This window comes from Symphalangus syndactylus, chromosome 18 (genome assembly GCF_028878055.3).
Source record: "Symphalangus syndactylus isolate Jambi chromosome 18, NHGRI_mSymSyn1-v2.1_pri, whole genome shotgun sequence".
In the NCBI taxonomy this organism is placed as follows: Eukaryota; Metazoa; Chordata; class Mammalia; order Primates; family Hylobatidae; genus Symphalangus; species Symphalangus syndactylus.
Genome location: NC_072440.2, coordinates 26,095,354 through 26,597,472, shown reverse-complemented (window position 1 = coordinate 26,597,472; position 502,119 = coordinate 26,095,354). Strand labels below are relative to the sequence as shown.

At 40.2% G+C, this 502,119-nt stretch overlaps 5 protein-coding genes, 1 non-coding gene and 2 pseudogenes across 20 annotated transcripts; 4 read left to right on the top strand and 4 right to left on the bottom strand.

The window, feature by feature from the left end:
* Positions 1-14,954: 14,954 nt before the first annotated feature.
* On the bottom strand, positions 14,955-15,082 carry LOC129468717 (small nucleolar RNA SNORA40). The gene has a single exon (XR_008652795.1). It is a non-coding gene; the product is annotated as a small nucleolar RNA SNORA40 (small nucleolar RNA).
* A 53,994-nt stretch (positions 15,083-69,076) lies between these two features.
* LOC129468034 (zinc finger protein 283-like) lies at positions 69,077-69,705 on the top strand (annotated as a pseudogene).
* A 355-nt stretch (positions 69,706-70,060) lies between these two features.
* On the top strand, positions 70,061-71,657 carry LOC129467438 (putative zinc finger protein 702). Its single transcript, XM_063623162.1, has 3 exons — positions 70,061-70,119; positions 70,427-70,760; positions 71,395-71,657. Exons 1-3 carry the CDS (start codon positions 70,061-70,063, stop codon positions 71,518-71,520), a joined length of 519 nt encoding a protein of 172 aa, XP_063479232.1. The 3' UTR covers positions 71,521-71,657.
* A 33-nt stretch (positions 71,658-71,690) lies between these two features.
* On the top strand, positions 71,691-72,089 carry LOC129468035 (zinc finger protein 320). The gene has a single exon (XM_055253031.2). The coding sequence runs from the start codon at positions 71,691-71,693 to the stop codon at positions 72,087-72,089; it is 399 nt and encodes a 132-aa protein (XP_055109006.2).
* A 63,438-nt stretch (positions 72,090-135,527) lies between these two features.
* On the bottom strand, positions 135,528-135,993 carry LOC129468177 (large ribosomal subunit protein uL15-like; annotated as a pseudogene).
* A 34,487-nt stretch (positions 135,994-170,480) lies between these two features.
* GCNT4 (glucosaminyl (N-acetyl) transferase 4) lies at positions 170,481-200,926 on the bottom strand. Of its 3 annotated transcripts, none has more exons than XM_063623161.1 (3): positions 200,733-200,926; positions 195,124-195,264; positions 170,481-175,420 (listed from the first exon to the last, which is right to left on the bottom strand). In XM_063623161.1, the coding sequence occupies exon 3, from the start codon at positions 175,417-175,419 to the stop codon at positions 174,058-174,060; it is 1,362 nt and encodes a 453-aa protein (XP_063479231.1). In that variant the 5' UTR covers position 175,420; positions 195,124-195,264; positions 200,733-200,926; the 3' UTR covers positions 170,481-174,057. The 3 variants fall into 3 exon arrangements, with proteins under 3 accessions (XP_063479231.1, XP_063479230.1, XP_055109207.1); XM_063623160.1 differs by lacking the exon at positions 200,733-200,926 and adding an exon at positions 199,456-200,475; XM_055253232.2 differs by lacking the exon at positions 200,733-200,926 and adding an exon at positions 199,708-200,475.
* Positions 200,927-212,467: 11,541 nt separating this feature from the next.
* ANKRD31 (ankyrin repeat domain 31) lies at positions 212,468-472,029 on the bottom strand. 11 transcript variants are annotated; one of them, XM_063623128.1, is made up of 32 exons: positions 471,542-472,029; positions 462,840-462,907; positions 456,468-456,614; positions 447,180-447,292; positions 426,712-426,766; positions 411,221-411,360; positions 384,080-384,153; positions 375,887-375,996; positions 364,533-364,573; positions 360,088-360,164; positions 353,206-353,249; positions 349,219-349,788; positions 346,900-347,180; positions 346,256-346,365; positions 342,185-342,340; positions 322,709-322,851; positions 301,576-301,720; positions 295,983-296,035; positions 293,390-294,911; positions 291,414-291,584; positions 286,377-286,514; positions 285,382-285,524; positions 261,918-262,080; positions 260,245-260,360; positions 258,165-258,252; positions 252,957-253,053; positions 249,609-250,599; positions 248,354-248,452; positions 235,227-235,367; positions 226,965-227,067; positions 222,093-222,164; positions 212,468-215,840 (listed from the first exon to the last, which is right to left on the bottom strand). In XM_063623128.1, the coding sequence occupies exons 7-32, from the start codon at positions 384,087-384,089 to the stop codon at positions 215,695-215,697; spliced, it is 5,730 nt and encodes a 1,909-aa protein (XP_063479198.1). In that variant the 5' UTR covers positions 384,090-384,153; positions 411,221-411,360; positions 426,712-426,766; positions 447,180-447,292; positions 456,468-456,614; positions 462,840-462,907; positions 471,542-472,029; the 3' UTR covers positions 212,468-215,694. The 11 variants fall into 11 exon arrangements, with proteins under 11 accessions (XP_063479198.1, XP_063479197.1, XP_063479200.1 ...); XM_063623127.1 differs by lacking the exon at positions 462,840-462,907 and adding an exon at positions 460,764-460,982 and having other exon boundaries at positions 447,180-454,579; XM_063623130.1 differs by lacking the exons at positions 447,180-447,292; positions 462,840-462,907 and adding an exon at positions 460,764-460,982.
* Positions 471,291-495,306, top strand: HMGCR (3-hydroxy-3-methylglutaryl-CoA reductase). Of its 3 annotated transcripts, none has more exons than XM_055253139.2 (20): positions 471,291-471,617; positions 477,243-477,430; positions 478,460-478,571; positions 478,851-478,938; positions 480,176-480,260; positions 481,795-481,900; positions 484,506-484,612; positions 484,722-484,838; positions 485,244-485,404; positions 485,519-485,766; positions 485,878-486,056; positions 487,732-487,926; positions 488,286-488,444; positions 488,595-488,752; positions 489,574-489,679; positions 491,889-492,059; positions 492,394-492,534; positions 492,622-492,780; positions 493,210-493,364; positions 493,512-495,306. In XM_055253139.2, exons 1-20 carry the CDS (start codon positions 471,581-471,583, stop codon positions 493,564-493,566), a joined length of 2,727 nt encoding a protein of 908 aa, XP_055109114.2. In that variant the 5' UTR covers positions 471,291-471,580; the 3' UTR covers positions 493,567-495,306. The 3 variants fall into 3 exon arrangements, with proteins under 3 accessions (XP_055109114.2, XP_055109115.1, XP_055109116.1); XM_055253140.2 differs by lacking the exon at positions 471,291-471,617 and adding an exon at positions 472,185-472,299; XM_055253141.2 differs by lacking the exons at positions 471,291-471,617; positions 488,286-488,444 and adding an exon at positions 472,217-472,299.
* The last annotated feature ends 6,813 nt before the right edge of the window (positions 495,307-502,119 follow it).

Here is a 502,119-nt window from a genome sequence, read left to right as displayed (position 1 = left end):
CGGAGTTTCGCCATGCTGCCCAGGCTGGTCCTGAACTTCTGAGCTCAAGCGATCCGCCCGCCAGGGCCTCCCAAAGTGCTGGGATTACAGGCGTGAGCCACCGCGCCAGGCCTGATTCTGTTTTCCCTACTTGCAACATGACACTATTTTTGAGAGTTTTTGGTTTTTTCTTTTTAAATCACCATTGACTTCCCTCTTTGGCTGAGATAAATTTTGCTTATCTTAGTGGGCAAAGAACAACAACTAAAAAAATGAGCCTTCATCAGATTAGTATATGCTGAAAATTGTTACCACAATATTTTGAAATATGCTTTCAGGCTTTTTTCTGAACGGTTTTTAGAGTAAAAGGATTATTGCTTTGGTTTTTGTTGTTGCAATGCTTGCTTTAATTATTACTTTGTTATTAGCAAAGGAAACATGTTAAGAGTTCGTTCTCATTGTATTTTTCCTCTATGTTTAAAGAGGAGTGGAACCATCTTAAGTAAAAGAAGCTTGCCACAACCCTGGATTTTGGAGGTTACTAATACACATGACCCAGAAAAGAGCTCTTTAGTTGCACTGGGGAAGAGGAATTCTTAATAGCTAAAATCATAACTGATGTTTTTGACAGCTAACAAATTGCCAGGCACTTTACAGACTTCTTTATGGAAATTAATTCACTTAATCCTCTTACCATCCTTCCAGGTATACACTGTTACCCCCAGTTTACCTAAGGGGAGTCTTGAGGCACACAGAGAAGCTAAGCAATTTGCCCATGGTCACACAGATAGTAATCCTAGCATGTTGGCTCAAGAGGACACTCCCTTAACTAGAATTCCATACTGCCTTAAATGTACACAAAATCCTATACCATATGGATAGATTTTTGCTTTTGAAGCCCTAAAACATACTAAATGTCCTATACTTTCAAATTTAAATAATTTCTTAGATGTAGTATTTTCCTGGACAGGAAGGAAGAGTTAAACCCTTAGTTAGAAAACTTGTAAAAACTTCCTCTGGTATATACTAAGCAAAATTTTATAATCTGTTAGTTTTTGAAAAGCACATTTTTCATTTTTACATCATTTAAGTGTAATTGCTCTCCAAGTCCTGCCCCCCAGTTCCAGGGCATAATTACAAGTTTTCGTTCTGTTTATTTAGTGCATGGAAAAGACACATTTCCTCAGAAAGATTCATCATCATCTTTGACCCTCCAATAAGACATAAATGTGTTGGGAACAGGCCCCCCCCCAAAATCTCACCATAAACTGGCCCCAATCCTGGCCATAAACAAAATCTTTGCACCACTGTGACATGTTGGTGATGGCCGTGACGCCCACGCTGGAAGGTTATGGGTTTACCAGAATGAGGGCAAGGAACACCTGGCCCACTCAGGGCGGAAAACCGCTTAAATGCGTTCTTAAACCACAAACGATAGCATGATCGACCTGTGCCTGGGCATGCTCCTGCTACAGATAACTAGCCAGAGCCCATCGCTTTATTTCAGCCCATCCCTTTGTTTCCTGTAAGGAATACTTTTAGTTAATCTATAATCTATAGAAACAATGCTTATTACTGGCTTGCTGTCAATAAATACGTGGGTAAATCCCTGTTTGAGGCTCTCAGCTCTGAAGGCTGTGAGACCCCTGATTTACCACTCCACACCTCTATATTTCTATGTGTGTGTCTTTAATTCCTCTAGTGCCCCTGGGCCAGGGTCTCCCCGACTGAGCTGGTCTCGGCATAAATGGGTAGATTTAGAATCCGTCATATGTTTTAAATACATAAAATCACAGGAAGAATTTTTTTTTTTTTTTGAGACAGAGTCTCACTCTGTTGCTCAGGCTGGAGTGCAGTGGCGTGATCTCTGCTCACTGCAGTCTCTGCCTCTTAGGTTCAAGCAATTCTCCTGCCTCAGCCTCCTGAGCAGCTGGGATTACAGGCACGCACCACTATACCCGGCTAATTTTTTGTATTTTTAGTAGAGACGGGGTTTCACCATGTTGGTCAGGCTAGTCTCGAACTGCTGACCTTCTGATCCACCCACCTCGGCCTCCCAAAGTTCTGGGATTACAAGCATGAGCCACAGGAGAACATTTTAATAACTGAAGTAGCCCAGGGATTTCTAGATTGAAACTATCAGCCAATCAGCTAACTAGTTAGCTAATAATATCAGCCATGGCAATGTAGAAAGACAATCTTCCCTGCAGGCCTAAAAGACGAAAAGGGACACCTAGCCTAGAATGCTTGATTTCTTCCTTTGGTATGTAAGAAAACACGTCACAGGAATGCTTTCAGAATTAAAAGCAGTGTTTTGACTGAGTTTTATTGGTCAAACACTACTATAACTGCAGATTTCAAATTCCTGAGTGATACTGTGCCCTGGGGGGGAAAAAGAACCTGAAGAAAAGGAAATAAGTTTGAGAAGCCCAGTTGCATTTGTTTTGCTGCTTGATTTGCTTTAATATGTGGTAGAAGGACAGAGAATTTGGTAAGTTTAGTTTGGGTTTAAAAGAAAATGTACAATTTTTCATATTATTAGTGAAAAATCACATACATATTTACATCCATGGTAGGTACTGCAAGTTGCTTAATTAATATCCATTCTCTTCTTTCTTTAGGACAAACCCAATTTTGTTCATGGTGGCAATGTGCCCCACTAAAACTGTTTCCCTCCCTCAGACTCCTCTAATAGCTGGGATAGCCATATGGTCATTTTGGCCAACGAGTTGTAAGCAGAAGATTATTAGATATGGCTTCCAAGAAAGCTTTTATTTTCTGATAACAAAGGGCGGACTCAATCAGCATATACCTTTATCTTTTGTCAAACATTTGTACTTTTTCCTTCTTCCTGTTTGGAAGGAAGACTTAGGTCTGGGAGCAGAGCAGCCATCTTGGAACCATGAGCTGATCATGAGAATGAAATCCATGTATTAATATGCTAGAGCCAAGAGATGGGAACCTGGGACAATGGTGATGTTATATGGCTGCTACACCAATTCCAGGCTGCTCACCCCAGTCTTCTCTGTTACTTACCAACAAAGACAATCCTAACTAATTCTCAAAGTTAAACACTGTCACTTTCATATACCTAGAAAAAAGGAATACTTCTAGAGTATGTTTACTATACTATATATATTTACCATCCTTTGGCCGGCTGTGGTGGCTCACGCCTGTAATCCCAGTACTTTGGGAGGCTGAGGCAGGCGGATCATTCAAGGTCAGGAGTTCAAGACCAGCCTGGCCAATATGATGAAACCCTGTCTCTACTAAAAATACAAAAATTAACTGGGCATGGTGGCAGGCACCTGTAATCCCAGCTCCTTGGGAGGCTGAGAGAGGAGAATTGCTTGAACCTGGGAGGTGGAGGTTGCAGTAAGCCGAGACTGCGCCACTGCACTCCAGCCTGGGTGACAGAGCAAGACTCAGTCTCAAAAAAAAAGAAAAAAAGAAAACCAAATACCACATATTCTCACTTACAAGTGGAAGCTAACCATTAGGTACTCATGGACATAAAAATGGCAACAATAGAAACTGGGGACTTGTGGGGGGAGAGAGAGAGGGAGCAAGGGTTGGAAAACTAACTATTGAGTACAATACTCAGTACCTGAGTGACAGAATCATTTGTACCCCATACGTCAGTATCATGCAATTTACCCACATAATGAACCTGTACATATACCCTCTGAATCTAAAATAAAATTTGAAAAAAAAACCAAATACACAGAAAAGTGTAACTAAATTTTGCATTTTTAGTTAAAACAAGTAGAAGAATCAGGATGTAGAGAGGGATTCAAAAATTAAAATATTTAGTCCATGTTTTATAGGCAGCAACCTGGCATATATATCAAAAGTAATGAAAATATGGATATAGTTCCCATAATACCACTCCTGGAAACTTACCCAAAGAAATACTTAAGAAAAAAAAGTTATGTGCATGTCACTGAATGATATGACTGAAACATTTTTTTAAAAAAAGCCAAAATGTACAAATACAAAAATGTCTAGGCTCGGTGTGGTGGCTCACACCTGTAATCCCAGCACTTTGGGAGGCCAAGGCGGGCAGATCACTTGAGGTCAGGAGTTTGAGACCATCCTGGCCAACAGGGTGAAACCCCATCTCTACTAAAAATACAAAAATTAGCTGGGTGTGGTGGCGGGCACCTGTAATCCCAGATACTCAGGAGGCTGAGGCAGGAGAATCACTTGTGCCCGGTAGGCAGAGGTTGCAGTGAGCCAAGATCACGCCACTGCACTCCAGCCTGGTCAACAGAGTGAGACTCTCAAAAAAAAAAAAGGATATTTAATAATAGATATATTGCTATTCATCAAAGAAATACAAAATTTTCACTTATATTATTGCAGACAACAGGGGGCATTTTATAAAATTACTAATAGCAACTTGCAAAGCATATTGGAACATCTATACACTGTAACAGTTTGGCAGAAGGTGGAACACCTGTCTGGATGCAATGTATCATGATCATCATTGTCATTGTTGCTGGATTTCATTTATATGCTAGACATTGTACTAAATATCATACTTAAGTTATCTTATTTAATGCCCACAGTACCTGCTTGATGTAGATACTATGATCCTCATTTAACGCATGAAGAAACTGAAGCTTACAGAAGTGAAGAAATTAATCCAAGGCTGTGGAACAGGAATTGGACTCTTCTTCTGAAATACTCTAGATTTTGGAGACTAGACTCTAGACTTAACTATACTGTTTTTCAATCAGTATATGTCTAGCTTCTAGAAAATATTTATATTAACACTGTCTCACCCAATGTTTATGCATTTATTAATTCAACACATCGTTTGAAATGTCTGTTATGCCAGGCACCATACTAGATATACTGTGATGTGATCATGTAACAATGGAACAGGCAGAGCCAACAAGAAGTTGACCTATGAAACAATGGCTTTTAGCAGAGTGTTGGGTATCAAGAAATGAAGCTGCAGAAATAGGCAGGACCTGTTATTCTTAAAAAAAATCCTGTTCAGCCATGGTAAGGAGTATGCACCCAGGCCCAAAGGTAATAGGAAGCCATTTGTATTAGTTTGTTTTCATACTGCTGATAAAGACATACGCAAGACTGGGCATTTTACAAAAGAAAGAGGTTTAATGGACCTACAGTTCCACGTGGCTGGGGAGGCCTCATAGTCATGGTGGAAGTCAAGGAGGAGCAAGTCATGTCTTACACGGATGGCAGCAGGCAAAGAGAGAGCTTGTGCAGTGAAACTCCCATTTTTAAAACCATCAGATCTCATGAGATGCATTCACTATCACGAGAACAGCACAGGAAAGACCTGCGGTGTTAATCACTAATTTAATAACTTCCCACCTGGTTTCTCCCAAAACGTGGGAATTGTGGGAGTTACAATTCAAGATGAGATTTGTGTGGGGACACAGCCAAACTATATCACCATTTAAGGAGTTTAAATTTCAGAGTGACAGGACCATATTTGCATTAGCAAAGAGATGACAGTCTGATCTAGAGGTGACAGTGAGGATGAAGAGAAGTAAATAGATTCTAGAGCTCAAAGGTAGAAAGTAGAATCAACAGAGTCTGGCAAAACAAGCAATATAATAGAGAAGGCAAGCAAGACCATCAGGTTGCTGACTTGAGCCACTGGATAAATAATGGTGTTATTTACTCAAATAGCAATCACTACAGATAAGGATTTAGGGAGTAAAATTATGAGTTCCATTTTGTCTACGTTGAGTTTTTATGTGCTTGTAAGACATCCAAGTGGGGACATCTAAAATAGTCAGATGTTCAGGACTTCAGGGGAAATATGTAGACTTAAGGTATCTAGATCAGGAGATATCAGCATAGGCATGGTAACTGAAGCCTTGGAATGAGTGAGCTTGCTTAGAGAGAATGGGGGGGAAAGTACAGGTCCAGCCAAAATCTTATAGGGACCACAGAAGATCCTGCAGGAGAAACAGCATGGTCAGAGAGACAAGGGAGAGTGTGATAGCACAGAAGCCAAGAGACAGAGGTGAGTCATCAGTGGAGTTAAATGCTCCCTTCAGAATACATCCAAAGAATTAACCAAGGGTAAGCCCAAAGACTTGCCTACAAGACTATTTCAACACTGTCTGTAATGGGAAAATATTGGTAGTGGGGAAAGGAAGGGGGAATCCAACACTAAGATAGTTGTTAAATAAATGTTGGTACATCCATACAATGGAATGTTGTGTAATCTTTAAATTACATTTCTGAAGAATATTTAATGACATGGGAAAATGTTAAGTAGAAAAAGCATCTGTTTAAAAATTATGATCCCTGGCCAGCACTTTGGGAGGTCGAGGCGGGCAGATCACAAGGTCAGGAGATCGAGACCATCCTGGCTAACACGGTGAAACCCCGTCTCTACTAAAAATACAAAAAATTAGCCGGGCGTGTTGGCGGGCGCCTGTAGTCCCAGCTACTTGGGAGGCTGAGGCAGGAGAATGGCGTGAACCCGGGAGGCGGAGCTTGCAGTGAGCCGAGATCGCGCCACTGCACTCCAGCCCGGGGGACAGAGAAAGACTCCGTCTCAAAAAAAAAAAAAATAAATAAAAAAAAATAATAAAAATTATGATCCCACTTTTGCTTTTAAAATTATGCTTAATCATACAGATATATTCACAGAATATGTAGACCATAATGATATGCAATATATAAAAATGTTAACACCAAAAGTTGGAAATGGATTAGAAAGAGGCAAGACTGGGTAGTGGAATTATTGGATGGGTGGTTTATATTTTGTTGATTATATTTTTCTCATTTTCCATGCTGAACATACAGTCCTTTTACACTAAGAAAAATCTTAATAGGTTTTTGGTTAAGAAACTTGTAACACATAACACATAATATGCAGTGATTAAATTTTTGTTTTGCTTTGTTTTGTTTTTTTGAGACAGGGTCTTATTCTGTCACCCAGGCTAGAGTGCAGTGGCACGACCACAGCCCACTGCAGCCTTGACCTCCCGGGCTCAAGCTATCCTCCCACCTCAGCCTCCTGAGCAGCTGGGACCACAGGCATGCGCCACTATGCCCAGCTAATTTTTTTTATTTTTTTGTAGAGACAGAGTCTCCCTGTGTTGCCCAGGCTAGTTTCAAACTTCTAGGCTCAAGGGATCCTCCCACCTTGGCCTCCCAAAGTGCTGGGATTACAGGTGTGAACCACCATGCCCAGCCCAGTGATCAAATATTATACTTGGAGAAACTAGGTACCAACATGGTACAATATGTGTGCTATAACTTTAAGTTATAGCAGGTTATATTACTTTATAGAAAGATGCAGGATAAGGACTTGTTAGAAGAACTGTCAAAGATAAAGCTAGGGCCAGGTGTAGTGGCTCACGCCTGTAATCCCAGAACTTTGGCCAGCCTAGGTGGGTGGATCACTGAGGTCAGGAGTTCGAGACCAGCCTGGCCAACATGGTGAAACCCCATCTCCGCTAAAAATACAAAAAATTAGCTGGGCGTGGTGTCTCACGCCTATAATCCCAACTACTCAGGAGGCTGAGGCAGGAGAATTGCTTGAACCTGGGAGGCAGATGTTGCAGTAAGCCGAGATCACACCATTGCACTCCAGCCTGGGCAACAACAGCAAAACTCCATCTCATAAATAAATAAATAAATAAATAAATAAAAGATAAAGCTGGACACTAGTTGAAGACAGCAAAGACAGATTTTATTCAGTAATTAACTGTGGTAGGGGAAACAGCTAAGTTCAACTGCGAGTTGCACAGAGGTGTCTTGGAAAATGGGGGAGTAGGGAAGAGGAGCGAGCCTGGCCCCTGTAGCGTCACAGAAGTGAAACATTACAAAAAGTGGGGATGTGAGGTAGGGTCAATATCCACGTAATTAAGCCATCTAGTTCTGCCAACTGGCATTTACCCAAGTTAGGCTTCTACCCTCCCTCAGAGTCTGGGAGACAGAGGCCTTATCCTTCTTCATAACATTCAAAGGAATGGGTTTTCAGGTCCTTGACAAAGACACTCCTGAGCTGTAGAAAATACACATCCATCTCAAAGAGACAAAGAGAGTTTTTTCAAATAAATGCTCTGAGAAAGGGATGTGAAGAGTCCATGACCAGGTGTTGCTGGAACAAATGGTAAATTCTTTTGGCAGCCTTGAGCTTTGCCAGACTGGAACTCAAGGTGGACCAGGTCATCCCAGGCACATGGCCTTAGGATGCTAAAGCAATGTCAGCGTTTTGTCAAGTCTCTTAGAGCAGGGGTTTAGATGGAGATGTTTGTGCCAAATATGCAGTTCTCAAGAGCTAAGGTATCCGTGATCAAAGGGTGGGGACAGATCCAAGACAGGCGGAGCAGGTCCTTTTCCTGCCCAGCTGGGTAAAGGCCTCTGCCCTGTTAATCATGGAATAAATGAGTCCCTGGACTTTAATGCTTGCCCAGTGCCCCCCACAGAGTTAGTTCATGGATGAAGGGACATCCTGGGAAAACATGCCATATTGTCCTTCTTCTGAGGCCTCCACACACAGCAGGGCCTCACACAAGGTCACGCACACACCAGAGAGGGCACAAGAAAAGACTGAAAACCTGCCCGGGTTCTGCATGCCAAGCCAAGTGCCCTAACTCTAGGCTTCATCACCCAGAGGAAGAGGTGCCATTTTCGAATCTGCCTGCCCAGAGGAAGTACCTTTTCTTTTTATGTATATATATATATATATATATATATATATATATATATATAATATATATATTTATTATTATTATATTTTAAGTTCTAGGGTACATGTGCACAACGTGCAGGTTTGTTACATATGTATACATGTGCCATGTTGGTGTGCTGCACCCATTAACTCGTCATTCACATTAGGTATGTCTTCTAATGCTATCCCACCCCCCTCCCCCAACCCCACAACAGGCCCCGGTGTGTGAAGTTCCCCTCAGAGGAAGTACCTTTTCTAATCAGAACAAAGTGTCCTTCTATGCTAATGTGACCCTAACTGCATTAGGTTTGACACTGGCAGGCAGATTCAAGATGATTTGGGATCATCTTTTATAGGGCCCTATAACAAGACATAATTCATTATAATTGAAAATTAATTTCAGTACATCATTTTGGTTTTTGGTGGCATAGTCTATACTTTGAGGACTTGTTAGACACTCAGTTAGTCAAAACATATGTAGTATTTATACCTGTAAGTGTTTGCTAAAGGTAGAGAGCCATTATCATCCCACCTCCCTACCTCCATTCATCCTCCTGCCCCTCCCATTCCCCCACCCCTCTACCACCAGCTTCATTTACTAATTTAGAAAAATATTGCAAAGCAGAAAGCAACAACGTTACCGCTTGGCTTTCTTTATGTCAGTTTAGTTGCCCAGTTGAGGAATTTGATTAACAGCTAAATTCTGAACTGTAGATAATGCTGGAACTAAAAATGCTTTCAAAGTAAAAATTTGCATATGGAAGCAATCGATGTTGCAATAAAAAAATATATAAAGCAAAGACTACTTTACTTCAACTTCAAAAAACAAAAATCAATCAAACAAACAAAACCTGTGAAACTGAATACTCCAACTTGACAAGGATGACTTAAAAAAAGATCAGGCAAAACATTTGAATTCTTTTATATTGGAAAGGAGCCAAAATGAGAGACAAGAACAAAGATGAACTTTCAGCTCAAACAAAGACACAACCCACTGGGAAAGGCATGTTCTGCCAAGGCTTAGAGAAGGGACTCTCTTTTTCTTCCCCCATATCAAGGCTGACACAATACACAAAGTCTCTCAATTTTTCATCCTAGCCTTGATCTGAAAATGCTACAGCAAAATGGATTAGTGCTGGGGTGGGGATGGAGTGGAACTAGGCCTTCAGTGTGGGGCAGGCTTCCTTGGGCTCTCCAGTTTTCCCTGGTTCTCAAGCTTCAGTATTAAAAATGCAGAGACCTGGGTCTTCTCTCTCACTGCCTGGGCAACACAGGGAGACCCTGTCTCTACAAAAAATAAAAAAAAAATTAGCCAGAGAGGCCGGGCGCGGTGGCTCACGCTTGTAATCCCAGCACTTTGGGAGGCCGAGGCGGGCGGATCACGAGGTCAGGAGATCGAGACCATGGTGAAACCCCGTCTCTACTAAAAATACAAAAAAAAAAAAAAAAATTAGCCGGGCATGGTGGTGCATGCCTATGGTCCCAGCTGCTCAGGAGGCCGAGGTGGGAGGTTAGCTTGAGCCCGGGAGGTCAAGGCTGCAGTGGGCTGTGATCGTGCCACTGCACTTCTAGCCTAGGTGACAGAGTAAGACCCTGTCTCAAAAAAACAAACAAAACAAACCAAAACAAAAATGTATTCACTGCATATTATGTGTTATGTGTCATAAGTTTCTTAACCAAAAACCTATTAAGATTTTTCTTAGTGTAAAAGGACTGTATGTTCAGCATGGAAAATTAGAAAAATATAACAACAAAATATAAACCACCCATCCAATAATTCCACTACCCAGTCTTGCCTCTTTCTAATCCATTTCCAACTTTTGGTGTTAACAGTTTTATATATTGCATATCATTATTGGTAGTGAGATTCCAGTCCAGGAAATCAGGAATGGGACCAAAGAATTTTAAAATAAGTAATACAGGTCTATCTTTATCAAAACTCTTCATAGCTGGTGAGAAACTGAGACAACAAAACGTAGTATGTCTATGGTGTAGAGAGAAAATGTTGATTAAATTGTTCATCAACTCTCATAGTTCGTTTGCAGATTCTTTAGAGTTTTCTATGTACAAGATCATGACACCTCAAATAGAAATTTACTTTCTCCTTTCCAATCTTGATTGCTTTTATTTCTTTTGCTTGCCTAATTGCCCTGGCTGGAACATCCAGTACAATGTTGAATAGAAATGATGAGAGAAAACATCCTTGTTTTGTTCCTGATCTTAGGGGAAAAGCTTTCAGTCTTTAATCATTAAGTATGGCATTGGATGAGGGTTTTTCACAGATGCCCTTTATTGGTTTTTGTCAAATTTTTTTTCTGTGTCAATTAAGATTATCTTGTGATTTTCTTTTACTCTGTTAATTTGGTGCCTTCCATTGATTAACTTTATTTATTTATTTTTTATTTTTTATTTTTTTTATTTTTTGAGACCAAGTCTCACTCTGTTGCCCAGGCTGGGGTGCAATGGCACGATCTCTGCCTCCCGGGTTCAAGCTATTCTCATGCCTCAGACTACCTAGTAGCTGGGACTACAGGCGTGAAGCACCATGTCCGTCTAATTTTTGTATTTTTAGTAGAGATGGCGTTTCACCATGTTTGCCAGGCTGGTCTCGAACTCCTGACCTCAGGTGATCCACCCTCCTTGGCCTCCCAAAGTACTGGGATTACAAGTGTGAGCCACCATGCCCAGCCTGATTCACTTTCATATGTTGAACAAACCTTGCATTTGTGGGATAAATTGATTGGTCATGGCATGTAATCCTTTTTATATGATGCTGGCTTTGATTTTCCAGTATTGAGGAATTTTGCACCCGTGTTCATAAGGGATACTGGTCTGTAGTTTTCTTTCCTTGTAATATCTTTGGCTTTGTTATCAGAGCAATACTGACCTCATAGAATAATTTAGGAAGTATCCCCTCTTCTATTTTTTGACAGCATTTAAGAAGGACTAGTGTTAATTCCTCTTTAAAGGTTTGGCAGAATCTAGCAGTAAAGCCATCTGTGCTTGGGCTTCCTTTGTGGGTAGTTTTGGATTACTAATTCTTTTCACTAGTTATAGGTCTACTGAAATTTTCTTGAGCCCATTTTTACAGTTTGTGTATTTTTAGGAATTTGTCTATTTCATCTCAGTTATCTAATTTGTTGGCACACTAATCATAGTATTCTCTTATATCCTTGTTATTTCTGTAAGATCAATGTAATGTCTCCTCTTCCACTCCTGATTTGAGAAATTTGAGTCTTCTTTCTTTTTGTTTTATCAGTCTATCTAAAGACTTGTCATATTTTGTTGATCTTTTCAAAGAACGAATTTTTGGCTTAGTTGACCTTCTCTATTGTTTTTCTATTATCTATTTATTTCCATTCTTTTTTTTTTTTTTTTTGAGACGGAGTCTTGCTCTGTCACCCAGGCTGGAGTGCAGTGGCGCGATCTCAGCTCACAGCAAGCTCCGCCTCCCAGGTTCACACCATTCTCCTGCCTCAGCCTCCCGAGCAGCTGGGACTACAGGCGCCCACCACCACGCCCAGCTAATTTTTTGTATTTTTAGTAGAGATGGGGTTTCACCGTGTTAGCCAGGATGGTCTCGATCTCCTGACCTTGTGATCCGCCTGCCTCGGCCTCCCAAAGTGCTGGGATTACAGGCTTGAGCCACCGTGCCCGGCCTTATTTCCATTCTTTATTTACTTCCTTCTTCATGCTTTGGATTTAGTTTGCTCTTCTTTTTCTTGTTTCTTAAGGTAAAAGGTTAGGTTACTGATCTGAGATCTTTCTTCTTTTCCAATGAAGGTGTTTACAGGTATACATTTCCCTCTGAGCACTAGTTTTGCTGCATCCTCTAAGTTTTGGTATGTTGTGTGCTTGTTTTCATTCACTTCAAAGTATTTTTGAATTGCTGTTGGGATTTCTTCTTTGATCCACTGTTTACTTAGGAACATGTTGTTTAATTTTTACAAATTTGGTAATTTGTCAAATTTTCTTATGTTATTATTTCTAATTTCATTCCATTGACAAAGACATACCTTATATAATTTTCATCTTTTAAAATTCATTGAGACTTGTTTTATGGCCTAAAATATGGTCTATCCTGGAGAATGTTCCATGTGCCCTTGAGGGAAATGTGTATTGTGCTGCTTTGCAATGGAATGTCCTATATATGTCTGTCAGGTCTGGTTGATAAACAGTATTGTTTTAGTCATCTATTTCCTCACTAATTTTCTGTCTAGTTGTTTTACTCATTATGGAAAGTGTGGTATTTAAGTTTGACTATCATTGAATTGTCCATTTCTACATTCAGTTCTGTCAGGTTTTGCTTCATGCATTTTGGGGCTCAGTTTTAGGTAATTATGCATGTATAATTGTTATATTTTCCTGATGGATTGACCCTTCTCTCATAAAAAATGCCCTGTATCTAGTAATTTTTTTGCATTAATGTCTACTTTGATCCTACTATAGCTACTGTAGTTCTCTTTTGCTGTGTGCATGGTATCGTTTTCCATCTTTTTAATTTCAACTTATTTCTTTGATGAATAACTTTTATATGCTTATTGACCACTTGAATATCCTCTTTTGTAAAGTGCCTCTTCATGTCTTTGCCCATTTTTTATTTTCATTTTTGTCTCTATCTTATTGATTTGTAGCAGTTCTTCATACGTTATAGATACAAGACCTTTGTAGAATGTACTATTGCAAATGTTTTTTTCTGCTTTGTAGAGTCTCTTTTCACTTTTTTCTTTTCTTTAATTTAAAGTTAATAATTTTTATTCAAGGAATTCCACGTTGTGATTTCTTCCACTGTCCAACAAGGTCACTTTAGATCCTCTAAAGAGCTGGAGTCAAAAGATTTATCTTCAAGTTAGCCCTTTTTAATAAAACTGATGCATATTTTAATCCAGTTGTCCTGTCAGCCCATAATTCTTTTATTTTGGCTTCTGTTATCTCCTTTTAATATGGTTATACTGATGAAGACTTCAAAATTTACCAAGAATCTTTGGGATCTAATTTCTTTTTTCTTTTTTTTTTTTTTTTGAGACGAGTCTCGCTCTGTCGCCCAGGCTGGAGTGTAGTGGCGCAATCTTGGCTCACTGCAAGCTCCGCCTCCCGGGTTCAAGCAATTCTCTGCCTCAGCCTCCCGAGTGGCTGGGATTACAGGTGCCCACCACTACGCCAGGCTAATTTTTTTGTATTTTTTTTAGTAGAGATGGGGTTTCACCATCTTGGCCAGGCTGGTCTTGAACTCCTGACCTTGTGATCCACCCACCTCGGCCTCCCAAAGTGCTGGGAGTGAGCCACCGCACCCAGCCCGGGATCTAATTTCTTTAATCAATTTACTTTAGGGTCCTTTTTACTGTAGGTGGTAGATCTGCCTGGTTCTCAATTTGATACCCCTCTATTAACATGAATGAGTTCAAATCATATTCATTCCTAAGTGATCACACTTAAGAATAGTACAGATGTGTGGAATATGCCAATACCTTTAACTCCAGACATCATCAAGATAAAAGCCTTTAAAACAAAAAGCCATCGTATGTATCAAGTCAATATGAAATTGGAATGCAAAATTAATACTGCTGAGGATTTCCCCATATCCCATGCTGTTTAACTACCTCTTCTACAGTCCTAGAATCAATTTTTTTTATTAAGAGACATGGTCTGAGCCAGGTGCGGTGGCTCAAGCCTGTAATCCCAGCACTTTGGGAGGCCGAGGCGGGTGGATCACGAGGTCAGGAGATCGAGACCATCCTGGCTAACACGGTGAAACCCTGTCTCTACTAAAAAATACAAAAAATTAGCCAGGCATGGTGGCGGGCACCTGTAGTCCCAGTTACTCGAGAGGCTGAGGCAGGAGAATGACGTGAACCCAGGAGGCGGAGCTTGCAGTGAGCCGAGATCATACCACTGCACTCCAGCCTGGGTGACAGAGTGAGACTCCATCTCAAAAAAAAAAAAAAAAAAAAAGAGACAGGGTCTGTCTTAATAAAAAAAAGCCTGTTACCCAGGCTGGAGTACAGTGGTGCCATTCAAGGCTCAGTGCAGCCTCCAACTCCCAGGCTCAATCCTCTTGCCTCAGCCTCCCCTTCCTGAGTAGCTGCAACCACAGACACATGCCCCAATACTCAGGTAATTTTTAAATTTTTGTAGAGATGATGTATTTGTTACTTTCTTGCCCAGGTTGGTCTTGAACTGCTGGCTTTAAGCTATACTCCCACCTCGGTGTGGGGATTGCAAGCTTGAGCCACTGTGCCTGGCCTGGAACCAACCTTTATGGCTATCAATACTCCCATCAGTTAACTGTCTCAGGTATAATATCCCTCCTTATATGTATCAAAACGCATACTGAACAATGAGTTCTGGGTTGCAAAAGAGGATTTATTTTTGCACTTATCCATAAGTCTTTGTCCACAAGTTAAACAAAAACATACATGTCATGCACGTCCGTGTAAAGAGACCACCAAACAGGCTTTGTGTGTGCAACAAGGCTGTTTACTCCACCCGGGTGCAGGCGGGCTGAGTCTGAAAAGATAGTCAGGGAAGGGAGATAGGGGTGGGGCTGTTTTATAGGATTTGGGTAGGTAGTGGAAAATTACAGTCAAAGGGGGTTGTTCTCTGGCGGGCTGGGGCGAGGGGGTCACAAGGTGCTCAGTGGGGGAGTATCTGAGCCAGGAGAAGGAATTTCACAAGGTAATGTCATCAGTTAAGGCAGGAACCGGCCATTTTCACTTCTTTTGTGATTCTTCAGTTACTTCAAGCCATCTGGATATATGTGCAGGTCACAGGGGATATGATGGCTTAGCTTGGGCTTAGAGGCCTGACATTCCTGTCTTCTTATATTAATAAGGAAAATAAAACAAAAGTGTTGGGGCGGCGAAAATTTTGTGGGGGTGGTATGGAGAGATAATGGGTGACATTCCTCAGGGCTGCTTCTAGCAGGATTAGGGGCGGCGTGGGAACCTAGAGTGGGAGAGATTAAGCTGAAGGAAGATTTTGTGGCAAGGGGCGATATTGTGGGGTTGTTAAAAGGAGCATTTGTCGAATAGAATGATTAGTGATAGCCTGGATGTGGTTTTGTATGAACTGAGAAACTAAACGGTAGATACAAGGTCTGAATTAAGAGAAAGAGAAAAACAGGTATTAAAGCACTAAGAATTGGGAGGACACAGGACATCCAATTAGAGAGTGCCCAAGGGGGTTCAGCGTAATTACTTGCTTCGTTGGTGAGTTTTTGGGCTCTATCCTTGACAGAGTTTTTTTTATGTTGCATACACAAGGCCAGATTGATTTAGGTGAAAACAACACTCTTCATTTAAAAATATACAGAATCCCTTTTTTTTTTTTTAGCAGTGAGTAAGTCGAGGTCTCAGCGATTTTGGAGGAAAGAGAAATGCAAAGCCAGCAATTGTTTTTTTTTTTTTCTTTTTTTGAGACAGAGTCTCGCTATCGCCCAGGCTGGAGTGCAGTGGCGCGATCTCGGCTCACTGCAGGCTCCGCCCCCCGGGGTTCACGCCATTCTCCTGCCTCAGCCTCCCGAGTAGCTGGGACTACAGGCGCCCACCACCACGCCCGGCTAATTTTTTGTATTTTTAGTAGAGACGGGGTTTCACTGTGTTAGCCAGGATGGTCTGGATCTCCTGACCTCGTGATCGGCCCGCCTCGGCCTCCCAAAGTGCTGGGATTACAGGCGTGAGCCACCGTGCCCGGCCAATTGTTTGTTAAAGAAGGATTAGAAACAGCTAGGAAAGAGTGAGTGAGATTGATAGTGTGGTGGAGACAGCTGGGGGAGGTATTGTATTTTTAGTAGAAATAGGGTTTCACCATGTTGGCCAGGTAGGTCTCAAACTCCTGACCTCAAGTGATCTGCCCACCTTGGCCTCCCAAAGTGCTGGGATTACAGGCATGAGCCACCATGCCCAGCCAAATCTTTGCTTATCTGGGGTGGTTTTTTTTTTTTTAACATAGCATTATGGGAATGACTGACTAATACGTTCGATATTGCCTACTTCTCCAAAGTGGTTGTCCTAACTTTTACTCAAATCAGCACTATGTTAACATTTCCTTTGCTTTACATCCTCCCTTTGTCAGACTGTTAAACTTTTGAGTCGGATAGATGTACAGTATCTTCTTAGTGTGGTTTGAATGTGCATTTTCATAATTACAATAAAATTGAGAATATTTTCATATGTTTATTGACCATTTGAGTTTATGTTCCTATTTATTGACTGTTGATTTCTTATATATATTCTTCCGTACGTTTGAAAGATTCAAGAACAAGTTTAAGAAAGAAAGAAAAGCAAAATGCAGAATAATAGATATAAGGACACACGTGTGTGTGTATGTGCTCATGTATATTCAATACATATATATCAATATGTGTTTTTATATGAATAGTTTATTTTTGTTTTTTAGGCAAAGTCTCACCCTGTCACCCAGGTTGGAGTGTAGGTAATTTTTATTTTTTGAGACAGAGTCTCACTCTGTCGTCCAGGCTGGAGTGAAGTGGCATGATCTCGGCTCACTGCAACCTCCACCTCCCTGGTTCAAGTGATTCTCCTGCCTCAGCCTCCCAAGTAGCTGGTACAGGCATGTGCCACCACGCCTGGTTAATTTTGTATTTTTAGTAGAGATGGAGTTTCTCCATGTTGGTCAGGCTGGTCTCAAACTCCCGGCCTCAGGTGATCCGCCCGTCTCAGCCTCCCAAAGTGCTGGGATTACAGGCATGAGCCACCGTGCCCGGCCCATAGTATATATTTTTTTAAATTAAACAATAAAGTTGAAGAATTATTAAAGGACATTTGTAGTAAACTGTAAAAGCAAACTGACAAAACTTGTAATTTGTTAAAAAAAAAAAAGGTGAAAAAGTAAAGTAAGTTTCACGCGTGTCTGTGTGAAGAGACCACCAAACAGGCTTTGTGTGAGCAACATGGCTGTTTATTTCACCTGGGTGCAGGCGGGCTGAGTCCGAAAATAGAGTCAGCAAAGGGTGGTGAATTATCATTAGTTCTTATAGGTTTTGGGATAGGCGGTGGAGTTAGGAACAATGTTTTGGGGGCAGGGGGTGGATCTCGCAAAGTACATTCTCAGGGGTAGGGAGAATTACAAAGAACCTTCTTAAGGGTGGGGGAGATTACAAAGTACCTTCTTAAGGGTGGGGGAGATTACAAAGTACATTGATCAGTTAGGGTGGGGCAGAAACAAATCACAATGGTGGAATGTCATCAGTTAAGGCTACTTTTACTTCTTTTGTGGATTTTCAGTTACTTCAGGCCATCTGGATGTATACGTGCAAGTCACAGGGGATGCGATGGCTTGGCTTGGGCTCAGAGGCCTGACAGTAAGAATAATGTTCCTGATGTGGGTGTGGGGAGATGCTTAATGTTGCTAGAATTTTGGTGGAAATGAGTAGGACCCAGAGAGTCAGCCAGATGGCCAATGAGATTGGATCTCAAGTGAACTCCTGCAAAGTCTTTGATCTCCCTGTGGTAAAGGATTAATGGCCCATGAAGCATAAGTCAATGAACTAGATCAGTAAAACTTCAACCCTGCTGCATGCTAATATTACCTGAGAAACTTCTAAAGTAAGGATCTAGGGCAGGGTGCAGTTCCACATGCCTGTAACCCCAGCACCTTGGGAGGCCAAGGCAGAAAGATTGTTTGAGCCAAGGAATTTGAGACCATCCTTGGCAACACAGTGAGACCCCCCCGTCTCCACCAGAAAAAAAAAAAAAAAAAAAAAAACTTAGCCAGGTTTGGTGGCACAAGCCTGTAGTCCCAGCATTCAGGAGCCTGAGGCAGGAAGATGGCATGACCCCAAGACTTTGAGGCTGCAGTGAGCTATGATCGCACCACTGGACTCCAGTCTGAGTGACAGAGGGATACCCTATCTCAAATAAATAAATAAATAAATAAATATCTTGGCCGGATGCCGTGGCTCACTCCTGTAATCCCAGCACTTTGGGAGGCTGAGGCAGGCATATCACCTGAGGTCAGGAGTTCAAGACCAGCCTGGTCAACATGGTGAAAGCCATCTCTACTAAAAATAAAAGAAAATTGGCCTGGTGCGGTGGCTCACGCCTGTAATCCTAGCACTTTGGGAGGCTGAGGCGGGTGGATCACCTTAGGTCAGGAGTTCAAGTACAGCATGGCCAACACGGCGAAACCCTGTCTCTATCAAAAATACAAAAATTAGCCGAGCGTGGTGGTGGGCGCCTATAATCCCAGCTACTCAGGAGGCTTAGCAGGAGAATCGCTTGAACCCAGTGTGGCAGGGCAGAGGTTGCAGTGAGCAGAGACCACGCCACTGCACTCCAGCCTGGGCGACAGATTGAGACTCCATCTTCAAAAAAAAATTAGCTGAGCGTGGTGGCAGGCGCCTATAATCTCAGCTACTCAGGAGGCTAAGTCAGGAGAATCACTTGAACCCGGGAGGCAGAGGTTGCAGTAAGCCAAGATTGCGCCATTGGCTGGGCGCGGTGGCTCACACCTGTAATCCCAGCACTTTGGGAGGCTGAGGCGGGCGAATCACGAGGTCAGGAGATCAAGACCATCCTGGCTAACATGGTGAAACCCTGTCTTTACTAAAAGTACAAAAAATTAGCCAGGTGTGGTGGCGGGCGCCTGTAGTCCCAGCTACTCCGGAGGCTGAGGCAGGAGAATGGTGTGAACCCGGGAGGCAGAGGTTGCAGTGAGCCGAGATGGTGCCACTGCACTCCAGCCTGGGCGACAGAGCGAGACTCCATCGCAAAAAAAAAAAAAAAAAGGATCGCGCCGTTGTACTCCAGCCTGGGCGATAAGAGTGAGACTCCGTTTCAGAAAAAAAGCCTAAGATGTACCTCAGAATAATTGATCCAAAAATCTTTCTGTTTTTTTGAGACAGAGTTTCACTCTTGTTGCCCAGGCTGGAGTGCATTGGCGCGATCTCGGCTCACTGTAACCTCCACCTCTCAGGTTGAAGCAATTCTGCTGCCTCAGCCTCCCGAGTAGCTGGGATTACAGGCGTGTGCCACCATGCCTGGCTAATTTTTTTTTTTTCTCCCGGAGATGGAGTCTTGCTGTGTCCCCCAGGCTGGAGTGCAGTGGCGAGATCTCAGCTCACTGCAACCTCCGCCTCTGGGTTCAAGCAATTCTCCTGCCTCAGCCTCCCGAGTAGCTGGGATTACAGGTGCCCGCCACCATGCTCAGCTAATTTTTGTATTTTTAGTAGAGATGGAGTTTCACCATGTTGGCCAGGCTGGTCTCGAACTCTTGACCTTGTGATCCTCCCGCCTCGACCTCTCAAAGTGCTGGCATTACAGGCGTGAGCCCCTGCACTCCGCCCTAATTTTGTATTTTTAGTAGAGACGGGATTTCACCATGTTGGCCAGGCTGGTCTCACACTCGTGACCTTACGTGATGCCTCGGCTTCCCAAAGAGCTGGGACTGTAGGCGTGAGCCACCACACCCGGAGTGATCCAAAATCTTAACTGAGATTTTGCAGAAGTGGTGGCTCTGGGAACAGTAAAAAAAAAAATTGTCCAGGTGATTACTATGAGGAGACAAGGTTGAAATTCCACAATATAGATGCCAATATGTAAGACATCAAACAACACTGTTTGGGAAAATAAGATTTTTTTTGGCATGCAGTTATTACGAGGTTTTTAAACTTTAAGTATAATGAAATTAGGACAAAGTTGTAGATTTCTGTTAGGTGACATCAACAGAGGGTAAAAGGAAATTATAGCTTAAAAAATATTTCTATCTCAAAATAAAGTTTTTTTGAATGACTTTCATTCAGTGATTATTTACTGAGAATCAATGACATGCAAAGCCTTGTGCTAGAGCTGTGGGATTTTTTTTAAATGGCTGAGAAACGGCTGTTACCCTCAACGTTGTTTCAGTCTAGTTAAGAGATACAAAGAATTAGAGATAAAACAGGGCAGAAAGAAATGCTAAAGTGGAAGAAACAAAGTGTATGGGAACACTGAGGAGATTAACACTGGTGAAGAGCATGGGAATGGGGAGGCTTCATGGAGAAATCAGGATTTGAACGCAGTTTGAATAATGAGCAGTATTTCAGAAGGTGGAGAAGTTGGGAAGGGGCAGAGTCCCAGTCTGGGGAACAGTAGGAGCCACTGTTGATACTTGGAGAGGTATCCATTCAATCTATCCATCTCTCTGTCTCTTGTCTGTCTATCTCTCTGTTCCTCTCTCTATATAGTGTGTATGTAAATTATATACATACATATATAATACATGTTACATATATGTATACATAAAATAAAATCTTGAGATCCCCAACTCACCACGCCAAAAGGAAAGTTAAGCTTGGGACCTGAGTCACACAAAAACTGCTTTCCTTTAGTTCACAGATAGCTGTAATTTCACATGCTTACTTTGTCTTATGTAAACTGTAGATGTGAGCACAAGTCAAATGTGTAATTGCCTTTTCCCTGACTCCTTTTTTCACATGTAAAATGCAGATTCACTGGGCGCTAAAAAAAAAAGCCTCACAAGAATATTACCTCCCCTCTGCCGCTTCTTCCCCTTTCCTCCTTCCCTTCCTGCTCACTATTTCCCCTTTAAATATTGAAGTCCTCCAAACCCTGTTTTGAGGGTTTCCTCTTCTTTTCATATCCTTTGCCCATTTTTCTATTGGGTTATTTTTATTTATCATTTTGCAAGACAAAGCACAGGACACAGATCCTACCGTGACTTGTGTTTCTTCTTCCTGGGTGTGACCTCAACCTTGACAAAATAAACCTCTAAATCAATTATTTGCCCCAGTCACTTTTTGGTTTACACATATACGTATGGGTTATATACATATGCATATGTACATGCATATACACATCACATAGGAATAAACTAAGCAATTGTTTGGGTATATAATTTCTTTTTTTTTTTTTTTTTGAGACAGAGTCTCGCTCTGTCACCCAGGCTGGAGTTCAGTGGCACAATCTCAGCTCACTGCAAGCTCCGCCTCCCGGGTTCACTCCATTCTCCTGCCTCAGCCTCTCCGAGTAGCTGGGACTACAGGTGCCCGCCACCACGCCCAGCTAATTTTTTTTTTAATATTTTTAGTAGAGACGGGGTTTCACCGTGGTCTCGATCTCCTGACCTCGTGATTCGCCCGCCTCGGCCTCCCAAAGGGCCGAGATTACAAGCCTGAGCCACCGCGCCCGGCCTTGGGTATATAATTTCATATATATTTGATATATTTATGGAGGACCTATCTAATGTCTCTAATATACTGTGTCTATTTATTTATACATTCACATATATGTTTGTATGTTGGGTGGGTGTAGGGTATGTTTACTCTTTTTTTTCCCCCTTTTTGAGACAGTCTCACTCTGTTGCCCAGGCTGGAGTGCAGTGGCTCCATTGCAGCTCACTGCAGCCTCAACCTTCCCAAGTTCAGGTGATCCTCATGCCTCAGCCTCCCAAGTTGCTGGGACTACAGGCGTGCACCACTACATCTGGCCAGTTTTGCTATTTTTTTTTTTCTTTTTTTTTTTTAGAGAGATGGGGTTTTGCCATGTTGCCCAGCCTGGTCTCAAACTCCTGAGCTCAAGTGATCGTCTCCTTCCACCTCGGCCCCCCAAAGTGCTGAAATTACATGCAAGAGCTGCATCTAGCCATGTTTACTCTCTAATGTGTGTTTTTTTATTCAAAAACTGCAGTGCTCCCTTGCCTGAAACCTTTTGCAGACTTCCCATCACTTACCAGGTGAAGTGCAAGCTCTTTGCCTGTTGCGCCAAGCCTATGTGGTCAGGGCTCTGTTTGCCTCTGTCTCCAGCCTTCTCTTGAGCCACTCTGGCCACTTTTCAGAGGGATCTACAGTGGGGGGAACGAAAGAAAGAATGCTCCTTCTGAGCACCTTCTTCCAAAGCGGAGTCCTTTCAGCAGTTGTTTTCGAGATTAATATGTCAACATGACTACTGTTACAGGGATAATGAAAAGACCTTAGAGGAAGCAGCATGAAAGCAAGACCGTGACCATGCAGAGAGGGAGCCAAAGGGCAATGCCTGCTTTATGGGCTCCCTCCCCCACTACCCAGAGACAGAGCCACCTCCTTCCAGACTGACTTCCCCATGTTTGGACTTGGCTTTGATGCTGCTGTAGTCATACTGAGAACTTTATAAACTGCCCCTAGGTCCTTGAACAAGCCCAGCTGTTTCACATCTCTGTGACTGTACTCATTTTCATCCCTCAAGCTTGAATGCCCTTACCTATCATGGTCTGGTAGTCAAACTCTAATCATCTTTCAAAACTCAGCTCTTGCAACATTGTTTTTTTCCATGTGGAGACCACAGTGAGATATTCCCCACTCAGTGATTTAGAAATAAGATTGCCACAAAATAACACAAGCAAACCATATATATCATAACTGTGATTAGCCCTCTGGAGGAGAAAACCAAGCAATTGTGTATAAATATGTAAAGAATTTAGAAATTCTCTAATTTCAAAAAGAAAAAAAGGAGAAAGTGGTGTTGGATACTCTCAAGGACAGAACATGGAAAGAACTCCAAGGTAATAAACAGAAAACCATTAATTCATTGTATTTGCCTTGATTACAGCAAGACCATGTGAAGAAAAGGGTCTGGTAAACCTAGGAAACACAGAGTTAGGGTGGGGATGGGGGTAGACAGGTACACATCATTAATTTCCACTGCTGTATATTAGCCTAGCATATGAAATCAAATATAATTTATCTTCTACTGGTAGAAATTAAGATGGTTTTCAATAGTTAGCCATAATAAACAATGCTCAATGAGCATTTCGTTCATGTCTCCTTGTGCTCATGAGCTCACATTTTCTTTCTTGAGACGGAGTTTCACTCTTGTCACCCAGGCTGAAGTACAATGGCGCCATCTCGGCTCACTGCAACCTCTAGCTCCCTGGTTCAAGCGACTGTCCTATCTCAGCCTCCCAAGTAGCTGGGATTACAGGCGCATCACCACACCCAGGTAAGTTTTGTATTTTTAGTAGGGACAGAGTTTCACCATATTGGCCAGGTTAGTCTCAAACTCCTGACCTCAGGTGATCCGTCTGCCTCGGCCTCCTAAAGTGCTGGGATTCGAGGCGTGAGCCACTGTGCCCAGCCTCATATTTTCTTTTTTTCTCTTCTTTAAAATCAAGACAGGGTCTTGCTCTGTCTCTCAGGCTGAGGTATAGTGGGGTGATCATTGGCTCACTGCAGCCTTAACCTCCTGGGCTCAAGTGATCTTCCCACCTTGGCCTCCCAAAGTGGAGATTATAAGCGTGAGCCACTGTATCTGGCCTAGCTCATATTTTCCCAGGGTATGTGTTCAGGAGTGGGATTACTGAATAATAAAGTGTGAGCCTATTCATCTTTATTAGATAAGGTCAAATTGTTCTTTAAAGTGGTTGCACCAGTTTATGCTGCCACCAACAGTGTAATAGTGTTCTTGTTACAGAAATGAAAGATGCCTGAGGAAAATCTAAGCAGAGAGGCTTTTTGTGGTTGACCTAGAGTGATGCATGAAGTAGGTATTCAGAGTAACATTTTGCATTATAGTGAGAAACAATCTGAATTTTAGTAGTAAATTGTTTTACCAATTGTACATTTATGTAGTAAATTAATAAAATGCTGCAAATTTAAAAAACAAAAACAAAAAACAAAAACAACAACAACAACAACAAAATAGCATTCTTGTTGTTCTGTATTCTTACCAACACTTGGTGTTGTCAGACTTAAATGTTTGATAATTGGATGCAATGGAAATGCTATCTCATTATTGTTCTACCTTGCATTTCTTTGGTTAGTACTGAGATTTCACATCTTTTTATATAGCTATGGCCACTTTTCCTCTTATTTTCATATCCTTTGCCCACTTTTGTACTGGGTTATTTTTATTCTATTTATTGTTTTGTGGGAATCCCATGTGTCTATGTATGTATTGTGAGAGTGTGTGTGTGTGTGTGTTTGTGTGTGTGTGTGTGTGTGTTGGGTTTATTCTCCTGGTTCATAGCTTGCTTATTCATTTAAAAAAAACCCTCTCTGTTCCTCAATTTTCTCATCTGCAAATGTGTATGTAAATTATATACATTATTAAACAATATATATAATGTCCTATAACAGTACCTAGCATATTAGAAAACACAATATAAACATTTGTTTGTATTATTATCAGCATCTTTGGATGAAGTTTCAATTATTTTTAAAGTATCTTTTAATAAATAGAGAAATTAAAATTTTAATGCCTACATTTATAAATATTTTCCTCTGTAGCTTATGCTTTTTATACCTAACACTGGCTTTTTATATTTACTCTATGCTTTGCCCATTCTCTCTCTCTCTTTTTTTTTTTTTTTTTGAGATGAAGTCTCGCTCTTTTTTCCCCAGGCTAGAGTGCAATGGCACGATCTCGGCTCACTGCAACCTCTGCCTCCCAGGTTCAAGCGATTCTCCTGCCTCAGCCTCCCGAGTAGCTGGGATTACAGGCACCTGCCACCACGCCCGGCAAATTTTTGTATTTTTAGTAGAGACAGAGTTTCACCCTGTTGGCCAGGCTGGTCTCAAACTCCTGACCTCAGGTGATCCGCTCGCCTCAACCTCCCAAAGTACTGGGATTACAGGCATGAGCCACCGCGCCCGGCCAATGCTTTGCCCATTCACAAAGTGTTTTCACTAATTGAAAACTTTCCCATCAAACACTCTAGAACCTATTATAATTGGGAGAATATGGAGAATACCTAAATCATTTCCTAAGTGTTTTAAAGGATGATGATTGCTTTTCTAGATATCATCATGAATACCAAAGCCATGCTTTTGTTCACTGAGTTTAACTCCCTAAAACAAGGGTTTTTAAAATCATGATGTCTTGTTGAACACATACTGGTGGTTCTTGTATGGTATTCAAATTTTAAATTTCTATTACTGTATGTGGTTTTTTTCTTAGAGATAGGGTCTTGCTCTGTCACCCAGACTGGAGTGCAGTGGTGCAGTTATAGCTCACAGCAGCCTCAAACTCTTTGGCTCAAGTGATCTCCCTGCCTTAGCCTTCTGCATAGGTAGGACTACAGGCACACACCATCACACTTGGCTAATTAAAAAAAAATGTTTTTATAGAGACAGGGTCTTGCTATGTTCCCCAGGCTGGGCTTGAACCCTTGGGCTCACGTGATACCCCCTGCCTTGACCTCCTGAGTATCTGGACCACCATGCCCCACCTTTTTGTTTCTGTTATTTTCTTCCCCCATTCTTTCCCAGCATTGCAAATGCCCCCATCTTTTCAAATGCTGATATTTTACATATATACCAGAATTATTCTTCTTTTACTCTTGTAAATCTTACTAGACTTCAACAAATATATAAATACTTTAACAAAGACCATGTCTGTTCAGTGAGCTGAGTTGATTTGCTGTTCTGTGAAATAAAACCTTACACATCACATTAGCTATGTATTGTAGTCATTTTGCAATGTCACTCTTAGTGATGAAAATCACTTCCAGAACCCTCAGTGGTGGATTATTTCCTTCTGTTCTATTGAAGACATTATAATACTTGTTGGGAAAATTTCATGGCTACAAAAGTGGTAGCAGTCACTATTCAGTGGAATTGTTGGCAGATACAGAGCGACCCTGTCCAAACACAGAGAGATCAAGATGGGCTATAAGCCACAAAACTTCACAGGACAACTTTGATACCTGAAATAAATGCTGTGGAAGTTCCAAAGCTCATTCCTGAAGAGAAGTCCTGCTTTGCCTAGATACCTCAGGGATTCGTCTCCAGAGCTCCAGTGGTTTCTGCTCAGCCATAAATGTTAAGAATTTTAGCTTTCATGATTAGTTGTCTACTTTGCCACCTTCTTGGGATTTACAAAGAAAAATGCTTGCATGCCAAACCCTCCTCAGATAATATATATGGAATTTTCTGTCATTCAATTTATATCAGAAATCTAGCCCAAATAATTTATATTTCAGGAAGATTACTGTATTAGTCCATTCTTGCATTGCTATAAAGAAAATCTGAGACTGGGGAATTTATAAAGAAAAGAGGTTTAATTGGCTCATGGTTCTGCAGGCTGTGCAAGAAGCATGCAGCATCTACTTCTGGAGAGGCCTCAGGGAGCTTTTACTCCTGGCAGAAGGCAAAACAAGAGCAGGCATCTTACATGGCAGAAGCAGAAGCAAAAGAGTAAAGGGGGAGGTGCTACACACTTTTAAACAACCACATCTCATAAGAACTCACTCACTGTTGCAAGGACAGTACCAAGGGAATGGTGCTAAGCCATTCATGCAAAACTCCCCCCACCATGATCCAATCACCTCCCAATAGGCCCCACCTCCAACATTGGGGATCACCTCTCCCACCAGGCCCCACCTCAGATATTGGGGATTACAATTTTTTTTTTTTTTTGAGATGGAGTCTTGCTCTGTCATCCAGGCTGGAGTGCAGTGGCGCAATCCCAGCTCACTGCAAACTCCGCCTCCTGGGTTCAAACAATTCTCCTGCCTCAGCCTCCCAAGTAGCTGAGATTACAGGTGCATGCCACCAAGCCCGGCTAATTTTTGTATTTTTAGTAGAGATGGGGGTTGGTCAGGCTGGTCTCGAACTCCCAACCTCAGGTGATCCGCCCACCTTGGCCTCCCAAAGTGCTGGGATGACAGGCGTGAGCCACCATGCCTGGCCCTCTGAAAAGAGTTTTAACGGGACTGATATATTTATTTCTTTCCAATCATGAGACCCATAAAATAGAATACATTTACCTTGTTTCCCTGGCCAGGAAGTTCATCTCCCAATTTAAATTTCAATCATAGCTTCTGTGTTAATGTTTGTCATTAGCACATGTGGGTTCTATTTTCACCTTGGTCCTGATTTTCTATTCCTATTTTCTTGTCTTGCGTTATGTCCCAGATGTCTGTCTGGGTGATCTGAGTGATCACCGGACCTGATCACTCTTCAGATATTCAGAATCACTTACTGTCTTCTCAACATCTCAATTAGGATGTCTACAAGAATCTCAAACTCAAAATGTCTAAAACTGCACCTAATTCCTCACCTAAAAACAAATGAACAAACAAAACCCAGCTCTCTTCTTCCTCTGCTTTTCCCAACTACAAAGAATGTTAATACCATCCGATAGCCCAAGTCAGAAATATTTTTTTTGAGATGAAGTCTCACTCTTGTCCCCCAGGCTGGAGTGAGTGTGATGGCGCGATCTTGGCTCACTGCAACCTTCGCCTCCCAGCTTCAAGCAATTCCCCTGCCTCAGCCTCCCAAGTAGCTGGGATTACAGGCACCTGCCACCATGCCTGGCTAATTTTTGTATTTTCAGTAGAGATGGGGTTTCGCCATGTTGGCCAGGCTGGTCTTGAACTCCTGACCTCAGGTGATCCACCCGCCTCAGCCTCCGAAAATGCTGGGATTACAGGTGTGAGCCACCACACCCAGCCAAGAATTCTTAGTCATCCTTAATCCTTCTCTTTTTCTCATGCTCTGTGTCTGTCAGGATTTGCTAAGTTATGCTGCATTAACAAACATCCCCAATTCTCAATGGCTTAACACAACAGAATTTTATTTCTCATCCTAACTACTGAGTTAGAGCAGACGCTCTGCTCCACTCTCAAACCAACTCTAGGATCCAGGATGATGGAGCAACCACAAACTATGACATTTTTGTTTACCACAAGAGTCAGAAAAGAGTTCCAAAAGGTTTCATTTTGGCAATTTGATGCTTAGCCTAGAAGTGACACATATTACCTCTGCTAGAGCTGTTAATAACTGGCTCAATCACCCAACCACAGGAGGTCAGAAAGTATAACACTACCAGGTGCTCAATAGAAAAATTAATAAGCAGCATTACTGACTACTACACTCAGGATGGACTCCCCAGAAGCAGACCCTAAGATGAAGATTCATGTGAGAGCAATATATTAGGAAGTGTTTTGAGGAAAAAACAATAAGGAATCAGGGAAGAGAGACAGGGAAGGAAGGAAGCCAAGCAAGTGTTCAATAGCAAACAAAATCCCGTAGAGGGTAAGGTAGGCTCAATCCCACAGAGCAATTCTGGAGACAGTCATACCTCAGAGCAGTCTGGATTGGGGCAAGGAAGCTGGAGACTTTAAACTTCTGTACCAGGAGTCATTTGTAGGGCCCTTGCCAGGGAGATGTAAACCCTAGGCATTTCTGGATCTCCTTGCAGATATTGGCTGTTGGAAGTGAAAACATGGCATGAAATTGGTAAAGGGATCCAAAAGCATTAAAGTGGAGCATTAATACACTTCTGTTACACAAACCCCAATCCCGTAAATCACATTATCCTACTAGCTCTATCGCCCATACATTTCCTAAATCATCCATTTTTCTCTATTCTCTACTTGTCCCTCCCTTAAGTACCCCTTGAGCCCGTCATCCTTGGTCTTCTGCCCTATTGCAATCAGGATACTGAACTGCACTTTTGATATCTCTAATCTACTCTTCACACTGTAGTCAGATTGTTCTTTCTGATCCAAGTGGCTTTTCCATGGTGATATCTCAAATTCATCATGCCTGCTTCCTATTCAGTATACAATCCCCATTATGTAGATGAGAAAACTGAGGCACAGAGAAGTTAAGTAACTTGCCAATAGTCATTCAGTTAGTAACTGGCAGAGCCAGAATATGAATCTAGTATCCATTAACCCCAAAGCCTTTCCTATTGTATTTCACTGATCCTGGACTGTGATTAATTTGCCCACTTTGTCCTGATTACTACCAGTTCTATAAGCTTCACATGTAATTTGTTTAAAACCAAATTTATCATCTTACTTACCTCCCTCACCAAATGCCTCTGCTCCTGAGATTCCAATGTCGATAATGGCCCTGCCATCCTTTGGTATTACACTTGACTCTTCCTTCTTCTTTCTCTATTGTTTGAAGTTATTTCCACAGTTATTGTACTTCTAACTCCTAATGCCCATTGCTGCAGGTAGGGCTGGCTTTATATGCCCTAAGCTGTGGTATACAGAGTACCCAACAAGTACCCACATGTGGGAGGTCCTGGAGCTGTGCCCAAAGAGGGCTCATTAGCAGTAGATAGCATTCCAACAATACTCTGCGCCAAGAAATGAGATCAGAATCCAGGGAATGAAGCCAAACTTGGCTAGTCAGTTGCCAAGCTGGAAGTTCTTGGACACGGTTATAAGCAAAGGGAAAGATGCCAGTAGAAAGGGAGAGATTGACTGATGATGAAACTGAAAGAAGCAGTAATGGATGGGGCAGGGTCCTGGGAGAGGCAATCAAAAGGATCACCATGTGTCTCCTTGGGAGAGGGCTGGTTCTGATGATTGGGGTCTTGGGGAGAGGGAGTTATCTGCATGGCCTATGCAAGGTGCTCAAAATAGTACTGAGAGGCCTTAATGAAAATATCTGTCCTCGAAGACTGAGACCGTCCTGGCCAACATGGTGAAACTCTGTCTCTACTAAAAATACAAAAAATAGCTGGATATGGTGGTGGGCGCCTGTAATCCCAGCTACTCGGGAGTCAGAGCCAGGAGAATGGCTTGAACCCAGGAGGTGGAGGTTACAGGGAGCCAAGATCATGCCACTGCACTCCAGCCTGGTGACAGAGGAAGACTGTCTCAAAAAAAAAAAAGAAAAGAAAAGGAAATATCTGTCCTCTATTCCTGGAGGCAACTATTTTGAACTAACTTAGCTTAAAAAAAAAAAAGACAAAAAAACCCTCTGACATTTAGTTTCATATTTCTAAGTAGTATACTGATATTATTTCTTGACGTATCAACTTGAAACTACTAATTTCCTATTAGGTGGATGGATCACTTTGTCTGTTATATTACTACCCTCTACTTCTCCTCCTCTTTTCCCACAGTTTAAAAAAATCTTGGATAAATCAGTAGTCCGTGTAATATGTAAATATGTAATGTCAATGTAACTATGGTTTGCTGATGATCCTATTCATTGTATATTTTATCTTGTACAAATTTTTACTTTTTCTGGAGTTAATAGTTTAAGACATTATGTATTCCATGTACCTATCTTTTTTTTTTTTTTTTTTTTTTGAGACGGAGTCTTTCTCTGTCCCCCAGGCTGGAGTGCAGTGGCGCCATCTCGGCTCACTGCAAGCTCCGCCTCCCGGGTTCACGCCATTCTCCTGCCTCAGCTTCCCGAGTAGCTGGGACTACAGGCGCCCGCCAACACGCCCGGCTAATTTTTTGTATTTTTAGTAGAGACGGGGTTTCACCGTGTTAGCCAGGATGGTCTCGATCTCCTGACCTCGTGATCCGCCCGCCTTGGCCTCCCAAAGTGCTGGGATTACAGGCTTGAGCCACCGCGCCCGGCCGACCATGTACCTATCTTTAATGTTTCCTGAAGTGGTCCAACTGCTCTGTCAATTTTTGAGGGTTTTTTTTCCTCCACCACGCTGAAGTATATTAGGTAATTGATCGTTTCCATATTTTCTTGGAGTCCTCCCTCCCACAGTGCCTTTCCCACTGCTGCAGGCTGGACTGGGTGCTGCAAAGCCCTAGTGCCCAAGCTGTCACCCTGAGATCGCCTTCTCTACCACACTGTTTCTCTTCTGTTGGGGCTCCTTTTTCTGGATCCAGTGGATTCTTTTCCTTGGTTTGGTCCACCCACATACTTGATTCATGGTTTGGCTGGGTAATTTTAAGGGCAGTACTCCACTATCTTCCACTATCCAGTTGTGTTGACAAGTCTTATGGCACTCTGCTTCTCGTTATTTTGTTATTTTAGAGATGAGAGCGCTTTCTTAGAAAATAATGGTGGTCTCGCCGGGCACGGTGGCTCATGCCTGTAATCCCAGCACTTTGGGAGGCCGAGGCAGGTGGATCACGAGGTCGGGAGATCGAGACCATCCTGGCTAACACGGTGAAACCCTGTCTCTACTAAAAACACAAAAAATTAGCCGGGCGTGGACGCGGGCGCCTGTAGTCCCAGCTAGTCGGGAGGCTGAGGCAGGATAATGGCGTGAACCCGGGAGACGGAGGTTGCAGTGAGCCGAGATGGCGCCACTGCACTCCAGCCTGGGTGACAGAGCGAAACTCTGCCTCAAAAAAAAAAAAGAAAAAGAAAAAAAAAAGAAAAGAAAATAATGGTAGTTTCAGTTGACAGTGTTCAAACTGACTGTATTATGGACCAGTGGAGCTGGGAGGGACCCTCAGTGTCCCCTAGTTTAGTACTCCTGTAATACAAAGAAGGTACCTGACATCCAGGGAAATGATGCACCTTGTGTAAAGTTGTGGTTAGGACGGGACAGAGTCAGGACTCTAAATTCTGTCCTCCGGCCATAATTCCAAAACTTTCTCCAGTATTAGGTATGTAGGCTAAAATGCTAAAAAAAGTATTTGTGTTTTTGTTTCCTTTTGTTTTACTTTTTATTATGGCAAATTTCAAACCTATACAGATATAGTTTAATGAATTCCCATGTTCTCATCACGCAGGTTCAAACATGAATACATGGCCAATTTTGTATCACTTAAACTCCTGCAGACAAGTCCTGCCCCATCCTGCTGTTTTGAATAAAATCCATCATTATATCTCACTGTAAAGAGGCCTGTTCTTTGCGAAAAAATAACCATAATATGATTGGTTGCTCTGCAGAGTTTTACAATTGCCTTTTTATTCCTGATGTCCTGAAGTATTCATGATGTTAGACACTTAGAAGGGCCTTTCAATGTGGAGAGTCTGCAACCTTCCGGGAAATTTTCTTGTATTTTGCCTTGAAAATATTTCTGTCTTTCCTTTTTTTCTTTTCTCTTTCTGTAATTCTTGATCTTCTGGACTGATCCTCTATATCCATCTCCTTTCTGTTCTGTTTTTTATTTTTTATTCTTTGGATATGGAGTCTCACTCTGTCGCCCAGGCCAGAGTGCAGTGGCATGATCTCGGCTTACTGCAACCTCCGCCTCCCAGGTTCAAGTGATTCTCCTGCCTCAGCTTACCGAGTAGCTAGGATTACATATGTGTGCAACCACACCCAGCTAATTTTTGTATTTTTAGTAGAGACGGGGCTTCACCATGCTGGCCAGGCTGGTCTCGAACTCTTGAACTCAAGCGATCTGCCCATCTCAGTCTCCCAAAGTGCTGGGATTACAGGCATGAGCCACTGCGCCCAGCCCTGTTCTGTTTCTTTATCTTTATTTTTTCCCCATTTACTGGAAGATAAATGGCTTCCCAGCTCTTTGACAAAAATATTCAATTTCAGCTTCCCTAAGTTTAAATTTCCAAGTGTTCTTTCTTGGCTTTTTTTTTTTTTTTTTTAGACTGAGTCTCACTCTGTTGCCCAGGCTGGAGTGCAGTGGTGTGATCTCAGGTCACTGCAACCTCTGCCTCCTGCGTTCAAGTGATTCTCCTGCCTCAGACTCCCGAGTAGCTGGGACTACAGGCACCCGTCACTATGCCCAGCTAATTTTTGTATTTTCAGCAGAGACAGGGTTTCACCATGATGGCCAGACTGCTTTCGAACTCCTGACCTCAGGTGATCTGCCCGCCTCGGCCTCCTAAAGTGCTGGGATTACAGGCATGAGGCACCATATCCTAGGTTTATGGATGCAAAAACTTCTGTTATTTTTCCGATGGTATTATTTACTTACAAGTTTTGTTTTCATTTGTTCTTATTTGCTTCCATCAGGTTAATTTTTCTGCTTGTTTTGTTCTCTCTCTTCATGTTGGGATTTTATCAATTTTTTTTGTTTCTAATATGCAATATGCAGCATCCAGATGCCATTTAAATATCAATATGAATTGTGACCTAAAAAATAAGAAGAAAAAAAGATACTGAATGATCAAGTTCAAAGAGGTGTAATAAGAATAATATACATGTGGGAAGAATCCTACGCAATGTCATTAAAATAACTTTTGAGCCATGCAGAAAGACAATTACAGTATCTTAAGAAAGCCACAAAGGTAACATCTAAACAAGGAGCAAACAGCAAATTATAACCTATGTGAAGTAAAGTTAAGATGAAATAGCAGATTCAAATCAGACAGAAGAAGAGCTAAGTGTGACTTCAATCCAGAGAATGTGTAAGCCCACGACCAGCCCTTTTAAGGTAGAAAGCCCTATTTATAGGGCTCATAGTGTCTCAGTAGTGATTTATGAAAAAATCAAATTCTGAGTCTCAGCTAAAAAAATCTCTCTGGTTGATGTATAACTTCAGTAGGCTGAGATAAGGACCTCAATGTGCTTAGGTATAATTGTGTTTTTTATTTTTTTAATTAAAAAAATTTATTATTATTATTTGAGATGGACTCTCACTCTGTCACCCATGCTGGAGTGCAGTGGTGTTATCTTGGCTCACTGCAAACTCCGCTTCCCAGATTCAAGCCATTCTCCTGTCTCAGCTTCCTGAGTAGCTGGGACTACCAGCACATGCCACCACGCCTGGCTAATTTTTGTATTTTTAGTAGAGACAGGGTTTCGCCATATTGGTCAGACTGGTCTTGAACTCCTGACTTCAGGTGATCCACCTATCTTGGCCTCCCAAAGTGCCGGGATTACAGGCATGAGCTACCGCGCCCGTCCAGGTATAATTGTTTTATGGATATCATTTGACTCTGGAAAAATTAGAATTTAGCATTAAAAATAAAGTATATGGCCGGGCATGGTGGCTCATACCTGTAATCCCAGCACTTTGGGAGGCTGAGGTGGGTGGATCACCTGAAGTCAGGAGTTCAAGATCAGTCTGACCAATATGGCGAAACTCTGTCTCTACTAAAAATACAAAAACTAGCCAGGCATGGTGGCACGTGCTGGTAGTCCCAGCTACTCAGGAGGCTGAGACGGGAGAACAGCTTGAATCTGGGAAGCGGAGTTTGCAGTGAGCCAAGATCACGCCACTGCACTCCAGCATGAGTGACAGAGTGAGAGTCCATCTCAAATACAAAAATACAAAAATTAGCCAGGTATGGTGGCATGTGCCTGTAATCCCAGCTACTCAGGAGGCTGAGGCAGGAGAATAGTTTGAACCCGGGAGGCAGAGATTGCAGTGAGCCAAGATCCTGCCACTGCACTCCAGCCTGGGACAGAGCTAGACTCTGTCTCGAAAAAAAAAAAAAAAGTGTATTACATCTATAATACTAATATTCTTATGTTAAGATTAAAAATACATTATTAGACTGGGTGTGGTGGCTCACGCCTGTAATCCCAGCACTTTGGGAGGCTGAGGCGGGTGGATCACGAGGTCAGGAGATCGAGACCATCCTGGTTAACACAGTGAAACCCTGTCTCTATTAAAAATACAAAAATTAGCCATGCGTGGTGGCGGGAGCCTGTAGTCCCAGCTACTCCGGAGCCTGAGGCAGGAGAATGACATGAACCTGGGAGGTGGAGCTTGCAGTGAGCCGAGATTGCGCCACTGCACTGCAGCCTGGGTGACAGGGCGAAACTCCGTCTCAAAAAAAAAAAAAAAAAATTAGTTTTTTATTGTTGTATAACTAATTACCACAAACCCAGTGGCTTCAGTGTATTATTGCATAGTTTCTGGGGATGAGGAGTCTAGGCTGGGTCTTCTGCTCAGGCCCTTATAAAGCTGTGCTCCAGGTACCGGTTGTATTTTGATCTAGAGGCTCAACTGAGGGAAAATCTACTTCCCAGCTTATTCAGATTGTTAGCAGAAATCAATTCCTTGCTGTTTTGCAGCTGAGGACCCTGGCTTTTTGCTGGCTGTTGGCTGGAGGCCTGTATCAGGTTCTAGAGGCATCCACAGGTTCCTAGAAGAGTCCCCAGTTCCTTACCACACGGGGTTCTCCAATGTGCCTGCTTATTCCATCAGGCCCACAAGGAGCATTTCACTTCTGTCTGCTGAAACAGAGTCTCATATAACATAACATAACAACATAACATAACATACATAACATACATAACATAACATAACATAACATAACATAATCACAGGAGTGACATCCCATCATCTTTTCTATATAATACAACTGATCAAGGGACTGACATCCCATCACCAGTCCTGCCAACACTCAAGGGCAGGGAGTGTGGCAAAGCATGAATACCAAGAGATGAGGAATCACGGGCACTTACCTTACAGTCTGTCTGCTAAAAAGAATGATCTGTATATGTTTGGTGCTGAAAGTCCCTGTAGTGTTTAAGAAAATTTGGCAAATTGGAGGATCTAAGAGACCAGCTTTGTGGTTCTAATTTAGAATGAATGAGTAATTGATTTAGATTTGGAATTTTGAGTTGAGTTGTAAGAGAGTTTTAACAAGTCTAGAAATTATATTGGACCATTCAAAACAACCTAAAATCCACCATACTTATATGTTTACTGTCTTACAAATATTAGAATTTCTAAGTACTTGAAAGGATAGCAGCAGCCAGTCTCCAAAGACGGCCACCATCAATGCATGTTCTTCGTGTATGTGCATTCTGCTCCTGATAACAAGAAGAGGAGTTTCCTTCTCCTCTCTCCTCTGGGCTGACCTTGTAACTGGCTCTGATCAAGAGAATGTGGCAGAAGGGACATTCTGGTCATTAAGCCCAGGCCCTGCAAGGACTGATAGCTTCTACTTTCTGCCTCTTACAATGCTCTTTCTTGGAACCTAGCTGTTATGCCATGAGAAAATAAATGATATACCTGATTGCAGAATATATAATGAACTCTTTTTATTTATTTATTTATTTATTTATTTATTTATTTATTTATTTATTTATTTTGAGACAGAATCTTGCTCTGTCACCCAAGCTAGAGTGCAGTGGTGTGATCTTGGGCTCACCGCAACCTCTGCCTCCTGGGTTCAAGTGACTCTCCTGCCTCAGTCTCGCGAGTAGCTGGAACTACAGGCCCACGACAGAATGCCCGGCTAATTTTTGTGCTTTTAGAAGAGACAGGGTTTCACCATGTTGGCCAGACTGGTCTTGAACTCCTAACCTCAAGTAATCTGTCCGCCTCCGCCTCTTAAGTGTTGGGATTACCGGCGTGAGCTACCACACTCGGCCATATAATGAATTCTTTTTTTTTGAGACGGAGTCTCGCTCTGTCGCCCAGGCTGGAGTGCAGTGGCGCAATCTCGGCTCACTGCAAGCTCCGCCTCCAGGGTTCACGCCATTCTCCTGCCTCAGCCTCTCCGAGTAGCTGGGACTACAGGCGCCCGCCACTGCTCCCGGCTAATTTTTTTGTATTTTTAGTAGAGACGGGGTTTCACCGTGGTCTCGATCTCCTGACCTCGTGATCCGCCCGCCTCGGCCTCCCAAAGTGCTGGGATTACAAGCGTGAGCCACCGCGCCCGGCCTCATGTAATGAATTCTTAGAACTCACTAACAAGAAGACAAACAACCTGGTTCAAATAAATGGGCAAATTTTTCAACAGACGTTACTAAAGAAGATATAGGAATGGATAAAAAGCATATGAAAAGATGCTTGGCCAGGCATGGTGGTGCACGTCTGTAATCCCAGCTACTCGGGAGGCTGAGGCAGAATTGCTCGAACCCAGGAGATCTCAGCTCACTGAGATCGCACCGCTGTACCCCAGCCTGGGCAACAGAGTGAGACCTCATCTAAAAAAAGAAGAAAAGAAAAGATGCTTAACATCATCAGTTATTAGGGAAATGCAAATTTGCAAATTAAAACCACAATGAGCTACCATTTCACACCTATTAGAATGGCTTTAGTTGAAAAGACAGACAATAACTAGTGTTCGTGAAGATGTAGAGAAAATGGAACCTTCCTTCGTGGCTGAGACAAAGTAAAATGTTGTAGCTACTTTGGATAACAGTTTGCCAGTTTCTTAAAAGGTTAAACATGTGTACTAAGCATGGCTTTTTATTCTGATGTTTTGACATCAGGGGCCTTACAGATCCTGTGGAGACTGCAACTCCCAGGGCTAGCCAACACCTAGAAATAGCAAACTCATCTTCCATGTGCAAACCAATGAATCCTAAGTCTATTTCCTAATTACCTCCTCAATTGAGCTCTCACACATCTTGCCACTATTCCCCTGCCCTGATCACCTCAGGGCTGGGTGCCAGATAATTACAAATATTCTCTATGCCCCAGAGTTCAGTTCAAATTGGCCAGTCCTAAACCTGCTTACCTGGCCTCACCTGTTCCTGGGGAAACCAGAATAAGGGCTCTTGCTCCCGCTGTCCCGACTGACACTGCTGCTCCCCCATGTGGCCCGGCATGGTGGAGCACACACTCTCCTGTCCTGGGAACTGTCTCAGTCTGTCTTTTCAAGAGCAGTCATCTCCTGATCTGTCGGCCTCTCCATACCTGGATAAAAATAAAATCAACATTTAAAAGCAATATGTTTACCATATGATCCAGCAATCTCATTCTTAGGTATCTACCCCAGTGAAATGAAAACATATTTCTATACAAAAATCTGTACAGGAATGTTCATAGCAGCATTATACGTAATAACTACAAAGTGGAAACCACCCACATATCCATCCAATGACGACTAGAGAAACAAAATGTGTTCTATCCATACAATGGAATACTTATTCAGAAGTGAAAGGACTGAACTATTTATAAATGCTAAAACATAGATGAACCTGAAAATAATTATGAGTGAAAGGAACCAGGCACAAAAGACCACACACTGTATGATCACTTTTATAGAAATGTTCAGAAAAGCCGGGCACGGTGGCTCACGCCTGTAATCCCAGCACTTTGGGAGGCCGAGGCAGGCGGATCACGACGTCAGGAGGTCGAGACCATCCTGGCTAACACGGTGAAACCCCGTCTCTACTAAAAATACAAAAAAATTGGCCGGGCGAGGTGGCGGGCGCCTATAGTCCCAGCTACTCGGGAGACTGAGGCAGGAGAATGGCGTGAACCCCGGGGGGCGGAGCCTGCAGTGAGCCGAGATCGCGCCACTGCACTCCAGCCTGGGTGAAAGGGCGAGACTCCTTCTCAAAAAAAAAAAAAAAAAAAAAAAAAGAAATGTTCAGAAAAGACAAATCTATGGAGAAAAAAGAGTACATTTGTGATGGCCTTGGAGCTGCAATGGGAACAGGGGTTGACTGCTAACCGGTATGATGGTTCTCTTTAGGATTATACAAATATTCATAAATATTCTGAAACTGGATTGCAATGATGAACAGTTTATAAGTTTGTTAACCATCATTGAGTTGTACACTTAAAACAGGTGAGTTTTTTTTTTTTTTAGATTTTCTTTTTAATTATACTTTAAGTTCTGGGGTACATGTGCAGAACGTGCAGGTTTGTTACATAGCTATATGTGTACCATGGTGGTTTGCTGCACCCATCAACCTGTAATCTATTTTTTTTTTTTTTTTGAGCTAGAGTCTCACTCTGCTGCCCAGGCTGGAGTGCAGTGGCACAACCTCGGCTCACTGCAACCTCCGCCTCTCAGGTTCAAGTGATCCTGCTGCCTTGGCCTCCGGAGTAGCTGGGATTACAGGCACGCACCACCACACCCAGCTAATTTTTGTATTTTTAGTAGAGACGGGGTTTCACCATATTGGTCAGGCTGGTCTGGTCTTGAACTCCTGAACTCGTGATTCACCCGCCTTGGCCTCCCAAAGTGCTGGGATTACAGGCATAAGCCACCATGCCCGGCCAACCTGTAATCTACATTAGGCATTTCTCCTAACGCTATCCACTCCCTAGCCTCTCACCCCCCAGCAGGCCCTGGTGTGTGATGCCCACCCCCGTGTCTGTGTGTTCTCATTGTTCAACTCCCACTTATGAGTGAAAACCTGTGGTGTTTGGTTGTCTGTTCCTGTTAGTTTGCTGAGAATGATGGTTTCCACCTTCATCCATGTCTCTGCAAAGGACATGAACTCATCCTTTTTTATGGCTGCATAGTATTCCATGGTGTATATGTGCCACATTTTCTTTATCCAGTCTATCACTGATAGGCATTTGGGTTGATTCCAAGTCTTTGCTATTGTGAACAGTGCCGCAATAAACATATGTGTGCATGTGTCTTTATAGTAGAATAATTTATAATCCTTTGGGTATATACTTGGTAATGGGATGGCTGGGTCAAATGGTATTTCTAGTTCTAGATCCTTGAGTAATCACCACACTGTCTTCCACAATGGTTGAACTAATTTATACTCCCACCAACAGTGTAAAAGCATTCCTATTTCTCCACATCCTCTCTAGCATCTGTTGTTTCCTGACTTTTTAATGATTGCCATTCTAACTGGAGTGAGATGGTATCTCATTGTGGTTTTGATTTGCATTTCTCTAATGACCAGTGATGATGAGGTTTTTTCATGTTTGTTGGCTGCATAAATGTCTTCTTTTGAGAAGTGTCTGTTCATATCCTTCGCCCACTTTTTGATGGGGTTGTTTGTTTTCTTCTTGTAAATTTTTATTTTTTTTTTGAGACGGAGTCTTTCTCTGTCCCCCAGGCTGGAGTGCAGTGGCACGATCTCGGCTCACTGCAAGCTCCGCCTCCTGGGTTCACACCATTCTCCTGCGTCAGCCTCCCAAATAGCTGGGACTACAGGCGCCCGTCAACACGCCTGGCTAATTTTTTGTATTTTTAGTAGAGATGGGGTTTCACCGTGTTAGCCAGGATGGTCTTGATCTCCTGACCTTGTGATCCACCTGCCTCGGCCTCCCAAAGTGCTGGGATTACAGGCTTGAGCCACCGCGCCCGGCCGTAAATTTGTTTAAGTTATTTGTAGATTCTGGATATTAGCCCTTTGTCAGATGGATAGATTGTAAAAATTTTCTCCCATTCTGTAGGTTGCCTGTTCACTCTAATGATAGTTTCTTTAGCTGTGCAGAAGCTCTTAAATTCGATCCCGTTTGTCAATTTTGGCTTTTGTTGCTATTGCTTTTGGTGTTTTAGCCATGAAGTCTTTGCCCATGCCTATGTCCTGAATGGTATTGCCCAGGTTTTCTTCTAGGATTTTCTTTTTTTTTTTTTGGAGACCAAGTTTTTGCTCTTGTTGCCCAGGCTGGAGTGCAATGGCATGATCTTGGCTCACTGCAACCTCCGCCTCCCGGGTTCAAGTGATTCTCCTGCCTCAGCCTCCTGCCTCCTGAGTAGCTGGGATTCCAGGCATGTGCCACCCTGCCTGGCTAATTTTTTTGTATTTTTAGTAGAGACGGGGTTTCTCCATGTTGGTCAGGCTGGTCTCGAACTCCCGACCTCAGGTGATCCGCCTGCCTCGGCCTCCCAAAGTGCTGGGATTACAGGCATGAGCCACCGCGCCCGGCCCCTCTTCTAGGGTTTTTATGGTTTTAGGCCTTACGCTTAAGTCTTTAATCCATCTTGAGTTAATTTTTGTATAAGATGTAAGGAAGGGATTCAGTTTCAGGTTTCTGCATATGGCTAGCCAGTTTTCCCAACACCATTTATTAAATAGGGAATCCTTTCCCTGTTGGTTGTTTCTGTCAGGTTTGTCAAAGATCAGATGGTTGTAGGTGTGTGATGCTTTCTCTGAGGCCTCTGTTCTATTCCATTGGTCTATATATCTGTTTTGGTACCAGTACCACGCTATTTTTGTTACTGTAGCCTTTTTTTTTTTTTTTTTTTGAGACAGAGTCTCGCTCTGTTGCCCAGGCTGGAGTGCAGTGGCGTGATCTCGGCTCATTGCAAGCTCCGCCTCCCAGGTTCACGCCATTCTCCTGACTCAGCCTCCAGAGTAGCTGGGACTACAGGTGCCTGCCACCACGCCCTGCTAATTTTTTTGTATTGTTAGTAGAGACACGGTTTTACCGTGTTAGTCAGGATGGTCTTGATGTTCTGACCTCGTGATCTGCCCACCTCGGCCTCCCAAAGTGCTGGGATTACAGGCGTGAGGCACCGCGCCCGGCCTTACTGTAGCCTTATAGTATAGTTTGAAGTCAGGTAGCATGATGCCTCTAGCTTTTTTCTTTTTGCTTAGGATTTCTTGGCTATGCAGGCTCTTTTTTGGTTCTATCTGAAATTTAAAGTAGTTTTCTCTAATTCTGTGAAGAAGGTCGGTGGTAGCTTGATGGGGATAGCATTGAATCTATAAATTACTTTGGCCAGTATGGCCATTTTCATGATATTGATTCTTCCTATCCATGAGCATGGAATGTTTTTCCATTTGTTTGTGTCCTCTCTTATTTCCTTGAGCAGTGGTTTGTAATTCTCCTCGAAGAGTTCCTTCACATCTTATAAGGGAAGAGTTACATCCCTTGTAAGTTGTATTCCTAGGTATTTTATTCTCTTTGTAGCAATTGTGAATGGGAGTTCACTCATAATTTGGCTCTCTGTTATTGGGGTATAGGAATTCTTGTGGTTTTTGCACATTGATTTTGTATCCTGAGACTGCTGAAGTTGCTTATCAGCTTAAGGAGATTTTGGGCTGAGATGATGGGGTTTCCTAAATACACAATCATGTCATCTGCAAACAGAGACAATTTGACTTCCTCTTTCCTAATTGAATCCCCTTTATTTCTTTCTCCTGCCTGATTGCCCTGGCCAGAACTTCCAGCACTATGTTGAATAGGAGTGGTGAGAGAGGGCTTCCCTGTCTTGTGCCAGTTTTCAAAGGGAATGATTCCAGTTTTTGCCCATTCAGTATGATATTGGCTGTGGGTTTGTCATAAATAGCTCTTATTATTTTGAGATACATTCCATCAATACCTCGTTTATTGAGAGTTTTTAGCATGAAGGGTTGTTGAATTTTATCGAAGGCCTTTTCTGCATCTATTGAGATAATCATGTGGTTTTTGTCTTTGGTTCTGTTTATATGATGGATTACGTTTATTGATTTGTGTATGTTGAACCAGCCTTGCATCCCAGGTATGAAGCCAACTTGATCGTGGTGGATAAGCTTTTTGATGTGCTGCTGGACTTGGTTTGCTAGTTTTTTTTGAAGATTTTTGCATCGATGTTCATCAGGGATATTGGCCTGAAATTTTCTTTTTTTGTTGTGTCTCTGCCAGGTTTCAGTATCAGGATGATGCTGGCCTCATAAAATGAGTTAAGGAGGAATCCCTCTTTTTGTATTGTTTGGAATAGTTTCAAAAGGAATGGTACCAGCTCCTCTTTGTACCTCTGATAGAATTCACATGGCGAATCTGTCTTGTCCTGGACTTTTTTGGGTTGGTAGGCTATTAATTACTCCCTCAATTTCAGAACTTGTTATTAGTATATTCAGGGATTCGATTTCTTCCTGGTTTAGACTTGGGAGGGTGTACGCATCCAGGAATGTATCTATTTCTTCTAGATTTTCTAGTTTATTTGTGTAGAGGTGTTTATATTATTCTCTGATGGTAGTTTGTATTTCTGTGGGATCAGTGGTGATATCCCCTTTATCATTTTTTTGTTGCATCTATTTGATTCTTCTCTCTTTTCATTAGTCTGACTGCCGAGACCAGCTCAGTCAGGGAGACCCTAACCCAGTGGCGCTAGAGGAATTAAAGACACACATACAGAAATATAGAGGTGTAAAGTGGGCAATCAGCAGTCTCACAGCCTTCAGAGCTGAGAGCCCCAAACAGAGATTTACCAATGTATTTATTAACAGCAAGCCAGTCATTAGCATTGTTTCTATAGATCTTTTTTTTTTTTTTACCGTTCTGAGTTTCTTTTATTTTTTTATTCTTATTTTTTAAAAGAAAATATATGCTTTTATTTTTCCATGATTACAAACACAACTGAATATCAAATGCACAAAGTAAGAATTATACGGGAAAAAAATCAGATACGTTCATATATATATCACCTTTTCAAGGCTATTTCCATCCAGAATAACCTTGGTTTGCCAGGGCCAATAGAAAGAAGTCACAAAATCGCCTTTAGTCAAATTTGTGTGTTTGCTTTCTTCTATAATTCCAATACCTCCACCATCAACGACTTGAGATAGCTGCCAAGGTGTCATATAATCAGTGCCAGTGTCTTCATTCATTCTACAACGAAGGCTGTCACTTCACACTTGGAAGGTTGCACAGCAGCCAGGCAGAGGCACTCCTCACATCCCAGACGGGGCGGCCGGGCAGAGGCGCTCCTCACATCCCAGATGGGGCGACCAGGCAGAGGCACTCTTCACTTCCCAGATGGGGCGGCGGCCGGGCAGAGGCGCTCCTCACTTCCCAGACGGGGCGGCCAGGCAGAGGTGCTCCTCACATCCCAGACGATAGGTGGCCGGGCAGAGGTGCTCCTCACTTCCCAGATGGGGCCGCCGGGCAGAGGCACTCCTCACATCCCAGATGATGGGTGGCCAGGCAGAGATGCTCCTCACTTCCTAGACAGGGTGGCGGCCGGGCAGAGGCTGTAATCTTAGCACTTTGGGAGGCCAAGGCAGGCAGCTGGGAGGTGGAGGTTGTAGCGAGCCGAGATCACGCCACTGCACCCCAGCCTGGGCAACATTGAGCATTGAATGAGCGAGACTCCGTCTGTAATCCCAGCACTTTGGGAGGCCGAGGCGAGCAGATCACTCAAGGTCAGGAGTTGGAGACCAGCCTGGCCAACACGACGAAACCCTGTCTCCACCAAAAATACAAAAACCAGCCAGGTGTGGTGGTGTGCGCCTGCAATCCCAGGTATTCAGCAGGCCGAGGCAGGAGAATCACATGAGCCTGAGGCAGGGAGTCTGCAGTGAGCTGAGATCATGCTGCTGCACTCCAGCCTGGGCAACAGAGGGAGACTGTCAGAAAGGAAGGAAGGAAGGGAGGAAGGAAGGAAGGAAGGAAGGAAGGAAGGAAGGAAGGTCTATAGATCTTAAATTCACTAAAAGTATCCCTTATGGGAAACAAAGGGATGGGCCGAATTAAAGGAATACGTTAGGCTAGTTAACTGCAGCAGGACCATGTCCTTAAAGCACAGATTGCTCATGCTATTGTTTGTGGCTTAAGAATGCCTTTAAGCGGTTTTCCGCTCTGGGTGGGCCAAGTATTCCTTGCCCTCATTCCAGTAAACCCACAACCTTACAGTGTGGGCGTTATGGCCATCATGAACATGTTACAGTGCTGCAGAGATTTTGTTTATGGCCAGTTTTGGGGCCAGTTTATGGCCAGATTTTCAGGGGCTTGTTCCCAACATCTGACTAGTGATCCATCTATTTTGTTGATCTTTTTGAAAAACCAGCTCCTGGATTCATTGATTTTTTGAAGGATTTTTCATGTCTCTATCTCCTTCAGTTCTGCTCTGATTTTAGTTATTTGTTGCCTTCTGCTAGCTTTTGAATGTGTCTGCTCTTGCTTCTCTAGTTCTTTTAATTGTGATGTTAGGGTGTCAATTTTAGATCTTTCCTGCTTTCTCTTGTGGGCATTTAGTGCTATAAATTTCCTTCTACAAACTGCTTCAAGTGTGTCCCAGAGATTCTGGTAAATGTGTCCCAGAGATTCTGGTACGTTGTGTCTTTGTTCTCACTGATTTCAAGAACATCTTTATTTCTGCTTTAATTTCATTACTTACCCCGTAGTCATTCAGGAGCAGGTTGTTCAATTTCCATGTAGTTGTGTGGTTTTGAGTGAGTTTCCTAATCCTGAGTTCTAATTCTATTGCACTGTGGTCTCAGAGACTGTTTGTTATGATTTCCATTCTTTTGCATTTGCTGAGGAGTGTTTTACTTCCAGTTATGTGGTTAATTTTAGAATAAGTGTGATGTGGTGCTGAGAAGAATGTATATTCTGTTGATATGGGGTGGAGAGTTCTGTAGATGTCTATTAGGTCTGCTTGGTCCAGAGCTGAGTTCAAGTCCTGGATATCTGTGTTAATTTTCTGTCTGACTGATCTGTCTAATATTGACGGTGAGGTGTTAAAATCTCCCACTATTACTGTATGGGAGTCCAAGTCTCTTTGTACGTCTCTAAGAACTTGCTTTATGAATCTGGGTGCTCCTGTATTGGGTGCACATATATTTAGGATAGTTAGCTCTTCTTGTTGTATTGATCCCTTTAGCATTATGTAATGCCCTTCTTTGTCTCTTTTGATCTTTGTTGGTTTAAAGTCTGTTTTATCAGAGACTAGGATTGTAACCTCTGCTTTTTTTGCTTTCCATTTGCTTGGTAAATATTCCTCCATCCCTTTATCTTGAGCCATGTGTGTCTTTGCATGTGAGATGGGTCTCCTGAATACAGCACACCGATGGGTCTTGACTCTTTATCCAATTTGCCAGTCTGTGTCTTTTAATTGGGGCATTTAGCCCATTTACATTTAAGGTTAATATTGTTATGTGTGAATTTGATCCTGCCATTATGATGCTAACTGGTTATTTTGCCCATTAGTTGATGCAGTTTCTTCATAGCATCGATGATCTTTACAATTTGGCATGTTTTTGCAGTGGCTGGTACCGGTTGTTCCTTTCCATGTTTAGTGCTTCCTTCAGGAGCTCTTGTGAGGCAGGCCTGGTGGTGACAAATCCCTCAGCATTTGCCTGTCTGTAAAGGATTTTATTTCTCCTTTGCTTATGAAGGTTAGTTTGGCTGGATATGAAATTCTGGATTGAAAATTGTTTTCTTTAAGAATGTTGAATATTGGCTCCCACTCTCTTCTGGCTTTGTAGGGTTTCTGAAGACAGATCCACTGTTAGTCTGATGGGCTTTCCTTTGTGGATAACCTAACCTTTCTCTCTGTCTGCCCTTAACATTTTTTCCTTCATTTCAACCTTGGTGAATCTGATGATTATTTGTCTTGGGGTTGCTCTTCTCGAGGAGTATCTTTGTGGTGTTCTCTGTATTTCCTGAATTTGAATGTTGGCCTGCTTTGCTAGGTTGGGGAAGTTCTTCTGGATAATATCCTGAAGCGTGTTTTCCAACTTGTTTCCATTCTCCTCATCACTTTCAGGTACACCAATCAAATGTATATTTGGTCTTTTCACATAGTACCATATTTCTTGGAGGCTTTGTGTGTTTCGTTTCACTCTATCTTCTCTAATCTTGTCTTCTTGCTTTATTTCATTGAGTTGATCTTCAATCTCTGATATCCTTTCTTCTGCTTGATCGATTTGGCTATTGATACTTGTGTATGCTTCACGAAGTTCTCGTGCTGTGTTTTTCAGCTCTATCGGGTCATTTATGTTCTTCTCTAAACTGGTTATTCTAGTTAGCAATTCCTCTAACCTTTTTTCAAGGTTCTTAGCTTCCTTGCATTGGGTTAGAACATGCTCCTTTAGCTTGGAGGAGTTTGTTATTACCCACCTTCTGAAGCCTACTTCTATCAATTCGTCAAACTCATTCTCCATCCAGTTTGGTTCCCTTGCTAGAAAAGACTTATGATTCTTTGGAGGAGAAGAGGTGTTCTGATATTTGGAATTTTCAGCCTTTTTGTGCTGGTTTCTCCCCATCTTTGTGGATTTATCTACCTTTGGTCTTTGATGTTGGTGACCTTCGGATGGGGTCTCTGAGTGGATGTCCTTTTTGTTGATGTTGATACTATTCCTTTTGTTAGTTTTCCTTGTAACAGTCAGGCCCCTCTGTTTCAGGTCTGCTGGAGTTTGCTGGAGGTCCTCTTCAGACCCTGTTTGCCTGGGTATCACCATTAGAGGCTGCAGAACAGCAAAGATTGCTGCCTGCTCTTTCCTTTGGAAGCTTCATCCCAGAGGGGCACCTGCCAGATGCCAGCCAGAGCTCTCCTGTATGAGGTGTCTGTAGGCCCCTATTGGGAGGTGACTCCCAGTCAGGATACATGGGAGTCAGGGACCCACTTGAGGAGGAAGTCTGTCCCTTATCAGAGCTCAAACACTGTGCTGGGAGATCCGCTGCTCTCTTCAGAGCGGTCAGGCAGGGACATTTAAGTCTGGTGAAGCTGTGCCCACAGCTGCTCCTTCCCCCAGGTGCTCTGTCCCAGGGAGATGGGAGTTTTATCTATAAGCCCCTGACTGGGGCTGCTGCCTTTTTTTCAGAGATGCCCTGTCCAGAGAGGAGGAATCTAGAGAGGCAGTCTGGCCGCAGCAGCCTTGCTGAGCTCTGGTGGGCTCCACCCAGTTCAAACTTCCCAGTGGCTTTGTTTACACTGTGAGGGTAAAGCCACCCACTCAAGTTTCAGCAATGGTGGACGCCCCTCCCCCAACCAAGCTCAAGTGTCCCAGGTTGACCTCAGACTGCTGTGCTAGCAGTGAGAATTTCAAGCCAGTGGATCTCAACCATTCAGTCCGTTGGGGTGAAACCCACCACGCCAGACCACTTGGCTCTCTGGCTTCTGCCCCCTTTCCAGGGGAGTGAATGGTTCTGTCTCACTGGCATTCCAGGTTGCACTGGGGTATGAAAAAAAAAAACTCCTGTAGCTAGCTTGGTGTCTGCTCAAATGGCCACCCAGTTTTGTGCTTGAAACCCAGGGCCCTGGTGGCATAGGCACCGGAGGGCATCTCCTGGTCTGCCAGTTGCAATGACCATGGGAAAAGCGCATTATCTGGGCCGGAGTGCACCATTCCTCCCAGTACAGTCTCTTACAGCTTCCCTTGGCTGGGGGAGGGAAATCCCCCGACCCCTTGCATTTCCCAGGTGAGGCGATGCCCCACCCTGCTTCAGCTCGCCCTCTGTGGCCTGCACCCACTGTCCAACCAGTCCCAGTGAGATGAACTGGGTACCTCAGTTGGAAATGCAGAAATCACCTGCCTTCTGTGTGGATCTCACTGGGAGATGCAGACTGGAGCTGTTCCTATTCAGTCATCTTGCCAGCAAATCAAAACAAGTGAGTTTTATGGTATGTAAATTATACCCCCAGCAAAGCTGTTTAAAAAAATAAGTAAGTCCAGAACAAAGAAGTTAGTGCCTTGCTGCTGCCCAGGGAGTAAATACAATGCTTTAGCAGAAATGTCAGGGCACTGTTCAATTTTCCTACATCTATCAGATCATGTCAGATAGAAGTTCTGAGGGACGCCCAAGAAACCATCCTGATTAGACTACACAAAGCCTGTGCAGACACAGTGAATTCTCCTTACCTTGGGGCCATCCAGCCTTAATGCTTTGTTGTACGTATGTATAGAGGAAGACGTGTGCTTCAGTGGCAAATTATAGCATACTTTTCTACATGGCAGATTCTAATTCCTTGGGAGTTATTGTACAACACTGCATCTTATAGGTAGCAGATACAAATGCAAAATGGTTTTTGTCTATAGACATGCAAATTCTGTCCTGTCCAGCAGAAGTGCAACTGACTTCTTTCCCCCACTGTGGAGGAAGTGAGTGTTGCCTGCATTTGCACATTCATTGCAATATTCCAGCTAAATAAATGTGTCTGCTCTTTAACTTTTCCTTTTTTTAAGTTTATTTTTTATTTATTTTATTTTTTTAAGACAGAGTCTCACTCTGTTGCCCAGGCTGGAGTGTAGTGGCGCAATCTCGGCTTACTGCAATCTCCACCTCCCAGGTTCACGCGATTCTCCCTCCTCAGCCTCCTGAGTAGCTAGCTGGGACTACAGGCATCCACCACCATGCCTGGCTAATTTTTGTATTTTTAGTAGAGATGGGGGTTTCACCATATTGGCCAGGCTGGTCTCTAACTCCTGACCTTGTGATCTGCCCACCTTGGCCTCCCAAAGTGCTGGGATTACAGGTGTGAGCCACTGCACCTGGCCTTTTTATTTTTTATTAGAAGAGATACGGTCTCACTATGTTGCCCAGGCTGGACTCAAACTCCTGGTCTCAAGTGATTCTCCTACTGCTGCATCCTAAAGTGCTGGGGCTACAGGTGTGAGCCACAGCATCCAGCCTGACTTCTCCTTTGAACCGATTTTAATTTTAGTATATGTGCTGCCAAAGTGAGCACATGAACCAGTTTTAATACTAGACTGATTCCCAAATTCTGAGTAAAGCAAAATCTTTGACATGTTCATTTTTTTCTGAATAATAATTTTATCTTTTTATGTAAATTATTTCTAACACATTGGTTTTTAATTTTTTTTTAAAGAGCAGTTTTAGGTTCACAGCAAAATTGAGCAAAAAAGACAGAGAGCCCCTATAACCCCCTGCAACCCCTCTTCAGCTATCCCCACTACTGACATCTGGCACCAGAGTTTTACAATTTGTTATAATTTATTAGAATTGATGTGCTTACACTGACACATCATTATTACCCAAAGTCCATTTAATGTTTTTAAATATCAGTAAGTTTTTGTCATCTTCATAAAATCTCAAGGTAACCTTTCTAGGAATCATTCTATCTATCTATGGTCTAGATTAAGTCCCCTTAATAAGCAAATTCAGCCTGCCCTTTCAGAATTCTGCCTTGACAGTGTATTTCTGCCTGGGTGTGCTGCACGTTATAATAGAATGACAATTTCCATCCACAGAGAAGACAGTGGGAATCCTTAGAGAGCCAGAGGGGAATGTACCTCTTTCAACTCTCTGTATCAAGCATGCACATATTCTTGTGCTTTATTTCATAAAAGAATTAAAATGAATTGAACTGAATCTAAGTTCACAATTCACTTGGTTGCTTGCACCAGAAGCCTGTAATCATTCTAGACTCTCTCTTTTCCTTCTCTTATATTTTCGTATTCAACACATCTCCATCAGGGACTTACTGCCCAGGTACCTAACCTGGGCAGTAAGTTCTGCACTACTAGACCCTGGAGAGAAAATAATGCATGCAGTCCTACTCATGTGGCGCTTACAACAGATAGTAGGGGATACAACAATCACATAATCACACAAAGATATCATGAAAACATACTGTGAAAGATACCCGTAGGTCTGGTTTGGTGGTTCATGCCTGTAATCCTAACACATTGGGAGGCCAAGGCGGGTAGATTGCTTGAGCCCAGGAGTTTGAGATCAGCCTAGGCATCAAGGCAAAACCCCTCTACAAAAAATACAAAAATTAGCCAGGCATGGTGGTGTGTGTCTATAGTCCCAGCTAACTGGGAGGCTGAGGTGGGAGGATTTTTTGAGCCCAGGAGGTTGAGGTTGCATTGAGCTGTGATTGTGTCGCTGTACTCCAGCCTGGGCAGCAAAGTGAGACCCTGACTCAAAAAAAAAAAGAAAAGAAAAGAAAAGAAAAAGAAACCCATGACTTAAAGCAGGGTCCCTGATTTAGGGGAGTATGGGGGGGCATCAGGGAAAGCTTCTCTAAAGAAATGACATTTGAGCTGGAACCTGAAGAATGAATGAAGGTGGACAAGGTGTGTGTGTGTGTGTGTGTGTGTGTGGGTATGTGTGGTGTATGCACAGAAGTGGTGTGGCAGTTAAGTAGATCTGACCAGAGGGCAGCTAGGGGGAAATTCTGTGAGGACGGAAACAGCATTACGGTTGCTGCAAGGTCACCATGGCTGGAGTTTGGGCAGAGAATAGAGAAGTGAGGCTGGTGAACTAGGCAGAGGTCAGTCACTGGAGGACATGTTAAGCATTTTGGTCTATTTTTTTTTTTTTTTTTGAGATGGAGTCTTGCTGTGTCTCCCAGGCTGGAGTGCAATGGCGCAATCTCAGCTCACTGCAACCTCCGCATCCCAGGTTCAAGCGATTCTCCTGCCTCAGCCTCATGAGTAACTGGGACTACAGGCACGTGCCACCATGCCTGGCTAATCTTTGTATTTTTTAGTACAGACGGGGTTTTGCCATGTTGGCCAGGCTGGTCTTGAACTCCTGACCACAGGTGATCCACCTGCCTTGGCCTCCCAAAGTGCTGGGATTACAGGCATGAGCCACACTTTGGTCTATTTTAAGAGCAAAAGGAGGCCATTAAAATATTTGTATACTTTATAAAATACTCTGAATTTGAAAAGATCATTTTATGAAGTATGGTTGGGTGATTGTGGCAGTGGAGTCTGAAAGAAATGGAGGGACACAGGAGATATTCAGAGAATAAAATAGAAAGGAGTAAGTGATGGGCTAAATGTAGGAGGAAATACTGGAGAGGGGTGAGTGAAGGTGAGTCCTAGGTTAGCAGCTTGAACCACCGGGTGGGACCTCTCACTGAAGCTGGGAACACCAGAGGAGGCTATATTCCCTCATTCCCTGTTTTAGTCTCAGCAAATCCCTCTAGCTTCTCTCATTGGGTTTGGTTCCTTGCTTGAAGGCAGTGAGTGGTCAGTCTCCTGTCCCTAGAAAATGACCAGCATACTCCCAAGACAAATAAAGATTTTTCAAAATAAAAGCCAGGAGAGAGGGCTGTCTTGTGCAACGTCTCTTTCAGGTCCAACTACACAAATACCCCTGAACAAAGACACATTAAAAACTGGCCAGCTTCTTGAAATGGGGAATGGAAAATACTGGGAGAAAGAAAAAACATTGAGTTGGAGAAATTAAGTAAGAGGACAGTGGAATTTGTAGTTCAGGAACTTAGAAGGCAAGAAAAGTCATCTCTTGATGATAATTACCAATAGGTCACATCCAATTAATCACCAAATCCTATTGATTCTGCTTCCTTAATAATTTGTGAGTTTCTTAATAATTTGTGAATGACCCTGTCACCTCTTCATGCAGTTTCACTGCATGAAGTTATACAGACAAGACAGGAAGTTTCCTGACTTCTAGCTGTGAAGACTTCATTTCCAGAGTGGGTGATCACATTCTCACAGCTTCTTTACCTGAATTTCTGTAAAACCAGTCATATCAGGATTGTGTTTGTCTGCAGGTAACAGAAAAACCCGGCCGGGCGCGGTGGCTCACGCTTGTAATCCCAGCACTTTGGGAGGCCGAGGCGGGCGGATCAGGAGGTCAGGAGATCGAGACCACGGTGAAACCCCGTCTCTACTAAAAAATACAAAAAATTAGCCGGGCGCGGTGGCGGGAGCCTGTAGTCCCAGCTACTCGGAGGCTGAGGCAGGAGAATGGCGTGAACCCGGGAGGCGGAGCTTGCAGTGAGCCGAGATTGCGCCACTGCACTCCAGCCCGGGCGACAGAGCGAGACTCTGTCTCAAAAAAAAAACAAAAACAAACAAAAAAAAAAACAAAACAGAAAAACCCAAACACAGTAGCTTAACCAAACAGAAATGAACAGTACAGAGCAGGGGGAAGCAGCTTGAAGAAGTTACCAAGGACCCAGGTACACTCCCAAAGCTGCATTCCAGGTAGGAAGATGAGGTGAGAAGGGAAGATGGTTTCTGATCAGGAAAGTAGAACATTCCTAGAAATTCCCAGTAGACTTGCACTTTTGCCAGAACTGTTGTCAGAGCTACCTTAACAGCAAGGGAACATAGGAAATATAAATACTAAGCAGTGGATTTTTTTCCAATGGTTTTTTTTTTTTTTTACTATGAGGAAGATGGGGAGAATGAACAAGGGCTAGGTCAATGACAGTATCTGCACACAAGGCCCTTCAGGATTTGGCCCCTGACTCTTTGTAAAACTATCCCCCTTCTCTGTCCTTCAGGCCCTATTGCTCCAGACATACCTGCAAGTCTCTAAATTTATGATGCTGTCACAAGTCCACACAGCTCTGCATGTTTGTTTGTTTGTTTTTTCCTGGATTGCTGTTTCTCTTTCCTTGCAAACTAGATCCTAGTTTTCTTTCAGACTTCAACAGCAGTGTAATTTCTTCTCACAAGTCTTTCTGGTCTCCTCTTCTCTTCTCCTATAGTTTCTCCAGTTTATCTCTATCTTAGGTGGCACTTCTCATGCCACTCTGATAATTGGTTTGCTGGGTCACGAGCTGCTCAAGAGTAGAGACTATATTTCACTCAATGCTACTCACAACAGTGTGAGTCATGAGGAAATGTTTTCTGAATGAATACATCCAGCCCTATGTTCAGTTTCATTAGCGGCTGCTGTGATTGGAATGTGTTCGCAAAGTCCTTGTGTTGGGAACATAATCTCCAATGCAACAGTGTTGGGAGGTGGGCCTTCCTAAGGAGTGATTAGATCTTGAGGCCTTCTGGCCTCACGGATGGATTAATGTCACCATCTCAGGAGTGGGTGAGTCATGATGAGGGTGGGTTTGTTATAAAAGTGAGTTCAGCTCTCTTGTTTGCTTGCTCTCTCTAGCACATGCTCTCTTGCACTTCCACTTCCTGCCAATGGGATGACGCAGTAAGAAGGCCCTCACCAAACGCAGCCCCTTGATCTTGGACTTCCCAGCCCTTAGAATCATGAACCAAATAAAGTTCTACTGTTTATAAATTATGCAGTTTGTGGTATTCTGTTATAGTAGTAAAAATGGACTAAGACAGTGACCTAGTCACATCCATCTTTCTCACCTTTACTTTCACACTCACTGCAAATTAGACATGAAATTAAACAGATGAGACAGGAGGGTTTTTGACTCCTCACTATGGCTTGGTGCATTGGTTTTCTAGAGCTGCCATAACAAAGTACCACAGACTGGGTGGCCTAAACAACAGAAATTCATTTTCTCATAGTTCTGGAGACTGGAAGTCCAATGTCAAAGTGTCAGCAGGGTTGGTTTCTTCTGTCTCTCTCCTTGGCTTGCAGATGACTGCCTTCTTGCTGTGTTCTCATGTGGCCTTTCTTCTGAATGCACACATCCTTGGTGTCCCCTTGTGTGTCCAGATGTCATCTTCTTATAAGGACACACGCACTTTGGATTAGGGCCCACCCACATGACCTCATCCTAATTTAATCAACTTGTTTTAATTTAGTCATCATATCTTCAGTGCAGTCCTATCCTGAGACAATGTGGGTTCGGACTCTAACATGATATTTTTGGGGGAGGGGCACAATTCAGTCCATAAAACAGTCTTCGCCATTGTGCTGATTCCCACAATGGACCCAGTGAGTGGCAGGCTCCAGTGGGAAACTCATTCCAAGTCATGGCCTTGCCCTAAAGTAGAGGAATTTGGAATTATTGCTCTTTTCTAGAGCAGATCAGTGTAAAGAGGGGCCCATGATATGTACTGAACAACCCCAACCCTTGTGGGAAGCCCCAGAGGACAGCCAGGACACTGGAGAAGGAGACATGGCAAATGCTTCACCGTTATCTTTTAAGGATCTTTGGAGTAGCTGAGAGCATCAACCTCCTTTTCTAGAGAATATTTTCCAAACCAAGAGGAAAGTAAAATTTTCTTGATTCCCCCTTCCTTTCCTAACCTTGTCTATCTGGCACTGGTGGAAATTGCAAAAGTTAATAAGGCAAACAAAACACAAAGAGGCAGAAATATAGTTTGCACCATGGATTCTTGCATAAATGAGAAGCGGGCAAAGATTGTGCCTTGTTCATTTGCAGAGACTTCGCAGCCTGTTATGAACTGAACGTTTGTGTCCCCCTACCCCCAAATTCATATATTGAAGCCCTAACCTTCAGGATTTAGAGTAACAAAGTAATTTAGGTTAAATGAGGTCTTAAGGGAGGGCTCTGATTCAATAGGATTAGTGTCTTTATAAAAAGAGACACTAAGAAGAGTTTTTTCTCTGGCTCTCTCCATTCACATACCCAGGAAAGGCCATATGAGGACATAGTGAGAAGCTGGCAGGAAGAGACCCATCACCAGAAACCAAATTGACCAGAACCTTGATCTTGGACTTCTAGCCGCAGAATGATGAGAAAATAACTTGTTACTGTTTTAGCCACCCAGCCTATGATTTTTGTTACTGGCAACCTAAGTAAAATAAGACACAGCTTTGGGATATGCTTTCTACATAGTGAGTAGTCAATGCGTGTCAAATGTGTAGATATATAATGATTTGTTTATAAAAAGGAGTTCTGTTAAAAATAACTATCTCTGAAGGTTGTGACTGTGGGTGATTTTCATTTGGTTACTTACTTTTCCATATAATCTGAACTCTTTACAGTATAGGTATATTAAACTGTAAAGTTTTTTAGAAAGCAATTTTAAAAGCCTTATATCATACATAGCTAGATGGCTTAATACTCATGACACAGTAGGATGTAGTCGTGGGTCACAGAGACAATGTTCTGGATCTTAGAGCAGCAGACACATCCCTTGTGGGCTGCACATGATGTCTCCTAACAAGGCAAACCGTCTGTTAGGGTGAATTTTCTGAAAGTCTGCTTATATATGCTAGGATGGATGTCACAGGTGTGAGCTCTGTAAGGCTGGGGACAGTGTCTGGTTTTGCTCATCATTATATTCTCAATACCTAGGACAGTGGCACATAGCAGCTAATCTTTTCTGTTAAAAGCAAATAAAAACCATCATTCAATGATTAACTATGCAGAGTAATAAAACATTCGATGAACAATCAAATGAATGACTGAAGGGTATCCCAGACATAAAGTGATTATTTCTTTTGAAATTTCAGAGTGAATATATCTGACAACAATCAAGTTACAGGAGGTCGAGGTGGGGAAATGAAGGAGGGCCTGGGTGGCGTGCAGAGGAATAAACCACTGCTTGAACCTCACTTTCTGAATTGCTGAGCTACTGTCCCTTGTTCTCTTCAGTACACTGTTGTCAATTGTTGGGAGCCCCTAAAATTCGGAATTAACGAACCTGTCTGGTTATGGAGATCCTGGCTTGTTGGGAATTAAGTTCAAGAAGGCTTAAGATTTCAATATAATTTGTGTGCTAGGGACCTCTTGTGGTAACTCTGTGTACTTTATCTTTCAGCACCTAGAAATAGACACGCATGCGTGCGCACGCACACACCACACACACACACACACACACACACACTTCAAAGTGAAAGAATTATTATTTGGAAATTTTTTAACATGTTATTTTTAACATGTTAAATGTTAAAAATGTAAAAATACAAATATTCAATAAATGTCTAAAATTTTTCAATATCTCTTGTAAAAAGATTTAGGCGGGGCGTGATGGCTATAATCCCAGTACTTAGGGAGGCCAAAGCAGGAAGATCAAGACCAGGAATTTAACACCAGCCTGGGCAACAAAGTGAGACCCTGTCTATACAAACAAACAAATGAACAAAATACAAAACAAAACTGGTGGGGTGGTGGTGGCACGCATCTGTGGTCTCAGCTGCTTTGGAGGATGAGGCAGGAGGATTGCCCAAGCCCAGGAGTTTGAGGCGGCAGTGAACTATGATCACGCCACTGTACTCCAGCCTGGGCAAAGGGGCAAGACCTCACCTCTCTCTAAAAGAAAAATAAATTTAAATTAAAGGGTGTGTTTGTGTCAAATAATTTTAAAAAGGACTAGTCCCAGCGTCAAGATGAAGAAAACAGGCATTCCTGTATGTTTGGTAGGAGTGTATATGGACACAACAATTAGTACAACCACTTTTTGGGAAAAAAATTAGGCCTTACAGTTTCTTTAAAATGTTCACATTTCCTGACCCAGTAATTCCACTTCTAGGAAATTTTCCAGTAGGAAAGACAGAAAATACAGATAGGTTTTGCATATTAGGATTTTCATCAAGTTATATAGTAGAAAAAACAAGCCAAAAAAAGAAGACAGTTCAGTAAATTATATATTCATATAAAGTGATATTACTTACTTAAAACTGTGGTTTCAAATAATACTTATTGACATGGAAGAACACTTTTTTTGAGATGGAGATTCACTCTTGTTGCCATGGCTGGAGTGCAACAGAGCCATCTCGGCTCACTGCAACCTCCGCCTCTCGGGTTCAAGTGATTCTCCTGCCTCAGCTTCCTGAGTAGCTGGAATTACAAGCGCCTGCCACCATGCCTGGCTAATTTTTTGTATTTCTAGTAGAGACGGGGTCTCACTATGTTGGCCAGGCTGGTCTCGACCTCCTGACCTCGTGATCTGCCCGCCTTGGCCTCTCAAAGTGCTAGAATTACAGGAGTGAGCTACCGCGCCTGGCCGACATGGCAGAATACTTATTATGTGAAGGGAGTAAAGCAGAACATAGATCAATTACAACTGTAATTTATATATATACATGACAGATGGAAGAAAGGAAAGAAAGAGAAGGAAGTAAGGTTGGAAGGAAGAGAGGGAAGGAAGGAGGAAAGACATGAAAGAAGAAAGAAAGATGAAGCTGGAATGCTAACAGGTATTATTTTTGTGGGGAAGTGTATGGAGCCATTTTCTATTTCCTTCCTTAAACTTCTCTGCATTTGCCAAAATTTAGACAATAAATATTCCATCAAAAAATTAAACAAGTAATACATATTCTTACTATAAAACATTAGTTTGGATTTTACATTTTTAAACTTAGAGCCATACTATTTATAGATATTGTTCTAAAACTAGCTTTTCTCATTGTATCTTTTGGAGATAGTTCTATCTCAGGCTTTACAGTTCAGACTCACTCAAATGAATATTATTTTTTTCATTCTGAGAAACTTTTAGTTGTTTTTGTTTTGTTTTAAGACAGGGTCTCACTCTGTCTCCCAGGCTGGAATGTAGTGGCAGAATCTGGGCTCACTGCAACCTCCAGCCTCCCGGGCTCAAGCAAACCTCCCACCTCACCCTCGCGAGTAGCTGGGACTACAGGCTCGAGCCACCAATGCCTGGCTAATTTTTTTATTTTTATTTTTGTAGAGACTGGGTTTTGCCATGTTGCCCAGACTGGTCTCCAACTCCTGCGCTCAAAGCAATATACCCGCCTTGGGCTCCCAAAATGCTGAGATTACAGGCATGAGCCACCACACCTGTCATTAATTTTTATTTAGAAAAAAAGATCATTATTTTAAACTCAAAATGTATTTGTTGCTATCAGTTTACTTTCGGATACATCCTTTCAGGGGAAATATCTTATTTCCACCAAAGAGGATAAGAGAAGTGTGATGAGGTCAGCCATTTCCTCTCTCACGAGAATACAAGCTTATCTCTTAGAAAAAGCTGCCCTGCTGAGGGAGAATTGGAGATGAAGGCCTGCAGGGCAGGGTGCTCATGGCCACCTTTGCCCATGATTTGGTAACCCTCGTTCAGGCTCACCTCCCTGAGGCTTGCAGGTAAGAATTCAGCAAGTAAATGAGTTCCTTAAAGGAGAAAGTTGTATAAACCTAAAGCAGCATGGTTGTAACAAAATGTACATTTTTTCTCTTTTTCAAAAGCAATCTCAAAAGCTCACATAAAATATACATTATTTAATGTATTTTCTTTTTTTTTTTTTACTTTTTTTTTTTTTTTTTGAGACGGAGTCTCGCTCTGTTGCCCAGGCTGGGGGGCAGTGGCGCGATCTCGGCTCACTGCAAACTCCACCTCCCGGGTTCACGCCATTCTCCTGCCTCAGCCTCCCAAGTAGCTGGGACTACAGGCGCCCGCCACCACACCTGGCTAATATTTTGTATTTAATGTATTTTCTGTGGAAAACTGGAAATTGGAGTCTCTTTCAAAAAATTAGTTTTTTTTTCTTTTTTTTTTTTTTTTGAGACAGAGTCTCACTCTGTTGCCTAGGCTGGAGTGCAATGGCGTGATCTCTGCTTACTGCAACCTCTGCCTCCTGGTTTCAAGTGATTCACCTGCCTCAGCCTCCTGAGTAGCTTAGCAGAGGCTCACCACCATGCCCAGCTAATTTTTGTATTTTTAGTAGAGCTGGAGTTTCACTATGTTGGTCAGGCTGGTCTTGAACTCCTGACCTCAGGTGATCTGCCCAGCTCAGCCTCCCAAAGTTCTGGGATTACAGGCGTGAGCCACTGCGCCTGGCCAAAATTAATTAGTTTTTTTTTTTAAGTGAAAACTACACACACACACACACACACACACACACACACACGGTAAAATATGAAAGCGGTCCAAAAACCACTGTTCCTCTTACCTCAGATCCCTAGGCCCCTTTTCTCTCTCTCCCGAAGAAACTGTTAGCAGTGACAGATGTACTCCACTAGCATATTATTTGCGTACAAATAGTGAGTCCAAATCCGTCTCTGACCCCCTTTACTAAAACACAAGTGGGAATGTACTATATACATACTCTCCAATGCCATGGGATTTTAACAAAATATAACGGTATATCTAGTAGACTTTAAAAAAAACACATAATGGGACTTCAGAAGAATTAAAAAAATAAGTTGGGAATATTTACATTTCTGGCAATATGATAAATATTTTGAAAACTATTTTCGGTATAAAAATATAAATGCTACATAAAATACAATTTTAAAAAACACATGTCGCTCAGTTAGTAAAAAGTGAGGGACCAGCTCTTTGGGAGGCCGAGGTGGGCAGATCGCGAGGTCAGGAGATCGAGACCGTCCTGGCTAACACGGTGAAATCCCGTCTCCACTAAAAATACAAAAAATTAGCCGGGCGCGGTGGCAGGCGCCTGTAGTCCCAGCTACTCGGGAGGCTGAGGCAGGAGAATGGCGTGAACCCGGGAGGCGGAGCTTGCAGTGAGCCGAGATTGCGCCACTGCACTCCAGCCTGGGCGACAGAGCGAGACTCTGTCTCAAAAAAAAAAAAAAAAAAGAAAGAAAAGAAAAAAAAAAGTGAGGGAAATGAAACAAGGGTAGGAGCCCAGAGAACTGTGGAGTGAGGGCATCAGCTCCTCCCTGAGCCATCTTGAGCTCCGGTTGTCTTGTTAAAATTGTGGTAAATTGGCCAGGCCCGATGGTTCACGCCTGTAATCCCAGCCCTTTGGGAAGCTGAGGCAGGAGGATCAGGAGGTCAGGAGTTTGAGACCAGCCTGACCAACATGGTGAAACCTCGTTTCTACTAAAAATACAAAAATTAACCAGGTGTGATGGCATGCACCTGTAATCCCAGCTACTCAGAAGGCTGAGGCAGGAGAATCGCTTGAATCCAGGAGGCGGAGGTTGCCGTAGGCGGAGATCACGCTACTGCACTCCAGCCTGGGTGACAGAGCGAGACTCTGTCTAAAAATAAATAAATAAATAATATAAAAAAAATTAAAAAAAATTGTGGTAAATTATACAGAACATGAGGCTTACCATTTTAACCATTGTTAAGTGTCCAATTCAGTGGCATTAAGTACATTCACCATGTTGTGTAACTATCATCACTATTTCTAAAACTTTATTTCCTGAAACAGAAACTCTGTCACCATTAAGCAATAATCCCCATCTCTCTGTCCCCACTCCGTCCCTGGAAACTACTATGCTATTTTCTTTTTCTATGAATTCACTTGTTGTAGATACCTTATAGAAGTGGAATCATACAATCCTTGCCATTTTGTCTGGCTTACTATACTTAACATAATGTTTTCTTTTCTTTTTTTTTTTCGAGACGGAGTCTCGCACTGTCGCCCAGGCTGGAGTGCGGTGGCACGATCTTCGCTCACTGCAAGCTCCGCCCCCCGGGGTTCCGCCATTCTCCTGCCTCAGCCTCCCGAGTAGCTGGGACTACAGGCGCCCGCCACCACGCCTGGCTAATTTTTTTTGTATTTTTAGTAGAGACGGGGTTTCACCGTGGTCTCCATCTCCTGACCTCGTGATCCGCCCGCCTCGGCCTCCCAAAGTGCTGGGATTACAAGCGTGAGCCACCACGCCCGGCTTAACATAATGTTTTCAAGGTTCATCCATGTTGTAGTGTGCATCACAACGTCAATCTTGATATGGCTGAACAATATTTTATTGCATGAATCTACCACATGTTGCTTATCTGTTCATCTGTCTATGGATTCTTTTGTTATTACTTAATTTTAGAGATGAGCCTTGCTCTGTTGCCCAGGCTGGAGTGCAGATCATAGCACACTGCAACCTTAGACTCCTGGGCTCAAGCAACCCCCTGTCTCAGCCTCCCAGGTGGCTGGCACTATAGGCATGAGCCACTGTGCCTGGCTCAGTAATTACTTTAATAGATTAAACATGCCAATTAAAAGACAGAGATTGGCTGAATGGATTTTTTTTAAAGGGTGGATAAAGATACTCCATGAGAACTGGCAAGTTTTTGTTGTAAAGTCTATTTAGTCTGATGTAATTATGGTTACCCTACTCTCTTTAGGTTCTTGTTTGCATGAAATATCATTTTTTACCCTTTCACTTTTAGCCTATGTGTGCCCCTCAGGTCCAAAACGATTCCGTTGTAGACAGCACACAGATCTTGTACAAAATAACTTGGAGAATGCATATATAGGTTATAATTAAAGCCCTACAATGGCTGGGTGAGGTGGCTCACGCCTGTAATCCCAGCACTTAGGGAGGCTGAGGGGGGCGGATCACCTGAAGTCAGGAGTTTGAGACCAGCCTGGCCAATATGGTGAAACCCCATCTCTACTAAAAATACAATAAAATTAGCTGGGCATGGTAGTGGGCCCCTGTAATCCCAGCTACTTGGGAGGCTGAGGCAAGAGAATCACTTGAACACAGGAGGTGGAGGCTGCAGTGAGCCAAGATTGTGCCATTGCACTCCAGCCTGGGCGACAAGAGCGAGACTCCATCTCAAAAAAACAAACAAACCAACAAAAAAACTCCTACAGTGTAAACTTTACCTACAATAAGGGTGCTTGCTTAGACAAGGATGTTCAAACACATATACACAAGAATGCTCAAAATGTATCAGCTTCAATTCTTTCAGAGTGAGCCAAAATAATTTCGGGGAAAAATTATTTTGACTAAAAATTACATAATAAAATAATGACTAATAATGACAGAAGTATTACAATCTAAGCACCATGAGGACCATGCTAGATTTTTTTTTTTTTTTTTGAGACAGGCTCTCACTTTGTTGCCCAGGCTGGAGTGCAGTAATGTGATCATGGCTCACTGCAAATTTGAACTTGTGGGCACAGGCAATTCTCCTATCTCAGCATCCCAAGTAGCTAGGATTACAGGAGTGTGCTGCTACACTCATCTAATTTTGTAATTTTTGTACAGGTGAGGTCTTTCTGTTAGCCAGGCTAGTCTCCAACTCCTGGCCTCGGCAATCCTCCCACCTCGGCCTTCCAAAGTGCTACTGGGATTCTAGGCATGAGCCACCACTCCCAGCCAAAAAATCCTTCTAATCAGAAGTTCATTTTGAGGTATTTACGTTGATGGTAGTGTTTTGTTGTCACTGAGCGCAACTTTGTCCCCAACCCTTTTTAACAGACACAAAGTAGACCTCAAGTGGCTAAGGTGGTATACTGAATTTCTACTCTTCTAAGATTTTAAAAAATAATCAAATATTTGTAAGACAGCTAGCAACCTCATGAGCAAAAAAAAAAAAAAAAAAAGAAAGATCTGAAAGCTTTGTAGGATAAATTCAGAATTCTTTTTTTCACCTCTAGATGGTGCAAGCTAAAAGTAATTTCTGTTTGTCAGGGTTTAGCTATGAGAGATGAGTCCTAATACCTTTAGGTTTACTTTTCCTGCGTAACTATATAAAAGGCATTCCTGGCCTTATTTATCACAGTTTGCTTAGTTTATTTCTGAATACACTTACTTATGACCTATAGAAGTCTTAATAAATATGGAAGATCAATTTTACTAAACGCTCCTGTCACTTTTTTTTTTTTTTTTTTTTTTTGAGATGGAGTCTGGCTCTTGCCCAGGTTGGAGGGCAGTAGTGCGATGTCGGCTCACTGCAACCTGTGCAGTAGAGACAGGGTTTCACCATGTTGGTCAGACTGATCTTGAGCTCCTAACCTCGTGATCCGCCTGCCTTGGCCTCTCAAAGTGCTGGGATTATAGGCGTGAACCACCGTGCCTGGCCCAGTCTCAGGCATTTCTAACAATGCAAGAACGGCGTAACACAGCCAGTACCTCTCATCCATGGAGTTGTCGCTGCTTTCCTGAGGGCAATGTTTGTCCTTCAGTGGCAACTTAATAACTGCTGACTGACCTTGGACTCTCTCTCAGAGCATATGGAATGCCATCAGTTCATCTTCTACATAATTCAGAGTATTACTTCTAAATGTGAAGAAGTAATGGGCCATATTTTCCACTTTGAGCATACGTTGTAAAATGATGAGATAGCTCAGAGTTTGAAATCTTAACCAACTAATGCCTACTACAAGCATTTCCCTAGGAAATTTATATCTGTATAACACTGGTCTGTAGAACAAAAATTAAGGAATAATTGATGTGATTTTGATAAGAAGCTGTTCCACAAATTCTATTTTTTGTTGTTAGCCAACTGAAATAAGGTCTTAAAAACAATATTCTGGGGACAAGCCCTAAAGACCCTCAAAGTACATTGGGATCATATTGTCTGGGCCAACCAAGACAATAATATTTATGCCATCCCAACTGAGTAAGTTTATATATGTGAACCACAGACCTGACTGAAGACAATTCCAAGAGGTTGAGCATTTTACAAAATATTTTATCTCCCTGGAATCTGAAGGTTTCAACATTTAAAAAATTTCATGTTAGATACGCAAATCAATAAATGTAATCCAGCATATAAACAGAACCAAAGACAAAAACCACATGATTATCTCAATAGATGCAGAAAAGGCCTTTGACAAAATTCAACAACACTTCATGCTAAAAACTCTCAATAAATTAGGTATTGATGGGACGTATCTCGAAATAATAAGAGCTATCTACGACAAACCCACAGCCAATATACTGAATGGGCAAAAACTGGAAGCATTCCCTCTGAAAACTGGCACAAGACAGGGATGCCCTCTCTCACCGCTCCTATTCAACATAGTGCTGGAAGTTCTGGCCAGAGCAATCAGGCAGGAGAAGGAAATAAAGGGTATTCAATTAGGAAAAGAGGAAGTCAAATTGTCCCTGTTTGCAGATGACATGATTGTATATCTAGAAAACCCCATTGTCTCAGCCCAAAATCTCCTTAAGCTGATTAGCAACTTCAGCAAAGTCTCAGGATACAAAATCAATGTACAAAAATCACAAGCATTCTTGTACACCAATAACAGACAAACGGAGAGCCAAATCATGAGTGAACTCCCATTCACAATTGCTTCAAAGAGAATCAAATACCTAGGAATCCAACTTACAAGGGGTGTGAAGGACCTCTTCAAGGAGAACTACAAACTACTGCTCAATGAAATAAAAGAGGATACAAACAAATGGAAGAACATTCCATGCTCATGGGTAGGAAGAATCAATATCGTGAAAATGGCCATACTGCCCAAGGTAATTTATAGATTCAATGCCATCCCCATCAAGCTACCAATGACTTTCTTCACAGAATTGGAAAAAAGTACTTTAAAGTTCATATGGAACCAAAAAAGAGCCTGCATCGCCAAGTCAATCCTAAGCCAAAAGAACAAAGCTGGAGGCATCACGCTACCTGACTTCAAACTATACTACAAGGCTACAGTAACCAAAACAGCATGGTACTGGTACCACAACAGAGACATAGATCAATGGAACAGAACAGAGCCCTCAGAAATGATGCCGCATATCTACAACTATCTGATCTTTGACAAACCTGACAAAAACAAGAAATGCGGAAAGGATTCCCTATTTAATAAATGGTGCTGGGAAAACTGGCTAGCCATATGTAGAAAGCTGAAACTGGATCCCTTCCTTACATCTTATACAAAAATTAATTCAAGATGGATTAAAGACTTACATGTTAGACCTAAAACCATTAAAATCCTACAAGAAAACCTAGGCAATACCATTCAGGACATAGGCGTGGGCAAGGACTTCATGTCTAAAACACCAAAAGCAATGGCAACAAAAGCCAAAATTGACAAATGGGATCTAATTAAACTAAAGAGCTTCTGCACAGCAAAAGAAACTACCATCAGAGTGAACAGGCAACCTACACAATGGGAGAAAATTTTTGCAACCTACTCATCTGACAAAGGGCTAATATCCAGAATCTACAATGAACTCAAACAAATTTACAAGAAAAAAACAAACAACCCCATCAAAAAGTGGGCAAAGGACATGAACAGACACTTCTCAAAAGAAGACATTTATGCAGGCAAAAAACACATGAAGAAATGCTCATCATCACTGGCCATCAGAGAAATGAAAATCAAAACCACAGTGAGATACCATCTCACACCAGTTAGAATGGCCATCATTAAAAAATCAGGAAACAACAGGTGCTGGAGAGGATGTGGAGAAATAGGAACACTTTTACACTGTTGGTGGGACTGTAAACTAGTTCAACCATTGTGGAAGTCAGTGTGGCGATTCCTCAGGGATCTAGAACTAGAAATACCATTTGACCCAGCCATCCCACTACTGGGTATATACCCAAAGGACTATAAATCATGCTGCTATAAAGACACATGCACACGTATGTTTATTGCGGCACTATTCACAATAGCAAAGAGTTGGAACCAACCCAAATGTCCAACAACGATAGACTGGATTAAGAAAATGTGGCACATATACACCATGGAATACCATGCAGCCATAAAAAATGATGAGTTCGTGTCCTTTGTAGGGACATGGATGAAACTGGAAAACATCATTCTCAGTAAACTATCGCAAGGACAAAAAACCAAACACCGCATGTTCTCACTCATAGGTGGGAATTGAACAATGAGAACTCATGGACACAGGAAGGGGAACATCACACACCGGGGACTGTTGTGGGGTTGGGGGAGGGGGGAGGGACAGCATTAGGAGATATACCTAATGCTAAATGATGAGTTAATGGGTGCAGGAAATCAACATGGCACATGGATACATATGTAACAAACCTGCACATTGTGCACATGTACCCTAAAACCTAAAGTATAATAAAAAAAATTCATGTTAGATACTCATATATGCCAATAAATTTGCATTTGTGTATGATTTGAACTATGAGGTTTTGAACAGATTATTTCAACAAAGCAATGTACTAGTTCTGAAATTATTCTGATTTTAAATATCATTTGCATTTCTGTAAATGGAAAATTATATAACAAATTCTAGCTTTTTTGACTATCATTAGTATTTGACTAACACTGACTCCCAAAGCCCTAAAAGAAAACAGCAGGAGTTGAAATTTCAGTTGCATTGGAGAAAATATGTACTTTGTTCCCTTAGAAATAAAGGAGAGCATGTTAGATGACCAGCCATGAAGAAGCTTGTCTCAGTATGTTTTCTTTTGAAGCTCTAAGATAAAATAAGAGCTGTGCATATTACTGGGGATGAAAACCATCATGAATAAAAATCCCACACTGAGTGTTGCTGAAATGATACCAGTGTTGGTACAGAATTATATGGACAGGATGGGGGACAGGATAGGGGGCATTCATTATCCCAGATACTTCACTTTCCATGCTCAGCAGTGTGAACATGTAAGTAAATTGTAACTTATTACTTGCAGGTCAATTGATTTCCCACTGGCACATCTCTGGATTCATTTCTATTGGGTCTCATCTTAGCCAGTTTTTACAGAGCCTCAAAATGCGTATAGCCTGAAGGAGGCCATCAGTGTCTTAATTCACAACCTGGTGTGTGTGTGTGTGTATAGAGAGAGAGAGAGAAAAAAAAAAGAGGAAGGGGAGAGAGAGAGAGACAGAGAAAGGGACAGAGAGGAAATTGTTCTCTTTCTCCTACTCCCTCAGAAGAGGGGGCATGGGGCTGCGGGAAAGGTGGGGCCCTCCAGGAGGCTAGAACCCTGCACCACCTGAGTCAGGAGGGCCGAAGTGTCTTGTCTCCTGAGGGTGTCTCTGTGTACACTACCATCATGTGTCCAGGAGGATATTCCTGTCCTAGAAGGCATTTCTCCTCCAACATTCTTTCTCCCTTGGGTAACCAAGTGAGGTGCTGAAACCCATCCTCTTAATTAACAAAGGTGCTCTGGGAGGCCTGAAGTCTCTTCAGACTGCTGGCTCAAACAGACCTGAGAGTGGCTGCATTTGTTTTTATGAAGCCCTACATGTGATCAGAGCTGCTCTGGGCAGCCCCAGACTATAGGCCTAAATAGAAAAATATCCTCTCTGTGAGCCAGGATCCACTAGCGAAATGAGCAAGAGATTTGTTTTTTCCTCTGGTGAAGGGAGGAACTCATCAAGTAGTTAATATGCACTACTTGACTTGATGCAGGGAAATACAGGAAACCATGAAATTTACATTTATATGACTTTATGAGAAAAGGCAGATAAACACTGCACTTGCATCCACTGAAATGGTTTGTGCACTGGAAGCTCTAACTCATGGAAACTACCTCTCCGACTGTCATTCCTAACATTGTGAGGCTTGAGAATTCATAAACAAAATGTGATGGCATCTTCCTGAACCACAGTACCCAAGTTGCTTTGCCATGCATACAAATTCTGGAGGAATTAGATGAAATAGAGTGTACCTTTTGCTAAAGAAGCTACAGCACGCTTCTATATGAAGCAACAAAACTTTTCCAAGTTTTGAAAGATAGACTTGTGACATCCCAGATTGGTTGTTATTATTGGTTCTATAGCAATTGTCTTCCTTCTTTGGTAGAAACATGTGGAAGATGAGATAATGTATTTAAGCCATTTGTTGATGTTTTCCAGTCTAATCACCCTTTGTTTGCTTGACAGCATTGTTGGTATGTTGGTAATATATAAACTCCATCTGTAGCTATCAAAGCTTTAGTACCTCATCCTCCCATCTGAGCTAACGGATGACATTCTTACTAACCAACAATGGCACTTTGTGGCTGGCTTGAAGTCAGATCGTTTTCCAAAGATGATGTTAGGAACATTTGTTTAGCATGTAGCATATAATCAGGAGCTATTTTTCTTAACTGTCTTTTTCTCTTGTTTGTTTTCTTTCCTTTCTGTATATTCTGTTTTGTCTTTGCCTACTTCTCTGGTTCACAAAGGGTCCCTTCAGTTATAATGTTAGAAGGCCTTCAGAGTTGTGGCTTCTTTTTCTCCTTCTTCCTTCTTCCCCTCATCCTCCTTTTCTTTCTTTCCTTCCCTTCATCCTTTCCTCCTTCCTTTTTCCTTCCTTCCTTCTTTCCTTTCCTTCCTCCCTCCCTCCCTTTCCCCCTCCCTTCCTTTTTCCTCTTCTCTTCTCTTCTCTTCTCTTCTCTTCTCTTCTCTTCTCTTCTCTTCTCTTCTCTTGTCTTGTCTTCTTTCTTGACAGGGTCTAGCTCTGTCTCCCAGGCTACAGTGCAGTGGTGCAATCATGGCTCACTGCAGCCTTGACCTCCTGGGCTCACGCAATCCTCCCACCTCAGCCTCCCCAGTAGCTGGGATTACAGGTGCATGCTACCACATCAGGCTAATATATATATATATTTTTTTAGATTTGGGATTTTGCCATGTAGCACAGGCTGATCTCACACTCCTGGGCTCAAGCAATCCTCCTGTCTTGGTCTCCCAAAGTGCTGGGATTACAGACATGAGCCATCTCACTGAGCCCAGCATCTTTCTTGATGCCAGGTTCATTGTCGTTGCTGTTTGTTTTTTGTTTGTTTCAGGGTTTAGACCTTCAACATTATATGGACATTTGCTATCAGTTTTCTTGAAGATGATGGGTTAACTGCCCAAACAACTGACACACAAAAACCCAAATCACAAGAACCAGCATAATTTATTATTATTATTTCTACTCTGAGTTTTCATCTTTAGGATTTAAGGTACTATGGTCCTACAGGAGTCAGAGCTTATTCTAAATTCCTCACTTTCAGGCTGGGTGCCGTGGCTCACACCTGTAATCCCAGCACTTTGGGAGGCCAAGGTGGGCAGGTCACTTGAGGTCAGAAGTTCAAGACCAGCCTGGCCAACATGGCGAAACCCCATCTCTGTACTAAAAATGCAAAATTTAGCTGGGCATGATGGCACATGCCTGTACTCTCAGCTACCTGAGAGGCCGAGGCACAAGAATCACTTGAACCTGAGAGGTGGAGGTTGCAGTGAGTAGAGATCGCACCACTGCGCTCCAGCCTGGGTTACAGAGTGAGACTCCATCTCAAAAAAAAAAAAAAAAAAATCCTCACTTTCTTCATTAAAAATATAAAGCATGTAAAGATTAAATTGCACCAGGAAGTGGATCCCATGGAGTGAAGATCAGACCATGGTGGATTGACTTCTAAAGACTCCTGGCATGCGAGGAAGAAACCCGGAAGGGGAAGAGGAAAGCAAAGGGGTCAGGAATGGCTCTTCCTCAGGGTCTATTGACATTCAGGGATGTGGCCATAGAATTCTCTCAGGAGGAGTGGAAATGCCAGAACCCTGCTCAGAGGACTTTTTTTTGAGACGGAGTCTTGCTCTGTCACCCAGGCTGGAGTGCAGTGGCGCAATCTTGGCTCACTGCAAGCTCCGCCTCCCGGGTACACGGCATTCTCCTGCCTCAGCCTCTCCGAGTAGCTGGGACTACAGGCGCCCGCCACCACGCCCGGCTAATTTTTTTGTATTTTTAGTAGAGATGGGGTTTCACCGTGGTCTCGATCTCCTGACCTCATGATCTGCCCGCCTCGGCCTCCCAAAGTGCTGGGATTACAAGCGTGAGCCACCGCGCCCGGTGCTCAGAGGACTTTATACAGAGATGTGATGTTGGAGAATTATAGGAACCTGATCTCCCCGGATGTCTCTCCCAAATGCATGATGAAGAAGTTGTCATCAGCAGGGTAAGGCAATACAGAAGTGTTCCACACAGGCGCATTGCAAAGACATGCAAGTCATCACACTGGAGATTTTTGCTTCCAGGAAATTGAGAAAGAAATTCATGACTTTGTGTTTCAGTGGCAAGAAGATGAAAGAAATGGCCATGAAACACCCATGACAGAAATAAAAAAGTTGACGGGTAGTACAGACTGATATGATCAAAGGCATGCTGGAAACAAGCCTATTGAAGATCAGCTTGGATCAAGCTTTCATTCCCATCTGACTGAACTGCACACATTTCAGCCTGAAAGGAAAATTGGTAATCAAGTTGGGAAGTCTGTCAATGATGCTTTCTCAGTTTCAGCATCCCAAATAATTTCCTGTAGGCCCCAAACCCATATTTCTAATAAGTATGGGAATAATTCCCTCCATTCTTCATTACTCACACAAAAACGAGAAGTACACATGAGAGAAAAATCTTTCCAATGTAATGAGAGTGGCAAAGCCTTTAATTGTAGCTCACTCTTTTTTTTTTTTAGACAGAGTCTCACTCTGTCGCCCAGGCTGGAATGCAGTGGTGCAATCTTGGCTCACTGCAAGCTCTGCCTCCCGGGTTCATGCCATTCTCCTGCCTCAGCCTCCCAAGTAGCTGGGACTACAGGCACCCCATCACCATGCCCAGCTAATTTTTTGCATTTTTAGTAGAGACAGGGTTTCACCGTGTTAGCCAGGATGGTCTCGATCTCCTGATCTCGTGATCCGCCTGCCTTGGCCTCCCAAAGTGTTGGGATTACAGGTGTGAGCCACTGCGCTCAGCCAATTGTAGCTCACTCTTAAAAAAAATCAGAAAATCCATTTAGGAGAGAAACAATATAAATATGATGTATGTGGCAAGGTCTTTAATCAGAAGCAATACCTTGCATGCCATAGATGTCACACTGGTGAGAAACCTTACAAGTGTAATGAGTGTGGCAAGACCTTCGGTCACAATTCAGCCCTCTTAGTTCACAAGGCAATTCATACTGGAGAGAAACCTTACAAGTGTAATGAATGTGGCAAGGTTTTTAATCAACAATCAAACCTTGCACATCATCATAGACTTCATACTGGAGAGAAACCTTACAAATGTGAAGAATGTGACAAAGTTTTCATTCACAAGTCACATCTTGGAAGACATAGGAGAATTCATACTGGAGAGAGACCATACAAATGTAAGGTTTGTGACAAGGCTTATTGGATGTGATTCACACCTGGCACAACATACTGTAATTCACACTGGAGAGGAACCTTACAAGTGTAATGAGTATGACAAGACCTTCGTTCAAAATTCATGTCTTGTAATGCATAAGGCCATTCATACTGGAGAGAAACGTTACAAGTGTAATGAATGTGGCAAGGTTTTTAATCACAAAATTAGCTGGGCATGGTGGCACATGCCTGCAGGGCCAGCCATTGTGGAGTCTGCAGTGGGAGGATGGCTTGAGCCTGGGAGGTCGAGGCTGCAGTGAGCTGCGATCATGCCACTGCACTCCAGTATGGGTGACGGAGCAAGATACTGTCTCAAAAAAGGAATACTTATGGTAAAGTTTGGGTAGAGGAATAATGAAATCATTGATTAATCACAAATCAAACCTTGCATGTCGTCGTAGACTTCATACTGGAGAGCAATCTTACAAATGTAATGAATGTGGCAAGGTTTTTAATAGAAAATCAAACCTTGAATGTCATCATAGACTTCATACTGGAGATAAATCTTACAAATGTAATGAATGTGGCAAGATTTTTGGCAACAATCAAACCTTGCACATCATCATAGACTTCATACTGGAGAGAAACCTTACAAATGTGAAGAATGTGACAAAGTTTTCAATTTCAAATCACCCCTCGAAATACACAGGAGAGTTCATACTGGAGAGAAACCATAGAAATGTAAGGTTTGTGACAAGAATTTTGGGTGTGATTCACACCTGGCACAACGTACTGGAATTCACACTGGAGAGGAACTGTACAAGTGTAATAAGTGTGACAAAGCCTTTAGTGGGCAGTCAACACTTACTCACCATCAAGCAATCCATGGTACAGGGAAACTTTACTAATGATTGTCACAAACTCTTCAGTAACGCTACAACCATTGCAAAACACTGGAGAATCCATAATGAGGAGAGGTCTTACAAGTGTAATAAATGTGGCAAATTTTTCAGACATCGTTCATGCCTTGCAGTTCATTGACGATCTCATACAGGAGAGAAACCTTACAAATGTGATGATTGTGGCAAGGTCTTCAGTGAAGCTTCATCTTAAGCAAAACAGGAGAATTCATACAGGAGAGAAACCTTACAAATGTGATGATTGTGACAAAGCTTTTACTTCATGTTCACATCACATTAGATATCAGAGAATCCGTAACGGACAGCAATCTTACAAATGTCATATGCGTGGCAAGGTCTTCAGTCTGAGGTCACTCCTTGCAGAATATCAGAGAATTCATTTTTGAGATAATAGTTCCAAATGCAATGAGTATAGCAAACCATTAAGGATTAATAGACATTAGAGTCAATTCAGCATTGACTTGAGTTTGAGTTGACTTAAAACATTGAGTTCAAGCATTAATTGACATTAAAGTGTTTATGTTAAGAGAACTGGGCCAGGCGCAGTGGCTCATGCCTGTAATCCCAGCACTTTGGGAGGCCAAGGTGGGTAGATAACTTGAGGTGAGGACTTTGAGACCAGCCTGGCCAACAGACGTGAGCCACTTTTCCCAGCCTGTTTTTTGTTTCTTTAACAAAAACTATAGGGATTTTTATGGGTATTGTGTTGAATCTAAATCACATTGGGCTATAAAATCATTTAACAATATTAATTTTTCCAAACAATATGGGTTGTATCTCCATATATGTTTTTAATCATTTTGATCAATGTTTGTAGATTTCAAGGTAGGAAATTCTCAGCTTTTTATGTTTATGCCTAAGTATCTCTTTAAGTTCTCTAGCAAATGGAAGTGTTTTAAAATTTTTGTTTAAGGCCGGGCGCGGTGGCTCACGCTTGTAATCCCAGCACTTTGGGAGGCCGAGGCGGGCGGATCACGAGGTCAGGAGATCGAGACCACGGTGAAACCCCATCTCTACTAAAAATACAAAAAATTAGCCGGGCGTGGTGGCGGGCGCCTGTAGTCCCAGCTACTTGGAGAGGCTGAGGCAGGAGAATGGTGTGAACCTGGGAGGTGGAGCTTGCAGTGAGCCGAGATTGTGCCACTGCACTCCAGCCTGGGCGACAGAGCGAGACTCCGTTTCAAAAAAAAAAAAAAAAAAAAAAAAAAAAAATTTTGTTTAAAATTGTTTATTGTTAATGTATGCAAATTCAACTAATTTTTGGTGCTGATAATTTATTCTGCAAACACACTGGATGTGTTTATTAGTTCCAGCAGTATTTTGGCTGACTGTGATTTTCTACACAGAATATCATGTCATCTACAAACAAATATAATTTTACTTCTTTCTTTCTGATCTGGATGAGTTTTATTTCTTTTGCTATTTAATTACTCTTGCTAGGACAGCCAGTACTTATTGAATAGAAAGGGTGAGCATTGTTGCATCATGTGAGATCCTACAGGAAAAGCATTCCATTTTCCCTGTTTGGTTATTTCTATTGTTGAGGTAAATTTCCTTCTCTATCTATTTTGTTTAGGATTTCCATGATGACTGTAAGTTGAATTTTGTGAAATGCTTTTTCCCCATCTATTGAGACGATGTGTTTTCATCTTTCATTCTCTTCAAGTGGTATATCACATTGATTTGCTTGAATATGTTGAATCATCCTTGCATCCCAGAAGTAAATGGCACTTGCATATCTACAACCCTTTTATATATCCTTTTGAACACTGTTTTCTAGTACAAGGGGTCTTCAAGAAGCTCATGGAAAAATACGTATTATGAGAAAATTGTGCATGAATTCCACCCTTTTTGCACCAAAATAAACTGGTACAAATCTGTTATAACATGTCTGAACAGGCTCTAGTTTGAGGCACTCAGAAGGATAAGATATGAGTTTGAAAAGAGACTCTATCAAAGCAATATAAATTCTGCTAAAATTGAAACAAGAGGAAACGTCAAATTTACAATGAGACCAGATGCAGTGGCTTAGGCCTGTAATCCCACCACTTTTCTTTTCTTTTCTTTTTTTTTTTTTTTGAGACGGAGTCTGGCTCTGTTGCCCAGGCTGAAGTGCAGTGACGCAATCTCGGTTCACTGCAAGCTCCACCTCCCGGGTTCATGCCATTCTCCTGCCTCAGCCTTCTGAGTAGCTGGGACTATAGGCGCCTGCCACTACGCCCGGCTAATTTTTTGCATTTTTAGTACAGACGGGGTTTCACCGTGTTAGCCAGGATGGTCTTGATCTCCTGACCTCGTGATCTGCCCGCCTCGGCCTCCCAAAGTGCTGGGATTATAGGCGTGAGCCACCGTGCCTGGCATCCCAGCACTTTCAGAGGCCGAGGCAGCTGGGTCACGTGAGCCCAAGTATTCAAGACCAGCCTGGGCAACATGGTGAAACCCCTTTCTCTACAAAGAATACAAAAATTAGCTGGGCATGGTGGCACATGCCTGTAAGGCCAGCTATTATGGAGTCTGCAGTGGGAGGATGGCTTGAGCCTGGGAGGTCGAGGCTGCAGTGAGCTGTGATCATGCCACTGCACTCCAGTATGGGTGACGGAGCAAGATACTGTCTCAAAAAAAGAATACTTATGGTAAAGTTTGGGTAGAGGAATAATGAAATCATTGATGTTTTATGAAAAGGTTATGGAGACGATGCCCAAAAGAAATCAACAGTTTGTAAATGAAGAACTCATTTTGAGTTGGGACAAGACAGTGTTGAAAGTGATGCACGGAGCGGCAGGCAGACCATCCACATCAGTTTCACTCACACAAAAAATAATCTTGTTCATACCACAGTGAAGAGGACTGACAGCTAATAGCAGAAACAATAGTCAGGAGTTTGAGAACAGGCTGGTTAACATGGTGAAATCTCGTCTTTACCAAAAATACAAAAATTAGCTGGGTTTGGTGGCGGGCACCTGTAATCCCAGCTCTTCGGAAGTCTGAGGCCGGAGAATTGCTTGAATCCAGGAGGCGCAGGTTGCAGTGAACCGAGATGGCACCATTGCACTCCAGCCTGGGCAACAAGAGCAAAACTTTGCCTCAAAAGAAAAAAAAAAGGTGTCAAGCCCCTTCTCTTTTTTTCTCCACCATCGTGGTGTGTACTTGACTGTGCTTCTCGCCAGATCTCACAAGACTTTCAGGATTAAGGGATTCATGGCCAAGAGACAAAAGCAAAATTGTTCCATTCCCCAGTGGATTCGGATGAAAACTGGTAATAAAATCAGGTACAACTCCAAAAGGAGACATTGGAGAAGAACTAAGCTGGGTCTATTAGTAATTGCACATGAGGTGGCACACATATTTATATTGTCTGAGCATCACAATCACATTACCATATCAAGCTGAAAATGTCACCATTATCTGGAGAGTTGGACATGTTTTATTGGGCATACATTTTTTCTCTCTGAATCTGTTATGAATGCATTGGTTGCCTGGGTTCAGTAATAAATATGTGAGACTTTTCATTAAAAAAATTAAAGTTAAATTGCCATGCCATTAATGGAGAAAAGGAGCATTTTAACAAAAACAGTTTCCCCCCACCCCATTTCCATTTGATGCCAATCAAAACATACCACTGGCCATTCAGTAAAAATAGTTTAATAAACCCGAAAACAAAAGCAGTGTACTTGTACACAGACATATAAATTAAAGAAAATGAAAGAATAAAGAAAGCTAAACTCTACTTGTTAGGGTATCCTGGAACCAAATTGTAGTTTTCTAACTGAGAATGTGTCTTTGTCTGTAGAACACAGTTCTAGGTTCAAGTAGCAGGTACTTGTTTTTTTTTTTGAGATGGAGTTTCATTCTTGTTGCCCAGGCTGGAGTGCAATGGCACGATCTCAGCTCACTGCAATCTCTGCCTCCTGGGTTCAAGTGATTCTCCTGCCTCAGCCTCCCGAGTAGGTGGGATTACAGGCATGCGCCACCATGCCTGGCTAGCAAGTACTCTTTTTTTAATAGATGCCTCCTTTTTTGCTGCCCAACACATCAATTGTATCTTCTCCCTCCACTTTCAGCTGTGCAGGTATCTACTTCATTGATTTGCTGCTTGTCAAATGCAGATCTGATCTGCCTGACAAACCCCATCCCTCACAATAGACTCTGGCATTTGAAGGCGTGGCTGGGACTAGGATCTGTTTCCAAAGTGGCTCACACATATGACTGGCAAGCTAGTGCTGGTTGTTAGCAGGAGGCCGCCATTCCTTACTACAAGGACCTTTCCATAGGGTTTCTTGAGAGTCTCATGAACGGCAGCTGGCTTCCCCCATTGTGAGTGATCCTGGACTCAGATTTTGATAGAGAGAAAGGAATTCCTGCTACCATAACTTTCCTAGCCTATTCCATCACCTCCACACATTCTTGCCCTTGGGAGGAAGGGGAGTTTCTGGTTGGCAAAGTTCGTGGAAGGAATTAAGTATGGTCAGTTAGCTTCCGTGGGCTTATTTTGGAGCAGGTTAATCCTCAGGAGGCAGACATTCTACTCTAATCTTTTTTTTTTTTTTTTTTTTTTTGCCAGACGAAAGGGCCCACTCTTTAGGGGAGTCTTTGACTTGTCCAGCTATGCCAGGAACTGAGTGGGCTGGGTTGAAGGTAAGCCCATGTGGCTGTAGATCTAAAGTCATGACCTCCCATCGGCATTGCCAGTGACATTTTGAACTCCACCAATATGATTCTATATCAGTTAGTTCTCAACAGTGGAAGAGCAGATGGGACCTCTTCCAACCTGAAAATTTGATGGAAGGGAATAAAATTAGATTAATTCAGCAAATAATTTGAAGAATGAAATAGGTTCCCACTGGGTAAATCTGAACATCTTCAAGGCTGAGGATATTACTGTGTTCAATTCTTTTCCTCACAGCCTAAGAAGGTACTATCAAGACTTCTTCCAGAGGAGTGTTTGGATAGGGACAGCACAGGAAATCGGGGGTGGAAGTGTAGAGAGAGAGAGTCATTTTTGTTTATCATCTTTGCCCTCAAGTTTTCTCACCTGCTTTGGTCAAATGTCTAGTGGCGGTACTAATGTGAGAAATACCAACCAGTTAAAATTTTCCTGGCAGACTTTTGACTCCAATCTCTACTTCCTGTTGTAACAACAGATCCTCAACAATGACGACGACTACTACTATGATAATAGTACTTACTATTTTTGAGCACCTACCATAAGCCCAACAGCATCCTTTGAACTTTACATACATTGTTTCTGATATAAATATCAGATACCTAAGAGGTAGATATTATTTTCATTTTACAGGTGAGGACAATAAGGCCCAGAGAGATTAAGAAACATGCTGCAGGTCACACAGAGATTGGAACACCTTTCTGTCTGACTGCAAAGCTGGTGCTCTTTTCATTCTGTCACATCTCAACTTTTCAGGGTGGAGAGGGCAGTTAAAGAAGAGGGTGTTCTTGCTTTTTGAGGCTCCTTGACTTCTCCTAGGAGGGTTTTCCAGACAACCCAGAAACTCAGGGGACATTAAGGCAGAGGATTCAATTCAGAGACCATCTTACCCTTCCAACAGCCCCATCTCTTGCCCCACTTGCTTCCCAGCCATGAAACTGTTATCACATCTAACTTGGAACTGTGCTAAGTGGCCATCTGTTCAGCCAGGAGGTGCCATTATCTTTTATGGTCCTTTAAAATGGCTGTTGCCTGAGTAATTGAAACTGCATTTGACAATGGAAAATGAGATTCTGTGTCTCTGAGGGACCATATCTACATTGCTATTTTGTCTTCCCATGGCAAAAGGAACTTGAAAGAACTCGAACGTTGAGAGGGAGGAACAGCAATTACCTTAATAGGTGTGGTAGGCAGAATGATGGCTTTCCACAGCTGTCCATGTGTTTTTCCTTGGGACCTGGGAATATGGTTCCTTACATGGCAGATGCGATTAAATTAAGAGATTTGCATTGGAGGAGATTATTTTGGATTATCTGGTGGGCCCAATATTATCGCAAGGGTCCTTAGGAGGGAAGGAAGGAGGCAGGAGAGTCAGAGAAGATGTGACCACAGCAGCAGAGGATTGCTGACTGGCGGTCATAAGCCAAGGAACGCAGGAAGCCTCTAGAAGCTGGAAAAAGCAAGGAAACAGATGCCCCCTAGACCCCCAGAAGCAACACAGCCGTGCTGACACCTTTTAGTCCGGTGAGACCCAGTCAGATTTCTGACTTCTAGAACTGTGTGTTAATCTGTATTGCTTTAAGGCACTAAATTTGTGGTAATTTGTTACAATGGCAGCAGGAAATGAATACACTAAGATACTCTCTACTCTTCCTCACTTAATTATTTATACAATTGGCCATTAAAAATCCTGGCCAGAACCTCTGCATCTGCTAGGGACCTCGCCATCTAGTCTTTTCTCGCAAAGCGAGAGGCGTCGGCGTATCACATCTGGCGTACCACGTTGTTATTGCCTCTTTTCATAATGGCCTTTTGGAGCAAACAGCTTACACAATACTGTTTCATACTGAGAAGTAAAGAAACTTTGACAGATCAACACCATTTCTGTGGAGTCAAACACTAGAGGGCTCTGCATAGCCTGTTACTTACTCTGAGATGCAATAAATACAAATCAGCAATAGTACAACCAGTAGACGGCATATGTCCATTTGCGGCTTGTGCTTCTGGAAAACAAGGCATGGCTATCACCACTAGGCAGCTCCCCGGGTTTCCCGAGTCAGCTGTTACCAACGGAACTGCTTCAATGCTATGGGAAATGAGGTGAAAAAAGTCAATGACTCCCAGTCAAGCTCCAAAGGAAATGGCACAGCTAATGCAAGTTCCTCTGAAGCTGACCCGGTATCTGTCAGTGTTGACGGTTAATGACCCTGGTTGGGGCCCCACTGGAGAGTGGGGTAAAGAGCATCTTTGTTTTCAGCTGAACACTTTAGAAACTGCCTTGTGGATTAAAGGCGTCCACTGACTAAATGCCAGCCAGCAGGATAATGATTTAATTAACCCTCCTACTGAAGCTGGTGGAAACCCAGAGCAGTCATTTCCTGGTAGAAACTCTTACCACAAAACAAATTCAATTGATTTCTGCCCACCCCTCTCATCCTCTGTGGAAATCAGAAAGAGCAAATCAGTTCGAGCTGGTTAAACCAAAGATGCCTTCCGGACGGCTTCAATTTGCCAACACTGCAGGGAGCCGGGATGAGCTGGGGTCCAATAAACCCCATGCAGCTTTGGCACACAGTGTCAGGTCACTTCTAGATTCTTACACTCCTCTGTGCTCTGGGCCATCTCCTCTATGCACACTCAGGGGAAAGTTCCCCTCATTGATTAAATGCTGCATTACCCCTTAATGAGTGTTTATGCACTGGTCACATTACTGCTAAATCAGAAATAAGGCATTCCTGCCTTAAGCACTGGAAATCATCCCAGTAACTGGCTAACACTAATCTTGTCAAGATACCAGAATTTAACATCGAATTAGTCAATCAAATTACCAGAAGGAGATAAAGTGACATTTCGGCATTTCCATTTTACTGACAGGGTTAGAAATCTATGTCCCTTACAACGTATTCCCTGAGCACCTCTGATGTGCTGGCACACTTAGAAAAAGCTAACTAATCCTATGTTAATGTGTACAATCAGGACCCGAGACCTAAATCTAGGTAGTGTCTCAGATCATTCACTGTTTGGGATTATTTGCATTACTATGATTTTGTCGCTAGGAAGATGGCAAGATGAACTTATACAAAATTTAATTCTTGGGTAGGCACCCGGCCAGATGTATCATTTAGTCTACAGACTAACTTGGTGTCAGTTTGGGTCTTCCAATAAGCAAATGCTGAGATAGAGTCAGGGTTATCGGGGAATAACACTAGTGTCTCTGTTTCATTTACTTCGGCTCTAATCTTTGTGATTTATTTTCTACTGGCAAATTTGGGTTTGGTTTGTTCTTGTTTTTCTGGTTCCTTGAGATGCAACATGAAGTTGTTAATTTTTGATCTTTCTATTTTTTTGATGTAGGCATTTAATGCTATAAAATTCCCTCTTAGCATTGTTTTTGCTGTACTCCAGAGGTTTTGGTATGTTGTGTTTCTGTTTTAATTCATTTCAAAAAAGTTTTAAATTTACATGTTAATTTATTCATTGACCCAGTGATCATTCAGGAACATGTTGTTTAATTTCTATGTATTTGTATAGTTTCAAAAATTCCTCTTGTTATTGATTTCTAGTTTTATTCTGCTGCAGTTTGAGAAGGTACTTGATATGATTTTGATTTTTAAAAATTTGTTGAGACTTGTTTTGTGGTCTAAAATACGGTCTGCCTTGGAGAATGTTCCACGTGCTGATAAGAACATATATTCTACAGTTGGTGTGCAGATTAGTCTATAACATTCTAAGTCCATTTGGTCAAAAGAACAATTAAGTCCTTTTTTTTTGTTATTTTTCAGTCTCGATGACCTGTCTAGTGCTATGACTGTGGTATTGAAGTCCTCCACTACTGTATTGCTGTCTATCTCTTTCTGTGGGTCTGCTAATATTTGTTTTATGACCCTGGGTGCTTTGGTGTTGGGCGCATATATATTTAGGATTGTTATATCCTCTTGCTGAATTCATTCCTTTATCATTATATAATGACCTTCTTTGTGTGTTTTTATTAAATTGTTTTTGATTTAAAGTGTGTGTGTGTGTGTGTGTGTGTATGTGTGTTGGGGTTTTGTTTTGTTTTGAGATAGAGTCTTGCTCCGTCACCCAGGCTGGAGTGCAGTGTTGCAATCTTGGCTCACTGCAACCTCCGCCTTCTAGGTTTAAGTGATTCTCCTGCCTCAGCTTCCCGAGGAGCTGGGATTACAGGTGCCTGCCACCATGCCCAGCTAATTTTTATGTGTTTAATAGAGACAGGGTTTCACCAAGTTGGCCAGGCTTGTCTTGAACTCCTGACCTCAAGTAATCCACCTGCCTCGGCCTCCCAAAGTGCTGGGATTACAAGTGTGAGCCACCACGCCTGGCCCCTACAGTCTGTTTTTTTTTTTTTTTTTTTTTAGACGAAGTCTTGCTTGTCACCCAGGCTAGAGTGCAGTGGCACGATCTCAGCTCACTGCAAGCTCCACCTCCCGGGTTCACGCCATTCTTCTGCCTCAGCCTCCCGAGTAGCTGGGACTACAGGTGCCCGCCACCATGCCTGGCTAATTTTTTTTGTACTTTTAGTAGAGACGGGGTTTTACTGTGTTAGCCAGCATGGTCTCGATCTCCTGATCTTGTGATCCACCTGCCTCAGCCTCCCAAATTGCTGGGATTACAGGCGTGAGCCATCACGCCCAGCTAAAGTCTGTTTTATGTGATGTAAGTATAGCTATTCCTGCTTGCTTTTGGTGTTTTTTTTTTTTTTTTTTTGACTGAGTCTTACTCTGTCACCCAGGCTGGAGTGCTCACTGCAACCTCTGTCTCCCAGGTTCAAGCAATTCTCCTGCCTAAGCCTCCTGAGTAGCAGGGATTACAGGCGCATGCCACCACTCCCAGCTAATTTTTGTAATTTAGTAGAGACGAAGTTTCACCATGTTGGTCAGGCTGGTCTCGAATTTCTGACCTCGTGATCCGCCTGCCTCAGCCTTCCAAAGGGTTGGGATTATAGGCGTGAGCCACTGTGCCCAGTCTCTGCTTGCTTTTGGTTTTAAAAAAATCTAAGAGGAAATTCTTCCTAACTCATTCTATGAGGCCAGTACCACTCAAATACCAGAACTAGACAAGGTCACAAGAAAAAAAAAAAAAAAAAAAGAAACTAAAGACCAATATCTCTGGTAAATATAGATGCAAAAATCCCCAACAAAATACTAGCAAACCAAATCCAACAGCACATCAGAAAGATAATATACCATGATCAAGTGGTTTTATACTAGCGAAGCAAGGTTGTTTCAACATATGCACATCAATAAATGTGACTCATCACATAAAGAGAAGGACAAAAACCACACACGATCATCTCAATAGATGCAGAAAAAGCATTGGCTGAAATTCCTTCATGATAAAAGCCTTCAAACTAAGCATAGAAGGAACATACCTCAAAAGAAGGCTATATATGACAAACCCAGAGCCAACATCATACTGAATGGGAAAAAGTTGAATGCATTCCCTCTAAGAGCTGCAACAAGAAAATAATGCCCACTTTCACCATTCCTATTCAACCTACTACTCAAAGCCAGAGAAATCAGGCAAGAGAAAGAAATAAAAGTCATACAAGTTAGAAAAGAGGAAGTCAAATTATTCCTGTTCATTGATGATATGATCTTATTTCTAGAAAACCCCAAAGACGTCGGGCATGGTGGCTCACGCCTGTAATCCCAGCACTTTGGGAGGCCAAGGCAGGTGGATCACAAGGTCAGGAGATCAAGACCATCCTGGCTAACACAGTGAAACCCTGTCTCTACTAAAAATACAAAAATTAGCTGGGTGTGGCAGCGTGTGCCTGTAGTCCCAGCTGCTGGGGAGGCTGAGGCAGGAGAATGGCGTGAACCTGGGAGGTGGAGCTTGCAGTGAGCCAAGATTGCACCATGGCACTCCAGCCTGGGCGAAAGAGCAAGACTCCATCTCAAAAAAAAAAAAAAAAAAAAACCCCAAAGACTCCACCAAAAAACTCTTAGATTTTATAAATAAATTCAGTAAAGTTTTATGATACAAAATCAACCTGCAAAAATCAGTAGCACTTCTATATACCAGTAATGATCAAGCTGATAACCAAATCAAGAAGGAAATGCCTTTTACAATAGCTAAAACAAAACAAAACAAAACAAACAAAACAACAACAGCAAAAAAACCACCCTAGGAATGTATTTAACCAAGGAGGTGAAATACCTCTACAAAAAAACCCACAAAACACTGAGGAAAGAAATTTTAGATGACACAAACAAATAGAGAAACCTCCCATGGAAATTCTTCCATGGATTGGAAGAATTAATATTGTTAAAATGAGTATACTGCCCAAAGCAATCTATAGATTCAATGTAATTCCAATCAAAATACTGTCATTTTTCATAAAATTAAAAAAATCCTAAGATTCATAATGAATAATAATAATAAAAAGGCCCAAATAGCCAGAGCAATCCTAAATAAAAAGAACAAAGCTGGAGGCTCACATTACCTGACCTCAAGTTATATTGCAAGGCTACAGTAACCAAACCAGCATGGTACTGGTATAAAAATAGACACATAGATCAATGGAACAAAACAGAACTAAGAAATAAAGCCATATATCTAAAGCCAAGTGATCTTTGACAAATTTTGATGAAAGAATACACTTGGGAAAGGGCAACCTTTTCATAAAATGGTGTTGGGAAAATTGGATAGCCATATACAGAAGAATGAAACGGGATCCCTATCTCTCACTATATAAAAAAGTCAATTCCAGATGGCTCAAAGGCTCATGTAAGACCTAAAACTATAAAAATACTAGAAGAAAACCTAGGGAAAATTCTTCTGGGCGTTGATCTAGGCAAAGAATTCATGACAAAGATTTCAAAAGCACAAGCAACAAAACCAAAAATAGACAAATGGGACTTAAACAAAAAACTTGTGCACAGCAAAAGAAATAATCAACAGAATGAACATACAACCTGCAGAATGAGAGAAAATATTTTCAAACTATGCATCCAACAAAGGACGAATGTCCAGAATTTACATTTACGAGATACTCAACTCAACGACAACAAAACAAATAGGCTTATTAAAAAATGGACAAAGGACATGAAAAGACATTTTTCAAAAGAAGATATACAAATGGCTAATAACATATGAAAAAATGCTCAATATCACTCATATAATTAGAGACATGCAAATTAAAACCACAATGAGATACCATGTTGAACCAGTCAGAATGTCTATTAATAAAGACAAAAACAACATATGTTAGTGAGGATGGGGAGAAAGGGGAACACTTATACACTGTTGGTAGAAATGCAAATTATTACAACCTCTATGGAAAACAATATGGAAATTTCTCAAAGAACTAAAAATTGAACTATTCAATCCAGCAATCCCACTACTGGGTATCTACACAAAAGAAAAGAAATCATTTTATCAAAAAGATACCTGAACTCATATGTTTATTGCAGCACTATTCACAATACCAAAGAGATAGAAGCAACTTAAGTGTCCATCGACAGATGATTGGATAAGGAAAATGTGGTATCTATACCCAGTGGAATACTATTCAGCTATTTAAAAAGAATGAAATAATATATTTTATTGTAATGTGGATGGAACTGAAGACCATTTTCTTAAGTGAAACAAGTCAGACAAAGACAAATGTTGCATGTTTTCACAAGTGGGAGCTAAATAATGTGTACACATGGACATAAAGTATAAAATGATAGACATTGGAGACTTAGAAGAGTGGAGGGCTGGGAGGGGGGTGGATGATGAGGAATTAGTTAATGGGTATGACGTACACTAAAAGCCCAGACTTCAACACTATGCAATATATTCATGTAGCAAAATTACACTTATACCCCTTAAATTTATACAAATAAAAAAATTAAATTAAAAATGATGCAGTAATCCAGGCAAGAAATGATGAAGACTCGGATTAGGGAGGGCATGGCGGTGGGGATAATCATATTTAGAACGTATATTTTGAAGGTAGAATTGATGGTATTTGCTGGTAGACCCAATCCAAGGTGTGGGAGAAGAAAAACATCAGAATGACACCAAGGTGGTTGGCCTATGCAGTGAGAGGTATGGTGTTGCCACTAGCTAAGAAAGAGAAGACTGCAGGAGCAGCTGGTTCAGAGGGCTATTAGAAGCTCATGCAGCTGTGGTAAATTTGAGATATGTAGGCAATAGACACAAAGGTCTGGAGTTCAAAGTAGAGTTCTGAGCTGGAAATATAAATGTTAAGAACCATTCACTTATAGCTGAAAAATTAAATTTAAAGCAGTGAGTGCAGCTGATATTACCAAGGGAGGGAGTGGACATAGATAAGAGAGGACCAAGGTCTGAACCCTGGGCTCTCCAACCTTTAGACACCAAGAGAGATAAGAAGAAATTAGCAAAAGAGATTGAGAAGAAGAATAGGGAGAAAAACAGCTAAAAGAAGCAATTATTTCAAGTGATCAACTGTGTTAAATGCTGGTGATGGGGCATGTGAAGTGAAAACTGTGAAATAACCATTGGATTAACAATGTAGAGAGATCGTTGGAGACCTTGAAAAAAGTAGCTTCAGTGAGATAGTGGGGGCGAAAACTGATTGAAGTGGGTTCTAAAGAATTTGGAAACAGTGTATATATTCTTCTTTTTTTTTATCACTCTTAGAATTGAAATATATATGCATTCATTCTAAGGAACTCGCTTGTAAGGAGGAGAAAATTAGGGCAATGTTTGGAGGGAGAAGTGAGATCAACAGAGGGTTTTAGAATATGGGAAATATGACAGCCTGTTTGTATATTGGTGAAAATTGTTCAGTCAAGAGGAAAAAATTGATAGTATAGGAGAGAGAAGGGAGAATTTCTAGTGTGAGGTCTTGAGTAAGAGGGGTGAGAAGGGATCTAGTGCGTGTGTGGAAAGGCTGAAAAGGTGTGAAGATTCAAGATGTGGAATGATTTGGAGGAATTAGGAAATGAACAGAAAAGAACCCTTCAGAATTTGCCAGTCACTATAACCCTTTTCTTGATTATTTTGGGCACATGTACTTGCCTCATACAAGCCAACTTTGATTGTCAGGCCTCCTCCAAAGTCATAATTTAGTTGGGAGGTGGGCCATGTAGCATTAGTAATTTGTGCACAGCGAGGGCAGCCATGTGACCCAAGCATGGTATTCTTTTTTTTTTTGGACATGGAGTTTCACTCTTGTTGCCCACGCTGGAGTGCAATGGCGCCATGTCAGCTCACTGCAACCTCCACCTCCTGGGTTCAAGTGATTCTTCTGCCTCAGCCTCCTGAGTAGCTGGGATTACAGGTATGTGCCACCACGCTGGGCTAATTTTTGTATTTTTAGTAGAGACGGGGTTTCTCCATGTTGATCAGGCTGGTCTTGAACTTTCGACCTAAGGTGATCCGCCCGCCTTGGCCTCCCAAATTGCTGGGATTACAGGCGTGATCCACCGTGCCCAGCCAAGCATGGTACACTTCTTCAGAACTTCTATAGCTGCCATATCACACTCTTGGCTCCTAAGTGTGTGGTCAACTCAGATCTCAAGATCACCTTCACATACGTTTAAATCTGAGAGAATAGAAATTGAACAGTTAAACATCCAGGAAAAGGGAGACAGCCCTGAAAGCTTCAGAATTAGACAAGAATACAGAGGTGAGGCACAGGAAACAGCATGATGGTGCTGAGCGCCCAGCCACAGAAAGGAGTCGCACTGGAGGGAGCTCTGGGGTAGGGATTCTAATAAGTGGAGAGATCTGCTTATTAAAAAAATTCTGTTGGGGGAGATATTCATTCACATTCTGCTTCTATTACTAAATTTCATTCAACATTTCAACCAATAAATTCAGCAGCTGGCAAAGGTGGAGCATAAGATAATTTTCACTGACTGGCTCTCTGCAGGCTCAATTAACTGCCTTCTACACCAGGACGTGAGTATGGAGAGCTTCAAATGCTTACAAGGTAACAATAGAGTGCTCAGCATTACAAGGGGGTGAGTGAAGGAAGACTTGGCACACAATGAAAGGTACCACTCTGTGCCTTTACCTATTCCTTTCTTAGGTCCACATACTTCCTCCCTTAGGAAATCTTCAAGGCAGGGTCACAAATTATATAAAGAGGATATTCTTGAAGGTTGAAAAATTAACTTGATCTAGTAATAATCCACAGGTTGTAGTCCATGCCTTTATTTATTTATTTAGAGACAGAGTCTCGCTCTGTCACACAGGCTAGAGGGCAGTGGCACGATCTTGGCTCACTGCAAACTCCACCTCCCGGGTTCAAGCAATTCTCATGCCTCAGCCTCCTGAGCAGCTGGGATTACAGGCATGTGCCACCTTGTCCGGCTAATTTTTTTATTTTTAAGAGAGATGGGGTTTCAACATTTTGGCCAGGCTGGTCTCGAACTCCTGGCCTCAAGGGATCCGCCTGCCTCGGCCTCCCAGAGTGCTGGGATTACATGCGTGAGCCACTGCACCCAGCTGATGCCTTTATTTTGACAGAATAAAAAAGAAATATACATACAATAACCAATTGCTATCTAAAAATTGAAATGGATAACAGTAAGTGGAACACAAAGTCCATATAGATTATACTTAATAAAAAATTTTACTGCCAATATACAACTAAAAATCAGCCAATTAGTCTAGATATGATAAAGAATAAAAACAAACTCAATGTATGCCTTTGAGGCTTGACAACTTTGCTGAATTATGAATCCCCCAGGGAAGACAGACATAATTTGTTACCTAAATATAAGAACTACGAGCAACAGTTTCCTATCACTTGTTGGCCAGTTGATGAATTGATTCTTGATGATTGACACTAAAAAACTGATTACATATGTGTGTATACACACCTTAAGGGAATAGAAAGATAGCTGTGAGAGGAGAAGGATGGTAAAAGAAAAAAAAAAAAACACTACACAACAGTGATGTCTTTCAAAGGCAGATAACTGAGTTCTATCTGTAAACCTCCTTTGCTTGTGAATTCATGTGTAAACACTAATCCATATCTAGTTCACTCAATTTGAGAATATTTAATAAGAAAAACTTCATTAATTAAATCACACTCGTTTTATTTTTTGGAAAAGGAAAAGATAAATGTAATTATAAACCCACAATAACAAACCATAGAAAAAGTTAAGTATCTCTCCCAAAGAATGAGAATAATTTAGGAAAAGAAACTAAAACATTAGTAGGACTCTGAGAAAGTATTTCCCAGCATTTTTACAAGCTCTAGCAGCCGCTGTAGGGGTGAAAAGGTACTAGCCATTGCCAGGGTCATGGCAGATGCTCCTACAAAAAAAGGCAGGTGAGCAAGAAAGAAGCACAGCACATTTGCTTAACAAAGTTTTATGTGACATGGTAGCTTTTTGAAATGAAGACCCAAAGATCCAAGGAAAACTGTGTAGTTTTATGTTTTTCTTTGACGAAGAATGGACAAGCATGTAGAAATGTGATTGGACAAACGACTGAATGAGAACGAACTGAGAGGGAACCCACTAAGACCTGTTTGTGCAGATTCTTCCTGGCCAATCTGTAACATTTCTTCCTTCGGGGGTCGAGGGCAAAACACCTGTCATTTGGCAGCCTTTAGGGGAGAAGGGAGAAGGTCAGACAGTAATATTTCTTGCTTTGAGGGAGAGGAGTTCTACTTTCTATGGCGAAATGAGGGAAAGTGAAGGAAGATGGGAGAAGGTCAGAGGGAATTTTTTGCTCTTCTAGGGATGGAAAAATTCCACTTCCACCCTCTTAGGGTCTGGGCTGGGTCTGAGAATTAAATTAATGTAATATAGATTAACAGGTGAAAAACATACAAATTTATTTAATACAAGTTTTACATGGCAGGGGAGCCCTCATAGATAAATGAAGACCCAAAGAGGCAGTCAGAGTGAGTTACTTATATACTGAATTGGACAAGGAATTATAAGTTGTGAAGAAGCAATTAACTTGTGTGGAGAGGCTTTAAAAGATAAGAGTTATTCTATCAAAGTCTACAGTATTCTCTTGGTTTTAACTTTTCATCCTTGAAGATAAGGATGCTGTCTTTCCTCCTAGTACAGGGAGAGTGTCTTCCACACTGGAATTTCATCTTCTGCTCTTAAGAAACAGCATGAAGGTCAAAGTGATCTTCTGGCATCTGCTGTTTTTCAGGTGTTTTTAACTTAAAAAGTCAACAAGCCAGAATATCATATTTTAACACCTTAACTTCTGAGGCCCTTCCAGCCTCCTTCAGTCCAAAGTACCCAGTATGCCAAAGTACCAAACTTTGGGGTATCATGTTCTGAGCTCTAATACCTATTAAATATAGTGATGGTCATTTTAAAACATATTATTATTTTTATTTTTTTATTTTTTGTTATTATTATACTTTAAGTTTTAGGGTACATGTGCACAATGTGCAGGTTTGTTACATATGTATCCATGTGCCATGTTGGTGTGCTGCACCGATTAACTCGTCATTTAGCATTAGGTATATCTCCTAATGCTGTCCCTCCCCCCTCCCCCCACCCCACAACAGTCCCCGGAGCGTGATGTTCCCCTTCCTGTGTCCATGTGTTCTCACTGTTCAATTCTCACCTATGAGTGAGAACATGCTGTGTTTGGTTTTTTGTCCTTGGGATAGTTTACTGAGAATGATGGTTTCCAGTTTCATCCATGTCCCTACAAACGACATGAACTCATCATTTTTTATGGCTGCATAGTATTCCATGGTGTATATGTGCCACATTTTCTTAATCCAGTCTATCGTTGTTGGACATTTGGGTTGGTTCCAACTCTTTGCTATTGTGAATAGTGCCACAATAAACATACGTGTGCATGTGTCTTTATAGCAGCATGATTTATAGTCCTTTGGGTATATACTCAGTAATGGGATGGCTGGGTCAAACGGTATTTCTAGTTGTAGATCCCTGAGGAATCGCCACACTGACTTCCACAATGGTTGAACTAGTTTACAGTCCCACCAACAGTGTAAAAGTGTTCCTATTTCTCCACATCCTCTCCAACACCTGTTGTTTCCTGACTTTTTAATGATGGCCATTCTAACTGGTGTGAGATGGTATCTCATTGTGGTTTTGACTTGCATTTCTCTGATGGCCAGTGATGATGAGCATTTCTTCATGTGTTTTTTGGCTGCATAAATGTCTTCTTTTGAGAAGTGTCTGTTCATGTCCTTCGCCCACTTTTTGATGGGGTTGTTTGTTTGTTTCTTGTAAATTTGTTTGAGTTCATTGTAGATTCTGGATATTAGCCCTTTGTCAGATGAGTAGGTTGCAAAAATTTTCTCCCATTGTGTAGGTTGCCTGTTCACTCTGATGGTAGTTTCTTTTGCTGTGCAGAAGCTCTTTAGTTTAATTAGATCCCATTTGTCAATTTTGGCTTTTGTTGCCATTGCTTTTGGTGTTTTAGACATGAAGTCCTTGCCCATGCCTATGTCCTGAATGGTATTGCCTAGCTTTTCTTCTAGGGTTTTTATGGTCTTAGGTCTAATATGTAAGTCTTTAATCCATCTTGAATTAATTTTTGTATAAGGTGTAAGGAAGGGATGCAGTTTCAGCTTTCTACATATGGCTAGCCAGTTTTCCCAGCACCATTTATTAAATAGGGAATCCTTATCCCATTGCTTGTTTTTGTCAGGTTTGTCAAAGATCAAATAGTTGTAGATATGGGGCATTATTTCTGAGGGCTCTGTTCTGTTCCATTGATCTATGTCTCTGTTTTGGTACCAGTACCATGCTGTTTTGGTTACTATAGCCTTGTAGGATAGTTTGAAGTCAGGTAGTGTGATGCTTCCAGCTTTGTTCTTTTGGCTTAGGATTGACTTGGCGACGTGGGCTCTTTTTTGGTTCCATATGAACTTTAAAGTAGTTTTTTTCTAACTCTGTGAAGAAAGTCATTGGTAGCTTGATGGGGATGGCAATGAATCTATAAATTACCTTGGGCAGTATGGCCATTTTCATGATATTGATTCTTCCAACCCATGAGCATGGAATGTTCTTCCATTTGTTTGTATCTTCTTTTATTTCATTGAGCAGTGGTTTGTAGCTCTCCTTGAAGAGGTCCTTCACGTCCCTTGTAAGTTGGATTCCTAGGTATTTGATTCTCTTTGAAGCAATTGTGAATGGGAGTTCACTCATGATTTGGCTCTCTGTTTGTCTGTGATTGGTGTACAAGAATGCTTGTGATTTTTGTACATTGATTTTGTATCCTGAGACTTTGCTGCAGTTGCTTATCAGCTTAAGGAGATTTTGGGCTGAGACGATGGGGTTTTTTAATATACAATCATGTCATCTGCAAACAGGGACAATTTGACTTCCTCTTTTCCTAATTGAATACCCTTTATTTCCTCCTCCTGCCTGATTGCCCTGGCCAGAACTTCCAATGCTATGTTGAATAGGAGTGGTGAGAGAGGGCATTCTTGTCTTGTGCCAGTTTTCAAAGGGAGTGCTTCCAGCTTTTGCCCATTCAGTATGATATTGGCTGTGGGTTTGTCATAGATAGCTCTTATTATTTTGAGATACGTCCCATCAATACCTAATTTATTGAGACTTTTTAGCATGAAGGGTTGTTGAATTTTGTCAAAGGCCTTTTCTGCATCTATTGAGATAATCATGTGGTTTTTGTCTTTGGTTCTGTTTATATGCTGGATTACATTTATTGATTTGCATATGTTGAACCAGCCTTGCATCCCAGGGATGAAGCTCACTTGATCATGGTGGATAAGCTTTTTGATGTGCCGCTGGATTCAGTTTGCCAGTATTTTATTGAGGATTTTTGCATCAATGTTCATCAAGGATATTGGTCTAAAATTCTCTTTTTTGGTTGTGTCTCTGCCAGGCTTTGGTATCAGGATGATGCTGGCCTCATAAAATGTGTTAGGGAGGATTCCCTCTTTTTATATTGATTGGAATAGTTTCAGAAGGAATGGTACCAGTTCCTCCTTGTACCTCTGGTAGAATTCGGCTGTGAATCCATGTGGTCCTGGACTCTTTTTGATTGGTAAGCTATTGATTATTGCCACAATTTCAGAGCCTGTTATTGGTCTATTCAGAGATTCAAATTCTTCTTGGTTTAGTCTTGGGAGGGTGTATTTGCTGAGGAATTTATCCATTTCTTCTAGATTTTCTAGTTTATTTGCATAGAGGTGTTTGTAGTATTCTCTGATGGTAGATTGTATTTCTGTGGGATCAGTGGTGATATCCCCTTTATCATTTTTTATTGTGTCTATTTGATTCTTCTCTTTTCTTGTTTATTAGTCTTGCTAGTGGTCTATCAATTTTGTTGATCTTTTCAAAAAACCAGCTCCTGGATTCATTAATTTTTTGAAGGGTTTTTTGTGTCTCTATTTCCTTCAGTTCTGCTCTGATTTTAGTTATTTCTTGCCTTCTGCTAGCTTTTGAATGTGTTTGCTCTTGCTTTTCTAGTTCTTTTAATTGTGATGTTAGGGTGTCAATTTTGGATCTTTCCTGCTTTCTCTTGTGGGCATTTAGTGGTATAAATTTCCCTCTACACACTGCTTTGAATGTGTCCCAGAGATTCTGGTATGTTGTGTCTTTGTTCTCGTTGGTTTCAAAGAACATCTTTATTTCTGCCTTCATTTTGTTATGTACCCAGTAGTCATTCAGGAGCAGGTTGTTCAGTTTCCATGTAGTTGAGCGGTTTTGAGTGAGTTTCTTAATCCTGAGTTCTAGTTTGATTGCACTGTGATCTGAGAGACAGTTTGTTATAATTTCTGTTCTTTTACGTTTGCTGAGGAGAGCTTTACTTCCAACTATAAGGTCAATTTTGGAATAGGTGTGGTGTGGTGCTGAAAAAAATGTATATTCTGTTGATTTGGGGTGGAGAGTTCTGTAGATGTCTATTAGGTCTGCTTGGTGCAGAGCTGAGTTCAATTCCTGGGTATCCTTGTTAACTTTCTGTCTCGTTGATCTGTCTAATGTTGACAGTGGGGTGTTAAAATCTCCCATCATTATTGTGTGGGAGTCTAAGTCTCTTTGCAGGTCACTCAGGACTTGCTTTATGAATCTGGGTGCTCCTGTATTGGGTGCATATATATTTAGGATAGTTAGCCCTTCTTGTTGAATTGATCCCTTTACCATTATGTAATGGCCTTCTTTGTCTCTTTTGATCTTTGTTGGTTTAAAGTCTATTTTATCAGAGACTAGCATTGCAACCCCTGCCTTTTTTTGCTTTCCATTTGCTTGGTAGATCTTCCTCCATCCCTTTATTTTGAGTCTATGTGTGTCTCTGCATATGAGATGGGTTTCCTGAATACAGCACACAACATATTATTTTTATACAAAAATATGTAGGTATTAGAAAATATACACTTTAAAAAATTACTTACAATTCCACTTTCCAGAAAGGATAGAATTTGCATTTTGGTGATTATATTTTCAGAATGTTTTCTATATGGTAATAGCTTTGAGGCAGAGAAAAGAAATGAAGTGGCAGAGAGGATATAAAATATTGTGATATTTTGAGAAATCCTTTGAGGAATTTTTACAGATATATATATAAATATTTGACAATTCCAAATTATTTCAAAGTAATTGACAAATCCAAAAATTTGCACAGGAAAGAGTAAGACCTGGCCGGGCACGGTGGTTCAAGCCTGTAATCCCAGCACTTTGGGAGGCCGAGGTGGGTGGATCACGAGGTCAGGAGATCGAGACCATCCTGGCTAACACGGTGAAACCCCATCTCTACTAAAAATACAAAAAATTAGCCGGGCATGTTGGCGGGCGCCTGTAGTCCCAGCTACTCGGGAGGCTGAGACAGGAGAATGGCGTGAACCCGGGAGGCAGAGCTTGCAGTGAGCCGAGATTGCGCCACTGCACTCCAGCCTGGGCGACAGAGCAAGACTCCATCTCAAAAAAAAAAAAAAAAAAAAAAAAAGAGTAAGACCTAGAAGATGATGAAAACATCACAGAGAAGGAGTGGGGGTAGATACCAGCCATGAGAGGTGATCTATTTGTAAGTCACAAAACTAATACTGTCATCTTGACTGGTATTGAAAATTCAACAAAAGAGGAGGAGGAGGTGGAGATATAAAACGAGAACTATCAGAATGTAGTTTTGAAACTTGTTTCAAGTGTGTGGGTGGGCAGTGGTCGGGGAGGGCGCTCTGGTATATCAGTGCACTCCATACTTGAGTTGAGGTTAAAAAAATGCATGATTATCACAATAGCAGATTGAAACCTTATACACTGAACCCTTGGAGAACAGAACAAAGAGGAAGTGGAGAAAGGATTCCACCACCAGGTGATAATACTCACTGGTACAAAGGGAAATAAGAGAGGGAAAAATCATTGCATTGAATCAAAACCTTATGCTCTGATGCCAAACTTACACTGCCCAGCTAATGGAAGTGGTTTGACCCATTGACCTGCAGGGTACCACATTAATACTTTAAAGACTCATCACATGTCCATCCCTTCCAGGATGCTTCTGACACTTCACTCCCTGTTCCAGCAGCAGCTGAGAGATTATGCGTCTTTTGACTGGGTTTCCATGTAACCCTGACTAAAAACTACCTTAGGCTTGAGGGGTTGGATGGGCCATCTCCCTGGGCCAAGCCTGGAGTCAGAGGTTCTTAGTTAATTCAACTGAGATTAAATTTTGCTATGTAATTAAATCACAGCAAAAACTACAATGATATGGAGGAGAGAAGACAGCCTGTGGTTTGGAACATAACCCAGTCTGCTATTAAAATGCACAGGGTGTCATAGCTAACAACAGTGTACTGTATATTTCTAAATAGCTAGAAGAGAAGAGTTGAAATGTTTCCAATACAAAGAAATGATAAATGTTTGAAGTGATGGATACCCTAATACCCTGATTTGATCATTACACATCATATGCATGTTCAAAATATTATATATGCCCCACAAATATGTACACATATTATTTATCAATAAAAAATGTACGCATAAAATGAGCAGGCCATGAGTATAATGTACTGTTCTGGACGACTTGAAGAAATACTGCCATTAAACACAAAAACACGTTTGCTAGAGTGCAAAGGTCAGGGTGAGAATGAGTCATTGAGTCCTGGAGACCTCAGGGCCATTAGCTGTAGTCAAATATCAGCCCTGCCAATCATTACTAATTGATGACCTAGGATTCTGCTCAGAGCCCCCTACTAAACGCTAGCCATGTGTCGGCCATCATGCTGCCCAAGAGAATCGTTTGGTGGATGTATTGAGAGATCTGGGTGCCTGAGCCAATGTGAGAACAAGACAGCAAAGTTCACACACGTAAGTGTAAAATTCATCACTGCACTGTAGGTGAACTCAGGTTTGGTCTTTTAAAGTCACTCATCAAAAAAGAAAAGGCAAATGCAAAGGTATTGTCTTCATAATTTTTCCTCATCACTTGAGAGCACAGGCTGGGAAAATGAGGCTCCAAAAACGCCCAAATGTGTTGTTAGTGCTACAGGGAATTTCAAAGAATAGGGTATGGATCTACCTGGAGAGATCAGATGATCAGACATGATTTAAACATCTAAAGAACAAGTCATGGCAATATAGACCTTATATTCAGGGCTTTTCACCTATATCTTCTTTCTATTAACTAGTAGTGTGCTACAGGGGAGCCCAGGGCAGCTGCCTTTTAAGCCGCAAATCTACCTGTTCTCCTTAACTTCTCTCTGGGTGGGGGCACAGAGTCTCAGTCCTCACCACACCTGCAATTCCAAGGAGTAATCTGGAATTGCAGAAGCATTCAGTTATTTCTTTCCCTTGCATCAAAAACATTCAAGTGAATCTGAGTCTAGAGAGAGGAGCACATCCTAAGTGTAAATGACTCCTTTCAAACCTTTCGGAGTCTTTCTTTTCCTTCTTCCCTCTCTCTCCTACGTTTACCCATCCTGAGCTCCTCCCTCAGGAGCACTCTCCGAAAAGGGCCTAAGATTTGCTGCTGTGTTCCAATTCTGGTCAAATCCCTATTTGGTACTTTAATGGGTTAGAGAATTTGAAAGATCAGGGGAAATCCTAAACCAGACAGAACCTAGATGTTTACAAGGGCCTCTCCCTTGGTCTTAGAGTGAAAATGACATTTATTCAATACATATTGATTGAGTCCCTGTGGTGTTGAAAAGCTTTGCATGTAGGGGATGTAAACTTTTTCTGTTTCACTGATGATTTTAGTCATATAATAACAAAATCCCCACTCCCTCTAAGACAACCTTTCTTCTCTCCTGCTTCTTGATGAAACAGTCTATTCTTGGATTAATGTCAGCTCTTTATCCAAAGCTGGGCTGACAAGCTTCAAAGACATTTTAGTAATAACCCCATTGCTGTTTCTACCACTTACTTATCACTGTGATATGAGAACACAGAACTAGGAATTTTGGGTGCTCCTAGCTCCCGCCAAGGTGAAATCTGGTTCCCGAGAGAGGAGAGTAGGCTGTCAGCTAAACTGCACAGAGCATCTTGCCTGCAAGAGCTTCTGAATGCTCTGAAAACTCTCTGGTCTTATGATGCCTCTATTCTGCAAAAGGATCATTGCTGAGGTCAAATGACTCTCTCTGTCATCACTTAGTAACTGAACAGCTACACCAGAAATAGAATCCTGCCTAGTACTCCTGTCTCTCAGGCAGGACCATAAAACACGGCAAACAGGAGGACGCAGGAAGAAGAAGTCACCCATGAAGCCCTTGCCCCTGATAAAAAACAAAAGCTCACCTGGCCTCTGCAGTCATAATAGTTCTTGCAGCTTGGAGTGTGCCGCCATCCTCCCCAAACACACCTCAACTCTGAAAGTGACCCTATGAAGGCTATGACTGCTAAGCAGCAGGCAGAATAGGTGGGTGCATTTGCTATGTTGAAGAGCAGCATTCCATGAGGATAATGTAAATTCTACCTAAGCCAAACTGCTACTGGGGGCTGGGCTCAAGTCATGTCCTCAGCTTGCAGAAAGGGGATGATGGATGCTGGCCTTGCAGTTCTCTGCACTTGCTGGATGATACATGGAGCAGTGGTGTTGGCCTCTGTGGGTGGCTGCCCAGTCGCTGGCTGGAGCAGGGGTACAAAGCAGCACAGCACAGTGTTGGCTAAGATTCTGCGGTAAGACTACCTGAGTTCCAGTCCCATTAGGTTTGCTACCATTTAGCTGTGGGAATTTACTTCACTTCTTTCTGTCTCCATTTCTTTATCTGTAAAATGCAGATGATAATAGCACCTACCCCACAGGGTCCATCGTTAGGATTAAGTGAGCTAATGTGAGTAAAGTACTCAGTACCTGGCATGTAGTAAGAACTAAACTTCACTATAATATATCACTCCATGGGCTAATAGGTCACTTTTAAAAATTACAGTTTTAGGCCGGGTGCAGTGGCTCACACCTGTAATCCTAGCACTCTGGGAGGCTGAGGCGGGTGGATCACCTGAGGTCAGAAGTTCGAAACCAGCCTGGCCAACATGGTGAAACCCCATCTCTACTAAAAATACAAAAAAATTAGCTGGACATGGTGGCATGCGCCTGTAGTCCCAGCTACTCAAGAGGCTGAGGCAGGGGAATTGCTTGAACCTGGGAGGCGGAGGTTGCAGTGAGCCAAGGTCACGCTACAGCACTCCAGCCTGGGTGACAGAGTGAGACTCCATCTCAAAAAAAGAAAAAAAAAAAAAGATGGTTATAAATAGCCATGTGCTGGTAAATGTTTAACAACTAGCTCTTTAGGAAAAAAGCTCTGACTTGTAATGTTTACTTATTTTCACGGTTTAAATATTTCCACCATGATTAATTACAAGCTACCAACGTGACAGCATTGGATGCAGAGCTGGGAGGAAGTGCTCACGGTCAGCTCCCAAGAGCCAGCATATCACTGTTATGAAGCCCAGCTGGTAAAATGAAAGATGTGAAAAAATAAGAATAAAATTTGAAATACAAAGTTATCACCATGTAAAAAAAATTGTGTGCACAGAAAAAAAATGCAAGGAAATTTACTGGATATTGACTGTAGTTGCATTAGAGGAGTGGTAGGAATGTAATTAATTCTTTAATATATATATTTTTGTTTTCCTTAAAGTGCTTACATTAATTTTATAGTGGAAAAATGAGCAGAGTTAACTACATATGTATACACACACACTTTATATTATGGAAAATTTCAAACATATGGACTAATAGTATAATTTAAGTACTCATTAGTGGCTCCAAAAATTATCAATGTTTTGCCAATCTTCTTTCATTTTAATCAAATAAAATTTCTTTCATTGTATTTATCTCAGAGACCATGTCCTTTTACCTGAAATAGCCCAATATATATTTTAAAAACGTAACTACCACATCATCATCACATTTAACAAAAATCCTAATAATTCCTCAATATCATCTGACACCTAGTCCATATTCAAGTTTCCCCAATGGAGAAAGATGGCTTTTACAGTTTGTTTCCTTGAATGAGGGTTCAAACATGGCACTGTGTTATTACTTTAAATCTTTTTTTATTCCATAATGGTTATCCTCTCTTTCTCTTTCATGCCAGCAATTTCTTGAAGAAGCCGATCATTTGTCCTGTAGAATGTCCCATGTTCCAATTTTGGCTAATTGCTTCCTTATGGTTGCTTGTTTCTCTAGTCCCCACATTTCCTGTGGCTGCTGGTTGGACTAAGAGAGTGATCCAGGCAAGAGTTTTCATGGGTGGTGCCAGATACTTCCTCCTGTGTCATATTCTGACACATTTAATGCCTGGCTGTGCCACTTTTAGTGATGCTAAGATTGCATCTAAGTGTAATACATTTAGGAACAAAATTAAATAGGGGGAAATAATTGGAACAACAGAAATGCCAGACACAGAAGAAACTGATTTCAGCAAAACATGAGACAGGGTCTTCTCTGAACTCCTTTGGCCCTCCTGAGGGCTTCACATCCCCATCCTTGGTCACTACAAAGCCTTGGAATGCCTCTACCTGGACCTGGACCTCCAATCATCCTTCGCACTGCAGCCACCAAAGTTCTAAAGTGCAAATCAGACCACTTCACCACCCTGGTTTAACTTTTCCAGTGGCTTTCTGTGGTCTGCTGGAAAAATGTAAATTTCTTTAGTTCATCACTTAAGCACCCTCATGATCTAGCCCGTGCCTACCTTCCCTACCTCCTCACCCATAATTCTCTTTCTCTCTTCCTATATATCATGCTTCTCACCAATGCTCCAACCACACTCAGCTCCATGTAGTTCTATTTTTATTTTATGTTTCATAGAGGCAGGGGTCTCACTACGTTGCCCAGGCTGGTCTCAAACTCCTTGCCTCAAACAGTCCTCCCACTGGGGCCTCCCAAACTGCTGGGATTGCAGGTGTGAGCCACCTTACCCAGCCCATGTAGCTCTCTTGATACGATGCTCCTTCACAACTCTGGGTCTTGGACTGCTTATTCCCCTGCCTAAAATGTCTTTCCTTTCGTCTGCTTGGCAGTTTTCCACCCATCCTTCAAGACTGCTTAGCCAGCCATTTTTGACCTCCCTAGTCTAGTGTGAATGCCTGTTCTCTGTTTCTTCACAGGTCCTCATGAGTACCTCAACTTATTCCATCATTCCGTCCCAGTTGGCTTTCCTGGGCTTGGCACACTGCAGGTGCCCAGTGATCATTTGTTGAACAAAAGAATTTAAAATGAAGCACTGTAGAAAGGATGAAAAAAGTGCTGGGTGAATTTGCCATTGGCTGAACAACACACCCAAAAGATTGCTAAGTGCTGAGTATGCTGAGTGACCACATCCGTACCAGAGCACCCTCACTGTCTTTATTTCTGCTCTGCTCAACATTTTCATCCCTTTAGGAGCTTGGGTTTGCTTGAATTGCAAACATAAGCAAAACCTACCTTGAGCATTTCTTGTAGGTGCCTATATTAAAGAAAAACACAATGTAAGCCCTACCAATCAGAAGCAGCCAATGAACTTATGTAACTAAACTTTCCAACAAGATAGACCGAATAAAGCAACTGCATAACTGTAACCAAGAAAATATCTTTTTTGCTTTACTTCTGTGCTTGTCCTCTAAAAGCCTCCCCATTGTGTTCTCTTGGGGGATCTCCCCAACCACCTCTGGTTTGGAACTGCCTGACTTGCAAATTGTAGTTTGCTCAACTGAACTCTTTAAAATTTCTATTCAAAATCTTGTTATTAATATTCTGCATAGGTCTTCACCTCTCTACTTGTTAGTTGGCTCTGCATATTTTGTGTTTGATTAAGTTTTGTTTTATCCACAGCATCTGGCATAAAGCTTTAGAGGATGAATGAATCTTACAGAAGCACCCAGGAGATTGTTCAGGGTGGTAGTAAAGAGGATGGACTTTGGAGCCTGGCTGCCCAGGTTCCCACCCTGGCTGCCCCTCTGACCACTGAGTAACCTTCACCACACAGATGGAAGCCCTCTGTAGCTGTTTCCTTGTCAGTAAAATGACAGTAGTCCTGGGTCTATTGTGACATTTACATGAGATCATTCATGTAAAGCTCCCAGCACAGAGGCTGGCAAATGGGAATGGCTCACTAAATGTGATTTCCTATTAGTAAGCATTTTCCTTCCTTGGGAATTTGCATTTTAACATGAACTAAGTAGGGGGCCTATTTGAAGGCAAGCCAGCATTTTGGACCTATCCCAATAATCAGTAATCTTATTTTTTTCATTCTAGCTTGACTATCACATCAATTCTGTTTATACTTGCACAAATAAAGTGGTTGGAATCCTGCCTGTCCACCAGAATGAATGACATGAATGACTTCTATTTCTGTCATTGGCTGTATTCAGCATAGCCCCTCTCATTAACTCAAAGTAAAAAAAAAAAAAAAAGCAACCAAATCATTCAGGTTCAAGGGGATGGGAACAATCCAGGGACTCAGAACAAATGTGGTTCTTCAGCAGCCCACTAATCAGCCAAGGTGGGTGAGACTCCCCAAAGGGCTGTGACTTCATAGCCAGGGGCCTCAGGCTAAAACTGTCCCTAATGGAAATCAAATAAAAATTCAGGGACTGCTTCAACAACCCAGCGCTGGACTTCAGCTGAACTGACCATTCCTCAGGGAGCAAGAACCACTTAGCAAAGAAGATAGGTGAGGTGGCCTGGATCCCCGCATCCTGAGAGCTCCAGGGAAATGGCTGGTGGAAGGAACTGAGTAGGGATCTCTCCCAAAGGCTTCTGTATCCTAGCTATGCCGTATTTGTCCCTTGAAAGTTTATCTGGGAGCTGTCGTAAACATATTGTCCCTGCTTTTTAACCCAAGGTCAAATGTCCATTTCACGTGATTACTTGTTAAAAATGCTTCAGTCTTAAATCTCACTCTTCACCAACTCCCATAGAATTGCTGGTACTAAAAAACTCGTATGATAAGCTTTCAGATATTCTAACATGTCTTCTTGCTTCCAGGTTAAGTTCCATGTACCTACCCGATTTATCGTGATCAAGGTGGTGGGGAGTTTTTGAGGATTTGGAGTCTTTCCTCTAATAATATCAGCTAACACTTACTGAGCATTTACTATATATAAATATGTTCCTGCACGATCTCATGTAATTGCAGAGGAAGTGGGGTCAGGTACCATCCGTGACCCTATTTTTTTTTTTTTTTTTGAGACGGAGTCTCGCTCTGTCACCCAGGCTGGAGTGTGCAGTGGTGCGATCTCAGCTAACTGCAAGCTCCACCTCCTGGGTTCACGCCATTCTCCTGCCTCAGCCTCCCAAGTAGCTGGGACTACAGGTGCCCACCACCATGCCAGGCTAATTTTTTTGTATTTTTAGTAGAGACGGGGTTTCACTGTGTTAACCAGGATGGTCTCGATCTCCTGACCTTGTGATCCGCCTGCCTTGGCCTCCCAAAGTGCTGGGATTACAGGCGTGAGCCACCGCGCCCAGCCCCCAACCCTATTTTCATATGGAAAACTGAGGAAGCAGAGTTAAAGTAACTTGCCCAAGGTTGTTTGAAACATTTCACACCAGGAGGGTCTGACCTGAGGGCTGAGCTTTTTTTTTTTTTTTTTTTTTTGAGACGGAGTCTTGCTCTGTCGCCCAGGCTGGAGTGCAGTGGCGCAATCTCGGCCCACTGCAAGCTCCGCCTCCTGGGTTCACGCCATTCTCCTGCCTCAGCCTCTCCGAGTACCTGGGACTACAGGCGCCCGCCACCACGCCCGGCTAATTTTTTGTATTTTTAGTAGAGACGGGGGTTCACCGTGGTCTCGATCTCCTGACCTCGTGATCCGCCTGCCCCGGCCTCCCAAAGTGCTGGGATTACAAAGGGCTGAGCTTTTAAGCTGTGATGTGGACTATTCCTTTCCTTTCACCAGTCCCGTGTTAATATGCACGCATGCGTAGGACTGAGCCAAAAACAGACCTACAAGGGTATGGAACTCAGGGTGATCACGCTCTTCCCTAGCTCTGGGAAAAAGCCTGAGGCACAACATCCCTCACCCTCACTATCATTCATTCTTGCAATCATTCATTCAACAAATATTTGTAATTGAGGACATACCATGTGCCACGTCCTCACCAAGGACACAGTGGCCATCAAAACCAGATGGGAACTCCTGCTCTTACTGGGCCTACGATTCCCATGAGACACCATCACGAGAATGTAATTTATACTCACATAAACTTACAGCTGCAACAAGAGCTATGAGGCAGGGGAAGAAGATACTGTGAGAATATGTAAAGGGGAAATTGCCTGATTAGGTCAGGGAAGTCTGTGAGTCAGTGACAGAAGAGGTGACATCTATAGAAAGAGGAGAGGGGAACGTGTAATGGGGGATAACAACGGTATGGGGGGAGGCTCTGTGACGGGAAAGGAGCATGGCACATCCTGGGACTGAAAGTAGACAAGGGCTGGAGGAGGCCCAGCCATGCTTAGGACTCGTTCTTTATGGTGAAGTTAGTGGGAAGCCTTTGAACCACCAACTTTGGACTCCATTCCTGAGCAGTTGCTCAAGACCAAACGGTGCCCCAGCAGCCACCTTCTGTGTCTGTCTGCCATCTATGGAGTTATGAAGGAGGCAGATCTTCATAGCATCAGCATCCTTGAACTGTGACTTTAGTCATGGTGATGGCCAGCTTGGGATCAGAGAGAACCAGGCCCTGGCAGCTTCCTGCTCTGTCCTGAAAGTTGACTTCCTTTGGTCTGTTGAGTCATGGCATTTCCAGGAAGATCAAATATCACAAGACAGAGATAGCAATTACACAATGTATTTGGGGCAAAGATTGCTCATACTTCTTTGCAAATAAGTCAGCTAATAAAAGTAATTTGGCTGGGTGCAATGGTTCGTGTCTGTAATTCCAGCACTTTGAGAGGCCAAGGCTGACAGATAGCTTGAGCCCAGGAGTTCAAGATCAGCCTGAGCAACAGAGCAAGACCCCCGTTTCTACAAAAAAATTGTAAAAAATTAGCCAAGTGTGACACATGCCTGTAGTCCCAGCTGCTCGGGGAGGTTGATGCAGGAGGATCACTTGAGCTGAGGAGGTTGGGGCTGCAGTAAGCCAAGATCACACCACTGCACTCCAGCCTGGGTGACAGAGCTAGACCTTGTTCCAAAAAAAAAAAAAAATAAGGAAAAGAAAAAAATGAATAATTTCAGTGTACTGAATTAACAGAATTCCATAGATTATACCCTGCTATCTCTGCCTTTTCTGCCTTATCTCACTGTAAATTATTTGCTTGAGAAATGTGTTTACGCATAGTTTTCTGGAACAAAGCTGCCCGATGGCATTCCACAAGCATAAAAAAAAATAATGATTATGGTGACTCACTTCTTGCTCTTGTTACTTAAATATTATTCACTACACTTTGCTAACAAGAAAGAGTTACTATAAAATGGCTTCTCTGCCTCACTGGATATAGTTGTCTCTTCAGTTTCAGATGCCATCTCCAGTGCTATTTAAGAGAGGTTTGCATGTGGATGTGAGAGAGATTATTTGCTTATTTATCTATTGCTTATTTATGCTTTTGTTCCAATATTTCTAGTGACCCCAACTGAGTGATTCGGATGTGAGCATGCACAGTCCCTTTACACAACGCACCTTACAGTGATGGAGAGTTGAACTCATTAACATAATTTTCAAAAGACTGACACTTTTTTTTTCAGAGTCATAAATGCTTATATTTTGAAGATGGAGATATTATCTAGAGGCTTCTAGATAATCCATTTAACTCTAAAGAAGAGAAAACAGAATAATCCTTCACTGAGGGAATTCCATTTATTGATTAAAAAGCTGATTGGAATTTGCATTTGCACAGGTAGGGGGAAATCCCAATTTGTAGTCTGTCAAGTGGGGCCAGCCCCAGGTGAAATTGGCCATCTCAGCCCATGACAAGCAAGAGAAAATGTCAGCTGGGGAGATCCTTGAGAGAAAATGTAGGGGATGGTGAATTTTATGTGTTAACTTGACTGAGCCATGGGATGCCCAGATATTTAGTCAAACAGTATTCTGAGTGTTTCTGTGAGGGTGTTTTTGAATGTCTTTAACATTTAAATCAATAGATAGTGTAAATGTGATTGTTCCCCAGATGTGATTGGGCCTCATTTAATCCACTGAAGGCCTAAATAGAACAAAAAGCTGACTCTTCCCCATTAAGAGGGAGTTCTTCCACTTGACTACCTTTGAGCTGGGGCATCATTTTTTTCCTTGCCTTTGGACTTGAACCATGAGCTCTTCCTGGGTCTTGAGCTTACTGGCCTTCAGCCTGGAACTATACCGTCAGGTCTCCTGGGTCTCCAGCTTGCTGAATGCAGATATTGGAACTTGTCAGCCTCCATAATCACATAAGTGTATCCCTTATAATTCTCGCTTTCCATACCAACACACACACACACACACACACGATATACACATCATTTTCTCCATTTAAGTATCAGTTGATGGGAGAGGAGACAAGAGGAATGGAGGTGTTCCACTTGGAAAGGCCAGGCTCTTGGTTAGGTGGGAGGTTGGAGGTCATCTGATCCAACCTCCTGCCTGAGGCAGAAGGGCTCCCTATATCATGCTGTACATGTTCAAACATGCAGTTCTTTGGCCTCGGCCTGAATACCTCAGAACAGCATTGCTGTGTGATGGTATCAAGGGCTCTGGAATCTGATGGCTTGTGTTTCACCTTGCCTAAACTTCCTACTAACCATGGCCTTGGGCACATACTTACTTGACTCATTTCTAAAATGGGATAATAATACCGCTCATCTCATGGCTTGCTAGGATGATGCCTTGAGGATACAGAAGAACATAGTCTAGTGGCCAGTATGTATTACAATAAATGTTAGCTATTATTAGTCCTGCCATTTCTAATCTAACCTTAATTTGGGATGTAAATGCCCAGATTCAGTAATTCCATGTTAGCTTTTCTTTTAAACTTGAGGGCAGCTACAGATTTGATAACCATAGCTTCTGTGTATTCTAAGGCCTTGCTATTCAAAATGTAGTCTGCAGACCAGCAGCATAGAGAGCACCTGGGACGTGTTAGAAATGCAGAGCTTTGGCTGGGCCCAGTGGCTCATGCGTTTAATCCTAGCCCTTTGGGAGGCCAAGGCAGGTGGGTCACTTGAGGTCAGGAGTTCGAGATCAGCCTGACCAACATGGTAAAACCTCTACTCTACTAAAAATACAAAAATTAGTCAGGTGTTTTGACACACACTTGTAAACCCAGCTACTTGTGTGGCTGAGGCAGGAGAATCACTTGAACTTGGGAGGCAGAGGTTGCAGTGAGCAGAGAATGCACCACTGTACTGCAGCCTGCGTAACAGAGTGAGAGTTCATATCAAAAAAAAAAGAAAAGAAATGCAGAGCTCAGGCTTCAGCCAATGATAAGTATTAATGTTTGACACAAGGCTCTGAACAAAGGTGACAAGGAACACTGGGCTAGTGATAGAGTTCTATGATAACACCCTGGAGACTCCTCCCCAGTTTAAAACACTGATTAACATTTAACTTTAGCCAACATAATAAAAAACCGATTTATGGGAGGATTCTAAATAGTAGAAAGGGTAAGACGAGGAGAGGGCAGGATCCCAGGCAGCAGTTGGAGCTCCCAGACTCTTCCAGCTCCTAGACTCTTCCATGTCACCGGCATTAGATGCCTCAACTCTGCCCATCTTCTGTGTATTCTATGCAAATTCTGATTAGCCCAATCTGGGTCAGTGTCTTCTACTCTTGGACACCTGGCCCTGACCAGGCTTGAATGCACAGCCAGGACGATGCTGAGTCAGAAGTCAGCCCAGCGTGTGTCCACTACAAAGACCATGCTTCAGAAAGATGCATAAATACAGGTTTTTTGCTCAAACAGCCTTCACAGATGTCCACTACTTGACTATGGTGGATCCTAAACAAAGTTAATACAATGTTGGGCATCTCAAACTTGCTTCAAGGAAAAAATGGAGAAGGGAGCCTGACTTAGAAAGGAGTAAGTTATTTTTGGAGAACAGTATTATTTACCCTATGAAATCACTGAAAACAACTGCTAGCGTATTTGGGGTGTGCGCTTAGCAGAGGCTTCATTTGGAAAGTTTAATAATACAGAGATCCTTTGTTTGAGGGGGTGTTAGCTTCCTTTAAAAATATAATCTTTAATGGTTTTAGGTCTAACATATAAGTCTTTAATCCATCTTGAATTAATTTTTGTATAAGGTGTAAGGAAGGGATCCAGTTGCAGCTTTCTACATATGGCTAGCCAGTTTTCCCAGCACCATTTATTAAATAGGGAATCCTTTCCCCATTTCTTGTTTTTGTCAGGTTTGTCAAAGATCAGATAGTTGTAGCTATGCAGCATCATTTCTGAGGGCTCTGTTCTGTTCCATTGATCTATGTCTCTGTTGTGGTACCAGTACCATGCTGTTTTGGTTACTGTAGCCTTGTAGTATAGTTTGAAGTCAGGTAGCGTGATGCCTCCAGCTTTGTTCTTTTGGCTTAGGATTGACTTGGCGATGCAGGCTCTTTTTTGGTTCCATATGAACTTTAAAGTACTTTTTTCCAATTCTGTGAAGAAAGTCATTGGTAGCTTGATGGGGATGGCATTGAATCTATAAATTACCTTGGGCAGTATGGCCATTTTCACGATATTGATTCTTCCTACCCATGAGCATGGAATGTTCTTCCATTTGTTTGTATCCTCTTTTATTTCATTGAGCAGTGGTTTGTAGTTCTCCTTGAAGAGGTCCTTCACATCCCTTGTAAGTTAAATCCTACAAGAAAACCTAGGCAATACCATTCAGGACATAGGCGTGGGCAAGGACTTCATGTCTAAAACACCAAAAGCAATGGCAACAAAAGCCAAAATCGACAAATGGGATCTCATTAAACTAAAGAGCTTCTGCACAGCAAAAGAAACTATCATCAGAGTGAACAGGCAACCTACAAAATGGGAGAAAATTTTTGCAACCTACTCATCTGACAAAGGGCTAATATCCAGAATCTACAATGAACTCAAACAAATTTACAAGAAAAAAACAAACAACCCCATCAAAAAGTGGGCAGAGGACATGAACAGACACTTCTCAAAAGAAGACATTTATGCAGCCAAAAAACACATGAAGAAATGCTCATCATCACTGGCCATCAGAGAAATGCAAATCAAAACCACAGTGAGATACCATCTCACACCAGTTAGAATGGCCATCATTAAAAAATCAGGAAACAACAGGTGCTGGAGAGGATGTGGAGAAATAGGAACACTTTTACACTGTTGGTGGGACTGTAAACTAGTTCAACCATTGTGGAAGTCAGTGTGGCGATTCCTCATGGATCTAGAACTAGAAATACCATTTGACCCAGCCATCCCATTACTGGGTATATACCCAAAGGACTATAAATCATGCTGCTATAAAGACACATGCACACGTATGTTTATTGCGGCACTATTCACAATAGCAAAGAGTTGGAACCAACCCAAATGTCCAACAACGATAGACTGGATTAAGAAAATGTGGCACATATACACCATGGAATACTATGCAGCCATAAAAAATGATGAGTTCGTGTCCTTTGTAGGGACATGGATGAAACTGGAAAACATCATTCTCAGTAAACTATCGCAAAGACAAAAAACCAAACACCGCATGTTCTCACTCAAAGGTGGGAATTGAACAATGAGAACTCATGGACACAGGAAGGGGAACATCACGCTCCGGGGACTGTTGTGGGGTGGGGGGAGGGGGGAGGGACAGCATTAGGAGATACACCTAATGCTAAATGACGAGTTAATGGGTGCAGGAAATCAACATGCCACATGGATACATATGTAACAAACCTGCACATTGTGCACATGTACCCTAAAACCCTAAAGTATAATAAAAAAATATATATATATAATCTTTAGAGGAACAGGTAGCTCCTGGATCTGGAAAATAAAGCCTGAATTTCCCAGAGGGCCATAGTTGCATAGTTGAGAACTGAGTTTAGAATTCGAACTATGGTCATCTGAGGGAAAAGATAAGATTATCTCATCACCTTTATCTGACCTATTGTTTAATCTTTGACAAATATATGCATGTTGATAAAATCCCAACCACCTGGAACTCAGGTCAGGGAAAAGAGAGACACGTTTTTGCTCCAAGTCAGCCACTCCATTAATAGGAATATCATAGCCACATCTTTGAAAGTAATAACCCCACTGTTCTCTGGAGTGTGTTCAGGTGGGTGTGCTGCATTCTAAAGAGGGCGTTGAAAACTGTAGGGATTCCAGGTAAAGAGCAACAGGGGAATGAAGAAAAGTTCTGGAAACCATGTTATACAAAGAACCATATGATATAGAACCAGAAACCAGGTGGCGATGTGGAAGCGACTGCAGACGTTTTCTTCTGCTCCTGAGGGCCAAACTAAGGCCATCAAGTGGAAATTATGGAGAGTAGGATTTTGGATGAATATAAACATCACTTAAAAATCTCTGAGATAGGATTTGTTATGGAGAACATGGTTTGCGATTGGGGAAAATGGCTTGATAACTCTAATTGGTGTTGGAGAGATTGCTGGAGCAGGAATGTTGTCAGACTTTATAGGATTAGAAGAGGTCAGGGAAATTCCTATCAAGAGGCAAGGAGGGGAATTTGTTGTGTTCCTGAGAGGGAAGAGTGAACAGAAAAGTAAGAGAGGGGAGAGGGAAGCTAGGAGAAGGGTCAGAGAGGATGGAAAGGGTTTGGAAAAACAGAAACTTCTCTTCATTCTTCATTCATTCATTTACCAATCTGTATTTTTGAGTATTCAGACCTCTGTGCTAGGTGCCATTGTAGCCACTGGGGATAGGACAGTGAATAAAGTAGACGAAATGCCTACCCTCAGGGTGGGGTGCACATTCTGGTGTAGAGACAGACAATACACTAACACAAATAAGTATACAACATGTCAACTCACAGTAGTGTTGTGAGGAAAAACAGAGCTGAGGAAAGCAATTGAGTGGCAGGTTGGTCAGGGAAGGTCTTTCTGAAATGATATTTAGGCAGGAAACTCGATGAGGTGAGGGGTTGAGCCTGGGAAGTATCTGTGGGGAAAGCTTTTGGGAAAAAAATATTTAGTCTGGGTGACTTGAGCAGAACTTTAACATGCTATGAAATTGTTAGGATTTGAACCAATCTTATTTAGATCTTGCAGGGGAAAGGGATTCCCACCTATATCTGATCAATAAAACTTGGAGTCTTCTCTCTAGAATGTTCTTTGGTTGGTCAGTTATTTAAGAGATAGGGTCTCCCTCTGTTACCCAGGCTGGAGCATTGGCTTGATCACAGCTCACTACATTCTGGGCCCAGGCAGTCTTCCTGCCTCAGCCTCCAGAGTAGCTGGGACTACAGGTGCATGCCACCATGCCCAGCTACTTCTTAAAATGTTTTGCAGAGATGGGGTCTTTCTATGTTGCCCAGACTGATCTCAAACTCCTGGTCTCAAGAAATCCTATGTCCTCAACCTCCCAGAGTGCTGGGATTACAGGTGTGAGCCACCCCACCTGGCCTCTATCTAGAAGGTTCTTATAGGTGTATTGAACATCTATCACCCAGAGGAGGGTTACTGTATTGGGTGGGAGGTTGAATTAAATGGTTCTTATACCTGGCTTGGTATCAGAATCACCTGGAAATTGCTTTAAAATTATAGCTTTCCAGGCCTTACTCCAGAAATTCTGCATCAGAATCTCTGGAAAATGGGGATCAAGAATCTGTACTTTAAAACGAGTTTCTCCAGTGCTTCTGATGCAATTAGAATACAGACTAGCGTTTGGAAGCCACCAAATTAGTTGACTTTTAAGGTTTCCTTCAGCTCAGGGAGTTTTTGATGGCATGAAATGCAGCTTCTCTGTGAAGTCAATTCTATCTTTCCTTTTTTTTTTTTTTTTCGATACGGAGTCTCGCTCTGTCGCCCAGGCTGGAGTGCAGCGGCGCGATCTCGGCTCACTGCAAGCTCCGCCTCCCAGGTTCACGCCATTCTCCTGTCTCAGCCTCTCCGAGTAGCTGGGACTACAGGCGCCCGCCACCACGCCCGGCTAATTTTTTGTATTTTTAGTAGAGACGGGGTTTCACTGTGGTCTTGATCTCCTGACCTCGTGATCCGCCCGCCTCGGCCTCCCAAAGTGCTGGGATTACAAGCGTGAGCCACCGCGCCCGGTGTCAATTCTATCTTTCCAATTGGAGTTTTAAAAACTTCTTTATAGCCGGGCGTGGTGGCTCACCCCTGTTATCCCAGCACTTTGGGAGGCGGAGGTGGGTGGATCACCTGAGGTCAGCAGTTCAAGACCAGTTTGGCCAACATGGTGAAACCCTGTCTTTACTAAAAATACAAAAATTACCCAGGCATGGTGGTGCATGCCTGTAGGCCCAGCTACTTGGGAGGCTGAGGCAAAAACCCGGGAGGCAGAAGTTGCAGTGGGCTGAGATTGCACTACTGCACTCCAGTCTTGGCGACAGAGCAAGACTCTATCTCAAAACAATAAATAAATAAAAAATAAGAAAAAAAACCACTTCTTTTTAGGTGTTAAACGGAACACAAGCTTGCTGTTAAAAAAAATTCAAATGATAAACAAATATAGGCTGCACATCCTAGAAATAACCATTATAAGTGTTTGGTGCATATTATTCTTGATTTTGCCCTTTGTTTGAAGGGTCTGAAATTGGAGAAAAGGAAACATGACTCTAGCATATAAAAACCTCAGCAGAAAGAGATTCAGGGATGTTTACACTGATTCATGGGGAGAATTATAGTAAGGGACAAATCTTATGATTCAGTTGTGGATTCAGCAACTCTGCAGAGGTAATGCTGAAACATTAGTTATAGCTTTATTTTCTTGCTAAGTATAATTGGATGAAGAATAAATATTGTCATGCAGCCTAGTCCATGCTACCAACCTTCCAGAGAAACACCAGCCACTTTGGTTTTCAGGGTTTACAGCCACAAAGCAGACTATTTATTTTGAGAAATGATGTATACAAGTAAACCAAAGTAGCAAGAATGTCTAAACCAAATCTTACTAATATGTGCAGTATTAGATAATCAATGAATCAGGAAGTAGTTCCCAAACTTGATTCTTAGAATTACCTTCAGAGCTTGCTGAAAATACAGATTCTCTGGAGATTCTGATTGAGTCATCTGGCAAGGGGCCTGGGAAATTGCATTTTTGCTAAACTGCCCTGTTGGTTCTGATGCTGCCTATCTAGAGTCTACCCTTTGAGGGCATTGAATTTAAAATGAGAGGCCTGAATTTCCAGGGTTCCAGTGGGGGTTCTATTTCCTAGCTGTGTAGGCTTGGCTTAGATATGTCATTGCTCTGGGCCTCAGTGGCCTCATTTGGGAAATGCATCATGAGGTTTTCGAGGCAGAAGCATGGGTAAGAGGCATGCTTTGAGAGATTAATGTGGTAGGTCTATATGGATGGGCTGAGGCCTGAGACATGGGAGAAGGAGGCTAATTAGAAGGTAGTTGCCACAGTGCAGGCAGAGCTGTGAGGATGGGGAGGAAAGGCAAGGAGGGGCCAGAGGTGAGAGGCCACACAGAGTGGGAGTCACAGGATTTGATGACTGGATATGGAGGGTGAGGAACAAGAAGGGGAAAATGGGGCTTCACACTTGGGTGACTAGGTGAATGAAGGCTTCATTTAAAGAAATCAGAAAATCCAGAAGGTTAGATGGATAAAACACTTGATTGTCCCTGTAGAGAGGTTCCTCCCTGATGGCACTGTGCTGCATTCTGGGATGTCCCCTCCTCTCCGATTTGAGAGGATAATATAAATGTCGATGACAGAGGCAGACAGCAGCTCTGGGGCCACTGACTCCTCCCATCACCTTAGGCAAATCATCTCACCTCCAGGAACTTAGTTTCCTCATTGGGAACTAAAGTGGATGGACTAGAAAACAGGGATTCTTGTGGGATCTCTGGATGACCTTCAAGAATTTCATGAATTCCCTGAAGCCGTATGCAAGATTTTCATGAGTAGGCCTATCTAAAATTTTCTATGGAGAGGGCCCAGAGCTGACATCAAATTCTTAAAGGACTCAGTGAGCCGAGAGGAGTTGATAATGATTGCAATAGATAACTTCTTTTTTTAAAAGAAAATCTTATTACGGGTGTAACCAAGTACCCCATTTTCCTAAAAATTATCTTTTACCTTTTCTCTTTTTCCCTGTGTGTTAACCTTTCACTTAACTCTCCAGAAATGCAACTATAACCTTTACCTTCTCTCCACCAGGTACTCCCTGCACTGCCAGCTTATCTAACTCTATGTTTGCTTAGAAATTCTAAGAACCAAATGTTGAACCGAACCAGGTACCCTTTAGGATTCTTCCCCACCAGAAGACAGCCTCGAGGCAACAGCTAATTTACAACATAAATTCTGTTCCAAGGGGACTCTCCCTAACCAGATTGCCAGGGGCCTATGGTCAGTCTGCTACCTAGCTCTGCCTGCGATGGTGCCAGCCAGACTACCTATTAGATAAGACATCCAATAAGTCACTTCCTTGTCTCCTCCCCTCTGTGCCATCCATGCCAGGTTCTCCTTTAAATCCTCTGCTTTCTGGCCTGAAAGTGGAAGCATACCCTTAAGGCAGGAGCCTGTAACTCTTCCCCTCAGCTAAGCTCTGGAATAAAGGCACTTTTTAGCAGACCTCAATCTTATTAATTGAACTCTGTAAGCAGCGATCAACTGGACCTGTGTTTGGTTACAGGGGAAATTTCAACTATACAAAAGAAGAGGATAAATGAGAGCTATTCAGTTATTATCCAACTCTAATACTTGACATGATCTCTTAAGTCCTTTTTAAAGTAATTTCATTGTATTCATTTATATGCTGGATTTTTTTTCATGTATCACCCCTAAGTGGGTTTTATTCTTATAAAGATAGGTGTTCAAAGAAGGAAATGGTAATATTCACAGGCCTCTATTTAAGGTATTCACTAGATGCTATCTCTTCTCTCTGTTAACTAGGTTGATGAATGTCCTTGCCTCTCTCTACAACATGTGAGCCGTTCTTTTCCCACTTATTTAATGGTATACTTACCAGGAATAAATTAAGTCTGTTTCCAAACCTGTTTGTGCCTGTTGTATCATCTTAAAATTATGTAATTTCATTAAATATGTACCTAATGTATTGAGAAAGAAGTTGGAAGTATGCAAACTTTTTAAAAAATCAACTTTATTCTTTCCGAAACGTGCTGCCTTGAATTTTCCATCCTGCCATTGGGTGATCTCTCCAGCAGATCCCATAGCATTTCCATTCAATTTCAGATCTTAATAAATGGCCCCACTTTTAGTTGTTAAAAGGTGCCATCCAGTTTAATATGAAAGCTTCGCCTTCTCCTCCAGGTTGGGCCTGACTCAGGCTCAGAATCCCACTGGGGGCCTGGTTGGCTCTTTGCTATCCCTTCATCCTACTCCTAATGCTTCCTCCCCCAGGCACTGCTGTGTCCAGATATTCAGGGATGAAAGTGGGCAGCAAAAGAGAAAAGGAACATATGTGACGAGTGACTTTATAATGTGGCACCAGTGCCCCTGAGTGGCACATGCCCTGAAGTTTGCGCTTTCTCTTGTGGGGCACTTTTGTGGGTCCTTCAGAATCCACCCGCCATCACTAACACTACATGGATCTTCCCCTTCACCATTCCTCCATTCAGGAAATGCCCCCCCTGGTTGGCTGTTGTAACTCTCCTCTCCTCTCAGTGCTTTTTTTTTTTTTTGAGATGGAGTCTCACTCTTGTTGCCCAGGCTGGAGTACAATGGTGCGATCTCAGCTCACCACAACCTCCACCTCCCAAGTTCAAGAGATTCTTCTGCCTCAGCCTCCCAAGTTGCTGGGATTACAGGCATGTGCCACCACGCCCCGCTAATTTTGTATTTTTGGTAGAGATGAGGTTTCAACATGTTGGTCAGGCTGGTCTCGAACTCCTGACCTCATGTGACCCACTGGCCTCGGCTTCCCAAAGTGCTGGGATTACAGGTGTGAGACACCACGTCCGGCCATCCCCTGAGCTCTTAAATTCTGATGAGTACATTGCCCTGGCAGGTAGATCTCTTGAACAGAGTCCTTTCAAAATGATCAAGCCCAGCTGTCTTCAGTGTCCACACTGGCCCGTGGGAAATACACATCCTTGCCCAACATTGCTGGAAGTACAATGGTGTTCTTACTGTACTACTCTCTCCTCCTCTGCAGCCAGAGGAAGCTTCTTACCTTTAAACCTTTCTAGGTACAATCCAGCTTCTAGTCCTGGTGACCTTCAACTCTAAGGATACATATTATGCTCTTCTGGCAATTCATGTAAAGATCTCCCTGACCCCAACTTCAAAGAAATTCCTTTTATCAGCCTTTTTCATTGCTCTTCCTTATCTCTTATGTGGCCTGGGAGTTGGTGGCAAGCTAAACAATGTTGGAAATTTTTGGTCATATTCCTTAGCAAGTTCTGTAAGGATAATCTGGGTCCTCTCTTCAGAATGTGTGGGTGCTTAATAAACTTTGTGCTTAGTTTGTGGGCGTCAGTCAGAATTGAGATAATGGAGGCCGGGTGCTGTGACTCATGCCTGTAATCCCAGCACTTTGGGAGGCCAAGGTGGGTGGATCACCTGAGGTCAAGAGTTTGAGACAAACCTGGCCAACACGGTGAAACCCCGTCTCTACTAAAAATACAAAAATTAGCTGGGCGTGGTCGTGGGGACCTGTAATCCCAACTACTTGGGAGGCTGATGCAGGAGAATTGCTTAAATCCGGGAGGTGGTGGTTGCAGTGAGCCGAGATCACGTCACTGCACTCCAGCCTGGATGACAGAGTGAGAATCTGTCTCAAAAAAAAAAAAAAAAAAATTGAGATAATGGAAATGTTCCATTTTAACATCCATGTTAGAAATATCACTTAATTGGGAAAAATGTGAGTGTGAAAGGGAGCTGTTTTTATGGAAGCTAATTGTTTAAAAAAGACAAAAACAAATTCAACAACAACAAAAAGACCTCATATCAAAATAATTAAAAAGATCCCATAGAATTAGGTGTAGAAGAAATAACTATAGATTTGGGGGATTGTAGAAACACCTTAAATACTCCTTAGAGTGTTTAAGATTCTCTAAGTTCCTGCTTCTCTTTAAGGAAGCTAAAATGATGTCCACTTAGAGAATGCAAGACTCCAAATAGCAGCCTCATACGCAAAGAAAGTGATGAATGAACGTACTCTGATATGTTAGAAGTTAAAAGGAATATTTAAGGTAAATATCATTAATATGTATTTTCTTGTGATTCCCTGCTTTAATTGACTTTTAAAATTATCAAACAACCACGAGTTTTAATAGAGCTAGCTAAGAAGTTTGCAGAGAATGTGGTTTTTCCTTCACTATCCATCCTTCTCTTCTTCCATGTTAACAGAGCTCCAATTTTTAGCTGGATTCTAGTCCCCCAGAATAAAAGTATTGCTTGGTCCCTTGCAACTCGGCATAACCACGTGACTAAATCCCGGTCAATGTATATATCTTGAAATATCTTTTGGCAGCTTCTGGGAATGCTCTTTAAGCAACAGCTACTACAATGTGCACTTTGCTCATTTCTTCTTTGCCTGTCTTATGCCACCTGGAATGCAGATATGACAGCTGGAGCTCTAACTACTTTTTTTTTTTTTTTTTTTTTTTGCCGTAAGGAAAAGGACTATACCTAGAAGATGGTGAAACTCTGTGTTGGAAGGAATTTGAGTCTCTGAGGGCTTCATGGAACCAAACTGCCAGAACAATATAGGAATAAATATTTGCCTTCTTTAAACTGCTTTTATTTTAGATCTTTGTGACTCAGTCAACCTAATCAAAACCAATCTAGAGGGCTTGGACCTTAGTTATTTTTTTCTGAACTGAAATGCAACCTGCCCTACATATTCTATTAAGAAACTTAAAAACAACTAATGTCTCTGTAGACTTTATCACAATCCTCAGGAGCTTTATATAGAGAGGACACCTGAATTAGAAAGAGAATCGTCCTTAGCCCTTTTACACTCAAAGATTCTACAGTGCAGTATTTTACTTGAAGAATATTCTTTTAATAAAAAATTATCAGAAAGTCAATGCCTTGCCCTGAGACAATTCTAACAAAGTCAATGAGTTGACTTAGTGTTTATGGTAACTATTTCTATGTTCTGCCATTTCATCAGGCCATATTGATTTATTTTCCCTTGTCTAACTTGAGAGGTGGCAACACATTTTCAGAGCCAGGACCAGCATGTTAACACATAGTTCCTTGACAACAGAAGTGCCACATTCCTTTAGTTCTGAGATTCCCTCAATTGAAGATACATTATTGGTTTCATAACAACTTTTTGAGAAAAAAGAAAACTATATTAAATGAACCTTTTTGTCTTAGTAAGTGTCAATAGTATATGCACACAAATACACAAATTCAAATTTTTTTCTTTTGTACTATAAACAAGGTTTGAGTTTAAATCTATTCACATTCAGTCTAAAGATTCCTTTGAATCACTTTTTGTTCCACAACACACTGGCTCCCTGATTCGCTTAACCAGTTCTTGTGCTTCTGGGGTCTTTTGCACCTGTGCTACCAGTACTATGAATGATTGATGCTATATACTTCTAAGGGAGGAGACCACCCCTCATATTGTCTTATGCCCAATTTCTGCCTCCAAAGAAAGAAAAAGTAAAAACTAAAAGGCAGAAATGAAATCCACAAGCAGACAGCCTGGTGCCACACCCTGGGCCTGGTAGTTAAAGATCAACCCCTGACCTAATTGGTTATGTTATTTATAGATTACAGACATTGTATAGAAAAGCACTGTGAAAATCCCTATCCTGTTTGTTCTAATTACTGGTGCATGCAGCCCCCAGTCACATACCCCCTGCTTGCTCAATCGATCACGACCCTCTCACGCGCACCCCCTTAGAGTTGTGAGCCCTGAAAAGGGACAGGAATTGCTCACTCAGGGAGCTCAGCTCTTGAGACAGGAGTCTCGCTGATGCCCCCAGCCGAATAAACCCCTTCCTTCTTTAACTTGGTGTCTGAGGAGTTTTGGCTGTGGCTCGTCCTGCTACACTTCTATTTAATTGTATTCCGGTAAAATTCTTTTTATCCCTGTCCCTATTTTTAGAGACAATAAAATCTTCTGGAGAAAATAAAATTGGGCTCTACAGGCCTGACTCTTGTTTTGAAAGCTAACTGATGAAATTCTGGCATATGGCTTTAAAAATGCAAAATATCATAATGAACAAAAAGAGGCTCATAAAAAGACGAAGGTGTCTCTTTCCCCTGAAGCTTCAGTGGGAGCGGATCATCTATGTCATAGATCAGTTAACAGAATCAGTATTGACAAGGAATTAGAATGTAAAACCTTGCAAGAACCTTTATTCTTGTTGTCCTGTGCAACATGAAGACTTGTATGAAGGCATATAATTGTAACAGGACCTTGAAGGCATGATTTGAATTGTAATGGGACCTTGAAGGCATGATTTGAATAAGGAATCTTGCAAGAGTCTAAAGACTTTAGAAACCTGCAAGTCTGATTGGCTGTTGTTATGGTTTGAATGTCTGTGTCCCTTGAAAATTCATATATTGAAACCTAACCATAAAATGATGGTACTAAGTGTGGGGCCTTTGGCAGGTAATTAGGTCATGGGGGCTCTCCCCTCATGAATGACATTAGTGTCCTTACGAAAGGGCTGGAGGGAGTTTGACCCTTTTTGCTCCTTCTGCCATACGAAGACACAGCAGCAGGGTGGCACCCACGAAGCACAGAGCAGGCCTCACTAGACACTGAATCTGCTGGTGTCTTGATCTTGGACTTCCCAGCCTCTAGGAACTGTGAGAAATAAATTTCTATAATTTATAAGTTACCCAGTTTAAGGTATTTTGTTATAGCAGCAGGAACAGACTGAGACAGTTGTCTTAATAATTCAGTACCTTGATACTAATGTATTGACATCTGTGTCCTTACCTGTATACTTGTAAGATTGGTGTCAAGTCAGAAAAGCATTATTAGCACTTTTCTATTGCATGCATGATAGGAATACCAAATGCTATGACTCATTTTAACAATGAGATTGAGAGTCTTACTTCTTTTACATTTATATAATAACTTCAAGGCACATTTTAAAAAATCAGGTTTCTGTACATCCTGATAAGGTTTTTTTCTTCTTTAACATATGTTGTGAGACTGAATCTGATTTCAGAAGTGCAGATATTTTCAGAAATGTAGATTTTTAAATAAATCTTAAGGAAAACTTGGCATTTAAACAAATGTAATTGTTGGCATTTTAGTTCTGTGTGTCAGTGGATATTAAATTGTCAGAGTTATGCTTCTGTAATCTTGAGGCCATTCTTAACAGGGTATAAGGCTGAGAATAAATTACACTGTGCATCCCCTTCTCCCTATCCCCTAATATTTTATTCTGGGGAAATCTGTTTAAAATAATTATCAAGAGCAACTTAAAAGGTAAATTAAAATGCAGAGTTACAAAGAGACAATAACCAGCATTCTAAATGGTGTGTGTGGAAGATACAAGAAGCCTTGATGCTTCCTGGCCATCAGTCAGGTGACCCAGGGCATAAGGAATATTCTGTGTTAACTCTATGTAGATACCTGGGGTCTTTCAGAACACCATCTGCCTTCTTCTATACCTTGTTGGCTTCTCAAATCCTTGCAAAACACTGGGCATCTGATCTCCTAAGCAGTTTTGGACCCCAAAAGATTCTTTCATTTTGCTCTGCCTGAGGGCAGTGTTTCTACCTTTATGGTTCAGCTATCTCTGTATTATTTACTTAATATTTTTATAAGGCCTTGCTCTGTTTCCTTAAATGCATTTACTTTAAAAGGACACTTAATATTATGATCTTAAATGGAAAAACTGGTGTCAGACAAAATTCCAACAAATTTAGTTATAGACTGAATTTGGCTTTTGTTTGTAATTCATGAATGGGGTGGCTTTCATTCTAAAAGAATAGAATCAGAGTCCCCCATTCCCACCGCCACCCCCACTCCGGGCAATGGCAGAATGGTGGGTTTTGCAAGGTGGGGACAAGAAAACAGAACAAGAAAAAAATGTGATTGGTCGACTTCAGGTTACTTTTTTGATAAGGGTTAAACAGAGGGAATTTCCTTATTATGCCAACTCAGGTAGACTGGAATCTCTCCTGTTTTCAGCAAATATAGGGCTGTGGGGACGTATCTATTTCCTTAAAGTTTCAGTTTGATTACGTGGCATTTAGCATGAGTGACTTCATTTTGGTTTGGACTGGTCTGTTGTGGCCTAGTGCTAGAGCTCAGCCTAAAAAATGGCCTCCTATAATTTTCGTTTAACACTAGTATCACACTATAAATGGAAGGCAACTTTAGGCCAGAGATGGGCTCACATCAGAAAAATCCAGAATTCAATCATATTTAAAACCACCAATGTCTTTTGAAAGCCTTTCTGGGCTGACAAAGTTCTGTGTGATTGGTCTCTGATACCACTCTCTCTAGAGCTTCACCCCCTACAGTGCAGGCCTATTGACCTTCTTCTAGGTCCTAGACTTGCCAAGCTCACTCTTCCTCTCTATTTGGTGTGACCAGCTTTTTCTTGTCATTCCAATCTCTGCTTAAATGTCGCCTCCTGGAGTGGTTGCTGTTGGTGTCCTGCCCAGAAGCTTAGGTATATTTACTAGCTCTATTTGACCACTCCCTTTCCCCCCAAATCCTCCATGTCACCAACGGCATACTTTACATACAGTATTTTGTTCGAAAAATATTTTCTGAATAGAGGGGAAAACAGAGATAAATGGCTGGATTGACACATTTGAAGAATTATAATAAATTGATTTGAATAATTAATTGATAAGATAGAAAACTTGTTAATTATTATCTACTAACCACAGTAGCTTTCAGAATAAAGAGAATCAGCTAAGGGAATAAAACAAAGACAGGATGATTTGGAGAGGAATTCTCAAGATTGGGCATCATAACCAGAGGTGTCCCGAGTTAGCAGAGAGCGGGAAGAACGCTCTGCACATCTGGGGACTGCCATCGGGACCACTAAAGACAAATGTATTTGCTGTTAGTTTCCATTAGACAGACTCATCAAATACTAGTTTGGTGTGCAACACAGACTGAGCCTTGAGATGACATAAAGCACGATGCCTGCATCGGGTTACCATATTTGGCAGATTGGAAAATGACTGTCAATGCCACCCAAAGGGCCAATGTGACTGTTTTAGATGATAAAACTCTCACAATCTCTGTCCCTTATAGAGTATGATTTCTGATTCCCTAGACTGATCAGAAACTTCTAGTGTCAAAGGGATGTGAATCATTTGACTGCATGTCTTCCTGTCTGCCCTCCTCCCAGCTCATTTATTGAGGTAAATGCTTAGCAGACACATTCCCACTGATAAAACTGCATGCATACTTACTCTTCACTTTCTTGTTCTTTCAGACACAAATGCACAGTCTTAATCATAATAGGAGATAAATTCCAAGAGTTACAGCAATAATCTTACTGATTTTGCTTTTCTGCTTGCTTTTTCTGAGAAGACACATTACTGTGATGCAAGGTGTGAAAGTTGCTGATGTTTACAGGAAACAAATTGGAAAAAAGATATCAGCACAGACTGAGGTACCATGTTGTAGGGAGCCTGCCACTGCTTCCCAGGCCTCCCTGCCACCAGTAGCCCATTGGTGGCCTGCCCATTTGGGGTTTTGGCTGGTACCAAATGTGCAATTGCTCACTGTATCACACTTACAGCACTTATAAAGAAACTCTGACACTGTAAGTGCCAAGGCAGGGAAGGGGAAGGAGGTGGGATTGGAGTATTTTGCTCACTTCTACATAGCCTCCACTAGCATCCCCCAAAGCTGCCTGAAATAAACATTCAATCTAAAGAAATAATATCTTATTTCTTGATATGTAAATGCAGCTGAAAAATAAGTCCCTTTCACACCTCTTTTAGCCACAAGATTGCCCCTGAACCCCTTCTGGAAAGACATTCTGAACTCAGGGACAACTTGGTACAGAATTCTTCTTCAAGACAAGACTTGTAAATTAAAGTAGTATGTTCAATATCACTATATTTACCAATATCTGTTCCTTCTCCTATCCTAGGCATATGAAAGACTGTACTTCTCAGTTTCTTTGCAGTTGGATAGGGCCATGTAACTAGTTATCATGGCCAGTGTAATGACACACATCATTTCCAGGCGAGACTGTGTGATTCTCCTAACTCTTTCTTCCCCAACTTAGGCAACCATGGAGAAGATTGTATGCTGAGATGGAAGACCCAAAGGATTGAACCAGCCTGGATATCTCAGGTACCACACAGAGGACAACTGCCCTAGAGAGTTGCCTTGACCCACAAAAGACATTGCCTGAGATGGAAATAAACTTTTATTTTGTTAAATCTTTGAGATTTGGGGCTTGTTTGTTACTGCGGCATAACTTAGCCCATTCTTACTAATATAAGAAATGCCCAATGGAGTGCCTGTCAATTCTTCTCGGATCTCATCCTACCTCTCTTCCAGCCAGATACTATCTTACAAGCTAGTCCTCTCTCCTCTAATACTCTTCCACAGCCAACCCATCTTTAGACTGTCTAGTCACCTAAACCTTAGGAGAGGTTTGGGTACAGACTTAAGAATCTTTCTCAAGCCACATTTGCCTCAGCAGTTCATTCTTCTGAGAATTTATTCAATTGTTTCATGAAACAAAGTCTCATGGAGAATTAGTCTCAGTATCCAGGGAAGAGAGAATATTTGATTTTCTTCACATAATGTATTTTTACATGACTAAATTAAAAAGTAGGTCGTTTGTCTTTACTAGGTGAAGAACTACTTTCCCCTTTTCCTGACACCTCTAAAGTTAATCTTAGGACTTGAAATGTTGGTGTAAAAATCATTGCTTTTTCCTCTACTGTAAAGTTAACACCTAAGTGCCTAGAGACTCTGCCAGTGACCCAAACTTAAACTCCAACCACTTGCACAGAATGATCCTTCTCTGGCCAGAGAAAATGCCTCCTTGGGTCTAGAAGTTAGGCTTACAGTTTTTGAACTGCTCCATCAATCTACGTGAAACTTCACACTTCTCGGCCATAACTGCTAGGAAGAATACTAGAAACAACTGGATCTTTATTTTCCCCAAACACCTCTGAGTGAACCAGGCAGAATAAATAAAGCAATGGACCCTTAGAGGTACTTTACTGAGTTGACCTTTAAAGTTAGTGGAGTAGAATTCACTTGGATTCTATGTCCACTTGCTCTTTTAACTTTAGTTAAAAGCAAATAACAGAAAATTTAAATACAGAGGCTTAAACGATTAGTAGTTTAATTGATGATTTCTTTTTGGTCTGATATTTTAGAGATTCAAAGATCTCCCTGAAGGTGAGAAGTAACTTCTAGAGGGTGTTAGAATGTTATCCCCAGCCTTCAGGACACAGAAATCCTTATTAAATATAGAAAGGTTGGAAAGCAGCCAATTGTCAGAAAAGCCTGGGTGGACTGTACCCAAGGCAAAAAGACCTAACTGGAGAGATAAGCTGGTGTTACTTTGTGAAGAGGACCTGGTTGGTTGCCTCGGTTACAGAGCTCCAGTATCCTGTATCCCCCACCCCCTCCTTCTCTAGTTCTTTTGGGATGGCAATATGTCAGTGTTAAATCACACTTAAACATAAACCAATGATGACAACACTGTTTCCTGTTTTCCCAGACTTCCTTGCAGATAAGGATGGCCAGGTAACCTCATTGTGGCCAATGAGCTATATAAGTAAGTTTGTTGGGTAACTTTTTGGAAAAGATTTTGCATTTATAATGACATGGACAAGGATGATTAGCATTAAATCTGCATTAAATGTAAATATAATGCTTAGTGATAGAGCACCCATTTTGGGATTACTAGGCCCTAAGCATGAGGGAAAGTTTCAAGAGAAGGATTAAGATGCTAGCCCACTCAGGGACTTCTGTTTCTGGCCAAAGTGAGACTAGATTTACCCTTCTGCTTGAAGTGAACATAAAAGATGACAAAATATATGAAATGACAGATTTTTTAAGACATTGGGACATCAGACAAGAAGAATAGAGATACAAAAGGGCTGGGGTATGGGGGTGGGGAAGGTGAGCCCTATGATTGCTCTGGATTACCGCCTTGAAAGAGTTTTCAGGCTGTGGAGGAGGCGGAATCCAGGCAGAGGCCAGCAGACTAAGTTGAGATGGTAGAGCCAAGCCACTGAGAACAATGCCGCTAAATCTTGCAGGCCAGAGTACCACAGAAGAGATTGCTGTGCACGGCCAGCAATCCAGAGATCTGCAGAGGGCCCTCCTTGAGCTTCAGCCAAGTACTGATCACCACATGCATGTGAGGAAACCACCTAAGACCAGGAAAGGAACCACCCAAATGGATTATGGGATGTTGCCTGACCACAATGGAATTAAAATAAAAGTTAATAACAGAAAGATCTCTGAAAAATCTCCAAATATTTGGAAACTAACTATGATCAAAGAAGTCAAAAAAGGAAAATTACAGAGTGGTTTGAACTTAAAAAAAAAGTAAGAAGAAAAAAACATAATACATTTTATGAAATGCCACTTAAACAGTGCTTAAGGGGAAAACCATAGCACTAAACATCTAAATTAGCAAAGAAGAAAAATCTTAAAATCAATGGTCTCAAATCAATGGTCTTAACATCCATCTTAAAACAAAACAAAACAAAACAACAACAAAAGGCTGGGCGTGGTGGCTCACGCCTGTAATCCCAGCACTTTCAGAGGCCAAGATGGGTGGATTGCTTGAGGCCAGGAGTTCAAGTCGAGCCTGGCCAACTTGGCAAAACTGCATCTCTAGTAAAAATACAAAAATTAGCCAGGCATGGTGGTGTGCACCTGTAATCCCAGCTACTCTGGAGGCTGAGGCAGGAGAGTTGTTTGAACCCGGGGGGTGGAGGTTGCAGTGAGCCGAGACCATGCCACTGCACTCCAGCCTGGGAGACAGAGCAAGACTCAAAAACAAAACAAAACCAAACAAAACACAGAAAAAAAGCCAATAAAACCCAAAGTCAGCAAAAGAAAGGAAATAATAAAGATCGGATTAGTGAAAGAAACCAAAATATTTTACCCCAAAATAGACTTCAACATATTTTGAAATGGCTAGTCTGAGGACGTGCAAGCAGAAGTAGCCTTGCAGAGCTATCTTTTGTGGGGGGTGATTTGCATTTGTAGAGGAAGTAAATGACAGATGCAAACAGGCTTTCTCTGAAGGCCCCTTGTCCAGATCTAGGAAATATTAATGAGAGTCTGAAACTTTCTAAAGTCTGATGGGAACATTTCCCACTGGCTACCATCTCTTCTTTGTGAGGGCTGCTATCCCTGAGGTTTCATCTGCCTAGTAAGACTGCCCTTGCTAGCCAGGGCTTTCCTCTTCTCTCTCCTGTAACCTGTCTGGCCACCATAACCTGTTTCGCCATGCTTTAAGCCCCTATTCTTTTTGTAATCTCAGGATGGTATAAAAGTGCCAACCATCTGGCCATTTGAGTTCTTATATTTGTATGACTACTGTATACGTTAATAAATCTGTATGGTTTTTCTCCCATTAATATGCCTTTTGTCAGTTGATTTTCAGTGAACCTTCAGAGGATGAAGGGGAAACTAAAACAAGAGGGAGTTTTCCCTTGGCCCCTACAGTAGAAGTCAATAAAGTAGAAAACAGAAGAAAAATAGAGAAGATCAATGAAACAAAAAAACAGCTTTTTGGAAGATCAATATAATTGAAAAATCTTATCAGGAAAAAAAAAAAAAAAGATGCTGGGCGCAGTGGCTCATGCCTGTAGCCCAGCACTTTGGGAGGCTGAGGTGGGCAGATTGCTTGAGCCCAGGAGTTCCAGACCAGCCTAGGCAACATGGCAAAACCCCATCTCTACAAAAAATACAAAAAATTAGCCAGGCATGGTGGCAAGTGCCTGTAGTCCCAGCTGCTCAGGAGGCTGAGAGGTGGGAGGATCTTTTGAGCCCAGGAGGTCAAGGTTGCAGTGAGTCGTGATCATGCCACTGCACTCCATCCTGGGTGACAGAGTGAGACCCTGTCTCAAAAACAAACAAACAAACAAACAAACAAACAAAAAAAGAGGCCAGGCGCAGTGGCTCACGCCTGTAATCCCAGCACTTTGGAAGGCCAAGGTGCGCAGATCATCTGAGATCAGGAGTTTGACACCAGCCTGGCCAACATAGTGAAACCCCATCTCTACTAAAAATACAAAAATTAGCTGGGTGTGGTGGTGTGTACCTGTAATCCCAGCTACTCGGGAGGCTAAGGCAGGAGAATCACTTGAACCTGGGAGACGGAGGTTGCAGTGAGCCGAGATCACACCACTGCACTCCAGCCTGGGCGACAGAGAAAGACTCTATTTCAAAAAAAAAAAGAAGGAAGGAAGAAGGAAGAAGGAAGAAAGGAAGGAAGGAAGGAAGGAAGGAAGGAAGGAGATATAAATTGCCAATGTCAGAAATTATACAAGTGATATCATTTCTACATGATTCTACATGTAGATTCTACAAATTTTAAAAGGATACAGATTCTACAAATATTAAAAGGATAATGGAATATTATGAACAATTGTATGCCAATAAAATTGATAGCTGAGATGAAATGGAAAAAAATACCTTGAATTATACAAATTGCCAAAGTTTACTCAGAAAGACACAGACAACCTGAATAGCCCTATATTGATTAAAGAAATTGAATTTGTCATTAAATGTGTTCCAATAAATAAAACTCAAGGTCCAGATGGCTTCACTCATAAAATCTACCAAACATTTAAGGAAGAAATAATACTAATACTATAGAATCTCTTCCTAAGAAATTGAAAATGAGGAAAATACTTCCCAACTCATTCTATGAGGCCACTATTACTCATATGAAAATTAAACCAAAATATTATAAGAAATCTATAGCCTAATGTCCCATATTAATATAGATGCAAAAATTCTAAACAGATAATAGGAATACAAAGTTGGTTAAACATTGAAAAATCTATCAATGTATTTCTCCATATAAACAAACTAAAAACCAACTCCATACGATCATCTCAATAGACGCAGAAAAAGCACTTAACAAATTCAGCATTAATCCTGATACTAACTCTTAGCAAACTGGAAATAGGAAGACTCTTCCATAACCTGATAAAAGGCGTTTACCAAAATGTAGTTAACAACATACCTAAAGATGAAAGACTGAATGCTTTCCTTCTAAGTTCAGGAACAAGACACAGATGACTACTCAACGCTTCTACTCAATATCGTCCTTGAGGTGCTAGTTAGGGCAATCAGGGAAGAAAAAGAAATACGAAGCATCCAGATTGGCAAGAAAGAAGTATAATTGTCTATTCATAGACAGCATAAACTGCAGAAAATCCAGTGGAATCTACAAAAAAAAGCTATTATAATGAATAAGTGAGTTTGGCAATGTTGTAGGATGTTTGTACAACATTAAAAAATCAATTGTATTTCTATTCACTAGCACAGAACTATCAGGTATTGACATTAAAAAATACAAATTACAATAGCATAAAATACATGAAATACCTAAGTATAAATCTAACAAAAAAACTTTAATGTCTGCATATTGCAAACATTATTGCAAGAAAATTTAAAAACATAAATGAACAGGTAAAATGTTTTCATGAATCTAAAAACTTAATATTGTTACAATGTCATTCCTCCCCAGTCTATAGATTTGATATAATCCAAACCAAAATCCCAAGAGGCTTTTTTTTGTGGAAATTGACAAGTTAATTTAAAAATTCACATTGTAACGCAAAGGACCAAGAATAGCTAGCCATCTTTAGGAAAAAAATAATGTAGGACTTACATTACTGGATTTCAAGACTTATGATAAAGCTACAATAACCAAGACAGGATAATACTGACAAAGCTAGACAAATAAATAGAACAGAGAGACCAGAAATAAACTCACACATATATTGACAACTGATCTTTCACAAAATTGCAAAAGCAATTCAGTTGAGGAAGACAGTTTTCTAAACAAACTAGATGCTAGAATGATAGATTGAACATCCATGTAGAAAAAAAACCATGAAGTCTGGTCCATACCTCACACTATCTATGAAATTTAATTCAAAATGGATCATAGATATAAATGTAAAATCTAAAACTACAAAATTCTAGAAGATATAGAAAACATTTGTAACTCTGGGTCACAAAGATTTCTTAGATATATCTCTAAAAGCATGATGCATAAAAGAAATAATTGATACGCTGAATTTCATCAAAATTAAAAACTGTGTTTTTGAAGGACACAGTCAAGAGAATGAATAGATAAGCCTCATACTGGGAGATAATATTTGCAAGTCATACATCTGGTAAAAATAATATATAACTCTCAAAACCTGATAATAGGAAAACAAACAACTCAATAAAGAAGTGGGCAAAATTTTGGACAGTCACCTTACCAAGAAAATGTACTGAAATAAGCACATAAAGAGAATCTCAACATCATTAAGGAAATGCAAATTAAAACACAATCCACTGGGCACAGTGGCTTATGCCTGTAATCCCAGCACTTTGGGAGGCAGAGGTGGGCGGATCACATGAGGTTGGCAGTTCAAGGCCAGCCTGGTCAACATGGTGAAACCCCGTCTCTACTAAAAATACAAAAATTAGCCAGGTATGATGGTGTAGGCCTGTAGTCCCAGCTACTCGGGAGGCTGAGACAGGAGCATCTCTTGAACCCGGCAGTCGGAGGTTGCAGTGAGCAGAGATCACGCCACTGCACTCCAGCCTGGGCGACAGAGCAAGATTCTGTCTCAAAACAACCCAAAACCAAACAACAACAACAACAACAAAAACAAAAATCCATGATGAGATACACTATACAACTTTTAGAATGGCTAAAAGCTTTCTTTTTTAACCACCATACCAAGTGCTGGCAAGGAGGTACAAGAACTGGAACTTTCATACACTGCTGGTAGGGAAGTAACATGGTAGAACCACACTGAAAACATTTGGGGTTTTATTAAAACAAATTCAATATTTATTTACCATACGACCCAGCCATCCTACTCCTAGATATTTACCTAAGAGGAAAGAAAATGTAGTTCATACATAGCATTTTTTTGTTTTTGTTCATTTGGAGACAGAGTCTCGCTCTGTCACCCAGGCTGGAATGACTGGCAGGATCTCGGCTCACTGCAACCTCCACCTCCCAGGTTCAAGCTGTTCTCCTGCCTCAGCCTCCTGAGTAGCTAGGACTACAGGTGCCTGCAACCACGCCCAGCTAATAATTGTATTTTTTAGCAGAGATGGGGTTTTGTCAGGTTGGTCTCAAACTCTTGACCTCATGTGATCTACCCAGCTTAGCCTCCCAAAGAGCTGAGATTACAGGCATGAACCACTGTGCACGGCCATACATAGACTTTTACACAAATGTTCTTAGTAGCTTTATTTGTAATAATCAAAAACTGGAAACAACCTAAATGCCCTTCAATAAGTGGGCAACATTTGTGGATAAACAAAACATAGTATATCCATAAATGAAATACTCTTTAGTAATAAAAAGAAAGAAACTATAGATACACACTACAACATGGATCAATCTAAAAATAATTATGCTGAGTGAAAGAAGCCAGACAGAAAAGAGTACATACTACTCTGTAGAAAATTCTAGAAAATTCGAACCAGGCTATAGTGACAGAAAGCAGGTCCATGGTCACCTGAGGAGTACAGGAAGAGACAGGAGGGAGAGATTATAAAGGGGAGCCAAGAAACTTTTGGGGGTGATAGACATGTTCACTATCTTGATTGTTGGGTTGGTTTCATGGGCATATACAAATGCCAAATTATCAAATCGCACCCTTTATGTGGCATTTATTCCATATCAAGTATACCTCTTTAAAGCTATTTTTAAAAGAAGAAAAAAAAAGATTGCTATCCCTGACATTGTTGAGCCACTTAACCAATGGACTGCCTATCTCTAAATCTTTTGATTTGATTAGGAAAAAAAAATGAAGTCATAGTAAATCAGTTTTCCTGTTACTTGCAGCGGGAAGCATAACTTACCAGTGCATCTATACAACACCTTGGCTTATATAATAAAAGTCACAGAATATTCAAGCTTGAAGAGATCTTGGGAATCAGCCATTCAAAGCCTATCCTGCCTGCCCTGCTCCACCGCTGTCCCCCCCACCTTTCCTTTACAGATAAGGAAACAGAAATTCAGAAGTGTGGAGGGAATTGCCCAGACAGACACAGCGGATCTATTAGGAGCTGCAGGATGAGAGCCGCAGCGTCCCGATACCCTGACTCCGAAAGCTGGGCTCTTTCCAGTGTACCATATCATAGTCTGCCTTTTCAATTTTTAATTTCTAAATTTTATTTCCTTAAAACAACAAAGAGAAAAAATACAGGGTGGAATTTAATGCTCACAAGTAGAATTACCTAGAGGAATCATTATATGTTTTATAAATGAGGCAATAGAGCCTTGGGGTGCAGACAAGAAAGGGATATTTTCTCTTAGTCACAAAGCCAGCATTAAACACAGGCCTCTTGAGACACTGCTTGCCCTAATGATTCTCAAATATATGACTTATTTCTAGTAGTCAACACCCGCCTTTGTGAAATAAACACTCCTCTATGTATGTGTGCCTGGAATAGCAATCCTGATGTTTCTAAGGGTATTCACATTTTAAAAGTGAAGTGTAAAAATTCAGTCATTTTGTGTTGTTTGACATTTTTTAAATGGCATGTCTTTTTTTTATAACTGAAAACTAAATTTGGTTTAGGTTAGGCTTACACATGAAGAGCTAAAAGGTTGTTTTATTTCTTAAATGTTCCCATCTTTGAGCAGAGGCCAAACAATGAAAATTCTAGCTGGGATAGAATAAGAACGTTATTATCACCAAGTCATGGGTAACTGAAATCTTCCTGGTTCCACATGCTATTAATATCCTGTGTGTCAAACAAAAGTTAGGAACTGCTAAAGAAAAGATTATTCAATGCTTCTTACTGAAGCACAGTAAGGAAGACTTTATTGAGGCCCTCGCTATAGGTACAGTGACAACTGCAATGAGGTTTTGGAGTGGGGGAGGAAGATTGAGTTCAATTGTGAATACAGCATGAGCAAGTGGAAATTTATAGCCAAGGAGGAGAGTGGGGACCAGTGGATGGAAAACTACTGAGACGGAACATCAAGGGTAAGGGGGATTCTGACTAGACAGGCCTAACAAGATTCTTGCTGAAGACAGGCCAGGGTGATCAGACCTCACCTGGGGGATGGTGGAGGATGAGGAACCTCATCAGATATCAATGGGGATCAGATATCAAGGGTGAATGTTGGGGGGGATTCTTGTGAAACTGACTTAGCTGGGCTCTTTGCTAAAACCGGATTTTCCAAGGAAGTGCGCTGATAGGTTCTAAAAGGTTTAGGAGCCTAAAATCTGGCCAAGCAAAGAATCTTTGTCAGAACACAGTGTCGACCTAAAGAAAGAAACTGAGGAAAATTAATATAGGTAGAGAGTTTATTTGGGTCAAGGGTGGGGACTGCAGACTGAGAAACTCTTCCGAGTTGCTTTGGGCAGTGCTCCAGAGAACAAAGGGCAGACATGAGTTTTTAAAGAAAAAAGGACAAATCAGGAGAGGAGGTGATTACAAATGTTGTTTTTCAGAATTTTCATTGGTTCACAGAAATAACATTCATCAGTATTGGCTATATACATTGTTAAACTATGGGGTATGAGTTATGGTGTTCAGAGTATGGCATTGCTAGGTGGTGACACTCAGTTTAGAGTCCATACAGCAGGCGGTTTCAAGAGATGATTATTCAGCTCGAGGTGGGGAAGTGCGGCATGACTGATGCCTCATTCCTATGCTTTGCTGGGCCTGATAATTTTAAAGGAACTGCATCGCTCAGATGTTTCTTGTCTTTCTCAGTCTCTCACCTGTGTGGTTATTTTACTTTGCTTTCCTAGAGGACAGCACCAACACACATACCTTACAGAACCTTACACACATACCTTACTATCCTTCCATTATAAGAAAGGTGACTCCAAATCTGAGCTCACAGGGGATGTTGGAAAGTCAAAGTGACTTGGGGAAAAGTTATTGAAATGACTACATTTTTGACAAATATGAACGAACGATAAGGAAAGATGAAAGGAATTGTAATCACTCAGCCACAGACAAGTTAAGAAGATATTCAATCTCCACCTGATATTATTTTCAAGACTTCCTGACCAAATTCTGCTGAAATTATTCACGACATTAATTACACAGTAAGAAAGACGCTGATATTTGCCTCTCTGATATCCATTCCAGCTTCTTCTTCACCAAGCAGAAACACAGTTTTGTTTAGGAGTGGCACAACCTGACAAAAATCCTCTTCCTGGCCAAACTCTAGCTAGGCCCCTCTGAGCCCTCTTCTTGGTTAGGCCTCAAACTTGGCCTATAAGAATGACAGACTCTTGGCACAAATGATTTCCACCCTTTACCCTCCATATATATGCATATATATATATTTGAGACGGGGTCTCACTCTGTCATCTAGACTGGAACACAGATGCTCAATCTCGGCTCACTGCAACCTCCGCTTCCCAGGCTCAAGTGATCCTCCAGCCTCAGCCTCAGCCTCAGCCTCCCGAGAAGCTGGGAATACAGGCATGAGCCACCACACCCAGATAATTTTCATATTTTTTTGAGAGACAGGGTTTTGCCATGTTGCCTAGTTGGTCTCAAACTCGAGCTCAAAGCAATCTGTCCACCTCAGCCTCCCAAAGTGCTGGGATTACAGGTTTGAGCCACTGCACCTGGATAACCCTCCATATATATATATATATATATATATTTTTTTTTTTTTAGACAGAGTCTCGCTCTGCCACCCAGGCTGGAGAGCAATGGCGTAATCTCGGCTCACTGCAAGCTCCGCCTCCTGGTTCACGCCATTCTCCCGCCTCAGCCTCCCAAGTAGCTGGGACTACAGGCGCCCGCCACCATGCCCGACTAATTTTGTTTCTGTATTTTTAGTAGAGATGGGGTTTCACTGTGTTAGCCAGGATAGTCTTGATCTCCTGGCTCCTGGATCACGATGGTCTCGCGATCTGCCCGCCTTGGCCTCTCAAAGTGCTGGGATTATAGGTGTGAGCCACCATGCCCAGCCCATGTATTTTTAAAAAATCTTTGACTGCAAGGATTTTACTATGTATTTTTATGTTTAATTCATAGTAGGTGCATATACTTATGCATTTACTATGGTACATAGTAGATACGTATATTATGGGGTACCTGAGATATTTTGATACAGGCATACAATGCGTAATAATCCCATTATGGAGAATGGAACATACCCTCCATATTAAGAGACTTCACCAGACGCTAGGGTTGTTTCTAGTGTCGTTAAAGTGCCCCCTTAAAGTACCTGCCTGAGCAAAGCAAAGGCTGCGAGGAGAATTCACTATTTGTTTTTAGCCAGCCCCTGAGGATAAGCCCCACCACTTTCAGAGCATTTACTATAAAGGGCTTACAATTGAGGAGCCTCTTGCCGCCCACTTTGAGATATCTAGGCATCACCTACAACTCCCGGGTGTCTTACTCAAGCATGTGAAGGTAATTCCTTTACAATGATAATCATCAGGAAGGAAGGGGCCTCTGTCTCCCAGCCTGTGTGGAATCCTAACTTCAATAAATGCCAGCTGGCAGATGCAGCTGCCTCACGGGCGTTTACACTGACCAACCCTTGTAACTTTTCACCCTAACCCTACTGAGCCCCACTCAACCCCTCCCTGCTGCCTCATTCTCCCTTTATTTTTTATTGAGACAGGGTCTCGTTTTGTTGCCCACAGCCATGTGCCACCACACCTGGCTAATTTTTTTTTTTTTTTTTTGTGACAAGGTCTCAACTCCTCCTGCCTCTACCTCCCAAAGTGCTGGGATTACAGTTGTGAGCCACAGCACCAGGCCCATTCTCCCTTTAAAATACCCACTCACTTCTGTGCAAATCAGGGTTGAGTTCAGTTCACACTGGACCCTCTTCCCTACTACAATTGTGTATTATGGGCTAAAAGCTGTCCTTACCACTTTAGTGTCCAGCCTTATTTACCTTGGATGGTGCTGAGTAAAATTATTCCCCCACCCCATTCCCTGCAGCAAAGGGTGGCCAGGGGACACTCACCTGACCACTGAGACATACGCTGAGTTTCTGGGAAGACATTTTTCTCTTGCCCTCCTGCACTCCTCCCTCACACCTTCTTTTCTGATGGCACAGGGACAGGAAGCCTGGAGATGCAGCAGCCACCTGGAAATATGAGGTCACAAGCATAAGGAAGACACAGCAGGTAGCAGACTGCCTCCTGAAATTCTACTAAGATGTTTCTCAGGCATTTCAGTCACAACATGCCCAAAAAGGAACTCTAGGTCTTTCCATTTCTACCTTTGGAATTTCCGATTTTGATAAATATTACCACCCATGTGTTGCTATTGTCAGAAACTTGGCATATATCATTGACTCACCCTTCTCCTCGCAGACTCCTTGCATTCATTTTTTAAAAAATTGCGGCACAATATATATACAATTTACCATTTCAACGATCTTATTAAATTTTTTTCTTTTTTGAGACAGGGTCTTGCTCTGTCGCTCAGGCTGGAGTGCAGTGGCACAATCTCAGCTCACTGCAACTTCTGCCTCCCAGGTTCAAGCAATTCTCCTGCCTCAGCCTCACAATCTTTTAAATTTTTATTTTGTTTTATTTTTTGTAGAGATGGGATTACAGGCGTGAGCTGCCACACTTGGCCATTTTAACCATTTTAAAGTATACAGTTCAGTGAGCTTTGACACATTTACGATGTTGTGCAAACATCACCATTATCTAGTTCTAGAATCTTTTCATCACCCCAAAAGAAAGTCCCATATTCATTAAGCAGCACTTCCTATTCCTCCCTTCCTCCAGCTCCAGGGACTAATTTGCTTTGTGTTTCTGTGGATTTGCCTATTCTGGATGTTTCATAAAAATGAAACCATATAATATGTGGCATCTGTGTCTGACTTCTTTCATTCAGGATAATGTTTGCAAGGTTCATCCATGTTGTAACATGTATCAGTACTATTCCTTTTTGTGGCCAAATAATATTCCATTTTATGGATATACCACATTTTGCTTATGCATTCATCAGTTGAAGGACATTTGGGTTGTTTCAATCTTTTAGCTATTGTGAATAATGCTGCTATGAGCATTTGTGTTTAAGTTTTTGTTTCACCATCTCTTTTAAATTTTCAGGGTTATATACTTGAGAGGAATTGCTGGGTCATATGGTAATCTGTGTTTAACTTATTGAAGAACAATCAACAATTTTCCACAGCAGCTACCTAATTTTACATTTCCACCAGCATAATATGAGGGTTCCAATTTTTCTGCATCCTCACTACACTTATTATTTTCTGGTATTGTTTTTAATTATAGTCACCCTAGTGGGCATGAAGTGGTATCTCACTGTGGTTCCACGTTGTATTTCCCTACTGACTCATGATGCTGAGCATCTTATAATGTGCTTTGTTGGCCATTGTATACATTTCTTCTTTGGAGAAAAGTTCATTCAAGTCCTTTGTCCATTTTTATTTATTTTTATTTTTTTGAGACAGGGCCTTGCTCTGTCACCCAGGCTGGAGTGTAGTGGTGTGATCATAGCTCACTGCAGCCTCAACCTCCTGGGCTCAAGCAATCCTCCTGCCTCAGTCTCCCAAGTAGCTAGGGCTACAAGTGAATGCCACCATGCCCAGCTAATTTTTAAATTTTTTGTATAGACAGGGTCTAACTCTGTTGCCTAGGCCTGTCTTGAACTCCTGGCCTCAATAATCCTCCTGCCTCAGCCTCCCAAAATGCTGGGATTGCAGGTATGAGCCACCACACCCAGCTGCACACTTTATTTTTTTTAAAAATGGCATCTCACTCTGTCACCCAGGTTGGAGTGCAGTGGCATGATCTTGGCTCACTGCAACCTCCACCTCCTGGGTTCAAGCAATTCTCTTGCCTCAGCCTCCCAAGTAGCTATGATTACAGGCGTGTGCCACCACACCTGGCTAATTTTTCTATTTTTAGTAGAGACGGGGTTTTACCATGTTGGCCAGGCTGGTCTTGAACTCCTGACCTCAAGTGATCCAACCACCTCAGCCTCCCAGGGCTGAGAATTACAGGTGTGAGCCACTGCATCCAGCTTCCACCTGCACATTTAAAATGGAATTGTTTGGTTTTTAGTTGTAAGCATCCTTTATATATTCTGGATACTAGACTGTTATCAGATGTGTGATTTGGTGAATATTTTCTCCATTCTGTGAATTGTTTTTTCAGTCCTTTGGTGCTACAGGGGCCAAGGGAAAACTTCCCCTTTGCCCTCTGAAGGTCTGCTGAAAAATCACCCGAAAAAAGGCAGATTAATAGGGGAAAATGATATGCAAACTTACTAGCCTGCATGGGAAAAAAACACAGAATGATTGCCCTACCCCACAATGGGGCACAGATAGTTACATTCCCTTCTTCTTACTGGGGAAGGGAGGCAATGAATTGTGGATAATTTTAGCAGGGATAGTAAATGATTTTTAGGGGAATTCAGTGGGCTTGAAGAACAAAGTCTGTTTGAAGGACAAACTCTGTTGAATCCACAGAGCCGACGATGGCTCTTGACAAAGGTCTGTCCTGGTGTGTTAACAGATTTCAGTTCTTCTGCGATATGAGTTCAGTTAATGAAAACCCAAGGAAGGGACCAGAGGTAATTGCTTTCTTCTTCTTCTTTTTATTTTTATTTTTATTTTTTTTTTGTAAAAAGTAGTTAGCATTTAATGAACCTCACTCCATGTGGCTTCAAGCCACCAGGACACAGGCCCCCTGTGACTTCCTTAATCTTCTCTTCAGCTCTTCTGCTGAAGAATTTGGCCTTCACGATGACAGGTTGCTTTGGGAGCTTTCCCTTTCCCAGAACTTTGTAGTAGCCCAATAGCGCCATGGCAATGATGGGAGCAGCCCCAGTGTTGTTTTTAGCAGCATTCACCCGTGTCTGCTCACTGACTGAAGTCCACAGTTTGTCAAGGTTGATAGTTGGGCAGAAGCTCTGGTTCCTCTTTAAGTGGTAATGCCTCATATTAACTTTCCTAAAGTAGCCTGGGTGGTATTTGTTGAAGCTGATCCTGTGGTGATGCGTGCCACCAGCAGCATTACTGTGGCCTCTGGGGTGCTTCTGGTGTTTCCCTATGGGGTTGTGGCTGTGGCTCATGTGGCCCCAAAGTTTCCGGGTCTTCCTCGGTCTGGATGGCATGTTGGTGGCCCAGACGAAAGAGCAATTGCTTTCTTCTTTGGTGAGTCCAGACTTTAGGCAGATTTGAGAACTTAGAGAACTTCATCCTGAGCTTAGGGAGAGACAAAAGATCGAGAGGTAAGAGGCAGGGGGAGGGTCAGAGAGCTCTTGAGGCTTCTTGCTCAGTTCAGCATGTCAAAGCGCCATACTTTGGGGTATCAGTTTCTGAACCCCAACAATGTATAAAAGTTTTTCACTTTGTTGAAGTCCATTTCATCTACTTTTTCTTCTGATGCTTGTGCTCTAAGTGTCTTACATCCATTTTTGAGTGTTTTATTCCATGCACAGAGTATAAGGATATTTTAAATACCTCAATCTGATCATGACTCCCTTGCTTAACACCTTCAATAGTTTCCCATTGTATTTAAGATAAAGTTCAAAATCCCCTCTATGGACTACAAGGCTATGCCTGATTTGGTCCCTGTCCTCCTTTTGGCCTCATTTTTCCATATTTTTCCTCACCTTCTTTGCCTTCAGTTTCTCAAGTATAACAGGCTCTCTTAAATCCCAGGACCTTGTCACTTGCCATGGTTCCTGCCTGGAGTGGTCATCCTCGCCTCTTCTGTACTTTGCTAATTCTAATTAATTCATCATTTTAAGTGTCACCTCCACGGGAAAGCCTTCCTTAACCCTCTGCTCCAAACTTATTCCCAGCTTACAAAAGGTGGAATTTTGCAAGCCGATTGTTAAACACCGCCATTATTATAAATTAAGTGGTATACATTTACAATTAAGTTATAATAAAAACAAATGCAATAAACACTCAAAACTTTTCATGTTCTGATTATTTTATTATATTCTACGTTTGTGCTTCTGAGGTCACAATGGAAATAGAATGGAACGTGTGGTGGAAATAGAACGGAGTGGCCTGCTACTGTGTGTGCATCTTGTGCTAGCTAACCCTGCTGTAGTGGCAGGAGAGCTTGACATCAGCCATGGTGGGAGTATTTGAGCAAAGACTACAAATCAGGCTGGTTTAGTGAGGCTTTTTGGAAAGCAGGGGTTAACATTCACACTGCCAGTCAGATTTCCCATTACATGCTGACAGGGCATCTTGAACTTGTCTACTGTGGTCCTTTCCATGGATGGAATCTTTCAATTTATTATCTGAAATAGTATATTTAATGTCTGTGTTTCTTATAAGAATGTGAACTCTGGGAGGGAATGGGGTGCACATTGTTCCCTACTGATATCTGTATTGCCAGCACCTAGCACAGTTCTTGGCACTTGATAAATACTTAATCATTTGTTGACAGAATGTCAATAAGGCCCAAGAAGCAAAGTCCAATGTTTTAAATATAGATGGGTTGATGGCAGGCATTCATCTTGGAAAGTATAAAGTTTTCCATTTCACTCATTGGCTACCTTGAGGGTTTAAATATTGATGATCATTTGATTATATTCAAAGCTTACCAGGTTTAAACATTTCTTTGGTGCCTTTTTAATTAGATGATAGCTAGTGATGGCCAAAGGCGATTTGACCTTGGCTATGTATTAGTTCTCCATGGCTGCCATAATAAAGTAAGCCACCCAAACTGAATAGTTGAAGACAACAGGGACACTTTCTCTCACAGCTCTGGAGGCTAAAAGTCTCAAAAATCAAGGTGTTCACATGGCCATGCTCCCTCCAAGACTCTGGATAGACTCCTCCCCTGACTCTTCCTAGCTTCTGGTGGTGGCTAGCAGTCCTTGGCATTCCTTGGCTTGCAGCCGCGTCACTCCAGTCTCCACTTCCACCTTCCCAGAGTCTCCTCTTGCATTTTCTCAACATCTTCTTATAAAGACACCAGTCATATTGGATTAAAGGTCCACACTACTCCAGCAGGACCTCATCATAATTAATTACATCTAATTACCCTATTTCCAAATAAGTTCACATGCTGAGGTACTGGGGGTTAGGATTTCAAGATTGCTTTTTGGGGGGACATAATTCAACATAACACCCTGCAAGTGACCTGTTTCATACAGTGCATGCCTGGCATATTACAACCAACTGGACCAGGCAGGTTCCAGCTCATCTATACAGCTTCATGTGATTTGTCTATAAGGCTGTTTATTTCCTCTAGCTCCAGATCTTGCCTTCGTTATGAGTGGGGAGTATCTCAGAACCCCCAAATGACCTCAAGCCCAAATATAATCATTATATTTGTTTTGTTAGAAATGAAACAACCCACAAACCATAACTGCCAGGGATTAGAACCTGGCATAAAAGCACAGAGATATACTTTTAGGCCCAGGCTGGGATACCTGAGAAGAGGGAGCGATATTTGGGACAATTCTATATAAGCATTGAAATGCCGGAAGTGATCACTCCCCTCAGGTACTTCTAGTGAAAGAGGTGGTGAAGGTAGAGCGAGGCCCAGCCCTTCTGAGTCATTTCTCCATAAAAGCAGATTATGTTTCTACATCCTTCTGGGGACACTTATTTTTAGTAAGAATTGGTATAGACAATGTTTGTCAAGCTAGAAAGATCCAGAGAAGTTACCCAAATCACTCCTTTATTCTACAAAACCCAGCAAGACCAGAGAGGGGGCCTGTCTTGCCCAGGGTCATCAGGTTAGAGAGTGACAACGCCCAGGCTAGAACCCAGGTGGTCTCCATCCTGGGTAGGTGCTTAATCCACTGCTTTGCTGTAGCTTTGCGGTGTGAAGATTATGGTTGCAACGGCCAGCATCTTTTCCCTTGGTTCAAATGTAAGGTTAAAAACCCAAGGGAAGAGTATGGAGAGTAAACCAGTATAGACACGCTTCTGATATCCAGGAAACGACATGTCCACTATGACTTCCTAATGAGAAGACAGAAAGTTACATATTCTTTTTTTTCCTGGTCAATACAACATAGTAGGATTGCTACCACTAGAAGCATTATGGGAGAACAAAACACACGAGTATTAATGAGGCAGGTTTAACTCTTACTAACAAAATACTACCATCTTTGCAATCAGTTCTACAAGCACTAGATTTGGAGTTCTACAATCCAATTTCATTTTATTTAGAGACTTAAGATTGTGAAATAGGAGCAGGAAAACCATTATCATCTGCTGTGATTGTACTCTTACATCCCAGAGACCAACACAGCTCTCATTCTGCATTCCTGCGAAGGTAACTGAGTTAAAAATGATTACCATTGTTAAAGTAAATTTGGCCTGAGAAAAGCCACCATACTGGCATACTTGAGTCCTTACATAATAACTGCAACCAAACTAAGTATGTAAATAAACTGAAAATCCAGCTTAGGAGTATGCTTTTCTAACAGATAACTGAATCTCAGCCAATCACAGCAGCCATGCTTCAGTCAGTAGCAGGCAGCCACCGGCTCGTGTTCAAATAAGGCAAGCACTGGACTGTAACCCGTCCAGTTGTTTCTGTACCTCACTTCCATTTTCTGTACATCGCATTTCTGTTTCTGTTCATAAGTATTATTTGACCACAGTATTAAACTCCATGGGAGCCCCAGTTTCTCTGAAACTGTTTCGGTGCTGAGAACTGCCTGATTCATTTTTTGCCCAATTAAACTCTACTAAATGTAATTTGTCAAATGTTTCTCTTTTAACATCATTATTAAGTACTCTGATTTTTTAAAAAGGCTCTGGAAAATTTCTGGTTAAATGTGGTAGATTAGACACTTACTTGTATCTCCACTGTCTCATGAAATCCCACTAAAGTGAGAGTAAAGGGGGAAAGAAGGCAAACCACAAGTTCTAAGGGATTGGAAATGGAGACAACTGAGAAAAAAAATCAACAGAAAAAAATATTGGGAGCTGGAAAGAGAAGAATGTGCATTGACTGATTTATCAAACCGAGGGAAACAGAACCCCAAGCCTGCAGTAGGAGAAAGCAGCAAGAAGATAACTCACTCTGCCGAACATGGCAGAACCTGGGACTCCGAAAGCAGGGGTGCGGAGAAGGGCTCCAAACAAGGCAGCTTAAATAAATGGGAGCAGCAAGGCTCCCAGATTCCCTCCTTGACCTACACAGCAGGTGATGCGCTTTCTCCAATCCTGGCAGGAGACTGGAGGTTTACTCTGTGGAGAAACCAAATCAGAGAAGACTTGGGGATCCAAGCCAGGCCTGAGACACCCTAGCGAAATTGGGTGAAAGTCTACATACCAAATGAAGAGATTTCATCCTTCTTCTCCTGCTGCACCCTCGGAACACCAGCAGCCAGGCATTTAAAAATCCATGCAGGAGATGAGGGGATTTGACTCTGGAGCCTCTGACTAGCCCAAGTTAGATCCCGACAAGTGGGTAGTTGGGTGTGGGGTGGTGTTCCACTGTGAAGAGATTGGGCCTTGCCTGACCTCTCAACAGTGGTTCTCAAACTCAGCTGCATATTAGAATCACCTGGAAAGCTTTAACATGTGCTAATGCCTTGAGATTCTGACTTAATTAGTTGAAGTACACAGCCCCAGCGTCAGGAGTTTTAAATGTTCCCCAGGTGATTCTAATGTACAACTAGGCCTGAGAAACTCTACTTTAATAAAACCTATCCCTTAACACCTTCTCGTAAGTGCCTCATTCCTGATCTTTTCAAAGAACCAACTTTTTAGTTTGATTGATTTTCTTTATTCTTTGTCCATTTTCTGTTCCATTGATTTCTGATCTTATTTCCTTTCTTCTGCTTCCTTGGGTTTAATTTGCCCTTCTTTTTCTAGTTTCTTACGGTGGAAACTTAGAACACTAATTTTTGACCTTTTTTCTTTTCTAAAAGCAGCATTTAATGCTAAAAATGATCTTAAATCACTGCTATAGCTGCATCCCACAAATGTCGTTATGTGGGGCTTTCACTTTTGTTCTGTTCAAAGTATTTCCTAATTTCTCTCATGATTTCCTTCCTTGGCTTATATTTAGAAGTATGATTGTTTAATTTCCAAGTATTTGGGGTTTTTCCAGATATCTTTCTGTTATTGGTTTTAAGATTAATTGTGTTGTGGTCAGATAATATGCTTTGTATAATTTTGATCTTTTTATGTATTAAAACTTGTTTTATGGCTCAGAATATGTTCTACTTTGGTGAATGTTTTATGTTCACTTAAAAAGAATGTGTATTCTGTTGCTGGGTGGAATGTTCTATAGTTGTCAATTAGTCAAATCAGTTGAGAGTGTTATACAAATTGCCTATATCCTGACTTTTTTTTTGCATGTTATTATTGTCATAAATTTTACTTTACAGGTATTTTAAACCCTGCAATACATCTTTTTTAAAATTTAAATAATTATATTCAAAATAAAATTTGAAATAAGAAAAAATGTCTTCTATAATTACCTACATATTTATAATTTTCAGCTTTCTTCATTCTTCCTCAGCCTCCCAAAGTTCTGGGATTACAGACATGAGCCACTATGCTTGGCCAGCATTCTTCATCGTTAAGTGTAAATCCAAATTTCCATTTGGTATCAATTTGCTTCCTCTTGAAGACCTTCCTTTAACATTGTTTTGTATTGTAGGCCTGCTGGCAATTAATTCTCTCTGCTTTTGGTTGTTTGAAAAAGCTATACAAGCAGCCAACAAACATATGAAAAAATGATCATCATCACTAATCATCAGAGAAATGAAAATCAAAACCACAATGAGATACCATCTCACACCAGTCAGAATGGCTATTATTAAAAAGTCAAAAAATAACAGATTCTGGCAAGGCTGTGGAGAAAAGGGAACACTCATACACTGTTGGTGGGAATGTAAATTAGTGCAGCCACCGTGGAAAGCAGTTTGGATATTTCTCAAAGGACTTAGAACTGCCATTTGACCCAGCAATCTCATTACTGAGTATATGCCCGAAGGAAAATAAATCATTCTACAAAAAAAAAACATGCATTCGTATGTTCATCACAGTGCTAGTCACAATAGCAAAGGCATGGCACCCACCTAGGTGCCCATCAACAGTAGAATGGATAAAGAAAACGAGGTGCATAAACACCACGGAATACTACACAGTCACAAAAAAGAACAAAACTATGTCCTTTGTGCAACATGGATGTAGCTGGAGGCCATCACCCTAAGCAAATTAACACAGGGACAGAAAACCAAATACTGCATGTTCTCACTTATAACTGGGAGCTTAACATTGGGTACGCATGGACATAAAAACGGAAACAATAGATGCTGGGGACTACTAGAGCAGGAAGGGAGGGGGATGTAGACTGAAAAACTACCTGTTGGGTACTATGGCCACTATCTGGGTTATTTTGAAGGTATCACTTCAGTGTCTTATGAATTGTATAGTTTCTATTGAGGTCTACTTAGTTTTGTTTGTTTGTTTGTTTTCCTGAGACAGAGTCTCACTTTGTCACCCAGGCTGCAGTGCAGTGGCGTGATCTCGGCTCACTGCAACCTCTGCCTCCCGGATTCAAGCAATTGTCCTCCCTCAGCCTCCCTAGAAGCTGGGATTACAGATGCGTGCCACCACAACTGGCTAATTTTTTTTTTTTTTTTGTATTTTTAGTAGAGATGGGGTTTCACCATGTTGAGCAGGCTGGTCTCGAACTGGCTGGTCTCGAACTCCTGACCTCGTGATCTGCCCACCTTGGCCTCCCAAAGTACTGGGATTACAGGTGTGAGTCACCGTGCCCAGCCGAGGTCTACTTTAATTTTTATCTTCAATTTCTAAATGTAAATTTCCCCCCTCTGGCTGCTTTTGTGATTTTCTCTTTATTATTGATTTTTGGCCATTTGTGATTTTCTTAATGTTTCTTCTACTTGCAATTGGGATTCTTGGATCTGTGTATTCATAGTTTTAATCAAATTGGGGACTTTAAAAAAAGCCATTCTTTTCTCAAATATTTACCCCGCCCCTGCCATTACATGTATGTTAGAAAGCTTGTTATTTTCACACAGTTTACTGGGGCTCTATTCAATGTTTTCTGTCTTTTTGTCTCTCTGTGTTTCATTTTAGGTAGTTTCTATTGGTATATCAACAAGTTTACGGATCTTTTCTTCTGCAGTATCTAATCAGTGAATCTTATCCAGTACACTTTTCATCTCAGATGTGGAACAAAATATATATGACTTGATTTTCTTAGAGCAGTTTTAGGTTTACAGCAATATTAAAGGGAAGGTACAGGGACTTTTCATATACTCCCAACCCCACACTTGCACAGCCTCTCCTATTATCAACATTCCCCACACAATGGTACATTTATTGCAATTGATGAACCAATATTGGCATATCATAATCACCCAAAGTCCATAGTTTATCTTGGGTTCACTCTTGGAGTTGCATCTTCTGTGGATTTGGACAAATGTATGATGTGTTCCACTATTATAGTATCATACAGTGTACTGTCATCTGTACGTGGGGGATTGATTCCAGGACTGCCTGCATATAACCAAATCCACACTTACTCCCATCCCACAGTCAGCCCTGCAGAACCCACATATATGAAAAGTTGGCAGTCCATATACTCAGGCTTTGCATCCCACAAATAGTGTATTTTCAATCTATGCATATTGTTGAAAAGAATATCCACATATATCAATCCCTCATTGTTAAAGGGCCAACTATAGTTTCACTTCCCTAAAAATCCTCTGTGCTCCACCTATTTGTCCCTTCCTCCCCACTAGCCCCTGGCAACCACTGATCTTTTTCATGTCTCCACAGTTTTGCCTTTTCCAAAATGTCATTTAGTTGGGAACACACAGTACGTAGGCTTTTCAGGTTGGCTTCTTTCACTTAGTAATATACATCTAAGATTCTCCCATGTCTTTTCATGGCTTGATAACTCATTTCTTTTTAGCACTGAATAATACTCCATTGTCTGGATATACCACAGTTGATTCATTCACACACTGCAGGACATCTTGTTTGCTTCCAGGTTTCAGCATTTGTGAATAAAGCTGCTATAAACATCCATGTGCAGTTTTTCACATGGATATACATTTTCAGCTTCTTTGGGTAGATACCAAGGAATACAATGCTGGATCATATGGTAAGAGTATTTTTAGTTTTGTAGGAAACTGCCAAACTGTCTTCTAATGTGGCTGTACCATGTTGCACTCCCACCAGCATTGTAGCAACAAGTAAGAGTTCCTGTTGCTCCACATCCTTGCCAGTGTATGGTGTTATCAGTGTTCTCGATTCTGGCCATTCTAATAGATATTTAGTGGTATCTCATTGTTTTAATTTGCATTTCCCCTTTGACAGATGACGTGGAGCATCTTTTTATATGCTTATTTTCCATCTACATGTCTTCTTTGATGTGGTGTATGTTAAGGTCGTTGGCCCATTTTTAAAATTGGGTTGTTTGTTTTCATATTGTTGAGTTCTTCGTGTATTTTGGGTAAGAGTCCATTATCAGAGGTGTCTTTTGGAAAATTTTGTCCCAGTCTGTGGTTTGTTTTCTCCTCCTCTTGACATTTTCTTTCATAGAGCAGAAGTTATTAATTTTAATGAAATCCAGCTTATCAATTATTTCTTTCATGGATCATGCCATTGGTGTTGCATCTAAGAAGTCATTGCCATAACTAAGGTTATCTCGATTTTCTCTTGTAAGTTTATATAGTTTTGTGTTTTATATTTAGATCTAGGATCATTTTTAGTTAATTTTGTAAAGAATGTAAGGTTGATGTCTAGATTAATGTTTTTGCATGTGGATGTCCAGCTGTGTCAGCACCATTTGTCGAAGAGACTGTCTTTGCTCTATTCTGTTGCCTTTTCTCATTTGCCAAAGATCAGTACACTATATTTATGTGAGTCTATTTCTGGGCTCTCTATTCTGTTCCATTTGATCTACTTGTCTATCCTTCTGCCAACACCGTAATAACTTCATTATAACTTTGTAGTAAGGTTCGAAGTCAGGTAGTGTCAGTCCTTCACCTTTGTTCATCTCTTTCAATATTGTGTTGGCTATTCTGGGTCTTTTGCACCTCTATATAAACCTTAAAATGAGTTTGTTGATATCTGCAAAATAACTTGCTACAATTTTGATTGGGATTGCATTGAACATACAGATTAACTTAGGAAGAACTGACATCTTGACAATATTGGGTCTTCCGGTACATTAATGTGGGATATCTTTTATTTAGTTCGTCTGTAAGGAATTAGTAAAATTTCTTCCTTAAATATTTGGTAGACGTCATCAGTGAATCCATCTGAGCATAGTGCTTTCCATTTTAGAAGGTTATTAATTATTGATTCAATTTCTTTAATAGATATAGGCCTATTTATACTATCTATTTCTTCTTGTGTGAGATTTGGCAGATTGTGTCTTTCAAGGAATTATTTCATTTCATCTAGGTTATCAAGTTTGTGGGCTTAGAGTTGTTCATCATATTCCTTCATTATCCGTTTGTTTGTTTCAGACAGAGTCTCACTCTGTTGCCCAGGCTGGAGTGCAATGGCATGATCTCAGCTCACTGCAACCTCCGCCTCCCAGGTTCAAGCGATTCTTATGCCTCAGCCTCCTGAGTAGCTGGGATTACAGGCATGTGCTACCACGCCAGGCTAATTTTTGTATTTTTAGTAGAAACAAGGTTTCAGCATGTTGGCTAGGCTGGTCTCGATCTCCTGACCTCAGGTGATCCACCCACCTTGGCCTCCCAAAGTGTTGGGATTACAGGCATGAGCCACTGTGCCCAGCCTAACAAATTTAAAATAACAGAATTTACACTAATGCCTGATTTCAGATCACAATGAAATTAAACTCAGAATCAGTAACATGAAATTAACTGGAAAATCCCAAAATACGTGGAAATTAAACAACACACTTCTAAATAACACGTATCAAACAAAGCTCAAGAAAAATTTTAAAATTTGTGAACTAAATGAAAATGAAGACACAACTTACGAGAATTTATGTGCTACAGAAAAAAACGGTGCTTTCAGGGAAATATATAGCATTGAATGCATATACTAGAAAAGAAGAAAGATCTAAAATCAGTAATTTAAGTTTCCACCTTAGGAAACCAGAAAAAGTAGAGTAAATTAAATCCAAAGAAATAATAAGAATTAGAGCAGAAATCAATGAAATTGAAAATAGAAAATCAATAGAGTAGATCAATTAAAATAAAAGCTGGTTCTTTGTAAAGATCAATAAACTTGATAAGCCTCTAGCCAAGCTGACTAAGAAAAAGAGAGGACATGCATTACTAACATCAGAAATGAAAGAGGGAAGGGACATCACTATAGATCCCATGGACACTGAAAGGATAATGAAGGGCTGGGTGCAGTGGCTCACGCCCGTAATCCCAGCACTCCCATATATCTGCATATCTATATATCTATATGTCCTATTAATTCTGTCCCTCTAAGAGAACCCTGACTAATACAGTGACAGAGTGAGACCCCCATCTCAAAAAAAAAATTATGAGAGTATGTTTTATGGATCAGAACATAGCCTGTCTTGGTGAATGTTCTATGTAAGCTTGAGAAGAAAGTATATCCTGCTATTGTTGGATGAAATAGTCAATTACATCTAGTTGATTAATGGCATTATAGATATATAACAGAGTTCAACTATATCTCCACTGATTTTTTTTTTTCCTTCTGGATCTGTCCATTGCTGATAGAAGGGTGTTGAAGTCTCCAGCTATGATAGTGGGTCCATCAATTTCTCCTTGCAGTTCTCAGTTTTTGCCTCATGTAGCTTAATGCTCTGTTGTTAGGTATGTATATGTCAAGGATTGTTATGTCTTCTTGAGGAGCTAACCCCTTTATCATTTTGCCCTTTTTTATCCCCAATAATTTTTCTTACTTTGAAGTCTGTTTTGTCTGAAATTAATATAGCTACTCTTTCTTTCTTTTGATTATTGTTAACATCATATACTATTTTCCATCCACTTAAATTTAGTGTGTATGTGTCCTTATATTTAAAGCAGGTTTCTTATAGATAACATAGAGTTGGCTCTTGTTTTTTTTGACCAACTTTGACAATCTCTGTCTTTTAATTGGTGTATTTAGACCACTGGTTTTCAAAGTAATTGTTGAAATATTTGAATTAATATCTACCATATTTGTTACTATTTTCTATTTGTTGCCTTTGTTCTTTTTTTGTTTTTGCCTTCTACTCTTTTTCTGCCTTTTGTGATTTTATTGTATTTTATTTATTTCCTTTATTGCTTCTTGCAGAGCAGGGCTAACTGATAGGCATGACCCATAGTGCCCAGAGTCAGTTCTTTTGTGATTTTATTTTATTATTTATTTATTTTTGAGACAGCCTCTCACTCTGTTGCCCAGGTTGGAGTGTAGTGGTGTGATCTCAGCTCACTGCAATCTCCGCCTCCTGGGTTCAAGTGATTCTCCTGTCTCAGCCTCTGGAGTAGCTGGGATTATAGGTGCATATGAACATTTCTGGCTGATATTTGTATTTTTAGTAGAGGTGAGGTTTTGCCATGTTGACCAGGCTGGACTTGAACTCCTGACCTCAAGTGATCCACCCACCTTGGCCTCCCAAAGTGCTGGGATTATAGGCGTGAGCCACTGTGCCTGGCCCTTTATGTGATTTTAATTGGACATTTATATTATTCTATTTTCTCTCCTTTTTTGGCATTTAAGTACACTTCTTTATTTACTTTTTCTAGTGGTTACCCTGGAGTTTGCAAAATGCATTTACAATGAATCCAAGTCTGCTTTCAAATAACACCACACAGGTAGCACGAGTACCTTTTAATAACAAAATATAGAATGAGCATCCCAAGTCCAAAAATCCGAAACTGGATATGCCCCAAAGTCTGAAACTTTTTGAACATTGACATGGCACTCAAAGAAATGCTCACTGGGGCACTTTGGACTTTGGATTTTCATATTTGGGATGCTGAACCAGTAAGTATAAGGCAAAAATTTCAAAATCTGAAAAAAATCTGAAATCCAAAACACTTCTGTTCTCCAGCATTTTGGATAAGGGATACTCAAACTGTAATCCTATTTCTTCCCTCCTGTCCCTTGTATCTTTGCTGTCATTCATTTTACTTACATATAAGCAAGTATATACACATAAGTCACATACATAAGAATAGCAATTGAATACATTGTTGCTATTATATTTTGAACAAACTGTTATCTGTTAGAAAGATGTAATTGAGTTTTTCTCAGTTCCTCTCCCCAATTAGATGGAACAGGATGGCTACAGTGGGCCAGAGTTGAGTGTTTCCCTTCTCCAAGGTCAGTTAGGCTCTGAAAAAACCCCAGCATATAAGGATCTGGATAAATAGTCTCCCCTGAGGGCAGGCATTGTTAAGAATAAAACGCTTTGGCATATTTCAAAATAGTTCCTTTTCCTCTCCCCTTGCCAGAATCATGAGGGAATTCTTCTCCAGTATTTACTGCCGGAACATGGTCAAGCTCCTGGATGTAAAACTCACAAAAGTGTGGCTACTTCCCTATGACTGGGTCCTCTTGGAGTTTTTAACATTCAGACTTGTCCATGCCGAGCCTCTGGAAATTCATCAATTATAGTTCAGGTTTTCCCTCCTAAAACTCGTTCCCACAGCAGTTTCTGCTCCTGAGTCTCTGCCCAGTAAGCTGTGACTCCTTCTAGTGGCCTCTGTGTCTTTCCAGCCTTGAGGACAGTGGTTTGCCCTGTGTCCTCCCCTCTCCTACAGATCCAGGAAGAGCTGCGTTTTTAGCCTGTTCAGCTTTGTACTTGTTAGGACAGAGTGGCAACGTCCAAGCTCTGTACAAGTGGAATAGAAACTGGAAGTCTCCATTTCAGATACTCTTCATCTCTAAAAATCTCCATTTGATTTTTTATTCCTTCCATTTCACTTTTTATCATGTCCATGTCCTTGGGCAAAGAAAGCACATTTATAACAGCTACTTTCACGTTCTTACATCATCGATATCAATTCTTTTCTGTTTTTAATGATGGATTTTTCATCTAGTCATAGGCCTCATGTTCCTGCTTCTTCACATGCCTCATGACTTTTGACTGAACGCCAAACATGGTGAATTTTATATTGTCGTGTGCTGAGCTTTGAATTCCTTTAAAGAGTATTGAACTTTTCCTGCCAGGCAGTTTAAGTTACTTCTAGATTAGTTTTATCCTTTTGAGGCTTTTTATCTCTTTTAAGGTAGTTCTAGAGTCTGTTACCCTAAAGCAATTTAGCTCTACTTTTAAGTCATAGCCCTCCTGGGGTCTTGGGCATTCAATAAAACCTCTCTACTCCAACTGGTGGGAACCTGAACGGTTTTCAGCCCTATGTGATATCTGAGATTTATTTGTCTCAAAGCTCCTTGCAACTGTTTTCTTCTTGGAGGTTGTTCTTGTCCAGCCTAGTAGAACTTCACCATATGCATAAACAGATTGGTCTTCAACCTAAATCTCAGAGAGTCCCCATGTAGATTTCTAGAGCTCAGTGAAATTCCTGTCTTTTAGGTATTCTGCCCTGAAAATTTTAGCCACTTTGACCTCTCCAAACTACAGTGTCTGTTTATATTTCCCCTCTGTATTAGTCTGTTTTGTATTGCTATAAAAGAATGCCTGAGACTGAGTAATTTATAAAGAAAGAGATGTATTTGGCTTAGAGTTCTGCAGACTGTATAAGAAGCATGGCACCAACATCTACTGTTTCTGGTGAGTCCTCAGGAAGCTTTTATTCTTGGCAGAAGACAAAGAGGGAGCAAATGTGTCACATGGTGAGAGAGAGAGCAAGAATGAGGGGAGAAGTTTCCAGGTTCCTTTAACCCACTAGCTCTCAGCGTGAGCTAATAGACTGAGAACTCACTCATCACCAAGGGGATGGTACCAAGCCATTCATGAAGGATCCTCCACCAATGACCCAAACAACTCCTGCTAGACCCTTCCTCCAACACTGGGGATCACATTTAAACATGGGATTTGGAGGGCACAAATATCCAAACCACATCACCCTCTGTGAACCTCATCTAGGCATTGTCTCCAGGCGGAGGCCTACACAATGGAAAGCTCACCTCACTTGCTCCCCTTTCCTCCGTGATCACAGCCCTATGCTTCCCACTGGCTTATATCCAAAAAGAGTTTCTTCTCTTTTTTCTTTCAGTTTTCTAATTGTTTATGGTGAGACGGTACTTCTGTGTCATCTTACTTTCTTATCACTGGGAGAACAAGTACCTGTCTCATTCTTTCCAGCAATGGATTACTAGATTGTGGAAGCCTCCAAAAGGAAACACAGAGACTAAAACAAAGGTAGAAAAGGAACCAAACAAAACAGATAATATGGGGAATAGAAGAAAACATTTTAAAATTTATAATTAAAATCCTCAGAGACCTAGGAGAAAACACTGCATATCTGAAAGAAGAACAGGATGTCATAATTTTCTTTTTACATGCAGAGGATAAGAATGTTTTTAAAATTTAAAATGTTAGCAGAATTTAAATCTCAATAGAAGGTATCAAATGTACAATTAAAGAAAATTTTCAGACAGTTGAACAAAAAGACAAACAGAGAAAATATAACAGAGAAAACTATTACAGGATTTGTTGACAGCCCAAATTTTCGGTTAAAAGGGTCTCTAGGAAAAGAGAATAGAAAAAAAATGAAGGGCAGAAACTATGTAAAAAGAAAAAAAATTCTCAAACTGAGGCTCAGGGGCATCTAGATTTAAAAGGACCACTGACTGCCCAGCTCAATGAATTTTAAAAAGATCTACACCAAGGTATACCATGATAAAAGTCCAAGACATCTGAGAGAAAAAGAAGACTTCGGGCCGGGTGCGGTGGCTCACGCCTGTAATCACAGCACTTTGGGAGGCCAAGGTGGGTGGATCACGAGGTCAGGAGATCGAGACCATGGTGAAACCCCGTCTCTACTAAAAATACAAAAAAAATTAGCCGGGCGCGGTGGCAGGCGCCTGTAGTCCCAGCTACTCGGGAGGCTGAGGCAGGAGAATGGCGTGAACCCAGGGGGCGGAGCTTGCAGTGAGCCAAGATTGCGCCACTGCACTCCAGCCTGGGCGACAGAGCAAGACTCTGTCTCAAAAAAAAAAAGACTTCAAAAGCATACAATGGATCAGAAATCAGAATGGCACAGCAACACAGGACACTAGAGGACCATGGCCCAATGCCCACAACCTCTAAGAGGACAATTTTCACCCGTAATTTTATACCCAGACAAACTATCAAGCAAATATGAGGATATAATGAAGACAATTTCAAACATGCAGGGTAACAAAAATTTTACCTTCTATTCCTTCTTTCTCATGAAGCAACAGGAGAATGTGCTCCATCAATCAGGCTGAAACACCCAGAGGAAGACACAGGATCCAGAAAATCAGAAACCTCTAGCAGGAGATTGTGGGAAGACCCAAAATAATGCAGAAGGGAAGCTGTGGGGTTACAGCTGTGCAGCAAGCCCAGGAACAATCAGTGTAGAATGACTCCAAGGGGATGAGTTCAGAAATAAAATAAGTAAACTGTATTTTATTGTGTTGTAAGGAGTTTTTGTTTAGCATGTCATTTAGAATTATGAAGGCAGATATAAAAAATAGTGAAAGGGGCTGAAAATAGTTCCTTCTGGGTAATGAGGAAGGCCGTGGGGAGGTGAGCATATTTTTTGCTTCAGCCGTGTGCTTTTTGAGTTTTAAACCTTTATTCATGTATTATTTTGGTCATTTTTTTTTTCTTTTTTGAGACAAGATCTGGCTTTACCACCCAGGCTGAATTGCAGTAGCGTGATCTTGGCTCACTGCAACCTCCACCTCCTGGGCTCAAGCCATCCTCTCACCTCAGCCTCCCAAGTAGCTGGGACTACAGGCATACACCACCATGCCTGGCTAAGTTTTGTATTTTTGCAGAGATGGAGTTTTACTATGTTGTTCAGGCTGGTGAACTCATGAGCTCAAGTGATCTGCCCGCCTTGGCCTCCCAAAGTGCTGGGATTACAGGTGTGAACCACCATGCCTGGCCAATACATTTCTTTAAATTAAAAGCTAAGAGCTAGAAATCTTTATTTTAAATAAATGTTTATTTTTCGTATTCCTTAAAAACAAAACAAAAATCACAAGTTTAATACTAATCCTTTGAAACATTGTACACCAAACAAAGCCACCTTACTCAGGCAGCAAGTTGGTCTAAGTTCTCTTCTGTTTGCCAGATGATTCTCAATAATTTCCGCAAACAGATTCTTCTTCAACAGATTATATGCAAGAGATAAAAGCTGGCCAGCAACTTTATGAAAATAATGTGAGCCATAGCAAAAGAGGTCCATTTTCTCAATTCGAGCCCTATGCCATAATCAGGTTCATTAGCAAACGGCACAAAAGTCATCATTTCCTGAATGGGAGCAAAAGCTTTTAGTCTCTCCTCATTACTTACAGCCTCGATTATTGTCTTGCAAATTCTCTTGAGATCAGCGGTAAGAGGCCTAGAAATCCAAGTCTGCATATACCAAAGACATTCCTTGCACAAATTCTTTCCTGCTCTCCCAAAGGACGCAAGTATAACTGTTATGTGAGGTCAGACCTCACGGGGCTTTGACTCCATGGGCACAGGTTTAGGGCCTGGTCTTTTAGCCCTGCAGATCTGCCCCATTGACAGCCTAATGTCGAGAGATGCTGGACTGCTGAAAACTGTAGTACCCTACGTGAATTTATGAGACTGTACTGGAAAGCCAATTTAGTCATTTACAGTGAGAAATATAACTGTCAAGAATGATTGGAAATTCTTGTAAGTCTGCACATTCTTTCCTTAATAGGGAAGCATAGTTGAGAAAATCTAATTACATTCAGGAGTTTGCTTAATAAAAAAGGAATGAAATGGAAGAAGAGCATCATAGAGTCCTCAGAAATATTTTAAGCAGACCATGGTAGCCTGATTAGTCACCTTCTTCCTTTAATAGCTATCAAAGATCAGCAACCTTTTTCTGTAAAGTGTTGGATATTCTGTATTTTCAGATTTTGCAAGCCATCTCTGTCAGAACTACTTAACTCTGCAGTTGCAGAGGGGCATGGGTGATATGTAAACGAGTCGGCGTGGCTGCATTCTTACTGGGCTCCCCCTGAATATCATGCAGACTACAGCTCCGTGGGGGTGACCAGATCTCTCCCCTGCACAGTCTGAAGATGACACATTCTTACTCTCAGACTCACTTTCTTCATTTCAGTAACCTTTAATAATGCCTTTAAGCTCTGAGACAAGAGAAAAATTGATCTGATTTTAGTTGTGAGTATCTGGGTTAGATAAAGGAAAATATCTTAAAGTCCATAGTTAACTGGCTTCCAAATCATACTGTATGGAAAGTTATTTGGGAGATTTTTTTTTTTTTTTTAAGACAGAGTCTCACTCTGTCACCCAGGCTGGAGTGCAGTGGTGAGATCTCGGCTCACTGCAACCTCTGCCTCCCGGGTTCAAGTGATTCTCCTGCCTCAGCCTCCCGAGTAGCTGGGACTACAGGTGCACGCTGCTATGCCCAGCTAATTTTTTGTACTTTAGTAGAGATGGGGTTTCAATGTGTTGCCCAGGCAGGTTGTGGACTCCTGAGCTCAGGCAATCCACCCAGCTCGGTCTCCCAAAGTGCTGGAATTACAGGCGTGAGCCATCGTGCCTGCCTGGGAGATTTTTTTCATAGAGGCAATGGGCATACAAATGATGAATATAAGTTCTTGTGTCTTGTTAGAGGGTAGATATTCTTCCTTCCTTCATCCTTCTTCCCTCCTTCATTTCCTTTCTTTCTTCTCTAACGGTCTCCTTCTTAAGCCTCTGAATTTCCAGTCATCATTGTTAATGTCTTATTTGTCTTTACTCTAAATGTTTTACAGACCTTTTGAGATACATTACAAGCATCTGGTATACCCAGTTTTCCTTTGAAAAGTGGTTACAGCATTTGTGATCACTGGGAGAGAAAGGTTGCCAGTGTCAAATACGCACTTGTGTTGGGCTGGGAGGTACAACTGGGTAGCTGCCTAGCAGAGATAATGTAGGCTCCATCTGTAGGGAATGCATCCTGTCCACCCTGAAGATGTCTGTGCCAACAGTTACCAAAATGCTTCCCAGACCCTGTTTCAACCCCATTAGAGGGCAAGATGCTGTTTCTATATGATAAAGTGAACTATTCTCCTTTCCCCCTAGTGTCACAGAGCCCAAAATCCAAGACAAAGCAGATTTTTAGAGGAATACCATATGGTCAGATAATTCAGGAATGGTAATTGCTCCTTTTTCTAATCCCCAGGAGTCCCCAGTATTGATTCCATAAACCTGCTTGCTTGGGATTTTATCCTGGGATTTCCCAGGATATATTTTTAAACTGCTTACTCCCTTTTACAAATTCATGTCATATTGATCCAGAGGACTGGCTTCTTACAGATACCTAGCCCCAGTGAGAGTCACAAATCTGAAGGGGATTGAGACCACTCACGTGTTCATTGATGGGCCAGGTGCTCTGAACAAATGAAGTTTATTCATTGAAAAATACATATTTTGGCCAGGCACGGTGGCTCACGTCTGTAATCCCAGCACTTTGGGAGGCTGAGGTAGGTAGATCACGAGGTCAAAAGATGAAGACCATCCTGGCCAACATGGTGAAACCTCATCTCTACTAAAAATACAAAAATTAGTTGGCCGTGGTGGCGCGAGCCTGTAGTCCCAGCTACTTGGGAGGCTGAGGCAGGAGAATTGCATGAACCCTGGAGGCAGAGCTTGCAGTGAGCCGAGATCATGCCACTGCACTCCAGCCTGGCGACAGAGTGAGACTCTGTCTCAAAAAAAAAAAAAAAAAAAAAAAAAATATATATATATATATATATATATATATATATATATATATATATATATATAATACCTGCTACATGCCAGGCATTGTTTTAAGTGGTAGGAACCCTGCTGTTAATGAAACAGCATGTTTTGCTTTAATGAAGCTTATGTTATGTGAGGTGGGGAATGAGGAATGACACAAAACAAATAAATATATAATGAGTCAAGTAGTGATACAAGCTATGAAGAAAAATACAGCAGGACAAAGCAGGTAGAGACCATTAGAAGTAGGAGGGGTTTCTAGTTAGTTAGCAGGGTGCTGGGGGAAGGCTTCTCAAATGTGGTGATACTTGAGCAGGGCCTTCAGTGTAGTGAGAGAGGAAGCCATGTGGGTACAGTGTGGATACAGGGGGAAGAGAGGCCTGCGCGGAAGAAACAGCGACCACAAAGCCCCTAAGGGCTGATCTATCTCAATTGTACCCTCAGGATTTTAATTTATGGTGGCTGAGTGACAACCTGGAGAGGTTAATGCCATTGAAAGAAGAATTTATTACTTATAGTTTCTGAGAGGAGGGGGCAGGCCAGGCCACACTGGGCCACGTGGGGAAGCAATAGGTGTGGTCAGGAGGCAGGAGCAAGGGGAAAGCATGGTTTAGAGCCTTTATTGGCATTTTTGCAAGTAAGGCAAGGCAAGGCAGGGCAGGGGAGATTGCTTAGGAATGTCTAGTTTAAGTAATGTCACTGAGCTTTGGGCTATAGGGGTTGTCTTTAGTTGTCTGGTACCTGGCTCTGGGTGATTTAAAGCAGGGGAAATCCTGGTGTGGTTTGTACAAGTTAGATAAGAAGGTGGTTCAGAGTATGGGATCTGGATCACAGGGGGAATGGAAACAACTTTGGCTATTAGTCTGACACCGTTAGACAAATACGGAATCTAAGAAAGCACAGTTAGAATGCGATCATGTAGGGCCTTCCGGATCTTGTTAAAATTCCTACTCTGTGCAAGCTGGATACGCCTGGGAGGGCAGGAATACTTTGCTCACTACCAACCACAGTGAGTAGAGTGACAGCCATGCAGGGGAGTGCCAACTGCTGGTGCTCAGTTTTTTTAAAATTCCTACCTGCTTCCTGACTTCTGTTATGCTCTATCCCCGTGGTAATTTGTACAAGTAATTATAAGTTTTATCTGACTAATTTTGGCCTCCTTTAACATGCTTTGCCTTTTAATTTATATCCTATATATGTTATTGTGCCAACAAAAATAATAGTGGGACTTGTACCAGTGAACTTTCTAGAAAAAGATGTCTGTTGATCAAGATGTCAGGAAGAACTTATTCATTTTGTTCTGTCATTAATCTTTCATTTCATGGAAGAATGTTTCATGAGATTGTTGCTTACTCACGCACAAGGACAATTTGAGGTTCTTTCTGTATACTTACAGATGCTTAAAAATTGAAGAGGCTATCTCATAGCCTAGCTGTCTTTGTCTTCATTTCTTTTCACTACAATTGAAAACTACAGCAATTACTTAATACAGGGAACTGGAACAGCAAGAACTAACGTTTGAATCATAGAAAATGAAAATGTTGTTCCCACTTGTTGCATTCTAGCTTATTTAGTCTGAAAGCTAAAATGGCAAAATAAACAATGTTTTCCAGGAGCTGTCTCAGTTCAGATGACAAGGAAATGTCAGTTGTAGATCTAGTCACAGAAAGACCAGAATTTCATTCATTCAGCAAATATTTATTGGGCATTTGCTGTATACCTGGCACACATAGGACATAATGCTGAATAAAACAAACTTTGTCCTTGCCCTCATGAAACGGAAGTCTAGTGAGGGTGACTGACATTTTAAAAAACAAAACAAAACACCTAAGTGCATATATAATTACAAATTGTGATAAGTGTCATAAAAGAAAAGCAAAGAGAGGGAAATATAATTTAGGCCGTAGAGGAGATAGCTAAGGAGATGACTTTGAAGACATGTTTTTTGAACTGAGCTCAAAAGATGAATAGGAATTTCCACTTACCTATTGTTGCATAATAAACTATCCCAAACTTAGTGGCATAAAACAATACCATTTTATTATGCTAAAACATTCTTTAGGTCAGAAATTCAATGAGGCATGGTGGAAATAGCATATCTCTGCTCTATAATGTTTAGAGTCTTAGCCAGGAAGACTTGAATGTCTAGGGGTAATGCAAACAGCTGGGGGCTGGAATCATCTCCAGGCTTCCTCACTCATATTTCAGGTGCTATAGTGGGCTAAATAGTGACTCCAAAATAATATTTTCAACTCCTTTTTTTTGAGATGGAGTTTCGCTCTTGTTGCCCAGGTTGGAGTGCAATGGTGCGATCTCGGCTCACTGCAACCTCCGCCTCCCGGGTTCAAGCAATTCTCCTGCCTCAGCCTGCAGAGTAGCTAGGATTACAGGCATGTGCCAACACACCCAGATAATTTTGTATTTTTAGTAGAGATGAGGTTTCTCCATGTTGGTCAGGCTGGTCTTGAACTCCCGACCTCAGGTGATCTGCCTGCCTTGGCCTCCCAAAGTGCTGGGATTACAGGCATGAGCCACTGTGCCCTGCTGTTCAACTCCTAATCTCTGGTACCTGTCAATGTGAAATACTTATTTGGAAAAAGGGTCTTTGTAGATGTAATCAAATTAGATTCTCAAGATCATCTTGTATTGATGGTAGGCCCTAAATCCAGTAACTGGTGTCCTTAAGAGAAAAGAGAAGGATATTTGAGTAGAGGAGAAATGTGAAGGAGAAGGCAATATGAAGACAGAGGTGGAGGTGGAGATTGAAGTAATATGTCTATAAGCCAAGTGTGGGGGAGGAAACACCTCTTCTACTCTCTTAAGTTCAGAAGCTGAGGCCTGCAAATCAAACTTGGAGAAGACAAGTTAACATGAGAAAAAAAACACAGAGTTTACTTATGTGCACAACATGCATGCATGAAGGAGAACTGAGTGATAAATAACTCAAAAGGGGTGGATAGAATTTCAGGCTTATATACCATTACCATCTAAACAAACAGCAATGGGTTTATTGAGAAGTGACAAGACAGGAAAAGGGATTTGGGCTTCTAGAGTCAGTAATTTGTGGGAAAATAAATATATGGAGGAAACTTATGGAAGATAAAGTTTGTTTGTGCAGACAGAAATCTGTCTGATGATCTGTCTCTGGTGATAATGGTTGTTCTCCTCCTGATATGGTGGCGGTGCGGGGCCAGGAGGGGCGGTGGGGGGGGGGGCAGGGCAGTGGGTCGTAACACCTTCAGAAAGGGAAATTTGTACCCTGCCTTTAGGCAGAAATAGGGAGAATAGAGAGCTCCTTTTGCATCTGTTGTGTCTCAATTGCCTTCAGCTCAAAATTATCCTTATGCCTAAGTGGCATGTTTTGGGTGGCATATTCTGATTCCCTGCATAAGGAAGGTTAAAGATTGCCAGCTACCACCAAAAGCTAGGAGGGCATGGCACCTGCTATCCCCTCCCAACACTTTGAACACACACTTCTGGCCTCCAGAACTGCAAGAGAATATGTTAAGCTACCAGGTTTGTGGTAGTTTCTATGGTAGGCCTAGGCTGGGATGCAGCAACTACATGTGATCTCCTGTGTGGCTTCAGCTGCACGCAGTGGGGTGGCTGGGTTCTGAGATGCAGCTTCCTGGGGGCAAGTGCCCCAAGAGTATGACCTTCAAGAGGCCAAGGCAGAAGCTGCAAGGCTTTGTCTTACCTAGCCTTGGAAGTCACATAATGTCACTACCACCATTCAGTCACAAGCCCACCCAGATTCAAGGAGAAGGGATAGAGACCCCATCTCTCAACTGGAGGCATGTCAAAGAATTTATGTTCATGGTTCATAGCCACCTCAAGGAGTTAGCCATTTGGGGAAAGCAGTAGAGTAGAGCCACATTAATTAATTTAAATTAATTAAAATAAAATAAAAAATCAATGCGTCAGTCACACCAGTCACATTTCAAGTACTCAGTAGTTACATCTCTGTGCTGCCATATTGGACAGCACAGACATAGAACACTTCCATCATGGCAGGCAGTTCTACTGGACAGTGCTGCCCTAGACAGAGAGAACAGCAGGGACAAAGGCTCTGAGTTAGAAAATAACTTGGCTCGTAAAAGGAACAGAAAAAAGCTGGCTTTGGCATCATCCTGGTACCAAAACCTGGCAGAGATACAACAACAAAAAACTTTAGGCCAATATTCTTGATAAACATTGATGCAAAATCCTCAACAAAATACTGGCAAACCAAATCCAGCAGCACATCAAAAATCTTATCCACCATGATCAAGTAGGCTTCATCCCCAGGATGCAAGGCTGGTTCAACATATGCAAATCAATAAATGTGGTTCATTACATAAACAGAACTAAAGATAAAAACCACAGGATTATCTCAATAGATGCAGAAAAGGCCTTTGATAAAATTCAACATCCCTTCATGTTAAAAACTTTCAATGGCCAGGTGCGGTGGCTCATGCCTGTAATCCCAGAACTTTGGGAGGCCGAGACAGGCAGATCACCTGAGGTCAGGAGTTTGAGACCAGCCTGGCCAACATGGTGAAACCCTGTCTTTACTAAAAATACAAAAATTAGCCAGGCATGGTGGCAGGCACCTGTAATCCCAGCTACTCGGGAGGCTGAGGCAGGAGAATTGCTTGAACCCGGGAGGCAGAGGTTGCAGTGAGCTGAGATCATGCCATTGCACTCCAGCCTGGGCGACAAGAGCAAGACTTCATCTCAAAAAAAATTTGTTTTTTCAATAAACTACGTATTGAAGGAACATGCCTCAGAATAATAGGTGCCATATATAACAAACCCACAGTCAATACCATACTGAATGGGCAAAAGGTAGAAGCATTACCCTTGAAAACCAGCACAAGACAAGGTTGCCCTCTCTCATCACTCCTATTCAACATAATATTGGAAGTTCTGGCCAGGGCACTCAGGCAAACAGAAATAAATAAAAGGTATTCAAATAGGAAGACAGGAACTCAAAGTATCTTTGTCTGCAGAGACATGATCCTATATCTAGAAAACCCCATTATGTCAGCCCAAAAGCTTCTTAAGCTGATAAGCAACATCAGCAAAGTCTCAGTTTAGAAAATCAACGTGCAAAAATCGCTAGCATTCCTATACACCAACAACAGGCAAACCAAGAACCAAATCACAAACGAACTCCCATTCACAACTGCCACAAAAAGAATAAAATATCTAGGAACATGGCTAACAAGGGAAGTGAAGGACCTCTTCGAGGAGAACTACAAACCACTGCTCAGAGAAATCAGACATGACACAAACAGATGGAAAAACTTTCGATGGTCATGCATAGGAAGAATCAGTATCGTTAAAATGGGCATACTGCCCAAAGCAATTTAGAGATTCAACGCTATTCCCATAAACTACCATTGCCATTCTTCACAGAATTAGGAAAAACTATTTTAAAATTCAAATGGAACCAAAAAAGAGTCCAAATAGCCAAGGCAATCCTGAGCAAAAAGAACAAAGCTGCAGGCATCATTCTACCTGACTTCAAACTACACTACAAGGCTACAGTAACCAAAATAGCATGGTACTGGTACAAAAACAGACATATAGACCAATGGGAAACAATAGAAAACCCAGAAATAAGACTGCACACCTACAACCATCTGATCTTTGACAAACCTGACAAAAACAAGCAATGGGGAAAGGATCCCCTATTTAATAAATAGTGCTGGGAGAACTGGCTGGCCATATGCAGAAAATTGAAACTGGACCCCTTCCTTACACCATATAAAAAAATCAACTCAAGATGGATTAAAGACTTAAATGTAAAACCCTAAACCATAAAAACCCTAGAAGGAAACCTAGGCAATACTATTCAGGACATAGGAACAGTCAAAAATTTCATGACAGACATCAAAATCCATTGCAACAAAAGCAAAAATTGACATATGGGATCTAATTAAACTAAAGAGCTTCTGCACAGCAAAAGAAACTATCAACAGTGTAAACACACAGCCTACAGAATGGGAGAAAATTTTTGCAATCTATTTATCTGACAAAGGTTTAATATCCAACATCTGTAAGGAACTTAAACAATTTACAAGAAAAAAACAAACAACCCCATTAAAAAGTGGACAAAGGACATGAACAGACACTTCTCAAAAGACAAACATGCAGCCAACAAACGTATGAAAAAGAGCTTCACATCACTGATCATTAGAGAAATGCAAATCAAAACCACAATGAGATGCCACCTCACACCAGTCAGAATGGTGACTATTAAAAAGTTAAAACACAACAGCTGTTGGTAAGGTTGTGGAGTAAAAAGAATGCTTTTACATTGTTGGTGGGAGTGTAAATTAGTTCAACCATTGTGGAAGCCAGTGTGGGGATTCCTCAAAGGTCAAAGAGGCAGAAATACCATTCAACCCAATATTCCCATTACTAGGTATATATCCAAAGAAATATAAATCATTCTATTATAAAGACACATGCATGTGTATGTTCATTGCAGCACTATTCACAATAGCAAAGACATGGAATCAACCTAAATGCCCATCAGTGATAGACTGGATAGAGAAAATGTGGTACATATATCATGGACTACTATGCAGTCATAAAAAGGAATGAGATTATGTCCTTTGCACAACAAGGATGGAGCTGGAGGCCATTACCCTTAGCAAACTAATGCAGGAACAGAAAACCAAATGCCGCATGTTTTCACTTATAAGTGGGAACTAAATGATGAGAACACACGGAGGTGGGGAGGGAACAATACACACTGGGGCCTAGTGGAGGGTGGGGGTTGGGTGGGTGGGAAGAGGGAGAGGGATCAGGAAGAAAAGCTAATGGATGCTGGGCTTAATACCTGTGTGATGGGAAGATCTGTGCAGTAAACCACCATGGCATACATTTACTCATGTAACAAACCTGCACATCCTGCATATTGTGTACCCCTGAACTTAAAAGTTGGAAGTTAAAAAATAAATAAAATTTCAATGTGGAATCTGAAATTATATAAAAATAAAATTTTTGTATTTTGTTAAATTACAAAAAATAAAAAAGCTGGCTTTAAGGGCACATTCTGTGGCTGTATTTTGCTGCTGTATGCCCAGTGCCTAGCATATAAGGCCCTCACGAGATACTTGTGGAATGAAAGAATGCATGCAAATGGCTCAAGTGTACCAAGTGTATCAAGCTGTGTCTCTTTAGAATTACATATATACAGGCTGGTATAGTGACTTTATAATAATCCGAAACCCAGGCTTTTAGTTGAGGTTTCCACCTCGTTATCCAAGATATTTGCTTTCCAGCCAGTAGAAAGAAAAGGGAGGAGAGCTGCCACCCTTTGTATCCAGGATGATCTCTTCTTGAAATCCTTGATTTAATTATATCTGCATGACCCTTTCCCTAACTAAGGTTATATCCACAGTTACCGGGGGTTAGCACTCGGACATCCCTTATTTTAAGAACATGTCTCAGAAAGTTGCACAAAAAACTTCTACTACATCCCATTGGCCAATACTTCTTACATGATGACACCTGCCTTGCAAGAGAGGCTGGGATATGTACTCTTTATCCTGAGATGCACATGCTCAGCTTAAAAAGGAGGGTTCTATTATGCAAGAAGGAGAGATGAGACATGAGGAGCAGTAACAATTAATCTCTGACATAGTTGTTTACACATAAACATTTCCCACTAGACTAGAGTTCCTGGAGGAGAGGGAGCCGGTCTTACTCATCCTCAATCCCCAGCACCTAGCGTGGTTGCTAGCATCTAATAACTCATCATCACTGATTGTGTGCTGAACTGCATGCTTGCTCAGATTTACAGTTGTTTTTGAATCCCAACATCTTTTTCGGATTTATTTCCTGGAAGCCACAGCTTTTTCCCCCTCCCTCTATTGGAAGCATGAAGAAATTTTTCTCCAATCTTCACCCTGAGAATTTGGTGGGGCCTCTGGAGATACAACAAAACCTGGGCTGTGTGCCCTAGAACTGGGGCATCTGGAATTTTTAACTCAATACTGCCCACAGTGAGCGTTCAGAAATTTGTCAATTTCAGTTTCAGTGCTCCTACCTGTGTGCTCCAGATGTGGGCTTCTACTCTTGGTAAGTTGGGATCCTCCTTATTTGCCTGTGTCTCCAATTTTCAGAGTGAGGTTTGTGCTGTGATTTCAATTTTCTGATAGATCTAAGAAAAGTATTGGTTTTCAGTTGGTTCAGCTTTTTTTCTTATTGAGAAGATGCTTTAGGAAGGGGGTGGATTGGCAGGGACAATAGAGAAAAGGGAGAGCAAAGGTGAGGGACAGCGAAGGGAGACAGGGCATGCAGAGGAACAAAGACCCTCCGGAGCCAGGACCTCCACTTTCCCGTGACTATGCTTCACCTTTCGCCCGCCAGGGATTCATCCGCTGGCCACCCAATTCCTGCTGCCACTAGAGCCTCCAATGGGGTGGTTTTCACTGATTATTCATTAGAATCCCCTGGGAGCTCCTACGAATCCCTGCACCTAAGCTTACCCTAATAAAAAGCAGCCTAGAGGGTTTTAATATGTAGCAGGTGCTGAGAAGCAGTGATCTAGATTCTTGTGTTTTAAAGAGGGGTGGGTCTATGGACCAGCAGCATTGACACCACCAGGGAGCTTGTTAGAAATGCAGCACCTCGGCCGGGCGCGGTGGCTCACGCTTGTAATCCCAGCACTTTAGGAGGCCGAGGCGGGCGGATCACGAGGTCAGAAGATCGACACCACAGTGAAACCCCGTCTCTACTAAAAATACAAAAAATTAGCCGGGCGTGGTGGTGGGCGCCTGCAGTCCCAGCTACTCGGAGAGGCTGAGGCAGGAGAATGGCGTGAATCCGGGAGGCGGAGCTTGCAGTGAGCCGAGATTGCGCCACTGCACTCCAGCCTGGGTGACAGAGCGAGACTCCGTCTCAAAAAAAAAGAAAAAAAAAAAAAGAAATGCAGCACCTCAGGCCCAATCCCAGAAATACCAAATCAGAACTTTCATTTTAAAAGACCCACAAGTAAGATTTCTATGCCCGTTAAAGTTTGTGAAGTGATGCCAAGATGATCTTCCTATCTCTCCAGTTATGGTTGTTCTCTGGAAGCAGACATCTCCCTGGGAACTGCTATGTGAGCCAGGTGATGACCACATGATGTAAGCAGAGAAACTCACAACTCAGCATAGATGTTGTGCCTGCTGTGAGTCACTGGGGGTAACATGTTTATTTTTTATTTTTATTTTTATTTTTTTTTTTTTGAGACGGAGTCTCACTCTGTTGCCCAGGCTGGAGTGCAGTGGTGCAATCTCGGCTCACTGCAACCTCTGCCTCCCGGGTTCAAGCGATTCTCCTGCCTCAGCCTCCTTGGTAGCTGGGACTACAGGCTTGTGCCACCACACCCTGCTAATTTTTGTAGTTTTAGTAGAGATGGGGTTTCACCATTTTGGTCAGGCTGGTCTCGAACTCCTGACCTCGTGATCCCTCCCAAAGTGCTGGGATTACAGGCGTGTGCCATCAGTAACATGTTTTAAGTGGAGAGAATTAGATCTCTGACAGGGGAAGGGGATTGAACTCTTTAGTCTGAAATACCAGTACCGAGTTCATTAGTCTGGATTGACCAGAGCAAAAAATGCTATAAATGAACATCCACCAGAGTTGGGGTTAGTTTGCAGGCTAGGGTTCAGTTTAAAAAACTTGAGTGGAAAAGCAGATAAAGCAAGAGGCAAAAGGGAATGAACATTAGGAGTAAGAGAGCGAGGGGAGGAAGACCAGAGGCCAAGCCAGATCAGGGGAAGAGGAGCACCACAGTGAGGGCTGGGGATGCAGAGGGAGGATGACGAGAGAGAGGCAGTGCAGAGGGTGGTCCTACATGCTGACTCCTCAATCCTGGCTTAATTTTATAAGCTCCTTTCCTACAAGATCTCAGTACTTTGTTGCTATAGACTGAATGTGTCTTTCCTCCCCCAAATTCGTATGTTGAAATCCTAACCCCCAATGTGCTGATAAGAGGAGATAGGGCCTTTGAGAGGCCATTAGGTCATAAGGGTAGAGCTCCCACAAATGGGATTAATGCCCTTATAAGAAGAGACACAGAAGCTTGCTCTCAATCTCTGCTCTCAGACATATGAGGATATAATGAGAAGACAGCCACCTGCAAACCAGGAAGAGAGCCCTAACCAGACACCAGATCTGCCAGCACCTTGATAAGTGCTGGCACTTATCTTCCACAAGTGTGAGAAATAAATGTTTAAGCCATCTAGCCTGTGGTATATCTGTTATAGCACCTTGAGATGACTGAGACATTTGTGGAATAAAATATTAATAGGCATTTGTCTGGCATATTAATGCTCACCAGGACCAGCGCGAAAAGCACAGGTTGAGTATAGCAATGAAGAGCTTGGACTTAGGAGCCACACAACTTAAAATTCCAATCTCAGCTCTGAGTTATTAGCTGGTGACCTCAGTCATATCTGTTGGCCTCCCCGGGACCCTTTCTCATCTCCTGGCATGATACTGGCAATTACTTCATAAAAGCAAATGCAGAAAACCTGTGAAGCAAAAAGCACAATGCCTGGAATCTGTAAGATTTTATATATGTAACATATTAATGCAATATATGTATATTTAGTAATATACACAAGGAGCTGAGACAATTCTTCTAAATGTTGTTGATTGAAGATTGTCCACCATTCCATGTTACTTGCATAGGTTCCTTTTAAGTGACGGTGCTAAATGAGAGTAAGATCACTTACAAAGTTATTTTCACCAAATTAATGTGTAGACCTTGTTTGGATCCTGATTTAAACAAATGGTGAATACAAAGACACATATGATACAGTTGGAAAACTTTGAAAATGGTTTCACTGTTAGACATTAAGGAATTATTGTTAATTTTGTTAGGTGTGCTAATGGCTTAGTGGTTATGTCAGGAAAAAAGAGTTTTTGGCAGTTAAGAGACTCATAAGGTACATGGATGTGCTTTGGTCAAGGAATAGGCCGAGGCGGACATCCGGGCCAGAGTGACTAAGCGAGTTTAGGGCACAGGTGCATATTCCACTTGCTATATAACCTGTCTGTGTAAGTTCATACTTGGCTCTGAGCCCCTATTGTCTGTAGAAGGTATAACTGCCCTGCTGATGCTGTGCACAGGGCTCAGTTTGGCATGGCACGGCACGGCACGGCACGGCACAGCTCGCATACTGCTGCCCAGAGAGAGAGTAACGCTGGGGACCCCCGTAAGGGAGAGCCGGTTGCCTTGAAGGCAGGCAGAGGGGGAGCCAGGAACCAGCTTGTGCCCAGAGGGAAAGAGTTAAGCTGCTGACCCTGTGGCTGGCCTTGCAGGCCAGGGAGTGCAGCTGCAAGCATGGGAGTGGCAGGAGCCGCAGAGCCAGAGCAGACAGGCGGACAGTGTGAGAGAGCTGCTGATGAGAGAGCTGCTGAATAAAATTACATTTCACCTGCTTACAGCGCCCCGAGTGTTCTTTCAGCTATTCGCCCATCCACCCACTTGCCTCGGACCTCAGCTGAGGCTGGAATCTAACCCCAAGCAGGACATTAGTCGTGGCCGTGGACCTGACACTATTGAAATATTAGGTCAGAACACAGAATACTGCCAATATTTGACCACTTTTGACATACAAAAACAGCAGTTTCATATGGTTCAATCTATTATTAACAAGTGAAATAATTTGATATCTAGAATTATTTAAAAATATTTCTGGGGGAAAATGGGGTGGAGGGATGGATAGATGAAATAGGATTGTCAAAATATTGACAATAGTGGGTCTGAGTGATGAGGATGTTGGGATTCATCATGCTCTTCTCTCTCTATGTTTGTGTTTGCTTGAAACTTTCCATAAGTTTTTTTTGGTATTCAACTGTGTATTATGACTACGAGGTAGTTTTTATGACCACAAGTGAACTTTAATTTAATCTTGTGTAAACACACAAAAAGGAGAGATTGAATTGGGCTGTGTAAATGAACCTAAGGGCAGGTGGAGCTGGTGTCAGCAGTGATTGATTGACTGCCTTGAACATCTCGAGGACCCCCTCTATCTCTTCCCTGTTCCTTTTGGAACATTAATTCGCTGATACAAACTTGTCCAAGTGGTGGGGTGTGGACACAGAGAGAGCTGTGCTGGACTAGCAAGCCCACATCCTTATGTTTTGTGATTAAAAAGAAAAAGGAACAAGAGGTTCTTATTCTCTGGCAGGAATTTAAAAAGTCCCAACAGCCCTGATTAGCCCCGTTTAGATCAGGCGCCCACTCCTTAGACCGATTAGTGTGGCCTTGGCTGTGAGAGGCTGTAATTGGCCCAGCTTGGGTCACCTGACCACCTCAGTAGCCAGGAGGGCTCTTTGTGCTCTGAAGATTCTGGGATGGAAGAAGGGCTGAGCAGACAGACACATTAGCCACCCTTATAAGGTTTCTGGTTCTTTGCACTAGCTATTAGATTACAAGCAGTCTGATCACAGATCATGTCTTTTTCCTTACCAGTTAATTATTTGTTTCCCCTGTTTTTATTTCAAAGTTTAAAGACTTGGTTGCAAGGCTTGTTGCAAAACAGAATCAGCATTCCCCCTTTCTTTTCCTTGGAGGTGACTAGTTGAAACTCTCTGAAGTGGTTCTTTTGGTTTTGCTTCCACAAACTGGAGTGACATCTTTCTATTCCTCTATTTGGTTTTTCAGTTACAGGCATTGTCTACCTAGTCCCATCACTGAGATGGTTTTGATGTCTTTCATACCCATCCACGCTCCCTACCCAACATACTCATCCTTTCTATCCCCTCATGTTGCCTGTAAATTATATCAGTAGCATTGTTTGGGTCAGTATTTAACACTTACACGATCCTGACTATGTAAACTGTATCTCTAACTGAGCTACACCTGCACCACTTTGTATTCTCCTTAGAGTTGATAATTTTTTTCCCACGGAAATTTTTTCTTAGCTGGGTAGAGGCCGTCTCACTAGCATACATCTTTGTTTTATAGAATTACACATAGGTCTGAACTCGAGATTTCACCCCCACCATTTCAGGTTACTCACACCCTCCAAAATTCATTTGTTTTTCGTTGTATTTTATAAAATAGTTCCAAGTATGGCAGCAATGTGATTGAAAACAATTTTAGGAGGACCTAGTTATAGAAATGCATCAACTTCGGTCATTATTTAAAAAATATAGATAGCTACCTCTTCAACAATGTAGAGAAAGCATATAAAACAGCATATAAAATATTTCTGAACTTCTAACTATAGTGTCTTAGGATCAAGAGGTATGTATGCTTATTGCAAAATTTGGTGCTTTCTAAATACTAAATCAGCCTAATGCTTGCAGTGTTGAAATAATGTTCAGGAAGGATATCCTAACAGTGGTTCTCAAAGCATAGTTAGAACAGCATCACTCTCACGAACTTGTTAGAGATGCAAATCTCCTTCCCCTTTAATGAGAAAGAGGGAAAGGCAGGGAGCAATCTGTGTTTTAGAAGGCCTCCAGCTGATTTTGATGCAGATTGGAGTTTGAAAACCAGTGTCCTAGACAAACTGTACAAGTTAGGGATCATGTCCAGCTGTTAGTAATAGAGACTTGAGATGACAGTGGCTTGAAGCACATACCAAGTTTTTTCTTCCATAAAAGAAGACTGCAGGTAGGTAGTCTTGGATGATTCAGATGTCATATTTTCAGTCTGTCGCTGCCATATAACTTCCATCCTCATGGTTTTAAAATGGTTGCTGAAATTTCAGCTATAACAAACATTCTAGGCACAGGAAAAAGCAAGAGAGGTGAGGAGAAGGCAAGCTAGGTAAATTACCTTCCAAGTACACTCTCAGATGTCCCACCCAGTGACTTAGGCTTAAAACTCATTTGCCCACCACCCCATAGCTGAAAGGGAAGCTGGAAATTAACGGCTGGTCATATTGTTGCTCAGAATAAAACCAGGGATGCCAGAAAGAATGGATAATAGAAGGAACTAGCAACTTCTACATCCTTCCTGGAATGGAGTCAGTCATCAAAGTTAAGCCTTTAAGAACATTATTCTGAAATAGCTCTTTACTACCCATGCATTAAAACACCATCTTTTATCTGCTAGAGGAAAAACTACATCCTTGTTTTAAGCAAAAGTCTTTGCTTACTTCGAGAATGCGAATAGCCATTTATCAGAATAAATGAATACAATTTCACATAAGTAGAGGCTGTAGTTATATACATCAACCAAGCATCCTGCACGGTTTCTGAGAAGTTGATTTATAACAAACATACATGAAAAACAATCAATTAAAAAATCCGTTCTCTTCAGGATTATAATTTCTCTCATGGAAATGCATCATAAGGAAGTAATTCAAGGAAAGGAGAAGCTGTATGAACAAAACTGTTCATAGCACTGTTATTTATGACAGCAAAAAAAAAAAAGTAGTTTACAATTCAAATGTCCTACAATAAAGTAGAGGCTGAGTGAATTGTGGTATGACCATTACATAGCCATAAAGACCATGTAGCAAGATGGCAGAGTGATTGTAAAAATATTGGCAGTGGGGGAAAAGTCAAAACACGTGTATGTAGATAAGAGCATTCAGAGAACTATAATGCTTTTTGTCAGGATGTTAGAATTACGAATATACGTGGTTTCTGTTTAATTTCCTTTATTGTTCTATGAGAAACAACAAAGAACAAAACAAGAAACAACAAGAACAAAAAAATAAATTTACCCAGGTTCCTGGCCATGATTTTCCCTGAGATTCTTTTCTGGCTGTTTGTCTTATGCATGATTCAACCGAGGGTGCTCCAGGAGGGCGTGCTTTGCTGCTCTGTGGGAAGGCTGTATGTAAGGCCCGAAGAAGAGTCTTCCTGTAGCTTTGGTGTGTCCACGTGGGTTGACACCCTGATCATCTGTCTCTGAAGCCATTTGTTTTGCATCATCAGATTTTTTTTCCAGTACTGACAACAAATTTGCAATCATCTATTCATTCTCTCTTGCCACAGTTTCCTCATAATCAGTTTCATGAAACTAGAAGCCAATTGTCCCAATTTAGATGTAGATTTGTAGGTGCCAACAGGAACACAAAAATATGAAACTTATGTAGGAATTAAATCAGTCCTTAATATGATGCTGTGTATAGACCTGCCTCACCACCACTGGCACCAAAAAAGAGTCCCCTGTTCCTGAAATTACTGTGGATTTGCACAGTTGTCCAGCTTGGTAAGAGCTAGAATTAACCTTAGGTTGAGTACAGTGTTTATTTTTTTAGGTTGAAGATTCCTCAAATGCTCTTATTCCTTGAGATGGATTGAGATTTGTGAGTGAAATATGCAAACCCCTGGCATATCTGCATACTAGGTAGGCTGGTGACTGTTACAGATTTAGAAATGGTGAAAGAAAAATGGCCAGGGAGCCTCTCAGTGGGTGGGGGTTGATGATAACAAATACTCAGCTCAGTAGAGCTGGGAGAACAGAGCAGAAGCTCATCAGGAATCCTCCACCAGCAAGGCCTGGGGACACTGAGGATGTCTGTGTGCTCACAACCAAGGCAGGAGTCCTTCAAAAAAAGGGAAGAATCTTGGCTGGGCGCCTTGGCTTATGCCTGTAATCCCAGCACTTTGGGAGGATCATGAGGTCAGGAGTTTGAGACCAGGCTGGGCAACACAGTGAAACCCCATCTCTACTAAAAATACAAAAAAGTTGGGCGTGGTGGCGGGCACCTGTAATCCCAGTTACTTGGGAGGCTGAGGCAGGAGAATCACTTGAACCCGGGAGGCAGAGGTTGCAGTGAGCCAAGATGGCACCACTGCACTCCAGCCTGGGCGACAGTGCAAGACTCCATCTCAAAAAAAAAAAAAAAACAAGTAGAAAGGGAAGAATATTGATTTTCCAGGAAGCGAGGGATCCGAGATAAAAAGCTCAACCTACCCTATTGAAAACTATTTCCATAAAGTAATCAAGGAAACAAGAGTATTTATCTTATTAATCTTAGAGAAGAAACCAACCTGAAGTAGGACTAAGACAGGGAAATCCTGGAAGATTCTTTGAGACTTTACCAAATTAAATGGCTTAAGTTCATGTGCCTATATTGTGTATAATACACATGCTGAATTTCTTTTACACTGAAGTGAAATTAACTCTGCTCTTTAAATAAGGGGCAAGTGCCATAAACTGAAAGAATCTTTGTGGGGCATCAGCAAAACCAGAGAAAGGAAAGCTCATAAAGTCCAAGGGTTTGGGTTTTTGGAGCACATTTTATTTTACATTACCAGAGAATCAACATCTAGTAGTAGCATAATACAAAATGAAACACCAATCTATTTAAAACTCATGTAATGGGAACTGTATTTCAAAAATGATAAGAAAACAAAACAGGAGATTTAGAGACCAGTCGATATAAATGTATAAAAAGCCCCCAAAACTCTCATTTCATCATCAATGCAAACAAAAATCATTTATAATAACATACATAACACTACACTCACATTCACAAAGTGGATTATCATTTTTATTTTCCATGAAATATGTCAAAATATATGCAAGTATATCTTCACATTCTGAAGGGCAAGATAAATCTTCAAATTTAAATATGTACATTTCACTTAAATTAACCAAAATATTAAAAATAGCAGCAACACTGGTCTTTAAATACGTCTAATATCACAAGAGATTGTTCACACAATATAGACTATTTTGGTAGCTCTTTCATTATTAATATTGTTTAATATCCACATACAGTTTAGAAACTCTAAGGTTCTGGTCTGATCTCTGAATAACTTAAAGTCTAGATTCAATAAATACAAAGAATAATTATAAAACACAGACTGCAGGACATTCTCAAGACCAGGGAGGAAATCATACCCAAAGGTTTTAGGGAAGAATCAGATATGAAGGCGTAAGGAAATCTGTAGGATTTCCAAGGCAAAAAGGTGTGATCTGACAAGCTCCCTGAAATGTTAACAGACTGAGTCCAGAGAAATGTGTGTATGTCTCGAAGGCACTTTCTCCGCTTCATCCTTCCATGTTCCCTTTGAATACGGCATTTAAGTGATGAACAACTTTGGAAATTTCCCAATAAACAGGGGATAGAATCATTTCTCACCAGGAGGCAAGACACTGGATCAGGAGATTATTTGTTTTTCAGCATTTACGTTTATTCTGATGACCAAAGGCATAAAAACCAAGATTTCAACAGGATTTTGTGTATTTCATCCTAGATGGTGGGAAAAGTATTTGTAGTCCCATTCTCAATGTAAGTCACTGTACCAACCTGTAACCCTATTGGCTTAGAAAGAAACCCCAAATGGGGTTACAGGAGTTTCCTCAGATCTGGATTTGGTTACAGAAGTTGCCCCTGTGACTGGGACCTCTTTTTATATTTCAGTAGTTTTTCAGAAAAGGTAAATGTTTAAGTCTTTCAATGAGGTTGGACCTTTGTTTGCCTTATACTACTACAGGTATCACTCTCTGACATTGAAATGTCAATAGTTTGTACCTATTTTTAAACCACTTCATATACTATTTCAATCGATTCTCACACACAAAAAAAACTTGTGTGGAAGCAAGGATAGGCATACAAGTGCTCATTTCAAAGATCTGGAAAACTGAGGTTCATAGAGACCAAAGTGACTTACCTGTCCATGGTCACACACGAGTGAGCGGGTATGGATCTTTTGCAGAACTTAGCTGTATACAGTGTTTACTTATTTTGAAGAATGGGGCTTGGTAATAGTTATTTCTGAAGAATGAAGTAATTTGAAGGGGCAAATAAAAAGGGAGAAAAATGAGTTCAAGAGAAGGGAGTGAGAAGTGGTGTCAGTTGGCAGTTAGTATTATGAACTTTAAAATGGGCAAAGTGCATTTCACATTTAGAACATAGACATTTAAAAAATATGTAATACTTAAATCTTCCAAATTGTCCTATTTTGGGCTTGATTTACTACATCTTTAAATATAATATCTGAGGCTACATCTTTACTTAATGAGGCTGCCATTGAGACATATGATGACCAAGAAATTTTTACATGAGTTCTACAATTTCCCAAGAGACTGGTGAAAATGTTATTGCCTATTCTCAGAACCACATTCTTACCCCATTTTACTTCTAGAACAATTCCATTATATATATTATATATGTATATATGTATATATTATATAACAATGTATAAGTATATATTATATATAATATATATGTAATGGAATTTTTCTATATATATATATATTTTTTACTCATTTGGTGGTTTTCTCAAGTGTGGGTTTTAGAAAATATCCTTAATGAATATTCTTGCTGTGTCCTTAGGAAAATTAGCTTTTTTCTCTGGAACTAAGCTGAGAAAAAGACTTCAAGAAACTTAGAGCTTTTATCACTTTAAATCTGGATTCCAGTTGAACAGTTGCCAGAGAAGAAAATATTTTAAATGACTATAAAAATTAATTTAGAAAGCTGTCATATTTCACACAAGCTTTTCAAGAAAGTTTAGTGACTCTTAGCTTGATAGTTCCATACAACAGAGTTATAATGATTCCATGGAAAGTATTCCATTGTAAAGAAACTTATCTAGAATGATAACTTATAAATTGAGGACTTAGGCCTAATGTTCTGGTGTGTGACACTCGGAGCTATTGGTCAGTTCTTATTTTTAATCAGTAAATGCATTTTAAAGAAACAGTTGAACTAAAAAGGAGGCCATTCATGATACTGTTTTGTAACATGATAAAAATGTTGTATAAATCCCTTCACTCCTCTTTAGGTACTACCTGTCCCAACCCATATCCTCACCCCCTTCCTTAACTTTCATATACTATAAATGCCCGCAACAGTCTTCTCAACCCTGAATTTACCAAGTAATGCACCAAAAGGCAGATTATGCTTTGGCAAGCAGGAAATTGGACTATTCTTTGAGATTTTTCTGAGGTAGTGAGTCTTTCCTCCTCTGCTCTAATGGTTAAGAAATGTCTTGGAAGCTGAGCTAAGAGACAAGTGGAGTGTTGGTCACAGTACTTAAGCACTACTCTGAAATGGGTGGTTCATATGATCGGATGATTACCACAAACTTCAAAAGCTTCTTCAGTAGAATCCTGACTATTACATGGAGAACTTAAAGATACCGAGGTTGCTATGATGAGGATAAGCTGCAGTCTCTAAAAAAGTGCCTGTCATACAGTTAGGTGCTCAATAATGTTTGATGACTGACTGAATGTTTAAGATCTCTGATTTAGCTCAGTGAGATTACAAGCAAAAACAAACATTAAAAAAACCTAGCCAACTGCAGGCTAATAACATCAAAGGCTAGATCACTTTCCCTTGTGTATGGAATTTTGGACACCTTTTAAAATATGGGAGGACTGAGTTTAAACAGTATTGGGCATAGTATAGTATTCAATTCCATACTGACTCCATTTATCAGGCACCCTCTTATTTCCATCCTGATTTTACTATCATGATGTGGTTGTGAGATTTCTATCCATAAACAACTTTTCTGAGGACAAAGTGATCCAGTTTCTCTGTTGTTCTTCAAGCTTTTCTGCCAAGCATTTAATCAAGATAGGGTCCACCTTAGAATCAAATTTATTAGCAAACCAGTGTCCATCTTTGATAAGCCACCTTAATTCTGCAGCTCCATAAATACACACACTTCGAAGGTGAGATCCAGTACAACCGGGATAGAAAAAGCCTTCATAGTAATTCCACTTGACAAGGCGGGTCTTACTCTGCAGATCAGACACATCCTGGGCTGATCTGGAAATCTCCCCAGGTATTCCTGGAACCCGAATCAAGGTAGCCCAAAAGTGCTCATCAGGAGAGTATGTGTCTTTAGACCAGGCAAAAAAGTCTTGAATGACGGAGTTGTTGAAAATATATTTAACGAATGCTTGACTTAAAACAAAATAAGCACTGCCAACAAATATCTGAATGTTATGGGGGGGTGCTTCCTTGGAGATGTTTGTCCTTATTGGTAGTTTCACATATTCATAAGGCACCCGTCTAAGTTCATGATGGTAAGTGAATCTTTCCAATTTACTGTTTGGGGGCTTCACCGTCTCCAACATATTTGCTCCATTGAGTTTTTTCAACTCTGACACTAATTCAAAATTTGACTTCAGGGGAAAATCTTGCCCACACAAGTTGATAACATATTTCCACTGGACTGAAGACTTTAGAAGGTCCGACAAGCAATTTAAATCAGCTTGGAGTCTGGAAATGTGGGCATATTCCACAGCCTCTAGTTTGGAAGCAATGAAAATATTGGAGAAGCACTTAGCTAAATTGTTCATGGCAACTTTGAAAGTATCAGGTGCCTTACGATCATAATGGATGCAGTAAATGTTGTGCTGGTTGTATATAGCATGGATAAGCCTTTCAACCATAATTGCATCTTTGTGGACAACCAAAGAATAGGCTATTGGGAAGCTTTTCTCCTCCTTTGAGACAAGCTTTTGAGCATAACCTCTTAGAGTCTGATAAATGTCACAATCACTGGTCATTGCCACAACGTCATCATCCTCCAAGTCAATGATGTCCCTTCTTCTTATTTCCAGACTCTTGCCAATTTCCAAAGGCTCCTGTTCATAGATACCCGAACAGTTAACTTCATACCTGACTTCATCCTTAACGTGAGTGTATCTGTTTCTTACAAAAGGCGAGGTACTTAGGGAGTACTCAACCAAGTAAATGTCTTTTTGCGGAAAGAGTCGTCTCACATTTAGAAGCTTTAATAAGGAGAGCAGCCATAGGGTTAAAAACAGGATGAAAACTTTCTGCTGCAGGGTATGTTTACAGTAACATTTGAATATCTTCATTCTGTAAGAGGAGAAAGAAATAATCCAGTTGGAATATTAAGAGAAAATCAGGTCAGTTTATCCAAAATCTACTGGGCGCCTACCACATACTAGGCAGAATGCTGGCCACAAAGATGAATGAAACAACGTTTTTACCCTTGAAAGAATCCAGAAATAAGGAAATGGAATTATGAAGAATGGTGGTATTTTGGGGTATTCTGTGTTAACTATACCTAATTTTGACAGATGCTGGTTTCCAAATAGAAGCAAAGGTAAACTCCTAAAATATAAATATAGTGTGTCTTATATTGTCTGCATTTCTGCTTAGCATATTTGAGGAGGGACTGCTCTGGTTTGGGCAGAGGTCTAGAGAACTGGATGTCATCAAGAGGGCATCAGAGGTGCAAAGGACTCACCTAAGGCCAAAAGGAACATTCGTCTTGATTCTACCTCCAGATCCCGATTAGATCCAGGTCTGAAGTTAAACAAGGAAAGCGCAGGGAACCCCACGTTCAGAGAGAAGGGTGGTGGGCAGACACCTAAAGGAGCTATACTAAGTACTAGAGACTGTAAAATGTATAGATAACAAAATTGGGTAAACCTGCATATTTTCCTTATTTTTTATTTTGTTAACACCCATTTCCACACAGGGATTAGCAATTTAGCCCTTAAAATAAAAAGGGCCTGATTTTTCACTGAGAGTAGTAGGTGGGGTATAAAAACTACCTTGGTGGGGGCAATTTGGCAATACCTGTCAGTTTTAAATGTACCCACCCTGAAGATCCCCTGTGTGTGCAAAGTCAAGCATAAGGAGGTTCCCTACAGTGTTTTGTATTCAGGCAAGACAGAAAATCTCTCAAACATCCTTGAACAGTGCATTGATTAAATTACATCCATGCTATAATATGTGAAAAGGCCTGAGACCAATCTGCATGTACATGCCAATGGGGAACAATCTCTAAGATATACTGTGAAATAAAAATAAGCAAAATGCAGAAGCATGTCTAGTATGCTTACATGTCTATACATACAAAGAACATACACTAGCAAACTTTTTTCTCTTTTATTTTTTTCAGACAAGGTCTTGCTGTGTCACGCAGGCCAGAGTACAGTGGTACAATCATGGCTCAATGCAGCCTTGAACTCCTGGGCTCAAGCGATCCTCCTGCCTCAGCCTCCCAAGTAGCTGGAACCACAGGTGTGTGCCACCATGCCCGGCTAATTTTTTCTTTAGTAGGGACGGAGTCTCACTATGCTGCCCAGGCTGGTCTTGAACTCCTGGTCTCAAGTGATCCTCCTACTTCAGCCTCCCAAAGTGCTGGGATTACAGGCATAAGCCACCACCCTCAGCCTATACTTTTTCTTAAAGGACCAGATAGTAAATATTTTTGGCTCTGCGGGCCATATTGTCTCAGTCATAACTACTCAACTCCACCCGTTGTGGTAGGACAGCAGCCACAGATTATATTTCAATGAGTGGGTGTGGCTGAGTTCCAATAATACTTTATTTACAAAAACAGGCAGCTGGCTGGATTCAGCCCACAGCTGTAGTGTTTCCAAAAGGATATTGTAACCACATAACACTGGTAACAGGAGTTGCTTTGCAGGGTAGAGTGGGAAAGGACTGAGGACTGCGGCCTAGGTAGGAGGAGGATTTACTTATCACTGAATATCTTTTAGTATCATTTGCATTTAAAAATGATTGTATTACTTTTTCAGATGAAAACAGGCTGACTAGGAGGAGGGTACAGATGTACTTATAGGGAGCAGCAAGAAGGGCGGCCCCGGAAGTACTAGCCCAAGGCTGCAGGACAGGAAGGCTGGCAGAGCTTCCAGGGCTACTTCAGGAGGCTCAGATACTGAGAACTGGTGGGGTCTGAGCGCCCATGTGCAATTTTCTAACATATCTCAACAAACCTTAAACGGAAGACAATCATTGTATCCAATTTCATTCAAGAGAATTGCCAAGAACTTGGAACCCAGTTTAATTTTGTAGATTTCATCTATACACACCAATTGACAAAACTCTCCCCTGGGAATGAGATCCCACCTTCCTCATTCATCTCCACTTAAACCCCCTGTTTAAAGAACCACACCTTCACCACCATGAACTGTACCGCAGAATCCTGCCTCTTCAGCCACATCTCGTCTCTCCTCTGTGAACTGCCCCAGGCTCCTATCCTCAGCTCACTTCTCTTCTCCTGCATACTTGCCCCCTATCTCTAGATTCCACCTTCCACACTGATGCCTTTCCCTATTCCAACACCTTTTCCCCTAGCCCTCACCTCTTGCCCAAGCCTCAGAGGTGAACCTCCAGTTGCTGGATGGACATCGCCACCTGATATCCCGCAGGCACTCAGCCTCCACGAGTCCAAAACTGAACTCGACATCCTCACCTCACCTGCGTCTTCTGTCTCAACATGTGGCGAGACCATCCACTCATGGCCCATGTTTGAAACTAGAGTTACCCAACTCGTCCATTTCACTCATACCCATGTCAACATATCACCTCATAAATGTGTCTCAAATCCATCCTTTCTTCTCCATCCCCACTGCCAAGTCCAGACAGCATCTTTGCTGCATCAGCACCCAGGTTAAGAGACTCCTGGTCAGGCTCATAGCCCGGGGTCTATTGACTGGTCTCAGCTTTTTGCTCCTCCAAAGCACACTGAACGGGGTCCCATCACTCAGGCTCAAGGCCAGGGTTCTTGCCAGTTGTTCTAAAGCCGTGGAAAACTGTCCCCACCCCCGACTGACACACAAGGCAACTCACTGCAACTCCAGAAGCCTGGGCACATGTGTAGAATTGGGTGTTGTGGTACAGTAGAAGACTAATCAATCCCAAATAGGGGTGTGTGTGTGTGTGTCATTGTCTTAATTCATGGTTATTAGGCATAAATAGTATGTAGCTTACAGAAATGGCTAGAATTGGAAGGGGTCTAACTCAAAGTAAATTTTGGCTATTTCTTTTCTCACTTTATTAGTCAATGGAGTCTCTAATTAACATAAGCACTTCCCCCTGACACCACAGTGGTAAAAAGAAAAGACCTCACATTCTAAACAGATTTACCAAGTCTCCCAGAGTTGTCATGTCATTTAACTATCATCTTCACACTTATATAAAAAAGACAAAGGCCAGCTGCCTGCCTTGTCACTCATTTCCAGGGCCTCTTCTGCATCCAGGCATCCTTGCCCTTCCTGAGAAGGCCTGGGGCACACATGTCCTGACTCTAGCCCGAGTTGGGAGAGTCTGAGCTGGGCAGGAGGCCATGGTTGCCTGCCCAGAGATAGGTCACAGGACATCCAGGGAAGGAAGAGGTGGGAGGCACCCAGTGAGAAGTCCTTTGGAAACTGGCTCAGGGGCCCACATCTGAGAGCCAGGAATGAGAGTGAATTTCAAAGAAAGAAGGGTAGGAAAATGGGACAGCCCAGGCACCTCACTTTCTGATATACCTTCCCGCAGAGCATCTTTAAGGGGGAGAGTTTGTCTGTCTTGGGCTCAGCCTTTGATATCCTTTGAAAGGAGCAGCCCTCTCCAATATTACCCTGTCCCAAATCAAAATAAAACCCCTTCACCTGCTTACCATGGCCAGAAATCCCTTTATTTATTTATTTATTTATTTATTTTTACTTTAAGTTCTGGGATACATGTGCAGAACGTGCAGTTTTGTTACATAGATATACACGTGCCATGGTGATTTGCTGCACCCATCAACCCATCATCTAGGTTTTAAGCCCCACATGCATTAGGTATTTGTCCTAATGCTCTCCCTCCCCTTGCCCCTCACCCCCCGATAGGCCCCGGTGTGTGATGTTCCCCTCCCTGTGTCCATGTGTTCTCACTGTTCAACTCCCATTTATGAGTGAGAACATGTGGTGTTTGGTTTTCTGTTCCTGTGTTAGTTTGCTGAGAATGATGGTTTCCAGCTTCATCCATGTTCCTGCAAAGGACATGAACTCATTCTTTTTTATGGCTGCACAGAAATACCTTTAACTGAAAAGCATTCCTTTCCCCAAAGAGGTGCGTAGGTGCAAAGCCACTTGGTATGGAATTTCTGTCAAATCCTAACAGGGGATGTTGGCCTCTTCCCAGCTGCAGTGGGCACTGATAGTGAGGGGATGCTGGCAGGAGGTTGGACAGGACCACCGGTCCCCAACCTTGGTTCAGCTGGCTTTGGCTTCCTCTGAAAAGAACATCTGCATAACACCCTTGGGCCCCTCCCATTGGACTCTACAGGGGGTACACCCCCAGAGCAGCACAGCCCCAGGGGACACAAGTTGCAGGGGGTGGAGGTGTGCTGGCAGAGGCCCCGGGCCTGGAGAAATGGGAACCAGCTCCTGAGGTCTGACCAGAGTCAGCTGGGCTAAGGCTGGCTGTCATGTTGGCCACATGGTTCCTAAGAGACCAGGCTAGCAATGTCACCTTCTGCAAACACTGCACCCAGCACTTTCCCTCTTAAAGGCTTATGGGCAGGAAGCAGGCAAGTGTTTTGCTGCCAGGAAGTGGTCTTACAATTACATTACAAATAATGCCTCACCCACAGGAGAAGCAGTATTTCCCCTTTTACCTGTCTGGGTAGACAAGGAGGTCTGACCTGTTGTGGAGTTTATTGCCACATAGGCACAAGTTCCTAGTGATGACAGAACTCAAAAAGCTGTAGCAAGGTTTCATGGCTATAACTCAGGTGAAATATGGTCTATAATAATTCAGTAAAAACCTACTCCTCACTAAAGTCCCAAAGGGATGTTGAATAAAGCATTTCCCCCAAACCATGTTCTTCTCCCCACCCATCCAGGCATGGTTGGAGCCTTCAAGGAAGCAGCAAGAACACAGAGGTGCACCCCAGCTAAGTGGACATGACCGCATTCAGGGACACCCCAGCTAAGTGGACATGACCGCATTCAGGGACACCCCAGCTAAGTGGACATGACCGCATTCAGGGACATCCCAGCTAAGTGGACATGACCGCATTCAGGGACACCCCAGCTAAGTGGACATGACCGCATTCAGGGACACCCCAGCTAAGTGGACATGACCGCATTCAGGGACACCCCAGCTAAGTGGACATGACCGCATTCAGGGACACCCCAGCTTAGTGGACATGACCGCATTCAGGGACACCCCAGCTAGGTGTGCATGACCGCATTCAGGGACATCCCAGCTAAGTGGACATGACCGCATTCAGGGACACCCCAGCTAAGTGGACATGACCGCATTCAGGGACACCCCAGCTAGGTGGGCATGACCGCATTCAGGGACACCCCAGCTAAGTGGACATGACCGCATTCAGGGACACCCCAGCTAGGTGGGCATGACCGCATTCAGGGACACCCCAGCTAAGTGGACATGACCGCATTCAGGGACACCCCAGCTAGGTGGGCATGACCGCATTCAGGGACATCCCAGCTAGGTGTGCATGACCGCATTCAGGGACACTCCAGCTAGGTGGGCATGACCGCATTCAGGGACACTCCAGCTAAGTGGACATGACCGCATTCAGGGACACTCCAGCTAAGTGGACATGACCGCATTCAGGGACATCCCAGCTAAGTGGACATGACCGCATTCAGGGACATCCCAGCTAGGTGGGCATGACCGCATTCAGGGACACTCCAGCTAGGTGGGCATGACCGCATTCAGGGACACCCCAGCTAGGTGGGCATGACCGCATTCAGGGACACCCCAGCTAGGTGGGCATGACGGCATTCAGGGACACCCCAGCTAGGTGGACATGACGGCATTCAGGGACACCCCAGCTAAGTGGGCATGACCGCATTCAGGGACACTCCAGCTAGGTGGGCATGACCGCATTCAGGGACACCCCAGCTAGGTGGGCATGACCGCATTCAGGGCTAAATGGCTACAACCATTAGCGGCTCTTCAACTAACTGTTCTTACCTTGGCAATTTAAAAACCCAGGACTGTCAAAGAAGTACGGATGCGCCCTTTCCCAGGGAAGAAAGGGGAATGGTAAATCAAGAATGGAAGGAAGGAGACTGAGGAGAAAAGGACTGAGTAAGATTGAGTTTGGGGACCAAGAATGCCCGCGCTTTTTTCAGGAACAGGTTGTGGGGCACTGGGGAGAGAGGAAGAAAGGAGCTGGGCTTCAGGATGCCACAGACCTTGGGCTTGAGTCCCTGGATGAACTCTTAGTAGCTGTAAGACTTTGATCAAACTATTTAAGCTCTCTGAAGGCCAGTTTTCTTGTTAAAAATGGGACTGGACTGCTCTAGGAAAACGTGGCCCAGATTGCGTTTTAAAGCGGCTCCATGATCCTGTTCCTCCTCACCGGGCGTGACCTCCCAACCGGGGTATCCAGCTACCCCCACGCTGGTGCTTTCTGGCTGACAGAAGATTTCAACCTCCCTGGGATGGGCAGGCCACCATCTTTGCTGCTTTGCAACTTCACTGTTGATACCTGCAGGTACTGGAAAATCCGAGATGATTAGGGACTTCATGGCTTCTTTAAAGATCCTGCCCAGACCTGTGGCTTACTGTCCTGTTTTTCAATCTACCTCCTATTTCTCCACAAATCCTCAACAAATTCACTATTTTAGAATTAGTGCCCGAAGGCCTCCATGTAATGCTCTTTGTTAATTTTATGTATATTCATCCCTCAGTATATGCAGAGGATTCATTCCAGGGACCCCGTGCATACCAAAATCTATGCACACTCAAGTCCCACAGTCAGTCCTGAGGAACTAGGTATGGGAAAAGTTGGCCCTCCATACACGTGGGATTTGCATTCTGCAAATACTACATTTTCAATTTGTATTTCCTTGAAAAAAAAAAACACCTGTGTATAATTGGACCCCCTGAAGTTCAAACCTGTGTCGTTCAAGGGCCATACTGTAATTATTAATAATGTAGAATCACTCAATAAAGAGTTGTCACTAGGTGCAGTAAGTACTCTAGACGTAATTCAATCCCCTCAAGAGATCGATGAGGTAGGTACTACTGTTATCCCTCTTTTATAAGAAAGGAAACTGTAAGGCAACTAAATAAATGCCCAAGGTTACAGTTCTAGAAAGTGCTTTAAATGGAACCTGAACCCAGAGAGTCTTGCTCCAGACTTGCACTTTTAACTCTTTATGCAATACTGTCTCTCGGAATATAAAGAAAAAAATTCTCCGTATTTCCCGCAACAGTTTTAGCACTTGACTAAATTTTCTCATTACTATGTCTTCTCTACATGTCCTAGAACAGGAACAAGAATGGATTCCAAACATGGTCGAGGAGATCTTCCACCCTGTTTAAGAGATGATTTCCATGGAGAATGAGCCTGGAGGAATGCTGGGTGAGGAATCACATTCCGTTTCTGCAGTCAGAGGCCGAGCCCGATCAATGAGCTAATGAAGAGCTTAGTCAGTTTTCCAGCTCATAGAATCAATTCCAGGAAGAGAAAGCAAGCTCATCCTGAGGGATTCTGCCATCGGTTACTCCTGTCCCGTATCCTGTCACCGATGACTTTATCAATTCATTTGTTCTTATAGTTATCTGTGACACCATTTAAGCACAGAGAATTGCTAGTTGTTTTAGAAAACTTTCTGGGCGAAATTTCTCTTCATGTGGAGAATATTCCCTCTTCAGGCCACCTAAAAGTTCTTAAACTTTGTATTATTGAATATCAGTTTGAGAAATAGGATATGAAGAGCTTATTGATTTAGAAATGTCAGGGCTTTTGCTTCTGTCTAAAGCCTTACTAAGAAGAATCATCAGTTAAGACGATCAATATAAAGACGAACTCACTAAAAAGCATCCTGATCTAGTTGAATAAGCTAACATCCTGCTACTGCAGCTCCTTGATTTCAATGAAGTCACTGATTCTCCCTTGGTGACTCGCTCATTGCCAAGCCCAGGGGATGTTCTGGAGTGAGACCACTAGGTGGGAGGATGACTCAGTTAGATGCGGTTCCTCAACACTCCCACAGCACTCCAGGAGTCATGCAGAGGAGCGGAAAGACAAGTTGCTTGCCTAGATCACCTTACATTCTTACTGTTCTAGAGGAAAGATTGCAAAAGCAAATAATAATCAGATTGTAAGCAGGTAAACATAGCAACTATGCAAAACACAAGGAGAGGTATGACTCGGTCAGAAATCCAATACAAATTGAGGACGAGCATTTCTCAAATAACAGTAAGATATGGTCTCTAAAAGGAAAAGATTTTCTATTCTCTTTTTATAAAGTAAACACTTTCAGGCCAGGCACAGTGGCTCACACCTGTAATCCCAACACTTTGGGAGGCTGAGGCAGATCAGCCTGAGTGCAGATCACCTGAGATCAGGAGTTCGAGACCAGCCTGGTCAACATGGTGAAACTCCGTCTCTACTAAAAATACAGAAAACTAGCCGGGCATGGTGGCGCACGCCTGTAATCCCAGCTACTTGGGAGGCTGAGGCAGGAGAATTGCTTGAACTTGGGAGATGCAGGTTGCAGTGAGCTGAGATCAAGCCAGTGTACTCCAGCCTGGGCAAGGCAAGATTCAGTCTCAAAAACAAAAAACAAAAAAAAACAAAAAACAGAAAAACAACATGGCACATGGATACATATGTAACAAACCTGCACATTGTGCACATGTACCCTAAAACCTAAAGTATAATAATAATAAAAACAAAAACAAAAACAAAAAAACCCAAACCACTTTCATTAAAAAAAAAAAAAAAAATCAGAAAAGTCCAAAAATGAAAATAAAGCTCACTAGGGGCCCATCACCTGGCAATAACATTTTGTAGACAGTATATCCTTCCAGACTGGTTTTAAGAAACACATTTTTTTTTTTTTGGCTTTGCTTTATAACAGGCTCACTATATAGGCACTGTCTTATCTGTTTCTTTCATTTCACAATATATTATGAACAAGTCCTAACCAAAACTGGGTCTGTAAATTATTACAGAGTAAACAAATCCTAACAGAGGTAAACATACTTTTCTACAGGAAAAAAACCATTCAAATAATAGAATTCATGTATCTAGGTCTTCTCCACCAATGCTTAATAAACCCACAGTTCCTGAAGAAGCCCAGAAGTGCAATATGAAAACTGGAAATAACTTTATAGGTGATTGAGCCCATATTTCTTCTCTAAATGTGTCTAGCGATCATTTAACCCCATCTCATTCCTGGGGTGCTGGGAATACCTTTCCTCCTTTACATTTGTGTCTTGGTTCATTCCTGCTGCTATAATGAAATATCTTAGACTGAATCATTTAGAAACAATAGGTATTTATTTCTCGCAGTTCTAGAAGCTGGGAAGTCCAAGATCAAGGCACAGATTTGGTGTCTGTTGAGGGCTGCCCTCTGCTTCCAAGATGGTGCCTTGCTGCTGTGTTCTCACATGGCAGAGGGCAGAAGGGCAAAGGGGGGGAGGGGTGAATGAGCTCCCCCAAAACATCTTTTATAAGGGCACTAGTCCTATGCCTTAGGGCTCTATCTTCATGATTTAATCACTGTCTAAAGGCCCCACTTCTTAATACTCTCACACTGGTAATTAAATTTCAACACATGAATTTTGGGGAACACATTCAGACCATAGCAATATGTGTCCATCCAACTGCTCCCTATCAAGGGATTGGACAGAGGAGGGATGCCCAACTGCCCCTATTCAGGTCCCTTATGGTGGCATTCGGTCCAGCCTGGCTCCACTCTCCACTCCATGGAGACTGCTCTGGCTAAAGTCAACAAAAGCCTTCATGTTGCCAGAGTCAGTGACACATACCTGTCCCTTCCTAATGATCAATGCTAAGAGATAGCACTATTTCCATGATCTTATTCACTGTTTTTTTTTTTTCAGACAGGGTCTTACTCTGTCACCCACGCTGGAGTGCAATGGCACAATCTCGGCTCACTGCAACCTCTGTCTCCTGGGTTCAAGCGATTCTCATCTCCTGCCTCAGCCTCCTTAGTAGCTGGGATTATAGGCACCCACCACCATGCCTGGCTAATTTTTTTGTATTCTTAGGAGAGATGGGGGGTTTCACCATGTTGGCCAGGTTGGTCTTGAACTCTTGACCTTAGGTGATCCACCTGCCTCGGCCTCCCAAAGTGCTGTGATTACAGGCGTGAGCCACTGCACCCGGCCTCTTATTGTTCTTATCTTATACTCAGTTCAATTATTCTATACTCCATTCAGTACATCTATGAGATAGGTACGATTATCATTATCCTCATCTTTCAGATTAAGAAATCAGGTCAGAAGATAAATAACTTACCTTAGTTCATATAGCTAGTATACTGGAGGAGCAAGGATTTTCAACTACGGTCCAATTTTCAACTATGGTCCAATTTCAGAGCCTAGACTACTAACCACAGCTCAAGACTGCCTTTCCGGTTTCCTGGCAGTAGTAGAACCTGTTCTACATCCAAAATGTATTTCAAATCCACCCACCTCTTTCCATTCCATGGGAACCTCTCTAATCCAAGCTAGCATCAACTCTTGCCTAGATACAAAATAACCTTACCTGGTTTCCCTTGCTTTCCTCTAATCCATTCTCTGTACTGTAGCCAAAATGATTTTTTAAACATACAAATCAGATCACTGCCCCTCCCTAATCCCACTCCCTACATCTAAAACCCTTCACTGGGATTTCACGTCATGTAGAAATAAAATAAGAAATCCTTTTCATGTCCATAATGGCCCAGACAGTTCCCATGGCTGCCTTACTCTACGAGTTCATCTTATTCTACTCTGTCTTTCTCATAAAACTCTAAGCAACACCAGCTTTCTAAGAGTTCCTAGAACATCCTAATCTCTTCCTTGCCTCAGGACCTTTGCACCTTCTGTTCCCATGTCTAGACTACTTTTCCTGGATCCTAGCATGACCAGCTGCTCTAGGAAAAGACATAGCTTTTCCTCAGGTCCTCTCTGATAACTTTTTTTTTTTTAGAGAGTCTCACACTGTTGCTCAGGCTGGAGTGCAGTGGCACAAACTCAGCTCACTGCAACCTCCGCCTCCCAGATTAACCCTTCTTAAATCTCTCTCCTATCACACTCCTTGTTTTCTTCTGAGCACTTGCTACAAGGAGTAGTTACTTTACTTGTTTATTACCTGTCTTAAGACAGAAACATAAGGTCTTTGAAGGCCGCACTCACTACTTTACCCCCAGTACTAAAGACATCCATACCTGGCACAGGGTAGTTGCTCAATGGGACAGAGTCAGAAGACCTAAGTTCTAGTCTGGGCTCTGCTACCAAAAATTCTTCAAGTGACCCTACCGTATCACTTAATCTTGGCAAGTCTTTCTTTCCCATGTGTTAAATGGGATAATGTTTTTTCTATCCCACAGTGCAACTGTGAAAGTCTTATGATGTAATGCATGTGAAAGCCATGGGGAAAAAGACAACTTTGGTATGCAAATGTCAGGTATGAGGACCTCCACAAGAGGAATGGTTTCTTGGGAAAACTGAGAAAGAGTCAATACGTTATAAGTTGGTTTTATTTTTCTAAAACAGTATGTTCATTATTCCCTTCATTCTGACATTCTAATTATTATTGGTTTTTTGCTACTTGACAGCACCCTTTTTTGTTAATATCTGGAGTATAAATTGTCCATAAAGTTTCAGAATTATGTAGACAAACACCTGTCTTGGATTTTGAGAGCTAGGTAGAAATGTAGTTAATCTTTAGAGTTGTTTTTTACCCCAGTAGGCTCGATATTTTTCAAATGATTAATTACCAAAAAATTTATTTAAAAGACAGCCAAGAGCACATGCAACCAGTTTCATGCAGAGTTATGATCGGCTAAACGTGGTCTGTAAGTTTATGTGTTGCAAAAGCTATAAGCTTTTCCTGTAAGTTCATTATCTTTTACGGGCAATTCTCCAGGTATTGCAAAAGTGCAATGACTTGTTCTTGCATCCCTGTTTGGCAAAGCCATCCCTAAGGACCATGGAACCCACAAAGCAGTACTGAGGATTCTGCAGCAATGTGAATACACAAACACACCCTCACACAGGGCCTTTGCCAGTCCTCTGTCACTCAGATCAAACATCAGTGAGACTGGCTCAGCTCAGTGAGTTGAGATGCCCTCATCTAAAGGAGCTCTGTTTGATGTTCCTGCGGAATGTATGACAATTGACAGCTTTCTCTCTAGGCCTGCAATTATGAAAGTCATCACTTCCTTAAATAAAGGACTACTTTACCTGCAAGATTTGGAGAATAGAGACCTAAAGGAAAACACTGAGAATGAAAATAATTCTATCAACCACCTCTACAGATTATAATTCTTCTAGCTAGAAACTTTACTGGGGCCTCTCACATTTGGGCAGAAATAAAGGACCTGTAAGATTACATGGGAAATGAGCAACCCACATCAGGATGTACATACCCAGGCATAGACCTCTCAAGGTCATTGGAAATCTGGGCTGTAGCAATGTAACAACAACAACAACAACAACAACAACAAGCACAGAATTCAGCCACGGTCACACCAATTGGGAAACAGTAGACTTGATTCTGGGCTTTATTTCATCTGGTCCACAGGGCAAATATCAAAAGCTGATTGTGTGTGTATCTAGCTGGGCAAAGCTACATGGCTAAAAAGTCTTTAGCAGGAAGTGTAAAGGGCCACATACAATGAAACTGAATGAAAAGTTTTTGTTTTGTAATAGATTGTGACCCTCAACAGGGAGTAAAACATTAACAGTTTTTCTCTAAAGAAAATTCTAAAAAATATCAGAAAATTCAAAAAAAATAAAAAATACTTATGCCTTCAAATTTCAGTTTGATGAAAAAGCTCACAGGAAATGTTTGCTTCTTTTTAGATATAAAGGATTATGAAAACGGGGTGAATGAATGCATTAGATCTTTGCCTCTCAAGCTTTATCAAAGAGGTTTCATTCCTTCTTGGGATCCCCGTCTTCTCTGCCCTTCTCACTTAGCTTGACACAACATAAAGCCAAACTACATTTTATGTTTCATGTTCTAAGTTAAAAATATGGGTTGACATTAAAATCCTACAAGAAAACTTAGGCAATACCATTCAGGACATAGGCGTGGGCAAGGACTTCATGTCTAAAACACCAAAAGCAATGGCAACAAAAGCCAAAATTGACAAATGGGATCTAATTAAACTAAAGAGCTTCTACACAGCAAAAGAAACTACCATCAGAGTGAACAGGCAACCTACAGAATGGGAGAAAATTTTTGCAACCTACTCATCTGACAAAGGGCTAATATCCAGAATCTACAATGAACTCAAACATATTTACAAGAAAAAACAAACAACCTCATCAAAAAGTGGGCAAAGGACATGAACAGACACTTCTCAAAAGAAGACATTCATGCAGCCAAAAAACACATGAAGAAATGCTCATCATCACTGGCCATCAGAGAAATGCAAATCAAAACCACAGTGAGATACCATCTCACACCAGTTAGAATGGCCATCATTAAAAAAGCAGGAAACAACAGGTGTTGGAGAGGATGTGGAGAAATAGGAACACTCTTACACTGTTGGTGGGACTGTAAACTAGTTCAACCATTGTGGAAGTCAGTGTGGCGATTCCTCAGGGATCTAGAACTAGAAATACCATTTGACCCAGCCATCCCATTACTGGGTATATACCCAAAGGACTATAAATCATGCTGCTATAAAGACACATGCACACGTATGTTTATTGCGGCACTATTCACAATAGCAAAGAGTTGGAACCAACCCAAATGTCCAACAACAATAGACTGGATTAAGAAAATGTGGCACGTATACACCATGGAATACTATGCAGCCATAAAAAAGGATGAGTTCATATCCTTTGTAGGGACATGGATGAAACTGGAAAACATCATTCTCAGTAAACTATCACAAGGACAAAAAACCAAACACCGCATGTTCTCACTCATAGGTGGGAATTGAACAATGAGAACTCATGGACACAGGAAGGGGAACATCACACTCTGGGGACTGTTGTGGGGTTGGGGGAGGGGGGAGGGACAGCATTAGGAGATATACCTAATGCTAAATGACGAGTTAATGGGTGCAGGAAATCAACGTGGCACATGGATACATATGTAACAAACCTGCACGTTGTGCACATGTACCCTAAAACCTAAAGTATAATAATAAAAAAATATATATGGGTTGAGAATATTTTGGCTTCTTTTTCTATAAAGTAGAAAAACTGAATTGAAAAACATGTCTGTTTTTGAAAATGTGTATTTATTGCACTAGAAAGAAAATAACTTTCTCCACCTAATATCTACACGGTATGCTTTTTTCCCCCTCAGAAATTTCTGGAAGCATTTATTTTGGTATTATAAGGCTAACTCCATATTTTTTAACTGGTCAAAATTAATTCCTCAAAGATTCCATGGCTAGCTGAAGAGGTATGGGTGACTGATTTCTAAATGTGCATTTAAAGTAGAATCTCCAGTGTCCATCGCAGAGGCAGCACAGGGATAAACAGACGTGAATCAAGGGTATTGATGTCAGAAATGGCTTGAGGCCAGACCACACTCTTCATGAATGGATTAGACACCCTGAGTTTAAAATCATCACCCTTAAAACCCTGAGTTTTAAGTCATGAGAAGAGCTTGTTTGTTTTCTGGTTCTTCCAATATGGTGGGGAGCTCAGCTGGAGACTTCAACATGCTTCTGCACTTCCACTGAAAAACAGGACTGGCAGCTCTTGGCATGACTTCATCATTTAGCTAAGATCTGTGTGTTTCTTGGCTTAAAATGTACATATTGCTCTCAGATCTTGTGTGCATATTAGACACAATAAAATTAAGACTCGGGAATTCAAAAATTAAGTTAAAAGGATGGAAGAAATAAAAATCTGCAGTGCTTGGGAAAATTCCGCCACAATAAGAATTTCAAAAGCAGAGATTTCAACCTACCGAAAGTCAAATCTAGAAATGATTCCAGAAAGCTCGCCAACTGCCATCTCCTACAAGGATCCCTTCTAGCCATAGTTTTAATTAAGTTAACAGGTCTTTCTCCATATGTAGGTTTTATTTCAGGTTAATAAAAAGTAAAAAGATTGTTTAGTTTACTAAGTGTCTAAGCCAACTTATATGTCAACTGTATACAAAGCAAAAGTGAAAACCAGACTCTTCAGATTTTCCAACAGATTATGATGTTAAAACAGTATGGTCTGGTGCCAGCATAAAGAGAGATCTGTGGGATAAAATCCAGAAACAGATCCATGGGTAAGGGTTTTATATATGGCTCTGGTAGACAGCCAGTTGCCTTCCAACATCCATCCTCTCTTCTTTACGAAGAGAACACTATATTGTTGGCGTAAGAAACACGTCTCTTGAAAAGACTTTTCTCTACCTTCTATTGTAGAGGAATAAAATATAATGTGGGATTTTGGGAAAGTTTTCCTATAGGGGACTGATTCAGGTAGGAGGTACGCCATTTTGTTCTTTCTTTTGTTCTTCTTCCACTTTTCTGCCTGGAACTCCAATATGATGGCTAGAATTGTTGCACCCACCTTGAGACCATGAGGAACAGACCAAGAGAATAGCAGAGACCTCAGCCCCCGTATCCTCAAGCCACTGAACCACCACCAGCAAACACCCACTTTGAATTCCTGTTACATGAGAAAAGTAAGCCCTTATATGCTTAAGCAACGTGCACTTTGAAAGATGACCGTAGGAAAAGGAAATGCTTAACCAACATATACATATGCATGTCCAGGAGCCAAATTAAATTTAAACCAGATTAAAGTGGCTACTTACACAACAGTACATTCCTATATATAGCCAAGTGCAAAATAATGTGTCTTAAATGATGCTGAACTTCTCATCCATCTATATTTAGAGGCAGATGGAGGCTTTAGGTAAACATCTGAAGGAAAGCAGATGCCAAGATTTACCAAATTAACTCTGATGTTGGCAAGAACTGTGCAGTCTGCTCACCATGCCTCAGTTAAGCACTCTTCAGCTGATGGCAAACTTCCTCTGTGTATGGTTTCTAGTCACAGGCAGGGTACAGGTCACATAATCCCTGAAGGTCACCTTGCAGGTGGGCTGTCTTCTTGAGAGCTTGTTATGTAACAGGGGACTTTGGAACCAGCTTTTCAACAAATAGCTATCAGTACCATGTAGATATCCACTCAACAAGTGCCATGTTGAATAGTTCTGAGCCACCCCCTGAATGTGCCCCTTTTCCCTCCCCTTGCTGCCTGACCCCATTCCTCTTCTTTCTGCCCCACACTGGACCCCCTCCATGTTACCTTCCTGCTTTACTTCTGTGTGTATCATACAGGTTTAGAATTTAAAGCCAATGGTTCTGAACTGAAGTCCTGAGTCTGCTGCTAATAATGTCATTAATCTAGTAGCCTTCCGCCTCCTCATCTGTGAAAGAGGAACAAGGGCACTGACTCACATGGTTACTGCAATGACTAAATGAGTTAATGCACTGGGCACATTTTGGCAGGAAAAAGAGCCTGGCACAGGGCTGGATGATGGTAAGGGATCAAAAGCATTTGAAGCAGCCAAGTGTCATTGACCAGTGGCCATTCTGTAAACAAGGACTGGGCTTCAGCTTCAGCATGCTACGTACACTCCCGCACCCAGACACCATCTCCAAAGGCAACAGCCACGGATTTCCGCTGGGTAGACTGGTACAGAAAACACATCAAAGGCTTCCATGCTTCTCATGGTCAAGGAAGAATCAGACAAGGGCCAACTTGTACTATTTTTACAATTTTTCTTCAGGTTTGACATTTTTTCAAAACAAAAAATTGATTTTTTAAAAAAAGAGAATCATAGGGATAATGGGGAGAGGGCAGAATGAAAGTGCTCTAAGTCTCTGCCTCCTATTAGGATTCAGGCAACACATTTTTAGTAGCACGGTTTTGAATATTTTTTAGGTCTAGTGTCATTGCTGTCTTCTTGCTATAACCTATACTTTCCAAGTATTATCTGGTTCACTTCTTTGTTATAAAAATAACTTTTCTTGTTTCTTATTTATAAATTAGTTCAGGAACATATTCTTTTTTTCTATTATGGTGGTGAAATATACATAACATTTACCACTTTAATCAATTTTAAGTGTACAGTTCAGTGGCATTAATTACATTCATATTGTTGTGCAACCATCACCACAATCCATCCACAGAACATGTTCATCTTCCCCAACTGAAATTCTATACAGATTAAACACTAACCCCACAATATCCTGCTTCTGGGCCCTGCCAACCACCATTCTACTTTCTGTCTCTACAAATTTGATTACTCTAGGCATCTATATCATAGGAATCATACAATATTTGTCCAATATTTGACTGGCCTATTTTACTTAACATGTCTTCGAGGTTCATCCATGTTGTAGTGTGTGTCAAAATTTCTTTCCTTTTTAAGACTAAATAATATTCCATTGTGTGTATACATTACATTTTGGTCATCCATTCATCTGTCAGTGGATATTTGCTTTGCTTCCACTCTTTCAGCTATTGCGAATAATTCTGCTATGAACTTGGGTGTACAAACACCTGTTTGAGTCCCTGCCTTCACTCGTTTGAGAATATCCCCTATATAAACCTTACATTCTTAGATATCCAATTTCTATCCTGGTTGCCCATCCATCCCACAAACATTTACTGTGTGCCTACCATGTACTAGGGAGGCACTGTGTTAGATTCTGGAGAGATACAACTAGAAACTGTACTGCCTGGAGGAATGCAGAGAGAAATAAACAGTGAGGTCCTAGGTGTCTGATAACACAATTCAAGAAATCCCAGTTATTTTGTCACATTTGAATTCCTTTTCTATAGAAATTCTCCAGAAAAGACAAGTCACTAGCTAGCATTTGGAAATGTTTTTTTTACATTCAGGGATTTTCTTGCCATGATGTTGAATTGACGTTCAATTCAATGAATGATGTTCAATTCAATGTTCAACATCAGTAGAAATGATGTTCTTTCTTTCTGAGGATCTCTTCTCCAGTTCTGCATCCCATTTTTCAGCTCTACAATCCTTCCATTAATGTTTTTTTCACATTGTAACTTTGCAACCTAATTCGTGTCTACCTTGTGTATCACTCCATTTCTTTCTCCTGACACATCTGCCATATGTCTCTCTGAATTTGCCAACCTCAGAGGAGGGCAGGAGGGTTGCTGGAAAGGCTAAAGGAAGAAGGAACCTGGTAGAAGGTGATGGCTGGGCAGAGTGAGCTCCTCCCTGTTCCACTGAGGTAGAATGTGGGGGTGTAGAGAAAGGACACAGCACAAATATTGCAAATGTGCTGCAGTGACACAGAGAGCAGAGGAGGAGGAAAAAAAGGAGCCTTGGCAACCACAGGAACTCTGCTAGGTGTTGTTCCTTCTGGTCCTGGGCCGAACTGTCCACCCTCTGCTACAGTCTGAACGAGCTGCTCTCTCGTGGACCGTCCGGATCTTGTAGATGACCATGAGAAATGTCAGGGCTTGCAGACTCTTTGGAAACAGGTCTAACCTACCCAGGAGCAGACAGGCTGACTGCACAAGCCCAGGCACATCCAAGAAGCAATTCTCCAAAGGGTCATCCTTGCCAGTTTTCCCCTTAATTAGGTTAGAAACCAGAAAACCCAGAAAACCAACAAGAGAAGATGGGGTTGCACAGGGGAGGGAAATGAAAAGCAATAAAAGAGCTAGAAGCACAGAGGATTCCTGGGGAAGGAGTTAAGAATAGGCCACTCCAAAACATGCCACTCTGATACTGACTTTTGAGTTAAGGGCACTTGCAAAATAGCAGGTACAAGACCACTCTACCCTTCGTGCTGTTTCTTAGAAGCAGGAGATGAAATCCTTATGTGAAATGAGAAAGTTGACAGACAGTCTACTTAACAGTCTTATCAAGGACAGAAAGTTGTGGCCGAGAAAAATTTGTACAAACTTTGTTACACAACCCGTATCTTCCTAGCTGCTTCTCCCAGTTAACTACCCTAGCCCAGGCCGCTTTTTGCCTTGCTACATTTTCATAATTTCCTACTCTTTCTCCAGTCCACTATATAAGTGTTCAATTCTCACTGCATCTCTGGGGCTTCATTTCCTTATGAGGGCTCCCCTGTCACATAAAACTTACATTAAATAAATTTGTGTGCTTTTCTCCTGTTGATATTTCTTATGTCAATTTAATTCTCAGGCCCAACTGAAAAACTGTAAGAGTGCAGAGGTAAATTTTTGCCCTCCCTACAACAGAGATTTACTTGAGACTACAGAGAACTTTATTACTACCAGGTGCTTTTTCACTTTTATTTATTTATTATTGATTTGCTTACTATGGCAAGGGAGCACACGGCATCAAAAGAGGTTTGGAGGCATTTTGGAGCATCTTGGAGGAGGAGAGCGGCTGGATTTTATTGAGATGTTGAGGCTTGGTTTAAGGCTGGAATTTCACTGTGGGTGGGGTTTGGGGGGAGGCTTGACTTGGATTGGGTAAGGATCATGATCCAACAGTTTAGGACTCCAGGTACTTTTTCATGCTCTAGAAACCATGGCTAAAAGCATTCCTACCACAAAGTTGTTCTGCCTTTTGCCTTTAAAAACAATTTTCTGCAATTATATTACCTAATTGTACTCCTTTAAGAATCATGTATGAGCAACATTTTAGGTTTTTTTTTTAATATTAAATAACCTGAATCTCTTGGTTAAATCTAGACTTTAGCACAAAACTCTTAGGTTTTAGAGCTTGGGGGAGATAAGTAAAGCAGAGAGAAATTACAAGGCACAATTTTTTGCTTCCTATTATCTTGAAGCTTCTGAATTCATCTTAATCTGACTATAAATAAACTGAAACTTACCTTTGTGTCACCTCCAAAGAAAACCCCAGGCTGATGGTATAAACAGCACAGGGAAAGGAACATCACCGTCAGTTACTGAGGAGGTGCTACAGATGGCTGTCCTGGGACAGTGACCGAGGATGCAGTTCTACAACATGGGCCCTATAAAGAGAAACCATGTGCAGGAGGACTTCAGAATAACAGTAATTTAAATGCAAACAATGATTGGACTGATGACAACTATTCCTCTGATGTTAACCCAGAAGGATTGCAAAAGATGCCAAGTTTTTGAGCCTCATTAACTGTGAGGAAGGCCTCTAACAAAGATGCTCACATTATTATTAACTCCTCAAGCAGGATATCAGCACCCAAATTGGCAAAGGACACAAAGGTGAGACTCAGCTTATACGGAAAATAACAGAAATAGGAACCAAGCAGATTACTTGGATCTAGTAAGATAAATTTTAGCAGAGAGAGGTACAAAGCTAACACGTGCAAAAAATTAACTGTATTCGTTAATTGAGAAACGTGGTTCATGGAGAAACGTGGTCTGACAGAGCATCTCTAGAGGCTAGTTCAGTGTTTTGGCTGACCATACGTTTGGCATGAGTCACAGTTTGGTTCGAGACTGTCAAAAGAAAACAAAATGCAGCAAAACAAAAACAAAACCAAAACCATCGCACTCCTGGACGGAACGCGAACCACAAAGCTGCAGATGCGAAAGCTGAATGCAGGGTGCGAATCCCTGTTTCTATGAATAGTACCACCCAAAGAGGAAAGCATTTCCACAGTTTAGACCTTGGGACTAAGGAAGGGACCACCCCACTCTGCTCTGTCTTGAGCAGACACCCTGAGAAATGAGTTCGTGTCTGGCTACATCCCTCTGCTGGATAGTAACTGATGGAAGTTAGGCAGCCCAGTGAGAAGCTAGTGACCACAAGACAGACATGGAAAGGTTAAGGCTGAAGAAGTAATGACTCAATAGATGAGTGAAAGCTGGCTCTAAATATTTAAAGAACTTATTAAAACACAAATTGCTGAGCCTCACGGGTTCCCAGGTGATGCTGATGTGGCCAGTCCTGAGGCCACACTTTGAGAACCGCTGCTCTAAGTGACAAAATTGTAGTTTGTTTTTTTAATACTCTGTAGTTCTAAGATTCCACTAAGACCCGATGGCCTATTTCTCAGTAAATCCACATTGGGAAGAATTCACTGTTTTTGAAGCCTCACACATTTGTGATTAAGATTATGTTCTTTCTAACATTTCATATCGCTTAGCATAAATTCAATCTTTCCTTTATGCCCCTTAGTGTTTCTTATTAGTTCAGCTTCATAAAGCAGACTTCTGTTTCTGCTTCATTTTCTGGCATCTTATATGGTAGACATTTTTCCTCTGGTCTTCTTCCACTTTGCCTGTATTTTTCTGTTATGTTCAGCAGATCAAACTTCATAACATATTAAGCTGTGAGCTACCTTTATCAAATGATATCTGGCTCCCCACATCTAAACTAGTAAATACTGATCCAATCCTGTCTCCAAATGCCCACACTAAGGCCACCATCCCCAGAGATCTATTAGGATGGAAACGGCTGCATTCAATTCCTGATTAATTTTCTCTTCTCTTATATACTTGAAGCTTCAGTCTTTAGATCCCACTAGGAAAATTACAAGCATATGGGAATGCATATAACTGACATGCAAAGTAATGTAAATTAATACAAAACATACATCTCTAAATTGCTTGAGAAAAGTCTGTAAGCCTCAATGTTGATGTTATTTGCTTTGCTTCACTACATTCTGGCAAGCAGTGACTGGATCCTTTTATTACAGTTAATTTTATACAGCATCGAGCACCTGACACTTGTTGACACATTAAGTGGAAGGTGCCTTGCCTTGTGAGTCAGGCAAATGGGATCCTGGCCTTAACTCTGCCATTCCTTGGCTATATGGGCTTGGACAGGTTCTCAACATTCTCTAGGTTTCAGATTCTACAACCAGAAATGATAGAAATGGCATCATGATAATAAACCCACCAGCACTAAGGTTTACTGAGCACTTTATGTGCTTGCATAATGCACACAGGCAAGCCTTACAACAGCCCACAAGGAGGTGCTGTAGAGCACGTACTCCTTAGGTTTGGTGCCATTTCAGAGACCAGGAAACTGAGACAGGAATGTCAGGAAGCTTGGGCCCGGTCCTAAGCTAGGGAGTGACAGAGTCAGACCCAGGAGCTCAGCAGTCTCACTGCGAGGCCTTGCTCTTAGCTATGCTGCATCTCTGTTGCGTGATTATCATCCATGTTTCTCCTAAACATTACATTTGTATGATCTGTGAAGTAAATCACTCACAGTCACATGTGCTTTAAAACATTGTTTCTGTAAGATGTTGACAGTTTACGTTATATGAGCTTGATATCAAAATACCATCGCAATCCAAGGGGGAGGGGATCCAGACATCCTGTGTGTTCAGCTTCTCCTTCCAACTCGCTCCATCGCATTCACATATGTCTAAGGCTCCCTCATCTTAAAGTACCTAGCCCTCTGTCCCACCTCTCACTCTGGGAGCAGCTTCCAGTCCTCAGACACCACCGCCTCGCCCCACCCCATCCACCCCAGGATTCAGACCCCACCCTTCGTACAGAGGACCACGATCTTTGGAGAGTCAACCAGCGAGTGCACTACGTGGCCACTCGGGAAGCCATTCCACTTAGGAGCCTCGAAAGCTGCCCAGACTCAATAAAACCAAACTTGTCTTTCCTCCTCCAATGTTCCCTGTTTCTGTAAATAGCAGCACCCAAGCTTAGAGGGAGTCACGCTGCACTCTCACACCCTACACAAAATTCATCTGCTCTCACACCCTACACAAAACTCAGCCCCAAGTCACTCCAGAGCCGGCCTTGAATCCGCTCACTGTGTCATCCCTACTGGCACTACCTCAGTCTCAACTGCCAGGCCTCCTGCACCCTCTGACCCAGCCCTGTCTACTTAGGGGCTCCTCAAGTCCATTCTCCACGGGGCAGCTGGAGTTTTGTTTTGCCTTTAATCCATATCTTATTTGCGTACTATCAGGTGTGAAACTGTCCTGAGGATCCACTCGCCACAACGCCCCTTGGCATCACCTGGCCGTGGCATCTGCTGGCCTCCCCAGTGCCATTCTCCATCCTCCCCTCAAGTCATACTGAACCTGTCTTTTCTTCCAACTCTCAGGCTCGACTCTCCTCTGGTCTCAGCACACACCATTCCCGGGGATGGGAATACTCCCCTTTCTCACCTCTCCCCTCCCCCATGGCTGCTTAGTTTACACAGCTCCCACTCATCCTCGAGCCCACCTTCAGTCTCCCCAGCAAGGCCTCCTGCCTCAGCACAGATGCAGTGAGCTGCAGCACATCTGCGCCTCACAGCAGCCAATGAACCTGGTTCACAGCCAGTGCTCAACACAGGTGGACTGAAAAACTCACTTCTCAGCCTTGCTTTGCTCATTTTTACTCCCACTGCTTTCTTCCCGCCTTGTAGCCTAAGAAGGAAATCCCCCGAAGCTGACTCCGTTTTACCTCTCTTATATGGTGCTGTGATAAGCCCCAGGTCACCAGGTCATGCTCAGCACCCGTGGGTCAAGGGTGAGGCCGAAACAGCACCGTCAGGTACAGGGCCCTCAACCTGCTCTCTCTCCCCCTCCCTTCCTAGAAAACAACCATAGGTCCTTCAAAGTCAGTTTGGGAAGCACCTGTATTTATGGCCTGCTTATCTTGAAGGCACTTGGCCAGGTGCCATAAAGTGCCAACTCTGATTGCCCGACTATGCCATTCACCCCTACCTACCTCTGTACAGGAGATGTGACACTTAGCAAATCAGTATAAACTTTTTCCCCCAAAGAAGAGTATAAACCTTCTCATCCCACCACCACCCCGCAGAAGGAAACCCCTTTCAGTCCCTCCAGAGAAAATTCAGCGGCCGCACAATTCCTTGACTATTGTTTCTCTCCTGATACCACAAAAAGATAAATCAACAACACATCTTAATTGGTCATTTCTCACACAAAATTGGATCCTTAGAAAGTGCAACATAGGATATGCTCTCTATAATGATTCACTTTTTCACTTTTAAAGATTTTACTTCCTTAAGAGACTATCAACAAAAGCTGTCAGAATGAACTGTTAGTTTCTAGAATGTTTTAGGCTTATTGATGCTTTAATAATGCATATAACTGACATGTAAAGTAATACAAATTAATACAAAACATACGTCTCTAAATTGCTTGAGAAAAGTCTGTAAGCCTCAATGTTGATGTTATTTGCTTTAATAGGGGCATGTTTTATGAATGCAAGATCAAAAAAGGCGACTTCTGTCTACTCACATGAGACAATTAAACGCATTATATTAGCCCCAACTCTGTTAATCTTCTGGTTTGTTGTTCTTCCATTTTTAAAGAAAAAAAAAAAGAAAAAGAAAAAAGGGAATTTTAAAAGTGCCCCAAGGCCAATATCGCCTCTCTACCTGCCCAGCAAGGGGACAATACACTGTTTCCCAGGCTACGTGACTCGGAAAACTTCCCCGTCAGGGAAAGCTGAGTCTTTAAATTTACAAAACACCCACTCGCCCCGTTTACCTAGCACCGTTTCCTACGTGAAGACTGCAAATGGACTCGAGCGTCCCGTTTCTCGGCTCGGATCCCAGAAGCTCCCGACCCGCTGTGGTAGGCACCGCCACCTCGCAGGGGGACGATCCCGGCCCGCTCTGCAGTACAAAAAACTTGACCTTAAAAAGCCCAGAAGCTGGTCTCTGAGAAGGGCGCGGCCTGGGAAGCGCGGCCCGCAGCTTCCGCCCCCAAAGAACAACTCGGAGGCCCCCTCCAGCCCCGGTTGCCCTGGCGCAGAAGCCGCGGTAGCAGTCCTGTCCTGAAGCCCAGGGGCGGGGGCTCGGGCAGCATCGCTTGTCCCCTCTGGTCCAGGGCTGCGGAGAAGCGGCAGGCGGCTCCGAAAGGCGAGCGTCAGGAAGCCGGGCTCAGTAGCTCCCCCGGGCCCCCAGCGCCCCGCAGCAGCGCGGGCCAGGCTGGGCGGCGCTGGGCTCCGAAGGGCCAGGACGGCGGGATGCCCCTGCTCCCGGCAAGGGCGCGCCCACGAGCCGCTTCTTGGCACTCGGGGAGAGTCCCGGGAAAGCCCGGCGCCGGCGCGCCCGCGACTCCAGCCTGGCGGCTCCGCTCAGCCCGCGAGCCCAGGAAGCCGGCGCCGCGGCCCGCGCCCGCTATCCAGGACACGCTCCGCGCCCGCCGCCCTTTCCCCCCGCTCGCCTCGGGGAACTTCCCCGCGTCTGGCCGGCGTCTGCTAGGCGCGCGCCGGGGTCGCCCACCCGGCCCGTGACGCTGTGTCCGCCTGCCGCGCGCTCTGGTTGGCCCCGGGGCTCCTGCAGGCGCGGAGAGAGGCCGCGGTTCAGCCCGGATCCCCGCGCACCTCCGGGAGGGCGCCCCCGCCTGCCGCCTGGAGATGGACGCGGCGCCGAAGTTTTCCCCGGCGGGAAAACGAAAGTCGTGAGGAGCAGAGGGTCGGGGCGTCCCGGCGGAGACGAGGCTGAGACCGGGTTAACATCTCCAGCCCCAGGCGACCCTCTCTCCCCCGCGTGGCCAAGCCGACTTACGAGAGGGAGCGGGGCAGCCCCGAACGCGGGGTCCGTGCGGCTGCGGAGGCCGCCCCGGCGGGGGCCGCGGGTTGCGCTCTGGACTCCCAGGCTCTCCGCGGCGGCTCGCTCTCGCCCCGCTCCTCCGTCGCCTGCTGGGTAGCCGCTCTCGCCCGGCCCGGGGTGAGAGAGCGCTGAGCGGCTCCCATTACGTGCGGCGAAAGGAGGAGCGCCTCCGCGCTCCCGCGGAGGGAGCTCCCTGCCCTGCGCTCCCAGTCCCCGCGCCGCGCTTCGGACAAAGTTCCCAGGCGCGCGCGGTGATCTCGGCTCTCCGCCGCTGCCCGGAGCGTCATCCACGTTCGGTTCCCTCCCACATTAGACAAGAAATCTGAGGTCAAGAGAGCTAAGTAACTTGCCCAAAGTCGCTCACAAAGCAAACTCACATCCGCGGCTCCTCTTTTCCCCCTGAACGCCGGGCTCTGCGGAGGCTCAGGCCCTGCAGAAATCGCCCAACCAGACAGAAGGCAGCTCGCTCTCGTGGGTGAGACGAGGAGTGTCCCAGGCAGCCGCGAGAAATATTAGCAGCAGCATGGGAAGGTGGAGCTTTTTGCCGAATAACTAGAGTGCAAAGTTGTTTTTTCAAACAGTGCCTACATGCCAAAGGCTTGCTTTTTATCCTCAAGCGAGAGTGAGGGTGGCGGCTGTGCGACGCCAATCGGGATCACCAAATAAGTGCACTGGAAAGAAAGCACACAGCTACTTAACCAATTGGCTGACATCAAGGACTTGGCCTTCCGAGCGGGTTCTTGTGAATATGCTAACTTTGTAATGCTTGCTGTTCACGCACTTCCAGGAGTCTCCCGCGAGGCTCCACGTCCTTTCGGGGCCGGGGGCTCCCTGGGCTTGCCTTTCAGGGCAGGGAGTGGCACCAGACAAGTCAATCCCCGTCGGTTTGTTCCTTTATCCCTTGCGTCAATCAGTGTTGACTGAGGGCCTGCAATGTGCATGGCTGTTGGGTGGGGAGCTGGGTAGGACCTAGGACCCAATGAGTCTCAAAGAGGGAGGGTCACATAGGTCCCCGTATGCTTTACTCTCAGAATCTGGAATCTGCCCAAAGCAGTAGAGAGACTTTGAGTCTACCCCAGCCCCCACGCCTTTTTAAAAACTCCCTGTGCTCAGAGAACAAGTGTTTTAATATTCGTTTTACAGACGTACTTTCAAGCAAATGGCCAGCTTTGCCTTCATTTCCTCCCCATGGGACCGCCTCTTTCTGGAATAATAATTTACAATTCCTGGGTCTCCCTCATTTGCACATGATGATGGCGATAGTCATGATGGTAAAAACAACTAAGGCTTCTATTGTCCACCCTGGGCACTCTTCTAAGCAATTTATGCAGATTAACTCTTTCAATCCTCACAACTTTATGAGGGAGGTGCTATTTTAATTCTGATTTTACAGATGACGAGAGGGAGGCAGGTGAGGTGAAATAACTTGCCAGTAAGTGGGTGGTCTGTCTGGTGTCCATCCTCTTAACCACTGAGGTCTCCAAGACTGGAATTCAAAGGGACCGCCAGCCATCATTAACCACAGCTTACACATCTCAAACAAGCCATGCTAGGAAATACACGCACTTCCTCCCAAAGAGGTCAATTTTATTATTTTACGTATATCATGTCATAAAGTGGATATCCATTCACTCACTTGCTCCTCTATTTCCAGCTTCCAAATCAACTATTTTGTCCTAAAGCAAACTATTTCTTAAAAACCTATTCATCATAAAGTTTGCAATTTTTGTTTTGGATTGTTTTATTCTCAGACCATGCCCAGCTGTTTCCCTCTCCTTTCTACTCACTGCCTTAAGTTACGCTCTTTTTTCTTTTCTTTTTTTTTTTTCTGAGATGGAGTCTTGCTCTGTCGCCCAGGCTGGAGTAAAGTGGTGCAATCTCGGCTCACTGCAACCTCCGCTCCTGGGTTCAATCGATTCTCCTGCCTGAACCTCCTGAGTAGCTGGGACTACAGGCGCACACCAGCACGCCCAGCTCATTTTTGTATTTTTGGTGAAGACGGGTTTCACCATATTGGCCAGGCTGGTCTCGAACTCCGGACCTCGTGATCTGCCTGCCTCGCTTCCCAAAATGCTGGGATTACAGGTGTGAGCCACTGCGCCTCGCCAGGTTACTCTCTTCCATCCCTTAAAACCTTGTTGTAATCGGCCCTGCAGCTCTTCTGAAAGTGGGTTGCCCAAAGATGGTAGTGGCCCCAGAATGGTCTCTGCCACACTGTAAGCATGCTCATTGCGCTCATCATTCCTGTTTTATTCTCCTAGGACTGCCTAACAAATACCACTGACTGCACAACTTAAAACAACAGAAATGTATTTCCTCGTAGTTCTGGAGGCTGGAAGCCTGAAATCAATGTGTTAGCAAGGCTGGGATCCCGCTGTGCCCCTTCCTAGCTTCTGGTGGTTGCTGGTAATTCCTGGCATTCCTTGGCTTCCAGCTACATCACTCCAGTCTCTGGCCTTTTCCTGTGTCTCCTCTGCAAACACATTTCCCTCTTCTTTAAGGATACCGGTCATTGGACTTAGGGCCCACCCTAATCTAGTATGACCTCATTTTAAGTTGATTACTTGGCAAAAACCCTATTTCCAAATAAGGTCACTTTCACAGGTTCCAGGTGGACATGAATTTTCAGAGAATGCTGTTTAACCCGGTGAAATCTCCAAAAGTCAGTGTTAATAAAAACATATTGCCTGAGCTAAGGATGCAAAGAGGTGTAAGTCACAGTCCCTGCCCTCCAAGAAACTCTAGTTACGGAGGTAGTCCTTGCACTGAGAACATAAAGACGAGTCACTAAGAGCCAACTAACTGGAGCCAAATGACAATCTAGGGACCAAATGGCAGCTGTACACAAGGAACTCAGCCAAAGGGGCACAGTCACTGAGGATACGGCTACAAGACTTCACTCAAAGGTGAGGGTGATTCAAACACATTTGTGAGGGAAAAATTGAAAAAGCAAAGAGAAATAAGGAGAGCTTATCAGAAACACAGCTCCAAGGGGAAGAGTGTGCCTGGCAGAATTTTACTTCTTGAGTTTCATGCAGAAATGAAAGACTGAAGGGATGCAAATACCTACCATACTGAGTATAAGAACATGGTGAATTACTTTTACTGTACTGATAGCATGCTGTAATGCCATAACAATTAGCATGCTTTAAAGTGCTCTCTTCATTGGGCACAGTGGCTCATGCCTGTAATCCCAGCACTTTGAGAGGCCGAGGTGGGAGGATCCCTTGAGGTCAGGAGTTTGAGACCAGGCTGGCCAACACGGCAAAACCCAGTCTCTAGTAAAAATACAATAATTAGCTGGAGTGGGGGCGGCACCTGTAATCCCAGCTACTTGGGAAGCTGAGGCAGGAGAATCACTTGAAACTGGGAGGTGGATGTTGCAGTGAGCTGAGATCACACCACTGCACTCCAGCCTGGGTGACAGAGTGAGACTCCTTCTTTAAAAAAAAAAAAAAAAAAGGGCTCTGTTCTTTCAGTAATTTTATTTGATCTTTATGACAATCCTGGCTGTCATCAGAGAAAGAGACATCATACTTTATAACCACGGATCCCAAGCTCAAACAGTCAAGTAACTTGCACAAGTCAAACAGCAAATCATTTGTAGAGTTGATATGAAGCATATTTGCCTAGATATTCCTCAGCTAGGACTGTCCGCAGGATGTTGGCTCGTGGGCCAGCCTTCCATTATTGATTGCATTGTTTTTGGTCCAAAGAAAGCATTTAAAGAAAAAGAGAATCCTGCAAGAAATGGAAAGTTTTTCTAAAAGCTACATGAATCTCAAACTGGAATTGTGAAAAACCTTCCCCAGACATCTGAACTGGTTTCACTAAACCTTCTGAGGATTTGCAGGTATACTGAAGTCTCCTTTAGGCCTCCAGAGACTTAATAGGATCTAGTGGGCTTCTGCAGAACTTCACTGATTATCTTAAAGAAATAAGGGTTGAATGAAACTTTGAGGGCACTCAGAACACTGAGAAGTTGAGGGGAAGCTCAGTAAAAAACAAGAAACTACATTACAGGATGGTATGCCAGCAGAAATTGACAATTAAAACTCAGCATCTGATCTCACCAATGTGTAAAGTTATACACAGACGACCAGATCTTGGCATGTTTTGAAAATTTTCTGATAAGAATCTGCAACTATGACTAGCAACGGAAAGCAAGCAGGAAGTCTAGTGTTGGGCTGAGTATCTGATGATTTAATGTGTTTCCCTGGATTTTCCTTTGCTTAGCAAGCAGGTAACTTGCTGAATCTTCTGCTGGCTGTCTTTGAAAGTATATTTAAGCTTGAAATGCTTTTGATTCTAGTGTGATTCACTGAGTCTTGGTTGTGCATAGTGCTACACTGGTTGCTATGGGAGAGTACAAAAATATAAAAGACAGTTCCTGACCAAAAGAAAATCCCATCTAATTCAGGACACATGAGACATATAGAATAAAAATTATATAAGTGTGGTCGCAATGGAATTTGTAAGCAGTTATTACTCAGTTCTCTGTTCAGATGCAACTTCTTGAAAACAGGCCCTCCTTGGCTACACTTTTTAGAACAACAGCCTGTCCTACCTCCACATCATCTGTTGGCCTTTTTCCTGCTCTGTGGTCTTTATGACACTTATTACTATCTGAAATTAAATTGTTGTTTGTTTACTCTGCTCCTAGACACACTATCTCTGAGGGCATGAGCTTTGTCTTATTCTCTGCTGTATTCCTAGCACCTGAAGAAATGTTGGGAACATATTAGGTGCTCATTAAATGGTTGTTAAATAAATGAATAAAATACATATTAACCAATTGAAAATGGACTAAGATAGCTTGGATTAATGCTCCTCACAATTGCCTGATAAGACTCATCTAGGCATTTGGAAAAAAATTTGCTGCAGGTTCTGATTCAGTAAGCCTAGAGTGAGGCTCAGGAATCTATAGTTTTAAGACATATCCCAGGTGATTCTTTTAATAGGACTGTCTGGGAAACATGCATTACTACAGTAATAGAGGGTTGGTGGGAAAGAAAAGTGAATTGATAACAGCAGGTTGCAGAGGTCAGTGGCTGCTCATTGCAATTATCTGGAGGAGATTTTAAAAATACTGATGCCCACTCCAGACCAATGAAATTAGAATCTCTTAGGTGGGGGCAGACTTGGGCAGGGTATTAAAGCCCAAGGCAGAGCCCTCATGATGTAATCACCTCTTAAGGGTTCCGCCTCTCAACACTGTTGCATTGAGGATTAAGTTTCCAATACATGAGCTTTGGGGAACACATTCAAACCCTAGTCCCTGGGACTACTGATGCTCAGACTCATTCTCAAAGATTCTGCTGTATTGGATATAAGGGAGTTGTTTTTCTGTGTGTGTGTGTGTGTGTGTGTGTGTGTGTGTGTGTGTGTGTGGCAGAGAGAAGAGAGAGAGAAAGAGGCAGCAGTGTTGCTAATTAGAGGTTTAGAAAGAAAGAGGAGAGCCTGGCCCGTATAATCTTCATAATAACAACAGCTATCATTTATTGAGCAGTCACTATGTATCAGCCACTGTGATGCCTGCTTTGCACAGAGTACCTCATTTAATCCCCCACAAAAACTGTAGGAGGGAGGCACATTGGCAGCCCCATTTACAGACATAGGATGAGACTGGGGAGGATTACAAGGTTCTATGACTAGGGATTGGTAGAGCTGGGATGTCAGCGTAGAACTTATACTCACATCCTCTGCCAAAAACATGTCTGAAGAGAATGTCAACGAGGAGAAATTCTCCGTGGTAGAGGTCACGTCCAGTCATTTTAAGCTGTTTGCTGTGCTGTGTTGTGCTATAATTCTTTCCTCTTTGCCAGCAAGCTTTAAGCAAAGCTTGTTCCACATCAGCTGGCATGAATGGTGCTGTGGGGAAAAAGGAACCAGGTGGGGTGAGGTTAGCATAAGGCAGAAGGATGGAGGAGGTGGTGACAGCACTAGAGACTGACAGCAATGCCCAGGGACCAACCTGACCGGCAGGCTGATGGAGAGTTTCATAGAAAAGCAGCCAGAGTGGGAGAATGTAATTTCTTGGGGAAAATGTAGAGAAATGGGGTAGAGGTACTAAAAGTGGGGTGTTAGTGGACTGCGAGGCTCAAGTCATCCCACAGGGCTTCTAAAGGAAAAGACAGTCCACAATTCCAGAGGGCTGGGGCCTCTCTGGGCTTGCATTACTACATATAAAGTCATTTGTGTCACAGAGCTGGGCTTTTCTAAATTTTACTATTTTTTTTATTTATCCTGGATTTTGGGTGGGGCCTAAGACACATTTTCTTAAACCTTTTCATTTCTATCATCAGCATTTCTTTTGAGGCCATTTTTACACAAAGAAAAATAGTTTTGACTTTGCTCTATTTAATCATTTCATGACAGTTACTGTGTAGGCAATAAGGAACAGAGAACAAAAAAGCTATGCTGAGATAAAGATGTGAGGTGACTGGTGGGGCTCACCCACCAGCTAGGCAACTCGCCTTACCACTTCCTTGCCTCCAGCTTTGAAGGATAACATAGAACCTCATATCTCAGCCAAACTGCCATGCGTCATGGAACTTTAAGATGTCTTGAGAACAGCCAAAAACATAAATGTTAACTGCTTTTAACTTTTAGAATACCAGTATTGACATTACAGCTTCAAATGTTTGCATCTACCATTCCTACTTTAAAGCTTAAAAAGCATCATAGCCCAAATTAAAAAAAATAGGAACTTAAAAATATGTCCAGGAATTGAGAAGTTAACCACAAATCCTGAACTAGGGGCTAAAGTCGAGGCAAGTTGATTTGACATGGCCTCAAGTTCTGTTCCTTTTATTTAGATGGCTAAAAAAAAATTAGGGACATAAGAACATTAAAATGAAGTTTAAGGAGAAATGAATCACATTTCTTGGCTTTTACATGTTAAGAAAGATGTATCCCTGGTTTCTTTAAAATAGGCGTCAACAAAATGAAATGAGAAAAAAATTGGAGAGGGACTCCAAAGAAACACATGCAGACCTGATGTGCTCTTGGCCTTCAATAGCACAGAAAATCCAAACGGACTTAAAATCCAGGCCCACTGGGCGCATGCATTCACTTAAAAGCAACAAGCTAGTTTCCAGTGCACACTGAATTTGAGAAATATCTCAAACAGAATAAGCTTTGAATAAAGCTTTTTTTTTTTTTTTTCCTGGAATGCGCTAGATTGAAAAAGAGAGAGCTTCAAGAGCAGGTACTAATGTGTTTATATTAGAACTTATCAGTGAGGCTTCTGCATTCCATTTTCTCTCAGTGAGTTTATGTTTATCTTTTTAGAGACAGGGTCTCACTCTGTCACCCATGCTGGAGCGCAGTGGTGCAATCATAGTTCACTGTAACCTCAAATTCCTAGGCTCAAATGATCCTTCTGCTTTAGCCTCCCAAAGGGTTGAAATTACAGATATGAGCCACCCAGGCTTGGCCCTCAATGAGTATTTCTGTTTGCCCTGTATGCCTTTCATTCATTCAAAGGAAGCAAAAGTTGACTTCCCCAGCATGTATAAGTGGAAGGAATCAATAGGGCTACCATTACTCAGAATGATGCTGACACTGTTTTAATAATTTAACATATATTTTGAGGTAAATACTTTTGGTTAAGCAAGAGACATACATAGTGCCTAACAGCATGAGCTCCGATGCCAGATTACCAGGTTTGAATCCCTGCTCCACCATTCAGTAGCTGCTATGTGGTCACATTACTTCATCCTGCACCTGCTACCTCATGTGCAAAATGGGGATAATAATAATCTCCTACCTTTTAGTTGTGGTGAGGATTAAATGAGTTAATACATCAAAGGTGCTTATAACAATAACTGGTATATATAAGTGTTCAATAAATATTAGCTCTTACCCCAATCTCCTCCATCCTCCCTCCCCCATTTTGTTTCTGCTTGCTCATTTGTTTTTTTAACTGGCAGAGTCTGGAATTTGTGCAGCGGACTGCTCACCTGCACATGTGCATGTACTTCTCTCAACCAATTAAGGTAACACCACTTCCCTGGCTAGAGAGGAATGGTAGGTGGTACAATTCTGGCCAATGAGACACAAGTTTCCTGGGGTTAGGGTGTGTTCAGGGAAGGTTTCTTTCCAAAATAAATGTCTTGGAAAAAACGTCGAATTCCTTATCCTAATGATGCTGTTTCTACATGTATAATGACCTGTAACAGCGCAGCCATCTTGGCACTGTGAAGGGACCAAGAAGAACGGTGAAAACAACAATGACATTGTTGAGTTGAAGACTTAATCAACCCTGAAGTTCCTGCCTCTGGATCTGTTAAATGAAATGATAAATTTTCCTTATTGCTTAAGCCATTTTGAGTAGGGTTTTCTGTCATTGTATCTGAAAACATTAACTGGTTGATATTTCTCGATCACCTACTATGTTCAAGATATTTTATAGGGAATACAAAGTGTAAAACCCTGAACCTGATCTCAATAAGTTTTTCAGATACATGAGGTAGATAAACCATAAACAGAAAACTAGTAATGTCAGCGATATGGTTTGGATCTGTGTCCCCACCCAAATCTCATGTTCAATTGTAATCCCCAGTGTTGGAGGTGGGGCCTGGTGGGAGATGATTGGATCATAGGGGTGGTTTCTAATGGTTTAGTACCATCCCCCTAATGCTGTTCTCATGATGGAGTTCTCATGAGATCTGGTTGTTTAAAAGTGTGTGGCACTTCCCCCCACTTCCTCCTGCTCCCACCACGTAAGACATGCCTGCTTACCCTTTGCCTTCTGCCATGATTATAAGTTTCCCGAGGCTTCCCCAGAAGCCAAGCAGATGGCCAGCATCATGCTTCCTGTACAGCCTGTGGAAACGTGAGCCAATTAAATCTCTTTTCTTTATAAATTACCAAGTCTCGGTTATTTGTTTATTGCAATGTGAGAACAGTCTAATATAGCCATGCAGTAAATGTTAAGTGCTTGGATTGGGATGGTCTGAGAAAGCAACACAGGTGGTCATATCTGAGGAGAGGCATCAAAGAATAAGAAAAACATAGATGGGCAGAGAGAGGAGGGAACATTCTAAGTAGGGGAAATAGTGTAAACAAATGTAGGGAAGAGTTAGGGATTAGTTTGCTAGGGTTGCCATAACAAAATACCACAAAATGGGTAGCTTAAAACAAGTTTATTTCTCATAGTTCTGGAGGTGTGAAATCCAAGGTCAAAATGTCCACATGGTTGATTTCATTCTGAGGCCTCTCTCCCTGGTTTGTAGATGGCTGCCTTTTTGTTGTGTCCTTACATGATCTTTTATCTGTGTGCATGTATCCTGGTGTTCCTTTGTGTGTCCCAATTTTTTCTTCTTATACAGATAGCAGTCAGATTGGATTAGAGCCCACCCCGATGACCTTATTATAATTTATCTTATTGTTAAAATACAGTCACAGTCTGAGGTACTAGGGGGTAGGAATTCAAAATATGAATTTTTAGGGTACACAATTCAGCCCATAACAGAGATGAAAAGGCAGTTTAAGGTCAAAGATTAGAAAGCATTGGGAGGTAAAGTTGAAAGGTTATGTTAGGGCCAGATAGTTAGGTAATCTTGAATACTGGGCCTAGATTTTACTTTTGCAGCAGCAGGGAAGCAACATAGATCTTTAAGAATAATAATCTGGCAGCAGTGTGTCACAGGTGTATAATAAGGGAAAGAGTGGGAGTATGAAAAATGGGTTAGGATTGCTGCTGCATATAGTCCAGACAGGCACTGATAAGAACTGAACTCAGGAGAGGAAGTTGAAGGGATTGAATGAAAGAGAAACTGAGAAAGAAAAGACAAGATGTATGTTTTAGTCTGTTTTCTGTTGCTATAACTGAATACCTGAGACTGGGCTATTTATAAAGAAAATAAATTTGGTTTTTATTGTTCTGGAGGCTGGGAAATCTGTGGTCTCAGGGCCACATCTGATGACAGCCTTCTTGCTGGTGGGGACTCTCTGGAGCCCTGAGGCAGTGCAGGGCATCATCACAAGGCAGGGGAGTTGACCGGAGAGAGCCAACCTGGCTTTTTATACAGACCCACTTTTGTGATAACTAACCCACTCCCATTATAACCCATTAATCCATTAACTCATGAAAAAATTAATTAATTTATTATTCATGAGGCCCGGCCCTCATGACCCAGTCACTTTTTTTTTTTTTTTTTTTTTGGAGAGGGAGCTTTGCTGTCGTCCAGGCTGGAGTGCAGTGGCATGATCTCGGCTCACTGTAAGCCCCACCTCCCGGGTTCACACCATTCTCGTGCTTCAGCCTCTCTAGTAGCTGGGACTACAGGCACCCACCACCACGCCTGGCTAATTTTTTACATTTTTAGTAGAGACGAGGTTTCACGGTGTTAGCCAGGATGGTCTCAATCTCCTGAGCTCGTGATCGGTCTGCCTCGGCGACCCAGTCACTTCTTAAAGGCTCCATCTCCCACCACTGCTACACTGGGGATTAAGTTTCAACATGAGTTTCAGAGGGAACCACCAAGCCATAGCAACGTATGTTTAGAATTTTCCAACAGTCACGCCAGTGGAAGCTGTGCGATTATAATTCAGCTTGTAAAAAAAAGAAGTATTATCATTTAGAGCTGTGAGGCCTGGAACATAGGGGCTCCAGCTTTCTAACACTGAGGACTACCTGTTTGAAAAGGAATAGGCTTCCTTTTTGGGTATGGAGTATTCCAGAGATGTTCAAAAAATCAGTTTTATAAAAAGGATAAAAGTACCATGTAGGAGATTGATTAGATATTTTTCATCTATGGTTTAGGGTCAGAAGCCTAAAGCTTTCATTTAGAACCCAGAGTAGGTAAAACATGTAGCTAACATCCTAAATTGCCCAGTCTTCTCACAGAGATAATCTAGGGTAAGGTAGTTCTCTCCAACTCTGGTTGGAGTAGACCCTTTTGTTGTTTAGTTTGGGCAATGCTCAGCACGCCCAAAGGGCAATGGATGTTATTTCAGTCACCAGTTGGTATATAAAATAGAGTGAATGGGCTTGGGAAATTAAGAATTTAATCACCAAAATGAAAACTTAGATTTACAAGATCTTTTGTATTAAAAACTTAGCATATATGACTTTCATAGATTCTAATCACTAGACAAAATGCCTGTTTTAAAAATTATTATCTTAATTTTTTTTTAATTACAAAAGACGTGTGCCTAATTTCTTTTTGAAGTTGAAAGTAAACTATAAAAGTACTCTTTCATCCTCCTCAGTCTAGCTTCCTTAGGGATAGGCACTATAAACATTTGTATCTGTAGCATTCTAGAACTTTTACTGAACATACCCCCACCTCCACCCCACACACATAGAAACACACATTTTTTGAGCTATTTATTAAAAAGTATATATTTATATATAGTATGCATATATAATATACTTTATCTACATATATACCAGTATATGTGTATATATTATGCATGTGAAGGTGTATAATTTTTCTTTAATAAACCAGTACTTGCATTAAACATTGTCCAACAATTTACATTTTATTTTTATATATAATTTAATTAGTACATATATTCTCAAATGGCTCATATTTTAATTATTTTCTTAAATAATAAAGCAAAATACAGAATAAAGTCTCATACAGATTATTTAAGAATTAGAAAAATAGGCACTCCAAGGAAATTATAGTGAAACAATACAATTTTCTGTTGGTTCTCAAATATAACAATATGTAGGGTTATTCTATCCTGAACATTTTCACTGGACTCTTGAAGGAAGAAAAATAAAATGATTTAATATGTCTTTACACTTTTATTAATAGACAAATATTTCCAGGTATATATAGTCAAAAGTAGGTCTTTTTCCTTGGTTCTCCAGCCCCGTAATTTATTTCTCCAGAGGCCACTGTTAAGCAGTTTCTTATATATTCTAAAGATGTATCTTAATGTTGTATACATTTAAAATAAGAAAATATTCAAAAAGCAACACCATATCACCACCCACCAAAATCACTGGACTTGCATGAGAGCAGGCACACATCATTTTATTGCACTTTGCAGATATTAATTTTTTTTTTTTTTACAAATTGAAGGTTTGTGGCAACCCTGCATTGAGCAAGTCTATCAGCACCAATTTTTCCAACAGCACATGCTCACTTCGTGTCTGTGTCACATGTGGGTAGTTCTCAAAATATTTCAAACTTTTTTGTTATCATTATATCTGTTATGGTAATCTGTGAGCAGTGATCTTTGATGTTATTATTATAGTTGTTTTGTTCTGACAATATTGAAGTTAGGCCAGTTAGTAACCCTATAATGGCCTAAGTACTCAAGTGCAAGAAAGAGTTGCACACCTCTCACTTTAAATCAAAAGCTAGAAATGATTAAGCTTAGTGAAGAAGGCATATTGAAAGCCGGGATATGCCTAAAGCTAGGTCTCTTGCATCAAACTGTTAGGTAAGTTGCGAATGCAAAGGAAGAGTTCCTGAAGGAAATTAAAAGTGTTACTCCAGTGAACACACAAATGATAAGAAAGCAAAGCAGCCTTATTGCTGAGATAAAGTTGGAGTTGTCTGGATAGAAAATCAAACTGGCCACAACATTCCTTTAAGCCAAAACTTAATCCAGAGCAAGGCCCTAACTCCAATTCATGAAGGCTGAGAGAGGTGAGGAAGCTGCAGAAGAAAAGTTTGAAGCTGGCAGAGGCTGGTTCATGAAGTTTAAAGAAAGAAGCTGTCTCTACAATACAAATGCAAGGTGAAGCAGCACCTGCTGATGTAGATGTCGTAGTAAATCATCCAGAAGACCTGGCTAGATTATTGATGAAGGTGGCTATGCTAAACAGATTTTCATTATAGATTAATTAGCCTTCTATTGGAAGAAGATGCCATGTAGGACTGTTAGAGCTAAAGAGGAGAAGTCAATGCCTGGTTTCAAAGCTTCAAAAGACAGGTTGACTCTTGTTAGGGACTAATGCAACTGGTGACTTTATGTTGAAACCAATTCTCATGTACCATTCTGAAAATCCTAGAGCCCTGTGCAAAATCTACTCTGCCTGTGACCTAGAATTGGAACAATAAAGCTTAGATGACAGTACATTTGTTTGTTTACAGCATGGTTTACTGAATATTTAAAGCCCACTGTTGAGATGTGCAGCTCAGAATAAAAGATTTCTTCCAAAATATTACTGGAGTACTTTTGACTTTCAAGTCTTATTATTTAAGAAATATATTTTGTAAGACTACAGCTGCCATAGACAGTGATTCCTTTGATTGATCTGGGCAAAGTAAATTGAAAACCTTCTGGAAAGAATTCACCATTCTAGATGCCATTAAGGACATCTGTGATTCATGGGAGATCAAAATATCAACCTTAACAGGAGTTTGGAAGAAGTTGATTCCAATCCTCATGGATGACTTTGAGGGGTTTAAGACTTTAGTACAGGAAGCAACTGCAAATGTGGTGGAAACAGCAAGACAACTAGAATTAGAAGTGGAGCCTGAAGATGTGACTGAATTGTTGAAATCTCATGATCAAACTTGAATGGATAAGGAGTTGCTTCTTACAAATGAGCAAAGAAAGTGGTTTCTTGAGACAAAATCTACTCCTGGTGTGGTGATGTGAACATTGCTAAAATGACAACTAAGGATTTAGAGTATTCTATAAACTTAGATGATAAAACAGCAGCAGGGTGTAAGAGGGTTGACTCCGATTTTCAAAGAAGTTTTACTGTGGGTAAAATGCTATTGAAAAGCAATGCATGCTACAGATAAATCTTTCATGAGAGAAAGAGTCTATTGATGTGGCAAATTTCATTGTTGTCTTATTTTAAGAAATTGCCACAGCTACCTCAACCTTCAGCAACCACCACCATGACTGGGCAGCAGCCATCAACATCAAGGCAAGACCCTCTACCACCAAAAAGATTACAACCTGCTGAAGGCTCAGATGCTCATATTCTTTGGTAATATTCTTAAATTAAGGTGCATACATTGATTGTTTTAAGATATGCCTTTACACACTTAATAGACTACAGTATAGTGTAAACATAACTTTTATAGAAACTGGGAAAAAAAAATCACCTGACTCCCTTTAGTTGACATTCACTTCACTGCAGTAGTCTGGAAGTAAACCTGCAGTATCTCTGAGGTATGCCTGTTATGTTTATTGCAATTTTGACTTCTATACTCAAAAGAAAGAGAAGGGATAAATAAGGCCATGGAGCCAAAAGCTTATTTGGGACCCTGCAGTAATGAAAGACAAGGAAAGAGTAACTTGGCTATCAAAGGATTAAGAGAGACCCTTGAGAAAACTGAAAAATCTCTTAAATATATCTCTTTTTTTAAAAAAAGTCTTCATGATAATGTAGCAAAAGTCAAAGGTGAAGTATGTTCTATTTTAAATGATCAGACTCCACATCAACACTTGATTCATTCTTTGTTCCAAGACTTAACACAGCTACAATCCTATCTACACTAAATTTTATGAAATTTAGACTTCCTTCATAATTTTACATTTTGATTTTGAGAAAAACTTCACAGGAAATGTTAAAGGTATTAGGACTTTAAGTTCTTAAGGGATTCGTTTAACCTGGGCCTTTTTAGGACCAATTATACATGGATTATGCTTACTTGTATCCTCATTTCCTTAGGGATCAATTGTTTTTTATACAAAGGTAGAGGTGTTGATTGAAAAGTTAGTTTTAAATTTATATTAGTAAAAAGAAAGCCAGAGAGCCAATCAATATGGTCTAGTTCAAACGTGCCTTTATTTCAATGGCAAAAAAGCATTAATCTTATATAATTGTTGAACAGTTACATACATCTTAAGAACAGTAAACATACATCTTAAATAGCAACTCATATAGTGTATGTTAAAATAGTCCCACCAGATTATACAAGATGAAATATAAATGTTTGTTGATAATTTGAACAAATACATAATAAAATACTAAGAAACCAAGGTTTTAGAGTGTTAGTTCCTCACATTCCACACAAAACTTCCAATGCTGATCCATTATGTGGCATGGGAGAAATTCTTGATCACTGATTAATAGTATTTCATTTATTTGTAGATAACGTGGGATGCTTTGCATTGACTCTCTGGAAGTTCCTGTTTAAAGAAGTATCAACAAATTAAAAACTGCCTTCTGATATTTAAGATGTAAATTTTGCTATTACAAATCCTAGAATCCAATCAAGTCTATGTGAGAGCATACATAACAGGTTTTTCTGATCAGGACCTTTTCCCTCAACCTATTTTCTGTACTCAAGACAAAGCTATGAACCAGCATTGGCTGATCTTGGGAAAGAGGGACCTGTTTGAAGTTTAAAACATCAGCAGAAAAAGGATGGTGGAAGCTTCTGAAGGTAGTTGTACAAGCTCCTCTGTGCCTCAATTTCCAATAAATGGAGAATAAAACAGTTGTATTAAGTGAGATTTTGCATGTGAAATTCTTAGCATACCTCCGGGCATATAGCAAATAATAAATACTAGATGCTATTATTATTTAGTACTAAAAAGAGTATTAGGCTGCAAGATTTCTAGTCCTGCCTCTGCCACAAACTTGGTGTGGGAACTCAAGCAAGTCATATGGCTTTTCCAGACTTCCATCTCTGAGATGTGAGAGGTGTGATGATGAAGAGGGTTCCTTTTGGCTCTGCCAGTCTAAGGGGCCAATGGTCCTAAAACTGGTTTCTGCAAGCTCCCTGACAGTCTGAGAGATATTTTTTTCTCTGAGATTGGCTATATAGCTGTACATCATTCAGCAAGTTGAATCTTATTCCACAGATAGCAATAATATGAGTGTCACCTCTGTATGGCCAACCCTTTCTTCATACTTGGCCCACATGCTTCTGGTAGAGTTGTTTTCAACCTCCTGATATGCTTAGATCTACACCAATGAGTGAACAGGTATAGATTCAGGGGTCAGAACATATCCCATTCAGAGGGAAGTGACATGCAATGAGTTTTTTTTTTTTTTTTTTGAGATGGAGTCTCACTCTGTCGCACAGGCTGGAGTGCAATGACACGACCTTGGCTCAGTGCAACCTCTGCCTCCGAGGTTCAAGTGATTCTGCTGCCTCAGCCTCCCAAGTAGTTGGGATTACAGGTGCCCACCACCACACCCAGCTAATTTTTGTATCTTTAGTAGAGATGGGGTTTTGCCATGTTGGTCAGGCTGGTCTCGAACTCCTGACCTCAGGTAATCCACCTGCCTCGGCCTCCTGAAGTGCAATGAGATTTTTATTGGGTATTTTGGCAAAGAGTCACATACAGAGTCTTCTTTTTTAGACTTGAACCTGGAAGCATGTAGCCCTGGGATGATGAGAAGAAAGGCTATTAGGATGGAGCCAAAATGAGGAAATGGAGCTGAGAAATGGAAAGCAAGAGAAACTGGTGCTCTGTCATGCTCTTTGAACCCTGAATGAAACCTGAAGATCTGTTCCTGGTCTTTCATGTAAATGAGTCAATAAAATTCCTTTTTGAGGGGTTGAGGCCGGTCTGATGTGGGTTTTAAATCATCACTTATGATCCAAAGAATTTAAACTTTTTTACACATGGTCCATATGTAAACATAGTAATTCCCTTATTAGGAGCTTTGTTTCATAGACTTCTGGAAACAAGGTATCTCATAAAAGTTAAGGAACATTTTTTTTCTTAGGAAAAACCCATAGAAATAAATCTTTACATATTAATTTAAATTCTTTTCATCAAAGTTAGCCTAGTTTCATCATTTAAACACTATTATTTAACACTAGTCTTTTCCTCTATAAGGTACTGTCCCCCACTTTAGTTATGATTTGAAAAACTTGCATCTACCATAATTTGTTTATAATTCATAATTTATTCCTCACTTTTCACTATTCAGGCATGTGCCAATACTTCTATAGGATTGATACTCAGAAGCATAATTACTGAGTTGAGGGGTCTGTAAACATTTTACATTTTAAGAGGTTCTGCCAGAGTGCCCTCCCAAGTGCATCCTTTTATACTACCACCAACAGTATTATGAGACTATGTGTGACAATACCTGTTCTTTTCTTCCACATCTTTGCACATACTGAATATTATCAGTCTTTTTAAGTTTTGCCATTCTGATGTTAGAAAAATTTGTCTACTATTTTCATGGGCATCTTCCTGATTAGTATTTAGCATAAGCATCTTTCATATACTTAGCATCCATTAAAGTTCCTAGGACTAGGAAAGTGTCTATTAAAAATTTTGTCTGGGGCTGGGCGTGGTGGATCATGCCTGTAATCCCAGTACTTTGGGAGGCCAAGATGAGTGGATCACCTGAGGTCAGGAGTTCAAGACCAACCTGGGCAACATAGTGAGACCTTGTCTCTATAAAACAAAATTTGTCTGCATTGATTTGGTCAAATATTAATCAGAGCATGGAGCTAATTAGGTCAGGAATTTAATATCCGTATATATCAAGATTCTGTTCCAAAACTGTATTCCTTAGTTCAGTGGGCACCTTCAGTGGAGCATAAATGTTTCCTTAAATCTAGTGTTCCAAGTAAAACACAGTTAAAAGCTCATGTTTTGGTAACAGCTCTGAAGTATCTATACGCTTAAATATTTAATTCAGCCACTGCTTTAGAGAACCACTGCTTATAGTTCTTATTCTATGAAGACTAAAATGAAGTTTTGAGGTAACTCATTTTTATAACTTTTCAACACATTAAATATTTTAATAATGTTTAATATTTTAATTATATTTAATATTTAATAATATTTAAAAACATATATCATTATTTAGCAACACATTGAAATGGAAGTAGCTGCAATACTTCTTATTATCACATTCCACAATGTTATATGAAACTGCCAGCAAAATCAACAAGATCATAATGCCTAATTCAAGCACAGTTTAACTGACATCTGAGAAAAGCTGTTTTTTGTTTTTTGTTTTTTGAGGTGGAGTCTCGGTCTTGTCACCCAGCCTGGAGTACAATAGTGCAATCTTGACTCACTGCAACCCCTGCCTCCCAGGTTCAAGCAATGCTCTTGCCTCAGCCTCCTAAGTAGCTGGGATTACAGGTCCCCACCACCACTCCCGGCTAATTTTTTTGTAATTTTAGTGGAGATGGGGTTTCACTATGTTGGCCAGGCTGGTCTCGAACTCCTGACCTCAGGTAGTCTGCCCACCTCGGCTTCCCAAAGTGATAGGATTACAGGTATGAGCCACCGCGCCCGGCCGAAAAACTGTTCTTAATAAAGCATAGAAGAAATGATTAGGGATAGGGCAGGAATCTTTTGACACCATGGCACCGGCAGTTCCTAGATGTGGTGCCAAAGGTGCAGAGCAGGGAGGCCTCTAGCTAAGAGGGTACGCACAAAGCCCCATCACTTTACACTTGTGTTCTCTTATAGTCTTTCCTATAAGATTAACCCTGAAATTCTACTAAAAAGAAGTTCTTGGCCGGGCGCAGTGGCTCACGCCTGTAATCCCAGCACTTTGGGAGGCCGAGGCAGGCAGATCACGAGGTCAGGAGATTGAGACCATTCCTGGCTAACACAGTGAAACCCCATCTCTACTGAAAATACAAAAAATTAGCTGGGCACGGTGGCGGGCGCCTGTAGTCCCAGCTACTTGGGAGGCCGAGGCAGGAGAATGGCATGAACCCGGGAGGCGGGAGGCGGAGATTGCAGTGAGCTGAGATAGCGCCACTGCACTCTCTGGCCTGGGCAAAAGAGCGAGACTCTGTCTCAAAAAAAAAAAAAAAAAAAAAAAAAAAAAAAAAAAAGAAATTCTTAAATGGTCTAATGTATACAAAATAACGTAGCAGAGGGCCTGGCACACGGCAGACGATCAACAAATATTTAATTTTCTTCTCTTTCCTTTCCTATTGGTAGATATATTATCTACCTTATGAGTTAGGTTAAAAGAGTGTTAATCATGATACCAGAGTGAAAAAAATATGATTAAAAAAATGAAAAAGAATCGAGAGTGGTAAATAAGAGCTGAAATAAACACCCTATGCACTGTTATCAGGTACCCATCTTTGGGTGTTCAAGGTTTAAAAAGCGCTTAACCACATAAAACAGAAGCACCTGTGGATGTTTGTGTTCTATTATGCATACTTTTACAGAGAAATGACAAAGCATAATAATAGAACTGAAATGAAGAAAACTCTGTCATTAAAGTCATTTATTTACAACAGATTATCAGTAGGACTATTTTATCAAATGGACCATTTTATTAGGAACAAAAAAAAGCCTATTTTTTTCTGGAAAAGCATGTACTATTTTCAAATGAACAAATGATGTTAGGTCCCCATGAAAGAAAATATAATTAGTAAATTATTATAATGATGGCTTGGGAAATAAAAAACTTCAGGTGATACTTTTATTCTTTTGCTTAGATGAATACAGTTAGCTTAATGTGTTTTGAGTATCTTGGTACTATGGTGACAGGAAACATAAATATATAAAATTGGTTTTCCTGATAATGAAATGTGATCTATCTTAACAGAATTAAAAAAGAAATAACTTTGTGAAAAATATGTCAATACGTCCATACCTAGTGATAACAAATAATGTAGAAATTTGGAAATGCTTATTTTTTTCCCTTCCAGTTTATAATGAAATATCAGTGAGGATTCACTCAATAACAGAAGAGGAACTATAGCCAAATAGGCAAAAAGGAGAGAGGCTTGGGAGGAAGTTTTGAAATTTCAAGGGAAAATGCCCCATAGACTCACTCCATTTTAAAACTTAAAAGGACTTATAGAGATCATGGATGGTTCAGAGGTTTCATCAAAATTTCATTTTTAAAGGTTTGTGTTTTTATGTTTAAAGTCTTTAATTAGAAAGAACACATACCGTCAAATGTGTTAGTATACCACATTTTAACACTCTGGAGTCCATCAATGCATTGACTTGAGTTACCAATTTAATTAGTTTTTGTATACAATTCAGAATAAAGCTTTTCCATCATCTCTGATTCACTGAAGAAAGTTGTAAGGTGGCAAGATTAAAAATTTTTATCATTTGTCTTCATGATTCAGGATTTTCTTGATACCACGTATCCGAAATGATATGTAAACAGATTGGATATTGAGGCTTCTGCTATTTGTTCTATTGAATGTGAACAGATATCCTCTAATTCAATAAGTTTAGGAAATACTGATTAACAAATTTAAATAGAATTCTTTATGATTTCTCATAAAGAGGGAGAGGGAGAAGAAGAATGAGAGGGAGAATTTGCTTTTAAATTTCTGACTGAGAAAATGTGAAAGGCCATCACTCTTTTTTTTTTTTTTTTGAGACAGAGTTTTGCTCTTTGCTCTTGTTGTCCAGGCTGGAGTGCAGTGCAGTGGCATGATCTCGGCTTACTGCAACCTCCGCCTCTCGGATTCAAGCAATTCTCCTGCCTCAACCTGCCGGGTAGCTGGGATTACAGCATCTGCCACCATGCCTGGCTAATTTTTTGTATTTTTAGTAGAGATGGGGTTTCATCATGTTGGCCAGGCTGGTCTTGAGCTCCTGACCACAAGTGATCCACCCGCCTTGGCCTCCCAAAGTGCTGGGATTACAAGCATGAGCCACCGCGCCCGGCCAAGGCCATCCCTCTTATATTCCACAATTAGGAACAGTAAATTCAGGTCTGGGCATGGTGGTGCATGCCTGTAATCCCAGCACTTTGTGAGGCTGAGGTGGGCAGATCACTTGAACTCAGGAGTTTGAGACCAGCCTGGGCAACATGGTGAAACCCCCTCTCTACAAAAAAAAATTAGCTGGGCATGATGGCACATGCCCGCACTCCCAGCTACTTAGGAGGCTGAGGCAGGAGGATCACTTGAGCCTGGGAGGTCGAGGATGCAATGAGCCGAGATCGTGCCACCACACTCCAGCCTGTGTGACAGAGTGAGATTCTGTCTAAAAAAAAAAAGAAAAGAAACAGTAAGTTCAGATAAAGGAGATAGTATTAACTAACCAAAACCCCATTTACTATTTGTTAAATTCTTCACCACAAATTCCATTATAGCCTACAAGATCTAGGTATGTCCACCCTTAAGACAATCAATTAAAGTAAATCCAGTTTTAAAACAGCAATTTTTAAATCACGTTCATGCTTTCATTTACTTATTCATTCCTTTATTCAATGAGCATTTATTGGAAAGGTATGGTGTGCCAAGCATTGAAGAATATAAGAAGTAAGAGTTCATAAAATTTCTCTGAAATCAAAGATCTTCTCAGTCTATCAGGAAATAAAGATGATGTAACCAGCAATTATTTATAATATGGAGTGATATGCATAATATTTGACCATCTATTTGATTTATTTGCACAATATGTAGAATCTAAACACTTATAAAAGTAAATGGAATTGAATATTTTCTTTTTTTTTTTTACCTTGTCCAAATTTTGTTTTCTCAAACATTGATTTGTTTGGTTCCTGTACTGGGTCATCTAAACAAGCAACTTCTGAAAGTGAAACAAAACGTCAGTAATAATTTTGCTGAATTAGGGGACTGCTCTGGTCAAATCAGGATGATGGTCACCCTACCAATGGGAAATATAAATAGCTCTTTCTTGACATTTTAGGCGAGATGATTTAAAAAATAAAATAATAAACTAAAAATAGCTCTTCCTAGTTCCCATTATTCCCCAAAAACAGTATTCTAAAAATTATGGTCATCAAAAAGCGTAAGAGAACAGATTATGTTTGTAACCTGAGGTAGGCTGATGAAAGCCACACAAAATTATCATTATTTTTTAGACTTTCTGGTCTCTACAGTGTCAGAGCCATGATTTCCATGATGGTATTTTGATATGCAGAAGAGGGAGAAAGATTCTCTCCTGAGTGTTTTTCTTGTAATAGGGTTAGAGAGTTTTACATTGTTCTAACTTGCCAGGTCTCTGGGTTTCTGTCAGGTACCACAAAACCAGCTACAGAAGAATTCTAATTAAGGAGATTCAAACAAAATTCCAACAGCAGCCTACAGAATGCCAGCAGGGCCCTGCCTGTAGATTCTTAGGTCCAGACCAAGGCAGCAAGAAGCTGGTTGGCACACTGCTACCTCCATGGTTCTTAAATTAACATTAAAATTTCCTTTCCTTTTTTTTTTTTTTTTTTTAAGACAGAGTTTCACTCTTGTCACCCACGCTGGGGTCCAATGGCACAATAACATAAAAAATTTCTGAAATATCTAATGGAAAGAAAAATCAGGATTTGTGAAAATAAATAACAGGAAACTGTTTATATTACAGGCAACAGAAGTAGCAGTTCAGAACCCATTTCTGATTTCATGCTCACTTAAAAGGGAGATTGTGTGCCCTCTGAGGAAGGAGATGCCTATCTAGGGTTGGAAATGCCTGCCTAGAATTAGAAAATCTGAGGAACAGATGACCTTCATTATAGAAGGAAATACTTACTGCTCTGCTTCAACTCTTAGGTTAAAAACCAGAAGAAGAACGCATTTGTTTGGTTTTGCTTCACGTGTGTGTTTGGGGTGGGTGGCGGGGAGGAGGCAGAGAGAGAGAGAGAGAGAGAGAGAGAGAGAGAGAGAAAGGGATGGAGCAATGGGGGCGGGGAGAGAGAGAGAGAGAGAGGATAGAGTACTTTAGCAATTCCAATTCCACCCTCAGGAATCAAAGTAAAGGGGTGAATATCAAGGACTGTCAAATTATTATCTGCACAAGAAATTAAATACTATTAGTCATCCAAAGTCTATAGTCAGGCTGGCTGTGTAAGAGTCACTTTAAAAAATTCAGATTACTGGGCCTTACCCCATGATTTGATTAGGTAGATTAGATAGGTAGTCAGCTTAGGAACCAAAGGCCATGAACTACTACAAGAACTCCTTTCAATTTCTTAAGCCCTTTAACTTCCCCACAGTTATTAATGTTACCTGTTTTAATGTTACCAGTTATTAATGTTGTCTGTTTCCCAAAAATGATGAAAAACACTTTTGAGGCTGTCTTCAGAAAACTGTGGAGAATGCACCCTATTAATGGAGCCAGTTTTTATGACAGAGGAGGATCCTGAGAAATTAGGGTGCAAAAGTTAGGAAAGGAATGTAGTTTGAATTATTGGGGCTTGTTATAGGAAAGGAACAGTCCCAGGGAGGCCCTGGGTAGGGACTTGGTGATAGAAACCCTGTTTAATTCTTGGCCCTGGTTATCACAGTATCATCGTTTTTTGTTTTGTACCTCCTCTCTTCTGTATTGTCCCCAAATGGTCAAAGACAGGGATACTAGGAAAAAAAAGAGGGGATGCTGTAGCAAAAGAGGGTAATATAACTGTAGTTACGGCTATTTTTCAGAAATGTGTGCTGCCTTTTTCCAGATCATTTCAAAATCTGCTGCTCACTGGTGAAGACTACATTCTCTTTAGTTTTCTCAGGCTAAAGGCTATTCCATCTGATAAAGGGTATTAGTTTACTCTAATAAGCAAAGATTTATTTTAATGCCTATTTTTAGAAAATAAATAAGACCAAATCATATCTTCAGAAAGAAAAACAACACTCATTTTTTTCCTTTTATATGACACTTAGAAATCTATCCAAAGTAAGTACAGCATAGATTCAGAGAAAGGAATTGTGAGGGATGGGGTCATTTCTTAAATTCTCCTAGAATTAACTAAGGTTAAAAATTGAGTGCTATAAAACAAACAGAAAATAACAAGTGTTGCAGAGATGCAGAAAAACTGGAACCCTTGTACATTGCTGCTGGGAATGTAAAATGATTCAGCTGCTATGGAAAACAGTTTCGCTGTGCTTCCTATATAGAATTACTATGTAATAAATATTGAGTATCCCTAGTCCAACATGCTTGGGACCAGAAGTATTTTGGATTTTAGATTTTTTCAAATTTTGGAATATTTGCATATACATGAGATATCTTGGGGATTGGCCCAAGTCTAAACATGAAATTCATATATGTTTCATATATACCTATACACAAATCCTGAAGGTAATTTGATCCAATATTTTTAATAATTTTGTACATGAAACAAAGTTTTTTTCTTTTTTTTTTTTTTTACTTTTTGACTTTTATTTTAAGCTCAGGGGTATATGTATAGGTTTGTTATACAGGTAAACTCATGTCACAGGGGTTGTTGTACAGATTATTTTGTCACCCAGGTATTAAGCCTAGTATCCATTAATTATTTTTTCTTATCCTCACCCTCCTCCCACCCTGCACTTTCTGGTAGGCTCCAGTGTCTGTTGTTCCCCTCTCTGTGTCCATGTGTTCTTACAATTTAGCTCCCATTTACAAGTGAGAACATGTGGTATTTGGTTTTCTCTTCCTGTGTTAGTTTGCTAAGGATAATGGCCTTCAGCTCCATCCATGTTCCTGCAGAGGACATGACCTTGTTCTTTTTTATTTGTCATGATATTGAACCAACATTGATGGGGGTAATTTTAGGACGTTTCATAGACATTTCCAAAATATGTCCAACCTGAAAATGACACAATCCTGGCAAGATTTTAAGGATAGGTCATGGACAGGAACTGAAGTCTCACTGCCCCTTTGTTATTATTAATTTTTTTTGCACACAAAACAATAAACATTTTCTAAAAATACATACAAACAAAAAGATGCATATCAAACATATTAGGAAGGTTGCACATGGGAAGATGGGGAATAGAAATGGGGGGTGGGAATTAAAGAAAATAAATGAGAGAGGGACTTTGTATGGATCAATGATAATAACTCAATTCTCTATTTGACAAAGAAGAAGGAGAAGGAAGAGGAAGAAAAAGAAAGTGGGATAAAGGATCAGAAAGGGAGGAAAATAGAAAAAATTAGAGTATGACTCCAGGGTAGACCTGTTTTGTTGTCACTGGGTTGGTTGGTTGGTTTGTCTGTTGTATTTTTCATATGTTTCGCCATGTTGGCCAGGCTGGTGTTGAACTCCTAGCCTCAAGTGATCAACCCGCCTCGGCCTCCCAGAGTGCTGGGACCACAAGCTTGAGCCACCACGTCCAGCCCCCACATTGTGTCTGGCCTCCGTGGTAGACCTCCCAGACGGGGCGACCGGGCAGAGGTGCTCCCCATATCCCAGATGGGGCGGCCGGGCAGAGACGCTCCTCACTTCCTAGACGGGGTGGCGGTCGGGCAGAGGCGCTCCTCACTTCCCAGACGATGGGCGGCGGGGCAGAGGTGCCCCCCACTTCCCAGTTCCCAGACGGGGGAAACAAAGTTTTGACTGTGACTTGTCACATGAGGTCAGGTGTGGAATTTTCCACTTGTACTAGTATGTCAGCACTGAAAAAATTTCAGATTCTGAGATTTCAGATTTTGGATTTTTGAATTAAGGATGTTCAACCTGTATAATAATTCTACTCCTAGGCACACACCTAAAAGAATTGAAACCAGGTGCTCAAACAAATATACATATGTCTATTCATAGCAGCACTATCTCTAATAGCCAAAAAGGGGAAAGCAGGCCAGGCCAGGCACGGTGGCTCACACCTGTAATCCCAGCACTTTGGGAGGCTGAAGCGGGCAGATCACCTGAGGTCAGGAGTTTGAGACCAGCCTGGCTAACATGGTGAAACCCCATTTCTACTAAAAATACAAAAAATTAGCCGGGCGTGGTAGTGCGCGCCTGTAATCCCAGCTACTCAGGAGGCTGAGGCAGAAGAATCACTTGAACCCAGGAGGCAGAGGTTGCAGTGAGCTGAGATCGTGCCATTGCACTCCAGCTTTGGCAACAAGGGCAGAACTCTTGTCTCAAAAAAAAAAAAAAGTCCGGGGGTAAGCACCCTAATGCCCATCAAAGGATGAGTGGACAAATTATGGTATATCCATATAATGGAATATTATTCAGCCACAAAAAGGAATGAAGTATGGATACATGCTATGATGTAAATGATCCTCAAAAACATTATACTAAGTGAAAGAAGTCAGACAAAAAAGGTCACATATATTGATTTCATTTATATGATATACTCACAATAAGTAAATCCATACAGACAGATAGCAGACTGGTGGTTTCCAGAAATTGGGAGGAGTAGAGAATGGGAAACAACTGCTGAGTGGGTACAGGGTTTATTTTGGGGTGATGAAAGTGTTTTAGAATTATATAGAGGTGGGTGGTTGCATGACATTGTGAATTTACTACATGCCACTGAATTGTTCACCTTGAAATAGTTAATTATAATGATTGTTAATTTCACATCAATGAGAAAAAAGACAAAATAAAATGAGTGCTTTTCCAGTAGGTTTTGGTGTTTTTATCCCACAACGAAGAAATGAGTATTGTTCTGTACATACCTGGAAGACAAGGTTGATATTGCTGAGGTACTGAGTTTGGTTCTGGAAGTATGGGTGCATCCTCAGAAACATACTTCAAAAGCTCCTTCCCAAGATATGTTACCTGCACATAATTAAGCACAAAATTTACAAATCATACATTCTGTAAGAAGGAAATACACCTATGTCCTGAACATTGTAATTTTTATAAGGTTTTGATTGTTGTATGTTGTGGATTAGCAAGCTTCAGTCCATGGCCAAATCCCACCTGCAACCTTCTTTTCTGTAAATAATGTTTTATTGGAAAACAGTGATGCTCATTCATTTACTTAACATCTATGGCTGCTTTCATGCTACAACATAATTGACACAGACCACACGTCCATGAAGCCCAAAATACTTACTATGTGACCTTTTACAGAAAAAAAGTGTTGACCCTTGTTGTGTGATATTAATTCACTCACCTATTCACTTATTCAACAACTATTAATCCAGCACCTGCTACTTTATAAATTTAAAATTTTAATGTTACATTAATAAAATTAAGCCATAAAAGTAATGGTACTTTTCAAGAAATCACATATTTAACTGATTAAATTAATAACATTTCAGGTCTAGACATCCATTTTTTTTGGTGGTTTGTGAACTTAGCTATATCATTATCAGTGCAAATGGTCAGAGCTTAGAAATATCTACACACAAATAGGCAGGGCTGAGGCAGAACTGGTAAATTCTGCCAGAAATGTTCTGGGCCCAAGGGTCTTTGGGTTCTTTACTCTTAGCTTTAGGAGAATCTATTAACATACCTCCAGAGGTTAGTTCACTGTGGGCAAAGCATCAAGATTCAACTTGAACATCCCTTCCTCCAGGATGCCTCCCTATAACCTCTAGTTTCAAGTAATGATCCTCCTCTAGGTTCCCAAAGCTTCTTTACTCATATTGCTGTCATGGTACTTACCTCGTATATATGAAATTACGTTTTAATACGTCTGTTTCTATTAAACCGTAAGCTCCTTGAGGACAGGGTCTATATCATATTCATTCGAATACCCTCAGCAGTTCACAGAGTGCCTGACGATACTGGATAAAAGAATGAAGTCCCGGCCTCTTTTCTTTTCTTTTAATTTTTTTTTTTTGAGAGAGTCTCACTCTGTCACCCAGGCTGGAGCACACTGGCATGATCTTGGCTCACTGCAACTTCCACCTCCTGAGTTCAAGCAATTCTCATGCCTCAGCCTCCCATGCCTCAGCCTCCTGTGCCTTAGCCTCCCTAGTAGCTGGAATTACAGGTGTGCGCCACCATGCCCGGCTAATTTTTGTATTTTTAGTAGATACAGGGTTTTGCCATGTTGGCCAGGGTGGTCTCAAACTCCTGACCTCAAATGATCCACCTGCCTCGGCCTCCCAAAGTGCTGGGATTACAGGTGCGAGCCACTGCGCCCAGCTGTGAAGTCCCAACTCTTAGGCAAGATTCTCAAATTCCCTAAGCCTCAATTTGTGTTTGTAAAAAAAGTGCCTCCAGCTTATTAAATTGTTATGAGGATTAAAAGAGATAATGCATGAAAAGCATCTGGCATACTGTCTAGCACATTCCGAGTACTCAATAAATGTTACATTGAACAGAGTGAGAAAGGTCTAGGGGATCTTAAAGGTACAGATACCCTTTGGACTCAATCCTATGACCAAACAAAGCCTGGCAATGAAAATGGAACAGACCTGGCCTACTCAATGTGTCAATCCCTTCTCACTTGCCGTAGAAAGTAGAGGAGAGGCCCCTGAATGCCGTTTGTCAGTTCTCCAAACAACTAGTTATTGGAAACAATAGATTTTGTATGTGTTATGCCCTGACAATGTCCAACACATCTCATAAATCCATCAAAGTGCAGGCACAGTATGTTCTCACCTGTATCTCAGACTTTAAAAATATTTTTATTAGTTGGTGCTGGGCAATATAAAGTGACTTACATATTCCACTGCAGGTACTTCAGACAAAGAACACAGTTTTAAGAATATCCACCAAGTTAAAAATCTATTTTCCATTAGGTAGGAGTGATTTATTGAACAGGTTAATGAATAGACCTCAGAATGAACCGACACTAGATCACTTCTAGAAAATGTGCATTTCATATTAGTGTCATGAAAAACCTCCAGTTGGCTAAAGCATAAGGGCAGTCATTACATTTGTGTATGACTCAAACTCTGAATCCTGAACTAAATCTCTCTGGATTCAAATCTAGCTCATATGCCTACTCTGACAGAGGCATGGTAGGAAGAGCTGGAGGCTAAGTTCTTAGGCTCTTGGACAACATAGCCTCCAGTGATCTCAGCAACTTCACTGTCCAAAACCCATTTTGATGAAGGGCAGCTGATAGGATGCCAGATGAGAACATGTAAGAGAGATGGAGCTTAGTGTAAGGCATGTTCGGTGAGGATATCTGTAGGTTGTTGTGTTCTTGCTTTGCTAAAAGGTAGAACTGGAGGGGTGTTTTGTCCTAAGGCCACTGATGCTTTCCCTGAAGCTCCTACAACACTCCATTATTCCTTAGAAATTAGTCTATGCTGATTCTCCAATATCATACTAGGGAAAAAGTAGGGAGTGTAGAATGTTTGTGTGTGTGTGTGTGTGTGTGTGCGTGCATGTGCATAGACACACATGCATGTTTGAGGAAAATAGATGACTCAGCCAGCCAGTATTCTGGAAATGTAGTTAATGAGCCAAGTGAAATTATTAATCAACTTTATTTTGGTAATGTCTTTGGAAGAAATAAAGTGCAGTATTGTCATTATTAATTGCCATAATAAATATTTCTCTACATCTTATGTACTAACATGCATCAAAAAAGAATGAAACATAACCTGCCTTTGCATATACTTCCCTTTTGGGACTCCATTTTATTTGAAAGTATCAGCCCATTTTTCATATGCCTTCAGAAAAACCATTTGTTGGTATTGACTAATAGAAATCTGTTCGTGGATGACCGGGCATGGTGACTCATACCTGTAACCCCAGCACTTTGGGAGGCCGATGTGGGGGGATCCCCTGAGGTCAGGAGTTTGAGACCAGCCTGGTCAACATGGTGAAACCCCGTCTCTACTAAAAATACAAAAATTAGCCGGGCATGGTGGTGCATGCCTGTAGTCCCAGATACTTGTGAGGCTGAGGCAGGAGAATCACTTGAACCTAGGAGGCAGACGCTGCAGCGAGCCGAGATCAGGCCACTGCACTCCAGCCTGGGCAAGAGAGCGAGACTCTGGCTCAAAAAGAAAAAAAAAATAAATAAAGAAAAGAAATCTGTTCATGGATGATCAAATAACTACTTTTTTTTTTGAGACGGAGTCTCACTCTGTCGCCCAGGCTGGAGTGCAGTGGCACAATCTCGGCTCACTGCAAGCTCCGCCTCCCGCGTTCACGCCATTCTCCTGCCTCAGCCTCTCTGAGTAGCTGGGACTACAGGCGCCCGCCACCACGCCTGGCTAATTTTTTTTTTTTTTTTGTATTTTTAGTAGAGACGGGGTTTCACCGTGGTCTCGATCTCCTGACCTTGTGATCCGCCCACCTCGGCCTCCCAAAGTGCTGGGATTACAAGCGTGAGCCACCACGCCCGGCCCAAATAACTACTTTTATTCCATTGCAAGTTTTAAGAAGTCAATCTTGCAAAAATTTTTGCAACCTACTCATCTGACAAAGGGCTAATATCCAGAATCTACAATGAACTCAAACAAATTTACAAGAAAAGAACAAACAACCCCATCAAAAAGTGGGCAAAGGACATGAACAGACACTTCTCAAAAGAAGACATTTATGCAGCCAAAAAACACATGAAGAAATGCTCATCATCACTGGCCATCAGAGAAATGAAAATCAAAACCACAGTGAGACACCATCTCACACCAGTTAGAATGGCCATCATTAAAAAAGCAGGAAACAACAGGTGCTGGAGAGGATGTGGAGAAATAGGAACACTTTTACACTGTTGGTGGGACTGTAAACTAGTTCAACCATTGTGGAAGTCAGTGTGGCGATTCCTCAGGGATCTAGAACTAGAAATACCATTTGACCCAGCCATCCCATTACTGGGTATATACCCAAAGGACTATAAATCATGCTGCTATAAAGACACATGCACATGTATGTTTATTGTGGCACTATTCACAATAGCAAAGAGTTGGAACCAACCCAAATGTCCAACGATAGACTGGATTAAGAAAATGTGGCACATATACACCATGGAACACTATGCAGCCATAAAAAACGATGAGTTCATGTCCTTTGTAGGGACATGGATGAAACTGGAAAACATCATTCTCAGTAAACTATCACAAGGACAAAAAACCAAACACCACATGTTCTCACTCATAGGTGGGAATTGAACAATGAGAACTCATGGACACAGGAAGGGGAACATCACACTCTGGGGACTGTTGTGGGGTTGGGGGAGGGGGGAGGGACAGCATTAGGAGATATACCTAATGCTAAATGACGAGTTAATGGGTGCAGGAAATCAACATGGCACATGGAGACATATGTAACAAACCTGCACATTGTGCACATGTACCCTAAAACCTAAAGTATAATAAAAACAAACAAACAAACAAACAAAAAAGAAGTCAATCTTACAAAGTTTCACTGCTCCAAGAGGAGTAGAAGGAGGAAAGAATAATTGCTTTTTATCTCAGGGTGGAAAAAGAGCAAAGAAACCAATAAAAAACTGTAGGTTTTCTTTTAAATTCATTGTAACACAAACTACATTGTGGCTAAGAAAATAAAAATATTTCTCAAATAAAATATTTCTTTAGGAATTCATAATATAAGACAGAAAGTAGCTTCAAAGTGCAAAAACTGCCTTGGAAGAGCTGTTTCTATGAATGATGATGCAGGTAAAGCTCACCTTCACGGTACCAACCTCCCCATTCCAGACTCTTTTTTCACACTCCCAACACTCTATGTAGCTAGAGGCAAGAGAAAGCCCTTCACATTATTTATATTTTCAGGATCCAAAACTCCTGGATATTTGTATTTTAAAAGAGGTCACATATCTAACCATCTCCTTCTTCTTTCTGCTCTAAAATGTAGCTGAGTAGAAGCTAGGTTCATAGGTTTAGGACACATTGAGAGTGTGAGTAATTGACAGAATAAGGCTGTCTGTCAAGATGAACAATTTCCATCAGTTTCTATGCTCCCACCCCAACCTTTCCATATCTTGATATTCCTAATCATGATGGTGAGAGGAGTTGTTCTTGAAAAGTATGTGTGGGGGGTGAGGGGAACCACAGAAAAAAGTGATCACCAAATCCAAAGGAGTAGAAACGGTGGAAATAAGGATGGAAATTCAGGAGGCATCCGGATGGGAAGTATGTTTGCAGAAGAGATCTGTCTAGTGTTCCTTGAAGCACTGCCTAAAACAGCAGCCTACTTTTCATCTGCAGTAATTCACTGTTGAGTATTTACAAAAATAAACCATCATTTCCATTCTTATGATTCTTATGATTTTCATCCTGCAACTGTATCACAGAAAGGCATTTTTCCTGTGGAAGTGGGCAATAGTTGCTGCACATGACTAAGGCTTTGCATACATTCATAAAGGTGGCTAGACTGTACTGTGTGCTCTTTTGAGTTCAGAGCAACCTGTTTCTAATGAAAGGAATGTGTGCCTCTCTTGTGCCTTTATACATACAGAAAAGAATGTACAGGGAATCAGAAGATCAGGTTCTAGTCCTTGTTCTGGCTGGCCTCAAGGCTAAATCAGGTCACTTAACCTCCCAAACCTTTGTTTTCACATCCATGAACAGAAATAATAGTTGATCTTCCTGCCTCATAAAGTTGTTGCGTAAAACTGCTTTATAAATCAAACAGTGCTATTCAAGCTCCACAACTGCTACGTTGGAAGGGTCTTTAGATATCACCTAGCACTACTTATTTTACACATAAGAAAGCTGAAGTTCAGAAAGGTGAAATGGCTTGACCTAGATTAATCATTCTTACTGAGGCTGCACATTAGAATTGCCTGGAATGCTTTTTCAAATATTGCCACTTGATCCCCACCTAGATATTAGATCAGAAGTTATGGGCTTAGAGTCTACTAGGCACTAGTGGTTTCTAAAGGCCCTCAAGTGATTCCAATGTGATTGAAAACCATTGCCCAGATAATATAACTTATAAAGAGTGGAACCAGGAACTAGCTTGGTCTGCTGCCTCCCACCCACAAATCACTCGGCCACACCAGAATGTTGTCCAACGGCTGGGAGGCTGCAGAAGAGAAGTCAGTGATGCCCTCTGTGAGTAAGCATCATGATTTCCTTGGCAAAGCTTTTCAGCAACTGCTTGGCTTGGAAGTTTGAGTCATCTCTGCACCTACTGGCTCTGTCACCCTGTCAGATACAGGGCAATACCTTGTTTTCTGGCATTCCTTGCCTGACCACCAACCACTCCTGGTCCCATACCACCCCTACCACTCTCAGAACTAGTCAGTAGAAATGTTCACATTTACCCATGTAGCAAAAAGCTCCTTTCCTCAAGAAATGACTGAATTCAGGAGTTACTCCAAGACAAGAAGAGGCAGAGGTTTCTGTGGTAAACTTTAAAAGACTTTAAAAGAGCCTTTTAAATATTGTAAAGAAAATCACTAGGATAATGTTTCTCAGCTTGGGGTATTTACTAGAAGTACATCAGTGCCCATAGTAATTTTTAAAACTATTTTCACTTTTTTGATAATCTAAAGAAAATAAGCCTGTTTAGATAATCTGTAGGAATATGTTATATCTGATAATTGTCCTAATTTTAGTGCCCACATTTGCATGTAGCTTCACTATCACATAGGTGCTAAACAGTATAACTCTAACTGACATGGCTATGAGAAAATGCTAGAGTCAATGAGATATGTAAATGAGGCATTAGTACAGAGTAAGGGCCAAATGATGTTACAGCCAGCTATTCAAAGGCAGGAAATAACAGTAGTTCTAATGGAGAAACAGAGTGGGCAAATGGAGTCATCACCAGGCACACTGCAGCACACGCATGTTGAGCTCAAAAGAACCTAAGCTACAGCATTCAGTATGCTATCTGTCCTGTGAGCAAAGATTCAGTTTCAGCCAAACAGTATAATCTATCATAAGTTTAAGAAACCTTGTAACAAAAAGGGATTTTCATGGGCAAGATGCTAATTACTAACATTTAGATATGAATTAAGAATCCATGGAAAGGATTGGGTAAAGGGGCTAAGACGAACTGAAAGCAGATGGCCTGGTGACTCCAGGAGTGGGAAATAAAAACAAACTTTGGGAAAAAGTCAGACAGACCATATAGCAGATAGAATCCAGAATGTGCTGATGTAAGTGAAGGAACTGAAACAGTGCTAGATACACTTGCCAACGAGGTCTAGAAGACCAGAATGCAGAGTTGGGGCACAGAGTCTGGGACACAGAATATAGACTTTAGGGGCACAAAGGGGACTGGGAGGGAGAGTGGGCAGACCTGCGTTAAACAAAAAAGAGGAGAGAAAGCTGTGCTTCCTATTACTGGTACACTGAGGTTTACTGTAATAGTTAGTAGAGGTTGAGTGTATCTTCTAGTCTTCGAAACAGTCATGGCAGATGTCTGAAGATTCAGACTTTCCTGAAGAATCATTTTAAGACTGTCCCTGAAGTCTGGAGGTGGATAAACACTAGACCTCAAGAATATCAGTCATTACTGGGCTTATAACTCAGAAGCCAGAACCGAGAGGGAGGTTACTAAGTCTAGGAGATCTAAATGAAAGTAATTCATTTTGAAAGGCTAGCAATTCATGGATAAGGACATGTTCAAACATAAAAATACATGATAATATCTGAGGGTCTTAGGCCTCTTGCCAATTTCTTTTGTATTTAGGAGATTTTGCTTTACTTCATTAGAATAATAACATGTATTAACTAAGTTACCAATACACCAATGGTTCCAAATTTTCCATACAGAATTACAAAGACCTGAAATCCCTTGGGAGATCAAATGGGAAGATTAAAGGCATTAAAAGTTCTGAGACTAGATAAGGAGTAAGAAAGGGAAGGTGCAGTCAGCTATGCAACCATGCCCATGGGGAATTCTGGCAAATAGGACTTGTGGGAGAAAGTGATGTGTTCATTCTGTGACATGCATGTAGCATGATATGCATATAGCATATACAGAATGAACACATGAATACAAAACTAGCTTGGAGATCTTTCAGATTTCCTTAAAAAATACTTTCATCATAAAAATATGTACTTTTCCATTTGAATATGAAGTTAAAGATAAACTTAAGAATGACCCACCTTACTCCAAGCATAATTCCAGGTCACATAACTGTTGCCTCCCAGAAGATCCTTCAGCCAGGTGACTGGGTTTTTATAAATCTGACCACTTTCTACCTTAAGTTTGCCATTCAATAAAATACTGGCTTTGTGGGTAGTCTCCTGAAGTGAAAAGTAAAACAAAAATTAAGGTCAAAAATAGCTGAAATATGTGAACTTTTGCTTCTGGCCATGACAAAGTAACAGGGACCAGATATACCCTAACACCTGATGTATTTTTGTATATAAATTTAATGTATCTAGAAATGGTCATAAGGGCATGTAGCAAATGATGAACCATCTAGTCAACAAAGTCTACAAAAATCGGATTAAAAAGGTGAGAGTCTATGGTATTTGAACCAAGACTGCATCCTCTCTCCCCACTCCCAGCTCTGTGAAGTAGAGACTCCACTCTAGATTGCTGTAGTCAAGACTACAGGGCTCCCTGTTACAGGGCTGTCTTCCTGGGAGGGGCATAACTTCAGCATTTCTTATCCTGCCCCCAGTTATTGTTGCTAAGGCTAAGTTGCCAGCAACTATAACCCAAGGGTGGAGGCTCCCTTCTTCTGCCCAGCTCTGAGTGGTGAGACAGAGGCTCCACCTTTGGCAAGGCACCACAGAGAATGCTGGGATCCCGATCACCCTTGCCTTGGCTTGTAAGGTGGCGGTTTTGAGAGGTGACAGCGTGCTGGCAGTCCTCACAGCCCTCGCTCGCTCTTGGTGCCTCCTCTGCCTGGGCTCCATTTTGGCGCCACTTGAGGAGCCCTTCAGACCACTGCTGCACTGTGGGAGCCCCTTTCTGGGCTGGCCAAGGCAGGAGCCAGCTCCCTCGGCTTGCGGGGAGGTGTGGAGGGAGAGGCGCCAGCGGGAACCGGGGCTGCGCGCGGCACTTGCAGGCCAGCTGGAGTTCCGGGCGGGCGTGGGCTTGGCGGGCCTCACACTTGGAGCAGCCAGCCAGCCCTGCCGGCCCCGGGCAATGAGGAGTTTGGCACCCGGGCCAGCAGCTGCGGAGGGTGTACTGGGTCCCCCAGCAGTGCTGACCCACCGGTGCTGCGCTCGATTTCTCACCGGACCTTAGCTGCCTTCCCTCAGGGCAGGGCTCAGGACCTGCAGCCTGCCATGCCTGAGCCTCCCACCCCTTCCATGGGCTCCTGTGCGGCCTGAGCCTCCCCGACGAGTGCCACCCCCTGCTCCACAGCGCCCAGTCCCATCAACCACCCAAGGGCTGAGGAGTGAGAGTGCATGGCACGGGACTGGCGGGCAGCTCCACCTGCAGCCCTGGTGTGGGATCCATTGGGTGAAGCCAGCTGGGCTCCTGAGTCTGGTGGAGATGTGGAGAACCTTTATGTCTAGCTCAGGGAATGTAAACACACCAATCAGCACCCTGTGTCTAGCTCAAGGTTTGTGGATGCACCAATCGACACTCTGTGTCTGGCTGCTCTGGTGGGGCCTTGGAGAACCTTTGTGTCCATACTCTGTATCTAACTGATCTGATGGGGAGGTGGAGAACTTTTACGTCTAGCTCAGGGATGGTAAACGCACCAATCAGCGCCCTGTCAAAACAGACCACTTGGCTCTACCAATCAGCAGGACGTGGGTGGGGCCAGATAAGAGAATAAAAGCAGGCTGCCCCAGCCAGCGGTGGCAACCCGCTCGGGTCCCCTTCCACACTGTGGAAGCTTTGTTCTTTCGCTGTTTGCAATAAATCTTGCTACTGCTCACTCTTTGGGTCCACACTGCTTTTATGAGCTGTAACACTCACCGCGAAGGTCTGCAGCTTCACTCCTGAAGCCAGCGAGACCACGAGCCCACCGGGAGGAACGAACAACTCCAGACGCGCCTCCTTAAGAACTGTAACACTCACCGTGAAGGTCTGCAGCTTCATTCCTGAGCCAGTGAGACCACGAACCCACCAGAAGGAAGAAACTCCGAACACATACGAACATCAGAGGGAACAAACTCCAGACGCGCCACCTTAAGAGCTGTAACACTCAATGTGAGGGTCCACGGCTTCATTCTTGAAGTCAGTGAGACCAAGAACCCACCAATTCTGGACACAGTTTCACATTGGGAGAGGCAAACGGAAAAGACATGAAACTACTGCCTCCCCTCTACTGAATGCTCAGCTCCTAAAGCAAGGGTATCACTTGAAAAATCACCTTTGTCTCCACCCTCAGCTCCAGGGCCATGGCTCAGGGATTCTGCCTGAGAAGAGAAGCAGGCCTTAAAACAGATAGCTCCTAATCTCGTCCTGAAGAAACTAACTTCATTTGCAACAGAGCATGAAGAACTTCAAGCTCAAGGGCACTATCAGAAATACTAGAAGTTGTGGTAAAAGGCAATTGTGAGTAGACTGGTAGATTCATTCGTGATGTAGGCTAAGCTGTAGGCAGGCAAGTTTGCAAGAGACAACTGGGAAAAGAGCTGGAAGGAGCCTTCCTAGGTTCATAATAAACTTCAAACACTGACCTTGGGAACTATCCCTTCAAAGGAGCCCACCTTTGCTTGGATTAGTCTGTAGAGCAATTTGTCCCCCTAGGACATTGTTGAAAACAATAAAACAGTCAATGGGCAATAAGTGGAGCTTAAGAGCCATGGGTGGTCAGGGAGGTCAGGGAAAGAGGTGGCCAAGGCTTTAGTCCCTGAGGCTCAACATTGGAAGTTTAGCACTGAAGTGGGGACTTCACTAAAACAGACTTCACTAAAACAATCTAGCCGGTAATTAAACAAACAAGTAAATAGCAGTAAGAAGTCCAAGAGAAGGTGGGGTAGAGTTGCTACAATGCATTGTCTAAAATGTCCAGTTCCAACAAAAAGTTATGAGACATACAAAGAAACAGCAAAGTATGGCACACACACTGGGAAAAAAAACAGACAAGAGAAGCTGCCTGTGAGAGTGACCAGACACTGGATTTAACAAAGACTTCAAAATAACCATTATAAATATGTTCACAGAACTAAAGAAAACCATAATTAAAGACATTAAGTAAGGAATGATGACAAGGTCACATCAAATAGAGAATATCAGTAAAAAAGAAAAATTTATTTAAAAAGAACCAAATAGAAGTTATGGAGTTGGAAAGTAAAATAACTGAAATAAAACATTCACCAAAGAGGCTCAACAGATTTAAACTGGTAAGAGAAAGAATTAGTAAACTTGAAGACATTGATACAGAGTATGCAAGACAAAGAAAAGAGAATAAAAATGAAAATGTCTCAGAGAAATATGGAACACCATTAAGCATACCAATATATGCATAATGAAGGAGAGGAAAAAGCAGAAAAAATATTTGAAGAAATATATGCCTAAAAACTTCCCAAACTGGCCAGGCACGGTGGCTCACACCGGTAATTCCAGCACTTAGGGAGGCTGAGAAATGTGGGTCACCTGAGGTCGGGAGTTCGAGACCAGCCTGGCCAACATGGTGAAACCCCTGTCTCTACTAAAAATACAAAAATTAGCTGGGCATGGTGGCAAGATACTGTAATCCCAGCTACTTGGGAGGCTGAGGCAGAAGAATTGCTTGAACCTGGGAGGTGGAGGTTTCAGTGAACTGAGATTGCACCACTGCACTCCAGCCTGGGCAACAAGACCAAAACTGTGTCACAACAAGAAGAAGAAAAAAAAAACTTACCAAACTTACTGAAAAGCATTAATCTACACATTCAGGAGGCTCAATGACTCAAGTAGGATAAATGCAGAGATCCACAGACACACAGTAAAAATATCAAAAGTCATAAGACAAGGAGAAAATATTAAAAGCAGCAGGAGAAAAATAACTCATCATTTACAAGGGAAACTCAAGAAGATTAACAGCTGTGTTATTATCAAACAATGGAGGCCAGAGGCAGTGGAATGACATATTCAAAGTGTACAAAGAAAAAACTATTAACTAAGAATCCTATATCTAAGAAAACAATCTTTTAAAAATGAAGGCAAAATAAAGGCATTCCCAGATAAACAAAAACTGAGAGACTGAGAAAATTGGTTGCTAAGAGATCTGCCTTACAAGAAATAATAAAGGAATTCTTCAGGTTGAAAGCCAATGACCCTATAGGCTAATATGAATCCACATGAAAAAACATACAGTACCAGTAAAGGTAATTATGTATTATAAAAGACAGTATAAATGCATATTTCTTCTCTTTTTGTCTCAACAGATTTTAAAAAGCAATTATAAAAAAAATAGATACAGAAGTTAGTGCTGGGCCTATAACTATAGAAATGTAATATATTTGCCAACAGTAGCACAAAAGAGGTAGGTGGGAGCAAAAGTTTATTGGGCTAAGGAAATGACTCCACATGATAACTAAAATCTACAAAAATAAATGTAACAATCCAGAAAGGATAAATAAGAAGGTAGGTATAACAAAAGCTATAAATATGTATTGCTTTCCTTTCTTCTATCAGCTTCTTTAAAAGTCACAAAATTTTATAAAGCAATAATTATATCAATGTATTGTTGGGTTTATAAATTTATAAACATAATACGTATAACAATAATATCATAAAAAGGAAAAGGAATAATGCGCTACCGAAATAACATTTCTATATTTTACTGGAATTAAGTTAGTATGAATCTGAAGCTGATTCTGATAAGAGAAAATGTATGTTGAGTCCTAGAGCAGCTACTGCAGGCACAACTCAAAAAATATGATGAAAAAAGTCATTAAAGAAATTAGAATTCTACATTGGAAAATATTCACCAATTGCAAAAGAAAGCAATAAAGGAAGTACAGAGGAACCAAAAGATATGAGGTATATTGAAATAAAAAATAAAATAGAACACATAAATCCAACAATATTAATAACAATATGAAATGTTAATGGATTAGACAACTTAGTCAAAAGACAGAGATTATCAGACTGGACTAAAAAAATAAGACCCAACTATATAATGCATATAGGAGACAGATTTTAGATTCAAAGAGACAAGTAAATTGAATGTAAGAGGATAGAAAAAGTATATCATATAAACCGCCACCACAAGAAAGCTAGAATGGCTATACAATATCAAACAAACTAGATCTTAAAAGAGAAATTGTTACAAGAGATGATGGGGGACATTTTATAATACTAAGAGGCTCAATGCATCCGGAAGATATAACCATTATAAACGCATATGCACTTAAAACACAAAACAGCATGAAAATACATGAAATAAAAATTAACAGAAATGAAGGGAGAAATAGCTCAACAGTAAAATACTTCAATATCCCACTTCCAATACGTATGGTAGTCCCCTCATCTGTAATTTCACTTTCCATAGTCAACAGTGGTTTGAAAATATTAAATAAAAAATTCTTGGCCGGGTATGGTGGCTCACACCTGTAATCCCAGCACTTTGGGAGGCTGAGGCGGGTGGATCACAAGGTCAACAGATTGAGACCATCCTGGCTAACACAGTGAAACCCCGTCTCTACTAAAAATACAAAAAAAAAAAAAAAAAAATTAGCCTTGGTGGCAGGTGCCTGTGGTCCCAGCTACTCGGGAGACTGAGGCAGGAGAATGGCGTGAACACAGCAGGCAGAGCTTGCAGTGAATGGAGATCATGCTACTGCACTCCAGTCTGGGCCACAGAGCGAGACTCTGTCTCAAAAAGAAAAAAAATCCTGAAATAGACAATTCACAAGTTTTAAATTGCACAATGTTCTGAGGAGTGTGATGAAATCTCACACTGTCCCACTCTATCCTGCCCAGGATGTGAATCATCTTTTGTCCAGAGTATTCACACTGCATATGCTACCTGCCCATCAGTCACTTGGTAGAAATCTAGGTTATCAGATTACAAGGCTTGGGTTCGAGTAATCTTTATTTAACTTAACAACATCCCAAAGCAAAACAGTAGTGATGCTGGCATACTGTTATAATCATTTCTTTTATTATTATTGTTAATCTGTGTCTAATTTATAAATTAAACTTTATCATGGGTATGTATATATAGAAAAAAACAGTATATACAGGGTTCGGGACTATCTGTGGTTTCAGGCTTCCCCTAGGGTTCTTGGAACATAGCTCCCGCATATAAGAGGGCACCACTATATAGACCAAACAGGCAGAAGATCAGTGAGGAAAAAGAAGACTTTAACAAGGCACTATAAACCAATTAGACTTAACAGGCATCTATAGAAAACTTCACCTAACAACAGGAAAATACATATTCTTCTCAATTGCACATGGAACATTCTCCAGGATATGAGCTAAGCCATACAATAAGCCTAAAAATTTTTAAAGAACCGAAATAATTTACATTCCCACCAACAGTGTAAAAGCATTCCTATTTCTCTGCAACCTCGCCAGCATCTGTTATTTCTTGACTTTAATAATCGTCATTCTGACTGAAATGAGATGGCATCTCATTGTGGTTTTGATTTGCATTTCTCTAATGATCAGTGATGTTGAGCTTTTTTTGGTATGTTTGTTGGCCACATGAATGTCTTCTTTTGAGAAGTGTCTGTTCGTGTCCTTTGCTCACTTTTTAATGGGATCATTTGTTTTTTTTCTTGTAGATTTAAGTTCCTTGTAGATTCTGGATATTAGACATTTGTCAGGTGGATAGATTGCAAAACTTTTCTCCCGTTCTGTAGGTTGCCTGTTCGCTCTAACGACAGCTTCTCTTGCTGTGCAGAAGCTCTTTAGTTTAATTAGATCCCATTTGTCAATTTTTGCTTTTGTTGCAATTGCTTGTGGCGATTTCATCATGAAATCTTTACCTGTGCCTATGCCCCAAGTAGTATTGCCTAGATTTTCTTCTAGGGTTTTTACATTTAAGTCTTTAATCCACCTTAAAAAAATTTTTTTTATTATACTTTAAGTTCTAGGGTACATGTGCACAATGTGCAGGTTTGTTACATATGTACACATGTGCCATGTTGGTGTGCTGCACCCACTAACTCGTCATTTACATTAGGTATATCTGCTAATGCTATCCCTCCCCCCTACCCCCACCCATGACAGGCCCCAGTGTGTGATTTTCCCCACCCTGTGTTCAAGTGTTCTCATTGTTCAGTTCCCACCTATGAGTGAGAACATGCGGTGTTTGGTTTTCTGTCCTTGCGATAATTTGCTGAGAATGATGGTATCCAGCTTCATCCATGTCCCTACAAAGGACATGAACTCATCCTTTCTTATGGCTGCACAGTATTCCATGGTATATATGTGCCACATTTTCTTAATCCAGTCTATCATTGATGGACATTTGGGTTAGTTCCAAGTCTTTGCTATTGTGAATAGTGCCACAATAAACATACATGTGCATGTGTCTTTATAGCAGCATGATTTATAATCCTTTGGGCATATACCCAGTAAATGGGATGGCTGGGTCAAATGGTATTTCTAGTTCTAGATCCTTGAGGAATCGCCACACTGTCTTCGACGATGGTTGAACTAGTTCACAGTCCCACCAACAGTGTAAAAGTGTTCCTATTTCTCCACATCCTCTCCAGCAACTGTTGTTTCCTGACTTTTTAATGATTGCCATTCTAACTGGTGTGAGATGGTATCTCATTGTGGTTTTGATTTTCATTTCTCTGATGGCCAGTGATGATGAGCAGTTTTTCATGTGTTTTTTGGCTGCATAAATGTCTTCCTTTGAGAAGTGTCTGTTCATATCCTTCACCCACCTTTTCATGGGGTTGATTTTTTCTTGTAAATTTCTTTAAGTTCTTTGTAGAGTCTGGATATTAGCCTTTTGTCAGATGGGTAGATTGTAAAAATGTTCTCCCATTCTGTAGGTTGCCTGTTCACTCTGATGGTAGTTTCTTTTCCTGTGCAGAAGCTCTTTAGTTTAATTAGATCCCATTTGTCTATTTTGGCTTTTGTTGCCATTGCTTTTGGTGTTTTAGTTATGAAGTCCTTGCCCATGCCTATGTCCTGAATGGTATTGCCTAGGTTTTCTTCTAGGGTTTTTATGGTTTTAGGTCTAACATTTAAGTCTTTAATCCATCTTGAATTAATTTTTGTATAAGGTGTAAGGAAGGGATCCAGTTTCAGCTTTCTATATATGGCTAGCCAGTTTTCCCAGCACCATTTATTAAATAGGGAATCCTTTCCCCATTTCTTGTTATTGTCAGGTTTGTCAAAGATCAGATCATTATAGATGTATGGTATTATTTCTGAGGGCTCTGTTCTGTTCCATTGGTCTATATCCCTGTGTTTTTTTTTTTTTTTTTTTTTTTGAGACGCAGTCTCGCTGTGTCACCCAGGCTGGAGTGCAGTGGCACAATCTCAGCTCACTGAAAGCTCTGCCTCCCAAGTAGCTGGGACTACAGGTGCCCACCACCATGCCCGGCTAATTTTTTTTGTATTTTTGGTAGAGATGGGGTTTCACTGTGTTAGCCAGGATGGTCTCGATCTCTTGACCTCGTGATCTGCTCATCTCGGCCTCCCAAAGTGCTGGAATTACAGGCATGAGCCACCGTGCCTGGCCTATATCTCTGTTTTGGTACCAGTACCATGCTGTTTTGGTTACTGTAGCCTTGTAGTATAGTTTGAAGTCAGGTAGCGTGATGCCTCCAGCTTTGTTCTTTTGGCTTGGGATTCACTTGGCGATGCAGGCTCTTTTTTGGTTCCATATGAACTTTAAACTAGTTTTTTCCAATTCTGTGAAGAAAGTCATTGGTAGCTTGATGGGGATGGCATTGAATCTATAAATTACCTTGCGCAGTATGGCCATTTTCACGATATTGATTCTTCCTATCCATGAGCATGGAATGTTCTTCCATTTGTTTGTGTCCTCTTTTATTTCGTTGAGCAGTGGTTTGTAGTTCTCCTTGAAGAGGCCCTTCGCATCCCTTGTAAGTTGGATTCCTAGGTATTTTATTCTCTTTGAAGCAACTGTGAATGAGAGTTCACTCATGATTTGGCTCTCTGTTTGTCTGTTATTGGTGTATAAGAATGCTTGTGATTTTTTCACATTGATTTTGTATCCTGAGACTTTGCTGAAGTTGCTTATCAGCTTAAGGAGATTTTGGGCTGAGACGATGGGGTTTTCTAGATATACAATCATGTCATCTGCAAACAGGGACAATTTGACTTCCTCTTTTCCTAATTGTATACTCTTTATTTCTTTCTCCTGCCTGATTGCCCTGGCCAGAACTTCCAACCCTATGTTGAATAGGAGTGGTGAGAGAGGGCATCCCTGTCTTGTGCCAGTTTTCAAAGGGAATGCTTCCAGTTTTGCCCATTCAGTATGATATTGGCTGTGGGTTTGTCATAAATAGCTCTTATTATTTTGAGATATGTCCCATCAATACCTAGTTTATTGAGAGTTTTTAGCATGAAGGGCTGTTGACTTTTGTCGCAGGCCTTTTCTGCATCTATTGAGATAATCATGTGGTTTTTGTCTTTGGTTCTGTTTATATGATGGATTACATTTTTTGATTTGTGAATGTTGAACCAGCCTTGCATCCCAGGGATGAAGCCCACTTGATTATGGTGGATAAGCTTTTTGATGTGCTGCTGGATTTGGTTTGCCAGTATTTTATTGAGGATTTTTGCATCGATGCTCATCAGGGATATTGGTCTGAAATTCTCTTTTTTTGTTGTGTCTCTGCCATCCTGGTATCAGGATGATGCTGGCCTCATAAAATGAGTTAGGGAGGATTCCCTCTTTTTCTACTGATTGGAATAGTTTCAGAAGGAATGGTACCAGTTCCTCCTTGTACCTCTGGTAGAATTCGGCTGTGAATCCATCAGGTCCTGGACTCTTTTTGGTTGGGAAGCTATTGATTATTGCCACAATTTCAGAGCCTGTTATTGGTCTATTCAGGGATTCAACTTCTTCCTGGTTTAGACTTGGGAGGGTGTATGTGTCCAGGAATTTATCCATTTCTTCTAGATTTTCTTGTTTATTTGCATATAGGTGTTTATAGTATTCTCTGATGGTAGTTTGTATTTCTATGGGATCAGTGGTGATATCCCCTTTATCATTTTTTATTGCGTCTATTTGACTCTTCTCTCTTTTCTTATCAGTCTTGCTGGAGGTCTATCAATTTTGTTGATCTTTTCAAAAAACCAGCTCCTGGATTCATTGATTTTTTGAATGGTTTTTTGTGTCTCTATTTCCTTCAGTTCTGCTCTGATCTTAGTTATTTCTTGACTTCTGCTAGCTTTTGAATGTGTTTGCTCTTGCTTCTTTAGTTCATTTAATTGTGATGTTAGGGTGTCCATTTTAGATCTTTCCTGCTTTCTCTTGTGGGCATTTAGTGTTATAAATTTCCCTCTACATACTGCTTTAAATGTGTCCCAGAGATTCTGGTATGTTGTGTCTTTGTTCTCACTGGTTTCCAAGAACTTCTTTATTTCTGCCTTCTTTTTGTTATGTACCCAGTAGTCATTCAGGAGCAGGTTGTTCAGTTTCCATGTAGTTGAGCGGTTTGAGTGAGTTTCTTAATCCTGAGTTCTAGTTTGATTGCACTGTGGTCTGAGAGACAGTTTGTTATAATTTCCATTCTTTTACATGTGCTGAGGAGTGCTTTACTTCCAACTATGTGGTCAATTTTGGAATAAGTGCAATGTGGTGCTGAGAAAAATTTATATTCTGTTGACTTGGGGTGGAAAGTTCTGTAGATGTCTATTAGGTCTGCTTGGTGCAGAGCTGAGTTCAATTCCTGGATATCCTTGTTAATCTTCTGTCTCGTTGATCTGTCTAATGTTGACAGTGGGGTGTTAAAGTCTCCCATTATTATTGTGTGGGAGTCTAAGTCTCTTTGTAGGTCTGTAAGGACTTGCTTTATGAATCTAGGTGCTCCTGTATTGGGTGCATATATATTTAGGATAGTGAGCTCTTCTTGTTGAATTGATCCCTTTACCATTATGTAATGGCCTTCTTTTTCTGTTTTGATCTTTGTTGGTTTAAAGTATGTTTTATCAGAGACTAAGACTGCAACCCCTGCTTTTTTCTGTTTTCCATTCGCTTGGTAGATCTTCCTCCATCCCTTTATTTTGAGCCTATGTGCGTCTCTGCACATCAGATGAGTCTCCTGAATACAGCACACTAATGGGTCTTGACTCTATCCAATTTGCCAGTCTGTGTCTTTTAATTGGAGCATTTAGCTCATTTACATTTAAGGTTAATATTGTTATGTGTGAATTTGATCCTGTCACTATGATGTTAGCTGGTTATTTTGCTCATTAGTTGATGCAGTTTCTTCCTAGCATCGACGGTCTTTACAATTTGGCATGTTTTTGCAGTGCCTGGTACCGGCTGTTCCTTTCCATGTTTAGCGCTTCCTTCAGGAGCTCTTTTAGGGCAGGCCTGGTGGTGACAAAATCTCTCAGCATTTGCTTGTCTGTAAAGGATTTTATTTCTCCTTCACTTATGAAGCTTAGTTTGGCTGGATATGAAATTCTGGGTTGAAAATTGTTTTCTTTAAGAATGTTGAATATTGGCCCCCACTCTTTTCTGGCTTGTAGAGTTTCTGCCAAGAGATCCGCTGTTAGTCTGATGGGCTTCCCTTTGTGGGTAACTCAACCTTTCTCTCTGGCTGCCCTTAACATTTTTTTCCTTCATTTCAACTTTGGTGAATCTGACAACTATGTGTCTTGGAGTTGCTCTTCTTGAGGAGTATCTTTGTGGCATTCTCTGTATTTCCTGAATTTGAATGTTGGTCTGCCTTGCTAGGTTGGGGAAGTTCTCCTGGATAATATCCTGAAGGGTGTCTTCCAACTTGGTTCCATTCTCCCTCCCGTCACTTTCAGGTACACCAATTAGATGCAGATTTGGTCTTTTCATATAGTCCCATGTTTTGGGGGGCTTTGTTCATTTCTTTTTACTCTTTTTTCTCTAAACTTCTCCTCTCACTTCATTTCATTCATTTGATCTTCAATCACTGATATCCTTTTTCCAGTTGATCGAATGGGCTACTGAAGCTTGTGCATGCGTCACGTAGTTCTCGTGCCATGGTTTTCAGCTCCATCACGTCATTTAAGGTCTTCTCTACACTGTTTATTCTAGTTATACATTCGTCTAATTTTCTTTCAAGGTTTATAGCTTCTTTGCGATGGGTTCAAACATCCTCCTTTAGCTCAGAGAAGTCTGTTATTACCGATTGTCTGAAGCCTTCTCTCAACTTGTCAAAGTCATTTTCCATCCAGCTTTGTTCCGTTGCTGTTGAGGAGCTGCATTCCTTTGGAGGAGAAGAGGTGCTCTGATTTTTAGGATTTTCAGCTTTTCTGCTCTGGTTTCTCCTCATCTTTGTGGTTTTATCTACCTTTGGTCTTTGATGATGGTGACATACAGATGGGGTTTTGGTGTGGATGTCCTTTCTGTTTGTTAGTTTTCCTTCTAACAGTCAGGACCCTGAGCTGCAGGTCTGTTTGGAGTTTGCTGGAGGTCCACTCCAGACCGTTTGCCTTGGTATCACCAGCAGAGGCTGCAGAACAGCCAATATTGCAGAACGGCAAATGTTGCTGCCTAATCCTTCCTCTGGAAGCTTTGTCTCAGAGGGGCACCCGGCAGTATGAGGTGTCAGTTGGCCCCTAATGGGAGATGCCTCCCAGTTAGGTTACTCGGGGGTCAGGGACCCACTTGAGGAAGCAGTCTGTCCGTTCTCAGATTTCAAACTCCATGCTAGAAGAACCACTACTCTCTTCAAAGCTGTCAGACAGGGACATTTAAGTCTGCAGAAGTTTCTGCTGCCTTTTGTTCAGCTATGACCTTTCCCCAGAGGTGGAGTCTACAGAGGCAGGCAGGCCTCCTTGAGCTGCGGTGGCCTCCATCCAGTTCGAGCTTCCAAGCCGCTTTGTTTACCTTCTCAAGCCTCAGCAATGGCAGACGCCACTCCCTCAGCCTTGCTGCTGCCTTGCAGTTCGATCTCAGACTGCTGCATTAGCAGTGAGTGAGGCTCTGTGGGCGTGGGACCCTCCAAGCCAGGCGCAGGATATAATCTCCTGGTGTTCCGTTTGCTAAGACCATTGGAAAAGCGCAGTATTAGGGTGGGAGTGTCCCAATTTTCCAGGTACCATCTGTCATGGCTTCCCTTGGCTAGGAAAGGGAATTCTCCGACCCCTTGCGTTTCCCTGGTGAGGCGATGCCCCACCCTGCTTCGGCTCATGCTCTGTGGGCTGCACCCACTGTCTGATAAGCCCCAGTGAGATGAACCCTTACCTCAGTTGAAAATGCAGAAATCACCCATCTTCTGAGTCGCTCACTCTGGGAGCTGTAGACTGGAGCTGTTCCTATTCGGCCATCTTGGAACCTGCAATCCTTTAATTCATCTTGAGTTAATTTTTGTATAAGGTGTAAGGAAGGGGTCCAGTTTCAATTTTCTGCATATGGCTAGCCAGTTCTCTCAGCACCATTTATTAAATAGGGAATCATTTCCCCATTGCTTGTTTTTGTCAGGTTTAAAGAAGGCATTCATATGGCCAACAAATATATGAAAAAAAGCTCAACATCACTGATCATTAGAGAAATGCAAATCAAAACCATAAGGAGATACCCTCTCATGCTAGTCAGAACAGTGATTATTAAAAAGTCAAGAGACAACTGATGCTGGTGAGGTTGCAGATAAATAGGAACACTTTTACACTGTTGGTGGGAATGTAAATTAGTTCAACCATTGTGAAAGACAGTGTGGTGATTCCTCAAAGACCTAGAACCAGAAATACCATTTGCCCCAGCAATCCTATTACTGGGCATATACCCAAAGGAATATAAATTATTCTGTTACAAAGATACATGCACATGTATGTTCACTGCAGCACTATTCACAATAGCAAAGACATGGAATCAACCCAAATGCCCATCCATGATAGACCAGATAAAGAAAATGTGGTACATATAACACTATGGAATACTATGCAGCCATAAAAAGGAACGAGATCATGTCCTCTGCAGAGACATGAATGGAGCTGGAAGCCATTATCTTCAGCAAACTAACGCAAGAACAGAAAACCAAACGCTGCATGTTCTCACTTATAAATGGGAGCTGAACAATGAGAACACGTGGACACAGGGAGGGGAACAGCGCATACTGGGGCCTGTTGGGGAGTGTGGTCGGGGGAGGGAGAGCATTAGGAAAAACAGCTAATGCATGCTGGGCTTAATACCTAGGTTATGGGTTGACAGGTGCAGCAAACCACCATGCCACTAATTTACCTATGTAACAAACCTGCACATCCTGCACATGTATCCTGGAACTTAAAAATTAAAATTAAAAAAAAAATAAATAAATGTATCAGGGCAATTCCAGAAATATGAATTCACTTGCTAAGAATACAATGGTTGTGTCCCTCCATTCAGGAAGCTCAGCAAAACCCCATTTCCCTAATCAGAGCTAAATGTCTATATTATGTGACAGCAACATTTACTCACTTATTTATAACATTTGCATGATTTTAGAGAAAAAAATATAGAATACCTGTGTTTTGAATTCCAGAATGTTATTTCCTGGGTTAATTCTTCCTAGTAATATCAAATCTTTTATCTGAATAAATTTCTTTTTAGGAGCCGTACTGTAGCTTAAAGGCTTTTTTATAGTATCTTGTTGCCCAGATCCAGAGGCAGAGGAGATCTGACTGTCATCTGCACATGGAACAACAGAAACTGATTTTTTAAGATATGGTTTCATCTGATGCACTGTTTCACTGCCTAAGACAGCAATCCCTTGATGTGCCAGGGATTCTGATGCCCCTGTAGGTGATTGCTGGGAACTTGTTTTTCTGTTTCCTCTTTTGGGAACATAATTGGAAAGGTCCTGATCACAAATAGTATTTGATGGATGGGCAGCATTTTCGGCAAGGACACTTGCAGTTTCTGAAATATTTAATTTGCCGATTACCGGGGAAGGAATATAGAATTCATGGTCTTTGTCTGTAGCTTCTGTAAGATCATTCTCTTTCTGTGAATATTCTGTTTGACCAATAAAAGCAACAGGTTGGGATGGTAATTTATTCTTCTCTGTGCCATATGAATGTCTGGATTTTGGAAAACCATCCAAGGTACAATCACTGACATTTTGTTTAGAATTCATGTCGTTTCCAGAAAATTCTCCCCTTCTCACTGCCTCTGAATTTAGACAAATGTTGGTATTTTGGCTGTAGTTCCAAGTTTCCAGAGACAATTGTGTTTCCTGCATGCTTCCAGAAACAGGAGAAAGTGAACCTGATTGGGGATGCTCTAAATTTTCCAGACTAGTGACCTCTTGGCTGTCCTTTTCACTAGAGATTTCTGATCTGGGTGGGAGCTTCCTTAAACTAAGACAAGGCAATGATGTAACATTCTTACAGTTTTGAATTTTCAGGCTTATTTTTTTCTGTTTTTTTGCCACAACTAAAAGGCTCTTCTGTCTTGCAGCTAAGTTGGCCAATTGTTCTCTCAGGGCTCCATGCTTAAATGACTCTATGGATACCCTATAGGAAGAAACGGAAAGAGAAAAAATGCAATAACAGCAGAAAACTTTTTAAAGTGGTCACTTACAGGTTATAGATGCTTTGTCTCCAAATTTTAATGACTTTAAAATACACAAAACTATACCTGTGCAATTTACTGCCTTTGATTTTTTTAATCTGACCACCTGCAGCCTGTTGACACAAAATATTTCCTTTGAGAGGAAACTGATTCCTTTATTTAAGTAAGTGTGCCCTTTTTTTAAGGAGGTGACAGTAAGGTTATCAAGATTTTATATTCATATAATTATTATCAATTGGGAGTCAACTCTAAAAGACAAAAGTTGGATCATCCATCTAAACATCTATTTAGTTGTTGGTTGGAAGGTAGCAATTGATGGCTAAGGGGAGCCATCGTTCTTTAAATTTGGGGCTTGCTTACCTGTTTATTAGTAAGTATAATTTGAAAGTTCTATTCAGGTTCTCTTAGCTTTGGAAGAACAAGATTGTTTTGTGAATAATCATACTTCAGCCAGACCTGAGAAATGTTAGTTCCCCAAGTAATTACTGTAGTTGTATTTTGAACCTGTATGAAGACACTTCCAAGTCCAGAGTGACTACCCAGGAAAGCATTATTCTGTGCGTCTTCCTCAAACTGAATTTCTCAAGACCTTGAGGACTGAGAAAGAGGAAATGGCTTTTCACATCTTCATACTTTTGTCTTTTGATTATGCCCACCAATCCCACCCTGACCTTCAGATTATTGGACACTTTGTTTTCAGTGGTTCTCAAACTTTTTGGTCTCGGGAACTATTTGTACTCTTCAAAATTATTGAGGAACCCAAACAGCTTTTGTGTATATGAATATCTATCAGTATTTACTGTTTTAGAAATTAAAACTGAGAAACTTTTTAAACAAAAGAATACACAACACATTCTGTCAGGCTTTATTGTATATCATGTAGCGTCTGAAAAATTCCACTGTACATTCATGAGAGAATGAGAGCAAGACAGCAATAACATCTTAGTATTATTATTAAAGAATAGTTTTGAATTCACAGATCCTGTGAAATGGTCTCAGGAACCCCACCGTGGGTCCCTGGACCACAGTTTAAGAGCTGCTGTTTTAAGGAAAAGCAATAATATAGATATATCTTGCCTCTCCTATCAAGGTTTAGAGCTGATACTAAACTCCCAGCAGACTGGATGTTAAAAGAAGTAGTATACATAAGTGAAAAAATCAGCAAGAAGAAGGATTCAGATTAGCAAACAACTGGTAGCATAAAATGCAAGAGAAATACATAATATCAAATTTTAAACTATGTGAAACAAGGAGTTCAGACACAAAACTTTAGATTACCCACACCAAGATGTGAAGTCTTAAAGCAATATTAATAAGAATTTACATATTGAAGCTCCAATTGATCAGGAACTTTTGAAAATTCTAGGTATAGTACACTGTTAACCACAGGACACTAAAGGAAATTCAAGCAAGCCTCTCCAAAGTCCCCTAAAATTACCCATATGTAGGTTATATAAGCTCACTGCTTTATATTGACAGGAAAACAAGGAGGAAACAGAAGGGAACTTGTGTTAGCTATTCACTAGAGAAGAAGGCAAAATGGGGATTAAAAATAAAAATAGAAAATTGATTTTTTAAAATAAGTTCAGAAAAAAATTGAATATGTAATAGACATTAAATGATTATAAGAGAAGAATATATAAGGACATGTTTAGAAAATTGAATGTGAATAAAGAATAGGGAGTGTAAATAGCTAAGCCTATTAAAAACTAATAAAAAATAATGTCCAAACAAGAAAAAAACATGTAACATTTTTTTCACAAAAAAAATGAGAAGAGGTATATAACCAATATAATCAGGATAAAACTCTTTAAGGACCTTGAGCTTTTAGAAATACAATAAAACACAAAATTAATCAACTCATCAACTGCTTAGAAGGACATTTGTAACAGCAAAAAAGAGACATTTTTTAGTGTAGAAAATTTGAGTGTGCTAAAGAAATAAATTTGTCTGTGGGATTCACAACCAGAAAGGCTTTCATAAAATTCTCCACTGTAGACAACTTTTTAAGATTTCACTGAAATGTTCTTTTTTGACTATTCCAAGGAATAATGTAGTGCGCCACTGCACTCCAGCCTGGGCGACAGAGCGAGACTCCGTCTCAAAAAAAAAAAAAGAAATATACCTTTCTGGGAAGTATAATTTTCCATGGTAGTAACAGATTAGACAACCTCATAAAGTCATTTTTTGGCCCTAAGCAATGTTTGTATTCTTAAGAAATTCTAGACAACTATTGCAGCTAAAAATGGATAAATTCAAGAAACTCAAAAGCACTCTTTTTTTTCCTTTTTCTACTCACCTGTATTTTTTAGCCAGATCATCCCTTTCTGCTTTCTGCTTGGCAAGCACATTATCCATAATCTTTTTTATCTTTAACATCTTTTCAATGTATTGTTCTAGAAACATGACAATAAAAAGTTAGCTAACTGAGGGAGAGTGAATGTCAAATTTGGTCATACGAGAATTAGCCCTTTTGTTAATTTTAAAAAGCCATTATTCCCTACGTTCTTCCCCAATATTAATGGCCCAGATATCTCAATTAAGCCTTATTTAACAATGTCAATCTATGGAAATGCCCTGAAGTATATAGATAAGAATACTGTAAAACAGTAGGCCAGCCTGAGTTCTAATCCTGCTGCCCCACTAAGTTTTGTGGGCCTGGGTATGTAACTTATATGGTTAGCTTTCTTACCTGTGAAATGAAGGTAGTAAAGGAAGATATTTTGTCTGTTAAAATTACTTCATTTTTTTAAAATACAAAAGGAATACGTTAACACTGTAAAATTTTTTCACGCCATATAAATGTTTACAAAGATGAAACGTAAGAGTATCCCTACTCACCCCACTGCTTCTTCTCTAATGTATTCAACCAAGGAGGTTACTGTTAATACTTTAGGGGTGTGTATGTTTGTAAAATTTGTGTTATATATTTATTATTTTAAATACTTACACTATATACAATTATACATTATATGCACTTAAAAATAGAATTTTTTAACTCTAAAAATAGAATCATGCTATCAGTTCGTGTTCTTTGCACTTATAATAACATTTACATTGTACTATATGATACCTAAGGTCACCTTTAGATCTTACAAACCACCATTACAATAATTACTTAAATTTTCCTGACTTTCTTCCTTTGCTTTCCAAGTAAAGGCATAATGACCTTTCTCCCAACACAGATCCACATGATTACCCATAGATGTGGGTTATGTACAAATCCAGATTCCCAAGTAGAAAACTGAAAGGGTTAAATGCATATATTTTAATTCTTTTAGGCTACTTGTTATTTCTTTCACTTTTGGCTTTCTTTCTTAAAATTTTTCCTAATTTTTTGGACCAACGCACATTTTTCCGGTTAAAGTAACTTGAGGAAATCTGTGGTAGAAAATGGCATGAGGTTCAGAGGTAGAATTCGTTTCAGAAATTCCCTCATCAAATCAGACAAATGATTTGATAAGTATTGAGTCATTGTCCTCAGAGTAGTTTCTATCGCCCTAATACTATGGCTAAAGATTAGTTTCACAATATGATGCCTATGCTAACAAAGGGGGAAAATGTGTACAATCAATAAGAATTTAGATATAACTTTGTTCAGCAGATTTGACACTGTTTATTAAAAGACATTTTAAATTATCTATGTGCCCTGTCATCCCAGCTTTTCCAACTGAACTTTAAACCATAGGTAAAAATGACATACTACAGTAACTTAAAATATTCTGTATGTTTCTATAAGAAACAACAGAAATAAATTTTACATATAATTTGGTATCACACACTTCTTTATCAAAGATGATATTAATCAATGGTATATTAAAGAGAATCTAGAATTGTCCTAATATGTGTAAGATTTTAATACTTCATTAGACATTACAAAACAATGAGGATGAGAGAAATTATTCAACAAATAGGGATGAGCAATAGGGTAGTAATATGGGGTAAACCTATTCTATCCTTATCTTAAATACAGAAAAAAAATTTCAGATGAATTATGCATTAAAATACTTAGGGAAAAATATATAAAATGTTAACAATGGCAATTTCCTGCCTCGGTTCAGTTGAAGCAGTTCAGTTGAAGCAGTTCAGTTGACAACTGACAGAAAAGTGAGTGCAAGGTCTCTTTAAGAAAAATTTTCCTGACTTTTTAATGATTGCCATTCTAACTGGTATGAGATGGTATCTCACTGTGGTTTTGATTTGCATTTCTCTGATGGCCAGTGATGAGGAGCATTTTTTCATGTGTTTTTTGGCTGCATAAATGTCTTCTTTAAAGTATAATAATAATAAAAGAAAAGAAAAATTTTCAAAGAAATGTACAAAATGGGACTCAGTACTCAGATCCCTCAGCCAGATCAAAGCTATCACAAGTGTCAGATGTGGAGGAGGGTGAGTTTGAAAAAAGATTTCTTTAGAGAGCAGTTGCTCACCTGAGTGGGCATCTGCATATTGAGCAGCAAGAGTAAGGGGTAAAGAGGCTTCTCTTCTTTACCTCAAGCCTAATAGGGTAAGTTCCTCAAAATATTATTTAGAGAACCTAACTGAACTCTAAGTTGATGTGACAATGAATTGGTATCTGGCTTCCTTCTTGAACACATAGAAATCTTGAAAAATGAGGAGCTACCACAGCAAGGCCAAAAGAAAGTTGCTGCTGAGCTGAGAAGTAATTGTCTTCCTTTCTAACAGTGGGCCTGAGGTGCAAAGATCCTGACGACTTGTTGGGAAGCCTGCGCTGTGACCCTGCCTATGAGGGCTTCCATCTGAGAGTGAGAGTCTGTGTAGGATGGTCCATCAGAAAAAAAAATAGAAGCTGAGAGAAGACTTAGAGGGCATAGAGAAAGGGCACTGTGTATTGCCCGCATTGTAGGAGTTCCAGCCTGATGGACCATAGAGAAATTTCAGAAGAGTCTTAGAAAACTGCTCTCCAGAGACTGAGTTTTAAACACCTGTCAGGGAGTGGCAGAGCCAACCACAGTCAGTAATTAGTTACCATCCAGGAGCTCTAGGGTCCCATTGCCTTACCTCTCCTTCCTTAAGGGCAGTAAGACAAAAATAAAGGCATCAAGATTATTCAATGTATTGGTTATAATATAATAAAATTAAACTACAAAAACCTGGGGGTGGTGGGGAGAAGTTCCTAATTTTAGAGGCATTCAAATAAATAGAAAGAGGCCAATGAATTTTTACTATACAGAATTTGTAATTGTATATATTTAAACAAAAACTAACACACATTGCAAAGAAAAAGATAAGTGGCTGAAACAGTATTTGCAGCAGTTATGGTAGAAAAGGGGTAAATAATTGTATTATATAAATAGGCTCCACTTGATGAATAAACAAAGAATAGAAACAGTTCTCAAAATAGGGAATAAAACTAGTGAAAAAGCACCACTGGGCCGGGTGCAGTGGCTCATGCCTGTAATCCCAGCACTTTGGGAGGTCGAGGTGGGCAGATCACAAGGTCAAGAGATCGAGACCATCCTGACCAACACGGTGAAACCCTGTCTTTACTAAAAATACAAAAATTAGCTGGGCATGGTGCATGCGCCTGTAGTCCCAGCTACTCAGGAGGCTGAGGCAGAAGAATCGCTTGAACCTGGGAGGCGGAGGTTCCAGTGAGCTGAGATCACACCATTGCACTCCAGCCTGGTGACAGAGTGAAACTCTATCTCAAAAAAAAGTACCACTAATAAGCAACATGGCAAATGAAAATATCAGGCATATTTTTCTTATTAAACTCATAAGGTTATTTAAAATGAAAATACTGATGCTACTAGCAGTGTACACAAAGACACTAATGTGTACACTGCTAGTAGCATCAGTATTTTCACTTCCAAAGTGAAAATTAGTAGTATCTATAAAATAGAATTTATCAATATAAATCAATAGATTTAAAATGCTTATATAATTTGACCCAATAGTCACAATTCTGTTAATCTTTCCTAAGAAGATAATACATCTGGAAAAAGCTACATATTGTAGAACAGCAAAAAATTGGAAATCAAATTTTCAACAAAAAGGGAAAAATTCGGGAAACTGTGGAACATTTATTAAACACTAAGAATGAAGACTATGAAAAAAATGCAAAATTACCATGTATATCATGGTCAAAACTATGTTTTTAAGAGTTTTATTGAGGTCTAAATTGCATTACTATGTTCTTAGACAAAAAAATATGTGGGGAGGGGGGCCTGGAAATAAAACAACAAAATATTGTGGTGGGACAGTAGCTAATTTTAGCATTTTTCTCTTTTTCTCAAAGTATATCTGTATGACTTTCATAATGAAAAAATTGTAAACTTGGAAAAATCATCTTGGATGCAAAAGACATTACAAATAGTAAATGAAATAAATATACTAACTGTACATTTTTGTTTGGGGGTATGAATTATTTTATATTAGTTTCCTCCAAACATAACATGTACCATGTTAGGCCAGGACGAAAAGTAGAATGTGCAAAATTTTAAAGGAGATGATTTTTTTAAAGGCTATACAAACATGAGTTAGGACAAGAGATGAACAATTATATCCTGCTATACAAAAGGTTGATGAGGTACTTTAAATTACCTTAGTTTTAGCTACTACTTTTAATTAATTTTTACATTCACAGATCTGAATTTATCAGGAACTACTTTCCACCTTATAAATCATAACTCAAAAAATACATATGCGAGTCATCAAGGGCTTGCATATATTCACTGAAGTTTGAGAAATTAAGGTTATTAGCTCAGGGATCAAAGTCTAATGTGCTATTTTGAATCTTCAGTGTTTTGAAAACAGGAAGATATCTTTGCAGTAAGACATCCACCGGTTATATATGCTCTTCTCAAAGTAGGAGGATTTGCTTACCTTGTGTCACTGCTGCACCACCTTCCACTGCACTATTTCTGATCTACTTTTAAGGGTTACCATAGCTGGGTGAAGCTGACAACCCACAGGGTAACATAATCTCATCTCTTGTCACAATCTTACATTTTCTGTCATAGGATTATCTAAACATATCACTGGTACAGCTTATCTCTGATCATAGTTCTGAATGTCTCTCAAATTACTCATGCAGCACTTTACATCTAGAAGTATTTTTTTTTTTTTTTTTTTCTGAAACGGAGTCTCGCTCTGTCACCCAGGCTAGAGTGCAGTGGTGCGATCTCGGCTCACTGCAAGCTCTGCCTCCAGGGTTCATGTCATTCTCCTGCCTCAGCCTCCTGAGTAGCTGGGACTACAGGTGCCCGCCAGCATCTAGAAGTATCTTTAACAACACAAACTACTGGTTTGCATCATGATAAAATCAGCCTTTTAGCTATCATTACAAGTCTACTTTAGACTTACTTTTTAAGTAAGTCTACTTTTAATGATATTAATAATTCCTAGCACTTTAAATCCTCTCACATAAAAATAGAAGACCACTTTTTCAGCCTTTGTGAGCTTTGAAATAAATATGTACCTTAAGAAGATGATGACCTTGGGTATCTGAAAATATCATACTTGAGTATGAGTCTATATTTACCTGCATCTTCAGGGTTTCTTATTTCAAACTCTAATAAATATTCTTGTTTTTCTTCTATATCTTGTAGAATGGCACTGAGGGTCTGATGCTGTCAGATAAAAATATTTGAAACTTCATTATAAAGGGGTAGATATGCTCTCTGATATGCCATTGACAAACACAGAGTAAATAAAATACTAAAGAAAGTGTTCCTAAAAATGCTCATTCCTCTTTATGCTCAAAATGTACTCATACATTGTATAAGCTTAACTGTATAAATGTTGCAGATTTGAACAAAAACAAACAAATATATTTTGAATTATGTAGTAGATCTCCTGGAAAATAGAATGTAAAAGTAGCAATCATAAGAAATCAATTTCTTACTGACTTCTGTTGAAACTATAGGTGTAGGCGAAAAATAAATCACATAATATTGAAAGTGCATATATATAACAAGTTCACTTTAAGGTCTTATGACTTTCATTGCACACTATTAAAATCTTATACATAATTTTAGAAATACAAAACACTATGCTCTCAAAAATTCACAAAGCGGACTTAATACCACTCCTACATGCCCTTGTCAGTACTAATCTTCCTGCCTGGAATGCTTTCAATTCACTCTGCCCTGATCCTCCTCTTTCCCTATGAGAGAGAGAATTGTGGAGTGGGCTCTAGAACCAGACTTTCAGGGTGTAAATCCTAGCTTCACCTCTTCCTATCTTGGTGACTCCAGCAAGTTACTTACCCTCTCTGTGCCTGAATTGTATAACACATTAAAATGCTACAGACAATGTCAGCACAAAGTAAGAATCCACTAAATAGTGAATATTATAATCATATAAAACCCATCTCATACAGGAAACTTCTGACTTATCCAATCTATGCTGATTTCCTTTTTCTCAGAGTTAAGAAATTCGGTGCTATGTAATTTAACACTAACATAATAATATCTTATACATTATATTTCCTCATCAGGACAATGAGATCTTGTAGACAGAAGCATGCCTTTTATATTTGTATATGTTTCAACATTGTGGGTTCATAGCTATTGCTCCATTAATGATGACTGATGGATTGACTCATATTACCTATGCTTTAATATACTCTCCATACACATTCATTTCTAAAACATGTAGGTCCTCAAAGCCTTCTGAAGTATGTTGCCCTGAAATTTTACTTTGGTGCCCACAAAAGATATTTTAAAAGCACATAATAAAATAATCTAATTATTTGGTAAAGCAATCTTACTGCTGTCATTTATTAAATGCATCAAAGTGAAATTATAAAATACAAATATAAAAAACAAGCAAAAATAAAAACAACACTAAGGTTTACCGCTTTACACAGTGAATGATTTATGGTTATAAAAGCAAACAAAAGTCCAGAATTTGTGCCCAGGCTAAGCTCTATCCACAGATTAGGATAAAGAAAACATCTTTTGGCACCAACTTTCCTTTCTGCTTTGCTCATATTGTAGATGTGCTCAGTCTTGGACACTATGAGCCAAGACTTATCCAAAACAAAGTTTCATTGAGGATGCTACCTTGGTTAAGATTTTGTGTCCAGTAAAGCTTTGTGTTTTTGTCCAACTAAGAATTTCAATCAATATGTATATCTTATTAAGTAACTGCTATGTTTTTTTTTTTCAAAAGCTACCTTTACATGATGAGTTTCGCAGCAAAGTTTATTACTATAAACCATATGGGATCGAGGGCAGCTAAACCAGGCTGCTTAATCCCCTTCTCTGTCTGGATTCCAGAATCTTTTCTACATCCTGTATCTCCTAGACACTTATGGAAGTGAGTGAAGACACATTTATGACAGTGGCAATGTCTATGGACAAGAAGTATCCAAAGAACTCTAACTAGGTATAAAGGATAGCAGCTACTCCATAGTTCTGTATTCAAAGCAGATAATTGAGAGTTAACCACACAGCATAACTTCCAGCCCATTCTGTTCACTATCTTATCTCTTATAATAAAAAATTTCAATCTTTGTATCATTAAAATGGAAAGTACTGCCATTAGCCAATAACTAACTGGCTGGCTCAAAGAATGGCATTTTCTAAGATGAACAAAGTAATTTTAACTTCACTCACCACAGAAAGGCTTTTGCTTGATCTTTCTTGGTGTGAAAGGGAAGATGAGTCAATAGTTTTGCCATCATCACAAAAACTCTGCTTATGTCTTTTAGACCGGACAGCAGGAATTTTTTCTTTAAAAAGTAAAATTAGAAAATATAATAAGAATGTGCAAAAATATAGTTTCATTTTTCAGTTTTAATGTGATGGGGATGAGGAGGATAAGTCAAGTCTACAACTATTATAATATTTTAATCAGCACTCATCATCATCATTAATTGGCTACTTATGGCTAGCATTTACTGAGCACTTGTCATGTGCTGGGTGCCAAAAACTTTCCATAAATCATCTTATTTAATCTTCATATGAACCTGTGAAGTGGGTAGTTTATTATATCAATTTTACAGAAGAGGAAAGTGAGGCTTAAGGGGTTCAAGAAGTTGCCCAATGTCACACAGCTAGAACTGAAACCAGATCTTATCTGATTCCAAAGTCCATGCTCTTAACCAATATGACTTGATTAATTGCCTCTGTAAAGTTCTCTTGGACCTTACTCCCATTCTGGAGTCCCTTTCTCTATATTATCATTGTACCCTATATTCTTCATCCTTTGGGGTACCTGATCAAGGAAACAAGAAACAGTAGATATGTGGGAATATATCTATCACTTTATAATAGATCTATCAACAACTCCAAATGCAAGACTTCCCTGATAAGCTGAGCTAATCTAAATCACGGGAACTTTCAGGTATAGCTGTGAAGAGGGACAGTGAAATGGCTGGGCCTCTAAGAAAGACCCTGACCCTATGGACTTACTATATGGAAGCAGGCAATGAAAAGAGGAACTTTCTATCACTCTTGACTTTGACCTATCCATGATCTAGCCCACTGGTGAAATATAACACAATGAATATCCTTAGCTCTGACCAATTATATCAGTAATTCTTCCTTGGAAATCAACAGTTGGTAAGGATGTTGGTAGGCTAGGGGAGAAGTGTGTGACACAATTGCTCTCCCCAGCATTCTCCCTCATGGGGAGAATAACATTCCTGAGTATCTTCTTCTATGAGTCAAGGTTTGAGCATGAGGGAAAAGGAAGAACAATTCCCTCTCCTCAATACTTAATAAAATATAAAGTATTGCTAAAATGGTTCATAAAATTTTGCCTGATTGTACATTCCCCTGAAATATTCTTTTCATTGTAATATATATTATGCATATACAAGTAGATTTCCTTTAACAAATTAATATGCTAGAATACTAGATTCTTTAAAAGTTGGCATGAATCCAATTGATGTATGAATCATTACAAATTTTGAAGTAATGGAATCTTACTTGCAAAAATTTCAGTATAATGTCACCCTTTTCCAGCTCTACTACAACTAAACTGATCTGCCTGGCTTCAATTACATCTCTAACTCAAACCCAATGTTAGGGACATTAATGTTTGCTTGATGAGTGCTATAGGTTTCATTTCAACATGTAACTCCAATCCAGTAGGATCATATGATCTATAAATTAAACCAAATTTTAAATGCCAATTTCTAAAAATAAATAATGGCTTTTGAAGAGTTTAATAAACATAGGACACATCTATCCAAGTTATGAAACAATTTACACAACAAATCAGAAGATTTTCCTAAGCAGAGATATATCTCTATATAAAATAGCAGCAATATTGATATACATACCATTGACTATAGCATCACTCTCATCTCTATTAACAGTCTCAATAGCACCATAAGATCTTAGTAATTCTTTCATTTTTTCATCATCTGCTTCATCCAAAGCACTCTTCTGTTTTTGATCTTTTTGATTAGGGTTTGCTCCATTTTGTAGTAGAATCTCAGCTGCCTACAAAGTATTTTTTCAAAGTTATCTCTACAGACACCAAAGATGAATAATTTCTGTTTTCATCACAAACACCACTGCCAAGCATTAAAAGCTATCAAAAGAACGTTTTCAAACTAAGGTCAAGAAAATTTTTTATTAAAATTGATGCGGCAATTGCAAACTAATCCAATTTGAACTGATCAGTCCTCACAAGAGAACCAAACACAAAGACATGAAAGTACAATATGCTGCCTTCATTGCAGTAAGAAGTAGGCATAGGGAGGTTCAGTTCTAGATCAGTACTGCCCAGTAGAATTTTCTGTGATAATAAAATGTTCTGGCCGGGCGCAGTGGCTCACGCTTGTAATCCCAGCACTTTGGGAGGCCAAGGCGGGCGGATCACGAGATCAGGAGATCGAGACCATGGTGAAACCCCGTCTCTACTAAAAATACAAAAAATTAGCCGGGCGTGGTGGCAGGCGCCTGTAGTCCCAGCTACTCGGAGAGGCTGAGGCAGGAGAATGGCGTGAACCTGGGAGGCAGAGGTTGCAGTGAGCCGAGATCGTGCCACTGCACTCCAGCCTAGGGGACAGAGCGAGACTCCGTCTCAAAAAAAAAAAAAAAAAAAAAAAAATGTTCTATATCTGCTCTGTCCAATAAGGTAACCACTAGTCACACGTGGCTTTTGAGCATTTGAAATGTGGCTAATGTGACTGAAGAAATCAATTTTTTATTTAACTAATTTAAATTTAAATAGCAAAAGTACCTAGTAGCTACCATATTGGGCAGCACAGATCTAGATGTTGTGCAGATTAAGCCATTTGCATCTTAATGTGGAATTTCTGAAACCCAGAAGGATTTAATCTATCTCTCTAACACAGCCTCTTGTCTTTCCCCAAGCTGCTGGAGGATAGGGTAGAAAAGTGGGCTAAGAGTTGCTTCAGGGCTATATTACAAAAAACATTATAAATTGTGATTAGACATAGTTGAATAACATTCTATTTGGACAATATTTTATGTACTCTACTTGTTCAGGACGTTTTATGAACTAGCCTAGAAACCTAATACCCATTTTAATATTCTCCATACAGAAATAAGTGTCCTAAATAGCAAACTTAAAAAAAAATAATTTCAACTTCTATTTTAGATTCAAATGATATATGTGCAGGTTTACTACATGGGTATATTGCATGATGCTGAGGTTTGGGGTATGAATCATCCCATCACCCAGGTAGTAAGCATAGTACTCAACAGTGAGTTTTTCAGCTCTTGCCCTCCTCCCTCTCTCTCCCATCTCATAGTCTCAGTATCTACTGTTCACATCTTTATGATGATGTGTACCCAATGTTTAGCTTGTGCTTATAAGTGAGAACATGTGGAATTTGATTTTTCTGTTCCTGCATTAATTCACTCAGAATAATGGCCTCCAGCTGCATCCATGTTGCTGCAAAGGACATGATTTTGTTTTTGTTTATGGCTGCATAGTATTCCATGGTATATGTGTACCACATCTTATTTATCCAATTCACCAATGATGGTCACCTTGGGTGATTTAATGTCTTTGCTATTGTGAATAGTGCTGCAATTAACACACAAGTGTATGTGTCTTTTTGGTAGAACAATTTGTTTTCCTTTGGGTACATACCCAGTAATGGAATTGCTAGGTTGAATGGTAGTCCCAAGTTCTCTGAGAAATCTCCAAACTGTTTTCCACAGTAGTTGAACTAATTTACATTCTTACCAACAGTGTATAAGTATTCTCTTTTCTTCACAACCTTACCAGCATCTGTTATTTTCTGATCTTTAAATAATAGCCATTTTGACTGGTGTGAGATGATATCTCATTCTGGCTTTGATTTGTACTTCTCTGATGACTAGTGATACTGAACATTTTTTTCATATGTTTGTTGGCCACTTGTACACTAAATGACAAACTTCACAGAATATTAAAGATAGAGGGAAACTTAGAAACCCCATCATTTTCGCTAAAAGGAAACTAAGGTCAAAGAGGATGTGATATTTTGGGAGAAAAAAATATCTAATACAAATAAGGTTGCTCTGAGTAACTCTTAAATTGTGTGTTAAAAATAAATTTATAATTGACCAAAGCAAAGAATGGTTACTAACCAGATTATGGTATAAGTCAGCCAGGAACAGTGGTTTATGCCTGTAATCCCAGCACTTTGGGAGGCTGAGGAAGGAAATTGCTTGAGCCCAGGAGTTCGAGACCAGCCTGTGCAACACAGTGAGACCTCTTCTCTATAAAAAAGTAAAAAATTAGCTGGGTGTGGTGGCACACACTTCTAGTCTCAGCTACTTGAGAGGTTGAGGCTGGAGGATCACTTGACCCTGGGAGGTTGAGGCTTCAGTGAGCTGTGATAGTGCCACTGTACCTTGTCTCAAAAAAAAAAATTATAAGTCAATTAGTGAAAAACAATGATCCCACTTGCAAGAGGCAAGCAAGTAACTTACCACTGAAAAACTTTCTAGTTAGGAAAAAATGGTCAGGATTTTGTTAAAATGGAGACATACTATATGCCAGTGGATAAAGTATGTTTTTAATCTTTCTGCTTATGTCCAAGGATAAAGAGGCAGATAAATTTAGGAGCAAATGGGCCAGTAGAAATTATTAAGGATAACCTCTTAGTTTTTCTACTAGTCTAGAGGTAGCATAGCATAAAGAAAAAACTGAACCAAATCACAAAGACGCAGAAGAAAAAAAATGAAGAAACAAAGAATCCATAAAACAACTAGTGATAACAACATGATGGGAAGAAAACCTCATGTATCAATATTAACCTTGAACATAAGTGAATTGAATGCTCCACTTAAAAAATATAGATAGGCAGAATGGATTTTTAAAATGAACCAACTATATGCTGCCTGCAAGAAACTCACTTTACTGGTAAAGACACATAGACAAAAGATAAAGGGTGCAGTGGCTCACGCCTGTAATCCCAGCACTTTGGGAGACCGAGACCGGTGGATCATGAGGTCAGGAGTTTGAGACCAGCTTGACCAACATGGTAAAACCCCGTCTCTACTAAAAATACAAAAATTAGCTGAGTGTGGTGGCATGCGCCTGTAATCCCAGCTACTCAGGAGGCTGATGCAGGAGAATCACTTGAACTCGGGAGGCAGAGGTTGCAGTGAGCTGAGATTGCGTCACTACACTCCAGCCTGGTGACAGAGTGAGACTCTGTATCAAAAAAAAAAAAAAAAGATAAAGGGGTGGAAAATGATATCTAATGATAAAGGGTAATATCAATTCAACAAAAGGATATAATAATATTAAATACATATGTACTCAACACTGGAGCACCCAGATTCATAAAACAAATGTTACTAAACCTAAAGAAAGATACAGATAGCAATACAGTAATACTGTGGCACTTGAACACCCCAGTCACAGCACTAGACAGATCACTGAGACAGAAAATCAAGAAAGAAACACAGGAGTTAAATTGAACTTTAGACCAAATGGACCTAACAGACACTTACAGAACATTCTAGCCAACATCGCAGAATGTACATTCTTCTCATCAGCACATGAAACATTCTCCCAAATAGACCATATGTTAGGCCACAAAACTAGCCTCAATAAAAATTGAAAAAAATTGAAATCACATCAAGTATTTTCTCAGAACACAAGGGAATAAAACTAGAAATCAATATCAAGAGGAATTCTCAAAACTATACAAATACATGAAATTAAACAACACACTCCTAGATAATTTTTGGTTCAATGACAAAATTAAGAAAGAATTAAAATAATTTTTGAAACAAATGAAAATGGAGTCAGAATATACCAAAACCTCTGGGATATAGCCAAAACAGTGCTAAGAGGGAGATTTATAGCATCAAATGCCTATATCAAAAGAATAGAAAGATTACAAATTAACACCCTAACATCATACCTCAAGGAACTAGAAAAACAAGAAAAAACCAAACCCAAAGCTAGCAGAAGAAAAGAAATAACAAAGATTAGAGTAGAACTAAATGATATGGAGACCAAACCAAACAAAACAAAACAAAAACAAAGGATCACTGAATTGAAAAGTCAGTTCTTTGAAAAGATAAACAAGTTGATAAATTGCTATCTAGACTAACCAAGAAGAAAGAATATCTAAATAAACATAATGAGAAATGAAGAAGACATTGTAACTGATAGCACAGAGATACAAAAGATCATCAGACTCTACCATATACTCACAAACTAGGATACCTAGAGGAAATGGATAAATTCCTGGAAACATAAAACCTCGAAAGACTGAACCATGAAGAACTAGATATCCTGAACAGACCACTAAAAAAAATCCTCCCAACAAAAAAAAAGCCTAGGTCAGGATGAACTCACAGTAAATTCTATCAAACATACAAAAAAGAACTGGTACCAATTTTACTGAAACTGTTCCAAAAAAAACTGAGCAGGAGAGAATCCTCCCTAGCTCATGCCATGAAGCCAGTATCACCCTGACACCAAAGTCTGACAAGAACACAAACAAACAAACAAAAACTACAGACCAATATCCCTGATGAAGATAGATGCAAAAATCCTCAACAAAATACTAGCAAACTGAATCCACCAGCACATCAAAAAGATATCACACCATGACCAAATGGGTTGTATTCCAGGGATGCAAGGATGGCTCAACATATACAAACCAATAAATGTGATTTATTACATAAACACAATTAAAGACAAAAATTACATAATCATTTCAATAGATGTGGAAAAAGCATTTGATAAAATTGAACATCCTCTCATGATAAAAACTCTCAACAAACTAGGCATTGTAGAAAAAAAAACCTCAAAATAATAAAGGCCATATGCAACAAACTTATGGCCAATATCATATTGAATTGGGAAACGCTGAAAACAATTCCCCTAAGAACTAGAATAAGACAAGAATGCCCACTTACACCACTCCTGTTCAACTTAGTACTGGAAGTCCTAGCCAGAGCAATCAGGCAAAAGAAAGAAAGAAGAGGCATCCAAGTTGGAAAAGAGGAAGTCAGAAATAATTTATTTCTGTTCACTGACAATATGCTTTTAAACCTAGAAAACCCTAAAGACTCCTCAAAAAATTCTTAGGTTTGATAATTGAATTCAGTAAGCACTAATATTTCAGAATACAAAATCAGTATTCAAAAATGAGTGTCATTTCTATACACCAATAATAATCAAGCTGAAAACCAAATCAAGAAGGCAATCCCATTTACAATAGGTACAAAAAATAAAATAAAATACCTAGGAATATAGTTAACCAAGGAGGTGAAAGAAGGAAAACTACAACACGGATGAAAGAAATTGCAGGTGACATAAACTAATGGAAAAACACTTCATGTTCATGAATCAGAAGAATTAAAATAATTAAAATGAGAATACTTCGAAAACAATATACAGATTCAATGCAATTCCTATCAAAATGCCAGCAACGTTTTTCACAGAATGAGAAAAAAACCATCCTAAAATTCATATGGAACCAAAAAACAGTCTGAATAGCAGAAGCAATCCTAAGCAAATAGAACAAAGCTAGACAGAGCACATTACCTGAATTCAAATTATACTGCAAGGTTATAATAATCAAAAAGCATGGTACTAGCATAAAACAGACACATAGATCAATGTAAAAGAATAAAATAATAGAGAACCCAAAAATAAAGCCACATATCTATAGCTAACTGATCTTTGACAATGCTGACAAGAACATACACTGGGAAAAAGATATCTTTTTCAATAAATAGTGTTGGGAAAATTGGACTGCCACATGTAGAAGAATGTCTCTAATTATATAAAAAAATCAAATATAGACAAATCAAAGACTTAAATTTGTGATCTGAAACTATAAAAATTCTATAACAAAACCTAGGGAAAACTCTTCTTGACATTTGTCTAGGCAAAGAATTCATAAGACCTTGAAACCATAAGCAACGAAAACAAAAACAGACATATGAAACTATATTAAACTAAAAAGCTTCTGCATGGCAAAGGAAATAATAAAAAAAGTGAGCAGACAACCTGCAGATTGGGGGAAAATATTTGCAAACTATGAATCCAACAAGGACTAATATCCAGAATTTACAAGGAACTCAAACAACTCAACAACAATAACAAAACAACAAATAGCCCCATTAAAAAAACTGGCAAAGGACATGAATAGACATTTCTTAAAAGAAGACCCACGAATGACCAACAAGCATATGAAAAAATGCTCAACATCATTAATCATCAGAGAAACGTTAAAGCCACAATGAAATATCATCTTATGCCAATAGAATGCCTATTATTAAAAAGACAAAAAACAACAGATGTTGATGAGTATGTGGAGAAAAGGGAATGCTTATACACTGTTGGTGGGAATGCAAATTAGTACAACCTCTATGGAAAACAGTATGTAGATTTCCCAAAGAACTAAAAGTAGAACTGCCATCGAATCCAGCAATCTCACTAGTGGATATATACCTACAGGAAAAGTAATCATCATATTAAAAAGATACTTGTACTCAAATGTTCACTATAACACTATTCACAATAGCAAAGACATGGAGTCAACCTTAGTGCCCACCAGTGGATGACTGGATAAATAAAATGTGGTAAATAACACACACACACACGTGCACGTGCACGTGCGCGCACACACACACACACACACACACAAAATGGAATACTATTCAGCCATAAAAAAGAATGGGATCATGTCTTCTGCAGCAACATGGATGGAACTGGAGGCCATCCATGTTGTTAAGTGAAAACAATTCAGGAACAAGTCAAATACTGGATGTTCTCACTTATAAGTAAGAGCCAAATAATGTGTACACATGGACAGAGTGTGGAATAATAGTCACTGGAGACTCAGAAGGGTAGGGGGTGGGAGGGGGTTGAGGGATGAGAAATTAATTAATGAGTGCAATGTACACTATTTGAGTGATGGTCACACTAAAAGCCCAGAATTTATCCCTGCTCAATATATCCATTTAACAAAACTGCACTTGCACCCTTTAAATTTATACAAATATATTAAAAAAGAAAAATATCCTTGTTTTAAAGCCAAGCACAAAACTCACTCCTGGTACTTACTAGCTACATCCTTGGCCAAGTTACTTATCATCTCTAACTTCATTTTTATTATCTATGAGAATTAAATAGTGAGCCTTTGTAAAATGTCTGGCACATAGTAGTCACCTAATAAAACTATCTCCATAATACCCTGCTTTCTTTTAGAGAGTGAAAAGACAGCAGATAATGGCATGTGAAAAAGTATTCTGCAAAGACTTTTGAGAAAATCTGCATTTGTACACCTTAGCGAAGTCTGAGTAAAGGTATGAAAAGATAAAATATTTTATTTTTCTATTTATTTAGATTTTATTAAGATTTTATTTATCTGTTTTTAAAAGATGGGGTCAGAAGCTACCTCAATCCAGTAGTTTCTAAGCCTGATTGATCAGTAAGATCACTTGTTGAATTCTTTTAAAACACAGATTCCCGAGACCATCCCGAGATTAATTTAGCAAACTGGAGATGTAGGCCTTAATCTGCAGAAATTTATTTCAAACATTATATGGAGGAGACAGAAAGTGAATGTCAGAGAAGTAAACTTCTAGAGTCTTAAAAACATATGCTGTATTAATAATGACTGTTCTGCCAATGTGTTAAGATGAGGCCTTCTCTAGGCCTCGACTTTAATATACAAAAAAAGATTCACTTAATGTATTAATTTGGAGAACACAGAGAACTCAGCTCAGAGAGAATGGGACCCTGAATAGTGTTTTTCAGTAACAGTCATCCACAGGAAAAGTCTAAACAGCAACAGGGTAACAAGGCACTAAACAGGAAAAGCTAAAGCTAAAGTTGGGAGGGAGCTCCAGGTAACACGATGGAGTGGGCCTGAGGGCCAAAGAGATTGGCAAAGATTATGTGACCAAGAAATAGGCCTTTTACCTGCTAAAAAAAAAATCAGCCTTAGTGAAGTGATCACGACTACCATGATGACTTAGAGACATTCTACCATCACAAAAAATCCTTTCTGCCCCTCTGCAGTCAATCACTTACCAAGACTCTTTGGTCTCTGGGAACCAATGATCTGCCTCTATTGCTTTACATTTTGCTTTTTGTAGAATTTCATATGAATGAGCTCAGAATGCAGTTTTTGTGTCTGGTCTCTTTGACTTAGCATGATGATTTTGAGATTCACTCATATTGTTGTGTATATCAACAGTTTGTTTCTCACCTGTAATCTCAGCACTTTGGGAGGCCAAGGCGGGTGGATCACCTGAGGTCAGGAGTTCGAGACCAGCCTGGCCAACATGCTGAAACCCCGTCTCTACTAAAAATACAAAAATTAGCTGGGCATGGTGGTGCATGCCTGTAATCCCAGCTACTTGGGAGGCTGAAGCAGGAGAATTGCTTGAACCCGGGAGGCACAGGTTGCAGTGACCAGAGAACATGACACTGCACCCCAATATGGGTGACAAAACAAGACTCCATCTCAAAAAAAAAAAGTTTGTTCCTTTTAACAACTTATTCATTTACCAGCTGATAGACATTTGGGGTCCCTTCCAGTTAGAGGCTATTATGAATAAAGCTGCTATCCACATTCTAGTACAAGTCTTTGTGTGGACAAAAAGCTTTCATTTTTCTTAGGTAAATAAACACCAAGGGGTGGTCCAATACTTTGTAAATATGTAATATGTTTCAGGTAATAAAAATTGCCAAATTGTTTTTCCAAGTGTACCATTTGGCATGAAAGGGGTAGAAAATCTATTTAATGAAATAATAGCTGAAAAGTTCCCAAGTCTGGCAAAAGATTTAGACATCCAGACACAGGAAGCTCAGCAATCCCCAAATAGAGACAAGTTTTAATTTTACATATGATGAAAATTAAGGGTTCATTTAAAAAAATGGAAATCCAAGGATTTCAATTCCATTTGCTGAAAGAGTATACTTTCTCTACTGAATTGCCTTTGCACCACTGTTAAAAATCAACTAATTGGGAGGCTGAGGTGGGCAGATCAACTGAGGTCAGGAGTTCGAGACCAGCCTGGCCAAAATGATGAAACCCCATCTCTACTAAAACTACAAAAAAATTAGTTGGGTGTGGTGGTGTGTGCCTGTGGTCCCAGCTACTCAGGAGGCTGAGGCAGGAGAATCACCTGAACCCAGGAGGCAGAGGTTGCAGGAGGCAGAGATTGCGCCACTGTACTCCAGCCTGGGTGGCAAAGTGAGACTCCATCTCAAAAAAAAAAAAAAAAAAAAATCAACTGAACACATATATGAGGGTCTATTTCTCAATGCTTTTATTTTGTTCAATTGTTCTATAAGTAAAACTCAGTGCTCCTGAACTGGAGATGATTTTTGTCCCCTAGGATAAATTCAGGAATGTCTAGAGACATTTTTTGGTTGTCACAACTAGAGGATATGGGTGCTTCTGGCATCTAGTGAGTAGAGGTCAGAGAAGCTATGAGACATCCTATAAGTACAGGACAGCACTCTTTAAGAAAGAAATATCCAGCCCCAAATGTCATTTATGTCAAGGTTCAGAAATCCTAATCTAACTTATGCTAGTAACATACTGTCTTGATTACTATAGCTATGGAATACATATCTACACACTATAGGTAATATAAATCCTCCAATATTATTCTTTTTCAAATTTGTATCAGCTATTTTAAGCTATTTTGATTTCCATATCAATTTTAGAATCAGCCTAACAATTGCTACAAAAATTCCTGTTAAGACTATTGTATTTGTACTGAATCTATAGATCAATTTGGGTGGAAATGACATATGAAAAATACTGAGTCTTCTAAGCCATGAACACAATATATCACTTCATTTATTTAGGTCTTCTTTAATTACTCTCAGCAATGTTTTGAGGTATCCAGTGTAAGGGTGTAAAGGTCTTGGACATATTTTGTAACATTTATCCCCAATTATTTAATATTTTGATATAATGATAAATGGTATTTTTAAATTTTCAACTTCCAATTGTTCATTGCTGGTATAGACAAATACAATTGAGTCCTTGTTAGATTCACTTATTAATTCTAGTAAATTATTTTATCATGTCATATGAAATAGCAGTTTTTCATTGTCATATTATATGAAACAAAGACAGCTTTACTTTTTACTTTCCAAATACATGTGCGTCTTTTATTTATTTTTCTTCCATTACTGCACTGGCTAGAAACTTCAGCACAATATTGATTAGAAGTGGTGAGAGCACTGCATGTTCTCATTCATAAGTGGGAGTTGAACAATGAAAACACATGGACACAGGGAGGGGAACATCACACACTGGGGCCTGTCAGGGGGTGGGGGACTAGGGGAAGGATAGCATTAGGAGAAATACCTAATGTAGATGATGGGTTTATGGATGCAGCAAACCACCATGGCACGTGTATACCTATGTAACAAACCTGCACATTCTGCACATGTATCCCAAAAGTATAATAAAAATAAAAAAGAAGTGAGAGCAACATCTTTGTTATGTTCTTGGTATTAGGGAAAAAAATTCCGCCTTTTACCACTAAGTATGATGTAATCTGTAGGTTTTTTGAAGGTGCTGTCTATCAGATTGAGGAAGGATATGTCTATTCTTGGTTTACTGAACTTTTCTTCTTTTAATCATGAATGAGTGCTAACTTTTTTGAAGTGCCTTCTCTGCATGTATTGAAATAAAGTAGTTTTTCATTTTTAATCTGTTAATTTGGTAAACCACACTGATTTTGAAATAATAAACTAATCTTATGTTCTGGGACAAACTCCATTTGGTCATGTAATATTTGTATGTATATATTACTGGATTCGACATGCTAATATTTTAAGGATTTTTGCATCTGTGTCCTTAAAGGATATTGGTCTGTAGTTTTGGGTTTCTGTAATGCCTTTGGCTCGTTTTGGTATAAAAATAATACTAGCCTTATAAAATCACTTGGGAAGTACATCCTTTTTACTTTTCTGGAAGAGTTTGTGTACGGCTCATTTGTTTCTTCCTCAATTATTGGTAAAATTTATCGGTGAAACTACCTGCACCTGGAATTTCCTTTTTGAAAAGGTTTTTAAACCACCAACTCATTTTCTTTCACATATATAGGGTTATAAAGGGCTATTTTTTTTCTTTGTGGGTAAGCTTTGGTAGGTGCATTCAAGGAATTTGTCCATTTCATTTGTTAAATTTATTGGCATAAGGTTGTAACAATAATCCCTTTCTAACCTTTTATTTTCTGTATGATCTATAGCAATGTCCCCTAATTCTTGATATTGGTAATCTGTGTCTTCTTTTGGTCTTGTTTAAAATCTGGCTAAAGGTTTATAAATTTTATTCGTCTTTTCAAAGAATAACTTTTGCATTTGTTAATTTTCTCCATTGTCTGTTTTATATTTCATTGATTTCTGTTATCTCTACTTATTTTGCTCCTTTTTCGTTTTTCAAGCTTTGTAAGGTCAAACCCGAAGTCACTGAATTTATATTTTTTTCTAACATAAGCACCGAAGTTTTAAATTTCCATATAAATACTAGTTTCATTAAATCCCATAAATTTTGATATATTAATTCAGTTCAAAATACTTTCTAATTCCTCTTGTGATTTCTTCTGTGACCCATGAGTTACTCAGACGTATACAGTTTAATTTCTAAATATGTGGGGATTTTCTAGAAATCTTTTGGTTACTGATTAGTCATTGCATTTCATTTTGGTGAAAGAACATACTTTGTATGACTTCATGTATCTTGAATTTATTAAAACTTGTTTTATGGTCCAACATGTGGTCTATATTGGCGAATGTTCTGTAAGCTCTTGAAAAGAATGGATTTTCTGCTATTGTTGTTGGCATCTTCAATAAATGTCAAGTAGGTAACATGGTTGATAATGTTGTTCAGGGCTTCTATATCCTGGGTGTATACTTCACAAATCATTTATTAAAAGAATTACAGTCTCCAACTTAATTGTGAATTTGTTTATTTTCATTTCAATTCTATTTATTCATGTATTTGAAATTTGTTTTTCTGTGCACACACTTTTAGAATTGTTATGTCTTTCTGGCGAACTGTCCCCTTTATAATTATGAAATATGACTCTTTATCCCTGGCAATATTACTTGCTTTAAATTCTACTTTGTCTTATGTTGCTGTATTTGTCTGTTTTCACACTGCTATAAAGAACTGTGCAAAACTGGTAATTTATAAAGGAAAGACGTTTAATTCACTCACAGTTCAGCAGGGCTGGAGAGCCTCAGGAAACTTACGATTATGGCAGAAAGCAAAGGCGAAGCAAGGCACCTTCTTCACAAAGCAGCGGAAGGAGAATGAGCACAGGAAGAACTACCAAACACTTATAAAACCATTGGATCTAATGAGAACCCACTCACTATCATGAGAACAGCATGGAGGAAACTGCCCCCATGATCCAATTACCTCCGACTGGTCTCTCCCTTGACATGCGGGGATTATGGGGATTATAGAGCATTATAATTCAAGATGAGATTTGGGTAGGGACACAAAGCCTAAGCATATCAGTTACCAAAGCCACTCTTTCTTTTGATTATTGTTTGCATAGCACGTTTTTCCATAAACTTACTTAATTTACTTATAACTTATCTGTGCATATGCACAGAAAGAGAGAGAAGAGAGAGACAAAGACAGAGAGAGAGAAAGAGAGAAAGAGAAGGAGAGAGGGAGAGAGGTTTGTTTTTTTTTCTTTTTAGAGACAGGGTCTCACTATGTCGCCCAGGCTGGTCTTGAACTATTGGGCTCAAATGATCCTCCCATCTCAGACTTTTGAAATATTGGGATTACAGGTGTGAGACACCATGCCTGGCTATGTGCCTTTTGTTTAAAGTGAGTTTCTTGTATGCCACATTTAATTGAGTATTCCTTCTTTATCCAATGTATCTCTGCTTTTTAATTTGAGCGTTTAGGTCATTTACATTTAAAATGATTATCAGTAAGGCTAGGTTTAAATCTACCAGGTTGATTTTTGTTTTTAATAGTCTCATTTGTCTTTTTGTTACACCTAGCTGGTATCTGCTACAGAACTGATTGCTTGCTTGGAGTGTAGAGAGAAACTCCCACACATGTGGTCTCAGAAGTCTTCTGTGTTGACTGTTGTTATTGAGAGACTAGGAAAAAACATAGTTTGAGTTCACATTTTTTCCACTCACAATCTTCCTTGACATCATGATGCAAAAATCAACTGTGAGATAAAGGATGTCCTATGTGCTGTCATACAACTTTGCCAGAAAAATTAGGCCAATAAAACAAACTTTATTCAGTTTATTGCTATTCTAGAAATTAGCACACATTTCAATTAGAACCTAAATATAACACTGTTTAGAAAAGAGTTAACATACAAGAGTTGGCCATTAGTTGGCACCTGTGAACTTGGATTGTAAACAGTATACTACACTGATAGAAAACGTTGCCTGATAAGGGTAGCTCATTGTGCTTAAACTGTCTACACAAGCGATGTGGTTTATGCTTCTGGGAGTTTGGGATTTTGGTATGTGCTAGGCAAAGGGTGCCTACAATAAAATCTTGAGCACTGAGTCTCTAATGAGCTTCCCTAGGTGGAACCATAACATATATGTTGCTACATTTTCACTGCTGGGGGAAGATTAAGCCCTGTGTGGCTCTTCATGATGAAGACAGCATAAGAAAACCTTCAAATTGATACCTCCAGGTTCTACCTGTGTCTTTTTCTCTTACAATCTGGATGTGTATCCTTACTACAGTGCTGTAATAAATCTCAGCCATGAGTACAAACACAATAAGTTCTGTAAGTCCTTCTAACAAGTCTCCAAAGGTAGGGGTGAAGCTGGTGACCTGCAACACAAATACTATAAGAAAATTAACTTTCTTTTTGTTTTATGTGGCATTCCTCAGAATAATGTCGAAAAACCTGATTTTCCCACTATGAAACTTTGATCGTTATTTAAGTGGTTTCACTTTATTTTATTTATTTTTTTATTTTTTTGAGATGGAGTCTGGCTCTGTTGCCCAGGCTGGAGTGCAGTGGCACGATCTTGGCTCACCGCAAGCTCCGCCTCCCAGGTTCAGCCATTCTCCTGCCTCAGCCTCCCAAGTAGCTGAGACTATAGGCACCTGCCATCATTCCTAGCTAATTTTTTTTTTTTTTTTTGGTATTTTTAGTAGAGTCGGGGTTTCACTGTGTTAGCCAGGATGATCTCGATCTCCTGACCTCGTGATCTGCCTGCCTCAGCCTCCCAAAGTACTGGGATTACAGGCGTGAGCCACCGTGCCTGGTAAGTGGTCTTTTCCCTCTACAAAAAACCAGCAGGTTCATCACTTTAATAATTCTGTTTCCTTTCTTCCATTTTGTGACCATATGATCTTGATAATTTGTCTATTCTTTTTAAATTTAAATACTGTAAAGGCCAAAGGGCTTCTAACATAGTTTGGCTTTGAGTCCCCACTCACATCTCATGTTGCATTGTAATCCCCAGTGTTGGAGGTGGGGTCTGGTGGGAGGTGATTGGATCACGAGGGTGGTTTCTAATGGTTTAGCCCCATCCCCCTAGTGCCGTCTCTTAATAGAGTTCTCACAAGATCTGGTGGTTTAAAAGTGTGTAGCATCACCCCCTTCCCTCTCTGTCTCCTGCTCCACCATGTGAATAAGTGCCTACTACCCTTCACCTTCCGCCAGGATTTTAAGTTTCTTGAGGTCTCCTCAAGTCATGCTTCCTGTATAGCTTGCAGAATTGTGAGTCAATTAAACCTTTTTTCTTCATAAAGTACCCAGCCTCAGGTAGTTTTTTATAGCAATGCAAGAACAAACTAATACAGCTTCTTTTAGCCAAAAGAAGCCACATTGGACATTAGCCCACCCACTCTGGTATATTCTTAATCATTAATTCACATCTCTTAGCAGATCATAAATTCAGTAATAACATCCTCCACATGGCTATGTGTAGGCTGAAAATAGCAAGAATATCCTTTCACAAAATTAAATTAAAAAGTTACCAGGCTCTTAAAATATCTAGAGATAGATAAATAGGTATCAATGAGGGATCCAAGGAATTTTTTATATTGTTTTTGATGGTTTCCTTAACTATTTTTTCAAACCAATAATTATTACTGAAGAGGTTCCAAGATGGCTGAATAGGAACAGCTCCAGTCTACAGCTCCCAGTGTGAGCAACGCAGAAGATGGTTGATTTCTGCATTTCCAACAGAGGTACCGGGTTCATCTCACTGGGGCTTGTCAGACAGTGGGTGCAGCCCACAGATGCCCAGCCGAAGCAGGGCAGGGCATCACCTCACCCGGGAAGCACAAGGGGTCAGGGAATTCCCTTTCCTAGCCAAGGGAAGCCATGACAGATGGTACCTGGAAAATCGGGACACTCCCACCCTAACACTGAGCTTTTCCAATGGTCGTAGTGTGTCCAGAATTGGTGGGTTCTTGGTCTCTCTGACTTCAAGAATGAAGCCGTGGACCCTCGTGGTGAGTGTTACAGTTCTTAAAGATGGTGTGTCCAGAGTTTTTTCCTTCTGATGTTTGGACATGTCCAGAGTTTCTTCCTACTGGTGGGTTCTTGGTCTCGCTGACCTCAGGAGTGAAACTGCAGACCTTTGCAGTGAGTGTTACAGCTCTTAAAGGTGGCATGTCTGGAGTTGTTTGTTCCTCCTGGTGGGTTCATGGTCTCGCTGGCTTCAGGAGTGAAGCTGCAGACCTTCACCGTGAGTGTTACAGCTCACAAAGGTAGTGCAGACCCAAAGAGTGAGCAGCAGCAAGATTTATTGCAAAGAGCGAGAGAACAAAGCTTCCACAGTGTGGAAAGGGACCTGAGTGGGCTGCCACTGCTGGCTCCAGTGGCCTCCTTTTATTCCCTTATCTGGTCCCACCCAAATCCTACTGATTGGTCCATTTTAAAGGGAGCTGATTGGTTCATTTTACAGAGAGCTGATCAGTCCGTTTTACAGAGAGCTGATTGGTCTGTTTTGACAGAGAGCTGACTGGTGCATTTACAAACCTTTAGCTAGACATAGAGCACTGATTGGTGCATTTACAATCCTTTAGCTAGACACAAAAGTTCTCCAAGTCCCCACCAGATTATCTAGACACAGAGTGCTGATTGGTGCATTTACAAATCTTTAACTAGACAGAGTGCTGATTGGTGCATTTACAAACCTTTAGCTAGACACAGAGTGCTGATTGGTGTGTTTACAAACCTTTAGCTAGACAGAAAAGTTCTCCAGGTTCCCACCCAATTAGCTAGACACAGAGTGCTGATCAGTGCGTTTACAAACCTTTAGCTAGACACAAAAGTTCTCCAGGTCCCCACCCAATTAGCTAGACACAGAGTGCTGATTGGTGCGTTTACAATCCTTTAGCTAGACAGAAAAGCTCTCCAAGTCCCCACCCATTCCAGAAGCCCAGCCGGCTTCATCTCTCACTGGCACTCGCCATGGGACTTTGCGGCACCTAGCCTGGGCACTCCGGTAGCCCAGAGGGAGCACATACCAGACAACCAAGAGGAAAAGAGGGGAAGTGAAAAAGAGATGGAGACCGGCCATCTTGGCCAATGACCCCACGAAGAGGGAACGGTGGTCCATGCATGAGACCCAGACTCCTATCAAGCCCAGCAGGCACTGGCTGGCTGCACCGAGTGCAGGGTCTGCCAAGCCCATGCCCACCCAGAACTCACACCGGCCCACGAGCACCGTGCACAGCCCCAGCTCCCACCCGCGCCTCTCCCTCCACACCTCCCCATGAGCAGAGGGAGTGGGCTCCATGCTAGGCCAACCCCAGAAAGGGGCCCCCACAGTGCAGCGGCAGGCTGAAGGGCCCCTGGAGCATGGCCAGAGTGGATACTGAGGCCGAGGAGGCACCAAGAGTGAGCGAGGGCTGCTAGCATGTTATCACCTCTCATTAGCAAACGGCACACCAGGAGATTATATCCTGCGCCTGGGTCAGAGGATCCCACGCCCAGAGTCTCACTCATTGCTAGCACAGCAGTCTGACATCAAACTGCAAGGTGGCAGCAAGGCTGGGGGAGGGGCGTCCACCATTGCTGAGGCTTCAGAAGGTAAACAAAGTGGCTGGGAAGCTCAAAATGGGTGGAGCCCACCGCAGCTCAAGGAAGGCTGCCTAACTCTGTAGACTCCACCTCTGGGGGCAAGGAATAGCTAAACAAACGACAGCAGAAACTTCTGCAGACTTAAACGTCCTTGTCTGACAGCTTTGAAGAGAGTAGTGGTTCTCCCAGCATGGAGTTTGAGATCTGAGAATGGACAGACTGCCTCCTCACGTGGGTCCCTGACCCCCAAGCAGCGTAACTGGGAGGCAGCTCCTATAAGGGGCCGACTGACACCTCATACTGCCGGGTGCCCCTCTGTGATGAAGCTTCCAGAGGAAGGATCAGGCAGCAACATTTGCCATTCTGCAATATTGGCTGTTCTGCAGCCTCCGCTGGTGATACCCAGGCAAACAGGGTCTGGAGTGGACCTCCAGCAAACTCCAAACAGACCTGCACCTGAGGGTCCTGACTGTTAGAAGGAAAGCTAACAAACAGAAAGGACATCCACACCAAAACCCCATCTGTATGTCACCATCATCAAAGACTAAAGGTAGATAAAACCACAAAGATGGGGAGAAACCAGAGCAGAAAAGCTGAAAATTCTAAAAATCAGAGCGCCTCTTCTCCTCCAAAGGAATGCAGCTCCTCGCCAGCAATAGAGCAAAGATGGACAGAGAATGACTTTGACAAGTTGAGGGAAGAAGGCCTCAGATGATCGGTAATAACAAACTTCTCTGAGCTAAAGGAGGATGTTTGAACCCATCACAAAGAAGCTAAAAACCTTGAAAGAAGATTAGATGAATGGCTAACTAGAATAAACAGCATAGAGAAGAAGACCTTAAATAACCTGACGGAGCTGAAAACCATGGCACGAGAACTACATGACATATGCACAAGCTTCAGTAGCCCATTCGATAAACTGGAAAAAGGGTATCAGTGATTGAAGATCAAATGAATGAAAGGAAGTGAGAAGTTTACAGAAAAAAGAGTAAAAAGAAACGAACAAAGCCTCCAGGAAACATGGGACTATGTGAAAAGACCAAATCTACATCTGATCAGTGTACCTGAAAGTGACGGGAGAATGGAACCAAGTTGGAAAACACTCTTCAGGATATTATCCAGGAGAACTTCCCCAACCTAGCAAGGCAGACCAACATTCAAATTCAGGAAATACAGAGAATGCCACAAAGATACTCCTCAAGAAGAGCAACTCCAAGACACATAATTGTCAGATTCGCCAAAGTTGAAATGAAGGAAAAAATGTTAAGGGAAGCCAGAGAGAAAGTCAAGTTACCCACAAAGGGAAGCCCATCAGACTAATAGCAGATCTCTTGGCAGAAACTCTACAAGCCAGAATAGAGTGGGGGCCGATTTTCAACATTCTTAAAGAAAAGAATTTTCAACCCAGAATTTCATATCCAGCCAAACTAAGCTTCATAAGTGAAGGAGAAATAAAATCTTTTACAGACAAGCAAATGCTGAGAGATTTTGTCACCACCAGGCCTGCCCTAAAAGAGCTCCTGAAGGAAGCACTAAACATGGAAAGGAACAACCGGTACCAGCCACTGCAAAAACATGCCAAATTGTAAAGACCGTCAATGCTAGGAAGAAACTGCATCAACTAACGAGCAAAATAACCAGCTAACATCATAATGACAGGATCAAATTCACACATAACAATATTAACCTTAAATGTAAATGAGCTAAATGCTCCAATTAAAAGACACAGATTGGCAAATTGGATAGAGTCAAGACCCATCAGTGTGCTGTATTCAGGAAACCCATCTCACGTGCAGAGACACACATAGGCTCAAAATAAAAGGATGGAGGAAGATCTACCAAGCAAATGGAAAACAAAAAAAAAAGGAATAACTGCAATTCTAGTCTCTGATAAAACAGACTTTAAACCAACAAAGATCAAAAGAGACAAAGAAGGCCATTACATAATGGTAAGGGGATCAATTCAACAAGAAGAGCTAACTATCCTAAATATACATGCACCCAATACAGGAGCACCCAGATTCATAAAGCAAGTCCTTACAGACCTACAAAGAGACTTAGACTCCCACACAATAATAATGGGAGACTTTAACACTCCACTGTCAACATTAGACAGATCAATGAGACAGAAAGTTAACAAGGATATACAGGAATTAAACTCAGCTCTACATCAAGTGGACCTAATAGACATCTACAGAACTCTCCACCCCAAATCAACAGAATATACATTCTTCTCAGCACCAGATCGCACTTATCCCAAAATTGACCACATAGTTGGAAGTAAAGCACTCCTCAGCAAGTATAAAAGAACAGAAATTATAACAAACTGCCTCTCAGACCACAGTGCAATCAAACTAGAACTCAGGATTAAGAAACTCACTCAAAACTACTCAGCTACATGGAAACTGAACAACCTGCTCCTGAATGACTACTGAGTACATAACAAAATGAAGGCAGAAATAAAGAAGTTCTTGGAAACCAATGAGAACAAAGACACAACATACCAGAATCTCTGGGACATATTTAAATCAGTGTGTAGAGGGAAATTTATAGCACTAAATGCCCACAAGAGAAAGCAGGAAAGATCCAAAATTGACACCCTAACATCACAATTAAAAGAACTAGAGAAGCAAGAGCAAACACATTCAAAAGGTAGCAGAAGGCAAGAAATAACTAAGATCAGAGAAGAACTGAAGGAGACAGAGATACAAAAAACCCTTCAAAATATTAATGAATCCAGGAGCTGGTTTTTTGAAAAGATCAACAAAATTGATATAATAATAGCAAAACTAATAAAGAAGAAAAGAGAGAAGAATACTGATCTCACAGAAATACAAACTACCATCAGAGAATACTATAAACACTTCTGCGCAAATAAACTAGAAAATCTAGTAGAAACGGATAAATTCCTGGACACATACACCCTCCCAAGACTAAACCAGGAAGAAGTTGAATCTCTGAATAGACCAATAACAGGCTCTGAAATTGAGGCAATAATTAATAGCCTACCCACCAAAAAAAGTCCAGGACCAGACAGATTCACAGCCGAATTCTACCAGAGGTACAAAGAAGAGCTGGTACCATTCCTTCTGAAACTATTCCAATCAATAGAAAAAGAGGGAATCCTCCCTAACTCATTTTATGAGGCCAGCATCATCCTAATACCAAAGCCTGTTGTGTCTCTACACAACAAAAAAACAGAATTTTAGACCAATATCCCTGATGAACACCGATGCAAAATCCTCAATAAAATACGAATCCAGCAGCACATCAAAAAGTTATCCACCACGATCAAGTGGGCTTCATCCCTGGGATGCAAGTCTGGTTCAACATACGCAAATCAATAAATGTAATCCAACATATAAACAGAACCAAAGACAAAAACCCCATGATTATCTCAATAGATGCAGAAAAGGCCTGCGACAAAAGTCAACAGCCCTTCATGCTAAAAACTCTCAATAAACTAGGTATTGATGGGACATATCTCAAAATAACAAGAGCTATTTATGACAAACGCACAGCCAATATCATACTGAATGGGCAAAAACCGGAAGTATTCCCTTTGAAAACTGGCACAAGAAAGGGATGCCCTCTCTCACCACTCCTATTCAACATAGGGTTGGAAGTTCTGGCCAGGGCAATCAGGCAGGAGAAAGAAATAAAGGGTATTCAATGAGGAAAAGAGGAAGTCAGATTGTCCCTGTTTGCAGATGACATGATTGTATATATAGAAAACCCATCGTCTCAGCCCAAAATCTCCTTAAGCCGATAAGCAACTTCAGCAAAGGCTCAGGATACAAAATCAATGTGAAAAAATCACAAGCATTCCTATACACCAATAACAGACAGAGAGCCAAATCATGAGTGAACTCCCATTCACAATTGCTTCAAAGAGAATAAAATACCTAGGAATCCAACTTACAAGGGATGCGAAGGGCCTCTTCAAGGAGAACTACAAACCACTGCTCAACAAAATAAAAGAGGACACAAACAAATGGAAGAATATTCCATGCTCATCGATCCAAGGTATTTTATAGATTCAATGCCATCCCCATCAAGCTACCAATGACTTTCTTCACAGAATTGGAAAAAACTACTTTAAAGTTCATATGGAACCAAGAAAGAGCCTGCATAGCCAAGACAATCCTAAGCCAAAAGAACAAAGCTGGAGGCATCATGCTACCTGACTTCAAACTATACTACAAGGCTATAGTAACTAAAACAGCATGGTACTGGTACCAAAACATATACATAGACCAATGGAACAGAACAGAGCCCTCAGAAATAATACCAAACATCTACAACCATCTGATCTTTGACAAACCTGACAAAAACAAGAAATGGGGAAAGGATTCCCTATTTAGTAAATGGTGCTGGGAAAACTGTCTAGCCATATATAGAAAGCTGAAACTGGATCCCTTCCTTACACCTTATACAAAAATTAATTCAAGATGGATTAAAGATTTAAATGTAGACCTAAAACCATAAAAACCCCAGAAGAAAACCTAGGCAATACCATTCAGGACATAGGCATGGGCAAGGGCTTCATGACTAAATCACCAAAAGCAATGGCAACAAAAGCCAAAATTGACAAACGGGATCTAATTAAACTAAAGAGCTACTGCACAGCAAAGGAAACTACCATCAGAGTGAACAGGCAACCTACAGAATGGGAGAAAACTTTTACAATCTACCTATCTGACAAAGGGCTAATATCCAGACTCAAAAGAACTTAAACAAATTTACAAGAAAAAATCAAACAACCCCATCAAAAAGTGGGTGAAGGATATGAACAGACACTTCTCAAAAGAAGACATCTATGCAGCCAACAGACACATGAAAAAAAGCTCATCATCACTGGCCATCAGAGAAATGAAAATCAAAACCACAATGAGATACCATCTCACACCAGTTAAAATGGCGATCATTAAAAAGTCAGGAAACAACAGGTGCTGGAGAGGATGTGGAGAAACAGGAACACTTTTACACTGTTGGTGGGACTGTAAACTAGTTCAACCATCATGGAAGACAGTGTGGCGATTCCTCAAGGATCTAGAACTAGAAATACCATTTGACCCAGCCATCCCATTACTGGGTATATGCCCAAAGGATTATAAATCATGCTGCTATAAAGACACATGCACACATATGTTTATTGTGGCACTATTCACAATAGCAAAGACTTGGAACCAACCCAAATGTCCATCAATGATAGACTGGATTAAGAAAATGTGGCACATATACACCATGGAATACTATGCAGCCATAAAAAGACGAGTTCATGTCCTTTGCGGGTACATGGATGAATCTGGAAACCATCATTCTGAGCAAACTATCACAAGGACAGAAACCCAAACACTGCATGTTCTCACTCATAGGTGGGAACTGAACAATGAGAACACTTGGACACAGGGTGGGGAACATCACACACTGGGGCCTGTCATGGAGTGGGGTTAGGGGGGAGGGATAGCATTAGGAGATATACCTAATGTAAATGATGAGTTAATGGGTGCAGCACACCAACATGGCACATGTATACATATGTAACAAACCTGCACGTTGTGCACATGTACCCTAGAACTTAAAGTATAAGAATAAAAAAAGTAGATACTTTAATTAAAAATATTTTATTGTAAAACAAATAGTAACAACAGAAAAAATTATTACTGAAGTCTATATTGCCTATGGATAACAGTAAGGGTTTTCTCCTACGCTTTGTCAAACAGAAAGATGAGTGTAAACATCTGAAGAATCTTAAGGTCGAGATTTGAAAGTCAGTGTCATTGAAATAATGACCCTCGTAATCTTTTCTTATGATATTTTTACAATGGCTGCTTGATAAAGAAAAACAAAGGAGAAAAAGATACAACAAACACCCTGAAAACAAATGATTCATGTTTTTACCCCTAACCCACTGAGAAATTTTGAGTTAAAAAAATCTAGCTGTCACATGTATCATCACTATAATTAGACTCTTCTGTGAACAACAGCAAATTATCTTAGACAATTAAAAATATAATGTATTAGATTTATGGGTTGTGTTTACTTTTACTCTCTTCTGACTTGCATGTATTTTGTAATGAAGAAATAATGGAAAAATGATTAAGATACACAGATTTTCTAATCCATATATATTATTGTATCTTCATTTGTAATTTGAAGCAGGTTTTTAAAAAATCACTTGTTTTACAGAATCATTTTGGTTCTCAGTTTAAAATATCTTCATTTTCTTCATTCATTTTCCTAAGAAAAAGTAGTAAGATCTTAATGTGATGTGCACTGTACCTTTAAATGATTGTTTGCAACAGCATCATGTAAGGGCAGAATTCCATCTATATTTTCACAATTAACCTTAGCACCAGCTTTTAATAACTCTACAATTATATCAATAGATCCTTCATTAGATGCCTCATGAAGTGGTGTCCAACCTAAAAAAAGAAAAAGAAAAAAAGAACCCTGCTTCGTGCAAATCAATACTCATGTAATATCTGTATTACTAAGGTTTTGTTGCATTAATGCAATATCCATATTGATTCATATGTATATACTAAGTATTGAACAAGAAATAATACTAAAAACTATGGACTTAAAATTTATGTTTCATTTTTGAAAACCAACTGGTCTCATCACAAATATTTGTTGATATAAGTGCCAAAGCAAAAGACTCACAGAATGCAAAACATAATGAGAGTAAATACTACTCATTCTGATTTATTTCAACTCAGATATTAAAACGTCTGACTTTCCTATGTGTATCTTTGCATTGCCACATTTCTCTTTAAAATGAACCCTGGTTTAATTAACCTTTGAGTTTTTCCCTGTGGAATTCTTCAGAGAAGATTCTTTTGTGCTTAAGCAAAACGTTAGGTAAATTTTTCATAGTTTTAGAATAAATATAAAGAAAGAGAGAAAAAAGGAACAGTATAAAAGGAGGAGAAAAGAGAAGAAGGGATAGGAGAATGAGAAAATTCTGCATTCTCACCAAAGTTACAGGACAAACTTGAGGCTTCCAAGGAAAAGGCCTAACTCCCTTTACTCCCCATTCTGTCTACCCTCTCTGATGCTCCCAAATGGATGTTAAAAACTGTTTCAAAGGAAAAAGGTCTTTTAACAATGATAAATCTTAGTATTCAACTAAACGCTAATATAATATAAAAAAGATTGTTCAAAGTTATCACTTACATATCAGCCAGGAACAAATTGGAGGGGGCAGGAGGTATTGAAATGTGTAGTTCAGTGAGTTCGAATTATAAAGGTAATTAAATTAAAAGGATCCAAACCTGCATTATCGTTTAGATTCACATCTGCTCCAGATTCTATCAGGGCTTTCACTAGGGACAGATTTCCTCTTCTGGCAGCTAAATGAAGCTGGCTTTCCCCTCTGGCATTCCTCTTGTTGATCCCACCTGTTTTCATTCCTGTAAATTTGCCAAACAAGAGGTTTATTTTCTGCCAAATGCTGATTGTTATAAAAGATCTTAGAAAATACATAACAACTTCCTCAAAATACCACACTACACAGAAACATATATCAATTAATGTTATCATTGCTGTTATTGTTTTAATATATAATTTGTGAAAAAATAATAAGCATCTAAGCACGTTACTTTGTATTCATTCTAGCAGTTGATTAATTACTCTATCAAACACTTGATTAAAACAAATTAACTTGCTTCAGTTCTATCTACACTCATCTAATTCTCAGTAGCCCTTTAACAATGAATAGTATTTTTCTTAAGATAACTGAGATATTATAAAAAATCATCTTTCTACAGACATTCTGTATCTCAGTGGGTGTATTCCTGATCACATAGGTGCCAAGTAACAAACTATGTCCTATGGTTTTCTATTTTTCTTTCACAAAATGTGCTGTACAATATCATTAACCAAAGGTTTTGTTTTTTAAATCTCTTCCTTGCAATACAAGTTAGACAGACTTAAGTTGGAATTAAAAGTAATGAACTGATCATGTTTTCCCCCTATTTCCTGCCAAAACCATGCTAAAATGACAGTAAAAGAAATTTTAAAGTACCATATAAAATAATAAAAGAGGAAACAATAAAGGACAAAGACTTCAACAAATTTGGGGGGATTAGAAAGTCAATGATGGAGAAGGGTGAACTGGCTTGGCAGAATGGGGAATGCTCCAACACAAGTGCCTGCAAAGGGAATTGTAGAGAGAGAGCCAATCTGAACTCACACACTCCACACTTGGGGAAATGAGGCACTATGGAAGGCAGGTGTGTGGAACGGTGGGGGTGGGGGCTGGGCAGTTGGTTAATATCTTTTATATAAGATCTTTTACATAGAAAAGTTGGGACTCCAAGTTTCCTTCCCCAACCCTCAACTGACTAGCAACCACTCCTCTTATTGCAGATCTCCAACCCAAAGCCAGGAACCTGAAGGTTTGTTTTCTATAGAAACCGCATCAGGGCCAAGCGCAGTGGCTATGTCTGTAATCCCAGCATTCTACTAAAAATACAAAAATTAGCCGGGCATGGTGGTGGATGCCTGTAATCACAGCTACCCTGGAGACTGAGGGAGGAGAATCACTAGAACCCAGGAGGTGGAGGTTTCCCTGAGCCAAGATTGCACCACTGCACTCCAGCCTGGGCAACAGAGATACACTCCATCTCAAAAAAAAAAAAAAAAAAGAAAAAGAAAAAGAAAGAAAGAAAGAAAGAAAGAAAGAAAGAAAGAAAGAAAGAAAGAAAGAAAACTGCATTAGAGAAGCTTCAGACTGAGATGCAAAGCAAAATAAAGGGATAGGGTGATGAAACAGAAAATATTAGTTAAATCAGTGGTATCCGCACCATGGAGGAAACTTGTTAGAAATGCAAATTCCCCAGTCCACTCCAAACTTACTTTGGAGGACAGACTAAAATGGCTCCTAATGATCCTCACCATCTGGTATTTATGACTTTGTGTACTCTTCTTCTCTTGAATAGCTGGCTTCTAACCAATAGAATATTTCCACATTGAGGGAATTTCATTTAACTGATTAGGTTAAAAGAGATTGTAACATTTTCTGTCCTGCTAGCAGACTTGCTGTATTGCCTTCAGCTTGTATGCTTTGATGATGCAAGTAGCCATGTTGGAGAAGCCCACCCAGCAAGAAACTGAGGATGGCCACCAGCCAATCACCAGTGAGGAACTGAGGCCCTCAGCCAACCATCCTCAAGAAATTGAATTCTGCCAACAATCACATGAGCCTGAAAGTGTATCCTTCCCTAGCAGAGCCTTCAGATGAGACCCCAGTCCTGGCCAACACTTTGCTGCCTATGAACAATTCTGTTAGAGGTCCCAACAAAGCCATGCCTGATTCCTGACCTACAGAAAGAATGAGATAATAAGTGTGTAATAGAGACAACTAACACACCTACTGAATCAGATTCTTTGAGGGTAGCGCCCAGCAATCTGTGTTTTAACAAGCTTTTCAGGTAATTCTGATGCAAACTAAGGTTTGAGAATCACTGCATTAAACTTTGGGACAATCTTCTTGCTCTACTTCCTAAATGTCATCAACCATGCATATGGTTTCAGGGCAAGAGATAAAAAGATTAGAGAACTGTTCTCTAAAAAATGGATTCTTGGGTTATATGAATCACAGGGAAGAATGAGTCTCATATATCTTTTCCACTGGCAGCCAGACAAAAACATATTGCTCTTTAGAGATTAGCAATCCAAAATTCTTTACTGGAAGAATTAAAAACTTATGTGTGTGTGTGTGTCTGTGTGTGTGTGTGTGTGTGTGTATATATATGAGAGAGAGAGAATATATTTGAAAATTATATCTAAGATTGCAGGCCTGCAGACCGCAAGTTTGAATAGAAAAACCTCTCCCAGCTGGGCACAGTGCCTCACACTTGTAATCCTTGCACTTTGGGAGGCTGAGGCAGGAGGAGTTTGAGACTAGCCTGGGCAACATAGGGAGATGACATTTCTTAAAAAAATTTAAAAATTAGCGGGGTGTGGTGGCATGTAGTCCCAGTTACTGAGGGATGCTGGGGTGGGAGAATCATGTGAGCCTGGGAGGTCAAGGCTGCAGCGAACTGTGATTGTGCCACTGCTCTCTAGCCTGGGTGACAGACAAGACCCTGTCTCAAACAACAACAACAACAACAAACTCTCCCAATAATTCTTACTGTGGATGGTATAAATTCTTGTTCCTGGTGTGTTTGTAGCAAAGAAGGTAGCCATGTAATATATATTTTGGAGCAAAAACTCAAAAACTTCTCAATGTTACTAACATAAGTTTGTACAGCATTTGACTAAAAATGTAAAATAACAAAATCTGACAGAAATTCAAAAGGAAACAAATAGTACTCATCCTAAACGTCTTCAAAAACTCCACTGTAGTTTGGAATCTGATGTTACTATTAATAAGTATAATGCTATTAAATACTTAGATTTCTCTCCATTATGTGACCAGTTTTTTCTTCTCGGAAGCTTTCAGGATCTTTATTCTTGTTCTGAAATTTCAGTGAGGTGCCTTGTTCACTGTACTAGACACTAAGTGGTACTTTCAATATGGAAATGCTTATCTCATTTCTTGTATTCTTTCTTTAATGATTTCTTCTACTGTTCACTTGTTGTTCTCCCTGGATTTCCTGGAGTGATCTTTAATTTTCTTATCTTTTCTCTCCTATTTTCAGCTTTTTCTTTTTTTGTCCTTAGTAGACTTGTAAAGGTTTGCCTTGTAACCCTGCTGTACATATCTATATATTATCTATTTATTTAAATTTCTGTTTTCAACAACTAAAAGCTCTGTATTGTTCTCTTATTGTTCCCTCTTTTCTATACCTTTTTGGAAAAAATATTAGATGTTTCTTGATTCTTGTATAGTTTCTGTTTCTTCTGGGTTCCTTTGGTCTGCTTAGTTTACTTTGATATCTTTCATATTGGTGTTTTCTGCAAATACTTGTTGATCCTTGACTATCTGTTCATTCATATTTTAGTGAGGAAAACTAAAATCCTAATTGGACATCTCTGGAGGGTGAGGGGAATGTGGCAGAACTCTGGAGGGTGAGGGGAATGTGGCATAGTTGAATTCACTGTTGGGTGATCAGCAGGAGGTAAGCCTGCCATTGTTTTAGTGAATCCCAGATGTCACTATCTAAAATTCTTACCTCTGGAGCAGTTCAATTCTCTGCTCAAGTGGCTTACAGTCTGGTGGAATAACAGACATGTTAAAAATTACATTTAAATGTGATTAAGTGCTGCTAGAGAGGTGTGAAGTTTCCTGCGGTAGCTGTAACAAATTACCACAAACTGGGTGACTTAAAACAACAGAATGTATTCTCTCATAATTTGGAAACCAGAAATAAATATCAAAGTGTCAACGGGGCTGTACTCCCTCTGGAAGCTTTAGGAGAGAATCTTTCTGTGCCTCTTCTAGCTTCTGATGGCTGTCAGCACTCCTTGGCTTCCTTGGCTGTGGCTACATTCCTCCTTTGCCTTCATCTCATCATTTCTTCTGTGTGTTTCAAATCTCCCTGTGTTTCTCTTATAAGGACACCGTAATTAGATTTAGGGCCCACCTGGATAATCCAGGATGGTCTCCTTATCTTAGGGTTCTTAACTTAATCACATATGCAAAGAAGGTAATAGGCATGTTTTTACTATATAAGGTAATAGCGACAAACTACAGGGATTGGGACAGGGCATGTTTTGGCGGGGCCAGCATTCAACCCACTATAGGAGGTATGTATAAGAAGGATTTCAGTTTACATGAGAGGGGGAAAATGAAAGAATGTTCATAGAGAATGCCTAATTCAGTGTCCTTCCTACCTCTTAACAGACAGTATGTAAATCAACATTCAGTGAATAATGTTTAACCTGAAGTGGTCCAGCCTATTGTTTATGACAGAACTATCTCCAAGAACTATCAAAGGATGCTTAGCTTGTCCATACTGTGAAACACGCACAGTTCACTCATCTGACACAACACAAACTAATGGCTATGTTTCTTTAATTTCCCTTATGTTAAAAGGGCTGAATGGAAGTATCTAAAGAATCTGACACATTTCACGCCTCCTGTCTCTACTGAATATTCTTGCTGTGTCTGCAGTTTACCTTATCTCCTCTAATATAATAAACTAGAAGTCATGGACAGAAATATGACATGAATATATTTACAGATTATTGGATTCTCAAGTGGTGCCTTAACAACAAATATCATTGAAATAGTCATATAAGTCAGTGAATAACTACAAAAAGAAACAATATATCTGAAAGTTTAGAAATTCCTTGAAGTAGAGTGAATTGCTGGGCTTGATTTTGTAAACTTTAACCTATACAATTATAGGAATACAAACCTAGGTTGCAGGTAGTTTTTAAGAAACTTTGTCTTTTTCTGAAATTCTGAACTGTTTTGTGTTCTTGGCTATTAGTAGGCATGTGAATTTCTGACTCTGTTTTTTCTTTTATCTCCTCACAATTTCTTATAGTTATTTCATCTCCACTGATGTTATTAGTTAATTCCTCATCTGAAACAAACATTTTACAATATCAGTGTTGTTGTTCTCCTACCTGGTTATACAATTAGAAAATAAAATTTCTGATTTTTTGAAGTTTCTGTTCCACACTAGACTGTTTAAGGAAATGGAAGCTTTTAAAAATGTTTTTATGTAACAGACAAAAAGTTTGCTGGTTGCAGCTCTGATAGGAATATAGTAGATAGTTGAAATGAATAGACCTAACAATTTCCTGCTATCAAAATGTTGTTAGGTTTCCTGATGCTAATTAAAAAGCAACAGAAAGAGTGATAGAAATACTGTTTATTCAATCAATGGGGAAAGGATTCCCTATTTAATAAATGGTGTTGGGAAAACAGGCTAGCCATATGCAGAAAACTGAAACTGGACCCTTTCCTTACCCTTAGGGGACAAAAATTAACTCAAGATGGATTAAAGACTTAAACATAAGACCTAAAACCATAAAAACCCTAGAAGAAAACCTAGGTAATACCATTCAGGACATAGGCATGGGCAAGGACTTCATGAATAAAACACCAAAAGCAATGGCAACAAAAGCCAAAATTGATAAATGGGATCTAATTAAACTAAAGAGCTTCTGCACAGCAAAAGAAACTATCATCAGAGTGAACAGGCAACCTATGGAATGGAAGAAAATTTTTGTGATCTATCCATCTGACAAAGGGCTAATATCCAGAATTTACAACGAATAAATTTACAAGAAAAAAACAAACAACCCCATCAAAAAGTGGGCAAATGATATGAACAGATGCTTCTCAAAAGAAGACATTTATGTGGCCAAAAAACATGAAAAAAAGCTCATCATCACTGGTCATGAGAGAAATGCAAATCAAAGCCACAATGAGATACCATCTCAAGCCAGTTAGAATGGCGATCATTAAAAAGTCATGAAACAACAGATGCTGGAGAGGATGTGGAGAAATAGGAATGCCTTTACACTGTTGGTGGGAGTGTAAATTAGTTCAACCATTGTGGAAGACAGTACAGTGATTCCTCCAAGGATCTAGAACCAGAAATACCATTTGACCCAGCAATCCCATTACTGGGTATATACCCAAAGGCTTATAAATCATTCTACTATAAAGACACATATACATGTATGTTTATTGTGACACTGTTCACAATACCAAAGACCTGAAACCAACCTAAATGCCCACCAATGATAGACTGGATAAAAAAATGTGGCACATATACACCATGGAATACTATGCAGCCATAAAAAGGGATGAGTTCATGTCCTTTTCAGGGACATGAATGAAGCTGGAAACCATCATTCTCAGCAAGCTAACACAGGAACAGAAAACCAGACACTACATGTTCTCACTCATAAGTGGGAATTGAACAAGGAGAACAGATGCAGAGGGGAACATCACACACCAGGGCCTGTCATGGGGTGGGGGGGCTACTGGAGGGATAGCATTAGGAGAAATACCTAATGTAGATGATGGGTTGATGGGTGCAGCAAACCACCATGGCACGTATATACCTATGTAACAAATCTGCACGTTCTATACATGTATCCCAGAACTTAAAGTATAATAATAATTATAAAAAAAAACTACTGTTTATTACCATCAGTCAATATCAGCTTAGCAATCATCTTTGATAACATCATTTTGACTTTCAAAGTAATCACTATTACTTAACTACTAGGTTTAGTGGCATCTCAAAATATGGCCCACATATCCTCATTCTTCTTAGTTTGGCCATCGGTTGAATACAATTCAGTTGGAAATTTCTATAAAAATAAGTAAATCTATAGGAAATATGTACAGATTAAGCAATATTACTAATACCTGGTTTGTGAGAAATTTCCTTCTTTTCTCTTTGACTAAGTTGCGAGATGTCGGCCAGTTCTTTACTCATATTGTTTGTGGAACGAGAATCTGTATCATGTATAGTCTCACTTTCTAGATGGTTTTGTCTTCTTTTTTCAACTTTAGTTGTTTCTATTACTTGAGAATGAACAACTATGGATAAAGGCTCATTTGAATAAATTATTTTTTGGTCTCTGTCAACGTAATTCCTTTCAGTGTCACAATTCTTTGCCACCTTTTCCACGATATGTGTATCTGTTTGATTCGTTAAAAAAGTTGGTACTCTGGGAATATAATCCTGTGGCTTTTTGAATAGCTCCACATGATTAGTCAACTTTGAAACCTCATGTGTCGAAAGTGTTATCATACAAGCCAGGGAATTTTGCTCAGGACTGCCATGTGAGTGATCAAAAGAAGGTCCAAATATGCATTGTTCATAATTTGCAACATGTTCAGAAGTAACTGCATTATCTGAATGAGAAAAATTAACAGCTTCCTGTTCTGGAAGCGTGGTTAGGCTGACTGCTTTTAACTCATTTTCCTGTGAAAGATGATCTTCAGAAAGTAAAAACTGTTGAAAACCCATTTCTTTTTCATTTGTTAAATTCTCCTTAAAATTATAGTGTTTTTTGCCACCTGTAGAACACAACACCTTTTTAGATGTTATAGCCTTCTCAGAGGTAGAGCAATCATCATCACCATCATCATTATCAGAATTTCCCTTTACAAAGGATAGGAAAGAATTTTCCCATTTGTTAAATCTCTCATCTTTTGGGACCAAGTTACTGTTTTCATGAGATTTATAAAGTACATGGTGTTGTTCCTGGAGAGTGTGAGGCTGCTTATCTGTAGTAACAACTGGTAACTTGATTTCTTTATGTAATGAAAGTCCTGGGAAAGAAATAGCTTCAGTTTGGTCAACAGATTCTAATTCCAAGCATTGAACTTCTTGACTATCTGACAAATCCAGGTTCTGGATGTGTATCTCTTTGGAAACTGAACAAGCCTCAGTACTGTTATCTAATCCATTTTTCAGGCTTGACAGAGTTAAGCTAGAAGGTTCACACGATTCTTCCGGAAGGTCATTAAGGGTTTCTGGAATATGCTGCTGATAGGTAACCAAACCGTTTATTCTCCTGGAAGGAGAGACAGCTAGTGTCTTTCTTGGGTTACAGTCTACATCATCTACTTGTGTCCTTTTATGTTGTGTTTTTCTTCTTCCTATACCTTTTGGCACGTTTGTGTTGGGATCTTTGACGTTATGGAGATTGCCCTTTCTGAGTCCTGTAGAGTATATCTGGTTAAGAGTTGATTGTTTATGCTTGGATTTACCAAATTTTGTGTTTTTGGGATCTTTTTGGTAATATTCATATACCTCTTCTTTATTTATAAATAAACTCTCTTTGCTTCCTTTATTGACTTTTACATGTTCCAGCTTCTGTCTGTTGGAATTTTCATTGCAAACATGCCAAATGTGACTTTTAGAACTGAACTTTGGTTTCTATAGAAAAAAATATATATTTAGCTTTAATTTTCAGCAGTAGTACTATATCAATTCAATCTGGATTATTGATAAATCAGCCATTATTTGATTGAAATTATTATTTTCTAATTCAATCTAACCACAGATCCTGCTGGGATATAGCCAACCTGATATTTCAGAAATGTAGACTAATAGAAGAAAGGCAAATGTAATAGATTTAGGCTCAGTATGTATACTAATCTTTATTTTCTACTGTAGATTTTAATTCCTTCTTGCCAGTATTTTAGCACTACTAATCTTATTAAACATAATAAAAAATTTTAATCTACTTAATTTTTATAGGCTTTTAAATTAATCAGATCAAAGTTTCCTTTACAAGGAAACTCTGTGTTGGTGTACATCTTTTGTGTCTAGTGGATTGGTGCTATTCCTTTGAGCTGTAAACAGCAAGAGAAAATCAAAGAAAGCAGATTCCAGTAGTCAGACTCTAAACTTTACAAGAAGCTTTACACAAATGCTTTAGAAACACTCTCCTCTCCCAATTGTTACATAGGTGGAGCTAGAATTAGGGGTTTCTTCTTCTAGTATCTGGGAGAACTATGGGATGGAAGCAGAAAAATTGACTTAAAAACAGCAAGACAGATATGCTCTTCAACTGGTCTGTATGAAAAAATTATTACGGGCTGCTAAGATTAAAACAGGAACACAGCTTCCTCTCCTTCACCACAACTCAAGTACCAGATGAAGAGTAACTGGCCACGATGTAAAGTTTGAAGGGATGGGCTAATACCTTTCACTCCTTCCTGTACTGTGCTTAGGCCACAGGAAATTAGACATGGTTGATAAACCTTAAGCTCCATAAAGAGGAGGAAGAAGGAAATGGTTACCAATATATTAGCGTGCCCAGATATGCTACAAACTAACAGCCCAGAACCCTCTGATTCTCATGCAATTATTCTAGTATCTTAAAAGCAAATGTGAAGTCACTATTACTAAAGCTTCAGCAGTCTTTCTCTTCCCTTTGACAATCTGTAAAACAACCAGAAGTTACATCCCTATAAAAATGTTTATTACTAAACATAGATATACCTTGTGTTGGTACACATCGTCTGTGTCTAGTGGGTCAATGCTACTCCTTTGAGCTGTAAACAAAAAGAGAAAATCAATGAAAACAGCTTCTAGTGTTTACACTTTAGACTTCTAAAACCCACCAGTCCTTTGCCACGAGAAAACCAAGTGGAATAAGTGAAATTATGCAAACATTTTATATTAAAATTGGCACATATAACATTCCTATAAGTTCCATATTAGAAATCAAATACTATCTTAAGAGAGCTAAAACATTTCTATAGGGAAAGCAAAACAGATCTAACAAAATAATTAATACTAAAGATTGGCACTAAACTCAGTATTTATTTTCCCCACAGATATATCCAGATATGACCTCTTTATTCAATAGATTATGTAACTGTGTACAAGCTACTTTTATAAAGTGAAAAATTATTTTATAATTAATTAGATTATCATCTCCTAATATGACTGTTTAATAAGGTCCTAATTGAATGCTGCATTCTCTTCAAAGCAAAACATACACAGATGGAAAAGGCCAATCATCTTGTGAATGCACAGGGGGAAAAAGATTATTTTTAAAAAGCCTAAGTTGATAATAAAAGGAATGTATTTTAGTGTCTCTTCATAGCCTCCTTTACATACTGAAAGTAGAATTAAAGTTAACTATATATGCATTTGGCTACAGAAGATAAAAACCTAGGAACAATGGCTTACACACAGGAAATATTCAAAGAATATTTGGCAGAGGAAGGAATAAATGAATGAACATCTTGTATGTGATACATAACACAAATTTCCCTAAATATAAGATAGAAATGTAAAATATTTTAATGAGGATGTAATTCGAAAACAGAGCAATTTAATTTATTTCTTGGGGATAACTTTCATGATAGCAATCAAATTATGAGCTGCATACTGAAGTCTGACATTGATTCATTCACATTATACAGGTGAAAAAGTCAAACATAATGTCCTTTTACCAAGCAAAAAGGTGCTATTCCTTTGGAGCACCGTCTCTGGGGACTCACTCCAGAGTTTCAGTCTTGATTCTCATCTGTTTACCAGCTGGCTGACCTTGGGCAAATTTCTTAATGTCTCTGCCTCCATAAAATGCCCATAAATGAAAGCCAGTAATAGTTTCAGCCTTATAGAATGGTGAAGATTAAATTATATAATCCATTTAAAGTGTTTACATGAATCCTAGGTATAGAGAAAGTGCTCCATTATTATTGTTATTATTATTTTCTAAGAGCAAAAGGACACTATGCCTTTTCCAAACCTTTGATCTTAAATAAAAGAGTAAAAAAATCATATTTTCCAGAAACCACCCTGCAAGGGACCTGGTTCCTAAGAGAATCTGGAAGGAAGAACAGGGCTTTATTTTCTCTCAGTTTTAAGACTTTACATTCCCTAATACAACCAACTTAATACCCAGGTATAAATTCTGAGGTGGTGATATTTGGTGATATAGCTATATTATTTTCCCTCTGCCACTCTGAGTTCCCACAATGTACCGGGTACTGTATTGAGATATTTACACATATTAACTTCAGTCCTCACATTAACAATCCCACAGGTATACAGGTAGATGCACAGATATTATAAACCCAAGTTTACAGATAAGAAAATTAGGAATGTTAATTTACCCTATAAGCTTTACAGCCTATGAGGCTATAAAGTTAGGACAGAACCCTTGTCCTACATCAAAGTAGATATATTTTACTTTAAGCTAGAAAAGCAGCAAATATATTTTATATGAGGAAAGTTCTTTATTCATCATTTCCATACTTGAAAGCTCTTCATCTGAACTTAAAAATGAATACTCTGTTTTTATTTCTTTATTTAAGTGAAATAATATTCTCTATTTACATACAAATCTTCTTTACTTAAGTAACCTAATTTTGAATTCATATTGAAAAGTAGGCTGATAATTAATCATGGAATTTGAAAGTTCAAACTTAAGAAATATTCAAACCATCTGGTGAAGCATGATAATGCAACCCATCTTCGTAAATTCTCTCACAAAGGAAGAGTGGGAGCTTAGTCCTATGGAGAAATGTTTGGGATTCCTTTACATGAAAGAAACTTCACTGGGTAGGAATAGATTAAAGTAGCCACTGGTGAACAGGGGATTCCGGATTTGGAGAAAGGACTAGAATGCTGTAGGAAGCATTCCCAGAAGAGCAAAACAATGCATGTCGTAATTATTTAAAATAGAGAAGTCAAGCAGTTAAGCAGATTATCAAAGCAATAATTTAAAAATATACTTTTGCCTCCAACTGAATTTTATTTGCAATTTTCCATGTAGTTTAAAATGTTAACACGATTGTTTTAATAATTTATCTTAATGTGCTTTTATAGACCTGGCTTCAACAAGTTACTGTCTGTCTCACTTCTCATGCAATTTGGCTACTTGGAAGGAAGTTTTTTGCTCTAATGAACCACTAATTAATTACCTCCTGGTAGCCTTCAATTATCAATGAAGTTTTCTCTTCACTATAAAAGTAGAATATTTTGATCCAGGACTTAGTTCTTAGTCAATAGCATTCAGACAACTGCATTTCTTGATCAAGTATATGATTTATAAAATAAGTGTCCATAAAATAATAAAATAGATCCACTAACCCTAAAGAAAAACTAGTTTCATGACTGGTTGTTAGATTGCTCAACTGCACCTGATTTTCAATAACAGACACACCCAACAATAATTGGAAGAACTGTTTTATAATAAATAGAACCCAGCTGGGAAGGAGATTGATATGGTTTGGCTGTGTCCCCATCCAAATTTTATCTTGAATTGTATCTCCCATAATCCCCATGTGTCATGGGAGGAACCCAGCGGGAAGTAATTGAATCATGGGGGTAGGTTTTTCTCATGCTGTTCTCCTGATAGTGAGTAAGTCTCACAACATCTGATGGTTTTATAAAGGGCTGTTCCCCTGCACTTCTCCTTGCTGCTGCCATGTGAAGAAGGACGTGTTTGCTTCCCCTTCCGCCATGATTGTAAGTTTCCTTAGGCCTCCCTAGTCCTGCAGAACTGTGAGTCAATTGAACCTCTTTCCTTTATAAATTACCCAGTCTCAGGTATGTCTTTATTAGCAGCATGAGAACAAACTAATACAGAGATGTACTTTAAATTTCATTTAAAACCATTTAGATCAGGAAAAGATCTTTTCTAATAGACTTATCAAAGGGTTTGTGTTGACACTTAATAATTAACCAAGATAGATATGTAATATCTGTCCTGTTATCCTCCTGGACATGAAGGAGCCTGGGTTATGTGTCTTTTTTATGTACTCTCATAGGGCCTGAGCATTCTTTTATCACATTCTTCATCGTAATTGCTTGCTATCCCTGTTTCTTATTCATTTTGTATTATTAGGCTCTGGCACTATTTAGTGTTTGATATATAGCAACCCTGATAGAACAAATGAATGAATGAATGACTCTCCACAGAAAATAAATTCCAGTGGAGGTGGTTAGAGAGGATCTGTTGTTTTGCCTGCCCAGCACATAACCTCATAGGCAGCTCTCTGAAGAGAGATACCATTGGTTCCTGCTTCCTAGATCCCTGGAGCTGCTTTTATTCTTGACCTTTCCAAGGTCTGGATCTTCAGCTTTTCCTTTAATTCTTGAGTTGTTCTGTCAAGAAACTCCCTTTTCAGCCTTAAGTTGATTACTTGCCACCAAAGAACTTTGAATTTATATTTGTATCAAAGAAGTGACAACAGCCACAGCTGTATTATTCGTCCCCAGGAAGACACAGAGCTTTAGCAGAGGATAGGTTTCCACTGCGAGCCTAAGTTTTGTTCTATTAAGGGAGAACTACAGGACATGTAGGGAGGCCCACTCACTTCATGGTGAGAAGGATTTTCAGATTAAATTTTCCTGCGCATGAAGGGGGAATTGCAAAGGTAGAAGCCTTTGTTGTTAAGATAATAATATATAAAAGCCTTTGGGAGGAAATATCTGTTGGGGAAATTTTTTATTAAAATACAGTTTAATAAATGGGAATGAAGCACATATAGATCTCTTGAATGGAAAGAATTTGTTTTTGTTTTTGTTTCAGAGGACTGACAATATTTATTCAATAAACATTTGCTGAATGCCTACTATGTACAAGACACTTTAATATTAATCAGTAGACAAAACAAAGATCTTTTCCTTCATGGAGCTTAGATTCTGGAGGAAAAAGACAGAAAATAAAAAATAAGTCAATTTTCTAATGCGTTAGGTAATAAGTGCTATGGGGAATGTCTAAGCAGAGCAGGGTTAGAGGGAATGGAGTGAGTATAATGATTCTAAAAATATATCCATATATATTAAGAGGTGGAGCTTAATTCTGCTACCTTTGAGTGTGGGCCAAACTTAGTGACTCACTTCTAACAAACAGAATATGGCAAAAGTGATGACATATCACTTTTAAGATTAGGTTATGAAAAGACTGGCTTTTGTCTAAGGTACATTCTCTTCCTCTTAGGTAACCTGCTCTGAGATAACTGCCAGGTTGTCAGCAGCCTTATGGAGAAGCTAATGTGGCAAGTAGATAAAGCCTTCAGCCAACAACCAGCAATGATCTGAGTCCTGCCAACAATCATTTGTGAGTTTGAAAGTGGATCTTCCTGTCCTAGTTGCAACTTGAGATGACTATAACCTGTGACTCTCATCTAGAACCACTCAGTTAAACTGCTCCCAGAATCCTGAGCCTCTGAAGCTGTGTGAGATAAAACATTTTTTTGTTTTAAGCTGCTAAGTATTAGGATTCATTGTTACATACTGATAGATAACTAATACAGTGAGGGTAAGAAGGGGGCAGTTGCAGTATTAAGTAGGGTGGTCTAGGCCTCGTTGAGAAGGTGACATTTGAATTAGGACTTGGGGAGGCATATCTGAGGAAAAGCAAGGAGGCCAGCATTACTGAAGTTGAGTAATGGTGGTAGAAAGTACTGGTAAAAGGGGTTAACTAGTAGGGTGGTCAGCTGATAACAGGAACTTCTAGGCTATTGTAAGGATACTGGCTTTTCTTCTAGATTACAGGGAAAGCCATTGCAGAGTTCTGAGCAGATGAATGTAGAGTTGTTACCAAAAAATCTAACAAATGTATTAGAGAGTATAAAGAGTATGTCATATATTTAAATTATGTTTACATAGTTTTTTATTGAAAACTATAGATCAAGTTATTTTGTTGTTCAATTTAATAGAGCAGCGGATGAGAAGGAAAAAGTATAGCCATAAGAAAATATTCTTAGGGAATGAATATAAATAAACCTGGCCATTTTCACTGAAAAGGATATAACCAAATTTAATTTATATCATATCATGTTATTTAGTCAAAGGATTTTAGGGAAAAGAAACAAATTTATAAAAGGTTTCTTAACTGTTTGCAATGTACAACCTGCAGAAAAGTATTACCTTTCTTTTTTCTTTTAGAGTCCTATGTGCATTTGCAAACAAGTCAGTGTGATTTATTAAAAGGATGAAGGAAAGACATTATTGGATGGATTTTCTCAACACTCATAAGAAAAATAAATTTAATTTCTTTAATTCTAAATTAAATTTCTGTAACTTTACTGACGTGACAAATAGCTATTACAGGGCAGTTTCATCTTACCTGATGTAAGGCATTTTTGATGTTTAGGGATATATCTCTCAAGGAGACGCTTCATACATAAATCCTTGGCCTCATCCAAAGCACATTTTCCATCATCATTTCTAAATAATGGATCAGCTCCATTCAGAAGAAGTAACTCTGCCACCTAAAAAAAGGTTGCTTATGTAAGGGAACCCAGATTGAGGGTATATTACTGTGAACGTGTGCTAGCAGACAACTCTAAGTAACATCAAATATCTCTTTCGAAAACACAGTTTGGATTTATCTATAAATCCTTGTCCAATAAAAAAAGAATTATTGTAGTTGCTTCTGAATTTTAATTTGTTGATACATGAGTTTCTTCTCATTAAAAAAGACTAAAGGAAGAATGAAAGGGAGAAAGAGAAAAAGAAAGAAGGAGGGAAGAGAAGAAAGGGAGAAGGAGGTAAGGGGGATGGAAGGTGGGAAAGCAGGCAGGCAGAAAGGCAGGACGCAAGAAAGGCTGAGGTAGAAACATCAGTGGCTCAGCTGCTAGTGAAATGAAATTAGCAAATACACCAAGAATTAGAACTGGGTTCTGTAGTAGTAAATATAATTTTAACAGTTTCCAGGAGATAATTACATCTTCCGTTTATACCTGTGCTGCTGCTGCTCCTCCTCAGACTCAGTGAAAAACCGGTCAATCGATTACTGCTGTTACTACTTCTCAAACAACCTCCTCTATGCAGATCTCCCCGAGCTCCCCCAATGCCTCACCATCCACTGCTGCCCAGAGAAAAATGACTTCTCCTTCTTTTCACACACATATTACTGCCCAATATACTCCACATTATACTTATTTCTTTCATATCAATCTCTCCTAGTATACTTTTTTCTAACTTTCTTGAGGGTGGGACTGTTTTTTCTAAAATAATTTATTATTTTTCAACAGGAAATTAATGAATATGGTTCAAAATACAGAAGGCTCAGACGAAAATACAGTGCAAAATAAGTTTCCCTCCTCTACCCCTGTACTATTATTTTTTCCTGAGTCAGCCATGGTTAATTTATTTGGAATTTTCCAGCAATAGTCTAGTCCAATAGGTATGTATGTATGTATGTATACATAATATGTATGTATACATATTTTCTTACACAAATGGTCATATATTATATACACTCTGTATTTTGCCTTCTTTCCCCCACCCTCCTAACAAGTCCTTGGAAACTGTTCCATATCAGTGTAGACTACACTTCCTCATTCTTTTCAGTAGCTACGTAATAGTTTACTATATGAACGTACTATAATTTATTCACCAGTACCCTATTAGTGAATGTTTAAGTTGCTTCAAAGCTTTTACTACAGATATATGTCTTCATATTTCCAGAGACTATCTTAGTATCTTACGTGAAGTAAATACTAAAAAGTATTGTTTAGTAAAAGAATGAATGTAGGGCAGAAAGGATATGGTGAGTAGGCTTTAAGTAACATTATACTAAAAGAAGCCTAAATTTCCATGTTAATGTATGGAATGAGAGGAAGCATATAAATTTCTATCCAGTGTATGTACCTAAAAATTAAAAGTGTATATATATTTCCTTTTATAAGAAAGCATCCCAGCCTACTAAAGTAGTTTGAATCTTTCTCTCTTACCTTTGATATTATCTAGTTTGTGCCACTCACAAACACAACAGGTACACTTTCTTCATCTTCCTATAATAAAATGATTATCACAAATTTACATTATGTCAGTCTTTTTTTTTTTTTTTTGAGACAGAGTCTCGCTCTGTTGCCCGGGCTGGAGTGCAGTGGTATGATCTTAGCTCGCTGCAACCTCTGCCTCCAGGGTTCAATCAATTCTTGTGCCTCAGCCTCCCAGGTGGCTGGGAAAAGGTGTGCATCACCAAGCCTGGCTAATTTTTATATTTTTAGTAGAGACGGGGTTTCGCCTTGTTGGCCAGGCTGGTCTTGAACTTCTAACCTCAAGAGATCCACTCGCCTCGGCCTCCCAAAGTGTTGAGATTACAGGTGTGAGCCACTGCGCCTGGCCACTGTGCCAGGCTTTTAAAGAAGATATATATCTCTCTTTTGAGATAATAACTAGGTGGTCTCAGGTATACCACATCGCTTTTGAAACTACTTTTTAATCATTTTGTACTCTGAGATGGGTGTGTATGCATGTGTGCATGTCCTTCTGGTGTATTAATGTTAATTCATGTTTAAAATCATAAAAGCAATATTTGCACATTGCAAAAAAAGTTAAAAATTACAGAAAGGTATTAAGTGGAAAGTCAAAGTTCCTCCGCACTTATTGTGGTAGGCTGAAAATGCCCCCTCATCCACCCTCACCAAAAGATATCCATGTCTTCATCTCTAGAACTTGTAAATGTCAACTTTATTTGGAAAAAAGACCTTTGCAAATATGATTAAGTTAAGGATTTTGAGATTAGGGGCTTATCTTCAATTATCTCAGTGATGCAGCCAAAATCAAGGAAGGCTGGCAGCCACTAGAAGCTGAAAGAGGCAAGTAACAGATTATCCTCTACAGCCTCTGGAAGGAGTCAAGCCCCAATGATACCTTGATTTTAGCCCAGTGATTCTGATTTTGGACTTCTAGTCTCTAGAGCTGTGAGAGAATAAATTTCTGTTGCTTTAAGCCACCCAGTTTGTGTTGGGTTATAGCTGTCATAGGAAACCTATACAGATTTGGGTACCAGAAAGCGGGGTGCTATTGTAACAAATACCTAAAAATGTAGAAGTGCTTTGGAACTGGAAAGCCTGAATTGTCTTGAACAGACATCTGGTAGAAATGTGGATGTTAAAGATCCTACCAGGGAGGGCTCAGGAGGAGCACATTAGAGAGAACCTGAATCATCTTAGATAATGCATATATCATCATGAACAGAATGTTGGTGAAAAAATGAGCATTAAAGGCATTATTGGCAAGGGCTCAGAAGGAAATATAGAACAAGTTTTTAGAAGCTGGAGGAAAGGTGTTCCTTGCTATATAGTACCAGAAAGCCTAGATTTGTCCTGCAAGTTGTGTGAAAGCAGAACTTGTAAGTACTAAACTTAGAGGTTTAGCTGAGGTGATTTCCAAGTTAAGCACTGAGAGTGCAACTTGGTTTCTTCTTGGGGATTATAGTAAAATGTGAGGAGAAAAAGATAAATTGAAGAAAGAACTGTTAGGCAAAAAGGAACCAGAACTTGATGATTTGGGAAATTCTGTCCATCAAGATTGGAAAAGATGGTAAAACTTGCAGATTCCTGTAAGAAAAGTGTGCTTTGTAGAGAAGGCCAAGGGCATAGCTGGAAAACCTTTGTTAATGCTGAAGAGAGTAGGAATGTGACTCGTGGACCCATTCAACCATCTTAGCAGAAGCCAGAAATATAGGTGAGCCTGTGGAAATATCTGTGAAAGATCCTGTTGTCTAATGGCATGAATCCCTGATCTATGAAAGACCCTGTTGTCTAATAGCATGAATCCTTGTGACACACATAGTAAACTCACAAGGTTTTTTGAAAATGCTCTGTCTGCAGAAATGCTGCATCTTAGACTGAAAGAGACAGAACGAAATGAAGAACTGCCAAGATTTTAGAGACAGTAAATAGGTTAATGAAATTACTCACCTGCAAATGTATGCTACCCTTCAAAAGAAAAGATAACACCAAGAACAGAGAGTTAGCAATGAGTGAAGAATAACAGATGGCTGTGATATAATAGAGGCAGACTAGTCAGAAGCTTAGGAGATTAGTGAATAGATAGTCAAAGACAGCCTGGCTAAAACCATAGTCCATCATGGTGGCCCAGAAGAATGTTGTGTATATCTAAGGCAATGTCCTTTGAGGAGATGCTAGAGAAGAAACTTCTGAGTTACTGGTCCCTGGCTAAATGTAGGCCAAACTCAAAACTCCCTGAAGAATGAACATAGTCTATAAGCCACACCAGATCCAACACTAAAATGTAAAAATCTGGAGGGAGCCAAGATGGCAGAATAGGAACAGCTCCAGTCTACAGCTCCCAGCGTGAGCGACGCAGAAGACGGGTGATTTCTGCATTTCCATCTGAGGTACCGGGTTCATCTCACTAGGGAGTGCCAGACAGTGGACTCAGGACAGTGGGTGCAGCACACCATGCATTAGGCGAAGCAGGGCGAGGCATTGCCTCACTTGGGAAGCACAAGGGGTCAGGGAGTTCCCTTTCCTAGTCAAAGAAAGGGGTGACAGACAGCACCTGGAAAATCAGTTCACTCCCACCCTAATACTGCGCTTTTCCGAAGGGCTTAAAAAACGGCACAACAGGAGATTACATCCCGCACCTCGCTCGGAGGGTCCTACGCCCACGGAGTCTTGCTGATTGCTAGCACAGCAGTCTGGGATCAAACTGCAAGGTGGCAGCGAGGCTGGGGGAGGGGCGCCTGCCATTGCCCAGGCTTGCTCAGGTAAACAAAGCAGCCAAGAAGCTCAAACTGGGTGGAGCCCACCACAGCTCAAGGAGGCCTGCCTGCCTCTGTAGGCTCCACCTCTGGGGGCAGGGCATAGACAAACAAAAAGATAGCAGTAACCTCTGCAGACTTAAATGTCCCCGTCTGACAGCTTTGAAGAGAGTAGTGATTCTCCCAGCACGCAGCTGGAGATCTGAGATCGGGCAGACTGCCTCCTCAAGTGGGTTCCTGACCCCTGACCCCTGACCCCCGAGCAGCCTAACTGGGAGGCACCCCCAAGTAGGGGCAGACTGACACCTCACACGGCCAGGTACTCCACTGAGACAAAATTTCCAGAGGAACGATTAGGCAGCAGCATTCGCGGTTCACGAAAATCTGCTGTTCTGCAACCTCCGCTGCTGATACCCAGGCAAACAGGGTCTGGAGTGGACCTCTAGCAAACTCCAACAGACCTGCAGCTGAGGGTCCCGTCTGTTACAAGGAAAACTAACAAACAGAAAGGACATCCACACCAAAAACCCATCTGTACATCACCATCATCAAAGACTAAAAGTAGATAAAACCACAAAGATGGGGAAAAAACACAGCAGAAAAACTGGAAATTCTAAAAAGCAGAGTGCCTCTCCTCCTCCAAAGGAATGCAGTTCCTCACCAGCAATGGAACAAAGCTGGACGGAGAATGACTTTGATGAGTTGAGAGAAGAAGGCTTCAGACGATCAAACTACTCCGAGCTACAGGAGGAAATTCAAACTAAAGGCAAAGAAGTTAAAAACTTTGAAAAAAATTTAGACGAATGTATAACTAGAATAACCAATACAGAGAAGTGCTTAAAGGAGCTGATGGAGCTGAAAGCCAAGGCTCGAGAACTACGTGAAGAATGCAGAAGCCTCAGGAGCCGATGCGATCAACTGGAAGAAATGGTATCAGTGATGGAAGATGAAATGAATGAAATGAAGCAAGAAGGGAAGTTTAGAGAAAAAAGAATAAAAAGAAACGAACAAAGCCTCCAGGAAATATGGGACTATGTGAAAAGACCAAATCTACGTCTGATTGGTGTACCGGAAAGTGACAGGGAGAAAGGAACCAAGTTGGAAAACACTCTGCAGGATATTATCCAGGAGAACTTCCCCAATCTAGCAAGGCAGGCCAACATTCAGATTCAGGAAATACAGAGAACGCCAAAAACATACTCCTCGAGAAGAGCAACTCCAACACACATAATTGTCAGATTCACCGAAGTTGAAATGAAGGAAAAAGAACAGCTAGAGAGAAAGGTCAGGTTACCTATCAGACTAACAGCGGATCTCTCGACAGAAACTCTGTAAGCCACAAGAGAGTGGGGGCCTATATTCAACATTCTTAAAGAAAAGAATTTTCAACCCAGAATTTCATATCCAGCCAAACTAAGCTTCATAAGTGAAGGAGAAATAAAATACTTTACAGACAAGCAAATGCTGAGAGATTTTGTCATCACCGGGCCTGCCCTAAAAGAGCTCCTGAAGGAAGCACTAAACATGCAAAGGAACAACCGGTACCAGCTACTGCAAAAACATGCCATATTGTAAAGATCATCGAGGCTAGGAAGAAACTGCATCAACTAATGAGCAAAATAACCAGCTAACATCATAATAACAGGATCAAATTCACACATAACAATATTAACTTTAAATGTAAATGGACTAAATGCTCCAATTCAAAGACACAGATTGGCAAATTGGATAGAGTCAAGATCCATCAGTGTGCTGTATTCAGGAAACCCATCTCACGTGCAGAGACACACATAGGCTCAAAATAAAAGGATGGAGGAAGATCTACCAAGCAAATGGAAAACAAAAAAAAGGCAGAGGCTGCAATCCTAGTCTCTGACAAAACAGACTTTAAACCAACAAAGATCAAAAGAGACAAAGAAGGCCATTACATAATGGTAAAGGGATCAATTCAACAAGAAGAGCTAACTATCCTAAATATATATGCACCCAATACAGGAGCATCCAGATTCATAAAGCAAGTCCTTACAGACCTACAAAGAGACTTAGACTCCCACACAATAATAATGGGAGATTTTAACACCCCACTGTCAACATTAGACAGATCAATGAGACAGAAGGTTAACAAGGATACCCAGGAATTGAACTCAGCTCTGCACCAAGCGGACCTAATAGACATCTACAGAACTCCCCACCCCAAATCAAGAGAATACACATTTTTTTCCACACCACACCACACCTATTCCAAAATTGACCACATAGTTGGAAGTAAAGCTCTCCTCAGCAAATGTAAAAGAACAGAAATTATAACAAACTGTCTCTCAGATCACAGTGCAATCAAACCAAAACTCAGGATTAAGAAACTCACTCAAAACTGCTCAACTACATGGAAACTGAACAACCTGCTCCTGAATGACTATTGGGTACATAACAAAATGAAGGCAGAAATAAAGATGTTCTTTGAAACCAATGAGAACAAAGACACAACATACTAGAATCTCTGGGACACATTCAAAGCAGTATGTAGAGGGAAATTTATACCACTAAATGCCCACAAGAGAAAGCAGGAAAGATCCAAAATTGACACCCTAACATCACAATTAAAAGAACTAGAAAAGCAAGAGCAAACACATTCAAAAGCTAGCAGAAGGCAAGAAATAACTAAAATCAGAGCAGAACTGAAGGAAATAGAGACACAAAAAACCCTTCAAAAAATTAATGAATCCAGGAACTGGTTTTTTGAAAAGATCAACAAAATTGATAGACTACTAGCAAGACTAATAAAGAAGAAAAGAGAGAAGAATCAAACAGATGCAATAAAAAATGATAAAGGGGATATCACCACCAATCCCACAGAAATACAAACTACCATCAGAGAATATTACAAACATCTCTATGCAAATAAACTAGAAAATCTAGAAGAAATGGATAAATTCCTCGACACATACACCCTCCCAAGACTAAACCAGGAAGAAGTTGAATCTCTGAATAGACCAATAACAGGCTCTGAAATTGTGGCAATAATCAATAGCTTACCAACCAAAAAGAGTCCGGGACCACATGGATTCACCGCTGAATTCTACCAGAGGTACAAGGAGGAACTGGTACCATTCCTTCTGAAACTATTCCAATCAACAGAAAAAGAGGGAATCCTCCCTAACTCATTTTATGAGGCCAGCATCATCCTGATACCAAAGCCTGGCAGAGACACAACCAAAAAAGAAAATTTTAGACCAATATCCTTGATGAACATTGATGCAAAAATCCTCAATAAAATACTGGCAAACCGAATCCAGCGGCACATCAAAAAGCTTATCCACCATGATCAAGTGGGCTTCATCCCTGGGATGCAAGGCTGGTTCAACATACACAAATCAATAAATGTAATCCAGCATATAAACAGAACCAAAGACAAAAACCACATGATTATCTCAATAGATGCAGAAAAGGCCTTTGACAAAATTCAGCAACCCTTCATGCTAAAAACTCTCAATAAATTAGGTATTGATGGGACGTATCTCAAAATAATAAGAGCTATCTATGACAAACCCACAGCCAATATCATACTGAATGGGCAAAAACTGGAAGCATTCCCTTTGAAAACTGGCACAAGACAGGGATGCCCTCTCTCACCACTCCTATTCAACATAGTGTTGGAAGTTCTGGCCAGGGCAATCAGGCAGGAGAAGGAAATAAAGGGTATTCAATTAGGAAAAGAGGAAGTCAAATTGTCCCTGTTTGCAGATGACATGAGTATATATCTAGAAAACCCCATCATCTCAGCCCAAAATCTCCTTAAGCTGATAAGCAACTTCAGCAAAGTCTCAGGATATAAAATCAATGTACAAAAATCACAAGCATTCTTATACACCAATAACAGACAAACAGAGAGCCAAATCATGAGTGAACTCCCATTCACAATTGCTTCAAAGAGAATCAAATACCTAGGAATCCAACTTATATGGAACATGAAGGACCTCTTCAAGGAGAACTACAAACCACTGCTCAATGAAATAAAAGAAGATACAAACAAATGGAAGAACATTCCATGCTCATGGGTTGGAAGAACCAATATCGTGAAAATGGCCATACTGCCCAAGGTAATTTATAGATTCAGTGCCATCCCCATCAAGCTACCAATGACTTTCTTCACAGAATTGGAAAAAACTACTTTAAAGTTCATATGGAAACAAAAAAGAGCCTGCATCGCCAAGTGAATCCTAAGCCGAAAGAACAAAGCTGGATGCATCACGCTACCTGACTTCAAACTATACAAGGCTACAGTAACCAAAACAGCATGGTACTGGTACTAAAACAGAGATATAGATCAATGGAACAGAACAGAGCCCTCAGAAATAACGCCGCATATCTACAACTATCTGATCTTTGACAAACCTGACAAAAACAAGTAATGGGGAAAGGATTCCCTATTTAATAAATGGTGCTGGGAAAACCAGCTAGCCATATGTAGAAACCTGAAACTGGATCCCTTCCTTACACCTTATACAAAAATTAATTCAAGATGGATTAAAGACTTACATGTTAGACCTAAAACCACAAAAACCCTAGAAGAAAACCTAGGCAATACCATTCAGGACATAGGCATGGGCAAGGACTTCATGTCTAAAACACCAAAAGCAATGGCAACAAAAGCCAAAATTGACAAATGGGATCTAATTAAACTAAAGAGCTTCTGCACAGCAAAAGAAACTACCATCAGAGTGAACAGGCAACCTACAAAATGGGAGAAAATTTTTGCAACCTACTCATCTGACAAAGGGCTAATACCCAGAATCTACAATGAACTCAAACAAATTTACAAGAAAAAAACAAACAACCCCATCAAAAAGTGGGCAAAGGACATGAACAGACACTTCTCAAAAGAAGACATTTATGCAGCCAAAAAACACATGAAAAAATGCTCATCATCACTGGCCATCAGAGAAATGCAAATCAAAACCACAATGAGATACCATCTCACACCAGTTAGAATGGCCATCCTTAAAAAGTCAGGAAACAACAGGTGCTGGAGAGGATGCAGAGAAACAGGAACACTTTTACACTGTTGGTGGGACTGTAAACTAGTTCAACCATTGTGGAAGTCAGTGTGGCGATTCCTCGGGGATCTAGAACTAGAAATACCATTTGACCCAGCCATCCCATTACTGGGTATATACCCAGAGGACTATAAATCATGCTGCTATAAAGACACATGCACGTTTGTTTATTGTGGCACTATTCACAATAGCAAAGACTTGGAACCAACCCAAATGTCCAACAACGATAGACTGGATTAAGAAAATGTGGCACATATACACCACGGAATACTATGCAGCCAAAAAAAATGATGAGTTCATGTCCTTTGTAGGGACATGGATGAAACTGGAAATCATCATTCTCAGTAAACTATCGCAAGGACAAAAAAACCAAACACCGCATGTTCTCACTCATAGGTGGAATTGAACAGTGAGAACACATGGACACAGGAAGGGGAACATCACACACCGGAGACTGTTGTGGGGTGGGGGGAGGGGGGAGGGATAGCATTAGGAGAGATACCTAATGCTAAATGAGTTAATGGGTTCAGCACACCAACATGGCGCATGTATACATATGTAACAAACCTGCACCTTGTGCACATGTACCCTAGAACTTAAAATATAATAATAATAAAATAAAATAAATAAAATAAAAAATAAAAATAAAAAAATACAATGTAAAAATCTTTCTCATTCAGGAAGGTTAAACACAATCTCTAACCAATCAGTAATTGACCACTAAATGGTCTTGAACCAAGGGTATTCTCTTGGAAACCAGGATAAAGGCAAAAACAAGAAAAAAAAATTTTGCAAATAGGGTCATAAGACTGCACACTGTGAGGGAAATAGACTTCACAACTTATCAAACAAAGAAGCAACCCAAGTTGGGCATGTGGGTTGGGGGGACTCAGCATCCAGAGTTGCTATAATACATTATCTTAAATGTCCAGTTTTGGCCGGATGTAGTGGCTCATGCCTGTCCCAGTGCTTTGGGAGGCCAAGGCAGGAAGATGACTTGAGGCCAGCAGTTCTAAACCAGCCTAGGTAACACAAGCAAGATTCCATCTCTACAAAAAATAGAAGTAAAAATAATTTTTTAAAAAGCTGGGTGTAGTGGTGCATGCCTATTGTCCCAACCACTCAGGAAGCTGAGGCAGGAGGATCACCTGTGCCCAAAAATTGGAGGCTGCAGTGAATTATGATCACATCACTGCACTCCAGCCTGGGTGACAGAGTGAGATTCTGTCTCAAAAGAGAGAGAAACAGTGAGAAGGACATAAAGAGAGACATGAAAAGAAACACTAAAGTATGACCCATACACAGGATAAAAAGCAGCCACAGCAACTGCTTTGAGAGGGCCTATATGTGCAGAAAAACACTCTAAAACAGCTATTATAAATACGTTCAAAGAGCTGATGAAAGCCATATTTAAAGAATTAAGAAAAAATATGGTGATAATTTATAAAATCCAGAATATTAATAAACAGAAAGTTTTAAAAAAATCAAATGGAAATTCTGGACTTCAAAAGTATAATAACTGAAAAGTAAAATTCACCAGAGGCCTCAACAGAAAGTTTAAGCTGACAGATAAAAAGAATCACTGAATTTGGAGAGAGAGATTAATAAGATTACACAATCAGAAGAACAGATTTTTAAAATGAAGAAAAATGAATAGAACATCAGAGAAATATGGGGCACCATTAAGCACAACAACATACACATTACAGGAGTTCCAGAAAGACAGGAGAGAGAAAAAGCAGCAGAAAAAAATATTCAAAGAAATAATAGCTGAAAACTTCCCAAATTAGATGCAAAGCATTAATGCACACATCTAAGAAGCATAACATACTCCAAAAAAGATAAACACAAAGGGATATATATCTAGACATAATCAAAATCAAAATGTTAAAAGTCAAAGATAAAATCATGAAAGCAGCAAAGGAAAAAGAACTCATCATTTAGATAAGAACCCCAATAAAATTAGCATCTCACTTATTAGAAACAATGAGGTCCAGAGACATTGGGATAAGAAAGTCAAAATGCTGAAAGGAAAAAAAACTGCCAAGCAAGAATCTTATATCTAGCAAAACTATAAATAAAGGCAAAATAAAGATATTCACAGATTTAAAAAAAGCTGATAGAATTTATTGGTAGAAGACCTGCTTTAAAGGAAATACTAAAGGTAACTGGGCTGAAAGCAAGTGACAATAACTCAAATCCACATGAAAAAGCACATGAGTAATGGTAATTATACAGATAATTATGGGAGATAATATGATTGTATATTTATTTTCCTTTATTCCCTTAACTGATTTAAAAAGCAATGGCATAAAACAATATGATATTGTATTATAAGGCCTATAACATTTATACATGTAATATTACTTGACAATAATACCACAAAAGAGGCAGATCAGAATAAAGCTGAATTGGAGTAAAACAATGATACCAGTTGGTAACTTGAATCTACAGGAAAACACGCACAGAACCAGAAATGTAAAATAGGAAGCTTAATAAAATAAACTCTATAAATAAATATTTGCTCTTCTTATCTCAGCTTCTTTAAGAGACATAAGACCATATAAAGTAATATTTGTAACAATGTATTGTATTTATAAAATATACAAACATAATATGTATAACAGTAATAAAACAAAAATAGGGAAAAATAATTCTGTTATGCAGAAACAATGTTTCTATATCTCACTGGAAAAAGGTTAGCATACGAATGAAGTCAGTTCTGATAACTTAAGATGTACATTGTAAGCTCTAGAGCAACCACTAAGGGCATAGCTCAAAAATATACTAAAAAAATCATTAAAGGAATTAAATTGTTACACCAGAAAATATTCACTTAATGTAAAAAAAAAGCAGTATAGGTGGGGAAAACACAAAAAGATGAGATAGACTGAAAACAAAAAGGGAAATCGCAAGTTTAAATCCAACCATATCAATAACAACATTAAATATGAATGGATTAAACAACCTAATTAAAAGGCAGAGATGGTAAGATGTGATTCTTTTTAAAAATATACTATCTGAGACATACATTAGATTCAAAGATAACAAACAAGATGAAAGTAAAAGGATGGAAAAAGACATACCATGCAAATGGCAAAAGAGACCTGGAGTGGTGGTCTGGTTTGGCTCTGTGTCCCCACTCAAATCTCATCTTGAATTGTACTACCATAATTCCCACATGTTGTGGGAGGGACCCAGTGGGAGATAATTGAATCATGGGGGTGGTTTCTCTATGAACAGTGTTCTCATGGTAATGAATACGTCTCATGAGATTTGATGGTTTAATAACGGGAAATCTATTTCTCTTGGCTCTCATTCTCTCTCTTGCTGCTGCCATGTAAGAAGTGCCTTTCCCCTTATGCCATGATTGTGAAGCCTCCCTAGCCACATGGAACTATAAGTCCATTAAACCTCTTTCTTCTGTAAATTGCCCAGTCTCGGGTATGTCTTTATCAGCAGTGTAAAAACAAACTAAAACAGTAAATTGGTACCAGTAGAGTGGAATGCTGCTGAAAAGATACCTGAAAATGTGGAAGCAACTTTGGAACTGGCTAACAGGCAGAGGTTGGAACAGTTTGGAGGGCTCAGAAGAAGACAGGAAAATGTGGGAAAGTTTGGAACTCCCTAGAGACTTGTTGAATGGCTTTGACCAAAATGCTGATAATGATATGGACAATGAAATCCAGGCTGCAGTGGTCTCAGATGGAGATGAGGACCTTGTTGGTAAGTGGAGCAAAGGTGATTTGTTGTTTTAGCAAAGAGACTGGCAGCATTTTGCCCCTGCCCTAGAGATTTGTGGAACTTTGAACTTGAGAGAGATTATTTAGGGTGTCTGGTGGAAGACATTTCTAAGCAGCAAAGCATTCAAGAGGTGACTTGGGTGCTGTTAAAGGCATTCAGTTTTATACGGGAAGCAGAGCATAAAAGTTTGGAAAATTTGCAGCCTGACAATGCAATAGAAAAGAAAATCCCATTTTCTGAGGAGAAATTCAAGTCAGCTGCAGAAACTTGCATAAGTAATGAACAGCTGAATGTTAATCCCCAAGACAATAGAGAAAATGTCCCCAGGGCATGACAGAGATTTTTCACAGCAGCCCCTCCCATCACAGGCCCAGAGGTCTAGGAGGAAAAAATGGTTTCATGGGCCAGGGCCAGGGTCCCAATGCTGTGTACAGCCTAGGGACTTGATGCCCTGCATCCCAGCTGCCTCAGCCATGGCTGAAAGGGACCTATGTAGAGCTTGGGCTGTGGCTTCAGAGGGTTCAAGCCCCTAACCTTGGCAGCTTCCATGTGGTGTTGAGCCTGCAAGTACACAGAAGTCAAGAATGGGGTTTGGGAACCTCTGCCTAGATTTCAGAAGATGTATGGAAATGCCTGGATGCTCAGGCAAAAGTTTGCTGCAAGGGCAGGGCCCTCATGGAGAACCTCTGCTAGGGCAGTGCTGAAGGGAAACATGGGCTTGGAGCCCCCACAGAGAGTCCTTACTGGGGCACTACCTAGTGGAGCTGTGAGAAGAGGGCCACTGTCTTCCAGACCCCAGAATTGTAGATACACTGACAGTTTGCACCATGCACCTAGAAAAGCCAGAGATACTCAACACTAGCCCATGAAGGCAGCCAGGACAGAGACTGTACTCTGCAAAGCCACAAGGGCGGAGCTGCCCAAGACCATGGGAACCCACCACCTGTATCAGCGTGACCTGGATATGAGACATGGAGTCAAAGGAGATCATTTTGGAGCTTTAATATTTGACTGCCCTGCTGGATTTCAGACTTGCATAGGGCCTGTAGCCCCTTCATTTTGGCCAATTTCTCTCATTTGGAATGGTTGTATTTACCCAATGCCTGTACCCCCATTGTATCTACAAGGTAACTAACTTGCTTTTGATTTTACAGGCTCATAGGTGGAAGGGACTTGCCTTGTCTCAGATGAGACTTTGGACTGTGGACTTTTGAGTTAATGCTGAAATGGGTTAAGACTTTGGCGGACTATTGGGAAGGCATCATTGGTCTTGAAATATGAGGACATGAGATTTGGGAGGGGTCAGGGGTGGAATTATATGGTTTAGCTCCGTGTGCCCAGCCAAATCTCCTCTTGAGTTGTACTCCCATAATTCCCATGTGTTGTGGGAGGGACCTGGTGGGAGATAATTGGATCATGGGAGAAGTTTCTCCCATACTGTTCTCATGTTATGTTTTAATGAAAAATCTACTTAGATACCACAGCCCAGGTGCTAGGTATGCTCATTGCTATTGGATGTTATTGCTTTTAGGTATTTTCAGTGAAATATATCCTTTTAGAAAGGAAAAAAAAATCTTGAGTTCATACTGATATTTTCATTTCAGACTTCATTGTATAGATTTATGCTTGACTTTGGTTCTCTACCTACCTGTATGTCTTTTTTTAAGCTAAACATTTGTTTCTTGATACAGCAACTGAATTACCTATTTCTTTTTTTTTTTTTTTTTTTGAGACGGAGTCTCGCTCTCTCACCCAGGCTGGAGTGCAGTGGCGCGATCTCGGCTCACTGCAAGCTCCGCCTCCCGGGTTCACGCCATTCTCCTGCCTCAGCCTCTCCGAGTAGCTGGGACTACAGGTGCCCGCCACCACGCCCGGCTAATTTTCTGTATTTTTAGTAGAGACGGGGTTTCACCGTGGTCTCGATCTCCTGACCTCGTGATCCACCCGCCTCGGCCTCCCAAAGTGCTGGGATTACAAGCATGAGCCACCGCGCCCGGCCTGAATTACCTATTTCTTTATCATCTAATATACTTATAATATTACTATTAATGCCAGTATTACTATTAACAATGAAACTACTAATGATGTTTATTTTGGTAGTTCTTTTTCTTAGAGTATATTCCATTAGGGATGAAGAGAAAGAATACTGTCTTTTGAAGTACAAGTTAAATATTCTTTATTTGAAATGCTTGGGACTAGCACTATTTAGAATTTTGGATTTTGGAATATTTGCACTACCCTATGGGTATGATGCAGGCCTTTTTGACACTTTCAATAATATATTTATACCACAGAGAAGAAAATAAGCAAAAAATCCACAGTGAGTAATGCACATAGGTCTTGGCCCCATGTGGGGCAACGTGGGGAACCTGGTGTTGGTGTGTCTGGTCTGAACGTGTGCTACTTTATTACCCTTTGTGGATGTGCTTGCATGAGGGAATCTGGGCATGTCCAGAAAAGCTGAATTGCAGCTGAAGGGAGCTAAGAGGGTCTTTTTCTCTTAGGGTGACTGAATAAATTGTATGTTGTGTGCCAGTGTGTTGACTGCAATCATTACATGAAATGAGGTGTGAAATTTTTTACTCCTGGCATCATGTCAACACTCAAAGTTTTGGATTTCTGATTTTTCGGTTAGGGATGCTCAATCTGGACTTGAAAGAATTTTATTCTCTCTCCTACTAACTTCTTATGTAAGAAAGTCAGCTGATTCTAGAGGGAGAAAAGTACTTGAATCAATAGTACGATCAAAGGTGAAAATCCATGGGCAAGCTTTAAGTAGAAGTGTATTTCCTTAAGGAGCCTACTGTTTAAGCTAAATAAGTGATGATTGTGATGCTAGCCACTTACTGAAATTTCTCTTCTTGTTCCAGTTAAGAACCCCTGGTTAAATATGTCTATAAATTTAACATTCCTACCTCCAAAGGTAGAGCCTGATTTCCCTCCTCAAGAGTGCAGGCTGGAGTTTTAGTGGCTTGCTTTTAACAAATAGTATATGGCAGAAATGACAGTATGTGACTTCTAAGGCTAGGTTAAAAAGTATTGTGGCTTCCTCCTTGTTCTCAATCTTGATTCATTAACCCTGGGGGATGCCAGTTGTCATACTGTGAGGACATTCAAGCAGCTCTATGGAGGGGTCCATGTGGCAATGAACATGGCTCCTGCCTACAGCTATGTCAGTGAGCCACCTTAGAAACAGATCTTGCAGCCCCAAACTTTTAGTTGATTGTGTTCCCAGTCAACATCTTGACTACAACCTCATGAGAGACCCTTAGACAGAACCAACTCACCTACGCCACTCTGAAATTCCTGACTCACAGATACTGCAATATAAATGTTTACTATTATTTTAAGTTTTGTGGTAATTTGTTAGGTAGCAACAGATAACTAATACAGAACCTAAATGTAGGTTTAAAGTAGGTGGACACCCACTGAAAGTCATTTATTACTCTTTGGTGAGGAGAGAGCTTTTTAAAGGTAGAGAGTACATAAGCAGGCGTCAAAATTCCAAGTATTGGGCTACAGAGGAATTGGTAAGTGTAGATAGTTGGTGAACGGACTGCCAAAGTATTAGTTACTGCCAAAGTAATGCATTCACTCCCTTGGGATCACCAACTGGATTTCCAGAAGAGTGAGGCTCTAGCTTCTGCCTTTTCTCTTCCTCCATACCTTTTTCTCACACTCCTTGATCCTGAATTTGACACAAAACCTCCAGAGATAAACACCACAGCTCTTATAGCAACCTCCTTATAAAACTATTTTTCCTGAAAGAAACCAATGCATTCTGTATTTTCTTTGCTGAACAAAATGTAAATATCCAGGCATAAATTCTTTATGTTTTGCTTGTATATGGCTTGTATATGAATTATAGATTTAATTGTATCTACCATTGCTTTCAATTTCCCTAGCTAGCCTTAAATTCCCAATATAAAATAGTTTGAAAGGTAGAATTTTTAGATTAATGTGTCTTAATAATTTTTAAGGGATTTGACTTGTGTTGTCCCTGTGATATGTATGGCATTTTTCTCTCCAAGACATTTTATAGCTTTTACAATTAGATTGTGTCCTTTGTTGTGATTCAATGTCTTATGCTTTCAGAGTTGTAATTTTTTGTACCCACTTCCATGGTATGGACCATGTGATCACAAAGATTTAAAGTCCAAATATTCCAAAGTCCAAAAAAAATTCAAAATCCTAAACACTGCTAGTCCCAAGCATTGCAAATAAAGAATATTCAACTTGTACTTCAAAAGACAGTATTCTGACTCTTCATCCCTAATGGCATATACTTTAAGAAAAAGAACTACCAAAATAAACATCATTAGTAGTTTCACTGTTAATAGTAATACTGGCATTGTTAATAGTAATATTGTAAGTATGTTAGATGATAAAGAAATAATTCAATTACTGTATTAAGAAACAAATGTTTAGCTTAAAAAAAGACATACGAGTAGGTAGAGAATGAAAGTTAAGCATAAATCTATGCTATGAAGTCTGAAATGAAAATATCAGTATAAACTCATGATTTTTTTTCCTTTCTAAAAGGATATAGTTCACTGAAAATGCCTAAAAGCAATAACATCCAATAGCAATGAGCATACCTTGCACCCAGACTGTGGTCTCTAAGTAGATTTTCCATTAAAACATAACAATTTACAGAAAGTATGTGAAGAAATAAGCTAAACAATACCACAAAGATAAAATGAGCCAAAACCAACAAGTAAGCCACTTTTTTCAACAAATAGGAGACATAAAAACCCTAAAATACAGAAAGGACTGTTGTAGATTAAAACACATTTAAGATACATAACAAATACATATGATGTATGAAGCTTGATGTATTCTAATTCAAATTAAAACTTTCTATAAAAACACATATTTTAGATAACCTCAGAAATTTGAATATAGACTGGATGTTAAATGGTATAAAGAAACTTAACTTTTATTAGGTGAAATGATATTGCGAGTATGAAAAACTTTTTCTTATCTGTTAGAGGTGTGGGCTCAAGTATTTATGAGTAAAATAGTATGATGTCTGGGATTTCTTTAAAATACTCCAATAACAAAATCAGTTCATGTTCTAGCCAAACAGTCCAGAGTTCTACCACATAATATAATGTATAATCAATTTTCACAAGAGAGTTTACTGAAAGGCCAGGCGTGGCATCTCATGCCTGTAATCCCAGCACTTTGGGAGGCCGAGGCGGGTGGATCACTTGAGGCCAGGAGTTCGAGACCAGCTTGGTCAAACTGGTGAAACCCCATCTCTACTAAAAATACAAAAACTTAGCTGGGCATGGTGATACATGCCTGTAATCCCAGCTACTCAAGAGGCTGAGGAACAAGAAGCGCTTGAGCCCAGGAGGCAGAGGTGGCAGTGAACCGAGATCACGCCACTACACTCCAGCCTGGGTGATAGGTGGAGACTCTTGTCTAAAACAAAAACAAAAACAAAAACAAAAAAGAGTTCACTGTAGACACACATAAAATGAACAATCACCATGTCTGAGGCCTATTTTTTCAATATATGTGAATCCCCAAATCAATGCCAACAAACTGCTTCAACTCAACATCCCATACACTCACAGATTACAGGATACCTCAACTAAAAACTTTGTTAAAGTTTTGATAGCTTATTTCAATGCCATTGCCTTCACCTACTAACAAAGTAAACCTAATAAAAGAGAAATAAAGGTTAGTCTGGCATGACTTGTTCTTAGTGATGCCTATGATTCCCAAAGAGCACTACATTCTTGCCTATGTCTTCCAACCATATATTTAATAACTTGTTGCACATTTTCTAAGGAACAACATTGAGCTGGTCATTTGTAATTCTCAAATTCCAACTTTTCCACTCTTTAAAAAATGTATTTATTAACAGTTTTATTAAGATGTAATTCAATGCCACACAGTCTATGTATTTAAAGAATATAATTCATTGTTTTTTAGTATATTAAAAGGGTTGTACAACCATCACCACAATCTAATTTTGGAACATTTTCATTCCCCCTAAAAGAAACCCTTTAACCATTAGTTGTCACTCACCATTCCCCACCCTCTAGACCCCCCATCTCTAATCTATCTGCATAGATTTGACTATTACGGATATTTCAAATTAATGGAATCTTAAGATGTGGATTTTTTTTTACTGCTTTTTCACTTTTAGAAAATAGGATATTATCTTTTAGTATCTCTCCAATATAACAATTAAGACCTGTAAGATAATATATTCTAGTTCCTTCAACGTTCCAGAATGCCTAAAGAAGCTCACACTCCTCAGGTAGTAGGATAAGCATTGGGTTCCCAAGGCTTCCCTGTTTGACATCTTTACTCCTGTGACACCAAAGGCATTTGAGCAATCCAATACCCAGGGCCTAGGCCATTTCTTTGATCATCTTTGCCTCACATCACACCAACTACTGGTTTCAGCTTTTAATTTTCATGACTGTTCTCTAGACTTCCACTCCTGTCTTATCATTCTCTTCTTCTCTCACCACTAGTCAGGATATGCCATGGTGCCAAGAGCATATGAACCACAGGCAGATTGCAGGATGACAAGAGGGAATGCAGTAAGTGGGGAAACTGGATTCTGGGAATAGAGGCCTGTGTCTTTGGTTCCTTTAACATCATTGAAGGAACCAGAGATTATTTCATATATGCAAAGGCCAAATAGGAGATAGCCAATGCTAGACTGTGAGGCAGAAATGGATTGGAGCCAAGTTCGAAGTGGGGCAAAGGAACAAATAGGAAAGAAAAGAAGAAAAATTAAAATGCTCAGGGCTCACTTTACTCAAAGGAAGAAAAGACTCTTGATCAATATAGGTCAGCTCTGGGAAGTGAGGGAGCAAATGGGGTTAGACAGAAGAAGTGCTTTGGCATGAAGTTTCTCTACTTCTGACAAAGGATTCACACTGTCACATGTCCAAGCCTGCATTCTTCTGGCCATTAAACTGGATCCTGGGAAGAATTCTCTCCTCCTAGTCCTCTAAACTATATGCAAAAATGACCACCCATCACCAAGATATACAATATCAAACAAGCAAACAAACAATGAAAAACAAACAACAAAGAAAACTGCCTAAACCCTTCTGAAGTACTGTTTCATACTATGAAGGAATATGCCCTGTCTATTCCCATGGCTCCCAGCAGCCTTCTCCACCTCTGCCTGTGTTAGGCATTTCTTCTGGAAATAGGCAGAAGAAATCTTCTTGATCCCAGATGGTTAATACCCTTTCCCATCCTAGAAGTTTTTAAACCCAGAGGCAACTTCCAATAACTGAAATGAATAACAAGATATCTTCAGCAAGTGCCTCAGCCCTGCAATGTTGTTCCGGGGCCAGAAAAAATGCGTAGTAAGCTAAAATAAATATGGTTTCTGAGATAAACCATGTATACTAGAATTCATAATCTTAACGTTACCATTTATTGCAGTTACTATTAACCAACTGGTATGCAATTATAGTAGTCTGATATTTTAACCTGCAGTACGGCTCTGCTGATATATCCTGGCTGATCATTAAGCTGAACTGATCAGAAACATTATCCTGCCTTAGGCCAATTATGAAAGTGACACCAGACTCCATAAAGCTGTAAACCTCCTATCAGGACTGGACATAACTGCATAACACTCTATAAGAAGGAAACATTCTTCTAAACCCTATAAAGCACCATATTAAAGGAGTTTTAAAGGAGAACAAGTTGAAAAAAATACTATGTAACCAAAAAGCTCTGTATGGTTATTAAAAGTAACATGTAAAATGACACCTATCATATTACACACAACAAACTCATCACACAGTAAAATTTCATTATAAATTCTAAGTATTCATTAGCAGAATGAAATTAAACTAAAATTTCTGTATGTTTTTCTATTGTGTGGTCCCAGAGATATTTAATACTTGCAAAATATATTATTTGTTCTGCAAATAAAAGCATCACAGTACCTTATAATGTCCATTCATCACTGCATCATGTAGGGGAGTAATCTGGTACATTCCTTTAATATTTACATCTGCTCCACCTTTTAATAGTTCGCTTGCTGTCTGATAAAATCCTCCTACACTAGCTTCATGAAGTGCTGTCCAACCTATCATACAAAAAGATATGGCATTTGTTTATATTTGGCATCTTAATAACGTTTTGTGCTTGCCCTTAAAAAACAACTTTGATTCTAAGTTGTTTCTTTAAAAATATTTTGATTATATGAGTCAAGATAGTATCACCTGAAAGCACACTGTATTATTTGGTAGGTTCAATAAACCTGAAGGACAAATCAAACTCCTACCCCTCAACTCTGCTGTGCAAAAATGTGAAAAGAAACAAAATATTTGAAAGTAATCCTGACCTCTCCAAATAAATAGGCTGTGCAGGAGTCATTATCAACTCCAAGAGAATGTTGGTTGCAGGCTGCTTTTCTGCAGAGATGAGGAGAGAAGAGCTTTATTTCTAGTTCAAGGTACTTCCATTAAAGTATCCAGCTGGCTGGACTACATATCACTTGGTTCAAAAGGATATATTCATTTTTTCTCCTTCTTTACAAAAAGCTATTTATAGTAGTTTAACAAATCACAAACTGCTCCAAGAAAACCAGTCATACAGGCAAATATTCTTTTTCATTGTTGGCCAAAGACAATGGTATAAGTTATAGATATTTATTAAATTCCAATAAATCATATTACAGATGTAAGAAAACTTTAAAGTTGCATGTCAAAAGAGAATTTCACTAGCTCTTCTCAGAACACTCATTATAAAACAGGGATTACGAATCTCAGCTTATGTTTCTTAGTTGTTATGAGTATCACAGAATGTTTACCAGCATCCTTGGCCTCAACCCACCAGATGATAGTAGAAACTCCTATCCTAGTTCTAACAACTAAACATGTTTCCAGAAACTGCCAAAAGTCCCCTAGGGAAGGGGTGGGAGCAAAAGCACTCCAGTTGAGAACCACTGCCTCAGGGAAGGAGTTTCTCCTATAGTATTAATTACTAAGTTTTGAGGAAGAAATGAAGAGACCCCAAAATGGTAAATATATAGTTAATAAGGTTTTTTCCCTATAAATTTCCTTAAAATGAATATGGCTTATTTAAAGCAAAAGTTATAACATTTATAATGTCTGTAGATATGATACATATGATAGCTATAGTACAACGGATATGGGGAAATAAATGGACTATATGTATTCAATGTCCTCATATTTCATATGAAGTATTATAATATTAACTCTAAGATGACTGTGAAACATTAGAGGTGTACACTGAATCCCTAGAGTAACTATGAAAAAATACTGCAAAGACAAAGAAAGAAACAAAAAACAGATTAAGCACATAGAAAACAATTAGTAAAATGGCAGACTAAATCCAACCATTTATGTTAAATGTAAACTGACTAATCATGCTAATTTTCAATTAAAAGTAAGACTGTCAGAATGAATAAAAAAAGCAAAACTTTCTGCTGTTTACAAGAAACATAGTTTATTTTTGTTCCAACTTTTCTTTTAGGTTAAGGTTGTACATGTGCAGATTTTTTAAATGGGTAAATTGTGTGTCACTGAGGTTTGGTGTACAAATGATCCCATCACCCAGGTAGTGTGCATAGTACCCAATAGACAGTTTTTCAACCCATGCCCCACTCCCTTCCTCCTCCCATAACTAGTCCCCAGTGTCTACTGTTCCCATCTTAAGAAACATGCTTTAAATATAAAGACACAGATAGGTTGAAAATAAAAGGATAGACAAAAGATACAGTAAAAGGATAGAAAAAGATATAGTAAATAAGCAGTAAACAAAAGAAGGCTAGATGTCTATATTAATATTATATATAGTAGAGTTCAAGATAAAGTATATTACCAAGCAATAAAGACAGACATTTCATGATGATGAAAGTTAATTTATCACAAGACATGACAATCACAACTTTATGTATCTAATAACAGAGCTTCAAAATATAAGGAGCAAAAACCACCAGAATCAAAGAAAGAAACAGACAATTCCACAATCACATTTATGAGGATTTTAACATCTCTCTAAAAAAAATAGATCAATGAGACATAAAATCAATAAAGATATAGAAGAGCTGAACAACATTATCAACACCTTTACCTAGCTGAAATTTATAAAACATTACATCCAACTAAAGAATAAACATTCAAGTGCACCTGGGATATTCAACAAAGGAGATAATATATTATGCAACAATCATTTCTCAATAAATGTAAAAAGATCAAAGTCATGTAAAATGTATCCTTCATGTTCTTTTTAGTCAAATTAGAAATCAATAACAGAAAGTTATCCAGAGAATCCCCAAACATTTTAAAATTAAACAATTTCTAATATAATCACTGGATCAAAGAAGAAAGCATAGGAGAAGTTAAAAATATTTCAAACTGAATTACAATGAAAATAAAACATATAAAAATCTCTGAGATGCAACTACTAAAGTAGTTCTTAAAGGTAAATTAAAGCTTAAAATGCTTATATTAGGGAAAAAGGTACAAAATCAGTGACCTCATTTTCTACCTTATTAAAGCTAAAAGAACAAAGATAACCAAAATAAGTAGAAGGCAGAAAAAGAGGAGAAATCAATAAAGTATAAAACAAATAACAAAGACAACTAAAAAAGCCATAAATCGATTCTTGAAAAAAATCAATAAAATTGAATAATACAACTAAAAAAAAACCACAACCTACCAAAACAGACATAAGATGGAACACAAAATCTGAATAGTCTATACCTATTAATGAATTTATTATCAAAACTCTCCTACAAATAAAACTATAGGCCCAGATGGTTTCACTCCTAATTCTGTCAAACATTTAAGAAAGAAAAAAAAAAAACCTCAATGTTAGACAAACTAATTCAGAAAACAGAAGAGGTGAGAAGACTTCTTAACTTATGAGGCCGGCATAACCCTGATACCAAAACCAAAGGCATGATAAAAATATTATAAACCGATAATTATAAATCTATAAAGATAGATTTTTAAAAATCCTTAACAAAATATTAGCAAATCTTGATTAAAAGGATCCAGAAAAAAGCATTATCCACCCCCAAAAAAATCACGGACAAAAGAATTATCCCTCCCCCAAAATTATAGGCCAATGTTACTCATGAACATAGATGCAAAAACCTTTATTATAGCACATCGAATCCAGAGATATATAAAAAGAATGATACATCATGACCAGATACAGTTTATTCTAAGAATGTAAGGTTGGTTTAACATTTGAAAATCAATTAAGCTAATTAACCACATTAGTGAAATAAGAGAGAAAAATTACATGGCCATATCAATAGATGTATGAAAAGTACATGAGAAAAGTTAGCATCTACTTGATTTAAAAAAAAAAAAACTCTGCAAATTAAGAATAGGCTCCTCGATAGAGACACAAAGAAACCTTAAAAAAATATGAATCCAGGAACTGGTTTTTTGAGAAGATCAATAAAATTGATAGACCACTAGCAAGACTGATAAGAAAAGAGAGAAGAATCAAATAGATGCAATAAAAAATGATAAAGGGGATATCACCACCGATCGCACAGAAATAGAAACTACCATTAGAGAATACTACAAACACCTCTATGCAAATAAACTAGAAAATCTAGAAGAAATGGATAAATTCCTCGACACATACACCCTCCCAAGACTAAACCAGGAAGAAGTTGAATCTCTGAATAAACCAATAACAGGCTCTGAAACTGAGCAATAATTAATGGCCTACCAACCAAAAAAAGTCCAGGACCAGACGGATTCACAGCTGAATTCTACCAGAGGTACAACGAGGAGCTGGTACCATTCCTTCTAAAACTATTCCAATCAATAGAAAAAGAAGGAATCCTCCCTAACTCATTTTATGAGGCCAGCATCATCCTGATACCAAAACTGGCAGAGACACAACAAAAAAAAGAGAATTTTAGACCAATATCCCTGATGAACATTGATGCAAAAATCCTCAATAAAATACTGTCAAACCGAATCCAGCAGCGCATCAAAAAGCTTATCCACCATGATTAAGTCGGCTTCATCCCTGGGATGCAAAGCTGGTTCAACATATGCAAATCAATAAACGTAATCCATCACATAAACAGAACCAATGACCAAAACCGCATGATTATCTCAATAGACGCAGAAAAGGCCTTCAACAAAATTCAACAGCCCTTCATGCCAAAAACTCTCAATAAACTAGGTATTGATGGGACGTATCTCAAAATAATAAGAGCTATTTATTACAAACCCACAGCCAATATCATACTGAATGGGCAAAAACTGGAAGCATTCCCTTTGTAAACCAGCACAAGATAAGGATACCCTCTCTCACAACTCCTTATCAGTGTAGTGTTGGAAATCCTGGCCAGGGCAATCACGCAAGAGAAAGAAATAAAGGGGATTCAATTAGGAAAAAAGGAGGTCAAATTGTCCCTGTTGCAGATGACATCATCGTATATTTAGAAAACCCCATTGTCTCAGCCCAAAATCTCTTTAAGCTGATAAGTAACTTCAGCAAAGTCTCAGGATACAAAATCAATGTGCAAAAATCAAAAGCATTCCTATACACCAATAATAGACAGAGAGCAAACTCACAAGTGAACTCCCATTCACAATTGATACAAAGAGAATAAAATACCTAGGAATCCAACTTACAAGGGATATGAAGGACCTCTTCAAGGAGAACTGTAAACCACTGCTCAACGAAATAAGAGGAGACAAACAAATGGAAGAATATTCCATGCTCATGGATACGAAGAATCAATATGATGAAAATGGCCATACTGCCCAAGGTAATTTATAGACTCAATGCCATCCCCATCAAGCTACCAATGACTTTCTTCACAGAATTGGAAAAAACTACTTTAAAGTTCATATGGAGCCAAAAAATAGCCCACAGAGCCAAGACAATCCTAAGCAAAAAGAACAAAGCTGGAGGCATCATGCTACCGGACTTCAAACTATACTACAAGGCTACAGTAATCAAAACAGCATGGTACTGGTACCAAAACAGATATATAGACCCACAGAACAGAACAGAGACCTCAGAAATAATAGCACACATCTACCACCATCTGATCTTTGACAAACCTGACAAAAACAAGAAATGGGGAAAGGATTCCCTATTTAGTAAATGGTGCTGGGAAAACTGGCTAGCCATATATAGAAAGCTGAAACTGGATCCCTTCCTTACACCTTATACAAAAATTAATTCAAGATGGATTAAAGACTTAAATGTTAGACCTAAAACCATAGAAACCCTAGAAGAAAACCTAGGCAATACCATTCAGGACATAGGCATTGGCAAAACTTCATGACGACAACACCAAAAGCAATGGCAACAAAAGCCAAAATAGAAAAATGGATCTAATTAAACTAAAGAGCTTCTGCACACGAAAAGAAACTACCATCAGAGTGAACAGTGAACAGGCAACCTACAGAATGGGAGAACATTTTTGCACTCTACCCATCTGACAAAGGGCTAATATCCAGAATCTACAAGGAACTTAAACAAATTTACAAGAAAAAAAACCCCAACAAAAAGTGGGTGAAGGATATGAAGAGACACTTCTCAAAAGAAGATATTTATGCAGCCAACAGACACATGAAAACATGCTCATCATCACTGGTCATCAGAGAAATGCAAATCAAAATCACAATGAGATACCATCTCATGCCAGTTAGAATCACGATCATTAAAAAGTCAGGAAACAACAGATGCTGGAGACGATGTGGAGAAACAGGAACGCTTTTACACTGTTGGTGGAGTGTAAAGTAGTTCAACCATTTTGCAGGACAGTGTGGCGATTCCTCAAGGATCTAGAACTAGAAATACCATTTGACCCAGCCATCCCATTACTGGGTATATACCCAAAGGATTATAAATCATGCTACTATAAAGACACATGCACATGTGTTTATTGTGGCACTATTCACAACAGCAAAGACTTGGAACTAACCCAAATGCCCATCAATGATAGACTGGATTAAGAAAATATGGCACATATACACCATGAAATACTACGCAGCCATAATAAAGGATGAGTTCATGTCCTTTGCAGGGACATGAATGAAGGTGGAAACCATCACTCTGAGCAAACTATCACAAGGACAGAAAACCAAACACCACATGTTCTCACTCATAGATGGGAATTGAACAATGAGAACACTTGAACACAAGGCAGGGAACTTCACCCACTGGGGCCTGTCCGGTCAAGGGGGTGCCTGGGGGAGGGATAGCATTAGAAGAAATATCTAATGTAAATGACAAGTCAATGGGTGCAGCACACCAACATGGCATATGTATACCTATGTAACAAACCTACACGTTGTGCACATGTACCCTAGAACTTAAAGTATATAAAAAAAAGAATAGACTCATCAATCTGATAAAGAGCATATATAAAAACCTATAGTTGAGGGAGGAGCCAAGATGGCCAAATAGGAACAGCTCCACTCTACAGCTCCCAGCGTGAGCAACGCAGAAGATGGGTGATTTCTGCATTTCCATCTGAGATACTGGGTTCATCTCACTAGGGAGTGCCAGACAGTGGGCGCAGGACAGTGGGTGCAGTGCACCACGCATGAGCTGAAGCAGGGCGAGGCATTGCCTCACTCGGGAAGCACAAGGGGTCAGGGAGTTCCCTTTCCTAGTCAAACAAAGGGGTGACAGACGGCACCTGGAAAATCAGGTCACTCCTGGAAAATCAGGTCACTCCCACCCTAATACTACTCTTTCCGATGGGCTTAAAAAACGGCACACCAGGAGATTATATCCCGCACCTCGCTGGGAGGGTCCTATGCCCACAGAGTCTTGCTGATTGCTAGCACAGCAGTCTGAGATCAAACTGCAAGGTGGCAGCGAGGCTGGGGGAGGGGCGCTCACCATTGCCCAGGCTTGCTTAGGTAAACAAAGCAGCCAAGAAGCTCGAACTGGGTGGAGCACACCACAGCTCAAAGAGGCCAGCCTGCCTCTGTAGGCTCCACCTCTGGGGGCAGGGCACAGACAAACAAAAAGCAGTAACCTCTGCAGACTTAAATGTCCCTGTCTGACAGCTTTGAAGAGAGTAGTGCTTCTCCCAGCATGCACCTGGAGATCTGAGATCGGGCAGACTGCCTCCTCAAGTGGGTTCCTGACCCCTGACCCCTGACCCCCAAGCAGCCTAACTGGGAGGCACCCCCAAGTAGGGGCAGACTGACACCTCACACGGCTGGGTACTCCCCTGAGATGAAACTTCCAGAGGAACAATTAGGCAGCAGCATTCGTGGTTCATGAAAATCTGCTGTTCTGCAGCCTCCGCTGCTGATACCCAGGCAAGCAGGGTCTGGAGTGGACCTCTAGCAAACACCAACAGACCTGCAGCTGAGGGTCCTGTCTGTTAGAAGGATAACTAACAAACAGAAAGGACATCCACACCAAAAACCCATCTGTGCATCACCATCATCAAAGACCAAAAGTAGATAAAACCACAAAGATGGGGAAAAAACAGAGCAGAAAAACTGGAAATTCTAAAAAGCAGAGTGCCTCTCCTCCTCCAAAGGAATGCAGTTCCTCACCAGCAATGGAACAAAGCTGGACGGAGAATGAGTTTGACGAGTTGAGAGACGATCAAACTACTCTGAGCTACAGGAGGAAATTCAAAGGCAAAGAAGTTAAAAACTTTGAAAAAAATTTAGACAAATGTATAACTAGAATAACCAATACAGAGAAGTGCTTAAAGGAGCTGATGGAGCTGAAAGCCAAGGCTCGAGAACTACGTGAAGAATGCAGAAGCCTCAGGAGCCGATGCGATCAACTGGAAGAAAGGGTACAGTGATGGAAGATGAAATGAATGAAATGAAGCGAGAAGGGAAGTTTAGAGAAAAAAGAATAAAAAGAAACGAACAAAGCCTCCAGGAAATATGGGACTATGTGAAAGACCAAATCTACGTCTGATTGGTGTACCAGAAAGTGACGGGGAGAATGGAGCCAAGTTGGAAAACACTCTTCAGGATATTATCCAGGAGAACTTCCCCAATCTAGCAAGGCAGGCCAACACTCAGATTCAGGAAATACAGAGAATGCCACAAAGATACTCCTGAAGAAGAGCAACTCCAAGATACATAATTGTCAGATTCACCAAAGTTGAAATGAAGGAAAAAATGTTAAGAGTAGTCAGAGAGAAAGGTCGGGTTACCCACAAACGGAAGCCCATCAGACTAATAGTAGATCTCTCGGCAGAAACTCTACAAGCCAGAAGAGAGAGGGGGCCAATATTCAACATTCTTAAAGAAAAGAATTTTCAACCCAGAATTTCATATCCAGCCAAACTAAGCTTCATAAGTGAAGGAGAAATAAAATCCTTTACAGACAAGCAAATGCTGAGAGATTTTGTCACCACCAGGCCTGCCCTAAAAGAGCTCCTGAAGGAAGCATTAAACATGGAAAGGAACAAACAGTACCAGCCACTGCAAAATCATGCCAAATTGTAAAGATCATCGAGGCTAGGAAGAAACTGCATCAACTAATGAGCAAAATAACCAGCTAAAATCATAATGACAGGATCAAATTCACACATAACAATATTAACTTTAAATGTAAATGGACTAAATGCTCCAATTAAAAGACACAGACTGGCAAATTGGATAAAGAGTCAAGACCTATCAGTGTGCTGTATTCAGGAAACCCATCTCACGTGCAGAGACACACATAGGCTCAAAATAAAAGGATGGAGGAAGATCTACCAAGCAAATGGAAAACAAAAAAACTCAGGGGTTGCAATCCTAGTCTCTGATAAAACAGACTTTAAACCAAGAAAGATCAAAAGAGACAAAGAAGGCCATTACATAATGGTAAAGGGATCAATTCAACAAGAAGAGCTAACTATCCTAAATATATATGCACCCAATACAGGAGCATCCAGATTCATAAAGCAAGTCTTTACAGACCTACAAAGAGACTTAGACTCCCACACAATAATAATGGGAGATTTTAACACCCCACTGTCAACATTAGACAGATCAACGAGACAGAAGGTTAACAAGGATACCCAGGAATTGAACTCAGCTCTGCACCAAGCGGACCTAATAGACATCTACAGAACTCCCCACCCCAAATCAAGAGAATACACATTTTTTTCCGCACCACACCACACCTATTCCAAAATTGACCACATAGTTGGAAGTAAAGCTCTCCTCAGCAAATGTAAAAGAACAGAAATTATAACAAACTGTCTCTCAGATCACAGTGCAATCAAACCAGAACTCAGGATTAAGAAACTCACTCAAAACCTCTCAACTACATGGAAACTGAACAACCTGCTCCTGAATGCTCACTGGGTACATAATAAAATGAAGGCAGAAATAAAGATGTTCTTTGAAACCAATGAGAACAAAGACACAACATACTAGAATCTCTGGGACACATTCAAAGCAGTGTGTAGAGGGAAATTTATACCACTAAATGCCCACAAGAGAAAGCAGGAGAGATCCAAAATTGACACCCTAACATCACAATTAAAAGAACTAGAAAAGCAAGAGCAAACACATTCAAAAGCTAGCAGAAGGCAAGAAATAACTAAAATCAGAGCAGAACTGAAGGAAATAGAGACACAAAAAACCCTTCAAACAATTAATGAATCCAGGAACTGGTTTTTTGAAAAGATCAACAAAATTGATAGACTACTAGCAAGACTAATAAAGAAGAAGAGAGAGAAGAATCAAATAGACGCAATAAAAAATGCTAAAAGGGGATATCACCACCAATCCCACAGAAATACAAACTACCATCAGAGAATACTACAAACATCTCTACGCAAATAAACTAGAAAATCTAGAAGAAATGGATAAATTCCTCGACACATACACCCTCCCAAGACTAAACCAGGAAGCAGTTGAATCTCTGAATAGACCAATAACAGGCTCTGAAATTGTGGCAATAATCAATAGCTTACCAACCAAAAAGAGTCCGGGACCACATGGATTCACCGCTGAATTCTACCAGAGGTACAAGGAGGAACTGGTACCTTTCCTTCTGAAACTATTCCAATCAATAGAAAAAGAGAGAATCCTCCCTAACTCATTTTATGAGGCCAGCATCATCCTGATACCAAAGCCTGGCAGAGACACAACCAAAAAAGAAAATTTTAGACCAATATCCTTGATGAACATTGATGCAAAAATCCTCAATAAAATACTGGCAAACCGAATCCAGCGGCACATCAAAAAGCTTATCCACCATGATCAAGTGGGCTTCATCCCTGGGATGCAAGGCTGGTTCAACATACACAAATCAATAAATGTAATCCAGCATATAAACAGAACCAAAGACAAAAACCACATGATTATCTCAATAGATGCAGAAAAGGCCTTTGACAAAATTCAACAACCCTTCATGCTAAAAACTCTCAATAAATTAGGTATTGATGGGATGTATCTCAAAATAATAACAGCTATCTATGACAAACCCACAGCCAATATCATACTGAATGGGCAAAAACTGGAAGCATTCCCGTTGAAAACTGGCACAAGACAGGGATGCCCTCTCTCACCACACCTATTCAACATAGTGTTGGAAGTTCTGGCCAGGGCAATCAGGCAGGAGAAGGAAATAAAGGGTATTCAATTAGGAAAAGAGGAAGTCAAATTGTCCCTGTCTGCAGATGACATGAGTATATATCTAGAAAACCCCATCGTCTCAGCCCAAAATCTCCTTAAGCTGATAAGCAACTTGAGCAAAGTCTCAGTATACAAAATCAATGTACAAAAATCACAAGCATTCTTATACACGAATAACAGACAAACAGAGAGCCAAATCATGAGTGAACTCCCATTCACAATTGCTTCAAAGAGAATCAAATACCTAGGAATCCAACTTATATGGGACGTGAAGGACCTCTTCAAGGAGAACTACAAACCACTGCTCAATGAAATAAAAGAAGATACAAACAAATGGAAGAACATTCCATGCTCATGGGTTGGAAGAATCAATATCGTGAAAATGGCCATACTGCCCAAGGTAATTTATAGATTCAATGCCATCCCCATCAAGCTACCAATGACTTTCTTCACAGAATTGGAAAAAACTACTTTAAAGTTCATATGGAACCAAAAAAGAGCCTGCATCACTAAGTGAATCCTAAGCCGAAAGAACAAGGCTGGAGGCATCACGCTACCTGACTCCAAACTATACTACAAGGCTACAGTAACCAAAACAGCATGGTACTGGTACCAAAACAGAGATATAGATCAATGGAACAGAACAGAGCCCTCAGAAATAACGCCGCATATCTACAACTATCTGATCTTTGACCAACCTGACAAAAACAAGTAATGGGGAAAGGATTCCCTATTTAATAAATGGTGCTGGGAAAACCAGCTAGCCATATGTAGAAACCTGAAACTGGATCCCTTCCTTACACCTTATACAAAAATTAATTCAAGATGGATTAAAGACTTACATGTTAGACCTAAAACCATAAAAACCCTAGAAGAAAACTTAGGCATTACCATTCAGGACATAGGCATGGGCAAGGATTTCACATCTACAACACCAAAAGCAATGGCAACAAAAGCCAAAATCGAGAAATGGGATCTCATTAAACTAAAGAGCTTCTGCACAGCAAAAGAAACTACCATCAGAGTGAACTACAGAGTGATCTACAAAATGGGAGAAAATTTTCACAACCTACTCATCTGAGAAAGGGCTAATACCCAGAATCTACAATGAACTCAAACAAATTTACAAGAAAAAAACAAACAATCCCATCAAAAAGTAGGCAAAGGACATGAACAGACACTTCTCAAAAGAAGACATTTATGCAGCCAAAAAATATATGAAAAAATGCTCATCATCACTGGCCATCAGAGAAATGCAAATCAAAACCACAATGAGATACCATCTCACACCAGTTAGAATGGCCATCCTTAAAAAGTCAGGAAACAACAGGTGCTAGAGAGGATGCAGAGAAACAGGAACATTTTTACACTGTTGGTGGGACTGTAAACTAGTTCAACCATTGTGGAAGTCAGTGTGGCGATTCCTTGGGGATCTACAACTAGAAATACCATTTGACCCAGCCATCCCATTACTGGGTATATACCCAAAGGACTATAAATCATGCTCCTATAAAGACACATGCACACGTATGTTTATTGCAACACTATTCACAATAGCAAAAACTTGGAACCAACCCAAATGTCCAACAACGATAGACTGGATTAAGAAAATGTGGCACATATACACCATGGAATACTATGCAGCCATAAAAAATGATGAGTTCATGTCCTTTGTAGGGACATGGATGAAACTGGAAATCATCATTCTCAGTAAACTATCGCAAGGACAAAAAACCAAACACCGCATGTTCTCACTCATAGGTGGGAACTGAACAATGAGAACACATGGACACAGGAAGGGGAACATCACACTCTGGGGACTGTTGTGGGGTTGGGGGAGGGGGGAGGGATAGCATTAGGAGAGATACCTAATGCTAAATGATGAGTTAATGGGTGCAGCACACCAACATGGCACATGTATACATATGTAACAAACCTGCACATTGTGCATATGTACGCTAAAACTTAAAGTATAATAATAATAAAATTAAAAAAAGAAGAAAAAAACACCTATAGTTAAAATCATGTTCAATTGTGAAATGTGCTGAAACATTGAAAGAGGCAAAAACTAATATACAGTGAAAAATATCAGAACAGTAGTGACGTCTTGAGAGCGAAGAATGACTGACAGGCATGAGGGAACTTTCTGGGATAGTGTATCTGTCAACATTCATCAAATGGCACATTTAAGATTTGTAGTTCGTTATATGAAAATGTTACCTCAGAAAACACACACACACACACACACACCGACACACACACCCACCCACCCCTGTACTCTAATAATATTCATGCTGGGGTGTTTAGTGATAAAACACACTGTTGTCTATAATTTCTTTGAAATGCATCAAAATAAAGATGGATTGATGGACGGACAGAGAGATTTCAAGATAGATATGTATCTGATAAAATAAATATGTAGAATCTAGATATTAGGTATATGGATAAATAGGTCACGTGAACTTTTTGAATATTTTAAAACTACCTATTTTTAAAATGTATATACAAAAATGATTTCTCCCAAATATTGTTTCTTATAGAAGGTATGAATTCATTGCTGTTTAGATTCTAGAACCTGTGAAACTTTGCTTACCAATATGTACACTGGTTAACTTGATTATCTATCACAGGTCCCAGTTAGATGGGATGAAAAATTAAGTATCAGAAACTCAAAAGTCATTAACTTTGGAATGCAGATGATGATTTTCCTCCTAGAAAACTTCCTTTCCTTGTCTAGATTTTGCTCAAACTAGAATAAAAATTAGTTTCCTAAAGAAGACGAAAATGGGCCAGGAGAGGTGGCTTACGCCTATAATCCCAGCACTTTGTGAGGCTGAGAAAGGCAGATCACCTGAAGTCAGGAATTCAAGACCAGCCTGGCCAACATGGTAAAACCCCATCTCTACTAAAAATACAAAAATTAGCCAGGTATGGTGGCAAGCGCCTGTAATCCTAGCTATTCGGGAGGCTGAGGCAGGAGAATCTCTTGAACCTGGGAGGTAAAGGTTTCAGTGAGCCGAGATAGCGCCATTGCACTCCAGCCTGCATGACAAGAGTGAGAGTCCAACTCAAAAAAAAAAAAAAAAAAGCCTAAAATGTCTACTATAGAAATGAGAAAATAACCACAACCAAATATTACTTTTCTCCTTAAGCCCCAAATGACTGAAAGATAAGGTAAATATAAAAGCAAACATATGGCTTCCAAGGAAAAGCCAGTATCCTATTTTAAAGTTACTGAAGAAAATTCCCAAAGAAAACAAGATACAAGTGTGAGTGATCCAAAGTCAATGATGGGGCAGGGGGAGGAGGTGCTTAAAAATGAATCCCCAATATCCCTGATGAACACAGGGGCAAAATCTTCAACAAAATACCAGCAAACTGAATTCAACAGTACATTAAAAAGATTATTCACTATGATCAATTGGGATTCATCCCAGGGATACAAGAGTGATTTAATATGCACAAACCAATAAATGTGATATATCACATTAACAGAAAGAAAGCCAAAAACCATATGATCATTTCAAAAGATGCAGAGACAGCATTTGACAGAATTCAACATCCCTTCATGATAAAAATTCTCAACAAATTAGGTACAGCAGGTATGTACGTCAACACAATAAATCCCATATATGGGCTTTATTTTCACCCATAGCTAACTTCATATGAAACAGGGAAAAGTTGAAAGTTTTTCCTTTAAGATCTGGAAAAAGAAAAGGATGGCCACTTTCACCACTTCTAGTTAGTATTGTACTGGAAATCCTAGTGAGAGAAATTAGGCAAAAGAAAAAAATAAAAGGGGTCCAAATGAGAAAGGAGGAAGTCAAATTGTCCCTGGTTGTGGATGATATGTTCTTATATAAAGAAAGCCCTAAAGACTTCACTAAAAAACTGTAAGAACTAATAAAGTCAGTAAACTTTCAGGTTACAAAATCAACACACAGAAAGTAGTGTTTCTATATGCTAAATAGTGAGCTATACAAAAAAAGAATGCAACAAAACAAACCTACTTATTATAGCTACCAAAAAATAAAATACTTAGGAATAAATTTAACCAAGGAGGTGAAAGATCTCTACACTGAAAACTATAAAACATTGATGAAACAGATTGAAGAAGACACATATAAATGTAAGTGTATCCCATGTTCATGGATTGGAATAATTAATTCTGTCACAATAATCTACAGATTCAATATGATCTATAGATTCAATGCAATCTCTATCAAAATACCAATGACATTCATCACAGGAATAAAAAAAACCCTAAAATTCGTGTAGAACCACAAAAGACCCCCAAACAGCAAAAGCAACCTTGAGCAAAAAATTTTCAGAAAACAAAGCTAGAGGCATCATATTACCTTACTTAGCTCTACTAATGAAAAGAGTATCATATTGACATAAAAATAGACACACAGACCAATATAACAGAATACAAAGCCCAGACATAAAACCATGCATCTACAGCCAACTGCTTTTCAACAAAGGTTCCAAAAATACACACTGGGGAAGAAACAGTCTCTTCAATAAATGGTGCTGGAAAAATTGGATATCCACATGCAGAAGAATAAAACTGGTTCCTTATTTTCAACACATACAAAATTCAACTCAAAGTGGACTAAAAACTTAAATGTAAATACTGAAACTGAAACTACTAGAAGAAAACATAGGAAAAATGTTTCATGACACTGGGCAATAATTTTTTGGACAAGACCTTAAAAGCACAAGCAACAAAATAAAAAAAAACAGACAAATGAGATTACATCAAACTAAAAACCTTCTGCACAGCAAACAATCAACAGAGTCAAGAGACAACCTACAGAATGGGAGAAAATATTTGCAAACCATGCATCTGACAAGGGGTTAATACGCAGAATATATAAGAAACTCAAACAACTCAATAGCCAAAAAAATAATAATAATTCCATTTAAAAATGAGCAAAAGACCAACACGTATACAAAAAAAGTGCTCAACATCACTGACTACCAGGGAAAAGCAAATCACAACCACAATGATGTATTACCTCATTCCAGTCAGAATGGCTATTATTAAAAAGACAAAAGATAAGTGTTGATGAGGATGTGGAGAAAAGAGAACCTTTACGCTTTTGGTGGGAATGTAAATTAGTACAGCCATTATGAAAAACAATATGGAGATTCCTCAAAAAATTAAAAATAGAACTACCATAACCAGCAATCCTACTACTTGGTATATACCCAAAGGAAATGAAATCAGTATGTCAAATATATATCTAAATTCCCATGCTCACTGTAGCACTATTCACAATAGCCAAGATATGGACTCAACCTAAGTGTCCATCAACAGAAGAATGGATAAAGCAAATGTGGTGTGTGTATACAATGGAATACTACTCAGCCATAAAAAAAGAATAAAATTATTTCATTTGCAACAACATGGAAGAACCTGGGGGACATCATGTTAAGTGAAATAAGCTAGACACAGGAAGACACATACTGCATGTTCTTACTCATATGCAGAATCTAAAAAGTTGATCCTAAGAAACAGTGAATAGAATAGTGGTTACTACAGACTCAGGAGAGTGGTGGGAGGGGAAAAATCAGGAAGAGACGGTCAATGGGTACAAAGTTGCCATTAGAAATGACGAATAGCCAGGCGCAGCGGCTCACGCCTGTAATCCCAGAACTTTGGGAGGCTGAGGCAGGTGGATCACAAGGTCAGGAGATCGAGACCATCCTGGCCAACATGGTGAAACCCTGTCTCTACTAAAAATACAAAAATTAGCTGGGCATGGTGGCGGGCGCCTGTAATCCCAGCTACTCAGGTGGCTGAGGAAGGAGAATCACTTGAATCTGGGATGTGGAGCTTGCAGTGAGCCAAGATCACGCCACTGCACTCTAGCCTGGCAACAAAGTGAGACTCCATCTCACACACACACACACACAAAAGAAAGAAATGCAGAATAAGTGATGGTGTCCTATTGAACAGTTGGGTGACTACAGTCAGCAAAGAAGTATTGCATGTCTCGAAATAGTTAGAAAAGGGGATTTTTAAATGTTCCTAACATAAAGAAATGATACATGTTTAAGGTGTTGGATATGCTAATTACTCTGATTTGATCATTACACAACATATACATGTATTAAAAAATCACATTGTTCTCCATAAATATGTATAATAATTATGTATGTTTATAATATACTATATATAATACATATAATTATAGTTATTTGTTATATAATAATTATGTATCAATTAAAAGTAAAAAATGGTGTCCAATTCCAGAAAAAACAATGACTGCTACCTGAAGTGAGACTTAAAAAAGGATGACTCAGTAGGGATGAATTATCAGTTTCAGAGTTGAAAGAAGTTCCCAGTGTCAATAAAGCCAGAAGGCGCTTTATTCTGCAGAGAAAGCCACTGAAGACCATAGAAATCGCTACAGATTAAAGAAAGAAATCAAATGTAACAGAGAATTTTCCTTCCCCTAAGGATTGTGCCTTCTGCATTGTAAAACTACCCCTCCAAAATAAAGATGGAACACATTCTACGACAGATCTTTTATTACCTCCCAAATCTGCAGGTTGGGAGATCCCCAAAAAAACTTATTTAAAAAAAGAAATTGGAGGAAATCTCTTTAAAAAAATGAATATAGTTATAAATTTCCTTCAAAGAGAATATAACACATTTTTAAAAAAGATTTACCATTACAATAAAATTTGTTATATGCTGTAGTGTAGCCATTGTTAACACTCACAGAAGTATAAAGTGCACTCCTTTCTACATTACATAGTCCTGAACAGTTTTGTCTCTCATATTTTATGTTATCGATTTCTTGCTTTGTTATTGACTTAAACTTCAGGCTATCATTAATACCCTGGTCTGGGCCAACCTTTCTTTTTCAGTTCTAATGTGTTACAGGTATAGGAATCAGAAAGAGTTCTGCATAAAATAAAGCTCAAGGCATTGATCTCAGAGGTTTTTGGCAAAAATTTAAAATGTGATCTATTTTGAGTATTCAGAGTTTTTTTAGCCTACTTCATGGCTGTCACCTTTGCTTTTGGAAAAAGAATTACTGCTCTTTCTGAGCTCCCTGCAATTTGTTTTTTAATCACAGACAAAAATATCATAAAATGCAAATGAGGACTTATAAAATTCAAAATGTTACATATAAAAGACCACTGGTCCACTATTACATTTTGTTCATTTCTCACAGGGCAGTGGGCCTTTTTTAAAATTGTACCACAAAATAAGTATACTTAAATCTTCCTACTAGAGATTATTAATCTTTTTGTTTTCACAGCATCTGGTACATAGAAGGCATACTGTAAACGCTCACTACATTGAACTAACATGTTAAAGGTCATATAGCTGAGAGAGTGAGTGTGTGTGTGTGTGTGTGTGTGTGTATATGAGACAGAGTGTGTGTGTGTGTGTTTTGGGAGGCAAAATGATGGTTGCATTTTAAACAAACATTGCAGGTGATTCTGTTGTGTGTGTGTGTGTGTGTGTGTGTGTGTGTTTTGGGAGGTGAAATGATGGTTGCATTTTAAACAAACATTGCAGGTGATTCTATTGAAAATGGAAACACTGTGGAAACACTGTTCTCTGTAATTTTGTGGGATGTGGTAGCCAGAAATAAAGATAGAGCTAAGATGCAAAGTAAGAAGGAAAAGTAGAGAACAAGTGAGTTCAAAATGCATGAAAATACGATAGGGATAAAGAATTCATGAAGGTCACAGAAGTATCCGGGACAATGAGGAAAAGGTATATATGAACTGGCTGAAGACAAGAAGGAAACAGCCACTGAGAATGTTAACACTGGCACATTTAAAAAAAAGGCTAATACAAAGAAACATGTTAAGAGAGGCTTGGGAAATCCATAAAGTCAAAATTGGCTGCATATAGGACTACTCTTGAACTCAATGGGCAGACAAAGAATACCAACAGAAAGAACCACATATCTCTTGAAATCAAGAGAGTAAGTGCTGTGGCTGGCAAATAAGGATCCAAGGTTGAGGGTTATAACAGGGCTATAACCTGGGTATAACATTTAAAATAATATCCTGTTAAAATCCTGATTGTAGTGTAAACCCAGGCTTTGCTAAGGTAAAGTACTGGAGGTGCACTTGAAATCACTTGCTTGTCCATGGATTTTACTGTGCCATCTCTGTGCACCATAAGACTCTTTGCAATGTTTCTAAACTGAGCAAGTTTAGAAACAACATGAAAAGTATGGACACCCAAAAGCACCATCCAGGCTGTCCAAGTATTGTTCAGTGTATTAAATACTTAAGTACCTTTAAGGAATCACTCTTCCCTAGCACAACATGTCACATTCTACCCACAGGGAACATTGTACCAGTGACCCAGCCTTGCAGAAATACTGCTCTTTCTGAGCTCCCTGTTCCAACCTCTGTACTTCTTACTGTATTCTTTCCATTTCCCTGGCCACTGCTCCTGCTGTACATCTACCAGTTCATCATGAATTTTCCCCTATAGCTCAGTGCACCATCAGCTTCTTCCAGTGTTTGACATCATTTCTCCTTCATTCAAGGCTGAGTCTCATAGTAACAATGACCATGCAAAGCCAGCCCCAGGTACCTTCTGGATGCCACTGCACATAACCCACCTGGCATAATCTTTGAAGGAGAAACATAATGCTCTTCTCCTGCCACCCAGTCTTCTCACCTTGCCCTCTTCGCTGAAAGATAATGGTGATGAGCTACTTAAAGAGGAAAATGACCTGAAAGCCTTCTGTTTGGAACTTACCTTAGGCTCACTTTGCTATACTTTTCTAAGAGCGATTCAGCTGAAACTACAAACCACTCTTAAGATAACTGCGGGTGGTAATCCTAACTTACCAGCATAACTTGGCTGATTAACATTTCCACCTTTTCTTATACAATGATGAACAAGATCAGCATCATCGTGCAGAGCAGCCTTATATACTAAGTTCTCTCCAAAAATGTTTCTCCGGTTAATGCTACCAAGAGATATTTTGTTCACCTTCATTTTTTCTGAAATGAGGGAATGAACAAAAGAAAAAAATCATTATTTGAATATCAGAAGGAACAAAGATTACAAACCACAGATTTCAAACTACAAACTTCACGAACATAGGTAACAGGATTAACTCAGTCAATAGTCTAGAAGTGAAGTATATTATATTATGAGAATATTCATGTATTAACCCAACTATAATATTATCTACATACAAAAAGGAAAAAGAGACAAATGTCACTAGTTTTAAAATATTTGAAGTAAACTATAAAACAGTGTATGTTGATTGAAAACCCATGAAAGGTGCATATATGAAAAGACTAACAGATAATCTTCTTAAAAGTTCTGGTGAAAAGGATTATTTAAACCTAGAATAATATATTATCAAATTTAATAAAATGTTATATTACCAAATGTCTTATAAAACCATGAGGGGAAAATCTCAGAGGCATATAAGAAACAAAAACTAATCCCAGTGAGACTGGAAAAGGGAATGCGAAATTCTCTTTGCTAAAAATAAATTAATGAAATTAAGCAGAGAACCATAGCCTTGATCTTTGCAATTGTTTTTATTTACTAAGCCAGAAATGCACAATTAAAATACTTTTCCAGAAAATGTATATCAAGTATCAATTCTCCACTGTGCCTCCTAAAATACTGAAGCTCCTCATTTACATGTTCCAAATCCTGTCAATTTGGAGGGCAATACTCATTTGGATTTTCTGAATTTCAGAATAGCTTGATGATAGCTTTTCCAATTTTTATCTAGCTATCCTGCCCCATCCTAAAACCTTACAAAGGTAACTGAGTACTGCAGCAGCTTTCTTAATGGACTGCATATCAACTGCCTTGCTGTTTGACTCCCTTGATTCAGTCCCACTGTATAACAAACCAAACTGCTGAACTTTGAGTCTACCTTCTTGTATACCAGACTACAAAGCATTCTTTTCCCACTAGACAAATTGCATGCTTACCATAATCAGAGCAGTCTTTACTTCCAAATCTGCCTGTGCCAGTTGTACTTGTTATATTATAATTATGTAATTTTCTGATCTTAGGGGGAAAGCATTTAGTCTTTCACAATTAAGTATAAAGCTGTATGATTTCTGTAGATGTCCATTGTCAGGCTGAATTCCTAGTTTGCTGAGAATTTTCACCAGGAACAGATGTGTTAGATGTTGTCAAATGTTTTCTATGCATTTATTGAGATGATCATATGGTTTCTCTTTCTTAGCTTGTTAATATAATGAATTACAGCTATTGGTCTTCAAGTGTAAAACCAATCTTGAACTCCTAGGATAAACACCACTTGGTCATGATGTATTATATAATGTTGGATTTGATATGCTCAAGTTTTGTTTAGAATTTTTTTTTTTTTTTTTTGAGACAGGGTCTTGCTCTCCATATTCTTCTCCAGGGTATTGCCCAGGATGGAGTGCAGTGGTGCAGTCATGGCTCATTGCAGCCTCAACTTCCCAGGTTCAGGTAATTCTCCCACCTCAGCCTCCTGAGTAGCTGGGACTACAGGTGCACACCACCATGCCCAGCTAATTTTTTGCGTTTTTCGTAGAGACAGGGTTTCGCCATGTTGCTTAAGCTGATCTCAAGCTTCTGGGCTCAAGCGATCCACTCACTTCAGCCTCCCAAAGTACTGCGACTCTAGGCATGAGCCACTGCACGTGGCCTGTTTAGAATTTTTGCATCTATATTCATGAAGGATACTTAGTCTAATTTTCTGTTCTTATAATGTCTTTGATTTTGGTATCAGTTTAATGATGACCTTATTAAAATGAGTTGAGAAGTGTTTCCTCATCTTTAATTTTTTGGAAAAATTGTGTGGTGAACTGGTATTATTTCCCCCTTATATATTTTGTAGAATTCACCTCCGAAGGTGTTACAGACTGAATGGTGTCCTCCCAAAACTCAAACTTGAAGTCCTAGACCAATAGGACTGGATTGAGGTGCTTATATGTGTGTGTGTGTGTGCGTACTTTTTTTTCTGTGAACTGCTTGTTCATGTTCCTTATCTATTCATGCTCTTTTTACTTTTTTCCCCCAGTTTAAAAATTTTTAATTAATTATTGTTATTATTATTATCTGACATGTAAAAAGGGATACTTATTTAATGTATACAATTCAGTATACTTGGGGACAAGTATATACCCATGAAACCATCACCACCATTAAGGCCATGACATATATGATGCTAATATTTCTTAGCTATTTGATATTTGATTCTTCTTTAAGGTATATTTCTATACCATTTTTTTACATGTATGTAGTTAATTTTATCATTCTTTTAAAGGTATGTAGTTAATTTTATGATTTTAAACTCAGAAACCAAAAGGATTTAAAAAGACTTTTTCTACACCAAGGTTACAGCAAGATTCACCTACGTTTTCTTCAACAACTTTTATTTTTCATTTAAATCTTTGATCAATCTGAAATCAAAGTTAGTGTAAGGAATGTTATGGAAATCCAGTTTTGTTTGTGTTTTCCACTGCTTATTGCTTAGTCTTTCTTTTCACCACAATTTGAGATGCCATCTATATTACATATCTGTCCCATATCTCACTGTAGCTGGCTTCTACATCTAAACTCTCTGTTCTGTTTCACTGATTTATCTGTCTATTCCTGCTCTAGTGTCAAATGACTTTAATTTCTGTAGCTTTCTAATATGCTCTCATATTATGGAGAAAAGGTCCTGCCACTCTAACTTTTTGCTTTTATTTTTCAGAATTTTCTTGGCTAGTCTTTCATATTTACTTTTCTAGGTGATATTTAGTATTACTTTGAAATTTTCTCACAGCTACTCTCTATCCCTGTAAAAGCAATACAAAATAAAACAAAAAAATTAGCAAATAAATAAAAATCTGTTTTTGATGAGGTCTCATGCATTTCTAGAATAATTTAGGGAAAACGTTCTTACAATGCTGAATCTTTCTAGTCAAGAACAAGGTTCTTCTTTCCATTTATTTAAGTATTTTTTACATCCCTCAGTAGAATTTTTAAACTCTCTTCTTATGATACATTTCTTATTAGTTATAAAAGTATATTCTTTTTGTAACAATTATAAATGAGATAATCTTTTACACTTTCTAACAAGTTATACATACATATATGTGAAAGGCATTAATTGTTGACTCTAGCTTATCGCATTTTAAAACCTTTTTCTTTTGAAATAATTTCAGACTTACAGAAAAGTTGTAAAAATAGAGCAAAAGACTCACCCCTTGTTAACAATTTGCCATTGACTTTAAACCATTCTTTCTTCCAGATACGTATGCATCCAGACACATGTATACATAAAAAGTAACTTTTATACAACATGCCCTTTTACTCACTAATACTTTAATGTATATTTCTAAGGACAAAGATGTATGCTTATATCGCTGCAGTATTATTATCAGATTCAGAAAACTTACCTCTGATACAATATTATTTTTTCATCTACAACCCATATTTCAGTTTTGCCAATTGTTCTACTATCTATTATTTTTTAAACAATGTTTCTAGATTCTCTTATTGCTTCTGAGAGTTTTTTCGTTCAATCTTTTGGATGTTATAGGAACACAGAAATAAGATCTAAGAATAATAACAGTTGTGCCTTGACCTTTCCTTTATTCCTCCCGATATGCTTTTTCATAGCCATATGCTAGGTTAGTCACACATGTAAATTTAAAAAGAGGTCTGTAACTACTCTTTCCAAAGCAGAACTATAGAAAAAAGTACTAACCTATGAGTCAGAAGTTCAGGATCAATTCTCAATTATGCTACTAATGAGCTGTATGATTCTGGCAAAGGCCTTACCCTATCTGAAATTCAGTTTCCTCATCAGTAAAATTAGAAAGTTGAGAAAGATAATTTCTGAATCCTTTCTACCAATTCTGTTTCTGTAAAAGAAATAGAAAAATACTCAAAATATGCATCACCTTTTTTTCCTGAAAATTGTTCATTTTTCCTGATCTGTTTTCCATTCTTGAACCTGGCTGAATGCATATTCTTCTCTTTACCATCAATCATTAAAGCCGGATCCTGCATTCTTGAAAAACAACGTATTTTTTAAATGGCTATAATGGTTTTTACAAACATTCACAGAGAATTATACCAATTTTTGAATACAATATTAAAACTCCAGGGTATTTTACTGAGCTGTTCTCAAGTGGCGTGGCAGTTTTAAATATGTAGATGGTTCCTACAGATAATTCTGCAGCAGGCATGCCAGTCATCACAGCTTCTAGCCCTCTCTTTGCGCTACCTGTGGGTTTCTCTTCCTTAGGATTAGTCATCTACAAGTGTGAGTATTCTGAATCTCTTGCTCTTCACTCCCCAAGTTGGCATGCCACTATCCACTCTATTCATCCTCTAGAGAAAAAGATGCAGGCTCTTTGCAAGGAAAAAGCCTTGCTCTGTGGTATGGCACTGATAGAAAACTGCAAAATAAAAAAAGCAGTAATATAAAAAATGAAGCTTTTTCCCCTGTGTTAACTGTATACTGACCCTGATGTCCCCAAGCATATAATTATCTATAAGTGTATAGCACACCTGGAGAAAAAGACATAATTTCATTGCATACCTGAAATTCTGAGCTGAAGAGTTATTATTTGTTAGGTCCTCACAGCCAAGGATTTTTGGTAAAATCTTTTCTGGCATCTTATACATGTGATCTGAGTACTTTGCATCTCTGCTTACTTTCAGTTTTTCTAGTCTGGATGATCTCCTCAACACACAGGCAGTTTCCTGATCAGAGCTATTTGTCACTGAATTTGAATTTCTCTTATTACTTAGTGGTTCACAAGAAGTGATATTTTGATGAGCCAAAGTTTGCAATCCAGATGGATTTGGGTCTTGCGGAGTCTGCAAATATGTAAATACATCCACAAAAATTACAACACTGCAAAAAAATTAAAACTATAAGAAGTTAAATTTTGTCTTGACCTTTGATTAAATTAAAATGCCTATTATAGGATCCAAGTACAAGAATTCATAGACATATGTGGACATAATGAAAGATTTTATAATAATTAATGTAATAAAGGACAATGCAGACTTAAAAGCTTAAGAGCTTAAGTAAAAATGATTTTGATCAATATTTATCTTGAAAATTCAAGGGCAAATCTACGGTCACTCTAGGAGTTTTAATTTTGCAAGATATTGGGAATGTAGAATGATGAGAGATCTACAAAAACATTAGAAATGTCACACTAAGCTAGATCAATGGACTATTCAGCCTACGGTTTTATTATCTGACAGCAGCAGTAAGTGATATTTTGTGGAACAAGATAGTACATAACCTCCATTACGTTGACTTTAAAAGGTTAACAGTGTATCAGGAATTGTTCTTTCCCTTAATAATTCATTATAGATTTAACTTCCATGAACATATATATTCTTTATATGTATCATCTAAACCTTTCTTCAGCTTACTTACACGTCGGTCTTGCAAAGCTTCTCAAGGTAACAAGCTCCATATTTTTATTACAGCTGAGTAAATGAGTATATTATTTGATCTGTTCTAAGTAAGTCTCCTTTCTACTTAAGAGGGTTTATTTTTTCTTTCCTTTTGAAGACTTGCTAAATTCATATTCACTGTATTAATACCAATCATAATTTCCTACACTTTATTCATATTCCCTCTTTTCATATTAGAACATTGCAATGTTTAATCTTCATGCGCTATCTCCATAATTAGTTTCTCTTTTTCTGGTTTTTAAAAAATCCTATGTCAGTTTTGAGATTTGTTAAGCAGAACTTCATGTAGTATTATTCCAGGTACGTATGCTGCAGCACGAGCTCAGCATTTTGTTACATAAATCTTCACAAGGATGTTCACAGAAACATTTTGGTAATCGGAAGATAAAAAGAAAAGAAAGAAAACAATCCAAATGACCATCACTAGTGAATTGATTAAATAAATTACAGTATATTCACACAGTGGAATACTATTCAGCAAATTAAAAGATTGAAGTAGTGCTACATTTGCTGACATTGAAAGATAAACAAAATATATTATTACATTTAAAAAATAAGTTAGAAGGCATTATATATAATATAATCCCATTAGTATAAAATGAACTAATATAGAATATGATGGAAATAATTGGAGAGAGATACACCAAACTGTTAACAGTGATTATCTCTAAAGAGTGAAACTGTGGAGGATATTTGTTACTATATTATTATATAATTCTGTAAGGTTTAAAATTTGTTTTAGAATGAGAATGCATTATTATTATAATCAGGGAAAAACAATAAAGATTATTTTTAAAAACAAAGAAACTGTCAATATGACAAAGGGACTTTGTGAGTGATAGGCCACTACAGGGCCTCCAGGCATAATACTACAAGAATTCTAAACCCGAAGAGCTATGCCACCTGACAGTATTCTCATAGAAGGCAAAATTCTGCTTAAGCTAGGCATATTTTTTCCCTCCCCTGGCATCCCAACTGCATATATTCTATGTCAAAATGTAAATTAATGTGGGGTATTCCATCAGTACTCTGCACCCAGGTAAATATAGTGATTTTCTAAGCTAACAGAGAAAATTTTAGTAAAGAATTCTTTCCTTCCTACATATAAGCAATCTAATGATATGTCTTCTCAGGCCTGTTGGGAAGAAATCTTTCTATTTCAACTTCCTAACACCTCGAAAACTCTATCCTAGAAACTTCTAAAAAGATCACTCTATGCTTCCAAGTCACAAAGTATCTTCTGGGTGTTGATATTTGGGTAGATTTGATTTTAACACAATGAAAACTTGTTGAAGTTTAAAAGGCAAAATCATAGACTCATATTTTCAGCTACTTGCTCCACTGAAAGATGCTTGTCCTATAGCTCAGCTAACTTGGAACCATGTTCAAATGGTGGAGTAGAACAAAGAAATTCAAAATTCACCTCTGCTATTTGTGTACAATCTTCATTGGTCTGAGACGTATTGAACTCTGCTTCTAAACATTCATTTCTAGCAATGAGACTGCTACCTCCCTCTTTTCTGTGACAGATAGTTTCCACCTTGGCTTCCGACAATGTGTTCAGGGCTTCCAATAACTCAGCTGGCAATGCATCATCCTTTGCATTTTCTAGTAAATCTCTATGACATGCTGACCAGGCATTCAAAGGTATTGATATGCAACTAAGAGAGTCACTCAATGGGTTCATCAATTCTTTACGATCAAAATCACTTGCTAATTCAAACAATTTTTCCTCCTGGGTGCTTTCTGGTGATGTAAGTAACCTTTCTAAGGCAGACACAAAGGTTTCAAGAGAGCTTTCTTCATCCTTAGTTTCTTCAGAATTCATGGTCAATGTGACTTCCTTTCTAGGCTCAAAAAATGTATTTGGTGCTGCTAAGATCTTCTCTGGCTCTATTAATGATGTCTCCTTTACAGCAACTGTATCAGATACTGTAATAGCAGTGCCTGAGAGAAGGCTAACTTCAGGAGAATCTCTGCCTTCACTTAGTTCCTGTGTATTACAAATAGAAATTACATCATTACAGCATATATAATATTTAAAACGAAAACTTTATAGTTTTATAGTTTATCTTGTCTGTAAGCTGCCCTCAAAATTTATCATCAACTTTCCTTCCCTTCCATAAATAAAGGGAATACTCTTTATTGCTTTCCTATACCAAATCACTAATTACTGAAAACATGGTTAAACATTTAATAATAGACCAAGAGCATAATTGGCTGGACCATAATTACGGATGGCAAATTATTCATCTAAGTTTAAATTATCTGTGCTAACAGAAGAAGCAGAGATGGCATGGATAGTTAAATTAACAGATGATCTCAAAGCTTCATAGCCATTAATGGTTTTAAAATTCTTTCTTGCCAAAATGTCCTATTTGATTTATAAAAATTATTAACTAGGAATAAAATTTCACCTTCTTTTTATTCCCCCACCTTTGTAGGAATAAGTAAATGTGGAGTAAAGAGGCCAAAGGACAAGAGGTCAGAGGGAAAAGGTGGAGAAATGAGGGTACAGTTATGTATAAATATTACAAGTCCTAGCTGTAAATGAATAGCTCTGAGTTGTGGTTATTTTAAGCAAAAAAACCCACAAAACTTAACATTTCTAAATGACTATTATTTCTCTAAGACATCACCTTAATAGGTTATACCTGCTCTCACAATGTTTCTTCTTTTCTTTTCTTTTTTTTTTTTTTTTGAGATGAGGTCTCACTCTGTCACCCAGGCTGGAGTGCAGTGGCGCCACCTGAGCTCACTGCAACCTCCGCCTCCAGGGTTCAAGTGATTCTCCTGCCTCAGCCTCTTGAGTAGCTGGGATTACAGGAGCCTGCCACTATGCCCTGCTAATTTTTTGTACTTTTAGGAGAGACAGGGTTTCACCGTGTTGGTCCAGCTGGTCTCAATCTCCTGACCTCAGGCGATCTGCCCGCTTCGACCTCCCAAAGTACAGGGATTACAGGCATGAGCCACTGTGCCAGGCCTCACAATGTTTCTAATACTCAAAATATTGTTAGAATCCCTCTTTTGAAATTGCTTTCAGAATGAGTTTATAAGCCATTCAAGAAAATAATGTGCTTTAAAGGCACTGAAAAATTTTCGAACACTAAATACTTTTTATCGGCCTTAAATAACAGAATGGGTTTCAATGACTGGTTTTTTCCAAAAATCAAATCCACCATACCTTTGACAGGATGTGCTGTAATTTGTAAGCCTTCTAATATTCTAATCTGGTATGAGTGAGAGAAGCAAAACCACTTTATTCTTCCTCCTGTCCTTTTCTACCTGCCACTGTACTTTGTATATATTAATAGCGCATAGCACTTAAGAAAACATATTTATTTATTAGTAATGCTAACTATAATTTTCTCAGAAAGATAAAAGGAATATGCAAGAAACTCAAGAACCAGATCCTACTCACTTTCTAAGTCTCAGTTCCATGCCTCTCCACTATTTGAAGTCCCCGCACCAGGTATAATAAAGTATATACATTGGGCTCTGTCTTAAAGCAATTTATTTCTAACTTAAGATTCAAGACATAAATATCTAGGACATTAAATAGAATACAAATAATGTCATAGAACACTTATGAAATCAAATGAATGGCATAAACTAGTGTATATCAAGCAGTTCCATTTATAACCACAGAACCAGCCCAAACTGGCCGTACTTTGTTGGTAACAGAATGTCAAGTCATCTTGCAGGTATAACAGAGCCAAAACTGCAAGTCATGTAACGCAGCCAGAACCTTGAACCAAGAAGACTGAAAAATGACTCCCCCTCCTCCTGAACCAAAAAGACTGAGAAATGACTGGAACCTGACCACTGGTACTCTTTCTGAAGCAACAGGTCTGCTGGCCAGAAAGATTTGGTATTAAAATCTGCCTAAATATACCTTACTGTAAATGGTCAAATTCGAAGCCTTCTAATCAGACTCTGCCAAGCCAACATTCCTAAGTCCTTTCCCTTACCTTCTGCCCCGTTAAACCTGTTCCAGACCCCAAATAGAGGACACAAATTTGAGCTGCCTCTCCTGTCTCCTTGCTGGCCTGTCTCACAATAAAGCCTTTTTTCCCCTCAAAAGCCAAGTGCCACAGCACTGGCTTCTATGCACATCAGGCAGCAGATCCATTTGTTTGATAACATAAAAAGCCTAGTGTCTTGCAAAAATGAGTTTTCTGGGGAAGAAAAAAGTGGAGGCAGTGGAGGGCTTTCATGATTCTTTGAAAAATACTTGGTGGAGCAAAGTTAAACAAGTTACTTTGCGACAGGACTTTCCAAATCATGTGCACTGGGGAACTTTAGGACACAGTGTTCTCCAAATATTTTTGTTCAAAAAAATCCTTCTCCTCAGAAGATCTATTAATATTATAGAGTACAAGTGATTTAGAAAAATGATATAGTCAGTAAATAATGAATGCTAGAGAGGGAATAATTACTTTGGTCAAGATCGCCAGAATTATCTGAAATAGATCCACAGAAGAACAGGTACTTGAGCCAGAAATTAAAGATTTGTGAAGGAGTGAAAGAATGGAGGAACACACACTTACTAGGCACCAACTAGGTGCCAGACACCAGGAACCATCATTGCTCAGTCCTCACAATACCTGTAAAACAGCTATCGCTGTCTCTATCTTACAGATATAAACAGTTATCCTTGGAACCTAGACCTATCTGGTTTCCAAATTTTATGTTATTTCCCATCTTCTGGCTCCTGATTTGAGCAAAAGCATGAAGGCAGGGAAGTGTAAGGTGTGGCTGAGATAAAGTAAGCTACAGGGACAACCTGGGAGAGATGCCAAGACCCAGGGTCTACAAAAAAATTAAAAGAAAAAAATTAGCTGGTTGTGGCAGTATGGGCCTGTAGTCCCAGCTACTGGGGAAGCTGAGGTGAGAGGATCTCTTGAGCCCAGGAATTCAAGGTGGCAGTGAGTTATGATCTCACAACTGTACTCCAGCCTGGGCAACAAAGTGAGACTTTATCTCACTGGGGAGGTCTTTGATTGCCTAGTATCCCTGAGGAAAGCGTTGAGTTCATTGTAAGCAGAGCCAGTCTTATAGTCCTCTGATTCTCCATAGCACCAAGCACAAAGCAAATCCAAAGCAGGAAGGAACTTTGCTACATTATCTCAGAAACTAGTTTGATAACAAGTTATGTATTTCTACTCTAGATAAAAAGTAAGAGACTTACAGTACTGGATAAGAGACACAGATCAAGAAAACACTTTCATTAGCAATAAGGAAGAATAAATATGAAAGAGGTGATTAGACAACAATAGATTTCTATCTACCAAAATGGTTTAGTAGATGAGGGTGAGGGTCTAAATGAGCTTGATACTTTAATCGACATAATTTTTTAAAAAATCTAAACTCACAATCTACATAGTTAATTTCTGTTATACAGACCAACCTTTTCTATGTGTGGCAAAACTTCAGGACTTTCAGCCTCAGGCCCTAGAAAAGAACAATGCGTTTTCATTCCAGTTTTATGGAAGCACTAAAAACATACCTTCTCAGTTGACATTTCATAATCATATAACTGAAACTCCCTCAGTCAAGTGACACATCATATATTTTATGAATATTAATATTACATAAATTTATTAGTATAAAAATATTATTTTGGAAATGAAATTATAAAATTCTTGCATTTCTTAAAAAATATTTTATATAGCTCCAAAAAAATTGTAACTATTTGGAATTATTTCAGCTAAAAACCAAGAACTCTATTTTGGCTGAATTATACTAAGTACAGCATTTATAACTACATAAGAAAAAGACTATCTACTTTCTCAGTGTCATTATCTCTTCCACTACAGGTACTTAGAGCTTAAATGAACTCATGCTGTCTGGAGTTAGGCATGAAAAGAAATGCCCCTTATAGGGGCCAAAAGGACAGAGGGTCATCCTAGACAGTATGGAGGATTGCTGCATTGCCTCTGTGACTGCAAATTCACTATCTACTCTCACCCTGCCCCCTCTCAGCCAAGCTGGCAAACAGCAATTCACATCCAAGTTAGGTTAAAGGAGGATCTGGAAAAAAGATAGTTCTCCTCCGTTGTTCCTTTTTCTTTCTTTCTTTCTTTCTTTCTTTCTTTCTTTCTTTCTTTCTTTCTTTCTTTCTTTCTTTCTTTCTTTTTCTTTCTTTCTTTTCCTTCCTTCCTCCCTCCCTCCCTCCCTCCCTCCCTCCCTCCTTTCTTTCTTTCTTTCTTTCTTTCTTTCTTTCTTTCTTTCTTTCTTTCTTTCTTTCTTTCTTTCTTTCTTTCTTTTTTCTTTTGAGATGGAGTCTCGCTCTGCAGCCCAAGCTGGAGTGCAGTGGCACAATCTTGGCTCACTGCAACCTCCGCCTCTGAGTTCAAGTGATTCTCCTGCCTCAGCCTTTTGAGTAGCTGGGATTACAGGCATGCACCACCATGCCCAGCTAATTTTTGTATTTTTAGTAGAGGCAGGGTTTCACCATGTTGGCCAGGCTGGTCTCAAACCCCTGACCTCAAGTGATCCACTTGCCTTGGCGTCCCGAAGTGCTGGGATTACAGGTGTGAGGCACCACTCCCAGCCCATTTACTTTCATCATCAAGACCCAAGTATTCTGGCCAGGCACGGTGGCTCACGCCTGTAATCCCAGCACTTTGGGAAGCCAAGGTGGGCAGATCACTTGAGGTCAGGAGTTTGAGACCAGCCTGGCCAACAAGGTGAAATCCCATCTCTACTAAAAATACAAAAATTAGCCAGCATGGTGGCACACACCTGTAATCCAGCTACTCGGGAGGCTGAGGCACGAGAATTGCTTGAACCTGGGAGGCAGAAGTTGCAGTGAGCCGAGATTGCACCACTGCACTCTCGCCTGGGCAATAGAGCAAGACTTTGCCTCAAAAAAAAAAAAAGAAAAGAAAAAAAGACCCAAATATTCTGACACACTTGAGTAGGAATTCAGAACTCACTGGAATTTCAAGCATATATCTGAGTCATTCTTTTGGTTTCTTTTGATTAGGTAATGTCTACATAGCTAAAGTAAAAGGAAGTAATTATCTACTGAACCTCAAAATGCATTCTCATAAGCAAGACAGGTTTTTCAGGGGGAAAAAGAAGCATAAGTATTCTTGCTGAGCTTCACATCCTAAAAGATAATAATAAACCTGTTTTTTTCCCTCATGTCACCTTTGCAATTTAATGATAAAACGCTATGAAAATCAGTTAGGAGAGCTAAAATCATGGCATATTACTTGCTCACAGCATGATAAGCAAAAAGTCATAAGAATAAATAATTTCTTATCCTTGGTTTAGAATTATTCCTGTCAACAAGTGACAACATATTTCATTGTGTGTATCTTACTTAACATTTTGTATCTCTACTTGCTTAAAATTTTAATACCAATGAAAGAAACATTTTAAAATAATAGATACATCTTCAACTATCTTTGCAAGAAGAGGTTTTTCTAAACAAAATTTCAGATATTTGGGGGATTAGAATTCAAAAACAGAAAAAGAGATTTCACTTTTCTTCCTTCTCTGAATCATAAAGAAACAACTCTCATAGACATTTTCTCCCATGTTGTCTTTAACAACTTCATCTTCAAAACTATAAAGCAAAAAAAAATAAAATTCTAAGGCTCCCAATCATCTGAATGGACCCCTCTTGGCCATGGGCATTCCAAAGTTGGTTCAGGCCTTGAAGGGAAGAAAGGGTCACACATGCCTCATTACACCCTCCCCCTTTTGGAACTGAGGAAAAGCCATCCAGCGTTAACATCAATACAGACCTTAAGTCTGTTAAAAAAAACCTTTTATAATCTGCTCTGTCTGAACCCTGCTACCTGCAAGCTTCATCTGCATGATAAAACTTTGGTCTCTACAACCCCTTATCATAACCCAGAGATTCCTTTCTATTGATTCCAGGTCTTTAGATAATAACTCTTTCAACCAATTGCCAATCAGAAAATCTTTGAATCCACCTATAAACTGGAAGCCCCCCGCCCCCACCTTGCTTCTGGTTTGTCCCACCTTTCCAGACCAAATCAATGTACTTAATCTTACACATATTGATTGATGTCTCACGTCTCCCTAAAATGTATAAAACTAGGCTGTGCCCTGACCACCTTGGGCGCATGTTCTCAGAGTCTCCTGACGGCTGTGTCACAGGCCATGGTCACTCATATTTGGCTCAGAATAAATCTCTTCAAATGTTTTACAGAGTTTGACTCTTTTCGTTGACAAAATGATCATTCTTTTATGCCAACAGTTACTATTTTAAAAACTTAATAAAATATTTTACAGTAATTTGATTACCATATTAAAAACAAACACATTTAGAAGGAATTATCTTTTCTAACTACAAATTTTACTTTAAAGTTTTACAAATACATAAAGAACTCTTGAATTTTTGTCTATCCTTTAATAAATCATTAAAAGAATTTTCAAATTTTCTACTTTCACTTTAGAGAGGCAAAATGTAATGGTATACATGAGAAATAATTCTAAAGCATCAAATTCAAAGAAAATGGCCAGAGAAGCCTGGTTTAACTTATATACAAAATTTAACTTATACACAGGTGTTTTAAGGCCAAAGCTATTACATTTGCTTAGGATAGTTTGCTTATCTTTATCTTTCTAGGATTTGATTAGAATTTACCCTTTGAATTGGGACAGAGGTCTGTATTAGAACACAGTCAACTATAAAAGCTAACAATTTAATAATTTACTTGTACGTGATTTAACCTATAGTCTGAAATTATAATAAAACGAGCTTCTTGTTCTGAATACTCTGAAAGGAGTAAGGCAAGAGAGAGCTGCAATGAAGTGCCAGAATAGAAGAGAACTACCAATTCTAAGGATCTCTAGTCACAGCAGCTTTAGGGCAGCAAGAAACACACAAAGCAATAATCCTGGTGCATGTGGCACTATTTTTTATTTTTTAGAGATGGGGGTCTTGCTTTGTCACTCAGGCTGTAATGCAGTGGCACAATCATAGCCCATTGCCACTTCAAATTCCTGGGCCCAAGGGATCCTCCCGACTCAGCCTCCCTAGTAGCTGGGACTATAGGCATGCACTACGTCACCTGGCCATGTGGCACTTTTAAAAGAACAGCCTAAGAGACTTGTGACTCAGAAGTTCGAGGAGAGTGGTGACAACAGTGCACAGATGCCAATGGCATCACAAGGCATTAATGGCTGGCACTCAGGAGGCCAAATGGGCAGGAGGTTGGAGTTATGGGAATATAGGACATAGTGGAACCCTGTTTTAAAATAAATACTAGAATTGGGTATGAGAAAAATAAAAATAAATTTTTGTGTAAATATTGATGACACCTGTTATAGTCAAAACCCAAAGGAGAGGCTGGGCACAGTGGCTTACACCTGTAATCCCAGCATTTTGGGAGACCCAGGTGGGTGTATCACATGAGGTCACGAGTTTAAGACTAGCCTAGCCAACATGGTGAAACCCTGTCTGTAATAAAAATACAAAAATTAGCCAGGCCTGGTGGCACGTGCCTGTAATCCCAGCTACTCAGGAGGCTGAGACAGGAGAATTGCTTGAACCCGGGAGGCGGAGGTTGCAGTGAATGGAGATTGCGCCACTGCACTCCAGCCTGGGTGAAAGAGAGAAGCTCCATCTCAAAAAAAAAAAAAAAAAAAAAAAGAAAAGAAAATACCCAAAGAAGAAAAAGGAATGTCCAGGGCATGATGTTATCCATGACACCTCTGTCTCAAATTGTTCAATACATCCTCACACACACACACACAAAAGACTTCAACCTCTAAGATGACATCATTATAGCTTTATAAACACGACTTTTTGTTTAATCTATAACTACATCTTGTAAAAAGTGCTAAATAAGTTTTTACTAAATTTGGAGATTATGTTTGGCATAGTCTGAATTATATTAGGCCATTTGATATTTATTAAACTTTTTTAAAATCACAAAGTCTTTTATATTTAAAGAGGAACATTAATTACCACTTGTACTTACATTTGTTTAATGGTCAATTTATTAAACTTCTATATCTAAGACATGAAAACTTGAAAATTACTATTTAACATTTAAACATTGATAAGAAACTTAAATTTCCTTAAACAATTTAAACTAAAAATTTGAAATAATTTTTTATCATTTCAAATATATAAAAGACTACTGCTCTTAAACTAATTCTAAAATAACAGTATCATTGTTGTAATTCATTCTTCTTTATTTCTATACTTGTTCTTATACCTTTTTAAGATTAAAGTAATACTTACTCTGATACCTTCCCAGCGTTACAGATTACCTGATTTTTTTGTTAGGGTATGGGATTATTTCTCTCAAGATTATTCCAACCTGACCAGCCAATTATCTGGATTTACTTATAAATAAATACCTTAAACTTCACAAAGGTTATTTTTTGTAATCTAATGTTTTGTCCCAGAATGCTTTAAGTTTTACTTGGTTGGTGTTACAAAAGCTTTTGTCTTGTCATTTATTATGTACTGATATGTTACGTAGTGTTATTAGAAACTTATTCCTGCCATTTAGTATCTTATCATGATAGGCAGGGCCATCTAAGGCTTTTATTTACTAAGAGATAAGGATCTAGTCTCTGCAGAAAAGTCTCCTTAATTGGATATCAGGTTAATTTGTCATCTGGGGACACAGACCCCACTTTATACATTTTATGTGTCACTGCTGGTACTGTGTGGTGGGCCTTCCTTTCCTTGGTACAATTCTTACTTTTTCCAGGACTGCTTGACTCTTTCCCTACTTAAACAGTGATAAACAAAAATATCCTATGTTTTATAAATAGATATGTATTTAATTAAAAAAAAACAAAATGCACAGATACTAACAGGCCCCCATTTCTTAGTCATTGAAACTTTCTTTTTTGAGATAGGGTCTCATGCTCACCCGCGCTGGAAACATGGCTCATGCAGTCTCAACCTCCTGGGCTCAAGCTATCCTCCCGCCTCAGTGCAGCTGAGACTATAGGCATGCACCACCATAACTGGATAATTTTGTATGTGTGTAGCAATGGGGGTCTTGCTGTGTTTCCCAGGCTGGTCTCGAACTCTTAGGCTCAAGCAATCATCCTGGCTCAGCCTCCCAAAGTGCTGGGATTACAGGTGCGAGCCACCACATCCAGCCCATTCTTAAACATCCTGCTATAGTTGTTTTTCTTTTTGTACTGAGACAATCTTTTGTACACTCTTAACATTTTTTTGAGTATCATTATGAACTCATGGTCTTTTCACAAACTTATTTCCATGAACTCTAAATTACTGGGTTTTTATCCCTACTTAATTTATCAGTTTGGCCAGTTTATCACAGTTTGGCCACAGCACCACTGAGCTAACCATGTATCCTCCAGCACTGGCCCCAGACATCCTTGAAAGCATCCTTGCTTTTCAGTAATAATTGTATGTTCAGGCTCATCCTGATATTGTCATACTCCAAAATGGATCAGCTACCCTTTAAGAATCCCTGGTTTATTTAGCATTCACACCCTTAGCACCCATATACCTGGTATATAGTAGGATTAATAAGTATTTGTTAAAAGAATAAACAATATTAGAGACCAAACTCTAGACAGTAAAAGTACACGTAAGAGCTGGTGGTGGGCAGAAGTGTTACTGCTTTGTTGTTGTAGCAACAGAGCAAGAGAAGACAGAGCTTTTTAAATTTATCTTTCCAAAATGTTACCATGTCCTTGTATCCTTTTCTTATAATACTAGGTATCATTGAACACTACAAATCTTTACTACACTGTGACACAATATACCTGACATTCACTCTGGAGGAATCATTGGTAGACACTGCAAAGAGATAGACAGCTATCCTCTAATACAGCTCAAACCAAGGCAAAACTGGCCTGTGTGACTGCCAGTCAAGAAAGACATGAAATTCTTATTAAAAATCTTATGAACATAGGAAACAAACTTTGTTTTCAAATTTCAGCCCCCAAATCACATTTTGAGTGGCAGATACTAATGGCATCTGAGCTGCTACTCCCATAGGTACCTCTATGAAGCATGATCCAAGTCAATAGCAACACTGATTTCATATTTACAAACGTATAGTAAGCCAGGCTTAGTAGAGCATGCCTCTAGTCCCAACTACTTGGGAGGCTAAGGCAGGATAATTTGCCTGAGCCCAGGAGGTCAAAGCTAATCTGAGCAACATAGAAAGACCACATCTCTACCAAAAAAAAAATATATATATATATAGTTGACCAGCCTAGTTGTAAATAAATGCATATCTAACTAAGTCTTCTATTTTTAGGCAAAGACTAATTTCCTTTATATGACTCTACCATGAAAACATACCTTCAATATTTTGGTGGTTCAATGAAAGTCCAGACTGGCGAAACGACCCAATGAACATTGAACAATTTTTTCTAGTCCTAAAAAATCAATTAATAAAAATAAATTTTAAAATGAAAGAAAAAAGTGTTTCTCATTCAAATACAATTTAATTTTTCTTTTTCACTTAAAGGGCTTTACAAATAGGATAATTTTTTTGCTATATCATTTCAATTATTTTTACAATTATTACCAATTTGTTAACATTTTTGTTTCAAGTAACTGCAAAAATGAAGGAGAAAGCTGAAAAAATAATAAATGACCTGAGGAGTATATACAAGCTAAACTACATTTAGGTCTAAAGGTGACTTTGGAGGTGACTGTTTGCCAAAAAGGGGTAGGAAGGTCAGGGAGAAAATGGTCCTGAAATATGTAGTTTTTCTATCTACATCATCAAACACACTGATAGTTTGTCATTACAGTTTTAGATGTAAGTGAGAGTCATTAATGATAAATTTCTCCAGGCATTACTTATCATTCTTGTATTTCACAGCAGGCAAATAAAAGGTAGGGAATACCGAAGGTAAGAAGTTAAAAGCAAAATAAGGGTCATGCCTAATCTGCAATTTTCATCATCTGCCCTGTGATAATTAAAAGCTGATTAAAGAAAGGCAATCAGCTAACTATATTTTTTCTCAGCCTAATTTACTGCATAAATGTAATCAAGATACCTTCCTTTAAAAAAAAAATGCCTCTCATTTCAGCTGTTTTAAGAGCAGTTTTTAATGCAGCAGGCACAGCTACTGGAGTCCTATGCAAGAATAATAAATTAAGCATTCTCTCCTATCCAAAAACAGAAGTGATCAATATAAGCTGTCTTCAAATAAAAATGAAAACATTCATGTAGAATGATAATTTTTGAAGCAAATAGAAAAGAATGCTGATTTTTTTTCCTAAAGTGTGATTCTTTAAGAACAAGCTGAAAACAAAATAAAACCATAGTTTGAGTTAACAGAATTTTTTCCCTTAATTGCAAGAGTATTTAAGACATAGTCTGAAAATAGAGGAAAGCTTCATCTAAATTATTACAAATAGTTATTTATGTTAGGTAAGACTACAAACAACCTAAATGTCCAGTAGTAGAGGAACAATTAAATGAATTATAGTAAAGTCAGTAATACAATAAAGTATTATAAGGTCATCAAAATTCACATTTTTAAAAACATTATGACATAAGAAAATAACTTTGATAAACTATTACTTAAAATTTAAAAACAGGATACAAAACTATCTGCAAGATGATCCCAATTTTGTAGAAAGTATGAACAAAAACAAAAATATAAATAAAGCCTAAAGTAAAATGTACCAAAATGTTAACAAATGGTTCTCTAGGCAGAGAGAATATGGATGCTGTATTAGTCTTCCTTAGTCTTTTCTTTTTTCTATTTCTTTAAATGAACTTATAATGTTGGTAGCTGGGGCAAAAGGGTTATTTTACAACAATAGCAGTTTTCAAACTTTTTGATCTTCAGACTTCTTCATACTCTTAAAAATTATTGGTGTCTTATACTTATTTATATCTACATATTAGAAACTAAAATGAAGAACAAAATTAAATATGTATAAATTTTTAAATGACAGCAATAATCCAGGAACATATTAATATATTTTTATGAAAAATTATCTTTTCCAAAATGAAAAAAATTAGGGAGAAAAGTTGCAATTTTTGACATTTTAAAACATCTCTTTAACCTGTGGCTTAATGAAAGATGACTATCATCCTATATCTGCTACTGCATTCAATCTATTGCCATATATAATTTTATTTGAAGTATATAACAAAAATCTGGCTTCACACAGATATGGAGTTGGAAAAGGGAGGAGTATTTTAATAGCCTTTTTGCATAATTGTGAATATTGCTTGGGTACAGAAAATAATACCCCAAAATATGACACTATGGCAAGCTGAGTACTCTGAATTAAAGAAAATTGAAAGGCCTGAGAAATAAGCTTCAGAACCAAGGTCTCCATCTGACCTTCCCCCTCACTCCCACCCCATTTCTCTGATCTTTTTTTTCTTGAAGCACCTGAAGGGACTCTCTCCAGAATTTCCTTATCTGACTAAGAAAGCTTCTTGAAAAAACAAAATAAAATGGTCTTAAAATCCCCTCCCTAGGAATCTCATTAAACAACCAGGAAAGATTAACTATCAGAGAAAAGACTAAAAGTCTCTAAGGCCAGGACAGGACACCACGTCCAGACAAATTCTTTATCTATTCTTCTGACAGCAGCTCCAAGAGACTACCCAAGACTTTATCTGCCTAAGACAACCTTTGTTCAGAGTGAAGTTCTGTCTCTCATCTTGCCATCAATTCCCCCAAAACTTAGAGGAACTTGTCCCAGGCCATTGTTTTTTGGGCGTATTCATTTCCCCTGAAAATCATTTACTGCTATATCCTCCATCTCCTCTTCCCCTATGAAGAATGGTATATAAACATCTGGACCTCACTGGGTTATTGGGTAACCACACTCCTGTGATTTTCCCCCATGTACATTAAATAAACTTTATACGCATTTTTATTCTATAAATCTTTCTTTTGTCTGTTCATTTTCAGCAAACCTTCACTGAGGGTAGACGACGCTTTCCCCCTCTACCCCTAAAATATTCTTTTTCAATATTACAGCAAAATTATTTAATCAACAATACTTTCCTAAAAGGAAATGTAGGAAACTCAAACAAAATTAATGAACTTTTTGCATTCTATTACATTAAAACCCATAGTTTATCTTGCACTTTTGAATGGGTCTTTTACCTTTACATGATTTTGTAACATCATGCATTGGTCTTTTAGAAAATACTTATGCACTGAGTTATGTACATTTTCCTAATGTTGACACATTTCATTATAAAATATCAAAAAATCACCTCTCAAGTTAAAAAAAAAGGTGAAACCAGTTTTCTTCCAATGCTTACAACTCAAACAAGTGCACAGGCATTTTACTCAAGATAAACACCATGGCTGCACACGGTGGCTCATGCCTGTAATCCCAGCACTTTGGGAGGCCCAGGCAGGTGGATCACTTGAGGCCAGGAGTTCAAGACCAGCGTGGCCAACATGGCAAAACCCTGTCTCTACTAAAAATACAAAAATTAGCCAGACAAGGTGGCACACACCTGTAGTCCCAGCTACTTGGGAGGCTGAGGCACAAGAATTGCTTGAATCTGGCAGACAGAGGTTGCAGTGACCCGAGATCGCACCACTGCGCTCCAGCCTGGATGACAGAGTGAGACTCTGGTTCAAAAAAAAAGATTAATATCACATATCAGTATGCACAGAAATGCTTTAAGCATACTTTCTATTTCATCACACAGAATATTAAAAATATATATACTTAAAGGTGGAGACTTACTAAAATTAATAATTTTCCTGCCTCATCAAACACAAATTGTGTTAAGTGAAACTGGCTTCTTTTTATTTTTGTAACGGAGAGCACATATCAGTGAAAAAACACAATGACTACTAGTATTCTTTGGTGCCACTGCCTTGGTTCCTATTAAGACTCCAGCATTTTACCCACCATTACTTTAGCACTATTGTGCAAATGTAAATACCATGAAATAGGCAACTAATGTGTTAGTATTATTATGAAAATAGTTTTGACCTCACAGACCCTTTAAAAGAATCTCATGGACTCCCAAAGTGTTCACAGACCATACTTTGAGAATCACTGTTTTAAAAGAACTGAAAGGATAGTTTCTTTCCTTCCTTCCTTCCTTGCTTCCTTCCTTCCTTCCTGCTTTTCTGCTTTCCTGCTTTCTTGCTTTCTTTCTCGCTTTCGAGACAGAGTCTTACTCTGTTGCCCAGGCTGGAGTGCAGTGGCATGATCTCAGCTCACTGCAACCTCCACTTCCCAGGCTCAAGCAATTCTCATGCCTCAGCCTCCTGAATAGCTGGGATTACAGACGCCCACCAACACGCCAGGCTAATTTTGTATTTTTTATTAGAGATGGAGTTTCACCATATTGGCCAGGCTGGTCTCGAACCCCTGACCTCAGGTGATCTGCCTGCCTCAGCCTCCCAGAATGCTAGGATTACAGGCGTGAGCCACCACGCCCAGCCGAGTTTCTTAAGGTATAATAAGTGTATGAAGTCTAATTTCAATAAGTTTTACAAAGCCTTCATGCCATGCTTTTATTTATTTGCATCCCCTTCATAAATTTGCACCTTCAAGCTATGCTTTAAATTCGCTTTTAAAATAATAGACAACAAAGTTAATCTGATTCAATGCCTTTTATGAAATAAAACTTATCTAGAATGTACATAAAATAACATATTTTTGCTACAAAATGGGCAATTATTCAAAAATATACAATAATTCTAGAACTCTTAAAAATGAATATTCATCTTAGATGTGCAAAATGACAAAAATACCTACAACATAATGAAGCCAAAAATTAGTATACTTACTGTAACAGAGCTTGATTTCGTTCTGTTTCATCTTGAGACTGCTAGGAAAAAAAAAAGTTTTTTCTAACTGATAAGTGTTAATTCAATGCAACAAGCTAAAAAAATTAACATTTAAAGTAATTTTTGTGTTATTCTTTCTTAGCTTCTTTTTATTGTGGTAAAATACACATAAAATTTACTATCTATTTACTATCTGTATATTTTTAAGTGTACAGTTCTCTGGCATTAAGTATACTCACACTGTTATACAACCAAGACCACCATGCACTTCCAGAACTTTTTCATTTTCCCAAACTGAAACTCCATGCTCATTAAACACTAACTCCCCACTCCCCTCTCCACAACCCATGGCAGCCACCATTCTGCTTTCTGTCTTTATTGATTTACTACTCTAGAAACATCATATAAGAGATATAAAATTTTAATCGTTCTGTGACTAGCTTATTTCACTTAGTATTCAAGGTTTATCTATGTTGTGGCATGTATCTGCATTTTCTTCCATTTTAAGACTGAATAATATTCTACTGTATGTATGTACCACATTTGGTTTATTCATCTATTGATGGACACTTGCAGCGCTTCCACCTTTTTTGGCTACTGAGAATAATGCTGCCATGAACATGTGTGTACAAATATATCTATTCAAGTCCCTGCTTTCACTTCTTCGGCATATACAATCAGAAGTGAAATTGCTAAATCATTAAGGTGATTCTGTGTTTAACTTTTTTAAGGAATAGCCATACCATTTTCCACAGCAGTTGCATCATTTTACATTCCCATCTGCTATGTACAAGGGTTCCAATTTCTCTACATTCTTGCCAACACTTGTTATTTTGGGTTTTTTTTTTTTAAAATAATAGTCATCATAATGAGTGTAAAGTGGTATTTCATTGTGATTTTGATTTGCATTTCCCTAATGATTAGTGATACTGACCATCTGTTAATTGGCCATTTTTATATCTTCTTTGGTGAAATGTCTATTTGAGCCCTTTACACGTTTTTTAATTCAGTTGTTTTTTTTTCTGCTGTGGAGTTGTAAGAACTCTTTATATATTCTGTAAACCACACATCATTTGCAAATATTTTCTCCCATTCCATAAGATGCTTTTATACTCTGTTGATGGTATCCTTTGATGCTCAAATGTTTTTAATTTTCATGTAATCTAACTTATCTATTTTTTCTTGTTGCCTGTGCTTTTGGTGTGATAACTAAGAAATCATTGCCAAATCCACTGTCATGATACTCTTCTCCAACGTTTTCTTCTAAGAGTTTTATAGTTTTGGCCCTTCTGTCTTTATTATAACTCCTTTCCACACAAAAAAAGTAGAACTTAAGTGAAGAGAAAGAGAAGTGTTCTTTTTTTTATTCCTAGTTTTTTCCTCTTCATTAATATGTGATGATCCTGAACAGCCATTCTTGTCCAGTTCTGAGTTTTAGTATTTCCCCTAAGGACCAGAAATTATATGACCTCTGTGTTACAGTGTTAAATACTAAACTGAGCAGGGCACAGTGGGTCACACCTGTAATCCTAGCACTTTGGGAGGTCAACGTGGGCAGACAGCTTGAGCCCAGGAGTTGGAGACCAGCCTAGGAAACATGGTAAAACCCAGTTTCTTCAAAAAAAAAACAAACAAACAAAAAAAAAAAAAATTAGCCAGGCATGGTTGCCCATGCCTATAGTTCCAACTACCTAGGAGGCTGAGGTGGGAGGGTCACCTGAACCCAGGGAGGTTGAGGCTGCAGTGAGCTGTGATTGCACCACTGCACCCCAGCCTGGGTGACAGAGACCCCATCTCAAAACTGATTCTGCCTAATTCTTAATTCACATCAGAAAACATGAAGTTGTTGTGTCCCTTTCAAAAAAGATAAAATACACTGATAATATGCTTCCATCTTAAGAGTTCACAACCTACTGGCTTTTGTCACTTTAAAAGGAATCTTTACCTTTAATATGTTGTCAGCATCTAAGAGCTTTAGAAAAAGACTTCTCTTTAGGGGCCCTTTATGTTTGTTTCTATGATCAGTTATAAAGCTCTCTGAAAATAAAGCCATTAGGCTGAACTTGCAAGCATTTTCATGATTACACTAATACAATACAGAACTAATGCCACTGAATACAAGTGGGGGCTGGAGATGTTAATTCGTTAATTTAACAATATGCAAATCATATCAAAAAATACAAATAAACCAATGTGATAACCTCAACCTTCTCCAATTAATGCTTAGTATTATGTACTGATAATGCATCCCTAAACACCCCAAAGTTACATTAGTTTCACACGTATATACTTCCCAAGCAGGCTTTACAGAGCTAAGAGGCCAGAGATAAGAAATGTCGAGAGACAAACCCAGAAACTCCCAAGAATTAATTAAACAGGGTATACTTACACACTTACAAGATATTTCTGTGTCTCTGCAAAGTAATTTTTCAAATATTTGTAATATTCACTTCATTTATCTTACTAAAGGACCAGTGACTTTTTCTGCTGAGGACTAATTATTCACTTGACTCTACCTACATAAGGTTCTACACTGAACTCCGGGGCTCAAGCTATCTGCCCATGTTGGCCTCTAGAAGTGCAAAAGGTAAATGCAAAAGGTAAGAAAGCAAGTAGGAAGGAAGGTTGCTCCTGACAGCCGAATTTTTTCCTCCTCTATGGACAGAACTACCAACCAAGAGCTAATGCCATTGAATACAAGTAGGGGTGGAGCTGTTAATTTGTTAATGAACAAATGCAAGAATACATGTCAATCAATTTTTTCATAAGAAACACAAATTGCCATCTATCTTTTTAATACATGTGACTGAACCTTCCCCTGTCTTTACCCCACTGCATTTTGACAAGGCCATTAAACTGTAGAGTTTTCTTGTTTTGTTTTGTTTTGGAGCTAGGATGTGAGAGGTAAGAGAGGTTAATTGTGTTAATTTAGAGGATCTAGAAAAGAAGCAAATCTATTTCTATATCCTCAACCAAAAAAGCAATCTCTTGCTATCTGAGAACATTCTCTTCCACTGATTCATGGATAACTGGCAGTGGAGTGGAATAAGTCTGGCTTGCCGGATCAGCCCAACCAATCCTGGCTCTCCATGACACACTGAATGTCTTACACAAACTACCTTCACATTTGGTAGACCAGAATAGTAGTTACTGGTATTCAATAAGTGTTTGAAGTACCTGGATGAATTGCTAACAACATTTGCTTAAGATATCTTTCTTTCAGAGTGAGGTACCCAAACTTGGTCATGTATATAGATATTTAAAAATATTTCCAAATATCCATACAATTGCCTTTTAGAGGGTTCCCTCTGGACATATGGTACCATCTGTGTACTGCTTCAGTATTCTTAAATGTTGACATCCACTCACTAGGATCTAAACACAACTTAAAAACACAGTGATTTAACCACTGAATGAGAATTGTCTTTACTCCAGCTAAGTTAGGTGCTAAAGCCCCATTTTCATCCTACTTCTTCCCAGAAATATTCCTAAGTCATTGCAACTTCTGAACAGAGACAGCAATTTTAGGAAGCAAGTCAGGATGAATTAAAGAGCCAGGAAAAGTATACCATGGGCAGTAGTGATCAGCTCAGTAGAGTCAGGGGTACCTAACTTTAGAAAAATCACATTGTATTTGAGTAGCCCAGCAATTTATTACTCAGTGAGGCAGCTAGTAAGAGAGAATGCTACCTGCCCACTGGGGCTTTAAAAGACCATGCAGTGCATAATCTCTCCATGAGCTCTGGCCTTGCCAGCCCTGATCCTTCTTCTATTACACACTCATCAAACAAGCCTGTGGTTATTTATTTCCCCTTCAAGGTTTCCTTTAATGCTCATTTTAACTGATTCTCTCTCTGAATCTGGATAAAGGTGGAAGACAGAGGCTGCAAAAGGGAAAAGGAAAGTGAGATTCAAGTTGTATTCACAACTCTCAGATAAATAGTTCTGAGGTAGAAGAAGCAGCCTACTGGTAATAATTGCACAATTCAATTAATCATTACTGCCTGTCAACAAGTATCTTCTAGATGACCAAAAACTGACTATGAGACCAGTGATGCCCACTGTATTAGTCAGGATCCTCCAGAGAAGCAGAACCAATGGGATGTGTACATATGTAAAAAGAGTTTTATTATAAGGAATTGGCTCCCACAATTATGGAAACTAGCAAGTGCAAATACGCAGTGTGAACTGTCAGGCTCGAGACACAGCCAGCCAACTGTATAGTTCCAGTCTAAAGGTGAACAGGCAGGGAACCAGAACAGGCAATAGTACAGATGAAGTTTAAAGGCCAGCAGGAAATCATCTGGGAGAGCTAATGGTGCTGATAAAATCTAAAGACAGTCTGCTACAGAATTCTCTCTTGTGGGGAGAGGCAGGTCTTTTTGTTCTACTCAGGTCTTCCAACTGATTAGATGAGGCCTACCCACATGATGGAGGGCAGTCTGCTTTACTCACGTCCACTGACTTTAATGTTAATTTCATTCAAAAACACTCACAGAAATATCCAGAATAATGTTTGACCAACTATCTGAACATTCTGTGACCCAGCCAAGTTGACACATAAAATGAATCATCATGCCCCCCTAATTTTGACATACCCATGTCTCCATTATCTCTCCAGGCATATCACTAAACTCTCCAAACAAACCAAAATCTATTCATGTAACGTTTTAAAACTGCTTGCCATATAGCATACATGTAAAGAACTAGAAAAGGAATTTTATAAGACCCAACAAAAATGAGGAGTATGAAATATTTTTTAAGATTGCTGCCTACATTTAAAAAAATTAATATGACATACATCAAATCAAAGATCTTCTATTTCTTCATTGTCTGTTCTTATTTAAAATAGCTCATCATTTCTAAAATAGTATTCTTCAAAGTTGAAATGTCGATATTGGTATCTGTGAATCTGGGAAGAATTTATTTAGAAACCTGTTTCATAATTATTTAGAATTTACTTAGAAATCTAATTCCAGTTGCAAAACAACAAATTAAAAAAACACTCTGAGAAAGTGCCTTTTCAGGTATCTCAATTTCTTTATCTGATAAAATCAGTTTCTCTCATATAGTTAAATTTCAAAAGGTTTATTTTCATAGGATAAAACAATGAAAGAAGCAACATTTATCAATTTAGAAAATAGCATTAATTAAAATTTGCTACAGATGTGCACATACTGGGATTACATTGCCTTTTACTGTAGGCAAAAGTAGGATATAAAAGAATGTTAAAGGAGGTATCTATTCTTCCAATGAAAGTTTTTTAAAAAGAAACAAATATCCAATACTTCACTTATCCTTCTTAATCTAGTTTTACAAGCCCATACTCAGCAGATGGCTAGTTTACTATCTGATGATAAAGTTTTGAAGAATGTTAACTCTTCAAGTCCTCTAAGGCAATTGTTCCAAGCTGACTGAATATTAGAAGTTAATTGGAAGACTTTTGAAAACTGAACATTCCCAGGTTCCACCCACGTATGGGTCTGAGAACCCATATATTTAAAAAGCTACCCAAATGGGTCTGATAATCATACTTTTTAAACCATGTTCTGAGGTACAATACAGTTGCTGGTACAACAATCACATAGCAAATGTTTCCGAAGTAAATTGAAAGAAAAATAATTATTACCTCCTATTTCACAATTACTGAAGCCAGAGGAAATAAATATTATTTTTTCTGAACTCAGAAGTTACAAAATTAATTTTTAAATGAGTTATTAGAAGCCAAATATAGATCTCTCAATTTCAAGGAAAGATATTTGGTGTTAAATGTTTTGCTTTTTATCAGAGATCATTTATTTGATACACTTTCCTAAGTATGATATTAAGTAGACCTTCACATTAACTTTTGGGAAATGCTGTCAGTTTCTGCTACTAAAATGTATGTATCTTTCCTTCCATTCCTTATCTCTGGTTAGCTAACTTATTTATGCCAAGGTGCTAACAGAATCATCCCTTATTTTTCCCCATGACATTTGCTTTAAAAAAAAAATTGAGATTTTTCTCTTTGATGTAGGTGTTCAGTGCTATAAATCTCTTTCTTAACACTCCTTAGCTGTGCCCCAGAGATTCTGGTATGTTGTGTCTTTGCTCTCATTAATTTCAAAGAACGTCTTGATTTCTGCCTTAATTTCATTATTTACCCAAAAGTCATTCAGGAGAAAGTTGTTTAATTTCTGTGTAATTGTACGGTTTTGAGCAATTTTCTTGGCCTTGACTTCTATTTTTATTGCGCTGTGGTCCAAGAGTGTGGTTGGTATGATTTCAGTTTTTTGAGTTTGATGAAAATTGTTTCACGTCTGATTGCAGGGTCAATTTTAGAGTATGTGCCATGTGGCAATGAAAAGAATGTATATTCTGTTGTCTTCGGGTAGAGAGTTCTGTAGATGTCTACTAGGTCCATTTGGTCAAGTGTTGAGTTCAGGTCTTGAATCTCTTTGTAAATTTTCTGCCTCAATGATCTGTCTAATACTGTTGGTGTGGTGTTGAAGTCTCCTAGTATTATTGTGTGGGAGTCCAAGTCTCTTCTTAGGTCTCTAAGAACTTGCTTTATGAATATGGGTGCACCTGAGTTGGGTGCCTACAGATTTAGGACAGTTAGGTCTTCTTGTTGAATGGAACCCTTTACCATTATGTAATGCCCTTCTTTTTCTTGCTATGGACTAGGGAAGGGAATGTCCCTCTTTGTCTTTTTTGATCTTTGTTGCTTAAAGACTGTTTTGTCTGAAATTAGGATTGCATCACTTGCTTTTTTCTGTTTTCTATTTGCTTGGTGGATTTTTCTCCAACTTTTTATTTTGAGCCTATGGGTATCACTGTATGTGAGATGGGTCTCTTGAAGACAGCATACCTCTGGGTCTTACCTCTTTATCCAGCTTGCCACTCTGTGCCTTTTAATGGGGACATTTAGTTCATTTATATTCAAGGTTAGTATTGATATGTGTGGATTTGATCCTGTCATGTTGTTAGCTGGTCTTTATGCAGATTTGTTTGTGTGGTTGCTTTATACTGTCACTAGTCTGTGTACTTAAGTGTGTTTTTGTAGTGGCTGGTAACAATCTTTCCTTTCCATATTTAGTGCTTCTTTTAGGAGCTCTTGTAAGGAAATTCTGGTGGTAATGAATTCCCTGAGCATTTGCTTGTCTCAAAAGGATCTTATTTCTCAAATTAACAACTAAACATCACAACTAGAAGAACTGGAGAGGTAAGAGTAAAGCAACCTCAAAGCTGGTAGAAGACAAGAAATATCCAAAAATCAGAGCTGAACTGAAGGAGACAGAGACATGAAAACCATACAAAAGATCAACAAATCCAGAAGTTGGTTCTTTGGAAAAAATTAATAGGACAGATAGAATTCTAGGTAGACTAATAAAGAAGAAAAGAGAGAAGATCCAAGTAAACAATTAGAAATGGCAAAGGAGATGCTACCACTGACCCCACAGAAATGCAAACAGCCATCAGAGACAACTATGGACACCTCTATGCACATAAATCTAAAATTCCAGAAGAAATGGATAAATTCCTGGACATATACATCCTTCCAAAACTGAATCAGGAAGAAATTGAATACTTAAACAGACCAATAATGAGCTCTGAAATTAAATCAGTAATAAACAGCCTACCAACTAGGAAAAGCCCAGGACCAGAGAGATTCACAGCTGAATTATAACAGATGTACAAAGAGCTGGTGCCATTCCCACTGAAGTTATTACAAAAAATTGAGGAGGAGAGACTCATCCCCAACTCATTCTAGGAGGCTAGCATAATCCTAATACTAAAACCTGTCAGAGCCACAACAAAAAAAAGAAAACTTCAGACCAATATCCTTGATGAACATATATGCTCATCAAAATCCTCAACAAAATACTAACAAACTAAATGCGAATTAGCACAACAAAAAGCTAATTCACCAGGATCGAGTAGGCCTTATCTCTGGAATGCTTCAACATATTCAAATCAATAAATGTGATTCATCACATAAACAGAAATAAAAGACAAAAACCACATGATTATCCCAACAGATGCAGAAAAGGCTTTCAATCAAATTCAAATCCCTTCATGTTAAAAACCCTCATAACCTAGGTATTGAAGGAACAAACTCCAAAATAATAAGAGCCACCTATGACAAAGACACAGCCACCACCAAACATCATACTGAATGGGCAAAACTTGGAAGCATTCCCCTTGAAAACCAGAACAAAATAAGGATGCCTTCTCTCACCACTCCTATTCAACATAATATTGGAAGTCCTGGCCACAGCAGTCAGGTAAGAGAAAGAAATAAAAGGCATCCAAATAAAAAGAGAGGAAGTCAAACTATCCCTGTTTGCAGATGACATGCTTCTATATCTAGAAAACCCCATAGTCTCTGCTCCGTGAGCTGATAAGCAACTTCAGCAAAGTTTCAGAACACAAAATTGATGTACAAAAATCAGTAGCATTCCTATACACCAAGAGCAGCCAAACTGACAGCCAAAAGTAACACAATCCCATTCACAATTGCCAAAACTACAACACCAAAAACAAACAAACAAGCAAACAAACAAAAACACTAGGAATCCAGCTAACTAGGGAGGTGAAAGATCTCTACAATGAGAATTATAAAACACTGCTCAAAGAAACCATAGGTGACACAAATAGAAGAACATTCCATACTCATGAATAGGAAGACTCAATATCGTTAAAATGAGCATATCAACCAAAGCAATTTACAGATTCAATGCTATGACATCCTTCACAGAACCAGAAAAAACTATTCTAAAATTCATATGGAACCAGAAAAGAGCCCGAATAGCCAAGGCAATCCTGAACGAAAGAAAAAGCTGGAGGAATCACATTGCCTGTCTTCAAACTGTACAAAGCTACAGTAACCAAATCAGCATGGTACTGGTACAAAAATAGACACATAAACCAATGGAACAGAACAGAATGCCCAGAAATATAGCTACACACCTATGACCATCTGATCTTTGGCAAAGCTGACAAAAACGAGCAATGGGGAAAGAACTCCTTATTCAATAAAAGGTGCTGGGATAACTGGCTAGCTATATACAGAAGGTTGAAGCTGGACCTCTTTCTTATACCATATATAAAAATCAACTCAAGATGGATTAAAGATCTAAATATAAAACTTAAAACTATACAAACCCTGGAAGATAACCTAGGAAATACCATTTTGGACATGGGAACTGGCAAAGATTTGATGATGAAAATTCCAAAAGCAATCCCAAGAAAAACAAAAACTGACAAATGGGACCTAATTAAACCAAACAGCTTCTGCACAGCAAAAGAAACTATTAACAGAGTAAACAGGCAACCTACAGAATGGTAGAAAACATTCAACAGGCAACCTATGGAATGGAGAAAATGTTTGCAAATTATACATCTGAAAAAGGTCTAATACACAGAATCTACAAGGAACTTACACAAATGTACAAGCAAAAAACAACTCCATTAAAAAGTGGGCAATGGCCAGGCACGGTGGCTCACACCTGTAATTCTAGCACTTTGGAGGCCAAGGCGGGTGGATCACCTGAGGTCGAAAGTTTGAGACCAGCCTAACCAATACGGAGAATCCCTGTCTCTACTAAAAATACAAAAAAATTAGCCGAGCATGGTGGTGCATGCCTGTAATTCCAGCTACTCGGGAGGCTGAGGCAGGAGAATCGCTTGAACCTGGGAGGCAGACACTGTGGTGAGCTGAGATCATGCCATTGCATGCCAGACTGGACAACGAGAGCAAAACTCCATCTCAAAAAAAAAAAAAAAAAGTGGGCAAAAGACATGAACAGACACTTTACACAAGAAGACATATACGTGGCCAACAAGCATACAAAAAAATGCTCAATGTCACTAATCATTCAGGAAATGCAAATCAATGAGATACCAGCTCACACCAGTCAAAATGGCTATTAAAATTTAAAGAATAACAGGCCAGCTGCAGTGGCTAATGCTTGTAATCCCAGCACTTTGGGAGGTCAAAGTGGGCAGATCACTTGCAGTCAGGTGTTTGAGACCCGCCTGGCCAACATGGCAAAACCCTGTCTCCACTAAAAATACAATTACCCAGGCATGGTGGCACGTGATGGAATACTACGCAGCCATAAAGAAGAATGAGATCATGTCCTTTGCAGCAACATGGATGGAACTGGAGGCCATTATCCTTAGCAAACTAATGCAGAAACAGAAAACCAAATAACGCATGTTCTCACTTACAGGTAGGAGCTAAATCATGAGAACATGTGGACAGAAGGAGGGGAAAAACAGATACTGGAGCTTACTTCAGGGAGAATGACGGGAGAAGGAAAAGGTTCAGAAAAAAAAACTGTGGGGTACTATGCTTAGTACCCAGGTGATAATAATCCGTACACCAAAAAAATTGATTCTCAGAAATCTACATGCAGTTTGAAATGACATAAAGTCAAAATCATATTTTAAAAGACAAAAAAGTAAAAATTCTTTGTGTGTATGTGCATGCACACACACATACATACATTCACACACATAAGACAACAGAAGTGTCTTTTCAGTGGCCTATATCTCAAATTATACCATACAGGCTATATCTTCTTCACAAGTTTAAGAAGAATCTCTAATATAAAATGGAGATGAAAATCATAATTATTACATCCTATTTTAACCTCTGTTCCTCTCATGTCTGCATCTCTACCAAAGGGTGAAAAACATAAGAGGTGTAAGAGTGGACAAAAGAAAACACAGTTCACTTTTGAACAACACAGGCTTGAACTGTGTAGGTTCACTTATACATGAAATTTTTTCAACCCCTGCCGCCCCTGGGAAAGCAAAACCAACCCCTCCTCTTTTTCTCTTTTTCTTCCCCAGTCTACTCAATGTGAAGACAATAGGATGAAGATCTTTATGATGACCTACTTGCACTTAATGAATAGTAAATATGTTTTCTTTTCTTTATGATCTTCTTAACATTTTCTTTTCTCTATCTTACTGTGTTGTAACAATATAGTATATAATACATATAAAAGAATATGTATTGACTATCAATAAGGCTTCCAGTCAACAGTAGGCTATAAATAGTTAAGTTTTGGGAGAGTCAAAAGTTGCATGTGGATTTTTCACTGCACAGAGGGTCAGCATCCCTAACGCCCAAATTGTTCAAGGATCAACTGTATTTTAAATTCTCCCTTCTAAAACAATTGTTTTCATCAAAGTTGCAACAAAGAAATAGAATGACTGGTTAAGAAAGAGGTAAAAATTAATAAGAAAAGAGGAAAGCAGCAAAATAATAGACAAAAAGAATTATCATTAGTAATTTGCCACTCTGAGTGATAGCATTTCCAATTTTTAATGAGTATGTATTCAATCAACACACTACACACCTGTAATATTGTATCCTCGCTAAGAATAGGCATCATCTTATTTTTATTCATTTGCTCTTGCAGATCCTCTCTGAGCTTAAATCCAAGTTGAATCTCAGGAGAAGGCATGCCTAGAATGAAACATAATCATAAATCATTTGCAACAGTTTTATTGCTCTGCTTTGACAATGGCCCATGAACTTTATGGGCATGCAAAATGTTATCAAGAATCATCTAGTATATCATAATTTCTTTTTTTATTTCTTCTAAAAAAAAACGGGATATATGTGCAGAACGTGCAGGTTTGTTACATAGGTATACGTGTGCCATGGTGGTTTGCTGCACCTATTGATGTGTCCTCTAAGTTCCCTCCCCTCACCCCCCAACTCCCAACAGGCCCTGGTGTGTGTTGTTCCCCTCTCTGTGTCCATGTGTTCTCAACATTCAGCTCCCGCTTATGAGTGAGAACATGCAGCGTTTGGTTTTCTGTTCCTCTGTTAGTTTGTTGAGTATGATGGCTTCCAGCTTCATCCATGTCCCTGCAAAGGACATGATCTCATTCCTTTTAGTGGCTGCACAGTATTTCATGGTGTGTATGTACCATACTTTCTTTATCCAGTCTATCATTGATGGGCATTTGGGTTGGTTCCATGTCTTTGCTATTGTAAATAGTGCTGCAGTAAACATACATGTGCATGTGTCTTTATAGTAGAATGATTTATAATCCTTTGGGTTTATACCCAGTAATGGGATTGCTGGGTCAAATGGTATTTCTAGTTCTAGATACTTGAGGAATCCCTGTACTGTCTTCCACAATGGTTGAACTAATTTACATTCCCACCAACAGTGTAAAAGCATTCCTATTTCTTCACAGCCTTGACAGCATCTATTGTTTCCTGACTTTTTAATAATCACCATTCTGACAGGCATGAGATGGTATCTCCTTGTGGTTTTAATTTGCATTTCTCTGATGATCAGTGATGTTGAGCTTTTTTTCATATGTTTGTAGCATATCATAATTTCTTAACTGCCACTTTTATGTGTAATATTTTTTAATTATTAAGAGGAAATACATATACTACACTGAATGAAATAATACTTGATATTTATTTGTCTCAGGATGAATAAAGGCAATCAATATGCATAGAAAGTACACGGACTTAAACACCACTAGAATAACTTAAAAATTCCTTTTTAAATTCATTTTAGATCGTTTTTTGAAACTCATAATACTAGTACATAATCCAAAAGAGCCACAGTTTTTGTTTCCAAAATGGCAAACTGAGCCCATATTTTTTAACCTTCCAAGTTCATAGAAAGATATGCAAAGAAATTACTAGATTTTTGGTTTTTGAAAATCTGAAGCAATAATGGAAAGGAAAGGAATATAGAAATATACCCCCTATAGATCAAAAGATGGGAATGGATTCAAGGAAACCCAAACAGTAGTAAACAGCTTGTTATAGACTGAATGTCTGTGCACACCCGCCCCAGCCAAATTCATATGCTGATGCCCTAACCGCCAATGCGATGATATTAGAAGGTAAGATCTTTGAGAGGTAGTTGGGTTTAGATGAGGTATTGAGGGTGAAGCCCTCATAATCCCTCCTGAGATTAATATCCTTATAAAAAGAGAGAGAAAAACCAGAGCTCTCTCTCCCTGAACACAAAGAGGAGGTCATGTGAGCACACAGCAATGTAGCAGCCATCTGCACAATCCAGGAAGAGGGTCCTTACCCGAACCAAATCTGCCAGCACCTTGATTTTGGATTTCTCATCCTCCAGAACTGTGAAAAATAAATGTCTGTAGATCAAACCATCCAGTCTATAGTATTTTGTTATAGCAGCCCAAACTGACTAAGACACAGCTTATCACACAACACAGGAAAAGGAAGAGATGCCTCAGAAATAACTATATATATATACACACATTTCTTCCATTAGAATTCCAGAAAACCACCCAGTTCACAGAAAATCCCACTAACAAAAGTTGGAAGAAGGTAAATTGGAAGAACACATGATTAAACTGTCATACTGCATTGAGCTTGCTGTTTGTACCAAAGAAACTTAGGATGAATGCTGTGGCCAATTATGCTGTATAACAGGATATCTTCCCTACCATATATAGAAATATATTATACTAAAGCTAAGGATGATAAAATAATGTAGTGATGAAATAGTCACAGAAATAGTCAAATAGGTCAATGAAACAAAACAATGAGTAGAAAATGGACATACATACACATATATATGGAAATTTAATATATGACAATGGTATTTTAAACCGGGGCAACAAGATGGATTATTCAATAAATAATATTGGGAAAATTGGTTAACCATTTCAAAAAAATAAAGTTTGAGCCCTACCTTTCCCATATGCCAAAATATTCCAAGCATTGAAAATATAAAAGCTATAAATATAATCAATAGAAATAAAGATTAAAAATGTATCTTTATGGTTTTGAGGTCACTGAAGTATTTCTAAGTCTGACAGAGAAAGAAGAAACCCTAAAAGAGAAGACCAACAGCTTTTACTACACAAAAATTTAAAATTTCTTCACTGCAAAATATATCATGAATAATATTAAAAGATAACCAGAAAACTGGGTAAAACTATTCACAATATATATGACAAAGATTTGCTATCTTTAATATATAAAATGCTCTTACAAATCAATAATAAAATGAAAATAATTTGGAGACAGATGCAGGCAATTCACACACAAAAAAATTATTGATTATCAATATTAAAATAGGCCTAACACTGGTATTCCTTGAAAATGCAAACTAAATCAGATACTTTTTATTTGACATAGACTGAGTTATTTCCTGCGTTGGTTATAGGGAGAAGGAGACATCTTTTTAGGGGGACATATATGACAAGAGCTGAGCACAAAGTTTTAGAGCACAAAGTTATTCTAAGGAAAAAATCAGAAAAGCAGGCAAAAGTATAAGTATTAATATATTCATATTTTGTAATAGTATTGAAAAACATTAAATATCACTAATTCATTAAATAAGGTACATTCATACAATGGAATAATACATAGCAATGTAAAAGGATGAGATAGACTCCAACATGGACCTAGTATCTCTTTTGTATACCAGCAGCTGGAGAAACTCCGATGATCGCCATGGTCAACAAAATCCCCAAGGACTTTTTGTTGACCAACGAGTCAATACTGAGAACAATGACCATATTAATTTGAAAATAGTAGGCAGGATGGTCATACAGTACAGTTTAGGATTAGGAGTCATACACCACTTAGTAAACTAATGAAAGCCTATTGTGAATGACAGGGTTTGTCAATGAGACAGATCAGATTCCAATTTGACAGGCAACCAATAACACAAACACAAATGGTGGATGAAGATACAACTGATGTATTCCAAGAACAGATAGGAGGTGTCTACTTAAAAGAAAATCTAAGACTCTGACATGTGGTTTCATGTGAGACCCAGCACATTGACAGCTGTGGTGGCTATGGTGAGAAAGGTGCAGAAGGCCTTCTGCTTGAGAAAGGTAGAGGGAAAAGTAAAGGGGACTTTGTCTTACACTTTAGGTGTGAGTTCAGCCACAGTGGGTAGAGCACCAGGCAGGCTTTTGGGATCACTGATTCAAGAAGGCCTTGAACAGCATTTCTGGACCTGCCCTGGGCCAGAGGGGAGCCCACTGCTCTGAAGGGTGGGTTCCAGACCTGACAGCATTCACCACAAGCTGACTGAAGAGCCCTAGGGCATTAAGTGAACACTGGCAGTAACCTGGCAGTATTCCTCTTGGGCCTATGGTGGTGATGGCCATGGGGTGAGGCTCTCCTACCTACGGAAAGGGGAAGGAAGAGTGGGAAGGAGTGTGTCTCATGGTTTGAGTGCCAGCTCAGCCACAGTAGAATAGAATACCAGGTAAATTTCTAAGGTTTTTGATTCCCATCTCTGGCTCCCAGACAGCATCTCCAGACCTGCCCGAGGATTTGGGGAGCTCACTGCACTGAAGGGAAGGACACAAGCCTGGCTGGTTTTGCTACCTGCTGATTGTAGAGCTGTAGTGAATATAGGTGGTAGCCAGGTAATGGCTACAGCAAGCCTTGGGCAAGACTCAGTATGGTGCTGCGTTCAGGTCTGACCCAGTGGTGGTGGCTACAGGGGTACTCCAGGTCTGTCCCAGTGGTGGTAGCCACAGGAGTACTTTAGGTCTGTCCCAGTGGTGGACAGTATTACCCTGATACCACAGAATGGGAGAAAATATTTGCAAACTATCCATGTGACAAGGAATTAATAACCAGAATACCTAAGGAGCTCAAACAACTCTATAGGAAAAAAATATAATAATCGGATTTTAAAATGGGTAAAAGATCTGAACACACATGTCTCAAAAGAAGACATACAAATGGCAAGCAGATACGTGAAATGGTACTCAACATCATGGATCATCAGAGATATACAAATCAAAACTACAATGAAATATCATCTCACTCCAGTTACAAATGGCCTTTATGCAAACAACAGGCAATAACAAATGCTGGTGAAAATGTGGAGAAAAGTGAACCATCATACACTGTTGGTGGGAATGTAAATTAGTACAATCACTGTGGGGAATACTTTGGCAATCCCTCACAAAAACAGAAATACAGCTACCATAAAATTCAGCAATCCCAATCCTAGGTATTTGGGATTTTCCTTTCCAAAAGAAAGAAAATCGGTATATCAAAGAGATATCTGCACTCCCACTTTTTTTTAGCACTATTCACAATAACCAAGATTTGCAAGCAACCTAAGTGTCCATCAACAGATGAATGCATAAAGGAAATGTGATATATATACACAGTGGAGTACTATTCAGCCATGAAAAAGAATGAGATTCTGTCATTTGCAACATGGATGGAACTGCAAGTCATAAGTGAAATAAGCCAGGAACAAAAATACAAACTTCACATGTTCTCATTTATTTGTGGGAGCCAAAATCACAACAAATGAAATGAACTCATGGAGATAAGGAGTAGAAGGATGGTTACCAGAGACTGGGAAAAATATTGCGGGCTGAGAAGGATGTAGGGATGGTTAATGGGTACAAAAAATTAGAAAGAATGAATAAGACCTACTGTTTGCTAGCACAACAGAGTACAGTCAAAATTAATTAATTGTACATTGTAAAATAATAAAATATAATTGGATTGTTTGAAACATAAAGGATAAATGCCTAAAGTGATAGATATCCCATTTACCCTGATGTGATTATCACGCCTAAATATCTCATATACCCCATAAATATATACACCTACTATGTACCCACAAATTTAAAAATTAAAAATTAAAAAAAGAAAGAAAACCTGCTACTTGACTCCATAACTCCATTTTTACAGACCAGAAATACATTCTCAACTAGAAAACAATTTCATTCTACCATATCCTAATATAGTATAGTTTTCTTTATTCTTTCATTTTCCTTTCTCTATTCCTTTACTGCAGAGGTCCCCAATCCCTGGACCACGGACCGGTACCCATCTGTGGCCTGTTATGAACCAGGCTGCACCGCAGAAGGTAAGCAGCACGCAAGCCAGCATTATCACCTGAGCTCCACCTCCTGTCAGATCAGCAACAGCATCAGATTCTCATAGGAGTGCGAACCCTACTGTTAACTGCACATGTGAGGGATCTAGGTTGCTCACTCCTTATAAGACTCTAATGCCTGATGACCAGAGATGAAACAGTTTCATCCTGAAACCATACCCCCAACCGCCACCCTGGGAAAAATTATCTTCCATGAAGCTGGTCCCTGGTGCCAAAAAGGTTGGGGACTGCTACTTTACTGCACATAAAGTAACTAGTGTATGTACACAAACATATTGCATTCTTTTGTTTTACTATATGGCCAGTGAAAGGTTTTGATTGACATCAAATGAAGTTGGGAAGGAAAAAAACCCTAGTTCTGTGAAAATACCCACTTTCTCCATTAGTAGCATGCTCACTCAGCTCTTACCTTTATAATTCAGTAAGTTATTTTGCTCTATTTTAACACAAAAAATAACAACATAAAAATCCCTGCATGCTTTGACTGGAGAATTTTAATGTTTTTCATTTATCTTTGCAAAACCAAGGACAATTTTATAACTTTTTTTGTACGTAGCTGTTGAATGTAGAACAATCTGTCATTTAGTAGAAATAATGAGTCTAAAAAATGATTGCTAGATAGTTTTCCTTGTGAATCATGGATCTTGTGCTTAAATAAACTTCTTTAACATGAAAGTAAATAAACAAAAGTTTGAAGTAAATAAATATAGACAAGGAAAAAATATAGAGTATGATACCAATTATGAAAAACGATATTTATAGTGGCATACAAAAGATTAGAAGGATATACAAATACTAAAGACTGGCAATCATTGGGAGTAGAATTATAGGGAAGAGTAAGGAACATGACCTTTCATTTTCTACATGATATAATTTTATATTTTAATATTTTTAATAACTAGCGACATAGTAAAGATTTATCCATTTGGAAAATAAAATAAAAAAACTTGGTTGGATATTGAAACAGACCTCTAACTCCTTTCTAGTGGTACTTTATATATCATTAAGAAGGCATCCTGGAGATCAATATTACACACTGTCCCTTCCAATTACATGTGAGAAAATTCACTCCAAGATGAAACTGTAACTTCCTACTTAGGTATCAGGTGAGATGATGTACAGTGAAAAGACTGTGAGCCATAAATACACAAAAGTTAGAAAACCTTCGTGGGTGTTTAGGAATTTTTTTTTCTATTTCACACTTATTTCCAGACATCCTCCACAAAAAGATTTTTTTAAAGGCTCACAGGAAGAAATCATAAAGAGAAACAACCTATCATTTAAGCAACTACTGCAGAATTGGTCTTTCTGAACAGTGACTATTAGTGATAGATTTTTCTAGAAATGTTTAAATGAACCTAGAAGCGGCCTCAGGAAGTTTGGTGAATTGGTAGAAGAAAGGCACGTTTACAGTGCATATTTACTAAGGATATGTGTGCCCTAATTTTAATCTAGAAAAATAAGACTGGTTATTAAAAAGTATTATTTACTTTTACAAATAGATAGGTTCTAGGGCTAGGCTAGAGATTTGGAAGAGGAAAAAGGCTATATGGGTGACACTTCAATACCTCCGTTGCCCTTTCCAGGAATCTTAAGCATCTTCTGGAAGCTATGATCCCCAGTGCTGTCCCTAGTCTAACAGACCCTAATAAACTAAGTCTGTGTAAAATTAAGGGACAAGACTAACGATGAAAAGAGAAGTTAATGAAATGGTGATCAGCAGGTCCTTGAATAACTTCATGTCAACATTGATTTTAAAAAATCAACTCACGCCTGTAATCCCAGCACTTTGGAAGGCTGAGGTGGGCGGCTCATGAGGTCAGGAGTTCGAGACCAGCCTGGCCAATATGGTGAAACCCCGTCTCTACTAAAAATACAAAATTCAGCCGGGTGTGGTGGTGCGTGCACATAGTCCCAGCTACTCCCGAGGCTGAGGCAGAAGAATCGCTTGAACCGGGGAGGCGGAGGTTGCAGTGAGCTGAGACTGTGCCACTGCACTTCAGCCTGGGCGACAGAGCGAGACTCCGTCTCAAAAAAAAAAAAAAAATACATCAATTCCCAGCAAGGGCCACTGTCTGTAGAATTTGTATGTTCTCCCCATGTTTCAATGGGTTTCCTGCAGGTACTCCAGTTTCCTCCCACATCCCAAAGATGTGCCTGTTAGGTTCACTGGCAAGTCTAAATGGCCCCAATACAAGTGCGTGTGTGTGTGTCTGTGTGTGTGTGTGTGCGCGTGCAAACATTCTTCAATGGACTGGCCTCCAGTCCGGGGTTGGTTCCTGCCTTGAGCTCTGAGCTGCCAGGATAGGCTTCGGTCATATTCAACCCTGAAGTGGAATAACTGGGTTAACAATTGTGTTACTTGTTTGTATTAATCTTTCTTAAATGTATGTATAGCTCACATTTATTTCAATGTTTACTATCAGAAGTGTTTTGGTGTTTGTTTAGAAGTTCAGTGATGTTCTTGTGACCAGAAATATGCTATAGAAACTTAACTGTTATTTATATCAATTAGCTTATGGTAAAATTGGTTTCCTTATAATTCATTTTGCTTAAAGTCTCAGTTTCCAAGAACCTATCAATGACATTAAATGAGAACTTACTGGGAAACTAAAGGGACTACTTAATGAAAAGAATCATTCTCACCTTTGCACATTCCTCTTGTATCAGGATGCAGACTGAACTCAGATTTAAGAGATGTGTCTTGATCAAACAGCAACCTTTCAAATACCAAAAGGGAAGGCAGAAGTTGTTAATGTGTCTTAAACAAAGACTAACATTTTAACCATCATTTTTATTATACCAAAACTTGCTAAAATTCTTAGTTATACCACTATTAATCTTTCTATTTCAAAGTGTTATTTCAGAAATGTACATTTTGATTGAAAACACATCCATGATGTAAAATAAAGACTCATCATGTTAATTTTACAAATATTCTGTTATTATTTTTTAATATTTGGGGGTAAGGGACAAATATCACTGTCCCTAGTCTAATAAACCTTAATAACTTCTTGAAGAGATAAAATGAGATCATTTGAGGGACCAGTGCTGGTGGGTTTTTTCCCTTCACATTTCTCTATACCAGAGAACTTGAAATTAATATCCCAGGATATCTGAGTATATATTTTCATAGTATGCACTGACAGAATTCCTTTATTTATTTATTTATTTTGAGAGACAGTCTCTCTCTGTTACCCAAGCTGTAGTGTAGTGGCATGAACTCGGCTCACTTCAAACTCTGGGCTCAAGAGATCCTCCTGCCTCAGCCTCCCAAGTAGCTGGGACTACAGGTGTGCACCACCATGCCTGGCTATTTTTTTAATTTTTTTTTTTTTTTTTTTTTTTTTAGAGCCAGGGTTTATCATGTTGCCCAGGCTGGTCTTGAACTCCTGAGCTTAAATGATCCTGCCTTGACCTCCCAAAGTGCTGAGATTACAGGAATGAGCCACCACTTCTGGCCCAGAATTCCTTTAATTTTTGGATTTACTTCTTACTATGTTCAAGGGAACATCATGATAACAAAGAGAGAAGACACACAGTCCTTGCCCCTAAGAAGCTCCAAATCTAGTAAGAGATACAGAGTTATGAAAATACGCATGATATGCCATGAGTATGCTATTAGGCAAACTAAAATATTTATCTTTTCTATTTAAATGGGCAGAAAATGGACAAAAGACTTGAACAGACATTTCTGCAAAGAGGAGATACAAATAGCCAACAAGTACATGAAAAGATGTTCATCATCAGTAATCATAGGGGAAATGCAAATCAAAACCACGAGATACCACTTCATACTCATTAGGATGGCTGTTTATGAAAAATGAAAAATTAAGCCAGGTACTGTCACTCACGCTTGTAATCCCAGCTACTCAGGAGGCTGAAGCAAGAAGATGGCTTGAGGCCAGTTCAAGGCTGCAGTAAGATATGATCAGGCCATTGCACTCCAGCCTAAGTGACAAAGTCAGACACTCAAAAAAAAAAAAAAAAACACACACACACACACACACCCAAAACTTTCTAATGCTTCTCAGCATCAGAAAAATTGGCAATGAAAAGGACTCCAATCCTCAACTTTTCTATTATAACGCACCCTCTGTGAGAGTGAGTACAGGCTCCTGCTATAAGAAGAAAAGCATTTTCTTGGCTCTTTTCTACTGACCATTACTAAGGATTAAAAATTCATTATTAGAATATGAATTATACCATAGCTATAGTGCATTTTTCCAAGAAGTAAACCATCTATCAATGTTCCTCCAAAAAGTAAAATTATCTATTAATGACCCTAAAAGGGTAAGTTTACCTCTTAAAATGTTGTGAGGTTTTTTGTTTGTTTTTTTCTTTTCAGACACAGTCACTCTGTCACCCAGGCTGGAATGAAGTGGCACCATCTCAGCTCACTACAACCTTCACCGCCCAGGTTCAAGTGATCCTCCTGCCTCAGCCTCCCGAGTAGCTGAGATTATAAGTGCCTGCCATCAGGCCCAGCTAATTCTTGTATTTTTAGTAGAAACAGGGTTTTACCATGTTGGCCAGGCTAGTCTCGAACTCCTGACCTTCAGGTCTCGACCTCCCAAAATGCTGGGATTACAGCTGTGAGCCACTGCACCCAACCAAATTTTGTGAGTTTTTTTTTTTTTAATTTAAAAATAACACAAAAGGCGTAATGAAGAATTTTGGGGGATAATGACACTATTCTATATCTTGAGTGTGATAGTTACACAATTATGTTCATCAAAACTCAGAACCATACACTCAAAAAGGTGAACTTTATGTAAATTCCTCCTTGAAGAGTGACAGAATATGCCACCCCAAAATAAGCCACTATGACATATGGATTACTCTGAGCTAAAGGCAACTTGAAAAACAGCAGATGCTTCCCTTTTTCTTCTTGAAAACAGGAGATAAAAACTCCTATGTAAAAGATGCCCTCCCTGTAGAAGGAGAAAAGAAACATTTCTCAATAGCTAAGAGAATTCTATGCAAACAGATCTTGTTAAAATAATTCTTATCTTCCTTTAGCCTCCCTACATAATTTACTTTTCCACAACTGCCTCTCTTTGTTTAACCCAATACAAAAGCACATAGGTCTTGCCATTTCTTTTTTTAATTTTTTCTTTTTCTCTTTTTTTTTTTTTTTTTGAGATGGGAGTCTTGCTCTGTTGTCCAGACTGGAGTGCAGTGATATAATCGCAGTTTACTGCAACCTCTGCCTTCTGGGTTCAAGCGATTCTCTTGCCTCAGCCTCCTGAGTAGCTGAGACTACAGGTGCATGCCACCATGCCCGGTTAGTTTTTGTATTTTTAATAGAGACAGGATTTCGCCTTGTTGGCCGGGCTGGTCTCGAACTCCTGACCTCAAGTGATCTGCCCATTTCAGCCTCCCAAAGCGCTGGGATAACAGGCATGAGCTACCATGGCCAACCAGGTTTTGCCATTTCTTTGGGTCTTCATTTCCTTATGAGGACTCCTGTGTCCCATAAAACTTATTTTAAATTTACATAAGTTTTAATATTTAAAGTATTTAATCTATTTCATATTTAATTCTTAGGCTTAACCAGGGCCCTATGAGAGGAAAGGCAGAATTTCTGCCCCTACTAAAATCTTAATTAAAAATAAAAAACTAATATAAATATGTTAATATCCTAATATGTAAACATAAAAATTTAACATTATGCCAATAAAAGTAACAATAAGGGCCGGGCGCAGTGGCTCATGCCTGTAATCCCAGCACTTTGGGAGGCTGACGTGGGGAGATCACTTGAAGTCAGGAATTCGAGACCAGCCTGGCCATCATGGTGAAACCCCATCTATACTAAAAATACACAAATTAGCTGAGCATGGTGGTGTGCATCTGTAGTCCCAGCTACTCAGCAGGCCCAGGCAAGAGAATGGCTTGAACCTGGGTGGATGGAAGCTGCCGTGATCTGAGATCATGCTACTGCACTCCAGCCTGGGTGATAGAACGAGAGTCCGTCTCAAAAAAAAAATAGTCCTGATTCTTTCCTAAGGAAATTATTTTTAAAAACCCCAACAATTTATGTTTAAGGAAATTATCTCTGAGTTATTTGCAATAACAAAAAATTAAAAACAAACTAAATGTTTTTTTTTTTTTTTTTTTTTGAGACGGAGTCTCGCTCTGTCTCCCAGGCTGGAGTGCGGTGGCGCGATCTCGGCTCACTGCAAGCTCCGCCTCCCGGGTTCATGCCATTCTCCTGCCTCAGCCTCTCCGAGTAGCTGGGACTACAGGCGCCCGCCACCACGCCCGGCTAATTTTTTGTATTTTTAGTAGAGATGGGGTTTCACCGTGGTCTCGATCTCCTGACCTCGTGATCCGCCCGCCTCGGCCTCCCAAAGTGCTGGGATTACAAGCATGAGCCACCGCGCCCGGCCAATGTTTTGTTTTAAAATCATATAATGCTTCAATAAATTATCCCCTTATCACAGAAAAATATAATAATTTAGGGAAGAATTTTAATGATATTGCAAATGTTTAAAAATAATGTTAAGCGAAAACTGTAAACTTGTACAAATTGATTCAAACTTTGTAAAAGAATTATAGGTGCACATACAAAAGCCTACATAGAAAGCTGGAAGAAAATATACCAAAGTCTTAATATAGGTAGAATTAGGTCAGATTTCTATCTCATTCATGCTTCTTTTTATTGCCCATGTTTCCTATACTGTTTCTGAATAGACAATATATTTATATGGTTCAAAATTCAAAAACCAGTATAGACTAGCCATGATTACTCATGCTCATAGTCCTCACTACTCAGGTAGCTGAGGCAGGAAGATCACTTCGGCCTAGGAGTTAGAGGCTTCAGTGAGCTATGATTGCACTATTGCATTCCAGACTGGACAACAGTGTAAGATCCTGTCTCCAAAACAAACAGTATAATAAGGTATGTAGTAAAATCTCTCTCTTTCCCCTCAAATATAAGCTTTCTTTCCCACAGGCAACCAAGGTGTTTGATTGTTTTGTAATCCTTTCAGAGATATTTTCTAAGTGTATATATGTTGGAAGACAGAGGTAAAACTATTTTCTAAAAATAGAAGCACTGTGTCAAAGAGTGTATGTGTTTGTAATCTTGATAATTGAAATTTTTTGAGTTTTGTATTATAATTATGCCTTTCTTCCTCTACAGTTATAAAAGAATCCCTTTCTGGCTTCTTGTAATACTTTTTGTTTTTTTTTTAACATTTACATCTTTGATTCATATGGAATTTTTTTTGGAGTACAGTGTCAAGTATGGATTCAACTAAACTATTTTCTACATATATCCTTCATCATCCCAATATCATTTTTTGAAAAATCCCATCATTTCCTCGCTGGTTTGAGATGCCACCTCTGTAATACACTAAATTCCCATATGTATGTGACTTTATTTTGGGGGTTTTTATGCTGTTTATTGATCTGTCACTTTATGTGCCAGTATCATACTTAAAGTATTTTATATCAGAAAATATTTTAATATCCTATAGGTCATTACCTCCTTATTGTTCTTATTTTTCAGACTTTTCCTAATTGCTCTTATTTATTTTACCATATAAGCTTTGGAATCAGTTGTCTAGTTCAACAGAAAGTCTTGCTGGTACTTTTTTTTATTTTTTTTGAGACAGAGTCTCATTCTGTCGCCCAGGCTGGAGTGCAGTGGAGTCATTTCGGCTCACAGCAACCTCTGCCTATTTCTCATTACAACCAAAAACTCTGAATGATTATTTTTTAAAAACTACTTGAGAACCTTGAAGAGTAAACAATAGCAGGTAGATTGGGGACTGAAGTTGAAATCCGAATAACAACCCATTTATTGATGAGTTTCAGTTGTTTTCGGTTTTGTTTTTTGGTTCTTTTTTGTCTTTCAGCTTTGAACCATCCAGTGGGCACAGACAGTAAACCTATTTTTATCCAGAAGACCAAGGAAAATGACCTCTGCATGCCAGAAGGTATAGGGGAAAGCCCAGGGTTTTATGTTGCTTTCTCTCTTACCTCCCAGCCCTGCCCCAAGGCTGGCCCTAGCCTCAGAGCAGGCACCAACCATGGCAACTGGGGAACTTAAAACTCAAGAGAAAGTGTCTTTCTATCAGAGGAACTGGGAAAAGGGATCTGTATTGTGGACAGAATCCCCCTTTTTTCTCTCTTTTCTTAACTCTGTGCTAAAGGCTGTCCCCTTTGTAAGGAACTGCTCTATAGTGAAAAGGCTAACACTCAAAGAAACTCAAAGAAACCTGTCTTTCTGATCATATGAACTGGCAAGTGGGTATGATGAGGAAACGGGGCAGGAGAATCCTGGAGAAGAGAGAGAGGGAAAGGAGAATCACCTAATTCTGTGTATGATCCAACTTAAGTCCCAGACACAGCCCTGAGCATGTATGAAGCAGACCTAGTGGCCTCATCCCTGCCCTCTTTTCCCTGTGTCTAGCACAGAGAATATGTTAGAGAAAGGTTTTGATAACCTGAAATACCGACTTTTTTGGATTCGTATAAAACTATTCGTTTCCAGTCTGGCAGGGACCAGTTTCCCCATCACACACTCTTTTCTTGAGAGAAACTGTTACCCATTTTCCTAGAACTGAGCTACAAGTCTCTTGAAGCAAAATAAGTCTCTTGAAGCAAAATGCAGTTAAGTTCAGACCCGAGATCTTTTTTGCATGTGCAAAAAGACTTAAAGCCCCCAAAAGGATAGCCTTTTGAAAAATGCTATAAAGCCACCTAGTACAAACCTCATTTTATCCCTAGCTGGTTGGGGGTAGGTGGGAACAAACTGTGTTTGCTTATTTACAAGCTCTCAGCTCAGGCACGGCTGCCCCACAAGACTCTGATCCTGCCCACAAGCACATGTTCTGGTCACGATCTCCACTCAGAACTCTGACCCCCTCAGAGGGCACCTGGGCCGCCCTGGCGCGAGGGTTCAGGCACTGTGGCCCTAATGATGGTCACCTTCTCCAGGGCAGCTCCTTTTCTTCCAGGTCGCTCTCCGTCACTGAACCCTCTATCACGGTTTCATCACTGTCCCAGTCCGGGGCCTGGACGCCTTCCTCCATCTTTGCCTCACATTCAAAGTCTTTTTTACCCTCCTCTAACTCCCTCTTGCCCGCAAACAAAACAAACGCTTTGAGGGCCAGGGGAAATTGTGAATTAAAAATAAAAATAATATAATCGCAGCAGGAGCCGGGACTTATCGCAGGGCTGCTGAGGAGGACGCAGGCGGCCGCCAGCGCGGTGGGGTCGTCGTCTGCGAGGCGGCCCCCGGGTCCCGCCGCTCGTCGCAGGCAGGGGGCAGCCGCTCGCCACACGTCGGAGCCCTGCGCGCGCTCGGCCCCGCCCCCAGCGCCCGCGGCCGGAAGTGGGCGCAGACCTGCTCTGGGCGTGGCCTGCCGCAGCGTGTCTTTTTCACGGTTTCTCATTCGCGGTCGCTAGGCGTTGAGGGTACTGGGGTTGCTGCTGCAGAGACCAGAAAGGCAGGCGTGCCGCACCCAGAACTCAGACCGAGCCTACTTAACACTGTTGGCCGGGAGGGTGACCTGCGGTGCACCTGATGCTTGTGAGCCCCAGATACGGGAAGAGCTATCAGCTCCTGCCCGCTCCAGCAGCCCTGGCATTCTGGAGCCAGAATGCGACCTTAGACCTAAAGAGAGTTTTTGCAGCCCTCCAAGTGCTTCCTTTCCCTTTAATCCCTTGACAGCCTCTCCTCAAGTGTCCTTTGAGGTAGACAAAACAGATAGGTTTATCAGAAGTTTTAGCTCATCAACTAATCTCAGTGATGTATTTTGCATTTGTTTTTTTTCTCTCAACAACGCTTTGGTTACCTGAAATACAGATTGTGCAGGAAAGGCAGGATAAATGCTTTGTTTTTTCCCCTTTTATCAATTTTTAGAATAATAGTAACGCCTAGCAACCTCCAAAAGTAGTCAATTGCGTTTTAATGAAGTACTAGAATTTTATATATTTGATGTATTTCAGTCTAGTTGAACATTTTTAATTCAAACTAATTCAAAACAAAGCCAAGTGAGCTTCCACTTGCCAAGTGAGAAGAAGATTCAAGAAAAGACCAAGTCGTTTTCCCATAGCAAGTGTTTAGTATTCACCTTGGAGGCTCCAGCATCTAGCACATATGAAATCTAAGTTTTGTCATAAATGGATGGAGCTAGAGATCTGACTTCCCAATTCATTGTCCTTTTCACTATATGGAGTAGGTTTGCCATTATTATTATTATTATTTTGTGTTTTTACTATATATATTTAAGCCACTGCTATTTAAAATACTTGATTGGTGATTATCTTCTAAACTTAACTTGAGGCTGGGGGTGGTGGCTCTACCTGTAACCTCAATGCATTGGAGGCCGAGGCAGGAGGATTGCTTGAGACCAGAAGTTCAAGACCAGCCTGGGCAACATGGTGAGACCCCTATCTCTACAAAAAATTTGTTTTTAATTAGCAGGGCATGGTAGCATAGGCCTGTAGTCCCAGCTACTCAGGTTGAGGCGGGACGATCGCTTGAGCCCAGGAGTTTGAGGTTACAATGAGCTATGATTGAGCAAACGCACTCCAGCCTGAGCAACAGAGTCATACCATGTCTCAAAAAATAAAAAATAAATAAACTTACTTGAATAAGTAACTTACTTAAATAAAATTTCTCGCCTCAACTCCGTAAATTAGGCAGAACAGTAATAAATATGCAAAGAACTAGACCTCTTTTTAATTTTTTTTTTACAGTAGTCCATTTATACCCTACGTGTCTAAATCAGACCTAAATTCCTATCACCTTTCCTGCTCACCCACTGTTTAATTAATTCATTAGTGCATTCTTCTATGTTGCCCAAGCTGGTCTCCAACTCCTGGGCTCAATCCCGCACAGGAGGCCATTCCATTGAAGAGCGCACTCACTCACACACACACACTCACTCATTCTGAGACCATTTAGATAGGTCAATGAGCCTAACATACACATCTTTGGGATGTGAGAGGAAACCGGAATACCTGGAGGAAACACGCTGGCATGGGAAGAACATGCAAACTCCACATACACAGTGGCCCTGGCTGGGAAATATAATAATTTTCTTCCCTCATCAATGTTGAAACACCATTGAAATAAATGTTATTCGAGGATCTGCTATAGATAAATTCACATTCTTCTGGGCCTGAAATTCATATTCTTTTTAAAAATGCTTTCTCTTTTGGCGGGAAAAAGTCAGTTATTTTTGCATCATCTATTCTCCTTTTATTTAAGAGAGTTGCTAAGATTCAAAGAATGAAAAAGAAATGGCAGAGATGAGCCTCATAAATGCCAGTGTGATTTTAAATAAACCTTTTTTTGTTTGTTTTTATAAAATCTAAAGTTTCAGTGCAGGACAGAGGTGGAAAAATAAACAGAAGATCTGTTTTAGGAAATCTAGGCTGCAGTACAATTCAAACTGGTTTAAGCAGGGTGAGTTGAGTCATGTAATTGAACCAAGGAGAAGTTTCCCAGGTATTTCAGGAATGGCAGGAATCAGGCACTGAAACTGTGTTTCAAAGGAAATAGAGCTCAGCTTTCTTTTGAATTAGTTTGAATTTTCAAATAGATTAAAACATCGCCGAATATGTAAAAATCTGTAAACATTATTATTAAAAAATAATAATTGGCTACTTTTGGAGGTTGCTAGACACCATTTATTATTCTAAAATTAATAACAATAAAGACTTTATCCTGCCTCTCCTATACAATTTATATTCAGAATAACCATAGTTAATGAGGGAAAAAAAATTTTTTTTTTGAGACGGAGTTTCGCTCTTGTTGGCCAGGCTGGAGTGCTATGGCGCGACCTTGGCTCGCTGCAACCTCCCACCTCCCGGGTTCAAGTGATTCTCCTGCCTCAGCTTCCCAAGTAGCTAGGATTACAGATATGTGCCACCTCACCCGGCTAATTTTGCATTTTTAATAGAGACAGGGTTTCTCAGTGTTGGTCAGGCTGGCCTCGAACTCACTGACCTCAGGTGATTCACGCAACCCGGCCTCCCGAAGTGCTGGGATTACAAGCTTGAGCCACCAAGCCTGGCCATAATTTTTAAGAAATGTAATTAAATTTTACTTGGTCTACTCCATTTGGGCTATAATCTTACAAGAAAAATGTCCTCTTGGAGAATTATTGTTGTAAAGGTGAATTTAAAAAAATTTTTTGATGTTTAAAAAGAAAAAGAAGGCTCATTATTTTGTGATTACACAATATATTTTGCTTTTATAATTAAGAGTCTTCCCTGCCTATAGCTTCATATTATTTATTTCCTATCCAGGTTACTTTAGATCCTAGAACTGTAAGAGATGAGACTTTCATGGAAGATTTGATTTATCATAACACAATATGAATCTCTAAGAGACTAAATCCAACAGCCACTTTCACCTTAGTAATATTTCTCCCCAAAATAAAGCTATATGAAGTATTTCACCAAGTATTCCATGATAAGTATTTTAAAATACACTTTCCCGACAGGGCACAATGGCTCATGTTTGTAATCCCAGTACTTTGGGAGGCAGAGATGGGAGGATCACTTGAGCCGAGGAGTCTGGGCAACATAGAGAGACCTCCATCTCTACAAAAATAAAAATAAATTAGCCAGAAGTGGTGGCGCACATTTGACCCAGCTACTCGGGAGGTTGAAGCAGGAGGATCCCTTGAGCCCAGGAGTTGCAGTGAGCTATGACTGCACGACTGCACTCCAGCCTGGGTGACAGAGTGAGACCCTGTGTCAAAAAAAAAAAAAAAAAAAAATACACTTTCCAAAAGAATCATTTTCTCAAAGACTTAGACTTTTGTTTTTAAACAAAAATAAGTTACTAATCCATCAACCCAAGCAATTCACATGTTTGGCACAAATTAAAACTGCCATGTAAACTTTTTTAATGGATGGGAATAATTATGTAACTGAAAAATCAGGATATGTGAAATCTTTTCTCAAAAACTACAAAATGTTGGAGCACACAAAGGCAAGTTTACACATGATTAAGTGTTGGTTTAGTACCTAAATTTGTTTTTATTTTTATTTATTTATGTATTTATGAGACGGAGTTCCACTTTTGTTGCCCAGGCTGGAGCACAATGGTGCGATTTCGGCTCACTGCAACCTCCGCCTCCTGGGTTGAAGCAATTCTTCTGCGTCAGCCTCCCTCATAGCTGGGATTACAGGCGTGTGCCACCACGTCTGGCTAATATTTATATTTTTTTAGTAGAGATGGGGCTTCGCCATGTTGGCCAGGCTGGTCTTGAACTCCTGACCTCAGGTGTTCTGCCCGCCTCGGCCTCCCGAAGTGCTGGGACTACAGGGGCAAGCTACTGTGCCTAGCCCTAAATTTGTTTTTTGGCAATCATTACAGCTGATTCATATGTGTGGGGATATGCCACCCACAACTCCTATAGGCTGTCCCTTCTTAGTGCAGAATTTAATAAGTTCAATTTTACTTTAAAATGGCATAAAATAGATACAAAACACTTCAGAAAGTTGAAAGTACTGTAACCACCCAATGGGTTCTCCTTGCCTGCTGCCTAGACAGATCCAATTTATCAAGACAGGGGAATTGCAATGGAGAAAGAGTAATTCACGCAGAGCCGGCTATGCAGGAGACCCAAGTTTTGTTATTACTCAAATCAGTCTTGCCGAGCATTTGGGGATCAGAGTTTTTAAAGATAATTTGGCGGGTAGGGGCTTGGGAAGTGGGGAGTGCTGACTGGTCAGGTTGGAGATGGAATCATAGGGGGTGGAAGTTAGATTTTCTTGCTGTCTTCTGTTCCTGGGTGGATGGCAGAACTGGTTGAGCCAGATTATCGGTCTGGGTGGTGTCAGCTGATCCATCAAGCTCAGGGTCTGCAAAATATCTTGGGCACTGATTTTAGGTTTTACAATAGTGATGTTATCCCCAGGAGCAATTTGGGGAGATTCAGACTCTTGGAGCCAGAGGCTGCATGACCCCCAAATTGTAATTTCTAATCTTGTAGCTAACTTGTTAGTCCTGAAAAGACAGACTGATCCCAGGCAAGAAGGGGGTCTTTTCGGGAAAGGGGTGTTTTCAATTTTGTTTCAGAGTCGAACCATGAACTGAGCTCCTTCCCAAAGTTAGTTTGGCCTACACCCAGGAATGAACAAGGACAGCTTAAGGGTTAGAAGCAAGATGGAGTTGATTAGTTTGGATTTCTTTCACTGTCTTAATTTCCTAAGTTATAGTTTTGCAAAGGCGGTTTCAGTACTGTGAAATTTCAAATGATAGCCTAATATAATTAGTATTTCCAAGATGAAAAACCTCTGAAGAATCACTAATGGCATCTGTTATTCTGGCAATTGATTAAAAGATAAATTATAATGAAGCCAATAAAAATCAGCAGAGGATGATTGAAAAAACACTTGGCATTTCACAAAGGAGAATCAGAGGACTAGACACACCTAGAGGTAAATTATAACGACCCTCCCCACCCATGACTCCAGGATGCCTGCAAGATGTTGCTATTCTATGTGGTCTCTACTATTACAGTTATTCATTGTTTAGTCTATTAGACTGTAAATAATGTTTCTTTAGAAGCAGAAAGGGGCAATTGTTAAGAGGCAATAGCTATACACTGATATTCTGTCTCAGAAGAAATACCTTACAACATTGTGTAATTTATCATGATGTGAAAAAAACAATATTGGAACACAGACATTAAACTACTATTATATATCAGGGTTTTGTAAGGATTCTTCGATTACTTTCCCCTTACAAACACAATGTAACGTTGGCATCAAAAATTGGCAATCAAAGTAAGAAGGCCATGACAGACTGTCAAAAAGAATTACAGACTCAAATGCAACAGCCTAGAGAACATGACATTGATTTTGTCAACTAGTTTAACAAGTTTGACAGCTTCCTCCTTGCCTGCTTGTCCAGACAAGTGATACTCATTGATGGCCCGAATGCTAAAAAGTCTATATTTCAACGTCTTTCCATTTCCATTCCTCCCCACATCTGGTCTTCTTCTGTGATAGTAACTGATTAAAACATTGGATTTTAAAACATACTTAACCTAACTCATAATTAAATAAATATACATTAAAACAGCCCATGACACATTTATTGGTTTATTTTATCTATTAGTCTGGCAAAGATTTAAAAAACTGATAATGCTCAGCACTGACAATGATCAGGGAAAACAGGTGTTCTCATATACTCTTGGAGGGAGAACAGATGAGTTCAATCTTTTTTGGAGAGCAGTTTGGCAACATCTATCAAAATGTCTCACATGGGCCGGGCACGATGGCTCACGCCCGTCATCCTAGTACTTTGGGAGGCTTAGTCAGGTGGATCATTTGAGGTCAGGAGTTTAAGACTAGCCTGGCCAACATGGTGAAAACCTGTCTCTACTAAAAATACAAAAATTAGCAGGGCGTGGTGGCATTTGCCTGTAGTCCCAGCTACTTGGGAGGCTAAGGCAGGAGAATCGCTTGAACCTGGGAGGCAGAGGTTGCAGTGAGCCAAGATTGTACCACTGTACTCCAGCCTGGGCAACAGAGAGAGACTCTCTTAAAAAAAAAAAAAAAAGTTTTACATGTATATACCCCTAGAGATAGGCTTTCCACTTTTAGGAATTTATTCCTATATTACCAATATGCTTGCACCAACTGCAAATGTGAAAAGTTGGAAACAAAGTAAGTGTTCATCATTAGGGGATTATGCAGTGAAATACTCTGCTGTCATTACAAAGAATGAAATACAGCTGTATATTAGGACATGTGTAGCTGCCCATGTTACCTTGTTTGCAGAATAAAGCAAAGAGCACAACAACAATGACAGCTCTGGAATTTCATACAGGAAAGGCTTAAGGATGAAATCTGCTTGGAAGTGAGGGCTCTGAAACTTCACCAAAGCTTGCATTTGAATAGAAAACACGGTTTTCACTTAGCTGCTTACATAGAATATTTGTGGCTTTATCTTAGATTCTATGTTTATTTGTGGTTGTTTAGGAAGGTTAAAGAGATACGAAGGTATAAATAAAGCCCTCCACACATACCAAGACACCACCTGATCCTGATACTGCAGAACACCACAATTTTTTTATTTCTTCTTTTTATTGAAGTATAATTGACATACAGTGAAATGCACAAATCTTATATTTTCAGTTCAACGTGTTTTCTGAGCCATTCTATATTTCTATATTTATTTTGTTTAACAGCATAGTGAACTCTAAAGGAAGAGAATGGGAGTTGTAGGTGGGAAAAAAAGGCAATTCAATAGCTTGAATCTTAAAAGTATAATTACTTAAACGTACAATTTACATGAATAAGACATAATAACAAGAGAAATTTTAATAATTTCTGGACTGATAAGATTGCCAAATAAATACATGATAATGGGATCTTTGTGTAGAACTGAAACAGCCATATAAACAGGTTTAGACTAATGTATTAGTAGGTCTGCCACTGTAGAAAAACAATACCAGCTATACCCACAAAAAATCCCAGCGACAAGTGATTAATCAGAATTTTCACATAGTAAAAAAATGCAGTTCAATGATTTTTGACTCTCTCTTTGTGCATGTGTATGTACACACACACACATAGACACACACACACACTCAGGTAATCACATAAGTACTTAAAACAAGATCAAGAATGTTTCCATCACTCCTGCCCTTTCCTCAAAATCCACCTACAAATGATAGTTTTTCATATAAATGGAATCACACTGTACGTATTTTTTTAAACTGGCTTCTTTTACTTAAAACATAAAAATGTTTTCGAGATTCGCCCACATTGTTTGCACCAAGTCATTCCTTTTTATTGCTGAGTATTGTTATATTACGCAAATAGACCAAATTTGTTCAGTGCATTCTCTTGTTAATGGACATATGAGTTATTTTCAGTTTGGACACTGTAATGAATAAGATTGCTATGAACATTCCTGTTGAAATCTTTTTGTGGGTGTATGTTTTCATTTCTCTTTGGGTACATAAATACCTGATGAGCAAAATTCCTGGTCATATGATAGGTATATGTTTAACTTTATTAAAAAGCTGCCGTGTAGTTCTCCAAAGAGAGGATCACTCCCAACAGCAATGTATGCAAGTTCCCTTTGCGTCATAACTTCACGAACATTTGGTATTGTCAATCTTTTATGTGCCAGCCATTTCAATGGATATGAAATAGTATCTCACTGTGGTATTAATTTGCATTTGCCTCATGCCTAATAATACTAGCAAATTTTTGTGTGCTTGTTGGCTGTCTATATACTTTTTGTGATGTATCTATTCAGATTTATTGCACACTTTTCCATTGGGCTGTTTGTATTTTTATTATTGATTTCTAACATTCCTTTACATATTCTGGACATGAGGCCTTTGTCAAATATCTGTATCATGAATTTTTTTTATTAGTCTCTGGCTTGTCTATTTTTTTTTAAAAGATGGAGTCTCCCTTTGTCACCCAGGCTGCTGGAGTGCAGTGGCATGAACACGACTCACTGCAGCCTCCACGTCCTGGGCTCAAGTGATCCTTCCACCTCAGCGCCCCACACCCTTCCAAGTGGCTGAGACTACAGGCACACACCACCATGCCTGGCTAATTTTTGTAGAGACAGGGTTTCGTCATGTTGACCAGGCTGGTTTGGAACTCTGGGGCTTAAGCAATCTGCCCATCTAGGACTCCCAAAGTGCTGGAATTAGGTGCGTGCCACCACACCTGGCCTCTTATATTATAAGTGTGTTTTGATGAGTAAAAGGTTTTAATTAGGATACTGTCCAATTTATCCGTTTTTTTTTTCTTTTATGATTAGTGCTGGTATTAGTTTCCTAAGGCTGTCATTAACAAATTGCCACAAACTGGATGGCTTAAAACAACAGATATTTATTTTTTATTTATTTACGCGTTTGTTTTTTAAGACAGAGTTTCGCTCTGTCACCAGGCTAGAACGCAGTGGCGCAATCTCGGCTCACTGCAACCTCCGTCTCCTGGGTTCAAGCAATTCTCCTGCCTCAGCCTCCCAAGTAGCTGGGATTACAGGTGCCCGCCACCATGCCCAGATAATTTTTGTATTTTTAGTAGAGACAGGGTTTCACCATGTTGGCCAGGATAGTCTTCGTCTCCTGACCTGTGATCCACCTGCCTTGGCCTCCCAAAGTGCTGGGATTACAGATGTGAGCCACCGCACCCGGCCAACAACAGACATTTGTTATCTCACCGTTCTGGAGGCCAGCAATCTACAATCAAGATGTGGATGGGGCCATGCTCTCTCTGAAGGTTCTAGAGGACAATCTGTTCCATGCCTTTCTCTTAGCTTCTGACCTTGGCCACAATTCGTGGCATTCCTTGGCTTGTAGATGCATCACTCCAATCTCTGCCTTCATCATCACCTGGTGTTCTAGTGTGTTTTTGTCTCTGGGTCTCTCCTCTTCTTATAAGGACACCAATCATATTGGATTAGGGTCCACCTTACTCCACTATAAACTCACCTTAACTAATTACAACTGCAATGACTGTGTTTCTGAATACAGTCACATTCTTTTTTTTTTTTTTTTTTTTTTTTTGAGATGGAGGTTCGCTCTTGTTGCCCAGACTGGAATGCAGTGGCACGATCTTGGCTTACCGCAACCTCTGCCTCCTGGGTTCAAGCGATTCTCCTGCCCCAGCCTCCTGAGTAGCTGGCACTACAGGCGTGTGTCACCATGCCCAGCTAGTTTTGTATTTTTAGTAGAGGCAGGGTTTCTCCATGTTGGTCAGGCTAATTTCGAACTCCCGACCTCAGGTGATCCACCCACCTCGGCCTCCCAAAGTGCTTGGATTACAGGCATCAGCCACTGCACCCAGGTTTTTTTTTTTGGTCAGGACAGAGTCTTGCTCTGTCACCCAGGCTGGAGTGCAGTGGCATAATCTCAGGTCACTGCAACCTCTGCCTCCCAAGTTCAAGCGATTCTCCTACCACAGCCTCCCAAGTAGCTGGGATTACAGGCACCTGCAACCACACCCAGCTAATTTTTGAATTTTTAGTAGAGATGGTGTTTTGCCATGTTAGCCAGACTGGTCTTGAACTGCTGAACTCCTGGTCCAGCAAACTCCAGCAGACCTGCAGCAGAGGGACCTGACTGTTAGAAGGAAAACTAACAAACAGAAAGGAATAGCATCAACATCAACAAAAAGGATGGCTATGCAAAAACCCCATCCAAAGGTCACTAACATCAAAGATCAAAGGTAGATAAATCCACAAAGATGAGGAAAAACCAGTGCAAAAATGCTGAAAATTCCAAAACCAGAATGCCTCTTCTCCAAAGGATTCCCCCCGCCTCGGCTTCCCAAAGTTCTGGGACTACAGGCATGAGCCACTGCACCTGGCCAAATACAGTCATATTCAGAGGCTTTGCAAAGGAAATAAATTTTGGGGGGATACTATCAAACCCAGTATAGTGTTTTTCATGTCTTGGGTTAGAAATCTTTGCTTAAGCCAAAGTCATGAAGATATTCTCTTATTCTCTTTTGTTTTCTCCTGGAAGCACTAGGGTTCTAACTTTACACTGAGTTCTATTTATCTCAGTTTTTTTGTGTATGTAATGAGGTAAGGAACAAAGTTATTTTTTTCCCATATAGATATCCAGTTGTTAAAACGCCTTGGGTTAAAAATATTAGCCTTGGGCAGCTGGCAAGATGGCCAAATAAGAACAGCTCCGGTCTGCAGCTCCCAGTGAGATCAACGCAGAAGGAGGGTGATTTCTGCATTTCTAAATGAGGTACCTGGCTCATCTCATTGTGACTGGTTAGACAGTGGGTGCAGCCCATGGAGGGTGAGCAGAAGCAGGGTGGGGCGTTGCCGCTCCTGGAAAGCACAAAGGGGCAGGGAACTCCCTCCCCTGGCCAAGGGAAGCCATGAGGGACTGTGCCTTAAGGGATGGTGCTATTCAGCCCAGATACTACTTTTTTCCCAGAGTGTTTGCAACCCACAGACAGGAGATACTCTTGGGTGCCTACACCACCAGGGCCCTGGATTTCAAGCACAAAACTGGGCAGCCATTTGGGCAGACACCAAGCTAGCTGCAGGAGTGTTTTTTCATACTCCAGTGGCACCTGGAATGCCAGCGAGACAGAACTATTCACTCCCCTAGAAAGGGAGCTGAAGCCAGGGAGCCAAGTGGTCTGTCTCAGCAGATCCCACCCCTATGGAACCCAGCAAGCTAAGATCCACAAGCTTGAAATTCTCGCTGCCAGCACAACAGTCTGAAGTTGACCTGAAATTCTCCAGCTTGGTGAGGGGAGGGGCATCTGCCATTACTGGAGGCTGGAGGAGGAGTTTTCCCCTTGCAATGTAAGTTCAAACTGGGCAGAACCCATCACAGCTTGGCAAAGCCTCTGTAGCCAGACTGCTCTCTAGATCCCCACTCTGTGGGCAAGGCATCTCTGAAAAAAAGGCAGCAGCCCCAGTGAGGAGCTTATAGATAAAACTCCCATCTCCCTGGGACAGAGCACCTGGAGAAAAGGGTGACTGCGGGTGCAGCTTCAGCAGACTTAAACGTTCCTGCCTGCCAGCTCTGAGGACAGCAGCAAATCTCCCAGCACAGCAATCAAGCTCTGCTAAGGGACAGACTGCCTCCTCAAGTGGGTCCCTGACTCCCCAGCCTCCTGATTGGGAGACACCTCCCAGCAGGGGTTGACAGACACCTCATACAGGAGAGCTCCGGCTGGCATCTGGCAGGTGCCCGTCTGGGACAAAGCTTCCAGAGGAAGGAGCAGGCAGCAATCTTTGCTATTCTGCAACCTCTGCTGGTGATACCCAGACAAACAGGGTCTGGAGTGGACATCCAGCAAACTCCAGCAGACCTGCGGCAGAGGGGCCTGACTGTTAGAAGGAAAACTAACAAACAGAAAGGAATAGCATCAACATCAACAAAAAGGATGGCTATGCAAAAACCCCATCCAAAGGTCACTAACATCAAAGATCAAAAGTAGATAAATCCACAAAGATAAGGAAAAACTAGTGCAAAAATGCTGAAAATTCCAAAACCAGAATGCTTCTTCTCCAAAGGATCACAACTCCTCACCAGCAAGGGAACAAAACTGGATGGAGGGTGAGTTTGATGAATTGACAGAAGCAGGCTTCAGAAGGTGGGTAATAACAAATTCCTCCGAGCTAAAGGAGCATGTTTTTTTTTTTTTCAGTAAAGTTTATGATTTTTATCTCTTTTTTTATTAATTTTTTTGCACACAAAACAATTAACATTTTCTAAAAATACATACAAAAAAATGTGCACATCAAACATATTAGGAAGGCTGCACATGGGAAGACGGGGTATAGAAATGGGGGGTGGAGTGGCTCCAGTGGCGCAATCGGTTAGCGCGCGGTACTTATAAGAAATGGGGGGGTGGGAATTAAAGAAAATAAATGAGAGAAGGACTTTGTATGGATCAATGATAATAACTCAATCCTCTATTTGACAAAGAAGAAGGAGGAGGAAGAAAAAGAAAGTGGGATAAAGAATCAGAAAGGGAGGAAAATAGAAAAAATTAGAGTATGACTCCAGGGTAGACCTGTTTTGTTGTCACTGGGTTGGTTGGTTGGTTTGTCTGTTGTATTTTTCACGTTTTGCCATGTTGGCCAGGCTGGTGTTGAACTCCTAGCCTCAAGTGATCAACCCGCCTCGGCCTCCCAGAGTGCTAGGACCACAGGCGTGAGCCACCACGTCCAGCCCCCACATTGCGTCTGGCCTCCGTGGTAGACCTCCCAGACAGGGCAGCTGGGCAGAGGTGCTCCCCACATCCCAGATGGGGCGGCCAGGCAGAGGCGCTCACTTCCCAGATGGGGCGGCCGGGCAGAGACGCTCCTCACTTCCTAGACGGGGAGGCGGCCGGGCAGAGGCGCTCACTTCCCAGATGGGGCAGCCGGGCAGAGACGCTCCTCACTTCTTCCCAGATGGGGTGGCCGGGCAGAGGCGCTTCTCACTTCCCAGACGGGGCAGCCGGGCAGAGATGCTCCTCAACTCCCAGATGGGGCGGCCAGGCAGAGATGCTAAAGGAGCATGTTCTAACTCAATGCAAGGAAGCTAAGAACCTTGATAAAAGGTTATAGGAACTGCTAATGAGAATAACCACTTTAGAGAAAACCACAAATGACCTGATGGAGCTGAAAAACACAGCACGAGAACTTTGTGAAGCCTACACAAGTATCAATAGCCACATCAATCAAGTGGAAAAAGGATATCAGAGATTGAAGATCAAGTTAATGAAATAAAGCATGAAGACAAGATTAGAAAAAAGGAATGAAAAAGAATGAACAAAGTCTCCAAGAAATATGGGACTATGTGAAAAGACCAAACCTATGTTTGATTGGTGTGCCTGAAAGTGACAGGGAGAATGGAACCAAGTTGGAAAACACACTTCAGGATATTATCCAGGAGATCTTCCCCAACCTAGCAAGACAGGCCAACATTCAAATTCAGGAAATACAGAGAACACCACAAAGATATTCCTGAAGAAGAGCAACCCAAACATACATAATCATTGGATTCACCAAGGTTGAAATGACAGGAAAAATTTTATGGGCAGCCAGAGAGAAAGGTCAGGTTACCCACAAAGGGAAGCCCATCAGACTAATAGCAGATCTCTCTGCAGAAACCCTACAAGCCAGAAGAGAGTGGAGACCAATATTTGACATTCTTAAAGAAAAGAATTTTCAACCCAGAATTTCATATCCAGCCAAACTAAGCTTCATAAGTGAAGGAGAAATAAAATCCTTTACAGACAAGCAAATGCTGAGGGATTTTGTGGTGGTAACCAGGCCTGCCTTACAAGAGCTCCTGAAGGAAGCACTAAATATGGAAAGGAAAAACCAGTACCAGCCACTGCAAAAACGTAGCAAAATGTAAAGACCATTGACACGATGAAGAAACTGCATTAACTAATGTGCAAAATAACCAGCTAGCATCATAATGACAGGATCAAATTCATACATAACAATATTAACCTTAAATGTAAAAGGGATATATGCCCCAATTAAAAGACACTGACTGGCAAATTGGATAAACGGTGAGGACCCATTAGTGTGCTGTATTCAGGAGATCCATATCAGTGCAAAGACACACATAGGCCCAAAATAAAGGGATGGAGCAATATTTACCAAGCAAATGGAAAGAAAAAAAAAAGCAGGGGTTGCAATCCTAGTCTCTGAAAAAAAGACAGACTTTAAACCAACAAAGATAAAAAAAAGACAAAGAAGGACATTACATAACGGTAAAGGGATTAGTGCAAAAAGAAGAGCTAACTATCCTAAATATATATGCACCCATTACAGGAGCACCCAGATTCATAAAGCAAGTTCTTAGAGACCTACAAAGAGACTTAGACTCCCACACAATAACAGTGGGAGACTTTAACACCCCACGATCAATATTAGACAGATCAACGAGACAGAAAATTAACAAGGATATTCAGGACTTGAACTCAGCTCTGGACCAAGCAGACCTAATAGACATCTACAGAACTCTCCACCTCAAATCAACAGAAGATACATTCTTCTCAACACCACATCGCACTTATTGTAAAATTAACCACATAATTGGAAGTAAAACACTCCTCAGCAAATGCAAAAGAATGGAAATCATAACAAACAGTCTCTCAGACTGAGGTGCAATCAAATTAGAACTCGGGATTAAGAAACTCACTCAAAACCACACACCTATATGGAATCTGAACAACCTGCTCCTGAATGACTACTGGGTAAATAACAAAATTAAGGCAGAAATAAATAAGTTCTTTGAAACCAATGAGAACAAAGACACAATGTACCAGAGTCTCTGGGACACAGCTAAAGCAGTGTTTAGAGGGAAATTTATAGCACTAAGTGCCCACAGGAGAAAGCGGGAAAGGTCTAAAACCAACACCCTAACATCACAGTTAAAGGAACTAGAGAAGCAAGAGCAAACAAATTCAAAGGCTAGCAGAAGACAAGAAATAACTAAGATCAGAACAGAACTTAAGGAGATAGAGACACGAAAAACACTCCAAAAAATCAATGAATCCAGGAGCTGGTTTTTTGAAAAGATTAACAAAATATTAAACATTAAAATAGATAGACCACTAGCCAGACTAATAAAGAAGAAAAGAGAGAAGAATCAAATAGACACAATAAAAAATGTTAAAGAGGATATCACCACTGATGCCACAGAAATACAAACTACCATCAGTGAATACTATAAACACCTCTACACAAATAAACTACAAAATCTAGAAGAAATGGATAAATTCCTGGACACATACACCCTCCCAAGACTAAACCAGGAATAAGTCGAATCCCTGAATAGACCAATAACAAGTTCTAAAATTGAGGCAGTAATGAATAGCCTACCAACCAAAAAAAGCCTAGGACCAGACAGATTCACAGCTGAATTCTACCAGAGGTACAAAGAGAAGCTGGTACCATTCCTTCTGAAACTATTTCAAACAATAGAAAAAGAGGGACTCCTCCCTTACTCATTGTATGAGGCCAGCATAATCCTGATACCAAAACCTGGCAGAGACACAATGAAAAAAGAAAATTTCAGGTCAATATCCCTGATGAAGATCGATGTGAAAATCCTCAATAAAATACTGTCAAACCGAATCCAGCAGCACATCAAAAACCTTATCCACCACGATCAAGTTGGCTTCATCCCTGGCATGCAAGGCTGGTTCAACATACACAAATCCATAAACGTAATTCATCACATAAACAGAAACAATGACAAAAATCACATGATTATCTCAATAGATGCAGAAAAGGCCTCCGATAAAATTCAACAGCCCTTCATGCTAAAAAGTATCAATAAAATAGGTATTGATGGAACGTATTTCAAAATAATAAGAGCTATTTATGACAAACCCACAGCCAATATCATACTGAATGGGCAAAAGCTGGAAGCATTCCCTTTGAAAACCAGCACAAGACAAGGATGCCCTCTCTCACCACTTCTATTCAACATAGTATTGGAAGTTCTGGCCAGGGCAATCAGGCAAGATAAAGAAATAAAGAGTATTCAAATAGGAAGGGAGGAAGCCAAACTGTCTCTGTTTGCAGATGACAAGATTATATATTTAGAAAACCCCATCTTCTCATCCCAAAAACTCCTTAAGCTGATAAGCAACTTCAGCAAAGTCTCAGGATGCAAAATCAATGTGCAAAAAATCACAAGCATTTCTATACACCAATAATAGACAAACAGAGAGCCAAATCATGAGTAAACTGCCATTCACAATTGCTACAAAAGAATAAAATACCTAGGAATACAACTTACAAGGGACATGAAGGACCTCTTCAAGGAGAACTACAAACCACTGCTCAAGGAAATAAGAGAAGACACAAATAAATGGAAAAACATTCTGTGCTCATGGATACAAAGAATCAATATCATGAAAATGGCCATACCGCCCAAAGTAATTTATAGATTCAATGCTATTCCCATCAAGTTACCAGTGACTTGCCCCACAGAATTAGAAAAAACTACTTTAAATTTCATATGCAACCAGAAAAGAGCTAGTATACCCAAGACAATCCTAAGCGGAAAGAACAAAGCTGGAGGCATCACACTGCCTGACTTCAAACTATACTGCAAAGCTACAGTAACCAAAACAGCATGATACTGGTACCAAAATAGATATATAGATAAATGGAACAGAACAGAGGCCTCAGAAATAATGCCACACACGTACAACCATCTGATCTTTGACAAACCTGACAAATACAAGCAATGGGGAAAGGAGTCCCTATTTAATAAATGGAGTTGGGAAAACTGGCTGGCCATATGCAGAAAACTGAAACTGGACCCCGTCCTTACACCTTATACAAAAATTAACTCAAGATGGACTAAAGACTTAAATGTAAGACGTAAAAACCATAAAACCCTAGAAGAAAACCTAGGCAATACCATTCAGGGCATAGGCATGGGCAAAGACTTCATGACTACAACACCAAAAGCAATTGCAACAAAAGCCAAAATTCACAAATGGAATCTGATTAAACTAAAGAGCTTCTGCACAGCAAGAGAAACTATTATCAGAGGGAACAGGCAACCTACAGAATGGGAGAAAACTTTTGCAATCTATCCATCTGACAAAGGGCTAATATCGAGAATCGACAAAGAACTTAAACAAATTTACAAGAAAAAAACAAATTACCCCATCAAAAAGTGGGCAAAGTATATGAACAGACACTTCTCAAAAGAAGGCATTTATGCAGCCAACAAACATAAAAATAAGCTCATCATCACTGGTCATTAGAGAAATGCAAATCAAAACCACAATGAGATACCATCTCACATCAGTTAGAATGGCAATCATTAAAAAGTCAGGAAACAACAGATGCTGGAGAGGATGTAGAGAAATAGGAATGCTTTTACACTGTTTGTGGGAGTGTAAATTAGTTCAACCATTGTGGAAGACAGTGTGGTGATTCCTCAAGGATCTAGAACCAGAAATACCATTTGACTCAGCAATCCCATTCATGGGTATATACCCAAAGGATTATAAATTATTCTATTATAAAGACACATGTACATGTATGTTTATTGCAGCACTGTTCACATAGCAAAGACCTGGAACAACCCAAATGCCCATCAATGATAGAGTGGATAAAGAAAATGTGGCACATAGACACCATGGAATACTATGCAGCCATAAAAAAAGTTGAGTTTATGTCCTTTGCAGGGACATGGATGAAGCTGGAAACCATCATTCTCAGCAAACTAACACAGGAACAGAAAACCAAACACTGCATGTACTCACTCATAAGTGGGAATTGAACAATGAGAACACATGGACACAAGGAGGGGAACATCACACACCAGGACCTGTTGGGGGGTGGGGGGCTAGGGGAAGGATAGCATTAGGAGAAATACCTAACGTAGAAGACGGGTTGACGGGTGCAGCAAACCACCATGGCACATGTATAACTATGTAACAAACTTGCATTTTCCGCACATGTATCCCAGAACTTAAAGTATTAAAAAAAAAAAAAGATTAGCCTTTCCTCATTTAATTGACTTAGTGCCTCCACTTACTTTAAAAACAATCATGCATGTTTCCTGACAGATGACAGCTGTCAGAGTTAATTATTGATAAAATATAATTAGACTATATTGTGGATGTCAATCTCATATCATCTGCATTAGGAAAAAATGTGAATGTGTGTTCTTTAGTTTAAAACATTAGGTGGTAGAAAATGATTATGAAAGCGGAGATGTGGCTCAGTCAAGGAAAGCATTAAACAAGATGAGGGAAGATTGAAGGAGTAGTTTTCTAGACAGAGAAGAGAGAAAGGCCATGCTAGGTGTAAAGATTAACCACCATGGCACAGGCACTGAATGACATAAAACCAAAGCTGGCTCAACATTTGGAAGTGCATCCTAGCAAAGAGAAGAAGAATGTGATTTCTTTATGGCAGTTCAAAGTTGAGTCCTAGTTAATCATTATACAAGCAGTGAAGCAGTAGTCAGCCAATGCTGTCTGCAGTAACTGAGATGGGTTATTCACAGGCAATGCAATCACAACTAACATAAGCCCAAGTAGAGTGGGCATTATTTTGTTTTGTCTCCTTTCTCCTTCAACATTCTTTTTTTCCTTTTCTTTTTTTTTTTTTTTAAACAGAGTCTCACTCTGTGGCCCAGGATGGAGTGCAGTGGCACAATCTCAGCTCACTGCTACCTGTGCCTCCTGGGTTCAAGTGATTCTCCTGCCTCAGCCTCCCAAGTAGCTGGGATTACAGGCATGCACCACCACTCCTAGCTAATTTTTGTATTTTTAGCATAGACAGAGTTTCACCATGTTGGCCAGGCTGGTCTTGAACTCCTGACCTCAAGTGATCCGCCTGCCTCGGCCTCCCAAAGTGCTGGGATTATAGTTGTGGGCCACTGGGCCCGGCCATCAACATACATTTTACCTTTTCTTTCTTAGTGCCCTTCTCCAACTGTCCACCTTTTACATGGTTCTCTAATATAATGTCTATATTGTTGAATGAAGGACTAACTCACTCTCCTTCAACTAGGGCTCTCAGAGAACTGAGACTGCTAAAACTTATTCTACACATTATTTCTTCTTTCCTGGTTCTCCTCCTTTTAGCTAATCACGAAGTCAGACCCTTCTAGTATTGGGAGTATGGGGAGGACAGAAAGATGGAGAGAGGAGGCAGAAAAGTTCTTACTAGAGTAGTGTCAATGGTGTACTGGAACCAGCTCCTAGTAGCTGGTAAGAACTAATTGCTAAACTTTCAGGAATTTGCAATTCAATTATTACATATAGCCATTAATGTATATAAAATTATAATTAAATAACTTGTATTTAAAACAAGTGCAACAAATACTAAAAACTCATCACTTCCTAATTATTTTGCTACATTTTACTCTGGAGTCAGAAGAGGAGGAGAGCCAGGAAAGAAACAAATAATAATGTAAGGAAAGAACTTTAGAATATTTACACCACAAAAATCTTACAAATCAGGGCTTTCCTCCTAACAAAGATTCTTTGCTTAGCCAAACTTTAGTCAGGCTCCTGAGCCTTCCCCTAGGTCCATCTTAGAGAGACATCGTAAAATCCAGTTTTAGCAAAGAGCCCTGCTAAGTCAGTTTAGCAAGAACTTTTCAGTCTTAATATCTGATCACCCTTGATATCTGATGAGGTTCCTCATCCTCCACTATCCCCCAGGTGAGGTCTGATCATACTGGCCTGTCTTTAACAAGAATATTGTTAGGTTGGCTTAGCCAGAATCTTACCCTTGATGTTTTACCTCTTAGTAATTTTCAATCCACTGACCCCACCCTGCTCCTTGGCTATAAATGCCCACTTGCCTAGGCTGTGTTCTGGGGTTGAGCCCAATCTCTGCCCCCACTACGAGACCTTATTGCAGTGGTCCTGAACAAAGTCTTCCTTACTGTGCTATAACACGTGTCACTGAATAATTTTTTTGTTTAACAACTTCCCCCTGGTTGTTAAACATTTACCAGCACACAGCTGAGTAGTATTGTTCTAAGGCAGTTTTGCACCCTCTGAGTCAGGCATTGGTTTAAAGCTGACTCTATCATAAGGAATTCTGTAATGCCTTTAGAGACCTGACCCACCACTGGTAGGTAATCCTTCACATTCAGTTCACCTGATCTGGGAGAATGTATATTCATTTTTTTTCCTTTGAGACATAGTTTCACTCTTGTTGCCCAGGCTGGAGTGAAATGGCACAATCTCAGCTCACCACAGCCTCCACCTCCTGGGTTCATGCGAATCTCCTGCTTCAGCCTCCCGAGTAGCTGCGATTAAAGGCATGCACCACCATGTCCGGCTAATTTTGTATTTTTAGTAGAGACGGGGTTTCTCCAAGTTGTTTAGGCTGGTCTCGAACTCCCGACCTCAGATGGTCCACCCACCTCAGCCTCCCGAAGGGCTGGGATTACAGGTGTGAGCCACCGCGCCCGGCTGGAGTTCCTGGATTCAAGCAAATTTCTTCCCTTAGCCTCCCAAGTAGCTGGGATTACAGGCATGTGCCACCATGCCCGGCCAATTTTTTGTATTTTTTAAATAGAGACAGGGTTTCACTATGTTGGTCAGGCTGGTCTCGAACTCCTGACCTCAGGTAATCCACCCACCTCGGCCTCCCAAAGTCCTGGGATTACAGGCATGAGCCACCTTGCCCGGCCTCAAAGATTCTTTATTTCATCCTTGGAATACAGAACACAAAGTCCATCTCCATCTTCCCTACTGAGAGCTATTCACCCTTTAAACTGCCCTATGAACAGGATTTAACCAGGCTGGTTCTCACTTGAGCATATTTCCTATGAAGCTTGTAAGGAATACTTGTTGCCTGAATAAATTCTGGTAGTGCACACTGATCATTCTCTTTGCTCTACCATCATGCCATTTATGATCAGAGCCAATCATAGTTTCTTATCCATTAGGTTTCTCAGGTGTGAATCAGATACCAGTCTTCTGTGTCCCTAAATGCAGAAGACACACATCAAGCCTTCAAGAGATGCTACTGAAACCCCTTTCACTAGACCTGATTGGGGGAGAGAGACAAGTCATAGCCTACCTGCAGCCCACCTGCAGATTTCTCTAAATAAATCATCACAAAAATCCCCTGCACATCTCTCCTTTCTCAAACATTTAATATCCTCAGTGTAGATGATGGTTGTTGGTCATCCTGTGTTTAAATTGCTATAGGGTGGTTCATCTCACAATTAATTATAGTATATGATACCTATTGTTTCTTTTCTTTTTCTTTTTTTTTTTTTTTTTTTTTGAGATGGAGTCTTGCTCTGTCGCCCAAGCTGGAGTACAGTGGTGCAACCTCGGCTCACTGCAACCTCTGCCTCCTGGGTTCAAGCAATTCTCTGCCTCAGCCTCCCGAGTAGCTGGGATTATAGGCGCCTGCCACCACATCTGGCTAATTTTTGTATTTTTAGTAGAGATGGGATTTCACCATCTTGGCCAGGATGGTCGTGAACTCCTGACCTCAGGTGATCCACCCCCCTTGGCCTCCCAAAGTGCTGGGATTATAGGCGTGAGCCACTGGGCCCGGCTTATGATACCTATTGTTTCTTGGTGTCTTATTCAAAACTTTCAATTTAACATAATAGAATATCTTTATAAATTCAGGACAAGGAGAGACTTCTTTTTTGCTATTGTTGTTGTTTTTGAAACAGAGTCTTGCTCTGTTGCCCAGGCTGGAGTGCAGTGGTGCGATCTCAGCTCACTGCAACCTCCGCCTCCCTGGTGCAGCGATTCTCCTGCCTCAGCCTCCCAACTAGCTGGGACTACAGGCATGTGCCACCACGCCTGGCTAATATTTTGTGTTTTTTTTTTAGTGGAGACGGGATTTCCCCATGTTAGCCAGGGTGGTTTCCATCTCCTGACCTCATGATCCGCCTGCCTCGGCCTCCCAAAGTGCTGGGATTACAGGCATGAGCCACCTCACTCAGCCAAGGAGAGACTTCTTAAACAAGATACAAAATCATCATACACACAAAAGAGTCAAGACTGATTAATTGCACACGAATCATGTGGTAACATAATGCCCTCCTGGGCCAGGTCTAAGCCATGACAGAAAATTCTTTTTTTTTAAATTAATATTTATTTTTAAAAAATAAAAAAATTGATAAATTGTACAACACGAAAATTAAGAACTTCTGTTTATCCAAAGACATCATTCTCTTTTCCAATTAGAAGATACTTAAAACACATATAACTAGGAAATGATTAAAATCCAGAATATATAAAGAATACATAGCCAGGCGGGATGGCTCATGCCTATAATCCCAGCACTTTGTGAGGCCAACGCAGGTGGACTGCTTGAGCCCAGGAGTTCCAGACCAGCCTGGGCAGCACAGTAAGATCCCGTCTCTACAAAAATTACAAAAAATTAGCCAGGGATAGTGGTGCATACCTGTAGTCCCAGCTATTTGGGAGGCTAAGGTGGGAGGATCGCATGAGCCAGGACGGGTGAGGCTGCAGTGAGCCATGATTGTGCCACTGCACTCCAGCTTGAGTGAGAGTGAGATGCTGCCTAAAAAAAAAAAAAAAAAAAAGAATATCAATAAGAAAAAGATGAACAACCCAGTAAAAATTGGGCAAAAGCCTTAAATAGGCATTTCAAAGAAAAAAAGACACATATAACTAATAAAAGGTGAAATTGGCCGGGGGCGGTGGCTAACACCTATAATCCCAGCACTTTGGGAGGCCGAGGCAAATGGATCACCTGAGGTCGGGGGTTCGGGACCAGCCTGGTCAACATGGCAAAACCCCATCTCTACTACAAGTACAAAAATTAGCCAGGCATAGTGGTGCATACCTGTAATCCCACCTACTTGGGAGGCTGAGGCACAACAATCGCTTGAACTCAGGAGGTGGAGGATGCGATGAGCAGAGATTGTGCCACTGCACTACAGCCTGGGCCACAGAGTGAGACTCCATCTCAAAAATAAACAAATAAAAGATGAAATCATAGAAATGCAAATTAACACCATAATAAGATGCAATTTCATAATTAGCAGATTGACAGCAGTTTAAAAGTCCAAGAACACAAAGTGCTGGTAGGGTCACAGAGCAACAGGAACTCTTACACACCACTGGCAGGAATATAAAGAGATACGAGCACTGTGGAAGCAATTAGGCAGTATTTCCTAAATTGAACATGCAGCCTACAACCTAGTGATTCCACTCCTAGAAAAATCCCTACAGGACACCAGGACACATGCACAACATTTTTTATAATAGCCAAAAAGTAGAAACAGCCCAATTGTCCTTACATGGAGGGAATAGATCTAAATATTCATCAAGAGGAGAATGGACAGATAAATTGCAGTACTTTATACGACAGGATATCTTATGACTGAGAAAATGAGTGAAGATATCAACATGGATGAATTTTAGAAACCATTCTTACAAAGTTTAAAAATGAAAAACTAAATAATATGTTATTTAGGACCATTTATTTGTGGCAAAACTTGAAATAAAAGGAATAAATTATAAACAAAATTTAGAGTAGCAATTACTTCTTGGGAGAGGCAGACAAATGGTATGGGGAAGAAGTCTCAGGGGACTCAAAAACATTAGTAATGCCCTCTGTCTTGAGTGGTATTGTGCATCACAGATGGATTTTTTTGTTATTATTCTTCATTGCTTCCACAGGATGAAGATATACATATAATATATAATTAATATGTTATTATGTATGTCAATTGTAAAGTATATAACCGTATATAATATATACGATATAATTAATACTAATATACAATATGTTAATTTATATAGTATATACTAATTATATACAGTATATTAGTATTAATTATGTAGTATATTATATAGTCACCCTGAGTGGTGGGGTTCTACATTGTAATTTTCTACATTTCCCGTGAGCCGGGCATGGTGGCTCACACTTGTAATCCCAGCACTTTGGGAGGCCGAAGTGGCCACATCACTTGAGGTCAGGAGTTTTGAGACCAGCCTGGCCAACATGGCAAAACCCCATCTCTACTAAAAATACAAAAAATTAGCTGGGCATGGTGTCACACACCTGTAATCCCAGCTACTCAGGAGGCTGAAGCAGCAGAATCGCTTGAACCCGGGAGGTGAAGGTTGCAGTGAGCTGAGATCGAGCCACTGCACTCCAGCCTGCATGACAGAGCACAACTCTGTCTCAAAATAATACTAATAATAATTTTCTACGTTTCCCTAATTGCTTTAATATTAATGCAGTACTTTCATGATCAAAAGATGGTGATTTTTTAATAATGTCTAGTATGTTTGCACAGTTTTTTGAAATTTGATCTGAACCTTCAGTCTAGTTTCATGCTGTGGGAGGGATAATCTCTAAAGATTTGACATTGCTATCTAATTGACAAGTAGGTGTCAAAATGCTAATGCCCAAATTTCAACTATGCCAACATTGCCTTTATTTATTTATTTAATTTATTCAGTCTCGCTCTGTGGCCCAGGCTGGAATGCAGTGGCACAATCTCAGCTCACCGCAACCTCCACTTCCTGGGTTCAAGCAATTCCCCCTGCCTCAGCCTCCCGAATAGCTAGGATTACAGGCATGTGCAACCATGCCCGGCTAATTTTTGTATTTTTAGTAGAGACAGGGTTTTCACCATGTTGGCCTGGCTGCTCCCGAACTCCTGACCTCAAGTGATCTGGCCACTTCGGCCTCCCAAAGTGCTGGGATTACAGGCATGAGCTACTGTGCCTGGCCATTCACATTGCCTTTAAACATTCAGTATTCCTTAGTCAGTATTACTTCCTTCCTATCTTTTGAAGATATACTTCCCATTTTTATGTTGAGGTTTTTATCCTTAATATTTCCAACGTCTCTAAGGGTCCCTTGAACTCTGAAATTCAGTAACTCAGAAGCCTTGGATGAAAACTAAGATTCTTTTTTCCCCCAGCCCTTTAGCAACACCTAGTGGATATTTAGAGACAGGACAAGACAAACTTTTTCCTACGTAAGGATCAACCACACAGATGGCAAATTTGACTTAGCAAAAAAAAAGCCGTAGGTCTTCAAACAAAATCTCTCCTGTGATTAAGTAATTTGTTACATGCATGGGTGTGTATGTAAACACTTAAGATAAAGTACAGCTGGCATTTCCTCATTTAGCCTGCTATAAACATAGACAAGAGTTGTTACTACACAACATAATGGGCATTATCATGAAGAACCTCATGAAAGATCTGAAGCAATAGTACCAGCACAGTGTGAAAACCTCCAAAAGCAAAAAGGAAGAACTTGCGTAGAATGGCATCTTTCAGGAACAGAAGTCTCTAGGCATAGAAGCAGAGAGTAACAGAGGAGAGGGAGCAGGAGGGGTGGGCTAGGGTGGGAGCATAAGAAGAAAAGAATAAAGCAAAATCATTGGGACAGATAGATTTATAGAATCCAGAGTTCTTATCCTAAGATAACTGCAGCTCAGTCATTGCTCACTTAACCAAGAGTAGGTTTCCCTTCATCATTCAAGCCTGCTCCCCCATAGATCTTTGCCATCTTTCCCTTTGACTTGCTGCATTACCTATCTCATCTCACTTTCACTGGAGGTTCTGGTCCTAGGTAGATGATGGCTGATAGCTGATGACTGAGAGAAAGAAGCTCCTAACTTGTCTGTAGAAGTAGATAAAGAAACTATGACTGCAACCTCTCCTATTCCCACCAAAACTTGAATCCTAACAAAAGCAGCTCTTTTCCTAGAAAGCTGGTAACAGATTCCTAAAATTAGCTTGCATTCTCACCTTTACGACATAGGTGGAGACTCTCTCAACATTATCCAGTTTTAAGAAGGGGATGGCCTGAGAGTCAGGCACCCTGGGCTCTTTAGCCTCATTACTTTTTAACCCTATTATCATAGACACTTTAATCTCTCTGTGCCTCAATTTCTCTATCTACAAATTAGATATGATTGATCATTTCCTTGCAATTTTCATAGACAGTTCTCCATGATCAATTAACATTTATGAAAATGTTTTCCCCATAGAAAAAAATCCATGAAGCCTAGGTAATAGTATTAGCATTCCCATGCACACCTATGAAACAAATACCTGTTTATAGCTATCAACATGTGGTGCTGGGCTGAGCTCCACACAAGTTAGGTAAACCCGGTCTTGCAATCTAGGACTATGTTGTTCCAATTTGGCTTATGACAGGAGAACATAGAACATTATTGAGGAATTTTTGAGGCAGTATGTTGGGGAGTCAGCAAATGTGAGTTAGGGGAAGGGAGGACTTGTCCTATCAGACATTAAAATATATTTTAAAGCTCTTTTGGTTAAAATATCATGATATACTGGATCAGGGATAGACAGATAGCTCACTGAAAGGTAATGGGGACCCCATAAACAGATCTATGCATATATGAAAATGCTTGGCAATGTAGATTAATAGGGAAAGTAGGAAATATTTAAGACACAATGTTGGAACCATTAGTTATTTGTGTATGAAAAATTGATTCTGGATACATACCTCAAACTGTACACAAACTCAATTCCAGACGGATCAATGAAAAAGTCAAATTTTTAAACATTTGGAAGAAAATACAAAACATCTTTATATAATCTCAAGATAGAGAAGGATTTCATAAACAAGACACAAAAAACAAAATTCTTGAAGAAAGTATTGATAAACTTTGCTCCATAGAAATTAAGAATTGTGTTATTTGTTATTGTTGTTGTTTGAGATGGAGTCTTTCTCTGTCACCTAGGCTGGAGTGCAATGGCATGATCTTACTGCAGCCTGTGTCCACTGAGTTCAAGCAATTCTTGTGCCTCAGCCTCCCAAGTAGCTGGGATTACAGGCGTGTGCCACCACACTCAGCTAATTTTTGTATTTTTAGTAGAGATGGGGTTTTGCCATGTTGACCAGGCTGGTTTCAAACTCCTGACCTCAAGTGACCTGCCCGCCTCCATCTCCCAAATTTGTGGGATTACAAGAGTGAGCCACCACGCCCAGCAAGAATTGTGTTCTTTGAAAAGACAAGGAGAGAGTAAAAAGGGCAATGCATAAACTGGCAGAAAATATTGCAGAACATATAACCAGGAAATTAATATTTAGGTTATATAAAGAACTCTTCTAAATCAGTAAGAAATCAAACAATCCAATAAAAAAGTGGGCGAAGATTATGAACAGGCATTTCTCACAAGAGGAAGTATGAATAGTGGGTAAATACACGAGAGGGTGTTCAACTTTATTTTCAATGAGTAAAATGTAAATTGAAATTAAAAGTAACATCATTCCACACTTACATATACCTAGATATATTCCCTTGGAAGCTTTTACACAGGCACATTAGGAGACAAGTTCAGAATATTCACCAGAGTCTTTTTTATTAACAAAAACTGGAAAAAAGTTTATTAACAGAAGAATAAATAATAAATTCTGATATGTTAATATAATACAACAGCTAAAATAAATTAACTGCAGTTGTATCAATATAAGTGACTTGAAAACATAAAGTTCAGCCAAAAGGAAGGTATGGAAGAACATACCCATTTATACAACCTTCAGAAAAAAAAAAAAGACAAAGCTACTCAAAATATATTGCCTAGGCCAGGAGCCACCAGTGGCTCACGCCTATAATCCCAGCACTTTGGGAGGCCAAGGCAGGCAGATCACCTGAGGTCAGGAGTTCGAGACCAGCCTGGCCAACATGGTGAAACCCCATCTCTACTAAAAATACAAAAATTAGCCAGGCACAGTGGTGCACACCTGTAATCCCAGCTACTTGGGAGGCTGAGGCAGGAGAATCACTTGAACCTGGGAGGCAGAGGTTGTAGTAAGCCGAGATCGCACTGCTGCACCCAAGCCCAGGTGACACAGCAAGACCCCATCTCAAAAAACAATTATACATATATATAGGCTAAAAAATGCATAGATCGTGGTAATATAATAGAGAAAAGCAAGGTGATAGCAGTGACAGTAGCACAGTTTTTCAGTCTCTACAAACGCCTACATAAAAACAGATAAACTAGATGTTAAAACCAAAAACTCATTGGCAACATTTGCAACACAGCCAGGTGACAAGGTCTCTCTACAAACCTCAAAACACAAGTTGGTGAAGATAGGCATAGCCACAGACCTGTCTGGTCTCAGGGTGTATATAGGAGGAAGAAGAGGAAAACAATGGAGTTTCTAGTAGCCCTGAGAACAGGAAAGCTCTAAAATAGCCAAGAAATATTCACTGGACAGAATGGTGGGCCAATTTCAGAACAGCTACTAAACTAAGATGAGTATTGTCCAATTCAATAAAGGTTAAATATAAAGGTCCGTGGTAAAGTCTGAAAAAAGCTCAAGTAGTCTGGGTCACATGAACGTGTAAAGACATCAAGCAAAAGTGCCTTACAGGACAAAGTTCCGTATGGTGGAGCAACTGCTGAAAATAGAAAAGAATAGAAATGCAGAATGCATCTAATAATATAAAAATGCTGTTTGAGAAAGCTTATTGTTTCAGTTTTTATATGTGTGTATTACTAAAATATAAAGTATACTTTCTTACAGTTGGTCATGAGCAAAAGTTTGAAACCATACTGCAATGGCTTTCCAAAGTCATCATCTTCTTCGTCTTGTTTTTTTGAGACAGGGTCTTGCTCTGTTGCCCAGGCTGGAATGCAATGGTGTGAACATGGCTCACTGCAGCCTCAACCTCCTGGGCTCAAGTGATCCTCCTGCCCCAAGCTCCCATGTAGTTGAGACCACAGGCACTCACCACCATACTGGCTGGCTTTTTCATTTTTTGTAGAGATGGGATCTAACTTTGTTGCCTTGATCTCTCTTTGTTGCCTTGGCTGGTCTCAAACTTCTGGACTCAAGCAATCCTCCTGCTTCAGCCTCCCAAAGCGTTGGGCTTACAGGTATGAGCCTTGGTGCCAGGCCCCAAAGTCTTCTTTTTTGTTGTTGTTGGTTTTTTTTGTTTTTTGAGACAGAGTCTTGCTCTGTCCCCCAGGCTGGAGTGCAGTGGCACGATCTCAGCTCACCTGCACCCTCTGCTTCCCAGGTTTAAATAATTATCTTGCCTCAGCCTTCCGAGTAGCTGGGACTACAGGCACCTGCCACCACACCTGACTAATTTTTATATTTTTAGTAGAGGTGGGGTTTCACCATGTTGGCCAGGCTGGTCTCAAACTCCTGACCTCAAATAATCCACCTACCTCAGACTCCTAAAGTGTTGGGATTACAGGTGTGAGCTACCACGCCAGCCCCAAATTCTTCTTAATTCCAATCTTTCTTACTCTGCCTTCAGAATTATGTTCCTAAAACTCTCATCTGGTCTTTTGTTTATCTCCTGTCATGGTCTGAGTGTGTCCCCAAAGTGTTCACGCATTGGAAACTTAATTATTCAATATGGCAGTGTTGGAAGGTATAGCCTCATGGGAGGTGTTTGAGGGTTCCACTCTCATAAAGGGATTCGTGAAGTTCTCGCAGGACAGGGTTAGGTCTTGAGAGTGAGTTTTCATAAAGCAGGTCACATTGCCTGCTTTGACTCCCCTCTTTACCATATGCTTGCCTGCTCTTCTGCTTTTCTACCATGTTATGATGCAGTATGAGAGCCCTTGCCAGAAGCTGCTGCCATGCCCTTGGACTTCTCAGCCTCCAGAATTGCAAACCAAATTAACTTCTCTTCTTTATAAATTACCCAGTCCCGGGCATTCTGTTATAAAGACAGAAAATGAACTAAGCCCTCTACCTACAGATTTTCATGCCACTATTTCTCTAAGTGAGATCCTGTGCACAAAAATCAATGGGGATGCTCTGTTACAAATTCAGATAACTCAGGCCTCTTCCTAGACCTACTAAATCAACATCTGGGGTGTGATGCAGGAATCTACATATTAAACAATTCTCTCCACATATTCTTGGGCACAACTAAAGTTGGAGAACATTTAAGTCCTATTAACTTAAGCATGACCCAAATAGGCCCCTACCTCTACTCACCAGGGATGCAGACACCATTAGATACAGGACAAAGATGTTTCTGTAGGAGATGGTAGGGTGAAGATAGGAAGAACTGGGGGTTATTTGTTGGTCTTCTCAACCAAGTTGTGGGTACCACTGCTTTAAAATGGATCTTGGTCAAATTAAATACATCAGAGAACTTTTTGGTTTGAGCAATAGATCCTGATGACAATGCAGATTCAGTTTCTATTTGTTCTGGCTTAGATCTACTCGTAGACACCATAACATATATCCCTCTATTTAGGGAGAGGTGCTGTGACAATCAAGTGTCCTGAGTTTGAAAGAAATGGGAATTTAAGGAACCAGTGCAGAAATGCCAAGTAGCTTTTTTATGCATTAGCCAAGAAAAGATGTAGAAAATAGTGAACAATCCTGTTGTGAGACAGAGGGGTGAGAGACATTCCCTCTCCCCATCTTTCCATGTTAAGATATCACACAACTGAAGGTAATTTTGAGTCTTTGAGAGAGGGAGGTAGAGAGAAATGGTATTTTTCTTGAGTCCTTTCAGTGGGTTCCTGGTGCCTTCTATCAGTGCAGCTTGCATGACCCACCCCAGTTATGGCACCAACTTTCGTATTTTGGTAAAGCACTTAAAAATGTATAATTAGTTCTGATATGTCAACTAACAAGAACTAATCACTCAGGAGAAATGCTCAACGATTTGAATTTTTAGCAAGCATTCCATAATGATTTTATCATCATGGAAAAATCATCATTTTATTAATTTTTATCATCAATTTAGGAGACTGTGGCCTAAAAATGGAAAAGCTGATTAAGAGAATAAGCAATGTATATTTTTTGATTTCAACATTTTCCAGATCAAAATGAAGGCAGGTGTCCAAGTTGCCATTGCACCTTAGATTTGTACAGTTTGTGTGAAGTTCACAGGTCAGATTTATTGCATGATAAAAGAAGTGGCAGTGATGTGCTTATTTGTACTTGTATCTTTATTTGGTGCCTGCTAATGGTGGAACTCACCTTCTCCAAGTCACACCAGCTAGGAGCACAGCCAAGCAGGAGTCTTCCACTTAGCTCCTTCTGGCAAATTGTGTGAATGATACCCCCCCACCATCAGTTAAAATCCCTTTGAAATAATAAAGGAAGTCACTGGTGTCCTTTGACACAGTGCCACAGACGGTGGCTTAACAACAGACATTTACTCTCCCCCAGTTCTGGAGGCACCAGAAGTTCAGGATCAGGGGTTGTGAGGACAACGCAGGCTCTGGGATTCTGGGCAGGACCTTCCTGGCATCTTCACACTTCTGGCAGCCAGCAATCCTTGCAAACCTCACTGTTCTCTTTATCTGTCTCTGCTGTTGGCTGCAGGATCCTAGGCCACTGTTTGACATTGCCTGTCACTGTGTGGGCTCCACCCTAGATTTCTGAGGCCTTCTCAGGCTCCTGGTGTTGACTGCATAGATCTCCCCCAACCACAGTTTGGCATATCCTCTGTCTTTGACAGCCCCCAACTATCACTTCACCCTTGTTATATTTCATAGATTTGAGAGTGGTATTGGAGGTAAAGTAGCACACTTTTTTTCTTCGCCAGTTTTCTGCAAATCCTTAGAAAAGGTAAGGTCAGCACATTTCCTGCTGATGTGGAAATTGCTGATCAATCCAGCAGGCTCGATCTTTTCAGACGAAGCTAAGGTGCCCTAATCCCTTAGGTTGAAGATGAGTTATTTTCCAAGAACTTCAATTTCTCAAGGTCCTCTGCCCCACCAGAGTAGGATTTGCTTGAACCTGCACGTTAAACACAGCTTACACTCACGCTCTGGGGCTCCCACTGTATGGAAAGTCTTGAAGAAGTTGAAGCAGAGGAGTGGTGTCATTTGTTGAAAGCCACCAAACAGCCAGATTACATAAAATTCTGAAGATATTTAGCAGGAATATTCTAAGATACTGCTACAAACACTATTTATTGAACAGAAATATGCCAGTTGCTTTACATATATTCAACCTTACAATAATCCTGCTAGGTAAATCATCTGATTTTACAGATGAGGAAAGAGGTTCAGAGAAGTCAAGCAGCTTGCCCCAAGTCATAGAAATAGAATTCCAAATACAGAACTCAAGAATTAAAAGGACTTTCCAGTCAGCACTGGAATACTGTAGCGCCCTTCCCCCTCAACCCCTCCACATTTACCCCACCCTCCAATCAACATATGAGTGGAGGAGAAGGGAAGGGCAGAATTTATGCTTCCTTTCAAGAGGCAGAGGGTGTTGCTGAGCTGATCATGGCCAGTTTTTGTTTCCCAATCCTGCCAATCTATTAGGTCATCCCTTCTTTTCTAGAAAAGAGCAAAGGAGGGACAGAAAGAGTTGGGAGTATTATACTAGCAAAGCCATCTACACGGGGAAGGACATATCAGGAATAAAGAAAAGTACTTATCTCACCTCCCCAACAGATCTATTTCATCTAATATATATGCACACAAGTTACATTCATATGCAAAAGCTTTTAAAATAATACTGTAAATATGTTAGAAGAAAATATAGAAAAATATTTTTATAAACTAATCATGGGAGAGGTTTCCTGGAGCACAAATAAAAGCAGAAGCCGTAAAAGGCTAATCCAAATTTCTGATTTTCTCCTTATAAGGAAATGGAAATCAGAATTTTAACTGGGTATACCCTGTGAGATAATAATTATCCAATTATTTATTTATTTGGATAGGCTGTTGGACATTGCAAAGAACTATAGTGAGAAGAGAACTTTTTGAATGTTAAAAGAAAAGTGGCTTTATGTTATACACTAAATTAGATAAGCAGAGCCTTACAATGCTAGAAACGGTCTCATTATTGACATCCACAGATATGGTGGCAATAAAATAACACCTGTAATGAAAGTATTTGTCACATCTGAATTATAATTAAACTCATTTTTAGGCATCTTCATAATTAGGCATCAATGGGAGTAATTCACATAAGTTCTAGGGATCAATATTATTTTTGTGAGATGCAACCTGATATTTAGGTTTCCTCTTCTTACTCTATCAGTTCATTATTATCTATAATCAGTAAAAATTTCTATCAATTACCATTGACATATGACAAAAAGCATCATCAACAACTGGAATTCCCTGGGCTCCTCCCTACTCATTAATGGCCTCTTCTTTGTGCTCTTTCTCCATACCCACTGTGGTAGGCAGACTTTTAAGATTACCCTCAACAGCCAGACATGGTGACTCATGCCTGTAATCCCAGCACTTTGGGAGGCCGAGGCAGGAGGGTTGCTTGAGCTCAGGAGTTTGAGAACAGTCCTGGCAACATAGTGAGACCTTCTCTCTACAAAAAATTAAAATATTAGCTAGGCATGGTGGCACGTGCCCGTAGTCCGAGCTATTTGGGAGGCTGAGGTGGGAGAATCACTTGAGCCTGGGGGTTCAGGCTGCAGTGAGCTGTGATCATGCCACTACACTCCAGCCTGAGCAACAGAGCAAGACCTTGTCTCAAAAAAAAAAGATGACCCTCAATAATCCCCAACTCCTAGTACTCATAAATGTCCTCCCTTTGAGTATGGGCTGAACCTCCTTGAGTGTGACTTGTTTCTATGGATAAGATATGGCAAAAACAAAGGTATGTCATTTTCATGATTAGACTTCTATCCTGCCAGCACTATCTCTTGCTCTCTTGGTTGGCTCACTTTGATAACACCAATGTCACATTGTGAAATGCTCTATGGAGATGCCCATATGACAAGGAATTGAGGGAAGCCTCCTGCCAACAGTTCTGGGGAACTGAGGCCTCAAACCAACAGTTGGAGATAATTCAAATCTTGCCAACAACTACAAGTGTGCTTGGAAGTAGCTCCTCCCAGCCAAGCCTCAGAATGACTAAACCCAGCTGACACCTTGACTGCAGCATTGAGAAAGAACCTGAAGTAGAGGTCACAATATAATTGTAGTGGCGTCATCAGAGTAGCTACCAGCTGCCCTGCCTGCCTCATCTAAGATATTGTTTGCAAAGCCATTTTGTTAATTTCCAAAGAGCTGTAATTCATACGAGAAGTGACAGTCTGTAGTTATAACAGGTGAATGTGCAATAATCTGTTTTGGAAAATTACAGGCAGGAATACAAATAGTCTAAGTAAGTGAAAACCCAGCTTAGAGTTAACACACCTGTGAACAAAGGAAAATTGTGCAACTCTAAAAAAATCCAGGGGCCCATATCATCTAGTATAAACCCAGAGTCACACTTTTAAAAAGCCACTTAAGCACCCAAACATAATTAATAAGAGATTCCATTATTTGCTCCAGATGCTTGAAGAAAATTATAGGACCCAATGCATAATGCATGTTGACTGTTAACTCTCTCCTCTCTGGAATTTCTTGCCTCGTGGGAAAGTTCAGAACTTCCCACACACTTAATTTCCAAACACTTTCTTCAGGCTTCGCTCTGAATAAATTTTATTTTCCCTCTTTCCATGGCACTACTACTTTCTTTATTATTTAGATAACATTAGCTTTTTTACCAACAAACAAGAATCCTTTTTTGTTTGTTTTGTTGAGAAAGAAGGTAAATAAAAGGAAGAAAACTAAAGAATAGTAGGTTCTCCTGAGCTGCATGTTAACAATAAAAATGTCAAAAAATTTTGTCTATTGGAAGCAACACTGACACTGTCCTGCTTCCATCATGGAAAAGTGTGGACAGAATGTTTTACATTCAGGGGAAGAGTTAGCACCCTAGGATAAACCAAAACAAACAACAGCAACAAAAAAATAGGAATACCCTGTCTGGTTCTTGAAACCTTGAGCCATTCTGGTAAGTTACTGACTCACTACTAAAACCTTATTGGCCTGGGCACTGTGGCTCACACGAGAGGACCGTTTGAGTCTAGGAGTTCGAGACCAGCTTGAACAACATAGCAAGATCCCATCTCTACAAAAAAATGTAAAAATTAGTCCAGCATGGTTGTGCATGCTTGTGGTCCTAGCTACTCAGGAGGCTGTGGTGGGAGGATCGCTTGAGCCCAGAAGGTCAAGGCTGTAGCGAGCTATGATAAACCACTGCACTCTAGTCTGGGGAACAATGCAAGATCCTGTCTCTTAAAAAGTTAAGTAAAATAAAAATAACTTTATTTATTCTTGGCTTTTTCAGTTCTGATATATGAAATTATACAACTATTATTAATCCATAGCCTCTTAGCTTGCTGTCCTTTGAGTAGACGTTCATTTCCTTGCTGAATAACCTGTAATAATTCTATCTGAAGCAGTTGCCTGGCAAGGGATGTCCATTCTCCTCAAGATCTGCTCCCACTACTTGTTGCCACAAGACCCACCCTGGCATTAGATTTCAGATTGTATCGGAAAGACAAATTGAAAGCTTGACACAAGAAGAAACAGCTTACTCTCCAAAGTAATTGCAAAATTTTGCTGTTTTATGTTGGCAGAAACCCAGTGAATATGTATGTGAATGAGTTCTAAGGGCATTTGACAAGAACAAAATGTAACACTGGGTAAGGCTAACTATATTGATATTAGTGTACTGACCATTGATTCTGGATTTAATAAATTAGCTCATACTACTACAAGTTGCTTTAACAGTTCACTGGATTTGTTGACTAAAATTTCAACTGAAGTCTGGCCTACATTTAATGAGGTTGAGATGCCAGAACCACCCTGAGATAATGTAAGTGAAAGCATTCAAAGGATTGGAGAAATTTGTTGAAGTAAATTATCATGTACAAAATTAATCCCTGCATTTTCCCTCTTCATCCACTGAGAGGACCCAGAGGATACGCAATTTAATAAGGCACTGAGAAGTAGATTAGTGAGGGGAGCACAAGCATCACAGAAAAGGAGGTGTTAGCCTTTGTAGGTCAGTTAGAAAGATAGAAGATGGTACTGTTGAGATTGGTTTCTTGATTCAATGAGAATAATGGATCCCAGAGTAGCACAGGTCAAGTGGCAGCACTTAATAGTCAAACACAAGGTGTTCACTATCTGTGCATCAGGGAGGAAGTGGTATCAAAATGTTCTGACCTACAAGAACCTTTGATGATGGTTAGTTGATCCCAGTAGGTAGAAACAAAATAGCCTATGAACATAGTCCTTATTCCATGTAACATGAAAAACTTCAGGTCTAGTGACTGGAGACCTGATCTGAGAGGGAAGTAAAGCACTAGGAACAGACAGAGGATAAACTATGAAAGGCAGAATTCTGAGATGATCCCAATGTTTCTGCCCTCTAGCATACATGCTTTGTATAAACCTTTAAGTGCAAGAAGAATCTGTGAATATTATGGGATACCATTCCATGACAATGTTATCATAATATGGCACAATTAATTTTTCCAATGTAATTAAGACTCCTAAGCAGTTGACTTTGAGTTCATCAAGACGGAAATTACCTTGCATGAATCTGAGTAGATCAGACAAGCCTTTTTGAAAGAAGGTCCAACAGAGCTGGAAGAAAGCAGAGAGATCTTAAGCTGCAGCAAACACCCCTGCTAGTCTTAAAGAAGCAAAGTCCATGTTATATAAAGAGCCACATGACAGAGAATGGCAGGCAGGCCTTAGAAGCTGAGAATGGCCTCAGTTGGCAGCCAGAAGGAAAGCCAGAACCCCATTCCTACAACCCCAAGGGATTGAATTCTTTCACATTGAACAAGCTTGGAATAGTACTATACACTACAGATAAGAGCTCAACCATGGTTAATGGTTTGATTTTAGACTTATGAGACCCCAAAGGGAGAATGCAGTTGAGTCTAATGCACACGTCTGACCTATAGAATGTGAGATAATAAATGAGCTTCAAAGCTTAGTGGCAGCTCAGCGTTAGGTCTATAAAAAAAATTCAGTTATTATAGAAAATATTACTTAGAAAGTGAGAGCCTCTCATAATTCATTTCAATCACAGACAAATGCCAATAACAGTTGTGTATATATAAATTAGATACATGCCATTTTTAAATTTAGAAATGGGAGCATACTATATTATACTGTTCTGAAACTTAGCCAGGCGTGATAGCACATGCCTATAGTCCTAGCTACTTGGGAGGCAGGGGCAGGAGGATCACTTGAACCTGGGAGTTCAAGACCAGCTTGGGCAACATAGAGCAACCCATCTCTACTAAAAATAATTTTTACAAAATAGCCAGGTGCAGTGGCGTACACCTGTAATCCTAGCTACTCAGGAGGCTGAGATGGGAGGATTTCTTGAGCCCAGGAGTTAAAAGTTACAGTGAGATCTGATTGTGCCACTGTACTCCAGCCTGGGCAACAGAGTGAGACTTTGTCCCCCCCCCCCCACCCCAAAAAAAAAGAGTTGGCCAGACGAGGTGGCTCACACCTGCAATCCCAGCACTTTGGGAGGCCGAGGCAGGCAGATCACCTGAGGTCAGGAGTTCAAGACCAGCCTGGCCAACATGGTGAAACCCTGTCTCTATTAAAAATACAAAAATTAGCTGGGTGCGGTGGTGGACGCCTGTAGTCCCAGCTACTCAAGAGGCTGAGGCACAGAATTGCTTGAACTGGGGAGATGAAGGCTGCAGTGAGCCAAGATTGTGCCACTGCACTCCAGCCTGGGCAACAGAGTGAGACTCTGACTCAAAAAAAAAAAAAAGAGTATACCACATTAGAAAGTAAAATGAAGCCCTTTCATGAACTTTGTCTATGAAAGGGAGGAAGGAGGGTAGTGTAGGAAAGGAATGTAGGATTAAGGAAGGATATTATATCTACACATGTAAATTTTAGAATGGTATCATGCTATATATATGTTTTATATGTTTGCGTATGTATATCTATACAAGAAATTGTCTTCCTCTCACCACCACCCCAATATGCCCAGTTCCCCACAAAAATGAATAATAATAGCTAATGATTTATGTATCTTTCCAAAGTTTCTTCATGCATATACAAGGTAATATGTATTATATTTCTTCCTATTTTACACAATATATACTATATAAATTTTCTGGATTTTTTTCAAATAATATATCTTGGACCTTTTTTTATACCAGCCCATAGAGGACTTGCCCACCTTTTAAAGTTGCACAGTATTCCACTGCATGGATGGACCACATCTATTTAACTAGTTACCTATTGATGACCACCTTTTGCTATTGTGAATGACACTGTGATGTATCATTTTGCTCACATGAAGGCAAGGCCACTGCTAGTCCATCAGTGCTGTGTTGAGTAACTCTTCACTCCACTTCCTGCCCTGCAGACACTGAGACAAGGACTTAGGTACAGTTAGTTTATTCAGAGGTGATTCCAGGAAACAGGAGTGAAGGAGTAGGGACAGTGAGACAGCAAGGAAGGAGAAGCCAAGAAGAAGATGGGTTTTAGAAGTTGTCTGGAACCCCCAAGAACTATATGGAACACCCCAGAATTGTTCAGTGAAGGACAAAAGACTGAAGCATTTATCCAGGTTGCTCCTAGATGCATTAGTTCTCCCACACTTCCACACTGAATTTCACCCTAGGGAAAGCTCAAGAAAGACTACTGTCAGCTGATGCGAGCCTGAGCAACCGTGAAACTGTCCGCCGCAATGTGGCTGAGATCCAAGGTGGGCTGAAATATGTGATAGGGTGACCAGTCTTTGTGAAAATTGGAGAAAGGTGCCCAATCTGAGCAGAAGTAATCTTGCATTCTCACAGTTTGGTGGGTAGATAGCATCTCTGCGTGAATTTTAGAAAGGTTACTTTCTCTAAGCTCTTTACATCCCTGCCTCAGGGACAGGATATGCAGCTAGAAAAGAGAGCCCAGACTGGATTTCAGCTCCTTGGCCAAAGGCACTCAAGAAATGAGCACAACCATACTGTGTGCCCCTGGGTGCACATGCATCAGAGGACACATTTCTAAAATGTGTCACAGGTATGATCACGATTCTTTCCTCTACTCAGGACTTCCTCACATGTTTGCACTGATCAGGATTCAGTTAAACTTGGGACTCCGCTGCAGATCTCTAGGCTGTCTCTCTCTCTACTTCCTTCTCTCTGGTACTCAGCCTGCAAATTCTACCTACTTTTGCCTCCCCAAATTCCAACACTCCTCAACTCAAGGAGACCACTGGGCTCTATCTGGGTTTCTCCTTCCTGTGTCAAGCACGTACTCTGTTTTCATGCAGTGAGCTGGGACACTCAAAGGATTTACCTTTCTTGTTTCCTGTGTCTTCCAGATCACTGTTCTTTGCTGCCTGATGGTCAGTGCCTTGAAAATTATTGTTTTATATATTTGATCCAGATTTACAGCTAAGATGTGAAGGTAAATAGAGTACCAGATATTCCTTCTTGACCTGAAGTAGAAACCTCTACATGTGCATTTTTTTTTATTTTAATAAGTACTCCCCAGATTACTTTGCACACAAGCTATACCAATTTTCACTTCAATTAGCAATGTGTAAGTGCTCATGTCTTCACATGCCAGGCACAAGGCAAAATGTCATCAAAATTTCTTCATACCCTGGGCCAGAAGGGAACCCTCTGCCTTGAAGGGAAGGACTCAGTTCTGCAGGATTCATCACCTGCTGATTAAAGAGCCCTTGGGCCTTGAATAAACATCAGCGGTAACCAGGCAGTACTTGCCTCTGGCCTTAGGTAAGACTGTGCCATGCCGACTTCAGGTGTGACGCATCACTTTCCCAGCTGTGGTGGCCACGGGGAGAAACTCCTTCTGCTTGAGGAAAGGGGAGGGAAGAGTAAAGGGGGCTTTGTTTTGCTGCTTGGGTACCAGCTTGGTCACAGTGAGGTGGAGAACCAAGCAGGTTCCTGGGGTTCTCGATTTCTGGATGGCATTTCCAGACCCACCCTATGCCAGAGGGGAGTCCACAGCCCTGAAGGGAGAGACCCAGGCCTGGTAGCATTTACCACAAGCTGATTGAAGAGCCCTTGAGCCTTTTGTGCAGCCAGGCAGTGCTTGCCACAGCTTGGCATGGTGGTGGCCATGGAGAGAGTTACTCCTCTGCTTGAAGAAAGGAGAGGGAAGAGTGGGAAGGACTTTCTCCTGTGGCTTCGGTGCCAGCTCAGCTGCATGAAAATAGATAGAGCACCAAGGAGATTCCTAGGGATCCTGACTCCAGGCCCTGGCCCCTGGACAGCATTTCTGGACCCACCCCGGGCCAAGGGAGTGCTCACCACCCTGAAGGGAAGGACATAAGCCTGGCTGGATTTGCCACCTGATGACTGAATTTTGAGTAAACATTGGCAGTAGCTAGGCAGTGTTTATCGCGGACCTTGGGCAAGACCCAGTGCTGTGCTGACACTGGGTCTGACCAAGCACAGTCCCAGTGGTGGTGGCCACAGGAGTGCTTGTGTCACCCCTCCCCCAGCTACGGGCAACTCAACATGGAGCGAGGGACTCCATTTGTTTGGGAGAAAGTAAAGGATAAGAATAAGGGTCTTTGACTACGAATCCAGGGAATTCTCTTGAATCTTACCTAAGACCAGCAAGGTGGTACTTCTATGAGTCTGCAAGAACCACAGTGTTACTAGGTTTGGGGTGCCCCCTAATGCAGATATTGCTGCAGTGACCAGACAATTAGATCACAATACTTAATTTCCTTTGAATACTTGGAAAGCTTTCCCAAGAAAGACAGGTACAAACAAACCCAGACTGCAAAGACTACAATAAATACCAAAGTCTTCAATGCCCAGATATTGAAAAACATCCACAGAATCAAGACCATCCAGGAAAACATGGTCTCACCAAACCAACTAAAGCAGGCACCCATGACCGATCCTGGAGAGACAGAGACATGTGACCTTTCAGGCAGAATTTAATATAGCTGTTTTGAGAAAGCTCAGTGAAATTCAAGATAACATACAGAAGGAATTCAGAATCGTATTATATAAATTTAACAAAGAGAGTGAAATAATTTAAAAATTCAAGCAGAAATTCTGGAGCTGAAAAGGTCAGTTGTAATGCTGAAGAATGTATGAGTCTCTCAACAGCAGAACTGATCAAGCAGAAGAAAGAATTAGCAAGCTTAGAGACAGTCTATTTGAAAATACACAGTCAGAGGAGACAAAAAAAAATTATAAAAAATTGAAGCACACCTACAAGATCTAGAAAACAGCCTCTGAAGGGCAAATCTATGAGTTACTGGCCTTAAAGAGGAGACAGATCAGGGTAAAAAGTTTATTCAAAGGGTTAATAATAGAGAGCTTAATTACTTACAAACCTACAAAAATATATCAATATTCAAGTATAAGAAGGTTATAGAACACAAAGCAGATTTAAACCAAATAAGACGAACTCAAGACACTTAATAATCAAATTCTCAAAGTCCAAGTGTAAAGAAAGGATCGCAAAAGCAGGAAGATAAAAGAAATAACATGCAAAGGAGCTCCAGTACGTGTGGCTGCAAACTTCTTAGTTGAAACCTTACAGGCCAGGAGAGAGTGGCATGACATATTTAAAGTGCTGAAGGAAAAAAACTTTTCCCCTAGAATAGTATGTCTGGTGAAAATATTCTTCAAACATGAAGGAAATGTGAAAGAAAAATATCTTGTGCCCCTACAATCACTAAGCTAAAGTGAAAAGTCAAGCTGGGAACCGCTTAGGGCAAACCTGCCTCCCATTCTATTCAAAGTCATCCCTCTGCTTACTGAGATAAATGCATATCTGGGCCAGGGGTGGGGGCTCATGCCTGTAATCCCAGCACTTTGGGAGGCTGAGGCAGGCAGATCACGAGGTCAGGAGATTGAGACTAACATGGCTAACATGGTGAAACCCCGTCTCTACTAAAAATACAAAAAATTAGCCAGGTGTAGTGGCGGGCACCTGTAATCCCAGCTACTCGGGAGACTGAGGGAGGAGAATGGCATGAACCAAGGAGGTGGAGCCTGCAGTGAGCCAAGATCGCGCCACTGCACCCAGCCTGGGTGACAAAGTGAGACTCCATCTCAAAAAAAAAAAAAAAAAGCATATCTGATTGCCTCCTTTGGAGAGGCTAATTAGAAACTCAAAAGAATGCAAACATTTGTCTCTTATCTACCTATGACCTGGTAACCCCCTTCCAGCTTTGAGTTGTCCTGCCTTTCCAGACCAAACCAATGTTCATCTTATATATGTTGACTGATGTCTCTTGTGTCCCTAATATGTATAAAACCAAACTATGCTCTAACCAACTTGGGTGCATGTTGTCAGGACCTCCTGAGACTGTGTCATGGGCATGTCATCAACCTTGGCAAAATTAACTTTCCAAATTAACTGAGACTTGTCTTGGCTTTTTGGAGTTTGCATTTTGGTAACCAAGAAGGGATTCTGAGTGGAGGTTCCCCTGACTATTGACAAATCCCCTACTGGTGCTTGGTACCAACATGAGCTAACTTTATGGCTCAAACCAATAGGACAATTTGCTGAGGTCTGAGAGCACCTGCTCCAGAGAATTCCTGATCTCCCAAAATTTGGTTGAAATCTAAAGTTTATTTTGCTCTACAACTCTTTTTTTTTCTCTTCCATGGTCATGGAAGGCAGGTAACTCCTTTAGGAAGTTTGAGCTCACTTCCAAAGAGGAGATGAGGTTTTCTTTTCGTTTTTTTGTTTGTTTGTTTTTCCTGCTTCTAGGATGGTAGAGAGGGTCTTCAGCCTGAAATCCATCCCTAGGTAAGTAACTGAATTGAGGTTTGTCTTGGATAAAGCTAAGATTAACAACCAGCTGGTCTTAATTTCTCCTTACCATTAAAGCACTCAGTAATCATGTAAGTTGTGCAATCATTTGTTTTGCTTAACATTTTTTCTTATTGTTGTTTGTTTCTGTTTCTGTTGTTGTTTCGGTTTTTTTCCCAGTGGGTTTGATCAACTTTATCCAACCCAATCAAATCCAAAGGAAGCTCCAAATTATGAGGAAAGAGGCCTCTGAGGTGGCTAAATTCCCAAACACACAAAAAAAGGATAGTGTGGTGGGAGTAGAAAAATGGCCAGCAAAAGGATAAAAAGAGAGGAAAAAAAATTTTATTTTGACTGCTAAGGGGCTTTATTTACATAACAAGGCCACCTTTTTGCTAGCTAGGCCAAACTGAAGATCAATGGCAGTACATCTGAAATAGCAGCAATTTGTTCTAGCTGAAATAGGGTAACGAGGTTAAAAAACATCTTTTTGAAGGAGCTCAATGGTTAAAAGTCAGCTTAATTAAAAGCAAACATCCAAGGTGTGTATGGGTGTGCGCATATGTGTGTATTTGTATTTTTTTTATTATTATTATACTTTAAGTTTTAGGGTACATGTGTACAATGTGCAGGTTTGTTACATATGTATCCATGTGCCGTGTTGGTGTGCTGCACCCATTAACTTGTCATTTAGCATTAGGTATATCTCCTAATGCTGTCCCTCCCCGCCCCCCACCCCTCAACAGTCCCCGGAGTGTGATGTTCCCCTTCCTGTGTCCATGTGTTCTCATTGTTCAATTCCCACCTATAAGTGAGAACATGTGGTGTTTGGTTTTTTGTCCTTGCGATAGTTTACTGAGAATGATGGTTTCCAGTTTCATCCATGTCCCTACAAAGGAAATGAACTCATCATTTTTTATGGCTGCATAGTATTCCATGGTGTATATGTGCCACATTTTCTTAATCCAGTCTATCGTTGTTGGACATTTGGGTTGGTTCCAACTCTTTGCTATTGTGAATAGTGCCACAATAAATATACGTGTGCATGCGTCTTTATAGCAGCATGATTTATAGTCCTTTGGGTATATACCCAGTAATGGGATGGCTGGGTCAAATGGTATTTCTAGTTCTAGATCCCTGAGGAATCGCCACACTGATTTCCACAATGGTTGAACTAGTTTACAGTCCCACCAACTGTGTAAAAGTGTTCCTATTTCTCCACATCCTCTCCAGCACCTGTTGTTTCCTGACTTTTTAATGATGGCCATTCTAACTGGTGTGAGATGGTATCTCATTGTGGTTTTGATTTGCATTTCTCTGATGGTCAGTGATGATGAGCATTTTTTCATGTATTTTTTGGCGGCATAAATGTCTTCTTTTGAGAAGTGTCTATTCATGTCCTTCGCCCACTTTTTGATGGGGTTGTTTGTTTTTTTCTTGTAAATTTGTTTAAGTTCATTGTAGATTCTGGATATTAGCCCTTTGTCAGATAAGTAGGTTGCGAAAATTTTCTCCCATTTTGTAGGTTGCCTGTTCACTCTGATGGTAGTTTCTTTTGCTGGGCAGAAGCTCTTTAGTTTAATTAGATCCCATTTGTCTATTCAGGCTTTTGTTGCCATTGCTTTTGGTGTTTTAGACATGAAGTCCTTGCCCATGCCTATGTCCTGAATGGTATTGCCTAGGTTTTCTTCTAGGGTTTTTATGGCTTTAGGTCTAACATGTAAGTCTTTAATCCATCTTGAATTAATTTTTGTATAAGGTGTAAGGAAGGGATCCAGTTTCAGCTTTCTACATATGGCTAGCCAGTTTTCCCAGCACCATTTATTAAATAGGGAATCCTTATCCTATTGCTTGTTTTTGTCAGGTTTGTCAAAGATCAGATAGTTGTAGATATGCGGCATCATTTCTGAGGGCTCTGTTCTGTTCCATTGATCTATATCTCTGTTTTGGTACCAGTACCATGCTGTTTTGGTTACATAGCTTTGTAGTATGGTTTGAAGTGAGGTAGCATGATGCCTCCAGCTTTGTTCTTTTGGCTTAGGATTGACTTGGCGATGCGGGCTCTTTTTTGGTCCCATATGAACTTTAAAGTAGTTTTTTCCAATTCTGTGAAGAAAGTCATTGGTAGCTTGATGGGGATGGCATTGAATCTATAAATTACCTTGGGCAGTATGGCCATTTCACGATATTGATTCTTCCAACCCATGAGCATGGAATGTTCTTCCATTTGTTTGTATCCTCTTTTATTTCATTGACCAGTGGTTTGTAGTTCTCTTTGAAGAGGTCCTTCACATCCCTTGTAAGTTGGATTCCTAGGTATTTGATTCTCTTTGAAGCAATTGTGAATGGGAGTTCACTCATGATTTGGCTCTCTGTTTGTCTGTTATTGGTGTATAAGAATGCTTGTGATTTTTGTACATTGATTTTGTATCCTGAGACTTTGCTGAAGTTGCTTATCACCTTAAGGAGATTTTGGGCTGAGGCACTGGGGTTTTCTAGATAGACAATCATGTCATCTGCAAACAGGGACAATTTGACTTCCTCTTTTCCTAATTGAATACCCTTTATTTCCTTCTCCTGCCTGATTGCCCTGGCCAGAACTTCCAACACTATGTTGAATAGGTGTGGTGAGAGAGGGCATCCCTGTCTTGTGCCAGTTTTCAAAGGGAATGCTTCCAGTTTTTGCCCATTCAGTATGATATTGGCTGTGGGTTTGTCATAAATAGCTCTTATTATTTTGAGATACGTCCCATCAATACCTAATTTATTGAGAGTTTTTAGCATGAAGGGTTGTTGAATTTTGTTGAAGGCCTTTTCTGTATCTATTGAGATAATCATGTGGTTTTTGTCTTTGGTTCTGTTTATATGCTGGATTACATTTATTGATTTGCATATGTTGAACCAGCCTTGCATCCCAGGGATGAAGCCCACTTGATTATGGTGGATAAGCTTTTTGATATGCTGCTGGATTCGGTTTGCCAGTATTTTATTGAGGATTTTTGCATCAATGTTCATCAAGGATATTGGTCTGAAATTCTCTTTTTTGGTTTTGTCTCTGCCAGGCTTTGGTATCAGGATGATGCTAGCCTCATAAAATGTGTTAGGGAGGATTCCCTCTTTTTCTATCAATTGGAATAGTTTCAGAAGGAATGGTACCAGTTCCTCCTTGTACCTCTGGTAGAATTTGGCTGTGAATCCATCAGGTCCTGGACTCTTTTTGGTTGGTAAGCTATTGATTATTGCCACAATTTCAGAGCCTGTTATTGGTCTATTCAGAGATTCAAATTCTTCCTGGTTTAGTCTTGGGAGGGTGTATTTGTTGAGGAATTTATCCATTTCTTCTAGATTTTCTAGTTTATTTGCATAGAGGTGTTTGTCATATTCTCTGATGGTAGATTGTGTTTCTATGGGATCGGTGGTGATATCCCCTTTATCATTTTTTAATGCATCTATTTGATTCTTCTCTCTTTTCTTCTTTATTAGTCTTGCTAGCAGTCTATCAATTTTGTTGATCTTTACAAAAAACCAGCTCCTGGATTCATTAATTTTTTGAAGGGTTTTTTGCATCTCTATTTCCTTCAGTTCTGCTCTGATTTCAGTTATTTCTTGCCTTCTGCTAGCTTTTGAATGTGTTTGCTCTTGCTTTTCTAGTTCTTTTAATTGTCATGTTAGGGTGTCAATTTTGGATCTTCCTGCTTTCTCTTGTGGGCATTTAGTGCTATAAATTTCCCTCTACACACTGCTTTGAATGTGTCCCAGAGATTCTGGTATGTTGTGTCTTTGTTCTCATTGGTTTCAAAGAATATCTTTATTTCTGCCTTCATTTCATTATGTACCCAATAGTCATTCAGGAGTAGGTTGTTCAGTTTTCATGTAGTTGAGTAGTTTTGAGTGAGTTTCTTAATCCTGAGTTCTAGTTTGATTGCACTGTGGTCTGAGAGACAGTTTGTTATAATTTCTGTTCTTTTACATTTGCTGAGGAGAGCTTTACTTCCAACTATGTGGTCAATTTTGGAATAGGTGTGGTGTGGTGCTGAAAAAAATGTGTATTCTGTTGATTTGGGGTGGAGAGTTCTGTAGATGTCTATTAGGTCCACTTTGTGCAGAGCTGAGTTCAATTCCTGGATATCCTTGTTAACTTTCTGTCTTGTTGATCTGTCTAATGTTGACAGTGGGGTGTTAAAATCTCCCATTATTATTGTGTGGGAGTCTAAGTCTCTTTGTAGGTCACTCAGGACTTGCTTTATGAATCTGGGTGCTCCTGTATTGGGTGCATATATATTTAGGATAGTTAGCTCTTCTTGGTGAATTGATCCCTTTACCATTATGTAATGGCCTTGTCTCTCTTGATCTTTGTTGGTTTAAAGTCTGTTTTATCAGAGACTAGGATTGCAACCCCTGCCTTTTTTTGTTTTCCATTTGCTTGGTAGATCTTCCTCCATCCCTTTATTTTGAGTCTATGTGTGTCTCTGCATGTGAGATGGGTTTCCTGAATACAGCACACTGGTGGGTCTTGACTCCTTATCCAATTTGCCAGTCTGTGTCTTTTAATTGGAACATTTAGCCCATTTACATTTAAAGTTAATATTGTTATGTGTGAATGTGATCCTGTCATTATGATGTTAGCTGGTTATTTTGCTCGTTAGTTGATGCAGTTTCTTCCTAGCCTCGATGGTCTTTACAGTTTGCCATGTTTTTGCAGTGGCTGGTACCGATTTTTCCTTTCTATGTTTAGTGCTTCCTTCAGGAGCTCTTTTAGGGCAGGCCTGGTGGTAACAAAATCTCTCAGCATTTGCTTGTCTGTAAAGGATTTTATTTCTCCTTCACTTATGAAGCTTAGTTTGGCTGGATATGAAATTCTGGGTTGAAAATTCTTTTCTTCAAGAATGTTGAATATTGGCCCCCACTCTCTTCTGGCTTGTAGAGTTTCTGCCAAAAGATCCACTATTAGTCTGATGGGCTTCCCTTTGTGGGTAACCTGACCTTTCTCTCTGGCCACCATTAACATTTTTTCCTTCATTTCAACTTTCGTGAATCTGACAGTTATGTGTCTTGGGGTTGCTCTTCTCGAGGAGTATCTTTGTGGCGTTCTCTGTATTTCCTGAACCTGAATGTTGGCCTGCCTTGCTAGATTGGGGAAGTTCCCCTGGATAATATCTTGCAGAGTGTTTTCCAACTTGGTTCCATTCTCCCCGTCACTTTCAGGTACACCAATCAGACGTAGGTTTGGTCTTTTCACATAGTCCCATATTTCTTGGAGGCTTTGTTCGTTTCTTTTTATTCTTTTTTCTCTAAACTTCCCTTCTTGCTTCATTTCATTCATTTTATCTTCCATCACTGATACGCTTTCTTCCAGTTAATCGCATCAGCTACTGAGGCTTCTGCATTCTTCACGTAGTTCTCGAAACTTGTCTTTCAGCTCCATCAGCTCCTTTAAGCACTTCTCTGCATTGGTTATTTTAGTTATACATTTGTGTAATTTTTTTTCAAAGTTTTTAACTTCTTTGCCATTGGTTTGAATTTCCTCCTGTAACTCCCAGTAGTTTGATCGTCTGAAGCCTTCTCTCAACTCGTCAAAGTCATTCTCCGTCCAGCTTTGCTCCATTGCTGGTGAGGAACTGCGTTCCTTTGGAGGAGGAGAGGTGCTCTGCTTTTTAGAGTTTCCAGTTTTTCTGCTCTGTTTTCTCCACATCTTTGTAGTTTTTTCTACTTTTGGTCTTTGATGATGGTGAGGTACAGATGGGTTTTTGGTGTGGGTGTCCTTTCTGTTTGTTAGTTTTCCTTCTAACAGACAGGACCCTCAGCTGCAGGTCTGTTGGAGTTTGCTAGAGGTCCACTCCATACCGTGTTTGGCTGGGTGTCAGCAGTGGTGGCTGCAGAACAGTGGACTTTCGTGAACTGCAAATTCAGCTGTCTGATCATTCCTCTAGAAGTTTTGTCTCAGAGGAGTACCTGGCTGAGTGAGGTTTCAGTCTGTCCCTACTGGGGGGTGCCTCCCAGTTTGGCTGCTTGGGGGTCAGGAACCCACTTTAGGAGGCAGTCTGCCCATTCTCAGATCTCCAGCTGCGTGCTGGAGAACCACTACTCTCTTCAAAGCTGTCAGACAGGGATATTTAAGTCTGCAGAGATTACTGCTGACTTTTTGTTTGTCTGTGCCCTGCCCCCAGAGGTGGAGCCTACAGAGGCAGGCAGGCCTCCTTGAGCCTTGGTGGGCTCCACCCAGTTCGAGCTTTCTGGCTGCTTTGTTTACCTAAGCAAGCCTGGGCAATGGTGGGTGCCCCTCCCCCAGCCTCGCTGCTGCCTTGCAGTTTGATCTCAGACTGCTGTGCTAGCAATCAGCAAAACTCTGTGGGCGTAGGACCCTCCGAGCCAGTTGCGGGAATCAATCTCCTGGTGTGCCGTTTTCCAAGCCCGTTGGAAAAGCACAGTATTAGGGTGGGAGTGACCCAATTTTCCAGGTGCCGTCTGTCACCCCTTTCTTTGACTAGGAAAGGGAACTCCCTGACCCCTTGCGCTTCCTGAGTGAGACAATACCTCGCCCTGCTTCGGCTCGGCTCGTGCACGGTGCGCTGCACTGACTGTCCTGCACCCACTGTTTGGCACTCCCTAGTGAGATGAACCCAGTACCTCAGATGGATATGCAGAAATCACCCGTCTTCTGCGTCGCTCATGCTGGGAGCTGTAGACTGGAGCTCTTCCTATTGGGCCATCATGGCACCACCTCCTCCGTGTGTTTGTATTTAAAAGGGCTTCATGTTTTTCTTTTTGTTTTTCTCCTAGGACCTCATCTTTTTTTTTTTTTTTTTTTTTTTTTTTAGCAAAAGTTTTTCTTTCTCAGTTGACTGGATTCTTTTTTGTTGTTGTTGTTGAGACAGAGTCTCTCTCTTGTTGCCTAAGTTGTAGTGCAATGGCGCAATCTCAGCTCACTGCAATCTCTGTCTCCCAGGTTCAAGTGATTCTCCTGCCTTAGCCTCCCAAGTGGCTGGGACTATACAGGTGCATGCCGCCACATCCAGCTAATTTTTGGTATTTTTAGTAGAGACAGGGTTTCATCTTGTTAGCTAGGATGGTCTTGAGCTCCTGACCTGGTGATCTGCCATCCTGACCTGGAGATCCGCCCTGACCTGGTCATCCACCTGCCTGACCTGGAGCTCCTGATCTAGTGATCCACTTTTGCTGTGCAGAATCTCTTTAGTTTAATCAGATTCCATTTGTCAGTTTTGGCTTTTGTTGCAATTGCTTTTGGTGTTGTAGTCATGAAGTCTTTGCCCCTGCCTATGCCCTGAATGGTATTGCCTAGGTTTTCTTCTAGAGTTTTTATGGTTTTTAGGTCTTACATTTAAGTCTTTAATCCATCTTGAGTTAAGTTTTGTATAAGATGTAAGGAAGGGGTCCAGTTTCAGTTTTCTGCATATGGCTAGCTGGTTTTCCCATCACCATTTATTAAATAGGGAATCCTTTCCCCATTGCTTGTTTTTCTAAGATTTGTCAAAGATCAGATGGTTGTACATGTGTGGCATTATTTCTGAGGCCTCTGTTCTATTCCATTGGTCTATATATCTGTATATATAGTCTATATATACTCGTCTATATATCTATATACCAGTTCCATGCTGTTTTGGTTACTGTAGCCTTGTAGTATAGTTTGAAGTCAGGCAGCGTGATGCCTCCAGCTTTGTTCTTTTTGCTTAGGATTGTCTTGGCTATGCGTCCTCTTTTTTGGTTCCATATGAAATTTAAAGTAGTTTTTTCTAATTCTTTTTTTTTTTTTTGAGACAGAGTCTCACACTGTCACCCAGGCTGGAGTGCAGTGGCGTGACCTCAGCTCACTGCAACCTCCACCTCCCAGGTTCATGAGATTCTCTTGCCTCAGCCTCCCAAGTAGCTGGGATTACAGGTGCACACCACCATATCTGGCTAATTTTTTTGTATTTTTAGTAGAGACGCAGTTTCACTATGTTGGCCAGACTGATCTTGAACTCCTGACCTCATGATCTGCCCACCTTGGCCTCCCAAAGTGCTGGGATTACAGGTGTGAGCCACCACACCCAGCCGTTTTTTTGTAATTCTGTGAAGAAAGTCAATGGTAGCTTGATGGGGATAGCGTTGAATCTATAAATTACTTTGGGCAGTATAGCCACTTTCATGATATTGATTCTTCCTATCCATGAGCATGGAATGTATTTCCATTTGTTTATATCCTCTCTTATTTCCTTGAGCAGTGATTTGTAGTTCTCCTTTAAGAGGTCCTTTACCTCCGTTGTAAGTTGTATTCCTAGGTATTTTATTCTCTTTGTAGCAATTGTGAATGGAAATTCACTCACGATTCGGCTCTCTATTATTGGCGTATAGGAATGCTTGTAATTTTTGCACATGGATTTTGTATCCCAAGACTTTGCCAAACTTGCTTACAGCTTAAGAAGTTTTTGGGCTGAGACGATGGGGTTTTCTAAATGTACAATTATGTCCGCTGCAAACAGAGATAATTTGATTTCCTCTCTTCCTATTTGAAAACCCTTTATTTCTTTCTCTTGCCTGATTGCCCTGGCCAGAACTTCCAATATTATGTTGAATATGAGTGACAAGAGAGAGCATCTTTGTCTTGTGCTGATTTTCAAAGGGAATGCTTCCAGCTTTTGCCCATTCAGTATGATATTGGAGGTGGGTTTGTCATAAATAGCTCTTATTATTTTGAGATATGTTCCATCAATACCTAGTTTATTGAGAGTTTTTATCATAAAGGGGAATTGAATTTTATCGAAGGCCTTTTCTGCATCTATTGAGATAATCATGTAGTTTTTGTCGTTGGTTCTGTTTATGTGATGGATTATGTTTATTGATTTGCATATGTTGAACCAGCCTTGCATCCCAGGGATGAAGCTGATTTGGTCATGGTAGATAAGCTTTTTCAAGTGCTGCTGGAATCAATTTGCCAGTATTTTATTGAGGATTTTTGCATCGAAGTTCATCAGGGATATTGGCCTGAAATTTTCTTTTTTTGTTGTGTCTCTGCCAGGTTTTTGTATCAGGATGATGCTGGCCTCATAAAGTGAGTTATGAGGAATCCCTCTTTTTCTATTGTTTGGAATAGTTTCAGAAGGAATGGTACCAGCTCCTCTATGTACCTCTGGTAGAATTCGGCTGTGAATCCACCTGGCCCTGGGCTTTTTGGTTGGTAGGATATTAATTACTTCCTCAATTTCAGAACTTGTTATTGGTCCATTCAGGGATTCAACTTATTCCTGGTTTAGTCTTGGGAGGGTGTATGTGTCCAGGAATTTATCCATTTCTTCTAGATTTTCTAGTTTATTTGCATAGAAGTGTTTATGTTATTCTTTAATGGTAGTTTGTATTTCTGTGGAATCAGTGGTGATATCCCCTTTAACATTTTTTTATTGTGTCTATTTGATTCTTCTCTCTTTCCTTCTTTATTAGTCTGGCTAGTGGCCTATCAATTTTGTTGATCTTTTCAAAAACCAGCTCCTGGATTCATTGATTTTTTGAAGGGATTTTTGTGTCTCTATCTTCTTCAGTTCTGGTCTGCTCTTAGTTATTTCTTGTCTTCTGCTAGCTTTTGAATTTGTTTGCTCTTGCTTCTCTAGTTCTTTTAATTGTGATGTTAGGGTGTCAATTTTAGATCTTTCCCACTTTCTGATGTGGGCATTTAGTGGTATAAATTTCCCTCTAAATACTGCTTTAGCTGTGTCCCAGAGATTCTGTACGTTGTGTCTGTGTTCTCATTGGTTTCAAAGAATTAATTTTATCTGCCTTAATTTTGTTATTTACCCAGTAGTCATTCAGCAGCAGTCATTCAGTCATTCAGTTTCCATGTATTTGTGCAGTTTTGAGTGAGTTTCTTAATCCTGAGTTCTAATTTGGTTGCACTGTGGTCTGAGAGGCTGTTTGTTATAATTTCCATTCTTCTGCATTTGCTGAGGAGTGTTTTACTTCCAATTATGTGGTCAATCTTAGAATAAGTGCCATGTGGTTGGCACATGGATACATATGTAACAAACCTGCACATTGTGCACATGTACCCTAAAACCCTAAAGTATAATAAAAAAAAATAATAATAAAAAAAAATAATAAAAAAAAGAAAAAAAAAAAAAAGAATAAGTGCCATGTGGTTCTGAGAAGAATGTATATTCTGTTGATTTGGGGTGGAGAGTTCTGTAGAAGTCTATTAGGTGTGCTTGGTCCAGAGCTGAGTTCAAGTCCTGAATATCCTTGTTAATTTTCTGTCTCATTGATCTGTCTAATATTGATAGTGGTGTGTTAAAGTCTCCCATTATTATTGTGTGAGAGTCTAAGTCTCCTTGTAGGTCTCTAAGAACTTGCTTTATGAATCTGGGTGCTTCTGTATTGGGTGCATATATATTTAGAATGGTTAGCTCTTCTTGTTGAATTGATCCCTTTACCATTATGTAATGTCCTTCTTTATCTTTTTTGATCTTTGTTGGTTTAAATTCTGTTTTATCAATGACTAGTATTGTAACCCCTGCTTTTTTTTTTTTTTTGCTTTCAATTTGCTTGGTAAATATTGTTCCATCCCTTTATTTTGAGCCTATGTGTGTCTTTGCATGTGAGATGCATCTCCTGAATGCAGCATACCAATGGGTCTTGACTCTTTTTCCAATTTGCCAGTTTGTGTCTTTTAACTGGGGCATATATCCCTTTTACGTTTAAGGTTAATATTGTTATGTGTGAATTTGATCCTGTCATTATGATGCTAGCTGGTTATTTTCCCCATTAGTTGATGCACTTTCTTCATAGTTTTGATGGTCTTTACATTTTGCTATGTTTTTGCAGTGGCTGGTACTGGTTTTTCCTTTCCAAATTTAGTGCTTCCTTCAGGAGCTCTTGTAAGGCATGCCTGGTGGTAACAAAATCCCTCAGCATTTGCTTGTCTGTAAAGGATTTCATTTCTCCTTCGCTTATGAATCTTAGTTTGGCTGGATATGAAATTCTGGGTTGAAAATTCTTTTCTTTAAGAATGTTGAATATTGGTCCCCACTTTCTTCTGGCTAGTAGTGTTTCTGCAAAGAAATCTGCTATTAGTCTGATGGGCTTTCCTTTATGGGTAACCTGACCTTTCTCTCTGGCTGCCCTTAACATTTTTTCCATCATTTCAACCTTGGTGAATTTGATGATTATGTGTCTTTGGGTTGCTCTTCTTGAGAATTATTTTTGTGGTCTTCTCTGTATTTCCTGAATTTGAATGTTGGCCTGTCTTGCAATCCTGAAGATTGTTTTCCACCTTGGTTCCATTCTACCCATCACTTTCAGGTACACCAATCAAATGTAGGTTTGGTTTTTTTCACATAGTCCCATATTTCTTGGAGGCTTTGTTCATTCCTTTTCATTCTTTTTTCTCTAATCTTGTCTTCACGCTGTATTTCATTAAGTTGGTTTTCAATCTCTGATATCTTTTCCTCCACTTGATCGATGTGGCTACTGATACTTGTGTATGCTTCACAAAGTTCTCATGCTGTGTTTTTCAGCCCTATTAGGTCATTTCTATTTTTCTCTAAACTGATTATTATCATTAGTGTTGGAGTGATCAGACCCAACACCAGGCCGTGGGGGCTACAAAGTCCAGCAGAGTCAAAGGAATGAGACAAGACATGTTAAGAGTACATAAAGTGGGTTCAGGGGGCCAATGCTAGTATGGAGGCTGCGAAGGCCCCGAGCTCTGGAAGCCCACACTATTTATTGGTGACCAAACAAAGAAGCAGGTGGTTAAGTACGTGCAGATGTGGGGGTAAACAGGTGAGAATGTGAGGATGGGGGTAGAAAGGTAGCAGTGCATCAAGTGTAGCTGTTATGGTTTAGCATTTTCATTGATGCATATGTAATATGCTCTGCTACCTGAGATAATGGAGAACATGTTTATAAGCCTGGGAGAGCAAGAAGCAAGGAACCAACAAGAGTTTGCACATTCCAGAGGCCACAAGGGGTTTTATGGCCTGAGCCTTGGATTCCATCCAAGCCACAAGGGGTTTTATTCCCTGTGCTTAGATTGTGGTGCAGCAGGGCAGCCTTCCACCCTTTGGCACAGAGCTTGGTGTTCCAAAGGCCAAGAGGGGCTTTAAACCCTGGACCCAGGACATGTTCCAAGACTCTTTTACATCGTGACAGACAAGCCAGTCTTGCATCAGCTCTTCTATCAACAGTTGGCAATTTCTCTAACCTTTCTTAAGGTTCTTAGCTTCCTTGCATTGGGTTAGAACATGCTCCTTTAGCTTGGAGGAGTCTGTTATTACCCATCTTCTGAAGCCTACTTCTGTCAATTCATGAAACTCATTCTCTGTCCAGTTTTGTTGCCTTGCTGGTAAGGAGTTGTGATCCTTTGGAGGAGAAGAGGCATTCTGGTTTTTGGAACTTTCAGCATTTTTACACTGGTTTTTCCTCATCTTCGTGGATTTATCTACCTTTGGTCTTTGATGTTGGTGACCTTCAGATGCGGTTTCTGAGTGGACATCCCTTTTTGTTGATGTTGATGCTATTCCTTTCTGTTTGTTAGTTTTCCTTCTAACAGTCATGCCCCTCTGCTGTAGGTCTGCTGGCACTTGCTGGAGGTCCACTCCAGACCCTGTTTGCTTGGGTATCACCAGCGGAGGCTGCAGAACAGCAATGATTGCTGCCTATTCCTTCCTCTGGAAGCTGCATCCCAGAGGGGCACCTGCCCAATGCCAGCTGGAACTCTCCTGTATGAGGTGTCTGTCGACCCCTGCTAGGAGGTGTCTCTCAGTGAGGAGGCAGGGGGGTCAGAGGCCCACTTGAGGTGGCAGTCTGTCCCTTAGCAGAACTTGAGCTCTGTGCTGGGAGATCCGTTGCTCTCTTCAGAGCTAGCAGGCAAGAATGGTTGAGTCTGCTGAAGCTGTACCCACAGCCGCCCCTTCCCCCAGGTGCTCTGTCCTAGGGAGATGGGAGTTTTATCTATAAGCCCCTGACTGTGGCTGCTGCCTTTCTTTCACAGTTGCCCTTCCCAGAACAGAGAAATCTAGAGAGGCAGTCTGGCTACAGCAGCTTTGCCAAGCTGCAGTGGGTTCCACGTAGTTTGAACTTCCCAGTGGCTTTGTTTACACTGTGAGGTAAAAACTGCCTACTCAAGCCTTAGTAATGGCAGACGCCCCTCTCTCCACCAAGCTCAAGTGCCCGAGATCAACTTCAGACTGCTGTGCTGGCAGTGAGAATTTCAAGTCAGTGGATCTTAGCTTGCTGGACTCCGTAGTGGTGGGATTTGCTGAGCTAGACTACTTGGCTCCCCAGTTTCAGTCCTCTTTCAAGGGGATGAACAGTTCTGTCTCACTGGCATCTCAGGCACCACTGGAGCATGAAAAAAAAAAAAACTTCTACAGCTAGCTTGGTGTCTGCCCAAACAGCCACCCAGTTTTGTGCTTGAAACCCAGGGCCCTGGTGGCATAGGTACCCAAAGGAATTTCCTGGTCTGCAGGCTGTGAAGACTATGGGAAAAGTGTAGTATCTGGGCCAGAGTGCACCATTCCTCAAGGCCCAGTCTCTCATGGCTTCCCTTGGCTAGGGGAGGGAGTTCCCTGACCCCTTGTGCTTCCCGGGTAAGGCGACACCCCACTCTTCTTCAGCTCACCGTCTGTGGGCTGCACGCACTGTCTAACCAGTCCCATTGAGATAAGCTGGGTACCTCAGTTGGAAATCCAGAAATCACCCACCTTCTGCATTGATTTCACTGGGAGCTACAGACTGGAGGTGTTCCTATTTGGTCATCTTGCCCACAAACCCCTGCTTACTTTTGTATTGTGTTACTTACTTTTTTGTTTGTTTTTGCTAAAATAGTTATTGCAAAAGAGGTTACTCTTGGATTTTTAAGAAAAAGTGTAGTTTATAGTTTAGACACTTAGAAATGACTTTGTTTTTAAAAAAATTATTTTTTTCAGATCTTTTAAAATTTTATTTTATAGGTAGCTTTGATAAAAGCTTCAGATAGACCCACATACTATACAGAGTTTGTGAAATCTACACTTTCAAATCATAATATTCTCTGTTTTAGGCTATTATATTTAGAAGCATGACTTCTCAAATCCTTTTATTACAAGTAGTTCTTGCACATAAATGTTATATCACAATAGCAAAAAAATGTAAACTTCTTTTGCAAACTACATAAATAGTATAGTGTCTGCCTTGAAGTTATTCTCATTTTAAATCAGAATACACTCTAAATGTTTTACATAGAAAACTCTGGTCGGTAGCCTATGTGTATGAAACATTATTTTTTCTTTCTTACCGACTTGTCTTTCATGTTGCCTACTTGGGTCTCTGAAGGAGAAAAATTCAAAATAGAACCCAGATCAAAATTCAGTTCACATGTAAGCCAGGTACCAGAAGGATGCCGTTAACCTTGGGAAAAATAAGAGATGTGAAATTATTCTACATGCTAAATCCAACATGCCACCAGTTGGTATGGAGGTAACTGAAGATAAGGACTGGGGTCAAGCTCATATTTCATTCTATATGGAAGGGATTCAGCCTGCTTGTCAATACAGCTTTTACTCTGATGTATAAAAACATCTGTTTTCAAATGAACACCTCTTTCTCTTTTCTTGTACAGCGCAACAGATCATTGCTACAGCACTAGTCCTAGACTGGAAAGTCTAGGTGGCCCGCGAATTGATTTCACCTTCGCTGTCCTTCGAGTCTTTAAATGCAAAGTGAAGTTGTTTAAATATACACATGTGCTCCCTGACATTCTCTAGTCTTTTTTTTTTTTTTTTTTTTTTTGAGACAGAGTCTTGCTCTGTCACCCAGACTAGAGTGCAGTGCTGCGATCTTGGCTCACTCTGCAACCTCTACCTCCTGGGTTCAAGTGATTCTCGTGCCTCAGCTTCCCAAGTAGCTGGTATTACAGGCATGTGCCACCGTGTCTGGCTAGTTTTTTGTATTTTTAGTAAAGACGCGGTTTCACCACATTGCCCAGGCTGGTCTCATACTCCTGGCCTCAAGTGATCCACCTGCCTCAGCCTCCCAAAGTGCTGGGATTACAGGCATGAGCCAGCATGCCTGACCTCTCTCCTTGATTCTTAACACTGTTCTTTGGTCCTCTTATTCCTCTGTCCCTTTGCTGGGTTTTCTCTACCTGCTCCTTAAACGTTGGTGTTCTATTGGCTTCTTTTGCTCTTACTAGGCAAGATTATCAGCCGAATGTTCCATAGGCACTTCAAACTTCACATTCTCTTCTCCTTGTTTTCTGCATAAACCCTTTACTAGCTCTCCACAGTTTTTCACCATCATGAGGGAAAATGAGCACCAATGTGGGCTGGTGGGAGGCAGTCTGGGGCGGTAACCCTGTATCTGAAATACTCCAGGAATCCATGTTTCTTTCAACAGTCAGACTAAGCATTCCCCAATCCAATCCCCAGATATCTTTGAATAAAATCAATAAAAATCAGTAAAAACAGGAATATGTGTATACACACACACACACACACACACACATTCACGGAGGACCATACCAAGGCCTTTTTCAGGTCAAAAAAGGTTTTCACATTGACCTTTTTTGTTACTTTTAAGTAAGTACTTTTCCTCAGAACGTTCCTTCAGTTAAATATCAGGTTTAATCTGTAGCTCTTACTGATTTTTCTTTGGTTCCTACTGAACACCTAGCTACTGGCCATGGTTTCTTTGAGGAAAAAAATACCATTGCTGAAGCATTTCTAAACATTTTTAATGCATGCAGAAAGAACTACATAGACTTTCCAAGCAGCTATATAAGGTGGCTCAAGTAACATTATTATTTATTTCTGTCTAAGCCCTTTCATAACGTCCTTTTAAAATACAAAGAGAATGACTACGAAATGGTGCCAGAACCCAGAATGCCCAGCCGGACTGACAGGAGCTCTGAGCAGTTCACAGGACAAGCAGGGACCCTCCTGCTTTATTATTTTATTTTATTTTTATCTTTTAGAGACAAGGTCTTGCTCTGTCACCCAGGCTAGACTGCAGTAGTGTGATCATAGTTCACTGTAACTTCAAACTCCTGGCCTCAAGTGATCCTCCTTCCTTGGCCTCCTGAAGTGCTGGGATTACAGACATGAGCCACTATACCTGGCCTGCTTTCTTAACAAATGTGGTCGGGCAGAATTTGTTTTATGATTTGCCTTTATCATAACTTTGCTTACCACCTGGAAACAAGATTGTGAGGGAAAGGCACATAGACACTCCACCTAATCTTAATTGCCAGGTTACTGACTTTTACCTGACAATTATAGAACAGATTGGCTTATGCTGGTTCAAAATAAACTGCTTGCAAGTGTTTCCTGTCATAAACAGTTGACTAGAATGAGATTTTTTGAGACAGGCTCTCACTCAGGCTGGAGTGCAGTAGCACAGTCACAGCTCTCTGAAGCCTCAACCTCCCAGGCTCAAGCCATCCTCCTACCTCGGCCTCCTAAATAGGTGGGACTGTGGGCATGCACTACCATGCTCAGCTAATTTTTTTATTTTTTGAAGAGACAGGTTTTACCATGTTTCCCAGGATGATCTCAAACTCTTGGGCTCAAATGATCCCACTGCCTCAGCCTCTGAAAGTGCTTGGATTACAGGAGTGAGCCACCACCCTTGGCCTCAAATGACATTTTTTGGTAGGAAAGCACAATACTGAGATTAAAGTACAGTCTATACATATAAGTAAACTGAGGTCTCTAAAGTTAAGTGATTTGTTCAAGACTCACACAACTTGTTAGGGCAGGGCTGAGACAAAACCACAGAGTCTCATAGCCTAAAACAGTGAAAACATACATTTTCTCCTTCCATCTTCCCAGGGTCTTCCACGTTTTTTCAACAATGGGCTATGTGGGGATTCTGAAGGCTACATGAAGGTTTAGTTGGTTAAAATCTGTGACAAGAAGTTCCCAAGTTGGCATATGAGGGTCTGAGTTATTTGAAGTCTATGTGTATAATTTGGAGGTTTTATAAATGCTTATTTTTCTTTTCAAGTTCATTAACCTGCATAATCTCAATTTCATGGTCTAATTTTAACACTAAATTAGAACAGGATAAAGTCAAATAATTATGTTCAACTTCAATTATCATTACTAATCAGTCCAGACCTCTACCATGATTACTGGCTCTAATCAGTTACACAGCAGTTAATGCCCCCAGTGACCTAAACTATTCATAGGAGTTACTTTACTGGACAGTTCTGAAGGTCTAAAATACTTCGGATAAGCCACCCATTAGATACCTAGACACTATACAATGCTCATTTTTATAATATGTTTACTAATTACATCCCAGCTGAATCCTTGCATGAGATGTGTTTTTAGTCTGGCTCCTGTCATTAATCTGGCTGACCTTGTTTGAGTCATTTAACCTCTCTGGACCTTCTATTGAGAGAATGCAGGTAGACAATCTCTAAGAGCAATTCTAGCTTCAAAACTGCCCTTCACTTTTCACAATTTGGGAACCCTTAACATTCACATTTTCTTCCAAAAGGGTGCTCTAAATCCCTGCCTTCTTTCCAACTTGGCTTGAGTCTTTTGGAAGGAAACCTGAACATCTCCCTCACTGTTTCCTTTGATTCTAGCACCAGCCCTCAAAAGCCCCAAACTCTTCAAAGCCAAAGGCACAAATAAGGAAAAGAAAACCCTCTCCTTTCTCATCCAGTGTCTAAATCACTACTCTAGTCAAGTTACTTCTTCCCACACTCTCCAGTTTTTCTGGGATTGTAATTTTTTTTTACACTTCTGAAACAAAACACATTTCTCTGTAAATGTTTTCTACTTCTAAGAAAAGCAGAAATCAGTTACCATCTCTGCCCAAAAGGGCAGGTTTATTTCAAACTTTAACCAATTTTTAAATCTTTCTTACCTGTTTGCACTCTTTCATTCCTGTTCTATTTAATGAAATTTATTTTATTTTGTCTCATTATAAAAATAATCAACAATCATGGTAGAAAATATGAAAATTATGGAATATTATAAAGAAGGACATTTTTTTAAAAAGTGATAATCTAACTACCCAGAGGCAAGCGCTGGCAACATTTTGACATATTTCCTTTAGTCTCTTTTGCTTCTCTGCATTCACTTTTCCACCTTGTCTGCTCACTTGTTCTTCCCTGCATGCCTTCAATGTCTGAGAACTTTCCAGCTACCCAAGTAAGCAGATTAAAAGATTCAAGAACTTGGAGGGAAACTGTGTTCTGGAATATGCAAAACAATTCCTTCTGTTTCAGACCATGCTTCCTCCCCAATTTTTTTATTATAAACATTTCGGAACACACAAAAAAGTTGAAATGGTGATAAAATGAACATCTGGGCCAGGCGCGGTGGCTCATGCCTGTAATCCCAGCGCTTTGGGAGGCCGAGGTGGGTGGATCACCTGAGGTCAGGAGTTCAAGACCAGCCTGGCCTACATGGCAAAACCCCATCTCTACTAAAAATACAAAAAATTACCTGGGTGTGGTGGCATGCGCCTGTAAGTCCAGCTACTTGGGAGACTGAGGTAGAGAGAATCACTTGAACCCAGGAGGCGGAGGTTGCAGTGAGCCTAGATCATGCTATTGCACTCCCGCCTGGGCAATAGAGCGAGACTCTGTCTCAAAAAAAAAAAGTATCATAAGGACCCCCACTATGATTATTTATCTGTTTCTCCACTTAGTTGTTTCCAGTGTTTTTTCCTTTATCCGGTTGGAGCTATATTATGGCATGCACAAAGATTTAGGGTTCTGTTATCATCCTATTGTATTGACTACTTTATCCTTATGAAATGCCCCTCTTTTATCTGGTAATCCTTAATTTGTTAATGTAATGCATTGTATCTAGTAATGCTTCTGGAAGCATAAAACATTATATTTAGTAACGCTTTTGTTCTGATATTACTATAGTCATATCTATGTGCTTTTGGAAAGAGTTCACTTGGTATAACTTCTTTCATTCTTTTACTTACTTTTAACCTTTTTTGTCCTTATATTTAAAGTAGGTCTATTATAAATAGCATATACTTGGGCTTTTAAATCCAGTCTGACAGTCCTAGTCTTTTACTTGAATTTCTATGTAATATAGCTAGTGATATGATTTAGATTGAAAATTCTTGACCAAAAGATTGTCAAATATTATTTCAAACTCATTCTCTTTTTTTACTTCTGAGTCTGTAATTTGCATGTATGTTAGACCTTTGGACTGTATCTGAATTTATCTTAATCTATTTTTTTCCATGTGATTTAGTGTGGAATATTTCTATAGATTCATCTTCCAGTTCAGTAATCCTGTCTTCAGCTCTAACCAAAACACTGTTAACACATCTATCGAGTTCTTAATTTCAGATAGTGTATTTTTCACCTGTAGAATGCCCATTTGATTTTTAATAGGTTCCTTTAATTATCCATTTTTTATTAAATTTTTTTCATTTATTTTCTTGACTATATTAATCATAGATACTTTAGAGCCTTTATCTGCTGACTCTAAGGGTGATCTGGATCACCTATGTGTCTATTTATTGCTACTTTTTCTCTTGGTTATCTGTCACATGACTTTCACATGACTAATGATTTGTATTGAATTCTGGACATGTACATAAAAATTGTGGCTTCTAAAGATGCCATTTATCACCAAAGAATTTCACCTCTTCCTTTACTAGACAGAGTAGGGGCCAATTCCATTAATCTAATAATGAATGAGCTGTATTGAGCTAGTGTCACATTTTTAGTAAGACTTAATTTACCATGAGTTTTCTCTTATTCCTGGGATGTGACTCCTGAAGGCCTTCAATGGGAGCCCCCGAGGGTTTCATGTCTCACCATGGAGAGACAGTGGAAAATTTCACTCTACTTTTCAGAGGATTTTGCCTTAGTTCCCAGGTAGTATACCATGACCACCTCTCATTTTGTTGGATGTATATTCTTAATAAATTATTTTATAATGAGAAAGAGCTAGGGAAAAATTTTCTTCTTTTTCCTTGAGTTATATTTTTCTTTTAGAGTAGATTCATTATCATCTTTAGTTTGTTAGCTTCTTTCTTTAATTCCTTTATTTTCTGAATAGAGTACATTTATCAAGTTGCCATACTATTTATTTCCTTTTAGCTCATAGAAGCAGTGGGCTGTTGTGTCTGGATTCTAGAGCAGTGGCTCTCAACTTAGGATAATTTTGTCCCTAGACAACATTTGGTAATGTCTGAAGACATTTTTGGGTGTCGCAACTGTGGTGGTGGGGATGTTGCTACTGGCATCTAGTAGGTACAGATTAGAGATGCTACTAAATATTCTACAAGTCATAGGACGCCCCCTTCCCTCCCCACACAAATACTCAAAAGAATTATCCGGCCCCAAATGTCAAGTGCTCAAGTGAGAAACCCTGTTCTAGGGCCTTCTGTTTATATGCTGTATTACATGGAGAAATTGTTCTTATTACTATTCCCATATTAGAGACCTATTTGCCTTCCTCTAAGAACAAAAACTTTAAAGCTGAATGCTGAGTTCTATTCAGCATTGAGGACACTGAAATGGAGAGTTCTTTTGGCACTACATTCACCTGTTACTATGTCACCTGGGCTTTGCTCTATTTTCTGAGATTTCTTATACCCAGGAAGCCTCCACCTGATTGGAGCAGGCTTCAGATCACTTCCATAATTCAGGTCACTTCCCTAATTCAGCATGGACATAGAAAATGGTGATCCCTGGCAGTTCTTTCTGCCTTTACTGACATGCTGTGGGTGCTATTGGCCTCTCTCCTGGGTTTCTTTGACTTTTCCCTGGGCTGTCTACTGGCTACCTCAGTTTATTTCTCCCCTAAGTGGGAGTTATTAAGGAACACTGGATCAAATTCCCTAATTTCTCTGTCTTGCTTAATGGGAAAAGGCAGGGGTAGGTTTAAGAAGAGGTTAGAGGTAAAATCTCCTGTTAGGTTCCTTGAGCAATGCTTTTTAAGGCTTATGACACAACGTTGTACTTCTTCCCTTGCTTTGTGGCTACAAGTGAAATTTTTGCCTCTTTCTCGCTATCTTTTGAAGATTTTGTCAGATAGTGAGGAAAGGAAACTTTTGTGTCCAGCCTGTCATTTTTATCCCAAGTATTTTTACTATAGTAGTAGGTATTAAAATATTCCAGACCCAGCATTTTATTACCCTAATATTACCTTATTATTGATTTTAGATGGCTCTAAAATTAGGCCAACCAGGAAGCACCAGGTCTGGGAATTTACCCATGGCTAACAGTGATGGGAGGCTATAAGCAAGGAATCATGATCACGTGGAAAGTTTATGTTTATTTGAGACAGGGTCTCACTCTGTCACCCAATCTGAAGTGCAGTGGCACAATCATAGCTTACTGCAGGTTTGAATTCCTGGGTTCAACTGATCTTCCCACCTTAGCCTCTCAAGTCGCTAGGACTACACCCGCGCACCACGATGCCTGGTTTCTTTTCTTTCTTTCTTTCTTTCTTTCTTTCTTTCTTTCTTTCTTTCTTTCTTTCTTTCTTTCTTTTCTTTTTCTTTCTTTCCTTCTTTCCTTCTTTTGTTTCTTTCTTTTGAGACGTGGTCTCACTATGTTGCCCAGGCTGGTCTTGAACCCCTGGGCTCAAGTGATCCTCCTGCCTCAGCCTCCTACATCATCGGGATTACAGGCATGAACCACTGTGCCTGGCCTAATTTTTTTTTTTTTACTTTTTGTGGAGGTGAGGACTCACTATGTTGCTGTGGAGGAAAAGTTAAATATTAAATTTGAACTCAGTTGAACATGGACACAAACAATGGTCACCAAGTCCCAGAACAGGTTGTGTGAGCCCCTTCAGGCGTTCATCCAGCACTGTTTCGGAGAAATCTCTACTTCAATCTATTCCTATACATTAGTTGTTGAAAAACAATAGACAATCACAAAATCAGGTTGACCTTTTTGTGTTCCTTGAGCCCAGTCGTGAAGAACCCTCGTGACTGGGCCTCATGCCAAACAACTTGTTACAAAAAGAGTTAGGGTCCCAGACTGCGCCGAAGCTTCATGAGACCTCTCATCATCTGTACACGGACAGTGGCCGACTCTGGAGCCCAGGCTATTGCTTCCCGGTCTGGTGGTGAATCCTCCATAGTCTGGTGAATATAAATATCTTTTCCCTTCTCCTCTTCCTATTGCAATTTGCTGATTATATCAATCTGCTTATTATATGATTTGCTTATTATTATATCATTTGCTTATTATTATATCATTTGCTTATTATATCTGCGTTGCCATTTACATGGGATAAAGGTTGTTTACCCTTAAAGGTATTGTGCGTGTGTCTTTTCTTCTCCCCTTGAGCGTTTCCGACACAGAACAGTTGCCTAGGCTGATCTTGAACTTCTGGCCTCAAGCAGTCTTCCTGCCTTGGCCTCTTAAAGTGCTGGGATTACAAATGCGAGCCACCATGACTGGCTGGAAGTTTTTTAGAAGAGGCTTGTAAATACCACCTAATTAGGAAGAAATGGGAGAAGTAAACCTAGAAATAGACAAGTCAGATGGGATTCTGTCCAATAAGTCAGGCAAATCAGGGTGAGAAATAGGGTCTTGAGGGTTTGACCCTCAGATCATAGTTGCTTGGGAGATTGCTCTCCTCACATACATGTAATCAGTTTTCCTTCCTTTGGAGCACATGACACCTCTTCCTCTAATCCAGTTTACTTCCTCTTTTTTTTTTTTTTTGAGATGGAGTCTCGCTCTGTCACCCAGGCTGAGTGCAGTGGCACAATCTCTGCTCACTGCAACTTCTGTCACCGAGGTTCAAGTGATTCTCCTGCCTCAGCCTCCCCAGTAAGCTGGGATTACAGGCGCCTGCCACCACACCCGGCTAATTTTTGTATTTTTAGTAGAGACAAGGTTTCACCATGTTGGCCAGGTTGGTTTTGAACTCATGGCCTCAAGTGATCCACCTGCCTCAGCCTCCCAAAGTGCTGGGATTACAGGCGTGAGCCACCACGCCCAGCCCCAGTTTACTTCTCAGACCATTCCAGTCTAATTCTACCTAGCTTTCTTAGCTATTTATAGAACAAGAACACTGGCTTGGAGGAAGGGGAGAGATGTCTAAGTTTTCTTGCAAGTCCAGCTTTCCTACTCTGCTCCTAATTAGGTTTTCTGTTTCTATGGCTGTGATTTCTCTATCTCCAGCTTGCTGTGTTTACTTCTCCCAAGCAACAGCTCAGTATACTTCTCAAATATAGTTTTCAAAACACATGGAGGAATCCACAAACTTCTGTGCATCAGAGTCCAATTTTCCTGCCCTCAGAAAGGCACACAGCTGTATACACAGCATGTTTTGATCACTGACAAGAGCTTTCTACCTGCCAAACACTTAAATTCATTAACAGTCATTTACTGAGAAGGGCAGGATGCACAGCACTGTTTGTCAATAGCCACAGTCTTCCCATCTTCTCACCACCCTAGGAAAGAAGCCTGAGGAGAGAGATTTCTCACACAGATGACCCCAGTCAAGAGCCAAAATACCTTGGCAAGAAGAAGCCAAAAAAACACTCCACTCCCTACAAATTCTGCATTTGGAGCTTCTCTGCAGTTTGCTAGACTGAGTAAATAGAGCTAGCAGCCAAAAATACATACCTATTTTTCACAGCCAGAAGAGGGACAACTCCACAAGTATTCATCTGTATCTGCCTTTGGCTCACTGGTTTTATTTCCACAGCTTTGGTTTGTGAGTGAACATCGCGCTGGCCTAATGCAGGTGGAAACACTTCTGGAGGTGTGGGCCTAGGGAGGAGAGGTGAAGAGCAGGAAACGCATCAGCACTTTTTCTTCTAAGCGCTTATGTCCCCAGAAGGCTCTGAAAATTTCAAGAAATTCTGTGAATTTCTCAATCTGTGGTCATCACTATATAAGCGGCCACAAATTAAAGGGGAAGTAATTTTGCAATTAGGTGTTTCTTGAAGTTCACGTGACTAACCCACTTAAGGTAGGCTGAGGAGATTTGGCCATATCAGATGGTCAGACCCAAAACATCCAAGATCAGGTTAGGAACCTGACCCTGACACTCTTGCAGATTTGTTTAAGGTGTTTGAATGTTTTTCAGCAAATTGGTCAATTTGGTAAACGGGCTTTTGAAGAAATTACTTTCAGAGATATGACAGAGCCCACTTTTCTCCTTGACACTGGATCCTTATTACCTACTCGGACCCTTAGTATGACCCCATCCTGGGGTCTGACTCTGCCAAACCACACCAGCTCTTAGTCTACTTCTCAGGCCTCTGACCTCAGCTGTACAGCTGGCCAAAATCACCTGCCTTAGAGCCATTTATCAACTTGCTTGCCATGCCTTAAGCCCTTTTAACTCTTTATCCATAGCTGTCATTCTTGGTCTCTCCGAAGCATGCTCTCTTTCTTAAAGCTGTTGTTCTGGATTCCATTACCACTGTCTCTGACTCACTCTTCCAAATCAAGGCTCCTATCCTCTGGCTGAGTAAGCTGGGAGGAGGCCTCTGCTGTCACAGTGGGAGGCCTCCAGGGTCATTCTGACTCATCCTCTCCTTATTTTGTTTTGTTGGTATCTATCTCTGTGCTGCTTTCACTCACAAAACTTATGACATCAAATGTGTGCTATCTTTTCCAACATCACTTCACCAAATTTCCAACACGAGCTGGGATTCTACAATTCCATTCTAATACTATTTACCTGGAATTAGCTTCAGATCCCACAAGTTAATGAAGTGTAACCAAATGCAGTTTCGGCCACTTGCCGCTTGCAAAGTCAAATAACAAGGACAAGGAGTGGTGGAAGGAAAGTGACTTTATTCCAGAGCTAGCAGTGGGAAAATGGCCAAGCTTTGTGCCTTAAAGAAACCATTTCAGGTAGGGCTCAGTGACTCATGCCTGTAATCCCAGCACTTTGGAAGGCCGAGGCAGGCGGATTGCTTTAGCCCAGGAGTTTGAGACAAGCCTGGGCAACATGGTGAAATTCCATCTCTACAAAAAATACAAAAATTAGCCAGGTGTGGTGGCATGAGCCTGTAGTCCCAGCTACTCAGGAGGCTGAGGGAGAAAGATCGTTTGAACCTGGGAGGTTGAGGCTTCATCAGAGAGAGGCCCTATCTCAAAAAAAAAATCAAATTTTGAACAGAATGCAACGGGTTAAAAAGGGAAGCTTGCTATGGGTGGAGTGCGGGGTGGGGGACAGGCATGCTTAAGGGGCAAGAAGGTATGAGTCTGGTATTTTTTAGGCTTTTTTTTTTTTTTTGAGACAGAGTCTTGCTCTGTTGCCCAGGCTGGAGTGCAATGGCATGATCCCAGCTCACCACAACCTCTGCCTCCCGGGTTCAAGCGATTCTCTAGCCTCAGCCTCCCCAGTAGCTCGTATTACAGGCACCCACCACCATGCCCGGCTAATTTTTGTATTTTTAGTAGAGACAAGGTTTCACCATGTTGGCCAAGCTGGTTTCGAACTCCTGACCTCAAGTGATCTGCCCGCCTCAGCCTCCCAAAGTGCTAAGATTACAGGCGTGAACCACCATACCTGGCCGGCTGAAAGTGTGAGTCTGTTACAGGACTTGCTCTGATGATTTATCTTGGATTATTGCCCCCTATTGTGGTGAACGGGCTGGTGCCATTTCCACCACAATTGGGTTGTAAATTCACTGCAACCTTGAGGTAATCTCCTGGTAGGGGAGAATTCGGTAGGTGACTGGATTGTTTTAAGATTCAGTTCCTGGAATTTATAAGCAAGCATATCATTTGATAAGGGGGACACTGTGCTTGGTGGAAAGAAAGAGGGTAAAGTTTACCATTTTATTCTTAAGAAATTAAACACTGTCCGGGTGCGGTGGCTCATGCCTATAATCCCAGCACTTTGGGAGGCCAAGGGGGGGCGGATCACCTGAGGTTGGGTGTTTGAGACCAGCCTGGCCAACATGGTGAAACCCTGTCTCTACTAAAATTACAAAAATTAGCCCGGCGTGATGGCACGCATTTGTAATCCCAGCTACTTGGGAGGCTAAAGCAGGAGAATAGCTTGAACCTGGGAGGCAGGGGTTGCAATGAGCCGAGATTGTGCCACTGCACTCCAGCCTGGGTGACAGGGCAAGACTCTGTCTCAAAAAAAAAAAAAAAAAGTTAAACACACAGTAAGCGAGGAGGGAAAAGGAAATAAAAAGAGAGAAAGACAAAAAAATTTAAATAGGATAATTTGGTGGCAGGATCAGTCCAACAATACTACCACTTCAGATGCCAGCCACAAATTCCAGATTGTCACTGGTACTTCTCTCCAGCTGGCTACAAATTTGTGGGTTTCCACAACCTCCTCCTAAGGTTTGATAATTTGCTAGAACAACTCACAGAACTCAGGAAAGTGCTTTACTTGCCATTACTCGTTTATTAGGAGGGATACAACAAGCAAACAGAGGAGATGCAGAGGACAAGGTAGGGATTTGGAGCTTCCGTGCGCTCTAGGCACACCATTCTCCCAGCACCTCATGGTGTTCACCAACCCAGAACTTTTCTAAACCCCAATGTTTAGTGGTTTTAATGAAGGTTTCATTAAGTAGGCACAATGGATTAAATAATTGGCCATTAGTGACTAACCCAGTCTCCACCTTCTCCTTCCTGCCTGGAGGTTGGAGTGCTGGCCTAAAAATTCCAACCATCTAATCGTGCCTAATCATGGTCTTTCTGGTGACCAGCTCCCATCCTAACACTATCTGGTTGTCCCCAGTTGCCAGTCATCTCATTAGCACATAAAATATGCTAGTAGGCTGGGGGCGGTGGCTCACGCCTATAATCTTAGCACAGGGGGAGGCCAAGGTGGGAGGATTGCTTGAGCCTGGGAGATTGAGACCAGCCTCCTCAACATAGTAAGAACCTCATCTCTACAACTTTTTTTTTTTTTAGACGGAGTCTTGCTCTGTCACCCAGGCTGGAGTACAGTGGCATGATCTCGGCTCACTACAGCCTCTGCCTCCTGGGTTCAAGCGATTCTCTTGCCTCAGCCTCCAAGTAGCTGGGACCACAGGTGCATACCACCACACCTGGCTAATTTTTGGTTTTTTTTTTTTTAGTAGAGAACAAGTTTCACTGTGTTCACCAGGATGGTCTCAATCTCCTGACCTCAAGTGATCCACCTGCCTTGGCCTCCCAAAGCGCTGGGATTACAGGCATGAGCCACCACGCCTGGCCATTTTTTTTTTTTTTATTAGCTGAGTGTGGTGGTGTGTACCTATAGTCCCAGCTACTTGGGTGGCTGAGGTGGGACAATTGCTTGAGCCTGTAAGGTTGAGGCTGCAGTGAGCTCTGGTTGTGCTACTGTACTCCAGCATGGGCAACAGAGCAAGACCCTGTTTCAAAAAAAAAAAAAAAGCCAGTATCATTCCAAGGGATTCCAGAGGTTTTAGTTTAGGAGCTGTGTACCAGGAACAAAGACTAAATTTTCTTTTTAGTATATCATAGTATCCTGCAAAAACTAACAAACTCATCACCTGCTAAATTTCTGAAACTGGGGATACATACACAACACTCTATTTAAAAGGGCAGTTGTTTTCTCTGGGTTCTGGATTTGACAACATACAACCAGTTATCGCATATCAACATACCAAATTGCTTAAAATTGTATGTTATTTATACTTACATAAACTAAAATGTGCCATCCCTTTGCTCCAACATCTCCAGGGATAATCCCTATGCCACCCTCAGGCTGGCACTCCATGACCTGATCCCTCCTGTACCCTGACTAGGAGTGGGCAGCTAACCCACACTGACCCACTTGACCTCTCACACATGCATTTGAGTTGAGGGATACAGAGACCAGGAGCTGGAAGCCGCATGCTATTAACAGCAGAGCTCTAACGAGAAGATCCCCAAACTCAGGCATCAAGGTCCCTTTCCTCCCTGAATCCTACTTATTTAACTTTTGCTTACACTTCATAAGATCTGGTGCTCCATTTCAGACTTGTACCACTCTAGGTGTTGTTTGCAGCAAACATAAAAGAGATATGTACTTCAACGTGGCAGATTCATTGGTTATCTCTTCCTTGCTGTTTTTCCCAACAGAGGTTAGAAAACATCAATATTCTATTTCTCTGCTTCTCTTGCCTTTAAGGGTGCTAGAGTTCTAGTCAAGGACACATACATAGAAGTCTTTGGAAGAAGTTTAGGGAAAGAATTTTTATGATAAATGAGTCAGGTGCAGCTGGTATGCCTTTTCACCTTATTCTTGATTTGAACTAAGATGTAATACTAGGAGCCTCAGCACCCACCTTGAAGCTATGTGGGAAAGGCCAACAGAATTGTAGAGGTGCTGTCCCTGACACTGTGGAGCTGCTGAACCAATGCCAGTAACCACCCACCTCCAGATTTCTTGATATGAGAGGGAAAAAATGTTTAAGCCACTGTGAGTTAGGTTCTCCATTCTCCATTGCCTGCTGCTGAAATGAAGAGTTCAAAAGCAATTCCTCCATTAAGACTGATTGCCCTCGTGCAAAGAAATACTTCCTGCTATTTAAGCAGTAACTCAAAAAGTAAAATTCACTAATTCTATGCTGCCTGCAATTATTTTCTAATCATTCCACATGCACTTCAGTCCCACAAATTGAACTTCTTAATCATGGGAACTAAATCATCTACCTCATTTAAAATTTCCACGATCCCTGAGCAGGCCGGACAATTGGAAAAATGCTTTTAAAATTCTTTCTATAGGAACTAGGGCTCCAAATAAAGTACATCCCCAGAGTCAATAAACAGTTTCAGAAAGTAGTACCTTTGGAACTAAACAAACCAAAAAAAAAAAAACCCTGTGATTCACTACAGGCAGAAGAGTTTCACGCTGAGAGAGACCTTATAAATGTGTGGCTGCAGAGAACAGTGTTTCATGTATAAAAACAAGGATAAAGCCACTTGGCAAAAGATAAAATTGTATTTACACCTCATACCATAAGAATAGACTACAAAGGGATCAGAAATGTTAATGAAAAGAATGAAATCAAACAAGAACTAAAAGAAAACACAGATAAATTTTTTATAACTTAGGTGTGGTGAAAGGCTAAGTATAACTCAAAATGTAGATGCAATAAAGGAAATACTACTTTTTTTTTTTTTTGAGACGAAGTCTGTCTCTGTCGCCCAGGCTGGAGTGCAGTAGCACTATCTTGGCTTACCGCAAGCTCCGCCTCCCGGGTCACGCCATTCTCCTGCCTCAGCCTCCCGAGTAGCTGGGACTACAGGTGCCTGCCACCATGGCTGGCTAATTTTTCGTATTTTTAGTAGAGACAGGGTTTCACCGTGTTACCCAGGATGGTCTCGATCTCCCGACCTCGTGATCCGCCCACCTCAGCCTACTAAAGTGCTGGGATTACAGGCGTGAGCCACCATGCCTGGCCAAGGAAATACTACATATTTTTAAAACCACAAGTTTTTGCATGGCAAACGCCACCATAAATAAGCAAAGTCAAAAAACAAATGACAAACTGGAAGAAATATTTGCAAAATACATCACAACAACAAGCAAATCTCAAATCTAATAGCATATAGAGGAGTAACAGTGACACAGATTGGAGCAACCCTGTAGGCAAGTAAGAATATATATTAACAACACTTACCCAGTCATTTTAGGATTTATTTTACTTATTTATTTTAATTTTAATTTTAATTTTAATTTTTTGAGATGGAGTCTTGCTCTGTCGCCCAGGCTGGAGTGCAGTGGCACGATCTCTGCTCACTGCGAACTCCGCATCCCTGGTTCAAGTAATTCTTGTGCCTCAGCCTCCTGAGTAGCTAGGATTACAGGCACCCGCCACCATACGTGGCTAATTTTTATATTTTTAGTAGAGATGGAGTTTCACCACGTTGGCCAGGCTGGTCTCAAACTCCTGACCTCAAGTGATCTGCCCGGCTTGGCCTCCCAAAGTACTGGGATTACAGGTATGAGCCACCACACCTGGCCACCATTTTAGGATTTAATAGTGAAATATTAAAGGCAGAAATATTGGCATACTTAACTATTTACGATAGACTACTTCCAATAGTCAGGGAGTTTCCAACTTAGTGTTTAAGAATTTTTGTCAAAGCTGTAAAAACAAAATTTGCACACTGTATTTTAAGAAATATAAAGAGATTTCAATGGTATTTTTGACTCGGACATTTTTCCTCCTCATTTTTTTTAAAGACCTTGAGATCCTATTGGAGTTAATTTTTCTTTTTGCATTGATTTTAGAATGAACCTAACTCTCACAAATAATATGCCTCCTCTGTCTGACAAAATGAGATATTAGATATCGGAAACATAGTAACCACCTATCTGTCAAAACTTCAAAAATTCCTACGTAACTACCCATTAACTCTCTTGTTCTTTCTTTGAAATACTTACTGAAAGAAATATTTGTTTCACTTGGCTAGAGAAATTCCTGCTTAATAGTATTTATAAAAAGAGTCAGAATTTCACTAATGTTAGGACCATCAATAAACATACATATTGGTCACTTTCCATGCATTATAATCCAGGCTTACTTGCAAGCTTAAAAATGTTGAAGGCTACCAGGTATTGAGACCAGGCCTATTCAGAGGCCAAGGACAACCAGAGTGAGAAGAGAGGGCTTTAGAATGTGGTCTGTGAATGAAATACTATTGTCCAAGCTTTAGGAAGGAATTACAAAAATCTCAGGGGGAACAGGTCTTCTAAAACAACTTAGGGCTTGCCATCAAAAGAGGCCAAATGGGAAACTAAAAGGAATGAAAGTCTGGTACAGCAGCCCATAATGCATTCCTTATAGCAGACACAGTACTCTGCTACATTTCCTGGCCATACCTCCTCTTCAGCTGCAGGTGTGGTAGAGTCTACCAGGTAGACAGTTCCTGGCAAGCTGAAGGCTTCCCTGCTTAAGTGCCCATCATCGTGTCTTTCACCTTTCCTGCCTCAAGGCTTTTCTAAAGCCTAAATATTTCAGCCCTTGCACACACAAAGCTGGCAATGTGTCTTAGAGGGCATTTCTCAGCCAAAGAGGGACTGGAGTTGATGGATAAATGTCTCACCTCACCTCCACCCCCATCCTTCAGGGGTGCATTCTACAGTTTATTTGGAGGGTCCCCAGCAGTATTAATCCCAGTTGCCCACAATGGTAACTAGCTAAATAATACATCCGATGATGGCCTTTCCTTCTCCCCTGTTAACCTTTCTTTTTATCCTTATTCTGACTTCCTGGGATCATTCCCCAAAGATACTATTATACTCCAGTTTTTTACTCAGTCTTTGTTCTGGGGTTCCCAAACGAAGACAGTCCTACTCATGGTAGAGGAGGAATAATATCAACTGAAAAGGCTGGGCACAGTGGCTCATGCTTGTAATCCCAGCAGTTTGGGAGGCCGAGGTGGGCAGATCACGAGGTCAGCAGTTCGAGACCAGTCAGGCCAAAATGGTGAAACCCCATCTCTACTAAAAATACAAAAATTACGTGGCATGGTGGTGCACGCCTGTAATCCCAGCTACTCGGGAGGCTGATGCAGGAGAATTGCTTGAACCTGGGAGGCGAAATTTGCAGTGAGCCAAGATAGTGCCACTGCACTCCAGCCTGGGTGACAGAGCGAGACTGTCTCAAAAAAAAGATCAACTGAAGAAAAAGAAACTTCACAGGGTGAAGTTTCAGACTCAGTTTGCCCTTCTTGAAAAGAAGAATGAAACCAAGAGAAGTAGGTATATCTACCTATACAGAGAAGGAGTGGAAAGGAGTGCTTCTGCTATATTTAAGGCCTGCCTTAAGGCAGGATGCCTTCCTTCTCTGTACCAAACTATATTTCTTTTTGTTTTTATTTCTAGAGGCAGAGATCAGTCAAACTCTTTCACTGTTTCTTCATGCCGTATTAAATACATTGTTAAGCAATGGATAGATATTACCATCTGTGCTTTGAGCTCTTTACCAAAATTGGGATTATCTGGTGATCTAAGCAGTCTTAGATTCCAAAAGTTAGTTGGTTTCCTTGGTAAGGGCTAGGGTAGAGACAGAAGATTTTGTTCATAGCCTATGACCAAGCTCCTGTAGGATTTCCAAAGCAACTGTTTAAATAAATGGCTGGGCAAGAAGAGAGGCTGTCCTGGCTGCTTTCATTATCTTCTCTAGGGCAAAAATTACTGGCCCTTCGTGACATCACTTATAAATTTTTAAGTTTCCTTGGTGTACATGGGTCAAATTTCTTCCTAAATTATTTATAGTGACATATATATGTGCATGTGTGTATATATCAGTATCTATATATCTATATCTCAAAAGAACAAGCAAGCAGGAGTTCTCAACAGAGAAGCATTGAGCAGAGTCTTTGCAGACATTTGGTGTTCTTTTGCTTTGGGGAAGACATGCAGCCTATCTTTCTGGAAGAAGCACAGAGACCTTGGTAATATCTTGCTTGAGAAACGTGGATAGTTTGTTAATCCGTTTCCTTTTCACAAGAAGGGAAAAACTAGCTTCAGGAGTGCTGAGACCTAACTACGGAGATTTTACCAAGAATATCTCATAACATGCTGTCATTGAAGTAGCACAAGTTACCCAAAGTCTGGAAAGTACAAAGTAAGGGGGAAAAGCAAGATTTTAGGGATAAATCCAGCCAGAAAACTTATCAGGGCTCATTGTGCCCCCAAATGCATGGGCTTTGGAAGCACAAATAACTGCAGCTTCGGTTCAGTGCAGCTGGGACAAATATGGAAAGAACTGGAAGCCTTCTCTGGGAGGCAGGACTCACAGGCCTAAGAAATTTCAGAGTGGGAGGCAGCCTGTGGTACAGGGTCAAAGCAGCACTGAGAACTTGCTGGGTATTAAAAAAATGCAAAAGAAAAAGCAAGGAATCTGGATCAGAGGGAAATCAAGATCACAAATTGCTTGGAAAGTTGCTGTAATTCATTTATTCATTGACTGTTAATAGGTACTGGAGATATAGCAATGAATAAGACCAGTGATGCCTTTTTTTTTCTATTTTAAGAGACAGAATACTTTGTTAGTTCCCCAGATTATTTCTTAATGGTGGACGATTTGTAACATTATACATTGATAGACTTAGCTAAAAGTCAAGTCTAGGTGTTATTAAGAATTTCATTGACATTTCAAGCTAATGTTTATAAAATAATACATCTTTGATATTAGACTTATGTCCTTTCCTATTCCCCCAAAATCTTGATAGTAAAATTGTTTCCTGTTTTTGAGTTAGGTGATCAACAAATGTATCGTGTACTTATTATGTGCTCACCCAGTATGTGGATAGCATGGAAGATGCTTTTTCCAGTTTTGAGTTGGGCATATTGTTGCGAAAAGTAAAGATTACATTTCCAGCTTCCTTGTACTTAGGTATGACCTTGTAGTTCTGGCCATTGAGATATAAAATGTGGGATATAAAAAAACAGCTAAGAAGGGCTGGGTTTTTTTTTTGTTTTTTGTTTTTTTGCCCTTTTGTCTTTAACCTGTTCCTTCCAGAGGGACTGAAATGCAGATATGAAGGTTGGAGCTCCAGTTGCCATCTTGGACCACAAGTGACCCTGGGGATGGAAGCTGCATGCTGAGCATGGTGGAGCAGAGAGACAGGAGGGTCCCGGAAAGCATCATGAGCTGCCACGCTAGTCCTGGATTATCTATCTCCAGTTTCCTTTACCCAAGAAATAAATAAATGCTTATCTTTTTAAGCTTTTATTTTGAGTTATCTGTTACTTGTAGCCAAATTTGTTGCAATTTGCAGCAGATATAGTTAGAGTTCTGTAGCTTATTTGGGCCATTTTTACTTATAAGTGACAGTAACTTTGCATTAAAAGATTGCCTAGCTAGGTATCGCCTTGAACAATTACTGTTAGGCTTCTCTTTCAATGGGGTTGCTCAGAAAAGCTGAGGCAGGTCCCCTTAGACCATTATCCTTCCGTCTTTTTTTCACCCTTGCCTGGTAGGGATCTTATCCAGCTCTTTTCCAAGCTCTTCCTTATCTCCTCCCTCCATTTTCATTTCCTTCTGGTCTCTCTCAACTGATTTTGCTATCTGGGAGCTTACATAAAGCTAGGAATGAGCCGGGCCTGGTGGCTCACATCTGTAATCCCAGCACTTTGGGAGGCCAAGGCGGGTGGATCACCTGAGGTCAGGAGTTCGAGACCAGCCTGGCCAACATGGTGAAACCCCATTTCTACTAAAAAAAAATACAAAAATTAGCTGGGCTTGGTGGCGGGCACCTGTAATCCCAGCTACTCGGGAGGCTGAGGCAGGAGAATTGCTTGAGCCTGGGAGGCGGAGGTTGTAATCCTCCTGCCTCAGACTCCCAAAGTGCTGGGATTACAGGCATGAGCCACTGTGCCTGGCCCAGAGTTTGCTCTTGAGGGAGAAGTGGTGCTCATACTTGGGTCACAATTAGTTCTAATTTGTTCCATTCCTTTTTTTTTTTTGAGAGATTCTCGCTTTGTGGCCCAGGCTGGAGTACAGTGGCACGATCTCGGCTCACTGCAACCTCTGCCTCCCAGGCTCCAGGGATTCTCCTGCCTCAGCCTACCTAGTAGCTGAGACTACAGGTGTGCACCACCACACCCGACTAATGTTTGTATTTTTAGTAGACATGGAGTTTCTCTATGTTGGCCAGGCTTGTCTTGAACTCCTGACCTCAGGTGATCCACCCAACTTGGCCTCCCAAAGTGTTGGGGTTACAGACAGGCGTGAGCCACCACACCCTGTCTGTTTCATTCTTTCTTGATCTTTCATTGACTTCTGTGTGAACCAATCACCTTGGCCAAAAATCCTTAAGAATCTCAGACATGGACACTTACACATCATCATAGTTATACTGTTTCTACATTATGCAGGTTTCCCAGAAGAAAATAAATTCCTTTAAAAGAAAAAAATTATTCTAATACAATTTGTTACTACTACCCAACTTATTCTACAAAGCTAGGGCAAGGTCTAAAGAGAGGAATGGAGAAAACAAACAAGACCAGTTAAACAGTGAAAGCAGGCTCAGTGGACAGCAGAAATCTTTGTGTGTACTCAGTCTTGTAGAGACGTTTCTCCCTGATGTCAAGAGAGGCTTCACCTATTCATTTCCTTTTGGGAAGTTTTAGGAACAAAGAAGCAGTATCTTTAGTTTTGTTATTGAGGAGCAGCAGCTGAGACTTTCAGTGCTTGTAAAATATCACCACTAGGGACTTTGAGATCTTCTGCCAAGCTGCTCACGACTTCCTTACCTTTTAAATGTCTTGTATTCTATAGTACTTTAAGATTTCTAACCAATTAAATTTTCCTCTATATCTGTATCACCTCCATTCTCATGATCACAATACTAGCCTTTGTGCCTAGAATAGACTTCAAACCATTTCCTCCTCTTGTTCAAAACACAACCCAAACTTTACTCACTGGACCCTGTGTATACCTCAGTCAGAACACTGACCATGTTATCTAGGAAGGGTTTGTTTGTATATATTTTCCTATTTAACTCTCTGCCTTGAGGGCCTAACCCTTTGCCTATCATAGAGTAAGGCCCTCAGTGGATATCTACTGACCTTTGGCAGAAGTGATAGTCGTCATCATATCTGCCAAGAGCTATGTGTGGTCAATTATCATTTGCAATAAGCTAGTCTAAAAAAATTATCCTGAAATTTAAACTTACATAACAAAACAAAAAAACATTGTGCAGGACAAAGAGAAAAAAAACTGCCCAAGCCTGGAAAATACAAATTTGAACACAGCTGGGAGCTGTAAAGGGAAACAAATAAGTACAACTCTTCACTGATATTATGAAAAGTCTTTTGTAATGAAGCATCAGAAAATTAAACAATCATATGATATGTACTAATACAAAATAGTGCATATTATGCTAATACAAAAGATAAGACAGTGGGGTGGTTTAGGGCATATGCTTGTGAGCCACATTTCAAAGTTTATATTCTGGCCCTGCTACTTCCAAGTTATGTGGATTTAGGCAAATTACTTAACTTCTCTGTTTCTGTAGCTTCATCCTTTGTAAAATGAAGATTCTACTATTGTTTTCCTCAGTGGACTTTTAATAAAAGGAGTTAATATATCAAAAGCACTTAGACAAGTGGCTGACATATAGAAACAGCAATATAAATATTTTAGTATTATTGTTGTTGTTATAATTCCCCATCTTTAAGCATGACTCATGACAACAAAAACCAAAAATGTGAAGATTGGAAGCCTAACATATTTATATATGTAAATAGTAAAGATGATGGATTAAGATGGCAATGTGGGTCATTCATTACTTTTAAAGGGGGTCTTAACATTATACTTTTAGGCGGGTGCGGTAGTTCACGCTTGTAATCCCAGCACTTTGGGAAGCTGAGGCAGGCGGGTCGCTTGAGGTCAGGAGCTCGAGACCAGCCTGGCCAATATGGTGATACCCCGTCTCTATTAAAAATACAAAAATTGAGCCGGGCGCGGTGGCTCACGCCTGTAATCTCAGCACTTTGGGAGGCCGAGGCGGTGGGATCACGAGGTCAGGAGATCGAGACCATCCTGGCTAACACGGTGAAACCCTGTCTCTACTAAAAATACAAAAAAATTAGCCAGGCATGGTGGCTAACGCCTGCAGTCCCAGCTACTCGGGAAGCTGAGGCAGGAGAATGGTGTGAACCCAGGAGGTGGAGCTTGCAGTGAGCCGAGATCAAGCCACTGCACTCCAGCCTGGGCGACCGAGTGAGACTCCATCTCAAAAAGAAAAAAAAGTGTATGTGTATGTATATACATATGTATATACATACACATACACATACACACACACACACACACGCACAAATTAGCCGGGCATAGTGGTGCACCCCTGCAATCCCAGCTACCCAGGAGACTGAGGCAAGAGAATTGCTGAACCCAGAAGGCAGAGGTTTCAGTGAGCTAAGATCATGTCACTGCACGCCAGCCTGGGCTCTGTCTCAAAAAATAAAAATAAAAAAATTATACTTTTATAAACCCTTTCCTTGAAGGGTTAAATGCATATGAGGAAGCAGCACATGGACTTCCTTGGCGCTTCCCCCACCCTCCCTTTCTACGTTGTCCATACCAAATTTTGTGATTTATCACTAAGTACAAATTATTAGTTAAGTGCTATAAAGATTCTTTTGAAATACCTTTTGGGAATGATATAGAATTTATTTTAAGAGCATAAAACTAGGCTGGGAGCGGTGGTTCACGCCTGTAATCCCAGCACTTTGGGAGGCCGAGGTGGGCGGATCATGAGGTCAGGAGACTGAGACTATTCTGGCTAACACAGTGAAACCCCGTCTCTACTAAAAATACAAAAAATTAGCCGGGCGTGGTGGTGGGCGCCTGTAGTCCCAGCTACTAGGGAGGCTGAGGCAGGAGGATGGTGTGAACCCCAGGAGGTGGAGCTTGCAGTGAGCCGAGATTGCACCACTGCACTCCAGCCTGGGCAACAGAGCCAGACTCCGTCTCAAAAAAAAAAAAAAAAAAAAGCATAAAACTAGACAACTGGCGTTTCTTTATTGCTTGCTTTGGAAATCATATTCCTATTGGAGTGCTCAATTAGGCAGTTTGGGAATGAAAATCTCTAAATCTTGGGCTAAAGCCTGTTTTGGTAACAACTTTATAGTCCTTATTTGAATTACATTAGTAGGCATGTGTACAACCTGTAACTTCTGAGATACTTGGCCTTTGAGACTTCTAGCAGCATTAAAAATACGACAGGTTCTAGGCTCTTGGTACTTACACACTTTTCTCTCTCTCTTTTTTTTGACAAGGCTGCTAAGAGAACACTGCAATCTTTGGGTAGTTCACCCCTTTTCTTTACTGTGCAAGGTTCATAAAGGCAGGCACTGTATCTATCATGTTTGTCACTATATCTCCCATGCCAACCACAGTGTACTCCACATAATAAGCATTTCAAAAGCACAACATTTGGTAAAGAGATACGAATGAAGGTCTTACACTGAAGCAGTGGGGAACGGTAGAACCAGCGTAAGCATTAGATCTGGGTTCAAATTCCAGTTTTACTCATTATCTATGTGATCTACAGCAAGTTGCTTGACTAATTTTTACTTTTTTGTAAAATGGGAATAATATCTATTATATAAGGATTATAAGAATCTATAATCATTTATTAAAACTAAGGAGTGTTTAGTGTTTTCCTGGTAATGTGTTTCAAAATATGGGCTTTAAAAATTGGGTGAAATACAATTCCAGTCCTTAATAAATTTCCACATACGATAGTAAGACAAGTCAAAAAATATTATGGAAATTGTATGGGTTTTCAAGGTCGGGAGTGATGACGTGTTTGAGGGAATTAGGAAAGGAGGTGGTATATGAAAAAGTCCTTAAGGGATATTTGGATCTCAACAGTTAAAATGGGTAGGCATATCCAAAGTAAACAAAGAGAACATAAGCAGGGAGGTAAAAAGGTACTGAGTGTGACTGAAGAAGGGCCAGTTACTCCTGGCTGAACTGTAAGGTTCGCACAGGAAAGTAGAGATACGTCAGAAATGTGTGGTGGGGCCACATTAGTGGTGACAGGTTCTTTCTTTAATCCAGTAGACAATGAGAAACGCTGATTTGGGTCTATGGCATAATAGGAAGTAGTATGCCACATACTGCGTGTGGGAGTTGTGCAGGATTGATTGGAAAGTGGATGCGTGTAAGACTGGGAAGACCAGTTAGGAGAGGCTACTGCACTGTTTTAACTAAGAGATAATAAAGCCCTGAACCAGGCAGGGAGCAGAAGGAACTCACAGAAGACGCAGGAGAGGCACGTTTCAGAGAGAATCCAGTATGCAATGGATGTCGCACACAAGAGAGAGAGACGCAGGTAACCGGAGCCATTTACACTAATGGGTAAATCTCGGGAAAGCGCTGGTTTCGGCTACTGGCCAGTTACAGGTTTGAGGTGCCCGTCGCCGCCACCTTCCCTTTTTTATATTCCTCTTTTTCTAATGGCCGCCTCCACTTCCCTCCATCTCTCCCACGCTAGTAACTGAGCTTTCAGTCATCGACCTGACCCTGCGTTTTCCCTCACGCTCCGATTCTGCTTCCTATCACTGCCTCCTACTGCACTCTCACAGCCTGGACGAGCACGGGTCAGGCCCTAGGGCAGTGGGACACTCCACCCGCCAGGTCCCCTAACGCCTTCGCCTAGGCAGCTGCCATGCGTGCGCCCCCATGGCTCTAGGACCAATAGGCAGGCCCTAGTGCTGGGACTCGAACGGCTATTGGTTGGCCGAGCCGTGGTGAGAGATGGTGCGGTGCCTGTTCTTGGCCCTGTAGAGAGCTGTGGGCGGTTGTTAAGGCGACCGTTCGTGACGTAGCGCCGTCAGGCTGAGCAGCCCCCAGGCGATTGGCTAGACAATCGAACGATCCTCTCTTATTGGTCGAAGGCTCGTCCGGCTCCGAGCGTGCGTAAGGTGAGGGTTCCTTCCGCTCCGCGTCTCCGTTAACTGGAGACAGGCTGAGCGCCGGCGTCGGTGTTCGGTGGCCTCTAGTGAGATCTGGAGGTGAGGCGGGCGGTGGCCGAGAAGGGGGGCCGGGGCGGCGGGGAGCGGGGCGGAGATGGGTGGGAGCGGGGTTTGGGCTGTGTTGGTGGCAATTTTAGAGCTTCCCTCGGCCCTGGGAAGTGGCTACCGGCAGCTCCTGCGGACCTGGAGGGGGCTGCGGTTGCGCTTTATCGGTGTGGCGGCCCGGACCCGCGGGGACTGCAAGGAATGTCCTTGAGGCCCGGCAGGCCGAGCGGCGGCCGGCACCAGTGCCGGAGGAACCCGGGGTCCCGGGGTGGTCTTGAGAGGCGGGCGGCGGTCTGGCCTCTTCGTGACTGCGGTCATCATCGGTGGACCCGCCGGGCGCAGCTGCGTTCATCGGCCCTGTTCAGAGTAGGCAGTGCTGGCTGCACGGTCACGATAATCGGGGCGGAAAGGGTGTCAGGCAGGGTGACCTCGGAGGCCCCTGGATTCGAGAAATGCTAGGGGTCTATGGGGCTGCCGGGCCGGCAGCTCGCAGGGCAGACGGGAGAAGCGCCTGCATCCCGGGATCCGGGCATTCACGCCCAGGAACTGCTGTTCGTTAGCACCTTTCTTTTAGGTGACGGGAAAGATCTCTGTAAATGCTGCTGACTAACTTAGAGCCATGAAAGAACCGTGGATTGGTGTAGATGTTTGTGGTTATTTACAGGAGAACGGCTTGAGAGGATGCGGAGCCCAACGTGGGGATTCGCACAAGGACTCAAAAGATTCTTCTCCCTTTTTTTTTTTTGGTAAGGGGCGTAGTCTCCTTGGTGCTGATATTCTTTTAGGAAAAATGTACCTTGGAGATACAAATATGGAACAGTTAATTTCTGCAGTAGGAGGGGGTCGATGTACTCCATTTTTAAGTAGTCGTTTGAAATATTTCAGGATTTGAGGATATTCCTTCTTAGACATGGTCCTGCAGAGTCGTAGGAAACATTTGTTTCTGGGCTATACTAAATGTGCATGATTTCGGCGTCCCACAAGGTAGAGAATGTACTTTTTGTTTACTTATGAATTTATTTTCCTCTCCATGCAGTGAAAGGCATTTTGCAATTTAGAGATAATCTAGCAAAGGCCTGGACAGTACTTTGGGGATAGGCTGGATTTTGCAGGCCTGCTTTGTTGTAGTGTTCTTCCAGAACTTATGATAAACTTGGTGGCCAAAACAAATGGGAATTAGTAACATGAAGGTTAAACAAAATTGCACATAGGTTACAGCATTAACATGAAAATTGTCAGGTATGTGGGATAATCATTTCAAGATAAGAGTGTGACTATGCGTGCATGCACACACTCTTTGTATTCCTTTGTGATCTAGTTTCTAGACTATAGATAGCCACATTATGGAATCTCATGGTCTACTTAGGTTGACCCATGTGAAATTGCCAGTATTTAAAATTCAACTAACCTACAAAAATAGCAGTTTCATATGATTCCATTTAACACTTATCTTTGTCAGAAAACTTTGGAGCTCTAGCTTCATAAGTGAATGAAGAGAAGAGATATGACTTAAAAAAACATGTAATAGAATGTGAGCTAATTGGGTATAGAATCCAGGTTTCCTGATTGCCGGTGCAAGATTTCGTGTTTTTTTTTTCCCTTCTTTCTGGAATACCAGCTTGAGCAGCAGAATGCTAGATCTTGTTGGGATTGAAAATGACTGCCATATAAGACGCAGTTCTTGGCTTCAAAGAGACAAAATGCATACATTTATTAATTTGAGAACACTGTGAGATAGTATATAATCAAATACTGGAATGTGTAATGCAGGCGGAGTGCTCAGTAGGAGAAAGTAAGATGCCAAAACATCCTTTTCTGCAGTTGGCCATGGTAGGTGGTTTCTGTAGCAGATTGGATTGACATTTAAGAATTATCCATTCTTTTAAAGAATTTGTAAAATGTTTGCAGCATACCTTTTAGTCTGAATAAGTAAGGCATACCTTGCCTATTTACTTTGTTTCTTTAAGTAAAATTAATTTTTATTGCAGCATGGCATAGATACTGTCAACTCAATTTGCAGGAGCTATCCTGTAGCCTGCTTGTGCCATTTGCAACTGCTGATGAAGGTGGACGATTGGATTCTATGGCATGTAAATGCTTTGCATAATCACAGGGCTACGGGGAGGATGTTCATGAGAAATGAGATTGTTTATAATTATGGTTACTTTTGACACACCCTCATAAGATTGCTCAGTTTGTTTCCAAATAGGGGAGGTTCTCTGTGTTTAGGGGCAGCTGACAGAATCATGTGTAATTTTTTTCCTTGAATATTGCAAAGATGACTTTACATCTAGGAAAAAAAGTCCCAGAATTACAATGCCACCATAAAATCTTTTGAGGGAAAACATAATGTGTCTAATGTATAATTATAGGTTTATGATGTTAAACCAATTTGTTCGCAAGTTAGTGTTCCTTCTGGGTTGCAGCTAAGATTTTAACTCAAATGAATTAACTTTTTAAAACAATGAATCTGATTGACATAATGAAGAATAATCTGAGCTGAAGTGTTTTTTTGCAGGGAAAGAGGGTTAGAAATAATTTTGACCTAATTTTGAAACATGTAGTTAATTTACTTTCTGGAATTTTGATGCTAGTTGATCCTTTAGAACAGTTGGTATAGTTGTGTTTTAAATGTAAGAAAGAAATTATGTGATAGAATACCATTATGAAAATCTAGCCTTTTAGTGAGTCTTTTGTTTATAATTAAGTAGAGTTCAAATCTAAGATTTGATTAAAGATTTCCAATACTTAAAGTCCAAGTACCTGCTAATTTAATAGAAAGTATTTTGTTGCTGTTGTTCATTTTCCAGGATAGTTCCAAGTTGACTGTCTCTAATCTGAAGATCTGAAATCCGAAATGCTCCAAAATCTGAAATTTCTTGAGCACCAACCTGACACTCAAAGAAAATGCTCATTGCAGCATTTGGAGTTTGGATTTTGAATTAGGGATGCTAAGCTAATAAATGTAATGCAGATATTACAAAATTCAAAAACATCCCAAATCTGAAACGCTTCTGGTCCCAAGCATTTTGGATAAGGGATACTCAACCTGTATCTAAAATGTTTCTCCTTCCCGTACCCCATTAATATGTTCCCTGAATGCTCTGCATTTAGCCTTAAACTAGAGGGCATGGGTTACATCCATATCTAGGTGCCTTAAAAAAAAGTCATCTTTAGGTCTGTTTCAAGATGTGTCATAAAATACATGCTACTATAGTTTAAGAATTTAAGCCGGCATTTGTTGAGCAATGCTATATATGAATGCAAGGTGCTGGAGGGTAAATTGATGAATAAGACTCAGGGTGGAAGGTTGAAAAAGCATGAGTAAACACAGGCAGGTACATGCCACATTTATATTCCTTTAGGTACTGCCAGCTTTTTAAAACTGTGACCCACAGTAGGAAATACATGTTAATTTAAAAGCCAGACACACACTTACATATGTATAGTTTCTTGAAACATAGTTTTAAGAAATAATATCTACCCATACTACCTGGCTTACCCAACAGCTATTTTTTGTAATATTGTTTTCTATTTTATTTTATTTAAAAATGTTTGTTCTTATCGACAAAACTGATGTCATGATGTAATTGATGCAGTTGTTGTGGATCAACAGTTTGAAAACTGTTTAGCTAGTGGTGTGGTGAAATGTAGAAAACATGGAGTGATGCAGTGAGAGATGACACTTGGTATTTGCTTTGGTTCCTTAAAGCTACTCTTTTTTTTTTTGGTCTTTCCCCTAACCCTTTATAAATAGATTAATGCTTTCTTTCACTTACTTGATTGCCTTTTTATAGTCTGTCTTCAACAGATGAATCATTTTTAGTTATTACTAAATGGGAGATTCATTTGAATTCTTGCTAGAGTGGCAGTTAATGAGCTTACTTTTTAAATCTTTTTGGTTGATTTTTACAGGTTACTAATATGCCTTATCACAGGCATTAATTTTAGTGCAAGAAGTAAGACTTGGCAGGTTTATTTGTGGAGACCAATGGTAATGGAAGATTTTTTTTCAAAATCAGAATATCAGAATTATTATTTAGCAAACAGGAAATTTAGTCATGGTAGTCACTAGATCAAAATCTTCTATATGTTCTGTTGGGAATTTTTTTGAGTGCTATATACAGATACTTCAGCCAGTCATCCTCTTCTAGTACTGTTCCAGCTTTTGATTAGTTGTGAAAGTTTGGAGCTTTTCACATCTAATGCTTTTCCATTGGTCTTCTAGCACTGTTGTTGATGATTCTGCTAGAAGAAAAGCAGCCACCACAGCAAAATTCTTAACCCTGTTTTATTAATGTAGAAACATCTATCAGAAAAGACTTTTTTTCTGTTGACAGCAATGTTAGGAAGGTTTATTAAACATCCTTTTGCTATTGATATTATGCCATAGGTTCTGTGGAATGAAAAAGTACAAGAGGTCCCTGCCCTTGAGGATCTCATAAACTAACATGATTTATAGCAGGACACTCAACAAGTAGATTCTTGGGTGTTTACCTTTTGTGTAATCAGAATGTAGATGATGAAGATACTTAACATGCATTTTATATCTAGCTAATTAGAAAATGCGAATAGCCATTTCTCACTTGTGTTTTCTGCTTGATTGCTCTTCTACTTGCAAGGCTTAGGTAATAAGGTCGAGATACTTATCTGGTTTGATCTTAAATGTTTGAATTTATATAATTTTTAAGAAATGGCTGCTTTAAAGTTGGTTGCCAGTGAGTAATAAATGATTTATTGTTTGAGTGAAGAAGTAATAACATAGATCTCTTAATTTTATAATTATTTTCCAGAATTATAAGGAACAGTATCAAATAGTCATATGTATAGGACACTGTGCATACAAAGCAGGGTTTATAGCACACTTTTCCTTAAAATCTTTTCCTAAAAATACAATGAGCTCTATACTAAGTGTTCACACTTGATATTCTTTCCAGGATCCAAGGATTCTGTAGCTACAATGTTGTCAAGACTTTTTCGAATGCATGGCCTCTTTGTGGCCTCCCATCCCTGGGAAGTCATAGTGGGGACAGTGACACTGACCATCTGCATGATGTCCATGAACATGTTTACTGGTAACAATAAGATCTGTGGTTGGAATTATGAATGTCCAAAGTTTGAAGAGGTTAGTGAAGTTGATTTGATATCGACTAAAGTAAATTACATTTTCAATTTCTAAAGAGCCCTTAAGCCCCTATAGGGACCACATAATTTTTAAAAGTTATGAGTAAAATATTTATTTTAGTATTTAGGAACTTACCTCAAATTTCTGCTTACATGGAATGCACTGGAAATGCTCTTATTTTGCTTTCTCTTCACAAATGAATGTAATTGACTTTATTTGAGAAATACATATTTTATAAGTGACTAATAGTCAAAAATGATTGTGGGCCGGGTGTAGTGACTCATGCCTGTAATCCCAGCACTTTGGGAGGCCAAACAGGAGAGTTGTTTGAGCCTAGGAGTTCAAGACCAGCCTGGGCGGCCGGGCTTGGTGGCTCACGCCTGTAATCCCAGCACTTTGGGAGGCCGAGGCGGGTGGATCACGAGGTCGGGAGATCGAGACCACGGTGAAACCCCGTCTCTACTAAAAATACAAAAAATTAGCCGGGCATGGTGGCGGGCGCCTGTATTCTCAGCTACTCGGAGAGGCTGAGGCAGGAGAATGGCGTGAACCCGGGAGGCGGAGCTTGCAGTGAGCCGAGATTGCGCCACTGCACTCCAGGCTGGGCGACAGAGCGAGATTCCATCTCAAAAAAAATTTAAAAATTAGCTGGGTGTGGTAGCATGTACCTGTAGTCCTGCTACTCGGGAGGCCATGGCAGGAGGATCCCTTGAACCTGGGAGGTTGAGCCTGCAGTAAGCTGTGATTGCACCACTGTACTCTAGCCTGGGTAACAGCATGTAACCCTGTCTCAAAAAAAAAAAAAAAAAAAAATTGTGGTGATGTATTGGCTTACCACAGTGGTTTGATTAAAAGTTGGATTTAATTTTTGATTTGTAGGTTTGATATTTTTATTGGACTTGTGCTTACATTTATGTTCTCATGACAATATATAAACGAATTACACATGCAAAATAAAAATTCTTGGTTTTGATTACTTATTTTAAAAGTCAAAGCTATTGGAATTTCCTTTTCTTTCTCTCCTATTAGGATGTTTTGAGCAGCGACATTATAATTCTGACAATAACACGATGCATAGCAATCCTGTATATTTACTTCCAGTTCCAGAATTTACGTCAACTTGGATCAAAATATATTTTGGGTAATAGTTTTACATATTTAACTTCTGGTGTCATCAGATTTTTGATTTGCTGTGGAAATAAACCTGTTCATTCAAATCATGTATTTGGAAATATGTGTATTGCTGAAAGTGTGCTGCATGCATTGAATAGTTTCCTTATTATTGGCAATTAGACATTCTGAAATTTGAGACTTAATCATTTGGAGTAAACTAGTATTATCTCAGAATACTGTGTGACACTGTTATTATTTGTGTAGTAAAGGATAAAGTTTTTTCAGTATTGAACTTTTGTCATTTTAGGTATTGCTGGCCTCTTCACAATTTTCTCAAGCTTTGTATTCAGTACAGTTGTCATTCACTTTTTAGACAAAGAATTGACAGGCTTGAAGTAAGTATTTAAAACCTAAATATACTTTCTGTCAAAATACATTTTAAAAAACTTTTCTTCCCCATGCTGTAAAGGTACATTTTCAAAAGTTAAGAAAATAAGGGGAAATTTTTTGTATAATTTTACTGTTAGCTAATTTTAATAACTATTAACATTTTGGTATATATCCTTTTCTACTGTTTTTATACTTAAAGAAAATATCTGATATCATATATATTGTTTTATAATTTCTTTATGCATAATAATAGTTTATCAACATCTTTCCATGTCCCTTTTTTTTTTTTTTTTGAGATGGAGTTTCACTCTTGTCACCCAGGCTAGAGTGTAATGGCATGATCCTGGCTCACTGCAACCTCCACCTCCCAGGTTCAAGCAGTTCTCCTGCCTTAGTCTCCTGAGTAGCTGGGATTACAGGCACCTGCCACCATGCCCATCTACTTTGGTATTTTTAGTAGAGACTGTGTTTCGCCATGTTGGTCAGGCTGGTGTCAAACTCCTGACCTCAAGTGATCTGCCTCCCTTGGCCTCCCAAAGTGCTGGGATTATAGGCGTGAGCCACTGTGCCCGGCCTCCATGTCCTTAATGTTAAACTGAATTGTTTGTAATGGCTATATGTATTCTCTTCTGTCTAAACATCTTGTAGCTTATTAATCATCTAATGTTGGACTGTTAGGTATGTAATTTTTTTCATTAATAACAACACTGTGATGAATTTGTAACGAAATTTTTGTTCATATTCGTAATCATTTTCTTAAGATACATTCCTAGGAGTGAGACAGTGGTTTTGCTTTTTTTAGAGCTTTGCTTTTTTTTTTTTTAAGAGCTTTTTGGTGCTATTATTGCCAATTTAGTTTCCAGAAAGTTTGTTTAGTTTATCCTTCCACAGGTAGTGATCAATGAAAATTTTTGTATATTCCACTTTTTTTCCCTAATGGTAATCCAAGGAGATATTTTTTACTAAGGATGATACTTTGATACAAAATTATCAAAAGGCGTTTAAATGTAAATATACTTATATTTTAACATTAAAAATATTTTTAACAAATATTTTGAGCAACTATTATGTTTAGCTTTGAGGATGCCAAAGGAATATAGGGTATACCTTTTTGTCTGCAGAAAGGTACACATACTACAGGATCATATAATATGGAGGGGGAAAGGTTTTGTTCTAAAAAGAATTTTTTTTATATCATACTTTTTCCCATTAAATTCATCTGATCATTTTGTTCTTTTCCAGTGAAGCTTTGCCCTTTTTCCTACTTTTGATTGACCTTTCCAGAGCAAGCACATTAGCAAAGTTTGCCCTCAGCTCCAACTCTCAGGTAAGTATTATTTATAAGATAGGAATGTGAATAGTATTCCTTTTTTCAGTTTACATTAATAGGAAGGATTAATAGCGTTTCTTCATAGCACAAGATTTAAGAATTGCCCAAAGTTTTAAGTTTAATTCTCAAATCCCAAGACTGGTCTCCATAAGTGCCCCAGGAACAGTCCCCTGTATCTAACAACCCAATTATGATTCTGTAGCTACTGGAATTTGGAATTGCCCCCATTTTTCTTTTTGAAAGTTTTCAGAAATTATGGTAATAATAATTTTTGGGTAAATAAGAGTATTTTCCTAGTGAAACATGTCAGAGAGCAGAACAAGATCAAATGGAAGAGAACCCCAGGGTAGATTGATTGATTGATTGATTTGAGATGTAGTCTCATTCTGTCACCCAGGCTGGAGTGCAGTGGCGAGATCTTGGCTCACCACAGCCTTCACCTCCTGGGTTTGAGGGATTCTTCTGCCTCAGCCACCTGAGTAGCTGGACCATCCCCGGCTAATTTTTGTGTTTTCAGTAGAGACGGAGTTTTGCCGTGTTGGCCAGACTGGTCTTTAATTTCTGACCTCAAGTGATCCACCCACCTCGGCCTCCCAAAGTGGTGGGATTACAGGTGTGAGCCACTGCACCTGGCCAGATTTATTTTTAAACCCCTTAAATTAACACTGGCATTATTTCCTATTTTAAGTTTCATCTTAATGTTCGTTAGTCACTTTGAAGAACCTAACCATTTTAACAATATTATATCAGAGTATCTTGAGTATAAAATAGCACACAATTCTGCCCTGATTATTTATTGATGAATGTGTGTGATCATTTGAACATATTAACAAGGAAATGAGTTTGGTTTTATTAATACTAATATGATCTCATAAAAATTTGCAACTAAGCTTCTGTCATGGTAGGTAAAAATATAGAATGTTGTAGGATTTAATTATGTGTGATTTAAATGACAGAGTTAATGCACTACCTCAAAGGAATATTCCTAAGAAATATCTTATTCAGTGGAAAGGGAATCAGGGCACTGTATGTTCTTTTTTAAAAATTTGGCTGGGCGCAGTGGCTCACGCCTGTAATCCCAGCACATCTGGAGGCCGAGATGGGCAGATCACCTGAGGTCAGGAGCTCGAGACCAGCCTGGCCAATATGGTGAAACCCCGTCTCTACTAAAAATACAAAAATTAGCCGGGCATGGTGGCGGGCGCCTGTAATCCCAGCTACTCGGGAGGCTGAGGCAGAATTGCTTGAACCCAGGAGGCGGAGGTTGCAGTGAACCAAGATTGCGCCATTGCACACTGCACTCCAGCCTGGGAAACAAAGTGAGACTCCATCTCAAAAAAGAAAAAAAAGATTTTTTTAAATCCTTTATATTACAATCATACGTTCTATTTTGAATACCTGTTAGTTTTATCATATTGTATATTTTACTCTTTAAATAGTAATTTGATATGAATATAAGCCATAGGATGCTCTAACATTTAAAAAAGTTATTTTGTCCCTTGTCCTCATTGATATGTTTGATCTGTTTTAGGATGAAGTAAGGGAAAATATTGCTCGTGGAATGGCAATTTTAGGTCCTACGTTTACCCTCGATGCTCTTGTTGAATGTCTTGTGATTGGAGTTGGTACCATGTCAGGTTTGTAAGCAATTTTTGCCATATTTTAAAATAGGTATGTTGCTAAAGAGGAAAAAGAACATCTTAGATTTGTATTATTTATTGTTAAATTCTGACTTTTAAATTACTCTTAAAATTTTTTATTATATTAGTGTGTGGGTATATCTGGCCTGTTTGCTTTGGTGGAAACTTAGCAGCAGGTTACTGATTGATTTTTCACTCCTGCCATCCTCTCTTTGTGTTCCACTTTGTGATATTTTTATTCATTTGATTTCTTTTGTTTGTTTTTTTAACCAACATTGCATTCCAAGGTTGGTCTGGAAAACACTTTCCAGCCCCTGCTGTTACTTAGACTCAATTGGTGACTTGGTTCTTTGTGTTTTAATTATCATGTAGGGAGAAAAGAGTCAAGAATTGGACAGATCTGAGTAAGATTCACCTAATAACGTGATTGTGATTGGAAATATTTAATCCGACAGTAAGCAGTACATCTCAGCAAGTACCCAGCATTAGCTTCAACACATGTTTCTTCATTCTTAATTGGATAGTAGAGAATTAGATATTAATATCAAACATAGGACCTCATTATGTAGAATAAAAATTACAGGCTGGCATGGAAATTTGCCAGAAGGAATATATTATGCTGTGTGAAGGTCTCCTAATCATTAGGACTATATTTTATGGCTTTCTTATAAAGACCATACTTGGTTAACTACTGTGTATTTCCTGGTACCTTAGAGCCCTCAATGAGATGCCTCATTCTTTCACAAGTAAATTATCTAACTTTTAAGGGTGTAAATTATTGTCATTAGTTTAGGCCTCTTCAGTGGATAGTATATTAAAAATGTAATATTGCTTCTAACTTTCTGAGAGTAAATTATTATTTAGTTATTTATTCTTTTATTCAACAAAGATTTTATGTAGCAAATAAAATATTTTTTAATTTTAAAAATTTACTTACCTTAAAATTTACTTTTGGGAGTACAATTTTATGAGTTTTGACAGTGACATAGTCTTGTAACCACCACTACACTCAAGAAAAAATGTTGATCTGGTGAAAATGTACTTGCTTGATTTTATTCAAGCACAAGAATATGTGAGAAGGGGATTCGCCAGGAAGTAATAGTTGGGCCATGAAAGCACGGGATTATTCATTGAAATAATAATGATGTGGAAAGCAGTTGGGCGATGAGTTTTGTCATGATATGGTCAGAGAAGTAGACGAAGGAAGTGATGAGATTTGTGGTTGGAGAAGGCAGTGAGACATTTACAGCTATGCAGAAATGGTATAATTAGAGATTTGGGTTAGGGCAAAAAAGGAAAGATTTAACACATATTAACTTGGAAGTAACCCTTTGAAAAAGCCAGTACAAAAAGAAGAAAGTCTTAGCTTCTTGGATGTATGTGGATTGGTGCTATTTCTTTGTATATAGAAGGACTTATCTGGGGACACAGTAAGGAAGAATGCCTGGAGAGCATATGGCAACAACATGAGTGAAGATTGTCCAGAGAGAAATAGTAGATAGTCAAGTCATGAAAGCATTGGTCAAGTATGGTTTTAATGGCCTCAAGTTTGAAAAGATTATATTCAGCTACTATTTAAAATGTAGTTTGATTTATAATGCTTTTGTTATTGTGATTTTGTAGTCTCTTGAATTTCCACATTTGAGTGGAATTCAAAAAATACAATATATGCTTGTTCTAGTCAGTCAAATGATATCTTAAAATTTAGGTAATAAAATACAACTTTGAGTTTTTGTGAGCAGTTTTTATAGGACAATTTAAATTTATGTTTCAAAGCATTGTTATGTTTGAGTGACATCAGAAATATGTTTTATATTATACTCAAGTTTATTTGTAAAGTGAGGGAGAAGGATTTGGTGGTAATCTAAGGTCTCTTCTAGCCTCTGTAATTCTGTTTTCTATTGGAGATTACCAAATGATACCTTAAACAGTTTGTAGTACAATATGTTTGTTAATTTTTAGTCTTGAGTTGGCATTTTGTATTATATCATTTTCCAAAGAGATCAATGAAATAACCAAAATTACAAGAACTTCAGTAGGCATCATAGAGGTTATATTGAAATTAGAGTTTGTTGGTACACAAAAATATTATTTTGACTTTATATCAGGACTGGAATAACTGGCAGGATATTCTACTTATATAAAAATTCCTTGGTTAATTGGCAAATTGCTTTTCTCCTAACAAGTGAGATTAGATCAATAGTGTAACTGGGGTTTTGCTCCATTAAAGTAGCCTGTGCTCTCCTTATTTCATAATAAGGCACTACTGCTTGACAAAAAGGAATTGGAAACACGTATGTTTTATCAATTGTGTATTAAACACTACCATTCTGCCTGGTATTGTGATATTGGGGATATGGGAGAAGGCAAGAGGTTTGCCCTTGAGGGACTTAGAGTTCTGTGGTTATTCCTGCTGTTCCCTAAGGCTTGGCATCACCTCTAAGTTGCTAATTCTATTTCCAGTAAATGGCAAGGAGCTTAATGTACTAATATTTTCATGTATTTGTCTACCTGCAGGAAGACAAATATATCCTTGTGATATATGCAGCATCAAAAATAACGTACACTTTACTAGTTATATCTTTAATTTTTCTCTAACCAGGGGTACGTCAGCTTGAAATTATGTGCTGCTTTGGCTGCATGTCAGTTCTTGCCAACTACTTCGTGTTCATGACTTTCTTCCCAGCTTGTGTGTCCTTGGTATTAGAGGTAAGACCAATTCTTACATATGGCACTAGTAGAAGAGTAAGATTTCTGCTTACACAGTTTACCTAAACAGAAGCAATATGTTCTAATGTCACACTGACTTAATTTGTAGCTTTCTCGGGAAAGCCGCGAGGGTCGTCCAATTTGGCAGCTCAGCCATTTTGCCCGAGTTTTAGAAGAAGAAGAAAATAAGCCAAATCCTGTAACTCAGAGGGTCAAGATGATTATGGTAATGCCACAGTTTTCTTCTTCTTTTAGTATCCTCAGTTCCAATCTCATTCTTTTTAAGATTTTTTTCTACAATTTTGGCCCATTCAATGATATTGCACCCCCTTCTTCCTTTTTTTCTTAAGTTCATTTCTTTGAGGCTCCTGGTCTTTATCAGCCCCTCTCTCCTAAACAGACATTTTAAGTTCCTCCACCTTATCTCTCTTTGAAAGCCTGTTCTTTGGGGTGTTTTCAGTAGTTCAGTGGGGTCACTACTTTAGTTAGTTGCATAGCAAGCTTGGGGCTTTTTTGTTCATGGTAAGGGGAAGCTATGAGAGATGATGTCTGGCTGTCCAGTTGCTAGGGATGAGAAATTTAAGTTCTATTGATATGCAGAGGATACATTATTTTTAAAACTTTATTTCAGTCTCTAGGCTTGGTTCTTGTTCATGCTCACAGTCGCTGGATAGCTGATCCTTCTCCTCAAAACAGTACAGCAGATACTTCTAAGGTTTCTTTAGGACTGGATGAAAATGTGTCCAAGAGAATTGAACCAAGTGTTTCCCTCTGGCAATTTTATCTCTCTAAGTAAGTTAATTGAAATCTACTTTGTGATATATTAATCATAACACTCTTATGCTAATATAAGTTTAGATTGTGTCCTTTTCTGAATAATATTTTAATTTGCTTTCTTTTATTTAGAATGATCAGCATGGATATTGAACAAGTTATTACCCTAAGTTTAGCTCTCCTTCTGGCTGTCAAGTACATCTTCTTTGAACAAACAGAGACAGAATCTACACTCTCATTAAAAAACCCTATCACATCTCCTGTAGTGACACAAAAGAAAGTCCCAGACAATTGTTGTAGACGTGAACCTATGCTGGTCAGAAATAACCAGAAATGTGATTCAGTAGAGGAAGAGACAGGGATAAACCGAGAAAGAAAAGGTAACTTGTTATTATTCTCTTCGCTTTCAGTCCTTCATTGCTTTGTCAAAAAGTAGTCTGTTTTCAAAATTATGTGCCGTGTTGTGAGATTTCTTTTGATCTCTTGAACAGTTGAGGTTATAAAACCCTTAGTGGCTGAAACAGATACCCCAAACAGAGCTACATTTGTGGTTGGTAACTCCTCCTTACTCGATACTTCATCAGTACTGGTGACACAGGAACCTGAAATTGAACTTCCCAGGGAACCTCGGCCTAACGAAGAATGTCTACAGATACTTGGGAATGCAGAGGTGAGGACGATAACATAAACTCCAATGTGGCATTTTTCATTACAAAGGAGCTTTTTCAAGGAAGAAAAATCTAGTATCTGCTGAACACTACAGCTAAGTTCTGGGCACGGTGTAACATGACTAACAGATACTATCTTCTTTCTTTATTTCACACAACCTTGAGAGGTAGGTAAAATTATCTATTTTTCAGATGAGAACATTGAGGCTCCGATATGTTTATTTCCCAAAGTAGTACCTCTAGGAAATGATAAAGCTCATAGTAGGGTCCAAGATTTTCTGACTCCAGAGTCAAAACTCTTTCTAATTTATTACTGTTTATCGTAGAGATGAGTGACTACTGTATTCTCATAGGTGTGTTGAGGCCTAGAAAGAGTTTAACACAGAGACAAGTTTCAAAGATAGAAGGAAGTTTGTTTTTGTTTTGTTTTGTAAGCTTGATACCCATGAGGAAGTTTTTCTTTCTGACATTTGAACAGGGCCTTCTGCCTACATGACCATATGAATCTACTCATACTTTCATGCAAATAATCATGTTCCATCCATGCCTGCTTAATATGGTTCTTTCTTTTAAATATATTTTAATAAGTTTATTGGTAAAATGCATTTTTTTGCCAGCTTTATTGAGGTATACTTGACAAAATTTTATTATTATTATTGTTTTGGAGACAGAGTGTCACTCTGTCACCCAGGCTGGAGTACAGTGGTACCATCTTGGCTCACGGCAACCTCCACCTCCCAGGTTCAAGCGATTCTTGTGTATCAGCCTCCCCAGTAGCTGGGATTACAGGCATGCGCCACCATGTCTGGCTAATTTTTGTGTTTTTGGCAGAGACGAGATTTCACCATGTTGGCCAGGCTGGTCTCAAACTCCTGGCCTCAAGTGGGCCTGCCTTGGCCTCCCAAAGTGCTGGGATTACAGGTATGAGCCACTGCATGCCCGGCCTGCATTCTTTAATCATATACTTTTTAGCTAAACTTAGTCATTGTTCTTTAAACACAGTTTCCAACTCTGGGTTCCTATTGTTTTTGTCATCTGACATGCCTCCCCCTCTCCAGGTGTTCACACCTTTAGGGCAAATGCTAGCATCTCTATGAAACCTACCTCAATTCCGCCAAACAGAAGTAACCTTTCTTTTCTGAAGCATCCTTTATATAGAGACTGTGCATTTTTAATGGCAGTCGTACCTTGTTGCTTATATCACATTTACATGAATATCTCCATTATTAGACATCAGGCTCTTAGACGGCTAAGTCTATGTCTTGAGAGGGCCTTGGATTTCGTAGGTGCTCAGTAAACTTACTAAGAGAATGAATGAATTTGCATTGATAATACATAAACCAGCTAATGTTTATCTTACTATTCTTTTGAAAAATTAGGCTAATATTAGTGTTTGCAAGGAAGATCCTTGAATAAACCCACAAAATGGAATTACTGGTACCAGTTTTGTGGAGGGTGGTGATTGTGAGTGTGTGTGTGTATATGTATGTGTGTATATCACCACCACAAGCAGAGTCGAGAGACAGCTAATAAACCAAGAGAAAATATTGGCAATTTATATTTAAGGCTAGAGGGCTAATCTCTAATATATAAAGAGCTCCTACAAATTGATGAGACTAAATTTTTATCTAATTTGATAAATGACCCCAATTTCATTTTTTTTCTCCATTTCTTTAGAAAGGTGCAAAATTCCTTAGTGATGCTGAGATCATCCAGTTAGTCAATGCTAAGCATATCCCAGCCTACAAGTTGGAAACTCTGATGGAAACTCATGAGCGTGGTGTATCTATTCGCCGACAGTTACTTTCCAAAAAGCTTTCAGAACCTTCTTCTCTCCAGTACCTACCTTACAGGGATTATAATTACTCCTTGGTATGTTATTTTCTCGATTAAGAGAGATTTGCTTTGTATGTTTTTAATCTTTTTTCTTGATTAGTTTTGTATATGTACATAGTTTTGTAAAACATTTTCCTTTTAAATCATTTTATCCTAATTTTTTATTCTGCTTATGATGTAGGTCATAGAAATTAAAAATATTTTTCCTGTTTTTATAGTCATTACTCAAAGATTTTAGTATTTTAAACACTTTTTAAAGGTGAATTAAACATTTTGTTTAAAAAGAATACATACTAAAGGATTAAGTTTGAAGACAGTTATTACTGGCAAGCTGAGATGAATTTTTGTGCATTTACTATATAGATTTTCATTTGGTGCCTGACTTTACCTTTTAGGTGATGGGAGCTTGTTGTGAGAATGTTATTGGATATATGCCCATCCCTGTTGGAGTGGCAGGACCCCTTTGCTTGGATGGAAAAGAATTTCAGGTTCCAATGGCAACAACAGAAGGTTGTCTTGTGGCCAGCACCAATAGAGGCTGCAGAGCAATAGGTGTAAGTTGACATTTATATATTTGCCAGTTTAAAAATACATCATAGGTAAGGCAATGAGAAGAGTTTTAAGGACAATTAGTGATACCTTTTGGGTCAAGCATGAGCGTTTTTGGGTAACATATGCTTGCTTCTCTAACATACACTGTGTAGCTTGGTGGAGGTGCCAGCAGCCGAGTCCTTGCAGATGGAATGACTCGTGGCCCAGTTGTGCGTCTTCCACGTGCTTGTGACTCTGCGGAAGTGAAAGCCTGGCTTGAAACATCTGAAGGGTTCACAGTGATAAAGGAGGCATTTGACAGCACTAGCAGGTGTGTGAGTGGATTTGTATGTACAGTTATATCTATTTGTGTATTTTAGAACCAGTCATTTTCTGTGATTACCAAACATAATTGTTAACATATTACCTGCTTAAGAGCACATAACAGAATATCAACTTTAAAGCCATTCATTTAAAGTGAGTAATATTTATGCTTGGTTGGGGGGAAAAAAAGAATGTTGATTCAAATGAATAGCTCCACAGAGGTAAATTAGTAAGAAAAAAAAAGTGTGAGCTAGTAATTTTGATTAGACTGTTACTTTGCCTAGGAGAGAACTGTCTTAGAAAAAAAGATTTTTCAAATAGAGAAGTATTTGTACAATAGACTTACTTCAAATAAAGAAAATTAATAAAGTAGCATAATCAACACAAATGATAACCACAGTATAGTTCAAGCTAACACATTTGTTTTTATGTGAACTGTGTAAGTTTATTAAGAAATAATTGTGACTGGGCCCAGTGGCTCACGCCTGTACTCCCAACACTTTGGGGAGGCCAAGGTGGGCAGATCACTTGAGGCCAGGAGTTCGAGACCAGCCTGGCCGACATGGCGAAACCCTGTCTGTACTCAAAATACAAAAATTGGCTGGGCATGGTGGCCCGCGCCTGTAATCTCAGCTACTTGGGAGGCTGAGGCAGGAGAATTGCTTGAACCCGGGAGGTGGATGTTGCAGTGAGCCAAGATCAAGCCACTGCACTCCAGCCTGGGCGACAGAGCAAGCTCTGTCTCAAAAAAATAAAATAAAAATAAAATAAAATAAAATAAATAATAATAAAAGAATAAAACACAATCTTTGCATCTTTTATTTATAGATTTGCACGTCTACAGAAACTTCATACAAGTATAGCTGGACGCAACCTTTATATCCGTTTCCAGTCCAGGTCAGGGGATGCCATGGGGATGAACATGATTTCAAAGGTAAGTGTAGGCAGAGTATCTGAAAGTACTTTTATTAAAATGAAAGTAGTTTGATAAAAAACAAATCAGGCGTTTGTTGATTGGTATTCCTTACATTTGATAGATTTAATTTAGACTTGGCATTACACATATCCTGAGTTTACTCAGGACTGGGAACAATCTTAGTGTTGACATTTTAAAACTTTATCCAGTCAAGAGATCACCTTTGAAGCTGACCTTTTCCAGAGACTTTAAGATTTGTCTTTAAGAACACCAGTATAATTCCAGTACTTTGGGAGGCCAAGGCAAGAAGATTGCTTGGGGTCTGGTGTTTAAGACCAGCCTGGGCAACACAGTGAGATGCTATCTCTACAAACAATAAAAAAAAATAGCTGTGCATAGTGGCACACACCTGTGGTCTTCACTACATGGTAGGCTGAGGCAGGAAGTTAGCTTGAGCCTAGGAGCTGGGGCCAGCTGGGGCAATGTAGCAAGACCCTGACTCCATTCATCCGTCCGTCTGTCTGTCTATCTGTTTTCAATTTAGGATATTTTCTGCTTATGTGGGGTTTACAGCCTAATAAACCTATCAAAAGTCAAGGAGCATCTGTATAAGCTTTAAAATTGCCAATAAACAGTATGGCAGTTCATCAACTTAAACATAGAATTACCATATGATCCAGCAGTTGCACTTCTGGGCATATACCCAAAAGAACTGAAAGCAGTTCTCAGAGAGATATTTGTACAGCTGTGTTTGTAGCAGCATTTTTCATAATAGCCATGAATTGGAATCAACCTTAGTGTTCATTGTTGGATGAATGGACAACAAATTAGATGTATTTGTATGTGTATGTATGTATATGTCTATATAAAATGGAATATTATTCAGCTTTAAAAAGGAAGGAAATTATAGCACATGATACAGCATGGATAAACATTGATGACATTATGCTAAATGAAATAAACCAGTCACAAAAAGACAAATACTGTATCATCCACTTGAATGAGGTGTCTAGAATAGTCAAATTCATAGAGACAGAAAGTAGAATGGTGGTTATCATGGGTTTGGGGAAGGGGAAAATGGGTGGTTGTTATTTAGTAAGTACAGAGTTTTTGTTTTGTGAGATGAAAGAGTTCTGGGAGCAAAGACATGGAACCAACCCAAATGCCCATCAATGATAGACCAGATAAAGAAAGTGTGGCACATATACAGCATGGAATACTGTGCAGCCATAAAAAAGGAATGCGATCATGTCCTTTGTAGGGACATGGATGAGCCTGGAATATCATTCTCAGCAAACTAACAGGAACAGAAAACCAAACACCACACCTTTTCACTTGTAAGTGGGAATTGAACAATGAGAACACATGTGGACACAGGGAGGGGAACAACACGCACCGAGGCATGTCGGGGTGTTGGGGGACAAGGGGAAGAGCATTAGGACAAATACCTAATGCATGTGGAGCTTAAAACCTAGATGACAGGTTGATAGGTGCAGCAAACCACCATGGCACATGTATACCTATGTAACAAACCTGCATGTTCTGTACATATATCCCAGAACTTAAAAAAAAAATAAAGTTCTGGGGATTTGTTGCATGGCAGTGTGAATATACTTACCACTGTACACCTAAAAATGGGTAGGATGGTAAATTTTATGTGTTTCACCACAATAAAATTATTTTTTTAATTGCCAATAAATATGTTTTGGGTTATTGAGGTATGAGTTGTTAATTGAATTAATGCCATTTAATTGGAAGTCATTGGAAGGCTTATTTGTGTTTTATGTAATATAAAGCTCAACGACTTTCCACTCACAAGATCAACTCTTATGACCCACTTCTCTTTACAGACTTCATTACTTGGGGTTTTAGGTAACAGCTGAATAACTAGAAAATGAAATTTATTACTCATTCCCCAGTGACATATAAATATGAGTATTTTTATTGAGTATTTTTAACATTATCATTTTTTATATACATCCTATTCAACAATGACTACAAAGAACTTGGTTTTCATACCGAGAAAGAAACACATTAGGAATCTATACCTGACCAAGAAAGTAATTGTGATGGTTAATAAAACAGCTCTTACTTTTGTGCTCAGTTTCTTTTGAAGTATAGTTATTATACTTAGAAATATATCATAGATACAAATTCTTCTCATAAGGATGAAGGATGAATATTTCATGCATTTTAATATGTGTGTGTTTTGGGTTCTTGGTAACAGGGTACAGAGAAAGCACTTTCAAAACTTCACGAGTATTTCCCTGAAATGCAGATTCTAGCCGTTAGTGGTAACTATTGTACTGACAAGAAACCTGCTGCTATAAATTGGATAGAGGGAAGAGGAAAATCTGTTGTTTGTGAAGCTGTCATTCCAGCCAAGGTTGTCAGAGAAGTGAGTGATTGGATGGATAATTTATCTTTTTTATTTTGTAATCTTTAATTATATTTAAAAATGGGGGAAAGGAGTATTAACATTTTAAATAAATATATGGGAGTGTTTGCCATCAAAGATGACTGTTGTACCTTGCCCATCTGTCTGTGTGTATCATCCATAGGAGCAAACTTCACTGATTTTTCTTTTTTCTTTTTATTTTTTAATGGAGGACAGGGCTTAAATGGGGCCACATCTAAACTTTGTTTTCTGGAGGTGCAGAAAGATAGATTTGGGTAACATTCCCCTGAACCTTCTGGAGGAACATCTAAATGTACACAGCCCTGTTTTCTAGGTATTAAAGACTACCACAGAGGCTATGATTGAGGTCAACATTAACAAGAATTTAGTGGGCTCTGCCATGGCTGGAAGCATAGGGGGCTACAACGCCCATGCAGCAAACATCGTCACTGCCATCTACATTGCCTGTGGACAGGTGAGCTCTCCAGCCTCCGCTTCTCTTCTGTTACATCTTTGTAAGTGAAAAAAGTATATGGTATATTTTTTCTTTTCTTGCTTACAGGATGCAGCACAGAATGTTGGTAGTTCAAACTGTATTACTTTAATGGAAGCAAGTGGTCCCACAAATGAAGATTTATATATCAGCTGCACCATGCCATCTATAGAGATAGGAACGGTGGGTGGTGGGACCAACCTACTACCTCAGCAAGCCTGTTTGCAGGTATGATGTATCAGGCATAGAGTCCACAAGCCTAGTTCTGACTCTCTGGGTTTCTCTTTCTATCTGAGACTATGTATCACTCACCTTTATATTTTAATTGGTCTTTTTAAAACACTTTTGTCATATCAGCCTAATCCATTGTGTCCAAATAAGCATGTTTAAGCTTATGCTTAGATAAGAAAGTAGATGAAGAGAGCAAATGAATGTTCATCTACTGAGTTAAGGGTACTGCCAGTCAGGCTGTGAATATTATGTTAGCTATGATATTATGCACTGTCAGGCGTGGCTGTCAAGTCTTGGAAAGTTAGTACTTCCAGTGGAGTCTATTCTATTCTGATGCCATTATAGTTGCCCTGTTTTTAGTTGATTTAGTAAGAAATTGTTCATGATTTTAAGAGCGAATCTTGTTGTGTCTCTCTCTGGCTACAGATGCTAGGTGTTCAAGGAGCATGCAAAGATAATCCTGGGGAAAATGCCCGTCAGCTTGCTCGAATTGTGTGTGGGACCGTAATGGCTGGGGAATTGTCACTTATGGCAGCATTGGCAGCAGGTCATCTTGTCAAAAGTCACATGATTCACAACAGGTACGACTCAAAGATATATTTAACATGTTCCCCCATACTTCAAAAAATATGCAGTGTAAAAACTTACTATTCAGCTACTGTAGTTCCAAGTTAAAATTCTACATTCCTGATATTTATATATTGCTACTTTGTCATTTTCTACCATAGGTCGAAGATCAATTTACAAGACCTCCAAGGAGCTTGCACCAAGAAGACAGCTTGAATAGCCCAACAGTTCTGAACTGGAACATGGGCATTGGGTTCTAAAGGACTAACATAAAATCTGTGAATTAAAAAAGCTCAATGCATTGTCTTGTGGAGGATGAATAGATGTGATGACTGAGACAGCCACTTGGTTTTTGGCTCTTTCAGAGAGGTCTCAGGTTCTTTCCATGCAGACTCCTCAGATCTGAACACAGTTTAGTGCTTTACATGCTGTGCTCTTTGAAGAGATTTCAACAAGAATATTGTATGTTAAAGCATCAAAGATGGTAATCTACCGCTCACCTCTGAAGGCAAATACAAGCTGGGAAAAAAGTTTTGATGAAATTCTTGAAGTTCATGGTGATCAGTGCAATTGACCTTCTCCCTCACCCCTGCCGGTTGAAAATGGATTTTTAAATTATACTGTAGCTGACGAAACTCCTGATTTTGTAGTTAATTTATTAAGTCTGGGATGTATAACTTCAAGAAGTAAGAGCTAAGTTCATATTTGTAAATTAATACTTCATTTGGTGCTGGTCTATTTTGATTTTGGGGGTAATCAGCATTATTCTTCAGAAGGGGACCTGTTTTCTTCAAGGGAAGAAACACTCTTCTTCCCAAACTACAGAATAATGTGTTAAATGTGCTAACTAGTTCTATCAGGAAAACAAGTCACTGCATTCATCTCTGCAGGCTATTTGTTCAGAGAGGCCTTTTGTTTAAATATAAATGTTTGTCTAGATTGGCTATAACATGTCTTTCAGCATTAGGCTTTTAAGAAACACAGGGTTTTGTATTCTTTACTAAAGACATCAGAGCGCTTAATGTTGCTTAGATGAGGGTGACTGTCAAGTACAAGCAAGACTGGGACCTTAGAAATCATTGTAGAAACATAGTTTTGAAAGAAAAATACCATGTCTCTAAGCCAAATTTAATTGCTTAAAAGACATTTTTATTTAGTTGAAAAATCTAGTTTTTTTTTGTAAACTGTATCAAATCTGTATATGTTGTAATAAAGCTTATGCAAGTTTATTGGAAGTGTTCAAGAAATAAAAAATCAACTTGTGTACCGATAAAATACTCTAGCTTGGGCCAGAGAAGATAATGTTCTTTAATGTTGTCCAGGAAACCCTGGCTTGCTTGCCGAGCCTAATGAAAGGGAAAGTCAGCTGTCAGAGCCAGTGAAGGAGCCACGTGAATGGCCCTCGAACTGTGTGCCTAGTTCCTGTGGCCAGGAGGTTGGTGACTGAAACATTCACACAGGGCTCTTTGATGGACCCACAAACGCTCTTAGCTTCCTCAGGGGGTCAGCAGAGTTATTGAATCTTAATTTTTTTTAATGTACAAGTTTTGTATAAATAATAAAGAACTCCTTATTTTGTATTACATCTAATGCTTCAAGTGTTGGTCTTGGAAAGCTGATGATGTCTCTTGTAGAAGATGGACTCTGAAAAACATCCCAGGAAACCATGGCAGCATGGAGAGCCTCTTAGTGATTGTGTCTGCAGTGTTATTGTGGAAGATTTACCTTTTCTGTTGTACGTAAAGCTTAAATTGCTTTTGTTGTGACTTTTTAGCCAGTGACTTTTTCTGAGCTTTTCATGGAAGTGGCAGTGAAAAATATGTTGAGTGTTCATTTTAATGACTGTAATTAATATCTTGCTGAATTAATGTTTTGTACAATTACTAAATTGTATACATTTTGTTACAGAATACTTTTTTCTAGTTTCAGTAAATAATGAAAAGGAAGTTAATACCAGTAAGTGTAAGCAGTAACCTTTTTTTCTTTGGATTAACCCTAGCCCTGAGGTCTGGAAGCTTGTAAAGTCTGGTCATAGTAGTAACCTGTAATTCATGCTAGGAGTCACATGACCATTTATTATCAAACTCTACAACATTGATAGCAGTATTCTATTAACATTAAAATGAGCTCTCTTAGAGGGTTTGATTAATTCAGATTTATCATCTCAACTAGACATCTTTTGGATAGTGAGAATGGGAGGGCTAGTTAAGGAGAAGAGGGGCAGCCACAACCAAACAGCCACTGCAAGCATTTAAGCTGTGTGAGCTGAATTGGAGAGGGGAATTTGTACAGCTTAGTATAGCTGAGGATGGCCTCTTTAGAAATTATTGTGAGTCAATAATTTAATTTACAGAAAATTATTGACTACACTTTTGCTGTAATTAGAGGTAAAAATGTATGTGTGAGCCACTAAGAAAGAACCAAGGCCCAGATACTAGAGAATCGGTTTGAGTTTTTCTCTGAAATGACCTATGGTCACCTGTATGCTCAGCCCTCTCCAGGGTGGAACAGGCTGGACAGAAGAGAGTGAAGGATCTTTAAGCCTGCTGTCTGCCTGGGTGATCTGCTGAGCAATGAGATGCATGTGGCAGGACAGGATGTTTGATTTCAGGAGACGATACAGGATTAAATCCAAGGGACACATCTCACACTGAACAGCAAAACACATCAATACCAATCTCCTGAGCATTATGTTCATTGTGGAGATGTTTTTCATGACCAGTGTTTCTCTAAGTATGCTCCTATGCTAGGTAAGTCTTGAATTTATTAATTACTTTGCCAGTTAGCAACGATAATGGGTAACCTCTACACTGGAAGCCGAGGGAAGATGGCAGATGATTTAGTTTACAATTATGTATTTAAAGCTTAACGGATTGTTTTTTTCATTTTGGTGTGCTTGGAACACAGCCCTTCTACCCCCATTCCTGCCATTGTTTTCCATCCTGAGCAAGTTTGAGAGCTGCAGTGGGAGGTATGGGCACTCTTGCATCAGGATGTGAGTTTTCTAACAGCTGCTCCCTAAGGCCAAAAGAAGAGACTGACACTAACAGCTGGAGTTAGGAGGCTGAATGCAAAAGATGGCTTTAATACTGCGGCTCTCAAATGAGCGTGCATCCACCCAGAGGACCTGCTTAAACAGACTGCTGGGCCCTGCCCCAGCGATTTCTGATTCTCTTTTTCTGGGGTGGGGCCAGAACCTTGGCAGTTAACAGATGCTGCTGCTGCTGCACTAATAGGTTGGAATTTCAGTATGAAGTGCCTGGTGGGGCTTGAATGGTTTTACAAAACTGTTTATTCAGTAGCGCAAGGTTGGAAAACACCTGGGGAGAGACCAAATGTTGGCTAATAAAAATTTGATTGGAATTAACCCAAGAGAGACGTAATAACTAACTAGAAAATGTTATTTGGATTTGGTGCTCCTCACACCCCCTGCCCTGTCCCAGAACAACACTGAAGGTCTTCTCCACCTCTTCAACCTGTGGAGGGACTGCCCCAGAGAGAGGCATTTGCCACCACCTATTCCCTTTACCCTCCTGTTTGTTCCCTGCACTCTGCTGCAAAAGGCCAAATAGCGGGAAAAATTGAGCTCCTGTTAGAGGTATGTATCACTGTCCACTCCTCATCTTCACCCCACCTGCCCTATGAAGTTTGACTCCTTTGAACTGTAATGTCCCAGGATTGTAGTGCTGGAGCAGGATTAGTCCCAGGCAACAGCATTCCAGTTGGCTAATTCTGAAGCCAGTTGGCAGGGAGCATAAAAGTAGGAGGGCCTTGTGCCAGCTGCTAAGCATACAAGGTGTGTGTGTGTGTGTGTGTGCGCGCGCAAGCTGCTAAGCATATGGGTGTGTGTGTGTGTGTGTGTGTGATGGAAGGAAAGCATCAGGAAGTAATCCAAACTAGAAGGGCTATGGTCATCTACCCTGTGTTGATTATGGAAGTCCTTTGCTTTCATGTCACTTGCAAATCTGAAGTGGGCTGGAGTGGAGGTGGGGGGGGGTGCAGTTGAGGGGGCAATTCTGTCTCCACTCTAAAATCAGCTGGGATTGTACTCAGTAGAAGCTTTGGACACAATAAAGCAAATTCAGAGTATTGTTAGCCCTGCATGATGTGTGATGTTCTCCTGTAGCCCTGAAGCTCACAAAGGAATTAACAGAAGAGCCTCTACCTTCCTGCCCATTTCACTGTCTAGACTTGGGCTATAACCTCAAAGGAATCTTACAATGAAATCAAGCTTTGGGGCACTTCCTCAGTCTTTTCTGATCGAGGACATAACCTGTGAGCTCTCGTTCTTAAAACTTCGTCCTCTAATAACAAAAGGTACTCAGATCTGTATGGAGAGCTCACCTACCTCAGGCCAATCCTCTTTCAACACATCTGGATGCTCTTACCCAGTGGTCCCCAACCTCTTTTGGCACCAGTGATCGGTTTCATGGAAGACAATTTTTCTACGGATGGGGTGGGGTTGGGAGGATGATTTTGGGATGATAGTTCCACCTCAGATCAGGCATTGGATTCTCATGAGTGCAACCTAGATCCCTCACATGCGCAGTTCACAACAGGGTTCTTGCTCCTATGAGAATTTAATGCTGCTGCTGATCTGACAAGAGGCAGAGCTCAGCCTAATGCTCGCTCTCCTGCTGCTCACCTCCTGCTGTGCAGCCTGGTTCCTAACAGGCCATGGACCAGTACCTTGATTCAACTGTACAACAGTTAAATAACAGAAGCTTGCTGGTATAGCCAGGAGAATGGTAATTTTAAATGGATAGTTATTGGGGGAAAAGCCATCTTTAACTTGCTCAGGACAGCACTTACCTATGCCAGTAGAACTCAAACCTTGAACACCCCATCAGGAAAAGCTTTGGACACGCACCTCCAATAATTTTGTTTTTTGAGACAGTCTCACTCTGTTGCCCAGGCTGGAGTGCAGTGACGCAATCTCAGCTCACTGCAACCTCCGTCTCCCAGGTTGAAGTGATTCTCCTGCCTCAAGCCTCCCAAGTAGCTGGGATTACAGACATGCACCACCATGTGTGGCTAATTTTTATATTTTTAGTAGAGACAGGGTTTCACCATGTTGGCCAGGCCGTTAATATTTATTTCTTGATAAATTATATTGAATTATATACATTATCAAACAAAAAATTAAATGATAAAAATATATAAAAATAAAAGCCAAAGATATTTTATTCTGTGCTGCAGAGATAAATCTTGCCCACATTTTTCTCCAGACTGAGGTCTCTGGAAGGCAGGGACTATGTCTTTTCTTGTTACCTTAAACAAGTGCCTTACATTAAAGGTCCTCTAAGTTTGTTGAATGGCCGAGGCAATAAATTAATATACTCAGCATTTATGCCAAACAGAAAACAGTCACAACAGAGGAAGGCAGTGTTGAGGGAGCTGGAAATCCAGAGACCTCCATTCCAGTCCTTGCTATGTCACTAACTAGCTGTGAGACCTTATGCTATTCACTTTCTATCTCGTCTTCAGTTTCCTTGTGAAATTAGACAGTTGGATTCGCTGGCTTCTAAGACGGTATCTAGCTCTACGTAGTCTATGAAATGCTGTATTTATTGTGTCCTCATATAAACAAACACAGAATCAGTTTATCATCCAAAGATGGAAACATGTATATTTTTGTAGTGGATGATATGAATCTCATGTGTTGAAACTGCTCTCTGACTTTATGTGGGGCCTTGTGTTCTACTGGTCAGTTGACATGATAAGCTATAGCCTAGCTTATTAGTAGAGCTTCTAGACTAATACAAGAAGCAATATCATAGTAGTTACATAATCCAAATACAAAGGAAGAGAACATACAATAGAACCGAATAACAGTTGAGGGGGTGCGGTGGCTCACACCTGTAATCCCAGCATTTTGGGAGGCCGAGGTGGGCAGATCATCTGAGGTTGGGAGTTTGAGATGAGCCTGACCAACATGGGGAAAACCCGTCTCTACTAAAAATACAAAATTAGCCGGGCGCGGTGGCGCATGCCTGTAATCCCAGCTACTCAGGAGGCTGAGGCAGGAGAATCGCTTGAACCCGGGAGGCTGAGGCAGGAGAATCGCTTGAACCCAGGAGGCGGACATTGCGGTGAGCCGAGATTGCACCATTGCACTCCAGCCTGGGCAACAAGAGCAAAACTCCATCTCAAAACAAAACAAAAAAAAACGAACAAAACACCACCACCACCACCACCATCATGCTGGGCATGGTGGCTTATGGTGTAATCCCAGCATTTCGGGAGGCTGAGGTGGGCGGATCACTTGAGGCCAGGAGTTCAAGACCAGCCTGGCCAACATGGAGAAACCCCCATCTCTACTAAAAACATAAAAATTAGTCTGGCGTGGTGGTGCATGCCTTTAATCCCAGCTACTCGGGAGGCTGAGGCACGAGAACCACTTGAACCCGGGAGGCAGAGGTTGCAGTGAGCTATCGCGCCACTGCACTCCAGCCTGGATGATACAGTGAGACTCTGTATCAAAAAACAAAACCAAAACCATTTGACTTATTCCTTCTTCAAACGAAACCAGGCGGCAAGACCCACAGATATTTCTAAAATGTGTACAATAATAATGCCCCAAAAAGTCCCTCAGTGTCTCCCATTGCTGGCAGAACAGAGATCAAAGTTGACACACTTCAAGGTTTTCTACCAACTGCCTGTGCCTCTCCCTAGTCTTCTCCCTTACTGGTTATATCCTGGAGGTAGACTAAACCCCAGACAAGCCAAGTAACTTACAGTTCTGCTCAAAGCCTCCAAATGTTTGCAACTTGTCATTATTCCTGTCTCTTGCTCATCTTCCTATCTCTGCCATTCAAATCCCAGCACCTAGCACATATTTGTAGTTGCCTTAGTATTCCTTATATTTGCACAGTACTTTAAAGTTTTAAAAGCACTAAAATACATTATCTTGCTCTTCCCCAAACAACCCTGTGATGTAGCCATAGTAGGTGGCTTTGTATAATTTTATAGAAGATTACAATAGACTTAGACACATTAAACTGATTTGCTCAAGATAAAAGCTGTTCAAGTGAGACAGCAAGAGAACCTTTGGTCTTCTAAGTCTCATTCTTTCTCAGTATGTTGAACACATGGTACCCAGGAACTTGGAAATTTACTTAGAAATAACAACAACAAAAACCTACTGGATGCTAGGAATGAAAAGTGAGTCACAGACTACAAATTGTAGTTTTAAATTAAAATGAATACCATTAATGTGGTGCTATCAATGTACAGAGGTTGGTGAACTTAAAACACAGCAACAACCCATTTCCTATCTACCTTTTGAGAACTGAGAACCAAGAATTAAAAACACTTTTGTGCATCTCAAATGTGGCTAAATCTATCGTTCAATGTACCTTATTCAAATGCTTCTGATCTCAAAGCCTTTTTTTTTTTTTTTTTTTTGTTTTAGACGGGGGGCTGGAGTACAATGGTGCACTCTCAGCTCATTGTAACCTCTGCCTCTTGGGTTCCAATGATTCTCCTGCCTCAGCCTCCCGAGTAGCTGGGATTACAGGTGCCTGCCACCACACCCAGCTAATTTTTGTATTTTTAGTAGAGACGGGGTTTCACCATGTTGGCCAGGCTGGTCTCGAACTCCTGACCTCGTGATCCACCTGCCTCGGCCTTCCAAAGTGCTGGGATTACAGGTGTGAGCCGCTGCCCCCGGCTGAAAATGTACTTTTGACTTACGGTATTTTCCATACATGACTGGCTTATCGGAAAGCAGCCCCATGGTAAGTTGGAGTGTACTGTATTTGTAGTGCTTTGCATAAAGTCGAACAATCATAAATCGAACCTTTGTTAAGGAACCATGTGTATTTGGAATTTCGTAAAGCCAATATTGAAGTGTGGGACTAAGACCCATATACCAAAATTGCTAGTATTCAAGCATGTTGGCTCTTTCTAGTCCATCAAACACTATATTCTAGATATTACACATAGGTATTAAAAAGTAGAGTCTAAAAAACTAACTTAAGAGTCAGGGAATCAGTAGGTTTGGAACCCCAACCTGTTCCCTCATCTGTAAAACGGGTGGTACCACCAATTACCACTACCACCTCACAGGACTGTTGAGTGGGGAGGAGTCAGAAAAAGCACAGTGCCTGGTACAGACACGATGGAGATACCCTCACACACCACCTCATCAACCACAGAGCCTGGGTGACAGGAAAATCCTGGTTTGGCATCTTCTAATAACTTCAGAGATCTTAAAGATTTGTTCTACTACTAACCTCACAGAATTCTATAGAAAGAGAGAATGAAGAGGCTAAATAAAGTAGCTTCACTTACGATATTTGTGCAAGGCTATTCAAAGTATACAGATGTGGAAGGTTCACAGAAAATGTGTCTTAAAAGGTAGACAATATAAATGATAGTATGAACTCTGTTGTAACTAAGTTCAAATAATGCCAAGAAAATCTGGAAGATCCTATAAAAGCAACCCCATTTGAAATTGCTAGTGAGAACTACACCTTATTTGCAGGTTATATGCCAAAGTCAAGTCTAAAGAAAAACTGCACAGTTAAAGCTGCCCTAGAAAATCCCTCTAGGAATGAGGACCACATAATATTTCTCTGTCAACAAATTCAACACAAGTCAGATTTTCCCTCCAGCATCCCACCAGATTAAGTAGTTGGCTTTTGTTTACAGATCACATTGTTTGGATGGCATGTATCTTTGAACACTAGGAAAGAAATATGCTCAGTGCCTTTCAATACGAATCCACTGACTGAGTGAACTGGAAGTCCACACTTCTGATTTCAT

Coding starts and splice junctions, on each gene's coding strand:
- GCNT4 (XM_063623161.1), bottom strand. CDS start 175,419: ATGAAGATATTCAAATGTTACTGTAAACATACCCTGCAGCAGAAAGTT.
- LOC129468035 (XM_055253031.2), top strand. CDS start 71,691: ATGATTGTCACAAACTCTTCAGTAACGCTACAACCATTGCAAAACACT.
- HMGCR (XM_055253139.2), top strand. CDS start 471,581: ATGCAATGGATGTCGCACACAAGAGAGAGAGACGCAG. Junction 477,431..478,459: donor AATGTCCAAAGTTTGAAGAG/GTTAGTGAAGTT, acceptor CTCTCCTATTAG/GATGTTTTGAGCAGCGACAT. Junction 486,057..487,731: donor AGATACTTGGGAATGCAGAG/GTGAGGACGATA, acceptor CCATTTCTTTAG/AAAGGTGCAAAATTCCTTAG.
- ANKRD31 (XM_063623123.1), bottom strand. CDS start 390,477: ATGGAGGAAGGCGTCCAGGCCCCGGACTGGGACAGTGATGAAACCGTG. Junction 360,165..364,532: donor CGAAATCAAGCTCTGTTACA/GTAAGTATACTA, acceptor TTGATTTTTTAG/GACTAGAAAAAATTGTTCAA. Junction 262,081..285,381: donor TTGCAAACAATCATTTAAAG/GTACAGTGCACA, acceptor AATACTTTGTAG/GCAGCTGAGATTCTACTACA.
- LOC129467438 (XM_063623162.1), top strand. CDS start 70,061: ATGAGAGAAAAATCTTTCCAATGTAATGAGAGTGGCAAAGCCTTTAAT. Junction 70,120..70,426: donor GCCTTTAATTGTAGCTCACT/CTTTTTTTTTTT, acceptor ATTGTAGCTCAC/TCTTAAAAAAAATCAGAAAA. Junction 70,761..71,394: donor TTTTCATTCACAAGTCACAT/CTTGGAAGACAT, acceptor CAACAATCAAAC/CTTGCACATCATCATAGACT.